General features: G+C 49.7%; 3 protein-coding genes and 5 long non-coding RNA genes across 24 annotated transcripts in view; 3 read left to right on the forward strand and 5 right to left on the reverse strand.

The window, feature by feature from the left end:
- Positions 1 to 15,620: 15,620 nt before the first annotated feature.
- On the reverse strand, positions 15,621 to 18,136 carry LOC140610018 (uncharacterized). Its single transcript, XR_012011811.1, has 3 exons — positions 17,771 to 18,136; positions 16,586 to 16,685; positions 15,621 to 16,281 (listed from the first exon to the last, which is right to left on the reverse strand). It is a non-coding gene; the product is annotated as an uncharacterized lncRNA (long non-coding RNA).
- Positions 18,137 to 35,615: 17,479 nt separating this feature from the next.
- On the forward strand, positions 35,616 to 38,335 carry LOC140610038 (uncharacterized). Its single transcript, XR_012011823.1, has 3 exons — positions 35,616 to 36,294; positions 36,413 to 36,595; positions 37,703 to 38,335. It is a non-coding gene; the product is annotated as an uncharacterized lncRNA (long non-coding RNA).
- Positions 38,336 to 59,145: 20,810 nt separating this feature from the next.
- NFATC1 (nuclear factor of activated T cells 1) lies at positions 59,146 to 155,376 on the reverse strand. 9 transcript variants are annotated; one of them, XM_072816447.1, is made up of 12 exons: positions 155,018 to 155,376; positions 141,164 to 142,256; positions 130,898 to 131,057; positions 115,974 to 116,176; positions 115,254 to 115,426; positions 113,137 to 113,277; positions 104,020 to 104,075; positions 98,200 to 98,332; positions 94,407 to 94,466; positions 86,309 to 86,691; positions 86,002 to 86,197; positions 59,146 to 60,869 (listed from the first exon to the last, which is right to left on the reverse strand). In XM_072816447.1, the coding sequence occupies exons 1-12, from the start codon at positions 155,142 to 155,144 to the stop codon at positions 60,820 to 60,822; spliced, it is 2,775 nt and encodes a 924-aa protein (XP_072672548.1). In that variant the 5' UTR covers positions 155,145 to 155,376; the 3' UTR covers positions 59,146 to 60,819. The 9 variants fall into 9 exon arrangements, with proteins under 9 accessions (XP_072672548.1, XP_072672609.1, XP_072672823.1 ...); XM_072816508.1 differs by lacking the exon at positions 155,018 to 155,376 and adding an exon at positions 150,901 to 151,109; XM_072816722.1 differs by lacking the exon at positions 86,002 to 86,197 and having other exon boundaries at positions 155,018 to 155,367.
- Positions 155,377 to 165,934: 10,558 nt separating this feature from the next.
- On the reverse strand, positions 165,935 to 168,831 carry LOC140628537 (uncharacterized). Its single transcript, XR_012026655.1, has 2 exons — positions 167,709 to 168,831; positions 165,935 to 167,428 (listed from the first exon to the last, which is right to left on the reverse strand). It is a non-coding gene; the product is annotated as an uncharacterized lncRNA (long non-coding RNA).
- Positions 167,625 to 175,640, forward strand: LOC140628472 (uncharacterized). The gene is made up of 4 exons (XR_012026654.1): positions 167,625 to 168,619; positions 170,609 to 172,632; positions 172,751 to 174,580; positions 175,206 to 175,640. It is a non-coding gene; the product is annotated as an uncharacterized lncRNA (long non-coding RNA).
- On the reverse strand, positions 170,921 to 408,245 carry ATP9B (ATPase phospholipid transporting 9B (putative)). 9 transcript variants are annotated; one of them, XM_072817242.1, is made up of 29 exons: positions 408,039 to 408,245; positions 385,240 to 385,413; positions 370,447 to 370,597; positions 367,553 to 367,666; positions 359,608 to 359,716; positions 344,836 to 344,894; positions 332,898 to 332,949; positions 317,878 to 317,972; positions 298,621 to 298,701; positions 286,562 to 286,637; positions 278,962 to 279,038; positions 244,623 to 244,783; positions 233,324 to 233,466; positions 219,613 to 219,725; positions 216,447 to 216,695; positions 201,282 to 201,443; positions 200,509 to 200,601; positions 196,173 to 196,256; positions 195,793 to 195,963; positions 193,516 to 193,614; positions 191,902 to 191,991; positions 189,523 to 189,667; positions 189,271 to 189,335; positions 188,430 to 188,585; positions 188,243 to 188,307; positions 183,656 to 183,764; positions 174,815 to 174,872; positions 173,932 to 174,135; positions 170,921 to 171,344 (listed from the first exon to the last, which is right to left on the reverse strand). In XM_072817242.1, exons 1-29 carry the CDS (start codon positions 408,152 to 408,154, stop codon positions 171,208 to 171,210), a joined length of 3,408 nt encoding a protein of 1,135 aa, XP_072673343.1. In that variant the 5' UTR covers positions 408,155 to 408,245; the 3' UTR covers positions 170,921 to 171,207. The 9 variants fall into 9 exon arrangements, with proteins under 9 accessions (XP_072673343.1, XP_072673281.1, XP_072673585.1 ...); XM_072817180.1 differs by having other exon boundaries at positions 216,447 to 216,698; XM_072817484.1 differs by lacking the exon at positions 408,039 to 408,245 and adding an exon at positions 407,361 to 407,611 and having other exon boundaries at positions 216,447 to 216,698.
- Positions 408,246 to 445,987: 37,742 nt separating this feature from the next.
- Positions 445,988 to 454,450, reverse strand: part of SALL3 (spalt like transcription factor 3) — a 21,201-nt gene continuing 12,738 nt past the window's right edge. The window contains exons 2-3 of the mRNA XM_072817910.1: positions 452,146 to 454,450; positions 445,988 to 450,975 (exon numbers count right to left, since the gene is read on the reverse strand). The exon at positions 452,146 to 454,450 is cut by the window's right edge and continues 1,201 nt beyond it. Coding sequence (XP_072674011.1) covers positions 450,544 to 450,975; positions 452,146 to 454,450 — 2,737 coding nt within the window. The 3' untranslated portion in view covers positions 445,988 to 450,543. The remainder of the gene's footprint in view (positions 450,976 to 452,145) is intronic.
- The window catches only part of LOC140628632 (uncharacterized), an 11,527-nt gene continuing 3,691 nt past the window's right edge, over positions 446,615 to 454,450 (forward strand). Inside the window, exons 1-2 of the long non-coding RNA XR_012026677.1 lie at positions 446,615 to 446,831; positions 450,334 to 450,441. This is a non-coding gene — a long non-coding RNA (uncharacterized lncRNA). The remainder of the gene's footprint in view (positions 446,832 to 450,333; positions 450,442 to 454,450) is intronic.

The following is a 454,450-nucleotide window of genomic DNA, read 5'->3' on the forward strand; positions in this document are numbered from 1 at the left end:
CGGCGGGGGCCAGTGCTTACTAAGTGCCTGCTATGTGCAGCGCACTGCTATGTGCATCCACTGGGTGCTGCCCTGGCTATTGGGCGACCCTGTGGAGTGACATCCCTGCCACCCCTCCACACACACAGGTCTGGGTGCCCAGGTGTGTCTCCCTACCCGGCCCAACCATGCACAGGATAACAGCCCACAAGCCCCATGACATCCGTGTCACCCACGTGCTGGGCCTGGGCTCCATCCGGCCATGGGGGTCAGTGTTGTGTGTTTGTGGGTCACCGTGTGTTGACATGGACACACACACATGCCCCGCACACTCCCCCCCACACGTGTGTGTAAGTACGCACAGCAGCTCTACGTGACCGACCGTCCTTATTCTCAGTGATTTTAATGGATACAAATCTCCCTGAAAATAATCACAAACAAAAATTCAGACACAGCATGCAGCAGGCTGAAAGGCCCAGGCTGCCTGGATGGGGGGTGACTCACCACAGCTCTGTAAGCCATGTGCCTCAGTTGGGGGTCAGCCTCACTGCGAGCTGGGGTGACAGACACTTCCTCCTGTTCCTGTGACACATTTTACCTTCTGTCAGCTTGCACATCTGCCCTCATGTGTAAGAGGGAAACTGAGTCATAGGGTCAGGGGCATCCTGCGACCCCCCATGTGCAGTGCCCCCGGTCTGGGTGGCCCTTGGACCCTAAGCAGGTCGCTCAGCATCCCTGGATGTGCCTGCACAGCCCGACTGTCACAGGCCCCTGAAGTGCTGGGGAACCACGCACGGCCTCTGAGCAGGGCCTCCAGGGCCCACGAGGCCCTTCCACATCGGTGTTGTGTCGTTGGGGGACCATGAGAGGATAGGTGATTGGTTACTGACGTGCTCGCCGCATTGTAGCAGCGCTGCTAAGGGTGGCTGCTGTCCCCCCTGTGCGGCCGGTGGCCAGTGCCCGAGATGCACCCAGGACCCATCCACCGTTGTCTGCTGACAGCCCAGGGCAACTGTTCCTGGGGCGTGTTTCCTTGGCATCTGTCCCACCCTGTGCTTTCCTGGGGCCTGGTGGCCCTTCCGGAGCACACTCGTGTCCCCACTGCCGCACTTGCCGCTTCTGCATGTGCTAGGTGTGGGCATCACACACTGCCGACTACTGGGGGTGGGGACAGGGCTTGCCCATCCGCCCTGCCTGCGTCCAGGGGCCTGCTGTGGTGGTGACCGCGGGCCTGGCACCGCCCTCCATCTTCCCCGGACTTGCCATCCCTGCACCGGGGTCACCAGACGAAGTGCTGGCCCATGGCATGACCGGGTGGCTGCAGCTGTGCCTGGGCCCTGGAGCCTGTCACTGCCCTGTGGGGACCCTCCTGCGGCCCGTGCTGAGAGCTGCTGGAAATCGCAGTGGGAGGCCCTTCCGCCTGGAACTCCTGCCTCCGGTTCTGGGGACTCCCTTCTGGGGTCACAGCGGAGCCCCCATCCCCCTTCCTCACCTCTCGCCCCGGGGCTCCCGTTGGCCCACCCTGTCCCCAGCTTCCTTTCTGTGTCGGATCTGCGTGCAGATGAGCTGAAGCTTCAGGCACTTTCCCCAAGCCTCTCACCCTGGCCCTTCCAGGTCCAGGACTCCTTATGAGGGTTCGAGGCCCCTGTCGGTAGTTGGTGTGTGTGTCATGGCCACAGTGGGAATGGGGTCTCCTGTCCAGGACGTGCAGACGCTGGACCCCTCGACCCTGGGTTTTAGCATCTTCAGGAAAGCACCCCGGGTCTTTACCTGGGAGGGAGGGGGCGGTCCTGCTGTGGAGATGGGGAGAAGGTTCTAGAACTAGGCTGGCACCTGTGGGGACAGAGTTCTGGGCCAGGTCTGCTCTCTGCCTTCCTTTCTGCCACCTCAAGCCATTGGCACCCAATCTCTCAGCTTCAGGTCCATCTCCTGTTCACTCTGCCGTCCGTGCTGGTTTGGTTCACAGAATGTTTGCAGCACATTCTGGCAGAAACAAGAGCAAGTGTTTTCACATCACCTCCTGGCTGCTCAGCTCTAGCGGCATTGCCCTAAATCTTCTACTACACCCTGGACCCGGCACTTGATGGGAGCAGAAGGCAGCACCATAGCTAGGACAGCTTTGGGAAAGTTGCCTGTGCCCCAAATGCCCCCAGTCAGTGTCCACCTTTCAGGTGGCGATCTTCTCTGGGCCTGGGGTCTAGTGCGTGGTGCCTGGAGTGCGTCTGCGGCCAGGACAGGCTCCCCTTCTTGGCTGCCCATGGTCGAAGGGCCAGGAAACCAGCCTCCTCTACGGGGTCAGGAGAAAGGACAGTGAGCACGCGCACCCAGGGTCCACTACGGAGAGCGCGGCACAGGCTTCCAGGTTACCTCCCCATGACCTTGCTGTAACCTCCCTGTAACCTTGCTGTCACCTCCCCATGACCTCACCATCACCTCACCGTCACCTCACCATCACCTCCCCATCAGCTCCCACAAATGACAAGCCTCGGGCCGTGAGCACCTGTTCTTTACTTTAGTGACTGTGCTGGGAAGCTTCTGGCAGAGACCACGCAGTGTGGTGGGAAGCAGCGGCGCTCTCAGACATAGGCAGCCAGTCTGCATGGACCTTGCGGTCCCATGAGTGGGAGGCGGGGTCCAGGCGGGTATCATTCTGACCAGGTGGCCTCCCTGCGGCCAAACAGGGGTGGGAGCGGCAGCAGCCTCGCGGCCTGGCTCGGGTGTTCTTCCCTGGGTGTCAGGGCTCCCGGTCCCCAAGATGCCATGGCCCAGGCACGCCTGAGGGCTTCCTGCCAGGAGCGCCCAAGTCCCACTGCCTTTGCTGAATAGGAGGCCTGTAGCCATGCTTGTCCCCCCAGTTCTGAGGGTCCCTCTGGCTCTACGGGGTCCCCTGTCCAGCTCTGAGGGGTCCCTCCAGGTCTGTGGGGTCCCCCATCCAGCTCTGCAGGGTACCCCAGGTCCACAGGGTCCCCTGTCCAGCTCCGCAGGGCCCCCCAGGTCTGCGGGGTCCTTCCTGGACGGTCTCCTGGCAGCCCTTCTGCACTGCTCTCATCAGTGGGGCTTTCGTTCCTCCAGGGTCGTAGGCAGCACGGCCTCACCTAAACCCAGCACAGCCACTGCCCTGACTGAGCACTTCAAGCTGAAGACGGAGGGTGACGTTCGTTTAGAAGTCTGTGGCAAGGCTGACACCCGGTTATTTGGGCGTGAGAGACAAGTGTCTCCACTGGACGGTCACTGCACTTGTTCCTTGGAAACCGACCGTCCCTGTTCCTGGAGTCGTCCCTGCTCGTCCAGATGGCCGTGCTGGACCCGCCAAGCCCATCAGGCCGGCTTCACGTCAAGCAGGCTGCGGCCCGAGTGGACACGCAGCTGCCATCTGCCTCTTAGGAGCCTCTAACCACAGGCTTCTCCCAAATGCAGATTCCAAAAGTGGGTGGAAAGCTCCAGTGACTTCCTGATGGCGGTGGCCACGAACGTGACGTGGATATACTTAGCACACGGTGACAGCTCCCTCCCCGGGAAGGCAGCCGTGGGCGCTAATAGGTGCCAGCTGTTGCTCGGAGCCCTGCTCTGCTGATCGGTTCAGAGCCCGCGCTCGCATCCCGTGAGTAACTGTGAACACACCCATCGCTTCTAAGGAGACAGACTCCTCGCCAGGTCTCCATGCAAGAGACTGGGTCCATCTGAGCACTTCAGGGGCCGAGCACTGGGCTTCACGGAGGCAAGTTTGTTCATCAGCAGAAATGGGCCCAATTCCAGAAAGGATCAGAGGCAGCACGTAGGAAGTGAATACGCACAGTGAAGGGAAATGGGGTGAGGGGGTCGGGGGATGCGGGACACGGATTCATGGTCCCCGGGCCCGTGTGCTGGAAGCTTCAGTCCGAAGAGCTGGATGGGGCTGGCAGCCCCCAACTGCGCCCAAGGGGGAGCCCGAGGCAGGGCCGGCAGGGAGGCCACGCAGCAGGAAGGAGCGGCCTGCACGTCTGCCCCGCGGGGGCACAGAGCGGGGGGGGGGGGGCGTGGATGGGGCCTGGGCTCTTTCCCCCTCTGTGTAACTGTTGGTGCCCACTTGCTCTGTGTCCCGACAGCGCCCTGGGAAAGCACCCTGACCGGAGCCGGGCTCCATCAGGGGAGCCTGGGCCCAAGCCGGAGCCTGCTTGGGGTGGATCCCAACATGGCTGCGCCCCCGCCCCCGCCGGCCCGCCGCTGGCCTGTCCTGACAACTGCTCCCGCCTGCGAGGGGCCACAGCTCTGTGGAGCATCTGCAGGCAGCCGGGGTGGGCGCATGTCCCTAGACCCTGGGGCTGCCCTGGGCCCCCCGCCTGGCCCCAGCCCTCATGGTTCCACGGGATAGACTCCACCCATCTGCACCAACCCTGATCACGACCAGAAGGTTCTTGCTTGGCTTTGTTTTGCTTTCCTGTACTTTTCCAAGAAGAGAAGTTCCGACACGGACCACCCCGGGCCTGAGCTAGCGGCACCTGTGCTGGTGGGGATGGGGCGGGACGGGACAGGACATGACTGGAAAGTGCTGGTCAGCAGGCGGCCCGTCAGCCGCAGGAGGGCCCCACCGCCCAGACGCCGCGTGGCCCTGCACCTGTGAGGGTTTCCACAAGAACAGGGAAGGGCAGCTTCCGGTTTTTCTCTGAAAGGGGAAGCGCGGATCAATCATGAGTGCCTCAGTCAGTGTGTTGTTCCTGCTTTGTTCAGAAACAATTCCCTGCTGCTGAGACACGTTGATGCCGCAGATGGACACTCACCAGGGACACCCCTCGCTGATGGGCCTCCGCCAGAGGCTCCTGCGCAGGGAGACGCATCCCTCACTCACAAAGCTGGCTGCCCTCGCTGGAGGCAGAGCTAGGGTGTGATGTTGCCGCCATCTTATATATTCTGTTCATTACAGAAGGCAGATGTCCCCTGGTTGGGGACACCGTCCCGTGAAAGCAGCAAGCAGTGGCCCCCATTACAAGCCATCCCTTGAGACTGTGGACCCGCAAATCTTTACCAGACATCCTGGAGGAAACCCCCTCACGCACTGTCCTGTGCCCCACTTGGCCTATGCAGGCTTCTCAAGGCCACATGAAACCAGTGCTGATGTTCGGCTCACCCCCGCATGCATCACGGGGCTGCTTATACAATGATCTAATCAGGAGATCCGTTGGCCCCTATGGCAGACAGGTCCAGAGGATCAGTCTTCAGGGATGGTTTTATCCAGCAGCTTGGTGAGGACATCGCATCGGTTCTAAGTCTTTCTATTCTGCCTCATGCGGAGACTGGTTCCAGTTGCTGCCACAGGGGGGTTTCCAACGGCAGCTGGTCCACGAGGGTGGGGATCTCCCCATCCCCGAATCGGACAGAGGCCAGATCTGGAGGATGTGCCAGTAGGCTAACTTCAGGCCACATCCCCAGCTGTGAATACCCCTGATGCAGGGGACAGTTCTGTGCCGGATGGCTGCCCACAGGCTGGGTGGTTTGGTTCACCAAACACCATGTATCACAGGTGGTCAGCTCCCCCGCGACATAGGATCTGGCCAGAGTCCCAGGCTTTTTGGTGTAGGATATGCCGCCACTTCCTTCACACGTGATTCTGCTGCTTTTGGCCTCGGGCAGGGGGCTTGCCCTCAGAGCCAATGAAACCTGGCCGAGACACAGGGCAGGGGCAGAGGAGACCCTTTCTCTTCTGTGTGTAGGTGATCATAGAAAATTCTAGAGAATTTCAGAAACCAGGGCCTGCCCATCCCCAGGATAGGTTTATTAGCACTCAGATTTAGGAGCTGGACTCTGGCTCCAGCTCTGGCAGGGGGTCCTTCCCCATAGCCCCATAGGGAGGGCATCACTGAGCGGCCCCCAGGGGTCACGACCCTGTGCACCTGTGATAACAGTGGGTTGCATGTGGACTTTTCACAAGATGAAGGTTTCCTATGATTGAAAAAGGGTTTGTCAGGATGGCAGCACCGTCCTCCACCGGACCTTCGCCTCCCCCTTTCCCTGACTGTCCTGTGCCTGGGACAGGGGTGGGGTCGGGAGCACGACCTCCTGCATGAGTCACCAGGTGGCGATGACCTGGGAGACCTGTGGGTGGCACGGGGGCACCAAGCAGAGCAGGGTCAGAGCGACAGGAGGGGAGGGGGGCGTGGGAACCAGCATCAGCCCACTGCAGGGCACAGGGCAGGGGCAGGGGTGCGGCTGCAAGCTGGGATTCCTGCAGCCCTGATGTCTCTGCAGGCGGGGGAGGCGCCCTGGCCCCAATGTGGCCCCAGCTCAGTACTCCCCACCCCTGCAGGCTCCGAGCCCCTCAACCTTGGCAGGAGCAAGCAGCCGCCTGTCCCCTCCGCGTGGTCCCGGGGCCCCAACCCTGCATGCCCCAGCCCAATGACACCTCCCGGCTGACCCCCTTGGCACCGGGTTGGAGGCACCATGATTCGGAGGCACATGTTTGCTGGGACACGTCCCCTCTGTGGTTCCCGGTTCTTCAGGGAGCGCGTGACAATGACTGCGCCCGAGGGCTTCGGGAGGGAGGCCTGCCTGGTCCGCCGCCCACCCCCCCCCCCCCGCCCCCCGCCGCCCCGCACAGCTACCACCTCCAGCCTTTACCTCCGTGGTTGGGAAATCCTGTTTTCTTTGCTTCACTCGAGACTTTGAGGATCCTGGTTTTCCAGAGTCTCCCTGCTCCTCAGCGCCAGAGGCCCCAACTCGGGCACCCTGTCCCTTCCCATGCCCCTCACTCTGTGGGGTGGGCGCCCATTAGCTCTGCTCTGCATTCGTGTGCAAGCCCATCTCACTCCGCAGAGCACACTGGGTGGAAGAATGAGGGTCCGTTGTTCACCAACGTGTTGAGCAACCTCAGACTATGTTTACTTCACATTTCTACAAGGGTCATAATTTCACTTAGAAACAAAATCTCCTATAAAAACACTTAGAACATTTTAGGCATCAAGGCAAGAGCAGTTGCAGGGTCACCGTGAGGCGCCATCAGGCTGTGTACTCAGCACGTGTTCGCACACACTCACGGGCATCCTTCTGCATGCACAATTTTAAATGCACTGCAGGGAGCACCCCCACTTTGGCATCAGTGTTGAGCTGCCACGAGGGGCCTGTAACACGCTGGTTCGTCCAGCCGTCCCTGACCCCTGGGTCACCTCCTCCATGTTCACATGCACATGCACGCCCCACTCAGGGGATGGGCCTGGTGGAGCATGCGAGGGGCTGGCAAGCCTGGGGCTGGGTGGCCCCCTCCCCAGGGTGGGGACCAGAGGCTGGCCAGGTAGGGGCCCAGCTGCCTCAACAGGAGGAGGGCCTAGCCAGAGCCCCAGGGACAGTCCCTATGGTGGACCAGGGGTCACTCCCGCCCTGGGGCTGCAAGGTGCAGCCTCCTTGGCTGTGGGACCATTTGCGGCATGTTTCTGGGGCCCCATGGCTAACACCCCACAGCGGCAGCTCCAACACATTCTGTGGTAATGCAGCAGGCAGAGGGCGGGTTCCTGATCCCATTGGGCCCCAGTTGCACCAACCCTCCACGCACGGCCTGCACAGGATGCAGAACCGGTGGTCCTCGGAGTGCTCCTGGGAGCACAGAGACACTGCGCCAGCCCGGCCCAAGGGGTCATCTTCCCAGACCCTTCCTGCCTCCCACGATGACCGCTTCCAGATGCTGCAGCTGCAGGGCGTGCTCCTGTGGGCGGGGCCTTTCTGACCCCAGCTTCCAGGTGGCCCAGGGTGGAAGGCCAAGGGGGAGCGTCTGTGTTGTTTCCTTCAGTCTGTGTGGACAGAGCCAGTTCACCCAGGGAAGTGCGGCGTCTCTGCAGGTGAGCTGAGTGATGAGCTGTGGCCATGGACCAGGACTTGGAGACGAGGCGTGTGACCCACCAGGGCCATGGGCGAGCCTGGCACCCTCTCCATACCCCAGCTTCCTCGTTTGCAGATTCAAGGGTTAGGGCACCCATTTCTGGCATCTGATGCTGTTTCCATACTTTTCACAAAAGCTGCTTTTTATTCATTTGTTGTTTGTTTTGCAATGACTTTAAAAACATCAGTGGTTTTTGTACTTTCACAGGCTCGTGCAACCAACGCCATGGTGGATTTAGGGCGTGTTTACCACCTGTCCCGCTCCTTAGCTGCTGCCCCTTGCCCATCGCCTGCCACACCCCGCGAGCATTGAATTCCTGTCTGTTCTGGTTTCTTTTTGCCCGTTCTGGTTTCTTCTGTGAATGAGATCGATGGCACCTGGTCCCTGGCGACTGGCTTTTCTCACTTGGCCTCATGGCCAGTTGGCACTGATGACGTCTTTTGTTATTTCTCAGACGGTATTTTAAAAGTCTTCCTTCCCAGGACCCCAGGAGCACGCGTGGCTCCTGTGTGTGGGCGGATGGAGGGCAGGACCTGGGTGCTGAATTACACACTGCAGGCTCTGGGGGTCAGCCGGTGCCTTTCTTTCTGGACGGGGTCTTCATCTGCAGTGCCAACGCCTCACTTTCCCTACCTTTGGTCCCTGAGGTCCCCTCCTAATGTCCCCACTGAGACTTTGGCCCAAAGGAGGGCGATGAGCATGGCAAACAAGACCTGCCTTTTTTGGCAAAAGGATTCAACAGTAAATTATTTATTTTGATCCATTTGGGAAATTATTCCTCTCTCACTAAGACCTATTAGACTTCCATGGCCGCTAACCTGCTATCAAAATTTAATGCAAGGGATGCCTGGGTGGCTCAGTGGTTGAGTGTCTGCCTTCAGCTCAGGTCATGATCCTGGGGTCACAGCCCTCAGGGAGCCACTTTGTAGGCAGCCGGTGCCCCCCCCCACACCCCGCTCCAGTGCCATTGACCCTTCTCACCAAAGGGTTTTAGGGTCTTTGTATCCCCTGTATCCCCAGTGACCTAACACTTCACAGTGACATGCTTCTGACTGTGGAGGCCAACTCTGCCTCATCCCGCAAGAGGGGGCCAGGGAAGGTGATGTCATCCTGCCTCGGGGCAGCCTGCCCAGTGGTCTGGTGCCGCCCCAGGGCTATGCAGGGGGCAGGGCCACTGGTTGAAGAGGGAGCATGCAGAGGAGTAAGGAAGACCCCATCTTGGGGAAACCAAACCCGTTCTGGGGACCCCGACTTGGAGATCGCTGTTGCTCTGCAGATCTGTCTTGAGGCATTTCTGCTGCTGAGGCTGCAGGGGATGCTGGGGACCAGGGGCTGTGCTTACTGTAGCCTCCCCTCTTTCCTGCCCCGGGCCCAGAGCCCAGGGGGCCTTCATGACCAGGGGGCCAGAGAGGCACAGAACTCACAGGGTCACTGCCTCTGGGCCCCCCTCTAAGGTTCCACCCACATGAGTCCACTGCAGGGCTCTCAGAGAGCTGGGGGAGCTGGTGTAGGATTCCCCACCATTGGACCTCTCCAAGGTCCAGGGTCCTGGAACTCACTTGGTAGCCATGGAGTTGGGGCCAGTCAGGTATGGCGCTAGTGGGAACTGGTTACGGGTGCCTGCCGGGCTCGGCCCCACCGTCCCTCAGCATCCAGTCCTTGGTCCTCCCACCGCCCTCAAGGTGCCACAGCCTGGAGGACACAGGCAGCCCCAGACCCATTCAATGGAGGTGGGTCCTGGTTCGCCCCCGCCGGTCCCTCACTCTGCCCTGGTCTATGCTGTCTCTAGCTGGCTGTTCCCGAAGCCCCTTGGGAATCCACCGGCGGGGGGGGGCGGGGGGGGGCTGTGCCAGTGCCCAGGAAGCCGCCAAGGAGGGTCACGCAGAGGCTGACAGGCCTGCTCCCTGCTCCCTTCTCGGCTGAGCAATAAATAATTTGGGACATATTTATACTAAAATATTCTGTTGGTTTTCTGAAACTCAAGTCTAACTCAGCACCTGCTGTTTTATCTGGGCAAGCTAACGGGGACCGAGGAGGAAATCCCTGGCTGGTTGCCAGGGGCCCAAGAGTCCTGGTGGCTCCCCTTCCCCGGGTGTCCTCCACCCTAGGACCTGAGACTGATGGCCTGTCCCCCTGCTCAGCAGCTGGGTGCTTGCCGGGAACATCCACCAGGGGCTCTGCTTGCTCCTTCTCAGGAGTCCTTGGAATCAGCGGGGCAGCTTTGCAGGAGGACACAGGGAGCCGCACAAGTCATGGTCCACACACTGTGTGTGTCCACCCGATGGTGGCCTCTGCTCCTCCCTCCCCCGCAGGGACGTGGGGGCGTCAGGCCTGGAGACACGCAGTGCCAGGTGTCACCACGGGGAAGTCCCTGAGACCACAGGCGGCTCCAAAGTGGCTGCTCCGTCGGGCTGTCTGCTCTCAGGCTGGGCGTTGAAGTTACCAGAGTCGGCGTGGCAGGGGCCCCCGGAGACCAGGGGCTGGCAGGGCAGGAACGTTGTGGGCACAGGCCCGACGGGCACCCACCCACGGTCTCCCGCTTGGCTATCTGTCTGAGTCTCCTTGCAGGACACGGGTGAGGCTGTAACACAGACCTGCTGTTGGTGCAAGAAGCCAGAAAGCCAGTGAGTGGGAGTCCTCACCGCGGCGCCTTCCCCCTGACCCCTGCCCCAGGGGACTCACCTGGCCCTGGACAGGCGCTGTCACCGTACGAGCCTCTCTGCCCCAGGGCCCTAGGCTCAGCCTTCGGCTCAATTCGCACTTGGATGCAGGGCCTCACCTGACAAAGTGATGGAGCTGGCAGCAGGTCCCCTTGTGGGCTCAGCTGCCTGTGTGGCCAAGGCAGCGTCAGGCAGTGTGGACTGAGACGCAGGGGAGGTCTCATCCCTGACGGGCATACGGGGCCACCCGGTCCTCGCCCCCACACCGGCTGACGCAGACATGGCCCTGGGCCCAGGGGAGGCTCTGCCTGGCCGGGTGTGTGTGCGGCCACGCTGCTCAGGGCTGCCCCAGCGTTACTGCCTCCTGCCCTCACACATGCTCTCGGGGTGCCCAGGGACCTTTGGCTCAGGCTGCGATCCTGGGGCCTGGGGGTCCCATGTCGGGCTCCATGCTCTGCGGAGAGGCTGCTCCCCCTTGTACCCCTGCCTCACCACAGGTCCTGCGGCCTTGCCCTTCGCATTTGTGTGTTTTTCTTGGTGATTTCACCATTTAAAATGCCCCCTAGCGAAGTGCCGGGAAGCTGTCTGGGGCCACGAGGGCAGGACACGGCTTGCAGAGAAACCCCAAGTGTGAGACAGGCCTCAGGCTTGGCCACCAACTCAGCAGCCGCGGGTCTGCAGTATGTGGCGAATACGGCGACTTGAATCAGAAACACGTGGATGGCAGGTGGCAGGGCGCTCGGGGGACGCACATGCCGTGAGCATCTGTAGCAGGAACTGGTGCAGCAGCGCCGGGGACCAGCCCAGGTCAGTGGCTGCAGACTCTGCAGGACGTAAGTACCGTGAACTACGGGAACTTGTCCTTGACACCGGCCTGCCTGGGAAGCAATGACTTTCACTGGGGGTGGGGGGAGGCGGGGGGCGGGCAGCGGCTTCCTGGCTTGTGACACGTGCGACCTCGGTGATTCCACACGGTGAGAGACACATGTATCAAGTCCGCGCATTCTGTGTGAAGGCACGGCACTCGCACGTGTGTAAACAGGCGTATGTGCTTGTGCACGGCCGGAGCAAGGCTTCCTGTGTGGTGCACGCACCAGACACTGGCACTCTTAGCATGTCCACTCCTGCTGGGGGCGTCAGGGAGGCGACAGGAGAGCCAGGTGTCAGGCTGTGCGCCCCACGCCGGCTACTGTCTTGCCCAGGAGCCCCAAGGGCTGGCGGAGGCTGGTTCCCGGTTCATAGCCAGGACTCTGGCCGAGGACCCACACGGCCACAGCTCTGCAAGCCCAGGCGTGCAGCATGAGGGCATCGGGTGCTGTGAGCCCTGGAGGCCCTGGGCCCGGCCGTCCACCGCAAACCCTGCACTCCCTCCACACGGAGCTGCTCTGTCTTCTATCTCGTGATTACACTTCTGACGTACCTTCAAAGCCACCATTCTCTCCCTGTCAGAGGTGGGGCGGGGGCACTGGGGCGGGGCGGGGTGGGCTTGTTTGGGGGACCTGTGTCCAGCACCCAGGACACAGGCTGGCTGCCCGTGCGGATGGTCCAAGTCCAGGCACTCTGAGCTCGCATGCCGCTGGGACCAGGCGCCTGCCCCCACTGCCCAGAACATGCACAGCGAGGCCAGGGGACCCTATGGTCTGACTAGAAATGGTGCCACTTCCCCTGAGCTGTGCTTGCATGGGGTGGACAGCACAGGGTGGGAGACATTGCAGAGTGGTGCTCACCGGGCCCCAGGATGCAGGCTGGAGGATGCAGGTACCCACAGAGGCCGCGGCCAGGCAAGACCTCCAGGACCCTGGGGACCCTGCTTGGCCAAGCTCGAGGTGGGCATGTCCCAGCCGTCCCCGTTGGCCTGAGCCTCGAGCCCCCAGCCCTGGAGGGGCCGCCGGCCTGTAACCCACACACTGGACTAGGGGGTGGTGGGGTCAGCGCAGCCCACAGAGCTAGACCCTGGGATGGCCGGTCCCTGGGCCCTGGACTCGCTGGCTCCTGGGAGGGGAGTGGGCTTGGGGGGTGGGCATTGCAGGGATCCCACTGCAGAGATGCTGCAGGCAGTGGAGGAGGAGCAGCCGGGCCGCCAGTGCTGGAGGCCACCGTCTATGTTCTGCCCCCACCTGGGGTCCCCAGAAAGGCCCACAAGCCACCCTCTGCACGGGAAATGGGGGTGCAGTGCCCTCAGCTGCTCCTCAGCCGTGTTCTGCTCATGCCTCTGTTTTCTGGGGCAGCAGGAGGTGAGAAGCAGGGGAGTTCCTGGAGCCACAGAGAAAGCACCACAAAGTCCTTGATTCTGAAGGATGTTTGGGTCTCAGGCACTGGGTTCTGTGCGACTTCCCGGAGCATCTGAGGGGCAAAGCTGGGCCTTACCTGGGTCAAGAGCCTGGATCCCCCCACCCACCCACACTGACCCCTGGGCTCGTTGCCCCGAACTCTACTTCCTGGCTCGCCTGTAGGGTCTCCTTCGACCCTGTGTTGGCACCCGTGGCCATGCTCTGCGGGGCTGGACTGTGAGCAGCCCGGGGAGGGGGGCCTCTGGAGCCAGGCCTCCTGCTGTCCAGGGACATGGGGCTGCTTGGCCCCAGAGGTCCTCACGCCTGCCCGCCGTGCTCGATGTCACACCGGCTGCCTCGCAGGGACCTGGTGCCTTGGGAGCCCATCCTGTGTGTTTGTGGCCCCACCGTCCAGATGCCCCTGGGCAGGTCAGCGGGTATAGGAAAGCCCTGGGTCCTAGGAGGTGACTCTGGCTGTCCTCACGCTTCCTGCGTGACGGGCCGTAAAGTGAGCGAGTGAGGAGGCCCCCAGCATTGACTCCACAGCCACCTCATGTCAAGCTTAGACGGCAGAGCATGGTACGTGGCTGAGGAGGCTCCCAAGCCCGCAGGAGTCAGCTCTGCACCCAGCATACCAGGCCAGGGCTATGTGCGGCAGAGGCAGGACAGTGTGGATGGGCCCAGGCCTCGGCTCTTCCCCGTGGATGCTCCCCTGCTCAGCCTGGGACCTCCTGCCATGGGCCTTAGAGGCGCAGGTGGACGAGCACGCCGGCCTCTGCGTTTACAGTCCGATCCCCAACTTTGAGGATTCCACTCGCAGGAAGGGTTTTCTCCGTGATGTTTCAATGTGCTGCTGGGCCCCCAGGCAGGCTCTGCCCATGAGTCCTCATCATGCACAGGGGCGGCTGGGACGGGTCAGGACGGGCGGTGTGCTGCAACCCCGGGCAGAGGTCTGTGTGAAGCAGCAGCTGATGTCCAGACGTGCCTGGCGGGCGTCTGGGGCATTCTCTCCACCTGAGAGACATCCAGGCCCTGGCAGCAAATAAAACAACCTGCAGATGCATCCCTAGGGCTCCTGTAAGTTAATTAATATGACTCTTACTGTCTTATTATCCTTAGATACAAAACTAATTTGGAAAGACACATGTTTCTTTGAAAGTTGCGTGGTTTAAAGGACTCAGGGGCCGAGGTTGATGAAGAGGCTGCGTCCGTTAGCATGCAATCCTTGCAGCAGAGGGAATATTAGATCCCGGCTGGCGCTCCTCTTGCCTCTGCTCCTGGACATCAAGCCCATGGGAACTTCCCATACTCCCTGCGGCCTGAGGTCCTGGCAAAGGTCCACCAGGCAACCCTGGATGGGGTCCCGTCCAGGACAAGCCCTGCAGGGACATGCGCACCCTGGGCGACCCTGGGGGCCTGGGGTCCTCTCAGGGCCACTGTGGAAGCTGGAGCCTTCCGGGGGGCAGCCTGGACACCCTGGGGCTCGTCTGTGGTGGGGCACCCCCAAAGCGCCCTATGCATGGCCTTCCCCACTGCTCCAGGACATTCTCATGAAACAGGATGCTTGGGGACGGGGCCGGCCCTGGGCAAGGGGGCATCTGTGTGGCCAGCTCCTGGCTGAGGCCAGTCCCCCAGGAGCAGCTGGGGCAGTGGGTCGGGGGGGCACAGAGAGCCCCCCAACTCCCCAAGGTTTGCAACTGGCAGTGTGGTCATGGAGGCTGGGGCTCCTCTTCCTGCCACGGGGCTACCTGTCTGGCGGGGCCTCAGATGAGCTCACGGCTGACAGATGAGGTGCTGATCCTCATCTGCCGGAGGCCTGGGGCCACCCGTGTGACTTCTCACTTGGGGGCGGCCCCACTGTCAGCACATCTTGTGCTTGGAGGCTCTGAGGAGACATGGCTCAGGCCCCAGAGGCCCCACACGTGTGTGCAGAGCTCGGAGCCCATTTCACAGATGGGCCCCATTGAGGCAGAGCTGGGCGGTGCCTCCCCGGGCCAGGGGCAGGCTGTCTCCCCCAGTGCTGTCCCCATGTAGGGCCATGTAGGTGCCTCCAGCCTGGGGACAGGTCACCCAGGCTGGTCCGTGGGGGCCCTGGCCCCTTGCAGGTCCTCACCCAGGGCATGGGGGCCAGAGTGGCTGGTGGGCTGACGGGTCACAGGGGCTGACCCAGCCATGCATGAGCACCTACTCCTGGGACCCTAGAGTGATGGTGGGGAGGGAGGCGGGACTGCGGGTGCCCAGGGGCAGGCAGGTCAGCCCCAGGGCTGACAGGAGGGATGGGTCTCCAGGAGAAGCCGGCAGGGGCGGGGTCCGGGCCATGTATAACGGGGGCTACAGCCCACTTCCTGCAGAGCTCAGGGATCATGTGTGAGGGGTGAGTGTGCAGGAGCTGGAAGTAGCCCTGGAGGCTCCCCTTTGGGGAGGCAGAGTGTACTACTGCCCCGGTGGCTCTGTGTGGATACCCCCGGGACCCCGGGCACGGCTCATCACCTCTTCCCCCAAGCACCCCTCCGAGGGCACCCTACAAACGTCCTCAACACTGACCGCTTGTCAGAAATGAGGACAGTGTGAGGCGGTCTCAGCCCGAGGAGCCTTGGGCGGCCGAGGTCCCAACAGGGCATCTGACCTACGGGGCCCTGCATGGGAGCGGGCACCAGGGTGCGTGGTAAGTCTGAGCCAACGATGGGTCCAGGTACCAAGGACGTGCTCACCCTGGTTTGACCGCATGCATGCGCACAGCGCTGACGGGGTCGGGCTTCACCGCTGAGGGAGGTGTTGCAGCTGCTATAGTGGGTGCGACTCCAGGATGACCCGTCTTACTAGTTTTGAGACTTTTATGTAAAACGAAAAATTTATTAAACAGTTTAGAACTAAATTCAAATTACAGGGAGAGTAAAACCTCTTCCTTAAGGTAGAGTGGAAAAGAGAACTCTTCCTGTCCCTGTGTCTGGACACATTTGGGGTCTCTCTGCAGTAGCTCCGGGTCCCGGGCTCAGCCCCGAGTGCCAACCCTAATGGCCTGGTGACATGGGGTCGTGGTGGGGGTCTGCCTTTCAAGGATGGGTGCTCCCTCCCAGTGACAACTCTCCTACCTCAGGCCCCATCCCGGGGGTAGGGTCATCCCAAGGGGCATGAGTTGATAAAGGGTGTGATGCCGAGAGCATGCTCTGCTGACCCCACTGGGAGCAGGTGGGGAGGACTGAGCCAGAGCCCCTCCAGGAGGCACTGGGGTCTCCCCTCAGATCTCTGCTGGGCTCCGATGGGGATGGAAAGGGGGTCGCCCCGCAGGGTCCCAGGGGCAGCACCCTCCTGCTCCTGGCACCACACAGGGCAGCGGGCAGTGGGGGGGGGGCTGGCCTGAGTGGGGAGGGGCTGTGTGGCTCTCACCACGCAGGGCAAGATATCCTGGTTGTCAGGACCTCGCAGGATGCGCTGCCCATGCCCTCGGGTCCGGATGTGCAGGTGGACAATGTGAGAGTGAAGGACGACCAGAGACCCCTTCCCAAATGAGCCGTTTAGATCCGCAGTCCTGAGGGGAAGAGGAGCCTCAGCGAGGACAGCAATCACCACCCTCCTGCGGTTGGAGCCTGATGGGCAGGGTGTAGCCCACCACCCTCTTGCTGTCTCAGCTGTAGCCCCAGAGCCTGCCTGCCGCCCAGCCCTGGGGTCCTACCCCTCATGCGCCTCAGGACGTGGGGCCGGCACCTTTGGAAACAGCGTCTCGGTGGGTTCTGCAGGGGATGCACCCAGATCTGAGCAGGGGCTTCATGCGTCTCACAGAATTCGTGACGTCTCAGTGCCAATTGGCAGTGGTCCGAGGACAGCGCACTTACCAATGCTGCTTGCCCTCACGACCTCGGCACGTCTTCCTGGGCTTCGCCAGGTGTTGGGTCAGGACATCAGGTCAGGTCATCAGGCCAGGACTGGGGATCTCTGGACACAGAGGAGACCAGCTCCTGTGAGCTCGGGGCTGTCTGCCTGTGTCCCGGGTGAGGCGCAAGAGGGGCCGTTTTGAGCTGCTGAGTGGGGAGCAGACCCTGCATGGTACCCGGGGAGGCATGCCTGCTGCAGCCGTGCTCTGCAGCTTGGGGTCAGCCTGGGGCCCCACGAGGCTGTTAGACACTGTCCATGTGGGCCCACAGCTGATCAAAAGCTGCGGCTGCTGGGGGTCTGAGGCCCCGGAGAGAGACTGGAAGGGCAGCCCTGGGCCCGGGGGATGGGGTGAGCACACTCATGATGCCCCTGCTGCAGAGACGGGGTGGGCAGGACTGACCACTGGCCCCGCTGGTTCCCCACCGGGAACCTCGGGTCTTTGCAGGTGTGATGAGTGCAGAGGACATCGTCCTGGACTAGGGTGAGCCTGGTGTGGTACTGGTGTCCTTGTAGGAGGAGGGATGCCGCAGACCCCACACGGAGAAGCCTCAAGATGATGGAGACAGACAGGGGACACGGGGTCTAAGGCCAGGGCTGCCAGCCCCGCGGATGCTGGACAAGCCAGGATGGGTCTTCTCCAGATGCTCTGCACACAGTGTTGGCAACCTGACCTCAGGTTGCTGGTGTCCAAGAGAGTGAATGTCCTTGGATTGGAGCTGCCTGGTTTGGGGGCTTGGTTAGGGCCGCGGGCTGCAGGAGGTGGTCAGAGCCCGGCCAGGGTCCCTATCCTGGACGGAGGGTTCCCGCCCTCAGATCCCTGGGCCCCAGGGAGGACAGACAGCACCCCTGAGGCCAAAGCCCAGACACTGGACCACCTGGGGTCTGATGAGCAGATGGCAGATGGTCCGGGGTGCCCACCCCCAGGGCTCTGAGGGCATGGGGCCTGAACACTAAAGCCACTGCATCTGCAGGGAGGGGCGGTCTGTGGGAACGAGGACCAGCCCGCCTTCAGGGTGGGCCCCCGACCCTCCTGGCCACCCCTGGGTGCCTGGAGGAACGCACGCCCTCCCTGCTGCGCGGACAGATGCCCAGGGTCCTGGCAAGGCAGCCCCTTTGTCTCCGCAGGAAGGTGGACGGATCCTTACCTTGATCTACGCCGTCATGCGGTCAGTATGCTAATAGGAAAGGACATTTCCTGTCTTGTTGGCATGTCTGTGGCAGACGTGTCCGCAGGTGCACCTCAGGGTGTGGTCCCAGGAGCCTGGTGCTAGGAGGGCCCAAGGCCATGTGCGGGGCAGGAGTCGCCTAGGCGGCCAGGGCGGATTCTCTCCCCTCCCCCGCCCCTGCATCCAGGTATCGCCACCTGTCTGTCCCCAAAAGGGATTCAGGTTGCTTATAGTAAAGAAAATCCTGGAGGCAGAAATGTGGCTGAGAGAAGGGAACTGGCAGGCTGGTCTGTCACTGAGGACCGGGGGATGGACCTGTGGCCTCTCCTCATGGCTGTCACCCAGCTGCTCCCGCAGGTGCCCACGTCCTGGGAGGGGCCGGATCACAGGAAGGAGTCTGAGCTTCGGAGAAACCCCTCCAGGGCAGTGCCCCACCCTCCACTGTGCCACCACCCTGGTTGCAGCCCAGAGGAAGCAAAGCCACCTTCTGAGGTTTCTACCTTGTGAGGGAAGAGGCAAAGACCAGATCAGATTCCATGTGAATACGAATGATTCAGTTTTATTTGTATTTGAAAAACATCAACTCATTCCACGTTTTTGTCTTAAACAAAGGCCTGGGTTGCTGCTCCTGCAGGTGCTCCTCCTGGGACCCTTCCCATTCTCTAAGGAGCCCTTGGCAGCTAGGGGGCGGCCATCAGGGTCAAGGTAAGACCAGGGCTGAGGGCCCAGGAAGGGGCCCTGGACACGGTGACCCTCCTGGATACACAGACCCTCCTGGACACACGGACCCTCCTGGACACACTGACCCTCCTGGACACACGGACCCTGCTGGACACACACACCCTCCTGGACACACGGACCCTCCTGGGCACATACACCCTCCTGGACACACGGACCCTCCCGGACACATGGGCCCTCCTGGACACATGGACCCTCCTGGACACACTGACCGTCCTGGGCACACTGTCCCTCCTGGGCACACACACCCTCCTGGACACATGGACCCTCCTGGACACACGGACCCTCCTGGACACATGGGCCCTCCCGGACACATGGACCCTCCTGGACACATGGACCCTCCTGGACACACTGACCGTCCTGGGCACACACACCCTCCTGGACACATGGACCCTCCTGGACACACGGACCCTCCTGGACACATGGGCCCTCCCGGACACATGGACCCTCCTGGGCACATGGACCCTCCTGGGCACACAGACGTCCTGGGCAGGCCTATGGGCGGGTCCTGAGGGGCCTGTGTGAGTAGGGCTGTGGGTGTGGGGATGCTGCTCCAGGCCCTCAGTACGTGTGAATCCCACAAGGACCGTCTGTCCCCAGCATGGACCCTCCGCTGACAGGGACCTGTGGCGTCTGACTGGGTTTCCTCACAGCAGCCTCAGGGCCCCACTGGGGGAGGGGTGCAGACTCGCTGCTGGGCGTTAGGGCAAGATTAAGGGATTACTGTAGCTCCCGTAATGGAAGCATCGTACGCCAGCCATCCACTCTGGGATCAGGTCCTGTTAGGAAACGAAGTGCCATCTGTACCCTCAGTTGCATTTATTAACATGTACTTGCTTTAAGGACGTTGTATGGAATAAAGTACAGTTCAAACAATACGTCGCCTTCATAAGGGTTGGTTTTCCTGCCCAATGACAGAAATGACTATGACTCTAGCTTTAAATTTGATGGGTTTCTCATGGCAGGTGTGTTGGAGGGAAGGTTCCAGGCCGGGCCCTGGGCTCCCCGGACTGTTTGCATCTCCCAGCCCCACCGCAGTGACTCTGTGGTTGAGACACAGACGTGAGCCCTGCCAGGTCCCTGGTGTCCCTGCAGGCTGCACCCGCCCCCAGCACTAGTTTGTCGTGTGCCAGGGCTGGAGAGCTGCTCCCTCCTCTCACCGTTGCTGCTTTTTAAACAAATTAATGAGAAACAGCTGGACACAGGACGCTAGTAGAATTTTACACCAGGAAAAAACCCTCTTTTCTTCTGGGCTTCAAGCAGAGCACCTGGCTCTGGTGGGACTCAGTTTTCCTGTCTGTAAGGGGCAGTTCCCATAGACACTGTCTGTGGTGCGCCCCCCGCCCCGGCAAGGCTGCCGCGTACGTCAGGTCAGCCTCAGTTGTGCTCTGCTGTCCTTGTCCACAACTGCTCACATCCAGCTGTGGAATTCTGTGTTTTAAAAAATCTGAGGTAAACGATGGGGCACAGGAGTGGCTCATCTCTTGCCTGCCCTCGTGTGGGGAGCGCTGCTCCTGTTCCTGCGTCGTGTGTCCTTCCCAGGCAGGTCCCCGCTCTCCCCGGGTGATGGGCTGCGGAGGACAGGGACAGAGGGCGGGACATGGTTTCCTCCACTCCCCTGACACCCCGTGAGCAGGAAGTTGGATGTGACGTCTCCGGCAGCTCGGAGCCCCGTCTGGGACCAGTGGCCAGGCCACAGCAAGAACGGGCTCCAGGCTTTGTTCTCCAAGGAGAAGCGGGGACCCCGCCTGTGGTCTTGTGGGCAGGCTCCCCTTGGGGTCGATGCTGTGGGGGGCACATGGGATGCAGTTTGGTAAGCTCCCCAAACCGGCCTGGGGCGAGGGCATGCCGTGGGGGCGCCTCCTCCTGCGGCCATCTGCCAGGGCTCCCGGGTGACGGACGTTGCTGTGTTGGAGCGTGTGGCAGCAGGTGTGCCTGCAGCCTGCAGCCTGTAGCCCTCGGCCTCACCCGGGATCTTCCTGCAGGGCCTGCACCAGCCCTGTTGGAGTTCCATCCCCACCCCCAGGTCCCAGGGGATTGTGGCCACGGGCTGCGGGTAGCTGAGCTCAGCTCCCTGGCAGCTGCATCCTGGAGGGGAAGGGACAAGGGACAGGAGGGGAGAAGGAGGGAAGAGAGGGGATGAGGGGAGGGGAGGGGGTAGGAGGAGGGAGGAGGGGAGGGGAGGCTTGGGAACCCTGGGGCAGGACCTCTGAGTGGCAAGAGTCTGTCCCTGGAAGCAACCATGGGAGCCAAGGCCTGGATGTCAGCACAGGCACAGGGGGACCCGGAAGCCATGGACCTGAGGAGAAACTCAGGGCACCGGGTTGTGCCCAAGGCCAGCACCGGGAGCTGGGCAGGTACCTTGCCATCCTGTTCTGTCCATTTTGCTTTTGGACCAGACGTGACCAAGTCCTGCCCTCACGTGGAGGTTCCGGGGGGTCCTGGAGACACTGGGTCCCCACGGCTACTTTCCGGTTACATAGGGAAGATGGCGGGGCAGTGGGGGGGTCAGCCGCAGCCCAACCTGCCAGCTCAGCTCCCACCCTCACCCGTCCAGGCGGCCCGGGATGCAGGGTGGGAGAGGCCCAGGACGGGATGGGGTCCCCAGGAAGCCTCCTGACCCCACTCTCCTGGAGGCAGCCCCATACTACGGCTGCCGTCAGTGAAGAAGAGCTGACCTCGGGGACCACAGCAACCTGAGCCTCCTGTCACCCTGGGGGCAGCTCCAGGCCTCACGTCTGGGGGATGCTGCAGGGCACAGGGAGGTGGCATGCGGGTGGCCAAAGTTCCAGTCAGTCAGGGGTGATGTGGGGCCCCAGTCTGTCCTCTGACCCTGGCCCTCCAGGAAAGCAGTAGGTGGGAAGATGGGTCACCAGAGTCCGGCTGCAGGGCGTCTGCACAGCTAGGCAGCTCCTGGGGCCTTGGCAGCTAGGGCTGACAGACCCTTGGACCCTCCCCGAGTCCCCCTCCCCCCATGCTGTCAGGAGAAGCCCCCTCATGTGAGTGGGGCAGGCAGGAGCGTGCCCTTGGGGTTGGGAATGCAATTTCCCGGAAGAGCCCTTGACACCTAAGTGCCCAGAATACGCTTCTGGAGAAGTCTCCACATGTAAAGGGGAGGAGGGCACGTGTTCAGTTACACCCACTTTACTGCTATGGAGGCTTTGGGGGGAGTGGGGGCTATGGGGGCCTATAGGGGGAGGCTCCAGAGCTGCCCCCAGCCTGTGAGGGACCCACGAGGCACCGCATGGCCCTAGGCCTCCCAAACCTGTGCTGCAGTGTGAAGGGTGGGCACCTCCACCATCCTCTGGGGGTCGCGGCCTGGGGCCCGGGGGCACCTCCAGCCATTGCAAGCCTGCCCCCTCACCTCCAGAAGGTACAAGGGGGTCTGTGGGGGACCACGTGCTGGGATTGGGGCAGGGCAAGGCCAGGGCATGCCCCCCACCCTGGAGAGGGCCGTGTTTCGGGAAACATGGGGGGCCAGCCTGGGGGTTCACACCAGAAACATGGGGGGCCAGCCTGGGGGTTCACACCGGCAGGGTCCTCAACCCCCAGGAGGCTGCGTGAGTCAGGAAGTGCGTCTCTCTCTCTCTCTCTCTCTCTCTCTCTCTCTCGCGGGTTAGAGCCCCCAGCCCACCCCATACCCCGCCTCCCCCTTCCTGGAAGGAAACGTCCCCAGGTCACTGCTAATAAGTGGCTGTGGCTGCGTGAGGACAGGGCCTAGTTCGGGGTGCAGAGGAGGTGAGTGGTTGGGGCAGGCATGCCCAGGCCTCTCCCAGGGACCCACTGGGCCCACCGTGCTCAGCTGTTTATGCCCACCCCCCTGCAGCCCCTGCCTAGGGCACACTCCCCAGCGAGGCTTGTGTCCTAGGAAAGCAGACAGCCTGCGTTCCCAGGGTGACCTCGCCCAGGAGCCCCGCTGTGGACCCTTTGCCCTTCGGGTGTGGTGGGAGAGGGCAGCCCTGCCTGTCCAGCAGTGGAGCCCCAGGGGACAAGGGAGGATGTCAGTCTCCCTGAAGGGTGTGGTCACCGCAAGAGGCTGGCGGGCACCCCTCAGGGGTCATGTCCCCCAGATGGAGTGGCTGCTGGGGCCTGGCTGTCCTTCTGCACCCCGGCACATCCTCGCCCCTTCCCGCCAGGTGCAGGGGCTGCTGGGGCCTCCACAGAGGTGAGGCAGCCCCTCCCAGAGGCCCGCTTGCTCTGGGGGCGGGGGCAGCTGCTGTGTTCCTGGCTGCCTGCCAGGTTGGGCCAGGCCCCCCAGAGCCAGGGGGACCTACACAGTCACCAGGGAGCAGATGTGGGTTGGTGGGGGCTGGCAGCTTGCTGGGGCCAGGAACCTCACTGCTGGTCTGGGGGGATGGGGAGTGGGCAGGAGGGAGAAGGGGGCGGGCAGGTGAGCACTGGGGGCAGGGCCCTTCCTGTGGCAGCACCGGCTCCTGCTCCTCCGCCGGGCTTGGGTGAAATGTGAGGTTTCAGAGGAGAACCCGCTGGGGTTGCGGAGGGGGGTGGGCGAAGTGGGGAACGCCTCAGGAGCTCTCCCCCCGCCCAGCGCAGCCTAGTCCTCCCCATCAGGTGCCCGTGATCCTTCTCAGGAGGGTCCAGACAAAGGACTCTGACCCCGGAGTGCCCAAACCTGTGGGTACAGGCTCAGCACACAAGGCTGTAGGGCCCAGAGCTTCGGGGAGTCAGTGAGGGCACAGGGTCAGTCTCAGGGAGGGGCCGTGGCCAGGGGCGCCTGTGGCCGTAGGTGCTGCTAAGGACGGACCAGGCTCCCCACAGGGAATGGGCGGCCCGGAGCTCAGGGTCCTGGGTCCTGACCTCCCGGCCTTCTATGTGCCTCTGCTGTTGCTCCCTGGGCTCCCCACAGGGCTGGACCCACTGCTCCCCGGGAAGCAAGGCCCCAGGCCCCGGAAACAGTGCAGGCTGCAGCCAGACTGCTCGTGGTGGGGGCCCCAGGGATGGCAGGAGGGTCGCCAGGGGCCACGGGGTGGCAGGAGGGTGGGCTGGGGCTCTGGGGCAGCAGGAGACGTGGAGGCCCTCCACCCACACACGTGGGTATGGTGTACGGAGTGCCTTCTGGGGCCGTGTGGGGTCAAGCCTGCTCCCCACTGGGTGACCTGCCTTTCCCTCCCTCCTGGGCGCGTGCCCTCGAGCCCCTACCATCCCTCCCCAAATGCGGGGTATTCCAACCTCCTCTCAGGCTTCCTGCTGTGGCCAAGACGCAGATAAGCAGCCCCGCCCCACCACATCCTGCTACGGGCACACCCACTGGGTGGGGCTCTCGCTGGGGGGGCCTGTGGAACCTTGATGGCGTGAGGTCCAGGCTCCTGGCACAGATGATGGGGTCGGACGGCTGAGGGAGGATGCGCTGCGGCCAGAGGGTTTGCTCCAGGTCCTCAGGGCAGCGCGTCGCCTTGCTGCTGTTGGAGCAGGTCCTGGGGAAGGAGTGGCGGTGACAGCCATCAGGGACACGTTGGAGATGCATTTAACCCCTCGGGATCATTTTGGGGGACAGGGCTCTCTTTTATCACTTGGGCTGGTTTTGGAAATCTGGCTTCTCACCTGTGGGCCGACACCTGGACATCCTGCACTCTGTGGGGTGTCGAGCACCCCGGCCTCCACTTGCTTCACGCCAGCACCCCTAGTGTGGGCAGGCAGAGCTGTGCCAATGGGCGCCCACCGGGTTCCCGGGTTCAGAGCTGCTGAGAGAGGAACAGGCCCCAGGAGCCTCGGCAGGCTGGAGAGGCTGCGGAGGCTCTGCACTCAGAGCTTTCTTCCTCGACTCTCTGCACCTCTGTGTCTCCGTGGGTTTGGGATGGGACAGGCACTGGGAAGCGCCCTCTCTGCAGCCGTGGGAGGGCCGCTTCAAGCCCATGAGAAGTAAGCGGAGTGGGCATGGCCGGCCACCCTGGCCTCCCCGTGAGGTCCTGTCCTACTGGAGCCTCGTCACCAGATCCAGGCGTGGCCAGGAGAGGCCTGGGGGCTGAGGGCCTCTGAGGGCTGTTCCCCCAGCTCTGAGCGCAGCCAGGGGCCTGCTGGTGTTGCTGTGCTCACCTGATCCCAGAAGACAACAATGCTTTTTATAATTTTGCTAAAATACCAGTGTTTGCGCGGTTGCTGCAGAGACTCCGAGGGTAGGATCCAAAATAGAACGTCTAGACAAACTCCTACTGTCTGACCTTTTCTGCATTTCATGATCCACCCGATCTGGCCAAGCAAACGGTGAGTAAGCAGCAGCTCACTCGGCACCCTGTCACCGGCCTGACAAGGTCCAGGTCACCGCTGTAAAGTGCAGTCTGGCTGTGCGGGCAATGTACGGGGCTGCATGTGTGAGGGTCCACATGCACCCACACGGCCACTACTGCACCTACAGCACTGCAGACCCACCTCCGTGGGGGCCTTCACGAGAGCTGGACCAGACCTGCTGGGGACTTGCCTGTGCAATGTGAGGACAACCAGAGCCCCCAGGGGCCTGGGGTCATCCCTAAAGGCACGATGGCAGCCCTCAGGGTGGGCCCTGCATGACATCGTGGGTGGCCGCAGCCCCTGGCCCAGGAAGCCTCCTCACAGGAGCTGATGCTGCCCGGCCCGGATGACTCCCAGGGCTCTCGACCCCAGGCACTTGGGCTCTGGGCCCCACCACGGCCAGCAAGCCTGCACTCAGAACTGCGGGACCCCTCTGGGAAGTCAGCTCACAGGGCAGCCTGGGCAGTAGTGGAGTGAGCCCCTCAGGACGAACAGCCACTCAACCCCGTCGGTGACATTCGTCCCTACAGCTCAGCTTCCTTATGTGCCTTCTGCGGCCTGCCTGACCCCCAGCAGCATGCTGACTGTTCCCACAGGACACACACTGAACTGCCCCTCTGAGGGACTGCGTCTACCTCGATGCCCAGATGGTGGTTCTGCTAGCAGCCTTGGAGCGTGTCCTGCGTGGCTTTCCTATTTCAGAACTTCCTACAAAGCTGTGGTCACTGAACCCTGTGGCACCAGCACTGAGGCCGACTCAGAGCAGAGGAAGACAGAGAGTCCAGATATAAATCCACATCGACGCTGTGTGCAGGGGAGGAAGAGCCCCTCTGATGGGTGGGCGGGGGGTGAGGGCGGGATGTCCCGTCACACCGCATGCATAACCCACTTGATGTGCACCACGGACCTCAGCGGAAGACTCACAACAACTAGACTCTTAGAAGAAATCATAGGACAAAAGCTTCATGACACTGGACTTGGCAATGACGTCTTGGATGTGACACCAAAGACAGTAGCAACAAGAGAAAGAACAGACCAACTGAACTTCATGAAATTGTAAAATCGTGTACATCAAAAGACATTATCCAGAGTAAAAAGACAACCACAGAAGAGGAGACAATAACTGCAAATCATATATCTGACAAGGGATTAACACCCAGGACAGAAAGAGAACTCCTGAAACTCACCACCAGCACCAAAATGGGGAAAAGACTTGAATCGACGTGTCTCCAAAGACACACAAATGACCAAAAAAAAAAAAAAAAGATATCAAAGAATGCTCAGTATCACTAATCACTGGGGAACCGCTCATCAAAACCACAATGAGGTCCCCTGCACACTCAGGATGATGGCAATGGTCAGGAAAACGGAAAACAGGCTGTGGAGAAAAGGGACCCGTTTCTACCTACTGTCGGTAGGAACATAAAACGTGCAGCCACTGTGGAAAACGGTATGGCAGGTCCTCAAAACATTGAAAATGGAATTACCATCGGATCCAGAAATTCCACTTCTGGGTGGGGACCCTCAAGATGGAAAGGAGGGTCTCGAGGAGATACTTGTACATCCATGTTCACAGCAGAATTCTTCACAACAGCTACAACGTGGAAGTAACCCAATGTCCATGGATGGATGAATGGATGGGCAAATGTGGTCTATCCATCTAACAGAGCTTTACTGAGTCTTAGAAAGAAGGGACTTGTGGCACCTGCTACAACACAGATGGTCCTTGGGGACACGGTGCTGAGGAAAACAAGCTCATCAACGTGAGTGTATGCAGTGCACTGAACTGTTCACTGAACCGCGATTACGATGATAAATTTTACAGTATGTGTATCTTAACACAGTTACTGTTTTTTTTTAAGATTTTATTTATTTATTCTTGAGAGGCAGAGAGAGAGAGAGGCAGAGACACAGCCAGAGGGAGAAGCAGGCTCCATGCAGGGAGCCCGACGTGGGACTCGATCCCCGGGGCTCTAGGATCACACCCTGGGCTGAAGGTGGCGCTAAACCGCTGAGCCACCCAAGCTGCCCCGTTACTGTTTTTTTTTTTTTTTTTTAAATGGCCAAAAAAGCAGTTACTCGCTTCCGCTCTCTGTTGTGACGCTTGCACTATGGGGAAGACACCGATGTCCAGGGTGGCAGGTTAAATGTTTTGTGTCCCTGTGAGCCTTTTCGTCATGGACTGTTGTGTGTTACTGATGATGCCACTTATTTGAAAGCAACCAACATTATCCAAAATACAGAACTTGTGGGAAATTTGAGGAAGTATCTTGAACTATGAGGGGCTTTGAGCTGCAGGCTGTGTGGACCAGGAGGTCCTGGGGAGGTGGGGCTAGGGCCGCTGGGTGGATGTGGATCCTGCCTGCTTGGGAGTGAAGTGAGGGGCCCTGGCTCCTAGGCACCGTGAGCCCCAGGATGCGACAGGCACGGTGTGGACGTGCGCTAGGTTTGGACCCTGGATCTGCAGCTGATAACATGCCAGGAGGTGAGCTGTCTGGATCTGTTCGCTCCCTTGAGAGTGGGAAGCAGGTCCCCGAGACACCGGGTACCCTGCGGGCATCACTCGTCCAGAACTGGAACTGCGTCTTCGCAAGCGTGTGGTTCCCTGTCAGCACAGGTCCTTCCCCTGGAGCCACGTGCTGCCCACGTGCGTCATCTGTGCTCCTATGGAGGGGGAGGGCAGGCCTAGGTGCAGGGACCAGCCTGGGTACTCTGCTGAGCACTCGCAGGGAGCCAGGGCTGCAGGGGACCCATCTTGCACAGCATGGCCTCCCAAGCCTCTGCCCTTCCCTGGGTGCGAGGCCACCATAGCACCTCCCTGCGGCGGGGGAGGGGGGGTGCAGGGAACAACGTGGGCAGCACCAGGACTGCAGGAGCAGTCCTGTGCCTGCGACTCACACTGAGCCTCCTCATCCTGGGAGCTCCGGTCTGGCTGCCTCCAAGATTCTGACTCACAGCTGGGGTGAAGACCCCCAGAAACAGACTCGAGGGAGGCCAGCAGAAGGCCAGTGGGAACAGAGCCGGCACAGCCACAGCCCAGGGCAGTGAGGGCGTGGGGCCCAGGACCCCTGGTCTCTGACCTCTGGCCTCCCCAAGGGTCATGAGTAAGTGTCTGTAGCTTTGAGCAGCCTGGTGGGGAAAGGGTGTCCGCAGTGTCCCAGGCTCTAACACAGCAGCTCCGTAGCCCCAGGGCTCCCCGGACCATGCCACCCCCTCCCCACTGCTGTCCCCAGACAGGAAGGTGGAACTGTGGACTCGTTGTCCATGCTCCTCATCCAGGGAAAGGTCATCTTGTGCTTTTGTCTGGACTCTGCTGCCCCAGGCTCCTTGGGAGACGACAAAGGATGTACGTGCCATAAGCGGCAGCAGAGTAGACACGGACTAGGACATGAGGAGCACACACGTGGGGACCACATGGGGATGATATGGTGGGCGGCTGAACAGGAACGGATGGAGGCTCAACTCCTGCCTGGGGACTCAGAGCCAAGGCAGGTCAGCACAGGTCAGCACCCGGGGGTTGGGGGGACCCACCTGAGACCCCAATGGAAACAGCTGCGTGCTCGCTCGTGGGACAGCACGTGTGCAGACAGGGGGAGCACGAGAGCCACGGGCAGACAGGAGCTCCAGCAGAGACCCACTGTCCACCCCATGGCCCCAAGGTCACGGCCTGAGCCCTGGCGCCCCCACCGAGCCCACCGCCTCCTGATTCTGCAGCAGCCCCCCGGGTTGCAGGCGCTGCTCTGATGGGCCGGCTTGGATTTGGAGAGATGCATGTGTTCCCAAAGGAACAGGAAGTTCTCTGACTGCAAGCTTCTCAGCTCTCAGCCTCACTGCCACTCAGGCCTCAGGCCTGTACTGGGGCCGGGCTTTGTCTTGCCCACACAGGCAGGGCATCTCCAGAGGCTGGAGGCAGGAACAGGGGAGGCCCAGACCCTTGAGCTGGGCCTGGCGTCCTCAGTGCAACCCCATCCAGGAGCTCAGACCAGCCCAGTAGCTGCCTTAGTGAAGGCTGGGGAGGATAGCCTGCGGACTCGTTCACACTAATGTGTGAATGACTGATGGCCTTTTAATAGGGCATATACATTTGCATTTTTAGAATAGGATCCTATTAACCCAAATAGATCTCTAATTGGCTGCATTCCCTGCAATTTGAGGGGAAGCTTCAGGGAGCAGAGGCTGCGGGCATATGGGGCAGAGTCATATGGGGGCAGAGTTGGCCTCCATTGTGCCTGGGGTTCCACAGCTGCTCCCCAGGTCTGAGGCAGGGCCCACTGCTCATGGGACCTGAGGGTGGTGGGCCAGACAGCAGGAGACCCGGGGACCGTCTGGGGCAGAACAGAGTCAGGCATGGCCGAGGGACTCAGGGCCTGGTCTTCCTAAACCTCCTTCCAAATGTCTCCCCAGACCCCTGGCAGGAGAGCCTCCCCTGGGAAGGGGTGCATCCTGAGCCCTCTGCTGCTGCAGGTCCTATGCCCTGGGGACCCCACAGTGTGCAGCCTGATGCTCTGGCTCTGTCACATGCCCGTCAGCTACCTCGACCCCTACTAGCCGCCCCCTGGGGTGGGGTTTCGGGGTCTCCTTGCCTGAGTTTGCATCCGGAGTAGGGGCCTCCATGAGGGCCTGAGCTGCGTCTGAGGGCCACTGAGGTTGGACCATGCCAAGGGTAGGCCCCCAATCCGCACATGCTCCCTGCCTCTGCTGCCCCAGGACGGAAAGGCCACAGCAGGGTCGGTGGCACCCTCACTTGCCAGAGGCCAGTGTCCCCCATGTCAGGAGGGTGCAGGCTTCCAGAGCCACACAAAGTGGCCGTTGTGCAATTACTGTGCCTGGCCTGACAACACAGGCCTGCTGGCTCCGCTGCCTTGACTGCCTGTGGCTGCCACGACTGCCTGTGGCTGCCACGTGTGTGTGTACCTGAGCATGTGCCGTGTGCCCGTGTGCATGACTCAGGAGGGTGCCAGGCTTTCTGCTCCAAAGCTGGGGAGGAAAATAATTTCTTGGGGATGCAGGCCTCAGAGTCTCCAGTATTGTGAGGCAGACATGGACGAATGGATGGACAGGGAGCACTGGGCCAGATGTGTGGACCCGACCACTAAGCGCCAAGGCCTCGCGGCCATCCTGCAGGGATGCCGGAGCTGTGAGACATGGGGACGTGGACATGAGAGGCAGGGTGGGCAGGATCCCCATCCCCCGAGGCCACCCACCCTGGGGAGCTCCTGACTGTCACTTCACCTGGATGTTCGGAGTCTGGCCGGAGCCTGCATCTCTCGCTCCTCTGCCCTCTGGCTGGTCTTGGGCCTCAGCAAGCCTTGCCCTGGGTGCCCGTTTTGGGTGGGGGAGTGGCAGGGGTGCCTCAGGGGTAGGGGCCCATCACCTGGTGCTGGCAGCCAGGCCAGGCCACGGGCAGCCCCCTCCCCAGCCTCAGCGGATATGCACCTCACCCACCAGGATGCAGTTCTGGGGATGCGGCTGCCAAGAGCCCCCGCCAGCTGGAGGTGTCGCTGGCGCCTGCATCCTCGGCAGCTGGCCTCCGGCTCACCAGAATACCTGGGGCCTGCAGTAATGGCCTTCCTCCCTCCTGTCCCTGGGCCAAGGCCTGGGAGGCGGCTCTGTTTGGGCGGCTGTCTCGCTGGGCCATGAGTGCGGCTTTGGAGTAAGGCAGCAGCACTGCAGGTCTGGAGCTTGTGCCGTCTTCTCATTTCCATTTATGTGACTGGATGGCTCACAGCTGCTTCCCGGCTCCTTTATTTGCCACATCGAGGCCCGGAGAGGGGCCAGCCGGCACAGCTGGAGCGAATTAGAACCCACCTATCCGGGTTGGCACCCTCATGCACGCACAGACTTCCATGGCGTGGCAAAAATAGCCTTTCATGTTTTCACGGCCAGGCAGGGAGGAAACCGCAGCCGGACGGCAGAGCCTCCCGCGTCAGCCCGGGAACCCTGCGGATCTAACATGCAAACAACAAGCTTTGTGTCCCGGCAGCGACTCTCACTGGGACGCCTGCATCTCTTCCTCTGCATCCCAGGTGCGACTCCCCAGTCCCTCCGCCCTCAGGATGCCCTGGGGCAGCTGGGGAGCTCCTGGCCCAAGGACGCCAGTGCAGAGGCAGAGAATAAGTGAAATCAGAGTTAAGGTTTAGTTTAAATGTGACGAAGGGACTTGAGACAAGTAGTAATTTATTGGGATTTCTTCTCCCTTCTCCTGGGTCTGAAAACCACATTCCTCTTTTTTTTTTTTTTTTTTATAGTTTTTTTTTTTGCGTTATCCCTAGTCTCAGTCAGCACTGTGGTGCCTGCAATGCACAGAAAAGTATTTTTCCAAACTGAAACTCTGAAATAGAAGCAGCAGTAAAAACAGTTCCCAGATTTATGACCATATTCCAACCCCCCCCACCCCCGATATTTCTCTTCCTTCCAATTGACTGGGGTTTGGGGAAAAGCTGTCCAGTGTGTGGAGGGGTGGGAGCTCCTCCTCTTGTGCCCTCCTCCTGCCGCCCGGGGAGCCCCACCTGGCCGTGGCCCCTGCCCCTCGCCGTGGGTGGGCGCCCGGGAGGGGTTCAGGTCCCCAGAGTCCCACCCTCACCATGTGAACAGCTGCATTGGCAATGCTGAGTACGGATCCGTTTGGGAGCAAGCTCAGCAGCAGGAGGTGAGTGCACCTCCTGAGGTGAGGGGTTGCCCACCACCTGCTTCCATGCCTGCCTCAGGCCCCGTGGGCTTGTCCAACCCACTTCTCTGTCCACACCCCTGGGCCTGCCACGGGCACTGTGTTCCAGGCCATTCTTCAGTCGGGGCCCCTGCCCCGTGCTTGGTCAGCCGCGTGCCCATGGCACTCCCAGCTGCGGTGCAGCCCTGTGCAGACGTGTCGGCGCTTGCAGCCGCGGCCCCAAGCTCTGTGCAGGGCAGCCTCATGCCGGCACCTGGAACAGGGCCCAGGAGCCAGAGGCCCCTCTGAGTCATGGTTTCCAGTATCTCGCACCCTGGCCTGCAGGCCCAAGGCTGTGTCAGGCCAGAGAGTCGTTTGGGGGCTTGGCCTCTGCAGCCCACGCAGCTTTTGGCCAGGGCAGAAGTGTGGGTGCTCTTTGCTCTTGCCCCGTGGGGGGATGGGGTGCTCTCGGGCTGCAGGTGGGAACAAGGGTGAATTCGCTCCATTTCAAATGACACCAAGGACTTTGGCTCTGCTGCCAAAGGCACGGCTCCTCCAAGCCAAACACAGTATCACATTTGCTTTCATATGATTTTAAATGGAAGAAATTAGGTCTGTAGTTCAGTTTGATCACATGCCAGATCCCATCTCTGGAGTCATGGCCACTTAGGGGTTAACACCTCCAGCCTGCTCTCCAATGCACCACAGCTCACACTGCAGCTCAGCTCAGGGCTGGGGAGGGGGGGTCAGGGTGGCCCAGGCTCCTTCCAGAACCTGGGGTGTGTGTGCCGGGTGGCCTGCTGAAGGCACCCCCATCCTCCCAGGGGCTCGGCGGGCAGCAGACAGGGTGAGGGGCCCCTCGCAGGGGAGGCCCGGCCTGCATGTGGGGCTCATGAGCATCCACGTTTGTGTCTCTTCCTCCTGCACCATCAGGCTCCTTCACTTCAGTGAAACTGTTTTTATCTATCACTTTATTGTCTTCAGTTTTTATTTTTATTAAAGTGATGCATAGTTTGAGGAGCTGGGGTATTTTTGTAGCCACACCACCGCCCCGCAGCAGCACAGATTGTGGGCCGCTCCATCCACACCCTGTTGCTCAAGGACCCTCTGCAGTTCTTTCAACTTCCTTTTGATTCCACCTCCAAGTTAAAAAAAAATGTGTTGCCCTGCAACTTGGGAGTTTAAGGTCTAGGCATTGCCTAGTGGCTCCTGACTATGGAGGGCGAAGTTCTGGGGGTGGTGTGGCTCTCCCAGGGCCCTTTCCCTGGCCCTGTGGCGGCGGTGCATCTGGGTGTGTGCCGTGGGCTCCCCAGGTGGCCACCTCAGCATCATCTGTCCCCTTCTCGACAGGAGAAGAGAAACTCCAACCTTACTTTTAAACCGTGCGGGGAACGGAATCTGGGACAGCAGGTCCCTGCGACCCAGAGGCAGGGGTTTGCCCCTTGAGAGGACGGCCGTCCCTGGGGCCACGGTGCCTTCCATGCCTGCCCATCTGCGCCGCTCCAGCTTGTCTAGGGAGGGCCCGTGTCCAGGGCTGCTCTGTTCAGGACTGGGCTCCTGCTGACCAGGCTGCACATGAGGGCGCATGATGAGTGTGATGTCCTGGCAGAACGCGTGCTGGGCTGGCAGGGGCTGGGAGCAGTGAGCATGGGCGCAGCCAGGGTGGCAGGCCAAGCCCCAGATGTGCGGGACTTCGGCTCCCACGGCTGAGCCACCGCCGCGTCCTAACTCACACATTCTGAGTTCCTGTCCCCTCTTGTATGAAGAGTGGTTTTTTATTGGTTTAACAGCGACCTTGATTTTCCTAGGGCTCAGCCGATGCCATGGATCCCCGGCCTCCCCATCTGGCCACCGCACTCTGGCACCTGCCCTGCAGGTAGGTCTCGGGTGCTCCAGGGACACCCACCGGAGGACATCATGGGGGGTCAAGCCGCTGCACACCCGCACCCAGGACTCTCTGCTGAGCCAGGCACCCACCATTGGGGCCACATGTGCGGTGGGCACCTTGTCCAGCTCTGAAAGTATCTATTTCCTTTTGTGGCTGATTGACCATTTGCAGGGAACTGCTGTCCTGACACCAGAAAGACTCTGATCAGTGGGCTCTGTGTTGCTGCTCAGAATGCCAGTGCCCTTCCGATGCCCAAACTCAGGGCCCAAAGGCTGTATGGCCAGGCTGGAGGCACTTCCCTTCTCGGGTGGAGCACCTGCCGTGTTCCCGCCCGCACCCCAGTGTGGCCACGGACAGAAAGTGTGCTGTTGCCGGTGTTCACAGCCGAGGTCTGTTTTCTGCTCCCAGAGCTTGGATTCCGGGCTTGGGCCTGGTGCCAGCGGCTCCCCTGACCCTGGATCTCCTCCTGCCCCATCGCCAGCGCATCGCTCCCCGGGACATAGAATCTGGCTATCAGCTCTTCCTTTGTGTCTCTATTTGTGCCGTGTCAGTTTTAAATTTCCAGTTTCGTTTAATCGTACACTTGATGTTTTGCTTTCCAAGGGCTCTGCCCTCTGAACAACTCCTCTCACCTATAGCCTCTCTTTTTTCTAGTATCAAAATGCCTTTTTCTATCTTCCCAAACGACACGAGGGCCCCCTGCCCCTGGATTTTCTCTGGCAAACCTCCTCACGTACCTGGTGTGGCAGCATGGGAATGTCTAGCAGTTCGCTCTCTGGGGGGCAACTGCGACTTACATGTCCAATTTCCATGGCGTAAACTCTCTCATGTGGACAATTTCAGGTGACTGCAACTAGCTCCTGAAATTTCTCAACACTGAAGAAGCAGGTCTCAGGCGCCAAGAGAAGCCGGCTGGGTCCAGAGGTGTGGCCGTGGTCCTCTGGGCAGACGTGAGCGAGACCAGGAGGTGCAGTGTCACCGTCCCTTTCCAGCTGCACCTGTGTGCTCCCAGGACCCCCTGCCCGGTGGGCTCTCCCCTCGCCGGCCTCACGGTGCCGCACATGCTGGGGTTTGCATTCTCTCCTGCGCAGTCCACCCCTCTTACCTGCCGGTTCCCGAGGCTCTTCCTGTTTCCTGGGTTCCTCAGGTCCCCCGTGTTGTTTCAGGGGGGCTTGGGAGGAAGGAGATGAGGAGACGTGTGCCCCACTGTGACCCCTTCCTTCGGGGCGTTCCGTTGCACTCGGCTGTCCCCGCGGGGGTGGTAGGACCCAGCGAACCACAGTCATTTCTTCGGGGCTTCACACTCAAATTTCCGAAGCCTTTTCCAGACACGGCGGCCTCCACTATCTGTGCTCAGGGACCGTGGGGACAGCAGGCCCAGTGTGCGGGGCTGTTCCCTTCCCTCCGGCTAGGGAGACCTGAGTCGCTCTGGAATCCTGGACACACACAGGTGGCAGGAGACACATCCACTCTGTTTGTGGGACAGTCAGGAGGCCTTGGCCCAACCATGGAGTGGGGAGGGCAGCAGACCCTGCCTACACCCAGAGCACATGCAACAGAGGCCCCGGCCCCTCGGGAGGGCCGCAGTCAGGATTGTGTGGCCAGGACCCTCTCCCTCCTCAGATGTGTTAGGGGTCACAGTGCATGGCCAGGAGGGAAAAGCAGATGGCACCAGTCTGCACAGAGAGGAGAGCCGAGAGCCCAGCGCGGTGGTCAGATCCCCTGGACGGCGGGGCTGATTCACCGACCAGAATCCTGAGAATGTTCTAATCAAGTCCTGGGGGGGGGGGGGCACAAAATTGCCGTTCATGCATTCAAACTGTTCCTGATTTTAATTTGGGGAGAAATCAGAGCAGCTGAGAGTTGGTGTCTCTGCGACGCAGACCACAGCTCTCCAGCATTAAGCTTCACTGCCTGGTGAGTCACGCAGGGGTGAGTAAGTCCTGCCTTGCTTCCAGGCTCCTTCCCGGGGCCAGGAACACATTCCAGTGGGAGGCTCCTATGTGCGGCCAGAGGACGGGTGCCTGTGGGCCCTCATGGACCAGGGCGGTCGGGCCGGGGTACCCCGCCGGATGTCTGGGAAGCTGCCTTCTACGGGGCGGCCTGTCTCGCCCCACCCTGCTGAGCTGGCAAGAGCCCAGGACTCAGGTTGACAGAACATGAGAGCCTCCCCTGTCTGGTTCTAATTAGTCTTTTTTTTTTTTTTTTAAAGATTTTATTTATTTATTCATGAGAAACACAGAGAGAGGCAGAGATACAGGCAGAGGGAGAAGCAGCCTCCATATAGGGAGCCCAATGTGGGACTTGATCCCGGGACTCCAGGATCCCACCCTGGGCTGAAGGCAGGCACTAAACTGCTGAACCACCCAGATGTCCCTTAATTAGTCTTAATTATGTGACAATGGGAGCTTTAATTGCAACCCCTGCCCCCCCCCCAAAAAAAAAAAAAAAAAACATGAAGTGTTTCAATGAACTGTGGCTCCTAGGAGCTATCACAAAGCCCGGATGACATGCAGGCTCCCTGACCTGGCCGTCACTGAGGATGGAGTGGAGGGGCCCCAGCTCCCCCGACAGCTCCAGGATCTCGTTGTCATCTGGCTGCCACCCAGACGACCTCGAGGCCTCCAAACCTGGTCCCCCCTGAGCACTTCTTCTGCAGGGTGAATCGCCAGGACGGCGTTGTGGTCCTTCCTCAGCCACGTGCTTCCTCTGCAGGATTTAGGAATCTATCTGGGTCCCTGAAGGTCAGAGCAAGCGGAGCAAGCGGCTGCCTTTCTTCCCCTTTCCTGGTGTCTCGTGGTCAAAGCTTCACTGAAGACTCAATGCAAGGCTTACGGCAAATCCCACGAACAGGCTGGCATGACTGTGTGGACGGGTGGCCCTTCAGCCCTTGCAGAGCAGTGGGGTGCGGGCCTGGCCACCAGCCTGGGGCACCCAGGGCGTCTGTGTCACCCGTGCAGGGGATCAAGTCGGAGACCTCTCAGTGAGGTACTCGCTCCAATCCAGAATCCCTACTTACTGAAGATGCATTCATTGTTTTTGTGTTTGGGTTTTTTTGTTTTGTTTTCTGTTTTTGTTTTGAGATGATTGTGATTGGATTTTCCAGGTTCAAGACATTTCTTGGCTCCGAGTCGGAAGAAGGTACACGGTGTAGCAAGCAGCTGTATGTCCCATGCTCACCAAGTCTTGGCGCCGCATGCCACCTCTGCTACTTATCAGGAGCCCGTGGTGTGTCTCCCCATCAGCATTTGGAGCTACCAGACTCCTGAGCAATGTTTATGCCCCACAGGTGACAGTAGCTCAGGCCTGCATGGGAGGGAAGCTCCCAGGTGGGGCTGCCTCCCAAGACCTGGCTCTGGACGCTGAGTGAAGTGCGAGGCCATGTGAGGGAAGAATGGAGAAACAGGGTGGGGATGGCGCCAGCCCGCGGCAGATGAGTCTGGCACCTGCAGAGGATGAGCAATGGAGTAATGAGCCGTCAGCGCTCACAGAGCGGGGCCCCTCACCCCAGTCAGCCTCGAGGGGGGGCCTCCCCACAGCCGGGGGTGCACAGGAGGATCCCTGGGCACGCAGGGCTTGTGTCCCAGGGGTGGCACCAGGTGGGAGCAGAGCCTGTGGCAGATGGGATCCAGGTTGGGGTGGGGGGTGGGGGGCTGGTCCTGAGGCCCAGGGATCCTTGAGTTTGGCAAGAGTGAGAGGCAGCCCAGCGGGAGGGCGTGTCCATACCTGTCTGCTGTGACCCCCAAGGCCCAGACATGGGACGCCCAGGCACCCCGGAGGCCACCCTCACGCCCTTCCCAGAGGCGGTGTGTCCTGTGGTCGGCCCAGGAAGTCCCGCCTCCCCTCCACACCTGGGCCTGGAATTCTGATTGTGCCTCCGCGAGCAGGTCCAGCCATGTGTGTGGGTATGCGGGGCCGCTTACCGCCCTCATGCCCCCACACACCAGGGGCACCTATTGTCTGCTGCCATCAGTGGATGTCCGGGTGTGTCCAGTGTTTTGTACAAATACAACCCTTACCAACACGAGTCTGTGTCCCGAGGGTCATAGGCTGACCCCGCTGGGCGTGCACAAGTGGAGGCGGTGGCAGGTCAGACAGCTTGTCCCTGGCCTGGACGAGATGTCCCTGTGCCCTGGTGCTTGGTGGTGTCAGTCCTGTGGCAGGGGTGGGGGGTGGGGGGGTGGCCTGCAGCCCGAGCAAATGCGTCCCTGACGGAGGTGTCCCAGGGCATCTCTCATGCTGAGTAGAGTCTGCTCAGCCTCGTGGGCACCATGACCCCTTGGGTCCTCCCATCAGCATGTTCTTGCCACCTCACAGACTTCTTTGCCTCTCCCGGGCTGTGGGCTCGGCTACATGACCACTGTCGTGGCTCTGAGCCTCTTTACTCTCTGAACAGGGCCTCTGAGGACCAAAGGCTCTTCATTTTACTGAAGCAAATCCAGGTGGGCTTGTCCTTGTCGGTGGTGTGATCTGCGTCCTGGCTCAGCTGTCTCTGTCCCATGGCCCTACGTTCGGAGCTGGCTTCCATGTGCTCCACCGTGGGCCAAACCCTGCCAGGCCGAGCACCATCCTCCTCCCTCTGGGTGCCTGGAGCTGACAGAGACATGAGGGGGAGCCTGAGGCTTCCCGCTCCCAGCTCTTGTCCTGCATCCCCTGGGCCTTGCACTGATGCTGACCTAGCTCAGGGCACACGGTACTCTCCCCCCGGCCTGACTCAGCACAGGTGGAGCATCCACGAAGGTGCCTGGGCTGCAGCATGGGACGCGGAGCCCACCGTGGTGCAGAGCGCTCTCCTGCAGCGACCCCACATGCCTTGTGAGGGTGGCCAGGCATCAGCCAGGGCCAGCTGGCTTCCTGCGCTCTCATCCTCCATAGTCCCCCATGGCCCCTCAGTGGCTCCCCCCAGCCAGGCCCCCCTCCCACTGAATGCTGATCCCCCGCCAACCACGCAGCGGGAGGGGGGGTGTTATTTTTCTTTTGTTTTCATCCCAATGTTGATGCTCTTTCTGGTTCTACACCTAATGTTATCTGTTGGACACAATTTGGAAAATGTGGTAAAAACATATAAAGAACATTTTCCCAATGATGGTAACTCGGGGCCTCAGACTCTGTGTACTTCATGTCTGTTGTGACCCCACCTGGTGCCCCAGCCTCTGGACCCCAAGGCGCTCTGGCGAAGGAAGACATGCCGCCTTGGCACCAGGCGCCGGCACAGGGCTGTGGAGGGAGGCCTGTGAGAGTGCCCGCGTCACCTGGGCCAGCTGGGCCAGCGGGGTCCAGTCACCTGCTGAGGAGGGCCGCCCTGGGTAGAACAAGGAGGACCCTGCGTGAGGTCCACTGAGACCAGGTGGATGTTTGCAAACAGCAGGTTGCAACCCATCAGCTGGTTGTGAAATCAATTTAATGAGTCCCGAGTAGCGTTTAAAAAAAGAATAGAAGCACCCATTTGTATGACGATCATAGAAATGATGATTTCTATCAGGGTGTCATTCATCACGCTGCGGGCCAGCCCAGGAGAGTCAGCCTCCCCTCTGTGTGTATGCACCGGCTGTGGCGTCAGGCGAGCTCTGTGAGGTCTGGGTTGACCTTGTGGCTGGGCATCAGGGGAGGCACCCAGGAGGTCCGACCCAACCAGGAGGTCGGGTTGAGGCTGTGGGCGCTGTGACACGGGAGAGAAGGTTGGTGGTGCTTCTGCGGGACTCATCTAAGACCCTGGATAATCGCCCCTCCTGGTGTGTCACCTGCTTCCTGGGGGCGCAGGCATACCCATTGCCATCCCTCCCTGTCCTGTGGCCGAGGATGGCACACCCTCTGGTCTGGGGGTGGCACACCATGGGTGGGGCTGTGTGGCCATGTGGGGGCTCCTGCAGACTGGACGCTAATGACCTAACCCGCATCTTGCCGTAATTTGAAGTCGTCCTGCTTCAGGCTGGGCCAGTTCCTTGTGACACCGACTGGTGCCTGGGCGGGGGCAGCAGACACAGCGGCCCCCACCCCCCACCCCGGGCAGTGTGGGCTCACGGAGACTTTGCTGCACTGGAGGGGGAATGAGTGCTCGCAGCAGACACTGAGCTGCCCAGGCAGAGGGCACAGCTGTCTTGACGGCAGAGCCGAACATGGGACGGGGTCAGGCCCGGAACATGGCCACAGCCTGCAGCTCATGGAAGGGAAGCCCAAGGTGGCATTTCCCAAATATGTATGATGAGACACTGCCCAGTGCCTCCCCATGTCTTTATCCTGTGTCCCCTGCCCCCGCCCCAGATGTCATGCGCAGCCCCCCAAGGAAGCTGCACAAACCAAGGCCTGCAGGGTCCCGTGTGGGAAGCCCATGTGGGTGTCGGTGTTGCTCACCACGGACGAGTCCACCTTGCACTCTGGGGACATGGGGCAGGTGCCCTCGGGGTGGATGATCCCTATGGTGGGTGTGGGGCCTGATGCAGCCAGAGACCCCTGCCCTGCTGTGGGGGCAGCAGACTCCTGTAATGAGCCAGGCCGGGCACCATGAGCTCTGCTTCCGCGGCAGCTCCACGGTGCTCATGCTCTGTGGGAAGCCGGGGCTTCCCACCCTGAGGGCGGGGTGACTGGTCTGCCTGCCCACACAGCGGGCAGGGGTCTGCGTGACCAGGGCGGGCTCTCCCACCCTCCCAGGTATGGAGGACAAATAGCACTTCTCAGCCTGCTCGGCAGAATCGCTTCTTGGAGCGCTATCTGAAAATAGATCCTCAATTTCACAGGTAATTAGGATCTTCCTCCGGAACACCATTAACCACACCAGCGCCGTGCACCCAGCAGCCCCCAGGCTGTCGTCTGTAATCATCTCGTGGCCTACATCTGGGATGGCCGGGCAGCCACGACGCCTCCCGTTGCAGAGCAAACCCCAACGGCCTGTGGGGCCTCCAGCATGGTGGGGCTGCGGGCAAGCCTTGGGTCCAGCAACAGAGGTACCCACCTCGACGCCCTGGCCTCTCCTCCCTGGCCCGCAAGCCTGGCCCTTTCTGACTGCTTCAGGCCAGTGAGACAGACTCACACTCTGGACATTCGACTGTGCTCTCACTCTTGGCAGCCTGGTGTTGGGTTTGCCTGGCAAGTTCTGAGTGGGGTCAGCCGGTGAGCAGGCTGGTGTTGGGGTGGAGCCCAGAGCAGGAGGCAGGGCTGTGCAGGGCCAGGCATCCACAGGGACAGGCTGTCGAGCTCTGATGGGTGCTATTGGCGGGCAGGTGAGCAGGGCCAGGCGCCAGGGCAGACCCACCATTGGGGGCTGTGCTGGGTCAGCCACAGAGTCGACCTGGGCAACTGGGAGAACAGGGGGAGAAGGTGGACGATGAGGGAGCTCCCGCCACAGACTGGATGGCCCCAGGGCAGCCTGGCCACCCTCCAACCCGCTCTTCGCCCCCGTGTGCCCGGAACCCACAGGCAACATGGGGGCGATGTGAGTGACCACACAGCGCACAGAGGGCCCGAGCCTCCCTCACGCCGTCCAGAACAGGGGCCCGGGGCGTCCCGTCAGGACCTGTTTACACTCAGGCAGGAGGGCTCCGTCCCAGAGTCGGCCACGCATGCTGCGGCCCCTTGCCAGATAGCCTCCTTCCGGGAGCAGAGGGGGACACGGCAGGGCCGGGCTGGGTGTGCATGCGGGCCGGGGGGGACCGGGAGTGGCCGCCCGGGTGGCCGTCCCGTGCTGCCCGCCAGTTTGGGTGGGGAACACTCAGGATTTGTGTTCTAGCCTGGGCTTCCAGGCGTTTATGAAGGCATGTTCGTCAGGTCAGGGGAAATGCACGTTGTGTACACTTTGTTAGGTTGCCTTACCGCGGCACCCCCAACACGCGGGGCGCCTTCCCACCCGCGACAGGCTCCTGTCCGTGGAGGCCACATGGCGGCTGTGTCTCCTTGGGCCCCGCGGTCACCGGGAATGGGCTGGAGAGGGGAGAGTGCCCCGGGCACGGCCCCACTGACCAGAGTCTCTGTCGGGGAAAGAGCTGGCACTCAGTGTGGGAGGCGCCTGGCCCTAGCTTTTGGAACTGTCAAGAGGGGAGGGGGCCTGGCACGGCAGGGACGCCCCCGAGACCTGCAGACTGGCTTTCTCTCCAACAGTGCTGTGCAGCTCCTCGGCCAGTGTCTGTCCTGGGGGTCTTTCCCGCGGGTGAGCTCCCCACTGTCAGCAGCTGGACTGGAATTTGGGCTGCTTCATGTGGATGCTCTGGGGGAAGCTGCTGCCCCGTGGGTACCTCTGGACAACCTCAAGTGGGCCTGCCAGTGGCCGCTCCCAAGTGGGGTCCTGGGGTGACAGAGCAGCCTCACCTTGCACCTGCCACCCTGAGACGATTCCCCATCCACAGAGGCCGTGAGATGGGACCCGGTTCATGGCCGAGGCTGTTGGATCTGGGACATTCTGTTGGGCAGTGTTGCAGCCGGACCCGGGGGGTGTTGGCTGTGGCTCTGCCTTGGCCTCCCTGGCCACATGCTGCCTGGGGTGCCAGGGTAAGACCAGAGGAGTGAGCGCTTTTGGTTGTTTGCTTTTGACTACTTACTAAGAAGCACAATAGAGAACACTGTAGAAAGTTTAAAAAAAAAAAGATATAAAAACACATATAAAAAGATATAAAACACAAAGGTTCTCCCAGTCAATCACAATTTAGCAGAAAATCTGATGAAGCCAAGCACCTCATTTGAGTCAGGTTTCACTTCACTTCATATGTGCCATTGTGGATCCTGCAGGTAACTTTCCTCTGCTTGCAGCAGTGAGGAAGGTCCAGGCCTCAGAGAGAATGGACTCCAAGTCCAGTAGGTGTTGAGAGGGGAGTCAGGCAGCCCAGGAAAAGCCGCAGGCAGAGAAGCTGTGGCTCCGGGGCTCCGGGTCCCTGGCTGGTAGTCATGTGGGCCTGTCCCCTGCTCCGACAGCGTTGGGGGGACAGACCGAGGAGCCCATGGGTCTGCTTTCCAGGGAGGCCCTGAGACAGCGTGCTGCCTGGCCCTGCTTCTAGAACCAGCTGGCGCCCCCTCTGTGGTGAGCAGCTTGTTGCCACCGTGAGCCCCCAGACCCACCTCCACACCCTGCGGGGCTGCATCTCATTGCTCCTGTGAGGACGAGAGCCGCAAGGTATGAGCCAACCCCCCCACCCCCAACCGTCAGAGCACAAGGCCATGAGCATCCCCGGGGTCCAGGCTTGGAGGGGGCAGCGGCAGGGGCAGGGCTGTCACAGTGTATGTGGGAGACACCCTGCGGGATGGTCTGGAGGACCCATGCAGGTCCTGCTGGCATCTGGAGACCCCTCAGGACAAGGGAACCCAGCCATGCTCCCAGGACAGCAGGGCCTCTGCTGGAGCTGCCCCTGTAGCCACAGGGGGAGGAGGGAGGAGAGGGGAGGGCAGAAGGGGTAGGGGGTGGGAGGAGGGGAAGGGAGGAGGAGGGAGGGAAGGAGAAGGAGGGGTAGGGGGTAGGGGGAGGAGAAAGGAGGAAAGGGATGGGAGGGAAGGGAGGGGGGAGGGAAGGGGAGGAGGACAAGGAGCAGGGGAAGGCTAGTACAGGAGAAGGAGGGGGGAAGGGAAGGGGGAGGGGGGGAGGGGAGGACCTCTTCTGGGTGCAGGGGTGACAGAGGCAGGACTCCAGGGTGGAGGATGCCCCCACCCGGCCATAAGAGCGTCTCAGGTGACCTGGGAGCTGAGGGGGTGAGGAGCAGAGCGCTGTCTGCAGGAGTGCCTGCTGCCCGTCCACTGCTGGGCCTTCAGAAAAGGACACATGGCACGGCCGACAGGGCCCCAGGTCCTCTGCGGGGCTCGTGGTTGCAGCAGAGCTCTGCCAGCTGGGGGGCCATCAGATGGGGTGGGGTGCAGGTGGCCACCCCATGAGCCTCCCACCTCCCAGGGTCTGCATGCCCACCCGGCAGGGCCTCTGGGGCTCAGAGGTGAAACGTGGCCTTGTTGCCGTCGGCTTCGGCGTGGCTCCTTCTCCGACCTTCCAGGCTGTGCAGACACATGACGCGGTGAACCAGTGCTGGGTGAGAAATGGCCTCATCGTGTTTCAGTCCTGGTGACGCTGTGGTGGCCATGGCAACTGCCGGCCTCGTGAGGCCAGGGGCGCTCGTGCCAAGCTCCAAGCTCTGGGGGGAGCCTTGCAGGACCTGGAGCCTCGCGTTGTGGATCAGCATCCGGCTTCCCAGGCACCCAGCAGCCTAACCACAAAGTCAGATTTTCGGCAGCTGCACGGTCCCGCTGCTGCTCACCCTGGCCCTCAGCCCACTGCCCACTCCAGTCCGTGTGTCTGTCTGTGTGCTGGCTGGCGGTTCCCAGAGCGTGAGGTTCAGGCAGTTGGGGCTCGTCCTGAGCAAGTCCGTGGCCACAGGAACAGGGCGCAGGCCATGGACGGGAAGGGACCAGCAGGCACTTGGGGGCTGTGAGTGCCACTCATGTCCTGTCTAGGCCAACACTGGGACAGGGTTCAGGGGTTGGGGGGGCTGGGCTTCGCACTGTGAGTGCTGCTGGGGGATGTGGAGCCTACCGTGTCACCACGAGCCCGGGGCCCCAGGCCTCCGTCCCACATGCCGTTTTCAGCTCCTTACGTGCCTTTCCCCCGCGTGGGCCTGCTCAGCCAGCCGTCAGAGACACTGGGCGGGTTGTTTAGCAAGAGCCAAGATCAGTGCAGGCCTCCCACGGGGAGCCTGGGTCAGGCTGGGCACGTCCTGGAGCTGTGGTCCTGGGGCTGGGCTGGCCAGGACACAGATCCGGTGATTCAGGACAAGCTGCCATGCGTCACAGAGGCCTGAGGTGTCTCCCTAGGTGTGACCAGCTGAAACTCAGCTCCACCAACAGCAGGTTTTCCACTGGCTTTACCAAACCTGAAGTTCACGGGATAGAAGCCTAATTGGCGTTTGGCAAAATCTACCCAGAATTTCCACGTGTCTCCCTCCTCCTTGTGTTTCTGGGGATGTCACAGCAGCTGCTCCTCCAGGAGCCCCGGGAACCGGCCCTTCCAGCCCCACAGCCTCTTCCCATTGCTCCCCCCACCCTGGCCACTGTACTTCAGGTGAGCCGTGGGCAGAAGCAGGACCGTGGAGTGGCCTTGCCTGGATGCACACGTGTGCGGAGAGGGCTTCGAGGGGGCGCCGACGCCCAGAGCCTCCCCACCCATTGTGCAGTGCCAGGGGAGCTTGCTCTCCAGTGGCAGGGGCCATGCTGCCTGGGGTCCCCAGCCCGGGGGGTGGGTGTCAGGAACGCGAGACTGCCTGGTCGGCTGGCTACTCACCCGTGCTGCCCAGGAAGATGGTCTTGGCGATGGAAACCTGGCAGCCAGGACCAAAGCCACGTGGTCTTCAGGCCTTTCCGTTCTTGTACGTGGTGAGCCAGCAGCAGGCGTGTCCAGGTGGCTGGTCCCGTGCGGGGGGCCAGATGAGCTCCTTGGACTTTGAGGGCTGGACGTGGGACAGCACATGGGTTCCAGGGCCACTGGATACCTCGGCCACTTCTCTGATGAGGTGCATGAGGTTTAAAACACAAATGAGGAGCAGCGTGCAGGGGGCAGCAGTGCCTCAGGTGGTCTGGATGTGCTGGCACTGCCCATGGAGCTAGGGTTCGCGGTCAGTGCAGAGTGTAGGACTTGCTCCTGCACCCCTGCCTCCCACTCTGCCCCAGGCGCCACCGCTCCTGGAGGGCTCAGGGAGGTCATGGGGGCGGAGCCCGAGGCAGCCAGTGGCACAGCTTGCATTTCTGTGCTTTCCTAGAAAACTCACTTTTCTTAGATCAAACGAGGATTGGGAAGAAAGATCATGGTACCAAATAAAGTCACGTTTATTTTATTCAGTCATCTTCTGGATAAATGACTGGCTTCCCCCTGCCTTGCAAGAAAATGCTCCAGGATGGCAGCAAGAAGAGAAAGGAGGGAGGGTGGCAGGAAAGATGGGGCCCAGGAGGGGCTGGGGTGTGCAGGGGTGCCGGGGGCGTCCTGGAGCGGGAGAGGAACCACAGGGCCACACAGGTCAATCCGCTGGGCGCGACGGTGTAGAGGGCCCACCGGGAGCACGCACCTCACCTGACCCCCGGCCACCAACCCCCTGTTGGGGGTCAAATGGCATCTCCCCCAGGACCTCAGCACACAGCCTGATTGGGACATGGGCTGCTACAGGTGCCTCAGCGAAGACGAGGCTGTGCCAGGCTGGGGGCCATCCTTCGGGAGGGTTGGCATCCTTGGAGGGCAGGGGAGTGTGTGGGAGGAGGCCCCTGACAACACAGGCAGGAATGGAGCACCCTGAGGGCTTCGGGCGAGCCCCAGAAGCTGGGTGGGGCCTGGACAGACCCTTCTCCACACCTGCTCTGTACGTCTGGCTTGTGCTCTGTGAGGGACAGGGTACTGTTAAGGCTGCCCAGGGTGGGGACCATGCGGAGGCAGTCCCAGGACCCTGGCATGGCCTCCGAGGGGCCTCCATCTTCCTATCCTCCCCCTGCTGCCCTTCACGGTGCAGTGTGGCGTCTGGGCGTGGGCTAAGCCAGGGAGCCCACTGGGATTGCCATCATGCTAATTGGACCTAATGTGCCAAGGTTCCTGGGCAGGTCCCGACAGGAGACACTCGAGGAGAGTGACAGATGGGCAGAGCAGCACCACACAGTATATGAATGCCCCCCCCGCTCCCAGTGCAGGTGGCTCTTCTGGTGGAGGGCGGACAAGGTCTGCTGAGCCCCCTGCGGGACGAGGATCCGGCACCCAGAGCCCAGGACAGGGCGTGGCTGCGGGGGACTTTAAGCACTGGCACAGGGGAGGCCACTGCTGGAAGAAGGCAGGTACCTGCGGGCTCAGGCCCTGGGAGTGCCAGGTGCCATCCCCACCCCACATGGCCTCCCCGCATGGCCTCCCTGCATGGCCTAGGCGCTTGCCTGCAGGCTCATTCTGCCACAACCCCTGGAGGATCCCCACGGATGCCCTGTCCCAGCCCACTGGCCTCTGGGGATCCTACCCACCCCCTTACTGGCTTCAGGCCACGTCTCCACAGCCCCCTCATTGGAGCATGCCGGCGCCCCACTTCCTTCAACCCCAGGATAAGAGCTGCCTGCCCCAGCTGCGGGGCCCGAGCCCCCTCTGCACTCACACTTCATGGCGTCTTCCCGGTCTTGGCCGCGTCGGAGGCGCCTGTGTGATGGCAGGGCCTCATGCACAGTGGCTCGCGTCTGCCCGCCTCAGTAAGGAAAGACATTGCTCACAGCACAGCTCCCAGGCCAACATTTCCTGGGACATGGTGCAGGTTCCGAGGTGCTTGCTCCCTGGAGCCCCTGGGCCCCTCGCCGACCCCCAGCTTTGGTCGGTCCAGCCATGGACACCACCGGGACCGTGTTAGGGGCCACTGCAAGGCACTCTTCACATAGCATGGCCAGTCAGGGCAAAGCCAGCAAGTCCCAGGGCTGTCATCACCACCACTGAGCAAAACTCAGGCAGCAGCACTGGATGTGACCAGGTGGGCGTCTACATGACAGCAGAGAGAGTGCCGGGATGCAGCTGCGGCTGGGCCAGCCTCACGGTGACAGATGGGCCTGGACAGCATCTTGCACAAACGTGGAGCAAACCCATGCACCAGGAGTCATGCACCACTGTCCGTGACTGAGTCCTCAGTGCTTCCATCCTGACACGACTGTCTGATAACTGCAGGGACAGAAGCGAGGAGAGGAGAGGCCTGGGTGGGAGGCCCTGCACCCTGGGAGCATAGCCACCTCCCTGCAGGAGCACAGAGGCAGCAGCTGCCAGGGCTGGATTGGCACCCGCACGCTGTGAGGCTCCTGCTGGCTCTGAAGCCCGATGGCACTGTGTACCCCATGTTCCCCAGTGGCTGCAGGGCCCCTGTTCCAGGCCAGCTCACGGCCGCCTAATACGTAGGCACCAGGCTCGTGGACAGCCCGTGGTGTAGGCAGCACTCTGGGATGACCCCTCCTTCCTCTCAAGCCCAGGGGTGACCCTGCTGTGCCCCCCGGAGTCCCCTTCCTGCTGTGGGTCCACTGCCATCAGACGGCCCTTCGTGGGCTCTCCCCAGCCTTGCCTGTCAGGGGCCCCGTGCCCAGGACGGGTCTGCGGGGACAACCCCTGGACAGGCCTGCGGGCTGCTTGTCCCGGACATGCATCAGAGCACTGGCAGCTCCTTCTGAGTGAGGCTGTGTGGACAGGGCGAGGCCTGCAGACAGTGTGCCTTTCATGGATGAGAAGAGGGCTGGTGCGGCAGCGGGGTCCTTGTGGATCCATTTGTGCAGAAACCAGAGCCTGGCCCCTGGACAGGGCTGCGTGGCTGCCAGCTGCCCCAACACTGCGCCTCCCCGTTGTGACGCAGGGGCTCCGTCTGTTCTCCGCTTCCCTTGGCGCATGTTTGCTGAGCACCTGCTGTGAGGGGCAGGTGAGGCCGCACAGTTTCTGGCCCCTCCTTTCCGGGGACACCAGGACTCAGCACAGAGGCGTCAGGAGTGGAGCTGGGGCCCCGTCAGGAGATGCCTGCAGACCCCGCTCCTGCACTGAAAACCAGCCCTTGCTGTGCGGCCCGGACATCCCTCGCGGTCTCGGGGCCTCTGTCTTTGGCCTGAGGCCAGCAGGCGGATGTGCATCCCAGAGGCTGATCCTGAGGACCCAGGCCGCCTGGCAGGAGGCGCGTCCCCGACCAAGTGAGGGGAGGGTGTTGTCTGAGCGCAGCTTGGGACGAGGTCAGGAGGAGGCCAGGGGGTCAGAGAGCAGGGCCTTCCCTCCCTCGGGTCTTACATCGACTATCACTGCGTTTAGGCTCCAGGAGCTCCCGGCAGCTTTTATTAAACTGTTTGCAATGTAAACAGTGAGCTCTTAGGCTTCAATTTTCTAAACTCATATGTGAAGCTAAACAGACTTGGCCTCAGGAGTTTTGGCAACGTGGACCCTGTCTCGGCGCCAGCCCGTGCGAGCCATGGTGAATGTGCTTCGCAAACCACAACTTTAGTGTGAAAAAAATACCGCTCGCCCACCAAGACGAAAGATGGAAAACAACACACCTTTATTCCACGAACAAAGCACACACTGATGGGTCGAGTCGGGGCACGCTGGGCACACAGCGTCCCAGGGAGCACGTCACCGTCCCAGCACACCTGGCTGTCAGCAGAGCCAAGCACCCGCCGTGGATGTGTTTTTATCGAGCCCCCAGGCCCAGGCACCGTGGGGCAGGGGTCTGTCCTTATACCCGCTCCCACCCCTGGCCCAAAGTGCCCTGACCGCTTCCACCCTGCGCCCCGTGGCCTCCTCACTCCCTGGTGTGTCCTGGGCACAGACCCCCGGTGCACTGGGTGCCGGAAACCAGTGCAAGTGGCTGTGAAAGACACGAGGCCTTGGAAGCATGAGCTCTTCAGCCAGGAAAGGTTTGACTCATGGCCCAGAAACAGCGCTTCTTCAACGAAAGTGAGTCACCCCGAAGGCTCGGCGCTCAGGAGAGACACTAGCTGGTGACGTGGCTGGGGGTACGCAGGGCATGGCAAGCTGACCAGGGGACAGGGCTGCAGACAGGCCTTGGCTCTGAAGCACAAAGGTCACCCTATGGGGGCCTGACCCGCACGACTGTGCCCTGTTCCACCACATGAAGGGCTCCAAAGGGGGCAAGTGGAGGAAGGGGGAGGATGCGCCTGGAGCCACCAGCCCTGACCTGGGGGGATGGGGGCCATGACCACAGGGGCAGAGAAGCCTAGGGCCAGGGCATTGCCCCGTGCAGGACATGGCCTACCCTTGACATTGTCTCTCTTCTGAGCCTTTCTCTGGTCCCCTGGCCCAAGCGAGGCCTTCTGCTCTGGTCTTTGGGCTGCCCCTTACACCTGCTGCACCTGAGGGGAGGCCAACCTCTGTTGGTCAGCTGGCTGGGCTCCCACCTGACTGGCCAAGGCCCCAGTGGTGGCTGTTGGTGGCCACAGCTTTAGGATTAAGGGAGGGTCTGGACTTGTGTGAGACACATGTCAGCCGAAGCAATGGTGCATCAAGTGCCTTCTGCAGGCTGGCCTGGGGGACAGGGTGGGGGATGTGGAGCTGTTGGTCGGGCCGCAGTGACTGAACCCTAAGTCTGGCCCTGGGACCCGACGAGCTTGAGGCAGACCTGACTTGGGGTGGTTGCAGGCCCCGGGGTGCTGGGGGCAGAGAGGTAACTGGGGCACAGGCATGGGGCAGGATACAAAGAGGGCCACCGCCCAAGCCCACAGCAGGGCTGCCCTCTCCAGGACGTAGTGTCTAGCACACGCCTCTGCATGTTGGGTTTGGGGCCCACGCACAGACGCTGATTCTGGGCTGTTGGGAACGGCAAACAGGAAAACATGGGAATGTAAGGAACGAGGTATTGCAGCTGGAACCTCGCCTGCTCTGGGGCTCTGATGGACATGGCTCCCACTCAGGCCCCATCCCCTGTGGCCTCCTCAGTGCCCCACCCCTGCCCCCAAGTGCACAGGATGAAGTCCCTGGAGGGCCACCCCTCCCCGAGGGCCCCCCATCTGGGCCTCTGGGCTCACGGGAGCACCAGGAGATCCAAGCTGAGGGGAGCTGGCCGTCTATCACCAGTGCCCAGGACGGGAGGGCAGCCTGGCCGAGGGCACCTGATGAAAAGACTGAGGGGCAGAAAGAACGAGTCCTGTGGGGCCAGCCCCTCAGCCGGAGTCACATCTGCCTGGAGACGACAACCAGCAGACACAAGGAAACCCAGATCTGGGCGCCACAGGAAGGGCGCAGGAGAGCTCCTTGACCCCAGCAGGGAGTAGTCATGGGGCCCAGGAGAGGGTGAGCTGTGGAGGGTAAGGGTAAGCTCAAGGGACCCCTGTGGCTCAGGCAGCCTATGGGGACAGGGAAAGGAAGGCACACTTCCTGAGACATCAAGACCCAGACCCTTCACCCAGGCTGACTGAGTTCCTCCCCCTCAACTGCTCAGCTCTTCCTGCCAGATGTTCAGCGCTGCCTCAGTTTACTGACTGTGCTTTAGGCAGAGCCTGAATTAATTAAATCAATAGAACTTCTCTCAGGGCCTGCCTGCCCCAATCCTGTGAACCATAGGCTTGATGGGCCCTAACACACTGTGTAGTAGGATGACAGACACAGCAACAGCTGTGTGGGGAGATGCGGGTGCGGAAACATGTAAAACACGTCAACTCAGTGGGAATAGATGGATGGAGAGAGGGGTGAGTGGATGGATGGATGATGAGTGGATGTGTGGGTGGACGGATGGGTGGACAAGTGGGTGGATGGGTGGATTAGTGGATGGCCGGATAGATGGACTCATGGATGGATAGGTAGGTGGGTAGATGGATGGATGAGTGGAAGGGTGGATGGATGATGGATGTGTGGATGGATGAGTGGGTAAATGGATGGGTGGATGGATGGATGGATGATGAATGTGTGGATGGATGAGTGGGTAAGTGGATGGGTAGATAAGTGGATGGATAGATGGATGGATGGGTGGATGGGTAAGTGGATGGATGGATGAGTGGAAGAATGGATAGATGATGGATGCATGGATAGATGAGCGGATAAGTGGATCAAGGGGATCAAGTCCCACGTCGGGTTCCCCGCATGAAGCCTGCTTCTCCCTCTGCCTATCTCTCTCTCTCTCTCTCTGTCTCTAATAAATAAAATCTTAAAAAAGAAAAACAAGTGGATGAACCAGTGAATGAAGGTCAGATTCTCCCTGTAAAGCATGAGCACAGTGAGAAAGTCCTGGAACCTTACAAGTTACCTCTGAGACATGTCCCCCCTCCAACCCAGTCTCAGTAACTTCATCTGTAGACTGGGCTTTTGACCTGCCTTGTCTTCCTCACAGGAGGGCTTTGAGGGTCAAAGAGGTACAGCACCGTTGAAAAGCACTTTGAAAACTATAGTTGAACTATGTGCATGAGCTGCGTGCGATTATCACCTAGATTAAGTGGAATCTAAATTAGTGAAAATTTTGGGTGAGAGGAATACTGCTTAAAAAAATGCTTTATTCCTTTCAAGTATATGTAGTTATAGGCACTAATTGCTAAAAGTGTATTTTCGAGTTGAAGTCTTGCTGGGCCTATTTCAATGAATAGGGTGAAAATCTCGCAATCAATAGCCTTATTTGCCTGCAAACAATGAACATCCCTAATGTCCTTCAAATTGTTGTGTAAAACTAACATTTAAATCTTGTTTTAAGTGATTAAATTGCCTGGCAAACCCCTTTCTCACTAAAAAAGTTGAAGAGTGAACTTGAACCAGCCAAATATCATTAGCGTCCCATCATCCCACGTTCCATACTGAGGTAGTCTCGGCTGATGTTTTTCGGGTACAGGACACGAGAACACAGAAGGTAGAAACATCCACAGAATACTGTGATCTTCATTTTCTGGCCATAAACCTAGATGCGCCGACAGCCAGTTTCTAGGTTTGCGCTATTTGGGGTGAAAGGGAGGACAGCTGTCCTTGTGGAGTCGCTTGACCTTGGAGAGGCTGCGAGGTGCACCTGGCAGAGTCCTTGAGCTCGGTGCAGGGAGCATCATGTGGTGCAGGGAGCACCGAGCCTGGTGCAGGGAGTCCTCATGCAGGGGAGCTTGGCACAGACATCAGTCACAGAGGCGACGTGACATCAAGGCCGTGAAGGAAGTGTTCCCACACCACCTGAACGCATACCTGTTTCTGCCTCTCCGCTGCTTTTTACAAAAACTATGAAAACCTGTCTCTTGTTTGGGATCCTTTTGTTCTTCCTCCAAGTAAAAAGCATACTTGGCAGCTAGGGCTGCTTTTCAGTCTCTGATGCTTTCCCTTCCGATTAAAATTAAGTGGGGCCCCCAGGCATATCTCGTGATCACAAGCCACTCTCTTGGCCAGACATGCTGTTCTTACGTGAATAGCGTCATTGTTACACAGCCCCAAATGCAGGGAACGTGGAAGAAGGACTAGTGCCCCCATGACAACAGGGCCTGTGAACAGTCAGGCACCACAGCTTCTGTGTCTAGGAAGGTGGACCTACAGGTTCTACAGTCACCCTCTCACCCCAGCAAGCAAAAAATGGGGAAAATCTGTGAAATGTGTTACACAGTCAACCTCAGGCAGTGAGGGTCAGCGACCCCTAGACGGGATGGAGGAGGAGGGGCCACCCAGCCTGGCGGGGGTGCAGGCAGCAGAAGAGGGAGCCGCCAAGGGTGGTTTGGGTCCGTGTGTACACGGGAGGAGTTCCCAAGGCCAGGCAGAGAACCTCTCTGGAGGATTCAAGGGGGCAGTGCCTGGCCTCCCATAAGGCCCCCAGAACAGGACCTACACAGCTCATAGGGCACCAGGCCATGTTCCCAGAAGGGTTTTGTGTTAGTAGTAGGAATGATTATCCCAGGACTGAGTGCTGCTCTGGTCCTACCCACCGGACCTTAAAGGCTTCCAATTCTCCCCAAATTTATCTTAGGTTTAATATAATCCCAGTAAACACCCAACATGGCTTCTTGCAGACGTAGGTTTATTGTGAGATCTGTATGGAGGACACAGGCCCTGGGATACGTTGCTACAGCAGTGTTGGGAAGGGACATGAGGGAGAAGTTACTTGGTGGGACTTTGAGACTCACAGGAGTGCAGCCGGCCTGGGGCCAGCAAGAGGCTTGACCTGCAGGTCAGAGGACAGAAGAAAGAGAACAGTTCTTAGGCTTGACACCAAGGGCACGACCCATCAAAGGAAAAGCTGACAAACTGTGCCTTGTCTAGAAATGAACAGTTCTTCCATCATGAAGATGTGTCAAGAGGCTAGAAGACAAGCTACAGACTGGGAAAGAATATTTGCAGACTATGGATCTGGCGATGGTCTTGTGCACATAGGATGTATAAAGAGCCCCGGGGACCTGGAGGTAAAACAAAACCACAACAATCCCACCAGAAAACGTGCAAAGACGCAAAGAGACATCTCGCCAAAGAGGCTGCACAGACGGCAGGTAAGCGCACGAGAGATGCCGACACTTGTCACCACGGCCGGGAGAGCATTTAAACAGAAGCCACGAGTCAGCATACGCTGGTCAGCGTGGCTGGATGAGGACATCATCACCCACAGGTTGCTAGAGGAGATGGAAACGGCAGAGGAACTCAGGAGAGTATGAGGTCGCACTTGCCCTGTGACCCCGCATCTGCCCCTCTCCATCCTTCACCCTGGGGAAACTAAACAGGTTCACCAAAACCCAAAGTGAAGACTTACGTGTGCAAAGTCCAGGGTGCTAGTTCAACGCAGCCAAAGCACCCGGGCGGATGTGCAGACGAGCCGGTCCTCCCTCCTATGGATCAGACTCGGTGAGAGAGGACAGACTGTAGATCTGCAGCTCGCTGAGCCAACAGAAGCCACTCTCGAAGGGCTATGCGCACACGATGCCGCTGATGATAAGTATGGGGGGGAAGCGAGTGGTACAGGGCAGGCGGGGAGCTGGCATGGCCACGACCAGTGTGTTGGCAGCCATGTGATCTGTAGGTGAGGCAAGATGGCACGCGCGTGCACACACATGCGTATGGGTCTGTAAAACTGGTGAAATCTGAGCAAGTTCTATAAATTCTACCATTGCCAGTTTCCTGTTATTTCTGTGAAAATCCAGTGAAAATCCAGTGGGACCTCTTTGTACATTTTTGGGGGCAATTTCTTGGGAATCTATGATTACTTTAAAATAAAGTGGGGCCGCCTGGGGGGCTCAGCAGTGGAACGTCTGCCTTTGGCTCAGGTTGTAACCCCGGGGCCCGCAGGGAGCCTGCCTCTCCCCCTGCCTGTGTCTCTGCCTCTCTTTCTGGGTGTCTCTCATGAATAAATAAATAAAATCTTAAAAAATAAAAAAAATAAAGAAAAATAGACAAGATAAAGGCTTTTCACAGATACTAAAGCTGAAATAACTTCCCAGCAGTAGAGCTAAATTTCAAGACATGTTAAAGGAAGCCCTTCAGGAAGAGGACAGCAGGCAGGAACCTCTGTCCACGCACAGCAGCGGCCAGCCCGTGGACGGCAGCTACATAGGGAAATAATGTGGGATATTTATGATTTTTTTATTACTTAAATCTCTTTAAAAGATGATTCGCTCCTTGAAGGAAAGTAGCAGCCACAGGTTGTGGCCTTTGTAACATGTGCAGAGGGAGATGTGGGGCAGGAGCTGCGGAGGGGCCTGGGAGCAGAGAGGAGGACTCAGCCTGGTGCAGTGGCCGGGGGCTCCACGTGCATCACCTGGGTCACCTGTAGACTCAGAACCGCCTCGGAAGCAACTGGACGAAGAGCTGCAGCTCCTCCGACTACGAGGCAGAAAGACACAGGATCTGAGCAAACACTCAGCTTGGGGCACAAGAGGACGGTAAGGAGGGAGTGGCTGGTGGGACAGAAAGCAAGTCACCAGTTGGTGGGTTTAGATCCACCCACATTGGTGATTCTACTGCTGGTGATGGCCTCAGTGACCTCCATCCACAGGCAGACCGACACCGCACAGTAGGTCGGCCGCCCGCATCCCGCAGGAAACTTACTCTGTGCACACCTGCGAGGCCTAAGGTCGAGACTGCTAGAGACGCATGCGCCCTGACACGATCCGCAATTGCTATTGGACTGGGTCGATGCCAGAGCAGAGATAAAGGGAGGCGTCCTAATAACAGATGGGGCGGCTAACCTGGAATGTAGACCTGCTCCCACGTCTGTGGTGGGAACCTACGGGCCGTGAGGAGCAGTGGACACATGCGCGGCGGGGTGCTCAGCACTCCCATCCCCACAGATCCGGGCCCTGCGGGCGGCCAGGGTGCCTGGTGAGCATCCACGGAACATGCCACGCAGCGACTTGCTGTGCGTGTGTGCATCACGAGCTCACTAACAGGTCCTGACCTGCAGCTTGGACCGCAGCATGGCCTCCGTCAATACAGAGTGCCTTCTCATAAAGTCTGTTTCCTAGACCATCACGGCCTCGGTCCCACGAGCTGCTGGGGGCAGCGAGGGAGCCCAGGGGCAGAGTGCGGCTCAGAAACCAAGGCCGTGGGGTCAGGACGCAGATGGAGAGAAACATGGTCACTGTGGGCACCACGGCGAGAAACGTGCAGTAAAGGATTGTTGGGGACACTTTACGCCGACGGATTCCACAAACTCAGGGGAGACGGGCAGATTCCCCGAAGGACGTAAATGACCAGAGTTTGGCCAAATGACCAATAACCTGAACGACACCGCATCCAGTGAGGAAACGGTGTCTTCGGGTCCAAGTCCGCCAGCTGCCAGCTCCCAGAGACGCAGTCTTCCCCACTCTTCCCATGAACTGAGGGCAGGGTTTCCAGACCCCCAAACCCAAGGAGGAACAGGTGTGAGGGGGGCGCCTGCCTGGTGCCTTCAGTCCTCAGGGAGCTCACCCTCCATTTCCAATGGCACCGCCTGGACCTGAGGGCAGGACGGCGGCTTCTCGGGCTAACTGTAGGTGGGGCATTCCACCAGCCTGGGTTTGGACGTAGTGGGAGGTGAGGCTGGGCCTGGGGGCGGGTTCTGGGAGGTGGGGGTTGTGTGGCCATTGCTGCCAGCAGGACCCCGTGGCTGGCCCCTTGACCAAGGACTCCATGCTTTCACCGTCTTCCACCCGACTTGAGCAGCACCCATCATCTCCCCACTGGAAGAGGCCTGCGCCGTGGGAATGCGCTGGCAGCTATGGACACCTGCACTCACCTGTGAGCCTGGCGGCAGTGTCATCCCTGGCACTGTGCTGTAAGGATGGAAGACAGGTGGGGGGGAGGCCCAGGCCAGCAGAGCCCGAGGTGCCGGGACGGCATGTGCACCTGCGTGGCTGCAGACTGACTTCGCATGGCCTTGAACCACAGTACCTGGTCTGCCGCCAGGTAAAGCCCAGGAGCTGTGGCAAGGCCGTCCTCACTCTGTGGCTACAACAAGCCCACCCAGGCCCTGGCTGCGCCATCAACCCTCCATCAAGGCTCAGCAGTGTGCCATCACCTGAGGATGCCAGTTCCCAGGAAACAGAGATGCCCTCAACCCAGGGTGGCCAGCACCCTCCCACCCCAGGGCATCACTCGGACATAGCTTCACAGCACCGGGATGACTGTCTAATGGTAGAGCCTGGGCCTCCTGGGGCACAGAGACAAGACCCCAGGGCCGCGCTCTGGGGATAGGCCTTGAGCGGGGAGGGTGCCTCCAGGAGCCCCCAGACGACAGGCCCTTGGAGACAAGTTGCAGTTGTTCTGCGGGCCACACTTGGTTCAGGGGGTTGTGTGCACAGCAGCGTTGTCACAGGCAGGCCCCCGGGGCAGCAGGAGCTGTCTGTGCACCAGGCCACACAGAAGGGGTGCCTGGTGGCGGGAAGGGTGATGGCTGCTCCGTCCTTCCAGGGGATGGCAGCTGCCTCCAACATGGGTCCCACTGGCAGCCCCCCAGGGAGCGTGAGGAGTGGGCGATCGTATAGGAGGCTGTGACCACCACGCTGGTCCTGTGGGGCCGCAGACCTGCCCGGCTCTGTGCCCCGATGGTCACAGACACAGGGCCCGTGAGAGACGGCCACAGCTGTAGGTCAGGCAGCGCAGGGAAGGGCCAGACTCGGAGCGCTGGGCCACGGGAGCCTCGGGGCAGCCGAATGTGCTCACTCCTGTGACGGCGGTCACCTCCACCCATTGCCCCACCATGTCCCTCCACGCGTGCGTGTGTGAGGTGACCTAGCACCGAGGCCCTGGGTGCCTCCCCCAAAGCTCGGAGGTTTGCGGCCCACCCTGGAGGAGGCACGCGAGGCCAGCCCACTTCCCACTGTGGCATAACCGACAGTTACTCATCTCATCCTAACTTAATTTTTTTGGCATCAAGAATTACAGATAGGACGTGCTTCACATGTGAGATGGCAAATTAGGTTAGTGCTCCCGCGTCTGTCTCAGGGAAGCCTGATTGTAAAACCAAGAAGGGGAAACCGTTCTTCAAAACTAAGACAAACAACTCCTGATGCACCTCAGCCTCACGCTGCCAGTGGGGGGCCGAGCCTCGGACAGAGACTCACACGGAAGCCTGTCCATGGGGTTCCCAGCAGCCCAAGGCGGGGCGGCCGCCGATGGCGCTCAGTCCACTTGTGGCAGGACAGTTTGGCCATGACAAGGGGCGAAGTCCTGAGAGGTGCTGTGCTGTGCGTGAATCCGAAGACCACAGTGTGCAGTGGAGGAAGCAAGGTGCAGGGCCTCCTGCTGTCTGGGTCCCACCGTGGGGGTGCCCAGCGCATGTCCATGGAGGCGGGATTGACAGCTCTGGTGGGGCTGGGGCGGGGTGACTGAGGGTGCCGGGCTGCCCTCTGGGGTGATGAAACCATGGGAAACAGATGGAGAGGGGAGTCGCACAGCACTGCTGACGTGCGCCCAACTGTGCACTGTAAGACGGTCAACTTCATCTTACACGAACTTCATGTTAAAAAGTGTGTTTGCACAGAGGCCCTTTGCCTTGTTTAGACACCAGCGTCGGCGCAGGCTCCACGTCCAATGTGGACACACTTCTGGGAAATGTGTAATTACCGTTGTGCAGACACCGTCTTCATGGTGTCATCGGCCGACCCCCTGCACAGGATGTCACAGGTTTGCAGAAGCAGAAAGTTACCACAGGGCCTGTCCTAGAAGAGAGGCTGGGGTCACGGAGTCTCCCCAGCTGGGGACCCCGCCTGCTCAGATCAGGGGACAGCCTTGAAATGGAGAAGCTGAGATACTAGGATCTTTGTTTACTTGCACTTGGTTACGAGAAGACACCGGTGTTTACTGGACTTTGGTCTCACACTTGGGAAGGGCTGGCACCCGGCCCCTGTGGGAGGTGAGTGGCTCTTAAGCTGCCGAGGCTTGGCCAGCTCCAGTCAGCTGACCTCGTCCTCGGCTCCCCAGGGGAGGTTCTGGTCAGTGCAGGTGAGGGTAAAACCCATCAGAAGTGGGCCCTTGGGCGTGTTTCCCTTATTTCACAAGATCACCAAGAGGAAAGGAAACTAAGAAAACGGGCATCTGCAGAAGCACCACCTCTTTGCAGAAACCATCCCTTATTTTGTGGATTCGTATTTTTGCCCCTGGAATATAAAATCCTATTGTCAGGAATGGGGGGGGGGGCAAAACTCGCTTTGAAATCAATAGCTTCCAGGCCATTCTTCGGAGGCCAGCCCAGCACCGGTGGCCCTGCACCCAGCACCGGTGGCCCTGCAAGCCTGCTCTCCAGGTGGATGGAGCTCCTGGTCCTCTGGCAGCCAGCAGCTCTGGGCTCTGCAGCCTGTGCCGTCCGTGGTCACTCGGCCATCTTCTCTGCAGACTCTGCCCACCACCTGGCCCCGTGCCCCGCCGCCTGGCCCACCTGCTTGAACAGGTGCTGGCTGACCACACATTCTAGGTGATGCATATTCCTCTAGTACTTTGCCTCAATCTTAGCAAAAGAAACAGGAAATTTCGCATTTCATAAAGTCCTAAAAGCAGGATATTGTTTCTGACAATTCACAATTGAATTGCTGGAGAAGTTCTGGGTCTCACTCTGGTTTTACAAAGTGGATTTGGGCAGGAAGAGGGGCCGAATGGCCTCTAGGGGCAACACCCAGGGCTGCTCTGACGTGCTACCTTCCTGTGGTGATGGCAGTGACGGTGATGGCCACCCTGCACATGCACACCCCCAGCCCTGGCCACTCTTCTGAGCTCACGGGAAAGCTCCCTGTGCACGGGACCTGGCTGAACGTTTCCAAAGTGCTATGTTCACAGTGTCCTCTTCTGTGAACATGCAGGATGGGAAACCCACTGCAGGAGGAGGTGCCCAGTGGCACTGGGGCCACCCTGTGAACAGCACTTGGCTCAGCTGGCAGTACAGGGACCCACAGCAGAAAATCCCTTAGAATTGACCAGAATTATCCGCATGGGTAATGAATCACTGGCACACTAAGATTGTCCAGCAAAAAAAAATAAAAAATAAAAAATATATATATATTGCTTTATTGGATCTATTTCCTAACTACAAGGACAGCGGACACGTATACCAAATGGTTCCTTTCCATACGACAGCCTATTAGAAGATTCCATGCGAGTCCTAGGACGCTAAGGGTGGGCTAGGTTCTGGGTCATGTCTACATGGAGCCACAGTCACGTGCAAATGCTACAAGTATGGCTTTTGGGTTGGTGTTCCTTCTGGAGGTCAAACAACAAAGACACAGAATTGAACAGAAGAATATCTTTAAAATAATTCTGCAGGAGAGCTTCCTCCACCGTAACATCATTTTGGTTACTGTGACTTACAACCTCCGCCCGCGGGTACAACCCAGGCATGTTCCGTGAGAGGGCATCAGCTCCTAAGGCACAGTCATCGGGTTAAACATGTTTTAATTAAACCATGCTTTTTGGTTATGTGAGACGACCGGTCACTGCTAGTCATCATGTGTTGTAAGCTGTTAATTGTACAAATGCAGCAGGAGCGAAGCTTACACTAACCTACGTATTAACAGTCGGTAATCTGGAACATACTATGGGCGTATGAAAATGTTTTTGGTGATTGTTTTCTTAGACAAAGCAGAGTTATAAGGCTTCTGTGAAGTAATAATCTTAGAGCTGAGCAAGTATATTATACTCCTTTTGCGATGGTACTTTCGGTTGCTTTCCTGTCTGCTCGGTGGGGACGCCTGGGTCCTGAGAATGCACCTCTGCTGATGTTCTGACACACTGGGCTAGCGGCACCACACGGGACCGCACAGACCCGCCTGAGGGGACATGGGTGCCTGTGGACGCGGCTGCAAAGCCCAAGTTTTGTCTCAGATGCATTTTCCAGAGCGGATCCTGGTTATTGCCAATACACAGCCCTTGACGGGCAGGGACCACACATCACCAACTCTGTTTTATTTGTCCATAAATACGAGCCTACGTGTGTACATACATGCAAATGCAGCATCTGTCCTGCGGCAGACAGACTTCTTTTTTTGTCCAGCGACCTGTCTTGTGCTATCATCTTACTTGTGCTACGTTCAAAGCCAGATTAGAAACAACACCCTAGCATGCTACAGCGAACAGTACTACGGTTTCAGTAACACAGGGGAGGGAGTGGGTGATGAGGGAGAGGTCAGAATGGAAGATCCCTAAAATGCACTGACTGGGTAAAGAAGCAGATTGCATGTTGCAGCCCAAGGGAAGCCAAGAAACAGCAGGAAGCACGTGTTAGGTTCTCCTCACGATGCCCAGCTTGCCAGTATTCTAATTTATCACAAGAGAGACAAAGCTTTGCGACGAAGCGTCTTTACAGCTTTTGCTCCTGCAAATACTCTCCTGGTAGCAGACTTGACACTCCATCCTATGGCGCACCCTGATGCTGGGCTCTGGGTAATAAGGCACTTCCAGTGCTGAAGTCCAGGGGTGCCCGGGGTGGGGTGGGGGAACCCATGCAAGGCACGCACCCCGCCCCCTCCGGTCTTCCTGTGATGAGGAGGCGTGGCCGGTCCTCCCGGTCACAGAGCTGCTGCTTTGAGCCCGTGATGAGAATCTTGAGTGAGCTGGAGCTCCAACCGGTACCAGGCGTGTGTTCCGTGTACTTAAAGTCCTTTCGCCAGAGCTCGACCATCGGCGGCTAAGCCCACACCGTGCGGCTTCGGGGAGTAACCTGTGGCCAGCTATGATCGGATGTTGGTGCTGGAGAGATCGTTCCGTATTATTTCATTTACTGCAAGAAAACACAAGAGATAAGCCATTAGGGAAACACAGCTCTGGCTCAAAGTCCGTAAGAACCAGAGGTCCCATCAGCCACGCATTCAGCTAGTTACGGGGAGCTTGTGGGAAGGGTCCCCTCCTTCCTGCTTCCCGCCCCTGGCCTGGGCCTGGGCTGTCCTGGGCCAGCAGCACCGAAGCTGCCCAGGACCCAGCTCGGTGACCGCAGGGGCTGGCGGTGGCTGCGTCACCACTCCCATCCAGAAACATAGTCACAACCTGACCCTAGCACTGTGGGCCCCAGTGGGAGAGGCCAGGCGCTGGTCCAGTTGCGGGGACCCATCCTCTCCAGGCAGGAGCATGCAGCTGGCAGGAGCAAAAGCCACGGGCGGGGCCGGCAGAGGTGCCCCGTGGGGGAGGCACATCCCTGAGGTCCATGCTCCGAGAGCCCCTCTCCCTGGTCTGCTTGTTGGATAGGCTGTGTCCGACAGGAGGGCCACACATGGGGTGGCCTGGGCCTCCCTTTGTTTGGGCTCTTCCTTCATTTCTGTTTCCTTGTCCATGTCCACTATCAGCATGTGGCTTTTGGCAGCAGGAGAGGAAATGAGCAAAGCTGGCAAAGGCCATCGTGAGCAAGCTGCACAACATCCCTCCCTCCACCCTGATGGGCCCCCAGATAGGGGACGTGTCCCCACGGCCCACTTTCCTAACAGAACTGGGGGGCGGAGGACACGGGCTCACGTCACGGAACTGCCCAGGCTGCCCTCCGCCACCCAGATAAAGTCCATGTGTTTCTGCAAAGGCCCTGGCGTGTCCCAGGCAGCTTCCTGCAGCAATTAGCTGGCACACCTGTCATCGCCTCCACTCCCCACCCCCCGAGTGCCCTTTCAACACCCCCCACTATTGTTAAGAAAAACAGTAATAAAATGTGGTTGGGGCAACCAGGAATTGTGTCACGGCTGCTGATAACAGAGCCCAGTGGCACCAGCTGCACAGACAGGAGCCCGACTGCAAACCTGCAGGTCCACCCGCCGCCTGGCAAGGGAACCATCCAGGGTGAGGGGGGTTTGCTTAATACAAACACCAGAGGTGTACAGCAGCCCGGGGTGGGCACACCGCCAGCCCACCTGCAGAGGACACATCTGCCTGGGACACGGATGTGATGCATGACCACCGACATGCAGCCACACCTTTTTTTGAGAATGGTGTTGACCTTCACGCACAGAACACGGGCAGGGGCTGTGGCCACCTGGGTGGCCATGACCCCTCCCAGTGAGCCACTAATGAGGCAGTAATGAAACCCAGGTGCTTGAGCGGCTCTCAGGACACCTGTCCCTTAGCGTCCCAAGGGCAGCTCGGTTAGCTGCAGGCGGTCTTGCCCTGATACCCTGGCCGCGTGGTGGCGCAGGGCTCCCCAGGAGAAGGCAGGGCAGCAGCTCCCGTCCACGTCCACTCATGGCTCCTGGGTCCCCGCCTGAGCACGTGTCCCTCCCCGGCGTTCCGGGGGCCTCAGGTGCCGTGTCTTCCCGGCTCCTGGAGTGCAGGCAGGGAGGCGACAGGCACGGGACACCAGACGCAGTCCTACATCTTCCCGCTTCACTCCTTTGGCCTCTGAGAGTCATGTGTCCAATTTCTACTTCGCAAAATGTGTTAGGTCAAACAACATTTAGACAGAGAAAACTGACAGACCCAAGTGTCACAAGGACAGCACCGTGGTAGCAGAGGCTTCCCAGCAGGGCAGGCAGGTGCTCACGGCGCCCACAGAGCTTGTGGCCGTGGTGGGTGCAGCCCTCATCTTGCGCCAGGCGTGGGCACAGTGGCTCTTTCTCAGCTGCTTCACTCTACGCAGGAGGCTGGGGAGGCCTGGGGCAATGGTGGCTCCCTGCCCCACGGGGGGGCAGCTATGGGTGGGTGGACAGGCTAGCGCTATGGGTACACATGGGGCCAAGGGCTCCACACTGGGTGCGGATGAGGCCACCTGCGCAGGCGCAGCGTGGACAGGATGCCCCCGAGGGATGCGGCTGAACAGAGTCACCCACACCAGACGGGGTTTCCTGCTCATTCCCCTGCAAGGACACCTGGTCTCAGATCTGAACCCGATCCCATAAGAGCAGACACGGGATGCAGAAACAGTTCTTGGGGGGACTAACGTTGGGGAAATGGGGTTCAGGGTAATAATGATGGGGATGTGGGGGGCCCTGAGGGGTAATATTGATGGGGTTGTGGGGGGAGGTCTGAGGGGAATAAGGTCGGGAATATGGGGGGAGGTCTGGGGGTAATAATGACTGGAATATGGGGGGAGGTCAGAGGGGTAATTATGACAGGAATACGGGGGGGGGAGGTCTGAAGGGTAATAATGATGGGAATATGTGGGGAGGTGTGAGGGTAATGACAGAGATTATGGGGGCGGGTATGAGGGTAACGACAGGGATTATGGGGCGGGTCTGAGGGGCAATAATGATGGGGAATGGCGGGGAGGCTTCAGCAGGAAAACCAAGAATCTAGCTCCTCGGGGTTATAGAGACCATAGGAAAAAAACAACACGTTTGTAAGAGAAAAGGGGAAGCAGCATCTAAGTGGGCTTCCCCTCGCTGCCCACCAGGGCACCTGAGCCTGGCAGGGGGAGCCCGCTGTGGGTGGCAGCAGGGAAGTCCCTGAGTGTGTCCTGAGCCAGGGGCCCTCCTGTGTCCTGGTGCCTGACCTGATCTCTGCGACCCCAGCCTGGCACCCAGGAGGGTTGGGGAGCACTGGCAGTACTCCTGCTCCGTTGCCAGAGTCTGCGCTGTCTGAGGAGCCTCGCAGCAGCGGTCAGTTGGACAGGACAGGCCATTGGTGCCCCTGTGGCCCAGGTCGGCACCATCAAGTAGGGTTGGGACGGGCCAGGCATCTTAGGAGCACACTCGAGAAGTAGCACACATGTGCCAGTGCCCTGTGGGCACTGCCCTAGGTGCCCCTCTGGACTGTGTGGGCGGCCGACGGGAAGGGGGGTGGCTGCCCAACTTGCGCTGCAGACCCACACAACTGTGCACATCCCCGAAGACAGGACGGCCGCAGAGCCACGCTCCTGGCAGATAGTCGGTGCCACGGCCCTGCAGGGACCACCCTGAAGGTTCCCGGCCCCAGACAGACGGTGCACAAGGGCTGAGCTTGTTGGGGTCCTGCCACCCCTGGCCTTTCCCTGGCCTCCCACGTCTCTTCCATGAGGTCACGGTTCCGGGTCCCTGTGAGTGCGCGGCCGCCCCCAGGGGCTCTGTGCTGTTATTTTGGGGGTGGCTTTCTCTGTTACAGTTTCCCACAGAGTCTTCTCTCTACTGATACTTTCCATCTTCTTATTCAGCTTTTCCACCGACACCAAGGGTTTTTTCTCTGTAGAAGGTATTTTGAACTGCAGGTAACATGTGACCCTCACAGCCTGTCAGAGATGTGAAAGAGGAACCTTCGCTTGGCTTCGTGTCAGATGTCCCTGCAACAGGATGTGGCGAGCTGCTAGACCACAATTTAATGTAATGAGAAAAGTTGTTTCCCTTATGTTTAAGTTTTCTCTAAAATGCTCCCAAGGTGGAAACTACTGTTTTTTTCCTAAAACTTATGTGGCAACTTGAATTCTCGTTTTAATCTGGGACATGGAGGCAGGCTACACGCGCACACACATGCACACACACGCACACACACGCGTGCACACAGCACCTCTTTGTGCACAGCCAGAGTTGAGTGAAAAGAAAATTAGTATTTTTTTCACATTTAAAAGCTAAAACGTACAAGGTACAGGCAGAGCTCTTCACCTACATTTACAGCATCTGCCGATACTCACCGTATTCTTCTGACCACCCCACAAAATCTCTTGGCTATTTATAAATTAGATGTGCAAATTAACTAATCAGGTGAAGCATTCTTTTTAAAGCAAAATCTTTATACTTTCACACAGTAAGGCTTTTTTTTTTTTTTTCATCACCATTTTGAAAAAATTGAGCTTAAACCCTCATGTCCTAGTAAAATGCCCTCACTTCACCCATGGGCTTCACTCAGGGGCCCTTGACAGATTTTCCTGAGGCCATGTGACCCAAGGGGGTGGGGAGGGTCTAAATCTCATTTTTATGCATTTTCCTTCTCATTTCTGAATTCTTGGTTTCTGAAAGCAGTGGAGGATCTCAAAGCAAACTTTAAGGAATGAGCCGCACGGCTTGGGCCTGGCAGCGATGCTGTTCCCCTGCCCCTGGCTCTGAAGTGGGGGCACGTGTGCGGTTGTCCACAGGTCTGTGAGGAGGGGAGGAAGACGTCATTGTGATGGGTTCTGTAAATGGAGAGTCTGCAGGAGGGTCAGCAAATGGCAACAGGGGCCGTCGGTCCCAGTGAGGAGTGGAGGCCACCTGCGTGCCCCCAGCCCAGGGTTGGCACTCCCGCCGGCCGATCTCCCCCCTCCCACTCCAACTCTACACTCTGCCCATATGTGTGGCCTATCCAGGCCTCCGGGGCTGCTCAGCACACAGAGCCTGGTGCCTGGGTGGGAGACGCTGAAGGCAGAGCCATTCCCCCACTCCTGGGGGCACGCGTCTCTTCCCAGCAATGCCAGCCCAGCCCCAGCCCCAACACAGAAACATGGCACTGTCTTCCGTATAACTACAGATGATTTCTTCAGCCATTTCCCCTGGACTAGCTGGTGTGGGACTTAACAACTTTTTTTTTTTTTTTAAAGAAGGAGAAGAGGCAAGCCACCGAGGGCCCAGCTATCTTCCCAGCAGTGTAGGAACAGACAGCACATGCCAGCTCTTCCTTGGAGCCACCACAAACAGCAGCGGGCACTCACCGCCCCTGCATGGTATCACGCAGGTATCAAAGCCAGAAGAGATCTGCTGACACGTTGAGTCAGAAACCTCATTCAAAATCCCGGCAGCGCAGCTTGGCAATGCCACGTGCCACACGTGGGGGTGGAGGCTCTGAGGCTGCACCCTGCGCTCCTTATGTGCAGGCTCCATGTTCTAGGTCTGTGTTTCCCACAGTCACGGTACCTCCCCTGCTCACCGGGACCTCTCGGCCTCAGAGGCAGTCTTCCTATTGCTGTAGCAACCACAAGAATTGTCACCGCTCTCAGCAGCTCCCAGACATTGTCGTCTGTGCCTTCCTTACTCCTGGGGAAGAAGTGACAGTGTGTGCATCCACAGGTGACTCTGAACAATGGGCTGGAAGGCGGTGACAGCAAGTCTCACAGTGAGGAGGACAGAGACCTGACACGAGGGTGTGTCCCCGAGACCCTAGGGACTAACGGGCGTCGTGCGATCAGATGTAATAGACTCTACGAGGAAAAACAGGAACCTTGAAGACACTCTCCAGGCAGTGCTTGTATTTAGAGATGGTGCAAGCTCCCATTCTCCAGGGGGCGCTTGGGCCAAGCACTATCCCATGGCAGAGCCAATGATCCCAATGATCCCGTGACTGTCTGACTCTTACACCTAAATCCTCCTTGCATTCACGCACATCATTTACACGATCCATCAGAGATCTGTGAGCCGTGGAGGCCTTGAACCCTCCAGAGAACGTGATCTGAGCTCTGCACACTGCGGACACGTGCTGTCAGGCCCTCCTCCTGCCTCTGTACCCACTGCAGCCCGAGACGCTTCTCTGTGAAAATGGCAGCTTGGCCGAGATCCCCTCTGCTCGTCAAGTCGGAGGTTCTTCAGTCCTTTCAAAGGGAGAAACAGAACCTCCTGGGTAGAGTTCTGGGTACTGAGCGTTATCAGTGGCACGAACCTCACAGCAGCCTCCCAAGCCCCCTGGGGAATGGATATGTTATTATTCTTAATTTGAAGACAGGCCCAGAGAGGCAGGAGATGTGCCAGTCCTCAGGCAGCGGGCAAGCAGCATTGTCAGGAATGGGACTGGCTGCTGCTCAGGGGAGCATGTGTGGCATCAGGGGCTCCCTGGCAGCAAGCCTGAGTGGCGGCCTCCTTGGGGCCAGGTTTCCCCAGGCCAGGTTCCCACGTGCCAGAATGATGTGCCGGACACACTCCAGCAGATGCCGGGCCAGCCTGCTTTTTCCCGGTGTGCACACGACAGGCACTTGCCGGTGAAAACTGTGGGGTTCCTGACCATGGGAAGAATGGATTTCTGGTCATGTCCACAGACGCCTGAGCTCGGCCACGTGCCAACGCGTGGGCACAGACTCAGGACGTGGCCGAGGGGCGGGGGTTACTTGTGTATGTTTCATTTCGTATTTCCTACAGAGCATGTAGGTAGCAGAATAGACGCCTGGGTGGGTTTGCTGCAGGGTCCTGCAGACGGGGCTGTGTGTCCTTGTCTCTGCCAGAGCACCAAGGGTGCTGCCTGCCTCCCACTGGGCGCAGTAGCCCCCAGCGTCACCCGGGCATGCCAATGGGATGGGTGCTGGCCCCACACGCCTGTGGCCAGGCAGGAACCCATCAGAGTCGTGGGGCCTAGCAGCCGGGCTTTGGGGATGGAAGGCACAGGAGAGGCAGATGCTGGAAGGTTCTAGTTGGGTGTCCACATGGACATGGATCCTACTTTCTCAGGAGCCGGGTTTTGGCCTGGCAGGAAGAAATCTAGCAGAGCGATGGTACCCCAGCCACACTGTAATCTTTGCTTAAAAAAAAAAAAGCTTAATTATGGTGGCTACAAACCATACCCTGCAAATAATATTTTTGTCTCCAATTAAAAAAAAAAACACACGAAAACCCCATTTTTTTGAGCATCTGCTTCTTGTTCAATAGTCGGGTAGTTCTTACGAGGAGACAACAGTCCTGTGAATTTTTAAGCACTGATAGCATTCACCGTCTGTTCCCTGCAGGCTAGCCAGCCCAGCTGGGGTATAACAAAGCTGTTACTTTGTCATCTATGATGTTGCTTTTTCAAGAAGAGAACCACTTTCCAAAAGCCATCGTCCTCCTTTAAGCAAAAGCAATGTGGGAAACAAATAGGCCTGGGCAATCCACGGGGGACCCAGTTCCCAGGGCGGGTTCCTGTGGCCACATCCGCGCTGGCCTGGCCCCCTGGGCTCACTCAAAGCTCACGGCCAAACGACGTACCACACATAAAGGAATGCAGAAGCAGAGTTGTTCCGTGCTCACTCAGTCTTCCCGTGAGGGACACAGAACAAGCCACCAGAAACTCTTATTTTTAAGGGAAAGCCAAAATAGCTTTGTGAAGAACAAAACAAAACAGGAAGGCCATTCTCTCCCATTCCTATAACTAAGGGATAATTTTAAAAACTATTTGCTAACTTTCCCAGAAAATACACCTTTGGCTAAACTTAGTACCATAACCCGAGCGCATAATCACTGAGGCCGATGGTACTACAGCCAGAAATACCCCTGGTCCGGTGGTGTCCCCACGCCGACCTTCACAGTGTGAGGGGATCTGGGACGAGGAAGCATGCAGGCTCTCACACCAGGGCGCTGCTCGCAGGGGTGTGAGCGCTGGGCTTCCTGCTGATGGCTGGGCACACGGTGTCTGCACACTCCGCGGCGAGCCTCCTCGGTTAAAGCTTACGGCTGGTGGGAGGCGTGCGTGGAAACCCCATGACCGAAGACACAGTTCAGAAACCAGGAAGCGGAGAAAACATGATTCCGGGCCCCTCGAGCACGTGAGGGAGACTGAGGCTGTGTCCAGGTGGGTTTTCAACTTCTCAGAAGAGGCAGCCCGCTGTCCGTATGTCCTCGTTCATGGGCGGGCACCCTGGCCACCACTGCGCGGCCCGGGTGACAGCAGATGCCCCTCTGCAGGACCGTCACAACCTTGGTAACTCCAAAAATGCAGAGTTGCAACATCACCGAAGTCCTGTTTTACTTTTCTGACTTTTTTCAAAGACGCTTTGTGAGGCGGTAGAAAATGAGGCCGTCTCTCAAGTTCCATTAAAAAGTAAGTTCCGCGTTACCTCGGATGTCCTGGACCCATTTCAGCCTTCACTTATTTTTATCTTTTTAATCATAATAAGCCACTGCCACGGGGCCTGCTATTTTTGGAAGGAGGGAACGGGACAGTGGAGTCTGAATGACAACAAGTCACGGTTTTAATAAAACATGACCCTCCCAAGTGCGTGTGGGGCTGGCACTGATGGGTACTGTTGTCACACGGGACTGTCAGCCATTAAAACAGAATAATTTTCCTGCCTTCAGTGCCTGCTTCCTTATTTAGCCTGAATACTCCAAATAATGCAAAGGCCCATGTGGAAAACTCCAGCGTCCACGGGGACCGCCCGGCCACGTGATGGCCGCTCCGCGGGCTGCCATGAGCCTCCCTCCCCATGGCCAGGCGTGGGCTCCTGCATCACCTGGCCCATTTTTTTTTTATCTACACCAAACCCACTCCACCATCACTCATGGGGAGCGCTAAACCACCAGCGAGCACTTTTCCTGGGCTTTCCTTGTGCTGCTAGAAAATACATTCCTCCTAAATTATGAAATTTCTATTCACACAAAATTGAAAAATAAAAGATGAAAAAGCCTCCGTTAATTAAAAAACAATGTTAAGTGGACGGAGGGAGGGTTGGGGAGAGTGCTGGTGCAGGTGTGGCAAGCTGCTGCCTTCTGTCACTCTCACTGGGGACATGAGCTGGGGCCTCAGCATAAAAGGCTCTAACCAAGCAGCTCTTCCCCCTCTGGAGGCAGTGGGGACACAGCCTCGCTCCTATGGGCAGCAGAAAGGTCCGTGTGACAACACATCGGCTCAGCTGGTCCGTCCAGTGGGCACAGGCCAAGTGTCCGCGACCCGCCCGGCAGCTGCCTGGTTTGCCTGGAAGGCAAAGGAGAGGCTCTGGCCCCGTATTCCCAGCTTCACAGGAAGTGAAACCACACCTTCTCATTGCTAAATGTGAGTCCAAAGTGAATCCTCAGCTTACAGAGAAGCTGTTAGTTATTTTGTTAGTGTGACTGTCATGTTGTGATCACGTAAGACAGTGGCTCTTTGAAAAGGTGTCTGTCCCCAGGGATGGTGGGATGGGATGTGAGGTCCAGGACCTGGGCCCTCGGCATCCCAGTGACAGCCGGCACAGGTGTCCAACTCCCCTGCCTAAGAGTGGACCTGGGTGTGGGTACCCAGGAGCCCACGGCACCATTTATTACACCCTGAAGATGCCTGAGATTTTCATAATTAAAAACCAACACTGCCATCAGAGCAGAGCCGGAGCTAAGGAGAAGCCGGAGCTAAGGAGAAGGCTGACCAGGGTTCAGCCTTGGTGTCTGGCCTGTGTGCCAGGCCCGTCCCACACACAGCAAGGTGAGGATGCAAGGGTCTGCAGCCTCTGCCACCTCCCTCCTGCTCACCTCCATCTGCGTCCTCTGCCCCAAACACTTGTGCCCGGAGCCCAGCTGTGATGCCACCACCCAGAATGTCCGCATCCCACTCCAGGCTCTGCTGGATGCTGCAGGGGAGGCTGCCTGGCACCTCTCCCATGTGCACAGGTGCCCAGGGAGCCACCACTCTCTACCTCAGTTCTCTGCCCTCCTCCCCAAGGGGATGCAGCCCACCCTGAGGGGAGAAACTGTACCCACAAGTACTGAGAAAACTGACCGGCAGCAGACGCTGTTTGTTTCTTCTGCAAAGATCTGCACAGAAAAATCACAGGAGGCAACTTACTCCAACAAACTCGCAGTTTGGAAAACAACAGAGCAGAGGAGGAGCAGAGTCACAAAACCATGGGCCGGTGAGACGGATCCCCCGGGCTGTAGGACATGTTGACCCCAGCATGGAAAAGCACCCATGATTGAATTTTTGTATTGATTATCCAATTATTAATCTTTATAGAAGCTGTTCCAACACTGCACATAATGAGTAATTCATCACAGTATATTAGATGCCATGCAAGCTGCATTCAGTATAAAGGGCCATTAAGTTTCTTGTAATTGCCCATTACTGGAGCTTTCGTTAGTTCTAAATCAAATCAGCAGGACCGGCATGTATGCGCTCTAATTGACTTTATGTAATAACCGCACGCCCCTGGTGATTACCAAAATGAGCGGTCTGGCTGGATTACCGTGGTCCAAATACCACTTCTCGGCCCAAGGTGGAGTGGCCTTGAAGGGATGGGCACACGCCATCACCTGGACTCGGGAGGAGTGCGTAGGGGCCGGCGCTGTGACCACGCTGGGGCCAGGCACGCATCCCTGCCCGGGTCTGCAGCTTTCTCAGGGCCGCTTGCTGGGGCAGGTCTCGTCTACCAGGTGCCCCCAGGCCTCCCGGCAGAGCCCAGGCCTACCAAATGTCCTGGCCTCTGGAGACTCCCCACCCGAGTAAGTTGTATTTCCCACCAGGAGGGAAAATGCTGACTGAGATGCAGGACGGCGCCTGCCCCACTGTGCCCAAGAGCCCTTCCCGAAATGTTCGCTGGGCCCTCAGATTCAGAGCGGGTGCACTGGAATTCACTTGGCAACCATGGGCTGCCATCAGGGAGCACGGCTTTGTCATCTTGAATGGCTCCTTAAACCCTGAATATTGTTAGCTGCTTAATGTGCTTTGCCTGACCCCCTCTAACTTGCCGAGGGGCCAGAGAACAGATGTGTGTGTCTGTCCTGACAGTCCTGTGCTGCCAGGACCATGTAAGGATTCTGCAAATGCTGGTTGTTACGTCCTCTTTTGAAAGTTGAATTCATCCTTTGCATGAGTTTCAAAAAGAGCAAGAGACAGGTAAACACCAACCCTCAGGCCTCCTGGCATCGACTGCCCCCGATAGGGGAGAGCCGTATGGATAGGATGGCCTTGTGTCTGCAGCGCTACCAGCCACCCGTTCAGAAAATCCTTCTCTGTTCAACTAAATTGGTTTCTGAAGAATCCTTAAAATATATCCTCAAAAGGGGCTCCTGGATGGCCCAGTTGGTAGAGCGTCGGGCTCTCGATTTTGGCTCAGGTTGTGATCTTTGGGTTGTGGGATTGAGCCCAGTGTGGGGCCCATGCTCAGCAGGGAGTCTGCCCAGGATTCTCTCCCTCTGCCCCTTCCCCTCACTCACACGCAGTCTCTCCCTCTAAAATAAAAAAATAAAAATAATGCCCTCAAAAGAAGGCAATATGTGGACTACGAGCTACTTAGAAATATTTGTTCACAGCAGGTGATAACTCGGACGGAAGGCATGGGGCTTTATGGCTGTGCTGTGAATGGCTGCCTGTAGGGAATGCAATGTCCGAGCTTGGCCCGGATCTTTCTGGCACCAAGGGGAGGATTGTCCATGGCCCTTCCCACAGTGCAGAGCGAATGCAGACAAGCATTGAAGACAAAATGAGCAGGGCCCCTGAGCACAGTTTGGGACCTGCGGGCTGAGGTCACTCACAAGCCACTGGAGGCCTGGGGACCCATGTGCACATGCAGCACAGCCAGACGGTTCATCACAATTGGAGCTGAGGGAGCCCTGGTGATGCAGAAATCTCTGATGGAGCAGAGACTGCGATGCTTTCGGACCCCCTAGGGTCTGCACAGGCCCTCCAGGTGCTCAGGGCCACAATCTGCAGGGATGGGCGGTTATTTCCAAGCCCACAGCCTGGAGTGGGTGACCCTGAAGGGTGCTGAAGAAACCACCTAGAGGGCCACGCATGGAGCTCTCCTCACCTTCCTGTCATTTACTGAGGGTGCCAGCTGCCGCCTGCTGAGCAGGGTGCCACCCGACTTGCTCACACTCCAGGGCCCAGCTGCTCCCAGTGGCCAGGGCCTCCCCCAGCGGCAGGAGCACATGAGGCCCGGCCACCCGGGTCTCAGAGTCCCTCAGCAGCCGTGGGGTACCCTGACTCCAGGCTTGGGACGCCCAGCAAGGCAGCCATCAGCTTACAGGGGACAGTGGACATTCGCACATCTGTGGGCCAGAGCTCCCGACCCTGCTGCCCACCTGGCCTCGAAAACAGAGGAACAGGAAGCAGTAGGCCAGGGGAGGGCCGATTCTGGTAAAAGCTTCGCTTGAAAGCCCAGGTCAGAACTCACCCCCAGGGAGCCCACCACGCCTCTGGAGGAACGCTTGTCACTGTAATCAATCACCGAGTTTCCATCTGTACGTTTCCCTGCCACACTTCATTCTGTGCTATCAGGACAGGAAGCTGCACGCAGGATGGAAAGCTGGCACTTGGTCCCGTGGAAACCACCGTTTCCATCTCCGCGAGTGACAGAACAACACCGCGGTTAACGGGTGATGAGAGATAAGGGCCAGGGGCGTGGAGGGGGGTGCGGATGCTCTGCGCACTTTCCAACGTTTGGACAAAGTTCGGGAGGACAGTCCGACATGTGCTTTCCACTCTCTTCATCCAGAGAAACACCCATGAAGGCCAAAAACCCTGACAGTTTTTGAGCTCTTTTCTGAAGTTGAAGTGCATAAAAAATTACAGGTCCACCACTCCCCCTGCCCCAACCCAGACGAGCTGTTCTGTTGTTGCCCTTTCAAGTGTGGCCACAGGAGCTCCCACCGGAGCCAGAGCAAACACGTCGGTGACGGACAGGCCGTGGCCCAGCGCAGCAGCCTCCCCCGCCCCCGCCTGCCACCCTTTTTCTGTCCAGCCATCTGCCAAGAGGAAATAGCTGTGCTGTGTTGGGAGTCCGGGAATCCCAGAAAACAATCTTAAATCCACAAAAATAATTGAAGTTCACTTCTACTGTGCCACTTGGTTCCATTCTGATTTTTATTACAATGTCAACAAGAGTTTAATTTGTTTTAAAGTTTAGGTTCTTAAATTTGAGTGATATACGGTAGTTTACAGCTTGCTGGCAACAGCTACTGTGGAAAAAAAAAAGGAAAAGTGCATATAAAGGCGATTCTAAGTTTGACATTGTGAAGGCAGGGAGAGGTGCCAAAAGCAGCAAGCAGCACGGCTTTCCCCACCGGGGACGGCAGCCACGCCGCGCAACCAGGGGCACACGCTCCCTGTCCACCCACCTGGTCCAGGAACGGCAAGTAAGAGGAAATGTCCTAAAGTGCAGTTTCTCAGAGGAAGCATTCTCAGGTGTCAGCGAGGTCACAGATGGTGCCCCTGTCTTATCTGGGGTTCCTTCTGGAAACCAGTTCCAGCAGAAAGCTCTGAGAGGGGCCTGTGGGGAAGAAGGGCTCTGCCCCTCCGGGGAGGTCAGGGCTTTTGGCGGCCTGGAGGATGCAGACAGCTCAGAACCGCCCCGACCTTGAACCCATCCCGACGGGGACGGCTGGCCGAGATGCTAGCCTGGGTTTCCAGCCTCGCCATCCCTGGGCCAGGGCTGTCCGCCCCATGAGAACCGTCCGCAGAGACATGCAGGACCGCACGCCTGCAAACCAGTGGCCTGCTCTGCACCTGCCGACGGCCCAGGTCCACCGAGGCTCCCCACGCCTGCAGCCTGTTCCCTCTTCCCTCCTGCAGCGGCCTCCGGCTGGAGCCAGACCTCGGGCAAATCACAGGTGCTCCTGGACGTTGCCCCTGCCCCCCAGGGCCCACTTCCTGCCCTATCTAAAACAACAGCAGCTGTGGGGGCCTGATAAGGCTGGGTCCTGGGGGGATCTGCACCCTTGGGTGAGAGGGAGGATGGCCAGGGGCCTGATAAGGCCGCCCCCAGGCCCGATGACCGCATCCTGCAGTGTCTGCCCTGTGTCAGAACAAAAGCAAAGCGGCCGCGGGCGGTGGGAGCGATAGCTGCGCTCGGGGAGGGGGGGTCTGGCTGACTCGGCCTATTGTGCAGAGTATCAGGCTCTGATTAGCTGAGGTCCCCTGGGCCCGATAAGGGCGGATGTTTCAGAAGAGAATAGACTTTCTTTGTTCTTTACTGCGTGTGAGTGTCCACGTTATCATCTGAAAGGAAGGAAGAACCTTGCTTCAAAATCTGAGGCTGGGAAAGGTAAATGGCCTCAGAGCTCCACGCGCCCGACCCACACGCACATGAGAGAGACCTGCGTCTGTGGGGGCCAGGGAACGTGTCCCCCACATGGTGATGGGCAGAGGGGCCCCTGGCACATGGCCCGGGGCTCACACGTAGTCCTTCCCCAGTGAATTGGGAGCTAAGGCAGATTCCCTAAGAGAAACTCTACCGTGAGCATGGTGTCCATGCCGTGCAGACGCAGAACCGGGCTTCGCTCCTCCCGTTCCCTGGGACAGGAGCCCGAGGACTGCTCACTGTCCGCAGGGGAAACCACACGCCCTGGCTTCTCCCCCGCACCGAGGCTTTTTAATAAACCTGCCTGACCCTACACGCCTGCAATGCAGACCCTTCAACTCCCCGGAAGCATTCCCAGGACAGGGCAGTCATGCCTCCCGTGCTCTGGCCTTCTGGACACTTTCACACCTACGGTGCCCTACGTGACGAGGTGTTCTGCACCTGGCAATCTGGACTCAGCATCGTGGTTTCAAAGCCCACCCAGGTCGCAGCGGGGGTCAGCACCTCCTCTTCCTCCTGGCTGAGTAACAGTCCCCCATGCGGTTGGATGGGCCTTTCCTGCCTCTTCCCCAGTGGCTGGACACCTAGCCTGTTGCACACGTTTGGATGCTGCAGATAATGCTGCTGAGAATATCTGTGTGCAGGTGTGCGTGGACGTAGGTGTTGACTTCTTGTGGGCAGACACCTCAGAGTGGAACCAGTGGGTCATATGATAATATCACAGTCCGTGCAGTGGTGGGACCCAGCATCTGTGACAGCCAGGGGCTCCAGTCTCCCCCATCATTTGTCAGCTGTGCTGTCCCTCTCACCTAATGACATGCATTCAGATGGGTAGGAAACTACCTCTGTGTTGCTGTCCCATGTCCATTCCCTGATGACTGATGATGAGGAGTATGTTTTCATGTGCTTATTAACCATTCATAGACCTTCTTTGGAGAAATGTTCATCCACACCTTAAAGCCCAGGTTTTTACTTGGTTGTCTGTCTTATTATTACTGAGATAAAGGTTTTTGTGTATTCTGGATATAAACCCTTTATTGGATATGTGTTTGCAAATATATTCTCGCAGTTGGCTGCCTGTCTTCTCATTTTCTTAATGGTTCTTTCAAAGCAGAAAAAAATGTGAATTTTGATGGAGTGCCATTTACCAGTTTTTTAATAGTGGATATGTATTTGGTACCATATCTAAAAAATCTTTGCCTAATCTAAGGTCTGGGAGATTCTTCTCATATGCTACTAAATTTTTTTATTGTTCTAGCTTCTACATTTAATTCTATGATCACTTTTGAGATTTTTTGCATGTGGTGTGAAGTTAAAGGTGCAAGCTCCTTATTTTGCATGTGGACATTCAATTGTTCTCACACCATTTGTTAAAGGGCTATCCTTTGCCCCAGTTAAGCAACTGGGCATTTTTGTTAAAATTTAATTTACCATAAGCATAAGGATTTCTGAACTCTAAACTCTGTCCATTGGTCTGTATGTCTCATGCCAATATCACACTGTCTTGCTTATTATAGCTTCATAGTAGATTTTGAATTGGGAATTGTGTATTCCCACTTTGTTCTTTGTTTTCAGAACTGTTTTGGCTATTCTGGATTTTTGAAATTCCACATGGAATTTTCAATTCATTTTAAAGCTATTTTTACTAGGGGCACCTGGGCGGCTCAGTTGGTTAAGCGTCTGCTTCAGGCTCAGGTCCCGGTCCTGGGGTCCTGGGATTGAGCCCTGTGTCAGGCTTCCTGCTCAGCGGGGAGTTTGCTTCTCTCTCTGCCTGCTCCTCCCTTGTTTGTGATCTTTCCCTGTCAAATAAATAAGTAATTTTTTTAAAAGGCTAGTTTTGCTAGATATGGGCTTCTTGGTCAAAAGTCTTTCTATCAATAGGTTTTCTTTGTGGCCTCCATGATTGCTAATGAGAAGTTAGCTGGTAATCTTGTTCAGGATTCCACACACCTGATATTTTTGTTTGTCTCTTGATGCTTTAAGGATTCTTTTTCTTTGAATTTTGACAGTATAGCCATGATGTACTTAGGTGTAAATCTCTGGATTTATTCTAGTTGGAATATGTGTGGGGTTTTTTTTTTGGGGGGGGGATGCATACAATGTTTTTCATCAAATTTGGAAAGATTTTAGTCATTATTTCTTGATATGTTTCCTACCCCTTTCTCTCTCTCCTCCACTTCTGCATTCCCAATATGCCTGTTTGTATGTTTTATGGTGTCCCTCATATTTACTTTTCTCTATTATTTTCCTTCCTATTCCTCAGACTAGATAATCTACAGACATTTCTTCAAGTTTTTAAATTCTTTTTCTCTGCCAACTCCAATCTACTGTTCAGCCCCTCTAATGAATTTTTCATTTCAGCTACTGTGCTTTGCAAGGCTAAAATGTCTATTCGGTCCTTTCAAAAAATTAATCTCACTATCGATAGTCTCTATTTGGTGAAACACTGTTGTCGTACTTTAATTCTTTAAACATAGTTTCTTTTAGTTCTTTGGACATATCTACAGCTGCTGATTCAAAGCCCTGCTGCTAAGTCCAACACTTGAGCCCTCCGAGGGACACAGCCTAGGCCTGTGGGTCATTTCTTCTCTTCTATATGGGATACATTTTCATGTTTCTTTGCATGTTTCATCACTTTTTAGTTGAAAACTAGACATAGATAATATATCATAGCAACTTTGGAATTAGACTACTCCCCCCAGTAGGGTTTGCTGTTATTGCTGGGCTCTTTTTTTTTTTTTTCTTCCCTTGATGTTGTGTATTTGATTATTGACTTTTCTGGACTAATTCTGTGGGGGGTCCTGTGTTCTCTGCAGTGTGTGGCTGCTAAGTTCTCTATTCCTGTCTTAAAAATTCTTGTTTTTATTTTTAAGTCCTGCTTCTGAAGGGTCACCCTCAGGTTAGCAGGGTTTACGGTCAGTTATGAGTCAGGAGGTTTCTCTTAAGTCTCCACCTTCTGTCAATGAGATAGAATCACAGGCAACACACAAATAAGCCTTAGCTTCCACTTTTGCTTTTCATGCAGATGTGGAGGCCAGCTGGAGGTGAACGACCTGGTCCTTTCTACTCCCAGGTCTTTCCTGAGCCTGTGCTCTTTCACGTGCACACCTGCAGTGTTCCAATCCCCAGGAATACACTGGGGCTTTCCAAGCCCCTGCGGTCATCTTGTGTGGCTGGTCTCCTATTTGTCCCAGTTGAGTTCACAGCCTGGCAGCTCCCACAAGCATGAGTCCAGCTGTCTGCTGTGTTTGGTCATGGCCTGGGAAGATGACTTTTCTAGGGAGCTTCACCATCAGTCAGAAAGCTGTTTGCACTTTGGGGAAGGGGTTTTTAACAGAGCCCCACAGAGGCCAATCTCCTCCACTGCCAGTGAAGCCGCTGGCTTTCCAGGGCTATACTCCAAGGGGCTGGGGAAGGCCGATGGGGATAGTCCCTGCTGAAAGCACCACAGATCCTGCTCTTCTTAGCAGGATCCAGTTTTTTCTTGAATAAATGCTTTTCAGTTTGTTCTGTCTCTTTGGTGAATTTCCAGATTGTGAAGTGATTGATTTGATAGTTTCTCACTATTTTTGTTGCTTTTTTGGGGAGTGCTGACTCACTGAGGCCCTCCCTTCAACACTTTGGAAGTCCTGCCTGTCTTCCTGTCCTTCTTGAGCTATCAAAAAGTGCCTCGGGTAATAACCAGGACTTCTCTGCCAAAGAAGAAAATAGACTACAGTCCTCTTTGGCTTTTAAGGTCAACTCACACTTGAAAGCCAGATTTTTAAGCAGGAATCTTTGCGTATCACAACTCTAGTGGAGAAAAAATACTCAATAACAGAGCCAAGCCTTGGTAGAGAGACTGTTTAAATCAGAGCTGGCAGATGCCTGTGGTGCTTCTGGCCTCTCACTTGTTCTGTGATGGTGAGCAGGTCAACTAACATTAGTCTGGAAGCCCCATCTCCTCTGTCAAGTGGGGTTATCACTGGCAGCTCTGGCTATGGGATTGTTCTAAGGTTGAAAGTGGAAATTGAGAGGATATGTGTAAAAAGTCACTTTGAAAAGTACCAAAGGCTATAGAGCCAGTGCTGTTATTGGGATTGGGGTTTCCTGTTTGTTGACAATGATGTATCATTGGACTGGGAACGATCTCCTCAGCTCTACTGGGAAGATAATTGCTACAATTCCAAATATCCATGGTCTTCTCTGCCTGGACTTGATAGACCTCTGTGAGCCAATGATTCAGTCTACCTTAGGATCCATATGTAAGAATACACTTTTGTATCAGGAAGATCACTTAGAAGTGTCCGTGCCTAGCTGGCTCTCTGCCTGGAGCTCCAGGGGCAGGAGAGCCAAGTGCCTGGCTTGAGTTACAGGGCCCTGGCTGCTCTCGCAAGAACACAGTTGTCCAACAGATGTAGACACAGCCCTCCACTGCCCTGGTCACCACTGTCCCCAAAGAAATGCCTGGCTCTGACTGTCTATCACCAACTGTGCTTTTTGAATGTGGCCATTATGCTTTTTTTTTTTTTTTAAAGATTTTATTTATTCATGAGAGAGAGAGAGAGAGAGAGAGAGAGAGAGAGAGGCAGAGACACAGCCTGAGAGAGAAGCAGGCTCCATGCAAGGAGCCCGATGTGGGACTTGATTTCGGATCCCAGGATCAGCCCTGGGCCTAAGGTAGATGCTCAATCGCTGAGCCACCCAGGCATCCCCCGTTACATCTTTAAATACCTTGTTTTATGGCTTCATGCTCTGGTGACACACAACAGTGGAATGCTATTTGCTGGCTCACAGATCTGAAGGTATCTATAGAGAGTGCTCATTCTCAAGTAAGAAAGCTCCACAAGCATCAGAGAAAGAAAAGGCACAGAGCTCAGGCCAGCATAGCATGACTTTGTCTGAAGTGGAGACAAAGTCAGTTAAAGAACTTTTGGAAAGGGGCTCTCACCTCTCTGCAGAAAGAACCAGCGTTATGGTCCCAAAACGCTCACACACTGACCCTCCACAACTACTCAGAGCTGCCTGTGACGATGGATAGAAACACCCAAGCACGTCCCATGCTGCATGCACATGGTCACAGCTGGGCATCAGCTCTCTGGCCCTCTGTGCTCCAGGTGCCGAGTGTTCAAGCTCCATGAAAGTTTCAGGCTCTTCCCTCCGCCTTTCTTCTATGACTTTATTTATTTCTCTCAAATTAATAATAAAAGGGAAACAAACTAAGGCATATGATGGGGGTGGGTGGGCAGAAGGTTAACAGCACCTGAACGCAGTGTCACTGATTCCCCTCCAAGTACACAGATAATAATCAGGCTTTAGAACGATGCTTGATTAGAAATACAGTGTAATTCAAAGCATTTCATGCTCATTGTTAACGTCTACACAAGGTAAGAATGAAGACGAGCACCCAGAGCCTTGCAGACACTGACGCTTCAACATCCCATAAACTGAAGGGTCCCCTCCTCCTCCTCACTCTGCTGCCCATAGGAAGAACAGCAGATGCTCCAACGTCACAGCCTGGCAGGTTACGGGGCTGGGTGCTGGCAGCGGTGCTGGGATACCAGCACCCTATTTATCGAGAGCCTTACTCAGCAGCCCTGTCAGAGTCACTGCTCCTGGCCCCTTCTTCCTCCATGAAGGGCCAGCCTCCTAACCACTGCCATCCTGGGGGTCAGCAGCAATAGGTTTTCCAAGGGAAGCATGCTCCTCTCGAGAGACAGTAGAGACACAGGGCTTGGTTCCGGTCTACACCAGTCACACTAACCTCTGTTGGTTTCTGGGTCACACTCAGGTTCATGTAGACAAAGACTAAAATATCTGAGCCAAATGTTTGCCTCTCTGTCCGACCCCGAGAAGCACACTGTCCCTGGAAGCTCTTGTGTCCTTGCACGCAGACTGCTGTCTCAGCGAGGTGCACACAGAAGCCTGCCGCAGTCCCTCGGGGCCCGTCACCTAGCGAGTGAGCAGAGGCTTGCCTCCACAGAGAGCAGCCTCAGGCCCGGAGCCAGGGGAACACCCTTCCACAGGGTCTCCAGAGAACCCATGCAGCGCCTGCGGCCCACTGCGCCGACAGCAGCTCGTCTCTGGGTGGCGGATAGTGTAATTTTTATGCCTTGAGACTCCCAAGTGGACATGCAAGTGTGTTAAGGACTGACCCTGATGAGTTATTCGCATGGCTGAATTCACCTATCCATCACGCAGTAGCCGCCGTTCACAACATTAACGACTCTGCGTGTTTGATCACTGTGATACAGACTTTTTCCAGCATCATTAGGAACAGGGAAGGCCCCAGCCTTGGGCGCCAGGCCAGCTCAGTAAAACTTTCCATGAGGAAAGATTTTGTTTTCTCCCAGGGCTGCTGGGCTCAGGCATGAGGCAGAGCAGAGTGGAGGACTCATGGCCCAGACTCAGGCAGACACGATCCTGGCCGCCTGGTCCACCTGCTTGTTGTTTTAATGACATCGAGACTTCTGGAAACCCGAGCACTCCTGGCGGGGGCTGAAAGGGCTGATTGTGGCAGAGTCTGCAGGGCGGTCGAGGCAACAACAGTGGCTGAAGCATAGGCGCTCCAATGCCTTGCGAGCGTCACTTGCAAAGCTCAAAGGAGGTGCTCCGTTTCTGCAGAACTGTTACTCTGTGTGGGTCCCCCCGTGAACACTGGAATAAACCTCGTGTGCCCAGACATGGTTAGGTACTGTTCCTGCAAACGCTCCGAGATAAGCCCCACGACACACAAGCAATCATGTGTGTACACGTGTGAACTGCCCACATTTACACGTGAGTGAACCAAAGGACAACCCAGTCCCAGAAGAGTAGGGCCTCCACACAGCGCAGCTCTCTCTGTACATGGGTGCCTCGGAAGTCGTACAGAAACATTGGTCACTGAGAGGAGCTTTCACGGCGTATTATAAAATCTGCATTATAAATAACATGGGGCCCATAAAACAAATCTTTTAAAAATGTACCCTTGTGGTTCCGCCACGATTGAGAAGTCTGAACTGAGAGCTTAAGTCTTAAGAATATTGTTGGGCCAAAGAATAAGTTACAGTTGAAGCTTATTTATGGGCCAGATGCTTTGGAAACAAAACCTGAAAGTAATGACAACTGAGAAATAAATCAAAAAAAAAAAAAAGAAGTTGGGATTCATCTTCAGGCAAGCTCTCCTGTGCCTACGTTTCTCCTTAAGATAAACAGAAAACTGGAAGTGCGAGCCCGTCCATGTTCCAGTGGGTCACTGAGCAGAGCACGCATATGTGAGGGGACAGTTCCAAATGTGAAGCAGCCTGACAACCATTTACGTGCCCCAAATGCCCAGCTCCCTGCCTCTGGACAGAACACCCTATTCCTGCCTTTTTTCATCCTACATCTTGGAAAACAAAACACCAGAATGGAACCAACCCGCCCATCAATGACTTCTGAACGGTGGTTTGGATGGAGGTGGTAAGCAAACCCTTGGCATAAATACATAAAGGTCAGAGGTTACTGACAGCTGTGGCTCCCATCGGGCAGACAGAAACGTTCCAGAAAACTCTGCTGGTTTGCAGGGAAAGGCCAGGTGAGTGCCTCTGCGCGCTCCCTGTTACCTAATCTGTCACCACGGGGGCTGGCCCTCCACTGACTGCCCTGCGTCCCTCCACACAACTGCTGGGGAGCTGCTTGTGAGCCCGGCGTGCCCAGACATGGGGAACCCATGGAGCCCATGTGCCCGAGAAGGCTTCATTGCCACCAGGCTGTCCCATCACTGGTCTTTCCAGGAAGTGGGCGCATGCCCCTGACCCGAGCTGCCCGTGCCTCCCGCCTCTGCCTGCCGAGCGGCGTGTGGAAGGTAACGTGTTCACTGTTTCACGTCAAGGCCACTTCAAAACCACAGCGTCTTATTTTCTAACTTAGATTTCTGCTGCTGTTTCCATTTCCAGGCACCAATTCACACTTCCCTAGAGGGAAGACCTATGCCCTGGAGGGGTCCCGACGCCTTCGTCCCACGCTGCCTCTTGTCCTCCAAAGACACAGGACGGAAGTACACACAGCGCACACTGGACATGTCTCCCCGAGCTCACTGTGGTCACAAGCAAGCAGGGCAGGTGAGGAGCATGAGAGGGCCGGCGAGACGTGCAATGGCGGTGAGATGCCATGACTCCAAAGCACAAGCACGCTGCTCCAGAGCTGAGCCAGATGGCAGGGGCCCAGCACCAGGAAGGCTCAGCACGGTCTCAGGCACAGGCCCACCTGCCTCCCCACGCTGCCCCGGGCCTGCTCTGGTGGTTAGATCACGCGGACAGGGGCTAGGAAAGGATGGGATTGCTGGTGCCCCGTCAAGTCCTACAGGCCGTCCAAGAGCGTCCCAAGGTATAGCCTCCCCTCCATGAAACCCGCGAGCCCTTCCCATCAGCCCTGTCCAAAGGGTGCCAGCCCAAAAATTCCCTGGGAATTTGGGTGAGGAGGGGCTCAGAGGCCCACACTCTGGCCCAGTGTGTCCTGCCACAGACAACCTTTGCTCCAAGGAGAGGGTGGGTCCTAGGCCCTGGGGCGCCGAGCTCAGCAGAGTCACTGCCCTCTCAGAGGACACGGTGCTTTCCCATTCCTGTAACTGTAAGAAAGAGCCGAGCCCATTCTGTGTCCTCACTGCCTGTGGACTCGGGGTCTCCAGCTGCCCAGACAGACCCATGGACATTCCTGCCACTTCCCTAATGGTGGGCACCCACCCAGACCAGGGGGGAAGCCCCGGCCCCTCGGCTTTCTGCAGCTGCCTCCGGGGTGGGCACAGCTGACCCCGGCCTAGGCTGGCACGTGCTGCAGGGATGCCGGAGCTAGCATGAGGCTATGTCCCTGGAGCGCAAGGCATGCTCCTCTCTGGCTGCCCTCAGCCTCGGGAAGGCCGCTCCGGGGGGTGTGTTGGGAGGGCATCGTGGGCCATCCACCTACAGTGGCTCTGGAAGGACCCCAGGGGGATACGCTAGGGCCACTTCCATAAGGGGCCCAGGGTCAGCACTTACTCCTCGAGGGCTGGGGCTTTGCCTGAGCACCACTGAGGAGCATGCGTGGGCGTGAGCTCAGGAGACATGCGTGAGCTACATCAACATGTCATCTGCTTTCTATGCAGCTGCTGGTGCAGTTGCCTCAACCATGATTGTGTTCTGACCAAAAGACAAAACAGATAAACAATGGTAAACACCTCCTGCTAATGCTCCCCTGAGCTGAAGCTAAAAAGCTTTGCTTATAGCTAGCCTGGGGTTACGCGGCATCCTTGGAAGTAATGGCCTATGATCCCAGCCCCAGGTGGAGGCAGAGGGAACCCAACAGGCAGCCTCAGCAGGTCCCAGGACCATAGGCATGGCTGGGAGGCACCTGCTGTTGGGCGCAGGGGCTGAGACTTGGGGCAGGAGGTGACGGAGTGATGTGCTCCCAGGGAGACCGAGGCAGAGGAAGACAGGGAGATGGGTCGGAAAGTGATCTTACAAAGTGGGTCTCAGTGTGGTACCCTGGGGGGGGGGGCAGTAGCCAGTGAAAGTGGGTGTTGATGACGTCTGAGGTGGGAGCGCTAGGACTGGGTGGCAGGTGGCAGGGCAGGCACTGCTGAAGGAGTCGCAGCCAGGGACCAGCAGGGAGGTGACCCCAGAGCCCAGCCAGCACTGGGGTGCATCACCCCCTTGGACAAGAGTCCACGCTGCAGGGCGGGTGGCCAGTGCCCTGTGGACAGAATGGCTGTGGGGGACCATCCCCCTTGGCTTGGCCCTCCTGACCAAATCCAGTGCCCACACAGGTCACCTCTGGTGCAGGGAGCCCAGAGACCTGTGGGCCCCCCAGGACAGGACGCCCCCATCACACACCGCCTGGACAGTCCCCACCCCACTCCTGACGCCAACAAGGCTGCCCCTTCTCACAACGGACCAGCAGGCCTGGTGACTTGCACCTGAGAGCAGCACCAGGACCAGGGCTGGGGCAAGCACTCGCTCCTGGCCACGCCACCACGTCCTGAGATGAAGCTGAGCACCCAGGAGCCAGGTGGGGAGCAGGGAACAGAAGGGAGTCCCATGGGGACCCAGCCACATCCTGGGGCTGCTGAGGTCAGTGGTGCACTCGGAGCATGGTCCTAAAGGAAGAAGCCGCTGGGTCCTGGGGGTGTGCCTGCCAGCCCGCCCAGGGCAGCACGCACCACGAGGACACCTCCAGGCTCAAGGGTGAAGCGTCTATGGAACAAAGATCCCCCAGAGCTTGCGGCCTCAAGTTCAGGACGGAGAAGCACGGGGTGGCCGGTCCCTGCAGTCTGGGAGCCTGGTCCGCCTGGGCCCTGGGCTGAGGCCATCATGTGTGCCCTGGCCACCCGGTGCCCACACGGCTGCTCACCCTGGAACAGTAGCTGCAGGAGCAAGGACTCCCAGCAGCATCAGGGCTGTGGACACTTGCAGACTCACACCGCAGACACATGACCTCAACGAAGCCCGCTATACTGGGAGAAGCAAACCTTTTGTGTTTGGACATCACTTTCAAGGAAAACAGCGAGAGGAGGCAGTGGGGAGTGGGGGCGCGTGCCAGTGCTGTCCTGGCTCTCAGCCCCATTGAGTTCAGCGGCCGGCCAGGTGGACATCTGGCCCCAGAAAAGCTTCCACCTGAGGAGCCTGGAAGCACCCCCGACGGGTGCCTGGCACCTGCCACCATCCACACAGAGCCTACGAGGCCCCGGACCAGACCGGCACCCCGGGCAGCGCACGGGGCCTCTGCTCCCATGGCTGATGCCCAGTGGTCAGGGGAGCAAAGCGCCAGAGGCCCACACCCCCCATGTGGCTCTAGCGGCACCGCATCCCAAAGGAAGGAGCAACAGGTGTCTTCCACTGATGGCTGACACAGCTCAGCACTGGGGGGTTGGCCCCAGACCTGCAGGTGAACCGAGAGGATCTCCTTCCACACCATCCTGACTGTGCATGCTCAACTGTGAGCTTCCTGCCTTCCCCGGGGTGCCTGATGGGAGCACCACTGCCTGGGGGGAAATGTTACCCACATTCAGCTAAGCCCTCTTTACAAATCCTTCTCCTGATCCATGAAGCTGTTACGACGCCCAGAAACAAGAGAGTGGGACCCAGAACCACGTGCCACTGCTGGGCGGCCTCTGCTGCTACAACCAGTTGGCTTGTGTGGGGCAACACTTGGCACAGCTTCGGCGCCATGGGACTCCTGGCCAAGGAGTGGGCCACACAGCAGGCCACCAGCTGGTGGTAATGCCCCCAGGGGCTGCAGGATGTGCCTCACACACGCCACGCACGCTCCTCTGCCTGGTGGCTAAGGCGCACACCCCTCCTTGCTACGCTCGCAGACACGGCACCAGGCTGAGTGTGCGCCTCAGGCTGCGGGCACTTACCGTCGTCCAGGTACAGCTGGTCCAGCTCCTGAGGCTCTCGCTTGACCGTTACGGGAATGGGGGCCAGACTATGATTACTGTCCTCACGCACCTCGGGCGGCGGCACAGGCCGGGGGGCTGCAGACTCGCTCCTCGGAGCCTTCGGCAGTCGGTGCTGCTGCGGGCCCATCTCAGATGGGCGGGTGGGGCTGCAGGACTGCAAACAGGTCGGCTCTTGGGGACCGGACGGTGGTGAGGAGGAGGGGCTGTCAGGACAGAGAGCTGGCCGGCGGCCCAGGGGACAGTGGCTGCTCAGCTGTGCACTCACCTGTGGTCGCAGCAGGGCCGGGGGGGGCTGCTGTGGGGGCCCAGCGTGCACGCCCGCAGGTGTCGGTGTCTCCTGCGCAGCGAGGAGCCCTCCAGCCGGTCGCTGAAGTCCAAGGTGCCCGTGGCCGGGGCTGGCCATGCCCTTGCTGTAGGTGGTGGAAGAGAGGTCGTGCATCTTCGGGCCAGCGCTGGGCGGCGGCGACACCACGGTGCTCCTCTGTGGACAGGGTGGGAAGCCGGGCACCAGGCAGGAGCCCGGGTCAGGCGGCATGGCCAGCTGCTGGCTGTAGCACGACTTGGGGAGCGGGCTCAGGCCCTGGCTCGCTGGTCCACAGGGCAGAGCGGGCTCATAATCATCGGTGGGCTCTGTTTTTATGGTTGGAGCTGCAAGAAGCAGAGACGTTGGGTAAACACGGGCTGCGCATGGGTGTGATGGATGGGGCGGGCAGCCTAGGGCACCCTTGGAAAACAAACCGCATCTTGACTGAGTCCCCGCGTCTCCGCCTGGTTCTCCCACCCAATTAAGGGGAGGGCGTGAGTCACCGTCTCCAGGAAGCTGCAGCTGGTTCTAATACTGAGAACACTGTTTTTGTTGGAATCCCCCCCAGCACTAATGTGCTATAAAAATCCATTTGCAAACGGCAGTAGAAGCTCGGGACCCCAGGGCCTGTGGATTTGTAGTAATCAAAGCAAAAATGTGCACTTGGACGTGCGACAGCGTTCCCCCTGCTACTGACGCCCCATCTGATACACGTCTGCACGTTCGGGGATCTTGAACACGCACGGGGACAGCACGGACGCGTCCCTAAAGCCCAAGGGAAGTGAGGGAAGCAGTAAGTACGTGGTGACCAGGGTGGGGGAAGCCCTGGATGTTAGGGGAACACTTGCCCACCCAGGACATTTCTGTCGGGTCCGCTCCTCATGGAGGAGCCACACAGCAATGACAGACCGCCCTGGCCACGCAGCCCCTATGCAGCTCAGGGCCGTCCTCTCATCCCTCCTTCCCTGGGAGAGGGGCTGCCTGGCAGACCGAGGCACAGGGGCCTGTCCGATGCCACCAGGCCTGGACAGCACCCTCTGCCTGGGAGGGAGTGTCGGTCAGGAATAGCCGGCGAGCCGTGGGGCTTCCACAGGACCCGCTGTGTCCTCGGGGTCTCCCCCGGCCCCGTGCACTCCAGGCCTGTCTGCTCATCTGCGTGTAGAAGTTGCACACCTGGGGCCGCACCAGGCTGCTGTGCTGCCCCTGGAAGTATCATGGGTAAGCGGTGGGCTCCAGACCTTCCACCCCTGCTTCCACCTCCCCTGGGGGTAAGACAGAGGCAAGGTGGCCGGGGGGCCTATGGGTGGCCCCAGCTCCACCTTAAATAAAGCAAAGCACGTCTGCATTCTGAGATCCACCAATAGCCGTGAGCAGCTCGGGGGTGGCATCCACACGTGTGGCCAGCAGCTTCCTGGAGTTTGCTTCCTCCCGTGTCGCGCCTAGTCCCAGCACCTGGGCTTTCTCTCCCCAAAGGATCCTCCCCCTTTGCTTTGCCTTCTGGGGGCAGGTGAGCCCCAGGGGAGCTGCAGGGCACCAGACAGTCTCTGAAGCAGGTAGGTGGGGTGCTGGGCCCGTCTACATTGCATGGCCCCCACGGTGCCTGTGAACTGTCAGGAGGGGCTGCTGCACTCACACCACTCAGGTGCCTTTGCTGAGAAAGGGGTTTTTCTTTCTCTGTGGGCTGGGGGTCAGGGTGTAGGCTAGGATGAGCCCCAGCAGGGGTTGTCTGCAGACACGAGCCACCGGTGGCAGAAAAGGGCCTGACAAGGGCCATCCGCACTGGCATCTTACTGCCGTGCGAGCGTCCACTATGCACGCTCTGGGCCACCAAGGGCCCGTGTGTGTCCTGAAGAGCCTGTCTTGCTCCTTGGGGAGGCCGCAGTGACTCCAGGCCCCAGTGGAGGGCACATGCCCGGCCCAGGCAGCCTACCTGAGCAGCTCCACCAGGTGGGACTGGGGGGGCCCCCACATGACCCGAACAGCCCAAGACCCTGCTCATCTGACAGTTGCATCTAGACAGTGGCGAGAGGTGGTTCCCACCAGGGCGACAGCATTCCCCAACTGGGACCGTCCGGCCTGTCTCCAGAAATGGTGGAGGGGACAGCAGCCCCCATGAGGCCAACAGGCCCTCGTGTCCTCCCCAAGGAGCCCTGGCCCCATGGGTACTCTGGTCAAAGATGTAGGGTGATGCACTGGCGAACGGAACGGCGATGGTTAAGTTCTAAATGAGTTTGGTCGTTCTCAGACCTCGTCATCTTAGGAACGTACACACACATCTGGCAGATTAAACTGAAACCCCCATGGGGTCTCTGCTCACCACACTGGAGCTCCAGCCAGGCAGGCGTGGGGGCCAGCTTGTCTCTCTCCTAAGGTGTCCCCCGAGCTCTTTAAAAACTCCCACCTGTCTGTGTCACGCCGTAGAGCGGTGCAGCCCCACATAGTTGGGACATATCAGTGAGCAGGACTGACCTGCTATGTCACATGGGGTGCAGAGCGAGCACATGGCCAGAAGCAGTGGCCCCAGGGGCGTGTCAGGGGCCCAGCCGCTTGCCCTTGGTGGCAGCAGTAGGCTGGCGTCGCCTGCTCGAGTGTGCCCCTGTGGCGATGTCCTTTACGACCGGCATTAACTCCCACGTCACCAGGCTCCCTGTGACCCGTTCAGGAATCTCTGCGGTGCAGTCTCGCCGGCCTCTGCGGCCCACCTCACCACCGCGAGGGGGTACCCAGGACACGTGTCACTCCGATGGCATGGGGGACGCCGCAGGGCCAACACCATCCCGGTACCGCCGCGCTGGGCCTTCTCTGAACAGAGACCCCAAGGACCCGGAGCCGGCTGACCGCAGGCCAAGGGCCCAGACACGGGAGCCCCGGGGCCGTGGGATGGCCTGGGCAACAGCACCAGAGAAGCTCACAGGCCCCAACAGCAGCATCCTCATTGCACGTCTCATGTGGATTTCAAAGGAAAGGAACTTGGTGTCTGTAAATCAGAGCCAGTGAGGAGGTGCCTCCTGTTCCCTATTAGTGAGGGAAGAAAAAGGCCACGTCCTGAGCGGGGGCCGCGGGCACTGCAGAGCTGCTGGCGGGGCCTCGTCCACGGCCGAGAGCAGCTTCCTTCCAGGCCTGGCGCTTGGTGTGACGCAATGTCTGGTTTCCGCCTGGCCATGCACCTCGCTGCTGGGGTAGGAGGGGTGGTGACAGCAGAGCACGCCGCTGGGCCAGCGGCGCGTTTATAATCCAGATTTATTACAGCATGCGAGTGTGTGAAAGATTAATGCTGATGTTGAGCATGGCTGCTGCTTACAAAGCCTGTTCTCATGGAGGACGTGGGGTGCCCCTGCACCACGCTGGTGTTTGCACCTGGAACAGCTCATGCTCAGACCAGGCTGCATGACGGCGACAGCGTGTGGAGCACACGGCAGATGTCCCCTGGGCTCCCAGAGCCATGTGCCCTGTCAACGGTCAGTGGGCAGCTGCCCCAAGAGCAGGGACCCCATAGCCGACACGCCTGCCCCTGGACCCGCCCCACCCAAGCCCTGCCAGCAGCTGTCTGCCCCCAAGGGCACAGTCCTGGCCTGTAGACACTCATGTCTGCCACGGGGACCCCCATCCCCCAGCTCTGGCCACCTGCCCCCCGTCCTGGAACCACTGCTGAGGTCAGGGGGGCTCATGACAGCACCCGCCGCTTTTCCCAGTTGCATGGACCAGACTCCTGGTCACCCCTCTGGAGGTGTCCAAGCTCCAGGATGCAGACCTGGGGTCCGTAGGTCTGGGCCGCGCTGCCAAGCATCACACAGATGGTCCCGTGTGTCCTGCTCTGCGGGTTTGGGGCCCCCAGCCATGGCCGCCCCACCCACCTGGTTCCCACATCCCTCGTAATCCAGTGCAGGGCACATACACCCGGCCAGGTGCAGGGCTCCCCAAGGGGCCAGGCCTCAGGTGGCAGCTGCCTCTCACCCAGGGACGCCCTGCAGGTGGTGAACGGCCACCACTGGCTATTTTAGCAGGTAAGCAGGACAGAGCCACCCAGAGGCCTGGCTGATGACGACATGGCCTGAGCCTGTAGCAAGATAGAGAAGTGGGGTCGGGGCTTTGGTTCCGAACTGGGCCTTAGCCCCCGGGACTCGCCTGGATGAAGATGGCAGTGACCAGGGCCAGTTCCCACAGGTGGCCAGAGCAACGTGGTGGGAATCCTGCCAGGGAGCGTTCAGACAGGCAGTCATGGACGCACATGACGGCTGAGCCCAAGCACCTAGGGGGATGCCATCCCCTCTCACCCGGTCCATCCCCCTACAACCTCATGTGTCCTGTCCATCATCAGACACAGCTTATCTTCTCGCTGAAGTGCGACATCAAGCACTTCGATCCACATGTCCTGTTTGGGCCAGACCCCAGCCCAGGGGAGGCCCAAGGCCCAAGGTGAGTTAAGACAAACCTTCCTGTTAGTGATGGGATGTCTGGGCCTGGGTCCCACCAGCCCCAGCACCTCACGCATCCTGCTCTTCTCTCCGTGATGGCCCTCAGTGCACACAAAATGCAAGCTGTCCTGTGAGGCCTGGACCTCAAAATGCCAATGAGAGGGGGCCCAGGTTCCTGTTAACCAAGGAGCACACAAGGCGCCTAAAGTTCTCTAACTATAAAACTGCACAAACAGAAAACACACGTTTCCACCCTGTCTTTTCTTTAAAATACTCCTTCCACGAGCAGCCTCCCACACGTGGATGGGCTGCGGCTGCATCTGGGGAAGAATCTGGACCTCGGGGACCCAAGCGCTCTGCCTGGGGCCCTGCGTCCTGCAGGGACCGCTCGCTGCCCTGCCATGCGGTCACAACCCCAGGGGCCCGTCTCTCTAAGACAGACTCACATCCACGCAGCTGACCGCAAGGGGTCCATAAGAGCAGCCATGCTCAGGGGCTGGTGAAGTGCCCCCTGTTCACTGCTGCCTCAAGGGGCCCTTTCCCAGATGCACCCTGCTGGCCCTAAGCCCTTGGACGTCCAGCCTCCAGGGCCAAGCGTGGCCAACGGACGTCTTGACAGATTCCCCTTCATGTGCGATGACTCCCAGGCCACCGACCTTAACACCCCAGGTGGCAGTGCTGCCCGGCCACCATCTCCCCGCACATGCTAGCTCTTCCCAGATACTCTGCACAGTCTTGGACAAAAGGGTTTTTGTTCTAAACCCCAGAGAACAAAGTGCAGATTGTTTTCTGTTTGTTGCATGACATTAAAGCCCCAGTTTTACCATCAACATAAACACCCACAACGGTGACTCCGGGGCACGCCTTTCCTAGACAAGGAGAAGGGAAAAGTCATAACTGCAACCACTTGAAATGGCAGCCCTGAGGGGCGAGGACCATGGTCTCTCCACATCCAGAGCCCAGAGTGAAATCCAGGGCTGGCCGGGGCTGGGGGCGCCGAGGGGCTGGGGTCCCACCTCGCGTCCTTGAGGGACGTGCTCCCATCTTTCCCACGCAGCTTAACTGGCATCTATAGGAAAAGCCAAGTTTCCAGCGAGATACGGTTCCATGGTCGCAGGGGCGTGGACAGTCCCAGGATGAGTCCTGGCCCCGCGGACACGGGCGAGGACTGAGCGGCAGAGGGTTCCCCAGCCTGCGGCACCGGCCCCACCTCCTCTGGGTTCCCATGTGTGCGGAGCCACAACCCAAGTGGGCTCAGTGCCGCCGGGCAGGACGGGCCGTGCATGGCTGCCAAAACTGCCTTGAAGGGGATGCATTCCTGGTTCTGGTGTTGGGTGGCTGAGCAGCTGCCGCGAGGGCGGGGACTCAAGCCCAGGGACACACCTCCTGGACAGCTGGTGGGACCAGGCTCCCGAGGACAGGATGCCATCTGCGTCACCTTCTGCATGCACGCCCCCGGTCTCCCCGCCCCGGCCACCCCGCCGGCCCCCAGCGTCCCCCAGCACACTCCCTGCAGGGCCGGCCTCTCAGGCCCAGGCTCCTCGTCCCACCATCGGCTCTGTTCCAAGTTCAAATCCTCTCCACCGCGCTCGGGACACCAGGGTCCTTGGGGTGTACAGGCACTGGGCAGCTTGGGAGGGAGACACTCCTCTGCTTCTCCTGCCTCTGAGCCCTGGGGCCTGTCACCCCTGAGGTCCATACCCAAGAGCTGGCCACATGCATACCAGGGTGGCAGACATGGCATGAGGAGCTAATGTGGGAACCGTCAGGGCAGCTGGCCAGTGTCCCGAGCTAGGGGACGGTCCCGAGCCCCTGTGGCTCCTCCTGGGCTCTGGAGACTCACTCCTGCCTAGGATGCTCATGGCCTGGCTCCCCGGCTGGGAAGAGCCAGCCCCCTCACCTCTACACCTCAGGCTAAAGACGTGAAAGGAGTATTAAGACGTTGGTCACCCGTTTTCTGGCTGAGATACCAGGACAGTCAGTAGCAACAGGACTTAACAGAAACAGCCTCATGCAGGCCATGTGAGGCTCTAACGAGGAGGAAGGTCAAAGTGCCTCACTCGACAGTGCTCACCTCGAGGCCTGGCCCTGCTCCAGGTGCCAATGCACATGCTTGTGTTATGGTCATCGCACAGCTGAGTGGACTCTGGGAGAACATTCTAGAACATCCGTGGGGACCAGCTGTGCCACTGACCACAGGGGCGGATGCTCTACCCCCAGACCCTGGTCTGGGGCCCGGTCACAGGAGGTCCTGCGGGCCCGGGGGCAGCTGCCAGGAGGCCCGGGGCCATCTTCCACCTGTCCAGTACCCCTGCCTGCCTCTTGCCCGCCATGTCAATTCTGTTTTGCCTTTAGAAGGGCATCCAAGAAGGGTGCGTGGGAGTCCCCAGGATGGACACCCCCTTGGCTGACCTGACCCTCCATGCCTGTGGGTCAGAAACTTGCATCATCTGCTGTGTCTGGAACCTCTGGTCTTCTGTGACAGGTGCAGCTCCAGCCTTCCCAGCATGTGGGGCTGGGGGCGGTCTCAGCCTGGGGCCCCCGGGGCCCCCGTTTCTTGGCTCTGTCGGCGGTGCCTCCACAGCCCATCAGGTGAGGCAAGAGCACTCGCTGGGCAGGGTCTTGGGCCCAAGGACCACGTGTTTACGCAGCTCCCAACCCTCTTTGGGAGGACACCACGCCCCAGAAGCTGTGGCCTCTGTGGGCTTTGCTCGCGGTCCAGCTCGCTTCCTTATCCACAGGTGCAGCGCCCAGGCCGCAACCAGAGGAGCCTGTGTGAGGGCACCCAGCCTGGTAGGAGTGTTGCAAGGGTCCCAGAAGTGTCTCCTGATGGGCCCACTACTCAGCACCTGTACTGATTTCGCAGCGGTCATCACTTGGGATTAAACTTTAATGTAAATGTCTGGGAAGCCCTAGGGAGAAGGCAGGCCCAGGGCACGCTGCACAGACCAGGCCTCTGGGCCGATGGGTGAGATCCCTCCACCAACCCGGCCAGCCCAGGGCAGCCTGGCCCTGGAATCTGACGCTCAGGGGGTTCTGTGCCGGCTGCCAGGCCTGAGGCCCTGATTCCGGGGACGCTCCCGTTTCTAGACTCAGTGATGCAAACCCGTCCTTCCACCTCTCAAGGTCTCAGCATGTCCTCCATTGGCTACTGGCTCAGGAGCCTGCCAGTGCTGTGAGCGCTTGGTGCTCGTCCGATGGCGCTCCCCCAGCCCTCAGCCCCATCCCAGCCCACAGGCCCGGCCTCCCGGGCACCTTCTTCCCAGCGGTGAGGCACTTCCCTGCCCACAGTCCTGAGACAATTTGGTGAGGGTCGCCCACGGGGAGGGGTCGTCGGCTGTGACCATCAGGACCACGTGTCTTGTGCACGGAGGTTAGGCAGGGAGTTCCAGCCACCCGGGGACCTCCAACCAAGGTGTGTCCTCAAAGCTAACTCCGGCTGACCCTGCTGGAGCTCCAGGACCCTCCCGGGCTCAGCGGTTGGCACCCATGGGCGGGACCCCAGTGCCATCACAGGCACTTCTGGGAACCTGACCCAGAGCACCCCAGACACAAAGATGTGCCCGCCAAGACCTGATCACTCACCGTGGGTTACTTTTTCATTCTGAAGACATGGTGTTTGGAACCTAACCATGCGGCCCTACCTGGAATGCAGTGTTCCCTCCTGTCTGAGCCTCTGATCCGCTGGTCACCGGCCCGGGCAGCTGCGGGGAAAGTGACATGTGGAGCCAGAGCGGGCGGATGCTCTACCCCCAGGCCCCGGGGCCACCACCCACTCGAGTGGGTGCCCGTGTTCCTGCGGCAGGCCGGCCCTCCAGTCGGCACCAGGGTGCCCACAGCCCATGCAGCCCGACCGGACATGCAGATGCGGGATGTTCTCCTTTTTGACGACAGCATTTAGGCACAAAGGAAAACTGTGGTAACCCAGCAGCAACAAGACCTCTCGTTCCATGTGTGCCGCTCCGGTGTCTTCCGGAACAGCTTTCCTCTGTGGCCTTCAGTGGCTGCCGAGGGCACCAAGTGGGCAGGGCACTCTGTTTGTTCCCCATCAGACGCTGGGCCAACCCCCAGGCTGAGGGAGCCTCACCATCCTGAGTCCCCCACACCCAGCCTCCTGGCCCCTTGGCCAGGCCAACCCTGGACAGTGACCCTGAGACCAGAGGCCCCTCAGGCGGTGGGTGGTACGCGTGGAGGGTGAGGTGGGCATCATCCCCGGAAGCTGAGGTCCGTCTGCCCACGTGACCAGAGCGGGGAAGGCGACAGGAGGGTGACACGGGCCCACATGCCCCCAGCAACGAACACTCTGGTCCTCTCACTTCCGACATCGGCACTCCCTAGGGCCACGCTGGGGTGGCAAGGGTCCCGCGTCTGTGTGAGGTGGCCTTCCTGGGGGCACTGGCACTGTGAGGAGAGTTGCCACGCCCCCGTCTGCACCCACACCTAATTTTGATGGAAAACCTAAAATGGCTCTCGATTTTACGTGTTTGTATGTGAAAATGAATGTTACAGGTAGAGTTTAAGTGGACTTACTTCCTAAGTCACGCACGTTTCAACAGCACATCCACTGACCTCTCAGAGAACCTGGCGGCAGTGGAGCTGGGGCCATGCTGGGCTCCCAGCCACGCAGCAGCAGGTGCCTGACGAAACCAGCACCTCACAAGCCAGGTCTCCACACAGGGGCAGCAACCAGAAACAGCTCGGAAGGCGGCTGATGCTGGCCAGCCCAGGCCCCAACCCCCGTCTACACAGCGCACGTGCTCTGACTCCGCACAGACAGTCTGGTGTGAGCGGGGGAGGTCAGCCGAGCACACACAGGGGACACTCTCTTGGCAGCGCACCAAGATGCTAACACACGGGCGCTAAGAGCCAGGTCTGAGTGTGTGCTCATGCCTGGGTGGCCGTCGAGCATGCACGGCGACGGAAATGCTGTACTGAACACCAGACACACAAGCTCTAGTTTTGCATTCATTCTCTTATTTATTTTTAAAACCACACAAGGGGAGCCCCTGCAATTTACCCGTGAAGTCAGACGCTGGCCGAGGCCCCTGCTCCTGGGAGCTTATAGGCTAGTGGTGCGTGGGCTGGGCGGGCCAGACTCGGGACCGGCGAGCTCCCAGGGGCCGGCGGCGTGGATGCTTTGGTTTCCCAGGTACTGCAGCACATTTCCAGGGCAGAAGTGTGGAGGGACACTGAAACCTGATGGAGACAGGTCCCCAGAACGGCAGGCATGTACGCAGCCCACAGATGGACTGGCCACTACTGGAAGAACAGACTGTGTCTGTGGAGCACCGGCTACAGAGAGAGGTGCAGGTGGGCTGCTTTAGAGCAAGGGTGTGAAAAGCTGGGCAGAGGGCAGCGAGGTGACAGGGTGCCAGGGAGGGTGGAGAGGGTGGTGATGGGGTCCCCGGCAGGTGGGGGACATGGTGATGGGGTCATGGGGTGCCAGGGTGGGTGAGGGGCATGGTGACGGGGTCATAGGGTCCCAGGTGGGTGGGGGGTGTGGTGACAGGGTCCTAGGGTGGGTGGAGGGCATGATGACGGGGTCCCCAGGCAGGTGGGGGGCATGGTGATGGGGTCCCCGGGTCCCAGGGCAGGTGGAGGGCGTGGTGACAGGGTCCCTGGGTAGGTGGGGGGTATGGTGATGGGGTCCCCAGTGGATGGGGAGGGTGGTGATGGGGTTACAGGGTCCCAGGTGGGTGGAAAGCATGGTAATGGGATCACGGGGTCCCAGATGGGTGAAGAGAGTGGTGATGGGGTCCCGGGGCAGAGAGCAGGGCAGTCAGGCCTGTGTAGGGTGAGCCTGCAGGACGTGATTCCCAATGCAGGGTGGACACTGGATGGCATACACACAGCCCGGGGCACCCCATTATCTTAATAACAACATCCTTGGGGGCTCAGTGTCCCCACCTGTAAGAGAGGCATGCAGGTCACAGGCCAGGCCCTCTCCCACTGATACTGGAGAGTGTGCTATTCTCAGAGCAGGGACTGCAGAAAACATCAACGTGAGACATACTTTCTGAACTGGTTTAAAAAGTAATTTTTCTTATAAAGCCTAGTTTTCTTTAAAACATTCAACTTTTGGTCAACCATGCTTGAAGTTTAATTAGAACAGAATCATTACATTTTCCAAAAATAACTAAATATTTTGTCTTGTAAGATGTATTGCACCTTAGTCCAAGAGCAGACGAGCTGGGCTGGGTTGCACGAGGCAGTCCCACAAACCCAAGCGGGGTCACAGATCTGAGACCAAACAGCTCTGGTGGAGCTGCTCACAGGCACACGTTCCTCCTTCACAGTCCTATTCTGGGTCCACCTTGTGATGTGGTCATTTTATAACAAGATCACATTATTCAAATCTTGAAAAGCACAGCTAACATTTGCCCAAGAAACAGTTAATTCTAGCTGACGTCAACACAGATACTCCAGGGCTTTCTATCGTCTAGTCTGTTTTGTAAATGACACGTTATGGGTAGAGAAAACGAAACCTTCTGAGAATCCTGATTTTACCAAGAAGGCAACATGGCTGCTTTCGCAATAGTTTTTAGTGTAATGTTAACTTCCCTCTTAAATGATTCGAATACCTTAAGTGCTTAGAACTACAGTACAAAGACCGTCGGCAAGAGCTGAGCCAACAGGACACGATCACGTTCAGAATGACAGGCGATGCCGTGCTCTCTGAGCGCACACCCCGGCCCCCCAGTCAGTGCCAGGCAATGCTCTGAGGACCACGCGTAGCACATTTATTTTCTACTGGTTCAGGGGGTGAAAAAACACACCAGTATTTTCTTCCAGGAAACATTTTAAGCTGAAACGGCAAACTGATTTTCTAAGCGTCTACCCTCCAAGTGTGTGAATAATCTCAAGAAGGGCAGTTTCCAGTTGAGTCAAAGGTGCTCGGCCTGAAAGCCTCATGGTCACCGGGAGACGCAATTATTCACAGAAGAATGTGATGTGGGACATTAGCACAAGCACAGAAATCGTTAATGTTAGTTAATGACCACATCAAGCACCAGCCTTTAGGCTCAATAGCATGGGTTTATTTCTAAAGGCACCTGCAAAATAATTATGACTATTTGCTTTTCCACCTTAAACATCTAGAGAATTTAAGCACACATCTAGACCACCTCAGCTTTTGAGCGCAGAGGGCTGTCCTTTGTCTCCCCCCGGGCAGGTCTATATTTGCAAGCAGCCAGCACAATGATCAGTAATTACCTCAAGATGCAGCCCCCGCCCAGAACAGTAACGAAGGAAAATACACCAGAAGCTTCACTTCTTTGAAAACTGAGGACAGGGTCTTGCTAACAGGATGACTATGCAGCTTAAGCAGACAACGAAACAACCACTCTGCTTCGTGGCGACGGCCTCTCGGCATTTCCGTCTTTTAGAAAAAGTGCCCCCTCGGTTCATTTTCACTTAAAGTTAGAAAGAGAGCGTTACCGTTCGCAGGAAGGTAGGTGAAGTGCTGGTACTGGCTCCTCTTTCTTTTCCCGTTGCAGACATAGAAACTGACTTGGACCGGGCTGGTTATTCTCTGATTGCGAAAAGGCGGGATCTCGACCACCAGCGAGTTCTGGTGAGACATGGCAGAGAGGGGGACACAGTGAGCATGTCGCGCACCAGAGCAGCCCGCGCCGCCCCTCCAGGGCTCCCTCACGGTGGCCCCAGAGAGCTCGCCCGAGGCGTGGGCAGCCCGGCACCCAGGGCCGGCGGGCGCAGGGGAGCTGGGCTGGCTTGGGGCTTCAGCGGGGACACCACCGACACCTCCCCGAGCCAAGCCGCTGGTGCTGAGCCGAGGGCAGAGGGGGCACTCAGCCGGAGAGGTCCTCGAAAGACCCCCACGCATCTGCCTGCCCCAACCACCATGGCCAGTGACCTCTGCAGGCTAAAGTCTCACACAGGGCTCGTGGATGGAGCCGTGCTCAGGTGACAGGATGAAGACCCAGGAGAGGCCACCTGGAGGGCTCAGCGGTGGAGCGTCTGCCTTTGGCCCAGGGCATGATCCCGGGGTCCTGGGATCGAGTCCCGCATTGGGCTCCCCGAGGAGAGCCTGCTTCTCCTGCCTATGTCTCTGCCTCTCTCTCTGGGTCTCTCATGTATAAAGAAATATAATCTTAAAAAAAAAAAAAAAAGGACCCAGGGGAGGTGCTTCCTGGAGATGCATACCAGGGACAGGTATGGGACGAAGCCTGTCATAGCCCCCCAGACACCCTCGAATGGAAGGCAGGTGAGCTCAACACGAGTGGGTGGACAGTGAGAATGTATGGCACAAACGGGGACAGATGCTTCCTGGTGGGCACTGTTACTGTCTCACAGTCCAAAATACAAATTAGCAACATGGTCACAAAAATTTTGCTCCTTCCAGTATAGGCCTGAAACAAGTCAGGTGGGCAGCATGAGATAAAAGGAGACACAGGCTGGCGGTCAGTGGTGGACACCGCCGGGTGCCTGAATGTTCAGAGGACAGGTCTTCACAGGCGCCCATGCTGTGCTTGATTTCGCACGAGCGACAGGATTTCACATCCAAAATGTTTCTTCAGTTTTCTTTGTCAAATGATTTAAGTTAGCACTTAGAGAAAATGAGTAAGAAAAATCCATCGTATCAAGTTTTTGTTAAAGAAACTGTAGCTCGTTACCCAGTTTAATAGCAAAATTGATTGAATCGTGTTAAGTAATGGAATCTTAGAAATGTTAAAATGGGAAACTGAAGAGAATATCAGGCCCCACATTTTCCTTTTACAGATAAAGAAACCAAGGCACAGAAGCCTATCTGGGAGGACATGCAGGTGGCAGGGCCCCTCGGGGCACCATCCCCTGGGGCCGTGCTCACTCCCAACTAAATGGGCTCACTGCTTCCATACGTGTCCCACCTGGAAGAGGCAATGGGTCTCTTGTCCCCTTGGCAAAACTAACACTCCAGACCTGGCGCTGACGGGGTGAAGGGTGGGTCACACGGGGGAGGGTGCATGCTCAGGGCCGGGGCCACCATGCTGAATGTCAGCTTCCCTGTTTGCACATGAGGATCAAGGGCAGGGGGTCTACATCTGGGCTTGTTTCCTAAGGGTTCGAGGACGTGGACGGGTGGACGGGGACCCTGCAGGAAATGCTGGTGCTGTACGTGGCTAGCACTGGCGACGGCGAGCCCCCGTGGGGCACAGAGCTAGTGGTCTGACCACCACGGAGGAAGAGGAGACATGGAGAGGAAGAGGTCCTACTTAAACAGAGGATGAAAATGAGGTGAGCCACGAGGAGCCGTCCACGGGGGGCCTGCGAGGGTCTGTACGGACTGCACAGGGCAGAAGCAGGCGTCGGACCAGGCCCGGCCTTGACGGTTTGGTTTTTATAGATTCTACTTGACTGGGGGCTTCTGTTACCTCTCTAAACAGAGTATGCAAAACACCATCCCCCCGGGAACGCGGTGAAGGAAGAGGCATGGAAGGGAGAGCAGTGAGGGGCACTGTCGTCCCTGCCACCTGTTGGGACAGGAACAGAACAGGGATAACAAACAGCTCTTGATAGGTCCCTGAACTCGCTTTAAGAAACTGCATCGTCTACACTGCTCACAACAGCACATAAACCACACACACAGCAGGATTCTGCTTTGTTTAAAAACTGCGTGCGAGGGCAGCCCGGGTGGTTCAGAGGTTTACCACCGCCTTCAGCCCAGGGCCTGATCCTGGAGACTGGGGATCGAGTCCCATGTTGGGCTCCCTGCATGGAGCCTGCTTCTCTCTGCCTGTGTCTCTGCCTCTCTCTCTCTCTCTCTCTCTCTGTCTCTCATGAATAAATAAATAAAATCTTAAAAAAAAAAATTTGTGTGCAACATAACGAGTGTGTGTGTGTGTGTGTGCATATATGCAGGCACATGCATGTGCACGAACATGCACGCACCAGGAGAAGCCTGGCAGGATGGACACCCAAATGTCAGCAGTGGTGCAATTACACCAGGTGCTACATTCTCCAAATTTCCACAACGAATAATATATTCCTTTATAGTTAGAATCAGTCTATAAAAATAAACCTCAATTAAGAGATACGGATGAATCATAAAACTAAAGTACTTCCCTCTTCACACGTACTGTTATGATTCTCTTAAAACAACTATTAACAGGCTTCCTTTAAAATATGCAGCCACTCAGTAAAAAAGACAAGCCAATGACACAAAAACGAACATGCAGACTTGGCAGGATTTCTGCAGGCTTCTTCCATGCTCAGGGGAGCTGGGGGGGAGGGAGTGCAGCTGGGGGGCCGGGGCACATGCGGGAGGCTGCTGGGGGCGGCTCCAGCTGTCTGTCCCACCGCCAGGTGTGTTTACGACAATCCTGTGAGCTGAGCAGCAGCAGGAAGCCGAGCTGCCTGCGGCCCACGGCGCCTCCCCGGGGCTACTCAGGCACGCAGGACACAGGACAGGACCCGCAGGAGACGTGTGCACGCGTGTGAGGTCCCGAACACGGGAGGGTGCCTGGACATCCTGGGAGAGGAGCGAGCTCGAGAGCGCAGGTTTCCCCCTGGGGCCAGGGAGGAATCTTTTCCATCTGACAAGACTGGAAAGGCTTCTGGTAAGTGGATCAGAGCTTTGGAAAAGGAAGCTGAAGTCACAAGAAAAGATGCTTTGTCCCGATAGAGCCACTTGTGAGGGCGCAGGTGGCCCAGGGCCTGCCGAGAGCCAGCAGCGTTGGAGGGCCACTTCCACATCTCCACTCGGGGCTGGGAAGCCTACCTGCTGCGGAGCAGAGAAAAGCTGCCTGCTGGCTTCAACAAAGCCCACCAAGGCTCCCTGTTCACACCGCCCCAACAGCCCAGGGCCCCTTGGGGCCCCAGACAACACTACCATCTTGCCTTGAGCATGATTCCTGAATAAGCCAACTTCCCATTTCCCTGCACTGTCAGATGGACCACACACCTGTCCAGGGCCAGGGGTGAGCTAGGGGACCACACACCTCTCCACGGCCAGGAGTGAGCTAGGGGACCACACACTTGTCCACAGCCAGGGGTGAGCGAGGGGACCACATACCTGTCCATGGTCAGGGGGTGAGCTAAGGGACCACACATCTGTCCACGGCCAGGGGGTGAGCTAGGGGACCACACATCTGTCCATGGCCAGCGATGAGCTGGGGGACCACACACCTGTCCACAGCCAGGGGGTGAGCTAGGGGCCCACAGGTCTGTCCATGGCCAGGGGGTGAGCTAGGGGACCACACACCTGTCCAGGGTCAGGGGGTGAGCTAGGGGACCACACACCTGTCCACGGCTAGGGGGTGAACTAGGGGACCACACACCTGTCCACGGCTAGGGGGTGAGCTAGGAGACCACACACTTGTCCATGGCCAGGGGGTGAACTAGGGGAACACACACCTGTCCATGATCAGGGGGTGAGCTTGGGGACCACCCACTTCTCCCTGGCCAGGGGGTGAGCTAGGGGAACACACACTTATCTACGGCCAAGGGGTGAGCTAGGGGACCACACTCTTGTCATGGCCAGGGGGTGAACTAGGGGACCACACACCTGTCCACGGTCAGGGGGTGAACTAGGGGACCACACACCTGTCCACGGCCAGGGGTGAGCTAGGGGACCACACACTTGTCCACAGCCAGGGGTGAGCGAGGGGACCACATACCTGTCCATGGTCAGGGGGTGAGCTAAGGGACCACACATCTGTCCACGGCCAGGGAGTGAGCTAGGGGACCACACATCTGTCCATGGCCAGCGATGAGCTGGGGGACCACACACCTGTCCACAGCCAGGGGGTGAGCTAGGGGCCCACAGGTCTGTCCATGGCCAGGGGGTGAGCTAGGGGACCACACACCTGTCCAGGGTCAGGGGGTGAGCTAGGGGACCACACACTTATTCACGGCCAAGGGGTGAGCTAGGGGACCACACACCTGTCCACGGCTAGGGGGTGAGCTAGGAGACCACACAGTTGTCCATGGCCAGGGGGTGAACTAGGGGAACACACACCTGTCCATGATCAGGGGGTGAGCTTGGGGACCACCCACTTCTCCCTGGCCAGGGGGTGAGCTAGGGGAACACACACTTATCTACGGCCAAGGGGTGAGCTAGGGGACCACACTCTTGTCATGGCCAGGGGGTGAACTAGGGGACCACACACCTGTCCACGGTCAGGGGGTGAACTAGGGGACCATACACCTGTCCATGGCCAAGGGGTGAGCTAGGGGACCACACACTGGTCCTCGGCTAGGGGTGAGCTAGGGGACCACACACTTGTCCACGGCCAGGGGGTGAGCTAGGGGACCTCATGCCTGTCCATAGTCAAGGGGTGAGCTACAGAGTTTGGAAGAACTTTGAACTTCTCAGGTGAACAGTCACCTGCTGGCCACAGTATAACTGCTGTTGGCCTGATGACTCCTGCTGCTTTTCCAAGGACCATGCAGAACACATGCACACTGGACGGGAGAGGTTAATCCCACTATGGCAACAGTCAGTTTTAATATCACTTAACACACAGATGGTCAGTGGGTGAAAAGTGAGACCAAGCTACTTGCAGCCTAGGAGAAACCCACTTTGAACATAAAGACGCCACCAGAAGCCTCAGGGATGAAGGACGCCTGCACTCACACGTGCCACACAAAGCCAGAGAAGCTGTGTTGTCTCAAAGAATATCTTCTACTTATGACCACAGGGGCAACGTTATTTCTCAGGCACCTACACGTGCATGCAGTACCCAGCAGCTGTGGGCAGAAAGTCTGCATGGAGCAGGCATGAGGACCCCCCGGCCCCTGCCAGCACTCCGCTCACAGGCAGAGACTGAGCACCTCTGAGTGGCACGAGATCTGACTTCACATCTAGTTCGTGTTCAGAACAAGTGTCTATGAAGTGACATGCATTCTCTGAGGACGGGAGACAAGAAATCATGCCAAGGACACTGGTGGAAGCTGGTGCGGCTTGGAGACTCGGGAGCAGCCACTGCTCCCGGGGCCTCCCTGCTCACAACGATAACCAGAGGGTGGCAGTGGCCCCGTGACGTGAGCCCCTCAGTGCACCCACGGTCCTGGCCAAGGACGGGTGTGTGGTCCCGTCGGGGTTTACAGGGCACCTCCTGGGTGGGGCCCAGGTGGGGTCCTGCCCCCCGTGGTCACTCTGCTGTCCTCCTCGAACTCGTGTTGTGTCCCACAAGCACTTGTGTCAGGCAGGGCTCCGTGATCCAGTCTGGCATTCCCAGTCACTCCTGCTCGCAGGAACCCCCTGCCCAGCCTCCAGAGCACCGGCACCCCCAGGGCTGCGTGTCCAGCCACACTTACCGGCTTACATAGGTCTCTATCCAGCTTGGCCTCTGTCTCCCAGATGTGGTGACCGTCTAGGGGGAAGAGGCAGAGGGAAGCCCATCAGTTTGGGTGCCTGGGCGAGTGCCCCGCCTGGACGGTGAGCCCTGACCAGGCACAAGGGACCCCGGGGACCACAGCCCTCTGACCAGCTCGGGCCACCCGGGCTGTTAACGCAGAAGAGCAAACAGTTACATGTGCGTCACCAGCTGAGAGGACATGCCTGGCCCAGACGTGGGCAGGGAGCCTGGCAGAGCCCGAAGGACCCACCCACCCCCTCTGTAGGAGGGAGCCACATGCAGTGCATGCCCCAGAAATCCAACCCCCTCCTACGTCCTCAGGCCCACCGCCCCAGCTTCATGCCAGGCATGAGTGGTTTCTACATGCCAAGCTTTTCTGAGGGAGGCGAGCCCAGGAGAAGCACCCGTGACCCAGGAGAGGATGCACAGGCCAGGGAGCTGACCCAGGTCTGTGTCCCGGCCCCTGTACCCACCAGCTCCAGCCTAAGGTGCGTGCGTGCCAGGAAGCAGGGGCAGATGACCCAGGGCTGCAAAGCCCCCGTGTGTTTTGGGAGCAGAGTTGTTCTAACGCGTGAGGGCCTGGGAGCCCTGGTCCTGCCTCTGCTCAGACCAGCGGTCGGCTGAGGGAGAAAATCCTCTCTCTGATGGCTTCTTGCCACATCAGGACACAGAAATGCAAAATATGGTATTTTTAACTTTACCCCAGTGGCCATTTGCATGTTTCAAAAAAAAAAAATAATAAAAAGGCTCCCAATAGGCCTTGAAAGGGCTCAGTGTTCCTTGGGTCCCGGCCTGCAAGGGGGGAGCTTCAGGGAGCCTGGGGTGGGAATGTCTGCGAACTGAGCTCTGGGCCTTCAGGAGCCTCTCCAGGGCTGCCGGCCACGTGGGGGACAGGCGGGCGTTTCCTCAATCGGCAGACGGGCATCCCCTGCTGAGGACTCCCTCCTCCTCCTCTCCTGTGACTCTGTCCCCAAACACACAACTACAGCAAGAGACGCTTAGCAATGCTCCTGCTGTTTTCGAAGAAGAGATTGTGTGTATGTGTGTGTAACAGATCCTAAATTATAAATAAATTAGACAAAATCTCCTTCTTCTGCCTGACAGTCAGGGCGGGCAGGGGTGGAGGGTGGAGACAGCAGGAGGAAATATGAGTCACAGAGCCCGGAGCAACGTCGGCGTGCCAGGACACATGGGCCTCTCGGGATGCCCGGGCTCCCAGTGCCAACTACCCACCAGATGAACCCACTCAGCGATAAGATGCAGACCAGGGCCCAGGGGATCAGCCGCCCTGTCTCCTCCACGAAAACATTATCGGAAACTAAAAATACACTCTGCCATTCTCAAAGGCACCAACCAAGACTCCCACAAAGCATCACAGTTTCCGGAACGCCGAAGCATCCTTAACCCCCCAGCCCCTGAGCTGATGGGCAATCCTGAGCCATGGGGGTCGGGGGACTGGGGCCAGGGGTCGGGGTTGGGGCCCAGGGACTGGGCCTGGAGGTTGGGGTTGGGGGCCAGGGGCTGGGCCTGGAGGCCAGGGTCAAGGGCTGGGGACCAGGGGCAAGAGGCTGGGGACCAGGGGCAAGAGGGTGGGGCCAGGGACTGAGCCTAGAGGCCAGGGTCAGGGGTTGGAGGCCAGGGGCTAGGGTTGGGGGCCAGGGGCTGTGCCTGGAGATTGGGGTCGGGGGCTGGCCAGGGGCTGGGGTTGCGGGCAGGGGCCGGGGTCCAGGCAGCCTTCCAGGCCGTGCAGACAGGAGCCCCACCCACCACTTAAGGATTTGAAACGACCCCGTTCCCTAAGCAAGTGACCCAAGTGCTCCTCCTGCCCATGGCACGGCCTCCATCTGCTGCTGGGAGGCTCAGCACGGCGCCTGTGGACCCAGCACAAGCCTCCTGGGCCTGCGGGCACCGGTCCTTGTCAGAGCGTCAGCCCAAGGCTGGCAAGGCCCACTGTGCGTGTACATTCAGCTTTCCCAAGGCCTGCCCCACTAACTGCAGAGTAAGAGAGCACAAGCAGAGCCTCCAGACACTCCTGTCAACCACCAGGCTTCTGGAAGGCGGGAAGGGCAGGGCCTGGAGGTCTCAGGGGCCCAGGGCTCCCAGCACACTCTGCGCACCTGTCCTGGGCTCTGGGCCTGTGTTCCCTGAGTCCTCGTATCTGTGACTGAATCACAGCCCAGCCCATAGAGGCAGGGGCACGGCCTGTTTTACTGAGGATCCCCAGCAAGCTGCCACCCACATAGAAACAGATACAGACCAATTGCCCAAGATGGCAGTGCCCAGGCCACTCGACGTGGCTGATAATCGTGTACACCAGGGAACTGTGAAGCCGGCTCCCACGTGCACCAGAACCAGCAGGGACCCAGTCGCAGTCGCCCCAGGAGCTGGTGGCATGGGCCCCACCGTCCAGCCTGTGGACTTCCAGCCCCTGGGTGCCCCCTCTGCCAAGCCCAGCCAGAGGTGGGCCCCACGCAGGCACTAAGCAAAGCCCCAGCCTCCACAGGGACGGGAAAGGCTGGCCCTGGAAGAGCCGAGGAGCTCCAGCCTTATCAGGAGCCCCAGGTCCTCAGTAGGAAACTGTGCGCAAGCCCAGAAGTAAAAATATTCCGAATCATTAGGGAATTCCCTGCAGGGTGAGTCATCGGAAAGGCTTCCCCGCCACACCCGCCCGGAGGCTTCCACAGCCGGCCTGGGCCACTCGCCTCCCTGCCCAGCGCTGACTCACACGCTCCCGGGCGGCCTCTGCGGGAGCGTCGGCGGCCTTCCCGAGCGCTCCAGAGCCCTGCCTGGCTTCCCACCAAGTCTCAGCACCGTGCCGGGGTCTGCCAGTCCCGGGTGGAGAGACCAACGGTCCGTCACATGGAATCGCAGCTTCCCTGCAGCCCAGGTGACGCCGCCTGGGCCACGTGCACACGGTCCCCACCCCGCATGGCCGCCGGCTGCTGACACCGCCGGGTGCACACCAGGACCCCAGGAGGCCACGGCGGGGTGCACATGGGGGGCCGCTCCACACTCCTGTGGGGGCCACAAAGACGGGTGCCCACACGGGGGCAGGTGGGGGTGCTCTGGGGCTGTTCTGGTCACATGGGTCCCACACAGGGGAGTGCCCCCCTGCAGCTGGTCTTCACCCTTCCCCATGCCCGAGACACTCCCAGGCCTCACACTCTGGGGTGCCCGCTTCCCGCAGAAGAGACTCCAGGGTGAGCTAGGATCACTGTCCCACCGTGGGCTCAGCCTGGCCGATCCTCACTGAGGGTGACTCTCCACGAGCAGACTCCCCTCTGGGGCACCCGCCCAGAGAAGGGAGCACACGTTCTTGCTGGCGCACCCGCACCACAAGTTGGGCACCACCCCAGCGTCTACCCTGAAGGGATAAGCCCACATGGTCCATGCACATGACAAACGCCACTCAGCCTTCAAAGGGACGAGATTCCAATGCACTCCTGCAGGGAATCCCTGGGAGACGGCCGCTTGGGGCATGGAGCTGGGCACAGTGGGACCCACACCATGCACGTCCAGGGCAGCGTCCACAGGGACAGCTAGTGGCTCTGAAGCTGCCAGGCTGGGGGGAACAGGGATGAAGGCTTCTGGGAATTTCTAGAACTAGTGGGACACCTACCTGGCTCTGAATAAGCCAAAGACCAATGAACTTTAAGTGGATGAGCCACGTGGTCTCAGTCATATCTCAGCAAAACAGATAAAATGTCAGTTCTCCAACCTGTGTGTGACCTGTGCCACCTCACCCAGCAGCGTCCTCTCCACACCTCTCCTTTCCCATCAAGACCCAGAGCTGCAGTAGATGTGGGAGGGCAGGACCTGGAACACAGCTCTCCTGCTGGGGAGGGACCCGAGCCCACTCTCTGGATGTGACCTCAGTGCTGAAACAGGAGCACCTGGGCGCAGTTTGGGTCAAACCACAGGGAAACACTGGCCACCAGCCCAGAGAAAGGATTCTGGTGCCAACCCTTTCCCGGCAGGGACACAAGGCCTGTGGACGGGCCCCCTGCCCACACTGGGCCCCCTGCACTGTCCAGTGCTGGTCGCCATGCCCCAGGAAGGACAGGGGAGGCCCAAGGTCATGCTGGCATCCCACAGAAGAGCCTTGTGAGGGAGGGGTGAGACCATGACTCCCCAGGGGGCACCAGGGCGCATCATCCTGGGGCATCAGTGAAGAGAAGCCTGACCCGGGGAGAGAAGCAGGACAGGAGGGTGGCTTCCAGCATCACCGGTCCTGCACAGTCACAGGTGATACTGTCCGAGGGCGCCAACTGTTTCTGCTGCCTCATGCAGCCAGGCCCTGGTGGGTGTACCTGCTAGCTATGCTGCTGCAAGCTGCCCCCCACCTGCCCAAGAACGCTGCCCGTGGAAGTCACCTCCTTGGCACACAGCTGTCTCTGTGGATAGGTGGGCCCTCTCGCCCCCTCCCGCCCCCTCCTGCCCCCTCCCATGTCCACGCCCGGAAAACTCAGAGCAGATGCCTTCTTCCCCACACCAAGTCACGACCTGCACGTACGTGAGCCCCACCACTGGCCGGCGGTGTCCATGTCTGGGCAATTCCCAGAAACCCTTCAGAAGAAGCATGCCAAGGCAATGGGACCCCAGCCCTGAGGCCACAGCCCTGCCCCAGGGCGGGAGAGGTGGGTGCCAGAGGTTGCCGCTGAGTCCTCGCTGCCAGAGCCCAGATGGCCAAGGCCCGGGATGTAACCCCGCTGGCTGTGCCCAGCTGCGCCCGGCTGGGGCGGAGAGACAGCGGGCCCCTGGCTCCTGGGCAGTGTCACGGCCGCACAACCTGGCTGGGGGGGGCGGGGCAGTGGGCTCACACACATACCTGCTCTCACACACCCTGACACATCTGCTCACACAACCCTGACACACCTGCTCTCACACTCTGACACATGCACCTGCTCTCACATACACTCCCTGACTCACGTGCTCACACATGGTCCAACAATCCCCACCATATACACCTGCTCACACACACACTTGCTCTCATACATGTGCTCTCTCTCTCTGACACACATACGTGCTCACACATGCTCCAGCAATGCCCACCACACACACCACACCTAAACTGGCATCTGAGTCCAGGCCTATGTGTGAGCCGGTGAGTACCTGACAACAAGAAAAGCTGCACAGGACCCCCCGGCCTCCACTCTGTGGGGAGGGGCTTTCCCAGGTGTGCTCTGCTCCGGACTGTGGCCTGAGACCCAATCTTGAACATGAAGTCATCCCTAGCGGATGTCCTGAGAGTCGCTAGAACTGGGTGGGGGGCAGAGATGAGGAGCGACCACGTCACACACACACACACACACACACACACACACACGTGAGGCCTGGACACGCAGCTCAGGGATCCTACGGGCCAGAGTCCGTGCTTTCCCCTCCAGCAGCCTTCAACCCTCCCCCACATCAGAGAAGCTTCTGGTAGCACAGGAGCCACTATCCTGCTTCAGGAGCAACAGGCATGTGTCAAACCCAAGGGAGGGAGGTGTGCAGACCCCGAAGCTCACCAACCAGGGAAGGCCCGTGTCGGCCTTCGAGTCTGGAATCTGGTCACCTCTAAAGGATTTTCTTAGCCATGGCCCTGCATGTGGGGCATTCAGAACGAAGTCGGGAGATGAGGGGAAGGGGATTGCGCAGGTGGAGCTAGTGCAGGCTCGGGAACTCAGGCTCATGGCCCGCTCTGAGCGCCCTCCCCGCTCCCTGTGGCACACACTGTGGGGGGAGTGTGGGGGATAACGCTGCCTCCTCCGATCATTAGCCCCTCCACCCCGCCCCCCACCTGGGACCAAGGGTGGGGTGGGAGCCTCCTCCCAGGAGGGCCCACCCGTGGGTGGCTCAGCCCAGCAAACTGAGGAGGAGCCGGTCACCTGGGAAGCCACCAAAGGGGAGGGACCCAGGCCAACCCTCAGGGGAGCCACCTGGGGCTTCTTGGGGAGGAGCGCTGAGCACCCAATGAAGAGTGATCTGGGGCTGGAATGGCACCCACACTGCAGCCTGACCAACTGGCTTCCACGTTTATACCCAGGGGGCCCATGTCTGGGCACAGCAGCCCAGGCCTTAGATGCACAGAATGGCAGCTGGCCCCAGCTCACAGCAGCGCCCCCCACCAACCCTGGGTGTGGTCCAGCTAAAGAAGGCGCTGCTGCTGGAGGCCCCCAAGTTTGGGTGAGGTTTGTGGGCAGCAGAGAAGCCAAAACAGGCTTCACTCATAGTTTTCAGTAATGGCAGGATGACAGACGGGAACCCCAGGGAACGCCCCCCTACAGCCCTGGGGTCAAGAGCACGACAGTCTGATGCACCCAGACTGCTGCTGCGCTCACCTATTCTGCCTCTGGCCTGCCTCAGCGGCAGGGAGCCCACGTGGCTCATGCTGTCCTCATGTGTACTCAATGCGACCGCGTCCCTTGGGTGGACACAAATGCACGCATGTACGAATACATGACTTAGTCCACACACACAAGTGCTACCAGTCATCTTCGCGGCTACAGATGGGGGAAGGTCAGCAAGTCACGTCCCATGCTGGTATGTCTGTGACATGTGGGGCTGGCGGCCTGAGGCCGGGCCTCCTGCACCGGACACTCAGCCACAGGCTGTCACACGCTGCCTTGTCCTCAGCAGTGCCCTCTGACGCCGAAGCCACAAACCGGATCCGAATCCTCGGAGGAAAGGTATCCTGACACCTGGACCTTTTGGGAGACACAGGAAAGGACTCCCCCCAAAATCTTGATGGTCTTCTGGAAAGCACCATCACTTACACAGCCAGAGCGCCGTGCTGCCCTCCACAGTCTTTGTGACACGTCTCACAAGGACTCCACAGCCCCTCCTCCCATCTGGGCTGGCCCCAGGGACCTGCCAATGCTGCCCTCAGCACAGGCACCCACGCCCCTCCATCTCTGACCTGCTCCTGCCGCGGGTGTGGGGAAGTGCACCCCTCCAGGAGGTACAGCAGCTGTGGGCACCCCTCGAACAGAAAGAACTCCTTGAGACCCTCACAAAGCCCTGGGTTGCGGGTGCCCTAAGCCCAGAGCGGCTGCTGGGAGGCCCAGATGCAGGCGGTAGGTGCCCCGAGATGCCCAGAGCAGCGTCCCAGCGGGAAGAGCTGGGAGCCCGTGGGCCTCCATGGTGGGGCTCAGGCCTGCCGGCTCACATGCCACCCTGGCACCGGCCCAGCAGCAGCGTGAAGACTGAACTTCCCAAGAGACCAACGGCTGCATCAGAGCCCTGCAGGACAGCTGCGCTTTTAACCTGAATTGACTTTAGTGTTTTCTCCAAAACATCAACTAGGAAAAGCCCAGTTACAGTTACAGAGCACATCAGGACATGTGAGGTGGAGTGCCGCCTCCGCCAGGAGTCAGAGGTCAAAGTGGTTTCCTTCTCTTGGAAATGTGACTTGCATGAGATGCAAACCACCTCATTTAAATACAAACACAAGCAGTGACAGCGTCCAGAGGTGTAACCACAGTGTTCATACCCACTCACAACAGTTGCGGCCTCTGACCACATTGCCACCTATGCTTGCAGCTTGCCGGCCGTGCGCCTGACGCCAGGCTGCTGCAGGGAGTGGCTGGAGGGCCCCTGGGTGAGGATGGCGCTGGTTACGCACCTAGGGACTAAGGTCCCCACACTGTGGGCTGGCGGCCAACCTCCACGTGGCACTGTGATGCCATGGAGCAGAGACCTGGAAATGAGTGGGCCGGCTGGCGGGGGGACCTGCCCTGAGAAGCAGCCTCACAGTGCCCACAAAGCAGGGAGCCTCCAGGAGACCCCATGATCCCATCCTGGCGCCAAGGTGATGGCGCATGGGCTTCTCCTTTGGGTGGCAGCCAGGAGAGTGCCACCTGGGGCTGCATCTCAGTGCATCTCCTTGCAGCCCGGCAAGCAGAACGCCATGGCTGCACCCCCCACCCATGCTTGTTTATACAAAGCTCAAATGGTTACACCATTTCAAAATTACCCTCCTCCAAAAAAAGGTGTTCCAGTAACGCAAATTCTGACCATTATGCCTTGTTGTTTTTCTCCATAATTCACAACGTGTTTTCCAATTATGTGCATGATTACACAGGATGACTGAGCTGAACACGCAGAACTCTCAAGCCCGTTTTGATGGAGGCACTTAAGCTTCCTGCACAAAATCAAGACCTCATTGTGGATGCTAATCACTGGCCTGGTTTCTAGTGATCAGCGTGGGTCCTGCACTGGTGCTCTCTGGAAAACTCTCCGTTTCTGCAGGAAATGGGGAGGAGAAAACACAGCCCAGCGGCAGCAGCCCCATCAAGGGGGAAGGACCTCATGCCCATTGGCCATGCTTGGCAGGGAACCAGCTCCAAAATCAGCTGCAGAGAACTTCTGGGAGAGGCGAGCCCCACACACCCTCTCACCGGCTCTTGTTTGTGATTTGCATGGGTGCCCAGGGGCCTCTTGTCAGACGGTTCTCGGGGCAGGAGCTGCGCACACACGCACATCTGCCTGGCAGCACACCCAGGGGCCTATTGCCCAAACATCAGACAAGAGAGACATGCAGCAACCATGCCCCACCACTCCCCACACCGAGGTCTGCCCCCACCCACTTTGACGTCTACACATTTGGAGTGGTCTACACACACACACGCAGAACGGCTGAGAACCCAAGTGCCACGGCTCACACAGCAGCAGCACCTGCCTCTGCATCTGTGGCACCAATAAGAACGAGGCTTCAGGTCCAGGTACAGGTCCCACCGCCTGCCACGCTGCCCCGCATCCAGACGCTTGCCTCCAAGACGGCTGGGCTTCAGCCAGACGAGAAGCCCTTGTCTCCACAGAGCAGAACAGTGCTTCCCAAGACGGCATGCATGGTGGCCCGGGGCAGGGCCTGTGCACAGCCAGGAGGGCGCCCTCCATCCAGTCCAGGCAAAGGGCCAGGGGCCATGGCCAGCGTGCGGAAGGCAGCCCGCTGACACAGGCAGAGCTAGGAGATCTGCTCCTGCTTCCCAGCACACAGACACCCGCAGAGTGGCCATGCTCCACCACCAGGAACCAATTCCACCTGTGCCCAGAGCGGGGAAACACTCCTACGGCCTGTTCGCACAGGAAGTACCTGGTGCTTTCTCCACAAAAATGACTTTGGAGTCTTGCAGAAAGTTGTGTCCAGATAGGACCATCTTCTTCCCGCCAAGGACGGGGCAGCTGGCCGCGCTCTGCTTCTCCACGAGGGGCAGCTCCTGGGCCGACCGCTGGGCTGCATGGGGTCAGAACAGGGAGAATGAGCATGTGCCCCCGGCCCCACATCGCGCAGCAGCCTGAGTGGGTGCCCGGGCTCGGCCAGGCGGTCAGGAACTTGGATTTCCCGGCAGCTGCTCAGGGTCTGGGGCAGGGGGCGCGGTGCGTACACGGAGCACTAGGGCAACCGCATGCGGCATCCTGGCCACCCTAAGGACAGCCTCCTGCATGAGAGGCAGCAGCCCCACGCAGGTTCGTGTGACCACGCACACAGGGTGATTACACATCCAATTTGTGCACATGGGGAAATCAGGAGGCAGGAATTCGTGTTCGCACGCGTGTACGTCTGTGTGTGAGCCTGGGGGTGGGGTGGGGGAGGAATACGTGCACGCGTGCATGTAAGTCTGTGCATGAGCCTCCCTGGGGTGAATGCGTGCGCGTGCATGTGTGCATCTGTGGGAGAGCCTCTGTGGGGGAATGCGTGCGTGCACCTGCATGTCCTCTGTGAGCCTTCCACTCCAGGGGCCCCTCGGCTGTGTGCGGCCCAGACACAGCCTCCGGGGGAGGAGCAGCCGACTGGACCTCCTGTCACGGTGAGCAGAGCGTGGGCTCCTAGAGCTGGGAGCCACAGGGAGACCCTCCCCAGGCACTGTGGGCGTGCAGGCCCCGTGTCTGCACGGGGGGGCCTGGGGCTTCGGTCCTGTCTGGGCCGCGGGACCAGAGGGGCCGGGACAAGACAGGCAGTGACCAGAGCACAGGGCAGTTGGGTCATCTGGGGATGACAGGGCACAGTGAGGCCACCGACCCAAACTTTCTGGGCAGAAACAGTGGCAAGCACGGGCGTTTCTGCCACCAGCTCCACACCAGCAGTTCTCCTGCAGCTAGTGGGCTGGAGGGTGGAAGTCCCTGGGGCTTCGTGGGGTCAGGGGACAAGGCACAGCCACGGCTGGGGAGTCCTGGCACCGAACTGGGTCAGACTCTCAGGTCAGAGGTGAGGGAACCAAACCCAGACGCTCCCTAAGGTGGGCAGGTGAGTGTCCTGTGACAGCCACACCCCGTGACAGACGTTCTGACAGTGACCGCACTGTTCATGACAGTGGGCCGCATGTCCCGCCAGACCCTGCAAAGACTTCTGCGGGTCCCGCCCCCCAGAGCAGCCACTGCACACGGGTTTGTGAGGCTTCTGTCAATCACCTCACTTGCCGACAAAAGTCAACAAAGTCACTGCCAGGGGTCATGGAGCCCCTGCAGGAGCAGGGTGTCAAGCCTAAGGCTGGATGCTCCTGAATCACACAAAGGATGAAAGTAAGGAAAACCAGGGGCCACTAGGGAAGGCAAGCAAGTCCTATGTGGGCCAGCAAACTTAGTTTGCTCCACCCCACAACCAGACCGACGACCGAGTCCCACTCAGGTTCCATGCATGCACCTCGGGGTCTTAGCAAGCACCTTGGGGTCCATGCACGCATCTTGGGTCTCAACAAGCACCTTGGGGTCCATGAATGCACCTCGGGGTCCCAAATAAGCACCTCAGAGTTCCAAGCATGCACCTTGGTGTTCTGTGCAAGCATCTCGGGGTTTAAGCAAGCACCTTGGGGTCCTGAGTAAGCACCTTGAGGTCTGAGCAAACACCTTGGGGTCCCATGCATGCATCTCAGGGTCCGATGCATGCATCTCAGGGTTCAAGCAAGCACCTCGAGGTCTGAGAAAACACCTCAGGGTCCCATGCATGCATCTTGGGGTCCCGTGCATGCATCTCAAGGTTTGAGCAAGCTCCCCTCCTTGTCCTCCCTGCAGGTGCCAGCGGCAGGTGCCAGCAGCACACAAGAGCCCGTAAACCTGAATGCCTGCACAGCAGCCCCACGGGGTTGATGTGGCAGGCCGGAGACAGAAGCAACTGCACAAGCAGGAGGGAAGAGTCCATGCATCTACACAAACAAGGACAGGAAATGTGTCACAGAAATGAGAGAATGACACAGGCCTGGCTCCGGTACTCACAGCACTCAATGGGGTTGGAAGCCACCTGCAGGGACAGCGTCCGGCCGTTGGGCTGCGGGATGTGGACTCGGAAGACCAGCCTCACCCTGGTGTTCTTCCTCCCAATGTCTGTCTCCCCTTTCCGCAGCTCGATGTCAGAGTTTCGGAGCTTCAGAATCCCGGCACAGTCCACGCTGCCCAGAACAAGAGTCCACACGGGTCATCAGTCCCTGATGTGCAGCTCAGGGTGCCCCACTCCACCCCCTGCCAGGCCCACGGAGGCCCACACACCCGCACGGGGAAATGGCACTGCATTTAGCGTCCAGAGGAGTCAGTGGGAGGGGCAGAGCCATGAGGATGGGCCTTGCCACCCACAGGAGGGTCAGTTGTCAGCTCACAGAGGGCAGGCCTGCCGGGCCTCAGAGCCACTCGCGGCAGCAGCGACAGAGCCTCCCAGGAGACACCTGCCTGGATGCACTGCACTCCTTCCACAGGCAGCGTTTGTATCTGGTCACCAGTGAACCCAAAAATGAACAGGTGTCATGTTCAGGAGGTGAGGGCAACCTGATGGTGGACAGGCAGCCGGGACCGGCCATTGAGGTGCTACAGACCTGTCACCCTACAGATCTGTGGGGTGCCGAGCCCAGGGCCAGGGCAAAGGGGAGAAGCGGGCATGCTGGCCACATTGCCCGGCATTGCCCCACGCGCCCTGAGTGCCCCAGCCACGCAGGCACGGCTTACATGGCTCGCATGTTGTTCTCAGGCAGCAGTGGGATTTCCAGGACTTTGGTGTTGGAGAGGATGGCTTCATGACTGGTAGTGGAGACAGTCTTGCCTGTGATCCGGTGCACCTGGTAGAAGGCGTGGGGTCTCAGCAGGCGGTCGTCGGCCGTCCCGATGAACAGCTGTAGTGTGAGCGGTTCATTCTCCAAGTAGCCGTGAAGCTGCGGAGAGAACAAGAGTCCCAGGTAAGCACCTGCGCACAAAACGGCCCAGAACCACTGAAACGTTGACAAGCAGAGGCTGACTTGCTAGGGAATCATGCAGCAGGTGCTTGGTGCTAAGTACCCCTGCAGCCCGGCCCCTCAGTGAAGGACTCAGGAATACCACCCCAAGGGCGCCCTAATGGTCCTAGACCCATGTGAGCTGCAAGCATTCCTGTTGCCTCCATTCAAACACACATCCACGTGTGCCCCCCCCACATGCACATCTTGCACACATGCCACGGCACCACCCTGAGCAGCACCCAAGATGCCGGCAGCAGCTGGGAGGGGCTCTGCGTCCCCGCAAAGCCTCCCGCTGCAGCCCACCTCCTCCCTTCATGTGTCTCCCTGGCAGCTTGTGACACTGTCCGCTATAAAGACCACATGCTGCTGGCGCCTCCCAGAAACAGCACTCAGCCGTCTGCAGAAAACTTCCCCCTAAAAAACTCACATGTGCACCCCCAGGATAGGGTACTTTCTCCCTTGCACCCTGTCCTGATGTCCTGATGACACAGGACACTCCAGATAGACACAAAGTTGGCCCCTTTTTGCCCTGCTCAGGGCCACTCTGCCCCTGGGACAGGTGAGGGCTCCCTGCGGCCCTGGTGCCCCCAGCTCATGTCCCCAGCCATGGCAGGAAGCCCCATAGCAGGGCCTGGATCCTGGGAAGGGCCTGGCAATCCCAAGCTGTTGGCTCTGCGTTTCCTAGTCACACTCACTTTCCTCGACAACAGACAGTTGCTCTAACGCCGCTGCCAGATGACCCCGCGGGGCCGGGGGCTACCAGTGCCTCAAAGGAGCCTGGAGGCCAGCTGCCTGCCTGCAGTCGTGTGGCCAGCAGCCAGCACCCTGACCTGCAGGCATGGGGGGCTCTCTGAGAACCTACGGAAGGATGGCCCTGAGGAGCAGACACACGTCCTTGCCATCCCACCCACGGAGCACAGTTGTGAGCGTGACACCCCAGAGCACCTGCTACAGAGCGGGCACCCAAGGGGCATGTGGCAGGGCCAGGGAGGTGGGAGGGCACCCTGAGGTCACTTCACCCACACAAGGAGGCTGGTATGGGGTCACAGGGACCTGCCCTGCAGTGCAGGCCCGAACAGCCAGGGGGGTGGGGGGGACAGATGGGGCTCCCGTGTGAACCAGCGGGAGGTTTCTGTGCAGGCGGCAGGGCCGTGGCCAGGCTCGTGGCAACAGGGCTCAGGCCTCACGCATATCCCGCCTATACTGGTGCAGCTTTTATACTCGTGTTGACATCCCAATTTGAAAACAATAAACTTGAGAAGCAGGAACAGCAGCCCAGAGGCTGACGGAGGCTGACGGGACAGCGGGCAGGTCTGGGGCTCCCCAGGTGCAGCCGTGGCCTCAGATGGGATGCAGGCCGGCCACTCACCATCACTGTCCTGCCTCCTTGGCCAGCGAGATGCCATGGGAACACAAAAGGCCCCAGGCTGAGCGCTTGCTTCTGAAGACTCCTGTCTGCACCCCACGTTTCCCCTGGCCTCAGGTGGAAGGTGCTCTTTATGGAATCAGAGGTGCATGTGAGTGGCGCATGCCCATCAGCTGCCACGAGGAGGCAGGAAGGTAAGGCCAGCCCAGCTTCGGGTGGCAAACCTTTCGTCTCCAGAGAATGCAGGTATCCACATGCCAAGTGCATGCACCTCTTTCCCATGTGGGGGAGAGCCCAAGCCCCCAGGGGAGCCCCAGGTCGGATTGAAGAGGCCAGCTGTGCCCGGGTCATGCTGCCCGGAGGTCTGTCCACGAGCACCCATTTCCCTGTCACCACCTGCACCCAGGGCCTCACAACATTTGTTCTAAGTACAGCAATGTCTTCACCCTCAACCCAACTTAGAATAAAAAACACATTCGTCTGCAGTCACACCACAGAGGAGTCATGGGGATCCACCCTAGGAGTCCGTTACCCCAGAGGAGCAAGCACCTGCCTCTCCACATGTGCAGGGCAGCAGTGAGCCGTTAATCAAAATCAGGCTCAGAAAGACACATGTACTTACTGTTTTAACTTAATTAGAAGATAAGTTCCTTACAGGTTCTGAGTTCCCAGAGGACAACCCATGACGACACCTGTTCAGGAGGCAGATCTATGCACTGTCAGCAAACTGAATGTCTGGGCCCAGCCCACCACCTGCCACCCGCTGGGCAGAAGAGGACCGGGCACTCGTGAGAGGCCACAGGGCAGGGCCAAGGCCCAGGCACCACGTGTGCACCATGTGGCAGTTCAGTAGGGAGACTCTGACCATCACCCCAGGGATCTCCCAGTGCTTCCTGCAGACGGTGTGCATGGACGGAGAACACAGACACTTGTGCACGCACGCCCGCGGGCATGTGTGTACTCACACCCCACACACTCAGAGCCCACGTGCACACATGCATACGCTCACGGGAGGGCTCCCCAGACACAGAGGTGCTGTGTGTGGTTAAGGCTTGTGGCCCGAAACTTGTGCACTGGGCACGCCATTTTCATCTTTTAGTGCCTGTAACAGGGTCCCACGCATCCATGGACGTGGTCATCATCAAAGTGGCTTCTTCATATTAAAATAATATGGTCCAGATCTACAGGTTCCTGACACACGTGGACCAAACACGTGTCCGACAGGCGTGTGCACACAGGCAGGGAGCACCGCTGGGGAGATGCCTGCAGAGGGACCGGGGATGCTGTGCCCGTGGGGTCAGCATGTGTGGAAGGGCTGCTCCTCTCAGCCCTGCATGTCCACACACGGTCTTGCGGCCCTGTGCACACAAGCACCTCACTGAGACCACATGTGGAGAACCTGTCCACAATGCCCGTTCCCAGGCAGTTCTCACTGACAAAGTGCTCTCCTCGTGAACACACGAGCATCCCCACCCGCACGCCTGGGTCAGGGTCAAGGCCAGGACCGGCTTGTGTGGCCCACTCAATCCTGTGTCCTCACTGTGGGGGAGGGTCACTTCAATCCTTTGCAGATTTAATGAGCTAAGGAGCCTTTGTGTTGTGCTGGACTCAAATCTACATTTTCATAACAGGCGACGTGCAAGTAAAATCAGAGCCTGATTAAGGGCTGATTTGCCCTGTTCTGCCACTTGCGGTTTCTTTCTATGACATTTAACACAATAAGGCGTAAATGAGTCTTTGGCCAGAATAGCCTCTCATGTGGCCAAGGCGTGTCCGTGGCAGAGGAGGCAGCCCCACTCGCTCACAGCACTGGGAAATGACAGTTCCCACGTCCCCCAGGGCCTCCCTGGGCCGCCTCTCTGAATGCATGCAGAGCGCAGTGGATTCTGGGTACAACTTCACCCTTTTAAAAACATGTCATTTCAGTGAAAATGGGAATATTTAAGGTTTAACCTGGGAGATAAACATCTATTATTCAAAACATGAAGTTCATTTTCAGGAAAGCAGTTTGAACAGTCCACACGCTGCCCTACATGGGCGCTCTGCCTCCGGCATGGTTCACCATCTGTCAAGACGGTATTTATAAAGTTACCTGTCATAACAATGACCTCTCTTTGCTTCAACTAAACAAAATGTATTATTCCATTTTCAAGGTGTAAGAGCTGCTAAGTTTTCTACACGTAAGAATGTTTGTTTTTAGCTCCTGTGCTTACCTCAGCACTCAGGGGTGGGTGATAAGTGACAAGTGGGGCAAAACCCTTTGAGAGCGCCGCTGGACACGTGCAGGCAGGGTCGCGGTGGCACGGCTTGCTGTTCAGCCAGTGTAAAATTCACCTCTTTACACGAAGCCCAAAGGAACCACAGGGAGGGAAGCCCAGCTTGCAATCAGGATTCACGCTTTAACGTGAACTTGCAGTGACCACAGTAACTTGTGGCCCTGCGTAGTGTGAACCCTCATGTTAGGGTAGGTCCTGAATCCTCACCGCCCGACAGGGAGGCTGCGCCCGCACCCACACGGGGTTTCCTACATCCACGCACATTCCCTCCCAAATGACAGAAGGAAAGCTGCACAGTCTCTACCTGACGGCACTGCTACCTGATACAGGAGGTGATGGCGTGACAGTGACTGCATCAGGGGGCAGAGCCTAGCTGTCACACCACCTCATGCCTAAGATGGCCATGGTACACAGACGAACAGCAACCTGCTGCCCATGGACACCTTGTTAAGGGAGCAGAACACAAGAAAGCCGGACAAGAGCAGAACTAGGCCTGACATGTGGAGCCTGCCATCGGAGAACTCCTGATCTGCCTGAGAACACACAGATGGATCCACGCAGGCCTTCACCAGACGCTGCCCCTGCTCTTTTCAGCCATGCCCCTAGGCACCTGCTAAAAACAGTGTGAGCAGAGCCTTCACGGGGGTCTGAGCGCAATCTCTGCAGAACAGAGCCTCCCCGCTGCATGAAACACTCAGGATCCCCCTCAAGAGCCTGGCCGTGTACGCAAGCATGTGAGCGTGCATGTGCACATGTGTGCAGATGTTTACAGAAGTCTGTGTCTGCATGTAGCAGGTGTGTGTCTCACTGGATGCAGGTAGAACCGCTGGCATGTGGTCGGGAAGGGGCTCCTGGCCAGGCTGCTAACAGGATGACTAGGCAGGCCAAGGCGATGGTCCTGCGCAGGCAACGCCAAGTCATTTTTAACAGCTTTACTCAGGCAACAGTTTCTGTGGCAAAAGTCCATCTACTTTTAACCATGTAACTTAAGATTTGAAGTCCTTCCTGTAAAAAAAAAACACTCAGGGACATAAGGAGGGCGGGGAAAATGGGCTTGTTTTCTGATGTTAATGTTGGTATTGTGCTGTCTTCTCAGGAAAAGGGAAGGGAGATTCAGTCGAAGTGAGGACCAGATTGCATCCAGAGCTGCCTGGGCTGTGAGATCTGGTTTGGTAGGGGGTGTGGTCAGCAGACCCTATGTGGGAGAGTATGGACGGAAGACCAACAGCGTCATGGTAAGGCTATGCACACCATCCACACAGGTGCACCTGTGAAGACCGGACGCACAGAGCAAAGGCTGAGTCTCCGCACCAGGAGAGCAGCTTGCAGGCCCACCAACAGAGCCCCTGACGGCTCTGGACTCTAAGATCTCTGGGGGCCCAGGTTACCCTTCAGAAGGGGTCCGTGCATGATCTCAGGCTGCATGGATTCTAACCTAAAGATAAAGGACCTGGTGATGGATGCCCCATACCCTGTGCCACAGTAGGAGAGCTGGGAGGAGGTGCTTGGGTGGCTCAGCGGTTGAGCTCTAGCCTTCGGCTCAGGGCGTGATCCTGGGGTCCTGGAATCGAGTCCAACATCGGGTTCCCCGCAGGGAGCCTGCTTCTCTCTCTGCCTGTGTCGCTGCCTCTCTCTCTGTGTCTCATGAATAAATAAATAACACCTTAAAAAAAAAGAGAGCCAGGAGGCTGAAGTCACTCCCTCCACACATACATGTACATCCACACACACACACAGTACAGAGGATCATATATGTGTACACACTTGTGTATGTATGTGTGCACATGTGTATGTGGCTTGTACATGACTGTAAATGTACATGTGTGTGCGCAAGGGTGCACATGCATGTATGTGTACATGTGTGCATGCATGCCTGTAGGCGTATATGTGTACGTGTATGTGTGCATGAGTGTGTGTGCCTGCCTGTAGGTGTATGTGTGTGCCTGCCTGTAGGTGTACATGTGTGCATGCATGCCTGTAGGTGCATGTGTGTGCATGTGGTGAGTGTGTGCACTACATCCAACAGCAACGCTAAGTTTATATGATGTCACTTAAATTCTGCGAATTCCTCCTGTGAATGACCTGACAAAGGTCCTAGACCGGGTTCCTCCTCATCTAATAGCAGAGTTACCCAGCACTTAGGCTGCACTTGGTCACAGTCCTGACAACAGGAGCACTCTAGGGGCTGTGCACTGTTCCCTTCAGGACAACAAGCTCACTCTAGAGTTCCCTGCGTTTTGACACAGAGAATGTTTCTATCTTTCTGAAACAGTAAAGAATAAAAAGTAGTGAGAGCTGTGGCTAATGAGTCTGTTGTGTAAGTATTTGGGAAGCACAGACTCCCCGAGACCATGCCCCCAGGACCACTGGCCACGACCCTCGACCAGACAGGGACAGTGCTCTGCCTCTGGGAACAGACTCACATCTGCTAATGGCATGGCTACAGTTAACAATAGATTTGAAACTTTCCAAGGACTATACCCATCAACTGTTCACTCAAAAAGTCCCAGTATTTGATTTTGCTGGAGGGTGGGTGCACATCTGTAACAAAACACGGATGAAACAGAGGTGACCAAGAGGCTCAGAGCTTGGGGGTCCCTTGGGGGCACCTGCACAGAAGTGTCTGGGGCTCAGGGGCACTCATCAGAACCAGACACAGCAAAGGTGGCTTCTGAAGCACCTGTTGGCATTTCTGCTCTCATGGGCGGATGTGCCGTGTCGGGGAGCTGCCGGGTGGAGCTGGAGTCCCATGTCTCCTGGCTGCCCCCTGCGTCCCAGGATGCCTGCCTGCCAAGTTACCTAAACATACGACCCCCGGGGCTCTACGAGCCAGGTCAGCCTCTTCTCCGGCTCTGGCAAAGTGAACTTGCTGCCACTGGCGGCATGGAATTTCATGTTCCCAGGGGGCGGGGGGCCAGGAGCACGCTCCTCACTGCTCCTCACTGCCTGGCTCGTTCCCTTCACTGTCAAGACCTTAGACCTGGGCAGCCCTGGTGGCGCAACGGTTTAGTGCCGCCTGCAGCCCGGGGTGTGATCCTGGAGTCCCAGGATCGAGTCCCATGTCGGGCTCCCTGTGTGGAACCTGCTTCTCCCTCTGCCTGTGTCTCTGCCTCTCTCTCTGTGTGTCTCTATGAATAAATAAATAAAATCTTTAAAAGGGAAAAGAAAGGACCTTAGACCTGCCCCCACTGACCAGGTGAGGACAGGTGGGCAAGGCCCACACACGGATCAAAGGTAGAGGACCAGCTCTCCTCGCTCTGCAACCCCCACCAGTCAACTGGTGCACGTCTGTGAATCAGCAACCCATCGGGACGCCGAGAGACAGAAGGTTCTGGTCCAAGGCTTGTTTCCCTGATTCCACTTCCCAGTGTGTCACCTCGAGCTTTCCTGCCATGCGGTTCCTGCCCAGTGAGTGACCCAGAGAAGGAGCCCTCCCCTGGGCACAGGGAAAGGGGCAGGATTCCCCCATTGCTGGAGCAACCGCACCACAGGAGCGCTGCAGGAATCTTCACGCAGGGCATTCCAGCCGCAGGGCACAGTGGTTGTGTGGACACCGAGCAGAGCGGAGACGGTCACAGGCTGGCTCCCACTGAGACTGAGGGCACACAGGCAGAGGCAAGGGAAGAGAGGGGAGGCTGGGGGCGCCATCACAGCCATGGCAGGACCTTGGCCCACCAGCTCGTGGCAAATGGTGTGTCATCCCGCCGTGGGAGCAAGGCACCCGGGGCCATGTCTGAGGGAGGGCACCCTCATCGGCTGCCCAGCCCTGACCCCTGTGGGCTGACCCTGCAGACAGTACAGTTCACGCCTCAATGTGCCCATTTTGCAGCTGGAGGTGACCAAGTGCAGGAGACCCCAAGAGGTCACACGCGGAGCTGGCTGGTGGGGCGCTGTGGGGGACGTGATGGGATTCCCACAGACGTGCGTGGATGCATCCAGAGAAAACAAATTACATTATCTTTGGATCAAAAAATGTTTTGCGTGGAAACACTACATTTAGCATTTCTAATTAAAAACATGCTGAGAAGCCTTGACTTTCTGCTGAGGGAAAGAAATGATCTAGAAACAGAGTGCCTATGAGTCCCAGAAACCATTAGGAAACGTTAAACTAAAAGACAGCAGCAAACACATCTTTGGTGATTCTAGAACCCAGAGCAACCCCAAGACCCTGGCCACGGGGAGGCAACAACAAAGTTCTAGAAACATCCGTCTTCTAAGAAAGCCACGTCCAATCACGTGGCAGGCTGGCATCTGCATAGGTGCAGGACACCTGCAGGGGCACATCCAGGGGCTCCCAGGAGCTTGCAGGACCCACCCCCCCGGGCACATGGGGTGGTGCTCCCTTAGAGGCCACTGTACCCACCACGCAGCCCTGGTCTGACAAAACTCGTGTCCATCACCTGCACTGACCTCCCTGCACCCAGGGACCCTCACATGCTTAGAGGCCACTGAGGTCATGCTCCCTGACCTCCCTCCTCCTCAGGGCAGGCCATGAGTCCTAGCAGGGCAACACCTGGTCAGTGTGACCATAAACACATGAGGTGGTGGTCATGGGCCACTGTCTGAGCACAGAGGTGGCTGGAGGTGCAGTTACCTTCCCGAAGCCATGCCTGGCCCCTGGTGTTTGCTGTCAGTGACCCCGAAGCAGCGGGGGCAGGGCTCTAACACAAAGGCCGGTGCAGGAGGCAGGCAGGCACCTCCTCCCAGCAGCCAGTGCTACAGGAGGGACAGCCACCTGTGAGGCCAGTCAAGGCGTGATTGTGCGTCCCACCTTGGCACACTTAGGCCCACAGCCAGGCCGAGGGGCGTCTGTGCTGACACAGAGCAGGACGCTCAGTCACAGACAAGAGCCCACTGTTCGGCAGGAGAGCAGGGGCCTGAGGGCAGCCCAGCTGGCGGGGACTGCGCCCACCAGCCCTGAGCAGGGACAATTATGAACTGTCCAGTCCAGAGACCTCTCCCTCGAGATGGGATAGCCTTTAGGACATGCAGCAGGACAAAGGGTGAAAACTGGGGTATCTGAACAGGTTGCTGCCCCTCTGCCTGGTCCAACCCTTGGGTCCTGCATGGAGGAGCAAGGCTGTTTAGGGGATGCACCTCTCCTCTGCCAGCCTGTGCTTCCTGGGGCCCCAGGGGGGGTGACACCCAGCATCCTGTCCCCCTGCAGACAGCCTGGCTCCCAGTCTGAAGACCAGGGTTTCTGGTACCCCAGGCTGAGGGGCAACCTCAGAGCACCCAGAGCAGGGATTTCCCACCAGGTCCAGCCCTGAGGGCACCCAGCATCTGTGGCTCGGCCTCTGTCAGGAGTGACAGCAGGGGTGTGGGGTTCTCTACTTCGACATTCTTCTTTAAAAAAAAAAAAAGATTTTATTTATTTATTCATGAGAGACACACACACACAGAGAGAGAGAGAGAGAGAGAGGCAGAGACATCAGCAGAGGGAGAAGCAGGTTCCATGCAGGAAGCCTGATGTGGGACTCGATTCCGGGACCCCAGGATCACGACCTAAGCCAAAAGCAGATGCCCAACTGCTGAGCCACCCAGGGATCCCATACTTCGACATTCTTATTAAAAATGGATGTCTCACCCTTGACTCCAGTTAAACTGCCTAACACCCCCATCTCACCTGCATCTGACAGGTTCAGGGGCTCAGCCGCAGTGAGCACATAGCACTTGTGTCTACATGGGAAAGCCCCTCAAAGGACGTTTCAGGAAACCACATGCGGTTACTAGAAGGTTGGTGTCATTAAGGGCGATGGGCAGAGGCTCTGAGCCTGTGGCGACTTTATCCTAAAATCTCTGCAGCAAGGAAAAGGAAGCCAAGGTTTTGAATCAGAAGATTTCTGGCAGCTTCCATGGCTACATAAGACACGGCCTTTACACCCAAGTGAGCATTTGGGTTGTAAGGAAAACCAGACCACACCTCTGCCAGCTCAGCTGACCCACAAAGCTCACACCGGTGTCCAAACGTCCACATCCAGGACCTGCCTGAGCTCACGAGCCTTTGCCACATGTCCGGAGATGGCAACACTCCTGCGATGATTCCCTCGTGACGACGTCTTGGTTGCAGGGACACATGCAGTGGAGTGGCTCCGGCTCCGGCTCCGGGGCGTCTCTCTGGCTTTGCTTCAGGGGGACATGCTCTTGGCTGTTGACATAGAGCTGATGACATATGTCAGTGGTGCCGGGCATGTGCTCCAGGTGTGCCTGCCAGTGTTGGGGGTGCAGTGAGCCAGACAGTTGGCCAGACGGCCCCCATGCGCCCCACCAGGCAGCAGGGGTGCAGGACAAGGTGGCGCCGATAGAAGAGCGTGTGCTCGGTGGACCACCTGCCCGGACACGGCTGCAGGGGTAGAGGCAGCCCTGTGGAGCACGAATCTGCACCCTCAGCAGGTCTGCCACACTGGGCCACGGGGCTGACCGGGGTTGGGTTGCTGTTAGATCTGCTTCTAACCTCCGACAATGTGGCATCTAGGCTCCACGTGCGAGGGGCCCTGTTCTGTGGATCATGCCAGATGCTTGCACCCTGCTGGGCCCACGTGGGTTTGCCATCAAGCAATAACTTTGGGAACATCCATCCATCTGTCTTTTGTGAAAATACTGGCGTTCCGGTTAACAGCCCTGCCTTGAGCATAGGAGGCAGCACCCACTGTGACCACTCAAGAGAAACAACGGGACAGACCTCTGGGTGAGAAGAAAGGTGCTGTGGGCATTGGGAGCACCCAGACCGCTCTGCAGCCCCGTCCGTATGGGGCAGCAGTGGGGTGCATAACATGATGAGTCATCATAGTAGCAGGAAGTCTCTGCCTGTTTCCGAGACCTGGGAGCAGGGTGTCCTCCCTGGTGTATCTGTCCTGGGCTTCTGCCCTCAGAGCCCTACAGGCAGTGAAAACTGGGCCTGCTCTGTGGGGGCCCAGGGAGGCCTAGAGGCTCCAGGAGATACCTGCACCCCAGGGCACAGCTGCTCCACGGGGGGGGGGGGGGGAACCCTGCTGCCTGGGCCTGGGTGTCCCCACATCCTGCAGAGGCTCCAGAGCCAATTTGTTTATTGCTGGGGTGGGGGGGTGCACACTGGCCACTGGTGCCTGACTGGACAGCCTAACTAACGGCACAAGGTACAGCCCTCAAACACTGTTTACAGCCCAATAAGACTTTCCCTGGGTTTTCTGTTTCAGGGACCTATTAATTATTCACACAGGCCCGGCCTCTGTGTGGTGGGCTAGATGCTATCGAGCAGTTATTTTGGTAACTTGGTAAACAGAGCTTAAGTCTTTGACCCTGGGTCAGAGGTCAGCAACATCTGCCAGGTCGCTGCTTGGGGCCCTGAGGGGCGGGGGTAAGGGGGGGGACAAGAGACCCTCCCCGGATTAGGTCTCTGGAGTCCACCCACCACACCCTCACCTGAGGCCTGCTCTGTGTACGAGGCGCTGGGTACTGTGCAGAGGGCGGGGAGGGTGGGCTCAGGGCGCAGAAACAAAGCAGGAACCCCCTGCCTCTCAGGCCTGAGTCTCTGGTTAGCAAGCAGCAGCCCGGAGGAGGGCCACCCCTGGGAAGGTGGATCTCATGGCAGGCCCTCCCCAGACCAAGGCCTCTGAGAACCTGGGGGACCTCATGCCCATGCTCCCCAAGGGGCTGTTCCCTCTGACGGCTGCAGACTGACCCAAGCTGGACTATACCCGGGCAGAGCGCAGCAGCCCCAAGTGCTGGCTGCTGACATCCTTCCAATCCAAGGGCATGAACACAGGTGCTCAGGAGAAACGGAACGTGGGCTGGGGTCCCATGGGTTTGCTGCACGCCCAAGCCCTGAGCGACACCACAGGCACACGCAGAAACAGAGCAAGACTCCAAGAATGCTGAAGGCCCCTCCTGCCCCTCAGCCATGGTCTGACTGTGCCTGGAAGGACGCCTCAGATGGTGCTATGTGTCCTGGATGCGGGGTGGGTGGCGGCTGGTGTGCTCCTTCCTGCGGTCACAGACGCTCCAGAAGAGCAGGTCCTCCTTCTGGGGCCCAGCTGGGACGTATCCACTCTGCAGACGACTTTGATTTGATGGAGACACTTAGGATTGAAAGTCTGATGAGCAGCAGGCGCAGGACGGCGGGTTTCTATCGGGCTCCTGAGTGCATGTAACAGTTCTTGTCTGCCAGTAATGGTCTCCCCGGACCAGAGCCCACAGCCCGAGGACCCAGTGGCCACAGCCCAGCCCATGGGTGCGTAGCTTTCCTGGGAACAGCCCATGGGTGGCCCAGCCCCAGCAGAGGGAGGAGTGGGTGTGGTGCTGCAGCCCCTCATCAGGCAGATGCTAAAATAGCCCAGCACAGAATAAAACCTTGTGGTTAGCAAGCTTTCGCAGCAACTAAGAAACTTTTCTATTTTCATTTGTTTTATAATTGTCCACAAATTCTATTTTTATCCAATTTGTGGTCCACCCACTGAAGAAGAAAACAAACCCCCAAAACCCCTTGTAACTGCTCCCCTCGCACTTGCATAGACAGACATGCACTCTGCTGCAGATCCATCAGAAAACACTAAATTACTAATTTCTCACCCTGAGCAGCACCTGACGTTTTCTGTTGAGTACCATTTACTTTCTGCATCTTACTTGTTGGGGGTGGCAAGAGTTCCTCCTATTTAAACCCACAACCAGCCTCTTCCACTGGCCTTCGCTTCATCTGACATGATTTGTAGGAAATTTTAAATAGGATTTCAAGTTTTGTTAATTCCTCCAAAATGCCTCCTTCTGTGTGTAATGTCTACACAGTTGACAAATACCACTGTGAGGCCCTGGGGGCAGGGTTCCCGGGAGGGGTGAGTGGCAGAGGCAGTGCCCACATGCTCAGGGTGCAGCGCCCCCATCCTACAGGAGCGCAGGGCCATCCTCAGTGGCGGAAGCAGAGCCCCTAGAGTCTGCATTGCGACGCACTGGGTGCAAGTACCCACAGGAGGCTCCCCCACAGGCCCGGCGCTGTTGCTGCTGTGATTTCAAGAAGCGGGGCCATTGGCCGTCATTGGTCTGCTACCCGAGTCTCTCCTCCTGGGGCTGTTGGTTCCTCGCCGCAGCAGCCACCTGTGTTGGGCGCGAGTGGCAGCAGGAGCGAGAGTTACGCGTCCATTGTCCTGGGGCCCCACTAACACCAGCACCTTCACCTTCACCCGCCACGAAGGCAGGAGCCCACACTGTCCAGCTGGGGCCAGGTAAGTGGGCACTAGTTGGCATCACGCACACGGCCATAGGCCCTGGCCGCCCTGACTTCCCACAAGCTCTGGGCTGCTGACCATTGCAGGACAGACAGCCTTTCCCTCCAGAGCTTGTTCCCTGGCAGGATTTCCACTTATCTAAGCAGCATAAAGTAAATATGCTAAGCGCCCTGCGGAGCACCCTTCTGATGCACCAGGGCCCACGCAGGAGAGCCCGGCCCACTGCCGCCTATACCTGGGCAAGAGAGCAGACCATCCACACGCAGCCACTGCAGGGCACCCCAGCGGGCTGGGCAGGAGGATCACAGCTTGTTGGTTACGTGTGACTATGATCCACTGTCCACGCGGTGGCAGCCTCTGTGCCCATATGTCCTCGCCATCACCACACCAAGGTGCCCCCAGGGCCCCCGTGACAGATGTTCCAGCCCTAAAGCCGAGTGAAGCTCGTGCCCCCCAGTGTTGGGGTGTGAGACCAGCACCCAGAACCACCCTGACCCATGGGCAGGAGACCCCAGCCTGGCCCTGACTGCCTGTGGTGCCTCTTCCCTGGGAGCACTGAGCTCCTGGACGCCCTGGCCCTCATGGCAGGTCCTGCTCAAGGAACCGAGAAGCACAGACGGGGACAGATGCCATGCGGCGAGCCCCAAGGTGGGGAGCAGAGGGGACCAGATCGTGGGCCCAGCTGGGACGCTCTAGGCTCCGCAGTCGGTGTAGGCCAGAGAACCTGCATTCCCAAGGCCCCTGGCCAAGAGCACACCCCGAGAACCTTGGACTTTCAGAAGGAAGGAAGCTTACAGATCGGCCCCTGGAAGCACTGTACTCCATGGCGCCTCACAGTAGCAGAGTTCACTAAGTGTTGGCCCTGGGACCTTGCGCTGGCTCCTGCTGACCTGCTGTGGGAGTCGCTGGGACGTGGGGTGGTGGACCGCCAGACCTGGGCGCCGCTGGGGTGGGGCACAAGGTCTGGGTGAGAAGCGGGGTGGGGGCTGGTGGCAGCTCTCAGTCCCTTCGACCCCAGCTCTGAGCTCGCAGGATGGGTGGCAACCGTGGGCATGGGGGGTGGGGGGACAGGGACACCTTGCAGCCTTGTGACCACACTTGTCTCCGCAGGCTCTTACAGAAAAGGTCGTCAAATATAAACATTCTCATTTCAAGGTTCTATTTATTTTCTTTTAAATGTGCTAACCCAGGACACCTTAAGGAATAACTCCTGGGGTCATGTCTCCTAAGGGGCTCACAGGACACCCTGTCTACACTGCTGCCGGTGCCACCAGGAACATGGTGCAGACCCTCAGGGTCCTTTTCCCACTTCCCCATCACGTCTGAATCAAATGTGTGCCCAGGAGGACAAGGGGACAGAGGAGCATCTGTCTGGACGAGGCAACGACAAGGCCTCAGCTTGCCACACGGGTCCCAGGGTTTGACACCACCAGGAGGATGACTCACGGATGGCCCCGTGGCTCTGGGACCCCCCCCCCAAAGGGGACAAGTCTCCCCCTGCGGTTCCGGGACACCCCCCAAGGGGACAGGCCTCCCCCTCACAGCTTCGGGACCCCTGAGGGGGATTCCCACAGTCATACAAAGCCTTGGGTTACTGACCGCAGCTGACCTCAGGTGGCAGGAGGAGGAGCTACAGGGCCCCTCACTGTTGCCACTCCACACATTAGGGAGAAAATCTGGACTATCTGTGCATCCCTGGCTGATCAGAGAACCTGGGAGATAACAAACTTTTTTAAGAGAGACGCCGAGCCAGCTGTTGGCACGAGCAGCTGAAAACGCGTGCGCCCACGATCGGGATGGACCCCGGGGACGCCAGTACCTGCACGCTGGGGTGTCCTCCAGCCGATGCCTTCACGGCCCCCCGGCTGCCCTCCGTCTCATAGTGGGCTCTGTGGTGGGGCTTGGGCTGCACTTCAATCCTCAGCTCGTAGGGTCCCGAGCGCGACGGCAGCTGCCAGTCCAGGGCAGGGAGAGACGGGCTGAAAGGGAACACACAGCGGTTACACGCGGATGCCAAGTACCTCCTCATCACCGCAGCACCGCGGGCCAGGCTGGCGCGTCCTGAGCACCGCCTCCCTCGGCATCTGACGTCTGACGCTCCCGCTAGTGAGTAGGCCATGCAGTGGCCCCAGGACTGGCCGACCCCCCTGCCTGGGGCCTTCGGGACGAGGTTCTGGAACGAGCTCGACACCTCTTGCATTCACGATTCGCGGACTTTCCTTCCTCAACCTCCCTCAGGACACAGGTTCCAGGACCACTGGAAAATCCTTCCAAATCGCCAGGTAAGAGCCTGACCTGAGAGCCGGGAGGCCCGGTCCCGACCCCGGCCCCACTCACAGGCGGGCTGTGGAACGCAGTGGGGGCGTGGCGGGGCCCCTGTCCACAGTGCGCTCGCCACGACCCCAGCCCAGCCCCTCAGTCCCCAGACCCCGCAAGACAAGCGAGCGCGGCTCGCCGCCAGGCTCCTGGACAAGGCCGTGGGAACACGGAAGGCAATGGCGCCACAGGACGTCAGTCACATGAGCTGGCTCATCACCATGGCGCTGGTGAGGGGCGGCCGATGTGCAGCACGTGCTGGCGCCCTGCTGCACAGACAACGAACAGGGTAATCCGCAAAGGGAGCCCATGTGCCCCTGGGCACCGGGTCCTGCTGACCCTACAGGACATGTCTGGGTCCTGCTCTCCACCAAGATACAGGTCGGGCCACTATGTCCCTACAGCACCTGAGCCCCACCCTCGGCGCTGCCGCCTGCTGTGCGCATTCCAACTCGGTTTCAGCAAGCTAAACCCCGAGTCCCTGGGTCCGGCGTGTTTCTCCCCATGTAGACAAAGCTCAGGGATCTCTAGAGAAAATGATGCGGCAATGTGAGCAACTGGAGGGAGATGGAGCCGCGTGCGTGGAAAATCTGTTTGCCCAGGATGGGCTGGAGGGAGCGGGAAATGCCTGTGCTGCCTCTAAGCAACCACGAAGCAGCCAAATGAGACTTCTGACGAGGGATGTGCCACAGGGCAGTCAGGGCAGTTCCCGAGATGTCACTGCAAGCCCAGCGTGCATCTGTGAGTGTTCTCAGAGGTAAGGGGACATCTTTTAACAAAACGAAATATGTAACTGGTATCCAGTTTGTAAAAAAAAAAAAAAAAAAAATCACATGTTTTCAGTGTCATGGCATGTTGTTAATGATGGCTTGATTGCCGTGTCCTGTTTCCTCCCCGTGATGAGTGCTGCCCGCTGGATTTTGGGGTTGTTCTGATTTGCTGCCGCTGTCCACAGCAGAGACCCAACAGTCCCCCTATGAGGTCTGGGCCACCTCCCTGGTCACTTCCTTCGCCCAGAGTCACAGCCTCCATCAATGATGGTGCACCCTGGACCCCCCTGACCCATCCCCAGACACCAGCGGGAGATGCTCAAGGGCAGCTGTAAGGACCTCACAGGCGCGGGCCTGACATGTGCTGACATTTGCCAACACTTCCTTCACTGATGCCACACCTTCAAACACACCGAATGCAACGTATTAATGCTACTTCTATGCCTCCTGTGAAAACCTCCAGAGTGCCCCAAATCCACTCGATTTCTTACAGAGTCTCACCAAAGACAGTGTGGACCCTGTGTGCCCTGGCCCAGCCCCCAGCCCTCAGCCAGCCTGCTCCTGCACAGCCTACAAGGCCGGTCCAGTTGGCAGTCACTGTCCTTAGTACCGTCCTCTACAGCAGGTGGGATTCACCAGGTGCGGCGGGACATGCTCTCATAGACCGCATGTGGGCTGCGAATTCTCAAAACACAGCACAGGAGGAAGTCCCACAGAGGGGACTCTGGGAGGTCCGCAGCCACGCAGCCTGGGGCCCCTTGGGAACCCTCCGGGCTCGTCTTCTGGAGGCTTCTATTCTGGGGAAGAGCCTGAGGAGCTCCCAGCAAATTACTGTGGTTCTCCTGAATTCCTACAGGGTTCTCCTAACTATAATATGATGATGGGGATGGTGCCACCTTGCTCAGCAGTGTGGATGGTAAATGGGCTGCTTCGCACAGACGCCAAGCTCCCCTGGGAGCCCGCGAGGGCCCAGGGGCCAACTGGCTAACAGGTCAGGGATGGGAGCTGTGGGCGACCTCTGCAACCTTCCATGAATCTGGAATTCTTATGAAACACAAAGTTTTACAAATGCCTGTTCCTGTGGCGCCTGGAAGGCTCGGGAAATCTCAGGTGGTAAGATGGAGCTGGCTCGGGGCAGCTCTCCCTCAGCCCTTCCCGCCCTCAAGAAAATAATAAAACAAATAAATAAATCTTAAAAATGCTTGTCCTTGTGCTCGGGAAACAAATTTCATGGCCTGCACCCATCACTACTACCGTTGCCGCCAGAGGCCAGCAAGCTACTGCGACACGAGGGCCCACCGGCCTGGCTCTCCAGTGGGGCCGGGCCTAAATCACTGCCAAGCGCCTGCTGTTTGCACCGCAGTACAAGGGCACCTCTCCCCCTCCGGGGGCAGGAACCCTGTCCCAGCCTTCCTGCCTCCCCTTCTGCCTGGGGAGCCGGCACCTACAGGTGGCACAGAAGCCTGGCTCCCCTGTGCTGTGCGCCAGGGACCCCACTGGCCCTGCCCTGTGCGCAGGGCAGCTGGTGTGACAGCGCGGGAAGCGGGTCGCAGTCTCCCCGGGGCCTCTTCTGTGCGTGGGTGAGGCCTCCTGGGGGTAAGAAGGGGCCCCACACTCCCAGTCTGAATCACCACTGCTTACGGAGCCGCTGCCACTGCCCATTTCCCATGAGAACTTTCAACTCTTACTGAACCTTTGTTTCCTCCTCGGAGGAAGGCGTGAAGGTTTTTTTTTTTTTTTTTAATGCTTAGCTCACAGCATCTCCTGGCGCCTACACGCCGGTGGCCTGCTGTCCCACGGCCCCGCGAGGCCCTCCCCACCTACCACGGCCGACCTAGCAGGTGCAGTCAGCACAAAGAGCTGCTCTATGGCCGTAGGGTCTCACTGACTGCCGGTTCATGCCCGGCCAAGCCACCTAGGACCGGCGCTAGCCAGGTTGGGCCCTGTCACACACCTGTGCCGAGCCATACAAACACCCTTCCCGCCTCACATCTGACACACCGACCCACTAACAGGTGCTCAGTGGCAGGCGCTGCCCTGACTGCCTTGTGGATGGAGCTGGTCACCACGTGGTGCCTGCAATTCCCTCCAATGTCTCTGGGTGAGGGGACCGGGGGCCTGGCCACTGGGAAAAGTGCTGAGACATGGGCAACTGTCCGCCCTGGAGCCCAAAGCCAACACGACTCTGATGACCCCCAAGAAGCCCTCAGCCGACATCTGGGTCCCATGGGGCAGTGGTGGCTGTGGCTAGCACCCTGGGAGTCCTGTGGCTAGAGGGACCAAGGCAGCGCACAGGCCAGACCTTCCATCTTGCTTTAAGGCATCTCCACGACAACTGCTGACAGTAGAGGGCTGCCAACGCCTGCCTCCTAAGGGACAGCACGTGCCATTTTGCCAAAACACGAAGCCAGAATTCTGGCAAACGTCCAGATTCAGCACTAATTTCAGAAACTAAAGCAAAACAGAACAGGGGATACCCAGGACAGGCGAGCAGGACACGGCATGCCTTGGGGACATTGGGGGAGACCCAGTCCGGGAGGACCCTGATGGCCAATGGTACTACAGTCTAGGAAGGAGCCATAACTCTAAGGGGCGCCCTGAGCTACGCCATGGGGTGATGCGCCATCTGGGCTGTGCTGCACAACGGCCACCCGGGGACCGTGGTCCGGGGTGCCTATGGTACTCCACAGGAGGAGGAGGAGGTGTGCCACCAGCGCCAGCCTTGTGGGCACCCTGCAGAGCGCAGACCTGGTTGCCCTGCTCATCTGGGCGTGCGGCTCGCTTTTCCCGTTAACCTGCAGCTTGAACGTCTGGAGCAGAACTGAAGACACAGTAAACCTCCCACGGTTCAGCGTTCTCTTGCTCCTCACGAGCCCTGTGGCTGTTCTGAACTGAAGAGCTTGTGCCCTGCAGCCGAGGGCCGTCCTGGGATTCCCAAGGCACTGTGTCCACGCATTGGAAAGCTCATTTTCCACACAAGCCAGAGTGGGGATCTCCATCACCCCCAGTGTGAGGGTTTCTGGCCGGGGCCGAAGCCCAGAGGGGAGGCAGGTCTCCTGGGTCAAGGGTTTGGGTAAAATCCCTTTGCTTCCGAGGTTTCCAGGCCCACGTGGACTTATCACGTAGAAGAAAGTTGTAAAGGCTTTTACAAGTCCTATTTTCCTAAAGCAGCTGAAGCCATAAACTCCGAACCTGGCAGGACCCAGACTTGCCCAAACCAACGACAATCCCACCTGAAGGAAAGGGTGTGACCTCGATCCTAACGCCGTGGGTTTTCAGGGTTGCAGCCAAAGGCCTCCCCACTGCCCGCTGTTTGTTCATTTTCCAAGGGGTCATGGGCACGGTTATCAGGCCGGGGTGGGGGCGGGGGGCGCGGGCACTGAGGCTGCGGGCAGGGATGGGCCTGGACCACACAGGAGCCTGCACAGGCCCATCTGGCTGCAGCCCCCAGCTCTGGGCCACAGGTCAGCCCTCCCGGCGAGGACTTCCCTGAGTTGTGTCAGGAGGCCGCGGGCAGGTCCACCCAGGGCAGAGCTCTGGACAGCGATTCAGCAGGTGTTCCCGGGGTGCATCCTCCCCGCCAGGGCCTGCCGTTCCTGGGGGTCCCCTCCCATCTTGCCACAGGTCGCCCCTTGGGGAGGAGCTGCAGGGACAGGACTAGGGAATGGACCCCGTGCGGTGCCTCATCCCTGGGAGCCCTAGGGGCAGCTTTGGTGGGGCACCCCCTGCCTGCCCTATGCCCTCCAGAACAGTGCAGACCCCTCCTCCCTACAGCTAGATGCACGAACCCCAGACGTTCCCTACAGTTCAATTGGGCGGGCGGCTCAGTGAGACAGGGAGCAGGAGCTTCTTTGTCCAGAAACCCAGGCTCACCCCAGGCGGGCTCCAGCCTCACCCAAGACACTCTGTGCCCCACTGTGTTGTCACCTCGGGCCTCCGCCAGGGCCTGGAATGTGCAGACACGGCAGGCGGTGGGGAACCAGGGGTCAGGGCCGAGGCGGGGCTGCGTGGCCGGAGGGGGACGTTCCGGGGGGACCCTGCACTGCTCCACCGGCTGTCCCCCATGGGGCAGGAGCCTGCACATCCAGAACTGCCCTCCGGAGCCCTGAGCGCTGCCTCCCATCCCCCACAGTGAGCTTGTGGAGCACCCAGGCCTGCATGCAGACAGCACTGCCACAGACAGGTCATGGACATGCAGGTGCTCAGACTCCAAGTCCACGCAGCCGTACGGAGCAGAAAGGAGGTGTGAAGCCGAGCCTCCACGCAGGCGCTGGGACGGCCCAGATAGCACCAAGGTCACCTGATCCACGTGGTTCCCACAGGGACTGCACCAAAGCCCGCATATTCACTTGTCAGAACCGTTCTTTTTCTAACATGAAGTTTAAAGCAAACTCAGTGGTTCAGGATATGACTCAAAATCATCTATGGGGATGCATCCAAGTGAGGCTCCTGCTCCCCAGGCTGCAGGGACCCTGACACTTGCAGTTGGGGCAGAGCCCCTGTGCTGCAGCCACAGGAAACCCCGTGCCCATGGCTGCCTCCCCAGCCCCAAGGGGTCCCAGGGCCTCCATGCTCCTGCTGTGGCCCTTGCCCCTTTTCCACCAGTGACATGAGAGGCAGTGACTGCACCCTACGTCCTCTGTGGCCCCACCACGGCCCCACACCCACCGCCCTCTTGACGAGAATGCACACCCCCACCTGGAAGAGGAGGAGCTCGGGGCCCTGGGACGAAGGGCAGGCCAACATGCGGGCCCTGGCCCACCGGGTCCCAGAGCCCAGAGTCCTCCAGGGATTAGGCTGCTCTCGGCCACGGCCCTACGGGCCTCAGAGCTTCTTACTCTTTCAGTGTAGATGTGGACGTCTCTACCTGCCTTGCTTTCTTGGGACCGCGGCCTCACCCGGAAACACACCTGCCCCACAGCCTAAGGGAGATGGCCCACCGGGCACTGCCCATCCTGAGGCTAAGCAGCCCAATCCTGTGTGTCACCCCTTCCATGTGCTATCCTCAGAGGAAAGCCTCCGAGTAGACACCCACCCTGGTGGGTCTGTGGTCACAACCCCCCCCACATCTGCGGGCGTGTCCCCCCAGCCAGGGCTCCTGACACAGCCAGGCGCCTGTGCACACAGGGTGGGCGTGAGCAGGCCGAGGCAGTGCGGGTCCGCCTCCATGGTAATTCCCACACTTGGATCAGTCTGTGAAAGGAGCCACGTTTCCCATCTCAGTGGTTTGACTTAATGTCAGGACTCAAGCTATTCCCGTCCCCAGGAACACTCAAGGACGTGTCCCTTGCTCCTTCCTCAGTTAATAATGGACGCTCACAACCTCACGTCAAAGGGAGACCTGGGGTCACATCCTGCACACACATCCTGGGAAAAGCACCAGGGAGGTTGAGAAGAAGCCTCCTGGCCTCCCTGCCTCCCACGCCCACTCACTGAGCCACAGCCATCAGGTCAGGACACATTCAGGGCCCCCAAGGCTCAGCCATGAGCTCTGAGCCAGAAGGAGCCACATGGGCAGGAGACGTCTGTCCCTGTGCAGGGATTCAGAGCTCAGGCTTTCTCACCATGTCCTCCTGTGGCAAGCAGTGCACATGTGCCCATCCCCAGCCTCACAGCCGCCCCCTGCACATGTGCCCACCCCCAGCCTCACAGCCTCCCGCTGCACACATGTCCACCCCCAGACTCCCAACCTCCTCCCTGCACACACACCCATCCCCAGCCTCCCCCTGCACACGCGCCCACCCCCACCCCCAGCCTCACAGCCTCCCCCCTGCACACAGGTCCACCCCCCACCCCCAGCCTCACAGCCTCCCCCCCCAACACACACCAGCTGCCTCAGCAGTGGGGTGAAGACTGACCTGGGAAGCTGGTTGTTACCACTGGTGTATCATCATCACCATAGAAAGCTCCTTTCTGAAAACGCTTAAACTAGAGAGCTTATGACTCTGGTTTGGCGGGGTAGTGACTCCAGTACATCACTGCGATTTCTGTGCATTTCCCACACTTTAGGAACAGAGGTATCATCCTGTTAAATTCTAAAACAAATTTGAACTATAGAACTATGAAGTCCTATCAAATGCTGTCATTATGTCTTTAGCTGCAGCAAGGGTGACCTTTCCTCTCTGATTGCTGCAGGCCATAGGACGCCCTGCACAGAGGGGTCACCGTGAGGCCATGTGGACAAAAAGACCCCAAAGGGAAAAGACCCCACAGCACCCCAAGTTCTGGGAAAGGCTAGCGCTGCACACTGTCATTAAAAATCATCTCCTTTTCCCGGTAGGACGGATGTCAAAGTGCATCCAGTGACAGGAACAGCAGGTTTGTGACAAAGTCTCCACCCAGTTTTAGAGGGTGTTAAAAACCCGGCCCTGGGGCTGCACCCGGAGACCCTGCTGATGCCCCAGGCACTGGCGGGACGGGGCAGGAAGCCTGGTGGGGCAGCCCCTCCCACGGGGCCCCTGCTGCCCTGGGCACCAGCACACAGGACCGCGCGGCGCTGGCACGAGGGACCAGGAAACACATTTTGTGTGGAACCGAAACAGGGGGAAAGGTCAGCGTCCAACCCCCGAGGCAGCGGGGGGCCCTAGGGCTTTGTTTGTTCACTGAGCGCACAGGAATGTCGGACCCCCAGGAGCTCGCGGGGAGACCCCAGGACCAGGCAACGGCTGCCAAAGCCCTGAGCGGAGTCAGGCGCCTGTGGTCTGCACCCAGGGCCTGGGACCACCAGGGGAACCCGAGTTCCCACAGGCGCCCTGCGAGCCTCTCAGAGGAGGTGGTACTGGGGCTGCTGTGAAAGCATCCTGCCGTCTTGGCGGATGCAAAGCTGGGGGTTTGGGCTGAACTGAGTCGCCAAAATTCAAGGGTTGGAGTCTCAAACCTGGGACCTCCGAATGCGACTGTATGTGGATGCCGGGTCGAGTTAGAGCGAGGTCACCAGGTGGGCCCTGGCCCAGTAACAGTGTCCTTGTCAGCAGGGGACTTCTGGACACGGATGCAGCAGAGAAGAAACACAGCAGCCATCCCTAAGCCCCGGGGACAGGCCTTGGAAGGGGCCAACCCACCAGCGCCATGACCTCTGCCCGTGGGAAACTGGTGTCCACAACGGCCCGGCCTGTGGCATCACGACGCAGCCCGAGTGTGGACCAACACCCAGGGCGACCGGCACGGTCACACTTTCCCCAGGCCACGGTCACCTTACAACCTGTGTCTTGACCCCGGAGTCCAGGGGGTCCTGGTATGGGTGACCACGGCCCTCATGGGCCATGAAAACGCCGGCAGTCATAACCGGCACTGCGTCAGCCTGTGTGCGTCAGGTAGTTAGTTACTTTAGGAATATTCTTACTTTTACTTGAAAATTATTAAGAGAGGGGGTGCCTGGGTGGCTCCGTCAGTGGAGCCTTCAGCTCAGGTCATGACTTCAGGGTCCTGGGATCGAGTCTCAGGACGAGCTCCCTGCCCAGCGGGGGGTCTGCTTCTCCCTCTCCCTCTGCCCCTCCTTCTGTTTGCCTGCTTATTCTCTCGCTCTAATAAATAAATGAAATCTTTAAAAAAATTATAAAGACAGTATAAGGGCATAAACAAATCTTTAAGTTTTTTAAATGCCTCCAAATGGGTTTTTAAGTTCCCGTTTATGAATTAGAGCCAGATGGTGAGACACACTTGTTTTGATGATAACTCTGAGCACAGTAGCTTCCGGAGCTGAGTATGGAAAGTCGATGTTGGGACAGGGATGTGGACACATCTTAACACAGGTCAAGAAAAATCAGTGCTGCTTGTTTTTTTTTTAAGTGGCTCTGAGTACACATGTTGTTCTGCCAGAAAGGGGGCTTCACCGGCCCACTGCTCAGATTCACGTGTTTTTTTTTTTTTTTTTTGCCACAAACTCTCACAAGGTTTAGTTGGCTTTGCCCAAAACTACAACTCAACTACCACCTCCCACCCCCGCTGCTGCCCCCGCATCGCATGCCCTAGCTCAGAGCGGAGCCCAGCACACGGTGTAGGGAGTGCCTGAGTGGGAACCGGTGGGGCTGATTTCCTGGAGCTGCTTCCATTGGCACCACCAACAAAAAGGGCCGGGAAATCAAATGCCGAGTCCACGACACTCGACAGCACACAGAAGCATGTGTGCAGCTGCGTGTGCGTCCCGGGGGAGGGGGGCACAGCCGACACGCCATGGCTGCACCCTGCCACGGGAGGCACATTTTCATGCCTGATAAAAATCCTGGAGCAGAAAGCCTGTGCCAGGGGTCATTAGAGGCCCACCTGTTGGGAAAGCTGTTTAGTTAAAAATAAAAACAGTAGGCTGGATAAGTGCACCCGGTGGAGGGGCAGCAGCCATACTCCGCCGGAAAGAAACAACAACCCGAGCCTGGCGCTCGGGGCCCGCATGAGCCCTCCATCGTCAGCCAGCGGGGAGCGCGTGCCATCCCCAGGGACCAGGTGGCCGTGTTGTGCTGCGATCGCGGGCAGGGCTGCCCACGGGGACCGGGTTTGCGCTCCAGGGGAATTGCTGAGCAGAGGCCCCATCTGCATGTGTGCTGGTGGCAGCAATTAGGCGGGACAAAGGAAGCAGTTGAGCGGTGGAGGCAAACACAGGAGGAGGGGCATTTGGTTTTGTTAAAAAACAAACAAACAAAACAGAAGCCTGCGTGCATGTGCATGTGAGCCCTCATTAGGGGCCAACGGGTTCCCCCCTCATCCACGCACTGGAGTCCTCCCCCAGCACTGAGAACATGGCCTAGTTAGGACACAGGACCTGCAAGGGCATTACTGGTGAACACCAGGTCTTCAGGGTGTCCTCAGAGACAGCAGGTTTGGACACACACACGAGGAGGGGACGCCGCAACACGATGGCAGAGGGAAGGATGCCCCGAAAGCCAGGGGATGCGATGCCCTGAGCACGCACAGGTGGCAGGGGCCCCAGAACGACGCGGCCCCCCTGGCAGCCTGGTGGGGACCTCCACCCCCTGCGGCCCCCTGCAAGCTCCGTCCCTGCTCACCTGGCAAATGACGTTGGGGACCTGGGCCTGGCCCACTGGTATGGGTGCTGCGGCACCGACAGGTACTGGTCACAGAAGGCACCCTTGCGGATATGTTGGAAAGATGTGAACTCTTCGGGCAGGAACTCGGCTGTGGGCGGCGTGGTCCCCAGATCCTCACCAGCTGGCTCCACTTTGAGGGCCACGGAGGGGCAGTGGTCTGGGGCGGTCTTGCGTGCCTTCACAGGGACGCCGTCCAGCTCCAGGCTGTTGTCGGTGGTGAGGGCGTTGATGGCAGCCACGATGGCCGAGCTGGTGTACTGCGTGCTGTTGCCCAGCCAGGTGTCATCAGTGATGCTGACCCGTGGTGAGCTGTGCGGGGACGGCGTGGGTGAGTGGTGTGGGGAGCAGGACAGCTGCCGGCCGTTGAGGCCGTACTTCCTCTTGTTGCAGGGGGACGAGGGCCGGGACGTGCGGGCCCCCAACCAGCTCTCCTCCGTGATGCTGGTGCGGGGCGAGGTGGAGGGCGAGTGTCTGGGGGAGCTGAGCAGGCCGCAGGCCCCCAGGCCCCGGGGGAAAGCCTCCTCAGGGTCCGTGGTCTTGGGGGACACACAGGGCGACTGCCATGGGGACGTCTGTGGGGACGCGTAGGGGTAGGAGAAGTTAGACTCATAGGATGAGGCCTCTGAGTTGCAGCTGCGTGAGGACAGGCTGCTGGCCGGGCTGAGGCACGAGGGGTCCCGGTAGGCCTCCAGGTTGGGCAGGTTCAGGGTGGCTGTGGAGGAGGGCCGCTTGGAGCTGGGAAGGACGTCTTCCACCTCCACGTCGTGGAAGAACTGGCTGTTACTGTGGTGCATGCCCAGGTACGAGGTGATCTCGATGCGAGGACTCTCCAGGGCAGGGGCCCCATTGGGCCGGATGTGGCCGGAGGACAGGAAGTAGCTGGAGGGCCCGGTGTCCACAGCCCCACCATAGCCCGGGGGCTGGCTGGCCGCAGGAGCTGGCATGCCCGGGCCCGAGGTCTGCAGGTCGTGGCACGGAGCTGGCAGTGATGGGTGAGCCGGGCCAGGAGGCAGAACAGAGCTGATGCTCGACGGTGCATAACTGTAGTGCTCTGCAAACGGGCAGAAGGGAAGATGGCGTGAGGGGCCAGTCACCAAAAAGGACACGCACTGCTCCATGAGCCCAGCGGCACCGACAGGCCAGCGGGTCCCAGCTTGTCCTGGTCCACCCTCCCTCCCCTGCTGCTGGTGCTCGGGCTCCCATCGCCCCCACGCCGCCGCGGGCTCCCACCGACCTCCCTCTACTCAAAGACTGCCTGCCCAGATCTCAGTCCCCAGCCGCAGCCGGTGTTATCCTCCCTGGGTTATCTCTTCTTCAACATGTAGCATCACTGACATCCACCATCTCTGACCAGGATAAACTAACTTTGCCTGCCTTAGTGTACTTGCCTTCATGGCTGTCTTCAGAGCCTAAGCCTGTGCCTGACAAATAGGTGGACAGACGGATGGATGGGCCCGTGGGTGGATAGACGGGTGAGTGGGTGGGTGGAGGGGTGGACGGGTAGAGGGATGGGTGAGTTCCAGCTACAGGAACCCGGACATTTAAAGAGATTTAATAACCTCATCACTGACAAGGTGCCTTAACCACTTGCTACAAAGAAAACACCTCAAGGACCAGATAGAAGCACAGGTTTTGGGGTCGCTCTCATGTAAATTCTGATGCTAGTTCATGGCCTAGTGATCCCAGTTTCAAAAAAAAAAAAAAAAAAAAAGCCTAGAACATCAATGCACAGCAAGATTTAAGAATCGTTACATGCTAATTATAACCTCTATAAGGTATGTTTAAAAAAAAATCATTACTGCCATAATTAGAATTTTTACCAGAAAAGCCACATTTCTAGATTTCCTATTTGAAAAGACACCTAATAACACCTTGGTACGTCAGTGCCGTGCACTGGGAGGAGTCTTCCGAGGTCTCTAAATAATGGAAGTGCATGCCTGGAAACCATACACCGGGCCTGGTTTAGTGCGCTGCGGGAGGCCCCAGTCCCATGACACTGCTGCCCTTCTGGGCAGGAACCTGCCCGCGCCAGCACTGCTGGGCAATGAGGGTCCCCAAGTATGGGCTCACACTCCACTATGTTTGGGGACAGAAAGGGGCTGAGCACCCCAAATACAGGGGGTCTCTGCCCGCCGTTATTTCCAAGAGCCATTCGACCACTCCCTGGTCGTGCAGGCTCTCTGTCCTTGGAATCACCAAGTCCCTGTTTTTACTGCTTGGGGGCCCCCAGACCTGAGTGCTCCCTGGATGGCCTCTGCTCCTCCAGGCCCCCCAGGTGCTGCAAAGAGCGCACAGCCCCCCACCCCCACCCCCGCCGAGGGCATCAGCCTTCCAGATGCTTGGCTCCAGTACCAGATGGCCTGGGGAGCCCTGCCCAGGAAGGGCTGCGTCAGGATGGCTGTGCCTGCATGAGCCTACAGCTCATGCACCCAGGGGCCCGTGGCCCGTGTCCTGTCAGCACCGCCCACCTGCTCCCATGGAGTGCAGTGAGGAGCTGGGAAGGCCCAGCACCCTCCCCCACCCCCCCACCCCTGTTTCCATTTCCCTGGGACAGGAGGTGGTGCTGGGCCCAGGGGGACCTGCCCCTGGGACCCCCTCCCATGCTTGCCGGCGCTTACCACCACCTCTTCGCACCCTTACATGCTCACCAACACCCTCAATACACAACTGCAACCAAAAGTTTAAAGCTATAATCTTTGTAAAAATCAAACAAGGAGTGAAAAACCCAGAAAAGGAAGTTCCCAGAGGAGGTCAGGGATCCTCAGAAGAGGCAGTGCGGGGGCTGCGGGTCCCAGGGCCCCCCCTCCCAAGGCACATCTCCCACAGCTGGACCTGCCAAGCTGCTGCACAGGTGCCCCAGCAGAAGTGGTCCACGGGGACCCAGGGGGCAGTGGGGGCCAGGCCTGCGGGGGGAGGCGAGTGCCCCAAGCGATCCGCAGGGTGGAGAGGGCTGAGGGGCACACAGGATCCGTCAGGAGCTACAGGGGAGTGAGTGCTCATCACCATCCCCCGTGATCCGTCTGAGAGTTGCCTCAACAGATGGCTCGCTTTAGCCACACGCACGGTACTTTGCCTGTATTATTCATACTTCTGCACATGTACATGACACGTCTCCATGTGCCCCCACATGCATGAGACACACGTGTACAAGCACACATGTCGGGACGGGGCCATGACACACCTGCGGAGGTAGACCTGTTCGACCAGCGCAGGGAGCGAGTCGGTGAGTGCGCACTGTACCCATCTGCGCACAACGACCATCACCGTCAAATGACTGACAGAGTTCGTTTTGCACGCTTAGGTGGGCACAATCTTCACACTTAGACTTCAACCCATAAATGTACTGTGTCACACAATCACACAGTGTAAAGAGTGGGGGGCCCCCCTCCACCCCAGCTTCTGGTTCACCGCCGGCGGTGGACTCCGCCTCCCCCTGTGCTGTGGCACCCAGGACACGCGCTGCCCAAGCACCTGCACAGGCTGCACACACCCTCTGGCCATCTCCAGCTCCACCTATGCATCCATGACCCCGGGTCGTTGCTGCCCCCTCCCCCCGGTTCCATGTCCGCACCCCACGCACCCATCACCCCCCTGCTGGCCCCTCGTTGATCCAGGTGGGCACTTTCTGGGGCCCCCGAGAAAGGAGCAGGGTGCCACCTCCCGCATCTCAGCTCTGCCTAGGCTCTGGGGGTGGACATGCCAGTGCCCCAAGAACCCTGTGCCACGGACACCAGGGGTGGTCCTTTCTCTGAGCGTGTCTCCAAGCAGCCATGAGGAAGCAAGGAAGCGAGTGGCCGACCTGTGGGCTCAGGCCTAACTGCCCCCCAGGCCCGACCTGGAGGTGGCGACGTCCTCACCACAGGGACAACCGGGCCAAACGCTCCCAGATGCATGAGGGCCCTGGGCCTGGCCCATGCTGGTGGGGAACATGCTCCGGGGCGGAGCACACAGAGAGACGCACATGACCTAGCCTCTCGCCAGCAGCAAGCTTCCCTCTCAGACAGAAATCACCTGTGGCATGAAAGCTCGCAGTCAAGGTTGACAGGAATGTCAGGCACCATCACAAGGGTTAGAGCGTGTCACAGGCCCTGCCTGCGAGGAGTCCAGGACGTCCCTGGGCCACCCCTGTGTCCCGGCCCAGTTGGTATCACAGGTGTCTACAACTTGTTTTAAGAGATGGGGCACCTGGCTTGCTCTGTCAGAAGAGCCTGCAGCTCTTGATCTCGGGGTCGGGAGTTTGAGCCCTGCGCTGGGAGTGGGAGCTGGTTGAAGAACTGATAATCAGGAGAGAGAGAGAGATAGCAAGAGCGTGAGAGAGAGGGAGAGCGCGAGCTGACCCCATGGGTCCAGTAACGATTGTTGGCAGGAAGGTAATCTCAAGATTTGGAAAACAAATCCTCGCAGAGTCAATGAGGTAGGTCTGGGGGCCTCTCCCCTTCCCCCGCCCCCCCGCCACGCTCCGGGTGCCCCGACCTGAGGCTGACTGCTCAGGGCGCTGAGGCTGGTGGGGGGGGGCCTGGGGGACTGGCAGACTGAGGCAGGTCTGACCTGGGGTCTGGAAGAGGCAGGGTGCATGAGAAGAAGGGCTCTGACACCCAGAGGATCCTGACACGGCCCTGACATAAACCAGTCTGTCAATAATCACGATTCCAGGAGACAAGAAAAAAAAAAAACATAAAGCTTCTATTTAAAAACAAAAAACCCACCTAAAGCATGACTTTTCCTTAATTAAACAAATTACAAACTGAAAGCCTTAAATGCCTGAACTTCACTACAAACGACGGGGGCTGTCGAGTGATAAAGGTCCATGTTCTAGAACAAACACACGTGCACGGGGACATCCCAGCTCGGCCCTGGGCCTGGGCGCTATGGGAGGGGGCAGGGGGAGGGCTCCTTCCACTCCCCCCCCCCCCCGCAACTGGTTTGGTTTCATTAACCACCTAAACTGTTTTCAAATCCAAAACCTTTCACTATGGGAAGCACCACACTCACATGGAATGATTTGATTTCCGGTACCTTCCCTAACAGTCCTGAGATGCTCCGGCTGACTTCCATCCTACCAGGAGCTGGAAAACACTCAGCGTCCATGAGGGTCACGCTCCTCGGGACGGCTGCTTGCCAGGCCGAGGGCTGAGGGCCGAGGACTGTCCCTGAGAGGCGAGTACAAGAGAAACCGCCCTGACCTCGGCGAGCATTACTCCAAAGGTTTCCTGCATGGACGATACTAAATCCTGTTCATCCCCCTGAAAACACAACCTGCATGTCTTGGTTCCCAGATGTCTACCCGGGCAAGGCGCCTGGGGCCACGAGGATGGGCACTTCGGGGACACAGGATGCAGGTAGCACCTAGGCCGCTACCCCTTGGCATCCCTTGGGCTAATTCACAGCACACTTGGCACAAGGGTTTCATCTCGTTCTCAGAAAATTTATTTCAGAACCAATTTTGTCATTTCTCATCAACTAGGAGAAGGTATACCCGCATCCTTTCTCCTGGCACTGACAGTGCCTGGGCCTCCCCACACTGTTCCACTCATACCAGCAGGTGCACCAGGTGAGCTCCCTTCGGGTCCACCCACTGAGCCGGTCCCACCCAGCCTCTCCTCTGGGGCACGTGCTGGCCTCGAACCACAGACACAAAGCTGGACATTGAAGCCCAGGAGCCACGACAGCCGGTCCATCCTTGCCGGGGGCACCGAGAGCCACCAGGCAGTGGGATGGTCATTTCCCAGGGAGTGGAAACAAAACAAAACCACAACTTGAAACACACTCCAGGCCTGGAGCTCGCTGCGGGCGCCGTATATGCGCAGCACCCAGGGGCGCTCAGTCCACGGGGCTGGGGCTGCCCATCGACCTGCGTTGGACAAGAAACCTGCGGCCTGAGAACGGCCCCTCTCGGCAGCACCCCCACTGCCCGGCCCACAAACAGGCACACCTACCTCTCGTAGGGCCCTGGGTCCAGCCTGGTGCCCTCGGGGTGTCCCCATGGCACCCACTCCCACCACCCCTGGGGGTGTCCCCACGGCCCCTGCACACGATTTGTCACCTCAGGCCGCCACCCTCATTTTTTTAAGGAATTAAACATCTGCGTGTCTTCAGCGACCGTGTCACTCAGACGAGGACACAGGACTAATGCGTCCTGGGACAATAACCGCCAGGTGGAACAGGCCTGGAACCCTGGGACAAACCGCAGAGGACGGAGGCCCCGCAGGCCGAGCGCGGCCCCTGAGCTCCTGCCCGGACACCCTGGTTCCCCTGTCACCGTCCCAGTGCTGAGCGTGGACAAAGTCCCTCCAGAGACGAGCCCTTTCTTGTGGCCCTGAGGTGCTGCCTGCGGCCCCGACGTCCAGCCCCGGCGTCCAGCTCCCACCTGAGGCCCCGCCAACTTCCTCCGAGTTGCCAGGGCGACGACAGCAGAGCAGACAGCCGAGCCAGGAGCCGAGGAGCCGAGGAGCCGGAGCCCCAGCCTGTGGGAAGCGGGGCCACGCCCGCCTCCCGGCCACCACCGCAGGCGGCTATTTCCTGAGAGCCCCGGGACGGCTTCCGGGTGCCTGCTCGCGGCTCGGGGACGGGCCCACGGCCTTGGGGACACAAGGAGGCCGCGGGACCCCACACAACCTCGTGTCCAGCCCTGCGGCCGGCCAGTTGTGCGTGAAGCACGGTCAGCACCACGCCCGGCGGGCCCTCAGGGAAGAGGGACCTCCAGTCCCCAAGCGGGTGGGCGCTGCGGAGCCCGGGAGCTCGCAGGCTGTGGGCGGGGGTCGGTCCGCATCCCTGCGCCACCACGTATGAGGCTGTTACCCTGCCTCCCGGCCCAACTCACAGGCACTCGGTCACTTGTTCATACCCAGGCTCGTTCCAGAAACAACGTGAAGCCCTTTCCATCCCCTGAAAGGCTGGAGAACCCAACAGATCACCTCATATCTAGTGACACGACGCGGTTACAAACACTACGAACACGAACAGGGGGCTTCGCTCCTCGTCAAAACCTGGCAGCAACCACAGGTGCCCCCAGCAGATGGCAGGTCCATAAACCCGGTCCGTCCGCCCCAGGGACACAGTCAGCCCTCAGCAGGAAGCCCACGGGCCCTGAGGTGATGCGGAGGGATCCTGAGGGCACGTGGCCAAGAGGAAGGTGACCCTGACCCCAGGACGTTCTGGGAAAGGCAGAACTGTGGAGATGGTGCAGACCTGGGGTGGCTGGAGCTGGCAGGGTGAGGAGGACGGGGGGTGGGGGTCACGGAGGGTCCAGGGCAGCACGCAGACCCCGTGTGACCCAGGGACGGGCATGCGACCATACACGTGTGCAATCCCGCAGCATGCGCGGGCGGCCCTGGGCGAGCCCGAATGTGCACCATGGCCTGTGGGTGATAAAGACGAGTCGGGCAGGAACAGGTGCCTTACCCTGCGCAGGTGTTAGGGACAGGGCAGGGGGTCTCGGGGAGTTCGCCTATCTTCCTCTCGACTCTCTCGAGCCTAAAACCACTTCTCAAAGATAATCTTAATAAAACACGAATACCTCTCACAAAAATATGTTAAAAAAGGAATGTTTTCTAGCCACTTCTAGCACAAGACTCGGGAAAGAGCCCCCTCTCTGCTCATCCTCCTCCACGCTGCCAGTAGCCTCCCTTCCCCCCAAGCCTGGTACGGGCGGAGGCCCAGGTGCGCAGTCTGGAGGCCTTCCTGCAGGAGGCTGTCTGGGGCCGTGTGCCTCTGGGGGCAGGGCTGGGGCACCCATGCAGCCCTCAGGACGTTACTGGAGCTGAATTCGGGGGGTACATGGCGGTGGTGAGGCCCTCCCGGATCTGGGCACCCCAGCCGCAGAAGCCCCTTCCAGCAGGGCAGCACCCAAGGACCGGAAATGGCCGAGGCCCCGAGCGTCCAGGACCGGCCTTCACGGCCGCGCGGCCCCCATGTTCGCCCCGTGCCTCTCCTCAAAGACCCGCTCATGGATGGAACCCGAGGGATGAGGATGTGAGGGCCGGCTCCCCAGCAGCACCACAGGTGGCCGGACCCAAGCGAGAGCCCAGAAGGCCTCAGAGAGCACTGCTCCCGACCCCTTCCAGCGATCACCGGGGCTCCCGCCAACCGCAGAGGCTGGGGACCCCCCCAGAAGACGAAGATGGGGTACAGAGAACAGAGTGCAGGCAGCCTCTGCCTGGTTGGAACGTTTATTTTTTAAAAATGAACAGGACGTTACAGTTTTTAAAAGAGGGGTGGTGAGTGACATGGAAAATATTATACAATCATCACAGACGCGGTCGCGTGCGTGCCAAGTGTGCTGCGGTCAGCTTCCTCCCTGCGCGCCACGTGGGCAGGACGGGGTGGGGGCCGGGCGCCCTGCAGCGGGGTCCCTGCCCCCCCCAGCCCGCCAGCCGGTGCCCCAGGAGCCATAGCCCCACGCGGGAGCACCCACTCCTGCGGGCTGAAGGTTTCCACAGTTGTTTGTTTAACGGAAACCTTTTTGCACAGAAGAGAAAATGAAAGAGAAGGCTGTGCGCCCCGAGGGCTACGTCTGGGAGTCTGGGAGGGGGTGGGCGGAGTGGAGGTCTGGGGGGGCCTGGCCCCTGCCCTCTGGCCACAGCCGGCTGAGCACCACCTGTCCCGCTGTGGCCGCCAAGTCCCAGGCCTTGGACACTCCTGTGGCCAGGCGTAAGCAGCACACTGCCACTCCAGCCCGCCCCCCCCCCCTGCCCTGCCACAGGGGGCGCTCCACACACCCCACCCCTGAGCCCTGGCCACCCCCACCCCTGCTCCCTACCCTGCACCCCTGTCAGCAGGGGCACTGCCCCCCTCTCCCCCGCCTCCACGCCAGCCCCTCTGACTTCACTCTGGTTCCTGCCCACCCCAGGCCCAGACCCCTTGCGCTCTTGAGGGTGGGCTGCATCCCTGATCCTATGCCCCAGGCCCCTGCACCCCAACCTAACACCCCCCACCCCTCTGCACCCTGACAACACACCTCCGAACCATACTCTTGGTCATGTATCCTCTGGGGCCCTGTACCCCATACCCTGTACCCCTGGAGCTCTACACCCCAGGCCTCTACATCCCCTGACTCTACCCCTGGGGGTCCTGCACCCCAATCCAACACTCCTCCTCTGTACCCCCCAACCCTGCACCTCAGAACTGTGCTCTTGGCCTTGTACCCCTCCCCGAGCCCCTGCACCCCCCCAGTCCTGTACCCCCGGGGTCCCTGCACACCCCCAGTCCTATACCACCAGGGCTCCTGCACCCCCCGAGTCCTGTACCACCAGGGCCCTTGCACCCCCCGAGTCCTGTACCCCCCCAGCCTGCATGCCCCCAGCCCTGCACCCCATACCCTGCACCCCTGGAGCCCTACACCCCAGGCCCCTGCATCCTTTGACCCTGTACCCCTGGGGGTTCCTGCACTCCAACCACCCTGCACCTCAGAACTGTGCTCTTGGCCCTGTACCACCCTCCCTGGGGTCCCTGCACCCCCCAATCCTGTACCCCAGAGTCCCTGCACCCCCCCAGTCCTGTCCCCGGGGCCCTGTGCCCCTCACCCTGCACACCCCCAGCCCTGCACCCCAACCCAACACGCCCCTGAAACCCCTGACCTGGGGGGCCCCTTTACCTGCCCCTTGCACCTCCGTGGCCCGCACCCCCGGAGCCCCGCATCCCGAGGGCCCTGCACCCCTCGCCGGCCCCTCCCGGCCCCAGGCCCCCCGCGGACCCACCTGGGGCAGCGGCGGTGCCCTCGTCGCTCTGGTTAAACTCGAAAAGGAAGTCGAAGTCGAACTCCTGGTCCTGCTCCAGCCCCGTCATGCTGGGATGGGCGGGGGGCTGGGGTCAGCGGAGGGGGCGGGGCGCAGGGCGCGGGGTCGAGGTCCGGCCGGGTCAGCCCGGGTCCTGGCCTAGTCCGGGGGCCGGGGCCGGGGCCTGGCTGGGGGTCGGGGCCGGGGCCGGGGCCGGGGTCGGGGTCGGGGCCCAGAGCGTGGCCCCGGCCGCGGGCACCTGTGGTTGCGCCGCCGCGGGCTCCGCTGCGCCGGGCGCCGGGCCGCGTCCCGGGGTAACGTGACTCCCGCCCCCGCCCCTCCCCCGCCCCCGCCCCCCCCCCCCCCAGTGTTTCCGGGTTGACATAAACAAGCCCTCGCCGGCCGCGGCTTCCGAGTTTTAAATAAACTCCCCGGGCAGCCCGGGCGCACGCGGCCCTCCCGTGTCCCCCGCTCCCCGCCCGCGCCCGGGGGTCCTGTGCGCGCCGCGGCCTGGGGAGAGGGTGGGGCCCGCGTGCGCCCCGCGGTCGGCGGAGAGGGTGGGGGACCCTGTGCGCCCCGGTCGGGGAGGGGGCGGGGGCGGGGCGGGGCGGGGTCCGCGTGCACCCAGGCTGCCGGGGGAGGCGGGGGCGGGCCAAGAGCCCGCGGCGGGGACCCTCGCTGGCCCTGCGGCCCGGGACACCATGCGGCGCAAAGACCACGACAAGGTCCCAGAGAGTCGGCCCACTGAGTTTCTGTAAAAGTTCTTTAAAAAGCTCCCAAACCGAGAGCCTCCCTGGGGTAAGGATGCAGCGTCTGGGTCCCTGCCGGAGTCTACAACATGCACGACCGCCCAAGGCGGTGCGCCCAGCCCAAGGCCGACTGGCAGTGCAGGGACAGCAGGGCCTGCTTCCCTGGCTGCTCTGCTCCCGCCGCCCCGCCGGAAGGCCACTTTCCTCCCTGTCGCTGGGAAAGTGCAGCCCCCCTATCCTGAGTGCTCCCCCCTGCTCTGACTGCCCATAGTGACCAGCTGACCGCAGCCCCTTTGTGCTCTACCGTCTTCCCTACAGGCCAGCAGCCACCTGCCGCCATTTCTCCTCCGTGGTACCTCTGCTCACTCATCCTGCTCCCTGGAGTCCACCCAGAGCTGCACAGCTGAGAGCAGGGGGCTCTGGATCCCAGGCTGGGCTGCCGGGCAGTGTGGCCACCGCACACGGAAGGCAAGAGACATGTGGGCACTGTGTGTCCTCTCTCCCAGCTGTCTGCTCTGACTGTCCCCGTGTGTGGACCTGCAGGGGACTTCATGGGACTCTGAGATCCACCCGTGGAGGGAACTCCCATGGAGAGAAGGGAGTGCCCTGAGCTGGTGTCTGCAAGTCGCCGCTTACCACCACTGCCCTCTCTGCCCTGCAGGCCCTCTGGCCCCACAGGCGCTGCTTCCCCCTCCTCAAGCAAATAACCTGCAAGTCACGTGCCTCCACCCCAGGCTTGTCTCCCCTGCCCCTTTTCAGATGGCTGGTTTTCTCCAGTGATAAACTATGGTTCACTTTGGCCTGATTTAGTTTCTAATAATAGTCCTCACTTTGACATGGATGTTGGAGGGTTGTTGTGTTTTAACTTAGCTTTTTTTGCTGACCTTTGGGCAAACGAAGTCTGCTTCTATTGAGAAGCAACATTTCATTTTCTTTTTCCAGTTGTTTTCCCCGCTGCCACCTCTCATCCCCACCAAAAATTTATATGGGCCCTCATGTAGTTTAGTCGCCAGCTTTTCGTTTGAGGGTTCGAGAGAGCGGGTGTGCACTTCCGCATGCAGGTGTCCACTTAGTTCCCACCTGGCCGGGGCGGGACGGGGACGAGGCCCAGGCCCGCTCTGTCCCCCACCTACTTTCAGATCCCTCAGCACAGGAGCCAGATGGCCAGGCCAGTTTTATAAAAGCTCCTCTTACCCCCCACCCCCACCCCACCCCGTGCCTTTCAACTGGTAAATGGTTCAGAGCTATTTGCCAATTCAGCAGACACTCCTGTCCTGATGGAAATGTTTAGCTTGGCGCTTCCTCCTAGCGGCTGCGGGTGTTCACGGTGCACAGGGCTCCAACCCAGGGTGTGATAAAGCAGGGCCTCTTCTAATCTGGATTAGGGAACAAGGCTACGAAGTTAAGTGTTGGGAGAACAGAGTGAGCTTTGTTCTGCTCTGGAGAGCCCGCGGGCCTTCTGTGTGGAGCAACCCTGGAGTGGGTGGCTGGGTGGCTATGATTGAGGCCTTGCATTTCTCTGCATTCTCCACGCGGAAAAACAGGCACAGAGCCTTCAGAAACAACAGTGGCTAATGAGCTTCAACCCAGATGCTCATTAAACCACAGGGAAGTGCCGGGGAATCTCGCAGACTCTCACGCGGGCAGCTGATGCCTTAGTCAGGCCTCAGGGAGAGGACACATCATGTCCCCCGACACCCAGTGAGGCAGGCGCTGACCTGCAGGAGGCCGTGTCTCCCATCCCCTCAGCCTGGCTGCGCCAAGAGCTCCATCACACTCTCTGGCTGCCTAGTGGCAGCCTTCTGTGAAATACCCCCCAGTCACCTCGTAGTCTCCAGGCACCACTGCACCTGGCCTGCTCCCTCTTCCCAGAGGCCCTTTCCAACGCACTCTCACCAGGAGGAAGCAGGAAGAATCAGCACCAGCCCAGAGATGGGGTTTCTACTTGTAAAAAAAAGATTATTCCGGGATGGACCACTGACTCTTCAAGTAGACATTTGAGCTTTGAAAGACCCGCATTTTTTTAAAGGCAGTGTTAAAAAAAAATACATGTGCACAGACTTTGAAAAAGGTGCCCAAGAAGTTAAGACCAAACCCTTGGCGCACTTTTAAAAAATTGCTCTAACAGCAGGAACTTGTCCCATAAATACTCCCTGATGCTTATGTTGAAATATTTCCTGAACTGGGATGAGATGGAGAAACATACCTCCTCCCTCACTGATACAAAACACAGAGGAAATGGCTGAGCACCCTCTATCAAGGGTACTGCCTGGGGCTCATCTGGGTCACCAACAAGTACCTCCCCAAAGCTGCCAGTCCTTGGAGGATGCGGCTCTGTGGCCATGGGCCCACTAAGGGGATGGTGCCACCGGGGACGGTGCTGGAAGGACGTCTGCCCTTATAAAAAGAGGAATCCCCACTACACGCTGGCATCTTTGCCAACTTTGCTAAAATAATTTAAAAAAATACTTGGGAGCCGATGAGGTGTTTGGGAAGCTGTCTCCCCATTTCCCGGGCACATCTGCTGTTCTGATCCCTACTCAGGGTGCTGGTGGCCCCTGCTGGAGCCTGTCCTCAGACACCTGCAGGAGCACCCCCGTCAGGAGCTCCAGGCCGCAGGGCCAGGTGCTGGCTCCTGTAGGGCGGAGGGCAGGCGTGCGGGGCCGTTGGCCAGACTCGGAGGCAGGAGTGTTTTCGGGACATACACTTAGGCACCTTTGGGACCACAAACAAGCGGCTTGAAACTCGAGGGTCCCTTTCACACTGTCCTGAGCCACTTTCTACAGCTGAACTCAACTCCCGGCTGCAAGATTGCAAAATGGATTGAATTAGGGGCTGTGTCCACACTGTGCATCCGATGCCCCAGAGTTCTGCCGGCGGAGCTACCAGCATGACGGCGCCGGGGTGGGGGTGGGGTGGGGGCGGGGGCGGGGAAGGGCGCAGACCCCACCTCACGTCCTGGGCTGGTCTCCTAAGCCGCCTGGTGGCCTTGCCCCACTGGGGAAGAAACCGGCCACCTCCGTTCCCAAAGAGCCCACCGACACCGTGGAGCGAGCCCTACCCTCACCCGGTCCCGGCCGCCCGCGCCTGAGCTGAGCCTGTGCCACGGTCCGCCGCCGGGCTGCGCGCAGCGCTGGGGAGAGGAGACACCTATTGGCAGGAGGGAGCGCTGGGAACCGGGGCTGCTCCGGGGAACACCAGGGGGACCCCGCTCCCCGGTTGGTGCCGCGCGCGCCCCTCGCCACGGCGGACCCCTCCCGGCGGCGGACCCCGGCCGGGCCCGCTCGCCCCCCCCCCCGCCCCGGCCCGGCACCCGCGGGGGCCCGGGTAGGGGCGACCCTCCGGCTTACCTTCCTCCGCCGACTTCATGCTGCCGCCGGAGGGCGGCGCGGGCCCCAAACTTTCTCCGCTCCCGCAGACTGCAGCCGGAGGCCCGAGTGGAAACTTGGAAAGGACTGGAAAACTGGTACTTGGCATCCACGCGGCGGCGGCGGCGGGGGGCGGGAGCGCAGGAGAGCGGGAGAGCGGGAGAGCGGGAGAGCGGGAGAGCGGGCGCTCGGCGCCGCCGCCCCGGCCGGCTCTCCCGGGAACGCAGACCTCTGCCCCGGCGGACGCGCGCCCGGCCCGGCTCAGCACCGCGCGCCCCGGAGAAGTGTCATCCAGGGGGGTGTGCGCGCGGGTGGCCCGGCTGCGCCTGGGGCCCGGGCTTGCTGGCGGGTGGCGGGGCTCGGAAGGGTGCGCTCCCGCGCCCCGGTGCCCTCGCCCGGCCGCGGGATCCGGCGCGGCGACTGTGCCGGCGAGTTTGGAGTCCTCCAAGTCTCGCTCTGACGCAGGGCCGCGCTCTGCCTCCTGCCTTTTTAAAGCTGGAAAACACCTCCCCGCCTCCCCGCCGGCCCGGCCGCTCCCGCGCCCCCTCCCTGCCGTGACATCACGCCCCCGCCCGAGCCAGCGCAGGGCCCGGAGGAAAAGTCTCCGAGCGCCGGCCCTCCCCGCTCCAGGCCGCTGCTCGCCCCGCTCCAGGCCGCTGGGCGCACGGGGGGCGGGCTGGGGGCGCACGGGGGGCGGCAGGGGCGCACGCGGAGCGCGGGGGCGCGCGGGGGGGCGGGCGCGGGCGCGCAGGGCAGGGGCGCGCGGGGTGCGACCCGGGCGCAGAGGGAGCGCGGGCCGGCCGGGACGCCGGGGTCCGCCGCGTCCTCAGGGAGTCACACCCGGCTGGGGGGAGGGGCCGGGAGCCGGAGACGAGGGCCGCCGAGGAGCCCCGCATGCTGAAGTCATTATGTAAAATCGCAGGCTTCCCCCGCTGTGGAAATTTGGAAAAGCGCTTCCACTGGCAGGCCCGAGAAAGGAAATTCCCATCCCGCTAAATTACTAACAGATTGCACGGCAGTCCCGGGACGTGGACTTATTGTCATTCTTACTCCGTAAATACCGGAGCGCCCCAGCCTGCCTGTTGCCTGCGCTCGCGGGGGGGTCGGGGAGGAGCAGGGGCGCAGCCGCCGCCGGCCGGGAAGGCGGGGGGGGGGGGGCGACTCTGGGGTTTCCAGGCGGCGGGGGAGGGGTTTCGGGAAAGCCTCCCCAGCGCCCGCCGGTTCACTTTACACTTTCCCCGCCAACCCGCCTGCGTCTCGTCTGCGCAGCTCGGCGGCCAGGACCCGACCACGTTTTCGTGGTGGCCTCGGGTGAGGGGCCGGAGCGTCAGGGCGGCTCAAGTGTCTGCGGTGCAAAAGTCATCAATCTATTGCGGTTTCAAATAACCCCAAAAGCGAAGTTGTGTCTGTCGCGGGTACCCGAGAGCCTGCAGGACGCCGGTGGATGCCCCGGATGCCCCCACGGCCCGGGGCCCGGGCCCGGGGCGGGGGGGTAACATTTGACCCGTCGGCTGAGGCGCGCTGGCGAATCGGAACCACATTAATAATAGGACGGAGCCCAGCGGAAGCGGTGCCCGCGTCACCAGCGCCGGCTACGCGGGTATCCAGCGCGCCAGGGACAGAACTGAAATCCGTCTTTCCACCCACGTCTTGGGCTGGGCGGCGTGGAGGGGCGGGGCCGCCGCGCGCCGCGGGTGTCTGGGTGGCGGTCAGGTGTCCCCACCTGTAGATCCGCTCCCGCGGGTGAACTGGGCCCAGGGAGAGGGTGACCCGGGGGGATACCAAAGCTGGGGGGACCCCACGAGGATGCTGAACCTGGGAAGACCCCAGGAGGATGCCTGAGACCGGGGGAATCCCATCAGGATGCCTGAGGACAAGGGGACCCCACGAGGATGCTGAAGCCGGGGGACCCCACGAGGATGCCCGAGGCGGGGGGGAACCCTATCAGGATGCCCCAGGCGGGCCCCGCCCTCCAGACGCAGAGGCTGGGGGGGGGGGGAGCGCGTCCCGCGTCGGAGGCCGCCAGGGGGCGCCAGGCCCGCCCCGCCCTCGCCCCGCCCTCCCCCAGGTGGTGCCGCGGGAGCTGCTAGCGGCGCACCTGGGGCGGGGGCAGGAAGGTCTGGCGGTTGTAGGAAGATGAGCGGACCCCCTTGCCCGCCTGTCCGCCCCTCACTCATTCTCACGCGCGCCCGGCCGGACCTCCTGAACCTGGAGCCCAGCCCGCCTGACCCAGGGGCTCCTCCGGCCCCTCCTCCCCCCATCTCCTAACTCTCCCCCTCCCTCCTCCTGTTCTGCTACCCTCCTCTCCTCCTCCTCCGCTCCCCTCCCCTCCCTCCTCGCCTCCTCTTCCTCCCCGCCCCCCTCTTCCTCGTCTCCCCCCATCCCCCTCCCCGTCCCGAAGCGCTCCCTCCTGTCTGGTCTCAATGCCCTCCTTCTTCCCCGCCCGGTGACGGAATCCCCTTCTGTTTCCCTGTGTTTAATGCCGTTGCCGGGCCCACGGTGGCGGCGTGCCAGGGCGCAGGGAGTTCCGGAGGCAGCGGCGGCTCCAAGGCCCGCGCGCCCCCGTGTAGGCCTGGGGCGCTCCTGCGGCCACCGCGGGCCCCTGTCCGGCCCGGGCCGCGGCCCCTGCGCCCCTTCCGCCCCTCGCGCCCTCAGCCTCCTCTGGGCCGTGTTTATAGCTGCTGCCCGAGAGACGCTACCCGGGTTTTATTTTAAGGGCTGGTGATGACTAACGAAGTTAAAAGGAGCTTAGGACAGAAAACAAGACTATTTTTAGGTGACTGTTGTTTCTGCGGATTATTGGGGCGAATACACCCAGAGGAGCTCACCATTCTCCAAGGCCCTTTGGCCGCTGGACCCTCGCTCCCGGAGCGCCCTGGACGTCCACCCACTCAGGCTCCTCTCCAGACGGGGATCCCGCAGCCTGGGCTCTGTGTCCAAGTTCCAGTGCTGTGGGCCGTTGGGGACCGGAGCTCAGGCCCTGTGCTGTGGGTCAGGGGGCCCCCGGAGCTCAGGCCCTGTTGGAGTGCTCCCCGCCCACCCTGGGGGACCCTTGGGGTCAGGAGAGCCTCCCAGAGCTCAGGCCCTGCAGGAGTGAGCCCCATCTGCCCTGGGATGGGGTAGCTGGGATGTTCCATCCTCTGGAGCATCTGGGGCACTGCTGCAGGGTAGAGGCTCCTGGGCAACTGTCTCACTCCCCACTTTGCTCCTATTACTCAGCTGGGCAACCAGGTGCCACTTCTTGCCCCTCAGTTTCACCCCAGACATCTGCGAGTCAAGTGTGAGTGCTCCATTCTTGCCGGATGCATATGGGAAGCCATCCCAGGGGCCACTGAACCCCCTCCTGAAGGAACACTGAGCCTCCAGCTGCTCCCCAGGGGCAGATGTGCGAGCTTCCCAGCAGGTGAAGGTTCTAACCCACAGGGAGGAGGCACCCAGGCAGGTGTGTTGGGGAAACTGACCCCTAGCCCGAGCGCGGAGATCGGCGTTATTAAGGAATCAGAACCACGGAGGGGTTCTGGACTTTTAAGTAAACTGCTGAGATTTTTTAAAACACCAGTGTGGCGACATCTCAGAGCTCCCTGGAGCTGAGAAAGGCATTCCCTTTGATTACACACCTGTGTCAGGTATTCTTAGAGACCCATGAACTTGGGGTCTGAGAGTCTACCCTGCACATTGACTTACAGACTTATCTCTTCAATCCCCCCTTTCCCTAGGACACAGCAGAGGCCTTGTCTCATCAGCTGCCCCGCCGGAACTCGGCCTGGGCACCCAGTCAGCACCAGTACCAGGTCTAAAGCCCCCATCATCAGTGAGTCAGGCCACTTCCTGCACTGGGCCCTTGCAGAGACATCACGGACAAAGGCAGACTGCTCGGCGTGGCACCTGAGGGTCTTCGCCATCTGTGTGCCCCCCACCCCGCCCCACCGGCCCAGGAAGCCAGGCTCTGTCCCGGGTCCCACCTCCTAGGATGGAGCCCTCCCTCCCCACCTGCATGTGGCCAAGTCCAGAGCCTCCTCCCCTCCCCTGCCCAGGTCCTGGTCCCGGAGCCTACTGTGCCTACTGTGATGGCCTCAGCTGCCGGTTGGCTTCTAGCCCGGAGAACATTCCATCGCCTTGGAAAGGACACGGATCTGCTCTGCCTGTGGAGTGCCCGCGCACGGCGCCAGGTCTGGCTGGTTTGCACACAGCCGCGTGGAGAGTGGGGTCTCGTGTCTCCAGCTACTGCCGCTCCACTCTCCGTTTTCTTTTCCTCAGCTTTGTTTCCCATATTTCCGAGCTCTGTTGCATCTTCCTCATGGATTCCCTTTTCTCATTAGCAAACACCCCTCTTCATCTCTAATTACACTTTTTGGGGGTAAAAATCCATCTTGTCTGACATCAGTACAAGCCTCTCCAGCTCCCGTCTGGCTGCGCTTTGTACAATTCATCGCTTTCCACCCCGTTAGTCCATCTGCTCCTTGAACCCACAGAGCGTCTCCTGTTGGATTGTGGGGCTTTTGTTTGTTGGCTTGGCTTTTGCCCACTTGACAATGTGCCTTTTGATCGGCTCCTTCGATTGATCTACATTTAATGTCATCATTGGTAGAGTTGGATTCACACCTGCTGCATTTTACTCTTTTGTTTTCTGCTTCTCTCCTGTCTTTCTGGTCCTTCTGTTCTCCCTTCATCTTTTTTTTTTTTTTTTTTTTTTGTAAATGGTAAGGGCCTACTTCTTTAAAAGATTCATTTATTTATTATTTGAGAGAGATAAAGAGAGGAGGAGAGAGAGTTTGAGCACATGCGTTCAGGGGGAGGAGGGATAGAGGGGGAGCATCCTAAGCAGACCCCCGCTGAGCAGGGAGCCCCACTCAGGGCTGATCCCAGGACCCTGAGATCACAACCTGAGCCCAAGTCATGAGTCTGATGCTCAGTGCACTGAGCCCCCGGGTGCCTGTGACTCTTCTGATGTAGCGTTTTAATCGCGGTCAACTTGAGATTTACAGCAGCTTCACCCCAGTGATGGGCGTGAACACCAGTCCTGGGGGGTTATTCCCTTTCCGTTTCTTACGAGACTGTCACATACGCTATAAGTCCTAATGCCACGAACCCAACGACACCCTGTAATATCATCACTTTGCCATCGGGATGCATTTCCCTACTTCCGTCGTGTCGTTATTGGCGAACATGCGATGCGTATTCACATTTCTCTTAATCACGGGCCTGGCGTTATGTTGCAGACACATTGTTTTATACAGTTGCTTTTTAAATTGGTTATAGAAGAAAGGAGAAGCGTTCCACGTGTGTGTCAAAGGACGTGATCCCCTTTATGGGCAGCCCATGTCGTGGTGGGACCCTGGCGTCCATGTGGGTCGTTTGCTTTCAGCCTGCGGAGCATCGTCTAGCGGGTCTGTTCTGCGGTGCTGGGACAGACCCCGTTCCCCCCATTTCTGACGACGGGTTTGTCGCTGAGAGCATTCTGGGTTGGTGGGTGCATTCTCCCCTTGAGCACCTGGAACGCGCCGCCTGCGGCACTATCTCCGCCGAGAGGTCCCACCCGCCACGTGTCCCGGATAACTGTGACGTGGGCCACAGCCCTGGATGCCCACCCACAGCCGGCGCTCCTGGTTCCTCCAAGCCCCCATATCCGCCCTTGCTCTTCGTCCCCCGCTCTCAGTGTCTGACCTTCTGAGCCATCTGCCCGTAAACCTGCTCTTGTTTCCACCCATCACTGGGACTCCTCCCTCACGCACCACCACCGCCATCGGTCCGTCCCCTCCCCAGAGGCAACGGTTGTTGCATGTGGCCAGGCAGCCTGGGGCCTCCTCAGTGAAGCCCAACATCTGGCAGATCCCGGGCAGCTTCCCTGCCTGCTTTCTTCCCGACGCGTGTGTCATGCTTTCCTGCTCCTCCACACGCCTCCTAGTTGTTCATCGGAAACTGGACATTTTAGATCATATATTGTAGCGACTTTGGGTTCTGCCCCCCATCTGGGGCCGGTTACTGTCACTCACTTGCTTGTTTAGTGACTGGCTGGATTATTTTGGTGATGTCTACTGCCACCCCCGGTCCCGTGTCTGGCCTCTGGCATTGGTCCCGGGGACCAACGTGGGGAGCCCACAGCCCTGTTCCTCCGGGAGGGAGCCCCCCGCTGGGCCTGGGCAGGGGTCTGCTTATTGAGCTGGGGGCGGGTCTGGGTTCCCACACCAGCTCCTCTTGTCTCCCCTAGGGATGCGCTCGGATTTTCTTCAGTGGATGTTCCATTTGCCATTTGCCCTTAGGACAGATCCCAGAGGCTTTAAAGGGTTGCTTTTGATTTAAGTGACATCCTGCCCTTTCCCCGGAGCAGGTCAGCAGCTCCCCAGCAGGTGGCTTCTGTGCAGCCGCCCCTCTGAACACCCCACCCACACCCACGGGGCACCCCCACACCCACGGGGCCCCTACCCACACCCATGGCTCTCACCCCACACTCACGGACCCCCAACCCCCACCCATGGGGCCCCCACCCGACACCCAGAGGGCCCCCATCCCACCCCACACCTATAGCTCCCGTCACACACCTGAGGGGCCCCCACCCCACCCCACACCCACGGCTCCCACTGCACACCCATGGGGCCCCTACCTCACACCTACGGGGTGCCCACCCCACACCCACGGAGCCCCCATCCAAAACCACGGGGCCCCCACCCCACACCCATGGCTCCCATCACACACCTGCAGGGCCCCCAACCCATGGGGCCCCCACTCCACCCCACACCCATGGCTCCCACCGCACACCCACGAGGCCCCTGTCCACACCCACGGGCGCCAGGCAGGTCTTCAGCCCTGCGGGCGGGGACTGAGGCGGCGGTGTCCGATCACATCACATCCTACTAGTCGCTCAGCATGTTTCATCATTTCCGAGCAGCGTGGTCCTGGGTTGGAATGTGTCCTCCAAAGAGATGTGTTGCAGTCCTGACCCAGATCTCCCTGGACGGGACCGTATTTGGAAACAGGGTCTATGCAGGTGTGATTATTAAGAGGAGGTCATCAAGGCGGGTCCCGAGCCACGTGACCTGGGTCCTCCTTGCCAGAGAAGAGACTTGCAGGGAGAAGGTCGCATGACAAGGAGCAGGGGCTGGGCACCTGGTGGGGACGCGGATGGCCCTACTGGAGCTTGCAGAGGGGGCCTTGCGGGGAACTGTGATGGGATGACATTCCTGTGGGTCTGCGGTCACGTGTTACTGCGTTGTCGGGGAACCAGCAGAAACCAGGTGGTTGTCGTTCCCTTCCAGGGGCCGCCCCCACCCCGGGCACCCGTGCCCACCTGCCCCTGTGCCCAGGGACCTCGAAGCCAGGCCCACAGTGCATGTGGCTTCATGCACCCACGGAGGGGTGCTCTCTCCCTCTGGGCCCGTGGGGCAGGCCCGTGGCTCCCAGGCACCTCCATGGAGGCCGGCCTGGAGGAGAGCCAGTCAGGGGCTGTGCCAGGGTGCGGTGGGAGCGTCCCAACTGGCGGGGCCTAGACGCCTACCCTGCACTGTGTCCCCTGCTGGAGGGGACAATGTCTCCACTGCTCGGTCAGGTTAGAGCTGCAGGAGCCCCAGGCGCAGAGAGCCACCTGCAGAAGACATGGCAACCGACCATGGCTGGACACAGGATGGGGCCCTGCTTCGGGGTGGGCGAAGGGTAAACAGGCCCCCAGGACACAGGAGGTAGGCGGTGTGGACGCTGAGCAGCCCTGGCCTCACTCTGTGTCCACCCAGGCCTGGCGCAACCCCCAACTTCCCTGGGGCTCAGCTGACACGGGGTGCGTGCGGGTATGGCCGTGTCAGTCGTGCACACACGGCGGCACCAGCTCCCAGGCCAGCTGGAGAGGCAGGGCCTGCCCTGAGCCCCCCCTCCCCGCCCGCCCCGGCCCCCGGCCCCACCCCTGCCCCAGGCGACTGCAGGTTCCAGGAGCCACCCCCCCACTGCCCCAGGGTGTTAGAGGTGTCGGCGAGCGGTAGGCGAGGGGGCGCGGGCTCCGTGGCCTCAGCTTCCCTGCTCAGCAGCCCGACAGTAGGGCCCTGGGGCTCCAGCTGCAAGGGGGGGGGGGGCTGCCCGGGGTCACACGCAGTCTGGTCCACCGGCCTGGGCCCTCATCATCGCCTGGTGTGTGGACAGTCGGGAACACCTGTCGTTTCTGGGGGTACCTGGGGTTCGCACCTGCGTCTTCACATGTGTTCTCAGGGCAGCAATCGTAAGACTTTCCTCCCCCAGCCGCTGGAACAGCGCCAGTGACTCACTTGCCTCCAGCCTGACACATGGAAGCTGCTCTTAGTTTCCTTCCTCGACTCTAAGCCACTTCCTCTTTCCCGCGAGGGACGATGGACGCTCTGCGGGGACCCGCACCCCCACCCGCTCTGACCCCAGGGTGCCCAGCCTCCACATGGGTGCGCTCATCTCCCAAACTACTTTTAAAGTGTTTTTGGTTCAGTAAAGTCCTAAACGAACTTTGCCAGGCACTTTTTTCCGTTAATTTTTAAACCAGAGTGAGTATCAAGGGAAATTTAATCCATGTGCTTCTGATTCATTTACACGTAACTCATCACAACGCCACATGAGAGCTGCCCGCTGTCCAGGCCATGGCACGTTTTTACAAGCGTGCTGCAGCCTCTTCTCAGAAACAGGAAGGGGCATTGGCCAGGGTGGCAATGGACCCAGGCCCCCTGCGGTGGCAGAGCCCCTGGGAGGGAACCGGGCCACAGCGGATGGTGGGCAGCGCCCCCTGGGGGAGAAGGGACCCTTTCTGAGCTCCTGGGGCAGGCTCCGGACAGTGGGGGCACCCACGGGACCCACGGCACCCTGATGGGTCTCCGACTGTGGCTAAAATTGTGCCAGAACGGACGCAGACACCTGCCATCTTCACCAGTTCGGGCGCAGTGTGGCAGCACTCAATACCTTGATACCATTGTGACCTGACCGGTCATGGCCCCTCCCTTGCGGACTCACACCCTGCCCCCCAAACTAAGGCCGCCCCAGCCCCTGCCCCTCGGCCCTCCCCTGAGTGACCTGTGGCATCCCCCGTGTCGCAGCACAAATCCCTCCTGCTCAAGGCGGCACACTGTGCTGGATGTGGATGCCACCCTGGCTGCCCGCTCATCTGTGGCTGTGAGCACGGAATGTGGGGCACGGGGGCCCCAAGACCCCCAACCCCCGGCTTTCAGCCCCTGGAGGACACGCTGCAGTCAGGTGCTGAGCTCGGGTGGCCCGTGAGGAGCCACCATGCTTTCCCACGGTGGCAGGTGCACGGCTGCAGGTGCACGGTGGGTCCCGGTGGGCCCCTGGCCTCCTGCACCCCCACCCACTGAGCTGCCGTGTCTGGACATCTCCCTGCTCACAGCCTCACACCTACCCGCTCAGCACGACCCTGTACCCAACGGCCACCTGCACCAAGCTTCTCCCTGCGACAGCAGGTCCCCCGACAGGACTTTCCCGCTGTGCTACCACCACACCCACCCATTCGTCCCCTGTGGGTTCTGTTCCCGCACTCACGTCTCTACTGTACAAACGATGCCGGTCTTGCTGCCACTCCAACCCCACTGGGGTGCCAGGTGGTCAAGCGGGGCAGGAGGGGGCCCCCAACCCCTTCCCCCCCAACGGGCTGCCCTGTGAGCTGGGGGTGCCCATGGGGAGAAGCGGGCTGCTTCCTGTCTGCCCTGGGTCACCCCTCCAGAGGGAATGCTCCTTTGGGAAATCGACAGGCCCTGCACCCTGGCTCTGGCGTTCTGTCTTGTGGGGCCCAAGGGCAACCTGGTCACTAGGGCCGGCCCCCAATTCTCAGGCTGAGAGGACTCCTGGGGGACACTCAAAAGAAGTGTGAGGAGCAAAGTGAGGCTCGTGAGCACTGCATGGACTCTCCCCGCCTGGGTCACAATGGCAAGATGTCCCATTGCTGCTCCTGGCGGGAGGGACTGAGCAGGGACCTTGGGCCAGGCCCAGTGCCATCAGGTCCTGGAGAGAGGGAGGCAAGGGGTTGGAGTGGGGGCCATGGGGACAGAGGCTGCGGGCTGGCGGGGACGGCAGTGGGGACAGCAGGAGGTGGGGACGGCAGTGGAGATAGGGGTGGGGTGGGGGTGGGCAGCAGGGCCAGGGGAGGGGACAGCAGGGGGCTGGGGATGGCAGGGGGCAGTAGGGACGGTGGGGGGGGGGCAGCGGGTGGATGGTGCTCTGGAGCTTGGGCTCCTGGACTTGCGCCCATGTGGGCCTCTGATCTCCAGGACGTGGTGTTTTCTCCACCCGCCCGAGGTCGTTTGCTGCAGCCGCCCTAGAACCAACCCTGTCAGATCCGAGAGGGGACTATGTGTTCCCCAGGACGTGGGCACACGTCGCCCCGGTGCAGTAGTGTCCCCAGCATCCAGCATCAGCCGCTGCCCTCTGCAGGGTGGTGGGAGGGGGAGGAAGTGAACCCCGCGATCCAAGGACCCGGCCAGCGTCTGCCCCCCATCCTCAGCCCCCAGGGCCCCCTTGCCCCCGCCGCTGGTCTCCTTGGCCATGTGACGCAGCCCCGCGAGGCTGGCCCAGGGCTCAGGGCCAGGGACACAGGTCAGCTGAGAGCCGGGCCTGCAGCTGGTTCACTGGGGCCTCCAGAGCCCATGGCATCCACACCTCCACCCCCCCGCGCCTGTGACCTCCACGTGGGGACGCCAGCCCATGGAACCTGCCAGAACCCAGCCGGGGAGCAGGATGGTTGTGGGAAGGTGCAGCCCCCCCCCCCGACATGCCTGGTTCCCACGAGCTCAGCCTTCCCCGAGCACGGAGCTGATGGGCCTTTATCTGTAACCACTTTAATTAGGAACCCTGGTGGCTGTCCCCTGGGGCCCGTGGGGCGACGTTAGCGTCCCGACCTAGATGGACTATTTTGAGAAAAACAGAGAAATACAGACAATTAAAAGCATGTCAGAGAGATATTGGGGTTTGACGTGTAATTGGAAGGTGGCGATGTGGGTCTTGTGGACAGAGCTAATTCCCACAGAATCCGCGCTATGTGGACACTTGTACGGGGACAGGTGTGCTGGTGATGGGCCACGGGCTCTCCCACCCCACGACCCTGGAAAGGTAAGCCCTGCGGTGAGGCCACCTTTTAGCTCTTGCTCGAGGAGGACAGGGGCCAGTGCCGTGTCCCCCGCTCCTGGCCAGGAACCCAAGGGTGTTTGGCATCATAACAGCCTCCAGACATTCTGAGAACCCTGCTTGTGCCTCCATCTCTTCTGAGATGTGGCTGCTCGCCTCGGGAGCCATGGGGAGAAACTGAGTCACGGCGACAAGACAGAGCGTGCCACTAAGCCCAGAAAGACACCTGAGACCGAGTCCAGGCGCCAGGGCCAGGCGGACGGCCCGCGGTGATGATGGTCAGGGTGGGCGGTGCTGCCCCGCACCCTGCGGTCACTCCAGCCTCGCCCATGATGCTCGCGAGCCCACCACATGCACCTCCATGTCTCCGCGGGAGCGTGCAGGCTTCTCACGTCGCTCGGCACCGGTCCTTGGAGGCACAGCCCAGCGGGGCTCCGGGCAGGGGCGTGGGCACAGCGACTCTGCACGCGAGGCCCAGTCCTCACCTGCAAACCACCTTCCCGCTTGGCTGGGACCTCCGGAGGGGAGGACAGGGGCGCGGCGTATGACACTCGTTACTATTTCCAGGGTAGCACCACGGTGTCCTGGGCCGAACCCTGCGCAGGCTGCGTGCTGTCCCCACAACCTCGGGACGCAGCGGTATCTGGAAATAGGAACCTGGCAGGTGGATTTAGGGAAGAGGAGGCTGTCCTAGCACGGGTGGCCCTCACACAACTGTCCTCGTTGAGGGGGAGGAGGGACACGGACATGCGGGGAGTCGACATGCACGAGGACGGAGTCACGCGTGGGGCCACAAAGACAAGAAGGCCCCGGGCACCAGAGCGCCAAGCAGCAGGAAGCAGCTGCCCCCGAGGGTGCTCAGCCCTGGGCACTCTGAGCCCTGACGTCGGGCCCCGGAGCGGACAGGATGCACCTGCAGCCTCCCAGGCCGGGTGGCCCCAGGGGGCAGGGGGCCACGCTCAGAGCCCGGGTCCCAGCCTGCATAGGGAGGATGGGGTGGGGGGGTCCACTCTCACCGCGTCTCCAGCCTGGCCTGGCCCCGTGACCACGGGCCCGGGTGCTCCCTGCGGAGCCATGTACCTGCAAGGTGGGGACGGGCGGGGCGGTGGGCATGTCTCAGGGGTGCTCCGCGCTGGGCGGACAGGAGGGGAGGCCTTCAGGGGGCCGCTGGCGGACCGCAGCTGGTGTAGTCACCCGTGTGTGCAGAGCACCCCTGGGGCCGCGGGGTCACCTGGAGCGCAGGTGGACCCCAGAGGGAGCTGAGAACTGCTCGGCACCCCTGGCTTCTTTCCAGTGGCCTGACACGGATTCTGGGGAATTCTGCAATGAATTATGAGCGTGTAGGACTTAGAAGAAGGATGCAAACCCTATTCCCCCGACCCTGCTCCCCTGGCCCTCGTCCCCCCTACCCTATCTCCCCATCACTGTCCCCCTGTCCCCTGGTCCCCCTGTCCCCACTCCCCTGCTTCTCATCCCTCGTCCCCCGACCCTCTGGCTCCTGCTCAGTGGCACGTCAGATGCCCACGCACCCTGGACACACCAGGAGGTCTCGTCGGTGGGACCCGGAGCCCCCGCTCCACCGGCAGGCCCTGCCTCTCACCTGTGTCTACCACGAAGGGGTCCGTGGCTCCCATTCAGGCAAGATAGGCGCTGTATGTATACAGATGGCCTGGCCACGGTGGGGCTTCTTCAGTCCTTGAACCTGGACATCCCAGCGCAGCTGACAGCCACGAGGAGCCCGCAGCTCAGCTGGGACGCGGAGGACCCGCCGGGTGCCACTCCTTGGCTTCTAGCACCACCTTCTGGAATCTTCTGAAATCACACCCAAAAGCACTGACAGGCGCTGAGGTGGTTGCTGTTCAGGGGGAGATGGCGGCCGCGTCTTACAGGCTCCGTGGCGTGGGGACCTGGCCACAGGTCCTCCGGGGACCCCAGAGCCCGGGCTGCGGGGGTCACAGGGCGACCAAGGCAGGGGGCGCAGTTGGGGAGGGAGGTGCCCCGGGCCTGTCCTGCTGGCCCCGCTGCCGATGCTCACCTGGGTGGGCACACGGTGACCCTCAGGTTGTCACCCGCAGTCTGGGGAGGTTGGTGGGCTGGACATTCGTGCACCTCAGATGTGGGCTAAGTGCAAGAAGGCGTGTCTTGCCCTCCCAGGTTCCAGGGAAGCCCCACCCCTTGTGCTCCCCCACGCTTGGTTTCTCTACCCGTCTCCCCCAGGCTGTCAGAGGCATCAGGTGACTGCCGCTGTCTCGGGATGGGGACCAGGCCAGCGCTGCCCCAAGGACTCCACGGTCTCTTTGCAAAGCTGGGGGTGGGGAGGTGACGTGACCCACACGGACCTAAACTTGGGGTGTCTGTCTCCCCACAGAGGCCAGACCCAGCCCCGTGCCCCCTGCTTCTCTTCTGTTCCCACCCCGAACTCCCAGGACAGAACCTGACGGTCCTGGATGAAGTCTGGGCTGTGCAGAGTGACCTACGTGGTCACCGGTACTGACTGTGGGCGCTTCTCAGGTGGGCACATGCTGGGGTCAAGGGAGGTGACCCGGGTCAGGGGGCCTTTGGTGCGTTTTCTCATGCTCAGAGCCTGAGGAGAGTAGTGGGGGTGGCATCTGTTTGGGGTCCAGCCGTTGGACTGGGTTTGCTGTGTTGGGGGCACGTGGTCACACCGTGGGGCAGGCAGAAGGACGGGTCTGGGGGCCTAGGGCCTGCCGGTTGAGCAGGGGCTCCAGGTCCCACCGACGAGAACTTCTGGTGTGTCCAGGGCGCGTGGGCATCAGATGTGCCGCTGAGCAGGAGCCAGGGGGTCGGGGGACGGGGGATGGGAAGCAGGGGAGGAGGGGACAGGGGGACCAGGGGACAGTGACGGGGAGATGGGGTAGGGGGGCCAGGGGCCAGGGGAACAGGGTCTGGAGTGGCAGCTCTGACCTGCATCCCTTGACAGCAGGGCCCTTTCCTGGGCTTCAAGGTGATGCGGGGGTTGGGGGGGCGGTAGTGGGGGCAAGAGGGGTCCCGGGGCCTCAGGCCTGGGTGCAGGGGTTTCTGGCCGCCCTCCCACAGGTAGGGTCTGTTCCTCGTTGGGGTCCCTGCTCGATGTCCATTCGTGTCCGTGCTTCCGGAGCCAGGGAAGGACGGCAGGTCGGGGCAGGTGCTCCGAGACCCTCCCACCTGCCTGGGGGGGGGCGCCCTTTGCGGGGCCCAAGCAGCAAGGAACAGAAGGTCCTCTCTGGGGGCCGCGTTTGCTCGGTGGACACAGTTCAGCCTCCAGAGTCAGAGACACTCATTCCTCACACGTCTGCAGTTGGACAACTGTGGAGGGACGGGGACGGCCTGCCAGCCTGCCCCCGGGCGATCCTCTACGCACCCCATCCGGAGCCTTGGCGGTTGGGAGGCCCTGGGGGTAACCACTTGGCACCTCCTCACATAACCCCCTCTCCAGTTCTCCTCCGCAGAAGTGGGTCTGAACCCTCACGCTGCGCCTGTCCTGACTGCCAGTCCCTCCCTCTGCACCCCTGGCCCAGCGCCCCCTCCCTCCTGCTGCCTCCTCGGTCCCGGGAGGAGCTGGGGACCCAGCAGGGATGGGGCAGCCTGCCACCTACCTTGTCTGGAGGGCCTGTCACCCCGCACGTCCCCGCAAGCATGCGGGGAGATGTCACTCCATTGTGGCGTGACAGCCTCAGGACGGCTTGCAGTGGAGCGGGGGGGGGGGGGGGGGGGACGACAATGACCTCCCTCCAGTGGGGACACAGTGCAACTTGATGCTAGTGTGGACGGGGCCGTCTTCCCGCCTGGGGACTAATGTCGGGCCGGGTCCCACCATCGTCTGCTAACCTCGGGCACCTGGCTGGCTCTCTATAGTCACCTTGGGCTCCTGGCCGTCTGTCTAGTCGCCTTGGGCACCTGGCTGGCTGTCTACAGTCCCTATCACCATGGGCTCCTGGCCGTCTGTCCACAGTTCCTCCAAGGCATGCTCTTCCCGACATCCTGGTGACTCGTCTTTCTGGGTCACTGACAACTTGGGTGAACTGGGCAACGCCAAGGCCGCTTTGGGGACAACGGCTGCCTCCCAGGCCTGGTGCTGCAAGGATGGCAGACCCCTGCAGGGGCGGGGACCTCAGGACCCCATGGGTTCCACGCCCTGACACAGTGACACCCGGCAGCTGGTGGGGATCTGTGCAGGTGTCCCTAGGCTCGCTCCGCGCCCAGGGAACCCACGAGGCCCCAGCACCACCTCCCCAAGGACCGTCAGGGATCTCCTGGCATGGCATCCACCTCAGGAAATGGGGGATCCCCTCCAATCCCCCTCGGCCCTGCTGAGAGACCATCCCACATGCTCCCAGGGGAGGATGTGGCATGGGTATGCAGTGGCCACAGCAGTGCATGACCCACCATGACACCCAGGGTGCTCCATGTAGCGAGGGGACCTCTCTGAACCCACGGAAGAGCCATCCCACGGGTGTCAGGACTGTGGCTGGGAGACCGAAGGCATCTGTGTCCTGACAGGACACCCAGGCACTGGGAGTGCACAAGACCACTGGCACCCACTTCCATGCCAGGGCAGGACGTGTGTGACTCTGCGAACACGAGCCCCCATCCAGCAGTGCCCAACCATCCGAGTGTGGTGCGGCGTAGTTGTGTGAGCTCAGCAGCCTCACCGAGGGGAGGCCCATCCCTGACCGACCACAGCCACGCCCCGAGGAAGCCAGCGCCCTGGCTCCGGGCAGCAGCAGTGACATGTGTGCTGCCCTTAGCCTCCAGATTTTTAGTCAAGGAGAAATGGCTTTGTACATCATGATGTCAAACAAAGAGTCTGAATTTACAGAATCTTAAATAAACTTTCATGTTAATTCTCAGAATGCCCAGAGTACGAGGAATGCTTTACAGTAATAGTGAGATAATTAGGGCTCATTTTGGTAGAAACTCAAGTAGTTTGATATGAAAATTAAATTTTGAAAACCAGGAAAGAACCAGAAAGAGGATGTGTCCCCTGCATGGATCAGGAGCATCTGCCCGGCCCAGCCGCCTCTCCTCTCAGGCTCCAGCCCCTTCCTGCCTCCTTGCACCCCTGCAGGCCCCAAGCTGTGGAGTGGATCCTGCGTGCCCTAGGACGTGAGCTTGGAGTAGCTGGGCGGGGATAGCTTCCGCTTCAAGTACTTTAGGACGTAGAGTGGCAGACAGCTGACCACGGTGATGGCTGACACTTTCCACACAAAGGTCACGGTCGTGATGAAGGCAACATCTGCAGGCAGGACACGGAAACAAGTGTAAGAGGCGGTTGAGGCGCCCACAGGCCCCTGAGGCCCAAGGCGGCAGGCAGCCGCCTCCTTGCGTCACTGCCAGGTGGCGCGGGGACTCAGGTGGCCCTTACCACACCTGCGTACCAGGTGTAGTAAGTTCTTTTAACAGAATAAAAAATTACACCAAAGTATTAGAGACTGTGTATGACGTCCTCAGACACCCTTGGGTGGTGGAGGTTCCCGCAGCTGCAGTGCTGGGTCTGAGAGGCCGTTTGGGGCTGGTCCGTGGGCTCTCCCAACAAAGCCTGGCTCTGTGACTTTCCATGGAAGAGGTGGGGGCAAGAGCCAAGTCCCAGGGGTGCTCCTACCACTGGCAGAAGCCCTTCACTCTTACCACAACGGGGGATCCACTTGGCCACTTGGCAGGACTCACAGATTTTACACACACATGGCCGACCCGAGTATGTCCCAGACCACAGAGGGTGGCAGATGGTCTGGATTTCACCATATTTCAAAAAACCCTGAAACTGTTTTCCAACTGCTTGTCCACACATGAGTTTTTAAAGCATAACTGAACTGGCTGCCATGTGAAAGCATATCTGCAAACACTCCTCCCTTCGGATCCACATCTCAAGGTTCCAAAGGGATTTACTTTCAAAGTACAAACCCGCATGCGCATGGCCACACTCCAGGTGCCAGGAGGGGAGGCATGTCCGAGCCCCCTGCACCTAAACCTCCAGCACTTAAACAATGAGGAAGGTGATCTCCCCAAGTGACTGCGGTTTGTCTTTGCCACTTTCTAATTCACTTTTATGTCTATTTCGCCTTTTTTTCATTTTAGCAGCGGATCAGATGCAGTACTTGTGTGTTTGTCCAATTTATTATTTTGCTTTGTAAATAAAATTTACAGAAATATTTCTGTAAATATTACTAAATGAAGGAAACAGACATATTAAAATGAAATGCCATAAAAATAAACCAACATTTCTCCCATGCTCAGTGTGTTGTGCTCCTACTGGAAAATATACTAAATATTCTTAAGAAAAGTAACAAGAGATTGTATTTTGAAAATAGCTAATTTCTTAAGTGCTGTTTTGTATGTTTGGGTGAACATCTCTTTCATTTTGTTTTTGAGGGGGAAAAGGGCAGGGGGAGAGGGAGACAGAATCTCCAGCAGGCTCCCCGCCAAGTGACAAGCCTGGTGCAGGAGCCAATCTCATGACCCTGAGATCACAACCTGAGCCGAAACCAAGTCAGACACTCAACCAACTGAGCCACCCTGGCGCTCCAGTGAGTATTTCTTTTAGTACATTACCTTTTTAAAATTTTTCTATCCATATATTTGCCATTGAGTAGATGCTCAAGTGTGAATTCACCCAACGTCTCCGCCATTTATAATATGTTACAGTTAAAGCAAAGGAACAAAATGCACAATTCCTGCTGCTGAAAGCTGCCTAGACACACTCACTTTGTGATTTACCATTCTGGTGTGAAGGACAGAGATGCTTTCGCGGTACAGTGGATGAACACTGCGATGTATCGATTCTCATCCCACAGACTTCACGGAACATTGTGTTACTGAGGAAGCTGAGTCTTGACGTGCATCCTGTCACTGTCCCTGGCGGGCCCTTCTACCTGCAGACATGCGGACTTCAAATCTGGGTTTTTCCTGTGGGGTCTTTCTGGGGCACTCTGGTGGCCCGAGGGCAGGCTTCCTGGAGCAATGTGCAGGCTCCCTGGATTTCACCCCCAAACCCGGCTCTTCACCTCGGTTTCCCTCCTGGAGGGCTCCTTGGCTTTACTTCCCCTCCTGCTACGTATCCTGTGTTAGCGTGCTTCTCCCCAGGGTCCCTCCCAGACATGCTGCTCTGGGCCCCTGGACACAGCTCCCCTGCCAGGCTCACCGGGAGCCACGATGAGGCTGGTGGGACCCTCCACGGGGTGAGTCATTTCTGCAGTGGCCTCTGCCTGAGGACACGCTCAGCAGGTGATGGGGACGTACTACTCTGAGTTTAAGGGAAGGGCTTCTTTGCACAGACAGTGATCTGACCAGGGGCTGTCTGGAGGCGACCTGGCTTTCCCAGCTGTGGGGAGGCAGGCCACAGGCTGACGTCACAAGGCCCTGAGGCGCAAACCCTAGGACTGCTGCTCCTGTGGGATGCACGGACTTTGTCCAAGTAGTGGAAGTCACAGCCTCTGCATCAGTCACACAAGGGTGATAAGGGCCCACAACTAGCTGGCCTTATGCAGAGGTGGCATCTTTAGCTATTACTATGGTGTGTCCAAAGGTGGGCCTGGACTCCACCCTGGGAGTGCTTGTGAGTTAGGAAGAAGGATAAACAATGCAGCTCTTATGGAAATAATTTTTGGAAACAGTACATCTTTTAAAGAGGTAAGACGGTGACAATCTGAATTTTATAAAATATTACAAAGAGTTTAATCTTTCCACAAAAAGAAGCTTTTTGTGTAGTGAAGCAATCTGAGGTAGGTTTTATTGCACTCCGCAATTTAAGACAGTGTATTAATAAGTAACAATAACTAATGTATAAAAACCAGTAACAGACAAAAAAGATTCCCACAGCAACTTACCAAAATACTCATTTAGAAAAGCGAGTGAGGCCACATAGCAGCCCAGGCTGAGGACCTCAGCCACTGCCATCAGCCAGTGCCACGTCCTGACGGTCAGGGCCACCATGAGCAGCTCCGTGAGGATGAGGGCCGTGAAGGAGATGGCCACCACATGCACAAACTCAGACTCGAACAGAAGCAAGGCCCCGTACATGAGGATGCCGCCTGCAACACAAGACGGGGGTACTGTGGCCTGGATGGGGCAGCCCCTCCTGCCGGGGTGGGAACCCAGCACTGCACCGGGCAGCTGGGGGACACACTAGGGGCATGGCTAACCGGCAAGAGTCATACTTGAAAATATGTGGTTAGGGACACCCCCTCACTTCATGTTAACAGTTTATTTAAAGTTCTGGATTATGAATAAGATAAGATGTGGCACCAGAGAGGCCAGGAACCTTTCAAGATCTGGAGGAAAGGCCATGCCACCTCTTTGTAAGTAATTATGCTTCCAATGTAAAGTATCTAATCTGTTAATTCAATTTCAACAATCTCTCATTTATCTGGAACACTCATCAGAGGATGGCTAATGACTTCTGTTTACATTAAGTGAGATTTCTCCAAGTCTGGGCATCACTCTGCGACAGGAACTGCTGCGGGGGCACGTAACATGGTAAGTGCTCAGCAAAATTTTCTGGATTAGCATTTCATTAGAAACAGGTGAGTTTTTCAGTGACAGGCGAAGGGGCGTGATGAAGGGGTGTGGATGACCAGCTGCTGGAAGATCGCTTTAGGAGATGAACAGGAGTGACAGCTGCTGATGGAGCCTGAAGCTTCTGGAATTTAACCGAGGGGGGAAAGAACGTTGCTAGGGGCAGACAAGAAACCTTCGGTCCAGGCCTCTTACCTTGGTAAATACTGATTAACACCCAGACGAGGAAGGTCTTGAAGGACAAAGATCTCCCCTAGGGTAAACAGTGGAATATCTTAGTTAGCAGAGTGCAAAAACAGTGTGACTCACAGGTTTTCTAGCAGCTAGTTATGAGTGACTTCTAGAAGACCCCTAGATCCCCAAGCCTGGCCTTCCCACCCATGCACCTGTGGCCCAGAGCATGGTGCCCTCCGCTTGCCCTTGGGTAACCCTCAGCCCACAGCCACGTGCCCCCTGCCTCCCAGAAGTTGAGGTGTGTCTGCAAACACTGAAATGCACTAGCGGGAAAACACTTGTATCGTCGTCAAAATAACTCCCTTGACTTTCTTATTTCTTGGCAACAAATATTCTTGTATTTACTTTCTAGTTTCTCCAGATGAAGGACGCGTACACCCTCCTGAAGTCATCCACACCCAAGAGGGAGACCCAGCCACTGCCAGCCACACGGGCTGCTACTGCTCAGGCCTGTTCCATGGCAGTGCTTGTCAGGTGAAGCCATGTGAACGATGGACCCTCAGGACCTTGGTCAGATCTGTGCGGTCACACTCCTGCATCAATCCTCTCGGGCACTGTAGCACTCAGACGGGGCAGACGTTGTCTCCATTTACACATGAAAAAACTCTAAAAGTCTGGTGCTTTCCACAAGTTCATGCTGCAGGGCAGCTGTGCTGGACATGGGTTTGAATTGCGTGGGCTCACCTATATATGAATTTTTAAAAACTAAAATAAATACAGTATTATTAATGTATTTGCTTTTTTTTTTTAAAGATTCTATTTATTTATTCATGAGAGACACAGAGAGGCAGAGACACAGGCAGAGGGAGAAGCAGGCTCCCCGTGGGGAGCCCGATGCGGGACTGGATCCCAGGACTCCAGGATCACGCCCTGAGCCAAAGGCAGATGCTCAACCACTGAGCCACCCAGGTGCCCCTGTATTTGCTTTTTTAAAAAAGTTCTCTTAACTTTTTTTCTCCAGCCTACTTTATCATGAGAATATAATATAGAACACATGCAACATAATCAGATGTTCATGGAGTAGGTGAGGCTTCCCATCACCAGGAGGCCATCACCACTTATGTGTTTGGGGAATCAAAATGATATGCAGATTTTTGACTGTGCAGGGGTTGGGGGGGTGGTCACTGACCCCACAGTGTTCAAGGGTCAGCACCAAATGGCTAGAGTCTGAAGCTCTGCTGTGCCCTGGGCCCTCCCCACCATAGGAGAGGCGCTCACAGCCAGGGTGGGAAGGTGGTCCCTAAGTCAGAAAGCACTGCCAAATGCCACCAAGGAGAAACGAGCTGCTATGGAAGAGATGCGCTGGGGTGTGTTGCTGTGACGACTGCCAGAGTATTCTGGATCGGAGCCTCATCTACCTGGAGTTGAGTGACAACATTTCAAGAGACGCAGCCACAAGGCAGGTGTGGCCCTTCCAGCATCCTCCTGGGAAGCACTGGCTGAACCTGAGTCCTTACTACACATGTGAAAAGTAATGTTCACACATAACAGATATCATGAAAAGGCAATGATGATTTTTAAAAAGGCGGGAAAGTTTAGCTGTTACATGTCTGTATATGTCTCAGTATCTATTTCCCAAGTGCATTTGTCTTGCTGGATACTAGCAGGTGTTTGGTCTTTGATAACACTGAGGTAATTAAGTACATGGCTAATTTTCTTTTAATATTTTAAAAGATAATTTGTTGATGTAAAATAAAAGATTTACTCTGTAGCTACATTTGCTGACATCTCTTCGATACTACTTATGTTATATAATTGTCGGTTTATAAACTGGGGGGTGTTTGAAGACAGCTCAGCGATGTGAGCCCAGGTCAAAGTTCCCATATCCAAGCAGACACAGATTAATAAGGCAAAACACTACAGAATGGGCACAGAAACTCAATAAAATAACCAATCGGAGAAATAATTTGAAAGATATGCATAAGCCACTAGCTCCTGGGTGATACTTATCAATGGCTCTCTCAGACTTTGGCTCTGAGAGACAAAAGTGAGTATTTCACTGAATTTGGTGCCACAGATGCGCATGAACACAGTTCTTACTCTGGACCCAGGCCATGCAGGCAGGGGCTCTCCTGGGCCCATACGCCTCTCCTTCCAGAGGAGGAGAGGAAGGACGGCCAGTCCTTGGCTGGTGGAAATTCCTCTAGCAGGAGCTCTGTCCCGGCACTGCGCACACACTGCTTTTAGGACCCGGTCAGCCTGGGTTTGGCCCTGCCCGTGGCTCCCCTGGGGCACACACTCAATGTCTGTGAGTGGTCTCTTCTTATGTGAACAGAAGTGATGGCCGCACTTGTGTGGATAAAATGAAATAAGCATAAAGCCAGAAGCCTAGTGAGTGTTCAGTATTTCAGTGTTAAGTCTTAGAGACCTGTAAGTTCGTTTCTCTAAAAGACCCACCAAACTGTAAAAATAAAATCCAGCGAATCTAGGGAAAAGTTAATGCACCTGAAAGTCCCATGAACAGACTCACTACTCTGTCTTGGCCTGAGATGCAATATGCGGGTACAGCTGTTCCCGCTGCCCCTCAGTCCCCCACCTTGGCCCTGGGCTACTGCCCACCCGTCCCCCACGCCCGGAGCCCTGCATTTCCCAGGGGGCCAGCTACATGGGACCATACAAGCTTCTGAGTCTGGCTTCCTCCACATAGCCCAATGCACTTAGGATTCACCTGTGCTGCTGGACTGACACCGCGCACCATGTGGCTGCAGGGCTCACTTCTCTCGGGTGACTGCCCAGAAGGGTCACTGAGTCACGTGGTCAGTGCACATTTAACTTCAAGAGAAAGTGCTGAACCGTGCCTCCAGGGGCCATGCCCGTGGTGTGCTCCTGCTGTGGACCCTGCTTTCCCAGGGGGGAGCGTGGTGGCCCCTGTTGTTACTGCTTGCCGGCCCCTCATGAGAAATGGTGATGAGCAGAGCCTTTCAGATACTCATCTGCACGTCGTGATCGTCGCTGTGCTGTCAGGTCAGGTCTTTGGTCCGTTTAGATAATTGGGTTGCTTGTCTTCTTTTTAAGTTTTGAGGCTTCTTTGTATATTCCAGATAGAAGTCCTTTGTCAGAAGTGTGATCTGTAAGTATTTCCCACAGTTCTGTAGCTCTTCCTTATATTTATTTTATCAGTGCCAACCACAGAACGAGTCTAATTATGATAAAGTCCAGCCTACCAGTTTTTCCCTTTCTGAATCACACATCTGACCCCATATCTAAAAACTATGCCCATCCCAAGGTCATGCACATGTTCTTCTGCATTTTATTCCAGAAGGCTAATTAGGTCTACGACTCACTTTGAAGTGTGTTTCCCCCAAAACGGTGACAGGTGGGTGGAGGCTCTGTGTTTGCTGGTGGCTCTGAAGCATCTATTTACAAATGGTCCAGTCTCCCTTGGATTGATCAGCCATGATGCATGTGGCTCTTTCCTGGGCTCTCTGCTCACCCCACTGCTCCATGTGTCTGTCCTCTGCCAATAATCTGTTGCCTTGGTTACTAATGTACAGAAAGTCCTGAAATTGGGTAGAGCAAGTCTTCCAAACTCGTCCTCTTTTTAATTTTTTTTAAATTTTTTTTTATAAATTTATTTTTTATTGGTGTTCAATTTGCTGACATACAGAATAACACCCAGTGCTCATCCCATCAAGTGCCCCCCTCAGTGCCCGTCACCCAGTCACCCTCACCCCCCCCACCTCCCCTTCCACCACCCCTAGTTCGTTTCCCAGAGTTAGCAGTCTTTATGTTCTGTCTCCCTTTCTGATATTTCCCACACATTTCTTCTCCCTTCCCTTATATTCCCTTTCACTATTATTTATATTCCCCAAATGAATGAGAACATACACTGTTTGTCCTTCTCCGACTGACTTATTCACTCAGCATAATACCCTCCAGTTCCATCCACATTGAAGCAAATGGTGGGTATTTGTCGTTTCTAATGGCTGAGGAATATTCCATTGTATACATAAACCACATCTTCTTTATCCATTCATCTTTCGTTGGACACCGAGGCTCCTTCCACAGTTTGGCTATCGTGGCCATTGCTGCTAGAAACATCGGGGTGCAGGTGTCCCGGCATTTCATTGCATCAGTATCTTTGGGGTAAATCCCCAGCAGTGCAATTGCTGGGTCGTAGGGCAGGTCTATTTTTAACTCTTTGAGGAACCTCCACACAGTTTTCCAGAGTGGCTGCACCAGTTCACATTCCCACCAACAGTGTAAGAGGGTTCCCTTTTCTCCGCATCCTCTCCAACACTTGTGGTTTCCTGCCTTGTTAATTTTCCCCATTCTCACTGGTGTGAGGTGGGATCTCATTGTGGTTTTGATTTGTATTTCCCTGATGGCAAGTGATGTGGAGCATCTTCTCATGTGCATGTTGGCCATGTCTATGTCTTCCTCTGTGAGATTTCTCTTCATGTCTTTTGCCCATTTCATGATTGGATTGTTTGTTTCTTTGGTGTTGAGTTTAATAAGTTCTTTATAGATCTTGGATACTAGCCCTTTATCTGATACGTCATTTGCAAATATCTTCTCCCATTCTGTAGGTTGTCTTTGAGTTTTGTTGACTGTTTCCTTTGCTGTGCAAAAGCTTCTTATCTTGATGAAGTCCCAATAGTTCATTTTTGCTTTTGTTTCTTTTGCCTTCGTGGATGTATCTTGCAAGAAGTTACTATGGCCGAGTTGAAAAAGGGTGTTGCCTGTGTTCTCCTCTAGGATTTTGATGGAATCTTGTCTCACATTTAGATCTTTCATCCATTTTGAGTTTATCTTTGTGTCTGGTGCAAGAGAGTGGTCTAGTTTCATTCTTCTGCATGTGGATGTCCAATTTTCCCAGCACCATTTATTGAAGAGACTGTCTTTTTTTCCAGTGGATAGTCTTTCCTGCTTTGTTGAATATTAGGGACCATACAGTTGAGGGTCCACTTCTGGATTCTCTATTCTGTTCCATGGATCTATGTGTCTGTTTTTGTGCCAGTACCACACTGTCTTGATGACCACCGCTTTGTAGTACAACCTGAAATCTGGCATTGTGATGCCTCCAGCTATGGTTTTCTTTTTTAAAATTCCCCTGGCTATTCGGGGTCTTTTCTGATTCCACACAAATCTTAATTTGTTCCAACTCTCGTTCCTTTTTTTAAAAATGGCCTTGGTAATTATAGTTCCCCTGCCTTCCCATATAAATCTTGGAATCAGTTTGTTAGCTTTCGGCCACATGGAGTCTCCTAGTTATTCTTTGCAACTTTAAAAATCCCTCTCCACAGTGTCCCAGAGCCTGCAGCACACACGTCCTGCATGGTTTTTTAGTTAAACCACCTTTGCTTTTTTTAGGTTACTGCAAATCCTGTTCAAAAACATTTTTCAGACCTCAATTGTCCATGGCTAGTATATAAAATTAGAAAGGATAAAATATATTCCTTGAATCCTGCAAACTTATAGGTTAGCTTAGAAAGGTTTTGTGGATTTTTTAAAAAGATTATTTATTTATTTATTCATGAGAGACACAGAGGGAGGCAGAGATCTAGGCAGAGAGAGAAGCAGGCTTCAGGCAGGAGCCTGATGTGAGATTCGATCCCGGCACTCTGGGATTATGTCCTGAGTCGAAGGCAGACACTCAACCACTGAGCCACCCAGGTGCCCACAAGTTTTATGGATTCTTCGGGCTTTTCCTGTCATCTGCATCTCCTCTAATTTCTAGCCTTTGTTTTTTCCTGCTTTATCACTATTATCTCTAAAATTATTTAAGAATATAAATATACATTCCAAAACTAAAACCATTTTGAGAGTATTCAACAGGAAATAAAAAAAATAGTGAAGTAATCCTAGTAAGTTTTATGTCTAACGGTGTCAAGGATTCTGATGAAGGATTGCATGATATTACCTACTTGGTCTCTTTACAATTAGTTTAGCTGCCTCTGCAGTTAGTGGGTTATTTATCAGGAATGTAAAGCAACGTGTTGGTCATGGAATCCCCAGCTACAAGTCTGATGTACGTTTGGGACTACATGGGCTGGCTCAGGTGAGCGAGGGTCACCCCACTAGTACTGACCGATGGCTCTCAGGCTTGTGTGGCCCTTCCTAAGAGGCCACAGATCGTCCATCTGGGGTAAACAGAGTCATCTGTGGAGCTAGGAGAGGGGTGAGCGCACAGGGTCCCTGCTTCACTGGCAGCACCAGGAGACTGAGAGCGGCCATTCATCATGAGTGCATTGAATGCATGTGAGCATTCACACCAGAATGTGGCCTTTAAAAGAGGAACACTAAAAATTATTACAGATGCATCATTTTCTGCAAGGAATGAAAACAATATGGCTTTAGGAAGGGGAGGGGAGTGCAGCCTCTTTGCTGGGCTCCCTCACCCTGTTGCTGACACACTACTGAACAGATACTGACTCCAGACTGGGCTCAGGCTCTCCCAATGGAGTCATGAGCAAATGTATGCTCCAGGTTGGCTGATGTTGTTGGAACATGTAAATCACATCTGCAATGATTGGGTTCGGACTCTCACTCTCAGAATAAAAAGAATGGTTATCAAATTAGTATGAAAACTGGTATTTTCTTTCAAAGCATGGTACTTTCCTCTCTGTTTTGCGAGGGATATATACTCTGTTCCCCTTCACTGCTTTTGAAACTATCTTAGAACTTTATCATGACCCTGGCCTTCTGCTTAGAACAGACCAGGTGTGTTGCACAGCTGACGTGCACCTGCATCTGCACCTGTGGCCTATTTTGTGCTGCTGTTTGACTATCATGTAATTCACATTTTCTTTCCAGAATGAAAGTGGGCTTCCCGAGCCCAGGAATGACTTCTCACCCTCGCCTCCAGCAGCCACAGACCCAATGCCTGCCACACGGACAGGCCAGGCAGACGGCTCGTGGGCCTCTCGAGTCACCACCAATAATTGAGAAGTAATGTGAAGATTCAAAATCTCTCTCTGGCTTCAGTAAGAAAATGTAACTCAATTTTTTATCAAGTTAGGTGGTTGAGTACTTTAGTGCTACTCTGTCTTCAAAGTATTTGAAGGGCAACAGGTTTTGAAAGAATAAGTATAATAAACACAAAAGGAATAGGTCTTGGGTCTTGAAGAAACAGTAACTGAACTCCTGTCACAATAAAGTAGTAATGACGGCTGGACTCAAGGGCACAGGCACCGAGACATTCTATTGGTCACCCTAACGAAAACAAGAATGACTCAGTCAGAATGAAGACACTTTCCTGCCACCCCTTGTGTTCAATGCATCAGCCAACCATCCCCCCACCCTGACGGCGGTAGACACAGCGTTGACCCCGCGTCCCACTGACAGCAACTGCTCCAACCACGACCGTCTGGTGATGTTGCCCAGGCTGACCTGCAGTGACCTCAAGCGGCTGAGACACTGACCGCCTGTGATTTTAGGGAAGCTCATCTGGGTCTGCTCATACATGGACAGTCTGTGAGGCAGCATTTAAGTTAACATGTCTGGAGTTTATGGAAATAAAGAAATACATAATAATCTAAAATTATAATTACTCACAAAAGCTTCCTACAGTTTTGGGTCTTTGATCCTGTTCTGCTTTAATGAATGATAATGGTTTAATCATTTTAGAATATTAAACAAAACAGTTTTCCTTTTTCTTGTAATATTCACAATAAAATTATCAGGATTATTAGTGCTCTTTTTCTATATCTATAAAATATATTTGCATTTTATTATCAAATTAAATATGCTGTTATTGAATATAATGATTGAGATTTTATTTTATGCTATACTGGTGAACTAGGTTTATTTTTGTCCTGATTGTAAAAATAATATGAGCACTTGGTATTTTTTTTCAAGGAACTTTAAATCTTAATTTCATCCAGTCCTTAAAACAGCAGCACGAAGCCCAGAGATCACCCTGGTCTGGCCAGCTCCTCTGCATGTGGTTAGTGGTTCGCTGCATCCCGCCTAGTGCCCACTGATCCCTTCTCCACATGCTATAGTTTTAAAGATCAGAGTTGGTCATTTCATATGTAAACCTGGATTTGACTGAGAGTTAGTGGACTTTGTTCTCCCTGTTGCTTCAGGAGAAGCTAGCCTTTTGGAAGATTCCAAGGTCACCACAACCTGTCCTTGGAGAGCGAGGGGGTGTTCCAGCCTGTGGAGCTTGTTTTGCTTGCTGTAGAAACACGGTCTTGTAAAGAAATATGACAAACCTCAGGAATACTCTATCTGAAGAGAGCACAATTTTAGGCCAGATCAATGCATCTTCTGCAGTTTCAGGAGCCACATCTTCTGGGTGCAGATGTTTCCTCAAAAGCATCCTTGTGACTTCAGTGCTGGGTCGCAGTGACCGACGCTCCATCATGTCTTAGACCTGATTCTGAGAAGCACAGTGGAAGATGGCTTGGGCAGGCACGGGGGCTGCCTGCTGTAACTCTGGGTTCCGATGTCGCGATGCCGGCGCAGTGGACAGAAGCCCTGCCCAGGGGACCCTGCCGCCAGTGGATGTCCTTCACACACCGACAGACAATGAGTGTGCACCAGCCAACACGAGCCCCATGGTCTCAGAGAAGCTCACTGCGGCTCCACAAATGGTTCAGAGCACCTTTAAAATCTCAATTGTATGCATGACATCAGAGCTTTACTGCAAACGTCCGAGAAAATAATCATCCCTTTCTGAAGTTTAACTCAGAAGGAAAATGCAAAAACAGCAAGAAATAAAACCTGTCTGGAAGAACGGAGGTTCAATTACTTAAAACCTGCCTGGAAACCGCTTCATGACAGGCATTTCTTTCCCTAGTAAATATTCTGCTAAAATATGGCCCAGCGGACATGCAGCCCGGCCCGCATCCATACCTTGGTGAGGTCCTTGTAGAGCTCTGGATAGAGCATGGCCATCTCTGGCTTCACGTCCTGGTCCAGCACCAGCGAGAACACTGGGAACATGGTGTACAGGGTCGCATACCTGACAACCAAGACAGGGGCAGGTTAGCGTGAGGCGCAGGCGCCACTCTACACCGCTCTGCAACCACGGGCCTTGGTCCCAAGCGCTGCACAGCACATGCAGCAAGGCAGACCTCCCGACACTTCACGCCTCCCTGCGGAGCACTAAGTCAGTCTGTGAGCCACAGGTGCTCAGGGAGATCTGCTGTTTTTCTTTCTTAATTAAACTCTGTTTTGAGGTCACTGGGGACTTGCAGGCAGGTGTGAGCAGGATCCCATATGCCCTTCCCCTGGCAGCCCAGCCTCCTCCCAAAGTGTTGGGGACACAGACAGAACCACACTACCCTGGGAGACCCCAGTCCCCTGCCCCTCCCCGTACCCATCCCCTCTGCCCCCACCCCTAACAATCACTACAATACGCCCACCTTCTTCACAGTTTTTGTCATTTCGAGGCCCCAAGATGCCTCTTCTCAGCTGACTCCCAGGCTGCCCCAGGTGCTGCTGCAGTCACGTTCACCCCTGCTGCCTGAGCCAGCAGTCCCACCTCTGTGAGCTGCGCTCACTCAGGTGCACCCAGGTTGCCCCCAGCTTCTAGTCACCACAAAGACTGCCGTCGTAAGCTGCAGTTACTCTCACAGCAGATCCTCCTGGTGCCACCTGCCCAGGAGCCTGCTGGGGCAGGGACAGGCTGAGCCTGCGGCGGGGTCCTGCTTCTCCACATCCCCTTCCAGCAGCAGCTTGACGGCCTCGAACCTGACGGCCAGGGCCAGGGCCAGGGCCAGGGCCCACCTGTGCACTCAAGCCCACCATGCCCTTTGGGGGACGCACCGGCCTGTGCCTTCTGCTCGTGTGCCACCTGGACAGCTCTCATCCCGGAGCCATGTGCATGTGTTCCCGGACGCGTGTGCGCTTGTCACTGCTGAGGGAAGATCCACTGCAGGTGGCCGTGTGTGCCCACACCTTCTCCTCAGGGTCCCCACTGTCCCCAAGGCTGCTCCTCTCCAGCTCACTGCCTTCACAGCGTTTGTATTGTTCCCCAAATCTCCGTGTGACGCGTCTTGCTGTGGATCTCTCTGAATCCACCGTGTGGGAGGTTTTCAGCTGCTCTTCCCCTCCAGCCCGCTCTCCGCCCTCTCTCTGCGAGTCTCTCTCCATCCTGTGTCCTGCCGTGAGGGCCCTCCGCTCTGCTGGGGGCCAGGTCTGTCCTGCTGGCCTTGGTGGCCTGTTCCCACGTGGTGCTGCTTGGATTTCTATTCTAGGTGGACATGTTTCCATTTGTCCTGAGCGTTCCTGCCACTTTAACACCCGGGTCACATGATTCCCACACCGCTGGCGCTGCAGGGCTGGTGTCTATTGTCTTTATGACTCACTCTGAGATCATCTCAGCTCTTGGCGGGGGTAGTGATTTTCTCCTGAAAATTGGATGTTTGGTGCCACGTAGGCCACGGGGTCTCCTGGCACTGCTGCCTTCCCCCAGGTTCCTCCCTGTGTGACACCCAACAAGGCTGCTGGTGACTGCTGGGTGTGTGTGGGGTCCCGCTCCCCACTTTGGAGAGAGGTGGGGGGTGCAGTGTTCCCACGGTGCTGGCTGGAGCAGATGGTGGCCATCTGAACGTGGTCTGTCCAGCAGGCCAGGCCGCCCCCTCCTTGCCCCTTGACCAGAGAACAAACGTGTTCCACCTGTGGTGTCCGTAGGATTTTGGCTGTACTCAAGGAATGAGGAAAAGTGCATCTATACCGTCTTTCCTGAGGTACGGCTGGCCTTTTTTTTTTTTTTTTTTTAGACTTCTTTTAAATGACATTTTTGCCTGTGAGAAACCAGGTGGGAAGACCTAATAACACAAGACCCAATTCCTACAGCTGTGCGCTCCTGGAGGCCCCCGGAGGCAGAAACCCCAGTGTTTCATCAGAGTGCTGTGTCCTCAAGTCTAACCTTTAACTTCCATGTGAGGTTAAAGCCCTTTCTTTCAAATTTCTAAAGAAAGTTTGTCCACTTTCTCAGAACTTAGAATATTGCTGAGAATGAGAATAACTTAAAACGTAGGGGCTGAAAGGGCTGGAGAGTCCAGCAGAGCCCAGCTGATGGGGCACGGTGGGTCACCCCCCATGCCTGGGGTGCATGGGCACCCATCCCAGGAGCGGCGGGCAGCCATCACACAGGTGAGCCCTGCAGCTGGCTGAGGCCAGTCGCCCCAAGGATGCTGTTCAGAACGTGCGGTGCTACAGGTGTTGGGTGAAGAAGGCGTTTGCTTAAAGGTCAGATAGGCTCCTGACCAGGCATCTGGCGGGGTCTTCCACTTGCTGCCTGTGCCGTGAGCCTCCCAGAGGGGCTGCGATACACAGTGTTTCCCCAAGGGGCTTTGCCAAGGAATGCTTCCTGGTGGGGAGAGCATAGTGTGCACCAGGACCTGTGGTGGGGAGCACCCATGGCTGTCTTGTCCCGTCATCAGCCCCTCTTTGCCGAAAAGACATAGGAGAATAAAAAGCGTGGAGCAAGTGGAGCTGCGTTCTGTCAACGGTCTTGCAGTCTCAGTAGCTGGAGATCCCATCTTAGGACATTACTTTGGTCTCATTAGACTTTGACAGAAACATCACTTTCCTCCCACCTACCGCCTACATCTGACTATTCTCTAGGTTAGGCCAACACTGATCTTACAGTTTCCTCTTGAAGCGGCTCAGTGTAAAAGCACTCGTCCTCCACTCCTACAGATTCAGCACAGTAACGCTTAAGAAGATCGTGAGAGAAACTGATTAAATGCCAATATAAACAGGAGTTTTAAAACCACTGGGAGCTCCTGCTGACCGGGGCTTGGGCCTGGGCTGAGGAGGGAGGATCCAATCGGCCCACAGCCGCAGCTTCATGGCCTTAGGCTTTACTATTTCAGCAGTAATCATCACTGCCTCCTAAATTTTCCTTTTAATCTTTCAAATCCATAGCTTTAAATGTGAAAGGAAGTGGGAATGGCCTCGCTTTTCTTTGCTGGCCAGGGAAACGTGTGCTGGACAAACTTCAGGGGCAGTGACATCATGCGCAAATCCTATGCTCTCTTAAGTCATTCGTGGGATGCGCATGGCAAAGACCAATGCAACGGGAAAGTGTACAATCACGCACGGCGGTTTGTACCATTAGGGCTTCCCCTCGGTCAGCGCCCCAGGACACGGGAGCATGTCCAGCTAGCAGCCGCTGGACAGAGAGCGGGCAGCCATATGCACCTGCTGGGCCCGGCACCAGCTACCCTGGAATGCACGGCTGCCCTCTCAGGGAGCCGCCCCGGCCTGTTGAGCTGCTGTGCCTGGTCCACTGGGAACAGAGGCTGAAACACAGCTGGGTGCTGGTTGAGCCCCCTGGGGGAGGGCCACCAGGAGGTGAGGAGCCCCATGATCCAAGGCTGGGAAAGGGTAAGGAGGTGAGCCCGTGCTCCCAACAGATGCAGCCTCAGGAGTGGCAGGAAGTGTCTCCCATCGGCGTTGCTCAGGCACGCTGGCGAGGTACGGTACCCACGTGTTTAGTGGAGCCTGACGTGGCCTAGCCTGATGCTCCCGGTCTCTCGCTCAAATTATCAGGAATGAACCTTGGGATTCAGGGGAGCTGTCCAGTGAAGTGCATCCAGAAGGTGTACTTAAGGCAATTCTGATGGGTGAAAGTACTCATGTACTTGTTCTCTGCAGTCCTGGAAGATGCTAAATGCCATGGTAAGAAACTAGTCCAAGGTGGGCCCACCAGCCATGGTCTCCAGCACGTTCCCAGGCTCGCTTGTCTGTGACATGGGCAGTGCACGGTGCCTGGTCACAAGGATGCTACACGGATGGAATGAGCACCTTGAATGGTGGGAGCGCCTGTGTGACTGCTGTTGCCTTCCGTGAGTGAGCACACAATAGCAACGCACAACCATGGGGCATGCTGAGCTCTGTGAGGCCAGTGAGGGGGCGTCGGGAGGCAGCATGTGGCTGTTACGGCCCACCAAGTCACACTGCTTTTATCTCCTGGCATAAGTACAGAGGATGAGGGAGAGAGAAGTTCTAACTCATTCACCTTTCACAGTAAATGCCTGCTTTCCAGGTTCAACAGGCAAAACTGGTGGTTTAATTATGAACTGTACATTCTGACACACTTCTCCAGGCTATGGTGTGGGGACCTTCAAAGATGAGACCTTGCTACTGCCAGGGAGACTGAAGGTGGCCTCTCAGGGCATGCCGTGTCCACTCCAGCACCCGTGTGCTCTGCATCTGCCGCTGAGTGGTCACTGGTCACATCCAGGTATGACCACCTGTGTCCCAGCCTCCCTGATCCCAGCCTGCGCCTGGGACCCCCAGGGAAACACGTTCTTCTGACAAAACAACAGTAAGGTGGCAAGGCGTCCAACTCCTGACACCCGGGGCTCTTACTCTACAGACCGACTGACCATGTGTGGAGTTAGACAACTTTCGAACAGCTTTTCTGGGAACGTTAAGTCCTCCCTGAAGGCAGCTGCTGAGATATGCACATGCCGCACCACTTACCCCACCATGAGGAATCCCTGATACAGAGGGACAGATGCGAAGTAGAAGACAGAAGAAAACACGGCCTTCGAGAGAGGAAAGCACCCATTAGTGTTAGTCCCACGCTTGCTCTCCCCACGGCTTCTCCCGGCCGGACACAATGGTGCCACAGCAAAGCCCCCCTCCTTAGGTGCCAGACTCCAGGTACCTGCATTGTGGAGATGATGAGGCCTCGATGCATGACGAACTGGCCAAGCGCTGCCGACCTCTTGTAGCTGCTCCGCCCGTGCACCATCAGCAGCCGGCCGATGTGCTTGAATTGCGTGATGGAGAAGTCCGCAGCCAGGGAAGCCTGCCTGCCCTCCTGAAACGAGCACAGGTGCCTGCTCAGAACGCGGTGCCTCCAGAAGGGACTTCTAGAACTCAGCCTCCGCGGGCGAAAGATGGACACTGTCCCAGTGACCCTGGAGGGGATAGGCTAACACAGAACATCTGGTGGCCACAGAGAGTTGCTGGCCAGGATATCAGGCGCCTGTCAGGCGCCTGTCAGTCTTACAGCAATTAGGCAGAGGAGTGAACCTGTCTTGAAGCCCACCCTGGGGTCTCTGAAACAGCTGCTGGCCACTTTCCAGAGCTGCGGGGCATGCATGAGGCAGAAGAGGAGAAGCGAGACCTGAATCGGGCTCATTTCCACACAAGACAAATTGCCAGCCACAGCTCATGGTTGGATGGGGACATAGACGTGCAAGTGTGAGAGAAGCTGGGGGTGCCAGGGCGGCAACAGAGGTTTGCAGGAGGCTGGTGACATCTGAGCTGGGCCCGGCAGGAAGGGGGCTGCAAGTCACTTGTCTCGCCCACCTCCTCTACAGTGAGGGAGTGAAGGGTCTGGACCTGCCTGGCTCTGCTTCCTACCTGCGCTTCCTAGGGGTTCAAGGGGCAGTGGCTGACCTGCGACCTGAGGGTTACAGGAGTTGGCCTGCAACCTGAGTGTGTGGCTCAGGGCCAGCAGGAAGTATGCAGATAACGTAGTGACCAAAGGACAAACTTACCTTCCCTTCGATCCCAATCCCACAGTCTGCCGCCTGGATCATGCTCACGTCGTTCCCTCCATCACCTGGGAGCACAGAAATGGGAAATGACACCAAACACCCAGACCCCATCCTGAGGCTGTTTCAAATCCCCAGGAACGTGGACGAAATCCACCTGGTGCTAGAGTCTGAATGCTGCGCTGCCAGTGGCTCTGAAAACATGGTTTCTCTCAGAGCCCTGGTGCCAACGGGACGTGGGGTGGGAGAACTCACCGATGGCGCACGTGCGTCTCCCTGCGTGCTGCTGCAGCAGCTTCACAATATGGGCTTTCTGGGTGGGTGAGCAGCGGCAGCACACCACGGCAGGGCACTGGCAGGCCAGCTCCACCAGTTCATGCTCATAGTACTTCAGACACACCTGTGGATCAGTGCTGTGTGAGTACCTGCCACCCGCCACAGGTGGCCCTGCTCTGTGGGCTCAAGGAGCAGGGCAGGCAGGGACCAACAGCCTTGTGCCAACGAGGGGTGCACACTGCCTGCACCCTCTTCCCCAGGTCACAGCCACCCCGCTAGCTGGGGATTCAGGGCTGGTGGACACGCAAAGGAGGAGGGATGAGGTGGGAGGAGAGGCCAGGGTTGAGGCCCCTACGGAAGGAGCGTCCATGTGGATGGGCAGGGCGGGGGCCAGGGAGGGGACTCTGCGTCTCACCCTGACCATCACCATGGCCAGCGTGGCTTGCACGGGGCTTGCAGATGCTGCCTTGTTGCCTGAGATGGAAAGTTTCCCGCTCAGTCTATTTCAGGTGATTTCAACCCCACCTTAGCTAAGTAAGATCTCTGTTTCATCTTTACTTTTTAAGGATTTTATTTATTCATGAGAGACACAGAGAGAGGCAGACACACAGCCAGAGAGAGAAACAGGCTCCCTGCGGGAAGCCGGATGTGGGACTCGATCCCAGGACCCCGGGATCACACCCTGAGCCAAAGGCAGACGCTCAGACACTGAGCCATCCAGGCGTCCTGTTTCATCTTTAATATGATGGTACCTGCACCTGTGGGGGGCCATGGGCTGTGTGTCCTGGGATGGCCTGTATGTCCATGCCCATTCTGGACTAATGGCTCCCCTGACCCTACAGGGCCCATCAGGGGCTGCAGATGCACCTCCCTACAACTGGCACCAGGACTGGGACCTGGACTAGCACCAGGCTCAGGCTGAAGCCCAGCACCAGGTCCAGCACAGGGACCAGGGAAGGAGTGTACTATCTAGATGAGGGACAGAAGCAATGAAAGACCCAGACCCAGAAACATAAGATGGTGCTTTTGGGGAGCAGGACTGGGGAGGAGCAGGTGGGCAGATCTGATTTTCATCACCAGGTTTTCTATGTTGATCGGCTATGTGTAGCTCTGGTGTGGACCAAAGAGGAAAAATATTTAATTAAAAGTATATACTCTTGGGACCCCTGAGGGGCTCAGTGGTTGAGTGTCTGCCTCTGGCTCAGGTCATGGCCCGGGATCAAGTCTCACATCGGGCTCCCTGCAGGGAGCCTGCTTCTCCTTCTGCCTGTGTCTCTGCCTCTGTGTGTCTCATGAATAAATAAAATCTTAAAAAAAAAAAAAAAAAGTACATACTCCTAAAAGATGGTGGATTTAACAAGTACCTACTTTTGCTTCTTCACAAATCACACTAAAACAACTGTAGAGAGAGATTTTTAAAAAGACATGAATCTCTAAGGTGGGCTCAGAGGGAGGAGCAAATATTTGGGTGCTGGAAAGCAGAGGATATGTAGTAAACGACTCCACAGCGGGGTAAATCTTCTGAAGCCAACAGGGGAAAGGCTGAGGATCCAGCTGAGGCCCGAGAGCGGCACTGCGGGATGCCCCGGGTCTGGGAGTCCAGGAGGTGCCAGCACATGGCCAGGCACACAGAGCTGTGAGAAGTGAGGCTGCTAGCTGCTGTACCTCCTGCCCCAGCAAACATGGGGTTTATCCCCTGGGGAGGCAAAGGGAACGGGGTCAGGGAGTCAGTGCACAGGCTCCAGGGCCCTGCCTCAGGGTGACAGCGGTTCCAGAACTGAGAGCCAAGCCAGCCCCTCCTGCTGGGCCGCCAGTCTGTTTCCTGTGTCCCCGGCCCACTCCTGGAAATACTGGTTTAGGTACACTTAGGTCAAGTAGACAGGTGCCACAGGTGGGACTCCATGGGGACCTGCGCTGTTAACGGTGAGCAGAAGGCCTAGCACCTAAGAGAATCTCGAATCAGCCTAAAATAAGTCAACCTCCAAAATATCATAGAAAGTCAGCCCTCTGGCATCACCATGTTGGCTCTTCAGGTTGTAAGTGCTCAGCAGAGTTTAGTAACCACCACTGGGATAGCGACCACCGAGCAAGCACTCACTCAGAAAGCTCTTGGTCTGCTGGGGGAGGGCAGATGGATGGACCGACGATGGACATGTGCATGGTCAGAGTGCAGCCCGACCTCCAGGGACACAGATAGACAGACAGATGGACAGACAGACACGCACATGGTCAGAGTGCAGCCTTACCTCCAGGGACACAGACGGATGGACAGATGCGCACATGTTCAGAGCGCAGCCTCACCTCCAGGGACAGAGAGATGGAAGAATGGATAGACGCGCACATAGAATGCAGCCTCACCTCCAGAGAGTCCCCCGAGATGACCAGTGCACAATCGTGTTTTCTTCGAAAGGCGTTCAGCTCCAAGTGGGCCTCTCCCCGGTTGGTTACCTCCACAAAAGGAAGAAAAGCACCCAAATTACAGTGTCATCTACATCAGAGACCTGCCAATCACGTAAGATTGCCAGGGGCTGCCCACAGGCCTCGGTCCTCTAATAACCTGCTCTTCTGAATCTCTCCTCTGGGAATAAATACCTACTTATACTTAACACAAATTATTTTCCAGCCTGCAACAACTCAAAGCTGCCACTTACCGGGAAGTGCTGCGGGGTCCCCCAGGTACAGGGAGCCACAGGGGAGGAGAGGGGCTCAGCAGGGGAAGGGGGTGGGGTACCAATCGCTAACACTGCCTGTGTGCTGCCTGTGAGCCAGATATTCCCCAGAGACATGTGATGCGGTTCTGGTAGCTCACAGGGGGCCCGTGTGCTGGAGGGGGGTGACACTGAGACTTCAGAATTATACTTCAGGGAGCCGCAGCCAGAGCCCAGGGAGGTTGCATGGCTGGAGTGGCAGGGGTTGCAAAGCCAGGCTTCCTGCAAACATGCCCCTGCTCATAAATGCCACGGGTTTCAACTTTCTCTACTAGTTCAAGCAAACACAACATCCGAATAATCAAACAATCTAAAAGTAAAACCAAGTCATAATCTTGAAATATCAATCTTAGAATGAAAGCATTTTAGAAAGCAACAGACTGGCTTTTGACATTCTTTCTGCAGAGATCTTACAGGGAATAAAAGAAAGGCTATGTTGAAGACTGAAGTTTAAGTTTCACACGGTCCAAATTAATCTCAGACTCCTCTTTAAATAGGTAGGCTTTACTGAGGAAATTTCAATTTGTGTGGCTGTAACATTGAAAAGTCAACAAAAATTGATCTGAAGTATTATCAGAATCATTAATAATTTAATTGCAAATAGTCCTCTGCAGGGTCTAATTTGCCATTCCAATGCTTGGAAATAAATGACATTTACATGTAAATTATATTCAAATCACTTTCTGTAGGTGCAAGTGCTCTGAAGAGCAGATGCAGATGGATCTTGTCTGCTAACCACCATTAATCAACTCAGGAGATCACATTTTTGAATTACAGACATTAGTCATAAGTGATACAGTAAAAACACAAACTTTAGCCCATTTTTTATTAATTTCCTTTGATCTAATTAAGGAACATTTCATTTCAAAATGGTAGTAGATTAAAAACACATTCCTACTATCAGGTATAACTAATACAAAAATGTGGTTTTTATCAACATACACTTAGTAAATGGAACAGGAAATGATGGCAGGATGTCCATTTTAAAATAGAAAATTGATTAATAAATCCAATAGTACAACAGAAAAATACTTTTGAATTTAGACTTTGTTTCACTCTGTCAAAATGCAGCTTTTTCATCCCATTTGATGTGGGCAGCTAATAGAAACCTATCTGCAATGTTTGTATAAATTCAGTCAGAAAATTACAGTATTTCTCTTCTTTATAATTACTAAATCATTGCACATACATTCTCACAAAACCACAAGTTTTGATTGTGAAACAAAACATTTCAAAATCAAAGTGCTTTTAGACATATACTCACTGGTCTGAAAATGTGAATGTCTTGTGTTCTAGACACCAAATGTGAGCTTTTGGCGATGCAAGTGGCGGTCTCGAGTTTATCGCCCGTTAGCATCCATATCTAAGAGACAAGTGAAGATGATGAACTCTTAAAAGCGTCTATTCTTGAGCAGACACTTGCACATTCATGTTCATGGCAGCCAAACCACAGGAGCAGCCCAGTGTCCACTGATGGATGGATAGTAGAACGTGGCAAACACGCTGTGGAACAGCATTCAGCCTTAAAGAGGAGGGATAGCCTGGCACCTGCTGGGCCAGGACTACGGGACACTGTGCTCAGTGAGGTAAGCCAGCTGCACAAGGGCAAAGGCTGTGGGACGGCAGAGCTAGGAGGTCCCTGGAGGACTTGCACCCACAGAGACAGAGGCCAGTGGTGGACCAGGCGACCAGGGCTGGGAGTGGAGGGGTCAGTGCTTAGTGAGGACAGCTGCACAACCCTGTGAGTGTACTTAGCGACAGTGAGTTCTAAGTACACTCAGAAACAGGTCAGATGATAAATGGCATGTTATCTACATTTTACCACAACAAAAAAGGTCTCTGTAGACTTAGTTAAAACAAGTAGGAGCAAGGTGATGTTAAACATATTAGCTGAGATGTGAGGTTTAGGAACCTCAGGACCGAAACTAACAGGACGCCTGTATATATCCAGGGGCAATGCTCACATGGCTGCACACTGGATGAGCGGGCCCGGAAGGTGCCGCGTGGTCTCAGGCCTGTAGAGCCAGGAGCGCCCTGGACATCCTTATTCTAATTCGCTAATTTTTAAATTGGAAACTGAGGTTCAAAATGGTAAAGGGGAAAAAGTTAAACCAAAAGCTGTTTGTACCAAATAAAATATGTCAAATAATACTTTTATTTATTTTTTTTACTTTAAAAATTTATGCAAGCATGTGTTACATACGTAAGCACCCTTAGATGACAAAGACAACAAAACCAGGACATTTAATGTGTCGACAGGATGGTTTACATACGTATTTCACGTAAAGCAAAAAACTTAGAAATTTCTTACCGACACCTGACTTTCTCAGGTGCTTTGTGTGTCACATACAAATATGCATTTCTGGACACAGCCAACGACTCACAGCAATACTGAGTTTTTGCTGCTTCTCAGTGTAGGACTTGTGCTTTTTACTTATCTCACACATCTATATTTGCCTTACTGAGCCCAGACCGAAGATGAGAGTACATCGTGAAGACACAGTTGCTAACAATTCCCGCAAGACAGCAAGAGCCACCGCCACTGGTGAGGCCACAGCAGCCACAACTCTTCCTCACCCAGGTGCTGGCAGCACAGCACACTCAGGTTTAGTTTCTCTCGTGAGTCTGAAGCCAGACGCACCTCCTGATGGGAGTGCTGCCTAGAGAGACAGTGCCTCCTCCCTGGCCAGACCCCTGGAGGCAAGGGTGCACCTGCTGTGTGCACATGGAGTCTCCCTAGAGCCCACTGTGTGTGTTCCAGCTGGAAGCCGCGCACAGCTTTTCCTCTAACGCTGACCTTCCTTTCTGCCTCTCTAGCCTCACTATCCCCTAGCTTCTCTGTGAAATTCCAATTGTATTGTTTTCATTCTTGAACGTGAGGCCCCAGTCCTCAGGGCAGTCTTAGAACAGTCTTTTCTCTCATTCTGTAACTGAACGTTGGGTTTCAAGGGCACATAAGGTCAGAAAGCAGTTCCCTGAAAGCTACAACTTAATACCATGAAGAGGATAGACCAGGAAGAAAAAGCAGGTCAGGTGAGTGTGCAGATACCCAGCCTCAATCCTGGGGCTTGCAGGGAGCCACCAGCAGAAGGGAAAAGGACAAAGCAGTGCTGAGTGACCTTCGTTTAGACATCTGGGTGTGAGCAGAAAGCTCTGGAGCGTGAGTGTGGCACATCCCCTGAGCAAGACCCCAGGTCTCCTGAGCCTAAGACTGTCCTGAGCTAATGCCTCACGGAGACCCAGGGCCATGAAAGTCTTAGGGGATGAAGATGGGCAGAGGGTAAGCCTGAGACCCTGGTGAGCTGGGATCAGGCAGGGGCAGGGAGGGGGGCGGGGCAGGCCCTGATGGTGACAGGCAGATTCCCACATGGGGTGGGTCTCAGGAGGAGACTCGGGGTGCTGGCTCAGGGCAGGCTCGGCCAGGGAGGAGGGAGGAGGAAGGTTGCCTGCATCCTCCCCGTCTCCACCCCCACCCCCCGCCGGCTTCATTGCCGGCGCTTCCACGGTGAGTAGCTCTGGCGCTGGAGGTCTGCGTGTGTACCTTGATGCCGGCATTGCGTAGCATCTCCAGGGTGGGCCTCACGTCCGCCTGCAGCTGGTCCTCTACCCCCGTGAGGCACAGCAGCTCCATTTCCCGTTCCAGGCTCTCTACCACCGCTGCCACCTTGAGCGCCCTGTCGTGGATGCTCAGCTTGGCCTGACTGTAGCGGCTCTGAGGAGAGACGGGTGCTGTGGGTGGTTGCTGCAGACTTGGGGGTGCATGGAAATCTACCACGTCATGCAAGCCCATCTGCCCAGCAGACCCAAGTGGACACCCCAGTGCTGTGCGGCAGCCGGGCTGTCCTTGGGCCCATGCGTGTCCATGCCAGCAGTGAGCACCATCCATAGGGACCAGTGGGGGAGGGAGGGAAAGTGGCTCACCTCGAAGTCCTGGTACTGTTCTTCCGTCAACGCCCTCTTGGCCACCACGAGAGTGCGCAGACCTTCCCGGGCCATGTTTCCACACTGGAAAAGGAGACGCAGGTCATGTGAGGCCCCAGGTGCTGACCGCAATGGTGATGGGCACCCATGGCATCCGCCCTGCGGCCCCACGGGAAGGGCAGGCCCCCTGCTAGTGAGCCCTGCACTTCTAAGGTCATCCTGACACCTGTGCACCACATGCCACCCAGTTTCTTGTGTGCCTTCTGCCTGCTAACCCGGGGGGCATGGGCACGGCACACGGAGCATCTCACAGAAGTGCCCTCGGGTTACAGCCATGCTGCAAGAACAGCTCTGCTACCCCGATCTCCCAGGGCAGAGAGCCGCTGTCACAGAGAGTATCACAAAACAGGCACACTTCTTCCCCATATTAAAACAGACTCTTCAAAAAGGGTGTCGTGAGGAACGCCTGCATGAGAATGCACACAGCACAGGGAATGTGGATGCTCAGTGCCAGGGTGGGAGGAGCAAGGCCTGGAAGAAGGGAGGCCTAACGTGGCAGGGCTGTGGGGGGAGGAGGAGGAAGAGGAGGAAGAAAAGGAGAGGGGGGAGAGAAGGGAGAGGAGTCTCAAGTGGCAGGGCCATGGGAGGAGGGACCACCCAGGTCCTGGCCCTTGTGCTGGGCCCGGATCTTACCCGCAGGGAAAGAACCCTTGCTACATGGTGAGACAGACAAGGCAAGCGTTCTCGGGGGCTGTGGGGAGACTCTACTCCACCTGTCAGAGCTTGTAGCAAAATGACAAGAGAGTAGTTTTCACCTTTCAGAGGAAAAACTAGGCAGTTTTAGTTGATGAAGGGGGACAGAAACAGCCTGACTCTGGGCCACCTGTGGGGGTGCCAGCCTGTGTGGCATGCATGCACTCCTCCATGGCTGGCTGCAGCCGTGCTGCTCATGGGATGGCCCCGAAGCTCCCAACCATCTACACTCATCAGGGGACACAGCGACCCCCCGCGGCTGTGCAGAGACAGAGGTGGGGCCGCAACAGCAGGCGCAGGCTCTCAGAAGCCGGCACCCCCAGCTCCACAGGACAGCAGACTGTCCCTCAGGTGTGCTCATGGTGAGCAGCTGCAGGGCATGGCAGGTGGGTGCACCGTCTCTCCTCAAATCTCAGCCCCTTGCTGGAGAAGCAGGAGGGGCCACAGGGCAAAGTGCTCGCAGAGGGCAAGGTATCCTGGGCTGGTCACCGTCCTCCAGACTCCAAGGTAAGCCACATGAGGCCGTGTCCCTGGTGCCCATGGCCCAGAGACCCCCCGGGTGAGGAGCAGGGAACAAGGACAGAAACAGTCCTGGGGAGAAGACGCTGAGGGGGCCCCAAGGGAGACTCTGGCTCCTGGGCTCCCTCATCAGTGAGAACAGACACACGGACGGGAAGGCCCCCGACCAGGTGCAGCCAGACGTACGCCCCAGCTGTGACATCAACAGCACTGTTCCAGAATAATGTGTTTTCATGAAAAATAAAATTTACAAAACCATGGGAGCGCTAAGCTACACCATTCTCCGAAGCCATAGTGTCTACATATCAAGAATACTACCACCGGGGATCCCTGGGTGGCGCAACGGTTTGGCGCCTGCCTTTGGCCCAGGGCGCGATCCTGGAGACCCGGGATCGAATCCCACGTCGGGCTTCCGGTGCATGGAGCCTGCTTCTCCCTCTGCCTATGTCTCTGCCTCTCTCTCTCTCTCACTGTGTGCCTATCATAAAAAAAAAAAAAAAAAAAAAAAAAAAAAAAGAATACTACCACCGGCCACAGCCTATCCAGGCCCCGTGTGGCTCCTGAGAGACCTGCTGCCCCTTCATCTCTTTCTGGTTGACTCTTTTAAATTTCAAACTTTGAGGAACTATTTCCCATCTTGACCATGTCTGTAAAGCTCCCAACCATAGGTGGCCTGGTTCTGGCTGACGATGTAGAAAGCCTAACATCATGGCCCTGTGGTGGGTGTTGTGGGCAGGGGTCTGCAAAGGCTCTGTGGCCTGGACACCCAGACACAGGAGGAGGGTCCTCTGGAGCACCTTCAGCCAATGCCAAGGGGTACAGGGCTTTATGTCAGAGGTACACAACAGCCATCGAAACCGGTATGGCCCACGTGCACCTAAACAGGCGCCCGATGCCTCAGCCCCCACCTGATGCAGATACTGCAGACCAATGCATCAGCTGCTGCCATGTTAACTGGAAGGATGTGGAGTCCCAGCAGGCTGGGTTGGTGGCGCGAGGCCCCCAGGATGCCCCATATACCCTGCTGGGACGTCCTGACAGACACTGGTGCCGCAGGCCTGAGCGAGCTGTGCCGTGGGAGTCCGCCTGCCACGCGCTCAGAACCAGAGGCCCACATGCAAGTGCCGTGCCTCCAGGCAGGGGCACACGCTGACCCAGACATGGCTGAGCACACATGCGCCGCCGGCCCGGCAGGCCTCTCTGTCCACCGTCCCCTCAGGCCAGAGGTGGGGCTTCCACAGAACTGCACCCCCCGCGAGGGCTTGTCGTCTGACTAGGCTCGTGCACCTCACGTGCCCGCAGGACGTTTGAGTCTGCGAACACACAACACGTGGCTCAGCTCCCAAAATCCTCCCAACCATCTGTGTGACCAGGTCTGATGCTCATGGAATGCAGACGGCCCAGGACCCCGCAGCCGGCTTGCTCTGGGGATGACAGGCGCCAGTCCCCGCGCCTCTCACACACACTTCCTGGGCCCCATCCTGACCCTGGCACCCACCGGCACGCAGATGGCAGGAGGCCATGCGCCCGGGCACTTCCGTCCTGGCACACTGCACCATACGGATGGTGCAGCCTTACAAAATGTGCTTTCTGTGACGTGATGAGTAGAGTATTGGTGGCTGTTTTTGTTTTGTTTGGCATGTGGAGAACACAGGCTAGAGCCAAAAAGGCGAGGTGGGTGCACCTGCTGGAGTCACAAGAGCTCACTGCACACCGGGACTCCTGGAGCCTACCTGGCTTTTTTGCTTTTGTTTTTGTTTTAAATAAAGTACAGGCTTTCAGACGATAAATATTACAACAAAGACATTGGGGGGAGGATCAGAAGATTTATCTAAAGGAAGAAAATGTAACGTTGGGAAAATAAATGCACAAAGGATTTTTAATAAAGTTATCTTTGTGAAAAACAATCTGACATTATCTGTCTGTTGCAAGACAATTATTGATTTGACCTCATAAAGCTAAATAAATTAAACAAATATTTTATAATTAATTGCACATCATTATGACCAAAAGTAATTTTTATGGCATTTTACTAGGTCTTCAGGGAATTTAATTTATTCATGTGCCTGATTAAATCCAAGTGCCTGAAGGAGCTATTGATTCGTATTGCCAATACCGCCGTGGACGTGGGGATGTGGCCCCTACACTGGCCCACCGTGCCTGGGCCATGGCGGGGTGACCTGTGGACACTGACAGTAACATGCACACGGGAGAGAGGTGTTTTACTCTGATACCCAACTTTTTTATTAACACAGAAACACAGACAATACTATAACCTCATGAGGCTAAATATAAATCCCATTTCTTTAGGGAGACTTTGATGAAATGTAGGATTGATCATATTTGTATTTTATTTTCTATTTCTAAAGTGAATCCTACATACAAATTACAATGGCATTAAAATCCTAATTAAAATTTTGCAAATAACTTAGTTACAAACTAAATATATTAAAATGCAGCTCTGGCTACATATAAGCAATACTATCTCAGAATCTTCAGTGAATGATTAATAATGTTATTTCTTCACTAATATAAACAAAATACTATTAACAAAGACTTACTGACAGATCCATATGCAGTCATCCCAAAACTAAAAACAGCAGTTTCTATGGAGAGTAAGTTCTTTATAATTAAATAGCACTGCTGTCCTCTCTACTTCATGAAACTGAGAGGAACCGGAATCACTTAAAATAACATGGTGGAAAACCACTCCGATCTCTGCAAACCCATCAGTGTCTGGTTTAGGACATGGCACCCAATTTCCTCCAGGGAGGGCATAGCACAGAGCCGGGGAAAGGGCATCCCCCCACCTCCTCGAGTCCTCCGTCCCCAACTCCCCCGTCTCCCTGCATCTCTCTGCATCTCCCTGTCTTCCCTCAACTGCCAGGGTCTCCTCCCATCTCCCATCTCCCAGGGTCTCCCCTCATCTTCCTGCGTCTCCCTGCATCTTTCCCTGTCTCCCCACATCTCCCAGGGTCTCCCTCCATCTCCCCGCATGTCCCCCACCGGCCTCCCCTTCCGATGGGTGGTGGGAAGCACTGGGCTGGTGGGAGACACGCCTTACCTCCTCTTCCAGCCAGTCGTTGTACTGCACGATGGAGGACATGGCCACGTCGGCCCCTTTCATGTAGAACATGATCTCTGTGGTGGACTCGTCCTGGGACAGAAGGAAACACGGGGACACTGAGGCCACAGTGCTCCTGCTAAGAGCAGCTGCCTGAGCAGAGGTGCTCTAAGGAAAGTGATTCTCGGGAACGTTCCTCTGTAGTGAGCCAGGCAGTTCCCTATGCTGGGCACTGCGCTCCCTGCTCAGTCAGGCAGGCCCAACCCAGAAGAGAAACGCAGCTCTTGGTGCTGTGCAGAGATGGCAAACAGGATCTGTTAATGGGTATATGCCTCGGACCGCAAATTTGAGGTTAATTCTGTCAAATTTTCATTCTTGACTGAATAAGCTTTCCTTGGTGAGCCAACTTCCAAGGTATTTGTTTTTCGTATTTGCTAAAAAAAATTTGACAGAGGTGCATGTCAGTAACTTGACTCTGCAGCAAAGCTCCCTGGCTTGCTATTGCTGTTGTGCACAAAACAAAACAAACGACTTTAGCTGACTTCAAAAGTTAATGGCCAACACCTACTTGCTCTGCTTCTATTGTCTTAGGAGACGACATCAGAGCCTCTTAAATCACTATGACTAGAGCCTCTCTAGCTGCTTAGCGTAAATTTAGTTTAGATTTTATTTCAAAAAACCACCCTGCAATAAGCTTAAATTGTTTGGATGAACAGTGAAACATCCAGAGTGTCCAGTGTGGCATGCACAGTGCCCCCCGAGTGGAAGTCTACCCGGACGATGACCCCCATCCGCTTGCTCTCCGAGGTGAAAGGGAACATCTGTAGGATGCTGTAGGTCAGGATCTGGCCGCTGGGAGTCCTCAGCTGCATGGAGGTGAGGTCCCTGCTGACCAGGGTGAGGCCGACACTCTCAGTCCACTGCACCAGGGCCACCTAGGGGAGACCAGCGACAGTGAGGCCACGCGCCCCACAGGGGAAGCTCACCCACACTGGCCACCCACAACCTACACGGGCCAGAGGCTTTCTGCTTTTGTGGCTGTGCAAGAACTCCCCATAGAAAAACAATGTTGGGACTTGAGAACAGGCAGCGTGAGGGGCTCTGGGCCTCACCGCATGACAACCATGACTGGTCACCCTTCTGTCCCAGAGGCGGGCTCTGAGGTCCTGATGGAGCACAGGAGTGCAGAGCCTGCGTCCAGCTACAGCACCTTCCAGGGCCTTCCACCTCGCCCGCAGTCCCCCATCCCTGGGTTTCCTGTCTCTTTCGAAATACAGATGAACTGCCGGCTGAGGGAAATGCAGAGGTCACCCCAACACCAGCTCTCTGGCAGCCCCCACCCCAATGCATCAGCTGGCTCGCTGCCTCCCAGCATGGAAAGTACAGCTGCAAACTGCTCTGGATCTGAAGGATCAAACTTCCCCGGTGCACAGGTAGCTCTGAAACATGGAAGCATTCTTCCTCATGGTTATTTACTACCGAGAATTACAGTGGGAGAATCATGAACAGAAAAATAATTTTTTAAAAGACTTTTGCTTATTTAAGAAAGAGTGCGTGGGAGTAGGCAGAGAGGCAGAGAGACAAGCAAACTACCCGCTGAGGAGGGAGCTGGATGTGGGACTCGATCCCAAGACCCTGAGCTCATGGACCTGAGCCGAAGGCAGACACTCCACCCACTGAGCCACCCAGGCACCCCTGAAGAATAATTTTTAAAGTTAATTTATGAACAGTATTTTTCATGACAGTGTTTTCTGGAAAAAAAAAATCAGTCTGTCTTTAAAAGCCATCTTACAACAAGAGACTCATCAGTTGGCACGAGGTCGGCTGGCCCCAGGTCCCAGAGGGCTGCCACACACGCGGAAGGCAGCACTCTCCTGCCCCGCTCCCCCACCCCGTTCTTCTGATGCCAGGTCTCTCCCTAGCCCAGCGCCGCATCCTGCTTGTGGTTTTCTTCCCCGTCGACCCTCCCAGCACCTGACCTAGGGTCTGAGGAATCACGTCACTCAGGGGCCTCGTGGGGTCTGTCAGGTGAGAAGGTCAGTGCGGAGTTTCGGCATCCACTGCAGTCATGCGAGGACAGGCCACGATGAGGCTGGCCAGCTGTGGCTTCGAGGTGAGAGCGCTCAGGTCAGCCCCCACCTCGATGCCTTGTCGTATGGCCGTGGCGGCAGGGCCCCCGGGGATGCTCAGCACATGTCCACGTTAGGCTCTTCCCTCGTCCTGACTCATGGTGTCATCAGAGATGCCCCTCAGGCAGACCAAGCATCAGTGGGGCTTCCTAGGTAGTTCCCGGTTCTAACACCCAGCACCACTGACCAGCAGGCTGCAAGACTGAATTTTGAGAGCGAAGGCAAAATAAGAGTAAGAGTGCAAAGCCCTGGATCTGTGCAGTATTTGGGCTGGCATGCTGGGCCTATGCTCCTGGGAGTGACCTCCACCCACGGGAGTGTGCCCTGAGAATGCGTGGCTGGGCTGCACGTGGTCTGCACTGTGCTTTACCGGTCTCGTGGTGTCACCTTGGCCTCTGCAGGGGCTGAAAACGAAGGTTGGCCATGTGGGGGTCAACCTTGTCTACACAGTGACCCCCAATAAAAACCCTGAACGCCAAGGCTCAGGTGGGCTTGCTGAGTTGGCAGCATCTGACGTGTGTTGTCACATCACTGCTGGGAGAAGTGAGTGCTGTCCATACTACCCCCAGGGCAGGACCTGGTCCTCAGGGACCCCGGCCTATGCACCTCTTCCTCGGGTCCCACTAGTCCTTTTGTGATAACAACAGCTGTGCACGGTCCTGCTAGTGAAGAGCAAACTGGAAAAACGTCCTGCAGACCCCAAACCACAGTGCATGTCTCACACGAACTCTGTACCTACCAGGTGCAGAATGTGTGTCGGCCACGTGCCAGTGGATGCCCCCAGCTGAGCCTCCCTAGCCCCGGTCCAACCCGGCCAAGGCAGAGGAGGGAAAGGCCACATGTTGATGCCCAAATGTCACCTAACACTGCCTTGGGGAAAGAACACAAGAAAAAAACAACATTTTGGCTGCATTTGGGGTATTTCAGTGCTTTCTAAAATTAAGTAAAGCCCTCCAGGAAGGCACCATCTCTGGTCCTAGGAAGGATCCGAGTATCTGAACTGAGGCGAGGATGTTACATGCTACAGCACTGTAAGCAGGCAGGCCTTCCCACAGCCGTGAGGGCCCAGGGGGGCAGAAGTGTTCCCATGGCCCCAGGTTCCCAGGCAGGACAGGATGGACACCCCCAGCTGGCATCCATGGTGGCCTTCTGGGCAAGCCCCTGACCAGCAGCACTCGCAGCAGCTTTTTTCCTACTGCTCTTACCCTCCACGGCCCTGTTCTGTGTGGTTTATTTGCAGAACAGGAACATGTGTGGGCCGCCTTGCTCCTGAGCTGAGAAGCTGGGTCAGATGGTAGTCCAACACCCTATAGGGGAGCTGGTGTTAAACACTGAGTCACCGTGCAGCTCGAATTAGAACTCGAGTTCTGTGGCTTTCCAGCGTGTTACTAAGCTGCTGGTTTGCCAAGATCCTAAAACCACGCTATGGATAATCCAGTGCTGTGATTTAGAGCACCAGCAGTATGCTCTGAATCACAGCACCTACAGAGAGACACATGGTCGTCAACCCAAGGAGCACATCCAGAGGGCGCAAGCGAAGAATTCAGCAAGTCACTTCAGGTGGAGAAGGAAATACACACTGGACACACATTTTCTATAAAACTTCACTATAAACTGCAAATGACCCAGGACTCCCCAGGTGGGTTTTGAACATTCACACAGTAAAAGGGGACTTTTACTCTTTGACCATAAACTATGTCCTGCTGACACCTGCCCCATCACCATCTTGCCCCACCAGGCAGCTCAGCAGCCTATACTTGAGGACTACACCTCTTTATTATTTACTTTGTGTGTGCCTTTACGGCCTGCTCAGGCAGCAGCTCCTAACAGGACCAGTCTAGATGCTTATACCTGGCAGTGTTGCCATGCCAATTGCTTTTAATCATCATCATTTTGAGGATTAACTTCCTACATAATGCCAACCAGAGAAGAGTATAAAATTTTTCACAAGATAGATGCTATAATCACTGTTCTGATGCAAGTTGCTTAGTGGTGGGGAGAATTCTTTTGGATAATACAAAATCAAACATTTCTAGAACCAACCAAAAGGGATGGATGTGGACATGCAGCACTTTGTGGTAGGCTTCCTACCAACACACTCAGTACCTGTCCCCCGAGTCAGACACGCGGCTATGAGCTCATGGTAAAGCGTGAACAGGGTCTCATTCTGGTTTTGAGCTTTACCACCCCGACTCCGAGCACAGTGACCATGAAAGGAACTGGATCAGAATTCATACAAATTATCTGATGTAAAGCAGGAGTATTAAAAAAGGCTCCTAGAAATAACTTCTATCTAGGGATATTAAATGTAGAAATTAAAAATTTCAAACGCAGGGATCCCTGGGTGGCGCAGCGGTTTGGCGCCTGCCTTTGGCCCAGGGCGCGATCCTGGAGACCCGGGATCGAATCCCACGCCGGGCTCCCAGTGCATGGAGCCTGCTTCTCCCTCTGCCTGTGTCTCTGCCTCTCTCTCTCTCTCTCTCTCTCTCTGTGACTATCATAAATAAATAAAAATAAAAAAAAAAGTACATCTAAAAAAAATTTCAAAGGCATTGATAGTTTAACTATTTTCTTTCTAGACACTGAAGCAATTAAAACCTATATACCTTGCTAAAGCACGTTAGCTGTGCCTCCTGTGTACTGACCAGCATAGCTATAAAGCATGAGCGATTTGAGTGATGACAGCATGAACTCAGAGCTGTCAGGATCCCTCACTACTGGGACACAGACTGATGGAGGTGGTGTCCCCTGGAGGCTCTCTGCCACCCCCAGCTGTATCTCCTGCCTCCACCGCTCTGGAAGGCTCCACAGCTGGCCTGACATGCTACTGTCCTGGCTCCCTCCCACTCTCCCCTTTACACCTGCCTGTTCTCTCCACCGTGGCACTCACTCAGACCACCCCCCCCCATGCCTAGGGGTCTGCTGATCACCTCCCACACCCGAACCTGCAGCGGTTCTAGAACTCTGGTGGCTGAGGCCCCCGAGTGCACTGCGCTCACTGTAGTGTGCTCTGGAGCCAGCATGAACACTCCAAGAGGAGAGGACTAGTCTCTTCTCTAGAGTGGCTTCAAAGTGGAGACACGAGTGAAGGCGTCCACAGGACAGTCCTGACACCTGCTCACGGGTGGCTCCCTCCTGGGTGCCAGCACCAGGGGGCTGCGGTCTACGTCGCGTCTTCCTCCCCCTGTGAGTTACCAGCCCACCATGCAGCCAGTCCTCACCACACAAAAGGCCGGTCACCTGGAAGACGCACAAGGCCATAAACAGTACCTCTTCAGGTACTGAAGGGGTCAGTTCGGATCATTTGCCAATGTTTAAATTGGGTGGTGGTTCTCTCGTTACTGGGTTCTGAAACGTCTTCATGTATTTTGGTTTCCACGCGTTTATCAGACACCTATTTCACATATCCCACAGATCTGTGGTGCATCCACGTCTTCTCAAGAATGGGATTCTTCCCGTCAAGTCTAATTGATCAACTTCTTTTACAAACTGTGCCATGTGTGTCCCATGAAATCACTCTCTGACTCAAGCCTACAAAGATACTTTGCTTTTAGAAATTTTACACTTTTAGGTTTTTCATGTTTATAACCATTCTTTTAAAAAAGATTTTATTTATTTATTCATGAGAGATGCAGAGAGAGAGAGAGAGAGAGAGAGAGAGAGGGGCAGAGATATAGGCAGAGGGAGAAGCAGACTCCATGCAGGGAGCCCGATGCGGGACTCGATCCCAGGACCCCAGGATCACACCCTGAGCCAAAGGCAGACACTCAACCACTGAGCCACCTGGGTGTCCCTATGACCAATTTGAGTTAATTTTTGTACGTGGGGAGAGATTGGTTGAGGCTTTGTGTCCAACAGTCCCGTTGTTCTGGGCACTGTTTCTCCAAGAATCACCCCTGCTGCACTTCCCTGGCAACAGAAAGTCTTCTAGTCCGTGGGCCCGATGTGCCCTCACACTCAGGCCCTTGTGACCCCCTCCTTCACGGCCTCAGGGCTGATAGCACAAAAACCCTGTACATGTTTCATGAGATCAATCCTTAAGTATTTCATGTGCTTTTAGTGCATTATAAATGGCACGTTTAAAAAATCTCAATTTGTTAAGTGATCACTGCTAGTATATAAAAATACAAGTAGTTTTGGTATGTAGGCATTATAATGTACGATCTTGGTAAATTACCATTTTGTTCTAGTGGAGCCTCTGGGAATTTCTATGGAGAGAATCATACTCTCTACCCAAACAGTTTTACTTCTTCCTTTCCAACTTGTATGCCTTTTATTTCTTTTCGTGCATTAGCACCCTGGTGAGGAGCTGTGTGCGAAGAGAGGACACCACTGTCTGCTCCAAACATTAGAAGGAATTACCCACTGCTTCCTATGAAGTATCACAGAAACTACAGATTTTTCATAGATGCCCTTTTAGGCTGAACAGACCCTTTTACTCCTAGTTTACTGAGAGATTTTATCGGGAACAGATGTTGGATTTTTGCCAAGTGCTTTCCCCCCGAGGCTACTGCAGTGATCATACGGATCTCCCCCTGTAGTCTGTAGATAAATTTACGACTGTTGAACCCACCTTGCATTACTGGGGTATGCATCTGGTCAGGATGTATTACTGTTTTCATCTCTGCTTGGGCTCGAACTGCTCCCACTCTGAGATTTCTGTACCTATGCCCCTAAGTGATTTGGTTTGTAGTTCTCTGGTGATGCCTTTGTCTGATATTGATATCAGTTTAACAACAGACAAGCGTTTCTTCCCTTGCTGTATTTTATTTTTTTTAATTTTTTTTTTTATTTATTTATATGATAGGCACACAGTGAGAGAGAGAGGCAGAGACACAGGCAGAGGGAGAAGCAGGCTCCACGCACCGGGAGCCCGACGTGGGATTCGATCCCGGGTCTCCAGGATCGCGCCCTGGGCCAAAGGCAGGCGCCAAACCGCTGCGCCACCCAGGGATCCCTCCTTGCTGTATTTTAGAAGAGTGTGTACAGAATTGGTATTACATGTTTGGTTGAATTCACCTGAAGCCACCTGGACCTAGATAGATATGGGAAGTTGTGCAATTGCAAATCGTATTTCTTGTTTAGATACAGGGCCTAAGACTGCTTTGGGTGTTCCAATAATCATGAGAGAGCTGGCGGGGAGAGGGAGGTGGGGAATCACCAGCGAGTGCACAAACATACAGACCTGCTCTCCTTTGATGGGTAATGAAGGCCTAACATGGGTGAGTGGTTTCTAGGACTTGAGACTACAGACTCCTGGCACAGTGGTCTTCATAGGAGGTTCGTCTGTGCTGGTACAGTCTAATGTGAACACGTGTACCTACTTAAGTTATTAAGCAACATACACTGCAACCTTCACATTTAATCAAATTAACTGTTTTTAAAGCAGATTAGGAATAATGTAAGGAAATGGTAAAGAATGTTTAACTCTGTAGATTTAGTTTCAGTAGGTTTGAAGGAGATCTAGACATGGGAGGGTTTAAACTCCTCTGATGTTTCCGAAGGGGAGTCAGGGCAGACAATGACCTGAACAATGAATGAGGACACGACTTTCAGAAGTGGCTAAAAGATGGAGTGTAGGTAAAGCATTAATAACAGTGCTTTAAAGCATAGCTTTAAAGTTAAGTTGTTTTTGCTCACAGGACATATTTCTACTTAAGTTCATGATTAAATATTTTTATTGTAGCTCTGTGAATGGGACATCGTCTTCAATGTAGCAGGTTGTTACTGATATATAACAAAGTATGGATTTGTTTATTTTTATTAGGGTCTCCTGAAAGATGCTTCTTTGGTTGCCTAGATATACAGTCATGTCATGTCCAAGTGGTAATTTTATTCCCTTGTAATAACTATAATGATTTTTTTCTGACATACTGTCTGAAGAGAACATCCAGGACAGTACTAAATGACACTGGTGTTAGCAGACATCCTTGTTTTATTCTTCACTTGGGAACAACTGTAGAGTTTATCTCTACAGTGTGATGGCGAGTATTGATCTGAGACTAGTTTCACGGATCATGCTAAGGATGGACCTCTATTTTGCATTGACTATTATTACTGGAAATGGAGAAGGGGCTACTTTGTGTGTTCTGAGCAGGAATGGGTACTGAATCAGGTCAGATCATGACCTGACCCAAAGTCAAGAGTTGGATGCTTGACCAACTGAGCCACTCAGGTGCCTTGGTTTTAACAACTTTTTGAATTTCTTTTCTGGTTTATTCAGGTTTTATGTGTTTCTTTAGACTCCACTTTGCTAATTTATATTTTTCCTGAATATAGTTTTTTGATGAACTTTTCAAAAATATTAGTGTTTGGGCTGTTTAATACTCATGTAAGCATTTAGGCCTATGTGTGTTACACACCCCTCATGTGCATAATTCTGTGTGCACTTAGTTTTGCACTCACTGGTTTATATTAGGTTTCTATTTTTGCCAATAATTTCTGAATTTATTGCCTTCTCAACCATTACTTTTTTATTTTCCTAACTTCCTCTAATTTTCTTTTATCCTTCTGAATTTTTTAGTTGATGTGAGTTCATTATTCTCTTTCTTCTTATTGGTGAGCACAGCCTCTGGTTTGGTCTGCAAGGTGCTCCCGGGTATGTTCTCCAAGGGAAATGCAGTTTCATCTGCTGCCCTTGCCATGCTGCCAGTTGTGCCTGTGAGCTGGAGCATGAGCAGCTGCTGTTCAGTGTTTACATGGAAACAGCTTTGGATCTCTGGCCTCTCCGACCATGGCTTCTCTTAGGTCGTGTTCTCTGTACTAACAGGACATGCACACAAAGCTGCTGAGGGGTGGGGCAGACACTGTCAGGTTTTTGGCTCAGTATTTTTCTCAGGAGCAGGGAGCACACTGCCACCTGCCTCCCTCCCCATCAGTGAGGCTGCTCAGTCAGACAGAAGTGGGGTGCACATCTTTTCTTGTTCCCTGGGATGCTCTCAGTGACTGTGTGGGCCATCTAGCACCCCTCATCCTGTATCTGCTGCCTACAGAAAATGAAATTTTCTGGGTACTCAGGTATGAGTTCTTTAGCAAGAAAGTTTCCAGTTTTATTACTTGATTTGATCTGTTTAGGCAGTTTTGTCAGTATTTGAATAAAATGTGGGAAAAGTGGTTTATCAAATCCTTCTTGTGTGCTGCCATGTTCTTGTGGAAGCTGCTGCCTGATGTTATAACAGGATGTAATCTTGAGAGGTTTTTCTCTGAAATATAACGATAACTGCAAACTTAAAGTCTTAATATATTTCCTATGACTCTTTCTATGACTTCTGAGCCTTTAGAAATTTCTAATAATGTTAACTATTGACAATAACACAGAGGTAGAAAAAAATTAAAATGTGAATATAAAAAATATGTTTAAGAGGGAGCCTGGGCTAAATCTCCTCCACAGGCCACTCAGTAACACACAATCTTTGTCACAGGCAACTTATGTACACATTCACACTTCTCCAGGCTAAGTAACCAGGGGAGGAAGGTGTTCCAAAGGGTCCTGCCATAGGAGAGAAAATATAATATGAGGCAAGACCTTATCATTAGTCTTCCTCTGCAATTCCATTATTCAGAAACTTCTGTGCTATTACTATTTAAAAGCTTGGGAGAAATCTCTTTTATCATATTAGCAATTACATACACATACCTGCCAGCTACACTCAGGGATACATTTCTTACTATGCATTTTTTTTAAAGATTTAATTTATTTATTCATGAGAGAGAGAGAGAGAGAGACAGAGACAGACAGAGAAACAGAGAGGCAGAGACATAGGCAGAGGGAGCAGCAGGCTCCATGCAGGGAGCCTGACGTGGGACTCGATCCTAGGTCTCCAGCATCAGGCCCTGGGCTGAAGGTGGTTCTAAACCACTGAGCCACCCCAGCTGCCCTCTTACTATGCATTTTATAGATCATAACTTCATCACTGACTTGTCTTCATTTTCGACTGTGGTATTATCATCATTGTTATAGTTACCAGAATTATGAACATGAAATGCAATCTGATTGCCTGGAGAAACTGCCCATCAACGCTCATGGTAGGCTGTATGCACACATTCTCCACTGCTCCTGGGAAGAGGGCTTTCGTGGCTGACAAGGACCTGCCCCAACGGGTGCTAATGAACAGCACGATTAGGCCCACTTCCTTGGGCATGCACAATAAAGTGAGTGTGCAACTGGAGCCATCACATGCTTGAGAGCTTGCCTTGGTAAATCCAAAAGCAATGCCATTAAGGACATAATATTCTTCCATATTTAAATAATCCACTGTGGTTTGGCATAAATTTTAGTTGATCCTTGCAAATAAATGCCCAAGCGAGGAGCTGATATCTACAATAATATGTAAACAAAGAAGGTTCCTACATGAAAGGATGCAGCCACAGTGTAGAGAAGAATATTGCCAGTAAACAGCTAGTTCTCAGAAGTAAGGAGTCACTAAAAATCATGGCCAATCAGTCATTCTGGACCCAAGGAGGCTGGAGGTCCTCAAGGTCTGTGTCACCATGTGCCCACTAAGCTGGTGTCCACAATGATGGGTCATGACACTCGGGTCTTGGGTTTCTGTCACTGCAATGGACATACAACAACTGCAGGGGGATGGGTTTTCATTCTGTCCAGGAATTTCCAGGAACAGCTAATGTTTACTAAGCTGCAGTTTGCTATGCTGAGGCTGTAGAGATAAAGCAACAGGCAAGTGAAACTTTCTACTCTCTTAGAGAAAATGAAATATTGATCACTTATCATAAGAAACAGGGACAGGGCATCAGCAGGTTCCACGTGGTGAATACTAGATGAGGCACTGACACTTGAATACTACTACTGCTTGCCACACCTTAAAGCATCCCTGACACTCCATGAGGACACTTCATGGCAAGTATTTAATGACCGTACCTCATGGAACCTTTAAGGATTTAACATTAACTCCTCCAGAATTTCATTACTTGTATAAAACATTCCTTTGTGTATATCAGTAGGTAAGATAAGAGATCCTTTCTGTTTTCAGGAAAATGAAAATGAAGACCATTTAATGTTGTGAAGAATTGCAACTGTGATATTAGAACTCAGAAACAACATTCTACTAAATTACAGTATTTCTAAAGATGAAGAGGCCACAAGAGCCATAAACACGTAGGGATTATAAGAGCAGAGTGTTGATGCAGAATGTACAAAACCAGTGACGTCTCTGAAATGATAATGTTGCTTATTAACCATACATGTTGTGATAGGTCAAAGCTAGGGTCACACAGAAAACATCAATTGAGCCATTTCCCTGAATAAAGCTCCAGGGTGCAATATTCTAAGCACTTTATTCAATAAAAAATGCTTTTAAAACGGTGCTTTGGTGATTGGGAAGCATTGCCACCATCCGTCAACCTAACTGCAGCAAAGCTCAATAAGCTAAATAATGAACCATTTAGATTATTTTCCTTGGGCCTTAGGGATTTGCAAACATTGCATCAATAGAACTCTTTAAAAATTATGATGAACTCTATTTCTTCATTTTCAGATTTAAAATATGTGTCAGGGATTTTTTTTTTTAGGGTTATTTAATGGGCTGCTACTTTTAATCATTGTCCAATCTCCAAAGTAGAAAGAACTTTTAAACAAGGAAAAAATTTAATTACAAGATTAGCAGTTTCAATTTGGTTCTAGTAATCTTGGAATCGATGAGATCCCTCTCTATTTTGAATTCCTAATTTAAGATTTAAAAAGTGTTGGGGATCCCTGGGTGGCTCAGCAGTTTGGCGCCTGCCTTTGGCCCGGGTGGGATTCTGGAGTCCTGGGATCAAGTCCCACATCGGGCTCCCTGCATGGAGTCTGCTTCTCCTTCTGCCTGTGTCTCTGCCTCTCTCTCTCTTTCTCTCTGTCTCTCATGAATAAATAAATAAAATCTTAAAAAAAAAAAAGATTTAAAAAGTGTTATGACGTCTCTAAAAGCTTAAAGATGAAAAATCCCATGTATTTTCAATAAAAGTTGTATTTACTTTTGGTAGATAATAAGGTAAATATGTAATACAGTATTTTTACAACTTCCAATAAAATTTTTCTTGAGAAACATCTGTGGTCTCAGTTTCCCATGCTTAAGACTGGGGTATAATTCTTCTTCAATATATAATTGTATGAATTTCTGGAATATTATATAGAAAACAATGTGTTCAACCCTTTCTTTATATGAAAAGGAATGTGGTCCATTTCCTTCAAAGAGCAGTGACCAGGGGTAGACACTGGAATACTAAGATGGAAACTTACAGATCTTCTGAATCTTAGCTCTCTTAGTTTCTCCCTAAAGTTCCTATTACCAAATAAAAAGATTTGCTATACACACGATTCCAGAAGCCGCACTGAGTTTGCCTACAACAGATGTTTACATATTTATAGCTCAACACCATCTACTGAGTGGAATAGTGGTGCTCACAAAGTCACATCCACTGACCAGCAGACTCCCAACCAAGCACGCTTGGAGGAGACAGCGGAGCCCAGGGAGGTGGAGTTCGGCCTCCCCCTTCCCCCGTGCCCAGCACTCTCCTCCCTGTGACCAGCCAGCTACTCGCAGTTGCTCGACAACCTGCAACACTGTGGGGCTAGTCCCCGTCTTCACAGGCCGTGCCAACAGTCCTGGAAAGGGATGGGTGGCACTGTGACCCACACTAGACGAGAGTTCACCATCACAATGTCATCAGGTACCAAAAAGGGAAAGACCTTTCAAGCTACCAGAAGAGCCTGGTTAGGGCCTCCAGCTCTCTGGCTCCCACCTGAATGTCAAGGCTGATACTCCCAGAAGGTGGGTGATGTCAGTACCTCCCTGTAGCCCAGGCCTCAGGGGCCCTGATAGGACCTGCACACCTTGGGGGGGGGGGTCCCCTGGCTGAGACCCACACACTTTGGGGGGGTCCTGGCTGAGACCTGCACACTTGGGGGGCCCTGGCTGAGATCTGCACACCTTGAGGGGGCTCCTGGCTGAAACCTGCACACCTTGGGTGGGGGCCCTGGCTGAGATCGGCATACCCATAAAAGAAGACAAGTGTCTGAGGAGGCTGAGGAAGCACACAGTCTCTCCCTTCAAATACCTGTGGTGCCACACTGTGCCCAAAATGTGCCAGGGGGTGACCCAGACAAGCTGCTATGAAGGTGATGGTTCAGGATCAAACAGTCTTTGAGATCCTTCTTTCTCTTTAGCCTTTTTCATTCTTCTCAGTTTAACTCAAAAATTGCAAATAATAATAAAGTTATTATAAAAATGTCTAACAGTAGGGATACCTGGGTGGCTCAGCAGTAGAGCATCTGCCTTTGACTCAGGGCGTGACCCCTGCAGGAAGCCTGCTTCTCTCTCTGCCCGTAACTCTGCCTCTGTGTCTCTCGTGAATAAATAAAGCCTTAAAAAAAATGTCTAACAGTAAAATAACCATGTTTTAAAGGGTGAAAATTCCCTTAACTCTAGCCCTGAAGGACCCTAACCAGAAGAACATCCTGGGTGGGGCACAAGAGGTGTGGGGAGAAACTGGGGTGCATGGAAATGATTCCAGCACAGCAACCCCAATACTTCATGTCTGGGAGGTGCTCAGAGCGCCACGCAAGCTATGCAACCCACAGTGAGGCCAGGACGGCAGGTGTATGTGAGGCGGCTGTGGGGGGTGAAGGAGGTACAGGTCTGGGGAGAGAGATCAGGAGGGGTCTCCATGCCAGCGTTAAGAGGAGGCCAGGAGCCAGTGAAAGCAGTCTCAGCTTTCTACATTTAAAGAAAACTGAACTTCCATCTTTTGGGGTGTTTTTCACCACCTCTAAGCTCTTAGGTGAGTAACATGTCCTAATTTCTAAAGTAGCTTGTTCTGGTTATCATGTGATCATTTTCTGACTAAATCAATATGGAAATGCCTATGTTAACTAAATATTCAAAAATAAATTTGATTTTCAACAAATACAGCTGTGCCTAAAGCTTTGTAAAGTGCCTTGAATCTGCTACTGCACTTGGGATCTCTAGCTCCTGTTCTTAATCACAATGAAGTCAGAACTAGGTCACAGATCACATGTCCGTCTCTACTGGGTGGCCTGCAGGGGGCACTGTGGAGGGACACCCGCACACTAGTGCCCCACCTGGCTTGCAGCACACCCTGGGTGGGAAGACTTCCAGGCTCAGTGGTCGCAGCTGTGGGTGACTCTGCATTTCCAGAATGGAGAAGCCCCAGCCCCACACCAGGCCTGCCCCGCAGCTGGCATGTGTGGAACGAAGTGCGTGTACACAAGAAGGCACATATTTCAGAAAGAAACAAGAAAACAAAACTTGCAGTCCACCTGACACACAGGATTAAGGGAGCAGGTATCTCTACCTGCGGCTCCCTGGGGCAGGCCGACAAAGACTTGGCGCCTCTGGAACGAGACATGTCAGGATGGTCGCAAGCTGCTTTCAAGGAACAAATAGGCCCGCATGATGGGCAGCTCCCCTGCAGCAAAGCAGGTCACATGCCCCTGCGAGCTGGCCAGGGCTCTTCCATTTGGCACCCACAGCACCCATCTACCCAGTCCTCTCTCTGCCCTGGGTCACAAGCTGACTATAGGTATTACTCACATGACACTCTTCTTCATATTTCTGACTCACAGATTTATCTACTTGACTTCTTAAAAAACTTTAATAGCAGGGATGCTCTTGCCAGCGCTCTGGACTTTGTGGTGCATGTGACAGAAGCACCCAGCCCCTCTATGTTCTCGGTTTCATGCTGCGATTCTGAGCAGCAGCCTAAGGCCCCGGCCTCTCTGGCCTCACGGACGCGGGCATCCCAGGTTCCTGGCAGTGATGTCATTAGAATGGAAGGACTCTGCTCTTCTGAAATACTCTTTAACGAGAATCATCAGGCTCCTCTCCTTAAAACATTAGATCAGATTTTTTTTTTAAAACTGTGATTGAAGGTCCTTTTGTGGGGGAGTTATTATATAGTCCAATTTCATAGGGTATTTAAAGAAGTTTGTTTGCTTCTACTGTTTCTATGGTTGGTTGATTACAGAATCATCTCAAGAACCTTGAGTACAAAAGAGTGCATAAGAAAACTGTATTTAAAATATACTGGCTGAAAAATAGAATTGGAAAAATTAATTTAACAATGGCTTTTATCCATCTAAAAATTAAAAAAATGGGGGCACTTGTGTGGCTCAGTGGTTGAACGTCTCCCTTTGGCTCAGGGCATGATCCTGGGGTCCTGGGATCGAGTCCTACATTGGGCTCCCTGCATGGAGCCTGCTTCTCCCTCTGCTTGTGTCTCTGCCTCTCTCATGATAAATAAATAAAATCTTTAAAGAAAAAAATAAAAAAAATGGTGTAAGGTCAGAAATGACTGATTTACCACATTTAAGATTTTACTATTTCTGTCTCCTGAAAATTTTCAAAATGATCTACATCCGAATTCTCTTTTGAAATAGATATGCTATAGCTAAAGTCTGGAAAAAAAAAAAAAAAAGCTAGAAATGTAACATGCGAGCCAGACGATTCATGTGGAGCTAAGAGAAAACCAGACGATAAGGGAGGGACAGTCCAAGCTTCAGCAGCTTTATTAAGATCTAACTTGGTCACAAGTCAGTTTATGAAATCAGTAAAACTCTGATTATTCTCATGTGTTTTCCAGTAACTAACTCTTAGACTTTCTAGGCTACGGGGACACACCAGGACCAAATGCAGAGACCTGGAAGAGCCGCTGTGTGCCCTCACAGCCTGGAGCTAAGCACCGTTAGAAACGGTTAGAGAGCTCCCCTTGTACTCACCCCCGTAAAGAACTGATTTTCACGCCTTCTGATGGCCAGTTTGTACTGAGATCCTCTAAGAAGCCCCGACTGACCTCATCAGGACTGGCAGCCTGGTAGGTGCGGTTTCCGTCACTGAAGTCCTGGTCCGCCTCGGTGTACTCGGCCTCCCCAGTCATGCCAGCTCGAGGCTCATACACAGGGGTCACGTTGTGGCACAGTGCAATGGCCTTCACGGCTTCATGGACACGACTGCTAACACTTTTTCTAACTTTAGGAGCTGAAGATTGGGCTTTTCTAGGTAGCGTTGAACTGGTATTGTTTCCGCTAGCTTGAGACTGCATCTGCTAAAATATGGAAGGTCACAAGATTAAGTGATAATGTAGTCGACATTGGAATTATCAGCATATATTATTCTTATAAGCTAGTTAGCTAGGAATAATAAAAGTAGCTTGATTTTATTCCAATCCTCTCTTACATATCAGCTGTTAGTATAAATGACCTTTTCGTGCTTCTGCTGTCAGCGCGTTGACATTTCCTGGTTGTCACATATACCAAAATCTTTGTTATAATACTTAAAGTCTGAGAGTTTCTGTTTACTAGATTCACTTGATCTATGGCATTGGCTTGCTAAGTCCTTAATAACTCACGTTTACTCTCCTTGTAAAGACGGGTAAGTTAGAGAACCACCTAGAACTGCATACTCCTAAGTGCTCTGGGTTTTTGTTATAAACTGCTGTACCTAAAGTGGAATAAAGTGAAAAGCAGGAGAAAATATTATGAATATTTCTTTAACCCAACAGAGGAATCCAGCTTGTGACAGCCCCTGAATTAGAGTCTGGTTTGGTGCCTAGCAATGACCACTGCGATCTGAGGGAAACTGACCCCTATGCGTCCTCTCTCAACATCATGAGCTCCTGACGTGACTCCTTGGGTCACTGTTTGGGTGACTCTCCCCACGCTGGGCTGTGTTGGAGGGCGCTCACCTCCCCAACCCCACAGCACCACAGTCCCTCCTCGGCTACCTCCACAGCCACTCGTAACAGCCCTCCTGAGAAAGCAAGGCTCTCGCTGTTGGACGGGGCGTGCAGAGCCACTGAACCATGACTATGCTGCCCGTCAAATTACAGGGCTGTCTAATGAAGGGTTTGCCTATGCAGCTCGGCAGCTGGCAGCGCCTTTCCCCCAGCACTCTGACTCCATTTGCATGCTGCTCCTGCGGCAGTGTTACAGGAACACAGGACGTGGCTGACTCCCCTTATGACTTATGTTATGTTTATTGATGGCTGTATAATTTAATTTCACACAAATGCCATTAAAGATTATGCCCTCCACCACCAAATGCTTCCGGTGGAGAAACAGAATCAGATTATGAAAGATCTGTGTTCTATTACAGTGCACCTGGTAGACTATTATCATCTTAATAAAAAGACAGAATCTAAGGGATACAATCAGTTTTACATAAAAAGTACTGTCTAAGCAGCCAACCAACAGATAGCTTAAGAAAAAGATTTTTAAAAGACCTCTTACATGGAAATAAGTAGTAAATATTTGCTGTTTTTGCACAGTGACTCATCCTTTTTGCTTTTAATTTTTCTAGTAAAATAGCTTATTTGGAGCTTTTAAAATCATATTCATGGATAATGTAAATTTATTTTTTTTATAGAACAGATTTTACCTGGTACTGTTTCCACCCAGAGTAGATTACCAGGACAAGGGAAGCCTTATTTTTTCTCTTTTTAAGATTTTCCATCTGTTAACAAATGTTCTGGGTTTAGTCTGTATTGAACTGAGCCACATCCAACTTAAGAAAGGGCTTGGTTTTAAGTGTGTGTGTGTGTGCACGTATGTGTGCTTGTTACATACGATAAATATGCACATTCAATATTTTTCATTTGATGGCATCTTGAAAAGTAAAGTATATGCCATTCTGGTAAATATTAGAGAAGAGAAGGTTTTCACAAACTGAATGCAGGGCAGACAGTGCACTTGAATCTGGTCTGAGCAGAAACTGCTCAGGGAGTGTGCAGTTCGGCCCGTCTGTGGAAGTCAAGTCAGAAGTGTGACAGTCAATACACGCAGTCTATGGCTTCCGTGGGCACCACCGCTAGATGGCCCTTGGAAGCCCTGTGGCGGCAGTGGTCTGTGGACACGGGAGCTGCCTCTGCCCTGGGGCGTGGGTGATGTGCACTTTTGCACCTGTTACATGTTGGCCGGTTAGTATATGGGTGACCAAACCCTACCACAGAGCAGCAGACAAGCAGAGAGGCAGCTTAGGGAAGTGATGGCTGGCCCCTAATTCAGACCACATCCTGGTGCGTGAGCATCTTAGATGCCCTGGGGTAGCGAGGTTTGGTTACACAGAATGAATGCAACATAAATGCTACCTAGGGAACTGTGGGAACTAAAATGAACTCATAAATGCTATGGGAACTGTGTGGCCTAAAATGAACTCTGCAGGGTGGCCTACGTCTGCCAGCCCCATGCTCATGCTCTGTGCACACACATGGCCTCGTGGGCCCAATGCCAGGACCCTCTTGGGCCACAGACGTACTTGCAGAGGGCACTGCCTACAACATCTCTGGCAAACGCTATGGCTGGGCTTCACCCTCCCAGGAAGGCAGTAATTTCTGCTCCTGCAACCTCAGAGACCTCCTGAAGTTCCAGAGAAAAGATAATACTTAGGATATGCTCCTTCCCAGTACCAAGGAATCCTTATCTAATCCAGATACAGACAACATATTTGCAGATGAAATAATGTAACATTTGAGCTTCACTTCACAATGATATGGTGAAGAAGGGCTTCAGATGGAATTAGGTCCGCTACCCACAGATACCTGCTGGGGCAGAGTGAGAGGGACACCAGTGCTCATGGTACCATGTGTCTACTTCTGTTCATTGAAAAGAAAAAAAAAGTGAAAGTCTTATTAATTATGAAGAAACACAGAAGCATTGGTAAGAAACACGTGATGCAACATTGTACTTACTAGTCTTAAAAATACTACCTATGCCGAATTAATTCTTTTTTCACTAGGAGAAATATTTAATACGAATAAATGACTTAAGGTCGCTATACCTTCTATTATTTTTACAATACAGAAATGCTTATTTAAAATTAGTCTAAAAACTGCTTCTTGATTTATCAATTGGAACTGAGTGTTTTGAAACATTCAAAGACATCTGTCGATTTCCAGATTTGCAGATGCAATAGGCTGGCTCCTGGGCGCCAGGCAGCTCCCCTGCGTAAGTAAATGCACTCACCTGTGAGTATGGGTTCCTGAGGTGGTTCTGGATCTCGTCCATTGTGTCTGCTCCGTAGGACACGGTCCCCAGGTGCAGCCGCTTAAACACCATCTCGTTCTGGGTGAGGGTTCCTGTGACAAAGATCAGTCCAGAGAGGAAGCGAGCTCATCAACATGACCAGGGCTCCCATCCCGCACACTGACATCCGTGGGCCGAGACCCCTCAGCAGGGAGAACGCTCTGCTATGTAATCCAGCATCTAGGAATGTCCTTCCCTGCTGAGCACAAGCATCCCTCCCTGTTCCCTCCGGAAGGCCGTGCAATGATGTGAAGGGCTCTAGCTACCTGAACAAAGTGGGGCCTCTGCCTATCAGTTCAGATGTGTTTGGTACAAATAGAACTTCTGCCTGTTCTAAGACAGGCAGGAAACTGGAAAACAGTCACATCTTTGTAATTATCCTCTAGAACACTGCCTGAGAAAGACATCAACTAGTCCCAAATTAGCATGCTTACCAGTTTTTTTAAAAACCCAGTTTTGAAAAATTAAGTATTTTTCATTGAATAGAAACCGATGCATTTAACCCTTAGCATCCGTTCGCATCACTGGAGCAACAGAAAAGCCCATGAAGAGGAAGGCACTTTCTCTCTAGCTGCCTGGTGGTCAGGGCTCGCCCCTGGGGCTGCAGGTCCATGGGGGCCAGGCACTCCCAGGTGCTTGAGCACGACCAAGTGCTGCACTCCTAGTGGGTAGGGAAAGCAGTTTAAGGGAGGAGCACATGCAGGCCCATTTTAGGAGATGTCTTGTGTCTGCCTTCTTACCAGAGAGAGACACAGCCAAGTACAGTGAATGATATTATGGAACACAGTGAGAGGTTAACATTATTTCAAAAATGGTGAATTTCATTAAAAGTAACACATAAATTCACAATTGCACATCCTCTCGATTCTGGAAACCCCAAACACTGCGTATGTATAACACTTAATATAAAAATGTTCACACAATGTGCACATGTAATTGCTGCTTACCAGGTTTTAGAAAAATAAAGCCACCCAGGAAGTGTGAACACCTGTGGGTATGGACGTCATGTAGTTGCCCCTGGGCTTTTCTGCACCTACTTCAAAGCTCACAGAGGGATCACCCACTGACCGAAATAGTTATAAATGTGGAAATGAACAATCATATCCCCAATCAGTTATGGTAAAAGTTGGGCTTTCTAAGCATGGCTATAAGACATCCATAAAATATCAACTAATTTTTGCTTTCTTTGGTATATGTGACATTGGAGATATAATACAAAGTGTTTTCACATCTACCCATGACTCCATTCACATTAGTGTTCAAAACAAAATAGCACATCTGACTCAGAACTCCCACTAGGACATGTAGGCTACGTTAACATAAAGGAAAATCTGTATTTCACATCGCTGTTTTAGAGATTTTGATTAACCTTCTTACAAGAATGGATATGATACATACATCAGGGTCTCATAAGTTTCAAAGACTAGCTATTTTTAATGTTTTATAAATTTTGCTTTTTTGAAAATTCTATTTAGTCCTTTAATACTTTGAATAGCACCTAAGTTTCCTGAAATCAAAATTACATGAGAAGTATAGTTTGAAAGGGTTTTCTGGTTATGTCATCCTCATTAAACACAGAATTATTTAAAATAGTAGGTTATATTAAATAATTAATTAAAAATAATTCAACCTCCAAATGAAGTAAGTTCTACAGATTGTTTACATCAAAAATTTGAGATTAAAATGACAGTTGTATTATAGAAGATAATGAAACTATATTAATTCCTATTAGAATAAGCACCAAGCTCACCTCTATTACTTGTTCCCAAGTGAGCAGTTCTCTGAAAAATTATTTATTATATTAATAAAAATATTTATCAGATTGACATAATTAGAGAATTTCCTTTCTCTTCTGATACACACTGAATGTGAGGCATTCTAATTTATGGCAGGTTGTGGTAATGAGGCAGTTTATAATTACGACTACAATAAATGATAATACTTCCTTCAATCTGACTTTGATTACTAATGATTTTTTATGTGTAACAAAAATAAGAATACTACACCTGCACAGCTCCTACCAAAGGTAAACTATTATTTCTTTAGGTGTGTAAACCACTGGATACAAGTAACAAAAGAGCCTAAGTAAAGAGGCCCCATCTTGTGCTCAGCTCACTATCTCACACCCTGGGGGCCCGCGGGGAACAGCATTGGGGTTGTGCCCAGTTACCCAGCGAGAAGACCTACCGTGTCACTGGTGTTCTTACTGTGATGATATGAATCACTTCCATATTTCCTTTTGAAAACTGAAGTATAATTGGCAATACTATCTGTTTCAGGTGTATGTTGTAGCGAATTCGATATTTTTATACGTTACAGTTATACAACACTCCCCATGTAAGTGCAGTCCCACCTGCCTGACAGTCACTGCAGTATTACCAACTACACTCCCTGTGCTGTACTTTCTGTCCTCCCTCGTGACTCACTCATTTCACATTTAAGAGGTTTGCAGCTCTTCATCTCATTCCTGTCCTACCCTTCCACTGGCCTCCCCTCTGGCAACCACCCATTTGTTCTGTGTCAAGAGTCTGTTTCTCTTTTGTTTTGTTTATATTTGATTCCACAAGTTTGACTTCCTTAACTTCTTTCACTTAGCATCATACCCTCTAGGTCCATCCTTGTTAAAAATGGCAAGATTACATTTTTATGGCTGCGTAATGTATGTCTGTACCTCTTCTTCCTCCTCTTCTTAAAGATTTTATTTTTTTATTTGCGAGAGACAGTACAAGCAGAGGCAGGGGGAGAAGTAGACTCCCCACTGAGCAGGGAGCCTGACACGGGACACAATCCCAGGACCCCAGCATCATGACTTGAGCTGAAGGCAGATGCTTCACTGACAGAGCCCCCCCAAGCGCTTGCATACCACCTCTTCTGTATCCATTTACCTAAGGATTATTTGGTTTGGGTTATTTCCAGATCTTGGCTATTGTAAACAATGCTGCTGTAAACACAGAAGTGGTGTGTTATTATTTTCTTTGGATAAATACCCAGAAATGAGATTGCTGGATCCCATCGTGATTCCAATTTTAACTTTCTGAGGACCCTCCATGCTGTTTCCAGAGTGGCTGCACGGGACTGCATTCCCACCAGCAGTGTACGAGGGCTCCCCTTTCTACGCATCCTCATCAACACCTGTTGCTCCTCACGGTGTTGATTTTAGCCTTTCTGACCAGTGTGAGGAGACGTTATCACCATAGTTTTGATTTGCATTTCTCTCATGATTAGTGATTTTGAGCATCTTTTCATGTGTCTGTTGGCGATTATAGGTCTTCTTTAGAAAAATGCCTTTTCAGATCTTCTGCCTAATTGGGGTGTTTTTATTTTTTTGATACTAAGTTGTCAGAGTTCTTTTTTTTTTTTAAGATTTTATTCATTTGGGGATCCCTGGGTGGCTCAGCCTTTTGCCTCTGCCTGTGTCTCTGTCTCTCTGTGTCTCTCATGAATAAATGAATAAATGAATAAATGAGAGACACACAGAGAGAGAGGCAGAGACACAGGCAGAGGGAGAAGCAGGCTTCATGCCGGGAGCCCAACGTGGGCCTCAATCCCGGGACTCCAGGATCACGCCCTGGGCCGAAGGCAGGCGCTAAACTGCTGAGCCACCCAGGGATCCCCTAAAAAAAGATTTTATTCATTTATTCATTCATGAAAAACCCACAGAGAGAGGCTGAGACACAGGCAGAGGGAGAAGCAGGCTGCATGCAGGGAGCCCGACTCGGGACTCGATCCCAGGTCTCCAGGATTATGCCCCGGGCTGAAGGCGGCACTAAACCGCTGAGCCACCCGGGCTGCCCAAGTTGTCTAAGTTCTTTATATATTTTTGGATATTAACCCCTTACAGCATGGATGATTTGAAAATATCTACTCCCATTCAATATGTTGCCTTTTCATTTTGTTGATGGGTTTGAAGCTTTTTAGTTAGATGAGATCCCATCTGATGTAATTCCATTTATTTTAGCTTTTGCAGCCCTTCTCTGGGGAGAGAGATCCAAATAAATGTTTCTAAGGCCAATGTCAGAGCGATTACTGCCTGCATTTTCCTCTAGAACTTCTGCGGCTCTGGTCTGTAGTTCTGCGCTCATCTTGTGTGGTTTGTAAGGAACAGGTGCAATTCTCCCTGGACCTACTAAAGAGACTGTTGCCCACCACCGTCTGTTCTTGCCTCCTCTGTCATACATTAGTGACCCATTTATGTGTGGCATTTATTTTCTGGGCTCTTGATTCTGTTCCACTGTGTGTTGTGCTAGGTTTGTTTGAATTTTTTTTTGAACATTTACTGACTTGGCAAACTGTAGTTACTTGTGGTGCTTAACACGGAACCACATGTGTTCCCATGTGAATTGATTTTTGGAGGCCCACACTGAGTGGTAACAAGGCTGCCGCCAACATCAGGAGGCAGCCTCGGAGCATGAGCAGGAAGCTGGGGTGTGGCACAAAACTGGCCTGAGACACGTGGGGAGTGTGGGGCGGCTTGACTCATATGGAATCTGCGATGGGAGAGAGCGATTCTTTAGATCCCACCTTCAGGTGGGACACACTCTTCACCTCTGCCTCAGTGGGCCAAAGCCGAGCAAGAAGAACTGAGTGAGTTTCATGAGAGGAAGATTTATAGACATCCTGGAGGAACTGAAGAGGAGTAGGAGTGGTCCTGCCATGGAAACGATGAGCCAGAAGGTCCTGATTATATAATCAGGTGCCGATACATTTATGCTGCTCTAGTAAGGGAGTGGATGTCAAGAAAACCACTATGACTTTGGTTGTCTTGTTGTTAGATGCCCTACTGCATGCAAATGCACCCGGAACACCCTCGGTGCATCTGAGCATTGTTCTCACTGTGCTGCAAGTGTGTGTGCCTGTGTACATGCACGTATGTACCAACAGTGGGGATGAAGCAAAACATGCAAGAAATCTCCACTACAAACATAAGAAACATAAGTGACATGAATTGAATATCAGGACTCTGTTTTCTTCCTTCCAATCCTATTGTATTTGTTCTTTTTAGATTTTTTATTTATTCATGACAGAGAGAGAGAGAGAGGCAGAGACACAGGCAGAGGGAGAAGCAGGCTCCATGCAGGGAGCCTGCTGTAGGACTCGATCCTGGGACTCCAGCATCACACCCTGAGCCAAAGGCAGATGCTCAATCTCAGCCACCCAGGTGTCCCTCCCTATTGTATTTTTTAAGGGAAATGTTCAACGTACATAAAAGTGGACAGAATGGTGTCACATAAAGCACCGTATGGATGCCTCTTCTCATCCAGGACCGCCTTGGGGGCCCCCCTCCAGCTGCCCCCCAAGATCACAGCTGGAACTGGCCTGGGACCCGCCCCTTCCTGCCTGATTGAGCCAGTGTTATTAATAACAGAAGGGGCTCTTAGAGTAAGTGTAGCCCCATGTTATCACAACAAACAGCAGCAGCTCCTCAGCATCAAATAACCAGGCACGGACTGATTCCCATCCTGTTCTCACGCTGTCTGTGGAGTGCGGGTCCAGGAGAAGTCTCCTGAGCCTGACTCCATAGCCTTCCCTGTTCTCTCGTTCTTCCTTGTAAATGAACCGTCTGTTCCCTGCGGTCTGGACTTGGCTGCTCACGCGCCCACAGTGCTGTCTCCATCGAGCCCCTGGGCTCTCGGGCACTCTGCACATTGGCACAGCATCTCGACCGGAGGTACATTTGCTGCCCTCTTCCTGTGAGGTCAACTGGTACCGGTGATCAGGGCCTGAGCCCGTCAATCCACCATGGCCTAAGAGTGGCACACGGCTAAGTCACAAGTCGATTGTTTACTCTGCAGCATCTTGCTCCAGAGATTACTGAGGATGAACATTCTGGCATTCCCAAATGCAATACTCCAGATGGACAACAAATATTTTCCAAAACCAGAGGGCAAACAAACCATGACCATTGGTCCCCTCACAGACTATTTCTAGTCAACAAATCTGGGGTTGCAGAATGGCTGCTATTTTACTACATTGCTTTTACTTGTCCTCAATTACCCTGATGACAGCATTTCAGGTTCTGAGATCAAAACTCTAACTATGTCATCACATTTGCTTCTTGCTGCTGTTTGGAGAAATCTCTAGAGTAATCCACCAAGATCTCTAGAAATTCTGAGGCCACAGAGTAACCACAGACACATACCAGCAGATGCTAAACTAGTAAATATACTGCTGCATTTAAATTTTAGTTTAAAATAATTAAAAGAAAATGTAAGTCCAGATTTAAACTCTTTCTATCTCCTTGTGGGTTATGTTTATAAAGCTTTATACTGAGCTAGATCCTAAAAGTTCTTTATTCTGGTGCTTAATACAGCAAAAGAAAATGAAACAGAAAACAAATTTAGAGTAGCTTCTGAAAACTCCACAGTTTACAGAAACCCCGACCATTTAGGTCAATCTTACATTTAGGTCGCTGGTTGTGTGGTGTGAGGCGGACGTCCTGCTCTCCCAGCCTGCCTGCCGATACCTCTGTTCCCAAAACTGTTGACACCACTCTGGGGCCCCTGCATTTCCACAGGAATGTTAGGGCCAGCTTGGCAGTTTCTGCAAAGAAGGCAGCTGGAATGTTGAGAGGGATCTTGTAGAATCTGTCAATCAATCTGGGAAATCCTATTGCCATCTTAACACTATAAAGTACTGATTTTATTCTCTGATGCCATCGTAAATGGAATTCTGTTCTTAATCCTATTTTTGGATAACTTGTTGCTAGTATATCAAAATACAATTCATTTTTGTATATTCATCTTGTATCTTAAACCTTACTAAACTCCTTTATCAATTCTAACAGATTTTTAGGGGATTCCTTAGGATTTTCTGTATAAAGACCAGTTTTACTCTCCTTTATAGCATGGATGCCTTTTTCTTCTTCTTGTCTAGCCCCCTTGGCTAGAACCCTGCTCATAGCAGCATTGTTCCTAACAGAAAAAGCAGAAACCACCCTAATGTCCTTCATTTGACAGATAAATAAAATGTGGTTTATTCATACAATGGAATATTATCCCACAATAAAAAGCAATGGAGTAATGACACATGAGACAGTGCGGACAACTTGGGGAAAAAGCCACACGCAAAAACCACACGGTGTGTGCACCCATTCGTGGGAGACTTCTGGCACAGACAGACCTACTGAGGCACAGGGCCCATCAGGGGTTGCCAAGGGCAGAGTGGGGGCAGGTGAGCAAGGGGCTGCAGTTCCCCAGGTGGCTTTGTGAGGGACAGAAACCTCCTCAGCTCTGCCTGCACCGGTGGTAGAGCAGCAGGTGTGCCCCATACTGGTGTGGCCTGCCCCAGCAGCCTGCTGGCCCAAACACTGCATCTGGTGCCATCGTCCCAGCTGCTAAGAAATCATGTTTTACAGAGGCTATAACGGACATTTTCAAACAAATGACTATTATTTCACCAAATGAACAATGAAATATCTGACTCTGATTTTGCCACTTGAATAAATACTGGGTTAGAGAAACTGGAGTATGTATGCAGACACTTCTTGATGTGAGCAGTGCATATTATCTCAACATACTGATGAATCCTGGAGTAGTTTTTTAAATTTCAGTGATGTTTTTATCTCAGAGTGGATCCTACAGAACATTAAAAAGGAGAGTCAAGGCTAGTTTCTGACTTTCTATGCTCTCTCGTGCAGCAGGGACATTTAACGTGAACTCAGTCACTAAAAGAGTCAGGAATGCAAAATTATTTTTCAAATTTTAAACAATTTTCATGACTTCAACCAGGTGACAGGTTGTATAGTCTCTGTTATCTGAATATAAGTATTAGCATGTCCCAAATCTGAAGCTTCATGATGGGGATGGGCTGACTCGGGTGGACAGATGCCCCCCGGTTGCTGGGAAGCAACCTGGCCATTATGAGTACACCAGGGACAGAAAATGCCCTTTGACAAAAGGTGTGTTTGTGCTTCCTGAAAAACGAAAATGCTGTAGTTCCTTAATAAAGCAAAGTGCTTTGGAGTACAATGAGCAAAAGCAGGCAAAGAGGAAATCAATTTCTAAGAAAATCCTGGCACCCCTCTCACATCCATGGAGGGGAGACGTCCTGGAGAAGCAGCTGCAAAGTAACACAGAGAACTCCACCTGCGGCAGACAGGGACAGGCTGCCACCCAGACCCAAGGATTTCCAGCGAAGGTTCTGGTTAGGGACCTGCCATAAGTAATGATCATATGGGATCAATGGTGCCAAGAACACAAAGCCACTCAGATTTTACAAAGAAGGAATGAGGAATGGAAACAACTTCTAAAGTGGCTAAGACTATTTTACCACACTGCAGAGTGTGGTAATATTCTTTAAAATATTTGACATTTAATTTGGAGTCACATATTATATTTGCTGTAAATGAAGCTTTCTCAGAAGATGGTGATTCCCGGTATGATACGCATCTGTTCAAACATTGCCTGTGCCAAGTGTCTCAACCAGTGTGAATGGCCCGGCACACACGCAAGTGCACACATGAGTCCATCACCATACCAGCCCGACCTTGCAAGTGTGTTGGCACCGGATGCGCAAGCCATCCTCCTCAGGCAGGAGAGGCTGTACCCAGCTGGCCCTGGCCCACAGGACGGTAACACCCACCTCTAAATCTCTCCCATGAGGCTCATGCGTCATGCTCCGCCGCACCTGCCCACCTTGGAAACAGAGCTTCCCACCGCAGAGGACATGGCCTTGGGAGCGGACGTGACCCTGCTGCAAAACACAGGGCAAGCGGGCTCATGAGTGCTAGAGTCACAGCATGTTCTGCCAACCTGTTGTGTCAGGGTGTGGTTTGGTAATGCTTTGTTCCACATGAACATAAAAATTCCCAACAAAGGAATTCGTGCCTTGCTCCCTATCTGGCTGCAGCCTGAGTTAAGTTTTAAAATTGATGAGTTCTCGGCAGCACTGCTCTCTAAGCAATGGCACTGTCAAAGCAGCCAGTGCAGAGAAGCAAGCTGCAGTGGACTCGGTACAAATGACCTGTCCTGGCGTGCCAACACCGTTTGCTCATTTATCACGGCATGTCTACTGTTCCTGGTCAGTGTCAATACGCTCTGTATCCTGGCAGCTAACAGATGTCTGCTCTTGTCGAATGAATTACTTCATGTTTCACGCACTGGTGGCCACACATGTGTCACTATAGCAACATCATTAATTTCAGATCTTACCGGAAACGTGCACCCCAATCAAACCTAATTACACCACACTGCTTTCTTGTCCACAAGAAGGAAACTATAACGCAATCACGAGATACTTCATTTTCTGTTCTGCCAGGGCAAACGAGAGGCAGTGTGATAGACGCTTCTTGTCAGAAAGCTTATTGATGAGGCACAAGCCTGATCACAATCAGGCCAAGGACCACCTTATGATTATGTCAGCAGCAAAAGGTTCCTCACACAATAGCTCATTCTTCATCGTTTCAGCAGATGATGTTTGCAAACTGTCTCACACCCCAAATTCTTTACCCTTCTACCAATCCACTACCCTGTGAGACCCTCTGTGATGGTGGAAGTCAACATGGTGACTGACCAACTCTGGATGTACTGAGGGGGCAGTGAAGGACATGAATCATGCACGTGACAAAAGGAAGGAATAAAAGAGAGCATAGTCACTCCAGCTCCTGGAATACAACACTAACCAGTACGCACCAGATATGCAGCTGCACCAGGACCCCCAGGCAGAGGGCGGGTGAGTGTGAGCGCACGTCTGCCACCACCTGCCACAAAACCTTCCTGGCTGACAACACATGGCTTTGCTTGGAAGGCTTGGGGGTCTTCCCCAACACAAGACCATGTGTTGTTAAGAGGTGAGGGCTCAACCCCTGGCGGGCTGGCAGCCTCCATCTATGTGAGGAGCCAGTTTCTATAAAGTCAAAGTGAGGACAGCACTAAGTCCTACTACGTGCTTGCAGTGACATGACAGCTACACAACTCGTCCTTGACGTTGTACACCTACGATTTGGTGAGTGTGGCCTATTCGAGCAGCTATAGCCACACTCCCTCCTCTGAGTGCTCCTGGGAGCCTGGCCTGAGCAGGGGCAGCGTGAAGGGGAAGCAGTGGCAGATACCGTGCCTGTGGCCCTGCAACCCCAGGTCAGGCACGGGGCTACTGCAGCATGTGGCACACCACATGTGCTCCGTAAGTGCCGTTTACCTTATTGAGAAAGGTTCTGAAAAAGTTCTAGACCAGAAATTTAAAAAAATACTAAAAATACTCCATGCAGCTCCACCACTAGGAAGTAAGGATAGGAGGTCCCTCCAACAACCACTGCCACAAATAGGCCTTTTGGAAAATGAAATGCAGAAGATTTTCTCTAATATATTTAATATAATTTTCTGTAATTCTTTTTAAGTCTCAGGAGCCCAGATAATTTATTTTTGCTTTATAAAAGTCGCAAAGTGAGACATAGGGAAATGTGGTTTTACCTTTATGACTCTGAGCAAAACCACTCATCCTTATCCTAGATGTAACTCAGAATCCAAAGAAAAAAAGAGGAGCTACAGAAAGATGATCCCATCACTATTTAAAATGCAAAATGAAAAGTTAGCATTTTGAGGAGAAATAATGTCACAAAACCTTCCTCCCTTGCTGCTCTCCCACAGCCAGAGACACGGGGAGAGGAGAGAGAACCAGTTACTCCTCAAGCATACCCACTGCCCTCTGGCTTATGCTTCCTATCTGTAAACGGAGCTGAACAAACAGCTCAGTGTGACCCTCAAGCACATTACATACAGACTGAAGGGGCCACGAGAGGACTTGTGGTGCAAACAGGATGGCCTAGACTACACCCACATCCCCCTCGAGTCCAGGCCTCTAAAGGGGAGGTCCCAGACTTCTCCCGGCCCAACGTGAACCGTGACATCCGTCACTGCTGTACAAACATTCCATGGGCTATATTGTACTCACAGTGGCTTTCTCTGAGTTATGCTCAGTTTGGTTTTGTTGTCTGAGATGACACAGTGAACATTTTCACATTGGTCTGCTGCAGATGCACATGTGTCCCCCCGGGTAACAGAGGCTGGAGGGACACCGCTGTGCGGAGGCTGCCAAGGCTCGTCCATTGGGACAGACGAGGGGTGCACCGGGCACCACGCCTGCTGACAGTGCAGACAAGGTCCCGGGGCAGCGTGCGCCTCACAGGTGGGACCTCACATGGGGGACGATGATGTCAGTGCCACGCCACTCAGTCCTCATCACAAAGAACATGGGCCCATCCACTCAGCTCTTCCATCCACACAGGCTTTGTACATTCTGCTTGAACTCATTTCTAATTATGTTACGTGTTTTGCTGCTATTCTACGTGGGCTTCTGGAAACTAAATGCCCCCACTGTTGCAGGCATAGGGAGATGTAGTTTAATTCTGACCCTGAATTTAAAGATGTCCTTAAGCTCCCCTGTAATCCAACAGCCTTTCCTCAGGCTCCTCTGGTTTCTCTGTAAACAGAATCTATGCCTGCACATGCTGGAAGCCAAGCGCCTGCTGCATTTACACACGACATCCAGGCACCAAGCGTGGGCAGGAGGGTGGGTTTCTTCTGCTGCTGCTGGGCAGCCTGACGGCACCCCGGGCCTCCCCTCACATACCGTGTGCTGTAACCTCATGGTTTCTCCAGGACTCTCTCCTGTGGGGTCACTTCAGGAACCGTTGTGAGTTTAGGTTTGCTTCACTCCACCTTCTCCAGCAAAATCATTCCACCTGTCCTTCCAGAAATACCCCAACTTCCATGATGGCATGTCTGCTTATTTTCCACATTGTTACAGGTTTATTCCTTGAAATCTTTCCCTGTCAGCCCAACGAGGTCAGGAAGGGAGAAATCTGAGGGCATCTCTCAGCCTCCCTTCTCGAGCCTGAGCCCCTTGTTACGTCAGTGTTCTTTGGATAGTCCCCGATGGGCCACAATGACAAGCCCTGACCAAAATCAAATGCCATCGAGGTGTCCAGCTGGCTTAGTCGGTGGAGTGTGTGTGTGTGATGCATGATCTTGGGGTTGTGGGTTTGGGCCCCACACTGGGGGTAAGGATGACTTAAATAAATTTAAAAACCACTTTAAACTTAAAAATTGAACAAAACAAAACACCACCAGCAACTGGATTTTGACAGAACTGCAGTAAAACTATATCAGTTCATGGAGAAGGCGGGCTCTACGGAATCCTGTATCTTCACACTGGGGACCTCATGCTGGGGACCACAGTCTGCCCCTCCGTTCGTCTGCATCTTCTTTCTCATTTCTGTTGGGTCTGATCATCCTCATGCACATCCCTCACTCCCCTCACGTTCATGCTCATGTGTCTCACTTTCGCTCGTGCTACGGTGAGCAGGGACCGCACTCCTAAGGCTACTCCACATGCTAGGAGCTATTTTGTTATCTCAACCTATGACCCGCCACTTCACTGATTCTTACTTTTAGCAGCTGATTCCTTGGTTCATTGTTTCATCTACAAATATCTGCTCCTTCTTTTGGTTGTAGAGCTTATTTCTACTATGTATCTTACTGTAAGGAATAAAACACATTAGATAATAGTGTTGTTGGATTTCTCTTTTTCCTGATTGTAGTAAAGCTTTTCATAGTATATGTTATTAAAAATGTTGAATTTTATTTGAGACATATTTTATAAGTTATACAAATATTCTTAGTTCTAGTTGACCAAGGATTACTAGGAAAATTTTTTTAAAGATGTATTTATTTTAGAGAGACAGCACAAGCATATGAGTGAGGGAAAGGACAGAGGGAAAGAGAATCTCAAGCAGACTCTATGCTGAGTAAGAAGCCCAATCTGGGGCTCAATCTCATGACCTGAGATCATGGCCTGAGCCAAAACCAAGAGTTGGACGCTAAATCGACTAAACCACCTGGGTGTTCCAAGAATGACCAGGATTTTAAACCATGAATGAACAAATCATGGAGGGTCTTTAGCCTGTTGATAGGACTTTCACTATAGCATTGGGTTTGATTTATCTTTTATTTAGTATCTTATGAACTGACAAGAATGCTTTGATGAATAAAGTTAAAAATGAAATAAGAACAGATAGAATTTGGGGCATGGATGTGAGGGTGGGATAGTTGCTGGTAAGGCTCACTAGGAGAATGTTACTGTTAAAATACCAAATCCACACACGTCTGGTTCTGTACGTCAACAGCTCAGGAGTACCATCCTGTAAGAAACAAGCTGCCGAAGAGGTGTAAGAAATACACCTAACACCTGACAAACAATGGTACGGCAGCAGAGAATTAAAAATATACAAACGTGTCATTTAAATCTCAAAGAATTTAACATGGGATCCCTGGGTGGCTCAGCAGTTTAGCGCCTGTCTTTGGCCCAGGGCGCGATCCTGGAGTCCCGGGATCGAGTCCCATGTCGGGCTCCCAGCATGGAGCCTCCTTCTCCCTCCTCCTGTGTCTTTGCCTCTCTCTCTCTCTCTTTCTCTCTAAGTCTATCATGAATAAATAAATAAATACATCTTAAAAAAAAAAAACCAAAGAATTTAACATTTTACTAATTCTAATGATAGTGTGCTTATCCAGTTAATTATGTGCCAGCGTTCAGGTGAAGTCTGGAAAATTCTAAATTTGAATGACTTCAGTATGCACTATGCGCGTACACACCCAGGATCAGCCTGGACTGGATGGAAGCAAGCACACCAAAGGCAAACATGAACCAGCAGCAGTACCTGTTTTGTCAGTCAGCAAATACACCAGGCGCCCCAGCTCCTCTGGGATGGTGCTGGTCCGCACGACTGTGCCGGGGATGCTCTCATCCTTCATGATCATCCACCCGTACGCGGCTTTGCCCATGTCCAAGTTCACTCGCAAACTGCCAAATAAAACCCACCACAGTGGTTAGTTTGCTCCAAACCTATGCAATAGCTTCATGCTCATGTTTTCCATACAGACTTATTATCTTGAACCTCACGATAATACCAGATTTCAGACTTTAAAATACATGAATCTGTTAACACTTAAGCCTAGAAACCTTTTTACGCCCCATGCCATGTTTGTAGAGGATACTAGAATGGGCTGCTCATGTGTGTAAGGGAATCATGCATATCTCCCTGGGAACAGATATTTGAAATGCATCATAATCTTCATCTACTCATTTTACAAGAACAAACAGGATACTTCTCCCGTGAGGATGACTGCTGGGACCCAACATATCCTAGAAGGAAGACTAGGCCCCTGAGAATGCCAGGCTTCCGAGCCCAGGTGAGGACCCCCCGAGGCCCAGGATGGTGGTGTGGCCTGAGGGGGGACAGTGGCAGGAGGGGGGATCGGAGGTGGTGGGGGCCAGACCATGATGCAGAGCTTGGGTTTCATGGTCAGAGAGATGGTCAGTGCTTGTCGTCTCTAGTCCCTGGAATAGGTGGAGCCAGAGCCTGAATGACGCTTCATAAACGGCTCCTCTGTTACCCAAGCTGCACTCAGCTACTTGTTGGGCTTAACGGATGGACTCATTCTGCTCATACCCTCATACATTATAGTCTGGCCTCACCCTGCTCTTGTTCATATTCAGACTTAGGATCACTCAGATATGTTTCAAACTCTAGAAAAAAATCTGCACCTAATTTGATTCTGTCAGGAAAACAGCAGATATAATGTATCAACACAATGTGGCAAAGCTGCTGACAGTCAATCATTTTGACCAAAATGGCAATTCATATGGATCTACCACCTACTAACAAATGTACACTTGAAAAGGAATGTGAAGGACTCAGAGTTAGTGAAGAGAGTCTATAGTCTGTAAGTAAGTCAAAGAAAATTAAAATATTCATAATGGGCTATTTGTCCATAAAGCTCACATCTTAAAAACCCTAGGAACGCTACTGGTCAGAAAGAAAAGTTTTAATTGCCAAGCACACAGCTTTCAAACAGTACCTCAATGTCTCTGGGTTACTTATGGTCCTGCTACCACTACAAGGCCAAGCAATAAGGGAGGGCAGACGCTGCAGGACAGCACGGGGACAGAACACAGCAGCCTCCCGGCCTCGCGGGTGGCCTGGTCCCGGGATGGCAGGGGCACTGCGGACAGAAGGCGGCCGGGCTATGAGGCCCAGAGCTACCAGGGGCACTGGGCACCCAACCTCTGTGTGCCCCTGGACCTCCTGTTAAACTCTGGGGCACAGACAACACTCTCTCTGTGGGGCTGCGGTGAGGCACCCAGGGGGCCGGTGCATGGAAGAGGCTCGAGAAGCCGCCGAGGAGCAGTTTCTGGGAAGGTGGGGGTGCCTGGGGCTGGAGGAAGGAAAAGCAACATCATGCTTTTGCTTGGGCTCGTCTGTGACGGGTACCAGCGATAGGACAGACCCCTGACCCAGGAGTGGACATGGGGCACAGGGCGGGTGGTGGCGCCCCATAGAGCTTGGGTGCTGGCTCTGCGGGCCCAGAGACCCACATGGAGGAAGAACGTGACTTTCTTCTCTGTGTATCCTGGTCAAATTATTTTGGAAAGTGTCAGACTGCCTCAAGCAGCACAAGGCACGAGGAGCCCGTTGTCTGGCAGACTCCCCTCCAAGGGTGCGCAGGGGCTGCTGGGCTAGGGGCTGAGTGAGAGCCCGAGTGAGTGAGAGCACCTGCTAGGCTCTTCCATGGTGTTCTCTTCAAATCGCGAGCACTTACATTTAATAAAACAACTGTTATCGCCTCAGAGCTGTAAGGATTTGTTATTTCCTGAAATACTGTGTCACAATAAACACCCATGGGATGTTTTCAGGTGACTATAGGTACCCTCAAGGCTGGTGAACAAGAGAATGTGGATAGTCTTTAGGTTAAAACAAAGCACAAGGCAAGTTCAGTTTACAAACAAAAGCTATCAAGAAAAATGTATCTTCAACTAAGACTGTAATATCACATAGGAAGCAGAAGCTTCAGTTTATACACATTGTATATTTTGGTAAAATGTTAGTATATTCGCTTTTTAATGTTAAAAATCGCTAGAAGCTCAAACTTCAAACATGAATTTGACAGAGTATAATTAGCATCACTAAGCTTACTTTTTAGTAACGTAATTTGTAGAATTTTAAAATTTAGAACTCTGTTCGACTAGTAAAGTACTTTATAGGAACATGACTTGTAAATAACCCATTAAGCCTATCATTTTGAGAATTACAGTTAAAGATTATAAGGTAATGGATACCAAATATATTTTAAGCTCATCTTATTGCTAACTGGCCAACTGTGATCCACTCCACCCACACTGAGTGGAAAAGCTGTGTGCCACTTTGGACGTTGAGTGAACAAGGCAGCAATAGTGACCCTCATCATCACATGGACCCTGCAGAGCTCTAGGTTGCCGCGAGTGGGGGGCTCTCTCCTGACTCAGCAGCCCTGCCAGGCAGTCTGAGGACGGCACGTGAGCCCTCGACACCCATGAGACCTATTGCCGAGGTGTCACTGTGTGACAGGCCGCGGCCCCTGGAAGGGCTCAGTGGCACTCCTGCCTGCTTGAGGCTTCTGTTTAGATCTTAAACTGAGCAAAAGAAAAGTCATTTTAACAAGAAGTTCTATCAAAAGTAGTCCTGTTAATTGTCATCTATGGAAAATAGCACAGATGCTGTTTTATCTGAAATTTCCCCCTGCATTTTTCATTTTGTGACGTCCTCTACTTCTTTTGGGGGGTGCGGAGCCCTATGTGGGGCCGAACCGATGACCTCCAGATCAAGATCCATGCTGAAACCAAGAGTTGACACCCAACTGACAGCAGGCCAGGCACCCCATCACCTCTGTACAACACACCATGGACGGCAAGGAGTGGCACTGAGATCCTCAGGGGCTGAACGCTGCCAATGCTGCGCATGCTGAGGGCGACAGTCACATCCCCACCAGGAGTCTGGACCCATATCTTAGGTTCAGACCACTGTATTCGATCTCAGGGTCATCATAGATACCTTAACGTGAAGACGGACAACAGAAGTAACAGCCCCACTTCCTTCTCTTCCGGTGCCGGACAAAAGAGATCAAATGTACTCACATTTCTCCCTCTGGTGAAGGACAGGACCACGCCTCCAACAACCCTACAAGTGGCCACTAAGTCAAGGCTCCTTTTCCTTTGATTTCCCGTGCCATTCACCTTCCCAAATTCTCCAAACCCTGATTTCTATGCTCCATCAGGAAGAAACATGAATAACTGAATTTTGCAGGGTTGAGGTTAGGTGTGACTTGAATTGATTCTTAATTTCCAAATTTACTAGTTCTATGATCTTGGACAAATGACAAATCTGATTTTTAAAAAAGATTTTATTTATTTATTCATGAGACACACACACACACACACACACACACACACAGGCAGAGACACAGGCAGAAGGCAAAGCAAGCTCCATGCAGGGAGCCTGATGTGGGACTCGATCCTGGGTCTCCAGGATCATGCCCTGGGCTGAAGGCAGCGCGAAACTGCTGAGCCACCTAGGCTGCCCCAAATCTGATCTTTTTGAGCCTCAGTAATAGTACACGTAAAATGCCACATATTCGCAAGGTCACCATGGGAAATGGCACTAATGCATAAAAGCAGGTTACTAAGTGGTTACTGGCACAGGTGATCACTGGCCTGAATAGTCAGAGAAGGTTTCATTTTAAATTCAATTAATTAACATATAATGTATCACTGGTTTCAGAGGATCGGTGATTCCTCAGTCTTATATCATACCCAGTACTCATCATATCCTGTGCCCTCCTCCTTCATGCTTGTCACCCAGTGATCCTCTGTCCCCCACCTTCCACCCCCTCCAGTGACCCTCAGTTTGTTTCCTAGAGTTCAGAGTCTCTTACGGTTAGCCTTCTCTGTTTTTATCTTTAGTTTTCCTTCCTTTCTTCTATGTTCATCTGTTTTCTTTCTTAAAATCCGTATGAGTGAAATAATATAATTGTCTTTTTCTGACTTACTTCACTCAGCATAATACCCTCCAGTTCCATCCATGTCGATATAAATGGTAAGATTTCATCGTTTGATGGCTAAGTGATATTCCATTGTCTATACAGACCACATCTTCTCTATCCATTCACCTGTCATCTGGGCTCTTTCCTTAGTTTGGCTCTTGTGGACATGGCTGCTGTGAACATTGGGGTGTAGGGCCCCTTCAGATTACTACATCGTTATCTTTAGGGTAAACACCCAGTAGTGCAATGTTGGGTCATAGGTTAGTTCTATGTTCAACTTTCTGAGGAAACTTGGAGAAGGTTTTACAGAAAAGACCGGCGCTGAGCTAAAAGGGAATAAAAGGGTTGGGGGGGCGGGCAGCATGCCTGAGCTTCACTCAGGGAAGGCAGGTGGTCAGCAAGGCTCTAGAGCTCAGAAGGTACAGATGTACGTAAGTGGAATGAAAGTAGATATACACCTAAATACACTAAGAGTCCACTGCCACACACACAAGAATAAACAAAATGTATAGTCTCGGGTCCTAAGAAATAGAAAATCTAGTAAGGTATGAAAGTAGTTTAAATTGGTACATGTAAAATTCTAAATCATGTTACTAAACTTTTGAATGGGTGTGGGAAAACTGTAGATTTGAAATAAGTGTTTTAGGGAGAAATAAATGGAACATCAGTGTTCCAGATAAACTGAACCAAAGAAAGCCTGGAGCTACAAGAGAGTCAGACACTGTGTAAAAGGCAGCGGGACCCCAGCAGTGTGCCAGGACCTGGAGCCCTTGGAGGGCTCTGAGAATGCAGCCCTGCTCTGTGCCAGTTAGGAAGACATGGGCAAACTCAGGACGCTCTTCAGGGAGACTCATCCTCTTGCCTTCTATTCAGAATGATGTCGGCCCATCTCCTCAGCATCCAGAACAATCAAAATATTAATCACAGGGTCAGATATTGGGGTGAATGGCAACAAGGTAAGTCAGGACTTCCCCAACACTCAGAACTGTTTCGGCTGTTTTGTGCGGGCCCCTGTAAAATACTGCATGTGCTATGCAGCAGCTAGCGCTAAGAGGGCTGTGTGCGTGGACTTACACATACAGCATTCTCCACAGCAACAGGAAATACATGTATGAGGAATGAGCACAAATATTTTGTGTCAATATGTGAGAGGAATAAATATTCCTATTGGAGGATTAGCATTTCCTTCTGTTCATAAATAAATAAAAGTATTTATTATGTGCAATTTGATACACCTTAAAATGAAGTGTCTCTGGTAGTCTAAGAAGAAAGAAATGGCAAAGGTATAGGAGACAAACCACCCCAAAGCAAGCAGGTGGTGACTATGTCAAAATATTAGTAAGAAAGCTAACCAGGCAAAAAGGACCACAGGAAAAGGTTGAAGGTTTTCAAAGTTGAAAATGCTTTTCAAAGTTGGAAAAGCTGAGCTCAGCTCTCTACCCAGAGGTTGACAGTGACCACAGTGAAACCGGCAGAGGAGAGGAGGGCTGGAAGGAAGCACCTCACAGCACCCTCACTACTGTGCCCTATACGCACAGCGATACGGGATGAGCACTTGCACAAGAGGCCACCCTGCCTTCAAGGACAGGTGAGGACACTGGGCCTTGTGAACCTATGCTGTATACAATGCAGCCAGTGGTGGGTGCTGGGCAGGGCCAAGGAACTCTCAGTTTTCCTGAACTGGCTGAAATAAAGTATTCGCTTTTTACTTGTGTAATTAAGTATGCAGAACGTGAGCCTGAGGCCACTAACACCATCTGTATAACCAGGTGAGGAAGACCTGGCAGAGAATGGCATTTAACCAGAAGAAAGCAGAGTCTACAGATGGGGAGAAGAGCCACACCGGGCACTGGGCTTCCTGTTCAAGCCTCACCCAACAGGTTGCTCAGCTAATCTTTGCACTGATATGATACATAAACAAATTCCCCCTTTGACTTATACTTAGTTTAAAAACTGCACCTGGGATCCCTGGGTGGCGCAGCGGTTTGGTGCCTGCCTTTGGCCCGGGGCGCGATCCTGGAGACCTAGGATCGAATTCCACGTCGGGCTCCCTGCATGGAGCCTGCTTCTCCCTCTGCCTGTGTCTCTGCCTCTCTGTCTCTCTCTGTGTGACTATCATGAATAAATAAATAAAATCTTTAAAAAAAAAAAAAAAACTGCACCTATAGATCTTTCATGAAAAAGTACCATAGTCTAGTTAAAAGGCAAATGAGGGAATGCCTGGGTGGCTCAGTGGTTGAGCACCTGCCTGCCTTTGGCCCAGGGCATGATCCTGGAGTCCTGGGATTGAGTCCCACATCGGGCTCCCTGCATGGAACCTGCTTCTCTCTCTGCCTATGTCTCTGCCTCTCTCTCTCTCTCTGTCTCTCATGAATAAATAAAATCTAAAAATAAATAAATAGCAAATGAGATAAATATATTTGCAATTATGAAAGAGCTACTCATTTTTATGTTAAAAGACAACACAAATTGCTTCAAGAAGATGAATGTAACAAGAGCCAGAAGGACAAAGGCATGAAGAGTGAATTCAGATACTGGTACAGTATTTTCAATACCAACTTTACCCCACGAAGGAACAGAAGGGGCCTCCTGAGGCCACAGCAAGAATGAGGTGGCCACTGAGGTGGGCTCAAGGCAAGAATGCAAACTCACAACCCCCCGACTCCAGAGCCTGAGAGCTCTACCTGCAAGTAGAGACTAACTCTCATGGGCCAAAGATGACGATAGTGTTGTTTTATAACTTCTAACTTTGAAGTAGTTTTTAGTCTCAGAAGTAGCAGCAAAACCAGAGGTGCCCAGGTGGCCCAGTGCTTAAGACCTGTTAAGCATCTGCCTTTGGCTCAGAGCATCATGCCCTGGGCCAAAGGCAGGCAGGTGCTCAACCACTGAGCCACCCAGGCAGTGAGAACAAGGGTGCTCTTGAAGAGCACGAGGAGGAAGGCCCTATTCTAGAAAACACTGACTCAGGACAAAGGTATATGGGTTCAGGCGAATTTGTTCTCTGCTCGGGAAGAGAAACCACTCCCAGGATAACAACACGGACGACTCAAAGTGGCCTGTGAGTGTGTGCACCCTGGCGCACGACAGAAGAGTCCTAGGTCATTGGGGGACAGTCTTTCTGACAAGCAATGCTGAGACAATTGGAGTTGGAAAACAGTGATATGTGAAAATCCTGTTTCGCATTATTTAAAAACCACTGCTTCTAGCAGTCAAAAACAACCCTGCAACACTTTTAGAAGCTAACACAGGAGGATAGCTCCATCATCCAGGGCCCAGAAAGGCTTCTTACACAACATATGGAGAGTGATAACCAACAGCAAAAGACATTTATAAACTGGACTATGTAAAATTAATGTCTTTTTCATAACTTCACCAATAGCACAAACTCAAGCTACAGATGTTTTACTAGTAAAACGTGGACCTGAAAAGAACACCCAGATCACATGAGTAACTACGAACTGCTCAGTAGGTTAGGAGAGCTGGGGAATGTCTTCTGTGACCAGAGGCCCTGCTCTCTGGGCCTGTGGGTCAGGCCTGTGGCCTCAGCACGTTTGTAGGATTTGGGGAGTCCAGTGAGTTTTTCTCACAGAGAGTTTTTTCAACTTCCAGCCTGAGCCAGCAGTGCTTCTGTTGACACATTCTCACAAACTGTGGGTCTCCCATTGCATGTCACAGCGGTCCACACCACTTGACAAGAGGCCCCTATGCAGCTCTGTCCTAGATAACCCAAGCCCTCCAGGCTCTTACTGAGATGGGGGAGCAAGTCCAGGAGTCACACACCTAATCTCTCCAGCAAAATGCTGTCCAGACACACCCTTCGGCTTTCTTTCCTAGGCATGCTTGCCAAACCTTCAAGTCTCTAATACTATCATCTTTGGCGATCTGAATAGGCTGCCAACTTCCCCCACCATCAACTGGTTTCCTATGTTGGAAATGGTCTTTTCCCCAGGCACTCCCCAAGCACGCTAAACAGAAAAGGAGGCCCTACAGAGATGTTAATGGAGATACTTTCTAAGTTCTGAAGCAAACATACCCGTGTTACCTGACATTTTCGATACTGGGTTCTTACGGTGCAGCACGAGTGGTGCCCTAAGCAGAGCTGGGTACTTACTCCTTCAGGCAGCTGGGTAGTACACAGAGGGCCAAATGAGGAAACCCCTGCCACCCCAGGCACACAGACCCCACCAACAGCAGCACCTTAGACCAGACGGCGCCCAAGTGCTTCTCAGAGGGGGCAGTCATCACTGCCGGTGTCATTTCACCTCTACTGCCCACATGCACCTTCTGACTCAGCACTGACAGGACAGCTTTCTGGACGATGTGCTGGACTGTCACACAGCACCCTGAAGCGTGTGAGCAGAAGAGGTACTGCAGAGACATGCACTGCGAGCGCCCGGCCTACCGGTATGTGTTTTGTTATGGTGACAGGAATAATGCAGGGAATATATGTCCATTTCAATTACATGAGTTAAACCTTGTAATATTTTCCTTGAAGGACACAGTAAATTATATCAAGTGACTCAAAAATATTTTACTCTGTAAAGAAAAATTTCTATGATTTTAAGTTTATTAAATTTGAAAAGCCTCTGAACCCAACCTACCAAGCAGAAACAGACTAGACACAGAGGGCAAGCAGGTGGTTGCCCGGGGAAGGGGATTCACAGGTCACTAAGCCTGCAGTAACTCTGCCCAGCAACCAACTAGGAGCATGTGCTAAGGTAGCGAGTCATCCAATTGTCAAGGTAGACACTGGGCACTAAAAGGAACAGTCAGCTGTCCATCCATTAAAAGCATGTTTTAGGTCAACAGAGGAAAAAGCACTTAACTTTCCACGACTGTGCATTTTGAAAAAAAAATTTTTTTTAAACCTCCCCTTATTAAATTGAAAAGAACGTTTACCAAATACTAAGATGTATTATTATTTGTATCTTAAATGATATAAATTCCTTGCAAAAGGAAAACAAACCTGGTTGAATCGAACATAAACACGAATTCCCTAAATTAGCATCATACATTTTTTAGATTTTATGGTTTTCATGCCTTCTCCTTAATCTGTATAACTGCATTCTGGAACTGTGGAAAACTAGGAAAAAAGCATTATGTTGAAGTTGGCGTGAGACATTATGGAGCTAAACAGGGATGCAGGTATAATTCTGCCTAGTAAGTCTCTCCACATTTGACTGAACATGTAAATATAAAACTACTAACTGAAAAACCAGAACAAGACAGACTTGCAGAAGATGTAGAGAGAAAGGGAAGGGAGGCTTCAAATGCTAGTTTTGGGAAAAATACCCACTGCTGTGCTGCATCTGGCAGTGAACTAACTCTGTGTCGTATTACTGTAAGAGTGAGAAAACTAGCGATGGAGACTCATCACATTTGTAAACTTCTTTCCTTCAGGGCCCTTCTTTCCACATACTTCCATTGAGGATATCATATGTGCTGTGCACCACTCAGGGAACTGCAGGAGCGGCAGTAAATCAACAAGGCAGCAACTGACCCAAGGCCCTCTCTGCTGGGTCCCATGATGTCTGCTTGCAGCACTGGGCAACATCCCCAGTGCAGGTCAGGATGTGTGCATCCATACCAGAGACTGCCTGCAAGGCCATCCCAGTGGAATGGGTCAGTTCTGGGATGATGATAAATAGCTATATTCTGCCTATTACCACTTACCCAGGGAGTTTCTGGGAACAAAGATCTGTCTGTCCCTAGTGCCCGCTGCTGGCACCCGGTATGTGTCCATGTGGTGATGAGGCCGCTGCCTGACAGCTGGACAGACCATCTGCACACTCGCAGCTCCTCAGAACAGGTAAGGGGTCTGCTCAGTAAGGGTGTGAGGGCCCTAGGACACACCCTGCACTGTTTTAGGCACTGGGTCAAACAAAGTCCCTCACACCTCATGGAGCGTGGTGAGCACAGAGCACCAGAAAACAAGACAAGCATCAGGACTAGTGGAGATGGCAGCAGGATTCAAACAGGGTGACAGGATACCAAGTGACTGGTTGGCAGTGAGCACTAAGCATTCATGCGGCGCACATGGCTGAGAAGGGCCAGCCTGGCATGTGGTGTGGCGGTGGAGAGAAGACATATGGAGCTGGGAGGCAGGCTGGCCACATCAGGTAGGACACTGAGGTGATCAAGGGTTGAGTGTCTACTGAGGCAGGAGCTCCAGTTACATCAGGAACAGCCGCAAATGCATAAGACTGCGTGTTCTCAGAGGAGTGGAGACAGGCTCCCCATCTCAAACAGCAAGTGGGGCTGGTTGGGCTCGAGTGGACTGTGCATAGGATGCGGTCGTGGATGCGGGCCCTGCCTTCATGAAGTATGCAAGTGAAAGAGACCCCACTTTTAGACAAACTTTTGGAGAAAGCTGGTCTGTAAAGATATGCCTTTCCCTTCAAAATGCTTATTACATCCTTGTGCATGAGTGTTCTATTCTATTCTACTCCGTTCAGGGTTACAGAAGATGGTCATTCTAGCTTTATGATTTATGAATGATTTATTAGGTTTTCATTGCTCATTCATGTAAAAATTTTCAATCATATATATGAAGCATTTTTTAAAAATAAACTTTGTGGAAATATTTCAGAATGTACTTATACTGTAAGTATTAGTAAATTAAACTCAGTAGACATCTAATATTAACTATTTATATCCCAATCTCAAGTTAAATGGGTTATCATTTTGAAAAATTGTTCATATTAAAAAGACTGTCTTACTCAATACTTTATCTCACTTGACAGATATATTAGATGGTTTCTGAAATACAACTTCGTGACACATACAGATTCAAGGGTACTGGAAATAAAGTCTATCAGCAGTAAACAAAACTATGTTTCATCAAGAGATATCTCCCAATTCTTGAATATTATATTATCAAAACATTCATATAACGAAAAGTGTCAGATTTCTAGATTATTCTAACAAAACTGACTTAGGCCCCACAAAATTTTTTCTAAGCCTTCCTTAAAATTCATCAGAGTTCCTGGCTCCTTTCTCTTTATTTGCAGATAACTTCTTCCAGACTAAGAAAAATAAAATTTTAGTAAACTCATACTCAATGAAACCAGTTAGTTGTTTTATCTTAATTCTTAAACTTACCTGATGGGAATGATATAGGAAAAGAGAAGGAGGAACCGAAACAGGTTGCGGTACCATGGGCCTACAAATCCTTGTAAGGTTACCATAACAACCGAGAGAGCTACTAAAGCCACAAACAGTGCTTTGGTCAGTTGATTGAGCTCAAGATCCAACAAACCAACCTGAAAGAAAAACAAAAAGATGACCATAATGTCCCTAATATTACAAATCTGAATACATGATAGTGATGAATGACATACTTAAATTTCCTCTTGTACTGACCTGAACTCTAAAGAAATACAAAACAATTATTAACTTTACTTGTCTCCTGAAAAGCCTCTTAGTGATTAAAGCAGAATTTCTGAAAGGGAATCACAATCCCCAGAGAATTCCAGAAATAATTTACAAAGACATGAGTCCACAGTATCCAAGCACAAAACACCCAGGTCCTTTCTCAGGCTGAAGATGCTATGACAGGCGACTGGGGCAGATGGGGGCACGGGATGGGGCGCAAGGACACCAGAGGTTTACTGAGTCCGTGGAGAGTGGACGTGTGTGTCCCTCTGCACATGCTATACCAGCTGATGCGTAAGTCCACCCCCACACAAGGGTTTTACGTTCAGAGAGAGGCCCCCAGGAACAGGACGGTGCCTGTCATGCCCATCTGCCAGGAATGACTCTGAAAACACCTTCTCTGAATTAAGCACAAAAGCAACAGACAAGGTAATTAGCTTGAATGAATACCTTTATTAACTTGCATAAATCCTACACTTTAGGTTCTCCCAGTAAGGTACACAACCTCAAATTCATTCTGTGGATCGTGTCCTAGGTGAGCAAAATGTGAGGGGAAGTTATATCCATGGGAATGAACTCATTTTGGGGTGCATTCTGTGTGGGATCTTGGAAACAGCGATAAACAGTGTTCATTCCTCAAATCAGAAGTGCACAACTTTGATCTTGAGCTCTGGTGGCCTGCACGCTGCCTTTCCTGGCTAAGTCGGTTGGTTGAAGGAACACAGTGTGGTACACAGCACACACACACACATAGTGAAGGAACACAGCACGTGGGTGCACACAGGGGTGGGGTCTTCAACTTTGCCAAAAAAGGCTTCCCAAGCACACAGAGGGAGAGGTGAGGTCACGTAGCAATGATATTTCCTTGGGAATCCAAATGTAGGCTAATTTGAATGCTGGTTCAGCTACCTGACGGTATGACCTAGGGCAGACAGCAAACCCATTTTCTTATCTGCAACAAAATGGGGTTAGAAAAGTGCCTCTAGGGCGCATAGTGGCTCAGTAGGTGAAGCGTCTGCCTTCATCTCAGGTCATGGTCTCAGGGTCCTGGGGATGGACCCCGCTTCTCCCTCTCCTTCTGCCTCACCTCCTTTCTCTGTCAAATAAATAAATACAATCTTTAAGGAAAAAAAGGAAAAAAGTGCCCCCATAACAAGACTCAGCGGGTTAAAGGAGATGAAGCACAGCTCCTGGTACCAAGCAAGCCACACGTGCGATTTGCTGTTCTTGTTACCAGTGACATTCCACAATGAGATCTGAATCCGTGCTTCCCACTTCTGTGGGCTTGTCCTTACCCTGGCTGCCCTTCACTCCCAAGCTGGGACTGGCTCCCTGCCTGCTGACCTGGTGGGCGCCTTTTGGGCCCTGCAGAAGCCATGGTCACTCCTGGGGACTGCCAGTCGCAGCCCAGCAGGTGCCCAACACCCTGCCTGCTCCTCACACATGGGACCCGGACAGATAAACCCGGACGAGACCCTCAGCTCGCCTCCACCAAGCTCCTCCTCAATCTTCTACAAATTGTGAAAGAGAAGAATTTAAAAAGTGGTTGCCATGACTTTGGTAAAATAAATGAGACGCTACTTTGAGAATTACTAAGCTAATAATACGTGGTTTACTTTTTAGTGCCTTTTGAAAATTCCTAATTTTGGCCAAAACAAGGTTAGCTTTTCCGTCTCAGTATTTAATTTCCATCTAATTGTGATTAATATCTGCCACAAATCTGCATGGGAACATCAGAACCTGTAGTCAGAAAAAACCCACAGAACTGTCAGAAAGTTCACTTAAGTGCAGCTATGAAGAAAATCCACTCATTAAACAAGTAAATGTCAATGTCTACTGAATTTTCTGCTACAGTGTGAGGTTATGAAAAATGAGTCAACGCTGAGATTTTACCTGCAGAAAACAGCCAGTCTAGTTGAAAAAATAGCTGAACACCAGTGACAAAATTATAAAACACCAAGTTTTCTTGTCTAACCCAGCTTGTAGGTAAGTCATATTCCTTCACTGGTGCTGTTGCTGCTGCTGCCAGACGCCGGATGCCACTCCATGGCCTTAAGAACAGCCTAGAGTCATGAGAACCACAGAAGCCACAAGCCCTGACATTTGTCTAGAGCTTGGCTCCTACCTGCTCACCTGCCCGGACACTGCAGGGACCAAGAAGGCCCCGCCCCTGCCCACCCCGTGGCCCCAGGGCAGGAGGCCAGAGCCCTGGACCTCAGTCCAGACCAGAACATTCACATCCTGCACAACCTCATCACTGAGACTTTAGGTCACACCCCGCTCTCAGTTGCGTCCCCGACACCCACTCAAGTTTGCAGGGGGGGCCCGCAGGTGGCTTCGGTCCTGCACCAGGGGTCACCTCTGGGCCAGGGGTCACGGCGCTGCTCCCCGCTCTCCCCCAAACCACAGGCAGGCTGCACTGGAGCCCTGGCTGGCTTCTGGAAAGTTCGGCAGGGATGCCCGTTCAGGGCTGCGCTTCCTTTGAGAAGCGGGCAGCTGAAGAGCCCAGCGCCGGATTTATCAAGTGCATTTAAAGAGCAGCACAAGGAGGACAAATATCTTGCAATTTCCGCTACTTCAACTACTACATAGTTTATGCTTGAATTATTGAGAAAAATAGGTTTTTGGATTAGAATGAAGAAAAATGAAGCCGAGGAAGTAGAGCATGTTTCAAAGCACAGACCCTTCTGCTGTGACAAAGGAGGACTGAGTGTCAGGCCTCGCTGAGGGTCAGATGAAGTCATTATTCATTCAGTCAGGGAAAAAAGACTCAATTACCTCAACCTAAAGATGCTATCAATGAATGCAAAGTGCATATTTTACTCTATTCATCCAAATCCCATTAAAAAGTGAAAGGAATGATTTAATCTGGCCTTGCAGAGTTGGTCTTTTTTCTGTAATAAAATAAAGAATCACTGTCTTGCAAAATGCAAAGCACTACCTCACACTCTCTCTGCATCCCAGCAGTGAAAAACTGTAAAAGCTGCAACAGAACAGTCAGAAAGGAATACAAAGTTTCCTTTGAAAAAAATACCACATATTGGACCGAAATGAAAAGCAGCCCCCTGCACACTGAGAGGCAGATAACTGGAAGTATTAATACCTTTCTGCCTGAGGAGGCAGCCCACCAGGGGCTGTCCTCCCACACCCTTGGGATCCAAAGGGAAGGGTCATCACTTTCAACATGTAAGTTTACAGAGTAAAATACAACTTTTTGGTAATGGGTTGTTCCTTGCATTCTTTCAGGTAGCCTTTGTGGAACTATGATGATTCTTCCTGGAAAATAACTGCAACTGCACTATAGTATATAGTATGATCTAAAAAAATTTCTTTTATCTATTCTAACAAAGTCTACTTTTAGGTAACAGTTAATATTTTTACACTCATTTCTCTAAAACACTTAAAAAGTTTCTTCAACTCACTTAAAATGCAATCTGGACTCTTAAAAACAATATTCAGTAGAATAACTAACTTGTAAACTTACAGGTTTTATAAAGAAGATGGTAGCTTCACTTTTAATGTGAATCTCTTTCTTTAAAAATTTTCTTGAAACACCTGAACAAGCCAAATACCTTTTGCTATGACTATAAAACCCTTCCACCCATAAAATGTATTATTAATCACTCAAAGTAATTATGACTGTATAAGAAAAGGTAAATTAAGTACACTAGCAAGCAGTTTTCAACATTTATTGTAATTTCTTATATTAGTAAGGCAAATTTTTTTCTACTTGTCATAATATTTGTTTTATCTGAAACAACTGTGATAACAAAATTAAATACGCTACTGGAAATTTTAATCTCCAAGGGAAAATTTGTGCATAATGTCTAAGACACCACAATGGTTCTGCAAAGGGGCTGTTCTAGCATAATGAACACAATAATTGCCTGTATAATCTAAAATGCTACTAATGGCAACGATCACAAATCCATTTAGCTCCTCTTTAATTTATGTACCAAGTTTTAAATAGCTAATGGTTCTCAGTAAAATAATAGTTTATACCAACAATAATGGGTAAATACGGTATTCTCCTGCTTTAATCAAGAGAAGATCAGTCAGGTTTTTGTAAATGGACGAATGAGGGCCAGCCTTATCTCTGAGACGCAGCGCCATCCCATCCATCTCAAAGTTAAACCCTTATCGTGCTACTAGGTCCCTAAGAAGTCAATGTACACCCCAAACTGGAACAAAGGTCTCATGCTACACAAACTTAGTAAAAGACGAGATAGCAGGCATCGTCATCAGTAAGTGCTGACCATGGTATGATCCTTGGATTAGCATGATGTGAACATCAAAATGCTTTTATCATTCTTTCAAAACTCACATTTAACTTATTTGCTACACAGAAGTATTTGAGAATAGCAAAACAATAAGATGTGAAATGTCAAAAAGCCAACATAAACTCTTGCAAAATGCTAAATATTATTTTAATTTGTCTCATAATTATCCCTGTACATGTATCACATTTTGAAAAACAGAAAAGCCTCTAATCTAATACCATAATAGCTAATACCGTAATAGCTAATTTACTCAAGAAGACTCTACACAGGCAGAAGTATGTACAGCTTTATACATGAGAGATTACTTAGCGGAAAAAATAACGTTGTAAACATTGTTTTATTTCTTAGCAGCTTAACTACTCTTGGATTAGCCCATCAGTTTCTTATCATCCAGAATTTGGATCTACATACATAACTGATAAAGGGCTGCACTTTAACCTAACTGAAATTCCTAGAAAAAGCACATCCTTTTAAGTATCTTTGAAACAAATCAGCCCTATATTTTCCACTTTTAGTACAATCTTAAAAAACAATAAAAAATAAGTAATCTTCAGACCTTCATTTGTACTTAATATTTCAAATAATTGAAAATCATATACTAAATCTAACTCCTAATCTTATAGCAATAACTTTTTCCATTTTGGAGTTTAAAAGTATTAGTTTTTAAAAAGTGATGCTATATAGCCTTTTATTCTTTTTTCAAGTCTGTTTATTTACTCATCTTTGGACATGAACTACTAAGTCTTAAGTGTCTGCTGCACACACAGGCTGGTTACGCACTGCAGACATGTCTGAGCTATTATTGCTTATCGCCTCAGTGATCTGCGAAATAAGCAGCGTTTCTCTGAGCCATTTTAGTCTATTGGCTCAATAATCTGTGCTTTAAAAGCTCCCTAAGTATGTATCAGTACGACAATTCTTAACGTTACAATATATCACCTTAATTTTTAAAAATCAAAATGTATATTTACACAATACACATTTTAAAGTCAGTTGCACGAGAATATTTCATATCCTACATTTTTACCTACCAACAAATTTGTCTGACTCTTCTATATTCAGCAATGCAGTTTGCTCCCCGTGCTTACTATAGTTGTTACATAAGATGGTTTTCCTTGAATGTTGAACATTTAAAAAGAAAATGGGGTTGTTATATTTTTTAAACAACAAAAAAAGTACTAGTGTGAGAAGAGCTATTCAGCAAGGACATAAAACCACTTTGCATATCAATAGAAGAAACTTAGAAGACAGGAGACTCAAGGTAAAATCCAAATAAGCCTGGTTTACACAAACTTGGGACTGATCCTACATTGTCAGACCACTTGTCAGCTGGCCTACAATAAACATGCAGTAAAAGGTGAAATCATTCCTAAAATCTGCAAACATATTACCTTCTAAGTCTGAAGGGGCTCCGTGAGTGCAGAATGAAGCTGTTTTGTCAAACTGCTCACCCACCCTGTGGATCATTTGAGAAATTTCAATATTGGCTTTAGTATTTTGGACATGACACACAGCCACAGGATACTTTTTATAACTGATGAAAATGCCAGAAAATTGCAGATTGTCCAGGAACAGATGTGTATACACGAGCACATATCTGATTTGTTTTTGCAAAATGCAGGGTTACTTTATGGTCACAAAGGACAATTAGGTCATGTCTGTGAAAGTCTGACAGGTTCCTCTGTCATATTAGAACCTTTATTAAAGTATAACCAATATATCAGAAGTCATCAAATTTATTTATTTTATTATTTTTTTAAAGATTTATTTATTTATTCATTCAGAGAGAGAGTGAGAGAGAGGCAGAGACACAGGCAGAGGGAGAAGCAGGCCCCATGCAGGAAGCCCGATGCGGGACTCGATCCCGGGTCTCCAGGATCACACCCCAGGCTGCAAGCGGCACTAAACCACTGCGCCACCGGGGCTGCCCAGAAGTCATCAAATTTAAAGCAATGTAATAGCTTCAAAAAATTTGTAAGTTTAATTTTTAACATTATAAATTATTTCAAATACTCTTATATACAACCTTTAACACATCAATGCCATATTTAAGACAAAAATGAGTATGTACAAACATGGAAACTGCAAACTATTTGGAAATTTAATGTGTACTCTATGTACACAAGGTACATTAAAATCAGACACTGAATATTAAATAAACCCCATAATTTTCTAATATATAGTACTCCTAATTTTACTTTACAATAATCCAAACGATTTATTTGAGAACTGGGGACGTGAGAAGACTAAAATGTACATGCCAGCACTTTACTGAATATAACTCGTGTGCACTGCTGTCATGATTCCTGTTAATATCTTGCGGCTGTGTTTACACTAAGATTCCTAGCTGCAAGAGACAGCAAAAGCAAAGGGGTGGCATGTTGTAGTTGAGACAGCAGAGGGTGCTCATGTTTGATGCTTTTCCCTGAATCCTGAAAGCCTGCTGTTTGAATGTAGAACTTCGATCTCAAATTCAGCCAATTCAGTATACTGAATACACAGTATGTTTGTATTATATGTAGATATAACTTTTTTGCCAAAAAGGGTTACCCTAAGCATCTGTTTTTGCCCTGCAGAATTCAAGACAGAATTGATAGACTTTAACATGTTGGACTGTGCACACGAAGGAATTTCCTGAATAAAAAGGTACTGTTCTGGAAGGAATCATGCTCAGAAATCTGACATCCAGAACACATTCAGAATATTGCAGGGAATCAGCACAGTATGAGGGTACTAAGGCTTCTGAAGATTTAGACGTAGAAACAACTTCCATTGATGGTTTCAAGATCCTGTATATATTTCCCTTAATTTTGTCCTACCAGTATAAGAAGCTATCAATTTTAAATGGTTTTACCAAGACTACTCACCATTTAAAATAATTACTTCAATAACCTACACTCTTTACTGACATCAGAAACCTTAACCTCATTCATATAAGTCCAAGTCAGGCATTTGGATTTCAATGTGATTCAACAAGCAGTTGATTTTGGTAATTTTGTATTTAACAGACATTTTACAAATAGCATTCACTTGCTCTCCAATCCTTTGTATCTACAAACACAACACCCAGTGTTTGAGGCCCAGCGATGCGGTCATTGTGCTTCCACGACAAACCCTGGGGGGCAAAGGTACTAGAAGTGCTTCGTGCCCAGGGGCTTTGCCTGCGGTGCACCCCGACACTGTTGGGATTTCTTTATTTCCCAGCAACATAAAAATCAGGTTTTTCTAATAATAACTCTAAAAAAACTCCCAAAAAACCTCTACTCTTAAAGAAAGGCTTTTATTAGGACTCTTAAGAATTGAAGGGGCACAGCAGGAAGGGGAGACTGTGCTGCCGGGAGCACTGCTGGCCTCTCAGGCGCTTGTCTATCGACAGGTCTACACGGGCAAGCCAGACCACCCTGCACATTTTTCTCCTGGGAGGCACATGCACATTCTCCTCAACCTGTCAAATCTTTTATTGCAAATATTTTGTGTATGTTTCAAAAACGCCCTTAAAACACATTCTTATTCACTTAGATATAATTTGCAAACTATTACTGGCTAGAAAACAATATTGTATTGCTAAGTATGTTAATAACACCACTACTAAATTTTGGGCTCTGGTTACTACTTGTTAAGGGAATTACTAAACACACAGTCAGGGCTTCCATCACTACTGCATCCTGAAATTGCCGAGCACAATGACAGCTTCCCTTCAAGAAACTCGGAACTCTTTTAAAGAGCTAGAAAAGAATTATGTGATCCCTTTCTGATATCCAGAAAATGAGGTGTTGAAGGAATTATTCTGGTAACTGGTGTGGAGCTGCTGGACCACAGGTGACAGGAAAAGGCTGGATTTGGGGAGAGCACAGGTCAGAGTGCCCCTTCCCCAGCACAGCAAGGACTGCAATCCACAGGCCACGCCAGGCTGGTGGGGGGAGGGCTGCAGCAGCCCTTGGCCCTGGAGCCTGCCTGGCACTGTGCCGTGAGAACTGGTTTTTGTTTCTTGTTTTTTTGTATTTCTTTCTTTTTTTTTTTAAAGAAATTGCGTGTAATGGTGACATGAGATACCACCTTTTTACCTGCTTTTATCTTATAAAATTCTGATTAAAGAAATGGTTAAATTTTTATTAGTAAATAAGGTTATTAATTTACAATGAAACCTTAATTTCCAATCCTAGATCCTCTTTCAGAAGAAGACAGAGGGGTCTCAGATACAGAGGGGTCTCCATAATAAATAAAAATATATATATATAAAGATAAACTTGCTCAGTGATTAACTTCAAAATGTTACATCTAAACTCTTCCTTCGGTGTACCAGCAAGCACAACGTATGTGATGGTTTGTGCAAGGAGTTTACTAGCCTTAGTCAACAGAGTTTTTATGTAATAGATTCCAGAAAGTCTGGTTTCATTGGGGACTTCAGTCGAATGCTAAACATAGCATATGAAGCTGCTAGTTCTAAGGAACACGTCTCAGGGTGGGGAGCGCTGACAATCAGCAGGCCAGTTCATGAATGCTCAGTGGCTCTGGTGGGAGGGTGATCCTCTGCAGGCAGCCCCCGGGACCCACGCTGCCCTGTAAGCCACCATGTCACACAAAGGTTGCAACAGCATCCAGTCACACGTCACTGTCTCCCTCACGGTTTCTTAGCTTACTGTGTAAATATGAAGGAACTTATGGACCATTTAAGGTCTGTACCCCAATCTCCAAATACCCAGCACCTATCACTACAAAAACCACTCAACAGGAGTGGTTTTAAATCAGGAGTCATTAGCTGACTTGACAAGATCTATGACTAAGTATTTATTGGAATCCAAGCTAGGATGACTGTCTCACCCAACTCCTGAAGTTCCCTGGCTGTGAGGTGCAAGCCCCCTAACTGTAAGTGCATGGAGCACACGGGCAATACCGAACTCCCTGAGAACCAGTGTTCCAGGTGTGTCAGAATGACACTGTGTGCGCACAGGGACTTCCTCTGCCCATGTCGGTGCCCCCCTGCAGAAGCATCGGCAGCAGCTGGCGCACGCATACTTGTAAGGCAGACAAAAGACGGCCAAGAGGGACACGCTGGTAGACACTGGCCAAGGGGGCTCAGAGCTAGCTCTGAGTCAATCCACAGTTCTCAGGATCTACATTCTCGTTCTTTAAGAAAAATGGAATTCGGCAGGTTTGCTGAAAATTTTAAATGACAAACTTGAGGTGGTTCAAGAAACTTTCCCTCTTTATCTCCATTGTTATGAAAACTGTGTAAGAGCTTTATTAGTGGTATCTTGGCAAAATGTAACGCTATTAAACATCTAAAATTTTTGTGTTACTATAAAGTAAGTGTAAGTCTTCAAAGACATTTTATGAACCATTTCATACTTAATGGCTTGTAAGCAATCCCAGGAGTTAGGAATTGTGTGAAAAGTTGCCCAGATTGACAGATAAAGTGAAAAGGTCTGTATTAATTTCCAAATAAAGAAATGCATGGCGTGGTATCTCACGATGATTACACTCTAAAGTACCAATTAGAACGCATCAGAAACTAGAGCAAGTTGACACTCTACAATAAAGCAAATAATTTCCAGTTGGAGGGGCAGAAAATGTTAATATGCAATGTTCAAGACTACAAGAATCTTTGTAAAAGGAAGTAGCTAATAAGGTTTAATGATGCATGTCAGGAAGCCACAGTATGTAGGGAAACACAGCTGGCTTCATTTTGTAAACTATTTGATATACGCATCTTTCTAGCTCGCGATTATCAGCTGTGCCACTGCCACGGGGGACAGTTTAGCCTTCAGATCAGGGCATTCTTCTTATTCTCTAAATTACAAGTGAAATACATTAATATAATATGGCGCTATAGGCTAGTACCCTGACTAAAGTTTATCTGCTCACAAAAGAGGATTTCAAGAAGACTTCTGTCAAATGTCATGGAAACAATCTTACCAGCCTAACCAGGCTACTAAGTCCTAGAGAACCATTAGAACAAAACAAAACAAAGACAAAACACTTGGATTTAGTGAATTAATTACCTTCCCCAAACAGTCACCATCATTCATACCTTGCCCGTTAAAATACAAATGAACCGAAACATGGTTCTACTGAGAAACCCCGCAGCACATGGCTGTCTCCCCGTTCAGGGACACACATGTGCATGTGTGGAGGACTCCACTCCGAAAGGCGATATGCGTCCTGCTCACACAATCTCAGCTCCAGGGACTACGATGTGCAGGTGACAGCAATTAGTAGCAGATGACAGAAACACTCTGAATTTGTACCAGATGGCAGCTCAGGGTCACTGGGAGCCAGCAAACCTTCACAAGGAAACCCCGTGTTAGGCAACTATCAAATGTAAAAGCTCTTAGACACAAATTAATTATTCAACCACGAGAAGACAACTGCTAGGTCGCAACACTAATATCAAAATGCCGTTAAAGCACTGGGAGCCACTTATTTTAAATGTAATTACACATATTAGCTGCTAAAAACAAGCATGCCACGTAATGATGAAAAGGTTGTCCCAAACTAAAAGAGCTAAAATTCTAGTAATTAGTGAATTGTCTTATGGTAGAATGTACTCAACAGGTTCCAACTCTGGACGAGGGCTGTTGATGGCTGAGGCTTGCAAACAGCCATGGCCCCAGGGGTCTGCCCTGAAAACTCCCCAGCACCTCAGCTGGTTACAGAAAATACACACTGTGCATCAGGAGGACCCTACGGGGGTCTAGGCTCCTTGGCAATCTGAGAGGAGTCTCAGAATGTCAGAGGGGGTCTAAGTGCTCAAAAATAAAGTCTCATGACAGAGCAGCCAGGCCGGATGTGAGGAGACAAGAGGCAGCAAGATCATGGGGAGGCTGTGCCATCTTGACATGGGGAGGGACCCCCAGGAGCGAGTGCAATACTGGATTTTGTCAGTCCACATTCTATGTGAAAAAAGATGCAGGCAAAAATGGTCCAGGCAGACAAAAAACAAATGCACAAGTAACTGGTTTACTTTAACAAGATTAATTCCACACTAATAATTAACATAAAATAGTTTCGTTTCTGGTTTATACCTGATTAATTTCTGACCTCTTGTGACCTTAGCAATTTCCAACCCAATGGCCTTCACCAAGTGCTGCTGCATGACTGTGCTGTTGGATTTTCATACCTCCATCACAGGTCAGCACCATGGCTGACCTTCTGGGAACTGAGGTGTCTGGCCTGGCTCACCAGCTTCAGGCTCGTCCTCCCGTCTGGCTCCCTGGGCCTGAGCATGTGCATAAGTGATCTCACTCTCATTCCCATAATTTGAGCTCTGGTCACATTTCCCATTAACTACACACACTTCCATTAGGCTCATAAAATAAAAACTGCTCAAATCTTGCTTGTCAAAATGTTTTTCTTTACTATTTTTATTGAAATATGGTAAAACTTACTGAAATGGTACCAACTACTTTGGGAAAAGAAGAGCAAACTAAATAAAATGATCAACTAAAATAACTACCAAGGAAGTAAACAGTCCACAGAGGCAAGTCTTTTATCCAGCAGAGTAATCACCTAGCTGTAGCTGCCTCATGTGTTTCAAGCCTCCCACCCCCCCCCCAAGTGGGTTCTGCCAAGCTCCAAGCAGGGATGGGGTGGTGGGTCTGGAGCCCCGAGGTGCCAGGTCAGACAGGAAGGGGTCCTCAAAGAGCCAGGGCGGGGGCACATGGTGGCCACAGGTCTCCTCTCCCCATCCGCATGGAAATGCAGGCCCGAAGGACTCTCAGAAATGCACTCTGCACTCTTCTGTGTCCTTCCGCATCTCTCAGAGCTTTGATACTTACCTGATGATTAACTGTCCTTACAAAACAATGCTCTCCAGAAAACAGCAAGGTTAGATTAATATTCTTCCTGAAGGATAATCATATAACTTACATGAAGAGCATTTTCAACTACAGAAGAAGCTGCTGTGAAATGCCTGAAGTAAGCTTTGGTCATCAGATTTGTCTTAAACAATGATCCACCACAGGTAAGCTAATTTTTCTTCAATTTCCTTTCAAAATAAGTATGACATGATAGTAGGAAATGGCACCATAATGACTAGAATTTAAACGAATTAATTCTTGCCAGACTATTTTAAGTACCTGTAATACACGGCAGAACACCCCATCTTCCCATCTACCTGTCACTGTGACAATAGATCTCAGCGAGGCTTCAGCACATGTCTTCCCAGAGCTCAGGGCTCCCGCTTCATCCTGGGGCCCAGCTCTGCCAGAACGATCCTGTGTGCAGAGGGCTGTGAGCACCACATCGGCATGAAGTGCCGTAATGGGATCTGGCCTGTTTGCAAATTCTCCATCTTTGTTTGCATTCAAGATGCACAACTAGTCACTGCCTGTGGGCAGTGTTGGCAGGAGAACTGCTGTGGCACATGGGCAGAGCCTGGCCTCTCCAGGACGTGTCCATCAACCAGGCCAACTTCACCCAACCAGGCAGCTGGCCCCAAACACCTCCCAGCGTGGCTTTCTGAAGCCTTTACAGGGCAAAATACATCTGAGCCCACGGTGGACTTTGGTCACAAAGTGCCCTCTCCCCTCTGAGGCCTCTGTGTGGACCACTCAGGGCACGCTCACCAGGCTGCCTGCCTGGGAATTGCTCCTTGAAGCTGACTGCTATCATTCTTGCTCTTAATGTCACAACAGTGCACATATTTCTCCTTTGATCTGATTTCTTTCACATCCAAACAAAAACACTGTTTACATAATAGCTGACTTGTATGCTGCATATCCTTTCCCCTTGAAATCCAGTCATCAGAAAAGCTTTCTCCAAAGGGGGGTGATGTCAGCTCCTGGCCCCTTAGCCACTGGTCGTACACATCACCATCTGAACACAGGAAGAAGAGGAAGGAAGCCAAACCTCAAACAAATCAAACTTGCTGCCTGTCCACAGCTCATGAGTTAGGGTAAAGACAGAAAGGTGAGTCAGGACTGGCCAGGATGGTCAGGGGCATGTTGTGCCTACAACTACTAGGGAGCTGGCACCAGCTGGCCACCTCCATGAGTAAAAAGGGCTGGAGTAACATCTGGACTTGGCCAAATACCTTCAAAGCGACCACCTCTCGCTCCCATGGTCTGGGAGTGTCTGGCCTGGCACAGTGGCAGCCCAAACTGCTGTTAAACAGGGTCACATTGCTTCCTTTCCGAAGAGTTTCTGTGCACCTCTGCAATGACACTTCAGGTACCTATGATCTGCCTCCTTCATAGAGACAGGAGATGGCTTTCCTGGGGCCCTGAGGTGGACGCAGCACCTGCCAGCAGCAGCAGAAACTCTTGTGCTAACTCATTTAAAAAACTATCAGCTGGCTAGAGGGTAAATTTTTTAGAGGGATGGGGCAGAAAGAGACAGAATCCTTGCTGGGCATGGAGACGGATGCAGGGCTCAATCTCACGATCCTGAGATTATGACCTGAGCCGAAATCAAGAGTTGGTCACTTAACTGACTGGGCCACCCAGGTGCCCCAAGATGTCAAGTAAATTCTTGAGATGACAATTCTCAATATCTGATTAGGATCCATAATTAAAATGCAAAGTATGTCTTTAATATTTTTAATTGGAAAGCAATTTGGGAATAAAAGGCTTCACTGCAACTATATTTTTGTATAGCAGTGAAGAGGAAATGAAACTTAAATAGTAACAATTGAAACCGCATCAACAAAATCTAAATACCTAGAAATAAATTGAACAAAAGGTGTACAAAACTCTACAAAGAAAAATCAGAAAATATCACTGAAAAGATCAACAAAGAACTTCTCAAACTCAGTACCCAAAAAACAAAGAATCCAATCAAGAAATGGGCAGAAGACATGAACAGACATTTCTCCAAAGACAACATCCAGATGGTCTGCAAGCACATGAAAAGATGCTCCTCATCGCTCATCATCAGGGAAATACAGATCAAAACCACAATGAGATACCACTTTACACCTATCAGAATGGTTAAAATTAACGAGTCAGGAAATGACAGATATTGGCAAGGATGTGGAGAAGGGGGGAACCCTTCCCACACTGTTGGTGGGAATGCAAACTGGTGCAGCCACTCTGGTAAACAGTGTGGAGGTTCCCCAAGAAGTTAAAAATAGAGCTACCCTATGACCCAGCCACTGCACTCGTGGGCAAGGCAGAGGGCAGAGTGCTGCAACCAACCTCACACATGCACAGGTGCCAGAGGAGCCAGATGCAAAAAACACATTTCCCATAACTGCATTATCTGTAAACTTCAAAATCTGAAAAAAAAATAATGTCGACTAGATAGGAGGACAGTGTTTATTTTGGGGGAGGAAAGGGCAGGGGAGAGAAGCTTCTGGAGTATGAGTAAAGTTCTATTTCTTGCCCAAGTAATGGACTAGACCTGAGTGCTCACTTTGTGAGGACTCACCGGCTTGCAGACTTTAAATTCCTGCACTTTTGTGCATGCATGTTAACAAAAATTAAAACAAAATCAAAACAGTGTCATTCCTGCTATCAAACAAAACCCAAGGAAAACCTCCAATGTTGAAGCTTACGTTGCTCCCTAGCTGGCAACAAGACACATGGAAGAAGACCATCTCAGAGGAAAGGTAAATGGGTATGGAACTGGATTTAATGCCTTAAAGGCAAAGAACTGTGGAGTGTTTCTGAACTGCAGAACCTAAGTGAGGAGCTCATGATGTAACATGCACAGCGACCTAGGATGGCACCAACACTTCTGTGGGAGTCCAGCTGAGATGGCCCCACGTGCTGCTCAAACCCAGCAGGGTGCACAGGGACTGCGCCAGAGCAGGTGACCACGGTTGAGCGCTCCTGCACCGTGTGTCTGCACATGGTGGCCGGCCAGGGCAAAGCCCTGGTGGCACTCAGTGCACATGCATGCACACGTGCGCACACACACACACCAGGGTGTGTGCACATAGTCCTCTCTGCCTGTGGAGATGGTCTTCTGGGTATGGGACTTGGAAGAAAGTAGAGACAAGAGGGCTTTCATGCTCATGTTACATCTAGAGGCTCCTCCTCCCTCTGAGGCTCTGGAAGACTCCAGTAAACCCTCCAGCTCTGCTGCTTCTCTCCTCAGTCTGGTCGGAACATTCGCGGAGCTTGCCGTTTACCCTGGCCTCCCTGGGCATGAATGAGGAGCGGCCACCTGCACACCACCTGCCCTGGCAGGTGGTGACCCATGCCTTCTCCAGGCCTCTGCTCGTATTTCCTCTGGCTTCTGCCAAGATTCTCTCTCTGCCCTTGGGTTGCTGGAGCCTCATGTGAAACAAGTGGGTTAAGATGCTTTTGGCTTTTTCCAGCTTGTTCTCTGAGCTTCCAGATCTGTGGTTTGATGTCTGTCATTCATTTTAGGAAACACATGGCCATCCACACTCCAGCCACTCGTCTGAACATCTGGCTGCTGTCGCTGCTACAGGTGCATTACACCTTCTGAGACCATCTCTCGATTCTTGGAGGCTCTGTTCCAGGCCCCTGTTCCCTTTTTCATTCTTTTCTCTTTTTGCTTCTCACTTATGAGGTTTCTTTTGACCTGTCCAGATTGCACTGTGCAGCCCAGTGAGAAGCTTCTCACATCTTCATCTGTCACAGTGATTGACTTCTTCCACCTCCTTTTGATCCTTTCTAGACAATATGCAGTTCCATACCGCAACGTCCACATCTGCTCCTGAGCAACGTCTGTCCTTTGTACCACAGCCCTTCACGTGTGGACCAGGGTTCCTCACGACCTGCCCTACATGAGTCTGGGTCTGTTGCTGGCTTTGTTTCTTCAGACTGTTTTCCCTGTCTGTCAGAATGTCTTACGACATTTGTTTAAAGCCAGACATGATGCGCCAGGTAACACGAACTGATGTAAAGCTTTTTAGCTTTTAGGGAGACCTCTGCAACCAGTTTCCTGCAACCTGGGCCAGAGCTGTGGGACCTCTGGTGCCCCCTCCCCATCTCCCCTGCTGACTTGGCCTCTTGACTGCAGCTCCTCAGGGAGTCTGGGCCCTGCAGCTCTTCCATCTAAAATCTGCTATGGCGGCACCGGAGACCGACCAGTGTGGGGCTGAGGTGTGGGGCAGAAGGAGTGTTCTATAATTTTGTGAATAACTCCCAGGTTTTTAATGGATCTGTCACCTTCACAAGTGGGGGGCTGAGTGGGCAAGATACCCTCCCCAGGTGGGACAAGGCCACACAGGGTCCTCACTGTCTACAGACAAGACTGTTAGAGGGGACACTCCTCACTGCCCAGGTCCCAGCCGTAACACTCCCCACTCACCCTCCAGAATCTGTTGTCAAAATGACTTAGTTTTTCCTTCCAGTTTATGGCTCCGGTTCAACAGATCCCAGCTTCTCTCTTAGATTTCAGGTGACAGTCATGGACTTTGTTGGCTCAGCTCCTTCCTGCTGTAGGACCCGGAGTGCTGACTTCCAGGTCGCTGGATGGGACCCACCGTGCTCCTCCCCCTGTGGTGAGATGCAGTGGCAGTGACAAGGCCCTAGGGCTACTGGAGCCACAAGCTAGGAGAAAACCAAATCCCCAGTCACCCCAAGAAGAGCACTTGGCAGGCAGGAAGGAGGTGAGTGGTGTTTTCCGAGCCACTGTATAGGTCAGGGTCTATTTGTTACTGCACATGAGCTTTCTCTCATTCACAGCCCGTAAAACCCTGACAAACCCGCAAAACCCAAGATCAGATCTTTGCTTCCAGAGGATCTCTGCTAGAAAGTCACACAACAATTTAAGATAATCCTTCTAGAAACGGAGTCTTCAGCTTCAACAAGGCCTCAAGCTCTCCAAGTACCTGGTAATGGCTTGCCTTCCCAGCCTCCTCTACTGCAAATCCCTGGGGCTTTTCTCAAGGCCAGAGGACTCAGGAATCATATCTAACTCGCATCTAGAATTCTATACCTACAAGTATCAAAAGCTCCTTCAATTGCCAACATCTGGGAAGTTTTAGAGTAGTAGATATCATTTTTATAGAACATAGGCTGAGATGTGCAAAGCATATATTTTATTTTCCTAAAATAAATCCCGAAATATTCTATCTAATATAATCTGGTCACATCCTGAATTAGTGATTAGAATTTCAGATTTAAATTGTATTCTGGCCTTTGCCACTGTTTCTCCACTCATACATCTAAGTTCCAAGATGGAGTGAGGGGTCCTAGTGGCATCTGAGGATGGGGAGCAACCCCCTCTGCCCCTGGCATCATAGCAGCTCTGGATGCTCAACTCCCAGGGTGGGCGGTCAGCACCACAGAAGTCCTCTTCTTGCTCTTCTCTCCAGTCTGCCCCCTCCCGGTGGCAGGGGCCCTTCTGGCATTGTCCTACATGACCCTGAAGCCTGCCCCTGTGGAGGACCCGAGGCCTTGGTATCTTCTGCTTCCACAGCTGTGCTGCTGGGGGTTGTGCTCTAAGAGGCAAGAATTCCACACGCACTGCTCTCCTTCTTGCTTCTCCCATTATTCTCTCCTTTATTTGCCAGGGCAGGGATGATGGGATGTCTACGATGGGGCAGTATGGCTTGCTGTCTTTATTTTCTACTGCTCATACATAAACTCCACCTTGGTTTCTTTAAGACTTGGCTTCTTGAATCTCAGGAGTACACAGCTCTTTCAGATCAAGTCTCAGTCTTTAAGATCATCAAATTTGTTTTTTTTTTAATTTATTTAAAAACTTAAAAGCTAAGCACCAAGGTACATATTTTTTATATTAATATTTAAAAATTTCCAATTCTCTCATACCTCTGACTGCATTTTTTGAGCATTTATGAGGTGTCAGGCAATGTGTTGTATATAAACTACACAGTATCATGACCTCAATCTTGTGCTGTAGAGACTATGACACTGAACTGCCTGAAATGGGACTCACCCTACTCACCTGCTGTCCATCTTTCACACAGTGGTCAGAACAATGTACCACACACAGCCCCCCACCCTTAGCTTGTTTTCTCCTGGCTCTAGGATGTGGGTCAAGCCCTCCACAGCGGCACGAAGCCCTCAACTGCTTTCTCAAGGACGATTCTGCCCCTCTCTCCCTTAACCTCACACACCAATAGCACACAATCAGTCCTGCTCCGGGACCTACGCACCCAGGATCTCTGCTCGCCTCTGACAGGGAGGAGCCTGTAGCGCCCTACCACTCCCGGAATCTAACCCCCTCCAGGCTATACCTCCCTCACAATCCCAGGTTTGTTAGGTCAGTCTCCAATGTTCCCCAAACACACAAGGACTAGTAGGACTGTAAAGGTCAAGTCTGTTTTAAAATGGTCTGTTAACGTGTCTCCCAGGGAGAGGATGAGGAGTCCCTAAAGGAACAGATGTCTATGCCCCTGTGCTTTTCCTGAGCTGACAAAACAAGTGTTCATGGATGGATGATGGAGCAAGTCAGCAGTGTCCCAGGTGGTTCCGGGAGCACTAAATAGAACTTGGAGAATTTATACTTGATTTCTTAGTATGAAACATAATTGGTGAATTGATATCAAAAGATTATAAATGGGCTCCTGGGTAGCTCAGTAAGTGAAGTGCCTGACTCTTGATTTCAGCTCAGGTCATGGTCTCAGGATTGGGAGATGGAGCCCCACATCTGACTCTGTGCTGAGCGTGGAGTCTGCTTGGATTCTCTCTCTCTCCGTCTCCCACGGCCCCCGCCGTTAAAAAAGAAAAAAATTATAAACAGAAACAACTTCACAAAATTAATAACAGCAGCAAACAGCTCGACCTGCATCCAGCAACCGAACTAACTGAAACTCAGATGGGACAACAAAACAGAGGTAGAATGGACCAGTAAGAAGAGGTTCCCACCATTCTGGGAAGACAAAAGGATGCCTGAAAGCCTTCCATTTTACTTCGAAAAGCTAGCACTGCAGCATTAACAAAGTAACACACTGAACATTTTTATACTTCTTGAACTGTTTACATTGATTGTAAGGGGAAAATGACTAAATTACTCATTTATTCATAAAACTCGCACATTCGTAAAGTCTCTCGTGAGCAATGTGAATCTTACTTTGAAAAACAAACCCAGCTCCCCAGAACCCTTCTTTTCCTTTCAATGTACTGATTCAGCATTAAAACAAAAAATGAACACACAGCTACAACCTAGAATATTACACATCCTTAAAATGACTCACATGTGCTAAATGAAATTGTACAATCACATGGATCCTTTAAAATGTCCAAAACCCATGTATTTATTTACTGGCGTCAGTTAATTAGCAACCACAAATATCTTTAGAAGTGTTACAAGTCGGGCAGCCCAGGTGGCTCAGCGGTTTAGCGCCGCCTTCAGCCCAGGGTGTGATCCTGGAGACCTGGGATCGAGTCCCACGTCGGGCTCCCTGCATGTGTATCTGCCTCTCTCTCTCTGTGTCTCTCACGAATAAATAAATAAAATCTTTTTTTTTTTTTTTAAAAAAAAGAAGGGTTACAACTCTCATGGCTTGAGAACAGATCTCAAAGAACTGATGACTAAAGAATGTGAGGAAACTTCTCAATCTGATTCTCTTCTAGAATCTAGAGTACATTCCATAGTAACCTGAATTGACTGCTGAGAAGGCAAAGTGCACACATACCCCTGAAATCAAGCTGCTGCAATGTCATCTGCATTTATCTGAAGTACAGAACAAATGCATCATCTTAGCCCAAAATTAAAACTTGGAAGTAATCATTTTTCTTTATATTGTTTGGAATTAAAAACATATTAAATTGGTCCATTATGAAAATTCTGTTTTCTACGTTGTGTTTCCAACCATGTCTGTGTCTTAAGGCTAAGAAACAATTTTTGTAATTGTAATAAAAAACAAATTATTGACTTTAACTTAAGATTGTTTCCTGAATGACTAAACTTCCAACCAAAACAAAATAAAATCCTTCTCTAAATTGTAACCTACACAAGCCCCTCATTTCCACAGGTTAACGCAATACATGTAGTAATGTGACATTTGTCTCTTTCTCTGCTTCTCGTGTGTATGTCTGTGTATGGTGGCTGGAGAGGGTCCACAATGCAGCTCTGCAACCACACAGTTCTACAGAGCGCAGCATCAGCCATCAGCGTTGCTGCAAGGAAGAGAGGTACTCGATGCTTAGTTAGCCATCAGTACCAACAGCAGAATCAATAGGAATCCTGCTCTGTGGCTTGAAGACATAAACTTCAGTGCTAGGCCTGAGTCTGTTTATTAACTTTAAAGTCACTTAATTTGGAATACCAAACAAACAAAAAGAGCCTAACCTTAATGTCAGCACAGCAACTCAGACCTAAAATAAGTCACTATTTACTGAGAGTGTACTATGTGTAAAATGTAAGGAAAGAGACAGAAGAGAAATGTATCCATGACGAATTCCCTCTTTTGATCATAATCTCTTTCAGGACAGTGTTTATTTTGAATCCTAAACAGTACCATATGCAAAAGGCAATTTACATTAGGTCAGTTCCACTTGTGGAGAAAGTAGCAGACGGAGAAAGGGAAGGGACACGGTTTTACTCGTCTCTTTGGCCAGGGTCCCACAGATAGCTGTTTGGCAGATGTGGAGGGAGGGGAGCTGGAGTCCACATGAAGCATCAGGCCCCGGCACCTGTGTCTGCCCAGGGCTTTCTACAGAGAGATGGAGGTTCCCATCCATGAACGCCTGTTACACAGCAGTCTGGGCACAGCAGTCTGCAACTATGGACATGCAAACAATAAAAAATCTGCTCACCAGAGAAATGTTAAACACTCAAAGAGACTCTGAGTAATTCTGATCTTACTTCCTCTTTAATCAATTAAAGACAAATACTATTCTATCCTCACCTAAAGGTTCTTTCAGGGTGAAGCTTTAAGTATTTAATATGTCTTTCATTGGCGCTCTCAACAACCAACTCATCTGTACAATCAGCACTTACTGCACACCTCACAGGTCTGTCTTAACATACTATAAGCTTTGGCTGAGGTCTAAAAAATGAATAAACAATGGTTTCAGCCCTCAAGAAATGAAACAAAAATAAAACAGCTGGAGACTAATTATGTGAATGTGTCCCTGTCCTTTCTAAACACAATGCATATGTCTGTGCCCGAGCAGAGTGACACCGGCCCAGAAGTAGGGCTAGTGGCAAGCCTCCCGAAGAAGGAGACAGGCAAGGATGGTCTGACCCAGACACTGGAGCTGGACAGGAGGTAAGGGGTGCAGCTGGCAAGGGCAGGGATTGATGAAATAAGTAAACATGTCAAGGGCAACAGTAGCCATATTTCTCAGGCTCTAAAAGAAACTTAGAGCAAGTGTATCTGAACTCAGTGTTTAGTATATACAATACAAAATAGGCCTGACAGTATGTGCATGTGTCTGTCTTCCTGTCATACTAGCACCAGTCTCCTCACTCTGATGCCGGCGTCTGGATACAGCCATCTCAACAGCAATAAGCACAGGCAGGCCCCAGATCCTGACTTCCAAATACCACTCTCTGCTGGGAGCAACCCAGGGCTGATCCCAGGACAGGGGCAAAGAAAGTATAAGATGAATCTGGAACATCTTTTTGTGGTAGAAAGAAAAAATGGTTTGTTTATTTGACTGAAGTTCAATTTGGTTAACATATAGTGTATCACTGGTTTCACAGGTAGGGATCAGTGATTCCTCAGTCTTATATCACACTCAGTGCTCATCACATCCCGTGTCTCCTTCATGCCCATCACCCCATGACCCCATCCCCCACCCCTCCAGTGACCTGTTTATTTCCTAGAGTTCAGAGTCTCTTATGGTCTGTATCCTTCTCTGATTTTCATCTTATTTTCCTCTTTCCTTTCCTCTATGTCCCTGTGTTTTATTTCTTATATTCCACATATCAGTAAAATCATGTATTTGTCTTTCCCTGGTAGATTTATTTCACTCAGCATAAGACCCTCTAGCTCCATCCACATCACTGCAAATGGTAAGATTTCATTCTTTTTGATACCTGAGTAATATTCCATTGTATATACAGACCACATCTTCTCTATCCATTTACCTGTCGAAGGACATCTGGACTCTTTCCACAGTCTGCCTCTTGTGGACATGGCTGCTGTGAACACTGGGGTGCAGGTGTCCCTCTTTGGGGTAAATACCTAAAGGTGCAATTGCTGGTCTTAGGGTAGCTCTATTTTTTACTTTTTGATGAACTTCCACACTGTTTTCCTGAGTGGCTGCACCAGTTCACATTCCCACCAACAGTGCAAGAGGATTCCCCTTTCTCCACATCCTCTCCAACATCTGTTGTTTCCTGTCTTGTTAATTTTCACCATTCTCACAGGTATGAGGTCGTATCTCACTGTAGTTTTGTTTTGTATTTCCCTGATGGCAAGTGATGCAGAGCATTTTCTCATGTGCTTGTTGGCCATGTGTAGGTCTTCTTTGGAGAAATGTCTGTTCATGTCTTCTGCCTATTTCTTGACTATATTTTTGATTTTTGGGTGTTGAGTTTGATTAAGTTCTTTATAGATTTTGGATACTAGCTCTTTGTCTGACAGGACATTTGTAAATATCTTCTCCCATTCTGTCGGTTGCCTTTTAGTTTTGTTATTTCCTTTGCCGTGCAAAAGCTTTTTACCCTGATGAGGTTCCAATAGTTTACTTTTGCTTTTGTTTCCCTCACCTTGGGAGACGTGTCTAGCAAAAAGTTGCTACGGCCGAGGTCAAACTGGTTGCTGCCTGTGGTCTCCTCTAGGATTTGGTAAGATTCCTGTATCATTTAGGCCTTTCCTCCATTTTGAATTTATGTGTCTGGTGTAAGAAGATGGTCCAGTTTCATTCTTCTGCATGTGACTGTCTAGTTTTTCAATCCCACTTACAATATTTCTAAATGATGGCTTTATGATAATGGGACACAGACACTGGGCTGAATGCACTCCCACAGGACAAAGGGAGAATATAAACATCAATCAAGGGCAGTAGGGATGCCTGGGTGGCTCAGCAGTGGAGTGTCTGCCTTTGGCCCAGGGCATGATCCTGGTGTCCTGGGATCGAGTCCCATATCAGGCTCCCTACAGGGAGCCTGCTTCTCCCTCTGCCTTTGTCTCTGCCTCTCTCTCTGTGTCTCTCATGAATAAATAAATAAATTCTTAGAAAAACAAAAAACAAAAAACCAAGGACAGTAACAGATAATAACTGCGCTAACAAACAGAAAACCACCAGTCACACATAAGACGATATGGACAGCACCAAGTATAGAATCTGGAGTGATCAATAAATGTGTGCCCTCCATCTTGTAGCTGCCCCCCCCCCCCCAATCCACCTACTGTCAGAGCACTTTTATCACCTAGGACAGCATCTCCAGTGTTTATTACAGGTAGGCCCACGTCTCCCACAAAGACTCTACATAACTTTCAGGCGAATCATCTTTATATCCTTCTTTGCTCCTAATTTAAACTATCCAACATCTATTATGTCTGAGGAGCTTAGACTGCAGGAAGAGAAAAAGGCACAACTCCTGCCTCCAGGGAGTTAATGATGTGTGGAAACCACAGACACATAAATAGTTACCCCAGGTTTACTTATTTAAGCACAGAAGCAGAGGTGAGCCTCTGGGCAAAAACACCAAGCAGGGCGGGCACAGCCCACAAGGAGCTCCTGCAAGAGGTCAGGGCCTCCCGGCTACAGCAGAGGGGCCGGTGTTTGCTCTGAGAGCAATGGGGACCCCTGGAACCACTTTGGGCTGGAAACTAACCTCATACCAACCTGTACTTTGCAAGCATGTGTGTTGCTGGGCGCAAAGCTGAGAACAAATGGGGAAGCAGCTGTGTGAGCTGTGTGGGAGAGGGGGATGGCAGTGGCACCTGGACGGGTTGCCATCCCAGCACTGTGGGAAACCCTGATGGGTGGAGGAGCCGCCTGAGACATGTGTGGGTGCTGATATCCAGGTGTGCTGGGCCCCATGGGGAAGGAGGGGAAGCCCACCCATGGGGAGGCAGGCAGGCACGGTACAAGGGAAGATGACCACGAGAGCACTCCAGCCACCAGCATACAGATGTTGCCAGTCACTTGCACAGCATGCACACATATTAAATTAATTAATTAAATTCACCTCAGTTTTTACGACCCCATCTCCTGCCAGAGGAGCCTCAATGGAAACAGTGATTGGCAGCTTAGGCAATAATTGTATTTTCAAAGTTCTACCCATACTGTTGTGTATGTGTATAAAATACATCATTTTAAATCCCTCAAGTATCAGGGTGAAAACTTTTATAAACTTTACTGTAAATAATTCTTCTTCTCTGTTTTGAAAATAAAAATTTTTTGTGAACTAGATGTGCTTCAAAAAATGTTTCATAATCAAAAAGTACTGTTACTTATAGTTCTGTCTGTAATAATATCTCATTTGTTTAAAAATTTTAGAAGTTGCAGGACTTGATCCCAGGACCCCAGGATCATGCCCTGAGCCTAAGGCAGATGCTCAACCACTGAGCTACGCAGATGTGCCTAAATATTTTAGAAGTTTTAATGGAGCAAAGGAACCAATGAGCACAGGTGCCCCAGGTGACACAAAGCCCCTTGATAGCACCGTGAGCACCTTGCTGTCACCGTCCGTCATTTACCAGCCTGCTTTCCTTTGCCAGGAATGAGATAACTCAGGGGACACTGCTCTCCTGAAAGGTCCTCTCCATCTTGGCCTCATTCAGCACAAATTCTCATCAACCAAGCAAACAGCTCACTCAGCCAGCCCACTGTACTAACTAACCCACCCTCAGTAACTAAACCTGTGTCAGGATCCAGCTCACACAATCACTAAGATGAGCTGTTGACAACGGGTGACACACCCTGTGCACCCTCTGGCATCCTTGGTTCCCTCATTCTGAGGCCCTCCCATCTGCCTGGGGCAGAGCTCTTCCTGTGACATCACCTCCCATCAAGACTTCAAAACATCAAACAGCAAGTACTTCAACTAATATTTACTCAAGTTTTGCTACTGGAAGGCTCTGTTCACTGGAGGAAGGGACTAATTAACCTTTACCACTATATTTTGGGTTCACTTGAAACTTTCTATTACCTCTTGAATATACTATGAAATACACCGGCATGCTGATTTCAATTTATACTGAAGGTAAAGAAAAGGAACTTCTGATGTGTAATTTATCCCACAGAAGTTTCTAAGCCTAACAGTGTTCAAACAACACTGTTCAAAAACATCATTCTGACTCAAGGCCTCCCTCCAAAACGTTTTGATTTTGATGGCATTATGCAATTTAAAAACAAGCCTTTCAGAGATGCTTCGTGTGGATGATTGTCCCTCAGAAAGAAATCCCAGGCACTCAACAGTTCAGCACAGTGGGAAAGCTCGCGCCTGCACATGCACATGCACACACACACGATATATTTTAAAGTTTCACAAAAGGTAATTATTAGCTGACACTGCTAATTACATAGGAGAAAACAGAGCCATTTAATTTCATGTTAAATTTATCATACACATGTTTTAGTTAATGCAGTTTTAAAAAAGAAACTTTGGTACGTTGACAAATCAAATTTTTAAAAAACAGTAGCATTCAGAATATATTTTCAGATGTATGAGAAGACAATTAAGTTGAAACCAGATGTTTTAATATTTATTGCTGAGGAATATTTTAAAAAAATTATCACTTGGAAAAAATCAACTATGGAAGGGAAAAAAAAATGAACAGCTCCTTAAGAAAACTACCTCATCATTCAGTACATGTGGTGGGTGCTATGCCAGTGGGCTGATGCTGCAACAGTGGCCAGCACAGAGCAATCGTCGCACGGAGCTGGCCTCGGGGGTAGGGTGCAGGGGCCCTGGTAGTAAACTGGAGGTGCCTAGCACAAGGAGCCAGTGGGCCTCCCACCCCACCCAGGCAGATGCCCTTAGACAAGCACCCCACATGGCCTGCTAAGTGAGGCTAGGCCATGTTCTCCTCCTGACCAGCTTCTCTAAGAAGGAAGAGCCACCGGGGGGCTGACAGCCCTGCACTGTAGGCCTTCCCAGGCACAGTAAGGAACCAGGTGACCCTCCCCTCTACCTGGGCTGGCTCAGAATCTCCCCCCTACTGGAAGTCTGCTTCTGAACCCACACCACACTCGTGACCTCTTCCTGATCCGTGACAGCCACGCGAGGCCTCAGCATGAAGAGTCCCACGGTAGGCCTATACCACTCAACACCCACAGCCTCCCTGGGAAGATAACACCAAGTCTGGCAATCTTGGAACAACAGAAAACCTCACTATTCCCCCTTCCTGTCTCTACTCATAACATTGTTATCCACACACCACCTTCCTCCAGTTCTGATAAAAGGTTTAAAACTGACCTTACTCCTTACTCTTGGTCCCACTAGATATTTCAGATCCTGGTCAAAAAGGCTTCAGGATAATGTGGTGATGGTAAGCACTCAGGTTTGTGAGCTCATACAAAGTAAGATGGAAACATCCTGATCAACAAGGCATCACAACTTCCATAAATTTCTAACAATTTTTAAAGCCTCAGAGTAAGGAAACAAGGATTTCAAAAAATAAAGACAATTGTGAAAATATTTATTTGCTTCTTCAATAAATTATATTTCTTTCATTTTTTAAAGATTTATTTACTTATTTAGAGTGAGAGAGAATCTCGAGCAGACTCATCTCTGAGCCCAGAACTCAACTTGGGGGCTCAATTCCACACCCCGAGATCATGACCTGAGCCGAAAGCAAGAGTCAGACACTTAACCAACTAAGGCACCCAGAGGTCCCTATACTTCTTTGTTATGATCTTGATTATAAAGAATTTAACTATACTGCTCAGAAATGATAAAATATTATCAAGTAGTTCTCAATGAATATGCAATAAATGATTAGTAAGCTTTCCTCATTCAGAGTTTTATGTAACACTAAGTTTTTTTTACTGATACAAAGTATTTATTTTAAATAATAAATATGCTCATGTTCCCATTTAGAACACCTGCTTTATAATCAAATTCATATTTAAAATGAACTTAGGGACTAAATCCAGGTTTCCCAGTATAGATATTTGCTGCATACTCTGATAGAGCATTATGTCCCAGGTGTTATCATTAGGATTGCTTTCTAACTATTTAGTATTTTGCCTCTTTATTGTTTTCCTGAAATTATAAGTTTATTTACATTCACACTGCTGATGAAGAAACACAATTTTTAATTGTGAGCAGCTGTAATATTAAAGTGTGCAGTCACAAATGCAGCAAAGGCGGGGTGGGTGCTGCCATAACCCTGAGAGCCACACTGGGTCCTGTCGGCATGCCGCTGAACTACTTTATTGTAGGCTTGTTTCTCTAGTTAATCTTTTCCTGATGAGGCTTTCAAACACTATGATTTGTTAATATTAATAACAGTTATCTAAAAAAAGCATTCCCAAAGTCTTTTTATCCACAGAGATCCACCACGTTGCTGTATTCTACAACATGCAGCTCTTTCGCAAAGCACATCATCACATTTCTAAACACATATTTAAACCCAAAGATTTTATTACTCAAGAAGGCAACTATTAAAAAAATTAAGGGGTGCCATGATTGCATGCAACCACAAGAAAAAAAGAGAAGTTATTCTATGGTAACAATCTTAGTATATAAGTCAATACAACTTTTAAAATATTAATAAATTGTCCTTTTAAAAAGAAGTAAGCTATTTTCCAACACAGCCTTGATATTTCAACCCACAAAGTACAGCATAGCTGATTCTATTTTGTTCTGTTATCTGAAAACGCCTTTACAACAATTCAGAGAACAAGAAGTAGCTCTAATTCACATAATGGCACATATCACCTGTCTGTCAGTGAGACGTTTGAAAGCATCTTTTTATTAGAAACACAAATCAATATGCCCAAGGGATTACAATAACTACTTGAAGCAATTTGTATTACCATTTCATCCTTGATGCTCTTGCTCTGAGCAACTTATTATTATGAATGGCATGAAAATGGCAGCCTGTCACAATTGATTTTTCTTAACCTCCTGTAAGAATTTTTCCCTCTTAAATGTAATCAAGTATCATCTTATTAAATATATCTCAAGCTAGGTTTTATAAAACAGTCCATTACTCAAGTTGTATTCCTTATAATTTAGACTTTCACCAAATATTATTATAAAAGTAACTGCTTAGTAATAAAAACTTTTGATTTGCTCAGGTTTAAGATAACAATTTCAGACTAAGTAGACCCCATGTCCCTCCTCGCGCCTGTTGGCGCACCAGAGGCACACGTTCTTGTCCTGAAAAGAAGCCACAAGAACTGGTCTGTATCTTAGAACTCAAGTCCTCCATCTAACAACGTTGTAGATTGTGGTATTAATCCCCACGACTGGATGAAACATTCTACATTTAAAAAAATTCTGATAGGGAGCCTGGGTGGCTCAGTGGTTGAGCATCTGCCTTTGGCTCAGGGAGTGATCCCAGGGTCCTGGGATCAAGTCCCACATCAGGCTCCCCGCCTGCTTCTCCCTCTGCCTGTGTCTCTGCCTCTCTGTGTCTGTCTCTCATGAATAAATAAAATATTTTAAAAAATAAATAAAAGGTATTCTAATAAACTCTTGTAATAAGCTTAAGGCTGTATATTCTGAGTCTATAAAATTATCACCTTAGATTTTGAAAACCAATTACAAGGACAACTCTGAAAGGGTGCATCAGGTGGGATATATGACTGAGTGAAATGTGGTTGCAGCTTTATTTGCCTATGAATTCTCTTTACATTTCATATTGTTGTGGCCACTAAGGAGGCGGTGGCTCTCCGTCTCAGAGGTGGCCGCACCTGCAGTTTCTGATTCAGGCCTAGGAGACACACCTGGGGGTGGCCTCTGTACAAGCAGAGGTGATGCTGAGGCCACTCAGTTGGGTCATGAGACAAGGCTGTGTGGACAGAGAGGTGTTGCAAAGTAAGGTAGCCAGCTAATGCAGCAGCTAGACAAAGTGCCCTAATCTCTGTTTTTAAAAATGCATGGATAGGATAGAGTTGGAGGGATGTGTGGCCACAGGAGAATATGAGACAAGTGATATTTTTCTCCTTACTTTTCTGTTTGATGTTTTCTTTCTAATAAGCAGCTAGAGAAGAACGAAATAGACAAAATGAAGACAAAAGGAGAAATGCCCAAATTAAGGCTTGGGAAATGAGATAGGCAGAATGACAAGTTTAAAAATAGATTTTATGAAGCAACTAGTAAAACTGGTTACACACACAACAGATGTCCTTCCCTCAGCTCTGGGAGGGTATGCTGGTACATAAGCACCCCCGCCTCCATGAGGAGTCACATTCAAGTCCCCCAACTCAATGGGGGCAACTGGTGCTTTTCCCAGGGGGAGACAGGATTTGGTGCAATAGCCCTCACCCAACACTCCACACCTGCGTGAGGCAAAGGGCACGGGGGACAGGGGCCCCAGGAGCAGGCCGTCATGTCTAGTATCGCAACCCGCAGGACCCTGGCTGCCTGTATGCATCTGCAGGCAGGTGTGGCAGCTACTGAGGGAAGAGCCCCCGACCTGCTCGCCCCACCACCCGTCACTTCGGACCAGACATTTCTCTGTTCATGTCTCTGCCTCTGCTCTGGGGCTCCTGAACATCCACCGGAGAAAGCCACTTGCTCATTACTGGATCCATCACAGATTTAAGATTCCCAGCAGCAGTTGGGTCCTTACCACTGCTCAAGAACCAATGAGCTAAATGGTTAGGCCGCAATGCTCCCCTGTGCTTTCAGGAATCCTCGCTGACTCCAGCCATGTTCTGCATCCATCTCCCTACCTGAAGGAGTGTTATCATTAGCTTCTCCCTCTTCATCCACACAACTCTGACTGCAGTGCTTTCCGTCCCAACAGCTCATCGCAGTTTCACAAAGGAACAGGTCCCCCTTGCACACACTATGGGGGAGGCAGGAAACAACATGCTACAGAGCCAAGGACCAAGCACTGCCCCCACTTCTCCAAAGCCCAACAACCACACCCTACTACTGCACATGGCAGCTCTTTGCCATTTAACAACATACAATATTTTCTCCAGCGACCTCAGGCTCCCACATTTAAGTTACTGCGGGATGCACATCAAACTTACTCTTCTGTAGACTATATTTTCCCCTTTATAAACTAAGATTCTCTCTCTCTCTCCTTTTATGGAAGGCATTAATAGTTTTATCATTCTCTCACCAGAAACAAAATCAATAAAATCCTTTGCCTGCATCCCCCTATTGCTCCCTCAGTGCTTTGGGTTCCCTCCCCACCACTGTCCTTCCCAACACCCTCGATCTTCCGCACAGGGTCCCCATATTTGCTTTTGCATCCGATTCCGCCTGAAGAAATTAAAGACAATGATTCTCATTTCACCAGGATCCTCCTGTTGCTAAATCACTAGTCTCTTTTCATTTTTCTCCCCAATGATCTCGGCATGCTGTGTGTGCACCACCATGCATCTTCAGAAGGGCTTTCTTCCTTCAACCTTCCTGGCTCCTCTTCCTCTGCCTTAGAGGCCTTTACCGCCAGCATTCCACGGGGTTTTAGGAAGTTCCTATTTTGTTTTGGTTCTTAGTGTACAGAAAAGGCCTGGACACTCTCATCTATAACTATGCTGGGGTAGCCAGTGGTACTAAGTCATTACATGTTCCCGCTTTTCCCACCTTCTGCACTTGGGGAAGGGATATAACTGTCCTGACTCCTTCACCTTCCGCAAGGCCACTGCTTGCTCTGACCAAGGCAATGTGACCTGTGCCACTCACTGGCAGAAGCTGCAAGTCAGTATGCAATCCGTCATGTCAGTGTCTTTCTACCCAGTGGTCATGGAAGCATGTGTCCAGGAGGGTTCCCTGAGGGACAATGAGGAGCAGAGCACCTGCCAACATGTTAGACACTTGCTCAAAGGAGAAAAGCAGTCTTTGCTGTAGTATGTTCCTGTGGTTTTAGGGCAGTTTGCATGACAGCATGACTGAGAGACAAAACTCCTTTATAAATATGTATTTCCCCAGCCCCAATTCCTCTGCTGTCAGGAATGCCACCACAGAACTTCACCTGACCACTGTGTCAGTGACTGGCCCACACACACTTCAGAATGAGTATAAGGAATAGTGTGCTTCCCTGAGGAAGGGAAACTCAGTTAAACGATCTGATTTCCCTTTCGAATGTTTCCTTTTTGTTCCCAGTAGCCTTCTCTGAAATCCAAATGTTTACTGGCTTAGTAAGCTACTGGAAGAACACTAAGATGTAGTCTTCACATGATGTCTTACATGAATAGTATTTTCTGTCTTCCTTTTCTCTTTAGGGATTCAAATATCACATCATCTTTTCATTCAACATATATCAGTACTTCCCCTAGATAAATTACACCCATTACTTTTTGTCCACTGAACATGCTTATAATGTCTCCTGAAGTTTTTACCTATAAACCTGGCATTTAACACTTAGATTTAGTAACACATGCAAATTTAGAGACTTTATTCTTATCCTAAGATTATTTTGTTAATGACAAAATGTTTTCCTAGCAAGCTGGAGTTCTATGATCTACAGTGCTTTCACGAAGCATGCACCATGGTGACAAGCAGAGCCTCCTGCACTGTAATGTCCCCTGCTCTAAAACCAGATGATGCCATTTCCCCCAAGGTTGGTCGTGCTGATTCAGACATCATGTACACAAAGTGCTCTGAACAGAACTCGCCACATGTCAGCATTCTCCCTGGGCTGTCGCTATCACAATTACACTGATTTCCAACTAGAGGGAGATGCCTAAATGTTGATTAAGCACGAGGAAGGTGCCAGCCAATGAAAGGGCGTGTTCGCTCTACATGTGAAGCTGACCAGTGGCAGAGCAGAGTTTTGAATCCAGTTGTGCAAAAAATCAAAGATACCCTTCCTGTTATAGATACATTGTGTTAATACCAAGGGATTTAGAAGTTTTTTTTTTTGTTTTTTTTTTAAAAAAAGGAGAGCAAGAGGAAGAGGGAGAAGGAGGAGGAATGGAGGGAAGACTGCTGACATGGGCACAGCGACGGTCTCCAGGCTGGGGCAGCGTGGGGCAGGACAGAGTGTATGAACAGCTATGTGCACACAGACTATTTCTGGGCTGACGAGGGCCGGGCACTCATTCACAACGTGTGCTTCATTTTATAGGAAGACAGTAGCAATGGCTAACACATACTGAGTGGTGAGACACAGAATGAAGCCACTCGCTCAGGGTCACAGAGCTAGCTGGTTAGTGGCAACACCAGCTCTAACCAAGCAGCTAAGCCTCAGAGCCAGAGTTCTTTACCACAGGCACACACCTGGGAAAGGTCACCTAACTGGCTCTGTGTCAACACCTAAGGGAACAGCATGGGAACCAAAACCAAAGGTACATGCAAAACAGTCAGGTGTGGACACAGACAATGCGAGGTGAAAGCTGCCCTTAAGAGGAAGGTGAGAAGAAGCAGAAGTTGTGTTACATGACAGGATAACTTTTAAGATTTTAAATCTTAGTATTTAAAATTAAATTTACCCTCAATATTCATCCTAAAAGTAAAATGATTAGAAATGATTAAGAAAGAATACTACCCTAGGACTCATATATGCATCGTTAGAATGTTCTAATTTTGCTTACTAAAGAAAAAGAAATCGCTGTACTTCATAGAAAACATACACAAACATGCATGTAATTCTGTCAAAAATTTAATAATTTATTTTTAAATAAATTTAACTCTAATGAAAAAATAATGACTTGCAGTATATTCAATTTCCTCAAATTAGCACAAAGTTGTAATATAAATCAACAGGGATAATTTCCCCTGTTATCACAATCAGAATTTATACTAAAATAATAGTAGCACAATATTTGTCTTTCACTTTAGTAAATATGTCACACACAGACATTTGGAGTCCTAACAAACACAATACTTCATCGAGCTCACTAGGATGACTCATATGACCTGGGACAGGGCAAGGATACTCTCCAGATGGGAAACACATCAGTGCCACTCTGCTGTGCTGCAAACGGGCACAGACATTCAAAGGGTAAGGGATGCTTTCCTAATATTGGGAGGGTTAACTGTTTTTTTAAAATAGTATTTAGCTGAAAAAGATGGAATACATCTTGTCCTTCAATATATATTTTCAAAGAATTATTTCATTTTTACCGCTTTTTAGAAATTTCCTGCAAAAGACCTTTTCTATTAATTACTCACAAAGGTATGAATCCATGAGAATGCTTTTTTTCTTCTACTTAGATATACCTCAGATTATATTTCAAATAAAGGTGAGTAAAATGCACAGGTAGAAAGTGCTTCTCATAAAGTAGACACCAGCACATTCTATGACTTGACTGTACAAAATGTATTACCCAAATAACAGCATCTGAGGATTCAAACTAACTTTTTTTGCTCCGCTATAACTTGCACACACATGCTGCCTACATAAACAGCAATTTCAGGAATATAACAGAAATATGATCAATTTAGTAATATAATTAAGCAGTCCTTAAAACTAAAAAGTTTTTCAACATGCTTATGAAATGGAAATAAATTGATACGAGTTTAATAATGTCATACTATCAATTAAATACTATAAAATATTAATATAGATTCTTTTATTTTTAAAAATGAGCCATCAACATATAAAAGAGTACAAAGTATAAAATAAATAAATTGAAAAGACCATAGCCAGCTATCAAATTATGGGCAAATTGTATATCTAACAAAGAAAATTTAAGAGACATATCAAACTTTGATTAACCCAGAAGAGATACTTCCGGAAGGTCTTCAGTATGAGCATCCTGTTACATAAATACAGAGAATTCACATCTGAAATCACCCACATTTTTCAAACTCTGTTTTTATGTTATATATTAAGCTAAAATGAACAAGTTCTCCAGAACTTCAGAACTTTCTCACTGAAAGGGAAAATCAAGTCATTAAAGCAGCTGCTCCTTAATCTAGCCTACCTTATTTTTTGGATTGGATGTGTTCATTACACTTCGAGTCTCTTTTCCAGTATAAATGACAACACCTATTACAGTACCTGCAAAAACATGAAAGTGGTCCTTACAGAAATGCCTCAGAGGGTAAGCATAGAGAGAACACTTTCTAATCAACTGTCTTGATAGAAAATATTATTCATTACTTAATTTTATACAAATTTATCTAACAGCACTTTTAATTTGGCTAGTTCAACAAAGTCTAATCTCAACTTTCAAAATAAACTTTTAAGAATAGAAATGATTTCTTAAGCTATACAAATTGACCTACACAGAATTATGAGAAAAGGTACTGAAACCGTTTTCACTGTCAAGAGAAAGGTTGACATTGCTCATTGATCCATGTGTGTGGACAATGCAGGTAAATGAGGAGATGCTGCATCCTCAAGTGGTCAGACCTTCAAGCCCAAACTACACCAGCTGTACCGGTTTCCCTGCACAAGAGATGCAGGTACTACCAGGTATGAGAGCCTCTGCTGACACTTCAGCACAGATACGATTAAAACAATAAGACATAATTACATAATTATGTAAAACAATTACATAAATGCTTGGTGTTGAACGCAGATGTTATTAGTCTTTTTTATTCATGTCTCCTGAAAGTCTGATTTTCTAAGTGTACATGTCTATTCTATCAAACTTAAGGTAAAAGGATACTCAAATACCCCTAGAACAACTCCTGGGTGACAAGGCTCAGAGGCACTCACCTCAGTAATGTCAAATTAAAAATTATGCAAGTCTGTTTCTAAGCTCAGCTATGTATTACTTATGTTCCTAGTTTTCTTAAATTCTGAAGATGAGAAATGATTAAGGGGAGAAAGACAGTCATAGCCATAAATACTCACTGAGACCAAAACCACTGCAGAAATCACTAGAATAATTATACAAAAACTCTTTGATATCATATTAATGTAATGTGTGAAATCCAGTGCATTGTAAGTTAGGACCCATGGAATAAATATAATTCTAGCGATCTCCTGGATTATATGAACTGGTAGCTGCATATTATATGCATTAGATAACGAATGGTTTCCTCCATGGAATATTCAGGAAGATGGGAGATGCTAGAAGGCTGCTCAGTGGTCATATCTGCGGTGGTTACACTTTCTTTCACAATAATCCATTTCCTTTCTTCCCTCCTTAGTAAATTGTGTGCTGCTGGCAGAGCTGTGAGGAAAACAGAGCAGCCTCTCTAGCACAGAAGCCAGCCTAACTACACAGATGCTCCCTTCCTATCACACCGTCCAAGCGAACTTGCCGATGATTGGTTTGTACTTAGTATTCAGAAAAACACAGATTCCATAAGGATCCAACTATAAAGGACTTTCTAAACAAACATATCAACAATTCTTTTGTCAGTGAAGTAATAAGTTAAATCTTACCGGATCGGTATAAACAAAATATAAAAGTGTCTAATGTTAAATAAGCTCACTAATGTTAAAAAAGCACAAACACAGAACAAGACAAACTGCACAATTATTTTTACTATTAGCAGAACACGCTAGAAAACACTGTCCTGAGATCCAGACACATTATTAGCAATGTTGACTCTAAGTGGATGTTACAGTTACAAGTACCTAAAATGAGTACTCCAAAGCTGTGGTCATCAAGACAGTGTGGTACTGGCACAAAAACAGACACATAGATCAGTGGAACAGAATAGAGAACCCAGAAGCGGACCCTGAACTTTATGGTCAACTAATATTCGATAAAGGAGGAAAGACTATCCATTGGAAGAAAGACAGTCTCTTCAATAAATGGTGCTGGGAAAATTGGACATCCACATGCAGAAGAATGAAACTAGACCACTCTCTTTCACCATACACAAAGATAAACTCAAAATGGATGAAAGATCTAAATGTGAGACAAGATTCCATCAAAATCCTAGAGAAGAACACAGGCAACACCCTTTTTGAACTCGGCCACAGTAACTTCTTGCAAGATACATCCACGAAGGCAAAAGAAACAAAAGCAAAAATGAACTATTGGGACTTCATCAAGATAAGAAGCTTTTGCACAGCAAAGGATACAGTCAACAAAACTAAAAGACATCCTACAGAATGGGAGAAGATATTTGCAAATGACGTATCAGATAAAGGGCTAGTTTCCAAGATCTATAAAGAACTTATTAAACTCAACACCAAAGAAACAAACAATCCAATCATGAAATGGGCAAAAGACATGAAGAGAAATCTCACAGAGGAAGACATAGACATGGCCAACACGAGAAAATGAGAAAATGCTCTGCATCACTTGCCATCAGGGAAATACAAATCAAAACCACAATGAGATCCCACCTCACACCAGTGAGAATGGGGAAAATGAACAAGGCAGGAAACAACAAATGTTGGAGAGGATGCGGAGAAAAGGGAACCCTCTTACACTGTTGGTGGGAATGTCAACTGGTGCAGCCACTTCGGAAAACTGTGTGGAGGTTCCTCAAACAGTTAAAAATAGACCTGCCCTACGACCCAGCAATTGCACTGTTGGGGATTTACCCCAAAGAGACAGATGCAGTGAAACGCCGGGACACCTGCACCCCTATGTTTATAGCAGCAATGGCCACGATAGCCAAACTGTGGAAGGAGCCTCGGTGTCCAACGAAAGATGAATGGATAAAGAAGATGTGGTTTATGTATACAATGGAATATTACTCAGCTATTAGAAATGACAAATACCCACCATTTGCTTCAACGTGGATGGAACTGGAGGGTATTATGCTGAGTGAAGTAAGTCAGTCGGAGAAGGACAAACATTATATGTTCTCATTCATTTGGGGAATATAAATAATAGTGAAAGGGAATATAAGGGAAGGGAGAAGAAATGTGTGGGAAATATCAGAAAGGGAGACAGAACGTAAAGATTGCTAACTCTGGGAAACGAACTAGGGGTGGTAGAAGGGGAGGAGGGCGGGGGGTGGGAGTGAATGGGTGACGGGCACTGGGGGTTATTCTGTATGTTAGTAAATTGAACACCAATAAAAAATTTAAAAAAAAAAAGAAAAAAAAAGAAAAAAATAAAATGAGATCTGAGAAATGACAAAATATAATGCATTCAGATATACATCGATTTGATATATAATCAGTATTTGCATGTTATATATATCGTAGGTAACGAGTATTTAACAGAATCCCTCCTGTAGTTTTATTTGTATAACCTACCAAAGTCTGGTAATGGCTCTCATACGTATTATCTCATTTCATTCTCACTAAAAAGGAATACTCAGTATACTGAGAATAACAAATTTTTTTTTTCTGAGTCTGTCAATGCTTTTTAAAGACCAAAATTACTGAAGTCAGTATGGAGTATTTGGAGTAGTCTCCATTCTTTTCAAAAAGGGTCCCTTATTTATGGACTAGTAGAGGCTAAAAGATTGAGCAAACCCTGTATATATGGCAAAAAGAAAAGGGGGGAGGTGTTTCCTCTTCATTTTGAAAATGAGACGTGAGAGGGCACACAACACAGCACGTTCATCTGAAAAGATGAAGGTAACATGTCAGAGAAAGAGAGACAGACAGACCTAGAAGCTATTAGCCGGTCAAAGTATTTCCTGTCAATTAGGAACCTGCTGGGGACAGTGCAGAAACCCCAGCATGGGCTGCCCAGCCACAAGAGAGTTTCCATGTGCCTGGAACAGATGTAACTCAGCAAAGGCTGGTGGGAGCCAGGTACCAGCCGCCACCCTAACAAAGACTACGGATTCACCTCAGGAAACTTACCCAGAGATGCTGAGGCCAGGGACAAAGAGCGACATTGTGACCTGCACCAGGTCTGGGCTCCACCAACACCACGTGCCAGAGGAAAGCAACAGACCAGCAGGAAGGGGTGGTAGAGCTGCTCCACCCATTTCCCAGCTGCAGAGACTGCCAGACCCGGAGACCCAAGGTTCAAGAAGCAACAACTCCCAGCCTTGTTGTGATTTATGTACCACGTGCTGGTGTGTTCTCTGCGATTTCCACTGCCACTGCCATGCTTGGTCACCACTCTGTTTAGTGCACCTATTCCAAAGCTCTCTGGGTCGGGTCCCTCAAGGGGATTCTACTGGGACAGCTTCTCCTACTATCCCAATCCTAATCTACCGACCTCTCTGCCACAGGAGCCTCAAAACCATGTACACTGAATGGACAGGTTTCATTTTAAAATTTCTCATATGTCATAAGGACAAGTATTATAAAATATCATGCCAAAAATTACCAACAGAAATGAAACAACACAAAAACCAAAAAGAACATACATGTCCAATTTTTTCCCATTATATTATTTCATCATCTGCTATAAAAGTTTCCAAGTATTTACTCCCATTTTCTGTGTTCATCACAAACAGTATCAGCCCTGGACCCACGTCTGCATACACGCCCAGCAGTCCCTCTCTAGAGGGGTGACCTCTGGACCCTCATCTGCACGCACGCCCAGCAGCTCCGCTCTAGAGAGGTCACCCCTGGACCCCCATCTACACGCACGCCTGGCAGTCCTGTCTAGAGGCACACTCTGTTTCTAGGCTCTTGGCAGTTTAAGATCAGAACGCTCTCTTATCCACCTATCACTTGCAACATGGCAGTTCCCTAGGACACTGACTCTGCTCTGGAGAAACGATGTTCACTGAACCATCAGACGGATGGCACCACAAGTAGCTGTCCCTCTTTGGTGACCCCTGGTCCTTGGATCCCCTGTGGTGTTAACTAGAGCCACCATATTCCCATGTACTCCGAACCCTATGACAAGGGAGGAAGGCCCATGTTCACTTCACCTAAAAGGCAACCTGAATCCAGTTGACATGTAATGTTTAAAAAATAAGACTTTAAAAAATTCTGGTCCTTCTTTCTCAACTTGTAATCAAGTATAAAGAAGATATGAGCTCTTATATTACTCCTGGAAACCCAATGTTTTTCAAACATTCCTCAGGATACAGCAAGTTTGATAATATATAGAGTCTAGTATTTGCTCAGATTATTAAGGCTTTTAAAGGTAAGTATGTGTTAAAATATGCGAAATTAATGAAAAGAGTTTACATTTTAAAATGTCCAAACACAAAAAAATAAAATAAAATAAAATAAAATAAATAAAATAAAATGTCCAAACACAAATTAAAATTAGAGGTGTCTTGAATCTTTTTGAACAATTGGTTTTTTAAGCAGTATAAATAGTTACTTGGAAGATAAAATGCCTGGAGGAACTGAATTCTACACATCATGGGATCAGAAACAGTCATCAATGTGGGCAGGCATATCTGACATTACTTTTGTGTCTGCTCTGCCCTCATATGCAACCAGGAGCTACCACATGCCAAGGTCATCCAGAGAGTGCAGGACAGGAGAGGGAAAGTGTGTACCGGAATTATCAGAGGGCCTCACAGAAGGCCTCTCCTCTGTCTCTGAGGAGAAAGGCCACAGATCCATAGCACTGAGGATCAGTAGCAATATTCTAATACACAGGGAACAAAAGATCAAATAAAACGTATTTTGTAAAAAGAGCATCTTCACTATGATGGAAACCAAACAGAATACAACTCTAGACATGGGAAACGTAAGATCTGGGACCAACATCAGCTTGTGTGTGGTATGTGGTAAATATTTTCCTAGAAACTACTCAACACTAAAGGCTAAAGGGTGACAGCTGTCAAGGACGGCTACCTGGCTTCAAATCCTGATCCCGCGACAGCCTGGCTGTGTGACTGTGCAACAACATGGGCGTCTCTAAGCACAGGCCTTGGCCTGTACAGTGAGGCTGCAACAATGTGAGCACCATACTGAGCTATGGTGAGCCTCAGGCCATCCTCGGCCGTCAGCATGGTCGGCACAGAACAGAGATGTGAAGGAAGCATGAGCACAAGATTCTGAGACTCTTCCTGGCCGCAGTGCCCCCTCCATGGTGACCCTATGGACACTGCAAGTCTTCCCTTCCTGATGTCTACACAGCCAGAGATATGGCCTGCTCCCCCTGAGGTCTCTCCTTGGTGTGCTGTCCTTACTTCTCTTTCTCTTTAGTTTGAGAAATTTAAAAAAATCCATCAGTACAAAATCATGAGATACCTCACAGTTTCCATTAAAATTGTCCTATTTGCCATCGACCTTTTTATTTTTTTAATGGTTTTTAAATTTATTTATTCATTAGAGACACAGAGAGAGAGAGAGAAAGAGGCAGCATCATAGGCAGAGGAAGAAGCAGGCTCCATGCAGGGAGCCCGATGTAGGACTCGATCCCGGGTCTCCAGGATCACGCCCCGGGCCAAAGGCAGGCGTCAAACGGCTAAGCCACCCAGGGATCCCCGCCATCGAGCTTTTTATTAAACATATAAAACATCAGTATAAAACCAAGTCCCCTCTCATACCCTATTCCCTAAAAGGTGAACATTACTCTCCTACAGGAGTCTGGGTTACACGCTCCTGTACACACAGGCCCCAACGGTGCACACGCACACAGAACTGCCCCGAGAGTGTCTAGCCTTCCCATCTCCGTGTGCCAGGCACCAGGCCCTGGCACCATCCTCTTCTTTTGCCCCAGGCCCTCACAGAACAGCCTTGACCTTTTGATCCCTTACCTGTTGCACTGCTTATTCCTCAATGGAGCTTACAGGGAGGCCTTCCTCTAACTATGACCAGGTAAGGATATGGGCTTCTTTATGGGGCACCTATAGCTTAAAGTACCTGCCTCTCCTTATTACAGTCATCCCTGCCTGTGAGCTCCCTAGGACGGGACCCATAAGGACTCTGCTCAACGCTGCATCAGCAGTGTCTGATCTGCAGACAGATTCTTACAAGAGCCCTGGAAGGGCAACTGAGCTCCAAGGCAGGAGGGCTGCCAGTGTTGGGCCACAAACTGAGAGACAAACAGCCCTATCCTGAATGCTCCCTGGCCTTCTTCCCCCACCAACAACCTTCATGCTCCCTGCTGCTAGAAGTGACTCCTGGTTACCATCAGCAAGTCAGCTACTTTCTGAAAAGCTGATAATCATTTAGATTTCAATAACTCCCAAAGAAATTGACTTTCCAAGATGTAAATTTAGCTGATCTCCCTGTTCAGCCACCAAAATACTCCAACATCCTCCAATTTCACTCAGAAGAAAATTAAGAAGCTTTACCCTGGGCCCCTAAGGCCCAACATGAAATAACTCCCAAGGCCCATGGCCTCATCTAATACTTTTCTCCCAGACACACAACCCACCAAGAGACGTCTTACAAATTCTACTGGGTGAGTGATGAGTGGAAAGATCCCTCAAATACCACCACTGGCTTCCCCAGTTCTGCTACACCACCTCTCAGTAAGGAACACAGACAAGTTTGCCAAGAAAAGTGTCAAAACCAGCAAAATGCCCCTGCTCTGCGCTCCATGAAGGTTGTACTACCATGGCTGTGCTGGCCTTGCCCCTTGGAGTGTAGTGTGGTAGGCAGCACAGAGGCCATAGCCAGAGCTTGCCTAGGATGCAAACCCTCAGGGCCTGCCCCACACCCACGAACTATAGTGTATGATCAATAAGGTCTCCTGTGTGGGGACATCACAGAGTCCCTCCATTACACAAAGCAGTACGTCTATGTGTGAGTTGATGCTAACAAGGGAACTTGTCTCATACCTGATGCAACAATGGTGCTTGCCCACAGTGTATTTTCTATGCTGAGACTCTCATGAATGGGAGGGTCACAGTCTTCCTATTCAGAGAAAAAAAAAGAGGAAAAATGGCAAGTTAGCAAGTTTTTTTTGTTTTTTTTTTTTTTTTTACTACAGACATCTACAGGGATAAAAACAAGATGGACTCCATTAGTGAGAAGTGAAATAGCATTGCAGAATAAAGGTGGAAAACAAGGGAATTTAGACAGAGGATTTTGGGACAAAGGCAGTGCAGGGAGCGCCAGGACTCTTCCCCAACCCCAGCAACCAATGCAGGGGCAGAACATGGCTGACGGGACTATTTTGGGACAGTGGAGTCTGCTGAAGGCTTTCAACTGTCCAGGAGAAGGAGTCAATTCTGGTCGATTCTAGCTTGGAGCACAGGGGCAGCTACCCAGCCCTGCAGCAGGCAGCTGTGCACGTGTTTCAGGAGCTGCCTGCTGATGCCAGGTTGGCAGAAAGGACCCTGTCCTTCCAAGAGCAGAGTCTCTGCTCTGACCACACAGGTGCAAATACAGAGGCTGCTGCCACTGCTGTCACCCCTCTGGCTCCAGCTCACGTGACTGCAAGGGCACTGAGAGGACACGTGACCCCCGATGCCCCTTTTGGTAGACATTAAACACTAGAACATTTTTTTTTAATTTTTACTTATTTATGATAGTCACACACAGATATATATATATATATATATATATATAGAGAGAGAGAGAGAGAGAGAGAGAGAGAGAGGCAGAGACATAGGCAGAGGGAGAAGCAGGCTCCATGCACCGGGAGCCCAACATGGGATTCGATCCCGGGTCTCCAGGATCGCGCCCTGGGCCAAAGGCAGGCGCTAAACCGCTGCGCCACCCAGGGATCCCCACTAGAACATTCTAAAACAACTACATATATGGAAAAAATTACCATGCATACCCCCAAAAAGCTTAGAAAAGACCTGAAAAGATATTAAATGTACCCAGCATGGAGACAGTCTACAATAATAAAAAATAAGCAAATAAATATAATAACTGAAACCCTGAGGAAGGCGGAGAATTGACTTCTAGAGTTACCATATTATATTAAAAAAAAAAAAACACACCACCAGTGTTCAAAAAAAAAAGGGGGGGAGCATTAAAAACATTCAAAAAACTGTGGCCCATTTAAAGGAAAATTATAAATCAACAGAAACTACCCTTGAAGAAGACCTAATGTCAGATACACTACACAAAGACTCTAAATGAGAAGTATTAAGGATACTGAATGAAATGAAGATGTGGAGAAAGCCAAGAAAGCAATATATGAACAAAACATAAATATGAATACAGAGACAGAAAAGCTAAACAGAAACCAGTTGTTCAAAGCTGAAACATATGATGACTGAAATGAAAGTTTCCCTAAAGAGATTCAAGGCATATCTGACCACACAGAAGAATCAGCAAACCTGAAAAACAGAACAATGAAAATGACCAAGTCTGGGAAACAGAATGAAAACAGATGGAGGAAAATTAAAAGGGTCTGAGGGAGTGCAGGACACCATGGTACAAATCAAGAAATGCACTGTGGGAGTCCCAGAATGGGGAGGACAGAGTGAAAAGGGCAGAGAGAATATGTGAAGGAGTAATGAAAATACCCCAAATCTGATGAAAGACGTGCATGTAAACACTGAAGAAGCTGAGCCAAATCCAGGTAAGATGAGCTCAAAGAGACCCATATAGAGATACATTATAATACAAGTTTTAAAAGACAAAGGCAGGGGCACCCAGATAGCTCAGTCAATTAAGCATCTGACTCTTGGTTTTGGCTTGGGTCATGATCTGAGTCATGAGACTAAGCCCTGAGTCAGACTCCACACTTGGTGCAGAGTCTGCTTGAGAGTTTCTCCTTCTCCCTCCGCTCCTCCCCACCACATGCTCTGTTTCTAATATAAATGAATAAATCGTAAAAAGAAAAAAAGACAAAAGAATCTTGAAAGCACTAAGGAGGAAGCAAATCATCACAAACAAGGAATCCCCAATAAGACTATGTGCAGGTTTTTCACTAGAAATACTGGAGGCCATAAGGCAGTGTGCTGATATATTCAAAGTGCTCAAAAACAAACAAAAGAAACCCCATGTCAGACAAGAATCCTAAATCTAGCAAAACTGTCCTTCAAAAATCAGAGTAAAATCAAGACATTCTCAGACAAACAAAAGCTAAGAGAGTATGTGACCACTAGACCCTTCCTGTGAGAACTGTTCATGGGCATCTTGCAGGTGAAAGAAGAGGATACAGCAACTTGAAATTACATAGGGAAATAAAGATCTCCATAACAATAAGCATACAGGCAATTATAAAATCAAATATTATCGTAACAATGGTTTGTAACTGTACTTTTTGTTCTCTACATGATTGAAAACACCAATACATAAAAGCTAGTGTTGTTGTAACTTTGGTTTGTAACTCCAAGCCTTGTTTTCTACATTACTGAAGAGGTTGGTGTATTTAAAAGAATTATTCGTTTACATTTTTAAGCACAGAACGTATAAAGATGTAATTGTGTGACATCAGCAAACAAAAGGGGTGGGGACAGAGCTATAAAGGAGCAGAGCATTTGTATGTTATTGAACTTAAGTTGGTATAAATTCAAATTAGTGTTACATCTTTAGAATGTTAAGCGTGATCCACATGGTAACCACAAAGATAACTATAAAATATACACAAAAGGAAGTAAGAAGTTTTAACATTTCACTACAAAAACCAACTAAACACAATAGAAGACAGTAATGTAAGAAACGAGGAACAACAAAAAAACCCATAAGGCACACGGAAAAATTGAACAATGACAGAAGTAAGTCCCTCCTTTTCGGTAATTACTTCAAATAACAATGGATTAAACTCAACAGTCAACAGTCAAGACAGAAATTGGCATAATGGATAAAAACATGATGCAACTATATACTGTCTATATGCTGAGACTCACTTTATATCCAAAGACACAAAGAGGTTGCAAGTGAAAGTATGGGATGAGATATTCCATGAAAATAGTAAGCAAAAGTAAGCGGGTCTGGCTATAGTATCAGGCAAATTAAATGTTAAGCCAAAGAAGGTTATAAGAGACATTATAAATTAAGTGTTCAATAAGGCAGGAAGATATTATTATAAACAACTGTGAATCTAATGAAAATCTATAAAAATATTTGAAACAAAAACTGACAAAATCTAAGGAATAGCTCAATAAGTAATACTTAGAGACCTTAATACTCCACTCACAATTATAGCTACAGCAACCAGATAGAAGAGAAAACTTAGCAAAATAAACCAACTAGATCTAATATACAGAACACTCCACCCAAAAACAACATACACATTCTTCTCAAGGGTACATGAAACATTTTCTAGGACAGATCCCAACAGATCATCATACAAAGTATCTACTCCAACCACAATGAGATAAAGTTAGAAATTAGTAACAGAAAATCCACAAAATTGGAAATTAAACAACACTTTTAAATAAGCAATGGATTATGAAGAAATCACAAAGGAAATCAAGGTATGCTTAGAACAAATGATAATGAAAGCACAATTTATGAAAACTTATGAGGTGCAACATAAGCAGTGCTAAGGGTGAAATTTATAGAAACAAATGCTTATGTTAAAAAAGAGGAAAGATCTCAACTCGATTACCTAACTTTTCAACTATGGAACTACAAAAAGAGGAATAAACTAACCCAAAGCTAATTGAAAGAAGGAAAAAATAAAGTTTAGAGCAAAGACAAATGAAATAAAGAACATAAAAGAATTGTAAAAGTGAATGAATGCAAAAGTTGGCCCTCTGAAAACACCAACAAAATTGGCAAATCTTTAGCAAGGTGGACTATGAAAAAAAAAATATTCAAATTACTAAAATCAGAAACCAAGGTGGGAAAATTACCACAATGCTACAGAAATAAGATTATAAGAGAATACATGAGCACCTGTGCATCAAGAAATGGAATGAAATGGATGAATTTCTAGAAACATAAAACCTACTAAGACTAATCATGAAGAACAGAAAATTTGAATAAAACTATATTGAGTTAAGAGACTGAATAATAACCAATCTGACAGAGAAGAGCCCTGGATCCAATGACTTCACTGGATGAAGTCTACAAAAATTTAAAGAAAGACTAACATCAATTCTTCTTAAACTATTCAAAAAAATTAAATTAATTTTTTTAATTAAAAAATTTAAATTCTATAAACCCAGCACAACTCTGATACTAAAGCCAGACACAGACATGAAAAGAAAAATAAATTATAGATCAAAATCCTTTATGATCACTGATGCAAAAAATCTTGTAATACTAGCAAACAGAATTTAGCAAACTATGAAAAAGATTATACATATGACCAAGCAGAATGCAAGGTTGGTTCAACATGTAAGCCAATCAATGTAATGCATTACGTTAACAGAATGAACAAAAATATTCACAGGATCATCTCAACTGAAACAGAAAAAACAAACTCAGTACCCCTTTGTAATTAAGAAAGAAAAAAAAAAAAAAAAAAAAGCATTCAACAAACTAGGAAGAGAAGGGAACTACATCACCACAATAAAAGCCATACATGAAAAGCCCATAATGAACATCATACCAGATGGTGAAAGACTGAAGCCTTTTTTGTCAGGATGTCCACTTTCACTACATCTATTAGACTTAAAACACAGTACTGGAAGTTCTAGCTAGAGTAATTATGAAAGGAAAAAGAAAAGGAAAAAAAAAAGCTATGTTATTGGGAAGGAATAAGTAAAATTACTGGTTTGCAGATATGATCTTGTAGAAAACACTAAAGATTCCACAAGAAAACTATCTGACCTAACAAATGAATTCAACAAAGTAGCAGGACAAAACAGTCAACACACAAAAACCAGTTGCATTTCAGGAACACCTGGTGGCATAGTCAGTTAGTTAAGTGCTCAACTCTTGGTTTTGGCTTAGGTCATGATCTCAGTGTTGTGGAATCAAGCTCCAAGTCAGGCTCAAGCTCAGTGTGGAGTCTGCTTAAAACTCTCTCCCTCTCTCTCTGCAACCCCCCCAAAGTAAATAAATAAACCTTTAAAAAATCAGTTGCATTTCTATACACTATCAGTGAACAATCTGAAAAGGAAATTATAAGAACAATTCCACCTAGCTTCAAAAATAATAAAATATTTAGGAATTAACTTTAAAGACTTGTACAATAAAAACTACAAAACTGCTAAAAGAAAGTAAAGAAGACATAAATGGAAACACATTCCATGTTCATGGATTGGAAGACTTAATACTGTTAAAATTTCAAGACTACCCGAAAGTGATCTACAGATTCAAAGTAATCCTTTATCAAAAGCCCAATGAAATTTTCTGTAGAAATAGAAAAACCCTCCTAAAATTCATATGGAATCCCAAGGGACTCCAAACAATCCGAAACAATCTTGGAGGGGAGGGAAAAAAAAAAGAACAAAACTGGAGGAATCCTATTTCTTCATTTAAAAACTTAGTACAGGGCAGCCCCGGTAGCTCAGTGGTTTAGCGTGATGCTGAAGACCTGGGATCAAGTCCCATGTCAGGCTCCCTGCATGGAACCTGCTTCTCTCTCTGGCTGTGTCTCTGCCTCTTTCTCTCTCTGTCTCTCATGAATAAATAAATAAAATCTTAAAAAAAAAAAAACTTAGTACAAAGCTATAGTACGCAGAATGGTGTGATGCTGGCATAAGGACAAACATACAGACCAATGGGATAAAAAAAAAAAGCCCAGAAACAAATACTTGCATATACAAATAGGTTATTTTTTAAATATTTTATTTATTTATTCATGAGAGACACAGAAAGAAAGAGGCACAGACATAGGCAGAGGGAGAAGCAGGCTTCATGCAGGGGGCCCAATGAGGGACTCAATCCCAGAACTCCAGGAACACACCCTGAGCCAAAGGCAGATGCCCTCAACCACTGAGCCACCCAAGCATCCCTATAAATAGTTTTTGAGGGGGTTCCAAGACCGTACACCAGGGGAAAAGAGTTTTTCAACAAATTATGCCGGGAAAACTGGATATCCACACGTAAAACAATAGTTACCCTTTCCTAATACCACATGTAAAAATAACTCAAAATGAATCAAAGACCTAAATATAAGACTTACAACAAAACTCATAGAAGAAAACATAGGACAAATGCTTCATGACACTGGACTTGGCAATGACGTCTTGGATGTGAAACCAAAGGCAGAAGCAACAAGAGAAAGAACAGACCAACTGAACTTCATGAAATTGTAAAATCGTGTAATGTCAAAAAGACATTATCCAGAGTAAAAAGACAACCACAGAAGAGGAGACAATAACTGCAAATCATATATCTGACAAGGGATTAACACCCAGGACAGAAAGAGAACTCCTGAAACTCACCACCAGCACCAAAATGGGGAAAAGACTTGAATCGACGTGTCTCCAAAGACACACAAATGACCAAAAAAAAAAAAAAAAGATATCAAAGAATGCTCAGTATCACTAATCACTGGGGAACCGCTCATCAAAACCACAATGAGGTCCCCTGCACACTCAGGATGATGGCAATGGTCAGGAAAACGGAAAACAGGCTGTGGAGAAAAGGGACCCGTTTCTACCTACTGTCGGTAGGAACATAAAACGTGCAGCCACTGTGGAAAACGGTATGGCAGGTCCTCAAAACATTGAAAATGGAATTACCATCGGATCCAGAAATTCCACTTCTGGGTGGGGACCCTCAAGATGGAAAGGAGGGTCTCGAGGAGATACTTGTACATCCATGTTCACAGCAGAATTCTTCACAACAGCTACAACGTGGAAGTAACCCAATGTCCATGGATGGATGAATGGATGGGCAAATGTGGTCTATCCATCTAACAGAGCTTTACTGAGTCTTAGAAAGAAGGGACTTGTGGCACCTGCTACAACACAGATGGTCCTTGGGGACACGGTGCTGAGGAAAACAAGCCAGTGACAGTAAGACAACAACTGTAGGATTCTAGTTATAGGAGGTACTTAGCCAAAAAAAATCTTAGAGACAGAAAGGAGAATGGTGCATGCCAAGGGGTGCAGGGAGCAGAAATGGGGAGTGTGTGTTTAATGGGGACAGTTTCAGTTTTATGAGATGAAAACAGTATGGAGGTGGGTGGTGATTCCTGCACAAATTTTTGAACATATTTACTGCCACTGCACTATACACTTAAAGATGTCTAGGATGGTAAATTTTATGTTATGTGTATTTTACCATAACAAAATGGAAATATTTCAAAAAATACAAGAATATTTTTAAGAATGAAATCATAAGTGTAAAGAATGCCTTTAATCAATTCATTTTTAAGCTATTTAACTTTAATATAAAAGAACTTAAAATTTGCATTAAACTACTATATGTTCTAATTTTTTCATACAGCAAACTAAAATTATATCTTTCAGTCTGTAACTTAACACCACAGAATTCCTGAAAAAGTATAAAATATTATCACAGATAAATTATAAATTAACCCATCAATGTTTATTTAGTGGCTATCACAGAATATCCTCTCTTCACCTTTTGCTAAGGACGAGGGTTATGTTTTTCAAATGTACATATATTCATGGGGGAAAAAACTGTATTTGTGGATATTTTAAAACTAATACATATCTCTATCTATATAAACATTTCTATTTCATTTCTCTTTAAAACTATTCTACTGGATATTTTTCATTAAATAAAAGCTCACATATAAGCTGTATGTTACAACTACTGTACACAGATCTCAGGCACAGCCACACATCACTATCACAACAGTAATAACACAAACCCTAGTTTTATCTTTACAGTTTAATGTTTATGTTCAAACACAAACATAACTAAAATCTGGAAACTTTTCGCCTTAATGTGACATCATGTCTGTACAGTGTTCTTTGCAGTTCTGGTTATGGAGTGTTTCAAGAAGACAGAATTACAAAAGGCCAGAGCCCTTTACTTGGAGCTAACACAGGAAAGCTCTGGCACACCACATGTATGTCTCTAGGAGGGAATAGACCCTTCACCATCCTGAGTGCGGAGTCTCCCAGGTGTACTGCCACCTCCACGGAGAACTGTATTTTATTAGTAACTGATAATGTGCTGTCAGGATACGTTTTAAGAGCACAGGATATCAAAGTAGTTTGGGAAGGAGGAAAGAAATTGAATTGAATTTAACTTTAGTACAGTTATGTTCCCACTGTGTCAAACTCCAAGAAAATTTGCATTAAAAAAATATACATGGGGTGCACCTCAGTGGCTCAGTCCATTAAGCGTCTAAGTCTTTTTTTTTTTTTTTAAGATTTTATTTATTTATTCATGAGAGACAGAGAGGCAGAGACACAGGTAGAAGGAGAAGCAGGCTCCTTGCAGGAAGTCCGATGTGGGACTTGATCCCAGACCAGGATTAAGCCCTGAGCCAAAGGCAGAAGCTCAACTGCTGAGCCACCCAGGGGTCCCAGGCCTCTAAGTCTTGATTTCAGTTCAGGTCATCATCTCAGGGTCATGAGATCAAGCCCCACACTCCCCACATAGATCTGGCTCTGCTCAGTGGGGAGTCTGCTTGAGTTCTTTCCCTCTGCCTCTGTTCCCCTCCCCATCATGCTCTCGCTCTTATTCTCTAAAATAATAAATAAAAAATCTTAAAAAAAATACATACATATAAGGCTTTCTAAGCTGCAAATAAAAGGTTCTATACAATTTCATTTTAGAAACTTAAGTTGGTTCTCCCATTACTTTTGCACAACTATTTAATCATGTGAATTCGTTCTATTTCTAGCACAATTATGTGAAGAACACACAGTATCTATGCAGTTTCTTTCCAATTCTGTAGTAACAGTGATGGACTTTAAACATTAAACTTTTTCTAATATCAAGAAAATTATTGTAAAAGATAGCTTTTTACCAATCTCATATAGTACAGAATAAAGACTGGGAAGATGGGAAATAAATTATCTCTAAGTAACTTTCTCTCTGGGTTTCCTTCTCCTAATACCACACAGTTTGCAAAGATGAAATTTGCTTTGGGAGGGATAAAGGAAAATGTCACCACTTGAAGCTGTTTTCTCAATAGTGGACCCAATTTAACAAACAATAGACATCTGCTTTTTAGAAAGGGAGTATTTTGATTGGAAAAGACCCGAACAATGATGAGTGTACTATGGTTTGCAGCAGAAATGACAGCAGAAAGTGCATTATAAAGAATATTAAATGGGAATACGATGTTAAAGGCCTAAGAACACTGCTAATATTTCAAAACTAGCTCAATTTTAAACTGTAAACTTCAGGGAGAATTCCTAGGTCCTGAACAATAAGCTAATCAATTACACAATAATACTAATATGAATCATTTATATTACTCGGAATGTTGTATAGCAAGCACCTGAAGTTATCCTCACATTATAAGGTAAGCAGAAGCAGACATTTTTCACAATGTGCATAATTATACTCTGTTCAGGCAACAAAATACATAATACATGTATTGCCACAGGACACTTGAATTAATCTGCTCTGATCCTTACTTAATTACTTAGGCTGATATAAAGTATGTATTCTCTCCTTTGTAGATCATACTCTAGAAAAGAAATATAAGCAGATGTCATTTCTTTAAATGCTCACTTAATACTCTGGTATTTAAACTGATGAATTCCATTTTTCTGTTATGAAATCAGTTATTTAGCATGTTTTTTTTTCTTTCCTCCTTTTTGAAGGATATACATGAAAGAATTTTCTCCTTAAATAATCCAGAACTCACTATTAATGTATTTAAAAGGACCGAAATAAGATCTCATTAGAAACACCTACTGGAGGTGGTGAAAGGCCAGGCACCGATCAAGAACGTGCAGCAACCCATAAGAGGTAAGTGCAAGCTCAGGGAATTCAGAAGCCCCAGTCGGGTCCACAGTCTCGACACAAATTCCTCATGCCCCGTCCTGACTCTAGAGCTGACTGTGCTATTTTGGATACTTTTTCTCACTTCCGGAAAATTGGAATTTGCACATTTTCTCTCTCCCATGTGTGCTGTGTGCACGAGCTATAGGCACACTGGCTACTCCCGCACCTGGCCTGAGCAGTTTGTGGTGGTTGTGGGGACACGAACCGATTCAGGTGGCTGCCTCCATCCTAAGTGAACCAGAGGTCTAGGCGACTCTTACGTACACCAGTGCCATCATCTCTCTTCTAAGCTAAAAATTCTTAAATAGCTTCTTCCTTCTTCTGACAAGATCTTTAGGATGGAACCTAGCTACCCTTCTCCATATCCCCTTCCCCCACACCTACACGCTCATTCAGTCTACAGTCACGTGTCAGATCACACACGCAGTCTTACACTCAATGTCACATGCTTATATATGTAGTCACACAAGCTCAGACACACACACAGTCACACACACAATCTCCATCACACATATCCAAGACACACATGCCTGGTCACACATGTACGGTGCTCACATGCTCAGTCTCAGTCATACACGCTCAGTCACACACAGTGGGTTATAGACACTCAGGTCATACACGTCCAAGTGACACACAATCTCAGTAACACACACCCAAGTCACATATGTACAGTACTCACATGCTCAGTTTCAGTCATACACGCTCACTCCCACACACCCAAGCCACATACACAATCTCAGTCACACACACCCAAGTCACACACGCTCGGTCACATTCACAATCTCAGTCACACATGCCCAAGTCACATGTATAGTGTTCACATACTCACTCTCAGTCACACACACTCAAGTCACACACAGTCTCACACACTTGGTCTCAGTCATGCATGGTTGGTCACACACACTCAAGTCACACACGCAGTCTCACACGCTCGATCACACACACAATCTCAGAGTCACACATGCTCGGTCATACACATAAATTATGCAGTTACATGCTCAGTCACGCACTGTGTAAACTGCGCTTTGCAGCCTGGCTGTGTTCAGCCATATTCTCACTCACTCGCACTGACTTCAATGTGATTCCACACATTGTCTAGCAGACCTTCACAACTCTTAGCAAATGACAAGAAATATATATCTGTAAAACAGAAAGGAAGAAAGCAAATAATATTCCAAAATATTAACAGTGGCTAAATTAATAACTCTTAACTTATGCTACTAAGGAAGCCCTTTGGTTAAGGCTTTTTCTTGAATATGCTAAGTTGTCTTTAATTAGAAGATGCTTTTTTCATAAATATTTTTGCAAAAACACAAAAAGATTTGAGTTTTCTCCAGAAATCATTTACAGTTCCTCATCTTCCTCGTCTGTTGTCATGAACATCCTGAATATACTTTTACTAAAGCACCCTTAAAAATAAAGTAACAAAGCAATGACCATCTCCTCAATAGGCATCTTCATTTTTGCATTCCCATAATTTGCTCATTATCTGGCACTTCGTAAATGCTTTCTCAAATGATGACAACTGCTCACCAATCCTGGTATGTGAACAAGAGTGAAACGAAGAAGGTTACAACAAAATAAACCTTTTTAAAATAACTGTAGCAATTAAAAGTAAACTACAGTTGTACCTAACACCCCCAAATATTATGAAGAGTTTATAATATCTGTATAAGCTGCTAAAATCAGAAGTTACTGAGTCCTCCAAATCCAATCAGGAGTCATTGGGGAGAAGGGACTCCAAGCTATAGCAAAACACCATGATAATGTGAAGAATGTCAAATTGAAGTGCACATGTGAGCACAGCCATCCAGTTAATATAAATCAGGAAACAATATACATATCATAGTATGCTAACTAATATCCAAACTCAAACTGACATAGTGAAATTACTTCATCTTGACTCCTACAATTTTCAGGGGGATGGGTCTTTCTCCAGAGTAAATATGCTAAACAAAAACACTGTACTGAGCATATCCCAAGAGAGACTAGATGCAGGAAAATTTAAGAACTTGAAACATTCTCTAGGCTTTCCCTTTTCAGTTCAAATCTTCTGTTTCATTCTTTAAGCATTCTTTCAAATTTCAGTTTTCCAGTTTTTAATTTAAACACACAACGAATATATTTGTATTTAACAAAAGATTTAACTTACCCTGGTAAATGTGCCTTCAAAACTATGAATATCCAGCTGTGGTTTCTGAGCATAAACATAAGCACTGATTGAAAAAAGATCCTGGAATACAAAATATCTGAATTAATTATATTATAATCAGACAAAATTACTTGGAAATTTTTCAATCACCAACTAATATTTTTCAAATATTATTTATCAAAAGTGACAGTTGGTTTTCCTCTATTTTGTGTGCCAACACTATGGATTAGGATGGAAGATAACTAAGGGAAAAAATGTTTACGCTCATGAGAGGTGTGGCAATTTCTCTTGGTTCTAACAGACTGCTGCTTAATGACAGGTGTGTGTTGAGTGCTTGGGAAATACAAACTGCATGTTGCCTGGGGCTGCCTCAGATTCCAAGTTTAAAGGTGGAGATATACTTCATGGAGTTTTGTCATACTGTGTATGAATATTTGGAAGTTACATGGGTACCCAAGAACTTAGTGGGATTTAAGTAATTAATCTTCAAAATTCCACAGAAGTTCTGTAAGACAATTTACCAAATTCCTACTCACATGCTTTTCTTCTAATAGCTACTGCATTTGCTATAAACAACTGACTTACTTAAAGGTATGAACATATTGCCTTTCTCCATGTGCCTGAACCACATCCCCATGATCTATATTTATAAAATTACATGGGAAGGCTTTAACTATTCACATATCACAGCGACTTTCCGGAACTAGTTTTGAAGTAGGAAAGAAGTGGTTTAGGTCACTCCATTCACAGGCGACATGTATATGCTTAAACAGCAAGTCTCCAGAGATGACATTTAAGCACCTTATTTTAAGACAACTTATAAAAGTACATCTGCTGATTTAGAAATTTTAGTTTTTAAAATGCTATGTAATTTTATTAAAATGTTATAAGTAAAAATGTACTGATAACAAATTTTAATTTTTAATGGTACATGATTATTTTTACCAGGAGATCATCAGGGATTTACAATACTGAAAAGTTAGTTCCTTGTCTGTGTGGATTTTAACACCAACACCCACATGGGATCCTGACTGTACTGTCCCCTAGACAGCCCGAGGGAGAGTGACTTCACATCTTCTGCATGGTAATCCCATACATCCCAAAGTGACCAGGATGTAAGTGATATTAGGAGACAAAACTCCAAACCACACAGGTAGGAAGCATACCTGAGTTCACACATGGAGGATGCAAATGATCTTGTGGATGTGAGAGTGACCTATCAAATTTGTTATAATCTAAATATGGTATTGTATATTTTCCAAATTGATTCACATGGACACAAATAACAGTCTAAGTAGGTGAGTTATAGCCATGAATGGAGAGTACTTATCCTGGAGTCTTTCAGAGTAAACTATTAAAACTCTTTAAGTTCTTGGTATTTCAGTTGTTTTAAAAATATATTCTAAAATATATTCTAAAATATATTCAAAATATATAGTAATGTTTTATAAAATATATTTTATATATATATGTATATATTTGTGTATATATATATATTTTCTTAGTTGGCACTCAGAAAGCTGGATAAGTACAACTCTACACAGAAGTTTAAGAAATTTCTGTCCTTACTACAGGCCTGAAATTTAAACAAGATCCATGTCAATATGATGGTAAAGAACTCCAGCCCGCTGTGCCCCCAGGACGCTGAAGCCAGAAGTGCCCCAGCCTCCAAGCTGCTCACATTCCTAGTCTCTCTGAAGGCAAACTAGGATTCCTTTTCTATTTCACTAATAATCTACACATTAACAACAGGCATCAAATACCCCTGAAGGTAACTGAAGAGGCTCAACTGAAAAGTGAGATTCTAAGTTTAAGGTAAATTCTATAACACAAATGCAGGTTTGATACAATCTAGTGATTACTAAAAAAAATTAATGGAACAAGAGATAACTAGCCACTCAAACAAGTACACAGCAGACTCAAGCTCACTGCACAGCAAGGTGAAAGCTGCGGAAGGCGAACCAACTTGGTATCTGAACAGATTGGGCTTCCTGATTTGTCCTGAGAGACAGGCGCTCCCTGTCTCCGCTGTGCCCTCAGGCTCTCCTGAAGCAGGGCCGAAGAGGCATCTGCGGCACAGCTCTCACGGCATGACCTGGAAGTCACATCATCTGGAACCCTGGACTCACAGACCCCAAATGCCTGCACCTGACTCTAACGCGCGCCCCGACGCTGTCTGCCAGGCTGTCAACCATGGCACGATCAGCCCAAGCAGAATGCAGGAACAGGATCACCAACAGAGCTTGGACCTGCAACGGGTGTGAGAATTCAGACCCCTTAGAGGGACATTAACCATTAAAACAACCTGGATGCTGGCTGGGCCATCTGGGTCATCTGAGCTGCCCACGTTCAGGGGCCCAGGTTCTGTTGGGCCTCGTGAAATCAAGATGCAACATGTGACCCCTGCCCAAAGCTTCAAGAGGGAGGCCCCCCCTGGTGACCCTTCCCTTCCAAAGCCCCTTCTGTCTCAGGAGGGTCTCACTGCTGTTGCTGGCATTCCAGATCAGCTGCAGTTTACAACAGTGGACCCCGAGCCTAACCCCACTTCCCTCACCACCACCACCCCCAATATAAGCAGCTTGGAGTGAGGAAGTTTGACTACTAGGTGCTACTGCCCCAGAAGGGAAATGATCTCTTTTGGGCCATTTCCCAGATAAATGATGGGGACCAAAGTGTTGGTGGGGGTGGGGCTATGTAAAGCCATTCTGAAATGGTTTGAAGATTCAGATTTCCTCTTGACCATTTCCCAAACATGATGCACCTTCAGGATTAAGTTGTATAAAAATATTTTCCTGGATGGTTCAGTCTGTTGAGTGCCTGACTCTTGATTTTGGTTGGGTCATAATCTCACGGCCCCATGTTGAGCTTAAGATTCTCTCTCTCCTTCTCCCTCTGCCCCTCCCTCTCCACCCCATGTACATACCCTCTCTACCTCCCTAGGAAAAAAAAAATCCTGTAAAAAAATGCTCTGTCCTTTTTTTTTTTTAAAGATTCATTTATATGAGAGAGCAGGCACGTGCATACACAGCCAGGGATGGGCGGGTGGGGAGAGGCAGACAGAGAATCCCAAGCAGACTCCATCCTCAGCATGGAGCCTGACCTGGGGTTTGATCCCCAACTCTGAGATCATGATCTGAACCCAAACTAGGTCAACCAACAAGAGTCCATCAGGCACCCCAGATACTTTGTGCTTCGTGCATAAAACCCTTCCAGCTGAAAGTCTGGGCAGACCATGCAAGGACTCCTGAGGGCACAAGACAAGCACCAACACCAGGGAGGAGCAGAGGATGGAGGTCACCTGTGCTCCTTACAACTGCTGGCAGGCTCTCCAGTCCGCAAGAAACACTCCTATTGCCAGTGATCGGCATTTGAGATTCAAAGGGGTTGCAGGGCATAGAACACATCTGGCAGCTGGGATTTCTCACTTGGATGCTGTGGTGAATGGTGAATGGTGAATTTAAAGTGCAGACCTGGCACCAGGTGTGCACACTGGTCTCAGCTGGCTGAGTGACATCCTACAACAATAACCCTAGCACTTCTCCTGAAAGACACCTGGCTAAGGGAGGGGGCCATGTAGGAACATGAATGCAGACTTGAGAAAGGGCTGCTCACAAGCAAGGCTGGCCATTGGGTGGAGTCTGGAAATATGAATTTCAGGAGGGTCGCCACAATTCCCAGATAAGAAAGACTCGCTGTGCCTGCAGAATGTAGTCAGGCAGTGTGGTTTATACTGAACACCTGCTTCCTTCTGGGAGTCTGGCATTTTGGTATGTGCCAGACAGAGGAATGCCTCCATGAGTCTCTCCTGTGCTGCCCTGCTAGGCACCATTTCACATGTATTCTCACAACATGCTGCTTGGGGTATGTAGTGCATCCTGGGGGAGTCCGCAGGGAGAAGCTCTGGAGCCTCAAGCCTTGCTCTCTCCAGATTTACCCCAGTGCCTTTCACTCGGCTGTCTGTACCCTGTGTCTCATCACTGGAATAAATCATGGTCATGAGGAGGACTATGTGCTGCATCCTGGGTGTCCTCCTAGAGAATTATTAAAACTGGGGGTGGTCTTGAAAGTCCTTCAAAACAGAGAGTTTACCATTTTTATTCTTCTCATTTTAATTTTTGGTATCTGTTTTATTTTGGTTTTGCCTTGGAACAAATGTTTTAGTGTGGCTGCCACACTTAGGAAATCATGGACATGCAGTCATGAAGACCCAGAGGCCACAGATGAGGATAACCACAGCAGCTGAAGAGCAACAGGAGAGGTGGAGAGTGTCCCAGTGGGGCCCTAATTCTGGCATCCTCTCACCCTGACCCCACACAACCCATATGCAGGGTGGGTTTCTAGCAGCCCAGCTGACAGAAGTGAAAAAAGACTGCAGCACCTCCCCAACGGCAGGGAAGAAAGAGCTTAGAGTTCGACTTCAGCTGAGTGAAATACTAAGTAGGACAAAACCAAATACAAAACAGTCCTCTTCAGAAGAACATAAGCCAATCCAGTCTCTACAATGTGTCATTAGAAATGTTGGGGCAGCCCAGGTGGCTCAGTGGTTTGGCACGGCCTTCAGCCCAGGGCGTGATCCTGGAGACCGGGGATCGAGTCCCATGTCAGGCTCCCTGCATGGAGCCTGCTTCTCCCTCTGCCTGTGTCTCTGCCTCTCTCTCTCTCTCTCTTTCTCTCTCTCTTTCTCTCTCTCTGTGTCTCTCTTATGAATAGATAAAATCTTTGAAAAAAAAATGTTGAAGACACAATCCAAACCTCTAGACATATGAAGACATCATAGCACAAGATCTATATTTGAGAAAGAAGTCAAGCAATAAAGACTAATTTTGAGATGACCAAATATTAGAATAAAGAGATGAAATTTCAAAGCAATTTTAATGTCTCAAAGACTTAAAGGAAAACATTCTCCTAAAGATGAACAATGGGAAACCACAGAACAGAAAAAATATTTATTTAAGGAAAAAGAACCAAATGGATATTCTAGAATTAAAAAAAATACAATATCTGAAAGAAATTTATTGGATGGACTTAACAGTAGATTGGAGATGACAGAATAGAGTCGGTAAACTTGAAGAGAGAGCAAGAGAAATAATGAATCTGAAGACACAAAGAAAGAAGCTGTAGGAAAGGATAGGCTGCAGTGCCACTGACAGGGTGTCAAGAGTTGTAATATTTTATAGTTGGGCTCCTAGAGGGAGTGGAGAAAGAATGGGGAAGGAAAACTATTTGAAGAAACAATGACTAAAAATATGCAAAATATACTGACAGCCCAGACAGATTTATGAAGCATAGAAAACCCCTAGACAGATAAATAAAATTAAAACAAAAAAATCCAAAGTCACATTGCTTAAAAAAAAAAAAAAAATCAAAGAGAAAAGTCTCAAAACTACTTAGAGAAAAATGACATATTACAACACACAGGGAACAACTAGCAGAACAACACTGATTACTCACTAGAAATAATTGAAGCAGGAGACAGTGGGACAAAGTATTTAGAGTGCTATGGAGGAAACACGGTCATCCAAGAATTCAATATTCAGCAAAAATATCCTTCAAAAAACAGATGAAATAAAGATATTTTCAGATAAACAAAAATGAGAATTCACTATTACCAGATATATATTACAAGAAATGTTAACAGAAATTCTTTAGGCTGAAGGGAAATGTTCTCTGGGATAAATTCAGTCTTTAGGAAGTGGTGGTGAGGAACAAAAATAATAAAGAACAAAAGAAAAACAAAAATCTTGTTTTCTACTTAATTTTTCCTTAAAATACATATAAAAACATTGGAACAGTTCATATACAAATATAATGCATATAAAAAAGTATATGAATGCATATAAACATAGACACATACAGAAAAGGCACAATTTGCTTGAGCATAAAGGACAGGTAGGGTAAATGGACCCATACAATGACAAGGGTCTTACATTTTATGTCAAGTGACACAACTGTAACTAACTTTCACAGTATACTTTTAGTGAAATTTATATTATGATCTCTAGCAACTACGAAGGAAATGCAAAGCAGTGCAGCTTAGATAGAGTAAAACTAATTCCAAACATATTCAGCTAACCTAAAACCGTGAAAGAAACATCTGAGACACCAGAGCTGTGGGCCATGGACAAGGAGACAGCCTGTGAGGGAAGGTCAGGAAGAAGAGAGGGCAAGGGGACTATGGGCCAAGGTTTCTGAACAGCAGTGTTAGGCCAAAGTGTTCGAAGAATTATCCCTTGACAGGAGAAGTGTGAGTGTATGAGGAGCCAGAGGAAAGCTGAGAAGAGTGAAAGCACTGGGCACTAGGAGAGGACCACAGGTAGCCACAGACACGTAACAAAGGCTACAGTCTTGCTCTTATCTGTGGTGATGGTTGCATAGATGTACTGAGGTGTACAGTAATTATGTGCAATTCACTGTTTCCCAATTTTACCTCAATACAGTTTGAAACACACACACACAATAATTAGGGGCAGTATTAAGGACTGAGCTAGAAATGTGGGTCATCCATGCCTCCTTCCCATCTCTGCCTGGGTTCTCAGAGATGCAAAACAATCCATCCTCCAGTCCCATTTACGTGTTTTTATTTCAGCACTCATGTCTTTCTAAGAGGTCTACTTTACGCATGATCTTTTTTCATAGCTTCTGTTTGGACTGTAATATCCTCTCATATCTCTTAAAATATATTAGAGATTTGTATTTATTCTCTTTTATTCCTGGAAAACCCAATTTAACCAGCCTCATCAGATCTCCTCTGTTTGTGGGAGCCCTGACTTGTGGGCTGTATATCATGCTCTATCACTTAGAGAAAATATTCTTTCACAGAAAACAAGCAGCCATCTAAAAATGATATGGCTTCTTTCAGCTCTAGAAAACATCTATTTCACTGTTTACATTTCATTCATTTCCCACTTTAGGTGAGTGGGGAGCAAACAAATCTTCAAGTGGCTTAGAGTTATGGTAAGAACAAGTGTGAAAGAATGGATTCTAATAAAAGTGGTAGCCCTAACAACCCCAAAGGGAGCAACCTACTCTGAGGGCAGCAAAATCCTCCAGAAGAACTGAAAAATTTTAGTGCGTACCACTTAGGAGGATGTATGAGAGGAAATCAAAGACACTCACCAGAAAACAAAAAGAGATGACATGGCAGAGACACTTCCCACCATCCTCCCCAGCTCCTGTTAAAGACAGGACTCCCAGGCCTTCCAGGGGAACATGATCCCCCACCCACTGAACGCAGCCTTCAGCATTCTCTCTGGCCTAATGGGGTAGAGCATGACGACACGTGCTGTGGGGAGGCAGGGGGAGGCAGTCACATGGGACACAGGTGAGAGAGTCACCTGTCAATGATGCCACAGCTGCCCTCTCGGCCTCAGACCCCCCACCACTGGGTGGTGGGGGGAAGAGAAAAACTTCTCACTTAATTTGTGCTGCAACAGTTCAGGAAACAGATCTCAGGAGCAGAAAGGGATTTAATATATGGAATAAGCGGGATCCCTGGGTGGCGCAGCGGTTTGGCGCCTGCCTTTGGCCCAGGGCGCGATCCTGGAGACCTAGGATCAAATCCCACATCAGGCTCCTGGTGCATGGAGCCTGCTTCTCCCTCTGCCTATGTCTCTGCCTCTCTCTCTCTCTCTGTGACTATCATAAATAAATAAAAAAAAATTAAAAAAAATATATGGAATAAGGTCCTTCCAACATCACAGGAAAGGCTTAGATTCATGACTGAACCTCCAAAAATTGCTCTCAGGATATGACCAAAATGGCCCTCTATGGGAAACATCCTTACAATTACTGAGGTCAACACACACCCATTAAGTCTGACTCCAGGGTGCAGAGGCCACTGACCACACGGCACTTGCCACTTCCACCTGTGACACTGAGGGTGGCCCTTGACAGCAGAGAATCACCAAAGGGGCAGGAGACATCATCCTCATTTCTGCCCTACAAATGCTTTGAGAGTAGGTTTAACTTGGGAAAGCTTATTCACACACCTTCATCAAGGCCTGGAAAACACTGATGAGTTTTCCATTTTTTAGAGAACAGGGATACTACACTGGATAAAGCATGAACACAGCAGCCCACCACAGCGGGTCTGCTATTGCACTTTAGAGTATACATTAACTAATAAAAAGTCATTTTCAAGTTAATTATGTCAAGCTGGTTTACCCAGAAAGAACACATTGTGTAATAATTGTGGACTTAGGGAAATACAACAAGGATGTTTAATAAGCAGCCAAATGACTCCTGGAATAAGGCAGGTCCAAAACCCCTTCATCATTTAAGTATTACCCTGTCACAAGTATTTTTCAAAAAATGAAGTTCTCCTATAATAGACTACCTTTTGATACATGGAAATAAAGAACAATACTAGCAACAATCCTCATTTCTACACACACATGAACATTCAGAGGAATGCATTTCATCTAGTATATTAGACATCAAATGACTGAATAATGGCACAATAATGAGAATGTCATTTGAAGCTTTTCACGATAATTTAAAAATCATTCTGAAGTTTTCAATAATGTAGGAAAGCCTCTGCTATTAGGTCAAGGGCAACATTTGTTCGCATTACTTAAAGGTCATTAAAATACATCCTTAATCATAACATGTGGTTCATTACAAATAAAATTGCCTTTCGTTCAATAAAACTAATTAAATGTAAATGGTATTGTTTACTGCTATATGGATCTTTTGAAATAAATCAGCAAGTCATGATTTATTGTGACCTCATTGTTGTTAATAAATTTGCCTGATCACAAAAGCCAGAAACACATTTCCCAAATATCTATGGATCCCTGAGAAGCATGCCTTCTAGCTGCCTGTGTGTAGTCACGAGAAGCTGAGCCTGCCATCACAGGGCCCACTGCACAGCTATTATCAAATGGTTTGCTCGAACTTTAATGGTCTGATCACATCCAGTGATAAGAGAATACCACAAAATCGGAGATGACATTCTTGGTGGCGTCCTCAGTTCTTCAAGAAAAGCTCTGAGGTCTGCAGGTTTACTACTACTTGCTGTTATAAGGCTCAACAGATGATGTGACACCAAGTCCATTACAGCAGAAACAGAGAAGTCAGAGTGAAGGAAGAGGGGAAGAGTAAGCTATCAAATGAAAAACCAAACTGTCATGCCTAAATCCATAATGAAATTAGAGCTCTTTTTCCTACAAAATCTAAATATATGCCAAATTATATGAAGCTACAAATTGAAATTAATGAACCAGAAATTCAGTTAAACTTCCTTTTTCCTACAATATACAGCTTTTTAGTTTTATGGTCATATCAAAGGTACAAATGAGAACAGAGTAGGATTTCAACTAGTCTTCTAAGACCTAACTTACATGCAATAAATTGTGCATGTTTAAAGTGTACATCTGTGTGCCCCTGAACACTTGTACCTGCCTAAGACATCACCACAGCCAAGCTACAGGACATTTCCAACACCTCATCTGCAGGACTGCTCTACCCCGGGCTCCATCACAAAGTGGATGGGCTTTCCTAGAATTCTGCATTACTATGGACACTTCAGGTACTCTTATTTGTTATTTTTTGCTTTTTCTTTCAGACACATTCTTTCTAACACAGTGTTTTAACTTTGCACTTTCCTTTCTACCACTCTTTCCAAAATAAAGCTACTACCAATGATGATTTAGTGCCAGCATTTCCAACTGCCCAAGCCAGTGACTCTGGAACTTTTGCAAAGGAGACGGAGTGGGAAAGACCAGGTGGGGCCCCCATCTGTGCATGACAGCAAACAGAAATCTTTCCCAGTCCATTATGATTCATCATCTTTATCTCTCCTCCCCCTTAACCCTGGAGGGTTCACTGAGGAGGTACACCAGAAAAAGAAAACCCGGACACAAAGGAGAAACATGCCACTGAGAAATAGCACCAACCCCCCAAATTGGCTCAAATCACATCAGGAAGTCAATAGGCTGCAAGAACATCTTGTGATAAAAACTAATCCATTTTAACAAATAGTATGAGAATTGTAAGCTAGATATCCTAAGTAATAAGGTGACAGCACAGCCTTACTTTGCCATGTGAAGTAAAGCAAAGCAGACAGAAAACACAGAGAGTCTGAGTAAGTCTGGGAAAGAGCTGAGAAAGGAGGAGACCGTAGGGCGAATTCACAGGCTCCGGCATGATTCAGCCCACGTCACAGCACGTGATACAAAAGAACCCATTCAACACTCATTCATACGACAGTGTTTTAGCCACACAGATGTAGTGACATGATTAAACTTCCTTCTCCATGAGTCTATGTGCAGGGAATGCATTAAGAATTCTAAAATGTAAAGGCTAATGACCAGCTTCTCACTGCCTACTGACATTTAAAGTGGTTAAAATGATAAACGAATATTGGTAGGAAAAGAGCCTTCTGATCACAACGAAAAATCTGTAATCATAAAGGAAAACAAATAATTACACAAATAAAATTTAAAATACCTATATGGCGAAAGATATTCTAAAGCAGGAAGTCAAGAGGGAGACGAGAAGTCTAGCTATATTTGCAATACACACTTGGCAAAGGTAGGGAGAAAGAGGCTTACATACACTTATGTTGACAGTTTAAAATGGTGAGACCAGTTGGCGGCAATTTGAAACTCTTGCAAAAAGAGTAAGCTAAAAAAAAAAAGTGAGCTATTTATTCAGTAAGTGGTATTGCTGCAACTGGCTAACAAGTTATTTTCTTAAGTCTGATTTCCCACTCACAGTTTGACTCAAAATAAATACCAGATGGACAGGAGATATTACATGTAAAGCAGGAGTTGTTTTCAAAATAATAATTTAGGGATGCCTGGGTGGATCAGCGGTTGGGCGCCTGCCTTCAGCTCAGGGCATGATCCTGAAGTCCAGGGATTGAGTCCCACATCAGGCTCCCCGTGGGGAGCCTGCTTCTCTGTCTATGCCTCTGCCTCTCTCTCTCTCTGTGTCTCTCATGAATAAATAAATAAAATCTTGTTTTTTAAAAGGTAATCATTTAAAATATAATCATGGAGTGGAAAAATGCTAAACATAAAACCAAAGGCAGCAACCATTTTTTTTATTTTTAGAAGTTGTTTTTATTGAAATACATCTAATATAGAACATTGTGCAAATTTCAAGGGGCACAACAGGTTGACAGATACATTAGGCATTGTAGTAGGGCTGCCACCATGGCTAGGGTAATGAGCACTACATCACCAGCTTACCAACATGTGCCATCGTCACATTAGCAGTAGGCCCTCAGAGAAACACATTAGCCTTCCACAGGATAGAAGAAACCATAAATGAAAACACTTAGACGAGACCTAAAGAAATGGGAGTCTGACCCACAATTAACAAAGTGTACATAAAGACCTCTACACACAACAGGAAAATAAGCAGACACCACAAACAGAAATTTATAAAATAAAAATATATAAGAAACAGACTTTCATAGGTAAGAGGTATCTTCAGCCTCACAAAAAAATTGTCAATATAAACAAAATGCCATTTCCATGTCCATCAGATGGGAGAAGATAGGCCAACTGACCAATACACAGGAGATGTGCGTGCTGCTGCAGTCTTGCAGGTAGCATTTTGGCACAAGAACCAAAATCCGGGATCCCTGGGTGGCGCAGCGGTCTGGCGCCTGCCTTTGGCCCAGGGCGCGATCCTGGAGACCTGGGATCGAATCCCACGTCGGGCTCCCGGTGCATGGAGCCTGCTTCTCCCTCTCCCTCTGCCTGTGTCTCTGCCTCTCTCTCTCTGTGTGTGTGACTATCATAAATAAATTTAAAAATTTAAAAAAAAAAGGAAGAACCAAAATCCTACAACTATGTCTATCTTTTGAGTTCTAACACTATTTAGAAAACGTCAAAACTGTTAACGTTCATATGTACCAATAAATACCAGGCTGGTTACTGAAGTTATAACTTGTCCAGCACCAAGCAGCTAATAAAGCACTTGGAGAGAAACACATTTTTTGACATAAAAGATGACACAAAACATACTGCTGGAAAAGGAAAAAAGTACATATAGCATCATCCATCCATGCAGATGCATGAAGGAAAGGGTGGAGAAGTGGTGCCGCCAGGAATAACTTTTACCCAAATGTGAATGGTAAATACTAATGAATACAATTATGACGGTTTTCCATCTTTTTTATGATGTATATATTATTTTCAATGGTATTACTATTATCAGCAAGAAAAATAAATCTCCATTTCTTTTTGGCAAGAATGAGTCCTACGAAAAAGGGCTGAAATGCAGTGGAGGCTGAGGCAGGAGGACAGTCCATGCTTGTTGCTCGAGGACCCATCCCCCTGGCAGGGATGGCCCTACAGCAATCAAATCCACCACAAACAAAGACCTGTTAACTTGGTGTTTGAAAATGCTATGCTCGACAAACCACCTTTTAATTTAAGAACAAGCTTTGAAAAAATCACATTTATTCACAAGCTGCTAAACTAAGAAAATAAAATCAATGATTTTGAAAAAAGAAAAAATATATATAATTTACAATATCCAGCATCCAATATCACCAGACATGCAAAGAAGCAGAAATTGTGACCTGTAACAGGAGAATAATTAAAAACTAGAAACAGGGGCACTTCGGTGGCTCAGTCATTAAGCATCCAACTCTTGGTTTCAGCTCAGGTCATGATCTCAGGGTTCTGAGACTGAACTCCATGTTGAGCTTCTCAATCAGTGGGGAGTCTGCTTGAGATGTTCTCTCTCTCTCTCTCTCTCTCTCTCTCCCTCTGCCCCTCCCCCTGCTCACATGTGCATATGTATACTCTCTAATAAATATAAATCTTAAAAAAAAAAAACTAGAAATATACCAAGAAAAAAGAGACAATGGCATTAGGAAATGAAGAATAAGTATTATACACGTGAAAGATCTGGAACCTCCATATATTAAAAATACAATATTTGGAATAAAAAATTTGCTGGATGGTCTTCATAGAAGACTTCAGAAGATAAAATCAGTGAATTTAAAGACAGAGCAACAGAAACTATCAAATAGAGTCACAGAAAGAAAGAGCAAGAGACTTCAATGACCTGTGAACATATGTGGTCTAACACACATATCACTGATATGCCAGATTGGGGGGGTGGGGTGGGGCAGAAAGGCCCCAAAAATAAAGGCTAAAAGTTTTTGAAATGGGGTAGAAAAAAATCATGAATCTCCAGATCCAAGAAGTTCAACAAACACTAAGCAAGACAAAACAAGATACATACAAATTCCTGAAAGCAGTCATCACAAAAAAACATCTTTAAAATATCTAGAGAAGGGATGGGACACCTGGGTAGTTCAATGGTTGAGTGTCTGCCTTCAGCTCAGGTCATGATCCCAAGGTCCTAGGATAGAGTCCCACACCGGGTTCCCTGCTCCTCAGGGAGTCTGCTTCTCCCTTTGTATCTCTCTCTCTCTCTCTTTCTCTGTCTCTCATGAATAAGTAAATAAAATCTTAAAAAACATGTCTAGAGAAAAAGGAGATAAAGAGGAGATAAGGATGGCCACAGTGTTTCAGAACTACATATCCTGTAAGGCAGAGCAATGGTAGCGCTGAGACAGTAGGTAGAGACAAGGAAAACTGTCAAACCAAAACTTGAAAAACCTCTTCCAAAAATAAAGGTGAAATAAAGACAGTTTTCTTTTCTTTTCTTTTTTGTAAAGATGTTATTTATTTATTCATGAGAGACACAAAGAGAGGCAGAGACACAGGCAGAGGGAGAAGCAGGCTCCCTATGGGGAGCCCAATGATCTCAGGACCTCAGGATCATGACCTGAGCCAAAGGCAGATGCTCAACCACTAAGCCAACCAGGCACCCCTGAAGACAGTTTTAAAGCACAAACTTTAATCTAGTAGACTCCTCTTACAAAAACTACTGAAGGAAGTTCTTTGAGTTGAAGTAAAGTCACATTGCAAGTTGGATCCATCTACAGGACAGAGGACTCAGGAACGAGTAAATGTACAGGACAGCGGAAAAAGCGGTATTTATTTTTTTAATAACATGCTTAGCTACTTTTTTTTTCAAGATTTATTTCTTTTTAGTGGGGGAGGGGCAGAGGGATAGGAAGGGAAGGTCCCCAGCAGACTCGCCATGGAGCCCCAAGATTGTGACCTGAGCCAAAATCAAGAGTCAGATACTTTACTGACTGAGCCACCCAGGCACCCCACATGTTTGACTGCTTTAAACAAAAAATACGTATATTCTATGGTGAAGTTCATAACATGTATAAGTAAAACATGTAAGACAATCACAAGAGATGAGAAAAACTGGAAGTCTAACTGTGCCAGTTTCTTAAATTACATACAATATGGTATTGTGCCATATTGGAGAAATATTATGGTGCGTTAGTAACACATATTGGAAATCGCAGAACCCACCACTACAAAATAGAACTAAAGGTGAAAGGGGCAACTGGGCGGCTCAGATGGTGAAGCACCTGCCTTTGACTCAGATCATGATCTCAGATAAGATCTCTCTCTCTCTCAAATGAATAAACAGTATCTCTAAAAAAATAAACCTTTTAGGGCAGCCTGGGTGGCTCAGCCGCTTAGCCCTTCCTTCAGCCCAGGGGGTGATCCTGGAAACCCAGGATCAAGGCCCACATCAAGTTCCCTGCATGAAGCCTGCTTCTCCCTCTGCCTGTGTCTCTGCCTTTCTCTGTCTCTTTCTGTGTCTCTCATGAATATAAAATCTTTAAAAAAAATAAAAATAAAATAAATAAAAATTTTAAAATTTTAAAATTTTAAAAAAGAACTAATGGTTATAGCAATAATGGTAATTAAATGAAAACCTAAAATAATACCTAAAGATGGAAAAAAGGAACAAAGAGATAAGTAGAAAATAAACAGCAAGCCTTTAACTCAACCATTACTAATAATTATGGTAAATATGTTATTTAATTAATTAAATACTTTCCCACAAAGTAAACTTGCGACTCTGTTTCAAGAGTGAAGACGTTCAGTACTAAAAAAATTAATAAGTAACACCAATCTCACATCAACTACCTCAAATACAGGAGGTAGTTTTATGAGGCCAACTCATTTTATGAGGCCAGCACACCAAACGCATTACAACAAAAGCAAAACGACAAACATAAACCAAAGCAACAAAATCAATATTCCTCATTAATATGGGCACAAAAATCCTTCCCAAGGGCCGCCTGGGTGGCTCAGTGGTTGAGTGTGTCTACCTTTGGCTCAGGGTGTGATCCTGGAATCCTGGGATCAAGTCCTGCAATGGGCTCCCCACAGGGAGCCTGCTTCTCCCTCTGCCTATGTCTTTGCCTCTCTCTGTCTCTCTCATGAATAAATAAATAACATCTTTAAAAAATCCTTCCCAAAATATGAGCAAGTCAAAAGCTGCATTATGTGAAAAGGACACTCAGTATGAACAGATGTGTTCTGGTTTATCCCAGGACTATGAGGTTGATACAATCCATAAATCCATATAGATCATCCTAGTAACAGATGAAAGAAAACCATATAATTGGGATTCCTGGGTGGCTCAGCGGTTTACCGCCTGCCTTTGGCCTGGGGTATGATCCTGGAGTCCCGGGATCAAGTCTCACATCGGGCTCCCTGCATGGAGCCTGCTTTTCCCTCTGCCTGTGTCCCTGCCTCTCTCTCTCTCTCTCTGTGTCTCTCATGAATAAATAAATAAAATCTTAAAAAAAAAAAAGAAAAAAGAAAACCATATAATCATGTCAATAAACAAAAACTTTTGAAAAATCCAATCCCCATTCATGAAAAAACCTCACTGCAAACTAGGAACAGAAAGAATTTCCTCAGCCTGATACAAGGAATCTTTAAAAAAAAAAAAAAAACCTACAGCTACCATCACACATGATGTTAAAAAAGCTCCATGTTCCCCGAGATTGGAAAGGAAACAAGGATGAATGGTTTCACCACTTCTGTTCAGCAACGCATTAGAGATTGCAGCCAGTGTGATACTGCAAGTAGAAGAAAGAGAAGGCTGTCTATGCACACTTGATATAGAGTATAGACAATATAGCTCTGTGGAAGAGCTACATTGTCTTCTTTGCACATGACATGATCATTCATAGACAACATTCTAGGGAATTAAACAAAAGCCACTAAAAAGACATGAACAGACATTTCACCAAAGAGGATATATAACAGATGGTAAACAAGTACGTGAAACAATGTTCCGGGGGCACCTGGGTGGGTCAGTCAGTGACTCTTAGTTTCAGCTCAGGTCATGATCTCAGGCCACGAAATGGAACCCCATGTCGGGCTCTATGCTCAGTGTGTAGTCGGCTTCAGATTCTCTCTCCCTCTCCCTCTTGCTTGCACTTTCTCTCTCTCTCACAAATAAATAAAAATGTTTAGCCTTACTAGCCATGATAGAAACACAAACTAAAATGAGCTATCACAGCACACTTATTGAAATAACTAAAATTAAAACATGACGCCACTAAGTACCAGCAAGGCTATGGAGAAACTACAGCACTCATGCACTGTTGGCTGTTTTACAGTATAGCCACGTTGAAAGACACTTGGGCAGTTTGTGCATGCACACTTTCCCACACACCCCTGACTTGTGACTTAGTGATTTACTAGCTCCCCACCTGTTCCTGTCTACTGTGAAGTGGGCAAAGGTCAGCTAGTTAGTGGGAAAGAGTGTCAACCTCAACTATTACCTTCATTAGTTGGTCCAAGAAAATCTGCTTTCCCTCATTCACAATCAATCGATTGTACTAACCCCCATCATATAAATCACTTATAATATCCTACAGAATTTTTAAAAACTATCCCTAATTCTCAGAACACTGAGAATTAAAAGACTGAAAACAAATCCTCAAAGTGGTAGGCCACCTGGCATTCACAGAGAAACTGATCCAGAACAGCAGTTTGGACAATTTTCAAAAATAACGTCAGGGGGCGCCTGGTGGCTCAGTGGTTGAGCATCTGCCTTTGGTTTGGGTCGTGACCCCGGGGTCCTGGGATCAAGTCCCACACTGGGCTCCCTGCAGGGAGTCTGCTTCTCCCTTTGCCTGTGTCTCTGCCTCTCTCTGTGTCTCTCATGAATGAATGAATGAATGAATGAATGAATGAATGAATAAATCTTTAAAAACAAAAATACTTTCTGACCTGAAGAATGGTGCAGATTCATAGATCTACAAGAGATACGAGAATACTTCCACATCTAAGAAAGGATCAGTTACAAACAGGACAGACTTTGCACATATCTGGTTTTATCAAGTCAATACTATACATCACACAAGCATATATATTAATTTTTAATTGGCAAACACCAATTCAAAAACAGCAAAAGGGCAAACAAATAAATACAAATTTCTAGTGAATATACAGTGGAAAATTCAACCATACTGGTAAACAAAGAGGTAAAAATTAAAACAATGAATGGTCCAAATTTTCTCTATCAATTTGAGATTTTGTCTTCAACAGTTATTATTAGTGTTCTGAAGCACATTCACCAATAATCACATTCTGCTGCTTACAGGGGTTTGGGCACAACTCTTCAGAGATGACCTACTGGGATCTGAAATCACAGGCATTCCTTTACACACACCCTGTTCTACTTTTCAGAATTTACCTGAAAAAGGAAGACTTGCTATTTACATGCAGCCTTTTAATGTTTATATATTAAAAAAAACAAAAAAACAAAATGAAGAGTTGCGTACTTGCTCCCACCATGACAGAGTTGCACCTGGTTAGCTGATGAGCTGAGCAGGGGGTCATTCTCTAGCTCAGGGGTTAGGAAACCAAGACCTGGGGCTCAAATCCAGCAACCTGCACTCTCTTCTGTTATCACCCTTGGGGTAAGAATGGTGGTTGTTTTTAATTTTTAAAGGGTTGGAAAAAGAAAAAGAAAAAAGGAAAGAAGAAAGAAGAAAGGAGAAAAGAAAGAAAAGAAAAGAAAAGAAAAGAAAAGAAAAGAAAAGAAAAGAAAAGGAAAGAAAGAAAGAAGAAAGAAAGAAAGAAAGAAGAAAGAAAGAAAGAAGAAAGAAAGAAAGAAAGAGAGAGGAGTAGGAAAGGCAGAAGGATAGGGTAAGTCTGTGACAGACATATTACATGACCCACATTGTTATGTGACGATGAATAAATGTACAAAGGAAAGAATCAGCAACTGTTCACTAGCGACCAGTCTTTGGAAGATATACATGAAACATATAAAAGAAAGAATTTCAACCTAAGGACTACTTAAAGTATAGACAACTAAACATACATAAAGAGCAAATATTTCCCAGTCTTACACATGTCAGGCTACATAGTTTCCAAAAGGTTCAGTGTACACAAGAATGAGGATGTCCCCCACTGTCCACTTAAACTAGCTATAAACCACATGCAATAAAAGCAGAGACTCCTTTCCAAACCCAACCAATCTAAGGAAAGTGATCTAATCTACATTACCCCATCTCCCACTCCTTCCCCAACAACTGCCCGAGTCAAAGGTCACTCTTAGACCACCTCAAGTTTTCTTTACTCTCCATGGCGTATCAGCAGATGATGTAAGAAAAAACGAAGCTCCTCTCATTCAAATATATACTACATCTAACACAAGCACCAAATGGCCCCAACTGTGGTTTTGTTTAAAAAAAAAAAAAAAAATTGTGCCAGCTTAGGAGATTCTCAGCATTTGTAAGAGATTAATGAAAATGATGAAATATTGTTCTCTCTAATCCTACCTCTTGCCTACTCCCCAGCAACAAAGGGACACTGTGCAAAGACCAAGTAAGGTGCCTGACAGTGTCCTCCTCCTCTCTCTCGGTCACAAGAAGGAGACACAGTAACACTCTCCTCTCTCCTAATCAAAGAGGGTTCTCTACTGTCACAAGAAAAGTAGAGTGGACGTGCCGGTCTCCAAAAGGAGGCTAACTTCCCTCTGAGTTCCACAGTCTGCCAACACTATGGAAACCAGACCACCAGGGAGTTCAGTCAATTAGCAATAATGGGCTCATTTAACCCTGCCAAAAGTCTCAATCTTGAAGATTACTCAACTGCAAGGTTTAACAATAAAAATCAGAAGGAAAAGGAAAGTGAGAGAAAAGAAAAAAAGACCAAAGTGTCCAGCAAATGGGAACACTGCAAACCACACCTAGAACAGGTCACATTTCAAGACATCAGAGAAATTACTTTGGTTGATTTTCAATGACCCTTTGTTACTAATAAAAAAATATTATTTTTACAAAGAGTGCATTCAAGAAGTCAACTGGTATACAAGGAAATGTTTGCTGCCTGAAAATGAAGAGTAGTAGTAAAATGACATTGTAATCTCATGAACGCTCACCCCCAAGGCTGGAAGCCTCTGTGTGCAGCTCACCGCCACCTTCAGCTTCCAATCAGTTTCACCATCAAGCTGATCAGTTCGAATAAAACACGAACCTTGGAATGAGAGAAGAAAGTTCCAGAGTTACAGGTGCTTTCAGACCACAATTGTGCAGCAAAGTGGGATACAGAAAGGATGCAGCTAGAGATTCACATAAACAAAAGTCCTTAAAAGCCCTTCTACATCTGATTCACAAACAAGTGTGCTAACAAGATACAGATGCCTCCTATGTGGTATTCTTGCCTACTGAGACTTAATATTAATTAGTGCTTCATTTTAGAAAAACTACATCAATCATTTCTACCTTTAATTCATGTTTTAATAATAAAATAAGTCAATACACAAAAATATCCATGAGTGTGTTCCATAACTTTGCTAATAAATCATCTGATCTGCCACGATAAAACATATGTTCAATAATAAAAGCATAGCTAAAATGTCAAAACCCAGGTAAGATTTATTGTCATACCCTACCAAATTTTAAACATGAAAAACTATTAAATAACAAAACTCCATTCACCCTTTGACCATCAGTATTTCTATCACATCATTTCTCAGAACCTATCCTAAGATAGAACAGCAAAACACAAAATGACATACACGTAAGATGATCTTCTAACTTTATTTATTGTAATAAAAAACTGGGAACAGATAATGTGAGAATCAATGAATAAAAGGGAGCACAAGCAGCTGTGTAACAAAGATAGGATGGAAGACAGGACCCAGACAGGAGATAGGGAGGGACACACAAAGCGAGAGAGGGAGAAAGGGAGAGAGGGAGAGGGAGGGAGAGGGAGGGAGACGGAGGGAGAGAGAGGGAGGAAGAAGAGAAAGAAATGAGAAAGGCCTCCACTTTTCCTGTTAACAGTCTAGAGTGTACATGGCGGAGAGAGGAAAGCCAGGTGTCAACACTGTGCACAGAATAACACCATGCACTGAAGAGCCAGGTGGCAGAGGGAGGAAGTGTGTGGGTGTGGATGTGGGGATGACCTCTGCAGGGGAGAAAGGCGGGGAGGGAGGGGCTGGAAGAGAGGCCCCATCTGTTTTGTACTGCTCATTGTGAAATTATACATATTGTACACAATTTAAAAAAGCAAATCACCTTTAACTTTGTAAAAGCAATCCCTAAAAACAGTCCCTAAAAACAAGCATAAAAAACAAAGTAATAGTAGTTTCATCACCAAATAAATTCAAGGGACTGATGGCTTTTTAAACTTAATTATAAAATAGTTACATATGTACACCTTAGTGAATTACGTAAACATAACTCACCCTTGTACCCCTGAGAGACCCCTGAGAAGATCCTGTGTGTCCCCGTCCCACAAGCCCTCCCTGTCTCCTCGTAACACTATTGTCGCTTGCACTTCTTTGCTTTGATTTGGAGTTTATCCCCCAAATGTACATCCCAAGACACTACAGTTGAGCCTGGTCCTTTCTGGGTATGCCCTCAAAGTCCCATTTTATCTACAGGCCCTCTCTGGTTTGCATTCCACTGACTGAACACTTCTAATCCTGGCCAACCATCTCCCCTTCCCTTGTGGGTCCTGTAACCCTGGCTCCAGCACTCAGAGCCCAGCTCACACTCCACAGACCCTGGTACCATATCCAGTCTTTGCTCTGCTCTGATGCCAGCAGCCCTTTGTACTCAAAGTGCACATCCATGACTGCAGTACAGGTTCAAGAAAGTGGAAGGAAGCCTACCCCTCCTTTTTACCTTTGAGCTAGAATAAAATGTAAAATGAGAAGCATCTGCTCTTTGGATTTGGTCTGGTCACCTGGTGAAACAGTTCCTATAAGAAAACATTGATTCCTTATTGTAATTTATTCACACTTCAAGACAATGAGTTGGCCCCCTGCCATCCTCGGGAGAAGGCCAGTTAGGGCAAGTGCATTCACGTGTGCACGCACTATGTGTGCTGGATGAGCTACAGTAATCGAGAAGTTTCACTGCAATGTTGTTACTGTTATTACGGAGTCTCAAGTTGACCTACTCTTGGGATGGGGGGCGGGATCTGATTTCCAGACTTACCACATTATAAAGGTTCAAATGTCAATGTTCAACAAAAATTACAAGGCACACAGAGAAACAGGAGAGTATGGCCAATTTAAAGAAAAAAAAAAAAAAAAAAGATAAACAACAAATACTGTCCCTGAAAAAGACCTGACGCCAAATCCACTAGACAAAGACTAGTCTAAAAGATGCTCAAAGAACTGAAGAAAGATGTAGAAAGTCAAGAAAACAAATGATGAACAAAATGGAATCAATAGAGAGAAAAAACTTTTATAAAAAGAAAAAGAAATTCAAGAGCTGACAAATACAGTAATCACAATGAAAAATGCCCTGGAGGGAGTTGAAGGCAGAAGGAAGATCAGCAAACCTGAAGACAGGACAACACAAGTGGTCCAGCCTGAGGGACAGAAAGAGAGAGAACTGAAAAACCCCAAGCAGAGACTGAGGGGCCCATGGGACCCAGCACTTGATCCAACACACACACTGTGGGAGTCCCAAAGGAGGAGAGACAAAGGGGAAAAATCATTACTGAAAACATCCCTGATGTGACGAAAGACACACAGCTAAGAAGCTCAAAGAGGGTCAAGTCAGATGAAGTCGGAGAGACCCAACTGGAGACATGTTATAACCAGACTTTCAAAAGACAAAGAAGTGTGAAAGAAGCAAGAGAGAAGAGACTCATCACATCTAAGGGATCTTCAATAAGATTATCTGTGGATTTTTCATCAAAAACTTTGGATCTGAGACAAAGTCACCAATCCGGTTAAAGTGCTGTAAGAAGAAAAACCTGTCAACCAAGAATCCTATATCCAGCTAAACTGTGCTGCAAGGTGAGAGAGAAATCAAGACATTACTAGATAAGAGCAAAAACGGTCCCTTCAGGAAATGGTGCTGCAACAACTCCACACCCACATGTGACAACAGCATCCAGACAGACCTTATATCCTTCTCAAAAATTAACTCAAAATGGGCCACAGACCTAAATGTAAAATGTAAAATGCAAAACCATGGAAGTCCTGGACAAGAACACCTGGAGAAAACCTAGGTGACTCTAGTGTTGTATGGTGACCACTTTTTGGATACAGCACCAAAGATGTGAGCCAGGAAGAGAAACAGGTGATAAGCTGGACTTCACTAAAATTCAAAACTTCTGTTCTGCAAAAAACAGTATCAAGAGAATGAGAAGACAAGCCACAGACTAGGAGGGAGAATGTTCCCAAAACACATAGCTGACAAAGGACTGTTATTCAAAATACACAAAGAACTCTTACAACTCAACAATAAGAAACCCATCTGATTAAAAAACAGGCTATAGATCTAAAGAAGACACACGGATGGCAAGTAAGCACATAATCCTATGTCACCGGGGAAACAAGTTACCACCACAAGGAGACACCACTGTAACCCTATGAGAATGGCCCAAGTCATTGACGGGGGACGGGGAGCAACAGAAATCCATATTCGCTGGCAGAGGGGGTGCAGCATGGCGCCGCCAGTGTGGAAGACAGTTTGTGGTTTCTCACAAAGCTAAACATAACCACAGCGTATTACCCAGCAACTGTGCTCCTTGGCCTTGACCCAAAGGACGTGAGAACTTAAGCCACACAAAACCTGCACACAGATTTTACAGCAGCTTTTATCATAACTGCCAAGGCTTGGAAACAACTGGGATGTCCTTCAATAGGTAAATGAATAAACTCTGGTGCATCCAGACAATGAGGAATTATTCAGCCCTAAAAAGAAATGAGCTGTTAGACCATGAAAGACACAGAGAGACTTCATAATGCCTGCCACTCGGTACAGTGTGAGGAGAGAATCTGATAGAGCATTCCAGAAAAGGCACAACTATGGAGACAATGAAACCATCAGTAGTTGCTGAGGGATGAACAGATGGAGCACAGAGGATTTTTACAAATAGTATCATAAAGAAAAATACTCCATATGATGCCATAATGGCAGATACACGTCTTTCTACATTTGCCCAAGCCTACAGAATGCATACCTTGGAGAGTGAGCCCTCACGTGACAATGTGGGTCTATCTATAGGAACAAGTGCACCACTCCGTTGGGGCCCACTGATGTTGGGCGAAGCTATACGTGTGAGAGTGCAGGGATGTGTGGAAAATCTCTGTACCTTCCTCTCACTTTTTTGAAAACCTAAAATTGCTCTAAAAAAAACCCACGAATGTCTGAAAACACATTTTAAAAGTGCATTCAGATTAATACAGAATATATCAACCAAAATATTATAAAATTGATCCTCACATGGGTCCACCATAAATGTATTTTCTCTTCCTCATGATTTCTTAGTAACATTTTTTCTGCAGCCTACTTTGTTGTAAGAATATGGTGTATAATATCTAGAACATATAAACTGTGTTAAAAGACATATTGCTAAGGGTTCCAGCCAACAGTTGGCTATTAGTAGTTAAGTTCTGGGGGAGTCAAAAGTTTTATGTAACTTTCCAACTAAATGGGGGGCGGGGTGGGAGGGTAAGCAGCCCTAACCCCTCGGTCGTTCAAGGGTCAACTGTACAAACATTTGATCTCTGCAGTAAAGAGAGAAAACACTACAGAAACCCACATTGCAATTTATATGTGAACACCTGCAGGGATGGAGAGTACTTCTAGCTGTACATTTCTCATATTTCTATTTCAGGGCTCCCTTCCCCTATCCGTGTTTGCTCCATCCATCAACCTCACTGACAAGACACTGCTGATCAATGCAGCTCAGCACCAGTGTGGCTCTGGTGTACAGCTGACAGTACGCATGGTCGTTTACCAGTGCTCATGCTATGACAGTTATCGGCCGACTGCACTTCCTCTCCACTTCAGCAGCTCATTTCATCAATAACTTATCTCATGGCCTTTTCCCTTTTATCTAGAAGAGACTACAGCAACACAGAAACATTAAATAAAAGGTTTTTACAATATTTTAAACTAGCTATTTATTAGTATTGACGACATAACCTTAAGTGTCCTGGGTGAAATGGGTTTTAACTTTAAAGATACAGAAATCGTAAGATTACTGGTAGAGGGAGAGGTGAACAGCCTTATAAAGAAGCCTGTGGCTGCTCACAGGCTGTAGTTACCCAGCAGAGACAGGGCCTGAGACTTCAAAATGGTGGCTTCTAAGTCGCTTAGATTTAGAAGACAGAGCTAAATGATGCTGGTTGAGTTTTCTGCTACCTAATAGAACCTGTTAAAGATCCCTTACCCAGAGGTGTCTGGATAGCTCAGTGAGTGAACCATCCAACTCTTGATTTTGGCTCAGGTCACAATCTCAGGGTCATGAGATTGAGCCCCGTATCAGGCTCTATGCTGAGCATGGAATTCATTTAGGATTCTCTCTCTCCCTCTGCCCAACCCTCCCTTTTCTCTCCTTCTCTCTCCCCCCGCCCAAAATAAGGTCACTTATCCATAAAGCAGCTGAAATGATATGGTTATTTAACAGTCAAATTAAGATAATTTAAAATGGTTAAAATAAACTACTAGATATTTAAAACAAACAAAAATAAAACAATATTAAGTAAATAAAACAATATCTCACCCCTGGGGAGAGGGGAGGGGAGGTTGTAAATACAGACATATGCTAAGAAGAGTAAATTTATTGATATCTTCAAAATGATAAACATAGGGGATGCCTGGGTGGCTCCATCAGTGGAGTGTCTGTCTTCAGTTCAGGTCATGATCTCAGGGTCCTGGGATCGAATCCCACGTCAGGCTCCCTGCTCCATGAGGAGCCTGCTCCCCCCTCTGCCCCTTCCCCTGCTCCTTCTTCCTTTCCCAAATAAATACGTAGATAAAATATATATTTTTAAAAAGTGTAATTAAGACATGATGAAGATTTTACAGGAAGTGCCCTACCTCACGGGGTGTGGCTGTGCTCCTCCTCACCACAGCTTTACAGTCGGTGCTGCTCTTGCACATGCTCTCAAGATTCATTGAACTCCCAGCATGCTGAGAGCACTACTCCAGGCACTAACGGTCCTACTGACCTTAGTGTTTAGTCCAACAATGAGAGAAGTAAGCAAAATCAGGAGGAGTGAAAGAAGCTCTGGGAGACACACAGTATGGGGTTGACAAGCAACCAAGACTCAAAATTCTCAAACAGAACCCAGACTCATCATTTGGGGCACACCCAATATCCTATTGTAGAATTGGGGTGGAGTGGTTTCTGTGAAAGTCAGTGAGGGAAACGTAGAGCAGCTACCATCTACAATTAAGGGAAAGAGGGCCTCCACAGCAACAGGCTTCACACATCCAGAGAAGTCCCCGGAACAAAGCAGTAGACCAGCTCTGTTAGTGTTACTGTCTTTTCTGCCATGATTGGGATCCTTCTGAACCTCCAAGGCCAAAGAGCCACCATCGCAGATACCACTGGGGCTATGGGGGGAGGGATAGAGACTAAGATCAAGTGTCAGGGAGAGAAATTCAGGGACACGGGATTTAATACAAGTATACTTCTTCGGGGCCTGGCTCATTTAGAAAGTACCTTCCAAAGATCATTATGGGCAGAGACTAACAGAACACCCCAAACTAAGAAGAAATAAATATGGTATCTACTCTCTTAATTAGAAACTTCTACATCCAAGGCAGCCTCGGTGGCCCAGCAGTTTAGGGCCACCTTCAGCCCAGGGTGTGATCCTGGAAACCTGGGATCAAGTCCCACGTCAGGCTCCCTGCACGGAGGCTGCTTCTCCCTCTGCCTGTCTCTCTGCCTCCCCTCCCCCCACCCCACCCCCCATCTGTCATGAATAAATAAAACCTTAAAAAAAAAAAAGAAATTTCCACATCCACTCCTCAAAAACTATATGGAGACATATGTGCATAATAAAAAGTCACTTATTTCTCCCCGAAACAAGAGGTTACTAATGTTGACTGAGCATCTCCTAGGTGTCTGTGCTGCTCTACATATATCTGAGGCCCTATCAGACAGTAGGCAGGTGACATGCCCCTCTTCCAAGCTCAGAGGCCTCACTGGGGAGGGCAGAATGAACAGCACAATGCCACCTTGAGGTCCATCTGACTTCAAACCCCTCTGCTGTACCATCACACAAAATTCACTACAGTTGATGAGTGAACACTCTGAATTGTGTTATACAAACATCAAAAACTGTATTTGAGTGCTGGTTGTTGTTCAGATAACTGTTTATTTTTTAGTGACTTGGCTAACCTAATTCTGTGACATCAATTTCCCCTGTAGCATGCCCTGTGTCACTGACACTGGCTTTCTAGGGGCTGCTCCGAGCCTCACATCAACTTCTGTTGGCCAAAAGTGGTGTCTGAATGCAATCAGTCAGATTTTCACCCTTTACCGCTGGACACATGTGGCTTGGATGCTATTCTCCCCAGTGCAGAAGTCAGTTCGTGATTCTACCCCTGGTTCATTCAGGGATGGACCAGCAGCTTGGAGGTTCTCTATGTCTATTCCTGGGACCACAGCTATGGTTTTGGCATCTGTGCAATCTTCTAGACCAACAAGGAGGCATGTGATTTCATTTCTAAGCTCAGCCTCCCAGGAACTACCACTGGGCTGAGCAGCACATCCAGAAATTTGCTTAGGAAGCCTGTAAGACTGCCCCACTCTGGCTGCCCCTGAACAGAGTAGCCTAACACACGCACACAGTGTTGAGTGTGAACCAGTGGGACTCTTACCCTGGTACTGGCAGTAAAATTTCTCACCGGGCTTCCACGTCCTTTGTCGGTGTATATCACAGGCCCTGTGAACAGCTGGCCACCAAGCTCTCCATGGTTTTCACCACCACCCTTAGGCACGAACTTCAGCAAGGTCTGCAAAGATCTCTGGCCCTCCCCCCAGAGAACCTCTGGGTCAAGGCACTGGAGAATGAAAGGGGACAGCCAGCTTGATCTACAGTGGCATCTTCCTTGCTTCTAAGTGGGTGCTGGGGTTAGGAGAGGGGCTGTGGTAGCCCCCCCAGGCATGTTACTTCTGCTGTATAAGCTAGCTGGTGGGGGACCTGCTGGGGCCCCATTACTCCCAGCTTGTCAAAACTGGGCATAGCTCTTGCCTCTGAAGGGAAACTGGTCAACAGAAGGGAGACTTAGCCCACCAGGCCTGGGGAAATGAGCGACTAACGGACACTCTTTGCAGGGTGCCGCCCTGGCTTGGCAGGGTAGTAAGGGCATGGAGCTGGTAGCAAGGACATGAAGCCAGTCTCTGAATTCTTGGCTGCACTGGTGTGGAGCAGAAGCTTCTTCCCAATGGAGTCAAATGCCACAGAATCAATCTGTTCTTACTGAGAAAGATCTCTGAAAAATAGTAAAACAATTACTCTCAAAAGAAACAGAACTGAACACTTAATTTATCTTAGGGGTTCTCTTCAATGAAAGAAAAAAATAAAAAGTCCTGTAGTGCTTTTCAACCAGGGGTGATTTTGCCCCCAGAGGGCACTTGGAAACTTCTGGAGACATTATTTTCAAAGCTGGGCAGGGAAGTGGGTGCTACTGGCACCTAGTGATGTGAGGCAGGAGTACTGTTCAGCACCCTATGGCGTGTAAGACAGACCAGACCACCACAATGAAGAAAGCCGGGGCCCAAGGTGCCAGCAGTGCTCTAGGAGATGCTGCTGTTCCCAGGGCCCGACACAGCACAGCAGGAAGACCAGCCTTGGGCTGAGCACTGGCTCTGTATCTCACTCACAACTGCTCCTTGTCCAGTGACCTCACCTCAATAAAGTTTTCATCTGCACAGTGGGAAACATCAAATTTGGAGGTGTGTTGTAAAATTTAGAGGAAAATCTATGAAATTCTGCCAGTGAGTGCCATATACCAGGAGCTTATTTAGCTACTATTTCTCAATTTGAGGGAACTAGTTAAGGTAGACATGCCAGAAAGTATCTTCACAGAGCCCAGTCCAGAACACCTCTTACACAATGTCCTAAAACTAAAATGGGTCTGTGCAAACCCACATCCGTGCTAGCCTCATTCTCCCTGGAACCCTCTGAAAGAAATACAGTCCTACACATCACGAGCATTTTCTTGCTCTCTTACTACTTTTCTCTGTCAGCTAATGCACTTTCAACTAATCACAGTTCAGTATCTGAAACATGCCCCATGCAAACCCTTCACCAATTATACTTCTAATTCTTTTAACTGCTCTCTGCCAGGGGCACTAATACTACCAGTTTGATTCTAGGACACTCACAGAAGCCAAGTCACTCTCCTAAGGTATAGTAAGATGGAGAACTATAAAATAAAATGATTTCTGAGTCATCTACTGTATCCAGTGAAGACTTATTAGGAGACCTTTGTCTGATTACATGTACTTAGAAAAATATATCTAAGTACATAAATAAATTTTGTTATGCATTACTTGTCAAAAGACCTATCATAAGGAGTCTATTTTACAAACTGGTTTCAGCTAAAAAGGAGCATACGAAAATTTGCAGTGGATGCTATTTCAAAGTTGATATTTTCCTCTTAAATATATGCATGTTTATATATGTGCATGTGTGTGCTTGTGTGTGTTCTGATACAAAAGATAACCTCATAGGGACTGAATTCTACATTCTGTCTGACACGTACTTTGAGATGTCACTGCCAACAGCTCTACTCTAGGTTTGCTTTCTAACATATAAAATAATAAGAAGGGAGAATCTCTAGAGTCTCTTATATTTCAAATATTTTATGTTTCTAAAAGTGAAACTAAGGGGCACCTGGGTGGCTCAGTGGCTGAGCGTCTGTCTGCCTTAGGCTCAGGGCATGGATCCCAGGGTCCTGGGATGGAGTCCCGCATCGGGTTCCCCACAGGGAGCCTGCTTCTCCCTCTGCTTATGTCTCTGCCTCTCTTTCCATGTCTTTCATGAATAAATAAGTAAAATTTTTAGAAATAAAGTAAACAATAAAAATGAAACGAGTACCAAAGTTCTATAAAATTATTAAACACCGGAAGTAATATAGTTGTCTTTCTTTAAAGAAAAAAGGACATGCTTCACGTTAAATAATTATATGCTGTTTTAAAAAACTTAAGGGCAATGGACATATTACTCATCTTTGAGTACGGTTAATATTATTAACCTCGCAGTAAATTATATGATTTAAAAAGAGAGAATCAACTGTAGCAAAATCAGGAGTATGGCCAACTTGCTGTGTCTTACACGTACTATATCTAATAATGTTTAACAGCAAGCAGTAGCTACCATGGAGATCAGTGAAGATTCAGCAAAAATGAATTATTAAATTGGTCTGCTTATATCCCGTTACAGACTTCCTATGAATACTTGATTTTATTTTGTATAATTGACAAGAGCTGACAGGAAAGGACAGGTTTAATGACAATCAAATTAAGATCAACTAGGCTATGTGTCACACAGGAGAGTGGCATCAAGTGGTGATAAAGTAACTGATGGGACACGATGAGACAGAGCACCAGAGTCTGTCATATACCGTGATAAGTTATCCTGTAATATCAGGAGATTGCTTGCAAGAGCTCACGTACCCAATAGCTCTGAAAGAGATGGGTACAGTATATGATCGACAAAAGAAAAATAGACATTGACTTCGCATATGTAATACCAGATCGTTTGCCACTAAACTTGATTTCTAAATCATTTATATGACTTAATGACCCTGCATGAAATTTTTAAGCTGGTGGGAAGATGAATAGCACCAAGGAGACAATGTGGATGAGCACAGTGTCATTACCTACCCCCACCCCACAAACAGGTGACGGCTGAGCTATTGTAATATGTCCTAACACTTAAACTATAATGTCATCACTTAGGAGACAAGTGAAAAAGATATTGGCATTTATAAGAGATTGATGAAAATTAGTTCTAAAGCATTAATTTCTCTTAATACCACTAAAAGAATTGTGTGCATTCAGGAGATATTTGATCTGAATTAAGAAACTGATGAAGCCATTGATTAATTGGAATTTAAGCCATCAGTCCCCAGATCCATCAACAGCTTCATCTGCATTCTAAACAAGCAGAAGCTGGCCCCACAGAAGGCCCTGTGTTAATACACAGTCAATATGACACCACAGAGACTCCCTGAGTTGCAACTGTCCAAACTTGGACACACCACACAGATTTAACATTTTTATGCTGGCTAAGGCTTGAAGATTTTTATTTTATTTTAATAGATAATGTACTATCAGATTCTCCTGAACTAAAACTGACAAGTAGTAAAATAATATCAATAGCGTTAGCAGGTAAACAATCCTGAATATGTGTACTTTTGAAAACGAGACAATTAAAAAACTTAAAATAATCACTTAAGTCACAGAAACAGAATTTCTAAAGCTAAGAATTCCTGATTTAAAGCAATATTATGACACATATTTTATCCAGCAGGGAAGGTATTTGTCTATTTTATAAAAAAGAATAAGAGCATGAAATAGCAATCTAACATTTTAGTGTCTGTATATCTGTAATCAGTGATAGTTTTAACAATTTAAATTTGATAGAAAAAATAATAAAACTAAGAAATATAATAGAACTGTAAGCTTAAACAGACTATAATAAGGTCTAAGTCAGATCCAATAATAATCTACCAGGAATATACGAAACAATAAAAATAATTAGCATACATGCACATTATGTACATTTTTTTAGGGAACAAGGTGATAATTCTTAAGAATCTCAGTGAGATCCAGGACCTCCAAAAGACTGATTATCATTACACTACCACATGTCCCTACAACATGAAACCCAAGGGAAAACTAGAGGGAAAGAAAATGTTTTTAAAAATCATCAGTTTAGATAGAATGTCCTTTACACAAAGCTAACGTAATAAAGAGTATCTTGTTAGTGCTTAATGCTTGAATATTCTATTTATGTGTTAGTGCTGTAAGTCATTCAAAGGCTGAAGAACGTAAACTGCTGTTAGTCACATCTTCAACAAGGCATTCATATTGTCCAGCCCTCAGACTCCTCCTCTACAAAATGGAGTTCTCATCATCTTCCAGCTTTAAAGTGGTTATTTTTCATCTTATATCTCCTAACACAACCTGTATTTCTTTTTAAGTTAATTATCTATGTATTTCCATATTCAGGATCATTTCTACCACAGTCATTAAAAGGTCAATTAATATAAAACCATCTCTCAAACGTAAACATTTTTGCTATTCATTACACTGAATACATTTAGAAACAAAGACAAACAAATCTTAAACAAATAGGTGATGTAAACAGGGATGACAGTGTTAAAAAAATCTCTGAAAATCCACTCCTCCATAATTTTGAGACCATCAGTAAAAAAATCATCAAAAGCAACCTTTTCAGAATTCTGGAGACTAATCAAAGACTTGCAACAGTCTCAGGTGCATTTATTCAAGAAACACGGCTAAATCGAGCTGAGTGAGAGTGAGCTATGTAGTGTTCTGTCTTCTCCCACTCCCAAACCCTCTTCCCCCTAAGCCTATGGTTCCACGGTGACTGAGAAACCTGAAATTCTAGCAGCCACTGATGGGGACAAATCAGGGCTGGGCTCCTCAAATCCATGTCCAGAGAACTGTAATCACTTGACCAATTAGGGCTTTGCCTGGATTTGACCTGACCCAGAGCACATATATCAACAACAGTGTTTTCTCTGGACTGTTCATCAGAAAACTATCAGTCGCAACTGTTTAACATCACAGCTACTTCAGCTGGTGACAGAACTGTGGTAAACAAGGTGACCAAAAAATTTAAAAGAAAATCTAGAAAATCAGACGATGTAAAGGAGGCTCTGACAAATCCTAACACATTCCTGGGAGCCCAGAAGCTCCTGCAGAGCTGCACATATGCCCAGGAACACCTAAAAGGTCTTCATGTCTCATGCCAGTGACCTTGAGGCTCTATATAAGCAAGAAGTGAAAGCAAGGCAGAGCTGTCCACTGCTGGCCATAGCACTGCAGATGTTAAGGGAACATGAGCTACTATTAAAGATAAACCTTGCAGTTTGGGTACTTAAATATCTCCCTTATAGAATCACTTGGTAATGGGAGGAGAGACAGCTCTGTTCCACACAGTCATTCATGAACCCAGGCTGAAGAGCAGCTTCTAAGATTACCCTAGTCATGGACACTAAACTGACGCTGGGAAGGAAAGAGTCAACAGCTACAAAAGAGGTTAAAACTAGGCCTGGAAGTGGCACACAAGACTGTCAGCTGTCCTCCTTTGGCCAGACCTCAGCACACCAGCCTCAGCGTACCTCCTTTGGCGAGACCTCAATGTATTAGCCCAATCTAACAGAAAAGGGAGTCTAGTTGTATTTCTGAGAAGAAAGAGAAATGGACTGCAAGAGGAGCTCTGTAGTCTGCTCCACAGGAAGAAGAAAACCTCTGATCAGTAAAACAATACATAAAGTACATCAAGCAGGGCAGCCCGGGTGGCTCAGCAGTTTAGCACCGACTTCAGCCCACGGCCTGATCCTGGGGTCCCAGGAACAAGTCCCACGTCAGGCACCCTGCATGGAGCCTGCTTCTCCCTCTGCCTGTGTCTCTGCCTCTCTCTCTCTCTCTCTCTCTCTCTGTGTCTCTCATGAATAAATAAATAAAATCTTTAAAAAAACAAAAAAGGACATCAAGCATATTGATTATTAGGTGTAGCTGAACTCTTCTGTTAATGGCAGCCTCATATTAAAATGTAAATAACCATAACTATAGTTGATGAAAAAACATTTTTCTTTCTCATGACTTAAAATGTCCTTTGGAAAAAATGCTGTTTATATATGGAGAAAAAGCTAAATTAACAACTCTAGCACCTGATGGCTCAGTTGGAAGAATATGTGATTCTTGATCTCAGGGTCATGAGTTCAAGCCCCATATTGGGTGTAAAGATTATTTAAAAATTAAAAAAAAATAATAAAATAAATTAACAACTCTAAAATTTAACTTTGCCATTTCTAGAGTTTTCACACTACAAATAATAAGACATATATACTGAGCTTCCAATCTGAGCTTCCTATAAAAATATTGTCCATTTATTCAACAAAGTCAGAAATGCAACACAGAAGGAACTTGGGTATTACTTGATAAACCTCTCATTTTTTTTTAAAGATTTATTTATTCATGACAGATACAGAGAGAAAGGAAGAGACACAGGTAGAGGGAAAAGCAGGCTCCCTGCAGGGAGCCTGATGCAGGACTCAATCCCAGGACTTCGGGATCATGCCCTGAGCCAAAGGCAGATGCTCAACTGCTTGAGCCACCCAGGTGCCTCACCTCTCATCATTTTAGACATTATGAAAATGCGTGACCATGTATCTAGGTCACATAATTAAGAACTGACCTAAGCAGACTAGACTTTAGGTTTCCTGATTTCCAACACACAGTTCTTTTCCTTGACCACATGAGGCTTCCATCTCATTACCCCCTTTCCACCTTCTTCTTACTGGTGAAAGCTCAGGTCATATAAATATCATTTACCCTGTGAAACCCACTCACCTAAGCAAATTGTCTGCTTCCTCTCCTGTTACCCCCACCCATCTTATAACTCTTAAAAGTATCTATATAATCAGAGTATTACTGTCAATGTACGTATATCCATACATAAGTAGATCATGACCTCTTTGAAGGGAAAAATTCAGTCTCATTCCCTTTGTATCTGATGCAACAAGTAATATCTGGCACAAAAACAAAACAAAACGAAACAAAAAGTAATACCTGGCACAAAGTAAGTGGTAAATAAATTCTTGCTGAATTAATAAAACTGAAAATACAGAATAGCAATCAAATTTTGAGCAACATCACCATTTAATTACTTGGATATCAATACAGCTTTGAATGAAAGCATTCATTTGATATAAAGGTTGTGATAGGACTGTATTTTTTAAAACAAATATTTACAGTAAAGATCACCATTTTAAATATCAACAGTGAAATGTGATTCGGGATTAACGAATTCAATGTATCATCATTTGAAGAAAACTTTTTATAAGAATAAATTTAACTTTTACCTTTCAAAATGAAAATTAAACTAAAATACTAAATGATCAGCAATTTAAATACAAATAAAAATACCTGCTTTTTCTGATGTCCTAAGAAATACCATGTCCGATGGAATTCTTTGATTCTGCAGAGAGTAATATAAAACACTAATTATCTATATGTAAGCTTATAAAGTAATACAATTTCATTACAAAGCAGAAATAGCTAGTAAAAATAAAAAAGTTAGAATTAAAATTTATGCTGAAGCAATGAACATTAATTTGTATAATTTATATTTAAATTCATTTTTTAGTTGAATTTCTTTACAATTCTCTTTCATTAACAAACCATGAAACGGCATTTGGGATGACCTGAAAACTGCTCCATTTATGAAAAATGATAAATATTGCCTCTTCTGTGTCCTCTTTGTTAACTGAACTCATACATACAGTATAGCGATTTTAGTCCTATAAAAAATTATGCCCCCTCCCTATTAGATTAAATAACCCTACAAAGTGAGAACAGAATTCCTCCAAAGCCTAACACAAAACAGAACATATCATAAATGAAACATTTACTCAACGGTGAATAAAGGAATAAATGTACAACTGAGCAAACAAAAAAAAAATAAGCCCTACAAATTTGAGAGAGACTCTTTTATCAAGCAGAGAAGGACAAAAAACTTAAAGGTACTTACAAGCATATAAGCTTATATGAGTATTTGCTATCCATACATTTATTTAATCATTACTAATAATTTTGTCAATTGGAAAAGCTGTATCAAACTAAAGAAAAAATATATGGTAAGAACACGTCACAGAATTTCATGAAGTACTTGTATTTTTTGAGAACTAAGTAAAGATTTACCCACACATGATAAATGGATTACTTGTCAGTAACCAAGCAATAAAAACAAATATAAGTCATTCAAGGTGAAAATGATATGTTGTGGGCCAAAGCTATCTCTTTCTAACAAGAACAAGAAGGATCAATTATTAAGATCTAAAGAACTCATAGGTCAAAAAAGAAACCACAATGTAATTTAGAAAATATTTTTAACTGAATGATAACAAAAACTCAACATAGCAAAGTGTGTGAAACCATTCTGCCAAAGCCAAAGAAAAATGTTGAGGAAAACAGATAAAAATAAACACACACAATATATAATGGAAGCTAAAAATACAAGCTAAATATCCACTTGAAAGTAAGGGGAAAAAAGCCAATGAACCCCAAAGAAAGTACGAGGATATAAGCAAATATTAAAACAAAAATTAGTGACACAGAAAACAAGTATATACATACAAGTAATGGACAGCAAGAAAGTATTTTTTAAATATGCCCATTTCACTAGTAAGAAAAACTAAGGTTAGACTATAACTAACAAAAGACAAGCAAGTCAAGTTCTCTAAACGAAAACTATCAAGCATTACTGAAAGAAGTTAAATAAAACCTAGAGAACACATCATGTCCTAAAATCAGGATGCAAAGATGTCTGTCATGTGCCCATCAATTGACCTATATATTTAACATAAGCCCAATCAAAATCTTAACATGATTTTTGGGAGGAATTGACAAGGTATTCCTAATATTTACAGGGAAATCCAAAGGCCAAGCATGAATAAGACAAATGTGAGAAACACAGAAGGCTGGCTAAGTCTACAATATACCAAAACTAAAATATTAAACTAGAACAGTGAAGGCAAGATGGCATTTCATTAAGATAGGTAATTATAGGGCAGCCCTGGTGGCTCAGTGGTTTAGCGCCGCCTTCAGCCCAGGGTGTGATCCTGGAGACCCGGGATCAAGTCCCATGTCAGGCTCCTGGCATGGAGCTTGTTTCTCCCTCTGCTTGTGTCTCTGCCTCTCTCTCTCTCTGATGAATAAATAAATAAAATCTTAAAAAAAAATAGGTAATTATAAGCAATGTAAACACAAAGATCCAGAAGGGAGGTCCACATGAAAATGGATACTGGATTAATGAGAAAGATGCCATTGCAGAGCAGTGACAATTATCCTTTCACTAAACAGTGTTGAGAAACTTCGATATATACAGGAGATGACAGGAGATAACAAATGCTACATCTCTGTATCAATCAAAACATAAGAATCTATTCCAAATGAATTCTCCTTCTAAATGTCAAAGTCAAAACAATAAAGCCCTAAAAATATTATATTTTCATAGCTTTTTGGTAGGGAATATTTCTTCCCCACCAAACCTAAAAAGACTCCACCTTCTCCACAACCAAAAATTTCAAAAAACATAACAAAAAACCCCAACAATAAATGAAAAGATTAATAAAGTGGACTTCATTAAAATTAAGAAGATCTGTTCAGGGGCAGCCCAGGTGGCTCAGCAGTTTAGCACCACCTTCAGCCCAGGGCCTGATCCTGGAGACCCGGGATCGAGTCCCATGTCGGGCTCCCTACATGGAGCCTGCTTCTCCCTCTGCCTGTGTCTCTGCCTCTCTCTCTGTGTGTATCTCTCATGAATAAATAAAATCTTAAAAAAAAAAAAAAAGATCTGTTCAACAAAGCACACCAGGGAGGAAAAAAATACTTGCAACATGTAGCTAATAAGAAACTCCCAGCCACAGCCCAGACAGTGGCTTAGCGGTTTAGCGCCACCATCACCCCAGGGAGTGATCCTGGAGACCGGGATCAAGTCCCACATCGGGCTCCCTGCCTGGAGCCTGCTTCTCCCTCTGCCTGTGTGTCTCTGCCTCTCTCTCTCTCTCTCTCTCTCTCTCTCTGTCTCTCATGAATAAATAAATAAAATATTTTTAAAAATTTTTTAAAAAAAGAAACTCCCAGCCAGAATATATAAAGGCCTATAAACTGTTAAGAAAAGAAGGGATAACTTAGAAGAAAAATGCGAAGTGATTTTAACAGGTTCTTTCCAAATAAGAGATTCTCAAAATTGGGACGCCTGTGTGGCTCAGTGATTGAGCGTCTGCCTTTGGCTCAGGGCATGATCCAGGAGTCCCAGGATCCTGCATGGAGACTGCTTCTCCCTCTGCCTGTGTCTCTGTCTCTCTCTCTAGGTCTTTCATGAATGAATAAAATCTTTAAAAAAAAACAAAAAAAAGATTCTCAAAATCATGTGAAAAGGTGTCCAACCTTATTACTCTTCAAGAAAAGGTATGTTAAAACCACAACTACTACATACATATTGGAGATGCTAAATTAAAAAGGCAGACAATGCCAACTGTTGGGAAACATGAAGCAACAGGAACTCTTACACACCGCTTATTAGAATCTAATTTTGTTCACAACCTTACAAAATCATTTGCAGTACCTACTAAAGTGGTGCATCACATACCCCAAAATCCAACAACTCTACTCTTTAGGTATATATACGATAGCAATGTGTACTCAAATGAGCCAAAAGGCATGAGTCCAGTATGACATGTTACTATCACTTCTGATAGGCAAAACAAATAAGCCACCCAAATAGCCACCACCAGAATGGATAAAAGACAAAATGAACGAATTATGGCTATACACAACAAAATGGAAGAATCTCACAAACGGTAGTGGGTCAAAAGAAAAGTACCCACCTAAATACACACTTCTTGAAAAGCAACTACTCACAAACTCAATTCTGAATTTATGCCAGTTCTATGCTGTCTAGATCACTATAACTCTGAATAAAGTTTTAATGGAGAAGTATGAATACTATAATTTTATTCATCTTTTTCAAAACTGTTTTCACTATTCTGGGTCCCTTGTATTTCCACATAAATTTTTAAATTGGATTCTCAATTTCTGCAAATAAGTCAGCTGGGATGTTGAGAGGGATAGCACCAAATATGCAGATCAATGTGGGGAGTACTGCCATTTTAACAATATTAGTACTTCTAATCCATGAACATAGGATGTTGGGATGCCTGAGTGGCTCAGCGGTTGAGCATCTGCCTTCAGCTCAGGGTGTGATTCTTGGATCCTGGGATCTAGTCCCACATCGGGTTCCCCACAGAGGGCCTGCTTCTCCCTCTGCCTATGTCTCTGCCTCTCTCATGAATAAATAAAATCTTAAAAAAAAAAAAAAAAAAAAAAGGAATGTCTCTCCATTTATGGAGTATTTATATAATACTAAATACTAAAGTATTTATATACTTTAGTATATTTCAACACTGCTTTGTTGTTTATTCTTAACAATAATTTAACTTATAAGTATTTTATCTTTTTTAACACTATAATGGATTTTTTTTCTTAATTTCACTTTCAGACCATTACTCTTTATTCTCTTCCCGTTTTATCTTTTGTGAAGCAGTCATAAATAAACTAGGTAACTTCAAACAATCATTGGATACTTTCTATTTGTCCTTTCCTCAAGACAAGGAACCACACAGAAGAGACCTGTGTTTTATTAACATTATACAGCCTAGTATGATGTACAACTGTTTCTCTGACCCTCCCACCCATTCAGGATATATGGACTGTGTCTGATTTGGGGCTAGTATGGATAATGCAGGCATACGCATTCATGTATGGCCTTTTACGCCAACTTAAATTAACATTTTTTGTGTTAAAAAGTCCAAGAGTTTAACTGCTGGGTCATATAATAATTGCATATTTAATTTTTTAGGAGACTAATGATTTTCTAGAATAAGTGTAACATTTGATAATCTCACCTGAAATGTATGAGTGATCTATTTTCTTCACATCACTACTAGTTAGCATCTGGGGTTATCAGTTTTCATGGTAGCCATTCACTCAGTGTGTCCTGATATTTCACTGGGTTTTAATCTGTGTTTACAGATTACTAATGACATGGAATATTTTCTCATGTGCTTATATTCCATCTGTAATCTTCTTTGGAGAAAAGTCTCTTCCATCTTCTACTCATTTTCTAATTTGATTTTTCTTTACTGTTGAATTTTTACATATTCTAGATGGTATGGTATATGGTAAGTATTTTCCTCACCTGTACCCTGTGTTTTCATTGCATCTTTCATAAGCACAAATTTTTAATTTTAATAAGATGCAACTTATCAGTTTTTTTCTTTTATGAATTGTGCTTCTGGTGCCTAAGAACAATTTTTCTACACTAGATTCTGAATATTTTCGCCTTAATTTTTTTTTAAGTTTTTACATTTTGACAATTTTCATTTAAATCCATGATCCATTTTCTTAAATTTTGTTAGTTAATATATAGTGCAACATTGGTTTCAGAAGTAGAATTCAGTGATTTCATCACTTACATACAACATGCAGTGCTTATTCCAACAAGTGCCTCCTTAATGCCCATCACCCATCTAAGTCCATCCACCTGCCTCCAACAACCTTTAGTTTGTTCTCTGCAGTTCAGAGTCACTTATGGCTTGTTTCCCTCTCTCCTGTTTTTCTTTTCCCTTTCCCAACGTTCATCTGTTTTCTTAAATTCCACACAAGTGAGATCACATGGTATTTGTCTTTCTCTGACAGCCCAAATGTCCACTGACTGATGAATGGATAAAGATGGAGAGTGTGTGTGTGTGTGTGTGTGTATGTGTACACACAAACAGAATACTACTCAGCTATCAGGAAGAATGAAATCTTGACATTTGCAATGATGTGGATGGAGCCAGAAGGTATCACGCTGAGTGAAATAAGTTAGAAAAAGACAAATTCCATGATCCATTTTTATTGAATATCTATATAAAGCATAACATTTAGAGTAGGTTCATTTTTTTTAACCCATGTATGTCTACTAGCTCCAGCCTCATTTGTTGAAAAGGCTAACCTTTCTCCATTTTTTTTGCACTTCATCAAAAATCACTTGAGCATCTGTGTATATCTATTTCTGGGTCCTCTGCAATGTTCCACTGACCTTTGTTTCTACTCTTCTTACACAGTGTTAATAACTATAGCTAGATAGCATTCCATAACATCAGGAAGTGATCCCTCTCACTTTATCCTCCTTGTCAAGACTGTTTTTGCCATTTTAGCCTTTACAAATTAGTTTTAGAATAAGCTTATTTTGTCTAAAAAAATAAAAACAAAACCTTGCTGAGATTTTAATGGGAATTGTATTAAACCTATATTCAATTTTAGGAAAACCAGAATGTTCCAACCCAAGACTAGAGTGTCTTTCATTATTTTCATGAGCACACTGTTATTTTTGGCATAACTACGATTTTGTTTTCATAGTAGGGACTACAAGAGTACTTCAGTTTTTATTTGTTTCCACATGTTGGAAATGGGATTGGTTTTTGAGTGGTGACCTTGTAATTTGCCACTTTGCTGAACCTACTCATTATCATTAGTTCAGGAGGTTTTTCACAGGTTCCTTGGGATTGTCTATGTACATAATCATGTCCTCCACAAACAGGGACATTCTTATTTCTTCCTTTCCAATCTGAATTCCTTTTATTTCCTTTACTTGTCTTATTCTATGTAGCTAAAAATGTTAGCTGAATTAAGAGTGGCAAGAACAAACATCCTTGATTTACTCCCAATCTGAAAGAGAGGCATTCAGAATTTCACCATTAAATATGATGTTGGCTGTTATGTTTTTACAGAAGCTTTTTAAGCATAATTAAGGCAATTATCATCTAATCCAAACTGTGGAGAGTTTTTATCGTGAATGGGTCTTAGATGTAGTCAAATGTTTTTCCTGCATCAGCTGATATGATCATATAATTTTTAGTCTGTCATAGACTGGATGACACTGGGTGATTTTAGAATGTTGAACTAGCCTTCAGTACTCTGAATAAGCTCCACTTTGTCATGATATAGCATTTTCTATATATATTGCTGTTATCAATTAGCAATTATTAAAAAAATTTTTTGTCTATATTCATGAGGGATATTTGTGGATTTCTTTTCTTATGCTTTGTCTTGTGCTGGTATGAGGACAGTAACTAGACTCCTTTTTTCTTTTTTTAAGATTTATTTATTTATTCATGAGAGACTGAGAGAGAGAGCGGCAGAGACCTAAGCAGAGGGAGAAGCAGGTTCCCTGCAGGGAGCCTGATGTGGGACTTGATCCGGGATCCTGAGATCATGCCTTGAGCTGAAGGCAAACGCTCAACCACTGAGTCACCCAGGCATCCCTAGTAACTGGACTCCTAACATAGGCGAGGCATTGTTCCATCCTCAACTATTTTCTGGAAACTGCTGTGCAAAAATGACACTAAATCTTCTTTAGAGGTCTCAAGGAATTCTTCAATGAAAATATCTGGACCTAGATAATTCCTTCTTGGAAATTTTAAATTGCTCATTCCATTTCCTTACTGTTTGTAGAACCATTCCTATTACCTGTTTCATTTTGACTGGGTTTGGATAGTTTGTGATTTGGGAAGAACTGGTCCATCACCTAAGCGGGTGTATAGACTAGAGTGCAGCTGTTGGTAGCATTCCGTAGTGACCATTTCAATGGCTCAGAAGGAGCAGTAGTGATTGCTTTTGCTTTCATTGATTTGTTATCTTGTCTTCCTATTTTCAATTTCATTGATCTGCTCTTATCTTTATTATTTCCTTCCTTCTATGTGCATTGATTTAATTTTGCTCTTCTTCTTCTAGTTTCCTGAGCCAGGAACTTAGATTATTAAGTTGAGATCTTTACTTCTTTCTAATGTCAGCACTGACTACTATGAAATTCCCTTTCAGCACTGCCATACGTGCATTCCATGTACTTTATTGTATTTTCATTTTCATGCAGTAATGTATATATTCACAAATCCTTATCCCACAACTAAAGTACACTGTTCACTTTCCACATATTTTAGAGTTCTCCTATTGCTGTGTTGTTATGAATTCCTAATTTGATTTTCTATGATGAAATAACATGCTGTATGCTGTATGGTTTCAAATTCTTTTCAATTTTTTGAGGTTTTATGGATATGTTTTATCTTGGTGCATGTTCTGTGGACACTTGAAATAGATGTATGCTCTCCTCCTATTTGGGAGAGTGGTCTGTAGATGTCAGATCTGGTTGGCTGATTCAGTGAGGATCTTCTCTGTCACTGCTGAGTTCCCACCTGGCACTTCTAACCAGAGAATGGGGCTGAAGTTCTCACTCCTAATTTCTTTTCTTCAGCTCCAACAGTTTTTGATTCATGTATTTTGTGATTTCATTACTTGGTGAGTACAAATCAAGGATTATTTTGTCTTCTTGATGAATAACCCTGTTATTATTATGTGATGTCCCTCTTTATTTTTAGTCATTTTCTTGACTCTGAGCTATATTTCACTAAATATTAATTTGGCCCACCTACTTCTGATTAATTTTTTGTGGTGTATCTTTTCCATTTTATTATTTTCCTTCATCCTATTTGTGTCATTGGATTTGAATTCCTTGTGAATGGCACATGGCTGGGTCTTTATCCACTCTGCCTATCTCAGGATTGGTATATTTAGACTATTCACAATAAAAGTAATTACTGACACATTAGCACATAAGTCTGCATTTTATGATTTTCTGTTGATTTTCTCTGGTATTCATTCTTCAGTTCCAAATTTCTTACACTTTCTTGTAGGTTACCTAAACTCTTTTCAGGAGTCCATCTTAGTATCTCAGACTGTATCTCTCTGCATATTTTTTGTAGTGTTTCTTTTGGGTATTAAAATACACATTGTAATACTTATTAAATTATTTAAAACATTTATTAAATTACATTACCTCAAAAAAAAAAAAAAACACCTATATAAAGACCTGTCTTTCAAAATCAGCTATTAAAAAAACATGTTTAGGTTGAATAATGAAGGAGGACTCTCAAGTGTCACCTCCAATTCTGCTCTGCTTTGTGCCTACCTGGACTTCAGAGCTGATGTTAGGACCTGTAAGATGACCTGGACAACCTTCAACTTCTAAGTCTCTTCTTCCAAACAGTTACCCTACTTGACACATTCCACAAGTAATAATGTTTCAATTGACATGTTTTTCTAAAAATTTTAGATACTTCTTAGGAGGGTTCCTTGTTAAGCCAGGAAACAATCTTCGGATTTTCTTTCTTTGTCCTGCATGCGTAATCTAACCTGGTCTGTGCATGCTTCTAGCCTACCACTTTTCAAGTGCATGTCAAAAGAGCTGCTTCTTCTAGGGAGAGTCAGAAGCTGCAAAAACAGGAGTTTAAACACAGATCCCTTTAACATGAAAGCCCACATTCTTCTCCCTTCCACTGTCCCAGGCTGCTGCCCTTCTTGTTAGCTGTACAACTCTCAACACCTACAACACTGGTCCAAATTGGGTCAGCACACTTTTAAATATCCATACAGTGACTACTGATATACTAAATTTTTCACATTAGGATACAGAATTAGAAGAGCTACCCTCCAACATAAAATCCACCATGGAAATACCCAAGCATTAATTTCTGAGTAGCAAGCAGTATGGTCAAATAACTGAGAAATTACTTTTCTGGTTAGTGGTAAGTGTTTCCAATACCTTCAAATAAGAGGTAAAAAAATAAAGCCATCTGCCACCATATTGTTGCTATTTCTTTATAAAGGTTGTATCAATCAGTAACTTTTATCACTACAAAAAAACACAAAATTGGAGCACCTGAGTGGCTCAGTGGTTCAGCATCTGCCTTTGGCTCAGGATGTGATCCCAGTGTCCTGGGATAGGGAGCCTGCTTCTCCCTCTGCCTATGTCTCTGCCTCTTTCTTTGTATCTCTCATGAAAAAACAGATAAAATCTTAAAAAAAAAAAAAGAAAAGAAAAACCACAAATTTGGTTTAACAAATATAAAACAACTACTAAAAATGTATTGTTACACAGCAATTACTAGAAATTATGTCTAAAATTTCTAATACTTATGCTTCTTAGGTAACCAAAATTTGTGGAAAATTTTTACAGGAAAATGGGTATAAAACTGGAAATATGAAAAAGTACATCAGGTACAGGGGCTACCTCTATTTTTTAGTTTACAACATTTCCTAATGATTAGTGAAAATATTTTAGAAGTCCTTCCCCTAGCTCTGCTACTATACACATGCTCGTTTACAATACTGATCTAGTGCTGGAGTACTTCACACTGCACTACCCATGTAGCTACTACATTAAAGTAAAACCTTTACCTGGATGTCTACAAAGTGTCTACAGCATTCATCAATCTCTCACAGATGGAGTACACCTGGGAGGCCAGACAGAAGCTCAAGGGCAATGCCCATAGATCTAGATGTCTATCTTTCATATCCTTCTATATGACTGAAGAGATGAGCTCTTACGCTGTGGCCAAGAAGGGCTCACGTGTTACTCAGTAAAAACAGAAGCACTGAAGGGTGCACCACTCCATCAACCTAGGCAGCAAAGGGAAGGAGAACATGCATCAACAGCAGAGCAAGGGAAATGAGACAAAAGAATGATAAGGCCAAACAGTACGCCCTGGTTCACAAAGAGAGACTCTATATGCTCTTCAAACCCCACTATCAACACCATACAACCTCTTACAAGGGAAACAAGAACTGCTGACACCAGGTCCCCGCCCATGAGTCCATGCTGCTCCCGCTCCCACCTTCTCCTGGCAGGCCACTGTGAGCAGCCTGTGGAGCCAACCCCCTCTTTGTCCCCCATCAACTGACCCCACAGCAGACAGGAATAAGGGAGGCCTCCAGCCAAAAGCTCATGGAACCAGGGCCCTGAACAACCCCCAAGTGAACTGGAGGTGATGGCCACCTGGCTATCTGCAGCCCTGAGAAGGACCCGGAGAGAGGACCTACACCAAGCTATGCCCCAATTCCTGACCACAGAACCTGTGAGGTAATAAACACTCATATACAGCTCAACCATCTCTCTTGTTGGCATTTATCCTAGAGAAACATACAGAGATGTATGTATAAGGATGCACATAAAGCACTTTGTAATAGCAGAACACAGACACCATCTGAAAATCTAACCACAGATCAAAAGCTAGTAACTTACAGTGTCCATACAACCAAATGCTATGTAAATGAGGTACAAATCAATACATTCTATTTTCCTATTTTGTAAAATCAAACTAATATACCCCCAAATACTCTTTGTATACACTTACTGTATACAGGGAGATAAAGCCCACTTTAGTCCTGAGGAGAAAGGCCTTCTTGTACCAACCATCTCCAGAAGGTGGCTCAAGCCGAGAACATGGCCTGCATGCCAGATGGCACCAAGGACTTGAACTATTCTCATAAGAAGCCTTATTACAACTTCTCATAAAACATTATTTTTAAAAAGTTGTTCAAGCACCTTCATAAAACATATTTTTAAAAAGTTGTTCAAGCACCTTAAAAACAGAAACAAAAAAAGAGAAAAAAGAAGAAAACAAAGAGGCTTGTCCATTCATTCACCATCACTCAGGAAAGTCAGCGCATATGCAGTAGCACCTCTACCCACAGCAGACAGCCTGTGCAGGCACTCCCCAGGTCACTGCATGACTGCCACTCTGACACCAAGGGCTGTTCTTAATGGCTCTGTCCTGTATTGACCTAAGCTTTTTCTTTCTGATTTTCTTGTACTTTAGCTTTCCTTCCTGAAGTTTCTAAACCCTAAGAATTAATATCCAATCGTTGTAATACATCTATCTATAAAAGGCGGTTTTAGAAAATGAAACGTATCCTATGATAACCAGGTTCTAACTAATATAATTCTTTTTAAAAAAATTTTATTTATTTATTCATGAGAGACAGAGAGAGAGAGAGGGGCAAAGACACAGGCAGAGGGAGAAGCAGGCTCCATGCAGGAAGCCCGATGTGGGACTCAATCCTGGAACTCCAGATCACACCCTGGGCCGAAGGCAGGTGCTAAACCGCTGAGCCACCCAGACATCCCCTCTAATATAAATCTTTTGTCAAATGAAATCATTCTGATAATGCAATATTAAGCAGTTAACACATGACTTACTTTAGACAAAGTACAATTTCACCTGTGCATACTGAAATGTACTAAAGCAAAACAGACTACAGAAAAATCTAGATTTTTCTTCACATACATCATATCGTATACAAAGATGTTAAGATTTAAAATAACTGTCTCAAACAATTTCCTTCAGATTCAAAGTTACTGCAATCAGGCTAAATGTTAATCACTGGCATAGACATGTCTAAAATATATTAAAAATGCATCAACCTTTTCCACTATGATGAGGTCTCCAACTTGTATGTCTGAACTCTTAACTTGCACTTTACCTTAAAAAAAAGAAGAAGTATAATCAACCCAAGGAAATAATAGTACACCAGAGTTAAAGTTTCAATTGACAAATAATATTTTAGAAATAATTTTCAGAGGGGGGGAAAAACACTAGATATTTATCTGGACTAATACTTTCAAAATAATTTTATTTCATATAGACAGTCACTAAAAATTAACTTCTCTTAGTCAGCTCCCAAGCACAAAGAGCTAACTGCCCCCAATACAAGACATGCGGTATGGGAGAGGGCTCCAACTGGAAGATCTTCCCAAATCTGCCATTATTTCAGGTCTGGGTCCAGCACTGATGATCAGAAATAGCACTAGGGGTGATTTAATGAGTGAATAACATAAAGACGTAAAATCCTTGTATTAATATTGTGAATGGCATTGATTGACACATAACTGACAGAACAAAAGAAGTGAAGAAAAGGATACATAAAATCACTGTGCACTGGTAGTCTCACAGATGGATCCGTACTGATAACTGATACTGATAAAGTTGAAAGCTTTGTTACAAGAAGTGATTCTTCTTACATGATACCGTGTGTAAATTCTTAAGTTATCTATATTATATCTAGTGTACAACGATCTATAAAATTTAATGTTACACAATACTATGTAACATTAATGTCGCATAGAGTAGATGAAATGTCATATACGTAATTTAAGACACCATCCTACATAAGCAACAAAACTTACTCAAGTTTTCTCTGAGACTCTCCATTCTCCCTCCCTCCTTCTCTCCTTCCCTCTCCCACCACCCCTCCCTCAGTCAATTTAGAACTAGCAACACCCTTGTGGAACTATTTTTATCTTTTTGTGGCTACCGGTTTAACATGGGAAAATGTCTATGCCTTTACATTCATTCAATTTACTCTGAAGCTAACAGAAAAAGAGGTAAAAGTTCATATCACACTATCAAAAACTAACATTACTAGTTAGTTATACCATTGACTTTTAGACCACATTCAACTTATTACAAACTTATTTCCTAAATACTTTTTGAAGCAGCTGAGTGTCAACAGTATCACACCTTTCCTAAAGGTGTATTTTGAGGATATCAAAAAAAGTTTTGTGAATACTATGTTTTTCCATGTTTCTCAATTATACAATAAACACATAAGAACTAGAACTAGTTGCAGAGGGGAGCTATTTTTTTATTCATATAAAATAGCAATGTTCTTTAGAATTACATGTGAAACAAATCTTAAGATATCTTCATAATTGATAAGTACGTGTCTATTAATAGCCAGAAAGTATACCTATAAAAGAATGTCTATTTTAATTATTTTTTCAATTGGTCCCTTCAGGCTTCGTTATCTATGGTCCCACTACTGTGTTTTCTATAGCCAAGCACCAGGTAGTAAAGTTACCTCAGTGATCTCATGCTCCCTGGGTATTACTCGAAAGAATTCCTGTCTTATCACTTCATATTATTTTCTCTCCTACCATCCAACCCACTTTTCCTTCCTTCTGCTCTTCTATATTCTCAGTAACATACCCATTTAAAAAGGAGAGGAAGAGAAATAGCTGTAATCATAAGATATAATAAATGTAGTAAACAATTCTTAAATATTTTGAGACAGAAAAATATATCCCTTTCTGACTCCTTCATCAATATCTTATTTCTGAGAGAGATGCTACTGTCACATAACAGACACAATTTATATTTAATATTAATAGCCTTTAGTTTGGGGGCATTGTATCGTGACTTTTATTCATTTCCAAGGAAATTACTTACAATTACTTGTGTAAGGAAAACAGGTGATGGTAAAATGCAGCGTAGAAACTTCTCACATTAATGATAGGACAATGAGAATAAAACATGAGAAGGCCATCATGTCCTACTGGTATGGCAATCTGCCTCGCTTACCTACTTAAAGTACACATTTCTACATTTTGAAAAATTGGTCAAATTGCTTAATGGCTCTTAGTTCTCTAAATAGTTTTCATTAATCTCTGTGCAGGGGCTCCTTGTACTTCTTTACAGCACAGTCACGTGAACTCACTGACTTCTCTTTCTTCCAGAGCAGTTAGGGCATTAGAAGAGAAGAGGGAGCATTACCTTTTCCCCAGGCACCCGCCTGTCAATGACAGCCCAGCACCATGACCATGACCCTAGCTGCCCAATTGTGGACAACTCATGCCTACACCAACAGTTTGATTTCTGGACACCCTTCGTGAACTAAGCTAACATCTGACCCTATTAACATACTATCATCAGAGATGAGGGATTGGTAACAGAAGGAAACTCCTAAATTTTACATGTTACAGCACAAAGAAAACATGTATCTGGGGATCCCTGGGTTAGCGCCTGCCTTTGGCCCAGGGCGCGATCCTGGAGACCCAGGATCGAATCCCACATCGGGCTCTCGGTGCATGAAGCCTGCTTCTCCCTCTGCCTGTGTCTCTGCCCACCCCCCTCTCTCTCTGTGACTATCATAAATAAATAAAAATTTAAAAAAATGTTTAAAAAAAAAAAAAAAAAACATGTATCTGCCACCTGTTCTCACAACCCAATAGAGCCATCCACAATGCAAAGTGTTTTTGAAATGCGCATTTAAAATTTAATAATTTCAGAGCTATACTTGACAGAACCAAATTCTAAATACAGTAACGATGCATACACCAGTACTTATACTTGAGGACAGTTTTCCTTAAAAATGCTGTATTTAATTTACCTCAAGTTCAAGCCCTGGAAGTCATCCAGTATTGGCCTTTTCTCTCTGATGAAAGAGTCAACAATGAATGTTACCAGGTACAGTAATAGCCATCCTTTCCTCTCTCCAAACTAATGCAATAAAATCTTTCCATCAAGCCCTCTTCCTAGGAATAAATGTTCCTGCCACCATGCTTCCAAAGCGTAGCAGCTTACATGTTTCTCACAGAATAAAAGCATTCAACTCGCTCGTTCCATGAACCAAGTTTCACAGGCTCCTTTGAAAGATCCAAGACGTAACTCAAAGGACTACTTATTCTTACTCCAAAGCTTCTTTTTTTTGTTGTTTTTGTTTTGTTTTGTTTTTACTCCAAAGCTTCTTAAACACAGACTCTGTCCACCAATCTCACTGCTACTCATTTTTTGCTTGAATAAAGAGAATATTCTATTAATATGCTCCATTACTATCACCTCCCTAATTCAATATGAATTCCAAATGAACCGGTTGGCAAAACTAAGGATTATGTTTATCTCCCCCCAAAATCTCCATCATTTGACAATTACTTATAATATAATTCAGATTCACATCATTATACACATGTTCTTCACAACTAACCTCAAATTAATTTTCTAGCAAGTCCTCAACACTTGCTGTTTCTTTTGACTGGAAGCCCTCACCTCATAGCTCTCCTTAGTTACACAGCAAACAGAGCTTCACGATGCCTTTGGACCCACCTAAGCACCAGCAGTATATATGCACACCTCTACACAATGTGCTTATCTGCTATCAACAAACATTACAGTGTCGACTAAACCCAGATCCCGTGACAGGTTCAAAGCATAACTGAAATATATTTTTAAGACATTTGCTTTGTTCTTCGCAAATGCATCAAACTTACCCCACTCTAAAACAAGAGAAACTTACATCAATCTATTCCTTATCGGTTAAATGGATCAAACGTAATAAGGGACTAATGGGAAAGTAGCTATATAAGCCACATGTAACTAGACAGAGACACCAAATGAGGATGAAAACATATTAATTACTTCTTTCCCAACAAAATACACAGAGGTAATAAGGGTAGGAGATAATTAAGCACCTTTTTAAACAAGGACTTGATCGCATATATGCGGCACTCCAGAAGGTCAACACCAGATGACAGGTGTACTTTCCTGGGCAGAAAACTGCACACCACAGCAGCAGATTGCTTGGCTTATCTCTGTTATTTGGGTGGGACCAGTACCCACCAACTCTCTTAACACTTTAAATGTCTGTGGAGGTAGAAAACTAATTTAACATGGATTATGAAGTGGATAGCTGGGAAATGTAATTAATATATTTATTTACATATATAAGTAAACTGTATTTTGAAAGTGACCTATACGCTGAAAATAAATATTGCTGAGAGAAATTTTAAGATAAATAAAAGGAAAGATCTATCTCATGCATGGGTCAGAAGACTTAGTATTAATAAGATGTTAATTCTCCCTCAAATTTATCTCTAGATTCAATGCAATCCCAAACAAAATCCTAGCAGCCATTTTTACAGAAATTCACAAGCTGATTTTATATATATATTTATGATAGTCACACACAGAGAGAGAGAGAGAGAGAGAGGCAGAGACATAGGCAGAGGGAGAAGCAGGCTCCATGCACCGGGAGCCCGACGTGGGATTTGATCCCGGGTCTCCAGGATCGCGCCCTGGGCCAAAGGCAGGCGCCAAACCACTGCGCCACCCAGGGATCCCCACAAGCTGATTTTAAAAGACATATCAAAATACACAAAAACACAAGACCTAAACCTGACTGAAAATGAAAAAAACAAAGCTGAATGGAAACAACACTATGTGATTTCAAAAATTATTATAAAGAAATAATAAAAGAATGGTATTAGCATAAAGACAAACATATCAGTAGAGTAGAAGAGAGAGTCCAAAAAATAAACTGATACACAAAAAGACAACTGACTTTTGACAAAAGTATAAGACAAAGCCATGTGAGAAAGACCACTTTTCCAAAACATTAGAAGCATTTGAATATCCACATGCAAAAAAAGTACTTACATGTACACTTGGTACTAGTACAAATATTGACTCAAAATGGATATACATAATGTAAATCCTAAAACCGAAGAACTTCTAGAAGAAACATAGGAGAAACAGAAAATCTTTGTGAACTTGCAGTAGACCAAGAGTTCTTAGGAAAGAAAAGCACAATCATAAAGGAAAAGCTGACAAATCATCACCTAGAACATCTAGGCCTAGACATCATCACCTAGAACATCACAGGGGCTGGGAACAATGAGAAGGCATAAGACCAAGGGGTCTGCAGCTGAAAAATAGCTGGAGTCACATGCAGAAGGGAGTAAGCTTGGGAAAGACAGGGAGGGTGGTTGGCTCCAGGTGAAGCAGCCCCTAGGCCCTGGTTGAAAAACCACCACCATGTGGCAGGGCTGCCAAGGAAGAGGCCTCCAAAGAGAAGTCCCACTCAGTGAAATCAAGAAGGCACATGGGAGGGTCTGTAGTGAAAGCCTGAGGCAGTAAAGGGATCTGAGGGCCAGAGACTCGGGAAAAGGCAAGGGTAGGAATACAGACGAAATGTCTCTGGCCATGAAGGGTGGCTTTACAACATGAGGCTATCTAGGCCACATGCAACCTGTCATGGAGCATAGGGGCTAGGAGACCCTGGGGGAGCACACAACTTCTTTCTGAGTCCTGCTGAAGGTGGGCGGGGACACAGGGGCCTGTGGTACCCCTCCCCTGACACAGGCTGGGGACAGACAGAAGAATACGGGCAAGATCCTGCCTGTAGGAAACTTACACTCATGAGCAGACGTAAAGCAGGGTGAGATCAAATACAGTGACATGTCAATTGTATGAATTACAGCCTAGGAAATTAAAAAAAAAAAAAAAAAAAAGGAAATACTGCTGTTTTAGAGTGAGGCTTATAAAGCATCTTGCTAGAAGTAACCAATTTTTACTCTTAAACATTCACGAGCAATAATCCAAGTAGTTTTAAAAAGCATTTTTTAGCAATCACAAAAAAAAAATTAAGAAGCTCAAGTTAAACACAAATCTTTTTGTTCTATCAGTAAAAAAAAAAATTAGATAGCTCTAGAAAGAATATGGAAATATTGTGGTAAGAAACATTTAAAGATAAAAGACTTCATATTATTCACTGGGTCAATTACATTAGGCAACCACTTCCCCTCTAAAATTATGTCACTAACTAAAATGGTCTATTCCATCCATGTAATTACCAACAGAGAGTCCAGAAGCTGCAGAAGAGACTATCCATCCATACAGACTTTATATCCCACAAATGCACACATCCTTTGCCTGAAGCAATATGCAGAACTAAACAGAGAAGTATCATAGCAATTCCCTATACTCGCTAAGTATTTTATAGAAAAATACAAAGGTTTGAAAAATTTAATAAGTATCTCATTACTAAATATTTTATCAACTAACAGATACAAATGAAAATTTTTATGGTCTTACTACCAACGGGACACTTCAAAGTCTTGGTGAAGCCTGCTGGTGTTTGTTTGTATAAGAGAAATTTCTAGTTTTGTTTTCTGTGGTTAGAAAGACTTCTGACACATCTACCAAGTGTTAAAATACAAAATATTGTTAACATGAATGGTTCATAATTAACTAGTTCTAAGACTAGTTCTAAGACTCTCAATCACAAAAACCAGAAGCTTTATGAAAAAGCAGCCTTCCTCTCTCCTGGGCCTGCAAAGGTATGAAAATCCCAATGCCCTACAAGAATGGTTACATTACTACTGAAAGGGATATGAACTAAATATGGTTCAAATTGTCCCTAGTCTCTCGTTTCCTCTAGATTTTCAATAATCCCATGGCAATTTCTTACTGGTCAAATACCCCAAGTGTGGAAGCTGACATTGATCCTTTGTAGAGAATGAAGAAATCACAGATAAAGACGGTAAGCAACTGTGAGCCTATTTATAAGGTTTCAGAGCCACTGGTCTAAATCACAAGCAGAAAGAAAACCTCCCAATGATCTTATAGTGTCTTGTGTTTCATGTTTCTCAGAGAAAACAAGAAAAAATGGGAAGAGCAAAGTAACTGATGGAGAAAGAGATGGAGGGAGGGGAGGGAGGGAGGGAAGATTTCCCAAGACTCTAGAACGTGTTAAAAAGGAACATGGTTTAAAACTGGAATGGAGGGCAGCCCGGTGGCTTAGCGGTTTAGCGCTGCCTTGGGCCTGGGGCGTGGCCCTAGAGACTCGGGATCCAGTCCCACGTCCGGCTCCCTGCATGGAGCCTGCTTCTCCCTCTGCCTGTGTCTCTGCCTCTCTCTCTCTCTCTCTCAATCTCTCTCTCTGTGTCTCTAATAAATAAATAAAATCTTTTAAAAAATAAAAATAAAAATAAATAAAACTGGAATGGAACTGGCATGGAAATCTGGGTGAGTCAGTGGAGCAGAAGAGAAAGCAAGGCAAAGGGTCCCAATTGGACGCATTTCTCAAAGGTCTGAGAAAAGAACTTTAATAACATTAATAACTGGTTTTAAAGGAACTAACTAAGCATTTTTTGGGAGAAAAAAGAAGACAGATCCCTTCTTCACATAACACACACGTGATATGTAAAATTACAAGTGGAGTAAAACATCCGCTATGGAACACTGGAGGGAAATAAAGATACTCATTTACCTGGGGGCTGAATGGACTTTCTAAGATTGAAGCATAACCACAAAGGAAAAGACTAGAAGATATGCATACATACAAAGTATAAATTTATCCATATTAAAAAGACAAAGATACAAAAATGAGTCAAACAAGACAAAAATATTTGTCACAGGATAAATTTCTCTTAGAGAACTTACAAAAAGGTAAAAATGGACATATGAAAAAAGATGAATAAACTTTTATCAAAGACCAAAATGAACAATGAAATGTTAAAAGGTAAGCAGCAAGCAAAACACAATGAAAATATTTGTCACCAAGAAAGTTGGCAACGTAAAAGAACTACAGCGTACAAAGACAATGGGAGAAGGGAAGGTCTGGGCTCCATGGAATGCAAACTGCTGCACCTTCATTGGGCAGCTGTCTGACAATATCAGGCCTACAACTTTTCATATTTGATCTGGAAATTCCACCTTACTGAATCAACACATTTCTTGAGTTCCTACCATGGACCAACAGCCCTACCTAACTCTGGGGGAACAGTGGTACAGACACGGAGCTGAGAATGCAATGATTAGAGGTGATCACTGGAGGAAAACCACTTACTAGAGGGAGGTTCTGGATGCTAGCACACACCCATGCCTACATATAACTCTCCCCTGTCAGAAGGTACTTTGTTAGCCAGGGTTTTTCATTGCTTTCATATGTTCCAGGCCCTAATCTCCAATGCAATAAAAAACATTATATGTATGAGCATCATGACAAAATAAAATTCATATAGATCCTCTTAGGATGGCCTGAGAAAAAAAGATCAGTGATGAGAGTAATGAGTACATACCTAGTCCAGCCACAGAAAACTAAAGAGACAAGAAAACAAACCTCAATTCAGTTTGTGCCTGACTAGATCAAGATCTACCACTATGTGGTACAAATGTAATGATGTATACTGAACATCTTCAAATGAATGCTTTCCAAATGCTGCTCAGACCACAGGAAAGAAGACCACACAAGAGAAATATGTGAAAAGGTGAGCATGCTGATCTAGGAACTGCTCTGACTACATACAAGAACTACACAGAAAGGCTTTCCAAGTATCCAGTGTTCCCCTTCATTTGTGCTGTCACAAAAGTAGACCAGAGACATGAAACTACACATAAGAGAAGGAAAGCACCGATGCTTGAGGACTGGATGTCAGCAATCCACTCTGATTACTTCTGACTTTATCAGCTCCTAGGCAATTTCTGGTGGGAAAATTCAGCTAACATTTGAGCATACTATTTTTTAAAAAACCCAACTATCTGAAGACATGACTGTCACAAAAGGAAATTCTTCTCACCAAGTGGAAAGAAAATAACAACTCAGTAACTCAGGAACTGAGTACGCAACGCAGTAACTCAGGAAACCAGTTACACATCAGGATTTCCCTAAGAAAGTACACATCGCCCAGAGACAAAGTATAAAAGACAGTAAAGAAGGACTTTATTTTTTAGTTATTCTTTTTTTAAGATTTTATTTATTTATTCAGGAGAGACACAGAGAGAGGCAGAGACCAGGCAGAGGGAGAAGCAGGCTCCCTGTAGAGAGTCTGATGGGGGATTCAATTCCAGGTACCCGGGATCACACCCTGAGCCTAAGGCAGACAGACACTCAACCTGAGCCACCCAAGTGCCTCAAGAAGCAGCTTCTCAAGTGGTAACACATGGAGCTAACTGAAAACCATCCAGTGTCAGGGCACCTGGCTGGCTTGGCAGGAAGAGCATGAGACTCTTCATCTCAGGGTCATGGGGTTATGAGTTTAAGACCCACACTTGGTGTAGAGATGACTAAAACAAAAAATAAACTTAAAAAAATAAATGAAAATCTCAGTGTTGACTGAGATTGTACACCCCTTAAAATATTCTCTGCTTCTAACAAAGCACCCTCAAGATACGAATATATTTAAAAGTGGAAGTACCTTTCCTTTTTAAAAGCAAACATACAAGGGCATCTGGGTGGCTCCATTGGTGAAGTGTCTGCTTTAGGCTCAGACCATGATCCCAGGGCCCTGGGATCCAGCCCCGCATTGGGCTCCCTGCTCAGTGGAGAGCCTCTCTCTACTTCTGCCCTCTGCCTGGCCCTTCCCCTGCTCCTTCTCTCTCTCTCTCTCTCTCTCTCTCTCAGATAAATAAAACCTTAAAATAAATAAATAAATAAATGAATGAATGAATGAATAAATAAATAAAGCAGAGAACATTTTCCCAGAGGATTTCTACAAGAATATGATTAAGAACTCCAAATACAGAAAGTTCAAATACTGTAAATATGATAACAAACCACAGTTAAGTCACATAAGGAAGAGATTACTATGAAATACTAGAAATTAAAGAGATGTACAGAAAATATTCTGGACCAGAAAACAAACTTCAAACTAAAGTCAATGAGCATATACATGCATTTTTTTATATTGCAGATTTTACTTATCAGTCATGTGTATCAGAATAACCAGCCACACAACAATGCACCACAGCTGTAAGAACACTGACGTAAGAATGGTCCGGGTTCAAATATGAACTCTTCTAAACTGCAATGGCTCAGAACAAATCATGTAGTATGATTCAGGTCCCTCACCTGTAATGTGGAGTTAACACCTACCCACCTTGAATGGTGGTTATACAAATGAGCACGTTACCTGACACACTCAGGAGAAGGTAAAAAAAAAAAAAAAAGCAGTAACATCATCATCATCATCTACATGTAAAATCTCCTTCCAAAGATCACCAACGATAATCACTCTTGTTTAAAAAGGTAAATCTGCATTTCTATTTGAAATAAACCCACTGACAATTATTTTTAAAGTATCCTGAGTTTGAGTATCACAGAAGTACAAAAGACATAACATTAGTATGCTTTCTTCAACATTGTTTACTATTTTTAGGTGACAATGACATAACATAAAATCAGCCATTTTAAAGTGAATATTATAGCAGCATTGAGTACATTCACAATGTTGTGCAAACTCCCTCTGTCAAGCTTTTCATCATCATAAAAGGACACGTCATGCCCACTAAGCAGCTGCCCCCATCCAACTGCATACACTTTCCCAGGCCATCGCAACCACAACCTGCTCTCTAGCTCCATGAATCTACCCTTTTTGATAAATGAAATCATACAGCCATGGTCCTTTGCATCTGATTTCTTTCACAAAGGGCAATATTTGCAAGGTTCACCTATGTTTATCAGTATTTGTGAATTTTTATGGTTGAATGATACTTCATTATAAGAAAACACCGTAATTTGCTTATCCATTCTTCCACTGGTAGACATCCAGGCTGTTATCACCTTTTGGGCAATTATAAATAGTACTGCATGATCTTGAGTGTATGGGTATTTGCCTGAGTCCCTGTTTTCAATTCTAAAGGCATCTGGGAATGTCTCAATTCCTCCTTCCTCTGGGAATGATAGGTCAAAGGGATATACAATTCTTAGTTGTCAGTTTGTTTCTTTTACCATCTTAATTAGTGTCACCCCACTTCCTTCTGACCTCCACGCTTTCTTACTGAAGAGCCTTCCTTGTATGTGACAAGCTGCTTCTTTCTCACTGCTTTCAGAATACTCTCTTGGTCCTCAGGTTTCAACAGTTTGATTATAATGTGTCTCAGTGTGGATTTCCTTGCATTTATCTTTCTAGGGATTCACTGATTTTTCTGAATGTGTACAGTCCTGTCTTTTATCAGCTTTGGGAAGTTAATGGCCATTATTTCTTCAAACATTCTCTCCGCTTTCTCCCTGCTTCTCCTTCTAAGATCCCCACTGAGTGCATATAAGTACACTTGGTGTTACCCACAAGTCTCTTAGGACCTGTTTTTTTTTCTTCATTCTTCCTTCTGCTTCTCAGAATGGATCATCTCACTTGAAATTACCTAGGTGCACTGTCACTGATTCCTCCTTCCGCCTGCTCAAATTTGCTACTGAAACTCTCCAGTGAGTTTTTCTTTTAATTTATTGTACTTTTCAGCACCAGAATTTTTGCTTCCTTTATAATTTCTATACCCTCGTTGATATTCTGTATGTAAATACACTGTTTTTCCTGATATCTTCTAGCATTTTTCAATTGTTTCCTTTAACTCCTTGAACATATTTAAGGCAGCTGATTTTGAGTTGTCTAGTAAGCCCGGTATCTGAGCTTCCTCAGGAACAGTTTCTGTTCATTTCTTCTGTGACTGGGCCACATGGTTTCTTTCCATGCTCTGTAATTTTCTGTGGAAACATCATAATCTGTTAACTCAGGAAATGAGTTGATTTTCCCCTCTTCTAGGTTTATTTTGTTGCTTGGTATATGCTATAGCCATGCACATACAGGGACTTTTCTAGACTCATTTCGTAAAGTGTGTATTCTTTGTCATGTGTGGTCTGTGAAGTCTTTCAGCCAGTGTTTTGGAAAGGATTTCTTGCATAGGAAAGGGGAAAGACAAAGAAAGAAAGGGAGGGATGGTGGAGGAAGAAGGAAAGAATTAGAGAAGGAAGGGAACAAGGGAGGAAGGGAGAAGGAGGACAAGAAGAGAAAAAGACCAAACTCTCCCCATCATTGCTGATTGCCTCTGTGCTGGGGATTCCCAACAGAGTCAGGCTGCCTAGAATCAGCCTGAGCCTTCCTCTGTTTGCACTGAGCCTAGAGGCTGGCCAGAGGCAAAATACTTTCTTGGGGTCTTCTCTGAGCATGACCCAGCACTGGCGTTGGAGATACCTTTCAAAACTCACCAGTAAACACAGACACTTTTACATGACCTAATTTTCCGAGGAAATGCTCTCTCCAGCTTCTTCTGCCTGGCATTTGACACTCTATCCTATGTGCTGACTGCCACTGCTGGCCCCAAACTACTGCTGCAGTTCCTTAACCTGACATAGGCTTGAAAAATGCATACTAGTTTTGGGCTCCTCTGCCCTGAGAGACATCCAAGTTAGATGAAAGAAAGACAAGTATCCTGAGTCAGTCCTTCACGTGTTGCTGATAGGGTGGACAGAATAGACACAATTCTCTGCAAGTAAGTTCTGCTCTACTCCCTTCAGAGCCAGGGTCTAGAATCCCAAATCAAGAATGTGGCCTGCCATCTTCCCAGCAAGTGTTGACTTATCCATATTTCTGTGAAAGAAAGAGCATGTAGGACTGCCTCCTCCCCAGTTTCACAGATAGCACCATACCACTTAGTTTTGAATGAATATTGGTAATACACAAAAACAAATCTCAACACAGTCCAAATATCACAATTAAAACAATTTTAAAAATAAGCCAGGATCTATACTACATTCTAAAAAAGACACACCAAAGTTACAACTAATTTATTCCTGGCCCATTCTGGGGACTCGCTTTTTCAAAAACTAAAGCTTACCTCTTTTCTACAACATACCTTTCCTCTACCATGCCACTACTGTAAGCATCAAAACATCTTAATAGTTAACTGTTCAATTTAATTGCAAAAGAATAGTCTTTTGAATACACGGTCCTGGGACAACAGGGTAGTCACATGCAAAGGAATACAGACCCATAACACACACCATACACAAAATATGAAAGTGGATCACACATCTGAACATCAAGGCTAAAACTATAAAGTCCCTAGAAGAAAATACAGAAGTAAATCCTTGTGACCTTGGGTTGGTAAACCATTTCTAAGCTACAAAGCCAAAAGCACGAGCAACAAAAGAAAACACAGATAAGTCAGACACCATGAACACGAAAGCTTTTGTGTGTCAAAGGACACCAAGAAGAAAAACACACACCACAGAATGAGATAAAATATTTCCAAATCACATACTGACAAGAAACTTAAATCTAGAATATATAAAGAACTCTTACAACTCAATTATTAAAAAACAACCCAGGTAAAACAGTAAGCAAAGAATCTGAATAAACATCTCTCCAAAGAAGACAACGCCCAACAAGGACATGAAAAGATGCTCAACATCACTAGTCATCAGGGAAACACAAATCAAACCACCGTGAGATACCACTTCACACCCAACAGGATGGCCACAATAAAGAAGATAAGAAGACAATAAAAGTGCTGGTGAAGATGTAGAGAAACTGGAACCTTCACACATTGCTGGTGAGAATGCAAAAAGGTGTCGCCAACCAGGAAAATAGTTTGGCAGTTTATAAAAAACAGAGTTACCATATAATCCAGCAATTCCACTCATAGGTATATTTACAAAAGAAATAAAACAGCATTCACACAAAAACATTTGTATACATTCACAGCAGCATTATTTACAACAGCCTAGAGTGGAAACAATCCAAACGTCCATCTACCGATGAATGGGTGAACACAACATGGAGTACCACAGAGTGGAATATTATTTGGCAACAAAAAGAAAGCCTGACAGGTGCCACAACACAGGTGAATCTTGAACACAGGATGCAAGTGAAAGAAGCCTGTGACCAAAGCCCACATATCACATGATTCATTTCTGTGACCTGTTCCTAAGAGGCAAATCTATGGAGACAGAAGGCAGACTGGGGGTTGCCTGGAGCTGGAGTAGGGTGAGAGGGGCAAAAATGAGATGATGGCTAATATATTCAGAGTTTCTTTTTAGAATGTTAAAAATGTTCCAAAATTAGATGGTGGTAATAGTTTCATAATTCTGTGAACATACCAAAAATCACTGAATTGTATACTTTAAATGGATAAACTTTATGTTATATGAAATATATCCCAATAAGCTATAAAAAATTTCTCGGAGAATTATTTCAAATAAATAAATTCAGTGTACAAATGTCCACATGTGAATAGAAGATACAAACTCCATTCTAAACCTCATTTTTTAAACAGTCTCAAGGTTATTACGAATACTCATCTAGCTATTCAGTGCCTTCCCTCGCTGTCCCTCACGGACACAATCACTGTCATGGTGTCACTTTTCAATGGTAATAATGCCCACCTATGGCTTCTCCTGCACTCTTCCCATTACATCACTTCTTTTCCACTGGGACTGAGAGACCAAATAAACAAGCTCTTTAAAAACATAAAATTAAGCAAGGGTTAAAGCCCTGAATGAAGTTAAGGAGGAATGGGCATAAAGCAATCATCATTTTGGATCGTGACATTTATTTTAGGTGCTCCAAGGCCCTTCACTTAAGGCCATAGTACTAGATGTCTGACCTTTATGACTGTTTAAAATATAACACAAATAAAGATTTTAGGCTTCACAGAAAATGTGCATACACCAGTTGGGTTTCTAAGTACATATGTCCAAGTACCTTGAAATGGTAGGCATTATAAGAAAATTAATTAGATACCATATGTAATCCCATAATATTACTTTCAATAACAGAATTAAGACATGTTTTCTTTCATTTATGTTAACTCTAAAATGATGATTACATTTAGCACATGATAAGCTAGATCAAAAGGGTCTTACTAACCTCTTACTGTAAGTTTGCTGTATAGCTGTGAATTCACTTCCTTGTCTCGCTGAAAACGCCGAAATTCATCAATTGCTTCCCTCATGATAGTGACAGCCAAAACAAATCCCTATGAAACAAAAGAAAATATGGTATTTGAGAAAACTGGTCTTTAACAAAAAAGTTAAGGCAAAATTCTTTTACCATGGAGTTTTACTTTTTCCCTCTCAATTTATGTTACTTCTAAAACAGAAACAGAAACAAAAACAGAAAGTAACAATGAAACACTAGAAGAGGAATATAATAAATACTAAAATATTTAAAATTCTCCCTATAAGGAAAAAAAATTTTTAAATCCATATAACATGTACTTCAAGCTAAACATCAGAAAATGCTTAGTAACCCAAAGAAAAAGAAATCTACGATCTAAAAAAAAAAAAAAAAAAACCCACACACAAACACACCCCACACCTCCCATGAATTATATTTAGAACACTCAAGCTTTTAAGTATCAAATTACCAAAGACTATCATCAAAATCTTACACTCTCTGCACTTGAATCTTTCTGGTCAAAGAAAGCACAAAGGAACACAGCACAATCTCAGCACAACAGCTTCCTCTAGTACAGGACCCCAGGCACAGCCACCGGCTTTTGTTTTGTAAGCAAAAACCTCAACAAATCAACTTGATGCTATGTAAATAAAACTTTGACATCATCTTTCTTAAGCCTACCCACAGGTTTTCCAACACCTCGCCAATACCCTTCATTCTACCTCTCTACAACCACACAATGCTCAGTAGGCTCGTGTTATTGATCCTCATTTACCCTCTGTAAGTGATGTAATACCAGATGACTGCCCTGAAAGGACAATGGTCTGTCACTCCAGGGTTGTGTCTGTGTCACCAATAGGCCACATTGGGTGAGCCCTTGCGTTTACTGAAAGGCGATCCTCCCCGGTATGTTCAGAGTTGTGGCACCATCACCACCTCTAACTGTAGAATATTCTCAACATCCCAAAGAGAGAGAAAGCCTACACCTGATGGTGGTCACCAACATCCCCTCCTGCTCCCAGCCCCCGGCAACCACTAGTCCAACTTTCTGTCTCTATGGATTCCCCTCTTCTGGGTGATATGGCATGTTTAGCATTTGATGAACTGCCAAACTGCTTCCCAAAGAGGTTGTACCCCTTAACATGTGCTTACTGGCCATAAGTATACTCTTGGGATCCTATACTCACTTTTTAACTGTGTCATTTGTCTTTTCACCGTGAAGCTGTAAGAGCTCTTTGTATTATTCTGGATACAAATACCTTGTTAGACATGTGATTAGCAAATGTGAGGTTACAAGTATTTTCCCCCATTCTAGGTTATCACTTTATTTTCTTGATGGTATTCTCTGATGCACAGGATATTTAATTTAATAAAGCCCAATTTATTTAAGTTTTTCTTTAGTCACTTGGGCTTTGATTGTCCAAGATCATAAAAATTTGCCCCTACATTTTCCTCCCAGGAGTCTTACAGTTTTAGCTCTTCCATTGAGGTCTATGATCCATGATGAGTGGTCTTCTGTGTATGACACGAGGGAGGGGCCCAACTTCATTCTTTCACATCTGTCTGTCCCACTGCCCCAGCACCATTTGTTGAGGAGATTATTCTCTCTCCACTGAACAGACTTGGCACCCTTGCCAAAAATCAATCCGTCATAAAAGTAAAGGCTTATTTCTGGACTTTACATTGCATCTATCCTTCTGGCAGTCCTATACCTTCCTGACTGACTGTCTTTGAAATTAGTTTTGAAATGGGGAAGCAGGAGTCCTCCAACGCCAATCTTCTTTTCCATGTTGCACTGGCTACTCTAGGTCTCTTGCATTTACATATGAATTTTAGAACTAGCTTGTCAATTTCTACCAAAAAGCCAAGTGGGATTTTGTACTGTCTTTCAATTCATAAATATGTGAGGACTTCTATTTATTTAGATCTTTGGTATTTTTTTAAATGTTTTATTAGTTTTCAATATGCAATGCTACATTTTAGCTAATCTATTCCAATTTTCTTTCTGATATTATAAATGGAACTATTACCCTAATTTCATTTTCAGATGGTCCTCACTAGTATATGGAAATACAAGAGGTTTCTGTGTATCTATCTTGTACCCTACAGCCCTACTAACTCATTTACTTGTGCCAGCATTTCTGAACTAGGAATGGGCCTCCCTACACACAAGACCATGCCACTATGAATTGGAGCCAGCTTTCCTTCTCTCCTTTCCATCTAGGTATCTTAGTACAGGTAAGACAAAGAAAAAAACATGAAAATCCAAACCAGAAGACCCAAAATACTTTTAAGAAATTCAGTGTTATCACGAAGCCTTAAAATTGACACACCCTTTAACCAAACAGTTTCACTTCTGGAAACTTATCCTAAAAAACAACAACAAAACAAGGATCCCAGCAGGATCAAACATAAAAAACTGGAAATAACTTGAATGTCTACAATAAGAAATTCATGGTATACTCATATGCTGAAATATTGTACTTTCTGAATTAAAAGATGTTGTTAGTCTCGGATAGGAAAACAATACCACTTTAAATACACAAAATCTAATTCACAATCAATTTCAGTAATGTGAAAAATACATATCTACCAATCCAGGAAATAAAGAGTTTTATACAGCCATTCTCATGCTGGAGAATATTTACTGTTATAGACTTATAATTTCTCAAAATTCTATATATAACCAACTCACCCTGAGAGAAACAAGAGAATGGTTGTCAAGCCTGTGTTTCTTATACTGGAGGGTATTGTTAGAAGCGTGACTCTGAACCAGGCAAGCACAGCATCATCACCTGGAAGGGTTTTTGTGCTATCGATGTGTTCAAGCCCTACCTGAAATGTGTACATTTAATCTCCTCTCCAAAATAAAAAAAAAAAAAAACAGGTCCCAGACATATATACATTAACTACACTCTTCCAGTCAATCTAACTTTCACTATGGCTTAAAGGCAGCAAAAGTTAATTAAATCTCCATTCATTAAGTAATTATAAACCACAAAATGTAATAGCTCCCAGTGTTTCCAAGAACTCAGGAAGTAAAAATAAGCTCTCATTTCTAAAGCAGTGATATCAGAGAAGATGCACCAAAGTGGGGTAGGTCCCAACTTCTAGAACAGGAGTCAAGCACTCTCCAGAGGAAAACAGCCCTGGTCACCGGCAGACTGCTAGCATATACAAGCTGCTCTCAGCCACACCTCAAATCTAAGGTTTACCTAAATACAGAACAGAGATGTAGGACCAGCCACAACCAAGAGGTGTCACTCCCATACCACCACGTCCATCTCTAGCATATCTATTCTGAGAAAAGCCCCAACAGCCAGCCTGGCTACATAAAGCTGGTTATCAGAACAGTGCAGCTGACACCAACATTTCCTTCTTAACCACTGGAGTCTAGCACATACGGGCTTCCAGCTTTCGAGCTGAGACCTACTTTGTCCTAACTGGATCAGAACAGACTGGTGGCCTATGGAAGATGTGGACAAGGGAACCACAGGAGTTCCTGGACCTTTCTAGGACCTCAGCACCAACCAGGTCCAAGACAGAAGCTACGGTAATGCTGCCTAAAAAAACCCAAAGTGAACACAAGAGGGTGGCAGAACTTCACAGTGAAACAACAGTATTTGTGCATCAACCTGTCAGTCGCAATGCCTGACAGGAATGTGGCACATGGCCAGTCCACGGGCTGTGACTAAACTCTGTACCACAAAGTGGAATTCTTTTTTTCCTACTTTTCCAAATGGCCCAGGAGCCATGTAAGTGCCAAAACAATATGCATTTTTATAAAAAGAGAAAAAAATGCTATTGACATAATAATGTCAGTTTAACCTTGAGGAATTATTACATGCCAAAAACTTTTCTATGTATTTTATTTTTTCTATGTATTTTAAGTGAGTTACCTTTTAAATGCCACAAAAACCTTATGAGGTGTGTACCCTTAGCTCTAATTCACAGCCAGGAAAGCTCAGACACCAGAAGCACACATCCTTTTGCCAAGGTCGCACTCATGGGCAGCTTATGTTAAGAGTGCTTGTCTCTACACAGTATGAGGTTCGAGTCCAAGTAACTGATTTGGTTTCTCCTTTCCGTATCCATCCACACCATACCACCAACGCAGAGACACTCAAAAAGAAAAGAGTGGACAGAAGAAGGACTGAAAATCAGAGTCCTCGCAGACGGACTGGTCACCTACGTAGCCCAGCCTACCTGGCTGTCCATTTTGTATTAACAAAGGAACACAGCGTATGTGGAAGATGTAGTATGAACAACCTAGACCTCCTTAATCTAAGAATCACTTGCATGGATAGATCTATTCTACTTGATTAATTCTGATAGAAGCACTGCAATCCTGATTACACTAGCTTTCCCTCAAAGAGTTGCTGTGAAACCTGAATGATGCAAAAGGTAATCTTCATTGTGACACAAGAATGTAATGAAATCACTTCTCAGTTTGCTCTTCTGTTCTATGGCAAAATATAACAGAAATTAGATCAGAGCTGAAGCTAGTAAATAATACTGCCCCGAGTACTTGATAAAGAAAGATTATTAAACTATTACTGTTTCCAGGAACTCCTTTTAGTTGGAGAACAGAAAGAATATGAAGCGTCTTATTAAAATTCACAGACATCAGATATAAGATTTTAAAACCACCGCTGTATGATGGTTTCATGTTTCACTGGCAGGTTTCTGGCAAGGAGGAATCTGGCAATGCTAACCAATTCATTTTTCTGAGCAACCTTACAGAACCTGAGAAGGCAGGCAGCGGAAAGGCGTCAAAACACGAAGTGTATGTGTAAAGACCACATGCCAGTACAGGCTCTTGACCAAGGACAGGGGCAAACACAGTGGTCAAGACAAAACAAGAACTCAGGAGCTGTGAGGGAATTCTGTTGAAGCATAGTCTCTTTATTAAAAACCAAAAACAATGGGGATCCTTGGGTGGCTCAGAGGTCTGGCCCCTGCCTTCCGCCCAGGGCGTAATCCTGGAGTCCTGGGATCGAGTCTGATTCTCCCTCTGCCTGTGTCTCTGCCTCTCTCTGTGTCTCATGAATAAATAAATAAAATCTTAAAAAAAAAAAAAAAAGTGTATTTTAGAAGTAGATTTAGTTTAAAGGTTCTTCAACTTGCCCTAGATGAATAAAAAAGATCTTATGTATATAGTAGCTGAATCTTCGGTTTAAAAAAAAAATTTTTTAAAAAGTTATTTGAGGTGAGTTTGGATCAAAGAATCAATATACCTCAGCCTGCTTCTTGGATTGAAAGGGGATCCTAATGTACACATCAACTTTTTAAGATTTTTGCTAAATCAGAGGTTAAAATGTATATAAACAGTGCAAGCATAGATACTAACAAATGTTCATTACTGATTAACTGATGAAGGCATCGATTGTGGCTGCTGCCAAACCAAAGAACAACAGAACACTGTTGAATAGAGCAAACCAATTCTGAGACCTAATGGTGTGATATGAGAGCAGGGCACATGAGAACCTGCCCAGGCATGTCACAAGGCAACGTTAAGTTACTCAAGTGGGAAAAATGTGCTTTTCACTTTTCTTTGGAGCCCCTGACACACACTGCAGCAGAGTAACGGCATCCCTTCCGTGGATATTGAAACAGATGCTTACTGAGGCTCTTCTGTAAATATAATAGTTAATTCTCACACATCAATAAAAGACGGACAAAGTACTTCAAACACCTAAGACTGACAATCAAGTTAGAGGACGTAACCCTCTCATGCAAGCAGAGAAAGGAGAGGCTACAACGCATGCATGCTCTCACTCCAGCTCTGGCCAAACAGTCAATTCTGTGCACAGTTAAAATTAAATTCATCAGGAACTTATCTAAAACTAACATTTTCTTTGGTGAAAAGCTACTTAAATCACAGTTGATAAGAAAAGATGCAAAAACAAAACAGAAATGAATACACTTTACTTTAGATTTTAAGATGATCTTATGTTCTGAGACTATCAGTGCTGAAGTAAACGTCAACCCAAGACCAGAGTGACACTGAGGCAGTTCAGTGCAAGCATAAGAGCCAGGGGGAGAGAAAGGGGCCAGAAATAAACACACTGAAATCCTAAGTACAGCTGTGTTTTTAGGATGAGCAAGTATTTTCTCTGTTCTCTAAAATTACTGTGATGCTACAATGCCTTTATTGGAAAATGGGAAAAATAAGCAGTGGTTTGTTAATGAGACTTCCTGGGTGCACACAGCCTATGGAGCTTCTAGCTCATGAGCACGAGGAAGAGTGTACAACCAGACTTATCATTACAGCAAAGTCTATAACTGTGAAAAATGAGAAGAAACCGAAGTCTCCTTTCCTAGAAAAACAGACATATTCATTCAATGGAATCCTTCAGAGAAGTGAAAAGTATCGTCCTGGTATGATGTGTCATCCTGGATCCATTTAATAAACCAATGTTAAGCCAAAAAAGCATGATGCAAAAGGACACAAAGTAAAACTATCTTTACATAAGTTATTTAAAGCATGGAAACACTGCTGCATATTTATTCTCAGAATACAAACATAAGTAGTAAAATTAAGAGAGATACAACAATTGAATCTCAAAGGCAGAAGAGAAGTTGCCTGCAGGGAAAGAAAGGTAGTAGGAAAAAAGAAGTCCCCTCTGTCCTCTCTCCATAGCCACCTGGCTTGAGCACCAACTATGAACACTGGGGTCTGGGCTTCGGTGTCCTTTGTGTGCTATGTGACATGTACACAGACCCACAGCTCCCTCACCTGCTCAGGAGGAAATGTGAGGACCCATGGGACTCCTTGCAATCACAGTCCCCATGTCCCTACGCCCCAGTGGCACCTGCACTGTGTACCCCGAGAGCTCAGGACAATCCCACCACTCTACCATCTGCATGTCATTCGAACACCACCCCTTAGAGGGGCCTTCCTTGACCACCCTATTTGAGTAACTCCAATGTCTCCCAACCTTGCTAATTTAATGAGCGGAAACATTGGTGGTCTGCTTTTGTTCTGCAAATGCAGTTACTTTCACTGCTCAGACCCTTGCTACATGGATGGGAGGAGAGGCTGGCTCAACCAACTCGGTCAGCATCATTTCTGTCCCCTCTGCTGGTCACCCCTGGTGCATCTGAGAAGACCGGCTCTGTGAGGCAGCAGAGCTGCACAACCAGAAGAGAGAAACTCAAGAGCACACTGCTCAGGTTTCCAGTTCTGAAGGGAGTGCTTAGGTGGGGAACGTGAGCACGGCACTGCTCTTTCACTATGTTTTCTTGGCTGGATTATGCTGGTAGTCTGCCCAAAAGGGAGCAAACAAAAGGAAGCAGTACATTTTTCTAAGTGACAGGAAGAAAGAAGGCACACATTTTGTCTGTATAAACTGAAAATTAATGAAAATTATCGGCAAACAGCATAAACCATCAAAGTAGTATTATGTTTGAAATGGAAATATTTGATGCTACATATCATTTGCCTTTCAAAAAACTTTTATACACTGAGCTGTCAACCAGAAATTGTCTGGATTTCATTGAGATACTTCAGCCAAAAGGTAAGAACTGCCCATCTGTCAGGATGCCAAGAGGTCGCTGAGCAGACCACATCAGCATTCCTGACAGTGCCACAGGCACGGGGGGAACCAGGCTGAAGAGACAGAAATGGTATCATAGGACATGTACACAATGCCCCAGAAAAACCACCAACAAAGGTACCAGTGGCCTTTGTAGCCAAGACTTGCAGGCAGTGTGCTGCCCTGACACTCCTGCAGGGCTGCAAAGTATTTAAGTGACAGAGGTCTGTAAAAATTTTTAACCAAAGTTCAATAACACATAACAACATCATGTTTCTTAAAATCTCATCAGTTATATCTTTCAAACATCCCCACTCTTAAAACTATATTCTAAATATTTAATAATTTATCTTAATTATAAAAATCTTTTCTTTTACCAGAGGCGCCCAGTAGGTGTAGAGATAGCCTATTTTCAATGCTGGTACAAACTGTGAGCAGGATACTACCAGAAAATAGAGATTCAGGAAAAACTTGAATTGTTCATATAAAACCTAAAAAGGAAAAGAAAAAATTAACACAATCTCTCCAAGGAAAACCTTTAATACTTCAATTAAATAATTAAATCAACATAATATCTAACTACATTTCCATCTAAAGGTGAGAATCTACCCTGAGTTACAGTAAATTTAGTAATTTTGACACTAGCTTTCCAATAACAAAATCACATATAAAGAAAGGTCAGGTTACCCCAAAATTATACTTAAATTGAAAAAAAGACAATTAGAACTTTCAACTACATTGAAACTATCCTCTAAAAGTTTTGATTTTCTGGGCAGCCCCGGTGGCGCAGCGGTTTAGCGCCGCCTGCAGCCTGGGGTGTGATCCTGGAGACCCGGGATCGAGTCCCACATCAGGCTCCCTGCATGGAGCCTGCTTCTCCCTCTACCTATGTCTCTGCCTCTCTCTGTGTCTCTCATGAATAAATAAAATAGGTGAGGAAAAAAAAGTCATTATATGTATATGAAAGCAAATAAGATAACAAAACCTTCCCAATACTAGTAAGTCAATAAATATGTATTTATATACATACAACCGTGTATCTTGATAACTCAGAAAATCTTACAATGGAAAAGTCATGTTAACCTTATATTTTTGAAATGTAAAAAATAAAGTATGATAGGCATGTTTCTGAACACAAACATCTAGGTAGCTTTACAAAAATGAGTGAACAAGCAAAATGTACACAATATGACATCACAAAAACTGCCTTAATCTCCTCCATTTACTTCTCTCGAAGTATATGAAATGATGACATATAACAAGTACATGAATTGCTGACCAACTCAGGAAGACAGTGACCTATATACTCTTTATAGTCTCTTGGCAGTTGATCTGCAAGAAAATTTTCAAGTACAAAATAAGTATCATTCACTGATATTTTAGGAATGCAAATCCTGCAACTATGCTTGTTTTTTTTAATTCAAACAGAGTTATCTTTAAGGAAGAATACCCAAGATCCAGTATATTAATAGACTTCTATGTCCATATTCTCAAATTATTAAATTTAAATTGAAAATCAAAATGGAAAAAAAAAATCAAAATGGAACAAAACCCATGTTTATAGATGAGAATAATTCAAATACCACAATAATTGCAATTAAACTTACAACCTTGCAACTTCCAAATCAGAATCTCCTTGGATGCCACTTTATATGCAACTTGGAAGGTATGGGAAATTTTAACTAGAACAGAGCAATGGGTTAAGTACCTATTGTTGACTTAGAGTCTGGAACCACAGTTTTTATATAATGAAGTTTTCTACATCATCATACAGTTGTCTGTGCAATTCAAAAATCAGCTACATTGATAACACATTTATATTCATAATCATATTCAATTGCTGTCTAAAAATGTTTTGAGTCATTTCATAAATTAATCTCAGCAGGAGAGAAAGCTCTTTTTCCTCAGTCATTTCTTTAAAATCTCAGTTAGCATAAATTATATCTATTAGCAATTCAAAAATTGCCATTTGTGCTAAAAATGGCATAGAATTCCTACTGTGCAATTACCAAATGTTTCTAAAATACTACGTTTTAGATGAAAAGCCTAATTTAAGAGACAATCTAAGAAAAAAAATTCACACGGTAATAGTTGTAAGCCACATCAACAGGTATTTTCAGGACACAGCCCATCCTGGCAGGCTACAAGAACTTGCTCTGGTCAGAGTGAGGCAGCTGTGTGTGCTTTTAGCCACCATAATCAATATGATATTGTCTACTGAATGACCTTTGTGACCTTTAGGAAAATGTACAATGCTTTACGGATCTGTGAGTACTTAAAATTTAAAGAAAACAGGAGCTTCATTCAATAAAGATGGGAATATTTATCTGTCTGAAAGACAGCTTACATTTTACTGTCCTGACAAGAGTAGTCTTTTAACGATGGAGTCAATTGTTTTGTGTGTCTTACTAAAGAGTAAATTAGATATCAAGCATTCGATGAATGGGGGAGGGTGGTGGAAGGCAATCAATGCCTGATATAAAATCAGCATGATTACTTAAATTAAAACGTGAACAGTAAAACTTATTTCATTCATATTACCAAAAGATTTTCTTGCAAAATAGCATTACGAGTAAATAACTAGGATGTGTCAAAATCTTTGATGCAGAAATAAAACCAGTTATCAGCTTCCTTTTCCCTTTAGAAATTGGTCTATAAAAGTAAGAAATGATGCACAAAAACCAAAAATTACTCAATTATTCTAAATATATGCAAACTCTGTTTTGTAACTTAAGCCAAGAATATCACTAGTAAGGAAATATTTAAATATTTAAACTTAGCATATACTTAATTAAATATAACTAATGCTATAACAATATAACATGGCCTAGAATTTATAATATGAAGTAGAAAATATTATCTATAAATGCTTATAAATATTTTGTTACTGAGTCATGTTTGTATAAAAAAATTATTTTACTTTCATCATGAAGTTCCTTACAGGCTTTAAACTTAACATTCCATCCAACCAAAATTTATGACTTATTTTCTGATAATTTAACTTATTTCTACAATAATATAAACATGTCTATCTAGGACTGATATCAAACTATAAATTTTCTTACACTGAACTCTATGATGTACCCATTAAAAGTGTGCATGAATGATTTAAGAACTATTTGAAACATTAATGGTTCAAAAGCAAAAGGACACTGATTTGGGTATGATACAATTAACAGGGAAAAATATTTAAAAAACAACAACAGTGAAAACAAAAGAAGCTAGTAACCCCTGATATGAAACCTATTCTTAGGAAATTTAATAATCTTACCCCAGGTATAAAGGTAAACACATTATATTTTTGGTTTTTTATAGAATTTCTGGGATGCTTTTCTTCACACTTTTCAGGATATCCAAGCCACACTGTGCGAGCTTTCAGTTCTCTCTTTCTTTGACAAATATTTACCAGCCAATCACAGCAACTGCATGAAATAAAAGATACATATTATACATGATTTTTTTTAAGTTTTAAAATTAATTCTACATATTTAGAGCCAATACTAATTGCTCCTTTATTTACCAGACACTGATAGTATATCTAATGCTAACCTGTAGGACTTGTCTTAAAATAGGTTGTGCTGATCTAAATTTGACATAAAACACTAAAAGAGACTTGTATGAGTGCATAATGACCTCTAAAACCTCAGGGAAATGATCTCCCCTGTTTAGACCCTCTTACTAACAAAATAAAACTATTAACATTCTGAAGCAGTCAATGCTCTACTATGAGGAGAAAAGGATAACCATGTGGTTGGCAATTCTCAATATACCATTCAGAGATCCAATGATAAAGATTCTCAGACATCATCTCATCATTGTCTTTGAGGTAATCACTGTTTTCCTCTCTTAAAGATAATTTTAGTAACATTAATATAAAATTAAGAATTGTGGCTCAATTCAATATTTAGAAAGGATACTAATGTTTAATGCGTACTCTAACGCTAATAAAAGCTTAATTACATTTTCATGTAGTTATCTTCATCTATGCAATACATGTTTTAATTCTCAATCTATACTTGCTCTAAGAGTGTCAGGGTTCCACAAGCACAAATACTCCCACTTCCTGGATATCCAAACCATTATTTTTGAATAGAGAAAATAAACTTTTCTTAAAACACTGAAGAAAAATGATGAAAAGGTATCAAAATCATCTGAACTAAGCATAAAATAATCATGAATTTAAACTTGAGCATTAACAATTTGGTTTAACTCAAATTTCCAAACTGCAGAGGAAGACCTAGAATGCTTTATTATAAAGGAAGCTGTTAAACTGCGTCTTCTAGATGTAGGGCAGGCTAGAACAGCAGGCCAGCAGCAGAAGGCAGAAGCTCTGAACTTCACTCTGTGATAAGAGCAAGCTGAAAAGTTTACATGAAATCCTGCATGACAATGACAGTCTTAGAAGGTGTGATTATAAAATGAGGTTGACATATCAGGACTTGGATCTTAAAATTACTGTGGGTGCACTAGCCCTTTACTCCAATCACACTGACATCATTCTTCAGAAATTGCCTCACTTTATAGATCACCCATGGTGGCATCCTAGGCAAGGGAGTACAGATGTGTATATAAACTGAAATCTGTCTATTTCTGCTGAATGTAAAACCACATGAACACTACAGACAACAGCTAGAATAAAACCCTCAACATTAACACCACTGTGTGCTATACCTGAAACAAATAACCCATTAAGTTCCAAAGCCCTACACTCCATAAACTCTAAACTAAATACCAAGGGCTAAAAATACATATACTCAATAGTTTATTTTTTTCTCTACAGAACTGTAGAGGAAAAAACTCCAAGATTCCTAGACTTCCAAGATGCAACTAAATTATTTGCAACACTTTGCTACTAATAACTATCAACAAACAAAAGTGTTATTACTAATTATTTCCTTATGCAAACCCAGAAGCAAGTCATAAACCATAATCAAATCACACGCTGTCTCACAAAATTAAATGAATACAAGGCTTAAGGTTTTACAAGCCTGGAGCTCCACCAGAACTGCTACGGGATGATGTAGACAGAAAACAGGACCAGAAAGGAGAGATGAGTGACTTGAATGTCAAGAGTAGAGGACATAAACACCAAAAATTAAAAAAGAAAAAAAGTCTGTAACCCAAGAAGTATACATAAGCCCTACTGAGTTGCAGAGCTAAGCAGGAAAATAAAATTATGGGCAATTTTTGAATAAGATACACTGGTAAACACTGATACTGATAGGGAGAACCTAGGAGAGGTCCTTGGGAAAAAAATAACCAGGAGCCGCAGCTAACTAACACTTCCATTCAGGCAGAACATTTTCTAAACAAGTGATCACTCAGGGGACACTGCCCATTTATAGATAAGCCTCCTGACACTGTCAGGTCAAAGTGACACTAAACCCAATTGACACAAAGTATATTGTTTATTAAAACATCATAGGATTAGTTTTTCACAAATGCCTCTATAATCAAAGTAATACTCTAATATTAGAGTATCTTTATATACCAAGATCCTGTCTCCTAAAGCTTTAACTAGTCATAATTATGTAATAGCTACCAAAATTTAGAGAGCCTTCTTCCAAAAACAACCAAATCTAGATACTTATGATATCTGACAGGTACCCATGGTTACCAAGAGCAGCACAGACTACCATCATCTTAAAAGATTAGCATCTCCCCATGTTTCTGCACTGCAAATGTGCTGCAGATTCCCTGAAAATGTGGAGACCATTAAGGACAGGAATAATCCCAGAATATGACATCCACCTCAACCCACCCATCCACCCCACAGTTCCTATGAAAATATCCTCAGTGGCTCCACTTCCTAAGGATAAAGTGGCTTTTGGTAAGAAGTGAAATGTACATCTCTTGAGAAAGATACCACCATTCAGAGAACTAGCATGTCGACATGCATCACAATAACTCACAGGAAGGACAATCAAAGTTTTGGAGGACAGATTATGGAAAATTTTTTTCAATGTGTCAGAGCTGGACTTTTTACCAAATAATAAAGATGAGAAAGCAGTTCCTAAGCTATGAAGAAATAAAAGCCTACTCAGTTGCTGAAATTAAGAATAATTTTAAAATAAGCCTCACTAGTCATGGAGTCTACAAATAGAAATATACTGAAATATTTACAACTCAATATTAGTTGCAACCTACCCGAAATATTTACAACTCATTATTATTTACTACCTACCTTTATTACAATATTCACCAACATTTCCTCCTGTAATTAAACCAAGTAATCTTACGTATCTTCTACTTGTCAATCCAAAATCTAGTATTAGTGACACTGAATTTTATAATGCCTAACATTTAGGGAATAAAAAACAAGCAAATACTCAAAAATGAAAATTTATAAGAAATTAAGAAAATATAACCAATCTAAGTTGCAAGATGTACAATTTCATTGTGTAAGGTGCAGTTTTTAATTTAAGCAATAATCTTTCAGTAAGGCAAATATCATTGAACAAGAAGAACATGACAATATCTTGGATCATTTCTCATTCCCCATGGCAAAAAAAGACACACATTAGGCCGTACAGACTGATTAGAATCTGCCAATATGGTTGTAAGCTTTTTCTACATTATCACCATTTATCGAGATAGACTTTATATATCTATTATACTTGATTGTTTTGTGTTTTTGCTAACATCTCCATTTGCAAATATATTCTTAACACTTTCCTTTAAAAAAAAGTAATATATTACAAATAAAATCCAAAATTTGGCTATGTTCCATTTGGTAAAAACAAAGTCCTGTAAAAGACCAAAAATAATTAACTCAATGGGGGTGCCTGGCTAGCTCAGTTGGAAGAGTGTGTGACTCTGATCTCGGGGTTGTGACTTCAAGCCCCAGGTTGGGTGTAGACATTACTTAAATATCTAAAACTTAAAAAAATTAATTCAACAATGTATTCAAAACTATGAGGAGACTCGTAACATTAAAAGTCCATAATTCTTGGCAACTATTTGGGAGCAGAGATAAGTACCACTTCTGTAACACACGAGGTCCTTTCAGAGTCCACACCATTAACAAGAAACTGTCCATGTCATCACAGTCTGTGCCTGTCAGTACCCACTCTCCCTTGCTCCACACCCTCAGCAATCGCTGACAGCTCCTCTATTACTCGGTGAGTCTCCATGCACACAAGATACTCCTCAATTCCAATGAGATCCTTGTGTCAGGTTCCCCTTAGGATGCAGAGACCAGGCCGTTATCCACTTGAAGACACCACCAGGACTGGTCTAATTTGGAGCACACCTCTTCACCCTAGCAGTTTTCCCAGTTCACAGAGCAAAGAGTAACGGCTTTAGTTTGTCAAATCAGACCTTGGTTCAATTTCTGGCTTGTCGCTAAACCAATTTAAGAGGGACTCTCCTAGTTCTTGGCTGGAAGTAGTGGAGAATGAATGTCCAGCTCCTGAAGAAGGTGCATACCATGGAGAAAGAGCACCCCAGTACCAATCGTGCTCCTCTGTGCACTGGGCACCAACAGGGAACACACCTGTGAATTGCACACCACAGCCATGAATTGGAACAGTGGCTCCACCCAGAATCCTCTGCTTCAGCTCTCTCCTCAGTTCACAACCCTGGCCACCCCCCCACCCCAGATCCCCCAGCCACACTTCCACTGCCAAGTCTGTGAGACTTCAGGCGCTCTCACTGATAGACAGTCATAACATTATGCTGGAGTCAATACAAATGCATGACTATTGATTTTCCTTTGTTGGTTATTGATCTACCAAAGCATGACCAATTTTCCCATGTTTTCAGTCCTCATCTGAATCCCAGTCACCTTCTCACTCAAATAACCCCATGTTCCCAATTAAGGATAAGAAAAGTTATCTTCTCCACCACTACTTCACTCTTCCACCCCTACCCTTCCCTCTGCCTAAAAGGATGGATAAAAGTTTTCCTTCTCAAAGTCATCTTTCTCCCCAAGCTGCCCCTTTCCTTTATTTTTCAAAACCTAGGCCACATGTCCCCTGACATTTTCAGAAACATCACCCTTCCACGTGGCTCCCATTATCACAACAATGACAGGACTCTAAAACTTACATCTCCAAATCCTGCTTCTGAACCTGACAGAACTGTTTATATTACACAACCCAAGTTGGATTTTAATTAAGAAAATTATCAACAGTTTTAGATGAGCAATCTATAACAACAAACAAACCCCACAGCTCACATCATACTTAATGGTGAAATACTAAAAGCTTTCTCCCTAACACTGAGAACAAGAAGCAAGAAGGTATACTCGCCACTGCTATTCGACATAATGTGTTCCAGACAGACCCATAAGGCAAAAAATGAAAATAAAAGGCATATAGGTTGTAAAAGGAAGAAATAAAACTGTCCCTGTTTGCAGATGACATGACTCTCCATGTAGAAAATTACATGGAATCTACAAGAGCACTCTTAGCATTACAGTAAGTTTAGCAAGGTTGTAGGATAAAAGACAAACATACAAAATCCAACTCTAGTTCTATACACTAGCAATGAAGAAAATGTGGAAACCAAAATTTAAAATGCCAGTTACAAACAAGAAAAAAAGAAAGGAAATACTTAGGAATAAATCTAACATGTATAAGACCTGTGTGCTGAAAACTACAAAATACTGATGAAAAAGATCAAAGTTCTAAATAAACAGAGAGATGTAAATTGTGATCTAGAAGATTCAACACAGTAAACATGTCAATTCCCTCAAGTTAATACACAGGTTAAACATAAGTCCTATCAAAATCTCTGAAAGGATTTTACAGATTGGGCTAGATTATTCTAAAATATCTATGGAAAGGCCATGTAACTGGAATAGCTATGAGAATCTTGAAAAAAAGAATAAAAGGAATCAACCTACACCATTTTAAGACTTAGATAAAGGAACAGTTCTCCAAACTGGGTAGCACCAACAGGGCAGACAAAAAGACAATAAAGATAACATAACAGAGTAGATAGCCCCCACTCACGTACAGCCAACTGATCAGTGACACAGGTACAAAAGCAATTCAGCAAAAAAAGGATGGTCTTTTCAACAAATGGTGTGTAGCATTTGGATATATATAGGCAAAATATAAATCTCAACTGAAACTTCCCACCTTGGACAAAAATCACTCAAAAAGGATCTAAATGTAAAACTATAAAACTTATAGAGGAAAATCTTTGAGATACAGGACTGAGATACAGTGAAAAGTTCTCCGACGTGACACCAAAAATGCAATGCTCAATGGCAAAAACAGAGACCAACAAACAACTGGACTTCATCAAAATTAAAGTCTTTGGGTCTGTGGAAAAATTCTTTCAGGGGATGAAAAAACAAGCTACAGAATGGAAGAAAATATTTACAAACTACCTACCTAACAGAAGACTCACAGATATAATATATAAAGAACTCTTAAAACTCACAAGAAAAAAAAACAAAAAAACAAAAAAACCAAAAAGACAATGAACAGACCTAAAGAAACACTTACTGTAGAAGACATGCCAATGACAGGAGAGTCAGCCTCACTAGTCCTTTAGAAAATGGAAATAAACTGAGGCCACAATGAGCCATCACTACACACATATTCTAACAGCTAAGATAAAAAAACAGTGACAACAAAGGTTGACAAGGAGATACTGAATCTCTCCTATACTGCTGGTTGAAATGTGAAATTGTACAGCCACTCTGGGAAACAGTTCAGTACTTCAACAAAACTAAACATATACTTACTATGTAACCCAGCAACTGCCTCTTACACATTTATCCCAAAGAAATGAAAACTTATGTCCACACACAAAAAACCCATACATGATAGTTCAGAGCAGCTTTTTTCAAACATCCAAAACTTGAAACAATCTAAATGTCATGCAATAGGTTAATGGTTAAATAAACATTCATCCATGTTTGGATGGATGCCAGTCAGCAATAAAAAGGAACAAACTACTGATACACACAACTATTTGGGTAGATCTCAAGGGCACTGTGTTGGCTAAAATAGGCCAATCTCCAAAAATCGGTAATTGAGTGTTTTACTTGACATTCTCAAAATTAAAATTAGAGAAATAGAAAACGTAATTAGTAGTTGCCAGAGCCCAGGGCCTGGTGCAGGAGAGAGAAAATGACTACAGAAGCCAGGAGACATGTGCAGTGATGGGACAGTTCTAGTTCTACATCTTTACTGCTGTAGGGGTTACACAAACCTACACATGTAGTAAAATGCAGTGAACTATAGCCAGTTTATATGAGTGTCAACTTCCTGGTTTGACACTATACCATAGTTATTTAAGATACAACCACTGGGGGGGTACTAGGTGAAGGGGTAAGTAGGACCCCTCTATGATAACTCTGCAATTTCCTTTGAAACTATAGTTATTTCAAAAGAAAAGGGTTTTTTTGTTTGTTTGTTTGTTTTAAGATTTTAATTATTTGTTTGAGAGAGGGAGAAAGAGAAGACAAGTAGAGGGGAGGGGCAGAGGGAGAAGCAGACTCCCTGCTGAGCAGGGAGCCTGAAATGGGGTGGAGGGGACACCACCTGATCCCAGGACCCCAAGACCATGACCTGAGCTGAAGGCAGATAGATGCTTAATCCACTGAGCCACCAGGCACCTCAGAAAAGCTGTTTTTCTTTTTTTAATACAACAAAGTAAAAGAATGAAAATTATATACTATGCAAACAGTAATCAAAGAAAGCTGGTATCAAGAAAGAGAGGGAGAGACAGAGACAAATCAAGAAACAGTCTTAATAATAGAGAAAACACTGATGGTCACCAGGGGAGGTGGATAGGGGGATAGGTGAAACACATCAAGGGAATGAACGAGGATGATCACAGGGCCACCATATTTCTTATAATTATTTTTAATATCATTTAGTCACATAATTTATAGTAGCATGGGTTTATAAAAGATGTTTAAGACTGGTTGGTAACTTAGCCTTGTCTTAGATTTTTTTTGAAAATGGAGAAAGAAGGGAGTTACGAGTCAGAGAATATTTCAGGCTGACGTGTTGAATATAAATTCTACAAACAGCAAATAGGAATGTAACTTATTTAAGCCTATTGGTTCACATTTTTAAAAGCACCCTCATTTCTTTAAGGTGAAGTACTATTAATGTTTCTGAAAGTCTACTTTTTTTTTTTTTTTAAGATTTTATTTACTTATTCATTAGAGACACACAGAGAGGGAGAGGCAGAGACACAGGCAGAGGGAAAAGCAGGCTCCATGCGGGGAGCCGGATGCGGGACTCGATTCCAGGTCTCCAGGATCAGGCCCTGGGCTGAAGGCGGCGCCGAATGGCTGAGCCACTGGGGCTGCCCTGTGATTTTTTTTTTTTTTTAATTAGCAATGCATAACATTTATTTCCTTGACATTTGTCTTCCAAAGAGTTCACAGTGTTTCAGTGTCAGTTGAAACAGGGGAAGAATCTCAGGGAAGAATCCTTCACATAATAATAGGACCATTGGTAATAATGTCTCTCAGTTCTTTCCAAATCCATAAAGATGCATTTCCTGATGAGTGACTGAGCTCGGGTTCCAAGTCCCTGCTCCGCTGTGTCGGGTATACTTGGACACAAGCTCGAGCTTGTAAATAAACCCTCGTGTGTTTGCATCGGTGTTGGCTTCTCGGTGGTTTCTCGGATTCGCAATCTTGGGCACAACAGTCTCGGGGTCCAAGTCCCTGCTCCGCTGTGTGCAGAACTGATAAATCACTATATTATATACCTGAAGCTAATATAACACCATATGTTAACTAACTGGAATGAAAATAAAAAAATAAAAATAAAGAAAGTCGGTATCACTTCATTGAAGTTAGACACTATGAGCCTGCATAGAAGAAATATTACCAGAGAAAAAGATCAGTCCAAGAATAAGTTAGTACCCCTACACTTGCATCACCTAGTAACATACTCTAAAATACATAAAGCAAAACTGACAAATTAAAAGCAGTAGAGGGGATCCCTGGGTGGCTCAGCGGTTTAGCACCTGCCTTCGGCCCAGGGTGTGATCCTGGAGTCCCGGGATCGAGTCCCACGTCGGGCTCCCTGCATGGAGCCTGCTCCTCCCTCTGCCTGTGTCTATGCTTCTCTCTACATATATCTCCCATGAATAAATAAATAAAATCTTTAAAAAAATAAAAAATAAAAAAAAATAAAAGCAGTAGACACATCTTCAATGATATTGAGAAACTCACATAAGTTTCTCTAACTGATAAGCAAACTTTGACTACGAATACAGAAAATTCAAACAAGACTATTAACAAATATAACTCACTAACATACAGAGCAACACAGTCAACAAAAAAGTACAAATTAGGGACACCTGGATGGCTCAGTGGTTGAGCATCTGCCTTCAGCTCAGGATGTGATCCCAGGTCCTGGGATCAAGTCCTGCATCGGGCTTCCTGCAGGGAGCCTGCTTCTCCCTCTGCCTGTGTCTCTGCCTCTCTCTGTGTCTCTCAATAATAAATAAATAAAATCTTGGAAAAAAAAGTACAAATTATTTTCAAATACACAAAGAAAATTGACTAACACTGCCCATATATAATGAATCATAAAGCAAGTCTCAACACATTACAAAGACTGAAAGAAAAAACTAGTAAGTATGTTCTCAGGCCAGAATGGAATTAAGATGACAGTCAATCATGTGGTTCGTGGATGGCTCAGTCAGTGAAGCGTCTGCCTGCAGCTCAGGTCATGATCCCAGGGTTCTAGGACTGAGCCCAGCCCAGCATCTCCCTGCTCAGTGGGGAGCCTACCTCTCCCCTCTGCCCCTGCCCCTCCTCCACTGCTCATGCTCTCTCTCTTGCTCTCTCTCTCTCTCTTCAATAACAAAATCTTTTTTTTTTCTTTAAAGGTAAGTCAATTACAGAGAGATAATTAGGAAAATTCCCAACTGTTTGGAAATTAAGCAGCATGGTTCTAAACTGAACATCAACTAAAGCAGAAATGACAACGTAAATCAGAACATATTTTGAATGAACTAAATGATAATGAAAATACTGAATGTCAAAACTTACATGCATCTATTTTCTTAAAAGAAAAAGGTACAAAGCTGGTAATCTGAGAATTCATCTTAGGAAGAAGCACAAGAAGAACGGCAAGTAAAGAGGGAAAAAAAAAAAAACAAAAAAAACGGCAAGTTAAAGCATGAGAGAAAATAAAAGGAAGACCAGACATCAGTAACACCAAGAAGCAGATACCCTAAGGACTCAGGTGTCACTCATACAGTGTCCCACAGAGAATGTTTAACCCTAACTTAACCATGAGGAGACCTCAGACAAACCAAAATTTGAAATGTTCCATAAAATACCTATTGTATAGTCCTCAAAAACGTCAGTGGAATGCAAGATAAAGAAATGGCAAGTGGGGTTCCACATTAACAGAGCCAGCACAGGCAGGCCACCCACCACCACGCCAATGTGGGCAGGATCAGGGCAGAGACAGAGTAGGATGCTGACTTAAAGGAGAAGTAAAGTACCCTGTCAGAGTGAAATTTCCTGACCATGGCAACTGCCTGCTAGTCATGTAAGAAAATACCATATTCCAGGGCACCTGGGTGGCTCAGTGGTCGAGCATCTGCCTTTAGCTTAGGGCATGATCCTGGGGTCCTGGGATCGAGTCCCCCATCAGGCTCCCCGCAGAGAGCCTGCTTCTCCCTCTGCCTGTGTCTCTGCCTCTGTGTATCTCTCACAATAAAATCTTAAAAAAAAAAAAAAAAAAAAAGAACCATCTTCCTAAGAAATAGGCCCCAAAGAACTAAGGTTAAAGAGGAATGAACCTTGCTGTTCAACATAGTACTGGAAGTCCTAGACTCAGCAATCAGACAACAAAAAGACATTAAAGGCATTCAAATTGGCAAAGAAGTCAAACTCTCCCTCTTCGCCGATGACAGGATACTCTACATAGAAAACCCAAAAGTCTCCACCCCAAGATTGCTAGAACTCATACAGCAATTCGGTAGCGTGGCAGGATACAAAATCAATGCCCAGAAGTCAGTGGCATTTCTATACACTAACAATGAGACTGAAGAAAGAGAAATTAAGGAGTCAATCCCATTTACAATTGCACCCAAAAGCATAAGATACCTAGGAATAAACCTAACCAAAGATGTAAAGGATCTATACCCTGAAAACTATAGAACACTTCTGAAAGAAATTGAGGAAGACACAAAGAGATGGAAAAATATTCCATGCTCATGGATTGGCAGAATTAATATTGTGAAAATGTCAATGTTACCCAGGGCAATATACACGTTTAATGCAATCCCTATCAAAATACCATGGACTTTCTTCAGAGAGTTAGAACAAATTATTTTAAGATTTGTGTGGAATCAGAAAAGACCCCGAATAGCCAGGGGAATTTTAAAAAAGAAAACCATATCTGGGGGCATCACAATGCCAGATTTCAGGTTGTACTACAAAGCTGTGGTCATCAAGACAGTGTGGTACTGGCACAAAAACAGACACATAGATCAGTGGAACAGAATAGAGAATCCAGAAGTGGACCCTGAACTTTATGGGAAACTAATATTCGATAAAGGAGGAAAGACTATCCATTGGAAGAAAGACAGTCTCTTCAATAAATGGTGCTGGGAAAATTGGACATCCACATGCAGAAGAATGAAACTAGACCACTCTCTTTCACCATACACAAAGATAAACTCAAAATGGATGAAAGATCTAAATGTGAGACAAGATTCCATCAAAATCCTAGAGAAGAACACAGGCAACACCCTTTTTGAACTCGGCCACAGTAACTTCTTGCAAGATACATCCACGAAGGCAAAAGAAACAAAAGCAAAAATGAACTATTGGGACTTCATCAAGATAAGAAGCTTTTGCACAGCAAAGGATACAGTCAACAAAACTCAAAGACAACCTACAGAATGGGAGAAGATATTTGCAAATGACATATCAGATAAAGGGCTAGTTTCCAAGATCTATAAAGAACTTCTTAAACTCAACACCAAAGAAACAAACAATCCAATCATGAAATGGGCAAAAGACATGAACAGAAATCTCACAGAGGAAGACATAGACATGGCCAACATGCACATGAGAAAATGCTCTGCATCACTTGCCATCAGGGAAATACAAATCAAAACCACAATGAGATCCCACCTCACACCAGTGAGAATGGGGAAAATTAACAAGGCAGGAAGCAACAAATGTTGGAGAGGATGCGGAGAAAAGGGAACCCTCATACACTGTTGGTGGGAATGTGAACTGGTGCAGCCACTCTGGAAAACTGTGTGGAGGTTCCTCAAACAGTTAAAAATATACCTGCCCTACGACCCAGCAATTGCACTGTTGGGGATTTACCCCAAAGATACAAATGCAATGAAACGCCGGGACACCTGTACCCCAATGTTTATAGCAGCAATGGCCACGATAGCCAAGCTGTGGAAGGAGCCTCGGTGTCCAACGAAAGATGAATGGATAAAGAAGATGTGGTTTATGTATACAATGGAATATTACTCAGCCATTAGAAATGACAAATACCCACCATTTGCTTCAACGTGGATGGAACTGGAGGGTATTATGCTGAGTGAAGTAAGCCAGTCGGAGAAGGACAAACATTATATGTTCTCATTCATTTGGGGAATATAAATAATAGTGAAAGGGAATATAAGGGAAGGGGGAAGAAATGTGTGGGAAATATCAGAAAGGGAGACAGAACGTAAAGACTGCTAACTCTGGGAAACGAACTAGGGGTGTTGGAGGGGGAGGAGGGCGGGGGGTGGGAGTGAATGGGTGACGGGCACTGGGGGTCATTCTGTATGTTAGTAAATTGAACACCAATAAAAAATAAATTAAAAAAAAAAAAAAAAAAGAGGAATGAACTTGTCAACAACCCTGTCTGAAAGGACTCTGAAAATAACAGTGAGATATAAAGAGAATGGCAAATAAATGTAGCAGAAGGTTAAATAAACATTAGTGGTCTTAGGCAAAGGGCACAGAGGAATTCTTGCAACTCTTCTGTAAGTTTGGATTTATTTCATAATAAAAGTGGATTTATTTCAAGGTAAAAGTTTAAAATTTCAAAAGCAAAGACAACACTAGAAGATTGGCTCTTTGAAAAGAACCGATAACCTCCTATCAAGATTAATAGGAAAAAGGGAGAGACAAACTAACAATATCAGAAACAAAAAAATGTGACATCCCTCCAGAGCTTCATACATTTTACATTACAAAAATTTGTATTTAAAAATAGATAAATCCCTTGAAAAGCACAAAGCATCACAACTAACACACAAAAAAAACAAAATGTGCATAGCCCTGCAACTTGTAAAGAAATTTACTCTAAAATGAGTAAGTACCCACAAAGAATACTCCACGAATATTGGCTACTTAACCTAGAAAATGTTTTTGAAAAAACCAGACCACTCATTAAAAATTAGTAACAAGTCAGCAACTTCTAAAACCTTGTTTAGCCATGAAATTCCTTCTTCACATAAAAAGCTTCCAATATACAAGAAAGATAAAAACAGACACCACCTGGAAGTTGAGAGGGGGTGATAAGACTATACACCCTGCTCAAGCTCACTTCCTGATTCTGCATGGCCAATCTCTTTGAGGGATTCCTCAGTCTCTGGGAGTCCAGACCCAACTGTTTATTTTATTTTATTTTTTTTAAAGATTTTATTTATTCATAGAGGCACAGAGAGAGGCAGAGACACAGGTAGAGGGAGAAGCACGCTCCATACAGGAAGCCTGATGTGGGACTCAATCCCAGGTCTCTAGGATCACACCCCAGGGCTGCAGGCGGCGCTAAACCGCTGCGCCACTGAGGCTGCCTCAGACCCAACTGTTTAAAGACCATTACATGAGCTAAACCAGAAATCCAATCAGTTGTCAACTTCTTTTTGAAAACTTCTAAAGGGATAACGATGATAAATAAAATATCTTTCTACAATTATTAAATTCCTTTTATGGGCAAAAGGATATAAGTTCATGATTGTAAGAAAGGCACTGATCACAAATCTTGAACAGCAGAAAGACTATAAAAGCTCTGATTCAGGGGCACCTGGGTGGCTCAGTAGGTAAAGCACCTGCCTTTGGCTCAGGTCATGATCCTGGATCCTGGAATGGAGCCTCGCATCAGGCTCCCTGCTCAGCCAGGAGTCTGCTTCTCCCTCTCCCTCTGTCCCTCCTCCCTGCTTCTGTCCTCTCTCAGTCTCTGTCGCTCAAATAAATAAACAAACAAACAAATAAATAAAATCTTTTTAAGAAAAAAATCTGTAATTTATTCAACATACCCACTCAATTTATGGTGGCATCGGTTAGCTGAAATCTTACGGGGGCCCATCCCCAGGGTTGCCGAAGTGTCCTAGACAGAGTGTGGTTCTTACATACCAGACTCTATAAAGTCGAGAGTGAGCAGATGTGATAGTTTATCTCAACCACCAGTGAACTTGTTTAAAATATGAGTTCTTTTTTTTTTCCTAAAGATTTTATTTTTTTATTCATGAGAGACACAGAAAGAAAAAGAGAGAGAGAGAGAGAAAGAGAGAGGCACAGACACAGAGGAAGAAAGCAGGCTCCACGCAGCGAGCCTGACATGGGACTGGATCCCAGGCCTCCAGGATCACACCCTAGGCCAAAGGTGGTGCTAAACTGCTGAGCCACCCGGGCTGCCCTAAAATATGAACAGTTCTTATCTTTGTTTCTTTCTGGTTAAATTAACTGAAGACTCTTCTTCCAAGTGAAAGCATTCAAGTCGAACAATACACAAAGTTACGGTATTATTAAACTGCATTTTACAGGCATATCTGCGTTTTTGGATGAGAGTATGACTACAGATGGAAGAGAAGGGAGCACTGTTTACAAGTGCCAACACGGTGACCAGAATCCATTCTACCATGCAATCACTAATCTTCTCCATTTTCTAAATATTAAAATGTCTCATTAAAAAAGTGAACCTGGCTTTCCATCCCTTTCAGATTAGCACTGTTTGGTTTTGTTTAACACTATTCAGGATGTCATTTCATTTAGAGTCTTCTTTAGTTCGATATAAAAATATGTTAGAAGTTGAGCTTATCAATACCTTAACTGTGTAACGTCAGAGCATAGGAGATTAAGCAGCAAGAGATAACAAACCTGGTACAGAGGAACTTCCATCCTCCACAGACAAACCACTCTAGTCCTCTTTTTCTCTGTGTGACCCTAGCTCGTGGTAACGTGTGGTAATCGCTTTCATCATTCTCGAAGCCTTCTTCAGACATCATTAGTGGCATTTCATCCAAATGGGCAGACTCATCTTCCAGTTGGTACCTGGTCAGAGGTAAGAACAGAGTACTGAGGCAGGCCAAGCAGTCTTCTGTCACAAGTAAGGGTATTATTTAAGACAAGAGCTGGTCCAATTCTGCTAGTCATACTTTTCTTTTTTCTTCAAACTAAGCTGTCTATAGAGAAGGCAAACCATTGTAAATAAGGGATGCTACTTTGCTTTACAAGAAATTTATTTAGCCAAGACAGGCAGGAAAGGAACTGGCTGCCCAAGGAAGCAGACCTGACTATGTGGGGAGCCCTCCACACAGCCACGGTCAGCTCAGTACCACCCATCCATGGTGCAGCAATATTAAAAAAAAAAAAAAAATCATCTGAAATATTAGCAAAAAAATGTGTATTTCCAGCTCATATCTAAATACTCTGTTACAGACTGATGTGATGTAAAATTTGCCCCACTTTACATTCATCAAAGTCGTGAAAATGACTTTTGAACTACATAGGTGTCTTATGTTATAAGGTGGGAACATGATATGTTGTCAGATTTGATACATGCAGCAAGGATGCTATGTCCCCCTTACACTTACTCTGTCTCTGTTATTCCTTTTTTTAAAACTTTATATTCAATGAAATAATGTCCTCCACAACCAGCATCTCGTTTAGAGTTCACTGATCCCCTTCGGATTCCAAAAACAGGGAGCCTACTATCAAGTGTCCATTTTATCTTTCCTAAATTGTGGACATATTTATCTTTTAAAAATAATAGCTTACCTTGAGAACCAAAAATTCATCAGAAAATATAATGGAAAGTCCACAAATACTATCTTATTTAATTTTACATCAAGCCTCCATGGTAGGTATTACCCTCAATTGTAAAAATAAGAGAGCAAACCTCTGTGTCCCTGAAAGATAGCAGTCACTGGAATTGAAATTTCTCCTCATACCCTCTGAAGTCCACAGGCTTTAGAGAAGACAAATAAAACCAACCAAGCCCACAACTACAGCATAAATGAGTGCCAGACAATACTACAATCTACTGAAAGATAAAAGCAAACCTGAAACAGGATAAGGTCAAAGAAGATCACAAAATGCACATCGTAGTAATCAAACTACTCAAAGCAAAGATGAAAGAAAAACTCTTGGAAGCAGCCAGAGAAAAACATCTCATTAGAAGCACATCAATTCAAACGCCCATGGATGTCTCCCAGAGAGAGATGGAGGACAGAGGATAGGAACCCCATGTCTAAGTGCTGAAAGAGAAAAAGGCTCAACCCCGAATTCTATATCCAGCAAAAAGATCCTTCAGGAATAAAGGCAAAACAAAAACATTCTCAGATAAAGGCTAAAACCTGGAGGATTTGTCACCATCAGACCTACTACTACAAAAGAACATTAAAGATGTTCTGCTGTTGATACTAGCAGAAAATTTGGAATTTGGGAAATGAAGAGTAACACAAAATTGTTTAAAACGTGTACGACTATTGAAAGTGAAAGCTGTAACATGGTCTGGTGAAGTTTTCAGTACAAAGAGACATGAACAGATATGGCAGCCATATTGTAAGAAGTGGGCAGTTCCACAGTTTACATTAAGTGTAAAATATTAACAGGGAAAAATTAGCTGTGTATACTGCAATCTTCAGAGTGGAGCTTCTCAACAGTAGTACCATTCATTTTGGGTCACAGAATTCTCTTTTGATGGAGCTGTCCTGTGCACTGAGGAATGTTCAACAGCATCCCAGACCGTTACACATTTGAGGTCAGTAGCAGCATCCCTCAATTTTGACAATAAAAATGTGTCCAGATGTTGGCAAGTATTGGCTGGAGGACAAAAATCACTGTCTACAAAAATAATAATAATATAAATACCTGAAGTATAATGGCATATGGTGTTAAAAGATTAGAAGTAAAAAGATGGAAAAAGATACAACACAAACACTCTTTCAAAGGAAGAAAAGTAGCTATTATGATATGAAACAAAGAAGACATTGAAAAATTTTAAATGGAAGAACTGCCCAAGATAAAGGACATTATATGATAAAAGATCAAATCACACATAAGTTCTAGCAATCGTAAATTGCATAGGTGCAGACACCTATCACTAGTTTCAAAATACACGAAGTACAAAGTACAAAATATGTAAGTAAAAGGAGAAAGAAGCAAATCCACAACACTGCCTGAAGACTTGGTAAGTCTTCTGTCAGTAACTAACAGAATAAACAATATCAGAAAGGACATAAAGAAGTGAGCAACGCTGTCAACCAATGTACCCTGGCTGGCATTTACAGAGCACTCTACCCTGCACAGAACAGAACTTGATGTTCTCTCAAGTGCTCAATGAATACTCATCCCCACGGACCACATCCTGGGCCATAACACAAACTAAAAGATTCAATAGAACTGAAATCAGACAAAGTATGTTCTCTCACCATTAAAGAATTTCTTTTAAAAATCAGTAACAGAAAGATATCTGGAAAATCCACTACCACCTGGTGGGGAGAGGGCACAAAACCAGTTTGGGAACAGAACAGCATGATGCTAGAGAACCATCCACAGAGTCCTCACAACTGCAAATGGAAACTTATAAACTGTAAAAGTTCTAGAGATCACCACCTTAACCTAGAACTCACCACAGGACAACCTGACGTCTGCCTGCTGGTGTGATACACAATAAGAGGCAGAGCCAGCATTCTTGCTAACACATTTATATATTTACTGTATTTACTCAATCTCCAGAGTAGTAGTAGTTCTCAAAGTACATTCCCCAGACCATCAGCATCACCTGAGAATGGGTTAGAAATAGAAATTCTTGGACACACCCCAAAAAACGAAACTTCTGGAAGTAGTCACCAGTTGGGTGTCAGGAGCCCTCACACTCTGCTATTTACAGATTTTTTTCAGATTTTATTTATTTGAGAGAGAAAGTGAGCATGAGCAGGGAGGAGGAACAGAGAGAGAAGCAGACTCCCTGCTGAGCAGGGAGCCCCGATATGGGACTCCATTCCAGGATCCTGGGATCATGACCTGAGTCGAAGGCAGACACTTGACTCAGCCACCGGGGGTCCGCACTCTGCTATTTGAGAAGCACTGCTCTGGGGCTAATTTTTACAAGACAGTAAGTGCAGGAAATAAAGAGCACTACCCAAGTCCAGGACGATCTAATCCAGACATGGGACACAGTTCAAACCACCAATCTGGACTCGAAAAATGCCACATCATTGGGAGAAAGAAAATCACTGCAAAGATTTCTACAAATTTAAAGAAATTAAAAAGATAAAACCAAATGAAATAGTGGAACCTTGATTAGAACTCTGAATAAAAAAAAAAGGCTATAAAAGACATTTTTTTAAATGTTCTAGAAGGTCAGAGTGGTGATGGCTGTACAACTCTGAGGGTATACCAAATGCCACTGAATTGTGCACTTTAAGCTGGGGTGAATAGATACGTTGTGTATTTCACAATTTGGGAAAAAAATACAAAAGAAGACAAGTGAATAGAGCTATAGATGCCATATGAGGTATTACCGTTAATTCTCTTGGCTGGGACAACAAGCAATGTGCCTTAAGAATCATGCTTCCCGTGGGGAAACCCTTACCAAAGGTCCCACCTGAAAAGCACTGAAGATCTGGTAAGCACAGAGACAAGGGCAATAAGGCACAAGGTTACCAGCTGCTGAATATATGTAAATTACAAGAACATTCTTTTGATGTTTCTGTACCTTTGAAATACCTCATAATAGCAAGTGAGGGAAACGTATCCAAGCAGAAAAAAATTTAAGACCCAAAGTGATGTCCTCTGTTGTTTCTTGAATCCACGTTTCTTTTTTCCTGCCAAGACCTGTTGTCATCTGGACACTGTCATCTGTACCTGTACTCATCATTATGATCTTCCTTCTCTAGATGGCTTGTGACTGGCCAACATTTTGAAAATGAAGGCCTGAAGAGTATGACAATGGTGAGTGCTACCCCAGATAATCAGGAATATCCAACAACAGAATTATTTCCATTCCACTCTAAACGTTATTGAACTATATCTTCTGTGGTACACAGCAAGTGCTAAATGTATATAAAAATATATACAATATACAGTATGTAACAGGCTTTCTATTTTTTAGTAGTCCTTTGGGGAAACTGCAGATGTGGGTGTTCACACACCTGCATGTGTGAGGGCATATGCATGTGCAGGCAGGCAGTGATGGTGCCAGGCAGTACTTTGCCTACTAGGAGTCTGTGAAAAGGTCGAAGGCAAGATTCAAGAAACCTTTACCTTCTTGAACCAGGAGCCTAGGTGTCAAGAATCCACACACAAGTGTAATTCAATGATGGGAAAAATTTCCTTGAACAACAAAGCCAAGGCTGACTTGCTACCTAAGCTTCTTTTAACATCTTTTTAACATGTGGTAACTTAAAAATAATCCAGCAAGTGGATGACTAAGTTACAGGTTACTGAATTATCCCCTACTGTTGGATTGAGAGGACGACCTTTATAACGTCCCACTAAATAATGTTTCAGTGGAAATATCTGTACACAGAACTTTCTCCATATTTTTACATGAATTCTTTCAAAGATTCTCAGTGCTGTAATTGTTCTATAAAGTCATAAGCTCTAAAACACTTGAAATAGTGCTAACTGCAAATGTAAACTCCCACCACTATGAGTGCTATGAATAACACCCAGCAGTTTTACCCTACCCTCATCAGATGGGAGCTGAACACATGCAACCCTTCACTTAAGTAAGGGGAGCAGAGTGGCATCTTACCGTCACTGGCACTGATTCACACGGGGTCTTACGCTACTGCTTACAAACTATGGCTGAGGCTGCTCCCCATGCTGGAGAGAAAGTTCAGTTTAGCTGGGCATACTTGGGGCATGTGCCCTGTGGCAGCCCTGGAACTAGTACCCTCTTCCAGGCTCACACTCAGCAGCCTCCTTACAGGTAAGATTTCACTGGCCAGGAACTCAAGGTGCCTCTTCAGCAAACGTCACCAGGACTATGACTGCTTTCGTTAGTGATGTGCTCACAAAAAAAGATAGGTTCCCAGTGTCCGTTCTAATGTATTTTTGCCCATAAACCCTGTTATTTTCAGTGAGTATTTCTACCACATACAAGGTTTTGCAGGGATGTATATACCACATAACAACAGAAATGGTGCTATCTTTATACAAGAGAGTCCATCTCTTCCACATTGATTTGTAATACGAGCAAACAGGACTGTAAGCTACAACCACATGGAAGCGGACTCTCTGCCAGGGCCTACAGAAGCAGAAGCAGCATGTTGATAACCTGATTTCAGCCCTGTGAGACCATACAGTTCTGAACTACAGAACTGGAAAATAATAAATTTCTTTTAAGCCATACATTTATGATAATTTTACAACACCAACAGGACATTAATACAATTGCATAGCAACTAATGACATGATTTTGTTTTCTTTGTATTATGAGTCAATTCGACAACCCTGCTTCATGCTACCAGGTCTCATCTTTCCTCCCTTACGTGAGACAGCTCTCAGCTAAGACTGAATGCTAAGTAAGAAGACACTGGTGCTCTACTCACAGAGCACATAACTGTGCTCACAGCCACACTGGGGCTCTCCCAGGCACTCCAGCGCTTCAGCGCAGTGACAGGCACTGAGAGAAACTGACACTCAGCACATGACAAATACGGGACTACTTGCCCTTACACCGTAGAGAATCAGCCTAAGTAGATGGAAGTGGATCCTCAGCAACCACTAACCACCAAAACAATTCTCCTCCTCCTAAGATAATTCAATAGATAAAACAAAAACCACAAGATCTCTGTAAAGACCAAGGAAGACCACCTCTCAAAATCATTACATGAACAAAGGCTCTGCAAGCCATCTGGCTGAGTTGGGTACCTACACTCAGTCCACTAGATGCTGAGCACCAACACCTGCCTGCACTGAAAACATGACGGTCAGCAACAGATGCAGTCTTTAACTTACGGGGCTTGGACTCATTCATCAGGAAATCTAAAATGGCAGCAGTGGCAACTGGCGAAGACAGTTACCTAGCCCTGGGAGGGTGCCGACTGAGCCCCAGGCTGCAGGGCCGCATCCAAGTGAAGGGACAGGGTGTGCATGGAATGGGTGCGGCACACAGGAAGGTAGGCTAAGGAAGGACTGCTAGCCACCCAAGCCAAGCCACAACTGTCCGTGGGAATTCTGAAACTAGAGTTGGGACACAGCGGGTAGCCTGCTTCAAGATAACTACAGCTATTAACTCCTGTAAGGGGATCCCTGGGTGGCGCAGTGGTTTGGCGCCTGCCTTTGGCCCAGGGCGGGATCCTGGAGACCCGGGAACGAATCCCAAGTCGGGCTCCTGGTGCATGGAGCCTGCTTCTCCCTCTGCCTGTGTCTCTGCCTCTCTCTCTCTCTCTCTCTCTCTCTGTGTGTGTCTATCATAAATAAATTAAAAAAAAAAAAAACTGTAAGAAGAGCTACTGGAGGGACACCTGGGTGGCTCAGTGGCTGAGCATCTGCCTTTGGCTAGGGGCGTGACCCAGAGTCCTGGGATGGAGTCCCACATCGGGCTTCCTGCATGGGGCCTGCTTCTCCCTCTGCCTATTGTCTCTGCCTCCCTTTCTCTGGGTCTGTCATGAATAAATAAAATCTTAAAAAAAAAAAAGAAGAAGAAGAAGAAGAAGAAGAGCTACTGGAGGTCTACACCATTACGCAGACCACAGAGCTCAAAACAAGACTCTTCTGGAAGAGAAGACAGAGACAGATGCATATGTAAAAGGATAAGAAAACATTTCCTATAAAGATGGAAGCTTACATACATGATCTACCTTCAATACCAAAAACACTGCTTTTAAAAAAAAAGATTTATTTATTTATGAGAGACAGAGAGAGAGACAGACAGGGAGAGAGAGAGAGAGAGAGAGAGAGAGGCAGAGACACAGGCAGAGGGAGAAGCAGGCTCCATGCAGGGAGCCCGAAGTGGGACTCGATCCCAGGTCTCCAGGATCATGCCCTGAGCTGAAGGCAGGTGCTAAACTGCTGAGCCACCCAGGCAGCCCTACTTTTTTTTTTTTTTTTTTTTAAGCTGAAACCTACATGGGATCCCTGGGTGGCTCAGGGGTTTGGCGCCTGCCTTCAGCCCGTGGTGTGATCCTGGGGACCCAGGATCGAGTCCCATGTTGGGCTCCCTGCGTGGAGCCTGCTTCTCTCACTGTCTGTATCTCTGCCTCTCACTCTGTCTCATGAATAAATACATAAAATCTTTAAAAAGATAAATAAAGCTGAAACCTACAGAACAGAAAACAAGAGATGATAACGAAATGTAGAGAGCTAGAAAGGAGATGGATGGATGGTAAATAAGCAGGTCCAAGAAAAGAGACATGTCGGCACAGCAGTGGGGAAGTGGAACCTTGGGACCCTGCAGGGGTCAGCTGGTGTCCAAGGGCGTCTCTGAAGTGGGCGTGGAGGGAGGAAGAGTAGGAAGAAACATCTAGATTCTGGGTTGGCCCCTCCCTGCTACAGATCACAGGACATGTATCCCCTGGGGGAGGGAGGGCAGGAGAGAAAGAAAGCAGAGGGCGAGGCCAAGGGAAGGACAGTGAATGTGCAAGCCTGCAGGGCCTCCCTTCCCTGCCTCCCAGATAGGAATTCAGTGTTGAGAGAAGGAAGGTCAGAAGCCAGAGGCCAGAGTTTCTGAAACAGTCAGGCACGAATCTAAGCACTTCATAAACATTCTTTTAATTCTGTTTTATTTTAGACAATTAACAAAGAAAGTTTTTTTCTGTTTTTAAGATTTTATTTATTTATTCATGACGGGGGGGGGGGGGGAGCGGGGAACAGACACAGGCAGAGGGAGAAGCAGGCTCCATGCAGGGAGCCTGACTTGGGACTCAATCTAAGGTCTCCAGGATCACACCCTGGGCTGAAGGCAGCGCTAAACCACTGAATCACCTGGGCTGGCCGGAAAGTTTTACTATAAAAAAGAAAAATAGCTTTAGATGCCCAAGACAAATGTGGTCCATCTTTATAATGTGACAGCAATCAGCTTTTAAAAAAGAAGGAAATGTGATGTGTGCTACAGCTCGAAGCTTGAGAACATGACGCTCAGTGGGGCCAGAAACAAGAAGACAAACCGTGATGCTCTCCAGCTCCCTGCGGTGATGAGGACAGTCAACTCCACATACAGATCTGGAGAGGGCTGGGGACTGGGAGGGGGACGGCAAGGCGTTCCATGGGAGCAGAGTTTGGGTTCAGAAGACCCAAGGGACCGTGGGGACGACAGCACAACAGTGTCAGTGTGCTCACTGCCCCCCCACCCTCAAGCAGACATGGTCAAGATGCTAAGTTTTATGTTGTGTCTGACAGAATTTTCTTAAAAAGAAACAATTTCAGGATCCCTAGGTGGCTCAGCAGTTTGGCACCTGCCTTCCACCCAGGGTGTGATCCTGGAGTCCTGGGATAGAGTCCCACATCGGGCTCCCTGCATGGAGCCTGCTTCTCCCTCTGCCTGTGTCTCTACCTCTCTCTCTGTCTCTCATGAATAAATAAATTAAAATCTTTAAAAAAAAAAAAGAAAGAAACAATTTCTGTAAATATTACTGACTGCTGCTCCACAGTAGCCAAGTAACCCCTGAAGGACGGCTATTTCCTCAGCATTACCCACATCTCCCACAGGCCACGCTGGGCCGTACCCCCAGGTCAGCCTGAACTGTGCCCGAGGCCTGCCCTCTGGGTCCTGGCGCTGCCACAGTTAACGCGCTAACGGTGGCACAGTCACCTGGAAAACCAAATCTTCACACACTCGGCACACTCAGGCAGAAGTCTGATCCCTGGGGGAGCTGGTGTGTGGGTGAGATCAGACAGCAGACACTAGGAGAAAGAACGTCTGAGGAGACAGTGCCTCGAAATGGGGGCTGGGGGATGCAGAGCCTGCTACAGCCAGGCACCCCGCTCAGAGCAAAGGAGACACTGGGGGAAATGTTACAGCGCGTGACAAGAAAACAACATCTCATGAACAGTTCTTACAAATACAATTTTTATAAAGCAAACATGACGGAATGATGGAAGAGCAAAGATAATCCATGACAAAGGGACCTACAGCTGCATGCACAGCATCACGCACGGCCTCGTCAGGGACGCCAGCCTGGGAACCCACCGCCAAAGGGATGCCCCGAGCCAGCGCCCACCAGGGCGGCGGGGTGGCGGGGATGGGGCAGGAGGCCCACAGAGCCCTGGGACCGTCAGCGCCAACACAGAGCGGGTGGGCTGCATGCAGAGGGAGACAGGCAGCGGAGGCCCCGGCAAAGGTGTGAGGCCAGAGGCAGCTGGGTCTCAAGAAGAGACAGAGGCACAGAAGGTCTGGGGAGACCCCGAGGGGCTGCGGGGAAGCCAGCCAGCTGGAGCGGGCGAGCCCCGGAGGCAGCTGAGGAGGCTGCCGAGTGGGGCCCGAGGGCAGGGCAGCCAGTGGAAGGACTCTCCCTAATTCTCAGTGGAAAGGGAAGTCACTCGGAAGGTTTTAAAGCTAGGAATCATTTTTGTTTTCAAAAGAACTTTTACCACCTGCAAATTAAAACAACCGAAAAAAGGAATTCTTAACAGTTAGCATTCTAAACAGTCTTGGATAAGTGGGCACTCGTAATGGCTTGTAACAGTGTGGGAACAACTTTTCTGGAGAATGGCTTTTGAAAATGCATCGAAAGTCCTTTTTTTGGTCATGTGAGTAAACTTTCACCACAGGTTCTAATTATCCCATGCAAACACAAATATTTGAAAACATGAAGAATGTATACAAAAATGAATCTACAAAGACGACCATTGCTGACTGTGCTGTGCTGCACAGGAGTCCGCCCAAAAAAGCACAAAGACTGTGATACCAATGATTAGTCTCGGTCACACGTGTCTGACCACTACACTGTCGCTGACAGCAGTGACCACAAGGAGAAGAGCGGCGGCCCCTGCCCTTGCTGCCGCACTAGCTCCCAGGGCTCACTGATTCCAGGGACCGCTGACACCAGCACATAACACCCCCACAACAAGGGACTCATCATTTTAGACGCTCAGGCAAAGGGTCCTCTCATCTGTGAAGTAGGAGGCCGAAAACAGAGTCAGTAGGTTTCCTCAGAAAAATTCCCTTTTTCTAATTCTGTGCATAAAATCATTTCTTTTAAAAGTCAACTACAAAATGAATATTTATACAAAATGCAATTAAAATTCAAAACGCCACTTAAATGTATTATAATATAGTATACAAAATGAGATTTTTTAGTCTTCTTCATTAAGTTCTTTCTGCGATTGTGTTGCATTTTAGCAAAAGTCACAATCTTATCAAGTTTAATGCTAGAAAAGTAGTAAAAAGCATTTGAAAGAAAATGAACATAAGCAACATCATGTTTAGTAACCTCCACTTCAGAGATGGAGCCTTTGAACTGGCAAGCAATTTATTCCATTTCCAAAGCAATTTTCCTATTGTATTGAAAATTTTACCTCAGTATTTAAAAACAATAAGATGATGAATAATGGATTTTTTCAGAGACAGGATAAGCAGAAAATCTTAAGTGTCTTTGTTGCCTAGTGTCATACACACTTAATTGGTTTGTCACTCAAGAAAAATCAACGTTTCCAGCAATTAAGTATAATTCTGGAAACATATTTTTAAAACGAATAAAAACAATGTGAACAAAGATGACAGAACAGATGATACCAAACCCAAGAGTACTGCCATGCTAAGAAATGGAGACAGCTCTCTTGCTGCTGCCAAAGGTTTAGAAAAATTAGGAACTTTCAACAAAACACTCAAGTACTAGAAGGTGCATAATTTACGTGTATCTAAGTAAAAGTAAAAGTAAAAGTAGGTCAATACAATAACTAGCTTAAACTCACATTAAGTATCTAACAGCCTTATTGTTTCCATTTTGATGAGGAACATTTCTGAGAAGGCAACTGATATAGTAAAGGGAGAAACCATTTAAAATATGCCTACAGCTTAAACTTTCTTTAAGAAAAGTAAACACTGCCTCCTTTTGCCTGCATGTTAGTAAAGTAGAAAAACAAAGCAACAAAGTGCTATAAAGAAATGTGTATGTTTCCTTCATCAAATACTGCTTCCAAGTTCAAGTGTGTCACTGATGAGTCATTAATAAGCAGCAGAACCGGGGATCCCTGGGTGGCTCAGCGGTTTAGCGCCTGCCTTCAGCCCAGTACGTGATCCTGGAGTCCCAGGATCGAGTCCCACATTGTGCTCCCTGCATGCAGCCGGTTTCTCCCTCTGCCTGTGTCTCTGCCTCTCTCTCTCTCTCTCTCTCTCTCTGTCTCTCATGAATAAAAAAAATCTTAAAAAAAAAAAAAAGCAGAACTGTATAACTACTGGGAAATTGGGACTCTTCCTTTCCTACAGCAGCAGAGGAGATAAACAGCAGAATAGTTTAAAAAAGAAGAAGAAGGAGGAGGAGGAGGAGGAGGAGGAGGAAGGAGGAGGAGGAGGAGGAGGGAGGAGGGGGAGGAGGAGGAGGAGGAAGAAGGAGGAGGAGGAGGAGGAGGAGGAGGAGGAGGAAGAAGGAAGAAGAAGAAGAAAGGAGGAGGAGGAGGCGGAGGAGGAGGAGGAGGAGAAAAAGTAAAGGAACGGTGCCTGAAAAGCATGCCTTGACCTTAGCAATAAAAACAAGCAAGGGCCAGAACCAGTCAGCCCCTCACACCCAGAGATGTCCCCACACGAACCATGTACACAGTAACCTCGGAGCAGCTGACTCCTCTTCCACGATGTTCTGTCAGAAACCTCAGTACCAATTTCTTGACATAAGAAATTACGCCAATACTACACATAAATTGAAATAAACTTCTAAATGAGAATTAATGGTACAAGATCTAATATTATATAAATGCCAATCCAGAAATTTGAAGATAAGTGGGTCAATCAGCTCAGGACACATACTCCATCCAGTTCCCTAAAACCGTGATGTTCACAATCACCAAATCTATCTTCATCCTAATACTGTCAGTTGTAGAAAATGAAGTAAAACATTTCTATTCTGGCAGGTTTAAAGAATTTCACAAACTTAACTACAGATCCTTAAAAACATATCTCTGATTCCAAGGAATCCTGGGCCTGGGCGCTTTGATAAATGCCATCTTAAGAATCATTCCGTATTTGGAAAAACCTTTTCAGTTGTGAATCATCACAGAAAAGAAGAAGTTTCATCTTTACAACCAGTAAGGTATTTTTTAGATCATCATCACAGTTGTAAAATTTTTAAGACTCAGGGAAAATTGTATATAGATACTTAGAATGAGAAAACCAGCATTAAAAAAAATTTGTTTTGCCTCTATCAAGAAACACACTAATATTTTAGAGATAATCAGACAATAGCCATCTGTTCTCAGCATGAATCTCTTTTCAAACACTAAAGTTTAACTATTATAATACTGCAAATGGCTCTAGGCAGGGCCAAAAGCCATACTGCAATGAGAAGCAAAGAAAAGGTACTAACAGACGTGGATAAACAAAATATGTCCAGGTTCATTCATTCTTCCTTCAACTGTGAAGATAATTTGAATGACATAGGTACCATTTAAAAGTCAGAAATGAAAAATATCAAGTTAACAAATATCTTACTTTTACTCAACTATACACAATGCAAGAAGAAAAGCAATGCCTCACATTAGTTTATAGAAAGGATTTTAACAAGTAATTACATTCTTACCGAACTGTTAAATACTATGTATGGGACACAGTATTTCACTCACCTAATAACTTCTAAAATAAATAAATAAATAAAATCACCAGCCTCTCCCATTGCAAAAATACAAGAACATCCTCATGTATTAACCACACTCACATCGTATCTAATTCAGCCCATTGAAATTTTCATAGTACAAACCCAATGATGAACAATTTTATACAAGTTGTAACAAATTACAATCACTATATTTTAAGTATATTGTGCACTAAACTGGTATGATTATAATGAAATAAAAATAATTTCACCCCAAGGAAAACCTGAGAATCTTTAAAATACATTACTACAATTCATTATACATTATAAGCACAAAATGACATTTTTATATGGTCAAGGAAAAAGCCTTTTAAAGCTCACAAAGCAGGGCAGCCCAGGTGGCTCAGCGGTTTAGCACCGCCTTCAGGCCAGGGTGGGATCTTGGAGACCCAGGATTGAGTCCCACAGTCAGGCTCCCTGCATGGAGCCTGTTTCTCCCTCTGCCTGTGTCTCTGCCTCTCTGTGTGTGTGTGTCATGAATAAATAAATAAAATCTTAAAAATAAGTAAATAAAGCTCACAAAGCAAGAAAAGCCCGTATCAAAGCTGTTTTTCTAACAACTAATTAGCTTTCAATAGTCAATGTGAAGGAAAAAGACCTCGTAACATAAACTTTTGTCCTTGGAAATACAAGACTGTATTTGCATTGTTTATATCTAATCTATTTTTTAGCTGCATTCTAATGTATAACATACATTTCCCAAAACAGAAATACTTAGAAAAGCCTAATTTTGATATAAAACCTTACAGTTCTGAACTCTGAAATTAAAGAGATCTGTTAAAAGTCAAAAATACACTTAAAAACAGTTAGCTTTATCAAGTACATCTGACTGCAATAAGAACACTTATGGAGATGAGGTGGAGGTGGTAATAACAGGGCGCCAGGTCTCTTTCAGAGGTGAAGAAAACCCTCCAACACTGACTGTGGTGATGGCGGCACTTTCCTGTGAATACAGTAAAACACTGAATTTTACACTCTAAATGGGAGACCTGTATGGTATGTGAACTGTATCCAAAGAGTTGTTAGTGAATGAAAAAATAAATAAGAGTAACTTTAAAATAAAATGAGGAAAGACAAAAACAGAACAAAGGTAAATGACTCCTTCCTGCCAGTTCCAGAGCAACACTGACTGGATGCCCCACCCCCGCCAACAAAGCTATAATCCTGGAGAGGACACAGGGAAAGGTGAAGAGGAGGAGGCAGACTAGGAAGGACCTCGGACTCCAGAGGTCACACAACAGTGAATTCCCAACGTGCTCCTTCTGCCTCATTTACCCCAAATTATGTACTAGAGAGTCAGCAGCCAGAAAAAAATCAAGGGCAAAAACCAAAGAGAGCCCCAAGAACAGTCTTTCCCTCCTGCCCATCCCCACCACTGTCACAGGAACCCAGAGGTAAAGGGTCTCAAGGCCATACAGCAGGCAGCCACGGGCTGCAATAAACAGGCATTCCTCCATCTCCAGACAAGGGGACATTAGCAGAGCTCCAGGGGCACCACAGACCCCATCTCTGCCCTGTGGTAAAGGGGCACCCTCTTCTCCCAGGGGTCAAAAGGAACCTGGCTTTCACCCCATCTGGCAGTAACAAGGCAGCGTCACTTCATCCCAACCCTCTGGTCCCCAGTTCCAGTGGTGTCAGAGGAGGCCTGATAAAACAGAAGATTTGAACTAAGTCTAGAGCCTCATAGCATAATACTCAAAATGTCCAGGGTACAATCAAAAAGTACTCATTATACCACAAGCCAACTTCCATCTTCCAACTTTCCATCTTCTGAAGGAAAGATAATCAACAGATGCCAACATCAAAGAGATGCATATGTTGAAATGTGATAAAGATTCTAAAACATTCATCATAAAAATGTGTCAATGGGCAATTACAAACATACTTGAAGCAAATGAAAACAAAAAACCAGCTATTTCAGCAAAGAAAGCTAATACAAAGAAGAATCAAATGGAAATTCTACAACTAAAAAATACATTAGCAGAGATTTGGAAACTTAATGGATAGGGTTCAGAGGCAGAAGAAACAAAGGAAAAGCCAATGAACTTAAAGAGTGAACAAAAGAAACCATCCAATCTGGACAGAAAATGGACTTAAAACAAATGAGCAGAAACTCAGGACCGTAAGAGACACACGAAAAGATCTCAGAAGGTGTCTCCAGGGACAGTATTAGAAGAGATGAAAGTGGATAGGGCTTGAAAATTATTTAGACAAATAATGGCTGAAAACTTCTAACTAGATGAAAGATATAAACTTGCAGATTCAATATGCTATGTGAACCCTAAACAGTATAAACCCAAAGAAATCTATGCCAAGACCCATAATAAACTACTGAGAACTAAAGACAAGAGAAAAGCTTGGAAGTAATGAAAAATGACATCATAGCCAAAGGAAAAAAGAAAACATTCAAAGAACATCAGATTTCTCATCAGAAATCATGGAGGCCAGAAAGAAGGAATATAATTTTCCAAGTGCTAAAATAGAAAAAGAACTGTCAACCTCAAATTGTGTATCTGGTGAAATTACCCTTCAGGAATGAAGGAAAAATAAGACCTCCTAAGATGAAAGAAAACTAAAAAAAAAAAAAAAAAAAAAAAGAAAACTAAGAAAATTTATTTTCAGCAGACCTACACTAAAAGAATAGCAAGGAATTCTTAGAACAGAAATAATACAGTAAGAAATTCAGGAACTTCTGGAAATAAGAGAACAGAAATAGGGAAAACATGAATCAATACAGTTTTCTAGGTTATGTTTGAGAGAGACCAAAATCATAACACTGTCTGATCTATAGCTCTAGTCAGATGTAAGAGAAATATTTACATACTTTTACATATGCAAATTTATACATAACTTTACAAGAGAAATACTTCATCAGTAGGGATCAGTACAGGGATGTAAAGAGGTAAGGACTCCCCACTTTATTAACGCTTATAAAATATCAACACCAGAATACTGTGATGAGTCACATACACATAATGTAACACCTGGAACTGCCACTAAATAAGAGATACAAAGAGATACAGTGGAAGAACACCACTGTTAAATCAAAATGGAATTCTAAAAAATGTTCAAATAACCCAGAGAAAAACAGGAAAAAGAAAACAAAGAAACAAAAAACATGGCAATCAAAACAAAAATGGCAGATATAAGCTCTAACTTACCAATCATTATACCAAACTTAAATGTTCTAAACATAAAATCATAAGACAGAGATTGGCAGAGTAGATAAAAAACATAAGCCAACTATAAGCTGACTATAAGAAACTCACCTCAAATATAAGTAGGCTGAAAGCAAAAGGATAGAAAATTATATGCCAGGCAAACATTAATCAAAAGAAAGCCTGAGTGGCTATATAAGTGTCAGAAAAAGCCAAGCCCAGAGCAAAAATATTATTAGAGACAGACGGAAATTATTTAATAATAAAAGTGTCAGCCTATCAAAACAGAATAATCCCAAACATGTCTGCACCAAATGACAGATTGGCAAAACATGTGAAGTAAAAACTGATAAAACTAAAAGGAAAAATAGACAAATGCACAATTGAAGTTAGAGACTTCTAACAACCAAACCACTCTCAACAACCAAGAGAACAACCACACCATAAACTAGCAAGAATAACTAAAAGGGGGCAGCCCTGGTGGCGCAGCAGTTTGGCGCTACCTGCGGCCCAGGGTATGATCCTGGAGACCCGGGATCTGGATCCGGTCCCATGTCGGGCTCTCTGCATGGAGCCTGCTTCTCCCTCTGCCTGTGTCTCTGCCTCTCTCTCTGTATGTCTTTCATAAATAAATAAATAAAAAACCTTAAAAGAAAAAAAAAAACAGGATCTAGTCAACGTTCCAGAATACTTCATCCAACGAAAACACAATACACTTTCTTTTGGGCCCTAGAATTCTTACCAATAAAGACCATATTCTTGGTCACAAAACTAATCACCAAATGAAAATAAATGAAATAACATGAAACATGCTCTTTAACCATAAAGAAATCATACTAGAAGTTGGTAACAGAAAAGTAGCAGTAAATTTTCTATACATGCTCCTAAATAATCCATGGAACAAAAAGCAAGTCTCAAAGTAAAACAAAATGCAAAAATTTGTGGGACACAGATAAATCAGTGCCAAGAGGGAAATTTACACCACAAAACGCTGATGTTAAAAAGAGGAAAAGTCTCCAATCAATCAATAGTCTAAACTCCTACCCTAAGAAACAAGAATTGAAAGACAAAAATAAACCTAAAGCAAACAAAAAGGAGGGAAAAATAAAGCACAGAAATTAATAAAATTGAAAACAGAAAACTGGGATCCCTGGGTGGCGCAGCGGTTTAGCGCCTGCCTTTGGCCCAGGGAGCGAACCTGGAGACCCGGGATCGAATCCCACGTCGGGCTCCCGATGCATGGAGCCTGCTTCTCCCTCTGCCTATGTCTCTGCTTCTCTCTCTCTCTCACTGTGTGCCTATCATAAATAAATAAAATAAAATAATTAAAAAAAAAAAAAAAGAAAACAGAAAACTATAGGAAAAAAATGTAAAATAAAAGATGACTTTAAAATACCAAGCTGATCAACAAAGAGTGAAGGCACAAACCACCAATATCTAAATGAAACATCAAAAAGATAGTAAGAGAATACTACAAACAACTCTACACACATAAATATGGCAACTTTCCTGAAAAGGATCAATTCCTCAAGAGCACAATCATAACTCATACAATATGAAATGGCTCATTTGAAGAGCCTAGTTAACTATGAAAGAAACTGAGTTTGTAAATTGAAACAGCAAAAAAAAGAAATCTCTAGGTCCAGATGGTTTCACTGGAAAATTCTACCAAACACTTAAAGAAGTTAACACCAACTCTATTCACTGTCTTCCAGAAAGCAGGAGACAAGGGAACTCTTCCCATGTCATCTCATGAGGCCAGGTATTGTGGTAAAAGCTGACAGTCACTGTCATTCTTTTCATGGAAAATAAGTATTTACAGTCAAGTGCAATCTGTGCTGAGGGGAACAGGGATCTTTAGGAGCCAAACAGCATCTAATTCTGTCCTGGCTGGCATTGAGATCATGGAAAGCTTCTAAAGAAAAGTAATTTTAGGCACACCTGGATGGCTCAGTAGGTTAAGCATCTGCCTTCAGCTCAGGTCATGATCCCAGGTCCTAGAATTGAGCACCATGTCAGGCTCTGCATTTCCCTCTGCCTCTGCTGTTCCCCCCGCTTGTTCTCTCTCTTTCTCTCTCTCCCTCTAATAAATAAACATCATTAAAAAGAAAGAAAAGATAAAAAGTAATTTTAGGTGTTGACAAAGTCAGGAATATAACCACTGAAATATGGACATTTTAACTACCAGAAGAAACAGCTAAAAAAAAAAAAAAAGAAAAGAAAGAAAAGAAAAGAAAAAAGAAACAGCTAGAAGAATCCAAAATAAGTGCCTCTGGGGTCAGAAGGAAGGAATAAGCAGAGTATGGAGGCACAGTATCTTCTTGTAAGCCTTTTACCATATGTAACTATGATAAAATACGATCAAATTTCACAAAATAATGTTAAAGCACATTCCAGGCAAGAACAATCTCTCCCTGCTCCTCTTACCTAAGTCCAACTATAAACTTTGGAAATAAAAGAGCCAAGCAAAGGAGAGCTCTGGGAGGTGGTAAGAAGGCAGCAGGTAAAAGGCAGAGGGTTGGGCTGGCCAACAGGCACGTGCAGAGCAGGTACAACCAGGACCTATGACTGAAGAAACGACACAGTGGCAGGACACCCTACATGCCCTCACCCTACAGAAGGAAGGAGATAGGCCTGGCATTCCCAACCTAGCAAGAAAGGGCAGCCCAGAAAGATCATTCCTCCCCTGAAAGGAGCGAGAGTCCACCACTACCAGCAAGAGAGATCAACAAATGCTGTGGGAAATGGTATCCTTCCCCACAGACCTAAAGTCTCCCCTGTCCCATCAGGGCACACTGGTGCATCTGGGTGACACCAGTTTGAGGAACCCTGCCACAACAGGAGGTTAGAGCCTCAGAAAGCCCCTGTGTCCCCATGGGCCTGAGATGCCCCTCTCTCACGAGGAGGGCAGCCAGGCAGCACCAACAAGTACAATCCTACTTCAGAAGCAGCCAGTCCAGGAATACACTTCTATTTAGGGCCTGAACTCCCCTCCTCTGCCACCAGACACCAGAGCAGAAGGGGCACCAGCAAGAGGGACTGGGCCACAGTGGTGCTGAGACTCCTCCCCTAGCCAAACACACACAACAGCCAGCAGGCACGTGCAGAGCACGTACAACCACAACACTGCCCATCAACAGGCCTTTTCATCACATAGACTAACCACTCCTTCTCATACCAAGAGGCACTGGGCCTGGGGAAATCCCCCCCCTTCCTCTCAGCAGTATAAGCGAATACAAGTACGTCCCAGCATACACATAAACCAAGCACACCAAAACTCTGAGCACAAAGTTAAACTGTCACTGGAATCACAGCCCACACATGTAGGCCAGGATCTATAAGCTAAATCTAAACAGGGTGATCACCTGCTAAAGTAAAAGATATAAACAGAACCCACAGTCTCCAACCAGAATAGACAAAATGTCCAGGATAAAACAGAAAACCACCAGTCATACCAAGAACCAGAAGAGTAACAGTGTGAGTTAGAAAAGAAGATCAAAAGACACCAAAACTTGAGACACCTGGGTGGCCCAGTGGCTGAACATCTGCCTTTGGCTCAGAACATAACCCCGGGGTCCTGGGATCGAGTCCCACATCAGGTTCCCCGCAGAGAGCCTGCTTCTCCCTCTGCCTATGTCTCTGCCTCTCTCTCTCTGTCTCTCATGAATAAATAAATAAAATCTTAAAACACACACACACAACTTAGATTAACTCAGATCTGGGAATTATGTGACAATCACTTTAAGCAGCAAACTTAAAAATGCTTCAACAACCAATTACGAACTCTCTTAAAAACAGAAAAAGTATAAAACTGACAAATATACTAGTGAAAATAAAACACTACTGCATGGGATCAACAGAAGAGTGAAGATGACAAAGGGCAGGGATCCCTGTGGCGCAGTGGTTTAGCGCCTGCCTTTGGCCCAGGGCGCGATCCTGGAGATCCAGGATCGAATCCCATGTCGGGCTCCCAGTGCATGGAGCCTGCTTCTCCCTCTGCCTGTGTCTCTGCCTCTCTCTCTCTCTCTCTCTCTCTCTGTGTGACTATCATAAATAAATAAAAATTTAAAAAAAAAAAAAAAAAAGACAAAGGGCAGAATTAGGGAATTTGAGAATAAATCAATACAATTCACACAATCTTCATACAAACAAAAGAAACTAGGGGGTAAAAGCCTAAGAGAGTCATGTAACACTAGCAAAAGATCCAACATTTCTATCATCCCAGTACCAGCAGGAGAAATAGAAGACAGTGAAGACCAGAGTACTTGACGAAACTCCCTAACTTTGGTGAAACAAAACCCAACAGATGAAAAAAGCTTACTAAATACCAACTAAGATAAACTGAAAGAAATCCACACCAAGATACATCACCATCAAACTTGCAAACATGAGAGACAAAGACTTGAAAGCAGTCAGAGAAAATGGCACATTACCCACAGGGGCACAGCAACTCCAGCAGCAGTGAGCTTCTCATCAGAAATCATGAAGGCTAGATGGACGTGTAACAAGTTTTCAAGGCTAACCAGAGAACTGTCAACCAGGAATTCTAGAGCCAATAAATCCATCATCCTTCAGGAAGGAAGATATAAAAACATTCTAAGAAGAAATTTCAAGACTGGTTACAGGAAGCACTTCAAATAGAAAGGAATGGAGAAAAACGAGAATCCTGGAGTACAAGGAAGGAAGAATACCAGAAAGAGTAAAAACACGGGTACATACAATGGACTAATCTATAATCATGAGCTTTATAAACCATATTTGATGATTCAAACAAGAAGTGTAATACCATCTGATATTCAAGACACGCTATTCAAAGCGTAGAGGGAGAAGATGGGTAAAGGCCCAAAATGCAAATAATGTTTACACACTCTAGGGCACAGCCTAAAATCCTAATCCCAACACCCCCTGGTAATAAATCACATAGGTATACTAGAGCACATACTACAACTATACAACGATCTGCACTCAAAAATACTGTAGCAATATCCAAAAAGAAAAGTTGAAATTATCTAAAGGAATGCAAGAGAAACAGAAGAGGAATGAGAATCAGAAAAAAAAAAAAAAAAAACAGGAAATAAACAAATAATAAAATAGCACCTACACTCTAACGTTGCAATAATTAACTTAAATGTAAAGAGTTGAAATCCACCAGTGCAGGGACTGACAGAGTGCATAATGGAAAACCAGGATCCAACAAAGAAACTCACTGCAAATTCAGCGTAGATGGGTTGAAAGAGAACATCAAGTAAACGTTAATCCACAATAAAGCAGATTTCAGAGCAAAGAAAATGACCAGAGACAAAGAAGAACGTTCTGTAATATGAGACAATCCACCAGAAGACATAAGGATGCATAATGTGTCCGTACCAAATGACAGAACCTCAAAATACCTGGAGCAAAAACTGAGATGCAAAACGTGATGCAAACCTACTGTGAAATAAGTAGCGTATTTCCAAATAACGATCTAAAATCAAGCACTCAGAGAATTACTAACACAATTACTAAATAGGTAACACCAGGGAGAGAAAGAGAAATGGTACTTCTGGCCGAACGCTAAACACAGGCACCTTGCTAGGTTCTCCTGTAACCCTTCACCATCCTGCAGGAAAAAAACACTATCCCCCCATCTTACATCCAGGAAACGGGGTTTCAGTTTAGTAAGCAAATGAGCCGAGATTCAATTGAGCTCTAAAACATGACAATACAGACTTTCGGACTCTATGTTTCAGTTTCTCAAATAGCCCAGAACAACATTACTCTAAAACTCAAACCCTGAAGCAACTGGCTATCGAAAAACGTAGCTTTTCCTCTTATGCAGTAAAAGTCAACTGCTTCCTGACTTGGGCTCAGGGGGCGATCTCAGGATGAGATCAGGCGGAGAGGTGGAGCCCCAACGGGGTCCTCGCTGTGCGGGGTCCCGGAAGATTCTCCCCCCTCCCCTGCATCTGCCCCTCCCAATCCCCCACCTCATTCAAGGAAGTCAATCTTTTTAAAAAGTTAATTGCTTCTACACTTCCTCAGGAATAAAGTTTCGACTGATCGTAGAAGACAGTATTTCCCTTTTATAACTTTCTCTAGTAACTACCGTCTACAAAATGCAGTCGTCGTCTTCTTGGGCGAGAAAGACGTTGGACGTGAGCTGAAACCAAGTAGAGGACGAGACGTCCACCGCGTGACTAAACCCTGGCACCGTCCGACAACTTAACCTTCTACAGTTCCGTTTCCCGTGGCTAAAAGCAAAAACTTTGGTCGACACAAAATACTTTGTGAACACACGATGAAGTAAAGTGTACTTAGCGGACACGCTCACGGTTCCCGCGCCCTTCCACTGGTGACAGCAAGCGCTCCCGCACGGCTCACAGCCGCGTCCGCCCCCCACGCCGTCCGCAGGGGCGCGCCCCGCCCCCGCCCCCGCCCCCGCCCCCCAGCGCGTCCCCGTGCGTCTGACGGCCCACCCGGACCGGACACAGCTGGGGGCGGCCCCGCCGGGCCCTGACACGCCGTCGCGGAGCCTGTCCCGCGGCGGGGACGCTCTCCAGAGCCCAGGCGCACCGGGGTCGGAAGCTTTGTGCGCGCGGACACACCCGCTGGCCGGGGACCCGGGGACCCGGGGACCCGGGCACGGCCCCCGCCCCCGCCCCCGCCACGGCCCCCTCCCCGGCGGGGCCCCCACCGGCAAAGGGCCCCCCGGCCGCGGCCCCCACCCGCACAAGGCGCGGGGGGACGGGCGCCGCGGGCGGAGGGAGGTCGGCCCCGTCGTTACCTGCTGGGCCGCTCGGCCCCGGGCCCGAGCCCCGCCGCGCTGTAGTAGGCCGCACGTTTGCGGTTGGCCGCGGCCGCCGCGCTGCGAACCGGGTAGAGAGGGATCTGGTCCGCCATGTTCCGGCCGCGACCTTTCCGCCCCTCCCCGCCCCACCTCAATTCGCTGCCTTTCCCCGCCCTCTCAGCTCAGCTCCGGCCCGGCCGAGGCACCGCCCCCCGAGCGTCGGGGCCCGATCGCGTCACTGCGCGTCGGGGCCTGATGACGACAGCGTGCGGCAAAAGGAGGGCGCGGAAAGCGCCGGCGTTAGGAGACCCCGAAGCGCGTCCGGGCCCAATGACGTCACCGCGCGGCGCCGGCGCGAGCGGAGGCGGTGTCGCTCCGAGGCCCCCCCCGCCCCCCCGCGCGCCCGGGCCGGAAGGCGTCACCGCGTGGCCTGCGCGCGCGCGAAGGCGGGGTCTCCCGGCAGCCCCGCCCCCGGTGCTGGGCGTGTGCGCATGCGTGTGCGGCGCGCGCCGGGAGGTCTCTCGGGCCTGCGGGGCGGGTGTGCGTCCCGAGGCCGCGGGGACCTCCTGGCGTGTGGGTGCGTCTGCTTTGTCCCCCGCCTACGGAGTAAAGTTCCCTTCCGTGGCCCCGAATTCCGGAGAGCTCCCGGCCCTAGAGGCGTTCAAGTGTGGTATATTCGTCTGTCGCTTGGGGCTGTGCTCGGGACTCCCCGCCTCTCACCCCGAGGGCACGCCCGGGTGCGACCCCCAGGCCTTCCTCTGACCCAGAGCACGGCCGGGTGTCAGGGGGACCCCAGAGGGGCGCCTCCTCCAGGCATGGGTAGGACCCCAAAAGCCTGGCCTGTAGCCTCAGCTGTGACGGAAACGGTGGGTGAGCGCATCCTGCACGCTGCGCTCTTAGAGCGACCAGGTGGAGAAGGGGTGGCCCCGCTGTGTCCCCGCACTGCTGTGGTCGGGGTCCACTGCGCGGGCGGTAGGTAGGGCTGGCTGCCGCGCTGGGAAGGCCCAGGCAGGCAGTGCCGTCCCTGCAGGTGCCCTGCCGCAAGGTTCCTGACAGCCTGCTTGCAGACACCTGCATCTCAGGTGCGGCCGCCTGCAGAACACCTGCCTCTGCCTGCTCCCACCGTGCATTCCTCTCGGAGGTCCCCAAACTGCTGCCCACCCCCGACAGGCAGCCCCAGACGTTCCATGCTTCCTCTTCCTCCTGATAAAACAATTTGCCTTCAGAAACCCTGGAACTCCTCCTGAAATAAAAGTGACATCAGAAGGGCTCCCTGGCTGCAGCAGCCTTTATTAATTTAGTCTTAGAGGGGGTTTTGTCTTAGATAGTTTGAGGTATTCATTTCAATGAATTCATTTTTTTATTTGGAAGATTTCTCGTCAGTCCTTTGTCCTATCCTATTCCTATTTCATTTCTACCTGTTTTGTTTCTTACTTGAAGTTAAGGAGAAGAAAACGTTTTGATTTTTGACTTGTGAATTGTTTTTCTTAGTACCAGATTTCTTCAGATGTCTTGGAACTTAGGTTTGTGGGCACATTTTCAGTGCTCAGGAGATGCTGGCCCCCGGTGCCCAATCTCCTCACTCTTCAGCCCAGAACTGGGCCCCACAGGGCATGTCAGCACTTCCAGTAGCAGGGACACCATGTCCGATCCAGGGTCTGCAGGCAGTGGGATTCATTCTTGGTCTTCGGTTTGGGTCTGTGTATTCATGCTCTTAATCTTCCACCTGGTAACCTCTAAGCAGCCGTCCGCAACAGGGCTTCTTTGGTTGTTTAGGTTAGCCTCCTGCATAGAGTAGGAGCCCGAGGGGTGAGCCCATCACCGACTCCCATGGCCAACGTCCAGCCGCAGAAGCCAGCCAACTGGAGCCACACCCGTCCCTGTTTCTAGTCCAATAACTTTGGTGTTTTCAAGCGCTGCTGTTTCTTTTTGTTTCCTGCTTCCCTAATTTATACATCCGTTGTATAAATATGTCATCCGTTGTATGACTATGTATTTGGAGCAACACGTTCAACATAAACTTCTAGATTCTAGACTTATCTTAACTAAATATTTTCATGTATTACTTTCTCAACTTAAAAACTTGTTTGTGGGACACATGCAGGGGTTCAGTTGGTGAAGCGTCTGCCTTAGGCTCAGGTCATGATCTTAGGGTCCTGGGATGGAGCCCCACATCGGGCTTCGTGGTCACCCAGGAGTCTGCTTCTCACTCTGCCTGCCAATCCCCCTGCTTGTGTGTGCGCGCTCTCTCTCTCTCTCTCTCTCTCTCTCTGTCACACACACACACACACACAAACTTATTTGTTAAAAAGATAATATTCTTAAGTAGTTGCTCCAACTTTCTGGTGCCATTTTGCTACTTCACTGCATTTTACGTGGCTTGAATACACAGGCTACTCTATGGACATCACTGTCAGAGTGACCTTTGCTTGCAAAATGAACGTGGGCTCATTCTCTCCCTTAGACTCCCTGCAGCAGCTGATGCTATGACCCAGCTCCTCACCTCTTTCAGCTGCTGACATTGTTATACCAAGTGCTCAACCGCACCCCACAGCGGACACGGTTACCGCCAGGTAGACAACTACACCTCACAATGGACAGGGTTACCTCTGGCTAGATAACTAGAACCCATAGTGGGTGGGATGATAACGAGACAAACCCTCTGCCTCTCCTCCTTCATGAACTCACTCTTTGCTGGATATTTCTCTTTCACAGCCTACCCACTTTAAGTAAAATCCCCTCGAACCTGTTTTCCAAATCCTGGCCTCACTTGGCTCCTTTTCCCATTGCTGGTTTAGTTTAGGTTAGCCAAGATTCTTCATTCCCATTTTGTGCCCAGGTGAGCCATAGGTACGTTGGGATACAGCTTAGACCGAGTGTCTTCCTTGCAGCAGGTGCTCCTGGGCCAGGAGGCACATCTGCAAACTGCTGCTGTAACTCGGGACACAGTGGCATCTGTGTGTGACCTGAGCAGGAGCTAGCTGGCCTGCGGCAGCACTCCACTAAAGAGCGCTTAGCTGAGGAACTGCTTACAGATGTGTGGGTGGGAATAAAAACCCCGGAAGTTTGGTGACCTTCCTGTGATGGCTGGAGTGGAAACCATTATCCCCTGCAGGCTCCAAGAGACAGGAAGAGGAACTGGAACCAGGCGGAGCCCAGGAGCCAGACCCCCCAGAGGGGCTGAGGGTGTAGAGCAGGGGTCAGCACACTGCTCATAGGTGAAATCTACCTCCCACTGTTTGGTAAAGATAGTTTGTTTAGACATGACCACTGCTATTTTATCAGCGTATTATCTAGGGCTACTTTCAAGCTGCAAGGATGGAATTACAGAGGCCCTTGTCTTGCTAATACCTGGGGGCGTGGGGGGGCGGGGAGCAGGTGCACAGTGTTTCTATGGGGACATCACTCCCTAGCGCCACCGCGGAAGGAATCCTGAGAGAAGGCATAATGACAGGTGACTGGAGGGGAATGGAGTGACAGAGGATACTTGATTCACTTTCAGGAAGGCATGGAATGAGTTTTTAAAGCAGGAACGGATGGAAGAAGGAACAAACAAGTAAGGTAGAGTTACACCTGAAGGTCAGTTTACCTACATAGGTGTAAGCATACTGGCTGCAGCGGTAGAAAGTCACGTCAGTAGGACCGGAAACTGTATCCGAGGATATGGCCGAGGTCTAAGAGGCCTCATCCGGAGAAGCGGGAAGTGAGAGGATAGAAGTTACAGACCATGCAATCACCGGCCATAGTCACAGCCCTCGGAGGGGGTCTGTGAGTGTCCCTACCTCACGCAGACGGGTCACAGTGGTCTGCTAGCACCACCAAAACTCGAACCCAGGCCCCAAAGGCCATGTTGTTAGCCTCTTGACCAGAGTGGCCCGCTGAGCTTTAGAAAGAGAATGCTGGCAGCCAGAACTTGGACATGTGGGAAAGGAGGCTGGCATGGCATTTCTTGTCCTTGAGGGTCACCGGCCACCTGAAGACTGGGACCATGTACTTTTTTCAGCTGAATGTATTCTATTTATTAGATGTCAGTTAGCGAAATTACACATTTGTTTGAAGATTTTTACCAGTAGAGAAGCAAATAATTCCTGTTCAGGTAGAAAATATAACAACAAAGCATATAGCTTATTGTCCTTTAGATATTAACCACTTTTATGTCTAACTCAGCAGGCTTATCCAGACATCAATGAATTCCAGGTCCTGAAAAACTCTCTGAGGCTGTCTTAAGGCCTTACTTGGATCTTCTGCATGATTCCTAAGTTGATGAAATTTTGGCACGTGCTCAGTATGTATCTACACGAGAGCTACTTTATCGCTTCAAAAATTATTCTCTTCCTGGTCTCCATCATGGGCAAGGATGGAGGTGAAAGGGAGAGAACCCCCTATGGGAACATTGCCCCCACAAGCTCTGCCTCCACATCCATGTGGGGGACCCCGTGGACAGACTGGCTCCGACTGGAGGCCAGAATCCTGTGTGCTAGGTAGGCCGTCAGGAGAAATGAAAAGGTTGCTGTCCACAGCACAGTCGGTGGGGCCAAGGAAGAAGAAATCTCAGAGGAAGGTCTAAAGCTTTAGGAGTGTGAGTTAAGAAAAAAATAACATCTCCAATACTGGAAACATTGGCTTTGGGATCCAGGAGCTGATCTATCTGGGATCCCACGTGACCCAAGCATTGGCATATGCCGTGCTGGGTGGGCCAGGTTTCAGCATCGCAGATGCGAAGCACAAGACCGGCTGCAAACACAATCGGCAAAGAGGTAGGCCACGTGTGGGTCCAGCAGGTGTGTGACGGGATCATCCTCCCTGGAAAATAAATTCCCATGTCTATCCAAACAGCTAATAAAAACTTCCTGGTAAAATGTTTCTTTAAAAAAGTGTACTTCGGCGAAAAGGAATATTTTCAAATGTCAAAGAGCAGCTTCGTTATGTATTATTTAAATGGATGACCATGGTACCATATCATGGAATTTAAATGTCATTCAATACATTTTACAAAGTGATGTCACAAGGCACCTGGGGTGGGGGGATCAATCTGTTGAACATCTGACTCTTGATTTCGGCTCAGGTCATGGTCTCAGGGTCGTGGGATCGAGCCCTGCATCAGGCTCCCTACTCAGCACAGAGTCTGCTTGAGATTCTCTTTCTCCCTCTGCCCCTCCCCCTGCCCACGCTCTCTAAATCAATCAATCAATCAATCTTATTAAAGAACTGATGTCACAGTTCCATTTTCAAATACAAATATAACATGCCAAAATCTATCATTGGTATTTCCAGTTAAACTGAAAATGTTTAGCTGCTATAAGAACTTAGTGAGGGGATATATACTTTCCAAAGTTCTGTTAGGGAGTCAATGAGTGCAAAAGTTTGAAGACTGCTATTGCAATGCACAATCTTTTTAGAAAAACTACCATAAAAGATGAGTCTTGTGAAGAGCTGTCTTCAAACTCATTGTCAAAGGCCAATTTTTTTTTTTTTTTTTTAAATTTCACTGAGGGCTTGGAGCAAGGACTTTTTTTTTTTTTTTTTTTATGATAGTCACACAGAGAGAGAGAGAGAGAGAGGCAGAGACACAGGCAGAGGGAGAAGCAGGCTCCATGCACCGGGAGCCCGACGTGGGATTCGATCCCGGGTCTCCAGGATCGCGCCCTGGGCCAAAGGCAGGCGCCAAACCGCTGCTCCACCCAGGGATCCCTCAAAGGCCAATTTTAGCTCATGATTTCCTACTGATGCATTCTTTGCTTTGTTGGCTGGGGCCCGTCTCCTGCATACGTGGATACCAATGTATCTGGAAGAGTCCTGGTTTTCTTTAAACCAAGCATCCTGTTATGGTTTTGTAATGAACCATAGACATTTCAACTATTCCATCAAAAATGGGAGAAATGTAATTAAGAGCTTCTCATGGAGAGTTTCAAAGGATTGCCCAAAGAATAAATAAACGGGGCTCAGAGTGGACTCCTTGGAGTCCCGTTATGGTTGCTTGGGGTTTGGGATTGATATGGCTGTTCTGTATCAGCAGCTGTGCGATGAACAAGGTCTGTCCGCCTTTCATTTTACCTGGGAACTGCTTCCCAGACACAATGGCATAGTCACAACGATGACAAAAATGAGAAGTCTCTTAACAGCTCTAGAAGAATCACCTTCTTGTATTGAAATCTCATCTTTGTCTCTACCATGCCAGCCCCGAGGGCTAATCACTCAATTCTTTTTTTTTTTTTTTTTTTATTTATGACAGAGAGAGAGAGAGGCAGGCTCCATGCACCAGGAGCCCGACGTGGGACTCGATCCCGGGTCTCCAGGATCGCGCCCTAGGCCAAAGGCAGGCGCTAAACCGCTGCGCCACCCAGGGATCCCCTAATCACTCAATTCTTAACAAAAAGTTATTCATACTGAGTATGCTTATTGCAAACTGCAGAAGCCCACAGATATTGTATAGGGTGTTTTTTATAAATTCGTTTTTTAAAGATTTTTTTTTTAGTCATTTCAGAGAGAGAGCATGAGCAAGGGGAGAAGCAGAGGGAGAAGCAGGCTCCCCGCAGAGGAGGGAGCCCAATGGGGGACTTGATCCCAGGACCCCAGGATCATGGCCCAAGCTGAAGACAGACACTTAACTGTCAGAGCCACCCAGGTGCCCCTAAATTTACCTTGAATTAAATGTTTTTATTATTATGTAATAGTATGTTACATTAGTGTCAGATGTGCAACATAGTGATTCCACACCATCCAACATTCATCTTTTCCTGGTGAAATGTTGCTACAGTATTATTATCCACTATACTCCCTATGCTGTGGTGCTCATTCCCATGACTTGTTTGTTCAATGAGTTGAGGTTTATGCGTCTTGAGCCCTCCCACCCCCACCCATGCTGGCAGCCCTACTTTGTTCTCTCTGTTCATCCTTGCTGTTTCCACAGTCTTCTCCCTGGCTACTCCTACCCCAGGCTCACCTTGCCTGGCCAGAGAAACTTGTCAGATGCCCCTGGCCCTTTTTACCCATGTCGTGTGGAGGGCCTGCAGCTGTGCCACCACTGGCCCAGCAGGGACATTGCCCACTGGGTGACAAGCGCTATTTGGGAATGAGTGCCCCGTTCTGATAAATCCTCAGAGCTGGCTCTGCAGGGCATCTGGCCAGGGTTGTCAAGTCTTAGGCCAGGACAAGGCGTCACACTGGCCGCAGCCAGGCTTGTCTGGGACCCCTTCCTGCTCCTCCGCACCCTGGGGACAGCACTGCACTTCCCGGGCCCTCCATCAATTTACCACCTGGCCTTGACTGCAGCCCAAGGGGCTGGTGTCTGTCAAGGGACCCCCGCCCCTTGGTTCAGTGTGTGCACAAAGGGGTCTCCCAACAAATACTGTCTGAATGAACAGCCCACCCACCTTGCCATGTGGCACTGTGCCCCTGGTGCTGTAGACAGCTGGTTCCCCTCACTCTGTGATGCCTCCGCCACTGTCCAGCCATCATCACCTAGAAGCAAGAGCCTCACCCTGCCTCTTCTGTGACATTCCCGGGTGTGAGTTGTGTGTACACCCTGGGGACACATCGAGGGCTGCATTCCTCGCCCTTCCCAGCTGAATCTCTGAGTCAGAGGAGCCTCAGGTGTCCTAAGATGTCACCAATCTTTGCAAATGCATCTGTGACTTCAGTGAAGATGAGGGGTGCCGCATGAGATGGCCCCGATTCAGAATTAAAGGCATCTCTCATCCGTCACCACCTGCTCTGCACTCCAAACACAGTGATTACACAGGAGAAGAGAGGCAGCAATTATTTATAATAACTTTATTAGGTATAATTTGCATCGACCCTCTGAAAGGATCACACACGCTTCTGAGAGCCACCCGGTAAATGCAAGCACCCAGCCTTGACCCTGCCCGGCCCTCCCCGTGCGCAGCAGTGGCCCTTTCTTCCCGGGAAGGACAGGTACAATTTGTCACCACACAAATTATACATACTTGCTGTTGACATTCTTTTATCAGATAAATTACTTGTACTTATTATGCTGAAGGCAGTTCCCATGAAATTTTCACATTGTGAGAGTGTGGGTTTGGGCTGACATGGAGAGCTCACTGTCCTTCGACCGTGGACACGGGGATGCAGGTCCTGACAGCTCCCATCCATGGCTCTTCTCTGAGATGAAAGCTGAAGTTTCTAGTGCCTGCAGATCCATTCTTCCTCATGGCCACTATTGCCTGCAGTAGCACAGGTGCCCTAGGGCCCCAAACACAGCTGCCCTTGCTCCACACTTGTGAGGGACAAAGGAGGGCTGGGAGACAGGGACCACATCTAAGTGTTGCTGCCAAGCACTCATCTATGAGGGGCTTTACACGGTGTGTGGCTGGCATTGCGAACCTGACGCAGAAAGTCCCACGCTCTCAGTGTCAAGTGCAAAATTCGAGGAAAGATCCCCAAAAGCAGCACTTGTTATGTTTTTTATTTTTAAAGGCAGGCAGAGAGATGTCTGGGTAGCTCAGTGGTTGAGCATCTGCCTTCAGCTCAGGTCGTGATCCTGGGGTCCTGGGATCGCATCCCACATCGGGCTCCCTGCATGGAGCCTGCTTCTCCCTCTGCCTATGTCTCTACCTCTCTCTGTGTCTCTCATGAATAAATAAACAAATAAATAAATAAATAAATAAAGGGATGGGGATACAATTTAAAACATTTTAAAAATATCTTTTTTTTTTATTTTAGAGAGAGAGAGAGAGCACACACATGAGCTCAGAGAAGCAGAGGGAGAGGAAGAAGTAGATTCCCCACTGAGCTCAGAGCCCAACGCAGGGCTCAATCTCATGACCCTGAGATCATGATCTGAGCCAAAACCAAGAGTTTGATGTCTAAGTGACTGAGCCACCCAGGCACCCCTAAAACATTTTTTTAAAAAAAGAATAATCTGTGCTCAGAGTGGCGAAGTGGTAAGGGCACAGGCTCAGCATGGAGTCCTCACCCCACGGTGCTGCCAGTGCCAGGAGCAAGCTGACCGGCCTTCTGACCTGTTTGATGGGGACAGAGGCACCTGCCCACAAAGCTTTCACGAGAAGTTAGTGACACCACACATTTTAAGCATTTAGCTGAGTGCCAGGTAGAAAGACAGTAATCCTAGGGTGGGGCTATCCTCTTTTTATAATTATCAAAAAACAAAAAAGCCCTCACTCAACCAAGCACTGTCCCTGGGAGATGCGGTGTCGGCCTCTCGGGCAGATATTCAGGACGTTACTAAGGAAGTTCCAAGTGGAGCCTCTGCTTAGGCCACCACAGGGTGAGAGCTGCACGCAACCCCGGAGGACACGTTCCCCCACTCTCCCCAAGCCAAGTGCTGGGTGGGCAGTGCCACTCCTGGTCGGGCTGCAAGGACAGTGGCAATGGCCCAGTGCTCTGTGCTCTGCACGATGACAGAAAGACATGCAAGCAAAGCAGAGGGCGGCAGGTGGCCCCAACTACTGTGATTTGTTTAGTTCATTGGCTTATTTGGTGCCCTGACAATTTGGATTCAGCAGATTGGAAATGTTTTCAGTGAGATGGTATAATTTCTTTTTTAGAAAAACTTTCAAATTGGGTGAATGACAAGTTGGTATGTTTCTATATGACTAGGTCAGACATTCGACATGGAGTGGGTGGGTTTGGAGGTAGAACCACGGGGTGAGTGCAGGAAGCGTGTAACTAGGAGGTGAGGCCGTGATGTAACAGTGATTTGTGTGAATGATACACCATGGGGGATTTCTGGTCATAATTCTGCTGTGAGTAGACAGGATGGGTGAGCTGTGAGAGCTGTGGTACCAGTCGTCATCTTAGAGACGTTCAGTGGGCCTGACAAGCCAAATGACAGCCACATCTGCACACCTTAACGATTGCTGATTAACAGCAAATGAAAATTGTAAGCTGGTTGGAAAACATGATTTTTATTTTCTTTTGAAAACGTGATTTTCTTGATTTTCCCCCCAAGATTGGTTAAAACGTCTCAGACTTTGTTCTGTATGTAATAAAAGAGACAGGATGTCATTGAAATGAGGCCACCGCAGTAAGCTCCATGGAGGACAGCCGTTTATGAGGTCCTATGTGGCGGGAGTGTGACACTGGGGTGTGTGCAGGTGTGCAGACCCTGTCTATGAGGACCTAGAACGTGTCGGGTACTGCTCAACGGGGAGAATCATGGAGCCTGACAGCAATTCCAACACGCTCCTGGACGGCGAGGCACCTGCAGCATCACTGTTTGTGAGGGTGACTGGCCCAGGCAGTTGGGAAGCCTCACACAGACACAGCAATGTTCAAGGTACAAGAGCAACAAGAAGACCCTTGTCTGGGCAGTTTGACAAGCTCTTCGGGGCTTCTTTTTCTTAGGAATAGCAAGTGAAGTTGCAGGAGGAAAACGTCCTTAGGATGGGCATCCAACTATTATCTCAGGGCACATGCTGCCTGATTCCAATTGTGTGAAACATCCAGAATTAGCACATTCGTGGAGACATCGATCGATTAGTGGTTGCCCGGGGCAGGGGTGGAAAGAGTGAGCAGTGGGGCTGCTAACAGGCGCACATCGCTCTTGGGGCTGAAGAAAATCTTCTAAAAATTAGCCCGAGACTGAGTGCGCCGGCACCGCTGAATGTAAGCCCTACGTGATTTATACCTGGGTGAGGCCATGGAGCCAACCTTCCTTCCGTCTACCTCTGCAGGGCTTTAATGGCATCCAGGCTGCCAGGGTAGTATTTGGTCTAATGTCCGCAACCGTTTCTTTCCAGTGGAGCAAGTGTATCCGGGCAGAAAGGAAACCTCCTACTAAGGTGCACAAGAGTGCGGAGGTGGGCTCATGGATCCCATGAAGTCACATTGCACAAATGCATTACTGTCTTTCATGTTATAGAACTAAAAGGTTTGGTGTGTCACTTTTAGATACTTCGTGGCAAAAAGAGCAACATTCACTTTATCCAGATGTCTGGCTGTAGGATATGTGAATCAGGAGAAGCGAGGTTACAGCCTAACGTTCTGCTGTTATTTTGTGTCAAACAACCATTACCACATTGTCTTCGCTTTCTATCTTTAGCTGGCTAATTGCAAATATTCTCAAGTCTACTTTCGGAACCTATTCTTCTATTACAGTCAAGCTGTGAGGGGAGTCAAAGCTGAAGCCCCGGAGCCCCCAGAAGGCTGAGCAAGGCTGACTCGGGTCCAGAAGGGGGTTCCAGAGCATGAGGGGCAGGCATACCTACAGCCCATGGCCCCTCAGGATCACCTACAGGTGGCCAGGGCAGCTCCCCAACCCGAGGAAAAGGCTGAGTGTGCCTCTCCATCCTTAATCCTTCCCATCATGTCTGAAGTTCCCAATGCGTTTTCAAGCCCTTGAAGCAGGAGGCTCTACGGGCATGTTCTCCTTTCTGACCCGACCTGTGAGGCCGCCCCCCAGGATAGGACGCTGCGTTGCCGGCCCCACCTGGCCCTCAGTCTTCTCGTCCTACCTCAGTGGCCTTCGGGGTCTCTTGTGTCCTGCCCCACAAGCAAGGCGCATCGTGGCCCTGGGCTGACCTCCACTACCTGGCTGAGTGTCATGCTCTAGGCCAATAAGCAGCCGTCACTCGCAGGCCTGACTCTGAGCCAGAGCAGGAGGTGGGGGCTGGGCTGAGAGGTCGGAGGGCCAACCCGGTGGGGCTTGGAGCACACATGTGTTTTTGAAGGCTCTCCTCCTGGCTGCATGTTGAGTGGGGAGCATGTGGCCCGAAGGTGGGCGAAGGGGCCCGGGCACCAGGTGGTGTGGGGCCAAATGCTGAGGCCTATACTCCTGGATGTAATCAGAAGGCAGGAGGTCACCAGAGGGCTGCCATCCACGGAGCTGTGAGCACAACGGGGAATCGTGGGGCTGTGCCAAAGACAAAGACACTGGAAGATGGTAAGATGTTCCAGGCGTGGTGGAAACGACCCGTACACCCGGATTCCTGAGTGCCCACCGGGGCCAACCCGGCCTAGCAGAAGCCCAAGCTGAATATCTTCAGGTACTGTCACTGAAAAGATGTGTGATTAGACTTTTCTCAGCTTTTTAAAGGAACTGCTCTTTTAAAATCCAGACTGGAAGAACTGGTTCACTCTATGTGGTATCTCCTGCCCTCCCTTGGCCTCCTCCTCCAAGTGGCTGGCTCTTCTCCAGCCTCTGCTGTCTTCTCAGTGGGCTCCTCAGCACTAGGTGACCGTTGGCCAGCAGCCCAGACAGACTTTGATTTGAAGGACTTTCATTGTAAACCTGGAACCCTGGCCCCTTCACAAACCCCGCACCTTCCCTGGCTGCCGGGCCCTGTTCTGGACGAGAAGGCAGCCAGTGATACAAGGTTGCAGCAGAGGCGGGGGTGCCAGTGGGTGTGGGAGGCTGTCCTCAGCCTCCATGGCCTCCTGCCCCCTCAACCCCTCCAGCCAGGCCCCTTGCTGTTCCCTCACCTGTTGCTTCAAGCTTCCTTTCCAGCAGGCCTGGCTGTCTTCAGGCTCCAGGATCTTCTCCGACCTCTTCCAAATACCATCGCCTTCCTGACAGTCCCAGTGAGGGATGGACCCTGTGTCCCTCCAGACTCATGTGTTGAAACTTGCCCCCAAGGTGATGGTGTGAGGAGGTGGGGCCTCTGAGGGGTGATCAGTTTATAAGGTAGGAGGCTCAGGAATGGGATCGGGGCCCCAGGGAGTTTTGTGCCAGCCAGCAGGCAGGGACACCCCAAGAAGACAGCTGTGTAGGGGGGAGGTGGGCTGTCCCCCAGCCTGTGCTGTTCCCTGGTCGCTGCCCTCCCAGCTCCCATAGCACCCGCAGGCCACCTCTCCCACCATGACAGGAAGTGCATCTTACCCAGTTCTCTCTGGTGGCCACAGGGTCTGACCCATACTACATGCCCAAGAAATACTTGTATTGAATCGTGACATCCTGTCTGTTCCTTCTAATTCCCTGCGACCTGGCCTGCCTTGTCCCGCCGTCCACTGCCATTGTGCGCAATGGCAAACGCTGGCCTTCCCTCGAAATCCCCACGCTGGATTCAGTGTGTGTCCCTGTACTAGATGCAGAATATCCCTAATTTCACATTAGTAGTCAAATAGAATAAACCAAATGCTTAAATCCTTTTTCCTTTGGTATTTTCAGAGAGTCTACAATTAGCAAGTTGTTATAACGGTGAATTTTCAGATATGCTTGATACAGCTGTAAAAATTAGGATGGGTCTTAGAATTAGCCTCCCAGAGCCCAAGCCCCTGGAAAGGTCGGCCTGTGGACACGGCCTGGCGGCCAGAGGAGCACTGGCTGTCCGAAGATGTTCCCACATCCTCCAGAGCTCAACCATCTGAGCTGTCCTCAGTGCCAGGCCTCACAGCATTTTGGGGTCCCCCCCGGTGGCCTGGGGCCAGACAGACCCTCACAGAGATGGAGAGTAGCTGATGTGCCCGGGACACGGCTCCCTCTGTCCTCTCTCCTCCACAGGAAGACACTCCAGCAACGTCAACCTTTCCACCGATCATGTATTTGTTTTGTGAAAGTGCACTCACAGACGTCTACTATCATTGTCATCACATTTGTCACATTTTGCTAATAACTCTCAGCTGTTCCTGCTGAAAATTCTAGGAAGAATTTCTGACTGTAGAAACTTGACACCCATCAGAGAGAGTGCCACATTTATTTTCAGATGTATCTGAAGGCAGGTGATGGCTTCATTAAATTGAGGCTACTCATCCCAGAATTAACACCCTGCAGCCGGTTACCTGGGTCTTGATCTCTTCTCTCCCCCTCACCCTGCCTGTGATCTTGAGCGAGTTTTATACTCTGAGCATGTTTTTCTGCCTGAAGAATGCGGATGGAAATAGTCCCAACTGGAAAGATCTTTGTGAGGTCTAAGTGGGAGAATGTTCACAAAACCTCCAGCCTGTGTGGACGCTCCCGCGCACAGATGGTGATGACAACTTCCACTCAGCCCAACAGCTGGCGCCTCTTAAAGGCCACCTCCAGTCACTCCGTTAGCACCAGCATGCGTCAGGCCGCACATCAGCTGTGTTACAGGACACAGATTGCAAGACGGTGCGTCAGGCTAACACTATAGTCACTTGCCAAAGCTGACAGTGCACGAGATCCCCGTGACTACAGCAGCATCCACTCTTACTAGCGAATGCGCCAAGCTTTCTCCTCCTCCTCCCTTTGTAAAAAGTTGTGTGTGTTCCATTATTGTGAGTTTGCTAATGCTCAACACTCCAGAAAGGGGGGAAGCAGAGCTCCCTCCAAAAACAACAACAAAACCCTCAAAATAAAAAAAATCCTCATTAAAGAATATTAATACTCATGGATTCAGAAGAACAAAAGGAGAAATTGTCTGGAACAAATTCGGCTCATGCTTTGGTTCTGTCCATTGACATGGATAAATGGCTCCTCCATTAGACAGAGCAGAGGTTGGCACACACAGGCGTGGTCCTGACCCCCCGGCCAGGTGAGCTGGGCCCCCGTCAGCCTCGGGCAGGGCGCTGACCTGTTCTCGGTTGAAAGCTGGATAATCCTGGGGCACGGATTGGCACCCGAATTATTTTTCGGTGTGATACACAAACATATTATCATGTGTTGACAGCTCTTTCCTTCCCAAAAGAAAAGAGGGTGTGAAAAGAGGGAGATCACACAAAATAAAACTACAGGCTTGGGTACAGTTGAATTGAGAGCTTTTTGCAAGAGGCCACCCTGTTTCAAGTGTTTCCTATAGAGTCAAAATGCAAGATATGTGCATTGTAACACATTTGTGAGTATGAACGCAAACTCCCATGGACAGAACGACTATCACTAGACTCTTTAAAGAAGTTTTATGGACATAAATGTAGTTTTCTTGTATAAATTTAAAAATTTTCATGTTCAGTATCTTGTGCTTAAAAAAGTAGAGGGATCACAAGGATATTCAAAGGCACCTACCAGACCAGGACACTTATTTTATTTCTTTATTTTATTTTATTTTAGTATTGTATTGTATATTTCTTGGCCAGCCCTATGGGAGCCACATGCATATTTTTAACTTCTGTGGTCACGTCACCACCTCATGGAACCCTTAGGGACCAGTGACTTTCCTAGTGATCACGGGAACTCAGAGAATATCTTGCTCCCCAAAACTTGTGTCACAGAAAATCCCACATGGACAGTGTCAGGACAGCAGGTTGCAACCCCACGTTTTCAAAAGTAGAGTCATAAAGCAAGACAAAGCCATGGATCCAGCATGACGCCATCCTAATTCTGTCATGTGTGTCTGCGTGTGTACACTGTATATACATCAAGAAAGATAGGAAGGAAGTCCATGAAAATGTTAGCAAAATGAAACAAAACAAAAAAACAAACCAGTCATGGGGTGATTTTTCCCTTTCTGATTTATTTATATTTACCACATTTTCTACACTGAGCATGAATTACATCGAAAATTGGAAGGAAAATCTTTTTAAACTGAAATTTCATTGCAGGAAAATTTTTATTTTTATTTATTTATCTTCAAAGATTTTATTTATTTATTTGAGAGAGAGAGAGAGAGAGCACGAGTGGGGAGTGGGGGGGGGTCCAATGGAGAGGGAGAAGCAGCTCCCCCACTGACCAGGGAGGTTGATGCAAGACTCTATCCCAGGACCCCGGAATCATGACCTGAGCTTAAGGCAGACTGAGCCACCCAGGCATCCAAAATTTTGCATTGACATTTTATTTTATTTTATTTTATTTTATTTTATTTTATTTATTTTATTTTATTTTATTTTATTTTATTTTATTTTATTTTATTTTATTTTATTTTATTTTATTTTATTTTATTTTATTTTAATTCAAGTTGCCAACATACAGTATAACACCTAGTGCTTATCCCATCAAGTCCTCTCCCCAGTGCCCATCACCCAGTCACCCATCTCCCCACCCCCTCCACTTCTGTAACTCTTTGCTTCTTAGAAAAAAATTTATTTTTAATTTAACTATTAAAATTTCTAAATGCCGAAAGCTTTCTGAAGAAGTATAGTAATGTGAAGACCCCCTCCCCTCGTCTGAGGCAGGGAGAGAGGAGGGCGTGCAGGCCCTGAAACAGGGGATGGGACACAGGGCCTATCAACACCATGTCCTGTGGCCGAGGCCAGAGTGCAGATGCACACCCAGAGAAAACCGTATTTGCCTGGAACAGCCAGGCCAACCTTGGGCAAACCGGTGGCCAAGCTGGGAATTTGGACCACATGGGGAAAACTGAATTTTTCCTTGGTCTGTTCATCCTGTTTTTACTTGCTTATTTGCACATAGTTAAATATATAAAGATTACCAAACAGGTAACAACAAAACCAAGTTTTGACAATCTTGATCACATTGATTTGATTAAAATATGAGGATTGGCTCTTCCTCCAGTGTCCACAAACAATTGTTCAGAAATTTAAAATCTGTGTGTGTATAAGTGTGCATAAATGTCCTTCTCCTCCTGGCAATTTTGGATGTCTAGTGACATACGGGGATGTGTGCTGGAATCACTTCAGGACATGTGGGCCCATGGATTCGACTGCAGAGGCATTCAGCTACATTTTACTGTTCTGCAGTCTTCTTGTAGTTAGGTAAGCTGAGGCATGAGGTGGGGAGGGCAGTGATGATGGGCACCTCAGGGGCCTGCACACACCCCAGCCCCCAGACAACTGTGAGCAGCAGGCTGTCCTGTTCTTGGCATCTGCTCTGCCAATGAGGAGGGTGGGAAGGGGTCCACACCGTGGGTGTTGCCCTGTCTTGGGGCTCTGGGAACGTTGTGGCTGTGCTGGCTGGGCCCTGGGATCGCTCAGATGCTAGCATTGCTGTTGCCGCATGTGTTGGGGCAGCATCTCCTCGTGGAGCTCTCTGGTGGCATCTCTGGGCATCAGGGCACATGCGTTCCCGCCACAGTCTGCCGGCACTGCTATTCCGGCTGGACTTATCCCCTCCACGGCCCTTTAACGTCTGCCTCCTGTAATATTGTCTGAAATGTCCCCTCTCTAGACCTTGATGGCCACCCCGGACAACATTTTAATGCAGTACAGTGGAGATGAGGACGGAAGCCCATCCTAGTTTGTTTGCCAGGCTTTTCTGTCATCACCTGCTCTGTGTTCCTAGAACTTCTCCGAGGCCTTTGGTCCAGCAGGTCTGCTCAGAGTTTCTCCTGGGGGTCTGCCATCTGGAGCTTGTCCATGTCCCCGTTGCATTTTGGGCTGGGTGTAGACACTAGCGGAGTTTTCTCTTAGCCCCTGAAAAGTAGCCTGCTGCTTTCTATCTGCAGCGGGTTCAGGTCTTTGATGAGAGATCTGCTGTCATAATAAGTGTTTTCTCCTTTTAGGTAAAGTGTCATTTTTCTCTGGCTGCCTTCAAGTTATTTGTCTTTTTTTTTTTTTTAAGATTTTATTTATTTAGTTAGAGAGAGAGTATGAGCAGAGGGAGGGAGAGAATCTCAAACAGACTCTGTGCTGAGTGTTGAGCCCGACACGGGGCTTGATCCCATGACCCCAAGATCATGATGATCTGAGCTGAAATCGAGAGTCGGACGTTCAACCATGCAGGTGCACCTCTCCATCTTTAATTTTCATGAGTCCGTGACCAGTGTTGGTATGGCTGTGGGGGTGTGTTGCTCGGTTTTACTCACTTGGCCTCTTTGTAGGTTTGTACCAAATTTGGGGAGTTTTCAGCTACTGTTTCTTGGAGAGATTTTCACAGCCGCCCCGTCTCCTGGCCTTGCTCTTCTGCTGCACCCCCCACCGGTGCCCCCGCTCAGCTGCTCCCCCTGCTACTCCCAGGGCTGTTCCCCCTGTAGCTGCTGTGTTTCTGCTTCTCTGCCTCTTGCTGCTGCTGAGGCACTGATAGCTGTGGCGTGAAAATATTTTCTGTTCTGAAGCTTCTGCTGGGCTCTTCGTAGCTTCTGCTTCTTTACTGGGTTTTCTCACTTATGTCATATGTGCTCGCAGTCCTCTTGGAGGCAGTTGGTACCACCACACTTCACCAAAACGTCGGATCCCAGAGTGGCCGTCTCTTCACTGCCCTTCTCATTCAGCTGGTGGCCTTCCTGGTTCTCAGTAGGATGCATGATTTTCCATCAAAGCCCGATGGCTGCATGTCACGTGGTGCGAGTCAGGGCTTTATTCCCACCGGGTGCTGGGCTGTCTCTGTGCTGGACACACCGCAGCCTGTGTGCTCACCGGGAGACGTCCAGGTCTGCACTAGGCCTCCGTTGGCGTCTGCATGGGGGTCACTGCTGCCACCAGGCTGTGGGGGCTCTAGCTGCCCCCCAGGGTCACGGTGACGCAGGGGTAATCTCTATCCCGCTGGTCAGGCTCCTCCCACCCACCCCCACCCCCCGGGGTTGCTCAGGTGTGCTTTGCAGGTAGCAGCCGGGGATGTTTTAATTTTCTTGGCAGGAAGGAAGAGGCAGTGCGTGACAACTCATCTTCCTGGAAGTGCAGTCCAGGCAGCTGTGGTTCCTCCTCTCCTCTCCCCCGTGCTGGCCTCTTTCAGGCTCCTAATCTCTCAATGGACACAATTCCTTAATGCTGATCATTTTTCTCCCCTTTTCAGTTAGTAATTTTCATGTTTACTTTTGGAAAACCTTCCCTTGATCCATACAGGTATTTTAACCTGTGGAATTCACTAGTATTACTTTACTTTTCACCTACTACTTTACTTAGGCCTACATAGCACCCAGGGTTGATGTCTTGGTTCGGCATGGGGTACACAGAGCCAAAGTTTCAAGTTTCTTCACCTGGATTTTTGATTTACAACAGAAGCAGCTGTGCAAAGCAGCAAGGGAAGGATGTTCTTTTTATTTTTTTATTTTTTTTTTTATAGGTTTTTTTTTTTTTTTAATTTTTATTTATTTATGATAGTCACAGAGAGAGAGAGAGAGGCAGATTCACAGGCAGAGGGAGAAGCAGGCTCCATGCACCGGGAGCCCGATGTGGGATTCGATCCCGGGTCTCCAGGATCGCACCCTGGGCCAAAGGCAGGCGCTAAACCGCTGCGCCACCCAGGGATCCCAGGATGTTCTTTTTAATAAACGATGCTGGCGACTTGGCTCTCTGCAGGACAGCCAGAAATGCAGAACATCCCTCCATCTGCTGAGAGCTTCCACTTTGAAATTCAAGGCTTTGAGATCTTAGAAAAGTAGCATGGTCCACATAGCATTTGCCACATATCATCTGCCATGGTACAGCTTGTGCAGTGAAACAGGGGTGCTCACAACTAGAGATATGCAGGTGTGTGTGTGCACACTCACATGCACACACTGTCCCATAAACAGCCTCACTCTGGTTCAGGTCAGGTTCACCATCAAATAAATTATAGAACCAGTTCTGGTTCCCCAAACACTTCACATCTCTTGACAATAACAGACAGGGGTCTGCCTAGGAAAGGCGCTGGCACTTTTCCTCTCTGCCCCATAGCAACAACATCAAAGCCTCTATGAAGCCAAGTCACCCCAGCAACCACAGACCCCCCGTTTTGCTGGGTGGCCTCTTGCTGGTCTTGTGGGCACAGACTCACAGCAGCAGGATATCACAGTGACCCTGTGTCCACACACCCTTCCAGGCAGGCTCCCACAGAGGACTGGATTTCACGGTGTTTCCCATGGAACATTGCTCATTTCCCATAAAATAAGAAAGCGACATAATTTGTAGATAATCCTCAATGGGAAACTTGGCAATTTAATTAAAAGCAGCTCTTGAGGCCTTAAGTATTTTATTTTTCATTGTGACAACTCTGGAAACCAAGAGCCTAATGCCAAGGGAGAGACAGGCAGCTGGTTTCTCCTTAGCACAACTTTTCTGAGAGCGCACCGCGACAGGGCTGCACAATTTGATTTGTATCAATAGCCCCAGTCACTGTTTAGTAAGAAATCAGTATACTTGCTGATCTTTCGGACGTAAGTCCTACCAGGACACCAGCTGCACTGAGGTTGTCCTCGCTTCCCTAGCTTGATTCCAGTGTCTGTGCTCCTGATATCACATGTGGTTTGTTTCTGTCTCTGACCATAAAGGGGATATTTCTAAACTAATGGTCCTTTATCTCTTTTATCATCTTAAGCTTGTTCAAGCTTCTTGTTAGTAAACTATTAGATGATATTTAGGCCATTCTAGAATAAGGCCAAGCTCATATTCAACAACCACATCCTAAAATTCATCTTGGAGAAATCAGGACAGATGGTTCTCTAGATCCTTGGAGTGTTTTTGGGCCATAACCACCTGTCCTAGCCTCACGTCTCCATCAGAGCTGGGCCAAGGGCCTTCTTACAGGTGGTCCCCTTGGGTAGCATCCTGAGGGTCTAGATCCAGTGTCCTCCATCCCCAGAATCCATCTTTAGATGGCTCTGGGGCTCAGGTTCTAAAGTGTGGACCACTTGTGGTCCCTGCTTTTCAAAGGATGGTCCACCTTCATCCCAGAAATGGTTGGGACCATTTTTGAGACAGGGATTCTGCACATGGACCCTAGATCTAACCTACTGGGGGCCTTTGCAGGGAGAGGTAGCAATGCCTGACTCTAACTAAAGAATTCTCACGCGTGGAGCAGTTTTAGAATGTCTATATAGGAGCCGCCCAGTCAAGCTACGAAGCTAGTAACGAAGGCAGAGGCTCGTCAAGGCCTGTGTAACAAGCACCCCATCATCGCTTGGTCATGTATTGGTTTGGTGTGCCGCCAACCCTTGGCGTCACTCCCACTCAGAGCTCTGCTTGCAGGGCCAAGGTGGAGGGCCCTCAAGCCATCCCAGGAGTCTCGATGAAGTGAGGGCTCCTCAGAGCTATGACTTCAGTGCTTTCCCTCAGGGCCATGCCATGCAGGGGTACAGAAAATGGGCCATCATCTCTACTGGATGGGGGTGCCCAGGCAGGGAGGCAGCCCGAGTCCACAGCTACACACATGGAACCGGTCATCACCGTGTGCCCCAAGTTATTGAGTGGACAGCAGCATCTGTGCCACGTGCAAGGCCATTATATACTTCACGACTCTGAATGTGTACTGAGAGCCACCTGGGGACACACTGTGAGGTTGACAGTTCCTAGATGTTACCGACACCAAGCACTGAAGTTGTTGCCCAACTACTGAGGAAAATCTTTCTGTGCTGCAGGGAGCTCATGCATGCACGGAAATGGCCATCCAATGCCATCACGTATGTTTGGGTGAGAACTTCCAGGGGGGGCAGTAGCACAAAGTGACATTTTGCTCTCCAGAAAGTCAGCGAATTCCACGATGTAGGCATGTGTGTGTGTGCTCGTGTTCCCGCTCTCCTCTAATGCCTCCCGACAGCCCTTTCACTCAGAGGAAAACAAGATAGCAGCCCTCGGGTTGACCTTTTGTTTTTCTGCTGGAGAAATGAATATAGAGTGGTTTTCCTTGGACAGCATGGACACGTGTCAGCCTTTGATTGTCAGCATGAACTCAAATGGGGCCGAGTTGTGGGGTTTGCTGCTCTGCCCACATCTTGGCCACATAGTGACCGTGGTCCGTGAATGGGCTGACCATGTTGCCTCTGGTTGTGGAGCAAGGATGCAGCCGTAGGAGGATGGTCACCTCCCCACAGACGCAGGCCTGCTCCTGAGCACTGGCTCAGCCGGCCTTATGTGTTGTTGGTGCGGGACTATGTGCGATTTTATGGGATGCGCTCTGCCCCCACATCCCATAGAGGGGATGGCATCTATAACGCATCCTATAGAGGGGAGGCACCGTCTCTCTGCGCACAGAGCTCTGCGTGTTAAACACACCATGACACACACACACACAGATAGCCACAAGCAGCCCTACACGGTCACAGGGCTGTGGTGGTGCTGCAATGTCAGTTTGTGGCTTTATGAGGTTGCTTGAGGGACAGGTGAGGTGGAGTGACCATTCATGGCCACGTTTCCTAAAAACAGGAGTTATTTTGTGTAAGATGAAAACTTCCATGACATAAATATGTATTTAAAGCACGATTAAGAATCCTGGTGGGTGGATTATGTGCATTAGGCAAATGATCATATTATATTGGTCCCAGAATCCTCTGAAACATTCCCAGGAGGGAGAACTGAAGGTCACTTTTTCGGGAACAGGATACACTTTGTCAGGCAGCAGGGAAGCAGGTGGAGCTGCTGCTGTAGGGACACCGGTCAGAGAGGTCAGCTGGCGGAGACGTAGGGGGCCCAGGACACGCTGTGTGGTTTCCTTGCTGGAGTGACAGGCTCACAGGAGTGGGGGGAGCCCCCCCGGGCCACCTGCAGGTGCCAGAGCGCTGTGGGAAGCACTAGGCCACAGAGAAGACATGCAGGGCGCACCCCGGCATCTAGGGGCCTGTCCTGGGCCTGTTGCTTCTGTTCTTGTAGGAAAGGGCTTGGGGGGGGCGGGAGTGCAACCCCAAATAGACCCACATGCTTCTTTCCGCGTGTCGTTGCTGTATTCCTGAGAGGGACTGACTGGCTTTCCTCACAACCCGTGATGCCAGATGTGACTCAGTTCAGTTCATTGTTTAAATCGGTTTAAATAAAAGTTTATTTTAGAGCAGTTTTGGATTTATAGAAAAGTTGCAAGGACAGACAGAGCACTCTGTGTACCCCCCACCCCCAGTTTCTGTTATGAACATTGGTGTGGTGTTTGCTACAATTAATGGAACAAGATTTGTACATCATTTTACCCCAAAGTCGTGCTTTAGTCATGTCCCCGGTGTTCTCTCTTGTCCTCTTTCTTTTTTTTTTTTTTTAATTTTTATTTATTTATGATAGTTACAGAGAGAGAGAGAGGCAGAGACACAGGCAGAGGGAGAAGCAGGCTCCATGCGCTGGGAGCCTGATGTGGGATTCGATCCCGGGTCTCCAGGATCACGCCCTGGGCCAAAGGCAGGCGCCAAACCGCTGCGCCACCCAGGGATCCCTCTCTTGTCCTCTTTCTTTGCTGGGGTCCCCGTTAGTTCTGCTTGCTCATCCTTCCTTCCAGGATTCTAAGGACCAGCAGCTGAAGATCACATCCATTTCCTCCAATAAAGATCCAGTGATGGGGATCAGCTCAGGAAAGTCAGACCAGACTGAGATTCTGCACCAGAGTCCCCCTGGCCTTGCTGTTTGTCCGTTGCCCGTCAGTCCTCGCGTGTGGAAAGCTCGTGGACTCAGAGGCGTATTTCATACCTTTTCATGTAGGAACTCTGATGGCACCTGGCAAAGGATCCCCAGCTGCAGCCTGGGTGTGTGGCTGGCTTCGAGCTCTCCCCCATTCCAGTTTCTTCATGAAGGAAAAGTCCTCCTCTGCTCCCATGGTGTAAAAGAGGGACGTTCCGGCCCCGGGTTCGAGTCCTACTGCACACTAGCCTCTGGGCACCAAAGCTCCACGCTGAGGTCTAGGGAGGACAGTGGCAAGGCCAGGCGTTGGGAACACTCTGGGGAGCCCTGGCCAGCTCGCATTTCCCGGGGCCTGAGGCATGCAAGTGTTTGTAGAGCCTCACTCAGAGCTTGACGTAAACACACATGCTTCCTCCAGAACCTTGTGTCTATCAGTTCAGGTAGGTAACTAGTGGATTTTATTTTTAAAGATTTTATTTATTTATTCATGAGATATATAGAGAGAGGCAGAGACACAGGCAGAGGGAGACGCATGCTCCCTACAGGGAGCCCGATGTGTGACTCGATTCCAGGATCCTGGGGTTACGCCCTGAGCCGAAAGCAGACACTCAGCCGCTGAACCACCTAGGTGTCTCCCTAGCAGATTATTTAACTTGGTGGAGACGGTGGGGACCCTGGGCTGGGTGGGTGATCACAGCGAGAAGTCACATCAGGCTCAGGGCAGCCCTGAAGGCAGGTCCTGGGGTGGCGTGGAGGCAGCGTCAGGTGGGATTGCGGGGGCCTCTGCCAGGAGCCCGCGTGCTGGATGCTGCTGACAAGGCAAACTGTTTTTTCTTAGGATTTATCCAGTCACCATAACTCAGAAAACAACACCTCTTTGGGCAGAAATTTTTCTTCGTAATGGGAATGAGAGCAATAGGGAGAAACGTGTTCTAAATAGTGACACTATTGGAAATGCTTCCCTGCTTCATGCAGCTGTCAGATTTCATTTCTTTTTCTTACAAACCAAATTGATTCAGCATAAAAAGTCATCTACTTGGAAGGAGCCTTCCATCAGTGCCGTCCTGAGAAGCTGAATTAGGCAACGACATTGGTGAGAAATACACCCAGTGCCACCGTCACATCCGTTTTAGCCAGTCTAGCCCAGTGTTATTGCAGCTGCATTGTTCCTGCTTTCCAGGTTATGTTTCAGGACAGGAAACCAAAGGGAGAAAATGGGTCCGAAGGCCATATCTGGCTTATATGCTGGGGAGGGGAGTCGCAATTCTGGGCATTTACTCAGGCTTTTAGACAGGAGCCGGGCCCTATGCCTTTCTATGTAGTAAGAGTCAAAGTTGGTCTTAAAAAACTACCTGACTGTATAAGAAATATTTGCTTAAACTTCCATCTTTCCCAAACAGCTGCATTTTCCATAAGACAAAGCCTTTGTGGGGTCAGGGTGCCTTCCTGTTGGAGACAATTGTGAATGGATTCCCTACGTTTCTGCAGTCCCATGAGGGAGGGACCCCTGCCCTTCGTCCCAAACCAGCCCTTCAAGTTGTTTACGAGGTGAGCAGGGCTGGGAGATGGCAAGTTCACCTACAGCTTTGGGAGGTGGCAATGGTCCTCTCATGGGGTGAACAAGGCCCATCATGCCCGTTATAAAAGGCCCAGATGCCCTGCACTCAGGGCTCCCACAAACGCAGCTGTGTGTGCACCGGGGCAACATGTGAGACTCTGACTAATACTGAAGTGTCCTCCGTCTGTGACCCAGGTCTGGCCTCTCCCACCGCCACCCAGAGCCAGCGCCGGGCAGCTTGCAAGCACGTGAGCAGGTGGATGGGCTGGTTACAGTACCGGCCACCACAGGTGCAAATGCTGTTTAATTTGCAAACTATCCCTGTGTTGTTTACAACACACATGGTAACGGTCACTGCCCCTTTGGACAGATGGGAAAGTGACTCTGAAAGCCCAGGGAGCTTCCCAGCAGCCCAGAGGGTCTCTGAAGCCCCCTAGGCACAGTGGCAATTGGACTCTCCCAGCCTCTACCTGACTGCATGTCATGGGCAGACTGCTCTAGAGATTTAGAGGGAATATAAACGTAAATAAAGGGACATGAAGGTTTCAGCTCTGCTGCCCAGGAATGGAGGAGCATCTGTGGCCGCTCTGAGGGGCTGTGATACATGGTCATGAGCAGCCCGCCCATTCCCCAGGGTGGCTCCCTATGGCACAAGTGCCCCTGCTGTTTCCGGGTCATGAAGCCTGCAGCCCCTCATGGTTTGCATAAACTTGCCGGATGCCTCCTTACTGCTGCACCTCTTACTCTGGTTTCTGGTGGAGCCCTTGCTCTGGGGAAGGCGCTAATGTCAGTGAGAACCGTGATGCTGAGCTCTTCAAAACCTATTTTGGTTTGGCGCATGTCTATACCTTGGGTGAGTACAACATAGGCACCAAAAGGAAACAACAAAACCAAGCGGGGGAAAAAAAACCATGTGGGGGAGAAAAACAACAAGCATGATGTGAGTGTTTGTTTTTAACCCGGCTACGGCCAGGAGAGACATGGGCAGCGGGTACGGGGAGTGACAGAGACAGCCGCCCGGGTGCAGGGACCTGCCCAGGGACTAGGACAGGACACCTGGCTGCCAGGGCCCAGGCAGTGTGCAGATCCTTCCACTCAGGTCCGCAGCTGTGGCTAGCAGGTCCTGCCACAGAATCTGGGAATTCTACTCGCCTTACGCTGTGGTAGGAAGGAGGTGGGCAGCCCCAAGTGTTGATGGGCTGAGAACCTTGGCACTGCTGCAGACAGGGGGGTGCAAGCCCACGTGTCTGTGGGACAGGTGGTACATAAGGGCTGGGCATGTGGACACCGTTCAGGGCAGAGTGGGGATGACAGATGGTGTGTCTGTGGCCTCAGGGGCACATGGGGAACTGCAGGTGGAGACCGATGTCATCTGATGAATGGTCTGGGCGGGGGGGCAGCTACACGATGCAGGCAGCAGGCCCTCTGTCTCTGGGCATGGTCCCCGTACACAAGCTAGAAATCTGCACTCGCGTAAAACTCCACAACCAATCCAATTAAATACAATGCTGAAACACGGTGGTTGCGACAAGTGTGCACTTGCTCGTGGAGCCCTGCGCTGGGCAATGCCTTCACGAGGTCTGCAGGAGGCAGGGCCTATGCAGTGGCAGGCCTGGGATGGGAGGCTGGGTACCTGCTCAGTGGTGGGCCTGGGACGGGAGCCTGGGAAGAGAGAGAGAGAAAGAGAGAGAGAGAGAGAGAGCACTCCTGAGCAGGAGAGAGACAGAGGGAGAGAGGTTCTCTGCTGACTGGGGGGTCTGACGTGGGGCTCAATCCCATCCCATGACCCTAAGATCATGACCTGAGCTGAAACCCAGAGTTGGTCAGCCAACGGATAGAACTACCCAGGCGCTGCAAGGAAATACCATGTTCTTGATTTTGATCCAGAATTAAAGGAATACCTAATATAAAATAATCGAGGCCACCTTGGACTGTAGCACATCCAGTTACAGTATACACTGAAACCCAACTTGAGTCAGGAAAATTCAGTGTTAAGACAAAGCCTTGAGAAGGGTCCTTCTCAGAGCAGCTGTGGCATTGAGAGAGGCACACGCAGCCATCCGACAGCTCAGTTTTCATGACCAATGGATAGCACGTGTCCGTTTCTTGAATGACCCAAGATGCGATGGCCTGGAGTGTCAGTAACAATGCCCCGTGACCTGGCCCATGGAGCTTGCAGTTCCCACTCAGCCATGGCGCTACAGAGGCCTTGAGGTGATACTGTCATGGGGCCCATCCAGGAGAGACCTTCTGAGATGACTCAGGTCTGGAAAACTTTGTCCTGTGCCTCTTTGAGTCATTATGTCCAGTGTAAAATTCCTATTTTGTGTCCCATAGGAATGTGTGCATTCTGGTCCTTCCTGCATAGACAGCCCTCCCCACATGGCAGCGGGGCATCCAGCCCAGGAGGACACATCTCGTCAGTTCACCTCAGGACTTAAAACAAATCTTACCATTATGAAGAGGGTTTTGGTTCTGCCGTTATTTCTGTTATCTGGAACACGCCCACAGGCTTTCATCATGCTACTGTTTACAACCTCATTACTGATGTTCCTCAACCACCCATGATACCCATTCTGCTGAAGACAAAGATTTCTGGGTTTCTGGGTAGGTGAAAGCTACATTTATTGCACCAAAGGAAAGAAAATCCCATTTGCATAGGCATCCCATTTGCATAGTGCACACATCCTCTCATAATTCACAAAAAGCTACCGTTTCTCTTAGATTATGAAAAACACCCAAAGTATATATTTGCACAATTATTTGATTTGGGGCCATGCCTTGTGTACTAAAGATGATTGATCAATTTTATATCTCCTTCTGAGTTTTGTTTATAATTCTTTGGTCACTGAATCGTGCTATGTTCCTGTTACATGCGATTTCAGAAGTCACATGGTCACTCATTAGGATAGAATGCCTGCCTGTTCGTATTACATGCAGGCTCCCAGGATCTGAGTTGGCCAGAGCTACAAAATTGCAGTTCTGATGGTTTTTATGTACTGAGAGATTAAACAATTTTGTAGATAGAACTACCGTGAATAACAATCCTCTCTTTTATTTTAGCTTTCTCCACATCTCATCTGACTCCTGTACTAGCTCTGGTTGGACAAGTATATCCTGTCATTTCTTTGGTATAAGTAGACCTAGGCGGGGAGGAGGGCGGGGGGTGGGAGTGATTGGGTGACGGGCACTGGGGGTTATTCTGTATGTTGGTAAATTGAACACCAATAAAAAAAAAAAAAGTAGACTTAGGCTTCTTAATTTCTTTTTTTTTAATTTTATTTATTTATTCATGAGAGACACAGAGGGAGAGGCAGAGACACAGGCAGAGGGAGAAGTAGGCTCCCTGAAGGGAGCCCAACATGAGACCTGATTCCAAGACTCCAGGATGACGCCTTGGGCTGAAGGCAGGCACTAAACCGCTGAGCCACCCAGGCATTCCTAGTCTTAATTTCCTATATGAATTACAAATAATCTTCCAAAAACCTCAGGAACAGATCTTAGCATTTAGTCTTATGTGTGTCTCTCTTAAAAATTGTTGCATTTCATCATTTAGCTACCAAGTAGCAGATGAACTTTCCCCATGTATCTTCATCATCAAAACCAATGCTATTAAAATTCTTCACCATTACGCTAGAAATGCATGCATTTGGTGAACGATTCCTGTAACTGAAATTTCATGAAGTTTGTTCCAATATATTTAAATTCAAATCGGAATCACTCTTCTTAATATCTAATAAAGATGGAAGCATCTCGGGAACTGCAAAAAATTTAATTAATGTATAAACAATTCTAGGATAAAGGGATATACACCTTCCTTTAAAAACCAAACCCCAACATAAAAAATGCTGGATGGATAAATACAGGGATGTAAACTGGTAAAAATCGTAACAATGAAAACAGCAACTCCGTAAAAATTAGAGCAGGAGAGCACTCAGGAGCTGGTAATACTCCCAGCTCGTGCTTACATGGTACTTAATATCTGCCCAGTACTGGCCCAAACTCTTTACATATGAGTGAACCCATGTAACTTCTGATGGGTCTGGGAAGCAGGTGCTAGGATGATGCCTATTTTACAGAGGAGGCAACTGAGGTACACAGCTTGATCAGCATGCCAGCTAGCAGATGCTGCAGCCCAAATTTGTTTTTTTTTTAAATTTTTGTTTATTTATGATAGTCACACAGAAAGAAAGAGAGAGAGAGAGAGAGAGGCAGAGACATAGGCAGAGGGAGAAGCAGGCTCCATGCACCGCAAGCCCGACGTGGGACTCGATCCCGGGTCTCCAGGATCACACCCTGGGGCAAAGGCAGGCACTAAACCGCTGCGCCACCCAGGGATCCCCTGCAGCCCAAATTTGAATGAATCTTGGCAGACTTCAGATTTCTTGCCTTAGCCGTGACTCCTTATTAAGTAATCCAATGACTCAAAACAAGAGAAAGCAGGTGAGAGAGAAAAGGAGAGTTCTGTCTGGACAGCGAGTTTGTCACGTGCCGTGGCCGTGACCACTGCACAGAGAGGTGCCACCTGCACACACGTGGGTACACAGTGGGACTGGTTTAAACTTGCCGGGTACCCTGACGTTCTCTACTTTCCTTCATTGAAAAAGTGCTGGTTTAGAGCCACTAAATTGATTTCATGACCCACAAATGGGTTGCGACTCATGTGTTGAAAATTACTACTCAGGTGGAAACCCTGAATAACGGGGTGAGCATGCGGTGGCATCTAAAAAGAAGAGGCATCTGTGTAAATTCTGAACTCTTATTCTGAAGATGATGGGCAAAAACTTCAGAATCAATTAATTATTCTATTATTAAAGTCAATATGAGGGATCCCTGGGTGGCGCAGCGGTTTGGCGCCTGCCTTTGGCCCAGGGCGCGATCCTGGAGACCCGGGATCGAGTCCCACATCGGGCTCCCGGTGCATGGAGCCTGCTTCTCCCTCTGCCTATGTCTCTGCCTCTCTCTCTCTCTCTCTGTGACTATCATAAATCAATAAAAATTAAAAAAAAAATAAAGTCAATATGAAATAACAGGGTGGATTAAACCTGAAGCCTGAAAGCCTCACAAAATACTTTTGTTAAATTTCTTACATGGGCAACAAATAAAACCCCACACTTAGGATTTGTAATTATTTCTGAAATTATTATCAATAAAATAGTGAACAACTTTGTTTTCTTATTTATCTGTATTATATTTAAGAACATTTTTAGGCAGTCGGGATAGAATATTCTACAGATAATATTTTGGCAAAAGACAAATGGCCCCACATGATCTGCTTAAGAAGGAAATGATATTTAAGAATATTTAGCATATTCCTCACATTCAACTACATAATGTCATATAATGGAAGTATAAAAATGCAAAGTAATATTTAACCTCAACTGATGAATGGGGATGACAAGTCCCCAGGGCAATAGACTAAGTACATGGAACAAATAGTATTTAGCCAGTTGACAGCAGCATCAGATGAAAATGTTGTCAAGTGTGGTAAGAACAAAGGTCACAGGTACAGGTCAAAGTGTATGAAAGGTTCAGCCCTCAAAGCAAACCTCTTGGAGTCAAATATTTAACTGTGGCTAGGGACCTAGAGAGGCATTCGATGGTGAAAGTCCATTCAAACTGGACCCTGAGCCTTAAACCCATGACGCGATTCAAGGTTCTAAGAACTACTGCGTTATAAATTCTTCGAACCAACAACAGTTTCAAAAATACTGCACTTACCTCAATGTTTAACTGCAGGCTTATCTGAAAGTGCTCCAGACCCCACAGTAGCTAAAAAAATTAAACGTAAATACATAGAATTCACTGATTTTTGACAGCTGAGGCCAGTGAAAGTATCTAGACTTTGGCTCAACAAAGCAGGTGCTGGGAACGGACCCTCATTACAGTAAGGATAATACACTATGATGATAATGGGAGCAGATTCCACATAACTGTAATGAAGGGAACACCATCCACTTGGGCTTCTTACTCATTCCAGGACCAAAACAGCTACTGAAATTTCTGAGTTTCTAATTTAGAAAATCTTAAATAGGGAGAGAAGTGTTTGGACAAGCCTGGCTAACAGTTTTCAAAAACTCATTAGTCCTGTAAAATTTCAATTTATCCCTTCAAACTTGCAAGGCTTCCAGCGCCTTTACCAGTAATACCCTTTCTTATCAGGTTTCCCTCCCGTTGGTGCAGCCCCCACAGCAGCTTGGCTGAGCAGAGATGTGCCCACGGGAACCCGCTCAGCATCCCGTCAGGAAGCAGTACGGGAAGGTGGGGCACAATGCACAGGTTCTGCAGCAGGTCGGCTTCCTTCTTGGTTTATAGTTTCGAGAATATTTCTGTATATCCAACACCAGTTTCAGTTCAACATGTTTCATTAGTCGCTATGTCCAGTGTCGGGCTCGGCCCAGGAAGGGAGAGCTGGGAGTGCAGATTAGTCCTGCAGCCCGTGGCTCCCGTGGGGTTGTCACCGACATGCAGGGCCCGTGTTGCTTGGGCCTCAGGTGTGCACGGCTCCGGCTGCCAGGAGCCCGGCCGCCCCACTAGCAGGGGGCTCGGTACAGCGGGCACGGGTGGATTCACCGCAGGAACCCTGCCCTGGGACAGGAAGGTGGCTGAGGCACGAGCCCCCCGGGGGATGCGCAGGGAGGCCCCCTAGACACACTTTGCCCTAGCACGGTCACTTCTAGCCATCAGCCTGTGTCCATCTTCCTTCGCCGGGTCAGCTCACAGGTGACCTCGTCGCTCTGAACCCGTGTCATTGAACTTAACTGTTGTGAAAGATTCCAAACTTGCCTTTCGGGAGGTCGAGCCATGTCTCCAGTTTCCAGCCACATGGATCCCCAAGTCTTTGGGGCGCTGTCCCCACTCAGCTGGTCACAGCCAAAGTTGCTAGTAAGCAGATCATCCACCGGGCCTGGCCTGGTTCAGTGCCCCTCCTGGGCTTCCCTCCAGGGCTTTCAGAAGGTGCCCCCATCGGAAACCTCTGTTCATGTATAGTGGATGCCCCCGGGAAGAGCTAGGGGAGGCACAGTGCACAGAGGGGGCTGCCCGGTGATGGTCGTCATCGTGCTGGGTGGGCTGCAGCCTGTAGCTTGGGGAAGCACAGTGAGGTGGTGCCCCAGCCCCTACTGCACAGACCCTGAAATTAAGAACTGGAGAGCATGGGTCAAAATCTCTGTGGGGGATTTCAGAAGCAGTCAGGGCTGGGAGCTCTGCTCTGCTCACTACATTAGCGGCGCACAAATCACCTGGGAACCCAAACCTCAAGCCCTACTGAGCCTCTATGGTGGGCCTGGGAATCCTGGGAGTGGCTTAAGCAGCCCCAGGTGATTCTGATGCACACAGCTGCACAACCACTGGTAGGCCCAACAGAAGACCCACTGGAAAGGGACGGGAGGTGTGTGTTGTAGAGGGTGAGGTAACACAGGGCCTTTGCAGTCTCAGCACAGGGACATCTCCTAGCTAAGCAAGGTTTCCTGAGGGCAGGTATCGAATTTCAGTGAAATTCTACTCTTTTCAACAGTACAGGAACCATCTATCACCCATCCATTCATCCATCCATCCCTCATCCCCATCTATCACCCAGCCATCACCACCTATCATCCATCCACCCATCCATCCCTCTACCAATCATCCATCCATCCATCCATCCACCCTTCTGTCAATCATCCATCCACCCATCCATCCATCCTCCCTCTATCATCCATCCATCATCCCCCTATCTGTAACCCATCTATCCACCTATCCATCACCACCTATCATCTATCCATCCATCCATCATCCTCCATCTATCATCTATCCATCATCCACCTATCATCCATCCATCCACCCATCCTCCATCATCCATCCATCCACCCTCTATCCTCCATCCATTCATCCATCCATCCCTCTATCAATCATCTATCCACCCATCCATCCAACCTCCCTCTATCAACCATCCATTATCCCCCTCTCTATAACCCATCCATCCATCTATCCATCACCACCTATCATCTATCCATCCATCCATCCATCATCCTCCATCTATCATCTACCTATCATCCATCCATCCATCACTCCTTTTCTATCATCATCCATCCATCCACCCCTCTGTCAATTAGCCATCCATCCATTATCCCCATCTATCACCCATCCATCCATCCACCCATCTATCCATCCATCCTCCCTCTATCATCCATCCATCATCCCCCTATCTATAACCCATCCATCTATCCATCACCACCTATCATCCATCCATCCATGCCTCTACCAACCATCCATCCATCCATCATCCTCCTATCATCTATCCATTCATCAATAATCATTTATCACCGACTACCCATCACCATCCATCCATCCATCCATCCATCCATCCATCCATCCATCATCTAATCAATGAAGTCAGGAATGTTATAGAAGGATTAAACAGATGTTTTTGCTCACATTGATCATCCTTAGATGTCCCTGGTACAGATCTTTGTTGTTTGAAACCCTCTCTCTACACTATGAGTCAGTGGATATAGCTTGTCCTTCAGTTTTAGGTTATTCTGATCAGTGACCAGAGCTACCTAGTCTGGTCCCTCAGTGAGTGGACACTCCAGATCCAACTCTGCTGTTACAGGTCTTCTGACATTAGAAAAATCCAAGTTCTCAGACAGTGCCCGCTGCCTACTAGTGGTGCGACTGATCTTGGAGCTTGGAGCAGGAACCTAAGTGTGGTGCATTTATAATAAAATTATGAGATAACTGGGCAATGTGTGGGACAAAGCAGTGTTACTTCTCACCTCCTAAAGCAGCATCTGTGCAGCCCAGAGCCTGGGGATGTGGAGAGCAGAACAGACGCAACCACGGGGTAAGGAATGGGGGAAACACCGTCTCCGCAGGGTTCACAGAGGAGGACCACGGGGACAGTCTGGCTCCAGTGGGGCTCTCAGACATCCTGAGACAGCCCAGAACACCTCAGCCAGCCGGAGCCACCATGATCTGCCCCAGTGGCCAGGAAATAGTGAACTGCCTTTGGGGCATGAGCCAATGTGCCAGCCTGAGACAGTACCTATGTCCGGGACCCTCCTGGTGGTCCCTAGCCTCAGACAGACCACACCTCAGGGGCTGCCTGAAGGTTACAGATGGGCCTGTGGGAGCGAGGTCCACTGTCTTTGTGTCTACCTGCTGGACACCCTTTGGCTGCTCCCGGAGGGCTCCACCAGCTGGGACGACCATCTATGGGGCAGCCAGGCTGCATGTGGGCACAGGCAAGCCCATCTGCGTCCAGCGAACCTCCAGGCAGCTGATGGGCTGACGTTTCCTGTGTGCTGAGGGCTACCTCCCCACGACCCTGTGTCTGGAGGTCCTGAACACTGTGCTCCCTCCAGTGCTCCCACACCTGTGCTCCCTCCAGTGCTGTGCCCACGGAGGGGTTGGCAGGCACCCCAAATGCCCACACAAGTTGTCTCCCACCCAGTATTTCTGGCCCCAGGATGCACAGGGCTGCCCTCAGGCCTCGCACCTGCAGGAGGCATGTCCTGTCCACATGTGCAAAGATACACCCACAGACATGTCATTTTAGAGACACGACGCCAGTGGGTTTGGTGGGCAATCACCTGTGAAGGAAGGGTTTGCAAGCCCTCCTGCATCTCCCAGGCATTGCGGAGCCGCAGCTTGGCCTCTGCAGCCAGCCTGGTGGAGGTGACAGAACCAGAGGGTGAAGTTGCCACAGAAGCCGGAGGGGGTGTGGGCACCGCATTCCTCACCTGTAGCTCTGGGCACTTGAACGCTGCAGAGCTTGTTTCATACATCTTATTTTTAACTTTAGAAAGCATCTCTTTTGTTTGGAAATGTGGGAATGTTTTAAGATTGTTTTCTAACTTTAGCTTAAATATCAAAGGTTAGAGGAGGTGCAGGGAAGGGAAGTTAGCCGTCAGCAGCTCGTAGGAAAGCCCATGGGGAGGGGGTCGGTCGCTGGGGAAATGGATGCCTCCACATTTGTGCAGCCATTCCTCATCCTGAGACACACATCTACTGCCTAGACTCACATTAGCGAGTCCAACATTCTAGAATCACCTCTAAACCATTAACTGTTCTGCTAATGGAATCCCAATACATCAAAGGAAAAGATCCAATCTCTTTAATTACAAAAGCAGAAAGAACACAAATGATTGCTATTGAAAACATATATGCAATTTTTAAATGCATGTGAACTATTGAATATTTCCCATCTAACAATCAAGCTAGCCTTGCAAACATATGCCAACTGTCTTATCTGTGCCTCCGAAGTTTAGAAAAACTAGCATCTCCTTACCTTAGGGAGTATGCATTAATAAAATAATTAAGCAATGCATTATTTTCTGCTCAAAAAGCTTTCCTTGTTATTCTGGACAAACATATTCACTGAGCCTTATTAGTTGCATCTCCTTAGAAAGTTCTCCGTTGGAGGAGTCACTCTCAGGCATACAGAGCTTATCAACAGAGTGGACATTTCTACAACATACTGACGTCAAGATCAAAACAATTTAAATTAGTTCTTATCACAGACTGCAAGATAAAGATTGGGGTTTAAGAATATTCATTAAAGTGAGCTTTATCACGAGCCGGGTGGCGTCACTGTCCTGCAAGGTCTTGAACTAATGTTCTTTCTGCAGTTGGCTCCCGAAGGCTGGATTCTGGGTCTGGTGACATCTCCTTCCTGTGATCACACTCTTAACTGCTCTCATAACTTTGCCCGAGTCTACAGTTACTCTCCATGCTCCCAGGGCCAAGGCAGCAGGTTGGCAGGACGCGCTGACATGGCCCCCCTTCACAGTCACAGCAAGAGGCCAGCAGGCTCTGCCCAGACGTCTGTCCCCTTCCCGCCCTGGGAGCACAGGTGCATTTTGCCAGCAGAGTCTCCCGTCTCCCTCGGGAAGGCACTCTTGTGTTAGCTTGGGCCCGTGGGCCCACTGGGCTGAACCCCACTAGGGAGGCTTTATTTGAGCCGCACGGAAGCTGGTAGCCAAGGAGAGAGGGTGTCAGATGCTCACTCCTCTGACTTTCTCTTTGCAGAGCTTGTGAGAAAACCTTGAATTTGTCTTCGGTTAAATACCAAGACCAGCCGTGACTTCCCTTTCCTTGTGGACCACCGAGTCTATGTTTCTAGAAATTTCTAATTCAAGAGCCCGGAAGACAAAGGCTGTGCACAGGCTCAGAACGTGGGGCCCACCCTTACAAACAACCCTTACAAACAGAGGGACTGGTTCTAACCTGCTTCAGGCGCTCCTCAGCAAAGCAGCTCACCACGTTGGGGGAATGAGGTCCGAATGTAGTTGGAGTCGCAGGAACAGCTCGCCAGGAGGTGAGTTCCCGGTGGGAGATGACGACACCAGTGAGGAGCAACCCAGAGCGTCTCTATACAGACCAGAATCCTTGGGATGCACAAGACTCTCCAGGGCTGCTAACTTGGACAACACGCCAGGCTGTTGCAAGTCCTGTGAGGTGTACTGAGATTATGAAAAATGTGTATGCCATTTCCTTCAGGAAAAGCTTATCATCTATAAATATTCATTGAAGTTATTTCCTCATATTGCCTGTAGCTCCTAACAGAAAACCTATGAGCTTAACGTGGGAAACAGCTTGGAGATGGGGGTGCTTTTTCTTAGGGTTTATGTTGCGGTTGCTCTTACTTCCATGGCTTTCCAGATTGGTTCTCTCATGATTGGTACTCTTTCCTCAAAACACAGCAAATAAGGATCTAGCTGCTTCTTGGCTGAGATCATAGGCTGGTTAGGCTGATTTTCAGTGCAGGGGTCTACCTGCTGATGCCACATAACTGATTTCTCGGCTCACCCTTTATAAAGGGTGCTTTCATGGGATGCCTGGGGGGTCCAGTCGGCTGAGAGTCTGCCTTCGGCTCAGGTCATGATCTCGGCGTCGTGGGATCGAGCCCTGAGCAGGGAGCCTGCTTCTCCCTCGCCCTCTGCCCCTGCTCGTGTGCTCACTCTCTCCCTCATTGTGTTTTTCAAATGAATAAATAAAATCTTTAAAAAAAAAGAGAGAGAGTGCCTTCACGATGCCTACTTCTTTGGAATACTCAGGAAAATGTTTCAAAGCCCCAAAGAAGGAACAGGGGGCCAGAGCACTCTCCTGTCAGTGGCCCCCAGCCCTGCATTTCAGTGGCCTTCAGGGGTACAGCCCACCCTCCTGCCTGCTGCCCCCAAGGCCAGCCCCACGTGCTGGCACTAAGCATCATAGAGCAAAATAGAACAAAACATGGAATTAGAGATAAAATGCCCGAGAGGGAAGAACAAGGAGATGCTGCCACTGAGCCCTTACGATCCCAGAGGACTCCTTACGGAAAAGCTTACTTGCAAAGGAAAGTGGACTTAAAATTCAAAACCTGATTTATCCTTATTTAAATGTATGTGTAAGTTTCCACATACTTTCCCTCACGTACCTACGACTTTTGCCATCACAAGTGTGGAGAACAGGGTCTCCAAGCCCACTGGCTCTTCAGCAGTGGCAGAGCTCATGGGAGGGCAGGACAGACTTCTTCCTGGTAATTCTAGGTCGGAACAAGAGCAGTTTTTAAACTGTCCTTCACCCAGCCAATAGGATTGTATGTTCTGCATATAATAAATGAAAATCTGTAAAGAAATGTTAAGATTTGTGTCTTAGGTATTATATCCCTAATTGTAAAAAGTGATTAAAATTCAGTGTCCTTCCATCAAGCTAAAAATAAATAAATGGGATTAGTGACTACCCAGAGCACCAGGAAGACCCCTGAAGAGAAGGCTGCCCACTTTGTTCCAAACTCCAGTTTATAGGTCATTCTAGAATTTAAAAAGAGGTGTTATCATGCCAACTTAGAAAGTGCTTGGGGGCTTACAAAATCCTGTGTTCACAAATCATCACTTTGGGAACTGCTGAGATCAGACATTTATTTGCACTTTTGAATCACACACAGGGAGTGACTCACGTGGATGCAGGAACCCCAGCCCCTTTCCTCAGGGCAGAGCGCTCGGGGACGCAGAGGAGCCCTGGCCCAACGGGACACCAGCGCGCTCATGTCCGCCCTCCTTTCGCACTGTGGGCCTGGTCATGCCAGCGCTCGGGAAACACCAGCTCAGTCCTGGGCGGGGGGGGGGGGGGGAGTGGAGGCAGAGCTGTCCAAGTATGATCTGTAACACCTCCAAGGTCAGAGCAAAACATGCAGACACAGTGATAGATTAGGGCAGGAAAACCCAAGTGGATAGTTCATGTTCTCTAAAATTTTACTACAAAGAACAGTGAGAAATAACCACCGCTTGTTAATGTTATAGTCCTCCGAATGTGTATGTACGTGTGTCTGTATTCAGTGTGAGCGAGGAGCTGTGCGTGGACCCGTGTGTGCCATGTGCACAGCAGCAGGCATCTCGAAAACTCTTCCTGATAGAAAATGCGGTAAGCATAAGGTTCACAGAGCTTCTTTTATTTTACCTTAAATAGAATTGCATTTTTAAAAGCTTCAAATAAATTCCACGATTTAAAATAATCAGAGATACCAACACATTTTTACTCACGGTCCAAAAATGATTCCACAGATTTTTCTTTCGCAAAGTCATTTGTAATAGAGTTTTCATATTTATATTCTTAAGTAATCATTTGTATTTTCTATATATATAAATACTGTCAATTTGTCTAGTGAATTTTGGGAGGAAAAGGGTAGGTATACATTAGTGACAGTTCTTTCAAAAAAAAAAAAAGAAAGACAAACTACCCTGGATTTTAGAATTGGCAAGGATATTAATGCCATTCCTGTAGGTCGGGGAGCAGAGCCCGTCCACCCAGCGCCTTGGCCGTGACCCGCAGAGCTCGCTGGCAGGACGGCGCAGGGGACGCCGACACCCGAGCCTGGGAACTTGGGAGCAGGAGTGCAGGCAGAGCTGTCTCTGGTGGTGGCACTGAGGGGCTCCCTTCCTGAAGGATGCCAACAGTATGTGCCCAGTATGTGCCAAAGTAAAGGGACGATAGCTATTTCCCTAGCTTTGTATAGAATATTCTACAGATGAAGCTTAACACAGTGGACAAACCAGCTGACAGCCCCGCTCGCAGAACCGGTTCACGGCCTGCTTCTCTTCGGGGCACGGTGCCAGAGGCCGCTTCTACTTCAGCACCAGTGATCAGCAAACGAACCCAGGAGTTTAACACAAAAGATGGAAACCCAAGGCCCACAGGCCGGCCACATGCTGGACACGGAGCCACCAGCTGCACGCTGAACATGGAGTCCCACGCATGTGACGGATTGCTCCGTGGTAAGCATGCTTGGGAAGAGAAGCCGGGGCCCTGGGCCTCTGTGGCATTAGCAGTCTAAAGAAACACAGGCCTCGGAGGTGTCTGGGCCGGACACCAACAGAGAGGCAGCCCCAATGTGTGCCGTGGGTGGGCAGCATCTGCCGGGCACGGAGGAGAAGCAGGCAGGGGGACCCACTGACTCCACGGGGATAGAACCAAACAGTGTGGAGTTTAAAACCAATTGCTTTTTAGCCCTTCAGCAATACTTTTTAATTAGTTTTAAATGTTAATGGTTCCTGTAAAGAACTCAGAATAGAAATATATTTAAATAAATATTTTTTAGAGATTGTTGGCATTTATGATTCTTTGATGCATGGTCTGAGCAAAATAGAGTTGATGCCAGGAAGAAGTAAATATCCATGCTTGTTAAGCTGAAACAGCCCTGGTTTTTGACATTGGAAATGTTTTTGAAATAAGTAGGTCTCGTTTTCCCCCTGCATTTCAATTTGTGTTATTTTAAACGGTAAGAGCCTTTATCTCCTCACCATTTTAAAAAACAGATTGAATTTACGGTCTGACTCGGTCGGCTCGTGTCTACTGATTTCCCCTCTAGCACCGAAGCCAGCACGGCTTAGCGCCTGTGGTTTATGACCTGTGCCCGCCGATCAGCCGGGCAGGGAGTTCACGAGCGCCCGCGGCTTCCCAGGCACCGATCGCCGCGGCCTCCAGGTGTCGGTTGCTATTGAAAAAAGAAACGGATCGGATATGCTGAAATCCAGGAGCTATTAAATTATTTAAAGTTTTATGTCTTATCAAATGTTACTGGTGAGGGAAAGCTTCTTCTACAGTAAAGACATCCTCCATCCAGAGCAAAGGGCCGGGAGGTACCAGTGGCTGCTGCACAGTGCGGGGCTCGAGCAGCACCTCCCCTCCTGCGCCTGCCCGGACCAGGACTCGGTGCACACGATTTATTTCCCAAGAGCCAAGATTATTCTCACTTCACGTTGACGTTGGGAAGGCAATTCAGAGTGTGGTCATTTTTGGACACTGCCAGCAGTCTCTAACGAGGAGGCAACTTCTACTACATCTTCCATCACAGATGTTTAAAAAATAAAGTCACAATTAGGAGGTCGCATTTTTTTTTTTTAGGAAAAAAAGTGAAAAATAAAAATTTCAAGACCAATCAAGATACACATTTAGATATTGCTTAAATCTAAGCTGTCAACCCTTGTTGACTTTCCTCGGAGAAAACACCACAGATGTACGTCCACCATCAACGACCAGAACCTCAAATTCCACATTTTCCATTTGAATAATCAAGGAACGCAATTCAGAAGTCATATTACATCCTGCATTTTATTCATTTCCATATGACAAAAATAGTAACCTAGTCTAAGACATCCATTTCAATCAGTAGATGTGTCGAGCCACAGATTTATCATAAAAAATATTGGATCTCGGTAAGAATGCCAGCTGGCTCCGGGGTCCCGGCCCTACATGGTGCTGCAGTAGAAAAATAGCGTCTCTCTTCACCACGCAGAGAGGGACAGCCTGGTCCTGAATACAGAAGGGGGCGCATCTCACCGTCCCTTCATGAACCATCTTATTTACAACACTTTACATTTCTTTTTTTAAGTTATATACACATCCTTCTGGGAGGAGAACACTACATGGTACCAATACTAACTGACCCCCCACCAAAAAAAAAAACCCAAAACAAAATCACAGCAAGAAGGACACATAAATAATAAAAACATTCCACTGCTGATGAGCAGCAGCCCTGAGCCCCCACCGCTCCCATGAGGAGGGACGGCCCCCCGGCCATGGGGACAGAGTGGGAGAGCTCAGCATTCATCTCTGACAGGAAGAGACCACGAAATCTGCTGATTGAGGAGTCTGCACAACCGTTCTGTTCGGTGACACGATGTGACTTTACTGTTGCGTGGTCATGTTGGGAAGATTGTCCTGTTTTTCTGTCTCAGCCAAGAAGATGTGTCACTGTCCGGCTCCCACTTCAGGCGCACACCTTGAAGGCCACTGGGCGCCGCGGCCTCTCAGAATGCTGCCGTCGGACGAAGCTCGCCGTCTTGGGCTCTGGCACGCTTGCAAACGCACAAAATGAGGTAGAACACACAACACTGCCCGTACGGGCTCTAAGCCCGCCCCATGCCCCGCACCCTGCCGAGGGTCCCCTTCCTGATGCCAGGCTGTTTAAGCAAAGTCAGCAGCTTCACACTGTGTTTTGAAAGATCACTGGACATTGTGCTTTGTTTTCATCTGAGAAGATAATAAATAAACCGGGAACTTAGAAACTGTCCCAGGTCCGGCTGCCACCATGGCCAGATATAGTGCCTCCGGGGGTGCTGTGCGCAAGAGCCCGAGCTCGGGGGCAGTCACGCTCTTGCCAGGGGCAGAGGGGGGAAGGGGGCAGGAAAGCGCCCCACCTATTCTCTCCGTTCACTCGTCTCGGTGCCATGGGCCCAGGATTGATTCATCAAGGTTGTGTGAAGGGGTGGGGGGTTCGAGGTTTTTAAATGGGCTTTGTAGAAAAGTTAAATAAATCATTTTAATTTAAGAAACGGCAGGCCCTAGTTTATTGAGGAACAGACAAGTCCTGGTGGCTTTTCTGTTTAAGTGACATAGATTTCTCATATTGTTTGACCTTAGGACAAAACAAGAAACTGTAACAGTTTTTTTTTTTTCATTTTCCTTAAATCAAAGTACTATTTATAAAATACTTTACATCTTTTTTAAGTCTTCAAATTATAGACAAACCTCCCTAATACAAAATACTAAAAGTGCAATAGTATAAATTAAGAGTTTGCAACCACATTATACAAACATTACCTTTTTATTGTACAACTTCGATAACGTGAAATATTTCCTCACAACCACTTATAATGTTGTGAATAATTTACGGTGATGTTTGTCTGTAACTTGTTTCCCATCGCTGGGCTACAGACCACTCTAGAGAGCAACTGTCCACATAGCAGCTACAAACATTTAAATTAAAAAAAAAAAAATTTTAAAAAAGGAACAGAAAGGCTCGTCACTGACAGGTACTTGCACAGGAAAGCATGCGGTCTTGCCCAGCGGGACTTCACAATTTGCCTGCATTGAAATAACGCACTTATTTATAGTAAAACAAATTCCACTTAAAAAAAAAAAATCACATAGCCAGATGTATTCTGCAGTACAAAAGCTTCCTTTAAAGTTGGGGCTGTTACCCGCATAATCTTAACATTATAAATACTACAGATGAAGGTACGGCCGTGAGACACAGCCCCGGCAGCACCTGACCACATCTTCAATAGTCTAAAAACAGAGTTCGAGTTTCTAAGGAATTCGGACAAAACCTTCAAGTGAGGGTCGCTGGAACGCCACAGGGACCCCTCTCTCTCCCTCTCGGGGGTTATCAGGTTTTGGGAGGAACGAAGTGGATGTGGTTTGAGCCCTTTCTATTCCCGAGGTGGGAGGTGGTTTTACAAGGACTTATCTTTTCGATGTACATTTATTTCAAAGGTCACAGGGTCCCCAACAACAGTCAGGCTCACTGCAGAAAGATGTACCATGCAGCGCGTATGAGACCACCTTCTAGCAGCCACACAGCGGACGTATTTTCTGCTACAGGTAAAATTTCAAGGGTAACTGGGGACCGAGGCTGTGCAGCCCGACGGTCGCACTTGACACTGTGCGCATGGGATGGAGCGGCTGGGCCGAGATTGTGCACACCTAGTTAATGCCAATCTCCTTGTTATCTTCAATAAACCGTGTGAACGGCCGGCTGGCTCCTGTCTCGGAGTTCGCTTTGTCCAAACCCACGATGGGTGGACTACTGCCAGTGCGTGCTTTGTCCATTCCGGCGGCCAGAGAACCCAAGGGGGGGATGGCGCTTCCGCCGAGACTTACTGGGAGCTGGGGAATGCCGCCGTTCTGGATGACGGAGATTTCGTTATTCTTCATGGCCAGCCCATTTGTGATGGCTGCAGCATACTGGTTCCAAAAGCTGGGGTCTACATTCATGGCTCGCGCCGCCAGGTCCTTCTGGAACATTTCTGAGAACTTGAGGGCATCACCACCTAGCAGAGCCATGGGGTTTTCCACGGACAGGCGGCGGCCACGCCGCGCGGGGGCATTATTCCACATGTGCGTGCCCATATGCACCTGTGTGAGACACACAGAGAGACAAGGTACAGGTAAGCAAGCCCAGCCCACAGGCAGGGACAGGCCTGCCTCCACACATCCCACGATCCTCCAGAAACCCAGCATGGTGCTCTCACCGCTGGATCCTGTTCCCCATTGAGAGCATGAGGTGGGGACGATAAAACAGGTGAGCCTTTCTGAGCATCTTATCCTTAAATATGCACTATTTCTCTTTATGAAATAGAGAGAGCACAACCATTCGATGTGCTCGTGTACGTTTCTTCCCTTGCTGCTCTCCCCGGACGGTGGACAGCCTGCAGACCCCCAGTGAGGCTGCAAACCCCAGAGGGCACAGAGCCTTGCCCCTTGTGCCCCTGCCTGGCCCTGGGATGGCGGGGAACTTGAACTCCCAGCTTCCTTGGGCCTGACATGGAAGATGCGTGTGGCTAGCCGGGGCCTTGGGCAGCTCCTGTCCTACCAGGATGGAGCAGCCACGGGTCTCAAGCTTTTCCCAGACCCTGAGGAGCACATCACGAGCCAAACAAGTACATGACGTGGACAGAAAGGGGCACGTTTAGCTGAGGCTGCTCATCTGGCATTCTGTCCACACCCCAATTTCCCGGAAGAACAGACAGGGTTGTGGTCATCTCCAGCAAGAACACTACCCTGGCCCGACTCACGCTGGTGGGCTTTTCACCAAAGGCCTGCCAGCCCCTGCTGGCGGCCACGTGGACAGAAGCAGAATGCAGCCCCAGCCTCTGCACAGAATCTGCATCATTTGTATCTTGTGCAAGTGTTTCAGAGCCCAGTTTATCTGGTTCTCGGTGTTCCACCGGATTCAAGACTGTGCCAGACTCCGGGACTGCTGGCCCAGGAGCAGTGCCTATGTGGTCGGCCCCCAGGAGGTGATGTGAGCCCTGGGAGGGCAGCCTACCAGCCTTGCAAGGTGAGCCTTTCAGTATTGTGGGCAGCACACACACCTTGGGAAGCACACATCAGACTCTGAAGGTGCCGTGGGCAGCACACACTGCGCTCCCCCTCTGGGCTCCCCCCGCACATCTCTGCCCCCAGCCAGGACCTCAGCATGTCCTCCTCGGCCAGGACCTCAGCAAAAGGCTGGCCTGCAGCACATCACCGGGGGCAGGGTGGGGAGAAGCTCTAGGGCTGCGGGGGCACAAGCCCGGGCCTTACCTTGAGGTTGCCCTTTGTGGTGAATGCCCTCCCGCAGATGGTGCAGCCGAAGGGCTTCTCCCCGGTGTGTGTACGCTCGTGAATCTGGAGGGCGCTGGCCGAGGAGAAGGTCTTCCCACATGACTGGCAGTTGTGCTGCTTGGGTGTCCGGCGTGGCGGGGGGGCCAGCATGGGCGCGAGGCTGGGGCTCATCACCGCCTGAGGCCCTGGGGGCACCTGCACCGTGGCTGGCAGCGGCGGGCCCTCGCCCAGCGCGAGGGCCTTGCTGTGCCCATTCACTTCCATTTTGATCAGGGTGGGCGTGGAGCTGGCAACCAGGCTAGGAGTGCTTTGGCTGGGACCTAGGGCAGAGTCGGGGTCACAGGACTGAGAACGCGGCTCGCTCAACGTGTGCGTCAGTAAGTGCTGTTTTAAATTACCCATAGTGGAGCACCCGCGCCCGCAGAGCGCACAGAGAAACGGGCGCTCCTTAGTGTGGCTGCGGTGGTGGATCTCCAACGCGCTCCTGCAAGCAAAAGGCTTGCCACAGACACGACACACAGTGCTGGGACACTTACCCCGTTCTCTGCTCAGGAACAGCAGGCTAAAGGGGGCCTCCTCCTTGATGGCTGGCCGGCCGGGCGGGGCCGCCGTGAGGTCCAGCGCACCCCCGTTTTCGGGTGCGGGGGGAGGGCTGTCCGGCCTCTCGGTCTTTAGGGCCGTCTCCGGGGGCTCCTCCTGGTTGCTGAGGCCCGGGGACTTGGAGGGCAAGCTCTCGCTGTTGCTGTTCATGGGCGACAGGGCGTGCATGGAGGACGAGGACTCCGACAGCGCCGGGCTGCCCGCGCTCCGGCTCTCCAGATCACCCACGGCTGACGACGAGTCATTGCTCAGGTGGTCGCTCTCGCCGGACCCGTTCTCCACAGACTTGAGGGTGGTGAGCTGTGGGCAGCTCATGACCGAGTCCATCATCTTCATCTGGTTCTCTAGGGCGGCGATGCTGGAGATGACGGAGGGTGGTGAGGGCGGGCAGGAGCCGGAGTAGGCCAGGAGTGGCTTGGGCGGGTCGCCGGCCGGCTCCTGTAGCTCGGCGTCGTCCTCCATGGAGTTCTCGTCCGCGTCATCATCGTAGCCGCTGAGGGCCTCTGCCGCCTTGTCGTCGTAAGGCAGCTCAGCGTCCATGGCGTCCTGGAAGCCCTCTGGCAGTGGCGTGTTAGGAATCTGCCCCCCCATGTGCATGCGGATATGCTGCTGCAGCACCACGGCGTTGGTGAACTTCTTCTGGCAGATGGGGCACGAGTGCTGTACGCGCAGGGGTGGCTTGGCCCGGTGCACCCCGAAGTGTGTCTTCAGGTTGCCCTTGGTGGTGAAGGCACGCCCGCAGATCTTGCACTTGAACGGCCTCTCCCCCGTGTGTGTCCGGTAGTGCATCTTCAGGGCGCTCTGACAGCTCAGCACGCGGTGGCAGATGACGCACTGGTTGGGGTCCGTCATCTTCTTGTCGATGTTCTCCACCAGCTGTTGCAGCTTGGAGGTCTCTGATGTCTGCATGGAGTCCAGCAGCCCCCCGAAGGGAAACTTCGCCTTGAACTGGTCCGAGCTGGCTGGCAGGACCGGGCTGCAGAGGCCCGTGGAGATGCTGCTGTCTGTGAGGGCCGCCGCCGCTGTGGACACCGTGCTGGAGACCTGCCCACTGGGAGGGATGTCCCCTGCCCTGCTATTGGCGCCGGGCAGGCTCACGGGCTCAGTTTTGGTCAGAGAAGACCCACCAAGCACTGGCTGCGGGGACTCGGCAGTCCCAGGGACGCCCGACTCAGAGCTGTTGAGGCCAGGGGACAAAGAGGTGCATTCGCTCGACGTGGGCGAGGGCCGCTGTGGGGAGCGGCTGGCAGGGGTGAGGCTGGGCGAGTCCACATAGCTGCCCACGCCAGGGATGGTGGGCGGGAGCTGCAGCCCCACCGATGTGGGCACTGTGGGCAACACGGGCTTGCTGTCCAGCCAGGTGGTCACCGGCTTCTCTGGAGGCAGCGACATCCCGTAGGGGATTCCGGAGCAGGTGGGCACGTTGTCCAGGTACTCTGGGACGGGGTACGGGTTCATCTGGATGTGTGGGTACTTCTCCTTGTGCCTCTGAAAGTGCACCTTCAGGTTGCCCTTGGTGGAGAAGCGGTTCCCGCAAACGTTGCACTTGAAGGGCCTCTCACCCGTGTGGGAGCGCAGGTGGATCTGCAGGGCGCTGTCGCTCCCGAACACCTTGGCACAGAACCTGCACTTGTGCTTGAAGAACGGGTCCTCGGCGTTGGCCTTGGGCTCGAACACCGACACG

Source organism: Canis lupus, chromosome 1 (assembly GCF_048164855.1).
Source record: "Canis lupus baileyi chromosome 1, mCanLup2.hap1, whole genome shotgun sequence".
Classification (NCBI taxonomy): domain Eukaryota; kingdom Metazoa; phylum Chordata; class Mammalia; order Carnivora; family Canidae; genus Canis; species Canis lupus.

Bases quoted from the DNA above. Each gene is read 5' to 3' on its own strand.
- ATP9B (XM_072817180.1), bottom strand. From the start codon at position 408,154: ATGGCGGACCAGATCCCTCTCTACCCGGTTCGCAGCGCGGCGGCCGCG. The intron at 193,615-195,792 runs GTACACACGCAG...CTTGTCTCTTAG, and splicing joins TACGCAATGCCGGCATCAAG to ATATGGATGCTAACGGGCGA. The intron at 174,873-183,655 runs GTATGGATGCGG...TGTTTACCCTAG, and splicing joins TCTACAAGGACCTCACCAAG to GGGAGATCTTTGTCCTTCAA.
- NFATC1 (XM_072816447.1), bottom strand. From the start codon at position 155,144: ATGCCAAGTACCAGTTTTCCAGTCCTTTCCAAGTTTCCACTCGGGCCT. The intron at 131,058-141,163 runs GTGAGCAGGGAC...GTTCCCTTTCAG, and splicing joins TCCCCAACGTCATTTGCCAG to CCCGTCTCTCCCTGCCCTGG. The intron at 98,333-104,019 runs GTAAGTGTGGCT...ATGTCTCACCAG, and splicing joins ATAGAGACCTATGTAAGCCG to AACTCGCTGGTGGTCGAGAT.